The sequence below is a fragment of the Eleutherodactylus coqui genome, chromosome 1 (genome assembly GCF_035609145.1).
Source record: "Eleutherodactylus coqui strain aEleCoq1 chromosome 1, aEleCoq1.hap1, whole genome shotgun sequence".
Classification (NCBI taxonomy): Eukaryota; Metazoa; Chordata; class Amphibia; order Anura; family Eleutherodactylidae; genus Eleutherodactylus; species Eleutherodactylus coqui.
Genome location: NC_089837.1, coordinates 171873942 through 172450657, shown reverse-complemented (window position 1 = coordinate 172450657; position 576716 = coordinate 171873942). Strand labels below are relative to the sequence as shown.

Sequence of the window (576716 nt, the reverse complement as noted above, 5' to 3'; positions counted from 1 at the left end):
ATGCAGGAGGAATCATTGAAGATGATGGAGGGAAGGCAAATCTATTAAATAGTTTCTTTTCAAGCGTATTCACAAACGAAAAGGAAATGCCACACGAGATACAGGGGAATAAAATAAACCCCTCGCAAAATATGTCATACCTAACGCAGGAGGAAGTGCGGAACAGGTTAAAGAAGATTAAAATCGATAAATCACCAGGCCCAGATGGAATACACCCAAGGATACTAAGGGAACTAAGTGATGAAATAGCTAGGCCGCTATACCTAATATTTCTAGACACTATCAAGACCGGTGTTGTACCATTGGATTGGCGCATTGCCAACGTGGTTCCAATTTATAAAAAGGGGACCAAAAGTGAGCCTGGTAACTACAGGCCGGTAAGTCTCACCTCAGTAACGGGAAAAATTTTCGAGGGGATTCTGAGAGACGCCATCGATGAGCACCTCAAAGAGAACAAGGGAATAACTCCTCACCAGCATGGATTCATGAAGGGTCGCTCATGTCAGACAAATCTGATCAGTTTCTACGATGAAGTAAGCTCTAAGCTGGACCTGGGAGAGTCTATTGATCTCGTATATCTGGACTTCTCTAAAGCGTTTGACACCGTGCCACATAATGGGCTAATATACAAAGTGAGACAGCTCGGATTGGGTGAAAACGTGTGTAATTGGGTTAAAAATTGGCTCAATGATAGAAAGCAGAGAGTGGTAATAAATGGTTCATACTCTGATTGGGCCACAGTCACTAGTGGGGTGCCACAGGGTTCAGTATTGGGCCCCATTCTGTTCAATATATTTATCAACGACCTGATAGAGGGGCTGCACAGTAAAATATCAATATTTGCAGATGACACAAAATTATACAATATAATTAATGCAATGGAGGACAATGTGTGGCTACAAACGGACCTAGATAAGCTGAGGGCTTGGGCAGAAAAATGGCAAATGAAGTTCAATGTTGATAAATGTAAGGTTATGCACATGGGCAGCAAGAATGGATGTTACCAATATTCACTTAATGGGGTACCGCTAGGGAAAAGCGAAATAGAAAAAGACCTGGGGGTACTAGTGGATTGTAGACTAAACTGGAGTAACCAATGCCAGTCAGCTGCTGCAAAGGCAAATAAAGTTTTGGGATGCATTAAAAGAGGTATAAGGGTGAAGGACGAGAACATTATCCTTCCATTATATAAGGCACTTGTCAGGCCTCACATGGAATACTGCGTACAATTCTGGTCACCGGTGCTCAGGAAAGATGTTACGGTATTGGAGGGGGTTCAAAGAAGGGCAACTAAACTAATACATGGAATGACGGGACTGGAATACCCAGAGAGGCTATCCAACTTGGGACTATTAACTCTAGAAAAAAGAAGGTTAAGAGGCGAACAAATAATCATGTATAAGTACATGAGGGGACATTACAAGGATCTCTCCCAGGATCTGTTTACACCCAGGACTGTAACGGTAACAAGAGGACATCCGCTACGTTTAGAGGAAAGCAGGTTTCATCACCAACATAGAATGGGGTTCTTTACTGTTAGAGCAGTTAGACTGTGGAACTCTCTGCCTGAGGACGTAGTGATGGCAAAATCCTTAGAGGAGTTTAAAAGGGGACTTAATGTCTTTCTGGAGAGGAAGGATATTATAGGCTATAAATCTAAGGTTATTTGTTAATCCGGGTATACAGGCAGGTAGGAACTATTAGGGGTTGATCCAGGGAACAATCTGTTTGCCATTAGGGAGTCAGGAAGGAATTTTTTCCCCCAAAAGGGCTAATTGGCTTCTGCTCTTGGGGTTTTTTTTTTGCCTACCCCTGGATCAACAAAACAGGAGGCTAGACAGGCTGGACTAGATGGCCATTGTCTTCATTCTGCCTTACGAACTATGCTACTATGTTACCCCCCAGCAGTAACAATTGTGAAACCCCCCAGCAGTAATAGTAGTAACACTCCCCCAGTGGCCACCCAGCAGTAATAACAGTGACACCCCCCCCCCAGCGGTCCCCCAGCAGTAATAATGCCCCCCCCAACAGTAATAATGCCCCCACCCCACAGTCACCCAGCAGTTATAATGCCCCCCCAGTGGTCCCCCAGCAGTAATGCCCCTCTCCCCCTTTCCCAGCGGTCGCCCAGCAGTAATGCTTCCCCCCCCAACAGTCCAACAGCAGTAATGCCCCTCCCAGTGGTCCCCTAGCAGTAATAATGCCCCTCCCAGCGGGCCCCCAGCAGTAATAATGCCCCCTTCCCCAGCGGTCCCCCAGCAATAATAATGCCCCCCCAATGGTCCCCCTAGCAGTAATAATGCCCCTCCCCCCAGTGGTCCCCAAGCAGTAATGCCCCCCCCCCTTCCCCAGCGGTCCCCCAGCAGTAATGCCCCCCTCCCCCCTTCCCCAGCAGTAATAATAGTGACACTCCCCAGCAGAAACAACTGTAACACACACCCCCCAGCGGCCACCCAGCAGTAATAACAGTGACACCCCCCAGCGGTCCCCCAGCAGTAATAATGCTTCTCCTCCCAGCGTTCCCCCATCAGTAATAATGCCCCCCCCAGCGATCCTCCAGCAGAAATAATGCCCCCCTTCCCCCTGCCGGCGGTCACCGAGCAGTAATAATGCCCCCCTAGCCGCCCCCCCCCCAGCAGTAATAATGCCCCTCCCCCCCAGCTGTCCCCCAGCAGTAATGCCCCCCCCCCCTCCCCAGCGGTTGGACAGCAGTAATGCTCCCCCCAGCGGTCCCCCAGCAGTAATAATGCCCCTCCCAGTGGGCCCCCAGCAGTAATAATGCCCACCCTTCCCCAGCAGTCCCCCAGCAATAATAATGCCCCCCCAGCGGTTCCCCTAGCAGTAATAATGCCCCTCCCCCAGTAGTCCCCAAGCAGTAATGCCCCCCCCCTTCCCCAGCGGCCCCCCTGCAGTAATGCCCCCCTCTTCCCCAGCGGTCCCCCAGCAGTAATGCCCCCCCTTCCCCAGCGGTCACCCAGGAATAATAATCCCCCCCATCGGTCCCCCCTACAGTAATAATGCACAAGCCCCCCACCCCAGCAGTAATAATGCCCCCCCCAGCGGTCCTCCAGCAGAAATAATGCCCCCTTCCCCCTGCTGGCGGTCACCGAGCAGTAATAATGCCCCCCCCCCCACTTCCCCAGTGGTCCCCCAGCAATAATAATGCCCCCCTAGTGGTCCCCCCCAGCAGTAATAATGCCCATCCCCGCAGAAGTCCCCAAGCAGTAATGCCCGCCCCCTTCTCCAGCGGTCCCCCAGCAGAAATGCCCCCCCTTCCCCAGCAGTCCCCCAGCAGTATTGCCCCCCCCCCCTTCCCCAGCGGTCCCCTAGGAATAATAATCCCCCCCATCGGTCCCCCCTACAGTAATAATGCACAAGCCCCCCAGCAGTAATAATGCCCCCCCCCCCCAGACCCACATACTTACCCCTCCTCCTCGTGGAAGCACCGCTCCTCTTCTGCCTGATCGCTGGTGCACACTGACGTCAGTGTGCTGTTGGATGCCTCCTACCCCTGCTTTCGCGGAACCAAGTAGGAAACGTCGGGGAACAGGGGAGGAGGATCCCGGCTACACACTGAAGTCACAGTGTGTGCCGTGATCAGCGCAGATAGCAGCGCGCTGATGAGTGAATGCCTGCAGGGGAGCCACGGCCTCTGCAGGCATTCACTAATGTGGTGAGTTGCTGATGGCGACGTGTGCCAGCAGGGAGGGCTCTGCATGCCATAGGTTCGCCACCACTGACCTAGAGCGTCCAGAAGCTCCTCTCAGACAGGGATGATGTAGGCTGCTAACAGCGAGCAGCAGCAGCGATTATATCCACGTAACGTCCACCGAGAGCGTCCAGAAGCTTCTCTCAGACAGGCATGCTGATGCGAGGAGAAGTTAGGCTGGGTTCACACGGGGCGTATTTTCGTCGGAAATCTCGCGTTTTGGCCGCAGCAAAAACCACGAGATTTACGCCGGGAGAACCGCCGCGGTTTAAGCCGCGGCGGCTTTGAAGCGTCCCGGCCGCATGCTTTTCCGTTGCGGCTGGCTCTCCCATAGAGGAGAGCGCGGCCGTAACATAAATAAACAAAAAACCGAATGTAAACAGACATGCTGCTTCTTTTGAAACCGCGGCTGCGACGGCCGCAGCCGCGGTTTCAACCGGATTTACCGCTGTGGATTAGCCGTCCCATGTGGACGAGGTTTCTTAGAAACCTCGTCCACATGGCTGGCCAATCCCGAGATTAGCGGCCGCAGGCGGGTTTGCCGCGGGCGGATCTGCTGCGGCAGAAACGCGGCAAATCCGCCCTGTGTGAATCCAGCCTTAAGGTGTAGCAGAGCTCAGGTGACTGTTGTAGTGTCGGTGCTGCAGGAACTGTCTGTGTGGACGGGTTCTATCTGCATCTAGAACTGGAAACCGCTATTACCCCACAAAAACTCCATTAGAACCGCTGAGACCCCACAAGACCGCACATACATACACGTTTACAGGGGGACAGGACGAGCCGGAGGCCCCTCAAACCAGGGAATTTTCTATACACATTTTAGGCTAATTTCGCACATAATATGCAAATCCACACTGAAAGTTTGCGCCACAACAAATTCTGCAGATGATTACTTCAACTAACGATACCAGTGCCCCCAAGGTCCTCCACGGCTCTCCTGCCCCTGCTACCAATGCTACCAGGGTCCTCCACCGCTCTCCTGCCCCCGCTACTGGTACTACCAGGGTCCTCCATCGCTCTCCTGCCCCCGCTACCGGTGCTACCAGGGTTCTCCACCGCTCTCCTGCCCCCGCTACCGGTGCTAACAGGGTCACCACCGCTCTCCTGCCCCAGCTACCGGTGCTACCAGGGTCCTCCATGGCTCTCCTGCCCCTGCTACTGGTGCTACCAGGGTCCTCCATGGCTCTCCTGCCCCTGCTACCGATGCTACCAGGGTTCTCCACCGCTCTCCTGCCCCCGCTACCGGTGCTACCAGGGTCCTCCATCGCTCTCCTGCCCCCGCTACCGGTGCTACCAGGGTCCTCCATGGCTCTCCTGCCCCTGCTACCGATGCTACCAGGGTCCTCCACCGCTCCCGAGCCCCCGCTACCGATGCTACCAGGGTCACCACCGCTCTCCTGCTCCCGCTAACAGTACTACCAGGGTCCTTCACCGCTCTCCTGCCCCCCTCTACGGGCGCTACCAGGGTCCTTCACCACTCTCCTGCCCCCTGATACTGGTGTCCACAGGGTCCTCCTCTGCTCTCCTGTCCCCAATACTGGTGCTACCAGGGTCCTCCTCTGCTCTCCTGTCCCCAATGCTGGTGCCACCAGGGTCCTCCACCGCTTTCCTGCCCCCCGCAACCGGTGGTACCAGGGTCCTCCTGCCCTCCAATGCCGACGCTGCCAGCCTTCTCTGGCCTTAATTTATCCAAACTGTCTCAAAAAAAAAATTTAGCCTTGTTGCCCATAGCAACCAATCACAGCGCAGCTCTGATTTCTGAGGCTGCTCAAGTAAAATGACAGCTGTGCTCTAATTGGTTTCTATGGGCAACAAGGACAGTTTGTCTATTTGATAGATTAGATAAATGAGCCCGTCTGTTCTTCCGATCCAAAACGTCTCTACTTGGTTTCTCTAGCTGAGAACAATCACATTGGAAGTATGGAGTCTATAAAAATAGGGTCTTGGCAAATGTTCATCGTATTAGATGCCAGTAGACTACGGCAGACCAGTTTGATGACAGGTTTCTGTAGAGGGTCTCTGAAAATAAAGACCTGCCAGGATTACACAGACTAGTTTGTATTGTTCGCTGCAGTAACACATAGCGAGCAGTAGAGGGTGTAAGAGCAACGCCATACACACAGCACGCAATTACAGAGGTATCAAGTTACCGGCACTTCTAGCCGGCTTCCACCCAGGTGGCTGCTCTTCATTTCCACTGGGAGGACCAATGTGGCTGCGCTCATGAGTTTAGTCTTGCTGGGGCATGGATGAGGCTCAGACTCGTGAGAACTGCTGAGTATTGTCTTGTTGGTAAGGCTCGGGAAAGGGCAGGTAATGTGTGAAATCAATTCAGAAGCCTGATTGGACCTCTTAGCACTGTGATAACAGCTTGGTGCTATACGAAAAGACAAGCCTTAGTATGAGGTTCACTGATCATTAACCCTTTCCAATCCACTGTCTGACGTCTAAAGACATTTTGATTGAAGGCTGTACAGCTCCAATGTCGGAAGACGTCCGGCAGGGTATTCTTACTGTAGATTACTGGCCATTCTGTTGTCGGGGGCCTCTCCAGCATGTCCCATACTGTAGTACTGGCTCTAGCCAGCAGATGGCACCATAGTATAATGGCAGAAAAAATAAAGCCCCTTACATAGTAACATAGTTCGTAAGGCTGAATGAACACAATGTCCATCTAGTCCAGCCTGTCTAGCCTCCTGTTTTGTTGATCCAGAGGAAGGCAAAAAACCCCAAGAGCAGAAGCCAATTAGCCCTTTTGGGGAAAAAAATTCCTTCCCGACTCCCTAATGGCAATCAGACTGTACCCTGGATCAACCCCTAATAAATCCTACCTGCCTGTATACCCGGATTAACAAATAACCTTAGATTTATAGCCTATAATATCCTTCCTCTCCAGAAAGACATCAAGTCCCCTTTTAAACTCCTCTAAGGATTTTGCCATCACTACGTCCTCAGGCAGAGAGTTCCACAGTCTAACTGCTCTAACAGTAAAGAACCCTTTTCTATGTTGGCGATGAAACCTGCATTCTTCTAAGTGTAGCGGATGCCCTCTTGTTACCGTCGTAGTCCTGGGTATAAACATATCATGGGAGAGATCCTTGTATTGTCCCCTCATGTACTTATACATGGTTATTTGGTCGCCTCTTAACCTTCTTTTTTCTAGAGTAAATAGTCCCAATTTGGATAGCCTCTCTGGGTATTCCAGTCCCGTCATTCCATGTATTAGTTTAGTTGCCTTAGGAACCCCTGAATCCAAAATTGGATTGCATAGGGTTAACTGTTGCTTGTCAGTCTTTTATACTGTCAGTGCTGGGATTTGTAGTTCCACTGCAGGGAGGGACACATATATAAAGTGTTGACCTTAAAAGAATCTATGTAAGGCTGGGCTTATGCAATTGTTTGCCACATGAGCACCAGGCAAGTACGCAATGACGTGAATTTGTTGCACTTCACCAATCCCCATGCACTGCCTTAAAGGGGTTGTCTCGCGAAAGCAAGTGGTTGTCTCGCAAAAGCAATCAGGAGGCTGGAATCGGCACATGTGACAGGGGCGGAGCTACGCGATGACGCGTACAAGGGGGCGGAGCCAGAATGCCGCCCGTGCCGGACCGAAGAGATGGGAGAAGACCCTTCTGCGCAAGCGCGTCTAATCAGGAGATTAGACGCTGAAATTAGACGGAGCCATGGAGACGGGGACGCCAGCGCAGGGAAGGTAAGTGAATAACTTCTGTATGGCACATATTTAATGCACGATGTATATTACAAAGTGCATTAATATGGCTATACAGAAGTACTTAACCCCACTTGGTTTCGCGAGACCACCCCTTTAACCCTTTGCAATCCAATTTTGGATTCACAGTATCCTAGGGGGCTTTCTCTTTCTGCCATTATACAATGGCGCCATCTGCTGGCTAGAGCCAGTACTGCGGTATGTGACACGCTGAAAAGGGCCCCCCGACAATAGAGCAGCCAGTAATCTACAGTAAGAATACCCTGCCGGATGTCTTCCGACATCAGAGCTGTACAGCCTTCAATAAGAATGTCTTTAGACGTCACAGTGGATTGGAAAAGGTTAATACACACCAGATAGGCCGTGCCGTGATCTTTTAGGCGAGCGTTGTGTGAGCAGTGCAATTAAAACTCTATGGGAGATTGGTACTTTATAGTATGTGCGCAAAAACTGTGTGCATAATATGCATTAGCGTACGCTTATGTGAGAATAACCTAAGATATATACTATGGTCGCTCCTGATTGCGTATAATATCCCCTGCTGGCTGTACAATCCTTAAAGTGTGTGTAGACTTTTGTTAATGTATCTTCCAATGCATCTAAAAATTAAAAAGGCAATATAGCAAATAATAACTTTAAATCTACTGTGGTTTTGTGTCTACATCTCCTGTGCAGACCTATGTGTCTCCATGGTTACAGGCTTCAAACAATATGTTCTTGCAGTTATACACTCTTTTAAGGTGAGGTCACCAGACGTGTGTCATCCGGGATCTTTTTCCCCTCTTTCCGCAGGAGAAGAGGTAAGGGATGACGCCGCTGTGGGCGCACAGACTTCCACCGGCAGCAGCTGTACTCAGAAGACCTGGAGGAGGGTAAGTATATGGGTTTCAGAGGGATTTCTTTACTGGGACTACTGTGGGATTCACGGGGAGCGTTGACAGCTGGACGCTAATGTAGGAGGTGAGGAAGAGTGCCGCAAAGTATAAAATAAGCTGCAGGTACGCAGCAATGGTACAGAATTTCACCAGGTTTTTTTGGGATATGCTGCGTTATCCTTTTTTGAACCTGCCCTGTACTTTTGATAACGACAGCGGTAAAATCATACGTTGTGATGAGCCATGCCCCCTGACCACACCCCTCTGTCTCGCTTTGACCCTGGGGAAATCTGGTTACTTTATTTAGGGTCCATTCACACTGGTGTATTTTCTGTCCATATTCAGTCTGTATTTTTTTACTGACTCAATACAGACCGCACACAGACTCATTGAGTTAAGGCCCATTTACATGCAACGGTTGTCGTTCAAATGACCAGTAATAGTTACATGCAAAAGTCACTTGTCGTTTATCGCTGAGTTTCAGCCTGTTTAAAAATAGTGATTCATTTGTTCGCATTTTGTTTGGTCTAACCCTTTCCAATCCACTGTCTGACGTCTAAAGACATTCTATTTGAAGCCTGTACAGCTCCGATATCGGAAGCTGTCCGGCAGGGTATTCTTACTGTATATTACTGGCCGCTCTGTTGTCAGGGGCCTCTCCAGCATGTCCTATACCACAGTACTGGCTCTAGCCAGCAGATGGCGGCATTGTATAATGGCAGAAAGAGAAAGCCCCCTAGTAAACCCTGAATCCAAAATTGGATTGCAAAGGGTTAAATACTATTTGCTCCCCTGACCCTGGCAGGTCTGTAATATGATGTATAGGTTGAGCCCGTTAACCTGTATTGATCACACTTATTTCAACTAACTTGCTGTCTAATAAAATATTTTGGAACTTAAATGACATTTGCTCAGTGGTTTAGTCTTTCAAACGGCTTGAGGGGGGGGGGGGGGGGGTAATGGTTTGCCCAGCTAAACACAATACTTGTTTACTCATGCAGCAGAAGACAATGGCTTTTCTCCACACTAAGGCCTTATTCACATCAGCTTGGTTTTAGTGCATTATAGGTGCACGAAAAGATGGTGTCTATCAGGACCAATGGTTTTCTATAGAAGTTTTCAAACGAAGGCATTTTAGACACGCAAAAAGCTTGCACCTACAGGCGCTCAGACGCTGGCGATAGATTTTCCTGCGATGCGAGAGAGTGAAAACGCAGAGTTTTTAAAACCAATGATTTTCAATGTTTTTTTTTCTTATTTGTGATGTTTTCACTCGCTCCAAGTTGCGATAAAAAAAAATCTGCAATATTGCCCATTGTTTTCAATGGGTCGGGGAATTCCTGGGAAAGCCCTCTAGCCCCGCCTATGGTGCTTCTTTACGTAGACATATGTTGAGCGTAAAAAAAAAACCTCAGCATTTGCTTTTATAGACTGTATTCACAGTCCAAAATTTCTCATTGAAGTCTATGGGTGTGTAGCAAAAGAACAGTGAATAAACATTAGTATCCGCGTTCACTACACGTCTTTTTTGCGCACTCCATTTTCTGTGGGTTGCAGCAAACCTGACATCACTTGGGCCTTCTTGTGTTTTTTTTTTTTCTTTGCACACCTGGAAATGAATGACGTATGGATGCGAAATGGACATGAAGAACCGCACATATAAAGCAAGAACACATGTATCACAAACATACAGGCATGTTTTTTTAACATGTTGAAATTGCTTAAACCCGTGTGAAGGAGCCCCTACACAGGCCAATCCTCTTCCTGGTTTAACAAGCAATGATTGGCAATCTAGCTTGTTGATTTGCACTTGTTACTGCAGTTTCCACGCAGCAGATCTGTAGTTTGGTCCGAACAATTGTAGACCTGAGTGTTTACATTGGGAGACGTGCGGGCATCAAGCGAGCATTCTACATGCTCATTGGATGATCCCAGGCATATCTACACTGTTGGATGATCGGGTCAGAGGCCGTTGGTGTATTCCCCATCAAGGTATAAGTAGCACATGTTGGGGGTCTTTAAACAGACCATTCAGCTGATGCTGTCTGCTTCCCAATCATTTGGACATGCGAGTATACTTGGAGGAATTCAATGGACACCACACCGTATGTGTATACCAAAGAAAAGACTAGTTTATTTAGCGAAGCAGCAAAAATTATATAGAAGCTTGCTTACGTAGGATATGATAAGCAGGATATGATAAGTAACATCTCAGCATATGTAATACATGAGAAAAAGAACAACTCGTTATTAATGTGTCCTTCAGCAAGTTACAAAGACGTACATCCACAGGTGGCGATTAAAACTTATCATGGGAACATAACCTTGAAAGTCTTCCCAGGAGAAGATGCAGATTACAAAGCATAATTATTCTGTGAAATACAACTTATTTTTCTCTTATTTATTCATTGCAAAGGGAAACTAGAATTAACCCCTCACATTCCCCCATTTGGACATTGGGTCCACCATCATGCTAGGTACATTCACCCGAGTGGTGCCAGCTCCTGCCAGATTCCCTAGAGTTATGTGGTGGTCCCGAAGTCCATCTGGGTTAAAGTTTAGCAAAAGCTTTTTCACTACAATGCGTAATGCAAGACATGATTAACTTTAAAGCAACGTATATGACGAGTAAAATCATCACCACTTGAAGTATACTTTGTAGGATTCCCATAAACCAGCCTCCTAAACCAGAGAACCAATTGGCAGGGTTCAAAAACAATGTGTTACCCCACCAGCTATCCCTGGTTTCTGAGTTTCATTTGTCCATGAAAGCAATTCTTTCGGCGGAACAGGAATAGCCAGGAAAGGAAGACTAGTGGCACCAGGTGCGTGTGTGCAACTCCAACAGTCCTTCACCTGGGATGTGTTCAGTCCATTTACCAGTATTTGGTGGTGTCTAACAAAGTGGTTCTGGACATTGTGTCCAAGCTTAACTTCCTCATATGGGGGCAAAGTATGGAGTGAGGAGTCCAAAAGTCCAACAATAAACAAAATGTCCTTCATTTTCCTTCTCATAGAAGGGGGGGGGGCTAAACAGGGCGTGAAAAGTCCCATTAGTCCCAAAACAAGCAACAGTTCCTTCAACTTTCACCGAAGTAGGTGTAGTCAGCAGGACTTGATAGGGCCCCTCGAATCTGGGCTCTAGGGATTTCCGGACACGCCTCTTTACGACCACCCAGTCTCCAGGTTGCAGGGAGTGAGATCCCTCTAGGTTGTCTGGATCTGGAATGGAAGAGAACACTAGATTGTGTGTTACTTTCAGTTGGTCACACAGGTGCTTTATGTATCCGGCTACTGTGTCATAGCCCTGCTGTAGGGCCTGTGGATGATACAGCCCCAATCTTGGCACAGAGCCAAACAAAACTTCATAAGGGGACAGACATGTCTTTTAACTTAAGCGTACCATTTAGTCTTTCCACTTTGCCTGAACTCTGCGGCTGGTATGGAGTGTGAAACGCTTGTTCCACCCCAAGGGCTGACATCACCTCTTGCATCACTTCACCTGTAAAATGTGTACCTCTGTCACTCTCAATTGTCTCTGGTACCCCAAGTCTACATACAAGTTCTGACACAAGTTTAGTCGCTGTGCATTGTGCGGTGGCCCCGCCCACAGGGTAAGCCTCGACCCACCCTGAGAACAGGTCCAGGCACACGAGAACGTGCTCATACCTGCCTGATTTGGGAAGTTGAATGTAATTGATCTGCACCTCTGAAAAGGATACAGTGGTCTGGGTGTGCACTTCCGGGAGGGGGGGGGGGGGGTCTTCACCACTTGACCTGGATTGTGCAGGGTGCACACTTCACATGCCTTCACATATGCCTTCGCCAACCTGTCGAACCCTGGAGCATACCATACCTTGTCTACCACCAAAACCATTGCATTCCGGGAGGCATGCACCTTACCGTGAGCTAGGTCCGCCGTCTGCGGGAAAGCGGCTGCAGGCAAACACATTCTACTTCCCATTCTCCACATTCCATCAACATACCTAGCACCTGCCTTGGTCCACTGCTCTACCTCACTTCCCGTGGCAGTAAGCCCTAGGTCGGAGGGAACTGTGGTACCAGAATCTACCTTATAGCACATGAGACCCTCGGGGTCTTGTGTCCGGTCTAGAAGCGCAGCAGCCTTGGCGGCTCTGTCTGCTTGGTCATTACCTTTAGCCTCTAGTGACTGCCCCTTGGTGTGTGCCTTCAGCTTAATAATGGCCACCTGTTCCGGCAACATGATGGCCTGCATTAGTCTACCTACTGATACACCATTCTTAATAGGCTTGCCTTGTGCCGTGAGGAAGCTCCTGGACCGCCAGATGGGTCCATAATCCTGTGCGATGCCGAACGCGTTCCTAGAATCAGTATAGATGTTGGCAGTGGTACCCTTTGCAATCGTACAGGTCTCAGCTAGAGCACGGAGCTCAGCCTCCTGCGCTGACGTGTGGTGGCAGTGGTTTTTGTATCAGTATCTCATTCAGTGTGACTACCGCAAATCCTGTTACAAACTTTCCTTCGTCATTTAGGTATCTGGATCCGTCCACAAACAGCTCAAACTGGGGGTTCTGCAGGGGCTTGTCTGTGACATGCGCGAACCCAGCCGTTTCCTGGGCCATGAGGGCCACACAGTCATGTTGGTGTTCGGCGTCGAATGCCTCCTGCTCGTCAGTCAGAGAGTTGTAAAACAACTGATCTCCTGTACTTACTCCCCCATTTGAATCTACGTCACCTAATGGAAGTAAGGTGGCTGGATTCAAGGTGGTGCACCTTTTGGAATGAGATGTTCGAGGAGGAATGCACTGTGAGTTCCATTTTTATCTGTCTTGCAAGAGACAGATGACGACTGCTTACCTGAGTCAGGATACCATGTATGTCATGTGGGGTGTAGACCACCATAGTGTGATCTAGTACAACGTCAGAACTTTTGTCCAGTAGTGCCTGAACTGCTAGAACCGCTCGGACGCATGATGGAGACCCTCTAGCCACCGCGTCAAGATGGGCACTGTAGTATGCTACAGGTCGCTTTTTGTCACCATGCATTTGTGTCAGTACAGCGGTGGCGTGTCCCGCCATCTCAGTTACGTACAGCTGGAAGGGTTTGTCATAGTCTGGCAGCCCCAGTGCGGGTGCACTGGTTATCTGTACTTTCAGCTGATGGAAAGCTGACTTGGCCTGCGGGGTCAGGGTGAATGGCCGTGAACCCAAACAGTCGTACAGAGGCTGCATGGTCATGGAGGCAGAGCGTATCCATGGCCGACAGTATGGGACCAGTCCCAAGAAGGTACGCAACTGGGCATGGGAGGTGGGAAGTTGCATGTCACTTACCACCTTCGTGCATTCCGGCGTCCGGTGTTTGGTACCTGGACCTAGGCAGTGGCCCAGGAACACTACGTGGGACTTGCAGAACTGAAGTTTCTCTTTGCTGGCTTTGCAGCCACTCGACTCTGATGGAGGAAACACAAAAGGCTTAGTGATGCATTGAGGCAACTATTTGGGTCAGGAGCACACAAAAGTAAGTCATCAACATATTACAAGAGGGCGGTGCCCTCGGGAATTGGCCAGGCGTCTAATACCAGCTTCATGCATCTGGTGAACTGGTTTTGGGCTATTCTGAGCCCTTTGTGGCAGCACTGTCCAACAGTACTGCTTTCCTCTGAAGGTAAATGCAAACAAATACTGACAGTCTGGCTGGCCCTTTATACCCTTTTTCTTAACGTGGAACAAAGGGGTATTGGCTGGGGAGACACATTCCTTGAGGGCTTTAAGTTGACATAAAGAAGAGACGGTGTCTGCAATTGCATCTTCCTGGGCATGTGCCAGGGGGTACTGACGGACCATGGGGGCTTTTTCCCCTTCTTTTAGGTAAACCATTACCAGTGGGACTGACAGTCTGCCGAGGTCCGTCTGACTGGTAGCCCAAAGGCTCGAAGGAAGGACACTAAGAGCTTGTTCCTCTGCGTGCTTGAGAGTGAGGAAAGGGAGAGGTGTCGCTAGGTATGCTGCCATCCGACAGAAGGTTGGGTGACTTTCAGACCCGGGGTGTATACGAGCCTCACCGGACGGGTGAAGTTCGATACAACATCCCAAGGGTCCCATCACGCCAGTTCCCAATATTCTTTCAGGACCCTCCAGCACAAGGAAGCGCATGAGGCATCGCGACCCTTTAAACATTACCTCTAGCGGTTCAGTTTCTGCCAGCTGAATTGGCACTCCTGAAACCCCTTGGACCGTTTGCGTATCTGTGGAAACAGGGATATTAAGATCTCGTATTACTCGTGAACTGAGACAGGATTTTGTAGCCCCAGTGTCTATAAGGAAAGGCACTTCACCACCACCCATGGAAACAGGCTCAAAGATCTGAATGCCTCTGTCTTCTGCTTCCAATAGGGACACCGGGGCGGAATTGCCGGGACTTCATTGGGACGGATTCGGGCGGCGCGTCGTTGCCGCTGGGAGTGGCGCCCTGATCCGTCTCCTAGTCACGAGGTCTCTTGGGACAACGGCAATTCTTGGCCAGGGGGCCTGCCTTGCCGCAATTATAACACTTGCGTGTTTCTCCTACAGAACATTCTCTCAGAGGCAGTACAATACTAACAGCATTTAGCAGTGATACAGATGTTCAACCAATCACAGAACTGACATTTACACAAAAAGCAAAAATATACCTTAAAATCCCTATATGTTTTCTATTTTTAAGACCGTATAATTCACGTAATTCATTACAAGTTTCTTATTTCATTAACGCTTGGCTTCCCTCTTTCTATGACCCTGAATCGGTCAGAGAATGACAGCCCCTTTTCTAACTGACTCTGAATTTTAGCTCTCTATGAAACAGAATAATAGCTAAGATATTAGAAAGCAGCCAGAACATTCAGACTTTAAACAACATTAATCATTAGTAATTACAAGAGGTATATTTCTCTGAGGATATGAAACACAGACGGCAGGAAATAGTTAAACACATAGAAAAGAAAACATGCTAAGAGCTTCTAACAGCGCAACATTTTCCGCATTTTTAACCATTGTATTCTTAAAAGCCCCCACAGATGTGAGTGGGGTATAACTTTCTTACACTTGTATGATGGAGACTAAAACGTACAACAAAGATTAGATTACATAACATCAAAACATACAAGACAAACAATAATGGTTGTGTCACATAATTATCCACAGATTCTGCATGAACTTGCTTTATGTCACAGAGGAACACAGACTAAAAGGATTCCCTTTCTCTGATAACCCATTACTGCCGTATCTACACTTGCCTCAATCCATCTGTCTAACATACTTTTATCCAACCTTTTGACTATCTCTCAATCTTTCCCAAACTTGCTGGTCTAAGACTCCATTCTCCCAAAATTCTAAACACCTGCTTTTCTCAACAACTTACTACATTCTCTCCCCACGGCTAACTTGCTTTCTCTGTCCTTTGCTATTTCTCTAGCTGTTTTCCATATAGGCATACTCCTTGCCCTGTACGTTTCCCATATTGTCTGTTCTTAGAGCCCTCTTATCCCTTCCCTGACTCTATGTTTATCTCTTTTATTATGGCTTCTATTCCTTTTTCTAGACCGGCGTCTCTGATATCCTTCATGTGCTTTTTCCCGTACTGTTGCCAGAACTCATAGTTAAAGGTTCCCGCTTTTCTAAGTCCTATCCGCTTGTATATTTTATAGGTTTGCCTACAAATGTCCTTCCCTTCCCCCTCTCTTATTATCTCGATGGGTGTCAGATAAGTCTTAGACTGGTCGGACCCCATTTCAACTATGGACTTGTTACTAGTCCCTTCTGCAACTGGCAGGAATACTATGACCCTTCTGCCAAGTATTGGCAGGAATACTATGGACTTGTCGCTAGTCCCTTCTTACGTATAGAGGGTTCCCCTCTATACGTGGCTTTAGTAATCTTATAACAAATTACAGCTAACATTATGAGTCCGGCAGTTAAAGCACAACAAAAAGCTATCAGTTCAATACTTTCGGCAGACAGCATGGCAATGTACACACAAGGGTTCTTCCGTCTAGCATGGTTACTAAGAACACCGTAAAATTACAGGCAGAAGCATCTATAAACATGCAGCGACTCACCTCCTGTCAACACGGGACTGAAGTCAGGGGAGCCCAGAGCTGGAGTGGCAAGTCAAGGGCTTACCTTACACCGGTGTTTTAAGATCTGGGGTCCCGTGGCCTCTGGTCCGGCTGGTCGGCAGGTAGGGTCGTCAGGTATCGGCTGCAGGTAAGGATTTAGCTTCTGCCCCACGTTTGGGCAGCCAAGTAATGTTGGGGGTCTTTAAACAGATCGTTCAGCTGATGCTGTCTGCTTCCCAATCATTTGGACATGCGAGTATACTTGGAGGAATTCAATGGACACAACACCGTATGTGTATACCAAAGAAAAGACTAGTTTATTTAGCGAAGCAGCAGAGATTATATAGAAGCTTGCTTACGTAGGATATGATAAGCAGGATATGATAAGTAACATCTCAGCATATGTAATACATGAGAAAAAGAACAACTCGTTATTAATGTGTCCTTCAGCAAGTTACAAAGACGTACATCCACAGGTGGCGATTAAAACTTATCATGGGAACATAACCTTGAAAGTCTTCCCAGGAGAAGATGCAGATTACAAAGCATACAAATCATAATTATTCTGTGATAAACAACTTATTTTTCTCTTATTTATTCATTGCAAAGGGAAACTAGAATTAACCCCTCACACACACCTCCTTTATTGAGGACTGAACCACTCCCCGCTCTGATCCCAGACGTCGACGCATCATGTGATTCCGTACTGAACTCTATTTTTCCAGTATTTGCTGTGCTGTCCGGTAGATTACTTCTGCTTATTTCTATATTTTAATATACTTACCCCCACCCCTTTTTCTCACTCCGTGACTCAGCAGTGTCCCCCACTGAAGTTGGCGCGCGTTATGAAAATCGTACTCCTTTTTTTTTTCAGAGTTTCTTGTGCTTTTGGGATGTGACAGGCTCCCTTTTAAGGTTGATGTTGTCCCATGTAAAAGGGCCTTGAGGATCAGAAGAATAATTAGATCTTGATGACGTCTTCCATTTTGTAGGGTTACAGTTTTCTAAGAATGGGGAAGGACATTCTGTTGGTGCGTTGTGGAATCAAAGATCTCTTCACTGAGTTACCCAAGGTCAGTGACAGAGACAGACTGGTGGAGGTGCTGTCTGGTGCCAAACGTTGCCTCGGAGAAGGATCGGCCTCGGCATCTGCTCAGGAGGTTGCTGAATTCAACAGAACACATTACAACTAGAGATAAGCGAATATACTCGTTTTGAGTAATTACTCGATCGAGCACCGCGATTTTCGAGTACTTCCGTACTCGGGTGAAAAGATTCGGGCGGTGGGGGCGTGGCGGAGCGGGGGGTAGCAGCGGGGAACGGGGGAGCCCTCTCTCTCTCCCTCTCCCCCCCACTCCCCGCTGCAACCCCCCACTCACCCACGGCGCCCCCCGAATCTTTTCGCCCGAGTACGGAAGTACTGAAAAATCGCGGTGCTCGGGCAAAAAAGGGGCGTGGCCGAGTAGGTTCGCTCATCTCTAATTACAACCTTTTCCTTAGGTTTTTAGTGACTCAAATGGGACCACAATGGTTTGACCTGCTAACATCTGACTATGTGGATCTTTAGGACAGCTTTTTCTTAGATGGTCCAGGGGACCAAGCTTTCTTAGTGCTAATGAACAACTTTGTGAGAACTGGATGAGTATACACACAAGGCATGTACATTGGGGAAATTTTTGTTTTTAAGAGGAAAATACTCTTTAAAGGGGTTTACCCTCAACTTAAAGGGCCACTTGAGCAAAAACTAATTTTTCCATCCCTGCCCTTCCTCCTCTGATTAACTGTCATTTGTGTATTGCAGCCACTTCCATGCAGTGCAACCACTTGTCTGATGCTTATCTGACAGCATCTTGTTGCTAGAGGCTATGTCATTTCTGTCTGCTTGGCGACCGTTTTAATTATAATTATCCTTTATATTCACCTAAATAATCTACAGAACATAAGTATACAGTCAGGGGGATGAGCTGTGATCTCTATTATAACTGTGTGATCATTATAAGTAACTGACAGGATTTTTGTGTCTTCTTCTAAGCAGTTTCTATGGTATGGTCTATGTAACCGCATCACCCAGACTGAGAACATACTCCTCTCAGATAGCATAACCCGAAGTACATCTGAGATGGTCAGTACTGAGATCACATGACCTGAGGAGGAGAAAGAGGATATGACTTTCAGATGGAAAGGAAAAACTCACAAAGGTAAGACTAGCCCACTAATATGCATAAAACAATGCCCAGAGTGGCCCTATAACATTGCGTCACAGCCACTCTGTCCTTCCTGGTTGCTGCTATCCCAGACATGTGACTGCTACAGCCAATCACTGACTATAGTAGTCTTTGCTGTGACCAGTGATTGGCTGTAGCACTCAGGTCCTGGACAGCAGCAACCAGGAAGGGCTGTTGGGAACCAATTTAAATGGGTTTTCATCTGAAATACTATTGATCTATCATCAGGAAAGGTCATCAATAGTTGATCGGCTGAGGTCTGCCACTCGGGACCCCGACCAATAAGCTGTGCGGGCGCATGCTGTCAGCGCCACAATAACACATAGGTCAGAGTGGAAGTTTCCACGCTGACCTTCTTGTAGTGGCCAGTGCTTGTAACTGCAGGCACAGTTTTTATTGAAGTCAATGGGAGCCGTGCCTGCAGTTACTAGCACCGGCTATTACAAGGGAGGTCGGCACGAAGGCTGACCCTATGACCTCTGTGCATTTGGAGCCAAAGTCTCTGCGCAGACCTCCCATGTAGTGGTCGGCGCTGGTAACTGCAGGCCTAGCTTTTATTAAAATTAATGGGAGTCGTTCCTGCAGTTAAAAGCGCCAGCCGCTACACGGGTTGGCGCGGAGGCTTCTGCTCCGATCTGTTATTGTGGCGCTGATTGAATGTGCTCGCACAGCTGATCGGTCGGGGTCCCGACCTATCCTGAGGATAGGTCATCAATAGTATTTCAGTGGAAACCCCTTTTAACCCCTTAGTGACCAAGCTTGTTTGCGCCTTAATGACCAGGCCAAATTTTGCAAATCTGACACGTGTCAATTTAGCATGGAAAAACACCAGAAAGGTTTTGCATATCCAAGCGATTCTGACATTGTTTTTTCGCACATGTTGTACTTCATCTAGGCGTAAAAAAAAAAAAGACTGATAAAATTTGTGTTAATTTATTAAAAGCGCCAAAATTGGAAAAATTTTGAAAAAATCGTCATTTTTTCACATTTCCAACTGCAATATCTCAAATATGTGCAAACATAATATAGAAATTTTTGCTAAGATATATATTTCCATCCGTTTACTTTATTTTTGGTGCACATTGGAAAAACTTTCGTTGGTTTTTTAACCATTTAGGAGACGTACAAATTTAACATTACTTTTCAGCATTTTGAGGAACACTTTGTTTTCCTACACCAAGCCAAGATTGGAAAGGCTCATAGGAGTCAAAATGATAGATACCCCCACAAGTGACCCCATTTTAAAAACTGCACCCTTTAAGGTATTCACTGAGGGGTGTCATGAGTATTTTAACCCCACAGTTTTTTTAGGAGTCAATGCAATTTAGAAGAGAAAAACTAAAATTTCATATTTTTGCAAATCTGTCATTTTAAAGACAGGACTTTTTTCTATAGTACACATAAAAATTAGGATTTGCACCCCAGAATGGATACCCCTGTTTGTCCCGTGCTCAGAAACATACCCATTGTGGCCCTAATTTTACGTCTGGATGCACAATGGGGCCAAAAACGAAAGGAGCAACCGGTGGCTTTCGGAACAGAAATTTTGCTTGAAGGAGATTTAGTCCCCATTGCCCACTTGTAGAGCCATTGAGTGACCAAAACGATGGAGAACCCCCACAAGTGACCCCATTTTGAAAAGTAGACCCCTTAACGAATTTATCTAGGGGTACGATGACTTTTTTGACTTCACAGTTTTTGAATGAATCTAAGCCAAGTAGAAGGAAAAAAATATGATTTTCATTTTTTTGGCAATTGTGTCAATTTAAAAACAGGTTTTTTGGTACAGTGTACATAGGAATGAAGACGTTCACCCCAAAATAGATCCCCCTGTTTGTCCCGTGTTCAGAAACATACCCATTGTGGCCCTAATCTACTTAAAGGAAACATAGCTAGGCCTATAATGGAAGAAGCACCCATTGGATTTCAGGGTACAACGGAATAAACTCCAGTCCCCATTGCCCACTTGTAGAGCCATTGAGCAGCCAAAACGATAGAGAACCCCCACAAATGACCCCATTTTGAAAACTAGACCCCTTAACAAATTCATCTAGGGGTGTACTGCGTATTTTGACCCCACAGTATTTGAATGAATCTAAGCAAAGCAAAAGGAAAAAAATAACGATTTTCATTTTTTTGGCAATTTTGTCAATTTAAAAACTGTTTTTTTTGTACAGTGTACATAGGAATGAAGACTTGCACCCCAAAATGGATACTCCCGTTTTTCCCGTGTTCAGAAACATACCCATTGTGGCCCTAATCTACTTACAAGACGCATGGCTAGGCCCATAATGGAGGGAATGCCCGCTGGACTTCAGGGCAGAACTGAATAAATTCCAGGCCCCATTGCCCACTTATACGGAAAAAAAATTGACTTCCTAAAAATAATCCCCCCCCAACCCCTCCGCCATCCCCATTTTTTGGCATTCCCTAAATATTCGATAAAGGTAATAATATAAACTGCGTTTTATGTACGAAGACGGGGTAATTACGGAGGCTGCGTGTGATGGGCCCATGGGGCAAGAAAACCGGGTATCCCCCCTCCTCTCATGTATTTTGGGGGGTATTTCGTGACCTCAGCGGCGGGGATGGGGTGTAAAAAGTGGCGCTCTGTGAGGCTTTGTAATTTTGCTGCGGTGCTGCGGTGTCACAGAGAAGGCGCTCAACAAACTGCTCCTGGAACTGCATGAAGGCGAGTGTTCCCGGGGCTTCTTGTAAATTACGGATTACAGGTAGCGGTCTGAATAACGCCGGGCTCACATGGCCGTATGCAGAATCTGCTTGCGGAGGCCCGCAGCGGAATCCAGCTGTGACCCTGCGTACGGCCGCGTAATGTACTGCGCATAACTGACTACTCACACAGGCGGTCATGTGCAGTACACCGTTTGTTTTTATTTCCCGCGCCGTCGCTTAGAGATGACCCGGGTACCCGCAGCCCGTACACAATGTGTTTGCATATGGGCTGCAAGTATATCCGCGGTCATAGAGCACAATGGGCTCCAGGTCGCGGATATTCGCGGTAAAATATAGCATGCTGTGTTCTGTTTCTGCGAGTGGATTACGTAATTCCGACCCGCTAATTGGGGGGAATTGTGTAATCCAATGCATGTGATTGATCCGTGGATTACCGCTGATCAAGCGCATGCAGCACCTGTAATTCCTCTCCGGTCACGCGTGACCGGTCTAATGTTAGACCGTTACTTTATCACGTGACCGGGGACCGCTCAGCGAGGCCACCGGTCACTGCTGCAAGCACTCAGCGATCGTTGGTCGCTGGGAGCAAGGAGATTTAAAATTTCCTGGGCTCCCCACCTCCTGCGAATGTGTCCGGCATTTTGCCGGTGGGCGCATGCGCAGCAGCCGGAAGGGTCCATGGAGGATAATCGCATCTGGATTCAAATGCGGAAGCCTCCGAGAAGATGTTTCATCTCCCCCCACCGATCGCATCGGTGAGGGGAGGTGAAACTGCCACTTTTTAAAGAACTTTTACGTGATTGCCATTATGCATTGTATAACGGCGATCACGTGACCAGTAACCGCATACCGCGGCTCCCCGTGACATCTCCAGGCTCTTGGCTACCTTTGGTAGCCAGGAGCAGGGAGATTTTACATTTTTTGGGCAATATTTCACTTTTGCGCATGCGTCCGCCATCATGCTGACGGGCGCATGCGCAGAAGCTGGGGTAAGGTCCACGGATAAACATCCCACCAGGGAACAAATCCATTGGATAGCGCCGATCGCAATGCGAGGGGTGGGGGGGGGGGTGTTCCCCGGGGCCCGGGATGACAGCTCCATGCTGTCGGCAACCTGCGGACACCGACAGCATGGAGCTGTCACGTCCACAGCCCGAGGGGCTTTATTCTCTGCAGGACACATGTTTTTACGTCCCCAGAGAATAAAGCCCACTTCCGGAGGACGAAAAAACACTATGGGCTGGTCGTTAAGGGGTTAAGTTAATGACACAAGATGTAAGTTTATGTCCTGGGTGCCTGGTACTTAAAGCAACAGAAAGTAAGCCGGGTGTGACAGACATTGAACCCACTGGCTACATATAGGAGTCGCTGGGGTCGCGATCGTGACCCGGCCCCTAAGCCAGTAGGGCTCAGAGGGCGCCCTTTCCACTCGCTGACTGACTGCAGAGTTCCTTTCACTTGGCGCTCTGCGGCCTCTCCTGCACGCCGGCGCCTCCTCCTGGACCTCCGCTCAGTCTCCTCCCCTGTCTTGTTCTCCTCCACGATCACCAGAGGGGAGGAGTCTGAGCGGAGGTCCGGGGGGAAGTGTCTCCGTGCAGGAGAAGCTCCCCGCGGTGCACACAGTGCCTAGTGAAAGGCAGTCAGCAGGCAGACCGAGGGCTTTACATCGTGCAGCCCTCCCCCGACTCCTACAGTCATCCTCAGCCAGCAGGGGAATGGAGGTGGAGCTGCTGACAGAAAGTGTAAGTACTGACTCACACATGTCTGTCTCAGTGGGGGAGGGGGGTCAGAGTAGCAGGCAGTGTGAGAGGGGAAGGGAATCAGGTAGGGGCATCCTGTGTCAGAAGGGGGAGGCAGCCATAAAGGGGCATGGGATGTACCATGCTAGGGCATCCTGTGTCAGAAGGGGGAGAGACAGCCATGAAGGGGCATGGGATGGACCATGCTAGGGCATCCTGTGTCAGAAGGGGGGAGATAGCCATGAAGGGGCATGGGATGTACCATGCTAGGGCATCCTGTGTCAGAAGGGGCAGAGACAGCCATAAAGGGGCATGGGGTGAACTATGCATGGGCATCCTGTGTCAGAAGGGGTAGAGACAGCCATGAAGGGGCATGGGATGTACCATGCTAGGGCATCCTGTGTCAGAAGGGGTAGAGACAGCCATGAAGGGGCATGGGATGTACCATGCATGGGCATCCTGTGTGATGGCAGAGCCATAAGCCCGTTCTCCCACTGGCGCTGATTACTGCGGCTCTTTGAACGCCGCGGTAATCGCAGTAAAACACTCCCATTGTTTTCCATGGAGCCTCGCAGACATTTGCTCGATTTCAAGCGCTGTTTGCTGTATTTTGCCGGTTTTCGCGCTCCTCATCAGTGACGTGCGCTAAACCCAGTATGGACCAAAAATGAACGTAAAATCCAGCAAAACACGCAATCCAAATGGCAGAGTTTTGCCGAGCGCCTGTGTGAGAGCGGCCTGAAGCCACGGTCACACACACCATCAGTAAAACGCTGCATTTAAAAAGACGCGATTTTGAGTGGTGTTTAACCCCTTCCCGCCCCATGACGTAAGGGTACGCCATGGGAGCCGGGTACTTCCCGCAAAATGACTACCCTTACGTCATAGGGATAGCGCGAGATCATGACTGATCTCACACTATCCCACAGCGGGAGGCGGCTGTCAGTCATAGCCGGCCTCCTGCTGCAGCAGCGGGGGTGCATCAGAGATGCGCTCCCTGCTGTTAACCCCTTCCCTGCTGCGATCTATGTAGATCCCGGCATGGGAAGGGTTCACAGAGGGAGCGCGCTCCGTCTGTGAAGTTGCCAGGCTCTCGCGATTATAATCGCAGAGAGCCCGGCTGGTTGCCATGGCAACAAGACGCCAGAGCCTATGATCGCTGTATAAGCGATAAGAACTCCTGCCATGCCTTATCAGAGCGATTATCAGTGCTGTGCTTTAAGTCCCCCAGGGGGACATAGATGGTGTAAAAAAAGATAATAAGAATGTGAAAAAAAGAAAAATGCAAAAAAAAATGTAATAAAACACCTTTTTTTAATGCTTTTTCTCATATTAGCATAAAAAAAGGTTAAAAAAAAAAAAGGCACATATTTGGTATTGACGCATCCGTAACGACGTGTACAATTAGTTGAAGATGCTTTTTATTCTGCACAACAAAAAGTGTTAAAAGAAACACTAAAAAACAGGCAAAATGCAAATTTTTAGCATTTTGCCTCTCAAAAAAGGCAATAAAAGTGATCAAAAAGCCGTACATTCCCCAAAATGGCACCAATAGAAACTACAGCTCGTCTCACAAAAAATAAGCCCTCATAGAGCTCCGTACATAGAAAAATAATAACGTTACAGGACTTTGAATGCAGCGATTTAGAAAAAAAAAAGATTTCCAAAACAAGGGTTTTCATGGCAGAAAAGTGGAAAAACCAAAAAAAGTAAGAATTTTGGTATTGTTGTAACCGTACCGGCCCACAGAAAAAATGGATTGTGTCCTTTATGCTGCATGATTAACGCTGTAAAAAAAAAAAATCTATGGCAGAATTGATGCGTTTTCTTTTCCTGTTATAAAAAAAAAAAATAAAAGTTTTACAATACAGTAAATGTACCCAAAAAGGGCACCGGTAAAAACTACAGTTCGTCACGCAAAAAACAAGCCCTTATACGGAAAAGTAAAAAAGTTATGGCTTTCGAAAAATGGAAATGAAAATCCGCCAAAAATCGTTGCGTCCTTAAGCCCAAAATAGGCCATGTCAGTAAGGGGTTAAGAACACATTGTACAGCTCTACACTGCGATTTATACGCACCCCACCATTATAAGGGGCGATGAGGGGTGTTAAAAAGTGCTTAAACACATGAAAATAGAGCAGACAGCTCTCGAAAGTCGCGGTGTTAGAAACGCCTCATCCGAACGTCAGTCTGCCAAGTTCCATTGAAATCAATGAAGGCGTTGTACAGCGTTTACTGCAGTGTTTGAAACGCCGCAGTAAACGCTGTAAGAAAGCGTTGTGTGTGAGAGTGGCCACAAGTACGTAAAATGGCGCAGATTGTCCGCAGCGGAGAATTCACACAAGTTCCGCATCAAAACCACATGAGAAAAAAATGTAAAAATCCTCGCCATTGGTGAAGGCTTTGGCGCAGGTTTTATGTGTATCCGCAGCAGGTTTCACCCTTCCAATTTTCTTTTGTGGTTTTGATGCAAAATTTTGTGCGGATCGGCCGACTGAAACAAGAGCTGTTTTCCACTACTTGGGCACAGACCCCAAGACCAGTCTCACACGGGTGATAACGCAGAATTATGAAGCCCCGGCTTTTCAATGCTTTCTTTCACATTTTCGATGTTTTCACTGATGTGATGTTGTGTGGGGAAAAACAAATCGCTGCCTGCCCTATCTTTGTGCGTTCTGCTCTTTTTTATCGCCCATGTTTCCCTATGGAGCCTTCGTTTTATCGTATCGCACGAACTTGCGATTTTAGTGCAATGCGATTTTTAACATTAGAAAGTCCTATTGTCTTTCTCGCGTGAAAACTGCAAACGACGGCGATGTTTTTGTGAAAAAAGCATCACTGACGCTCTATGAGAAAAACTGCAATATTGCTGCAATTTTGCGATCGCCCTTGTAAATCTAGCCTAAGGGCATGGGGAGGGGGGCCCAAGCTAAACTTCTGCACCCGGGCCCATGAGCCTCTAGTTACACCCCTGAATGAACCCCTTACATACCGCATTCAATCGTCGTTAGGTGTACTATAGTAGAAAGGTTTCACTTCTGCTGAAATCAGTGGGAACGATGCCTCCTATTACACTTCTGTCTCTGACTGCTATGATGAGCCAGAAGTGTAATAGGAGGCAGCGCTCCCACCGAATTCAATGGGACTCGTATTGCATTCTTGGCTCTCGCCATCGATGACTAATTATGGCCTGCTGCATTGATATTGGTCTCGAAGATCAGCTGATTGGTGGGGATATTGAACGGTGGACCCCTTTCGATAAACTATTTGACTTCTCCTGAGGATAAAGTCTTAAATAGTAAAAGCATAGCATGCCCCTTTAACAGATAACCAGGAGATGAATCTTTGTGTTCTCCGCAGGATTGCTACAAGACTGTTTCAGCAGCATGTAGACCAGTGATGGGCAACCTTTTGAGCTCAGTGTGCCAAAATTCGCCAAAAAAACGACCAAAAAAATCCATATATTTGCGATATTCATAGTTTAAACAACAAAAAAGTATAATTGTAATGTATAACTGTATTTAGTAAACCTAAAACACCCATAGCACAGGCCCTCGCCTCTCCCAGCCTCCCCCTCACTTATCTTAGTAATGATGAGCCCCCAGCAGCAACAGCGCCCCCTCCCCTCCTCCCTCCAGCAGCGACAGCTGGACCCCCACAGCAGCGACAGCGGGCTCCGAGACCCACGCACTCGCCCCATCCACGTCCTGGAAGCTCTGCTCCTCCGCGCCGCTAGCAGAGATGATCTCCGGTGCACACTGACGTCAGTGTGCTGCCAGACTCCTCCCCCGACACTCTCGCGGAACCAAGTGGTAAGAGATGTCAGGGGAGGGGAAAGGCGGATCCCGGCTGCACACTGACATCACAGTGTGCGCCGGGATCAGCGCTACTACCTGTAGTAGCGCTGGTTAGTGAATACCAGCAGGGAAGCCGCGGCCCCTGCTAGTATTCACCAGTGGGGTGAACGGCCGACAGTGGCCGCATGTCAGCGACTATGGCTACGTGTGTCAGTGCTGACACGCGTGTCATAGGTTCGCCATCACGGATGTAGACTATTCTGCAGACTGACAAACACCGGGGACAAGATGAGTTCTGGTTTTCTTTTATAATTCATTTCTAGACTTTGTGTTCCTTCAGCAGCCATTTTTAAGGAGATCAGTGTGTTCCCCTGACATGTCTGTGTTAGTAATTGGTAATATTCCTTATGAAGTAACAATACTGCAATGCATCTTTTTATAACGGTTTTACTGTTGGTCTATTTTTCCTCCTGGAAATCTGACTATATGGACAAGATGGCGTTACAATTGGCTTTCCTAATAGGGTGTGTGTTTCTACACGGTCTTACACTTTCCCCCACCAATGAGTACTGACCGTATAACACCCGGTTGTCTTTTTATACATTTCTGTGAGGAACTAGAGGGATGTCCCTATTGAACACCCTTTCAATTAAGTTGGGCTGAAGTATAATACCAGACATGGGGTTTAGGGCTCCTGCACACTTGGGTTTTTCTAGAGCAGCTTTTTTTCTCGTGATATCACTGTGTTTTTTTTTTTTTTACACAAATTACAATTGGACTTTCTGTTGTTAAAAACGCATCGCACAAAAATCGCCAAGCACAAACCTGCGATTTTTTTTTTTTATGCAATGCCCTTTTAACATTAGAAAGTCCCATTGACATTTGCGGTAAACGCAGCAATATTGCGTGAAAAAAAACGTGCAAGAAAAACGCAAGTGTGCAAGATCCGTTATAGAGACAAGTCTGTAACAAATGCTGTGTCCCTTTTTTTCTTGCGATCATGGGGGGTCCCAGCAATTAGACCCTCAGTGATCATATTGATTAATTTGATTAATACGTAGAGAGGCAGATCTCCATTCTGTCCAGGAAATAACCCTGAAGTGTTCAGCTCCTTCCACCACACACGCTTCAGTGCTATAACCGACTCTCCTCTTGTTATAGACCCTGTATCTGCCCTGATCACTGTGTTCACGTACTGGAGAAGTTCTTGCATCGTGGAGCGCTGGCCGCCCTCGTCTGGGAAGTTAGTCCGCAGCAGATGGAGGCGACGCCAACTCCAATCTTACATGAAGCCCTCCTGACAAGGATCTGCAGCTTCCTGGATCAGTTGGTCAATTGTCTCCTAAAGCACAATAAAGTTGTCTTCTACCCTAAAACTTACTACCCCCATGCAGGGAACGCCATATTACGTGTGCTGCAGATGGCTTCTGTATCTGAGAGGTAAGTGTAGACCTAGTGGAAATACAGATATACACAAGTGCCTGTAGCAACCAATCAACTCATTGATTTCCTTTCTCAGATAGCCAACCGCTTATATCTGGGCAACTGCCCCAGTTTTCTATTGCAGCGATTCTTGTAAACCTCCCCAGTCTTAGAATAGCTGGACACTATAGGACTTTTCAAACTTCTAGTGACAACTTTTGCCACATCAGGGGGGGGGGGGCAGTCCTGCCTTGGAATTGAGGAATTGTGCTGTAAAGTGAGGCAGCTCATACTTCATGTCTTTTCCCTTTCTTGGATTGGAAAGCTTACTCCATTGCTTTCATATCTCAGCTCCTGGGAGAAGTGTGCATGCAGGGTCATCAAAGTGAGTATCTTAGTTTTTATGAAAACCATTTCCTAACCCTTGTAAAACTAGGGTGTTAGTGGCCCAGTACATGCTTTCCTGGCCCACGCTCCTTAATGTCATACATTTATGTCTTATGTAGATGCTCTGTGCAAAACTGTCTTGTCATTCTGTTATGTGTATTGCACAGCTGCAGCAAGTGCGAGGTTAAGTGTTTGCAAAGTCTGGAGACTGTCTGTAAATGTATCAATTCATAAAAGTGAGTGTTTGAGAGCGGGAAGGGAGTCCTTGTCTTGTGGAGTTGTAGTCAAGAGGTCCAGCTACATTTAGCCCTCGTAGTGAAGCATGGAAGAGGAGGAGAGGTTTTCCCAGATGTGCATGTGAGGAGGAAGGAGTGAGCCCCACCTAAGTAGAGCGAGAGCAACCGTAAGTGAGTGCTTGTCAAGGCCCAGTGCAGAGGTACTGTCTACGTGATAATTTCCTACGTGACCATCAGGATCTAGTGGATCACCGCTTCGAGGTGGTACACCCATTTTGTCTTTCACACCCAGTTGTCCTGAAGTCTAGATCACCGGGCTGGAGGTACTACTGTTCGTCTATTAATTTCCTGCACTGTCATTGCTCTAAATTGTCCCTTGAATTGTTAAAGTTTGTCAAGTAAAGTTTATTCCAGGCCCTGACCGTTCCCAGGGACCTCCGGTATTTCATATCTGTTTGCAGCTCGTTTTATTCTCCGCCGGAGTTCATTCTGGTCTGTACTGGAACGATGGCATCACCTGTGACAAACCACCTCTGTTCTACCATCTATTGGACATCCCTATCTTAGGGGTGTCAGAAAGAGGTCCAGCACTGCCCTAGCCTTGGCTGTGTGCGTCCTTTCGGGAGGGAGCATGGCAAGTGCCGCCGTGACAAGTCAGCATCTTGTTCCCTCAGCTACTTGGCGTCTGACATGCTACGGGATGCTGCAACGGGCTCCTTCACATGAACATATTGTTAGTGTATTCCGTGCAGGTAATACGCTGTACCAATCTGCCATAAGCTCCCATGCTGCCGATTACATATTGGGCACAATAAAGATCGTGGCATGCTCTATCTTGGCGCATATTACACAAGCCTACATGCCAAGATAGTGCATAGTGATCGGCGGCCCACAGCAAGTACACAATGTCATTGCATACTTGCTGCATGGTGTGCGACTGTAACATGCTGGCAGCACACAACAATTTGCGCTTGTGTGCAGCTGCCCTAAAAGCCAGAGATTTCTTATGATGCAGGTATATTAAGACTTTCACCATCTTCTCACAGCCTTTTCTTAAAGCAGAACAAGGTAGCAAGAGGCTCACTGATTACAGTGATACGTCTGCTATATGTATTTGTGCAGTAGTTTGGTAGAAGCTTGACTTTTATCAGTAGCAGCCAGACACAGAGGACTACAGGATTCCTTGATATTCGTGAGCTGCAGCTGTCTGGCTCACCCCATCCTCCAGCCACTGGCGTACATAGAGGAGTCGCTGGGGTCACGATCGCGACCCGGCCCCTAAGTCAGGAGGGCCCAGAGGGCCCCCTTTCCACTCGCTGACTGACTGCAGCGTTACTTTCACTTGGCGCTCTGCGGCTTCTCCTGCACGCCGGAGCCTCCTCACGGACCTCCGCTCAGTCTCCTCCCCTGTCTTGTTCTCCTCCACGATCACCAGAGGGGAGGAGTCTGAGCGGAGGTCCGGGGGGAAGTGTCTCCGTGCAGGAGAAGCTCCCCGCGGTGCACACAGTGCCTAGTGATAGGCAGACCGAGGGCTCTACATCGTGCCGCCCTCCCCTGACTCCTACAGTCATCCTCAGCCAGCAGGGGAGCGGATGTAGATCGTCCAGCAGCAGCCTGACAGAAAGTGTAAGTACTGACTCACACATGTCTGTCTCAGTGGGGGAGGGGGGTCAGAGTAGCAGGCAGCGTGAGAGGGGGAAGGGAATCAGGTAGGGGTATCCTGTGTCAGAAGGGGGAGAGACAGCCATGAAGGGGCATGGGATGAACCATACTAGGGCATCCTGTGTCAGAAGGGGCAGAGACAGCCATGAAGGGGCATGGGATGACCCATGCATGGGCATCCTGTGTGATGGGAGAGCCATAAGCCCATTCTCACACTGGCGCTGATTACTGCGGCTCTTTGAACGCTGCGGTAATCGCAGTAAAACACTCCCATTGTTTTCAGTGGAGCCTTGCAGACATTTGCTCGATTTCAAGCGCTGTTTGCTGTATTTTGCCAGTTTTAGCGCACCTCATCAGTGACGTGCGCTAAACCCCAGTATGGACCAAAAATGAACGTAAAATCCAGCAAAACACCGCAATCAAAATGGCAGAGTTTTGCCGAGCGCCTGTGTGAGAGCGGCCTGAAGCCACGGGCACACACCATCAGTAAAACGCTGCATTTAAAAAGACGCGATTTTGAGTGGTGTTAAACCCCTTCCCGCCCCATGACATAAGGGTACGTCATGGGAGCGGGGTACTTCCCCCAAAATGACGTACCCTTATGTCATAGGGATAGCGCGAGATCATGACTGATCTCACACTATCCCACAGCGAGAGCCCGGCAACTTGACAGACGGAGCGCGCTCCCTGCTGTTAACCCCTTCCCTGCTGCGATCTATGTATATCGCGGCATGGGAAGGGTTCACAGAGGGAGCGTGCTCCGTCTGTGAAGTTGCCGGGCTCTCGCGATATAATTGCAGAGAGCCTGGCTGGTTGCCATGGCAACAGGATGCCAGATACCAGCGTCTGTGTTGCCAGAGCCTATGATCACTGTATAAGTGATAAGGCATGGCAGAACAGAAGTCTTATCACAGCGATCATCAGTGCTGTGCTGTAAGTCCCTCGGAGGGACACAAGTTGTGTAAAGAAAAGAAAAGAAAAATGTGAAAAAAAGAAAAATGTAAAAAAGCACCTTTTGTTTTATGCTTTTTCTCATATTGGCATAAAAAAGGTAAAAAAATAAATAAAATGGCACATATTTGGTATCGACGCGTCCGTAACGACTTGTACAATCAGTTAAACACGCTTTTAATTCTGCATAGCAAAAAGCGTAAAAAAAAACGCTTAAAAACAGAGGCAAAATGCTAATTTTTAGCATTTTGCCTCCCAAAAAATGCAATAAACGTGATCAAAAGAGCCATATATTCCCCAAAATGATACCAATAGAAACTAAAGCTCGTCTCGCAAAAAATAAGCCCTCACAGAGCTCCGTACATAGAAAAATAAAAATGTTAGAGGACTTTGAATGCAGCGATTTAGAAAAAAAAGGGTTTTCATCGCAGAAAAGTGGAAAAACCTAAAGAAAATATAAGAATTTTGATATCGTTGTAATCGTACCGACCCGCAGAAAAAATGTATTGTGTCATTTATGCTGCATGATTAACGCTGTAAAAAAAATAATCTATGGCAGAATTGATGCGTTTTCTCTCCCTGTTATAAAAAAAAAAATTAAAAAGTTTTACAACATAGTCTATGTACCCAAAAATGGCACCATCAAAAACTACAGTTCGTCACGCAAAAAACAAACCCTTATACGGCCGCGTCGACGGAAAAGTAAAAAAGTTATGGCTTTTAAAAATTGGAGATAAAAATCCGCCAAAAATCGTTGCGTCCTTAAGCCCAAAATAGGCCATGTCAGTAAGGGGTTAAGAACACATTGTACAGCTCTACACTGCGATTTATACGCACCCCACCATTATAAGGGGCGATGAGGGGTGTTAAAAAGTGCTTAAACACATGAAAATAGAGCAGACAGCTCTCGAAAGTCGCGGAGTTAGAAACGCCTCATCCGAACGTCAGTCTGCCAAGTTCCATTGAAATCAATGAAGGCGTTGTACAGCGTTTACTGCAGTGTTTGAAACGCCGCAGTAAACGCTGTAAGAAAGCGTTGTGTGTGAGAGTGGCCACAAGTACGTAAAATGGCGCAGATTGTCCGCAGCGGAGAATTCACACAAGTTCCGCATCAAAACCACATGAGAAAAAAATGTCAAAATCCTCGCCATTGGTGAAGGCTTTGGCGCAGGTTTTATGTGTATCCGCAGCAGGTTTCACCCTTCCAATTTTCTTTTGTGGTTTTGATGCAAAATTTTGTGCGGATCGGCCGACTGAAACAAGAGCTGTTTTCCACTACTTGGGCACAGACCCCAAGACCAGTCTCACACGGGTGATAACGCAGAATTATGAAGCCCCGGCTTTTCAATGCTTTCTTTCACATTTTCGATGTTTTCACTGATGTGATGTTGCGTGGGAAAACAAATCGCTGCCTGCCCTATCTTTGTGCGTTCTGCTCTTTTTTATCGCCCATGTTTCCCTATGGAGCCTTCGTTTTATCGTATCGCACGAACTTGCGATTTTAGTGCAATGCGATTTTTAACATTAGAAAGTCCTATTGTCTTTCTCGCATGAAAACTGCAAACGACGGCGATGTTTTTGTGAAAAAAAGCATCACTGACGCTCTATGAGAAAAACTGCAATATTGCTGCAATTTTGCGATCGCCCTCGTAAATCTAGCCTAAGGGCATGGGGAGGGGGGCCCAAGCTAAACTTCTGCACCCGGGCCCATGAGCCTCTAGTTACGCCCGTGCCCCCAGCCACTGATAAACTGCTTCAGACTAATACTGTACATAGATAGACCATGATCAATCAGTGGCCGGAGAGCAGGGTGGTCTAGCTACAGCTTATGAATGGGAGACTACTTCCTGTAGTCATCTGTCTGGCTGCTACTAATACAATGCACGTTTCTCCCCAATTACTGCACAGATACATGCAGTACACGTATCGTTGTAATCCGCCTGACTGTCACTACCTGGTGCTCCGAGATGTTTGAAAAGATGGTGACAGTCTCTTACAAGGAGTTGTCTCACTAGGATGGCTCATTTCCATATTGGCATTTAAGTTACAGCAGACCAGGTCATCCATGTAATATGTGACCACCGTAGCATGTAGTATTACGTTTCTCTGAAGAAGCAGCCGCTGCAGTTTACTTCTGCAATGAACAGCCAGCGTCGGCTTTCAGCAGCAAAATTGGCTGTTTGCTAGGAGTTGCAGCTGATTTCCGCAGCAACTCATACTATAGGAGTGACTTTTCTGAGCCAATCCGTTTAAGAATAATGTTAATATAAGGAAGTTTACTAAGGAAATGGATCCCCTGGACAGAACCTGTCCCGGCTGCTATTGAAAACTGCTAAAACTGAGACCAGTAGATCCCTGTTTCTGCAGGTTTCTGTTAACTTCTAGCACACATGTGTCAAACACAAGGCCCGCGGGCCGATCATGTTATGTGGCCCGCGGCATGCCGACAGCCGCTCACCATTGTAGTGATTACCAGCTGGGGTGCCGCAGCTCCCCACTTGTAATCACACTGACAGCGCTGATCCTAGCGCACACTCTGACATCAGAATCCTTCTCCCCAGTCCCCTGCTCTTCAGTTCCGCAGGAGAGGACTCAGGGAGGAAGCGTGCCGTGCTGCACACTGTGCACCCGGGCGCATATGAACTTTTTCCACAAGACTTTTGCACTATTGAGCAATTCCAGCAACGTGATTGGTTGTCTGGGTTGGCTGATTCACGGTGATTGGTTGTCTGGGTTGGCTGATTCACAGTGATTGGTTGTTTGGGTTCGCTGATTCACCAAGCAACCAATCAGGTTGCTGGAATTGCTCAATAGTGCAGAAGTCTTGTGGAAAAAGATAATATGCCACCCGGGCTCAGCACGATCCGAGGAGGAGCGGCGCTGACAGCAAGGAGGAGGTAAGCATATGGCTGGGGAAGGGGGAAGTCAATATTGCTGCTGGGGGTGGGGGGGTTAATATTGTTGTTGCTGGGAGGAGGTTAATATTGCTGATTGCTGCCGGGGGTGAGAGGGTTAATATTGCTGGTGTGTTGGGGGGGGGGGGGGTATTTTGCTGCTGGGAGGGGGTTAATATTGCTGTGGGGGTGGGGTGGTAATATTGCTGGCGGGGGTGGGGGTTAATATTGCTGCTGGGTGGGGGTTAATATTTCTGCGGGGGGGAGGGGTTAATATTGCTTGGAGGGTTAATATTGTTGCTGGGTGTGGGGGAATAATATTGTTGCTGGCAGGGGGTTAATATTGCTGCCGGGTTGGGAAGGGGAAGGGGACGGGTGTTAATATTGCTGCTGGGAGAGGGTTAATATTGCTGCGGGGGTGGGGTGGTAATATTGCTGGTGGGGGTTAATATTGCTGCTGGGTGGGTGGGAGTTAATACTGTTGCTGGGAGGGGGTTAATATTGGTGCGGGGGGAAGGGGTTAATATTGCTGGTGGGTGGGGGGGTTATATTGCTGCTGGGAGGAGGTTAATATTACTGTGGGGGTCGCTATTACTACTGGGGCCACTGTGGGGTACCCTGTTACTACTGGGGCCACTGTGGGGGTCAATATTTTTACTGGGGCCACTGAGAGTCACTATGACTACTGTGACCACTGTAGGGGTCACTATTACTACTGCGACCACTATAGGGGTCACTATGACTACTGCGACCACTATAGGGGTCACTATGACTACTGCGACCACTATAGGGGTCACTTATCACTGCGACCACTATAGGGGTCACTATGACTACTGCGACCACTATAGGGGTCACTATTACTACTGCAACCACTATAGGGGTCACTTATCACTGCGACCACTATAGGGGTCACTATGACTACTGCGACCACTATAGGGGTCACTATGACTACTGCGACCACTATAGGGGTCACTATTAGGGTTCGTTCACACGGACGTAATTGCATTTCGGTCGCACAAATGCGCTACGTATTTGCGCAATCGAAAATCACTTATACCTACGTATTTGGGCATGCAGAAAAGAACGCAGACGGGCCCACTGAGATGGTGCGCTAATATGCAGTGAATACATCGGTTTCCTGCGCGGCCCATTCACTTCAATGGCCTATCGTGGTGCGTAGTATGCAACAAAATAGGTTATGCTGTGTGACAATATACATCATGTGAATGAAATCACTGAAACCAATGGCTTCTATTCACTGCATATTATGTACGCAAATACGCTGGTGTGAACGAGCCCTCACTATACTGTCTTACAATCGGCCCTTTGAAGGTCACCATAAGCCCGATGTGGCCCTCGGTGAAAATGAGTTTGACACCCCTGTTCTAGCACTTTGTGCTGGGGGGAATAGCACGGTGGACTGCGCTGTTCTTTTCGGCATAAAATGCCAGAAATGAATGGAAGCCTGCTGTAACACAGGCCTATTGGTCTCCATTTCAGCAGTTTTCAATAATGGCCATTTTTGGGGGTTTTAAACGGACGCCATAACGGGACCCTTGGATGGAGCCGAAAAGAAGATGTGAATGGAGTTTAAAGGGGTTGTCCAACTGTGCAAAATGGCTCTTTATACTTCTGTATGGCTTTTACAAAGCACTTTGTAATAAAATGTGTGCTTTGTAATTATGCCATACAGAAGATATATACCTACCTGATCCGGTGCCCCCCCCCCCCTTATATTTACCAGTCCGTTGCCTTGGCTCCGACCAGTCCAGCGGTGGCTCTTCTCCTAACAGTCCCGCAGGCGCAGTAGCTGGTCCTGGCTGGTCAGGTCCCTGGGGAACGCGCCTGATGCAGGCGCATGCACAGTCTTCTCCTGCTCCATGGCAATGGCTTCCCCTGGCTTCGGCAAAAGAGGAGTAGCTTCCCCTGGCGGACCGCCCTTCTGTGTAAGTCACTGGTCTGGAGGGGGGGGGAGGGGGTGCGGGAGTCGGGCGGCCTGTCACTTGTCGCTCTTGGGTGCTGTCACATAGACTTCTTGCGGGGGTGGGTATGCTTTCACATAGACTTGTCGCTGTGCTGTTTGCTGTGGGATGTGCTGTCACATAGACTTGTTGCTGTGGGGTGTGCTGTTACATAGACTTGTCGCTGTTGGGTGCTCTCACATAGACTTCTTGTGGGGTGGGGGTGCTGTCACATAGACTTGTCACTGTGCTGTTTGCTGTCACAGACTTGTCACTGTGCTGTTTGCTGTCACATAGACTTGTCACTGTGCTGTTTGCTGTCACATAGACTTGTCGCTGTGCTGTTTGCTGTCACATAGACTTGTCGCTGTGCTGTTTGCTGTCACATAGACTTGTCGCTGTGCTGTTTGCTGTCACATAGACTTGTCGCTGTGCTGTTTGCTGTCACATAGACTTGTCGCTGTGCTGTTTGCTGTCACATAGACTTGTCGCTGTGCTGTTTGCTGTCACATAGACTTGTCGCTGTGCTGTTTGCTGTCACAGACTTGTCGCTGTGCTGTTTGCTGTCACATAGACTTGTCGCTGTGCTGTTTGCTGTCACATAGACTTGTCGCTGTGCAGTTTGCTGTCACATAGACTTGTCGCTGTGCAGTTTGCTGTCACATAGACTTGTCGCTGTGCAGTTTGCTGTCACATAGACTTGTCGCTGTGCAGTTTGCTGTCACATAGACTTGTCGCTGTGCAGTTTGCTGTCACATAGACTTGTCGCTGTGCAGTTTGCTGTCACATAGACTTGTCGCTGTGCAGTTTGCTGTCACATAGACTTGTCGCTGTGCAGTTTGCTGTCACATAGACTTGTCGCTGTGCAGTTTGCTGTCACATAGACTTGTCGCTGTGCAGTTTGCTGTCACATAGACTTGTCGCTGTGCAGTTTGCTGTCACATAGACTTGTCGCTGTGCAGTTTGCTGTCACATAGACTTGTCGCTGTGCTGTTTGCTGTCACATAGACTTGTCGCTGTGCTGTTTGCTGTCACATAGACTTGTCGCTGTGCTGTTTGCTGTCACATAGACTTGTCGCTGTGCTGTTTGCTGTCACATAGACTTGTCGCTGTGCTGTTTGCTGTCACATAGACTTGTCGCTGTGCTGTTTGCTGTCACATAGACTTGTCGCTGTGCTGTTTGCTGTCACATAGACTTGTCGCTGTGCTGTTTGCTGTCACATAGACTTGTCGCTGTGCTGTTTGCTGTCACATAGACTTGTCGCTGTGCTGTTTGCTGTCACATAGACTTGTCGCTGTGCTGTTTGCTGTCACATAGACTTGTCGCTGTGCTGTTTGCTGTCACATAGACTTGTCGCTGTGCTGTTTGCTGTCACATAGACTTGTCGCTGTGCTGTTTGCTGTCACATAGACTTGTCGCTGTGCTGTTTGCTGTCACATAGACTTGTCGCTGTGCTGTTTGCTGTCACATAGACTTGTCGCTGTGCTGTTTGCTGTCACATAGACTTGTCGCTGTGCTGTTTGCTGTCACATAGACTTGTCGATGTTGGCTGTGCTGTCACATAGACTTGTCGATGTTGGCTGTGCTGTCACATAGACTTGTCGATGTTGGCTGTGCTGTCACATAGACTTGTCGATGTTGGCTGTGCTGTCACATAGACTTGTCGCTGTTGGCTGTGCTGTCACATAGACTTGTCGCTGTTGGCTGTGCTGTCACATAGACTTGTCGCTGTGGGGTGTACTGTCACATAGACTTGTCGATGTTGGCTGTGCTGTCACATAGACTTGTCGATGTTGGCTGTGCTGTCACATAGACTTGTCGCTGTTGGCTGTGCTGTCACATAGACTTGTCGCTGTTGGCTGTGCTGTCACATAGACTTGTCGCTGTTGGCTGTGCTGTCACATAGACTTGTCGCTGTGGGGTGTGCTGTCACATAGACTTGTCACTCTGCTGTTTGCTGTCACATAGACTTGTCGCTGTTTGGTGCTGTCACATAGACTTGTCGCTGTGGGGTGTGCTATTACATAGACTTGTCGCTGTTGGGTGCTGTCACATAGACTTGTCGCTGTTGGGTGCTGTCACATAGACTTGTCGCTGTTGGGTGCTGTCACATAGACTTGTCACTGTGCTGTTTGTTGTCACAGACTTGTCACTGTGCTGTTTGCCGTCACATAGACGTGTCGCTCTGCTGTTTGCTGTCACATAGACTTGTCGCTCTGCTGTTTGCTGTCACATAGACTTGTCGCTTTTTGGTGCTGTCACATAGACTTGTCGCTGTTGGGTGCTGTCACATAGACTTGTCGCTGTGGGGTGTGCTGTCACATAGACTTGTCGCTGTGGGGTGTGCTGTCACATAGACTTGTCGCTGTAGGGTGTGTTGTCACATAGACTTGTCGCTGTGGGGTGTGTTGTCACACAGACTTGTTGCTGTGGGGTGTGCTGTCACATAGACTTGTTGCTGTGGGGTGTGCTGTCACATAGACTTGTTGCTGTGGGGTGTGCTGTCACATAGACTTGTTGCTGTGGGGTGTGCTGTCACATAGACTTGTTGCTGTGGGGTGTGCTGTCACATGGACTTTTGTTGGGATGGGTGTGCTGTCACATAGACTTGTCGCTGTTGGGTGCTGTCACATAGACTTGTCGCTGTGCTGTTTGCTGTCACATAGACTTGTCGCTGTGCTGTTTGCTGTCACAGACTTGTCGCTGTGCTGTTTGCTGTCACATAGACTTGTCACTGTGCTGTTTGCTGTCACATAGACTTGTCGATGTTGGCTGTGCTGTCACATAGACTTGTCGATGTTGGCTGTGCTGTCACATAGACTTGTCGATGTTGGCTGTGCTGTCACATAGACTTGTCGATGTTGGCTGTGCTGTCACATAGACTTGTCGATGTTGGCTGTGCTGTCACATAGACTTGTCGATGTTGGCTGTGCTGTCACATAGACTTGTCGATGTTGGCTGTGCTGTCACATAGACTTGTCGATGTTGGCTGTGCTGTCACATAGACTTGTCGATGTTGGCTGTGCTGTCACATAGACTTGTCGATGTTGGCTGTGCTGTCACATAGACTTGTCGATGTTGGCTGTGCTGTCACATAGACTTGTCGATGTTGGCTGTGCTGTCACATAGACTTGTCGATGTTGGCTGTGCTGTCACATAGACTTGTCGCTGTTGGCTGTGCTGTCACATAGACTTGTCGCTGTTGGCTGTGCTGTCACATAGACTTGTCGCTGTTGGCTGTGCTGTCACATAGACTTGTCGCTGTTGGCTGTGCTGTCACATAGACTTGTCGCTGTGGGGTGTGCTGTCACATAGACTTGTCGCTGTGGGGTGTGCTGTCACATAGACTTGTCACTCTGCTGTTTGCTGTCACATAGACTTGTCGCTGTTTGGTGCTGTCACATAGACTTGTCGCTGTGGGGTGTGCTATTACATAGACTTGTCGCTTTTGGGTGCTGTCACATAGACTTGTCGCTGTGGGGTGTGCTGTCACATAGACTTGTCGCTGTAGGGTGTGTTGTCACATAGACTTGTTGCTGTGGGGTGTGCAGTCACATAGACTTGTTGCTGTGGGGTGTGCTGTCACATAGACTTGTTGCTGTGGGGTGTGCTGTCACATAGACTTGTTGCTGTGGGGTGTGCTGTCACATAGACTTGTTGCTGTGGGGTGCGCTGTCACATGGACTTTTGTTGGGATGGGTGTGCTGTCACATAGACTTGTCGCTGTTGGGTGCTGTCACATAGACTTGTCGCTGTTGGGTGTGCTGTCACGTAGACTTGTCGCTGTTGGGTGTGCTGTCACGTAGACTTGTCGCTGTGGGGTGTGCTGTCACATAGACTTGTCGCTGTGGGGTGTGCTGTCACATAGACTTGTCGCTGTGGGGTGTGCTGTCACATAGACTTGTCGCTGTGGGCTGTGCTGTCACATGGACTTCTGTTGGGGTGGGTGTGCTGTCACATAGACTTGTCGCTGTTGGGTGTGCTGTCACATAGACTTGTCGCTGTGGGGTGTGCTGTCACATAGACTTGTCGCTGTGGGGTGTGCTGTCTCATAGACTTGTCGCTGTGGGGTGTGCTGTCTCATAGACTTGTCGCTGTGCGGTGTGCTGTCTCATAGACTTGTCGCTGTGCGGTGTGCTGTCTCATAGACTTGTCGCTGTGCGGTGTGCTGTCTCATAGACTTGTCGCTGTGCGGTGTGCTGTCTCATAGACTTGTCGCTGTGCGGTGTGCTGTCTCATAGACTTGTCGCTGTGCGGTGTGCTGTCTCATAGACTTGTCGCTGTGCGGTGTGCTGTCACATAGACTTTTGTTGGGGTGGGTTTGCTGTCACATAGACTTGTCGCTGTTGGGTGCTGTCACATAGACTTATCGCTGTCGGGAGTGTTCTCACATAGACTTGTCGCTGTCGGGTGTGCTGTCACATAGACTTGTCGCTGTCGGGTGTGCTGTCACATAGACTTGTCGCTGTCGGGTGTGCTGTCACATAGACTTGTCGCTGTCGGGTGTGCTGTCACATAGACTTGTCGCTGCCGAGTGTGCTGTCACATAGACTTGTCGCTGCCGAGTGTGCTGTCACATAGACTTGTCGCTGTCGGGTGTGCTGTCACATAGACTTGTCGCTGTCGGGTGTGCTGTCACATAGACTTGTCGCTGCCGAGTGTGCTGTCACATAGACTTGTCGCTGCCGAGTGTGCTGTCACATAGACTTGTCGCTGTCGGGTGTGCTGTCACATAGACTTGTCGCTGTCGGGTGTGCTGTCACATAGACTTGTCGCTGTCGGGTGTGCTGTCACATAGACTTGTCGCTGTCGGGTGTGCTGTCACATAGACTTGTCGCTGTCGGGTGTGCTGTCACATAGACTTGTCGCGGTCGGGTGTGCTGTCACATAGACTTGTCGCTGTCGGGTGTGCTGTCACATAGACTTGTCGCTGTGGGGTGTGCTGTCACATAGACTTGTCGCTGTGGGGTGTGCTGTCACATAGACTTGTCGCTGTGGGGTGTGCTGTCACATAGACTTGTCGCTGTGGGGTGTGCTGTCACATAGACTTGTCGCTGTGGGGTGTGCTGTCACATAGACTTGTCGCTGTGGGGTGTGCTGTCACATAGACTTGTCGCTGTGGGGTGTGCTGTCACATAGACTTGTCGCTGTGGGGTGTGGCGTCACATAGACTTGTCGCTGTGGGGTGTGGCGTCACATAGACTTGTCGCTGTGGGGTGTGGCGTCACATAGACTTGTCGCTGTGGGGTGTGGCGTCACATAGACTTGTCGCTGTGGGGTGTGGCGTCACATAGACTTGTCGCTGTGGGGTGTGGCGTCACATAGACTTGTCGCTGTGGGGTGTGGCGTCACATAGACTTGTCGCTGTGGGGTGTGGCGTCACATAGACTTGTCGCTGTGGGGTGTGGCGTCACATAGACTTGTCGCTGTGGGGTGTGGCGTCACATAGACTTGTCGCTGTGGGGTGTGGCGTCACATAGACTTGTCGCTGTGGGGTGTGGCGTCACATAGACTTGTCGCTGTGGGGTGTGGCGTCACATAGACTTGTCGCTGTGGGGTGTGGCGTCACATAGACTTGTCGCTGTGGGGTGTGGCGTCACATAGACTTGTCGCTGTGGGGTGTGGCGTCACATAGACTTGTCGCTGTGGGGTGTGGCGTCACATAGACTTGTCGCTGTGGGGTGTGGCGTCACATAGACTTGTCGCTGTGGGGTGTGGCGTCACATAGACTTGTCGCTGTGGGGTGTGGCGTCACATAGACTTGTCGCTGTGGGGTGTGCTGTCACATAGACTTGTTGCTGTGGGGTGCGCTGTCACATGGACTTTTGTTGGGATGGGTGTGCTGTCACATAGACTTGTCGCTGTTGGGTGCTGTCACATAGACTTGTCGCTGTTGGGTGTGCTGTCACGTAGACTTGTCGCTGTTGGGTGTGCTGTCACGTAGACTTGTCGCTGTGGGGTGTGCTGTCACGTAGACTTGTCGCTGTGGGGTGTGCTGTCACATAGACTTGTCGCTGTGGGGTGTGCTGTCACATAGACTTGTCGCTGTGGGCTGTGCTGTCACATGGACTTCTGTTGGGGTGGGTGTGCTGTCACATAGACTTGTCGCTGTTGGGTGTGCTGTCACATAGACTTGTCGCTGTGGGGTGTGCTGTCACATAGACTTGTCGCTGTGGGGTGTGCTGTCTCATAGACTTGTCGCTGTGGGGTGTGCTGTCTCATAGACTTGTCGCTGTGCGGTGTGCTGTCTCATAGACTTGTCGCTGTGCGGTGTGCTGTCTCATAGACTTGTCGCTGTGCGGTGTGCTGTCACATAGACTTTTGTTGGGGTGGGTTTGCTGTCACATAGACTTGTCGCTGTTGGGTGCTGTCACATAGACTTGTCGCTGTCGGGAGTGTTCTCACATAGACTTGTCGCTGTCGGGTGTGCTGTCACATAGACTTGTCGCTGTCGGGTGTGCTGTCACATAGACTTGTCGCTGTCGGGTGTGCTGTCACATAGACTTGTCGCTGCCGAGTGTGCTGTCACATAGACTTGTCGCTGCCGAGTGTGCTGTCACATAGACTTGTCGCTGTCGGGTGTGCTGTCACATAGACTTGTCGCTGTCGGGTGTGCTGTCACATAGACTTGTCGCTGTCGGGTGTGCTGTCACATAGACTTGTCGCGGTCGGGTGTGCTGTCACATAGACTTGTCGCTGTCGGGTGTGCTGTCACATAGACTTGTCGCTGTGGGGTGTGCTGTCACATAGACTTGTCGCTGTGGGGTGTGCTGTCACATAGACTTGTCGCTGTGGGGTGTGCTGTCACATAGACTTGTCGCTGTGGGGTGTGCTGTCACATAGACTTGTCGCTGTGGGGTGTGCTGTCACATAGACTTGTCGCTGTGGGGTGTGCTGTCACATAGACTTGTCGCTGTGGGGTGTGCTGTCACATAGACTTGTCGCTGTGGGGTGTGCTGTCACATAGACTTGTCGCTGTGGGGTGTGGCGTCACATAGACTTGTCGCTGTGGGGTGTGGCGTCACATAGACTTGTCGCTGTGGGGTGTGGCGTCACATAGACTTGTCGCTGTGGGGTGTGGCGTCACATAGACTTGTCGCTGTGGGGTGTGGCGTCACATAGACTTGTCGCTGTGGGGTGTGGCGTCACATAGACTTGTCGCTGTGGGGTGTGGCGTCACATAGACTTGTCGCTGTGGGGTGTGGCGTCACATAGACTTGTCGCTGTGGGGTGTGGCGTCACATAGACTTGTCGCTGTGGGGTGTGGCGTCACATAGACTTGTCGCTGTGGGGTGTGGCGTCACATAGACTTGTCGCTGTGGGGTGTGGCGTCACATAGACTTGTCGCTGTGGGGTGTGGCGTCACATAGACTTGTCGCTGTGGGGGGTGGCGTCACATAGACTTGTCGCTGTGGGGGGTGGCGTCACATAGACTTGTCGCTGTGGGGGGTGGCGTCACATAGACTTGTCGCTGTGGGGGGTGGCGTCACATAGACTTGTCGCTGTGGGGGGTGGCGTCACATAGACTTGTCGCTGTGGGGGGTGGCGTCACATAGACTTGTCGCTGTGGGGGGTGGCGTCACATAGACTTGTCGCTGTGGGGGGTGGCGTCACATAGACTTGTCGCTGTGGGGGGTGGCGTCACATAGACTTGTCGCTGTGGGGGGTGGCGTCACATAGACTTGTCGCTGTCGGGGGTGGCGTCACATAGACTTGTCGCTGTCGGGGGTGGCGTCACATAGACTTGTCGCTGTCGGGGGTGGCGTCACATAGACTTGTCGCTGTCGGGGGTGGCGTCACATAGACTTGTCGCTGTCGGGGGTGGCGTCACATAGACTTGTCGCTGTCGGGGGTGGCGTCACATAGACTTGTCGCTGTCGGGGGTGGCGTCACATAGACTTGTCGCTGTCGGGGGTGGCGTCACATAGACTTGTCGCTGTCGGGGGTGGCGTCACATAGACTTGTCGCTGTCGGGGGTGGCGTCACATAGACTTGTCGCTGTCGGGGGTGGCGTCACATAGACTTGTCGCTGTCGGGGGTGGCGTCACATAGACTTGTCGCTGTCGGGGGTGGCGTCACATAGACTTGTCGCTGTCGGGGGTGGCGTCACATAGACTTGTCGCTGTCGGGGGTGGCGTCACATAGACTTGTCGCTGTCGGGGGTGGCGTCACATAGACTTGTCGCTGTCGGGGGTGGCGTCACATAGACTTGTCGCTGTCGGGGGTGGCGTCACATAGACTTGTCGCTGTCGGGGGTGGCGTCACATAGACTTGTCGCTGTCGGGGGTGGCGTCACATAGACTTGTCGCTGTCGGGGGTGGCGTCACATAGACTTGTCGCTGTCGGGGGTGGCGTCACATAGACTTGTCGCTGTCGGGGGTGGCGTCACATAGACTTGTCGCTGTCGGGGGTGGCGTCACATAGACTTGTCGCTGTCGGGGGTGGCGTCACATAGACTTGTCGCTGTCGGGGGTGGCGTCACATAGACTTGTCGCTGTCGGGGGTGGCGTCACATAGACTTCTTGCGGGGTTGAGGGGGACACTGGGGGGGTGCACTGTGGGGGGTTACACTGTGGAGGGGCATGTGTGTGGTGGGGGCACTGAGGGGGTGTACTGTTTGGGCACTGTGAGGGGGGGGGGCATGTGTGTGTAGGGCATGTTTGGTGCTCCTTTCACTTTCAATAGCAGAGGATCGCGATCCTCTGCTATTGAAAGTACTGCTAGAGATCACGATCTGCTCCTACTGCTGTGACAGCTGTAGCAGGAGATTCCTTCATCTCCCCAGCATGTCCCTTCATTACTGGATACTGGGACACTGCTGTCACAGTGTCCAGTGATAAGGGGACATGCTGGGGAGATGAAGGAATCTCCTGCTACAGCTGTCACAGCAGTAACAGGACATCGCACTACTCTCCCTGCCCTCTCATTGCTTTGAATGGAGCCGGCCGGCTGACGGCTCCATTCAAAGCAATGAAGCGTGCGTCTCCATTATGACGCCGGTCCTCCAGTCATGTGACCGGTGTCATTGGGAGCGCGCACACTGTGGAGAGAGAGGCAGCAGTGCATCATGGGGACTACCCAGCGACGCCATCTTTAAAAAATCCTTCAGGCCAGCTTTATAAGGGGAAGAAAAGGAATAAAAAGGTGAGCAAAATATCGTTTTTTATGGGTAGAGCTGTGGTGTGTGATGCTTCTACTCTACAGGGCATTAATGGGAAAAAAATCAGTTTGGGCAGCGGGACAACCCCTTTAAGTACTAACTTGGCTGATCAGAAGTATCCTGTAATTAGGGAACATCCCTTGAAGGTGGATGGGATAACCATGTTCTGCCTCTTTATTACAGGGGAGCTGTTTAATGTGCTGTTACCTCGCCTGACCACGCTTGTCCAGTCAGACTGCATCTGGCAGAGGATCTGTTGGAGACTGATAGTCTGTTCCTGACCGGTGGATGGAGCCAGTGGTATCTGCACTTGTTCAGGTGGCGGATGGCTAAGTGAGAAATGTCTTGCCATTGCTTCTGCACCACATAAAGCTGACCATACATTTCGGACAGTCGTATGCCAAACAAGCTCATTTGGCCAACGGCTATCCGTCTTGACCCCCCCCCCCCCCCCACACTTTTACATAACCATTTGTGGCTCTGCCGACCGTGCTTGTGTTCTGGATGGGGAGAGGGCAATAAGCTTATTCCCCTGCAAACAAAAAAGGATTGGACGTGTTGAATTTCAGCTGCGTGAAAGGTTTCTTTGAAAACCGCCAATGCTGATCGCATGTTAGTAAATGGAGGGGCGCTATAGTTCTTTAAAAGTTCAGTTGCCAGGGTTTACACTTCTTTACAGGCAACCCGAGGAAGGTGCCAGGGACGTTGTATGCATGGGAGTTCTTCCTAAAGGCTATGTCTGCCTTTGTATACATTCTTTTCTAATTTCTTTAACACCACTACAATAAAAAAAATGGAAGAAGTAATCTTCTGCTGTTTTGTGTAGACAATGCTGATATGTATTATATTTAATATATATTTTTATTCTCCCCACAGTACAGAATGCAAGTACCCCCAATGTTGCTTTATTCTGCATTCCCTCCAATCTTGCTTCTTCATATTAAAGGGTTTTTCCTAATAATCAAATATTGGTGGCACTGGAAGGAGGGGGTGAGGTAATAGTAAAATGAATACTTCCCTCTCTGCTCACCGGCTGCTTCATGCCCCCTTTTCCCCATTGCCCTTATGGCCAGTCTGTTTTACATCAGCTGCAGCAGTCATTTGGTGGTTTACCAATGTGACTGTTAGAGCCAGTGTCAGACCCCAAAACAGAATGGATTGTCATTAGTGAACTCCCATGAACAGGCCCACTACTAGATTATGTGCCCTGTAGATGGGATGTCACTGGGGACAGATGACCCAGTGACGTGGAATCGAAACGCTTAAATGGTGGTTTGGGGGCAGTGGGGTTAATTGTTCAATAGAAAAACCTGTGGACAGTAGAAGAGAAGGCAGATGACCATAGGGTCAGATCTAACACGTCTATATGATAATCTGTATATCTGCATTGTGTACATCTGTCTTTCTTAGGCCGACGTCTCTGTCCCAGATATTGGGTGAACCAAATAAAGACTCCGTTCTTACTCAAAGATGCTGTTTTTGCAGTATGGTCTCAAGGTAATCTCCAAACCTAATAGTTAATTGGAATAACTGAGGTTTTAAAGGGGTGTACAATTACCAAACGATAGCTCTGGAATTCGCAGGAATCTTTTCCCTCTTTCGGAATCACCATAAGGAAAGCTTTCAGGGTCTCTCAGGTAGATTGGTGCCTGCAGTGAGGGAGTTGACGGCCCGCAGGAAATGGGGGACAGGGCATTCGAAAAGGTCTTCTAGTATGATGGGGTGAACCCATCTGGGCCGGGAGCTTTCCCTGTCTGCGATTCTTTTAATGTAAGAGCTAGCTCTTCTGGTGAGATGGGAGTTTCTAGAGACTGAACTGCCTCTCAAGAGAGATGAGGCAGTCCTGAATTTAGAAGATAAAAATGGACTGTTGCTCTATGTCAAGTATGCTCCTTCTCTGACATGGGTGGTGATAAGTTATATAAGGACTGATAGTCTCAAAACACCTTTGCTATCTGGGGTATACAAATGGAGGTTACTTCCTGATGTGCAAGTGATATGTGGTATGTAGGAACGAGACCTCTCCTTCCTCAGGGCGCTGGCGAGAGTGCGGCTGGGTTTGTTACCCAATTTGTAGAAGTGTCTCATACATTTTGTAAAACAGCCTTTAGCATGTGACATGGACAGTAAATGTACTTTGTCTTTTAATTGTGCTAACTCACATCCCGTCCCTGTATCTAGGGTTTGTTTATGAACTGCCTTTAAGGTCTGGAAATGGCTCAAGAGGTTTGAGTTGGGCCCCTTTGTCCTTTTTTTAATTCTATAATCAATACTAATGAGGGAACCGCGAATAACTCACTTATGGGCCTCCCAAACTGAAAGCAGGGCAGTTTCTGGGACGTAATATTGCTAAAATATCCTTCTAGGGCATCTTGTATCTCCTAGCAATCAATGGATCTTGTATGAGTGATTCATTAAGACGCCACTGCCACGTCCTATCGTGTAGTGAAGGGAGAGAAAGCGAGAACGAGATAAGCATGGGGTTTGAGAAAGAGATGTTGTCCATGTGTGCTGATGTGATGTAAGGGAGGCAAGCATGTTGGATCAGGAAATAGTCTTTTCTGGAATAGGAGTTGTGTGGACGAGAAAAGAAAGTTTAGTCTTTAGTGGAAGGATGAATGATTCTCCAAGCATCTACTAACTGGTGCTTGTAGAGTGTCTTGCGAAACCTGCGGTGTGTTGACCCAGGTAAACTACTGACCCAATTTGAATTGGTTAAATGGACATCCACGGGAGTGCGGTAGGGAAATTGCAGTGTGTAACGGAACTATGTTGTGCGGTAATTTCGGTTGGCTCTTTCGGGGTTTTCAGCACGCGGAGCTAATATTTCGGCACGAATTTTGCGTTCCGTTGTGATAAGTAAAATGCGCGCGTCTCCCTAAGGGCAAAGACTCTGCGGTTGGCGGCATAGAGATAGCGCTCAGGTTTACAGTCACGATGTGGCGGTTGACCCATAGTACCGCCCAAACGGCAAGGGGATGCGGCAGTGGAGCTGTGAGGCCCGGCGAGCCAAGCCAGGTGAGGGTCAGCGTCACCCATAGCCACCTACGTTTTTGGTGGCTAACAGCGTGGTGGGCAATGCAGCGTTCGGGTTCCAGGTAAAAATGGCGCCTTGGCGACATGTGCAGAATGTAAGAGGCCTGTAATGATTTTCTCTGGTCTTCTGTATGTGCAAACTGTTTGGGTTAAATGGACGTCCACGGGAGTGCGGTAGGGAGATTGCAGTGTGTAACGGAACTATGTTGTGCTGTGATGGTTTGAGTTTTGTCGGTTTTGAATTCTTCTCTAATTAGAGTAAAAGGCTGTGAAATGAGCGGTTAATTTGTTACAGAGCCCAGAGGGTCGGGTGTGGTAGGAAGCCTAGGCCACTAAGGTAAAAGTAGAGCGCGCCGGGCAGTAATCCGCCTAGTCGCGATGGTGGTAAACGACTTTAGCTGTCACTCTACCCCCCAGTGGGTACTGGGTACTCATTGCACCGACCTCGGAAGGACAGAAGGCTGAGTCGACCCTGAGCCGGCTACCTGACGTACACGGGGTTTGAACCCGCACATCTCAGGTCGTGAAGCGAGAGCTTAGCACTGCGCCACACGAGGCTCACAATGTAACTAGGTGCCCGTTTACATCTATAATCCTGGTCCAGTGTCTAGCTTGGAAACGAGATGCCATATAGACAGGCGTGGAGGCTCTGGTACCCTGCCGTACCGCCTCTAGCTTGGATACAAGATGTGCTACGGTGTGGTGGGGCCTGGATGCTGTAGTGCTAAGTTGGGCCACCTCTTGCTTGGATTCAGAATGTGATACGGGCGGGCATGGAATCCCTAGTGCCCTGCTGGGACACCTCCAGCTTTCGTATAAGATGTGATACGGGGGTGGGAGAAGGGGAAGGTAGCTGCAGCAGCCTGTTTCACCGCCTTTAGCTTGGATACGAGATGTGATCCCGGGGGGCATGGATGCTCTAGTGCTAAGCAGGGCCTCCTTTTGCTTGGATGCAAGATGTCATACGGGCTGGCATGGACTCTCTAGTGCCCTGTTGCTCCAGCTTTCATAGAAGATGGGATACGGTTGGGCACGGAGGCTCCAGTTCACTGCTGTACCACCTCTGACAGATGAGCCGTCATCAGCTCCCTTCTGACAATGCTTTCAGTTTTCAGGCCCCTGGGGTTCAGCTGCAGCGCCACCGGCCGCACTGTGTTCTAATGCCAATTTGGAGCCGTTACCCCGGGCCCGGGCCTGTGGCTGCTTTGAGATGCCCATAATGAATCGCCTTGCGGGTGGTGCTACACTAACCGTAAAGCTACAGTGTCAGTCAATCGCAGCGCTTGCTTAGTGACGCACGCTAAGGAGCTGGTGGAATAAGCAGATAGGCAGGTGACAAAGCCACTGTTTTTCCAATGGCAATCTCCTAACGGTTCATTTCGGTTGGCTCTTTCGGGGTTTTCAGCACGCGGAGCTAATATTTCGGCACGAATTTTGCGTTCTGTTGTGATAAGTAAAATGCGCGCGTCTCCCTAAGAGCAAAGACTCTGCGGTTGGCGGCATAGAGATAGCGCTCAGGTTTACAGTCACGATTGGGCGGTACTATGGGTCAACCGCCACAACGGCAAGGGGGTGCGGCAGTGGAGCTGTGAGGCCCGGCGAGCCAAGCCAGGTGAGGGTCAGCGTCACCCATAGCCACCTACGTTTTTGGTGGCTAACAGCGTGGTGGGCAATGCAGCGTTCGGGTCCCGGGTAAAAATGGCGCCTTGGCGACATGTGCAGAATGTAAGAGGCCTGTAATGATTTTCTCTGGTCTTCTGTATGTGCAAACTGTTTGGGTTAAATGGACGTCCACGGGAGTGCGGTAGGGAGATTGCAGTGTGTAACGGAACTATGTTGTGCTGTGATGGTTTGAGTTTTGTCGGTTTTGAATTCTTCTCTAATTAGAGTAAAAGGCTGTGAAATGAGCGGTTAATTTGTTACAGAGCCCAGAGGGTCGGGTGTGGTAGGAAGCCTAGGCCACTAAGGTAAAAGTAGAGCGCGCCGGGCAGTAATCCGCCTAGTCGCGATGGTGGTAAACGACTTTAGCTGTCACTCTACCCCCCAGTGGGTACTGGGTACTCATTGCACCGACCTCGGAAGGACAGAAGGCTGAGTCGACCCTGAGCCGGCTACCTGACGTACACGGGGTTTGAACCCGCACATCTCAGGTCGTGAAGCGAGAGCTTAGCACTGCGCCACACGAGGCTCACAATGTAACTAGGTGCCCGTTTACATCTATAATCCTGGTCCAGTGTCTAGCTTGGAAACGAGATGCCATATAGACAGGCGTGGAGGCTCTGGTACCCTGCCGTACCGCCTCTAGCTTGGATACAAGATGTGCTACGGTGTGGTGGGGCCTGGATGCTGTAGTGCTAAGTTGGGCCACCTCTTGCTTGGATTCAGAATGTGATACGGGCGGGCATGGAATCCCTAGTGCCCTGCTGGGACACCTCCAGCTTTCGTATAAGATGTGATACGGGGGTGGGAGAAGGGGAAGGTAGCTGCAGCAGCCTGTTTCACCGCCTTTAGCTTGGATACGAGATGTGATCCCGGGGGGCATGGATGCTCTAGTGCTAAGCAGGGCCTCCTTTTGCTTGGATGCAAGATGTCATACGGGCTGGCATGGACTCTCTAGTGCCCTGTTGCTCCAGCTTTCATAGAAGATGGGATACGGTTGGGCACGGAGGCTCCAGTTCACTGCTGTACCACCTCTGACAGATGAGCCGTCATCAGCTCCCTTCTGACAATGCTTTCAGTTTTCAGGCCCCTGGGGTTCAGCTGCAGCGCCACCGGCCGCACTGTGTTCTAATGCCAATTTGGAGCCGTTACCCCGGGCCCGGGCCTGTGGCTGCTTTGAGATGCCCATAATGAATCGCCTTGCGGGTGGTGCTACACTAACCGTAAAGCTACAGTGTCAGTCAATCGCAGCGCTTGCTTAGTGACGCACGCTAAGGAGCTGGTGGAATAAGCAGATAGGCAGGTGACAAAGCCACTGTTTTTCCAATGGCAATCTCCTAACGGTTCATTTCGGTTGGCTCTTTCGGGGTTTTCAGCACGCGGAGCTAATATTTCGGCACGAATTTTGCGTTCTGTTGTGATAAGTAAAATGCGCGCGTCTCCCTAAGAGCAAAGACTCTGCGGTTGGCGGCATAGAGATAGCGCTCAGGTTTACAGTCACGATTGGGCGGTACTATGGGTCAACCGCCACAACGGCAAGGGGGTGCGGCAGTGGAGCTGTGAGGCCCGGCGAGCCAAGCCAGGTGAGGGTCAGCGTCACCCATAGCCACCTACGTTTTTGGTGGCTAACAGCGTGGTGGGCAATGCAGCGTTCGGGTCCCGGGTAAAAATGGCGCCTTGGCGACATGTGCAGAATGTAAGAGGCCTGTAATGATTTTCTCTGGTCTTCTGTATGTGCAAACTGTTTGGGTTAAATGGACGTCCACGGGAGTGCGGTAGGGAGATTGCAGTGTGTAACGGAACTATGTTGTGCTGTGATGGTTTGAGTTTTGTCGGTTTTGAATTCTTCTCTAATTAGAGTAAAAGGCTGTGAAATGAGCGGTTAATTTGTTACAGAGCCCAGAGGGTCGGGTGTGGTAGGAAGCCTAGGCCACTAAGGTAAAAGTAGAGCGCGCCGGGCAGTAATCCGCCTAGTCGCGATGGTGGTAAACGACTTTCGCTGTCACTCTACCCCCCAGTGGGTACTGGGTACTCATTGCACCGACCTCGGAAGGACAGAAGGCTGAGTCGACCCTGAGCCGGCTACCTGACGTACACGGGGTTTGAACCCGCACATCTCAGGTCGTGAAGCGAGAGCTTAGCACTGCGCCACACGAGGCTCACAATGTAACTAGGTGCCCGTTTACATCTATAATCCTGGTCCAGTGTCTAGCTTGGAAACGAGATGCCATATAGACAGGCGTGGAGGCTCTGGTACCCTGCCGTACCGCCTCTAGCTTGGATACAAGATGTGCTACGGTGTGGTGGGGCCTGGATGCTGTAGTGCTAAGTTGGGCCACCTCTTGCTTGGATTCAGAATGTGATACGGGCGGGCATGGAATCCCTAGTGCCCTGCTGGGACACCTCCAGCTTTCGTATAAGATGTGATACGGGGGTGGGAGAAGGGGAAGGTAGCTGCAGCAGCCTGTTTCACCGCCTTTAGCTTGGATACGAGATGTGATCCCGGGGGGCATGGATGCTCTAGTGCTAAGCAGGGCCTCCTTTTGCTTGGATGCAAGATGTCATACGGGCTGGCATGGACTCTCTAGTGCCCTGTTGCTCCAGCTTTCATAGAAGATGGGATACGGTTGGGCACGGAGGCTCCAGTTCACTGCTGTACCACCTCTGACAGATGAGCCGTCATCAGCTCCCTTCTGACAATGCTTTCAGTTTTCAGGCCCCTGGGGTTCAGCTGCAGCGCCACCGGCCGCACTGTGTTCTAATGCCAATTTGGAGCCGTTACCCCGGGCCCGGGCCTGTGGCTGCTTTGAGATGCCCATAATGAATCGCCTTGCGGGTGGTGCTACACTAACCGTAAAGCTACAGTGTCAGTCAATCGCAGCGCTTGCTTAGTGACGCACGCTAAGGAGCTGGTGGAATAAGCAGATAGGCAGGTGACAAAGCCACTGTTTTTCCAATGGCAATCTCCTAACGGTTCATTTCGGTTGGGTCTTTCGGGGTTTTCAGCACGCGGAGCTAATATTTCGGCACGAATTTTGCGTTCTGTTGTGATAAGTAAAATGCGCGCGTCTCCCTAAGAGCAAAGACTCTGCGGTTGGCGGCATAGAGATAGCGCTCAGGTTTACAGTCACGATTGGGCGGTACTATGGGTCAACCGCCACAACGGCAAGGGGGTGCGGCAGTGGAGCTGTGAGGCCCGGCGAGCCAAGCCAGGTGAGGGTCAGCGTCACCCATAGCCACCTACGTTTTTGGTGGCTAACAGCGTGGTGGGCAATGCAGCGTTCGGGTCCCGGGTAAAAATGGCGCCTTGGCGACATGTGCAGAATGTAAGAGGCCTGTAATGATTTTCTCTGGTCTTCTGTATGTGCAAACTGTTTGGGTTAAATGGACGTCCACGGGAGTGCGGTAGGGAGATTGCAGTGTGTAACGGAACTATGTTGTGCTGTGATGGTTTGAGTTTTGTCGGTTTTGAATTCTTCTCTAATTAGAGTAAAAGGCTGTGAAATGAGCGGTTAATTTGTTACAGAGCCCAGAGGGTCGGGTGTGGTAGGAAGCCTAGGCCACTAAGGTAAAAGTAGAGCGCGCCGGGCAGTAATCCGCCTAGTCGCGATGGTGGTAAACGACTTTAGCTGTCACTCTACCCCCCAGTGGGTACTGGGTACTCATTGCACCGACCTCGGAAGGACAGAAGGCTGAGTCGACCCTGAGCCGGCTACCTGACGTACACGGGGTTTGAACCCGCACATCTCAGGTCGTGAAGCGAGAGCTTAGCACTGCGCCACACGAGGCTCACAATGTAACTAGGTGCCCGTTTACATCTATAATCCTGGTCCAGTGTCTAGCTTGGAAACGAGATGCCATATAGACAGGCGTGGAGGCTCTGGTACCCTGCCGTACCGCCTCTAGCTTGGATACAAGATGTGCTACGGTGTGGTGGGGCCTGGATGCTGTAGTGCTAAGTTGGGCCACCTCTTGCTTGGATTCAGAATGTGATACGGGCGGGCATGGAATCCCTAGTGCCCTGCTGGGACACCTCCAGCTTTCGTATAAGATGTGATACGGGGGTGGGAGAAGGGGAAGGTAGCTGCAGCAGCCTGTTTCACCGCCTTTAGCTTGGATACGAGATGTGATCCCGGGGGGCATGGATGCTCTAGTGCTAAGCAGGGCCTCCTTTTGCTTGGATGCAAGATGTCATACGGGCTGGCATGGACTCTCTAGTGCCCTGTTGCTCCAGCTTTCATAGAAGATGGGATACGGTTGGGCACGGAGGCTCCAGTTCACTGCTGTACCACCTCTGACAGATGAGCCGTCATCAGCTCCCTTCTGACAATGCTTTCAGTTTTCAGGCCCCTGGGGTTCAGCTGCAGCGCCACCGGCCGCACTGTGTTCTAATGCCAATTTGGAGCCGTTACCCCGGGCCCGGGCCTGTGGCTGCTTTGAGATGCCCATAATGAATCGCCTTGCGGGTGGTGCTACACTAACCGTAAAGCTACAGTGTCAGTCAATCGCAGCGCTTGCTTAGTGACGCACGCTAAGGAGCTGGTGGAATAAGCAGATAGGCAGGTGACAAAGCCACTGTTTTTCCAATGGCAATCTCCTAACGGTTCATTTCGGTTGGCTCTTTCGGGGTTTTCAGCACGCGGAGCTAATATTTCGGCACGAATTTTGCGTTCTGTTGTGATAAGTAAAATGCGCGCGTCTCCCTAAGAGCAAAGACTCTGCGGTTGGCGGCATAGAGATAGCGCTCAGGTTTACAGTCACGATTGGGCGGTACTATGGGTCAACCGCCACAACGGCAAGGGGGTGCGGCAGTGGAGCTGTGAGGCCCGGCGAGCCAAGCCAGGTGAGGGTCAGCGTCACCCATAGCCACCTACGTTTTTGGTGGCTAACAGCGTGGTGGGCAATGCAGCGTTCGGGTCCCGGGTAAAAATGGCGCCTTGGCGACATGTGCAGAATGTAAGAGGCCTGTAATGATTTTCTCTGGTCTTCTGTATGTGCAAACTGTTTGGGTTAAATGGACGTCCACGGGAGTGCGGTAGGGAGATTGCAGTGTGTAACGGAACTATGTTGTGCTGTGATGGTTTGAGTTTTGTCGGTTTTGAATTCTTCTCTAATTAGAGTAAAAGGCTGTGAAATGAGCGGTTAATTTGTTACAGAGCCCAGAGGGTCGGGTGTGGTAGGAAGCCTAGGCCACTAAGGTAAAAGTAGAGCGCGCCGGGCAGTAATCCGCCTAGTCGCGATGGTGGTAAACGACTTTCGCTGTCACTCTACCCCCCAGTGGGTACTGGGTACTCATTGCACCGACCTCGGAAGGACAGAAGGCTGAGTCGACCCTGAGCCGGCTACCTGACGTACACGGGGTTTGAACCCGCACATCTCAGGTCGTGAAGCGAGAGCTTAGCACTGCGCCACACGAGGCTCACAATGTAACTAGGTGCCCGTTTACATCTATAATCCTGGTCCAGTGTCTAGCTTGGAAACGAGATGCCATATAGACAGGCGTGGAGGCTCTGGTACCCTGCCGTACCGCCTCTAGCTTGGATACAAGATGTGCTACGGTGTGGTGGGGCCTGGATGCTGTAGTGCTAAGTTGGGCCACCTCTTGCTTGGATTCAGAATGTGATACGGGCGGGCATGGAATCCCTAGTGCCCTGCTGGGACACCTCCAGCTTTCGTATAAGATGTGATACGGGGGTGGGAGAAGGGGAAGGTAGCTGCAGCAGCCTGTTTCACCGCCTTTAGCTTGGATACGAGATGTGATCCCGGGGGGCATGGATGCTCTAGTGCTAAGCAGGGCCTCCTTTTGCTTGGATGCAAGATGTCATACGGGCTGGCATGGACTCTCTAGTGCCCTGTTGCTCCAGCTTTCATAGAAGATGGGATACGGTTGGGCACGGAGGCTCCAGTTCACTGCTGTACCACCTCTGACAGATGAGCCGTCATCAGCTCCCTTCTGACAATGCTTTCAGTTTTCAGGCCCCTGGGGTTCAGCTGCAGCGCCACCGGCCGCACTGTGTTCTAATGCCAATTTGGAGCCGTTACCCCGGGCCCGGGCCTGTGGCTGCTTTGAGATGCCCATAATGAATCGCCTTGCGGGTGGTGCTACACTAACCGTAAAGCTACAGTGTCAGTCAATCGCAGCGCTTGCTTAGTGACGCACGCTAAGGAGCTGGTGGAATAAGCAGATAGGCAGGTGACAAAGCCACTGTTTTTCCAATGGCAATCTCCTAACGGTTCATTTCGGTTGGCTCTTTCGGGGTTTTCAGCACGCGGAGCTAATATTTCGGCACGAATTTTGCGTTCTGTTGTGATAAGTAAAATGCGCGCGTCTCCCTAAGAGCAAAGACTCTGCGGTTGGCGGCATAGAGATAGCGCTCAGGTTTACAGTCACGATTGGGCGGTACTATGGGTCAACCGCCACAACGGCAAGGGGGTGCGGCAGTGGAGCTGTGAGGCCCGGCGAGCCAAGCCAGGTGAGGGTCAGCGTCACCCATAGCCACCTACGTTTTTGGTGGCTAACAGCGTGGTGGGCAATGCAGCGTTCGGGTTCCAGGTAAAAATGGCGCCTTGGCGACATGTGCAGAATGTAAGAGGCCTGTAATGATTTTCTCTGGTCTTCTGTATGTGCAAACTGTTTGGGTTAAATGGACGTCCACGGGAGTGCGGTAGGGAGATTGCAGTGTGTAACGGAACTATGTTGTGCTGTGATGGTTTGAGTTTTGTCGGTTTTGAATTCTTCTCTAATTAGAGTAAAAGGCTGTGAAATGAGCGGTTAATTTGTTACAGAGCCCAGAGGGTCGGGTGTGGTAGGAAGCCTAGGCCACTAAGGTAAAAGTAGAGCGCGCCGGGCAGTAATCCGCCTAGTCGCGATGGTGGTAAACGACTTTAGCTGTCACTCTACCCCCCAGTGGGTACTGGGTACTCATTGCACCGACCTCGGAAGGACAGAAGGCTGAGTCGACCCTGAGCCGGCTACCTGACGTACACGGGGTTTGAACCCGCACATCTCAGGTCGTGAAGCGAGAGCTTAGCACTGCGCCACACGAGGCTCACAATGTAACTAGGTGCCCGTTTACATCTATAATCCTGGTCCAGTGTCTAGCTTGGAAACGAGATGCCATATAGACAGGCGTGGAGGCTCTGGTACCCTGCCGTACCGCCTCTAGCTTGGATACAAGATGTGCTACGGTGTGGTGGGGCCTGGATGCTGTAGTGCTAAGTTGGGCCACCTCTTGCTTGGATTCAGAATGTGATACGGGCGGGCATGGAATCCCTAGTGCCCTGCTGGGACACCTCCAGCTTTCGTATAAGATGTGATACGGGGGTGGGAGAAGGGGAAGGTAGCTGCAGCAGCCTGTTTCACCGCCTTTAGCTTGGATACGAGATGTGATCCCGGGGGGCATGGATGCTCTAGTGCTAAGCAGGGCCTCCTTTTGCTTGGATGCAAGATGTCATACGGGCTGGCATGGACTCTCTAGTGCCCTGTTGCTCCAGCTTTCATAGAAGATGGGATACGGTTGGGCACGGAGGCTCCAGTTCACTGCTGTACCACCTCTGACAGATGAGCCGTCATCAGCTCCCTTCTGACAATGCTTTCAGTTTTCAGGCCCCTGGGGTTCAGCTGCAGCGCCACCGGCCGCACTGTGTTCTAATGCCAATTTGGAGCCGTTACCCCGGGCCCGGGCCTGTGGCTGCTTTGAGATGCCCATAATGAATCGCCTTGCGGGTGGTGCTACACTAACCGTAAAGCTACAGTGTCAGTCAATCGCAGCGCTTGCTTAGTGACGCACGCTAAGGAGCTGGTGGAATAAGCAGATAGGCAGGTGACAAAGCCACTGTTTTTCCAATGGCAATCTCCTAACGGTTCATTTCGGTTGGCTCTTTCGGGGTTTTCAGCACGCGGAGCTAATATTTCGGCACGAATTTTGCGTTCTGTTGTGATAAGTAAAATGCGCGCGTCTCCCTAAGAGCAAAGACTCTGCGGTTGGCGGCATAGAGATAGCGCTCAGGTTTACAGTCACGATTGGGCGGTACTATGGGTCAACCGCCACAACGGCAAGGGGGTGCGGCAGTGGAGCTGTGAGGCCCGGCGAGCCAAGCCAGGTGAGGGTCAGCGTCACCCATAGCCACCTACGTTTTTGGTGGCTAACAGCGTGGTGGGCAATGCAGCGTTCGGGTCCCGGGTAAAAATGGCGCCTTGGCGACATGTGCAGAATGTAAGAGGCCTGTAATGATTTTCTCTGGTCTTCTGTATGTGCAAACTGTTTGGGTTAAATGGACGTCCACGGGAGTGCGGTAGGGAGATTGCAGTGTGTAACGGAACTATGTTGTGCTGTGATGGTTTGAGTTTTGTCGGTTTTGAATTCTTCTCTAATTAGAGTAAAAGGCTGTGAAATGAGCGGTTAATTTGTTACAGAGCCCAGAGGGTCGGGTGTGGTAGGAAGCCTAGGCCACTAAGGTAAAAGTAGAGCGCGCCGGGCAGTAATCCGCCTAGTCGCGATGGTGGTAAACGACTTTAGCTGTCACTCTACCCCCCAGTGGGTACTGGGTACTCATTGCACCGACCTCGGAAGGACAGAAGGCTGAGTCGACCCTGAGCCGGCTACCTGACGTACACGGGGTTTGAACCCGCACATCTCAGGTCGTGAAGCGAGAGCTTAGCACTGCGCCACACGAGGCTCACAATGTAACTAGGTGCCCGTTTACATCTATAATCCTGGTCCAGTGTCTAGCTTGGAAACGAGATGCCATATAGACAGGCGTGGAGGCTCTGGTACCCTGCCGTACCGCCTCTAGCTTGGATACAAGATGTGCTACGGTGTGGTGGGGCCTGGATGCTGTAGTGCTAAGTTGGGCCACCTCTTGCTTGGATTCAGAATGTGATACGGGCGGGCATGGAATCCCTAGTGCCCTGCTGGGACACCTCCAGCTTTCGTATAAGATGTGATACGGGGGTGGGAGAAGGGGAAGGTAGCTGCAGCAGCCTGTTTCACCGCCTTTAGCTTGGATACGAGATGTGATCCCGGGGGGCATGGATGCTCTAGTGCTAAGCAGGGCCTCCTTTTGCTTGGATGCAAGATGTCATACGGGCTGGCATGGACTCTCTAGTGCCCTGTTGCTCCAGCTTTCATAGAAGATGGGATACGGTTGGGCACGGAGGCTCCAGTTCACTGCTGTACCACCTCTGACAGATGAGCCGTCATCAGCTCCCTTCTGACAATGCTTTCAGTTTTCAGGCCCCTGGGGTTCAGCTGCAGCGCCACCGGCCGCACTGTGTTCTAATGCCAATTTGGAGCCGTTACCCCGGGCCCGGGCCTGTGGCTGCTTTGAGATGCCCATAATGAATCGCCTTGCGGGTGGTGCTACACTAACCGTAAAGCTACAGTGTCAGTCAATCGCAGCGCTTGCTTAGTGACGCACGCTAAGGAGCTGGTGGAATAAGCAGATAGGCAGGTGACAAAGCCACTGTTTTTCCAATGGCAATCTCCTAACGGTTCATTTCGGTTGGCTCTTTCGGGGTTTTCAGCACGCGGAGCTAATATTTCGGCACGAATTTTGCGTTCTGTTGTGATAAGTAAAATGCGCGCGTCTCCCTAAGAGCAAAGACTCTGCGGTTGGCGGCATAGAGATAGCGCTCAGGTTTACAGTCACGATTGGGCGGTACTATGGGTCAACCGCCACAACGGCAAGGGGGTGCGGCAGTGGAGCTGTGAGGCCCGGCGAGCCAAGCCAGGTGAGGGTCAGCGTCACCCATAGCCACCTACGTTTTTGGTGGCTAACAGCGTGGTGGGCAATGCAGCGTTCGGGTTCCAGGTAAAAATGGCGCCTTGGCGACATGTGCAGAATGTAAGAGGCCTGTAATGATTTTCTCTGGTCTTCTGTATGTGCAAACTGTTTGGGTTAAATGGACGTCCACGGGAGTGCGGTAGGGAGATTGCAGTGTGTAACGGAACTATGTTGTGCTGTGATGGTTTGAGTTTTGTCGGTTTTGAATTCTTCTCTAATTAGAGTAAAAGGCTGTGAAATGAGCGGTTAATTTGTTACAGAGCCCAGAGGGTCGGGTGTGGTAGGAAGCCTAGGCCACTAAGGTAAAAGTAGAGCGCGCCGGGCAGTAATCCGCCTAGTCGCGATGGTGGTAAACGACTTTAGCTGTCACTCTACCCCCCAGTGGGTACTGGGTACTCATTGCACCGACCTCGGAAGGACAGAAGGCTGAGTCGACCCTGAGCCGGCTACCTGACATACACGGGGTTTGAACCCGCACATCTCAGGTCGTGAAGCGAGAGCTTAGCACTGCGCCACACGAGGCTCACAATGTAACTAGGTGCCCGTTTACATCTATAATCCTGGTCCAGTGTCTAGCTTGGAAACGAGATGCCATATAGACAGGCGTGGAGGCTCTGGTACCCTGCCGTACCGCCTCTAGCTTGGATACAAGATGTGCTACGGTGTGGTGGGGCCTGGATGCTGTAGTGCTAAGTTGGGCCACCTCTTGCTTGGATTCAGAATGTGATACGGGCGGGCATGGAATCCCTAGTGCCCTGCTGGGACACCTCCAGCTTTCGTATAAGATGTGATACGGGGGTGGGAGAAGGGGAAGGTAGCTGCAGCAGCCTGTTTCACCGCCTTTAGCTTGGATACGAGATGTGATCCCGGGGGGCATGGATGCTCTAGTGCTAAGCAGGGCCTCCTTTTGCTTGGATGCAAGATGTCATACGGGCTGGCATGGACTCTCTAGTGCCCTGTTGCTCCAGCTTTCATAGAAGATGGGATACGGTTGGGCACGGAGGCTCCAGTTCACTGTTGTACCACCTCTGACAGATGAGCCGTCATCAGCTCCCTTCCGACAATGCTTTCAGTTTTCAGGCCCCTGGGGTTCAGCTGCAGCGCCACCGGCCGCACTGTGTTCTAATGCCAATTTGGAGCCGTTACCCCGGGCCCGGGCCTGTGGCTGCTTTGAGATGCCCATAATGAATCGCCTTGCGGGTGGTGCTACACTAACCGTAAAGCTACAGTGTCAGTCAATCGCAGCGCTTGCTTAGTGACGCACGCTAAGGAGCTGGTGGAATAAGCAGATAGGCAGGTGACAAAGCCACTGTTTTTCCAATGGCAATCTCCTAACGGTTAATTTCGGTTGGCTCTTTCGGGGTTTTCAGCACGCGGAGCTAATATTTCGGCACGAATTTTGCGTTCTGTTGTGATAAGTAAAATGCGCGCGTCTCCCTAAGGGCAAAGACTCTGCGGTTGGCGGCATAGAGATAGCGCTCAGGTTTACAGTCACGATTGGGCGGTACTATGGGTCAACCGCCACAACGGCAAGGGGGTGCGGCAGTGGAGCTGTGAGGCCCGGCGAGCCAAGCCAGGTGAGGGTCAGCGTCACCCATAGCCACCTACGTTTTTGGTGGCTAACAGCGTGGTGGGCAATGCAGCGTTCGGGTTCCAGGTAAAAATGGCGCCTTGGCGACATGTGCAGAATGTAAGAGGCCTGTAATGATTTTCTCTGGTCTTCTGTATGTGCAAACTGTTTGGGTAAAATGGACGTCCACGGGAGTGCGGTAGGGAGATTGCAGTGTGTAACGGAACTATGTTGTGCTGTGATGGTTTGAGTTTTGTCGGTTTTGAATTCTTCTCTAATTAGAGTAAAAGGCTGTGAAATGAGCGGTTAATTTGTTACAGAGCCCAGAGGGTCGGGTGTGGTAGGAAGCCTAGGCCACTAAGGTAAAAGTAGAGCGCGCCGGGCAGTAATCCGCCTAGTCGCGATGGTGGTAAACGACTTTAGCTGTCACTCTACCCCCCAGTGGGTACTGGGTACTCATTGCACCGACCTCGGAAGGACAGAAGGCTGAGTCGACCCTGAGCCGGCTACCTGACGTACACGGGGTTTGAACCCGCACATCTCAGGTCGTGAAGCGAGAGCTTAGCACTGCGCCACACGAGGCTCACAATGTAACTAGGTGCCCGTTTACATCTATAATCCTGGTCCAGTGTCTAGCTTGGAAACGAGATGCCATATAGACAGGCGTGGAGGCTCTGGTACCCTGCCGTACCGCCTCTAGCTTGGATACAAGATGTGCTACGGTGTGGTGGGGCCTGGATGCTGTAGTGCTAAGTTGGGCCACCTCTTGCTTGGATTCAGAATGTGATACGGGCGGGCATGGAATCCCTAGTGCCCTGCTGGGACACCTCCAGCTTTCGTATAAGATGTGATACGGGGGTGGGAGAAGGGGAAGGTAGCTGCAGCAGCCTGTTTCACCGCCTTTAGCTTGGATACGAGATGTGATCCCGGGGGGCATGGATGCTCTAGTGCTAAGCAGGGCCTCCTTTTGCTTGGATGCAAGATGTCATACGGGCTGGCATGGACTCTCTAGTGCCCTGTTGCTCCAGCTTTCATAGAAGATGGGATACGGTTGGGCACGGAGGCTCCAGTTCACTGCTGTACCACCTCTGACAGATGAGCCGTCATCAGCTCCCTTCTGACAATGCTTTCAGTTTTCAGGCCCCTGGGGTTCAGCTGCAGCGCCACCGGCCGCACTGTGTTCTAATGCCAATTTGGAGCCGTTACCCCGGGCCCGGGCCTGTGGCTGCTTTGAGATGCCCATAATGAATCGCCTTGCGGGTGGTGCTACACTAACCGTAAAGCTACAGTGTCAGTCAATCGCAGCGCTTGCTTAGTGACGCACGCTAAGGAGCTGGTGGAATAAGCAGATAGGCAGGTGACAAAGCCACTGTTTTTCCAATGGCAATCTCCTAACGGTTCATTTCGGTTGGCTCTTTCGGGGTTTTCAGCACGCGGAGCTAATATTTCGGCACGAATTTTGCGTTCTGTTGTGATAAGTAAAATGCGCGCGTCTCCCTAAGAGCAAAGACTCTGCGGTTGGCGGCATAGAGATAGCGCTCAGGTTTACAGTCACGATTGGGCGGTACTATGGGTCAACCGCCACAACGGCAAGGGGGTGCGGCAGTGGAGCTGTGAGGCCCGGCGAGCCAAGCCAGGTGAGGGTCAGCGTCACCCATAGCCACCTACGTTTTTGGTGGCTAACAGCGTGGTGGGCAATGCAGCGTTCGGGTCCCGGGTAAAAATGGCGCCTTGGCGACATGTGCAGAATGTAAGAGGCCTGTAATGATTTTCTCTGGTCTTCTGTATGTGCAAACTGTTTGGGTTAAATGGACGTCCACGGGAGTGCGGTAGGGAGATTGCAGTGTGTAACGGAACTATGTTGTGCTGTGATGGTTTGAGTTTTGTCGGTTTTGAATTCTTCTCTAATTAGAGTAAAAGGCTGTGAAATGAGCGGTTAATTTGTTACAGAGCCCAGAGGGTCGGGTGTGGTAGGAAGCCTAGGCCACTAAGGTAAAAGTAGAGCGCGCCGGGCAGTAATCCGCCTAGTCGCGATGGTGGTAAACGACTTTAGCTGTCACTCTACCCCCCAGTGGGTACTGGGTACTCATTGCACCGACCTCGGAAGGACAGAAGGCTGAGTCGACCCTGAGCCGGCTACCTGACGTACACGGGGTTTGAACCCGCACATCTCAGGTCGTGAAGCGAGAGCTTAGCACTGCGCCACACGAGGCTCACAATGTAACTAGGTGCCCGTTTACATCTATAATCCTGGTCCAGTGTCTAGCTTGGAAACGAGATGCCATATAGACAGGCGTGGAGGCTCTGGTACCCTGCCGTACCGCCTCTAGCTTGGATACAAGATGTGCTACGGTGTGGTGGGGCCTGGATGCTGTAGTGCTAAGTTGGGCCACCTCTTGCTTGGATTCAGAATGTGATACGGGCGGGCATGGAATCCCTAGTGCCCTGCTGGGACACCTCCAGCTTTCGTATAAGATGTGATACGGGGGTGGGAGAAGGGGAAGGTAGCTGCAGCAGCCTGTTTCACCGCCTTTAGCTTGGATACGAGATGTGATCCCGGGGGGCATGGATGCTCTAGTGCTAAGCAGGGCCTCCTTTTGCTTGGATGCAAGATGTCATACGGGCTGGCATGGACTCTCTAGTGCCCTGTTGCTCCAGCTTTCATAGAAGATGGGATACGGTTGGGCACGGAGGCTCCAGTTCACTGCTGTACCACCTCTGACAGATGAGCCGTCATCAGCTCCCTTCTGACAATGCTTTCAGTTTTCAGGCCCCTGGGGTTCAGCTGCAGCGCCACCGGCCGCACTGTGTTCTAATGCCAATTTGGAGCCGTTACCCCGGGCCCGGGCCTGTGGCTGCTTTGAGATGCCCATAATGAATCGCCTTGCGGGTGGTGCTACACTAACCGTAAAGCTACAGTGTCAGTCAATCGCAGCGCTTGCTTAGTGACGCACGCTAAGGAGCTGGTGGAATAAGCAGATAGGCAGGTGACAAAGCCACTGTTTTTCCAATGGCAATCTCCTAACGGTTCATTTCGGTTGGCTCTTTCGGGGTTTTCAGCACGCGGAGCTAATATTTCGGCACGAATTTTGCGTTCTGTTGTGATAAGTAAAATGCGCGCGTCTCCCTAAGAGCAAAGACTCTGCGGTTGGCGGCATAGAGATAGCGCTCAGGTTTACAGTCACGATTGGGCGGTACTATGGGTCAACCGCCACAACGGCAAGGGGGTGCGGCAGTGGAGCTGTGAGGCCCGGCGAGCCAAGCCAGGTGAGGGTCAGCGTCACCCATAGCCACCTACGTTTTTGGTGGCTAACAGCGTGGTGGGCAATGCAGCGTTCGGGTTCCAGGTAAAAATGGCGCCTTGGCGACATGTGCAGAATGTAAGAGGCCTGTAATGATTTTCTCCGGTCTTCTGTATGTGCAAACTGTTTGGGTTAAATGGACGTCCACGGGAGTGCGGTAGGGAGATTGCAGTGTGTAACGGAACTATGTTGTGCTGTGATGGTTTGAGTTTTGTCGGTTTTGAATTCTTCTCTAATTAGAGTAAAAGGCTGTGAAATGAGCGGTTAATTTGTTACAGAGCCCAGAGGGTCGGGTGTGGTAGGAAGCCTAGGCCACTAAGGTAAAAGTAGAGCGCGCCGGGCAGTAATCCGCCTAGTCGCGATGGTGGTAAACGACTTTAGCTGTCACTCTACCCCCCAGTGGGTACTGGGTACTCATTGCACCGACCTCGGAAGGACAGAAGGCTGAGTCGACCCTGAGCCGGCTACCTGACGTACACGGGGTTTGAACCCGCACATCTCAGGTCGTGAAGCGAGAGCTTAGCACTGCGCCACACGAGGCTCACAATGTAACTAGGTGCCCGTTTACATCTATAATCCTGGTCCAGTGTCTAGCTTGGAAACGAGATGCCATATAGACAGGCGTGGAGGCTCTGGTACCCTGCCGTACCGCCTCTAGCTTGGATACAAGATGTGCTACGGTGTGGTGGGGCCTGGATGCTGTAGTGCTAAGTTGGGCCACCTCTTGCTTGGATTCAGAATGTGATACGGGCGGGCATGGAATCCCTAGTGCCCTGCTGGGACACCTCCAGCTTTCGTATAAGATGTGATACGGGGGTGGGAGAAGGGGAAGGTAGCTGCAGCAGCCTGTTTCACCGCCTTTAGCTTGGATACGAGATGTGATCCCGGGGGGCATGGATGCTCTAGTGCTAAGCAGGGCCTCCTTTTGCTTGGATGCAAGATGTCATACGGGCTGGCATGGACTCTCTAGTGCCCTGTTGCTCCAGCTTTCATAGAAGATGGGATACGGTTGGGCACGGAGGCTCCAGTTCACTGCTGTACCACCTCTGACAGATGAGCCGTCATCAGCTCCCTTCTGACAATGCTTTCAGTTTTCAGGCCCCTGGGGTTCAGCTGCAGCGCCACCGGCCGCACTGTGTTCTAATGCCAATTTGGAGCCGTTACCCCGGGCCCGGGCCTGTGGCTGCTTTGAGATGCCCATAATGAATCGCCTTGCGGGTGGTGCTACACTAACCGTAAAGCTACAGTGTCAGTCAATCGCAGCGCTTGCTTAGTGACGCACGCTAAGGAGCTGGTGGAATAAGCAGATAGGCAGGTGACAAAGCCACTGTTTTTCCAATGGCAATCTCCTAACGGTTCATTTCGGTTGGCTCTTTCGGGGTTTTCAGCACGCGGAGCTAATATTTCGGCACGAATTTTGCGTTCTGTTGTGATAAGTAAAATGCGCGCGTCTCCCTAAGAGCAAAGACTCTGCGGTTGGCGGCATAGAGATAGCGCTCAGGTTTACAGTCACGATTGGGCGGTACTATGGGTCAACCGCCACAACGGCAAGGGGGTGCGGCAGTGGAGCTGTGAGGCCCGGCGAGCCAAGCCAGGTGAGGGTCAGCGTCACCCATAGCCACCTACGTTTTTGGTGGCTAACAGCGTGGTGGGCAATGCAGCGTTCGGGTTCCAGGTAAAAATGGCGCCTTGGCGACATGTGCAGAATGTAAGAGGCCTGTAATGATTTTCTCCGGTCTTCTGTATGTGCAAACTGTTTGGGTTAAATGGACGTCCACGGGAGTGCGGTAGGGAGATTGCAGTGTGTAACGGAACTATGTTGTGCTGTGATGGTTTGAGTTTTGTCGGTTTTGAATTCTTCTCTAATTAGAGTAAAAGGCTGTGAAATGAGCGGTTAATTTGTTACAGAGCCCAGAGGGTCGGGTGTGGTAGGAAGCCTAGGCCACTAAGGTAAAAGTAGAGCGCGCCGGGCAGTAATCCGCCTAGTCGCGATGGTGGTAAACGACTTTAGCTGTCACTCTACCCCCCAGTGGGTACTGGGTACTCATTGCACCGACCTCGGAAGGACAGAAGGCTGAGTCGACCCTGAGCCGGCTACCTGACGTACACGGGGTTTGAACCCGCACATCTCAGGTCGTGAAGCGAGAGCTTAGCACTGCGCCACACGAGGCTCACAATGTAACTAGGTGCCCGTTTACATCTATAATCCTGGTCCAGTGTCTAGCTTGGAAACGAGATGCCATATAGACAGGCGTGGAGGCTCTGGTACCCTGCCGTACCGCCTCTAGCTTGGATACAAGATGTGCTACGGTGTGGTGGGGCCTGGATGCTGTAGTGCTAAGTTGGGCCACCTCTTGCTTGGATTCAGAATGTGATACGGGCGGGCATGGAATCCCTAGTGCCCTGCTGGGACACCTCCAGCTTTCGTATAAGATGTGATACGGGGGTGGGAGAAGGGGAAGGTAGCTGCAGCAGCCTGTTTCACCGCCTTTAGCTTGGATACGAGATGTGATCCCGGGGGGCATGGATGCTCTAGTGCTAAGCAGGGCCTCCTTTTGCTTGGATGCAAGATGTCATACGGGCTGGCATGGACTCTCTAGTGCCCTGTTGCTCCAGCTTTCATAGAAGATGGGATACGGTTGGGCACGGAGGCTCCAGTTCACTGCTGTACCACCTCTGACAGATGAGCCGTCATCAGCTCCCTTCCGACAATGCTTTCAGTTTTCAGGCCCCTGGGGTTCAGCTGCAGCGCCACCGGCCGCACTGTGTTCTAATGCCAATTTGGAGCCGTTACCCCGGGCCCGGGCCTGTGGCTGCTTTGAGATGCCCATAATGAATCGCCTTGCGGGTGGTGCTACACTAACCGTAAAGCTACAGTGTCAGTCAATCGCAGCGCTTGCTTAGTGACGCACGCTAAGGAGCTGGTGGAATAAGCAGATAGGCAGGTGACAAAGCCACTGTTTTTCCAATGGCAATCTCCTAACGGTTAATTTCGGTTGGCTCTTTCGGGGTTTTCAGCACGCGGAGCTAATATTTCGGCACGAATTTTGCGTTCTGTTGTGATAAGTAAAATGCGCGCGTCTCCCTAAGGGCAAAGACTCTGCGGTTGGCGGCATAGAGATAGCGCTCAGGTTTACAGTCACGATTGGGCGGTACTATGGGTCAACCGCCACAACGGCAAGGGGGTGCGGCAGTGGAGCTGTGAGGCCCGGCGAGCCAAGCCAGGTGAGGGTCAGCGTCACCCATAGCCACCTACGTTTTTGGTGGCTAACAGCGTGGTGGGCAATGCAGCGTTCGGGTTCCAGGTAAAAATGGCGCCTTGGCGACATGTGCAGAATGTAAGAGGCCTGTAATGATTTTCTCTGGTCTTCTGTATGTGCAAACTGTTTGGGTAAAATGGACGTCCACGGGAGTGCGGTAGGGAGATTGCAGTGTGTAACGGAACTATGTTGTGCTGTGATGGTTTGAGTTTTGTCGGTTTTGAATTCTTCTCTAATTAGAGTAAAAGGCTGTGAAATGAGCGGTTAATTTGTTACAGAGCCCAGAGGGTCGGGTGTGGTAGGAAGCCTAGGCCACTAAGGTAAAAGTAGAGCGCGCCGGGCAGTAATCCGCCTAGTCGCGATGGTGGTAAACGACTTTAGCTGTCACTCTACCCCCCAGTGGGTACTGGGTACTCATTGCACCGACCTCGGAAGGACAGAAGGCTGAGTCGACCCTGAGCCGGCTACCTGACGTACACGGGGTTTGAACCCGCACATCTCAGGTCGTGAAGCGAGAGCTTAGCACTGCGCCACACGAGGCTCACAATGTAACTAGGTGCCCGTTTACATCTATAATCCTGGTCCAGTGTCTAGCTTGGAAACGAGATGCCATATAGACAGGCGTGGAGGCTCTGGTACCCTGCCGTACCGCCTCTAGCTTGGATACAAGATGTGCTACGGTGTGGTGGGGCCTGGATGCTGTAGTGCTAAGTTGGGCCACCTCTTGCTTGGATTCAGAATGTGATACGGGCGGGCATGGAATCCCTAGTGCCCTGCTGGGACACCTCCAGCTTTCGTATAAGATGTGATACGGGGGTGGGAGAAGGGGAAGGTAGCTGCAGCAGCCTGTTTCACCGCCTTTAGCTTGGATACGAGATGTGATCCCGGGGGGCATGGATGCTCTAGTGCTAAGCAGGGCCTCCTTTTGCTTGGATGCAAGATGTCATACGGGCTGGCATGGACTCTCTAGTGCCCTGTTGCTCCAGCTTTCATAGAAGATGGGATACGGTTGGGCACGGAGGCTCCAGTTCACTGCTGTACCACCTCTGACAGATGAGCCGTCATCAGCTCCCTTCTGACAATGCTTTCAGTTTTCAGGCCCCTGGGGTTCAGCTGCAGCGCCACCGGCCGCACTGTGTTCTAATGCCAATTTGGAGCCGTTACCCCGGGCCCGGGCCTGTGGCTGCTTTGAGATGCCCATAATGAATCGCCTTGCGGGTGGTGCTACACTAACCGTAAAGCTACAGTGTCAGTCAATCGCAGCGCTTGCTTAGTGACGCACGCTAAGGAGCTGGTGGAATAAGCAGATAGGCAGGTGACAAAGCCACTGTTTTTCCAATGGCAATCTCCTAACGGTTCATTTCGGTTGGCTCTTTCGGGGTTTTCAGCACGCGGAGCTAATATTTCGGCACGAATTTTGCGTTCTGTTGTGATAAGTAAAATGCGCGCGTCTCCCTAAGGGCAAAGACTCTGCGGTTGGCGGCATAGAGATAGCGCTCAGGTTTACAGTCACGATTGGGCGGTACTATGGGTCAACCGCCACAACGGCAAGGGGGTGCGGCAGTGGAGCTGTGAGGCCCGGCGAGCCAAGCCAGGTGAGGGTCAGCGTCACCCATAGCCACCTACGTTTTTGGTGGCTAACAGCGTGGTGGGCAATGCAGCGTTCGGGCGGTACTATGGGTCAACCGCCACAACGGCAAGGGGGTGCGGCAGTGGAGCTGTGAGGCCCGGCGAGCCAAGCCAGGTGAGGGTCAGCGTCACCCATAGCCACCTACGTTTTTGGTGGCTAACAGCGTGGTGGGCAATGCAGCGTTCGGGTTCCAGGTAAAAATGGCGCCTTGGCGACATGTGCAGAATGTAAGAGGCCTGTAATGATTTTCTCTGGTCTTCTGTATGTGCAAACTGTTTGGGTTAAATGGACGTCCACGGGAGTGCGGTAGGGAGATTGCAGTGTGTAACGGAACTATGTTGTGCTGTGATGGTTTGAGTTTTGTCGGTTTTGAATTCTTCTCTAATTAGAGTAAAAGGCTGTGAAATGAGCGGTTAATTTTGTTACAGAGCCCAGAGGGTCGGGTGTGGTAGGAAGCCTAGGCCACTAAGGTAAAAGTAGAGCGCGCCGGGCAGTAATCCGCCTAGTCGCGATGGTGGTAAACGACTTTAGCTGTCACTCTACCCCCAGTGGGTACTGGGTACTCATTGCACCGACCTCGGAAGGACAGAAGGCTGAGTCGACCCTGAGCCGGCTACCTGACGTACACGGGGTTTGAACCCGCACATCTCAGGTCGTGAAGCGAGAGCTTAGCACTGCGCCACACGAGGCTCACAATGTAACTAGGTGCCCGTTTACATCTATAATCCTGGTCCAGTGTCTAGCTGGGAAACGAGATGCCATATAGACAGGCGTGGAGGCTCTGGTACCCTGCCGTACCGCCTCTAGCTTGGATACAAGATGTGCTACGGTGTGGTGGGGCCTGGATGCTGTAGTGCTAAGTTGGGCCACCTCTTGCTTGGATTCAGAATGTGATACGGGCGGGCATGGAATCCCTAGTGCCCTGCTGGGACACCTCCAGCTTTCGTATAAGATGTGATACGGGGGTGGGAGAAGGGGAAGGTAGCTGCAGCAGCCTGTTTCACCGCCTTTAGCTTGGATACGAGATGTGATCCCGGGGGGCATGGATGCTCTAGTGCTAAGCAGGGCCTCCTTTTGCTTGGATGCAAGATGTCATACGGGCTGGCATGGACTCTCTAGTGCCCTGTTGCTCCAGCTTTCATAGAAGATGGGATACGGTTGGGCACGGAGGCTCCAGTTCACTGCTGTACCACCTCTGACAGATGAGCCGTCATCAGCTCCCTTCTGACAATGCTTTCAGTTTTCAGGCCCCTGGGGTTCAGCTGCAGCGCCACCGGCCGCACTGTGTTCTAATGCCAATTTGGAGCCGTTACCCCGGGCCCGGGCCTGTGGCTGCTTTGAGATGCCCATAATGAATCGCCTTGCGGGTGGTGCTACACTAACCGTAAAGCTACAGTGTCAGTCAATCGCAGCGCTTGCTTAGTGACGCACGCTAAGGAGCTGGTGGAATAAGCAGATAGGCAGGTGACAAAGCCACTGTTTTTCCAATGGCAATCTCCTAACGGTTCATTTCGGTTGGCTCTTTCGGGGTTTTCAGCACGCGGAGCTAATATTTCGGCACGAATTTTGCGTTCTGTTGTGATAAGTAAAATGCGCGCGTCTCCCTAAGGGCAAAGACTCTGCGGTTGGCGGCATAGAGATAGCGCTCAGGTTTACAGTCACGATTGGGCGGTACTATGGGTCAACCGCCACAACGGCAAGGGGGTGCGGCAGTGGAGCTGTGAGGCCCGGCGAGCCAAGCCAGGTGAGGGTCAGCGTCACCCATAGCCACCTACGTTTTTGGTGGCTAACAGCGTGGTGGGCAATGCAGCGTTCGGGTTCCAGGTAAAAATGGCGCCTTGGCGACATGTGCAGAATGTAAGAGGCCTGTAATGATTTTCTCTGGTCTTCTGTATGTGCAAACTGTTTGGGTTAAATGGACGTCCACGGGAGTGCGGTAGGGAGATTGCAGTGTGTAACGGAACTATGTTGTGCTGTGATGGTTTGAGTTTTGTCGGTTTTGAATTCTTCTCTAATTAGAGTAAAAGGCTGTGAAATGAGCGGTTAATTTGTTACAGAGCCCAGAGGGTCGGGTGTGGTAGGAAGCCTAGGCCACTAAGGTAAAAGTAGAGCGCGCCGGGCAGTAATCCGCCTAGTCGCGATGGTGGTAAACGACTTTAGCTGTCACTCTACCCCCCAGTGGGTACTGGGTACTCATTGCACCGACCTCGGAAGGACAGAAGGCTGAGTCGACCCTGAGGCGGCTACCTGACGTACACGGGGTTTGAACCCGCACATCTCAGGTCGTGAAGCGAGAGCTTAGCACTGCGCCACACGAGGCTCACAATGTAACTAGGTGCCCGTTTACATCTATAATCCTGGTCCAGTGTCTAGCTTGGAAACGAGATGCCATATAGACAGGCGTGGAGGCTCTGGTACCCTGCCGTACCGCCTCTAGCTTGGATACAAGATGTGCTACGGTGTGGTGGGGCCTGGATGCTGTAGTGCTAAGTTGGGCCACCTCTTGCTTGGATTCAGAATGTGATACGGGCGGGCATGGAATCCCTAGTGCCCTGCTGGGACACCTCCAGCTTTCGTATAAGATGTGATACGGGGGTGGGAGAAGGGGAAGGTAGCTGCAGCAGCCTGTTTCACCGCCTTTAGCTTGGATACGAGATGTGATCCCGGGGGGCATGGATGCTCTAGTGCTAAGCAGGGCCTCCTTTTGCTTGGATGCAAGATGTCATACGGGCTGGCATGGACTCTCTAGTGCCCTGTTGCTCCAGCTTTCATAGAAGATGGGATACGGTTGGGCACGGAGGCTCCAGTTCACTGCTGTACCACCTCTGACAGATGAGCCGTCATCAGCTCCCTTCTGACAATGCTTTCAGTTTTCAGGCCCCTGGGGTTCAGCTGCAGCGCCACCGGCCGCACTGTGTTCTAATGCCAATTTGGAGCCGTTACCCCGGGCCCGGGCCTGTGGCTGCTTTGAGATGCCCATAATGAATCGCCTTGCGGGTGGTGCTACACTAACCGTAAAGCTACAGTGTCAGTCAATCGCAGCGCTTGCTTAGTGACGCACGCTAAGGAGCTGGTGGAATAAGCAGATAGGCAGGTGACAAAGCCACTGTTTTTCCAATGGCAATCTCCTAACGGTTCATTTCGGTTGGCTCTTTCGGGGTTTTCAGCACGCGGAGCTAATATTTCGGCACGAATTTTGCGTTCTGTTGTGATAAGTAAAATGCGCGCGTCTCCCTAAGGGCAAAGACTCTGCGGTTGGCGGCATAGAGATAGCGCTCAGGTTTACAGTCACGATTGGGCGGTACTATGGGTCAACCGCCACAACGGCAAGGGGGTGCGGCAGTGGAGCTGTGAGGCCCGGCGAGCCAAGCCAGGTGAGGGTCAGCGTCACCCATAGCCACCTACGTTTTTGGTGGCTAACAGCGTGGTGGGCAATGCAGCGTTCGGGTTCCAGGTAAAAATGGCGCCTTGGCGACATGTGCAGAATGTAAGAGGCCTGTAATGATTTTCTCTGGTCTTCTGTATGTGCAAACTGTTTGGGTTAAATGGACGTCCACGGGAGTGCGGTAGGGAGATTGCAGTGTGTAACGGAACTATGTTGTGCTGTGATGGTTTGAGTTTTGTCGGTTTTGAATTCTTCTCTAATTAGAGTAAAAGGCTGTGAAATGAGCGGTTAATTTGTTACAGAGCCCAGAGGGTCGGGTGTGGTAGGAAGCCTAGGCCACTAAGGTAAAAGTAGAGCGCGCCGGGCAGTAATCCGCCTAGTCGCGATGGTGGTAAACGACTTTAGCTGTCACTCTACCCCCCAGTGGGTACTGGGTACTCATTGCACCGACCTCGGAAGGACAGAAGGCTGAGTCGACCCTGAGCCGGCTACCTGACGTACACGGGGTTTGAACCCGCACATCTCAGGTCGTGAAGCGAGAGCTTAGCACTGCACCACACGAGGCTCACAATGTAACTAGGTGCCCGTTTACATCTATAATCCTGGTCCAGTGTCTAGCTTGGAAACGAGATGCCATATAGACAGGCGTGGAGGCTCTGGTACCCTGCCGTACCGCCTCTAGCTTGGATACAAGATGTGCTACGGTGTGGTGGGGCCTGGATGCTGTAGTGCTAAGTTGGGCCACCTCTTGCTTGGATTCAGAATGTGATACGGGCGGGCATGGAATCCCTAGTGCCCTGCTGGGACACCTCCAGCTTTCGTATAAGATGTGATACGGGGGTGGGAGAAGGGGAAGGTAGCTGCAGCAGCCTGTTTCACCGCCTTTAGCTTGGATACGAGATGTGATCCCGGGGGGCATGGATGCTCTAGTGCTAAGCAGGGCCTCCTTTTGCTTGGATGCAAGATGTCATACGGGCTGGCATGGACTCTCTAGTGCCCTGTTGCTCCAGCTTTCATAGAAGATGGGATACGGTTGGGCACGGAGGCTCCAGTTCACTGTTGTACCACCTCTGACAGATGAGCTGTCATCAGCTCCCTTCCGACAATGCTTTCAGTTTTCAGGCCCCTGGGGTTCAGCTGCAGCGCCACCGGCCGCACTGTGTTCTAATGCCAATTTGGAGCCGTTACCCCGGGCCCGGGCCTGTGGCTGCTTTGAGATGCCCATAATGAATCGCCTTGCGGGTGGTGCTACACTAACCGTAAAGCTACAGTGTCAGTCAATCGCAGCGCTTGCTTAGTGACGCACGCTAAGGAGCTGGTGGAATAAGCAGATAGGCAGGTGACAAAGCCACTGTTTTTCCAATGGCAATCTCCTAACGGTTCATTTCGGTTGGCTCTTTCGGGGTTTTCAGCACGCGGAGCTAATATTTCGGCACGAATTTTGCGTTCTGTTGTGATAAGTAAAATGCGCGCGTCTCCCTAAGGGCAAAGACTCTGCGGTTGGCGGCATAGAGATAGCGCTCAGGTTTACAGTCACGATTGGGCGGTACTATGGGTCAACCGCCACAACGGCAAGGGGGTGCGGCAGTGGAGCTGTGAGGCCCGGCGAGCCAAGCCAGGTGAGGGTCAGCGTCACCCATAGCCACCTACGTTTTTGGTGGCTAACAGCGTGGTGGGCAATGCAGCGTTCGGGTTCCAGGTAAAAATGGCGCCTTGGCGACATGTGCAGAATGTAAGAGGCCTGTAATGATTTTCTCTGGTCTTCTGTATGTGCAAACTGTTTGGGTTAAATGGACGTCCACGGGAGTGCGGTAGGGAGATTGCAGTGTGTAACGGAACTATGTTGTGCTGTGATGGTTTGAGTTTTGTCGGTTTTGAATTCTTCTCTAATTAGAGTAAAAGGCTGTGAAATGAGCGGTTAATTTGTTACAGAGCCCAGAGGGTCGGGTGTGGTAGGAAGCCTAGGCCACTAAGGTAAAAGTAGAGCGCGCCGGGCAGTAATCCGCCTAGTCGCGATGGTGGTAAACGACTTTAGCTGTCACTCTACCCCCCAGTGGGTACTGGGTACTCATTGCACCGACCTCGGAAGGACAGAAGGCTGAGTCGACCCTGAGCCGGCTACCTGACGTACACGGGGTTTGAACCCGCACATCTCAGGTCGTGAAGCGAGAGCTTAGCACTGCGCCACACGAGGCTCACAATGTAACTAGGTGCCCGTTTACATCTATAATCCTGGTCAAGTGTCTAGCTTGGAAACGAGATGCCATATAGACAGGCGTGGAGGCTCTGGTACCCTGCCGTACCGCCTCTAGCTTGGATACAAGATGTGCTACGGTGTGGTGGGGCCTGGATGCTGTAGTGCTAAGTTGGGCCACCTCTTGCTTGGATTCAGAATGTGATACGGGCGGGCATGGAATCCCTAGTGCCCTGCTGGGACACCTCCAGCTTTCGTATAAGATGTGATACGGGGGTGGGAGAAGGGGAAGGTAGCTGCAGCAGCCTGTTTCACCGCCTTTAGCTTGGATACGAGATGTGATCCCGGGGGGCATGGATGCTCTAGTGCTAAGCAGGGCCTCCTTTTGCTTGGATGCAAGATGTCATACGGGCTGGCATGGACTCTCTAGTGCCCTGTTGCTCCAGCTTTCATAGAAGATGGGATACGGTTGGGCACGGAGGCTCCAGTTCACTGCTGTACCACCTCTGACAGATGAGCCGTCATCAGCTCCCTTCTGACAATGCTCTCAGTTTTCAGGCCCCTGGGGTTCAGCTGCAGCGCCACCGGCCGCACTGTGTTCTAATGCCAATTTGGAGCCGTTACCCCGGGCCCGGGCCTGTGGCTGCTTTGAGATGCCCATAATGAATCGCCTTGCGGGTGGTGCTACACTAACCGTAAAGCTACAGTGTCAGTCAATCGCAGCGCTTGCTTAGTGACGCACGCTAAGGAGCTGGTGGAATAAGCAGATAGGCAGGTGACAAAGCCACTGTTTTTCCAATGGCAATCTCCTAACGGTTAATTTCGGTTGGCTCTTTCGGGGTTTTCAGCACGCGGAGCTAATATTTCGGCACGAATTTTGCGTTCTGTTGTGATAAGTAAAATGCGCGCGTCTCCCTAAGGGCAAAGACTCTGCGGTTGGCGGCATAGAGATAGCGCTCAGGTTTACAGTCACGATTGGGCGGTACTATGGGTCAACCGCCACAACGGCAAGGGGGTGCGGCAGTGGAGCTGTGAGGCCCGGCGAGCCAAGCCAGGTGAGGGTCAGCGTCACCCATAGCCACCTACGTTTTTGGTGGCTAACAGCGTGGTGGGCAATGCAGCGTTCGGGTTCCAGGTAAAAATGGCGCCTTGGCGACATGTGCAGAATGTAAGAGGCCTGTAATGATTTTCTCTGGTCTTCTGTATGTGCAAACTGTTTGGGTTAAATGGACGTCCACGGGAGTGCGGTAGGGAGATTGCAGTGTGTAACGGAACTATGTTGTGCTGTGATGGTTTGAGTTTTGTCGGTTTTGAATTCTTCTCTAATTAGAGTAAAAGGCTGTGAAATGAGCGGTTAATTTGTTACAGAGCCCAGAGGGTCGGGTGTGGTAGGAAGCCTAGGCCACTAAGGTAAAAGTAGAGCGCGCCGGGCAGTAATCCGCCTAGTCGCGATGGTGGTAAACGACTTTAGCTGTCACTCTACCCCCCAGTGGGTACTGGGTACTCATTGCACCGACCTCGGAAGGACAGAAGGCTGAGTCGACCCTGAGCCGGCTACCTGACGTACACGGGGTTTGAACCCGCACATCTCAGGTCGTGAAGCGAGAGCTTAGCACTGCGCCACACGAGGCTCACAATGTAACTAGGTGCCCGTTTACATCTATAATCCTGGTCAAGTGTCTAGCTTGGAAACGAGATGCCATATAGACAGGCGTGGAGGCTCTGGTACCCTGCCGTACCGCCTCTAGCTTGGATACAAGATGTGCTACGGTGTGGTGGGGCCTGGATGCTGTAGTGCTAAGTTGGGCCACCTCTTGCTTGGATTCAGAATGTGATACGGGCGGGCATGGAATCCCTAGTGCCCTGCTGGGACACCTCCAGCTTTCGTATAAGATGTGATACGGGGGTGGGAGAAGGGGAAGGTAGCTGCAGCAGCCTGTTTCACCGCCTTTAGCTTGGATACGAGATGTGATCCCGGGGGGCATGGATGCTCTAGTGCTAAGCAGGGCCTCCTTTTGCTTGGATGCAAGATGTCATACGGGCTGGCATGGACTCTCTAGTGCCCTGTTGCTCCAGCTTTCATAGAAGATGGGATACGGTTGGGCACGGAGGCTCCAGTTCACTGCTGTACCACCTCTGACAGATGAGCCGTCATCAGCTCCCTTCTGACAATGCTCTCAGTTTTCAGGCACCTGGGGTTCAGCTGCAGCGCCACCGGCCGCACTGTGTTCTAATGCCAATTTGGAGCCGTTACCCCGGGCCCGGGCCTGTGGCTGCTTTGAGATGCCCATAATGAATCGCCTTGCGGGTGGTGCTACACTAACCGTAAAGCTACAGTGTCAGTCAATCGCAGCGCTTGCTTAGTGACGCACGCTAAGGAGCTGGTGGAATAAGCAGATAGGCAGGTGACAAAGCCACTGTTTTTCCAATGGCAATCTCCTAACGGTTCATTTCGGTTGGCTCTTTCGGGGTTTTCAGCACGCGGAGCTAATATTTCGGCACGAATTTTGCGTTCTGTTGTGATAAGTAAAATGCGAGCGTCTCCCTAAGGGCAAAGACTCTGCGGTTGGCGGCATAGAGATAGCGCTCAGGTTTACAGTCACGATTGGGCGGTACTATGGGTCAACCGCCACAACGGCAAGGGGGTGCGGCAGTGGAGCTGTGAGGCCCGGCGAGCCAAGCCAGGTGAGGGTCAGCGTCACCCATAGCCACCTACGTTTTTGGTGGCTAACAGCGTGGTGGGCAATGCAGCGTTCGGGTTCCAGGTAAAAATGGCGCCTTGGCGACATGTGCAGAATGTAAGAGGCCTGTAATGATTTTCTCTGGTCTTCTGTATGTGCAAACTGTTTGGGTTAAATGGACGTCCACGGGAGTGCGGTAGGGAGATTGCAGTGTGTAACGGAACTATGTTGTGCTGTGATGGTTTGAGTTTTGTCGGTTTTGAATTCTTCTCTAATTAGAGTAAAAGGCTGTGAAATGAGCGGTTAATTTGTTACAGAGCCCAGAGGGTCGGGTGTGGTAGGAAGCCTAGGCCACTAAGGTAAAAGTAGAGCGCGCCGGGCAGTAATCCGCCTAGTCGCGATGGTGGTAAACGACTTAAGCTGTCACTCTACCCCTTAGTGGGTACTGGGTACTCATTGCACCGACCTCGGAAGGACAGAAGGCTGAGTCGACCCTGAGCCGGCTACCTGACGTACACGGGGTTTGAACCCGCACATCTCAGGTCGTGAAGCGAGAGCTTAGCACTGCGCCACACGAGGCTCACAATGTAACTAGGTGCCCGTTTACATCTATAATCCTGGTCCAGTGTCTAGCTTGGAAACGAGATGCCATATAGACAGGTGTGGAGGCTCTGGTACCCTGCCGTACCGCCTCTAGCTTGGATACAAGATGTGCTACGGTGTGGTGGGGCCTGGATGCTGTAGTGCTAAGTTGGGCCACCTCTTGCTTGGATTCAGAATGTGATACGGTCGGGCATGGAATCCCTAGTGCCCTGCTGGGACACCTCCAGCTTTCGTATAAGATGTGATACGGGGGTGGGAGAAGGGGAAGGTAGCTGCAGCAGCCTGTTTCACCGCCTTTAGCTTGGATACGAGATGTGATCCCGGGGGGCATGGATGCTCTAGTGCTAAGCAGGGCCTCCTTTTGCTTGGATGCAAGATGTCATACGGGCTGGCATGGACTCTCTAGTGCCCTGTTGCTCCAGCTTTCATAGAAGATGGGATACGGTTGGGCACGGAGGCTCCAGTTCACTGCTGTACCACCTCTGACAGATGAGCCGTCATCAGCTCCCTTCTGACAATGCTCTCAGTTTTCAGGCACCTGGGGTTCAGCTGCAGCGCCACCGGCCGCACTGTGTTCTAATGCCAATTTGGAGCCGTTACCCCGGGCCCGGGCCTGTGGCTGCTTTGAGATGCCCATAATGAATCGCCTTGCGGGTGGTGCTACACTAACCGTAAAGCTACAGTGTCAGTCAATCGCAGCGCTTGCTTAGTGACGCACGCTAAGGAGCTGGTGGAATAAGCAGATAGGCAGGTGACAAAGCCACTGTTTTTCCAATGGCAATCTCCTAACGGTTCATTTCGGTTGGCTCTTTCGGGGTTTTCAGCACGCGGAGCTAATATTTCGGCACGAATTTTGCGTTCCGTTGTGATAAGTAAAATGCGTGCGTCTCCCTAAGGGCAAAGACTCTGCGGTTGGCGGCATAGAGATAGCGCTCAGGTTTACAGTCACGATTGGGCGGTACTATGGGTCAACCGCCACAACGGCAAGGGGATGCGGCAGTGGAGCTGTGAGGCCCGGCGAGCCAAGCCAGGTGAGGGTCAGCGTCACCCATAGCCACCTACGTTTTTGGTGGCTAACAGCGTGGTGGGCAATGCAGCGTTCGGGTTCCGGGTAAAAATGGCGCCTTGGCGACATGTGCAGAATGTAAGAGGCCTGTAATGATTTTCTCTGGTCTTCTGTATGTGCAAACTGTTTGGGTTAAATGGACGTCCACGGGAGTGCGGTAGGGAGATTGCAGTGTGTAACGGAACTATGTTGTGCTGTGATGGTTTGAGTTTTGTCGGTTTTGAATTCTTCTCTAATTAGAGTAAAAGGCTGTGAAATGAGCGGTTAATTTGTTACAGAGCCCAGAGGGTCGGGTGTGGTAGGAAGCCTAGGCCACTAAGGTAAAAGTAGAGCGCGCCGGGCAGTAATCCGCCTAGTCGCGATGGTGGTAAACGACTTTAGCTGTCACTCTACCCCCCAGTGGGTACTGGGTACTCATTGCACCGACCTCGGAAGGACAGAAGGCTGAGTCGACCCTGAGCCGGCTACCTGACGTACACGGGGTTTGAACCCGCACATCTCAGGTCGTGAAGCGAGAGCTTAGCACTGCGCCACACGAGGCTCACAATGTAACTAGGTGCCCGTTTACATCTATAATCCTGGTCCAGTGTCTAGCTTGGAAACGAGATGCCATATAGACAGGCGTGGAGGCTCTGGTACCCTGCCGTACCGCCTCTAGCTTGGATACAAGATGTGCTACGGTGTGGTGGGGCCTGGATGCTGTAGTGCTAAGTTGGGCCACCTCTTGCTTGGATTCAGAATGTGATACGGGCGGGCATGGAATCCCTAGTGCCCTGCTGGGACACCTCCAGCTTTCGTATAAGATGTGATACGGGGGTGGGAGAAGGGGAAGGTAGCTGCAGCAGCCTGTTTCACCGCCTTTAGCTTGGATACGAGATGTGATCCCGGGGGGCATGGATGCTCTAGTGCTAAGCAGGGCCTCCTTTTGCTTGGATGCAAGATGTCATACGGGCTGGCATGGACTCTCTAGTGCCCTGTTGCTCCAGCTTTCATAGAAGATGGGATACGGTTGGGCACGGAGGCTCCAGTTCACTGCTGTACCACCTCTGACAGATGAGCCGTCATCAGCTCCCTTCTGACAATGCTCTGTTTTCAGGCACCTGGGGTTCAGCTGCAGCGCCACCGGCCGCACTGTGTTCTAATGCCAATTTGGAGCCGTTACCCCGGGCCCGGGCCTGTGGCTGCTTTGAGATGCCCATAATGAATCGCCTTGCGGGTGGTGCTACACTAACCGTAAAGCTACAGTGTCAGTCAATCGCAGCGCTTGCTTAGTGACGCACGCTAAGGAGCTGGTGGAATAAGCAGATAGGCAGGTGACAAAGCCACTGTTTTTCCAATGGCAATCTCCTAACGGTTCATTTCGGTTGGCTCTTTCGGGGTTTTCAGCACGCGGAGCTAATATTTCGGCACGAATTTTGCGTTCCGTTGTGATAAGTAAAATGCGTGCGTCTCCCTAAGGGCAAAGACTCTGCGGTTGGCGGCATAGAGATAGCGCTCAGGTTTACAGTCACGATTGGGCGGTACTATGGGTCAACCGCCACAACGGCAAGGGGATGCGGCAGTGGAGCTGTGAGGCCCGGCGAGCCAAGCCAGGTGAGGGTCAGCGTCACCCATAGCCACCTACGTTTTTGGTGGCTAACAGCGTGGTGGGCAATGCAGCGTTCGGGTTCCGGGTAAAAATGGCGCCTTGGCGACATGTGCAGAATGTAAGAGGCCTGTAATGATTTTCTCTGGTCTTCTGTATGTGCAAACTGTTTGGGTTAAATGGACGTCCACGGGAGTGCGGTAGGGAGATTGCAGTGTGTAACGGAACTATGTTGTGCTGTGATGGTTTGAGTTTTGTCGGTTTTGAATTCTTCTCTAATTAGAGTAAAAGGCTGTGAAATGAGCGGTTAATTTGTTACAGAGCCCAGAGGGTCGGGTGTGGTAGGAAGCCTAGGCCACTAAGGTAAAAGTAGAGCGCGCCGGGCAGTAATCCGCCTAGTCGCGATGGTGGTAAACGACTTTAGCTGTCACTCTACCCCCCAGTGGGTACTGGGTACTCATTGCACCAACCTCAGAAGGACAGAAGGCTGAGTCGACCCTGAGCCGGCTACCTGACGTACACGGGGTTTGAACCCGCACATCTCAGGTCGTGAAGCGAGAGCTTAGCACTGCGCCACACGAGGCTCACAATGTAACTAGGTGCCCGTTTACATCTATAATCCTGGTCCAGTGTCTAGCTTGGAAACGAGATGCCATATAGACAGGCGTGGAGGCTCTGGTACCCTGCCGTACCGCCTCTAGCTTGGATACAAGATGTGCTACGGTGTGGTGGGGCCTGGATGCTGTAGTGCTAAGTTGGGCCACCTCTTGCTTGGATTCAGAATGTGATACGGGCGGGCATGGAATCCCTAGTGCCCTGCTGGGACACCTCCAGCTTTCGTATAAGATGTGATACGGGGGTGGGAGAAGGGGAAGGTAGCTGCAGCAGCCTGTTTCACCGCCTTTAGCTTGGATACGAGATGTGATCCCGGGGGGCATGGATGCTCTAGTGCTAAGCAGGGCCTCCTTTTGCTTGGATGCAAGATGTCATACGGGCTGGCATGGACTCTCTAGTGCCCTGTTGCTCCAGCTTTCATAGAAGATGGGATACGGTTGGGCACGGAGGCTCCAGTTCACTGTTGTACCACCTCTGACAGATGAGCCGTCATCAGCTCCCTTCCGACAATGCTTTCAGTTTTCAGGCCCCTGGGGTTCAGCTGCAGCGCCACCGGCCGCACTGTGTTCTAATGCCAATTTGGAGCCGTTACCCCGGGCCCGGGCCTGTGGCTGCTTTGAGATGCCCATAATGAATCGCCTTGCGGGTGGTGCTACACTAACCGTAAAGCTACAGTGTCAGTCAATCGCAGCGCTTGCTTAGTGACGCACGCTAAGGAGCTGGTGGAATAAGCAGATAGGCAGGTGACAAAGCCACTGTTTTTCCAATGGCAATCTCCTAACGGTTCATTTCGGTTGGCTCTTTCGGGGTTTTCAGCACACGGGGCTAATATTTCGGTACAAATTTTGCGTTCTGTTGTGATAAGTAAAATGCGCGCGTCTCCCTAAGGGCAAAGACTATGCGGTTGGCGGCATAGAGATAGCGCTCAGGTTTATATCCTTGTAGCAGTAAGGAGGTGTGAGACAACCGGAAGATCCCCATGATCACATCTCGGAAGCCCCAATGAGAGTAATGCTGTGCCTGGCCCCTACTTAAGATCAGTTTGAATGATTGAGCAAATTGCCTACTGTATTTCTTCCCATAGGGGCCTGATGGCGCTGCATGACCACCACCCATATAGAAGGGAACCAATTTCTTTATTACATCTCCAGCATATGTTGGACTTTTAGCTGATATTTTGGCCAGTCGAAGTTTTCTGCTAGTTTCAAAATGGTTTAGGCAGTGTGAGAATTTGGAATTGAGTTGGTCGCTAAGGACCACTGCTCTTCACTGAATGAACATTGCAGTTCTTGTTTCCATCTGTCCATACATGGCAGCTTGGAGAGATGCGGGGTCGCCACCAGGCGCTCATGGGCTTTAGTGATACCCTTACTTGGTTTCTTTATGCCATAAAAGTATGCTTCATAGCTTGTGAGTGGACTTTTGTCCTGAGGAGGCAGTGAAAAGAGTAAAGGCCCATTTATACAGGATGAGCGTTGGACAAATGATGCCTGACACTTGTCCCTGTGTCTCCGCACTATCGTGCTCCTGTACGGGAGCTAGCAGAGCTGGCTCGCACACGGAGTGGCCAGCATGGGGCAGGGCAGTGCAGGAGATTTCTCTCCTCTCGCTCCCCCGGCCCCCTCCATTGAGATAACACAGCGGCCGCTTGCTACTAAACGGACGCTGTTTAAATTGCGCGATGAGCGATCAACTTCATCGCTCATCTTTTATACGCCACTGTGTATCTCAATGGAGAGGTGCGGGGGAACGAGAGGAGAGACATCTGCACTGCCCCACCCTCCTGCTGGCAGCTCCATGAACCAGCCAGCTGTGCTAGCTCCCGTGCAGGAGAATGGGAACCCGAAGACACAGGGACAAGTGTCGGACATCGTTTGCCCAACACACGTCCTGTGTAAATGGGCCTTTAGTGCCTTAACTGAAGAAATTTATAGAAATGTCTGTGAGGGAATTGGTACATGTAGTTGTGCAAATGATCTAAGGGTGAAATTATCAAAAAGATTCCCGATTGTCTCGACCCCACTAGACCACCAGCTGCTAAAGTCAGTATTAGGAATTAAAATTTGGGCTATCTCTATGGGAGCTTTAAGAAATCGGGGAAGCAGAAGGTTTAGTGTTGATACTTTTTTCCAAATCAATATAGTAGCTATAATTGTAGGTAGAGTGCTACAAGGAAATTTCTAGTAAGTGTAAATATCCACAAGGTGCATGATAGTTTGGGGGATTCTAGAATCTGCGATTCGATATCTATCCACTTTTAGTAAAGTCATCTCTCCACCAACTTTCTAGCTGCTCCATCATGGTGGCATAGTAGTATGATTTAATACAAGGGCAACTCAATCCTCCCTGGGTGGGGGGGAAGAAACATAACCTTTTTGGATACTTGTGCCCTGCGGTTTCTCCATATAAATCTGATACGCATCTTTTGGATTTTTTTTAAAGAATGAGTGTGAGATGAGGATGGGTAAGTTGAGAAATAAGTATAGTATTTGCGGGAGCAGCATCATTTTTGTTAGAGATATACGGCCTGTCCATGATATGGGGAGATTTAGGTAGCCCTTAATCTCTTTTTCGAGTGTCTTCATTAAATTGTTGAGATTACAGGCCCTATATTTTTTGTTGGGAAAGTGAGAGTAATGCCCAAGTATGGGACCTAGCCATTCGCCCACTCATATGGGAAAAGTTTCTGAAGTCTAGTTTGGATGGTATGGGGTATACCCATATTAAAGACCAGGGATTTAGAGGAGTTTACTTTATAGTAGCTTGCCTGTCCAAGAGCCTAAAAATACACAGTGACCACACTTCTGCTGAAGTCACACATCGCTATCAAAGTTTTTTTATGAAGTTTGGCACTTGTTTCTACCACTTACAACTTTAGCAAAACTTTTACAATGCTTTCACCACTTGGTTTTTCATCCAAGAAGCCAAAACATTTGGTCCACTAGCTGATTGTGATGTGAATAATCAAACCCCTGAAATACTTTTATCGTACAGATTTTTCTCAGCAATTAGTAATCTGACAGAACTCACATTTTACAGCAGCCTCACCTTTGTTCAACATGCAGTATTGAGGGGGAGAATTTCTGTGTACTTAAGACTGTGTACATTCGGATATCAAAGCTAGCTATAAATGGCAGTCTGTATTCTGCAACACATTTTCTGGAGAAGCTGAATTTGCAGCAGCTGGGCTTAGAAAAGATGTATACAGAAGGGGTCAACTGCCAGTAGTGCCTCAGGGAGGAGGAGGGTTTCAAAATGTTATACTCAATAGGGTACATTTACCACTGCTGGCAGTCATGCAGTGGTCCATAAGGCCACTTTTCTCCACATAGGCAGCACAGTACCTTTAATGAAGCATTATATTTAGGTACCCTGTTACAGATTTTGCATGGGGGCCCAGAATCTTCAAGTTACACCTCTGGGTGAAGTCTGGCAAGCACGCATGTGAGCACTGTGGTGGTGAATATGGTGAAATGGTTAGGGTAGTGTCTAATTCTGGTGTGTTAGCTTTGGTGCCAAAAAAGCTTTATCTGTCCTGCAGCCCTGATAGCTCATTATGAAATTGCTCACGATTTCAATGATTGCCATTTATGCAATGCAATTCCAGCAGTGTTACTGTAGAGAAAAGAATAATGCCAAATACAATAATCAATAAAAATGACTCAAGTATGAGTAAGAAGGCACAAGACCAGTCTCAGTAATGGTTATTATAAACGATGACTAAATGCAGCAACCTCAATGTCACTTTGTATTGCTACAGCAATGTGTAAGCAAGGCATAATGACTACCTGTTATTGTTTAAGGTTGTACCCCACTGTACTGGTGTCAGGGCCTAAATTCAATAGATTCCCATCCAAGTACTGATTTCATAACCATGTATATTCTGGCATCATAACGAGTAAGCAAAGGTTGGAAGATTTTATGCAAGCTCATAACATTCTTTAACCCCTTCATGACATGGCCTATTTTGGGCTTAAGGACGCAACAATTTTTGGCGGATTTTCTTCCCCGTTTATCAAAAGTCATAACTTTTTTATTTTTCCGTCGACGCGGCCGTATGAGGGCTTGTTTTTTGCGTGGCGAACTGTAGTTTTTATCGGTGCCACTTTTGGGTACATAGACTATATTGTAAAACTTTTTTTTTTTTTTTAATGATAGCAGGGAGAGAAAACGCATCAATTCTGCCATAGATTTTTTTATTTTTTTTTTACAGCGGTACTCATGCAGCATAAATGAGACATTCCATTTTTTCTGCGGACCGGTACGGTTACAACAATACCAAAATTCTTACATTTTTTTTAGGTTTTCCCACTTTTCTGCAATAAAAACCCTTTTTCTGGGTAATCTTTTTTTTTTTTTCTAAATTGCTGCATTCAAAGTCCTGTAACGTTTTTATTTTTTGATGTACGGAGCTCTATGAGGGCTTATTTTTTGCGAGACGAGCTGTAGATTTTATTGGTACCATTTTGGGGTACATACGGCTTTTTTGATCACTTTTATTGCGTTTTTAGTGAGGCAAAATGCTAAAAATTAGCATTTTGCCTCAGTTTTTTAGCGTTTTTTTAAGTGTTTTTTTCCGTGCAAAGTCAAAAGCACGGGACACCGGCTGTGACTGACAGCCGGCTCCCGCAGCGGGATAGCACGGGATCATATGTGATCCCGCGCTATCTCCAGGACGTAAGTTTACGCCCTGTTGCGGGAAGTACCGGGCTGCCAGGACGTAAACTTACGCCCTGCAGCGGGAAGGGGTTAAGCTGTAAACATTATTCCTAATTTCATTGAATAATTTTCCTGAGCATGGATATATAATATGTCGTGTATATATATATGGTATATATTACGGTCGCCGTCCTGGGATGAGGTTTCTACGAGTAGCGTTACAAAAAGTAACAAACTCTGCTTACTATGTTAAGCATAGATAGGAGAGCAAATGAATGATGAGGGCTCATTCACAATTCATTCACCGATCTCACAGCATGTGTATGTGTGTGTTGCATGTGTTTTTTTATGTCGCGTGCGTTTTTTTTTTACGTTCATACCGTTCGTGTGTCATCAGTCTTTCACGCAAAGAAAAATGCAAGGCAGCCCAACTGATAATACTTTTTTGTTTTCACTGCCTACTGGCAACATGCTTTAGAAACCTGCTGTTATTTTTTTACACTTCCATAGACTTTTATGGGTGATTTTGGTCAGTAAATAAAACAGGACAGGCAGAATTTTTTAGTCCATATAAAAAACACAAATCTGAATACACCAATTTACTTTATTGGGTCTGTATGCTGTCGGTATTCAGTCAGTAAAAAAAAAATGCAGACAGAAAATATGCCTGTGTGAAAGGGCCTTAAGTTCTGAATAGAGATGAGCGAACGTACTCGGTAAGGCCGATTTCGCAATCGAGCACCGCGATTTTCGAGTACTTCACTACTCAGGTGAAAAGATTCGGGGGTCGCCGGGGGGCGGGGCGTGGTGGAGCGGTGGGGTAGCAGCGCGGAACAGGTGGGAGCTCTCTCTCTCTCCCTCTCCCCCTCACTCCCCTCTGCACCCCCCCCGCTCACCCACGGCGCCCCCCGAATCTTTTCACCCGAGTAGTGAAGTACTCGAAAATCGCGGTGCTCGATTGCGAAATCGGCCTTACCGAGTACGTTCGCTCATCTCTAGTTCTGAACCTTCTGAAGGTGATCATGGTGGTGTTAGCCCATGCTCAAAGTATCAGGCACGTTCAAAGTTCCCTGTATAATCCCGCTGTTCATGCTCCTGACTTCAGTTTCTAGGAATTCAATGAATGGCTGAGCGCTGCCTCTGATTGGCTCAGCAGGCAGGGATTTTAAATCCACACTTGATGAAAGAACTTTAAAGCAGTGCAGGGAGAAGACCCGGCGACACGCGGCTGATTCCCGGCAGCTGCAGAGAGGTGAGTATATATATTTTAATTTTTTACACTTGATAGGGATGATTTTCAGGGAAGGGCTTATATTTAAAGCCCTTACCCGAAAATCACTGCGGGGCCACTCCGCGCAGGGTATGCAGAACACAGCTGGACTGCTGCCTTCTTCATACTCTCAGAGGGAGTATCAGCTGTATCCCACAGAGAACTCAGCGGGCAGCCTGATAAGACTGGTCGTTCACTTTCAGCTTGCTGAAAAAGAATGATCAGCAACTTGTTAACGAAAACTGCACAATGTCAGTGCAGGTAGAGCCAACAATTATCGCTCAAAAGACGTATCAGGGATTTTTGAGTGGATTTGAGCGAGAATCCTTGTCAACCAGAGAGTCTTCCTAGCAGTCAGTCACAGTCCATACTCTGTGCAAAGACATGCTTAATTATATTTATACTGTCACTACTGAAAAGCATCAGGACCCCTCCTTGTTTTATTCCAAGCTTGAATAGTTTTTGATATTGTGGAATTAAATCAGGCAAAAATAAAACCACCTACCTGGCCTAGATCCCAACACAATTCTCTTGACCTTCATGCTTACAAGTTCTCTTCTATTTTGCTTGTTTTTCTACACAGAAGAAACCTAAAAACAAAGACAATCTTTAGGATGTTACAAGTCATTTTCAATAGACTTTGCTTACTTTTATAAACTATTACAGCAAATGGTTCCATAGGTGTCATTATCCATCCGGGTGCCTATATAAAGATATACTTTCTCTACTTGTATCTGCAGAACTACTTTTTACCACTTGTCTTCAGATATTCTTGGGTAATCTAGCACAAATCATGCATAGAAGTCAGTGTATAAAAAATTGGAATGGTTTATAAAATTCTGCGATGGGGTCTCTTTACTTGGCTCTCAGTAAAGAATACTGAGGATGATGACACCTCTGCACTGATGCTGTCAGACCGTGGAAGAAGCAGGTAATGTAATGCAGATATATATGTGCAGAGGAACAGTTTTGTTGTTATGCTTGAAGAAGGCTTGTGTGGAAAGTTGAAACACGTTGCATCTATAATAAATATCCATTTGTTGTAATCTTGGGACATCTCCTGTTGCACCTGACTTTGGCTCAAACTACACGCTTTCTTAGATCAGGGGTGCCGATAGGAAGGCACCCCAGTGAAGTAAGTCTGGAGATTATATTAATGTAATCACTGGAGCGCTGGGATTTTTTCTAGAACACATTATGCTTCTGTCTTCTGGTATGTATATGCCTGGAGTTACCACATAACGCTCTCCTGATGGAAAGTCGTAAAGACCGGTGATCTTCACACACAATATCCAGCTGACTACAACATTTCGAATATTGATATGTCAAGCTGTTTGTTTAGCCTACCTGGATCATTAACGTACCGATGCCCCTAAGCGAATCCGGTTACGTCAGGGTGATTATAATTCTATTTAGAATCTCTGGAGTGCTGCCTTCTGATTTTTTAGCTTCTTTCTATAGTGAAACATATGAGAGAACTCAAAAAAAACTTCCCTAGTGCATGCTGCAATTTGCAAAAAGATACATCAGAAAATTAGAAATGAAAAAAAAAAAAACACAAAATTTACAGTGCATTTCACAACTCCCTGTTGACCAACAGTTAATATGTGGGGACAGCAATTTATGCTGCAAGAAAATCTGAAATAAATACACCAAAACCACAAGGAGCATGCCTGTAATGATCCGGTTCAGGATTGGAGTCTCTTTGTCTTAACCAGTGGGGATCGGTAGCGTGGTCAGGGAAAGCCAGAGGTCGGTATATGGGTAAGTATCAGTTTGCGGTGCATAACAATAGGTAGGCAGCGTAGTCAGGGAAGCTAGAGGTCAGTACACGAGTAGGTATCACTTTGCGTTACAGAGGAGCAGATGGGTAGCGCAGTCCAGGAAAGTCAGAGGTCAGTACACAGGTATGTCAGTTTGCGGTATAGAGGAGTAGGCAGGTAGTGGAGCTTGACTACAGGCTTGGAGAGCAGTGATCACACCATGAAGGGAGTGCCAGGCCAGGTTCCTTTGTCTAATCAAGGGAACAGGGTCAAGCCAAATAGGAAATGGATTTCAGAGGCAAAGAATAGGAAACCAGGTTTATACTGGAGAGCTATCCAAAGGGCTGGATAGCTCAATAGGAAGAGGTGCCGCCTGGAGTACTGGAGCTCCTGGGTTCAAGCCCTGATGGTAGCCCTCTCCTTTCAGGATGGCCTCTGGGTGGTATCCGGCAGCAATCGAGTCGCAATACTGAGGAGCTGGTGGGGTAGAGATGGCACTTGTCAAAGTGGCTCGACCAAGCTCCTCCCCAGAGGGACGCCTACAGCCTGAGCCAATGCACCGCTAGGCCTCTTCCAGCACTGTTGGGACAGTGGTTACCTGTATACATGTGTATTGGACTGAAGAAGTTGTCACTTATGACGCCACCGTTCCTTCACACAGTTGATTCTCCTGCAGAAGAAATAATAGAGTTCACACACAGTTAACTTTGGATAACTCAATCACTGGGAACGAACAGTGACTGGAACTTTTACTTTTTGTTCACACAAAATACAACTTCAAACACCAGTGCAGGAAGACTGTTTAGAACAGGGGTCCCCAACCACCGGTCCGGGGCCGGGCCGTTTGGTGCATACTGCCGGTCCGCGGCACCGCCGGGAACTTTTAATAAGGCAGGAATAATCGCGGGCCCTTCAGCTGCGCTCTCACACTAACCTGCTGTGTGGAAGCGGCCCCTTCAGCAGTGCTCTGCGGTGTCACACTAGTCTGCTATGTTCCTTGCAGCGCGCAGCAACCAATCACAAGGCGCCTTCTTTGGCGCCGAGGACTGTGGCACCAAACAGCAGAGCGTCCGTCCCGCGAGTAGAAGAGAAGAGCCGCCTCTGCAAGTAGCAAGCAGCATCCGCGTGAGTGGTCAATTTCAAGTTGTGTGTGCCGGGGGTGGGGGGGGGGGTGGAGAGAAATTAAATGCTGGGGGAGGGAGGAATAACATACCTGCTGCCCTATGTGTGTGTGCTGGGGGGGGGATAACATACCTGCTGCCCTATGTGTGTGTGTGCTGGGGGGGGGGATAACATACCTGCTGCCCTATGTGTGTGTGTGCTGGGGGGGGGGATAACATACATGCTGCCCTATGTGTGTGTGCTTGGGGGGGGATAACATACATGCTGCCTTTTGTGTGTGTGCTGGGGGGGATAACATACATGCTGCCCTATGTGTGTGTGCGCTTGGGGGGGGGGGGGGTAACATACATGCTGCCCTATGTGTGTGTGCTGGGGGGGGAATAGATTATATACTGCCCACTGCCCTATGTGTGTGCTGCTACAGAAATTGGCAAACGTATACAGAATATTTAACACTGTAAGCACATATGTAATGTTTATGGCACCAAATACAGCATTGATGTTCTTTTCACACTTATATCGGGGGTCTTCCACGGACATGAAAGGAACCGGCAGGATGCTAGGAAATGACAGTAGTTAGATCTATGCTTCCAAGTATCTGAGCAACTGGAAACTAAAGTTAGTCTGGATTTACATGGCTCAACTATCATCCAATTAGTCGCTCAAAAGAGCGAATGTTAGCGACAGTTGTTCCATGTAAACACGGCTAACAAGCGGGCGACAAGAATTCATTCATTAGTCATTTTGTTTCAGCTCACCTTAAAAATAGTCGCTGGTCAAATAATTATCATCTGATATAAACAGGAAATTGTTTGTTTTTCAACGACTAGCCAGTAACATTGCAGGGAGGTGAGCACTTCAGCGACCGCGAAAGTGAAGAAGTGAACAATCACTCTCACAGTCGTTCGTACGCTAACAAAACGCTGTAGCGAGTATTTCGAGCCTCTGTTCAGATGACAGTTTGTCCCAGGTAAGAGGGCTGAACCCAGTAATTATAACTGGAATGGCAGACTATGCATATGGGAAGCTCCTAACTTATCTCTAATGGTAAATGTTGGGGGTAAAGAAGGGTTGAAATCCAACATTTCCATGCGCAGGCCAGCTCTCCGGCGCGAGCACACCGGAGCGGCCCCATTGAACAGAGCAGAAGACCGCACAGCGCAAGCGCGTCTAATGGAAGGAGAAGACAGCGTTAGTCGGCGCCATGGAGACGAGGACGCCAGCACCGGAGGGGGTAAGTGTATAACTTCTGTATGGCTCATATTTAATGCACGATGTATATTACAAAGTGCATTAATATGGCCATACAGAAGTGCTTAACCCCACTTGATTTCGCGGGACAACCCCTTTAACTGCATGTATTTTGGACTAAAAATCATTTTGCCATAGGATTTTTAAAAAATCGTTTGGCTTCTGCAGCTTCTAATTTATGAGGTTGATCTTGCACCTATATATATATATATATATCTCAAGGTCACATGACATACAAATAGATACTTTCCCAGACATAACCTAGACAGTAACCCATTCAGTGCTGCAAAGTTGCAATACACATCATATTCATACACATAGAAGACAGCGGAAAAACAAGACAACGTAGACCACCCAGAAACTTCCAGAACGTATGCACATTAACTTCTGCACACTGGAGTTTTACAACAGAAAGAGAACCACGATGCTGCAGGTTGGCCAGTGTAGTTCTGTTTACAGACGTGGAGAGAGTATGCAGCTCCAGTGCAGACTACAGAACTAGAACTTTTTTTTAAGCACATACAGCATTTTCACGGTCGCCCTCATTACGTATACGCAGGATGTGTTTATGTATCGCCATACACATTCAGCTTTACCCTGACCGTGTTCTACATATTGGTTTAGCGTACTCTATGGCTTTTCTGAAGCCGTTGTGTCGCTAGGCTGTAGACCCCACAGATGGATCATATTTTATAAGATTGTAAGGATGAAAATCTTCCCTTGGTGCTGCGGACATTTCTTTAATCTCATCGTCTTTTGCGGTAATTTTGGGCCTTTTCTTAAAAAGGATTTCTTGTCATAATGAAAAAAGCAGATGGTCAATACATCTTAATACAAACAACCAGATGAGATTTGTGCCTGACAAATTTAAATTTTCTTCAAAATGCAGACGAATGGCTTCGCCTCATCACATTTTTCGGGTATGATTTTCATGCCCGACAAAACTGATGAAAACATGGTTATCTGTTTAAACCCTTACACAGATATTGTGTGTGAGCTACTGCTGCAGCATCCCCTTCTCCGCCATCTCCCCTACCATCTAGAAGTGCCTTTTATGGTCCAGTGATCAAGCAAGAATTTTCACCTAAACGGTTGTTTGCCCCTCATCAGTATGCAGTAGGTCTCTGGCTTAGTCTGTGAGGGGCCTATAACTAGGGGCAGAAGCGGTGTTGTGTCTGCTTAAGGAGAGCACCCAAAAAGTGTTTCGAGACGCCTAGGGGGTTAGTGCATATGGGGATGGTATAGTCTCTCCCCAAGGAGAGCACCCAGAAGGGGTGTGCGGACATCTAAAAGCTAAGTAAGGAGACTTATAAGACCTACTGCATACTGATGAGGGTCAAACACCCCAATCTAATAGATGGCGCTGTAGAGGTTTTTTTCCATCTTTCTAATTCGCAAGGGTTCTCAAGACACACATCGACTGCAGCTGCAACAGAAATTGCGTGAAGACGACCTGACAAGCCCTTGGAATTCTTTCAGTGGACATTTACGAATGTGTGAACAAAATGCACAATTTTCAGACCCCACTCGGGCGACAAGTTCTCTGTTTGTACTCGGCACTACCAGTTTCCCTGAACTTCTGCATCCATTTCTTTGCAGTTCATGCACTCACAGGCTGCCTTCCTGGGTGTTAATGATTGAAAGCCTTGGCCACCTCATGTGAACTGCTGGTATCGACTATCAGAATGATCTCATTTCTGTCCTGGACTAATGCCATCTTTTCGTACCTGAAAAGACATGAGGTTAATCACAGAAGGGACAAAAGGTTTCAATAAAGACTTATGGAACACCCTGTGAACCCTCCATGTAGCTGGCAAACCCAGTTTGTAGGCGAGCGGGTTCACCACACGTGGGATGACAAAGGGACCCACGTAACGCGGCGCCAGCTTCAAAGATGGGACCCTTAATTTGAGATTTTTAGAAGACAGGTATACCTTCTGTCCCACCCTGTAAGGTTCAGATACAGACAGACTCTTCCCACTACGCAACTGCATACGAGCCCCCGTTGCTTCCAAGTTTTTCTGTACCTCTTTCCATACTCCCTGCCGTGTATCTGTGGTGACATCAGCTGCAGGACAGACAGATGGAGTAGGGATCGCTGTAAGGAAGTAAGGATGCTGACCGTATACACAAAAGAATGGAGATACCCCAGTGGAAGAACAAGTGCGGTTGTTTAGTGCAAACTCTGCCAACGGCAGGAACTCTGCCCACTGATGAGCCTTTTCACCAGCAAACAACCGTAAATATTGCACTAAATCCTGATTCTTCTGCTCAGTCTGACCATTAGTTTGCGGGTGGAATGCTGAAGAGAAGGAAAGCGACATTCCCAGGTTTCTGCAGAAGGCACGCCAAAACTGCGACACAAACTGAACCCCGCGATCAGATACAATGTTTTGGGGAACCCCATGTAGGCGAATTATTTCTTTTACAAAAATCTTGGCAAACTCTTTTGCCGATGGTAGCTTCTTTAACGCCACAAAATGTGCCATCTTTGAGAACCGGTCGACAACCACTAAGATAGTGGTGCACTTCTGGGATTCTGGTAGGTCAGTGATAAAATCTACCGATAACTGCGACCACAGACTAGAAGGTACCGGTAACGGTCTCAGAGGACCCTCTGGAGGACGCCGCTGACTCTTATTGCGTGCACAGACAGAGCATCCCTTAACAAAGTCGCGGATCTCCTGAGACATGCCTGGCCACCAGAAGTGTCTAGAACAAAGATCCAGGGTTCCCTGAAACCCTGGATGACCTGCAAGAACCGATAAGTGAGATTCATCCATGACTCTAAGACGTAAGGTCTCTGGCACAAACCATCTGCCCTCCGGCACCCTCGCAGGAGCATCCTGCTGAGCATTCTGTAGTTGAGGGACGAAGCTAGATTCTACAGCTGCCACCACCACGCCAGGTGCCAAGATATTCTCGGGGGTCATAGTCTCACTTTCCGGCACCCCGAAACTCCGTGACAGGGCGTCCGCTTTCACGTTCTTCTCTCCTGGGATATATGGACGAAATTAAACCTGGTGAAGAACAACGCCCACCTGGCTTGACGAGCTGTGAGTCTTTTAGCATTGCTGAGATATACCAAATTCTTGTGATCAGTATATATGGTAATAGGGTGTCTAGCACCCTCAAGATGTTGTCGCCACTCTTCTAAAGCCCATTTGATTGCCAGTAACTCACGGTTACTCACGTCGTAGTTGCGTTCTGCTAAACTAAACTTCCGCGAAAAGAACGCACATGGGCTATACCCAGATCTCCCACTGACTTCCTGCGACAATACTGCCCCTGTCCCCACCTCAGATGCATCTACCTCAATGAAAAAGGGTAGACGCGCATCCGGCTGTATTAACACCGGGGCATGCCCTTTTTAGATGACTAAAGGCCTCTAGGGCTGCAGGCGACCATTTTAATTGGGAGAAATAGCTGCTGGACAAATGAGCGTTTGTCCAACAACTATTGAAGGTGTATTTGCACTTTAAAGTACTGACACCAAGTGGATGACTCCGAACATGGTCGGCGTATCTGAGACTGATCTCATTAAAGCGGTTGTCTCACGATCGGATTTTATCACCTATCCATAGGTCTGATCACTGAGACCCTCCCACTAATTCCAAGAATGGGGGTCATGTGTCTCCCTTTTCTTGTCACTGTGGTTGCGTATGCATGACACTGCTCCATTCATTTTAATGAGGCTGATGGAAATGGCGGAGTACAAGTGATTGACTATCTCCATCAGTCCCATTGAAGATGCATAGAGAGGCACTATGTATGCTTGACCACCGCCATTCAGTCTCCTCCTCACTGATGGGGCAGTGCAGTGATACTGCAGTGAGGAGGGGAAGGGGTACGGGAACCTTGTTCTCGAGATCAGTGGGGGGCATCAGTGGTGAGACCCCACTTATCAGACTTGTATCACCTATTCTATGGATAGATGATAAAGGAAAATTGCGACACAACCCCTTCAATCCTTTCCAATCCACTGTCTGACCTCTGAAGACATTATGATTTAAGCTGTACAGCTCCAATGTTAGAAGACATCCACCGGGTTTCTCTTACTGTGTATTGCCAGCCTCTCTGCTGTCGGAGCCTATCCAACGTGTCACCTCATGCAGTACTGGCTTTAGCCAGGATATAGCGCCGTTGTATAATGGCAAAAAGAGTAAGCCCCCTAGGAAAACCAGGATTTCTGCCCTCCTCTTCACGCATAGGTGGGACTGCAAGTGATGAAACATTCATGACCCATCCTATCTAAAGCCAACTATATTTGTCATCACTGCTGATAACTGAGAAGAATAAGCCTGTCCCATATATTACTACTAGATGCAGGCTGTATTCTGCACCCCCATTCTCAATTTTTTAGGGAAAAACATTAAAATTTGTAATTCGCTCAAAGCCCACTGTAACCCATAGGCCTCATGCACACGGGGAAAATTGAGCAGCGGATTCCACGCTTGTCAACAGGCGCAGGCGATCCTCTGCTCAATGTGTCCATTGATGTGTGTGTAGGTTCTTCTCTCCACGCCCACCAGCAGATTTTATTTGTGGCCTCTCCGTGCTGAAATAAAATCGCAGCATGCTGTATTTTTAGAGCGGATACACAGGACCGGCTCCATTGGAGTCAATGGAAGCCATCCCTGCCGGTGCACTTCTGCAATAATCATTGCGGAATTGTTGCGGATCCGCGTCATCACCTAAGCAACGGCGCAGAGAAATCTGTACTGTGCATGTGCCATCGGAGTCACATCCGCATACAGAAGAAAAGATCATCTCACAGGTATGCAGGGTCACGGGCAGCAGGCACGGGAGTAATTCTGTGTGGGATTTCCCATATCCGCACGTGCCCGTGTGCACGAGGCCTTATACAGAAAACACAATGTTGTTGTAACTGTTAATAAAACTGAAAAATTGTTGTGGCTCCAGAAGTCTGTTTTATTTTTCAACTATTGGTATATTTCCATTAGCTGGACCCTAGTCTTGTGGATGGGCACCTGTCATATTTTCTGGGCGCAGTCGGATTTACTGGTTTGACTGCTTTTCTCGGTATGAAGGAAAAAGGTCATGTGATTCCTGGCGCCAATCAGACAATGGTTGTTAGTGGCGCTGCTGGAGCCTGTGGGTCATTGGCTGGACAGGTAAGTGATATGGAGTAGGAAGGCAGGCACTCATTTCTTGGCTTCCATGAGCTGATATGTGGAGTGTGTGTCTTTATGACCCTAGTTTCTAATACTGTTATGCTACAAACGCCTTTGCTTCTTTACTACAAGTAAGGCTGGCTGTCCACGGGCAATAGTTCATAGCGTCGTCCGCGGCGATAAATCGCACGTAGATCACTCTTGAACCGCTTTCCATAGGATAACAATGATAAGCGCAGCCTGATGTACACGAACGGGAAATCCATCGCAATTTTCCGCTAGAGTCTAAAAATTATAGCATGCCGTGATTTTCCGCGATGAGCCTATCATAATGATCGGTTCATCGCAGTGACTTTAAATGATCTCCCGCGGCGGAAATCTGCCCACGAGAATCCGCCCGCCCGTGGATAGGCGGACTAAAAATATATTAACTATGTATTGCCCTTACAATATGATAAGGCCTGGTGTATCCTCCATGCCTTCCTTGCGGACATACAGTATCTCTAACTGTCTTAAAGGAGAGAATAATCACAACTATTGGTGCAAAGGAAAGTGGGTGGGAATTGCAAATGAGATAGAACTCCTAAAGCCCAGAACAGGGTATTGTTTTTATGGCGTAGACACTGGCAAAAATTACAACTTTTTTCTAGGGGTCAGTATGATCGCGATGATTCTAAATTTATTTAGTTTTTTTATGGCTTAACTATTTTTAGAAAATAACATTTCTTGAAATATATATTTTCTGTCACCATCTTCTGACCTCCTCTTTTATCTTTCCATCCATGTTGCTGTGTGAGGGCTTGTTTTTTGCAGGATGATCTGTGGTTGCTATTGATACCATTTTGGTTTGCATACGACTTTTAGATTGCTTTTATTACATTTTTCTAAAAAAACTCAATTCTGGCATTGTGTATTTTTGTTCTCATGAGATTCACCATTCGGGATAAATAATATATTATTTTGTTAGATTTTTTTTAATAATGTTTTTGTTGAGCAATCAAAAACAATGACAATAATATACTTTTTGAAAGCATCTTTGGAATCTTTGAGTTTAATCAAAATATACATTAACAAAATATAAGATAACTTCAGATATCTGCCATCCAATCATTATATAGATAGAGTAGATAGAGTCTATAATTTAACAAACAACACAAATAAAAGAGAGAAAGAAAAGAAAAAAATAATTAAGACCTACCAGCTTATAGATTATCTCCTTTTCTTGAAACCTTAAATTAAGTAATTTGTGGCTGTTTTCTATACACAAAACAGACCTCCACCTGTTTAACGGAGATTTTTGGGAAAAGGTACCCATGAAAAAGAGTTCCCCATGACCCCAGCATGGCAAACATTTGATAGATTTAACTTTTATGGGCACAGTAACACCAAATATGTGTTTGGCTTTTTGTGTTTTTTTTTACTTAATTCAACTTCTTTTCCACTCATTTTTAGGCTGGGTTCACACTGGGCAGATGTGCCGCGGAAATTCCGTCCGGAATTCCGCCGTGGCAAATTCCCCTGCGGCCGCTAATCACGGGATTAGCCAGCAATGTGGATGAGATTTCTCAGAAATCTCGTTCACACGGACAGCGAATCTGCCGTGGCAAAGCTGGCGCTGTGTCGCGGTTTCGCTGGGCGCAGCATGTTCATTTTTTTTCTCCCACTGCGGCCGTGCTCTCCTCTATGGGAGCGCCATCCGTGACTGAAAAGCGAGCGGCCAGGCTGCTTCAAAACCCTAAGTGCCGCAGGTTTTGAAGCAGCGGATTCCTGGCGGAAATCTCGCGGTTTTTCGCTGCCAAACCGCGAGATTTCTGCCTGGAATCTGCCCAGTGTGAACCCAGCCTTACAGTTTTTCTGTGTTTCCTAAGGGGACTTAAACTTGCGATCATTTGATCACTCAAACAATTTAATACAATACTATGGTATTGCATTACACTGTGTTTTATCAAGATGCGCCACAGGCACACCTTGATTGGCATTAATTCACGGCTATTAGAGATGAGCGAGCATACTCGCTAAGGGCAATTACTCGATCGAGCATTGTCCTCAGCGAGTACCTGCCTGCTCGGAAGAAAAGGTTCGGATGCCGGCGGCGGGCGGGGAGCGGTGGAGGAGAGCGGGGAGGAACGGAGGGGAGATCTCTCTCTCCCTCTCTCCCCCCTGCTCACTGCCGCAACTCACCTCTCACCCGCACCGGCAGCCGAACCTTTTCTTCCGAGTGGGCAGGTACTCGCTAAGGACAATGCTCGATCGAGTAATTGTCCTTAGCAAGTATGCTCGCTCATCTCTAATGTCTATGCTGGGGGGCTTCAGAAGGCCCCTGGATGCTATGATAACTAAACAGCATCTTGCAATCTCATTGCACGGGGACCGTTTAGAACACCCAAAATTTCATTAGGGTATTTAAAAAGTCAACAGCCACGATTAGCATGAGCGCTGATTGTGGCTATTGCAGACGGATGTTAGCTGTCACAGACAGCCAGCACCCACAGTGTATGGAGTGGGATCAGCTCCTGATTCCGCTCCATGCAAACCCTGGACCCGGAGGACGTACATGTTCCTTTAAGGAACTTGTCACATTTCTAATGTAATAGGTTCTCTTTAAATGTATTTACAAAGTCAATAGGCATGACACATTCAATTAGCTTATGTTCTATAGATTGGACGATTCTTTGGCTGCTCTCGGATCATTGGAATTTGTGGGACAAATGAGAAGTGTTCAGTGTTGACCTCCGATTTTGGCTTTGATGCCGCACTGAATTACAAGAAAGCGCGTCTTGCAGATAAGTTAAGAGAATGCTGTCCTAGTGGAGTGGATGTGTACTTTGATAATGTCGGAGGAGAAATTAGTGATCTTGTTATTAGTCAGGTAAATATCAATATTCCAATGTAATGAAACACTGACTTATTTTTCTTGGTGTCCTTTTTGATTCATCCAAATTGTGAAATGTCTATATTAATTGAAGGCGTTCTGAGACTAGAAAGTTATGGCCAATTTCTTCTAGAAACCGGTGCCACTTTTGTTCTTGTACGGTGTATGGTATTGGGGCTAAGCTACAATACCAGACACTGCCAACGGGCAAAAGTGGCACCATTTCTTGAAGCAAGCAGTAATGTCAATTTTCCAGATTATTCTTTTCACAAATGAGTTTGTCTGAAGCCTAACTCCATTCAAAATCTGAGTATTCAGGTGGGACTGTAGTTACCATTGATAGATGTCGTCCAGGACTAGAAAAAAGGTCTGCCTATAGGATGTGCTTGGTATGGCCGTTCAGTTTTATTCATTTAAATGGGGATGAGATGCAATACCAGACACAGCCCATGGACAGACGTAGCATTTTTATGGAATAATGGCAGGTTTTTCTTCTACTCCTGGATAAGAGTTCATTCACATCAGTGTTGGTGGTTCCATTCGACATCTCTGTTGCTGAATTGCGTAGAAAAGACCCCAAAACAGAACAAAATAGCAGAGTATGCTGTGCTTATTTCATCCTATAAAATGATGGAAGCCCATTCAGAAACCGAATGGACCCCATTATTATCCATGTGGTGCTTTTCGATTCCATCGTATGACTGTTCTGCTCGGCTGCTGAGTTTCATTTTTGTAGCACAATCAGCATATTTTTCACTGCAGAAAATATGCTATGGATTTTGGTGCAAATCCACATTATATGTAGATCTTGACCTCATTTAAAGAGGTGCAATCTGTTCTGATAGTCCACATTATATGTCAATTAAACACAGATTTTTTTTCGCACCATTGTTGATGAGATATCTTAAAGGGTATTTTGGGGACCATTTTTACTCTTCTCCACTTATTTTAATATCTAAGATTCAAGGACTTTACTATATGCATTGATTTTTCTTTTTACTTGCTGCGATCCGCCTTTTTGACAGCTGGTCATGGGGTGCGCTAATGCTGGTTATTTGCATATTGCACTGACATCACGTCTACTACACTCACTTCCACTCCTGTGCATCATGTAAATTAGAGGCATTGTGTATATTTAAGTGATCAAAAAGTTTTCCAGGTCCCTAGGTGACATGGGATGGCTTTGACAATAAGTGGCAAATTATTTGGCATTGGAAACCCCATTAAAATCTCATCTGCATGGCTTGTACTGTGAATGCTGCCGATTGTCTGCGGCTTTTATATCCCATATGAACCCTCCCTTAAAATGACCCACAATTAATAGAATAAAGGAGAATAAAAATATTTTTGCTTTTAAAATTAGATGGCCAAGAACAGCAATATTATTGTATGTGGTCAAATCTCACAATACAACACGGATTTTGCTTATCCACCTCCTATACCAGCCCAAACAGCGGCCATACTGAAAGAGCGCAATATTACAAGGTTGGTGTTTTTTCTACAATATATATATATTTTTTTTTTATTTGGCTACCGTCTGATAATGTTGGGTAGAAAAATAAAGCCGTCTATTAATTTAGCTGACTACCAAATGGAGGAGCCAATAACACCTGTGCAGGACACCGATGAGACAGCCACTCACACTGCCTCTTGATAATGAGGGGGGTGGCTGCTTGGTGTACACTCCCACACATGGTGGATACAGGGCGCCAGACCATACTGATATATGTAGTTCACCATGCAGACCAGCAACCTATTAATGACTCTGTGATAATTCGGCGGGTTGCCCTGCATTTCCATCAGAGAACCACATTACCACATTGGTACAGCCACCCTGGGCTCCCCATGGAGTCTTAATGCCACACTGCATGTGAATGATAGATAATAAATGCAAGGCATTGGTTGGATGTTGGCCAAGATACATGAGCCCACTAACCACTTCACGGTTCCTTGCGTTGTAGTGGGTTCCTACACTAATATAAATGCATCACAGAAGGGGAAATAAAAAATTAAAAACAATCACAGATAATGGCCGTTACTTACTGAGTGAGGAGTGCATATAGATGGTACCTGCAGTCAAATGAAAATCTGGAAAAAACATTTATTCATGCTACATTTTAAGTTACATTGATGTCAAAATGTAAACAAAAAAAATTAAATGTTCTGAATGCAATTCTGTAGAACAGATTTGAAAATGTTTATTTGAATTTTGGACAGGGAAATATCTGTAGTCTTTGACTATGTCGATCACTTTGAAATGGCTATTGAGCAGCTCGGTGAGTGGGTGAGAACAGGAAAATTGAAGGTACGTCCAAGAGGAGGTATTGATTGGTGATGGTTAACCCCATATCATCATTAATATATTGGAAAAAAGATTGGTGGAGATCCTTCAAAATAACCCATTACTCACTCGTTGTTCAGTAAAGCTGATTTTATGTAAGAACAGTAGCCTTAAGATGTTACCAAGGGCATGATTGGAATACTGTTCAAAAGTCCTGTTCCAGCATGCCCCCGGTTTAATATCCAAGAAGTTACGGACGGGTTTCCTTTAACCCCTTGAGTGGCACGCCCGGAAATTTTCCGGGACGAGCTCCACTGCTCATAGCGACATAGCCCGGAAGATTTCCGGGCTATGTATCACTATGGGAGCTGCAGAGCACAATGCCACAAGCTGTGACAGTGTGCTCTGCCTGCACTGTCCCACAGAGAACAAAGCAAGGGCTTTGAAAAACCAGCAGAAGATATTGCCGATATGCCGGCAATCTCCTGCTTTGTTTACAGGTTGCCATGGAGACCACCGGCTTGTCAGAAGCAAGCCGATGGTCTCTGTGGCAGGGAGAGCTGGTGCTTGGCTGTGAGAGGACATCTAGGTACCAGCTCTTACAGCAGAGATCAGAGAAAACCTCCGATCTCTGCTGTGTTAACCCTTTACATGCTGCAGTCTATGTGACTACAGCATGTAAAGGGCTGTCACTGCAGCATGTAAAGGGCTGTCACCATCGGACCCCCGGAATGTGATCAGGGGTCCTGATGGGTCCTGTGGAAGTCCCCTAAAGGGACAAAAAATAAAAAAATAAAAGTAAAAAAATTATAAAAAAATAAAATAAAAACACTTGTCTCCCTTTACTTTGTAAAAAATCAAAAATACAATCACACATGTGGTATCCGTGCGTCGTAATGACCCAGAGAAGGAAGTTAATACATTATTTAACCCCTTAATGACATGGCCCCTTTTTTTCTTTTTTCCCCATTTCTTTTTTTCCTCCCCCCTGTTTAAAAAATCACAACTTGTCCCGCAAAAAACAAGCCCTTATATGGCCATGTCAATGGAAAAATGAAAAAGTTATGGCTCTTGAGACGCAACTGCAAAATTAGTTGAAATTCAATGATTAGACCATTTTAAAAAACCTGCCCTGGTGAGCACGACAGGGTGGTAGGAAACCTGCCACTCAGGGGGTTAAATAAGGTACCTACTTGCAGTGTGTTTCCTGTATAGCAGAACCATCGTCATTTGTAGTAAAACATTGTCCATTTTTACCACATTGTTTTGGCCACAGAACTCACGACCGCTATATATACGGGTAGCCTAAAAGTCATAGGCGAGTCGGTAATTATGTAGATTTTGTCTAGAGGTGGAACAACACTAACAGTTGGCTTGGTCGCATTACTGTTTTATACTAAGTCTAGCTTTGTTTCATTTTCTATAGCTTTCGGATTCCTAGGGTCATATATTCCTCAGTCCCTGCCCCCTGATATCTAACACAACGACTATGTTCACATCTGTGTTCGCAGCTTCTGTCGAAGATCTGTCGAAAAAAGATCCTACATGCAGGACTTTTTATTCAGTAAAATACTGGATAGATGAACAGAAAATTGAATGGACACCATTATAGTCAATGAGGTCCATTCAGCATCATTCAGTTCCATCATAAATCAAATCTGTTTAGCCAGCAGATTCCCCCTGCTCAGTAACAGAGCCGGAAAACTGAATCCCCTAACTCGAGTGTGAACATAGCCTAAATCTGTTCTTGGCAACTGAGTGCTACCAAGCGGTTCGGGAGATAATGTGAAGAGGAACACAATCTCCGATTCCATCTCCTCCTTATCTCAGTACAGGCTTCATTAATATATTGACACTGTTTCTTACATTTTAATATGAAATTGTTTTATTACATCTCCTGTGCAGGTTAAAGAGACTATTACACACAGAATTGAGAACACGGCAGGTAAACAAGTTTTTTTTCCATATGAAATATTGCAGTTTTTAAACTTCTGTAAAAGGATTAAAGAGATTATACAACTTGGACAGGACTGTGTTAGAAGGGCCCCCTGCCGATAATTTGTTCAGAGTGTGTCCTGCAGATAGGACCCCCAGTATGAAGCTGTTATATGGGGGCACTGTGGCAGAAAGTGTTAAGTCCCTTTTACATGAAACAATTGTCGATCAAACGAGCAAAAGTGAACGATCAGCCTTCCGACTAAACACAGCCGGCAATAAAAACAGCAAGCTAAATTGTTCACTTTTCGTTCATTTCATGAAGGCATAATAATCATCGTTGGCTCGTTCACTAACCACTTGGTTTAAATACTGATCATTCAGCGAATGTGAGCATCTGAACAATCACTCATTTGAATGAGCCAACACAAGAAATCAGCAGATCTAAATGGACCCTTACTCTGCGGTGCCACCACAAAGGAAATGGAACAGGACACAGGTTTTTAAAATCAAAGGAGTGAAATTTAACAAGCCCTGGATGTCAGATTTCTGGCATAAAAAAGCCACAACTTTTTGCGCAACCTTGTTGATGCAAAAATTTGCGTCTTTTGGTCCCTTTTGCAAAATGTGGGAGAGGCTTACTGGTAGGGGGCATGGCCATCTGCAACCCAATTTACATCAGAAGTTTATAGATGAAATGTACCTGAGGTCATAGCTGTAGATTTCACAGTTTGGCACCTTTGGCCAGACATGCACCAAGAGCTATGCATCTGTTAAACTTGCCACGCATCACTATAGGGAAGTCTCTACTTGATGGCTGAAGTTGTCAGACACATGTGCTACTTATCTTGGGGAGCGGTTAAATTATAGGATCAAGCAATCCAACCAGTCCGACTGAATTTCTTTTCTGGGGCTGCATTCCCACGAACGTATATCGGCTCGGTTTTCACGCCGAACCGATATACGTTGTCCTCGTGTGCAGGGGGGGGGGGGGATGGAAAAGCCAGGAGCAGGAACTGAGCTCCCGCCCCCTCTCTGCCTCCTCTCCGCCCCCCTGCACTATTTGCAATGGGGAGAGGCGGGACGGGGACGTGGCTAATTCTCGGAACTTAGCCAATATACATTCGTCTGAATGCAGCCTAAAAGAGATAATAAGCGTGATTAAGGCCCATTTACACGGACAGTTTATCGCAGTGATCGTTTTGGCGATAATCAGTGCATGCAAATGGGCGCGGGGCACCCGCTTTTCGGGCACTGTTAGCTGATCTTTAAAATCAAGCTAACCTAAAAATCGTCACTCACTTTTAGCAGCAGCTACTTAAATACCAATTAATACTTTATTCAAAATGATCGCTCATAGCTGTCACTCAATCTCTCGTTTTTAGCGATCTTTGAGGGATCATCTGCTGGTGTAAATGGGCCCTTAAAGTAGCTCTAATAATACTATAGGGATCTTGAATGTATGCAGTAACCTAGTAAACTTCCACTTGAAGAATATACAGCTCCAGTTGGAAACTATGGCAAAGTTAATTTAATAGTGCCTTTACTGCAGCATCTCAATTAATTACTCAACATTGACAAGCTGCAGTCTGTGCCCTGCAATCAAAGTACAGACCATTGTATGTAGCCCTCTTCTGCCCCTCCGGTTCACCTTAGGACACTAGTATTCAACCTGTGTCTCTCCAGTGATTGTGAAACTGCAGTTGTCAGCATGCCCTGACAGCATTCATACAGGGAGTACACAACAGATGAGGAATCAAGTAGTGTCAGCCGCCACACCAATTTGGGCTCTACTGCAGCGTAGAATTCTGCCATTTTTAAAATCCACGCAATATTTCGGATTTTGGTGCTGAATATTCCACAGTATTTTTTAATATTCTGTCCCGTGGGATAGGTCCATAAGAGACTCCCTAATGAATGAATTACAATGGAAGACTTTTTTTTTTTGTTTCTCTAGAATATCCCTTAAAGGCTAGGTGCACACTAACTCTAAGGCTGCATTCCCACGAACGTATATCGGCTCGGTTTTCACGCCGAGCCGATATACGTTGTCCTCGTGTGCGGGGGGGGGGGGAGGATGGAAGAGCCAGGAGCAGGAACTGAGCTCCCACCCCCTCTCTGCCTCCTCTCCGCCCCTCTGCACTATTGGGGAGAGGCGGGCCGGGGCTAATTCTCGGAACTTAGCCCCGCCTCTCTCCATTGCAAATAGTGCAGAGGGGCGGAGAGGAGGCAGAGAGGGGGCGGGAGCTCAGTTCCTGCTCCTGGCTCTTCCATCCTCCCCCCTCCTGCACACAAGGACAACGTATATCGGCTCGGCCTGAAAACCGAGCCGATATACGTTCGTCTGAATGCAGCCTAACTGCAAGTTTCGCCATAGAGACTTGAACGCAACTCGTGACAGACAGCACATGAACTCCAGTCCGTGTGCCGTCTGAAAGATGCAGCACATTGATGTGCATTGGTACGTCCTATTTTTCGTTTGTTAGACAACAGATACAGGACGTGCCATGAATCCTTTCATACGGCTCCATGGAAAAAAAATCCCAAAAGTCCCCAAAACTTTGTGATAAGGATTCTCAGTGAAGCTTGGCAAATTGGACATCTCATAAAAATGTGCACACAAAGGAGATTAAATCCCTAACAAAAACCACACCATTTGGTGGTGGTCTTGTTGCAGTGCGTTACATTGACTTGCTGTGGATTTAAAGAGAACCTGTCACTGGGTTCATGCTGCCTCAACCACGGGCAACATGACTCCAGGACAGTTATGCTGCCCCTTGCTCAGGCAGAATATGAACCTGTCCCTTTAAAATCTACACCTTCACCTCAATAACAAATCTCATCCACAGGGTTTGTACTGTAAAAGTTGTGGATTTTCCTCAGGTAATCCTACTAAAATCCATAGTGTTGGGCACTGTGTGCCTATACTCTCAAGATATACTGCACATAAAATTACTACAGTGGGTAAGTAAATTTTTTTTTTTTTTACTCACCCTAAAGTGTTTTTCATTTTGTTCATTGTGGACACAGATGAAGACTGTGAGAACAGAAACAAAGTCCTTCATTTGTACGGAGACCATCGGGGTAACCCAGGCCTCAGCCATCCAAGGCCTCCAACTAAATCTGAGCATGAAAGTCGGACCCCACCCAACGTCCCAGGTGGAGGGCCGATTCCCTATTTAGGGATATTTGGTTTGCCCATCATGTCTCAGACACCTGGGTTCGGGAAGTTGTCTCTGGAATATGCTATAGAATTTCGGGTGAGGGCCGTCCTTCATGCGGCAGATCTAGTGGGAGAGTCCTTGGATGGCAGAGGCCTGGGTCGCCAAGGGGGTCTCTGTTTAAATGAAGGGCTTTGTTTCTGTTCCCACAGTCCTTTAGCTGTGTCCCCCAATGATGCGGGCGAGAAAAGAAACTGTCAGCCTGCACCATCTTTACAGTTTTTATTTGTGTTAATAAGCTGTATCTGTAACAGAGCTGTGCAGACAACCAGCATAGGGGCGAGAACACCTACCTTCACTTTGTTTTAACAGAAGTGAGAAATTGTGAAGAAGTGAACTATATTAGGATTTCTGGTTTATATTTTTTTGTTTGTGTGTTAGCCCATTTATGTCTTTTAATATATCCCTAATAAAGAATTTATATTTTAGTCTGTTACTGTGAAAACAGTAATGACTGCGCAGCAAACTGAAGCTTGGCAGGCGCTCGGCCCCATAGATATGCAAGACTTCTTCAGGTACTTTTACATGTAGCAATAATCCTTCGCCTGAGCAAACGATGTCACAGTGTACTCGAGCGGGCTGTTTAAAACACAAAAATACATTGCTGCCATTTTATTTTATTATTTTTTATAGGATCATAAACTGTATAAGTGAATGAGAACGACTGAACGATCAGTGTTTAAACCGAACGATTAGCAAACGAGTCAACGATGATTTTCATGCTTCCATAAAATGAACATTGAATGATAAGTCAATTAATTATTGTTCAATTGTTGGCTGTGTTTATACTGAATGATTATTGTTCATATTCAAACAATGCAGCTATTTTTTTTCTCTATAAGGCCTCATGTCCGCAGGTGGATTGGATTCCGCATGCGGGAGCATGTATCAGAGTCCGACCCTGCCCTTGGCAGAGGACCCTGCGGTTACCTCTCTGTTTTTTCTGCGTGCTGTGCAGGTTTTCTATTACTGGGTCTGTGGATGCGCCAGCGGCACACACAGTACTTTTTTTTTTTTACTAATTTCCTGCAGATACCGTGGCATAATTCAATTGCGGACGGGCAATCCGCACTGAAATGGAGCATGCTGCAAATCTTTTTTCCAGTCCGCTAATCGAAGCTGCATGCTTTATTTCATCCCTATGGGCAGCTTGGTTTGCGGATTCAGGCTTCACTGTATACATAAGCCAAATTCATACAAACCTATTACAGCTACACTGGATGTAACCCTCCTAAATTAACATCATTAGAGATCCCTATGTTAATTCAGGTAACTAGACAGGTGGTAGGCCCGGTATTTGCTTATATTATTCTCATGTGAAGCGCTTTCTGCAAAATGTTACTATTTGATAATTGTATTTGTAAATGTTTAGGCCTAATTCCCACGGGCGGATTTCCGCTGCGTATCACGTGGCGCAAATCCGCAGCGTTGCCCTGCAGATGTTAGGTTCTATTGAACCTAGTAGCTCAATGCTCACGGTGCAGAATTCCACCATGGTATTCCGCCCCGTGAAACCACCCGCGGCATGTTCTATTTGCCGCGGGCGGACGGCTTCCATTGCAGTAGCACAGCGGTAGATAGCGTGAAAACACTTTCCCGCCCACATCATATGACGCTGTGGGCGTGTCATGATGCTGCCAGAGCTTCATGCGCTGAACTGCGCATGCGTGCCGGAACGGGATGCGGGATATCGGGCAGCGGATCCGGAGTGGAGTATGGGGTCTCTGAGGTAGCGCAGTGAAGGATTCCGCTGCGGAATTTCGCTTGCAGAGCCCGTCACGGCCGTGGGCACTAGGCTTTATGCATAAAGTTGCTAGAAGTGGTTCATGTACTAATGTAACAGATACAGTAAAACCTCTACTAAGGCCAATTTCGAGTAAGGCCTCCGGTCCCTGGGCGATTCTTTGTGTTATCCACAGTGATGAGCTGCACGTAGGTAACGCTTTTCATAGGATAACGATGGAAAGTGCAGCCTGATGTATACGAGCAGAAATCTGCCGCGATATTCTTGCTTGTGTATAAAGAAATCGCAGCATGCCGCGATAAACCCATCACAATGATAGGTACATCGCAGTGATTGTTAGTGTTCTCCCGTGGCGGAAATCCACTTGTTTAAAATACAACGCCCGTGGACAGGCGGCCAGATTTTTTTAAGACAGAATTTTGTCTCTAATCACCCCGGCGTCTGCCAGCCTATGTAACCTTGCTGCTGAACCCACATGATCTCCTGATTCACGTCTCCTCCTCCTGCTGCTAATACAACCCACCCTTCTCCATCAACGGCGACGGGTAATATACTATTATGGTACTGTACAATTGCACTCCAAGGTAACACAGAGAACAGTGATAATGCTGAGGACAGATGATGTCACCTGCAGTCCTATGTAACACCACAGAAAACACAGTGATAACGCTGAGGACAGATTATACACTGTAGTACAGCAGATGTCATCTGCAGTCCTATGTAACAACACAGAACACAGTGATAACACTGACAGATGTCCTGTAGTACAGCAGATGTCACCTGCAGTCCTATGTAACACCACAGAGAGCACAGCGATAATGCTGAGGTCAGATTATGTAGTAGATGTTACCTACAGTTCTATGTAACACCGCAGCTAACACATAGTAACATGTTAAGTGTTCATTTATTCTTTGGTGTTTTTTGGAATGCCTAGAATGAATTAATTGGATTTACATTGATTCCTATGGAAATAATCACCTCGAATAGCAACGGTTACAGCTAAAGCCAATTGCTTTCGGACGGATTACCAACGTTAGTAGAGGTTTTACTGTAGATCACTTCTTTTGAATGGTTGTATAATAGCTTTATACTTTCCTCCTGCAGGTGCTTTTCTGTCCATGTTGAAAGGTGGAAATATAGGGAAGCAGATTGTACGGATAACTGGATAACTGTCTCATAATCAATAACGATGAAATTGACTTTTACATTTATTTCAATGTTGGATCCAAGCTACAAGAGACGTTGGATTACCTTATTCTCCATTAGAATCGCTTGCAGTCGTCAATCTCACAAAAAGCATACTGCATATTAGTTAGATCTTTCATAATGCAATCCACTTAATAGCAGAATAACCACTTGTAACGGTCTTCATTTAGAATGTGCAACAGTGATAAGTGCCGATATTTTTATTGAGAAAAAACCCTCAAGCCATTTATCTCAATTTGAACATAACTTTTATATTAAACATCTGTAAAAAATGCATAATGATAATAAAACCATTTAATCATGTGTTCAGCTTTCTTTAAAATACATTAAGCCCAATGTGTGTACAGAATAATAACAGGCATAGATTATTGAGAATGATTGAGGGATACAATCATACAACTAGATCAAGAACAATGGAAATGTACAATATTGTCATCCCTCTGAGCTGCACCAACAGTGCACTACAGAGCATCATAGCCCCATAGAAAATCTGTCACGGTCACATGCTCAATGTAATTTTCTATACAGTCACAATCGAATGTCAGAAAACTACAGGTGGATTTCCCCTTAAACATGAGGTATATCTGCGAGTCTAATGCATTTAAGGGTAAAACCAGTTGTGTGTATAGCTCCATAATAAATACAAACATAGGTGACTTTAAGAGGGCCATAATAAAGAGTGCATCTTCTAGTCCACATTACAGCCACAATATCCAGCTATCCCGTGGTTCTAATAAACAGGATGTTGATTCAGTTGCATGTAATTAGTTCTTGTATACTGGGTTTGGCAGAAGCATGTATACAGCAGTATATTTATAATGCCCTTTAACACTGCCTGGTTCATTGTTAGCAGCTTGCCTGACTGTAAAAGCTTGCTTTCCCACAGGACATTCAACTGAAGCGTTGATTTTAGCACAAAACACAATTGACTCCTGCTGACAATCTGCCAATATAGGCTGATTTACTTTACAGAAGTTTCAAAATGTTTGGCGTTGAAACCAGGTAGTAAATACGTGACAATTAGCAGCGATTTCTAGGTGTGCCCAGCAGCAGGCGGTGCCAGTTTAACAACCCTCATACATTATAATAACAGCTTGCTCTAGCTGTGGTCATTTGTGATGGTCAATTAGTATACAAGGTGCAGGTTTTAGTTGTGACCTAGAATAGAAAATAAAGACTTTGTGCAGGCCTAGAGGACCTTATGTGCTTTCTTCCACCAGCAACGGTAGAGTCTAGTATTGCAGCTTGGCTCCATTGACGTGAATGAGACAGAGTGGCAATACCATACCCAACCTGTGGCCAGAAGAAAGAAGCCTTATGTTTTTTTCAACCCTAGACAACCGCATTAAGGTGCTTAAAAATTTTTTTTTTTAAATCACATATTAGGTTATATGTGGAAGTGGCAAATTTGTTACCGTTTTTACACCTAAAATCTGTATCAGAGTATGGTATAATACAAGTGAGTACTGTCTAGAAAAATAATTAAAAACCCTGAATTTTAGTGCATTTCTTGAATTTTCAAATATAGGGCATGTGCTATATGTGGTCTATTTCAGCAGAATATCAAATTACTCAAATGCAGGTTGACACATCTACAGCAAAGTCCAAGAAGGAAAACTTCCACCACATGCAAACTTAAAGGACATGCTATAGAGCAAGAGGAGCCAAGCAGATCAATTATATAGGTTTTTGGGGACAGATTCAGTGTAACTTGTATTTTATGCAAGAAACCTCTGTCATTTCTGAGCTGAACAGTCCAATGGGTGGTGCTATAAGTGATTGACAACTACCCCTGTATGTAGTCATACACAGCTGCCAATCACTGATAAGCTCCGCCCATTGGACTGTTCAGCTCAGGATGAGCAGAGGTATAAATGAATGAAACACAAGTTATACTGAATCTTTCTCCATATAAGCTTTTGAATAAATTCAAGCAAAGCAAAAGGAAAAAATTGGGATTTTTGTTTTTTGGCAATTCTGTCATTTTAAAACAGCTTTTTTTGTACAGCACACATATGAAGGAAGACTTGCACCCCAAAATGCATACCCCTGTTTGTGTTGTTTTCAGAAATATACCCATTGTGGCCCTAATCTTATGTCCGCATGCACAACGGGCCCCAAAATGAAAGGAGTAATCGGTGGCTTTCAGAACATAGATTTTGCTTGAAGTCCTTTTAGGCCCCATTGCCCACTTGTAGAGTTCTTGAGCACCCAAAACCATATAGAACCCCCACAAATGACCCCATTTTGAAAACTAGACTCCTTAGCAAATTTATCTAGGGGTGTACTGTATATTTTGACCCCACAGTTTTTGAATAAATTCAAACAAAGCAAAAGGAAAAAATTAGGATTTTTGTTTTTTTGGCAATTCTGTCATTTTAAAAACAGCTTTTTTTGTACAGCGTACACATGAATAAAGACTTACACCCCAAAATGGATACCCCTGTTTGTACTGTTTTCAGAAACATACCCATTGTGGCCCTACAAATGACCCCATTTTGAAAACTAGACCCCTTATCGAATTTATTTATGGGTGTACTGTGTATTTTAACCCTACAATTTTTGAATAGATCTAAGCAAAGCAGTAGGAAAACATTACGATTTTCATTTTTTGGGCTATTGTGTCAATTTAAAAACAGTTTTTTTGTACAGCACACATATAAATGTAGACTTTCACCCCAAAATGGATACCCCTGTTTGTCCTGTGTTCAGAAACATACCCATTGTGGCCCTAATAGACTTACAGGACCCATGGCTAGGCCTACAATGAAAGGAATACCCGTTGTATTTCAGGGTACCACTGAAGAAATTTCAGGCCCCATTGCCCACTTATAGAGCCATTAAGTGGCCAAAACTATAAAGAACCCCCTCAAATGACCCCATTTTGAAAACTAGACCCCTTAACGAATTCATATAGGGGTGTACTGCAAAGCAGAAGGAAAAAGTTACGATTATCAATTTTTTTGGCAATTTTTTCGATTTAAAAACAGTTTTTTTGTACAGCACACATAGGAATGAAGACATTCACCCCCAAATGGATACCCCTGTTTGTCCCGAGTTCAGAAACATACCCATTGTGGCCCTCATCTACTTACAGGACGCATGGCAAGGCCTATAAAGGAGGGAACACCCGTTGGATTTTAGGGCACAACTGAATAAATTCCAGGCCCCATTGCTTATTTGTACGGAATAAAAATTGACTCCCTAAAAATTCCCGGCTCCTCCCCCACACACTCCGCTCCCTTTTTGGCGTTCGCAAATCTTAGATAAAAGTTATAATGTGAACTGTGTAGTATTTCCGAAGACAGGGGTAATTACGGAGGCTGGTTGGAATGGGGCAATAAAACCGGTATCCCCCCTACTCTCATGTATTTTGAGGGGCTTTTCGTGACCTCAGTAGCGGGTATGGGGTGTAAAAAGTGGCGTTCCGTGAGTCTTCGTAAGCTTGCTGAGGTGCGGCGGTCTCACACAGAAGGCGCTCAACAAGGTGCTCCTGGAACTGCAGGAAGGCGAGCGTTCCCGGGGCTTCTTGTAAATTACGTATTACAGGTAGCGGTCTGAATAACGCCGGGCGCACGCGGGTGCAGGCGTAATCCGCTTGCGGAGGCCCGCAGTGGATCCCAGCTGTGAGCCCGGCTGTGACCCTGCGTATGGCCACGTAATATACTGCGCATAACTGCGTACTCACACAGGCGGTCATGCGCAGTACACCTTTTTGTTGTTTGCATTTCCCGCACCGTCGCTTAGCGATGACGCGGGTACCCGCAGCCCGTACACAACGTAGTTGCCTATGGGCTGCGGGTATATCCATGACCATGGAGCACAATAGGCTCTATGTTGCGGATATCCGCGGTAAAATAGAACCTGCTGCGTTCTCTTTTCTGTGAGTGGATTACGCAATTCCAACCCGCTAATGTGAGCGGAATTGTGTAATCCAATGTGATTGATCTGTGTAATACCGCGGATCAGACGCATGCGGAATCCGTAATTCCCAGCCGGTCATGTGAGACCGGCCTAAGGTAGATCGCTACCTTATCATCACTTGACTGGGGAAAGCTCAACAAGGCCACCCGTCACTGCTCCAGACTCTCGGCGACTGTTGGTCGCTGGGAGCAAGGACATTTTAAGTTTCCTGGGCTCCCCGACTCCTGCGCATGTGTCCGGCTTTTTGCCGGCAATCGCATGTGCAGAATTCGGGAAGAGGATCGCGTCGGGGTTCAAATACGCAGGCCTCCGGTAAAAAGTTTCATCTCCTCTCACCGATCGCATCAGTGAGGGGAGATGAAACTTCAAATTTTTACTTTTACGTGATCGCCATTATTGGATAATGGCGAACACGTGACCAGGAACCGCTCACCGTGGCCCCCCGTGAATCTCCAGGCTCTTGGCTACGTTTTGTAACCAGGAGCAGGGAGAATTTAAATTATCCTGGCAATCCACAGCTTTTGCGCATGCGTCCGCCATTTTGGCGACGGGCGCGTGCGCAGAAGCTGTGGTAAGGTCCGCGGATAAATCCGGGGGCCTTATGTACGTACTTTCATACTCCCTTACGGATATGATCCGTGAGGGGAGATGAAACATACGCTTTTTAAACTTTTTTTAACTTTTGAAAACTTTTTCTTTTTTATATCTCCCGCGCCGCCGGGCCTTCTGCGCATGCGGCTGACGTACTGCCGGGGGACCGGCTTTGGGGCCCGGGTGAGTAATTTCAGCTGCTCTGATGGATCCGATCCATCAGGGCAGCTGAATCTTTAACTTTTTTTGGACTTCCATTTACTTTTTTGCGATCGGCAACGCCGATCGCATTGCCGGGGGGGGGGGGGGGGGGGTCCGAACAGCCCGGGATGACAGCTCCATGCAGTCGGCTACCTGCGTGCACCGACAGCATGGAGCTGTCACGTCCACAGCCCGAGGGGCTTTATTCTCTTCAGGATACGTGTTTTTACGTCCTCAGAGAATAAAGCCCACTTCGGGAGGACGTAAAAACAATATGGGCTGGTCGTTAACGGGTTAAAATTCATGTATGAAATATAGACACACGCTGCTTTTTTTTAAGATTTCAATTCAGAAAGATCCTGATGGCAACATTTAAATACAAGTCTTCCAGAAGGCCATTGCAACAATCAGCCTCTTCTCAGGTGAGATAGCTGCCACTCTAGACCTCTATATTGAGGTATAACAAAGGAGCATTAAGGAGGAACAGTTCTTCTGAGGTCCTTTAAGAAACAAACTCTGGATCTGCAGCAGAGGCTCCTGAAGCCTGTGTACCCTCGACACATGCTAAATGACGTCTGTGAATATGCATTACCAACAGGAGTGTTCATCTATCTTGTCTGATAAGTACCTATGATTGATCCATTATGGATGGATTTATGAGTGGTTTGATAATGGCTTTCCTCAAGTAAGACAAACACTTGAGAAGTATTGGAATCTCCTCATATTGGATGAGGACCTATGTGATTTTTTGTCAATATAGACTGATATTACTTGTAGGAAAAGGCATAGTTAGAAAGATCATCTTGTTAGGAGTCATTTCATTCCACCAGAACCCATTGGCATGTGGTTAGACAGATAGCCGGTAGGTTGTTATCACTCTTACACCAGTGTAACTCGTTGTTCTGTTGATATGTGTAAGGGTGCTTTCACACTGGCGAGAAAATCTAACGATTTTCTACCGCTGCGAAAGTGAGTGAAAACGCATAATTATGAAACCAATGAATTTCAATGGTTTCATTCTCTTTTGCGATGTTTTCACTCCTGCGATGTGGCGAGTAAAAAAAAATCGCAGCATGTCCTATCTTTCTGCAATATTGCCCATTGTTTCCAATGGGGTTGTCGGCAGCAGCACTGGCCCCATTGAAAGCAATAGGGAAAATCGCGATCCCCTGCTGCAGCTGTGACAGCAGCGGCAGGGGATTCCTTCATCCCCGTGGGGAGTCCCCTCATCACTGAACACTGACAGCAGCGGCAGGGTGTTCAGTGATGAGGGGACTCCCCATGGGGATGAAGGAGTCCCCTGCCGTTGCTGTCAAAGCAGTGGAAGGAGATCGCAATATAAAGCCCCTGGATGAGGGAATCCCCTGCTGCAGCTGTCACAGCTGCAGCAGGGGATCGCGATCTTCCCTATTGCTTTCAATGGGGCCAGCGCTGCTGCCGACAGCCCCATTGGAAACAATGGGCAATATTGCAGAAAGATAGGACATGCTGCGATTTTTTTCCTTGTCACATCGCAGGAGTGAAAACATCGCAAAAGAGAATGAAACCATTGAAATTCAGATTCAGATTGCAGTCTTCTCCCATTGCTTTTAATGGGGCTGGCGCAGCTGCCCCATTCAAAGCAATGGGAAGAAGGGAACCTCCGCAGTGATGTGAGGCTGTTTCCACATGAAAACACCTCAATCTAGAGCTTTTTAGGAGGTTTGCGAGAGCGATATCGGGCCGTGAATCACAGTCCAATATCACTCTTGCCAGTGTGCAGGAGCCCTTGGTCATATATCTTTTATGAGTATGGCTGTGAAACAAACTGACACTATCTGTAACTTAATCAATGTAAATCTGTATCCAGGGATATCTGTTCTTGTCCTTTGAAAGTGTAACTGTGCTTTCAAAAAGTTTTGATATATCAGAGGGACATGTCAAAAGTTTTGATAAGGGTCTTAACCCCTTAACGACCAGCCCATAGTGTTTTTACGTCCTCCCGAAGTGGGCTTTATTCTCTGAGGACGTAAAAACACGTATCCTGAAGAGAATAAAGCCCCTCGGGCTGTGGACGTGACAGCTCCATGCTGTCGGTGCACGCAGGTAGCCGACAGCATGGAGCTGTCATCCCGGGCTGTTCGGACCCCCCGCCGGCAATGCGATTGGCGCTATCCGGTGGATAGCGCCGATCGCAAAAAAGTAAATAAAAGTGCAAAAAAAGTTAAAGATTCAGCTGCCCTGATGGATCGGATCCATCAGGGCAGCTGAAATTACTCACCCGGGTCCGCCACGCTGCTCCCCGCTCTCCAGCTGCTCCGGGCCCCGAAGCCGGTCTTCTGCGCATGTGCGCCAGGCGGCATTACGTCAGCCGCATGCGCAGAAGACCCGGCGGCGTGGGAGATTTAAAATCTCCTGGCTCCCGGCTCCTGTAGGTAGCCGGGAGGCAGGAGATGTCAGTGTGGACCGCGGTGAGCGGTCTCGGTACCGCGATCGCCATTATCCAATGGAAAAGTGCAAAAAAGTTTTTAAAAAAGTAAAGTTTCACCTCCCCTCATGGATCCGATTGATGAGGGGAGGTGAAAATACTCACCTCAGGTCCGCCGATGTCCACGGTGTTCCGGGACCCGAAGTCCCCGTCTGCGCATGAGCGCCCGATGATTGACATCGAGCGCGTGCACAGAGGGGCTCGAGCCCCGGGAAATTCAAAATCCCTCTGCTCCTGGCTGCCATGTGTAGCCAGGAGCAGAGGGATGTCACACAGCATGTGATCACTGTTATCCAGTGGATAACAGTGATCATATAAAGTTAAAAAAAATTTTTAAAAGTAAAAAAAAGTTTTAAAAAAGTTGAAAAAGCGTACGTTTTATCTCTCCTCATGGATCATATCCGTGAGGGAGGATGAAAGTACGTACATAAGGCCCTTGGATTTATCCGCGGACCTTACCCCAGCTTCTGCGCACGCGCCCGTCGCGAAAATGGCGGACGCATGCGCAAAAGCTGTGGATTGCCAGAATAATTTAAATTCTCCCTGCTCCTGGCTACAAAACGTAGCCAAGAGCCTGGAGATTTCACGGAGGGCCGCGGTGAGCGGTTCCTGGTCACGTGTTCGCCGTTATCCAATAATGGCGATCACGTAAAAGTTAAAAAAAAATAAATTTGAAGTTTCATCTCCCCTCACCGATACGATCGGTGAGAGGAGATGAAACTTTTTACCGGAGGCCTGCGTATTTGAACCCCGCCGCAATCCTCCTTCGTGAACCTTCCCGAATTCTGCACATGCGATTGCCGTCAAAAAGCCGGACACATGCGCAGGAGTCGGGGAGCCCAGGAAATTTAAAATCTCCTTGCTCCCAGCGACCAACGGTCGCCGAGAGCCCGGAGCAGTGACGGGTGGCCTCGTTGAGCAGTCCCTGGTCACGTAATAAAAAAGTAGCGCTCTAACATAGGTCGTCTCACATGACTGGATAGGAATTACAGATTCCGCATGCGTCTGATCCGCGCTAATATGCAGATCAATCGCATTGGATTACCCAATTCCGCCCACATTAGCGGGTTGGAATTGCTTAATCCACCTCGCAGAAAAGAGAACGCAGCAGGTTCTATTTTACCGCGGATATCCGCAACATAGAGCCCATTGTGCTCAATGGTTGCAGATATACCCGCAGCCCATACGCAACTACGTTGTATACGGGCTGCGGGTACCTGTGTCATCGCTAAGCGACGGTGCGGGAAATGCAAACACAAAAAAGTACTGCGCATGACTGCCCGTGTAAGTACTCAGTTATGCGCAGTACATTACACGGCCGTACGCAGGGTCACAGCCGGGCTCACAGATGGGATCCGCTGCGGGCCTCCGCAAGCGGATTCCGTCTACGGCTGCGTGAGCCCAGCGTTATTCAGACCGCTACCTGTAATACGTATTTTACAAGAAGCCCCGGGAACGCTTGCCTTCATGCAGTTCCAGGAGCAGCTTGTTGAGCGCCTTCTGTGTGAGACCGCCGCACCTCCGCAAGCTTACGAAGACTCACGGAACGCCACTTTTTACACCCCATACCCGCTACTGAGGTCACGAAATACCCCCAAAAAGCATGAGAGGAGGGGGGATACCCGGTTTTATTGCCCCATGGGCCCATTCCAACCAGCCTCCGTAATTACCCCTATCTTCGGAAATACCACACATTTCACATTATTACTTTTATCTAAGATTTGCGAACGCCGAAAAGGGCGCGGAGTGTGTGTGTGTGTGTGTGTGGGGGGGGGGATATTTTTAGGGAGTCAATTTTTATTCCGTACAAATAAGCAATGGGGCCTGGGATTTATTCAGTTGTGCCCTGAAATCCAACGGGTGTTCCCTCCTTTATAGGCCTTGCCATGGGTCCTGTAAGTAAATTAGGGCCACAGTGGGTATGTTTCTGAACTCGGGACAAACAGGGGTATCCATTTTGGGGTGAATGTCTTCATTCCTATGTACACTGTACAAAAAAACTGTTTTTAAATTTAAAAAATTGCCAAATAAAATTGAAAATCGTTACTTTTTCCTTCTGCTTTGCTTAGATTCATTCAAATACTGTGGGGTCAAAATACGCAGTACACCCCTAGATGGATTTGGTAAGGGGTCTAGTTTTCAAAATGGGGTCATTTGAGGGGGTTCTTTATAGTTTTGGCCGCTCAATGGCTCTATAAGTGGGCAATGGGGCCTGAAATTTATTCAGTTGTACCCTGAAATCCAACGGGTATTCCTTTCATTGCAGGCCTAGCCATGTGTCCTGTAAGTCTATTAGGGCCACAATGGGTATGTTTCTGAACACGGGACAAACAGGGGTATCCATTTTGGGGTGAAAGTCTTCATTTATATGTGTGCTGTACAAAAAAAACTGTTTTTAAATTGACGCAATAGCCCAAAAAATGAAAATCGAAGTTTTTTCCTACTGCTTTGCTTAGATCTATTCAAAAATTGTAGGGTTAAAATACACAGTACACCCATAAATAAACTCGATAAGGGGTCTAGTTTTCAAAATGGGGTCATTTGTGGGGGTTCTCTATGGTTTTGGCCGCTCAAGAACTGTACATGTGTGCTATGGGGCCTAAAAGATTACTCCTTTCATTTTGGGCCCCGTTGTGCATGTGAACATAATATTAGGGCCACAATGGGTATGTTTCTGAAAACAGTACAAACATGGGTACCCATTTTGGGGTGTAAGTCTTTATTCATGTGTACGCTGTACAAAAAAAGCTGTTTTTAAAATGACAGAATTGCCAAAAAAACAAAAATCCTAATTTTTTCCTTTTGCTTTGCTTGAATTTATTCAAAAACTGTGGGGTCAAAATATGCAGTACACCCCTAGATAAATTTGCTAAGGAGTCTAGTTTTCAAAGTGGGGTCATTTGTTGGGGTTCTATATGGTTTTGGGTGCTCAACAACTCTACAAGTGGGCAATGGGGCCTAAAAGGACTTCAAGCAAAATCTATGTTCTGAAAGCCACCGATTACTCCTTTCATTTTGGGCCCCGTTGTGCATGCGGACATAAGATTAGGGCCACAATGAGTATATTTCTGAAAACAGCACAAACAGGGGTATCCATTTTGGGGTGCAAGTCTTCCTTCATATGTGTGCTGTACAAAAAAAGCTGTTTTTAAAATGACAGAATTGCCAAAAAAACAAAAATCCAAATTTGTTCCTTTTGCTTTGCTTGAATTTATTCAAAAACTGTGGGGTCAAAATACGCAGTACACCCCTAGATAAATTCGTTAAGAAGTCTAGTTTTCAAAATGGGGTCAACTCTACATGTGTGCTATGGGGCCTAAAAGGACTTCAAGCAAAATTTCTGTTTTGAAAGACACTGACTACTCCTTTCATTTTGGGCCCCATTGTGGACTCAGATATAACAATAGGGCCACAATGGGTATATTTCTGAACACGGGAGAAATAGGGGTATCCATTTTGGGGTGTAAATCCTGATTTTCATGTAAACTATAGGAAAAAATATGTCTAAAAGGACTTCAAGCAAAATCTATGTTCTGAAAGCCACCGATTACTCCTTTCATTTTGGGCCCCGTTGTGCATGCGGACATAATATTAGGGCCACAATGGGTATGTTTCTGAAAACAGCACAAACAGGGGTATCCATTTTGGGGTGCAAGTCTTCCTTCATATGTGTGCTGTACAAAAAAAGCTGTTTTTAAAATGACAGAATTGCCAAAAAACCAAAAATCACAATTTTTTCCTTTTGCTTTGCTTGAATTTATTCAAAAACTGTGGGGTCAAAATACACAGTACACCCCTAGAGAAATTCGTTAAGGAGTCTAGTTTTCAAAATGGGGTCATTTGTGGGGGTTCTATATGGTTTTGGGCGCTCAAGAACTCTACAAGTGGGCAATGGGGCCTAAAAGGACTTCAAGCAAAATTTATGTTCTGAAAGCCACTGACTACTCCTTTCATTTTGGGCCCCGTTGTGCATTCAGACATAAGATTAGGGCCACAATGGGTATGTCTCTGAACACGGGACAAACAGGGGTATCCATTTTTGGGTGCAAGTCTTCATTCATATGTGTGCTGTACAAAAAAGCTGCTTTTAAAATGACAGAATTGCCAAAAAAACGAAAATCACAATTTTTTCATTTTGCTTGGCTTGAATTCATTCAAAAACTGTGAGGTCAAAATATGCAGTACACCCCTAGATAAATTTGTTAAGGGGTCTTGTTTTCAAAATAGGGTCATTTGTGGGGGTTTTCTATGGTTTTGGGCGCTCAAGAACTGTACATGTGTGCTATGGGGCCTAAAAGAACTTCAAGCAAAATTTCTGTTTTGAAAGACACTGACTACTCCTTTCATTTTGGGCCCTGTTGTGGACTCAGATATAACATTAGGGCCACAATGGGTATATTTCTGAACACGGGAGAAATAGGGATATCCATTTTGGGGTGTAAATCTTCAATTTTTTGTAAACTATAGGAAAAAAATATGTCTTTAAAATGACAGATTTGCAAAAATATGAAATTTTACTTTTTCTCCTCTAAATTGAATTAGTTCCTGAAAAAAAACTGTGGGGTCAAAATACTCATGACACCCCTCAGTGAATACACTAAGGGGTGTAGTTTTTAAAATGGGGTCATTTGTGGGGTTATCTATTATTTTGACACTCATGAGCCTTTCCAATCTTGGCTTGGTGTAGGAAAACAAAGTGTTCCTCAAAATGCTAAAAAGTAATGTTAAATTTGTACGTCTCCTAAATGGTTAAAAAAAACCGAAAGTTTTTCCAATGTGCGCCCAAAATAAAGTAAACGGGTGGAAATATAAATCTTAGCAAAAATGTCTATATTATGTTTGCACATATTTAAGATATTGCAGTTGGAAATGTGAAAAAAAGACGATTTTTTCAAACTTTTCCCAATTTTGGCACTTTTAATAAATAAACACAAATTCTATCGGTCTATTTTTTCCGCCTAAATGAAGTACAACATGTGGCGAAAAAGCAATGTCAGAATCGCTTGGATATGCAAAACCTTTCTGGTGTTTTTCCATGTTAAAGTGACACATGTCAGATTTGCTAAATTTGGCCTGGTCATTAAGGCGCAAACAGGCTTGGTCACTAAGGGGTTAAGGTTCTGAGACCCCCATCGATCACTAGAATGAAGCAGCTGAAGTGTTCGTCCAAGTGCTGTCACTGCTTGCTAGCTGAAAACAGGCTCAATAGAAAGTCAATAGTTTTTGAAAGCACACACTTACACTAACTATATAGGGGAAACCCAGAGGGAATTTACCCACAGGGATCGCATAAGGCACATCCTGAACAAAAAGAAAACATAAGCGGCGCGTCCCCACGTGGTGGACACTGGGACTGAAAGACACTGCAGAAGCAGGCAAGGTGGATTTTATATACCCTTCTTTATTTAAATATAGTAATTTTAGGGGTGTACCAACACCTCTCTATTGTGTGCGCTATGGCCTTTATCTATTCTTGATTATTTTACTCCTCTGTCCTACTCTCCCACTGGGCTTATTTTAATGAATTTCTACACTAGTGGCCAACACGGCAGCTGTGATTGGCTGAGCAGTGTTGGTTAAGCAAGCGTTGCATTGATTGGCTGAGAGCAGCGCTCGCTGGCCAACCAGAGCCATTGCTTCCTGGAGGCGGATTTATGAACGCTGCAACCAGGAAGTGATGTTCTTTCGGTGGCTGAGAAGTGCAGGAAGCCCGGCAGAGCTACGGAAATTCGTAGACCAGCAGGAGGGACCTGGACCATAAGTATTGCTAAGACATCCCCCAAAAATAAGACCCTGTGCCTTTTTTGGGGCAAAAATTATTAAAAAATAGGGCCTTATTTTCGGGAAAACACAGTATAGCTACATTTCGCAGACACTGCGCTTTTACACATTCTATGCATATAAAGGAATTTGATAAGTGTATAAAATGTTACAGCTGCCATTACTATGGAATGTCTAGAAACCAATCCAATAAGACAATTTACAGTAAATTGCCATTATCCCAAAATGTAAATGGGCATTAGTTTTTTTTTATTCCAAGGCAATAATTGACTAATTTGAAGATTAATTTATAGTATGACATCATAATTGCAAAAATGTCACTAAAAATACAAGCATATTCTGACTTTATTACACAAAATGACATTTTCATGAAATTTGTTAAAGGGAACCTGTCATGTCCTCCACAACACCATAAACTAAGTTCTGGTGCTGTTAGGGGATGTGACAGGGAGCCGGGTGAGGATTTTTTTATACTCACCCATTCCTAAGATCCAACGGTGTCCCCCTCTGAAGCTGGCACGTGGCACGAAATTCTGACTCTTTCCATAGTCCCATGTGCAGGCTCTCTTATACAGGTCTATGGGAGAGTGCATATGTAATACCTCTCCCTGCTCCCTGCCACGTTCCCTAACAGCACTATAACTCAGTTTATGGTGCTGTGTGGACCTGAAAGGTTCCCTTTAAACAAGGTATTCAGTTGACCGATGCTGCTCACATAGTACAGAGGTTGTCTTCTTGCATACATGTTCATTCCCTTTCCAAAATGCAAAATGCAAGATTGAATATTCCTTTATTTCACCCCTATAAGACCCTAATAAAAAATAGGGAATTTATTATCATGTATTCTCGTTTAGATCCATGTTCCAAAAATGGCAGACCACAGAAACTGATGACACTTCTTTGGATCCTATTGTGCTGTCATTATGTTAGCAAGCTCAACTTTGCTTTCTGAAAAAGCATCGAAAAACAACAAATTAGATATTAAAGGGGTTGTCCCGCGCCGAAACGTTTTTTGTTTTTTTTCAACCCCCCCCCCCCCCCCCCCCCCGTTCGGCGCGAGACAACCCCGATGCAGGGGTTAAAAAAGAACACCGGAGAGTGCTTACCTGAATCCCCGCGCTCCGGTGACTTCTTACTTACCTGCTGAAGATGGCCGCCGGGATCTTCTCCCTCGGTGGACCGCAGGGCTTCTGTGCGGTCCATTGCCGATTCCAGCCTCCTGATTGGCTGGAATCGGCACGGGGCGGAGCTACACGGAGGCGGCATCCTGCACGAGCGGCCCCATTGAGAAAAGAAGAAGACCCGGACTGCGCACGCGCGGCTAATTTGGCCATTAGACGGCGAAAATTAGTCGGCTCCATGGAAACGAGGACGCTAGCAACGGAACAGGTAAGTGAAAAACTTCTTATAACTTCTGTATGGCTCATAATTAATGCACAATGTACATTACAAAGTGCATTAATATGGCCATACAGAAGTGTATAGACCCACTTGCTGCCGCGGGACAACCCCTTTAAGTATACAGACTACAATATACTGTTTGTGACATCTTCCTTAAGGCCAGGCTCACACGACTGTGTTGGTACAGCGTATTCCACGTGCGAGTTTTGCGCACGCAATATGCAGTACCAAGCTCCCATAGGCGGCCATGTTGCCGCTCACAAGAATTGCAACGAAATATGCGCACAAGAAAAGTCACAGCATGTTCTATATTGGCGCTTATTACACATGTATATAGACCAAGATCGAACATGGCGATGGACGGCATGCAGCAAGTACGTTATGTCTTGCGTATATGCTGCATGCCTCGCGAGGGCAGCACGTTGTGAATTACAGTCGTGTGAGCCCAGCCTGGGGTTACTTTCACATGAGCATGAACCTTACATGAGATTTGTGCGCTGCAGGACACACAAAACTCGCATGAATATGAACTTGCTTCTTTTGAATGGAGTCATACACATGAGTATGCGATGGTGCGAGGGAAAGAAATTGCTGCATGTCTTATTTCTTTGCGTGCCTTGGAACACATCATCCATTTATTTCAATGGGACCTTAAATACATTGATGGCTCTCGCATGCTGTGTGATATGCATGCAAGCTCGATGCGAGGTTTCCTATTGAAATCAATGGGAAACACTTCCAATCCTCTATCACGCGTGCAACGCGCACAAGAGGATCGGAATTTTTACAGAAGCCAGGTGTTTTTGTCTGAAAAACTCCCTGCATCCGCAGGTAAAAGGCACATTGATTAACGTTCGTCCGTGTGAAACCAGCCTCAATAAGAGCTTTATCGCAGCCTTTACGGAAAAGTAATAAAAATTGAACAAAAAGTAATTTGTCTTTGACGATTTAAAGGAATTCTTCAGAATTATAAAACATCTAACAGTTGATCAGCTACTTTTTTTTGAATAGCAGCGCCACACCTGCCTGCAGGTTGTGTCTGGTATTGCAGATCGATCCTGCTGAAGTGAATAAGCTCAGCTGCAATACCACACACAGCCCGTAAACTTATGTAACACAGTTCTGGAAGGCAGTAGCCATGTTTTTCTAATCCTGGATAACCCTTTTAATGGTAAGTAAAGAGCACCTGTCATTGTTTCCAGAGCTGCAATCAATACATAGATCAATGCACGGCTCTCTGGGTTGAGCTCATACAATCCCCATTAACTGACAGACGAATATATTTGCAGTGGATTCTAGAGCTGCTGCAGAATTTAAAGCCTATCTGGTGGAAAATACGAAACATTTGCAGAGCAGATTTCATTCATCGGAATGCAACAACTGAAACACGCATCTTAGGTTAATTTCACACTAGCGAGTGCGATATCAGGCCGTGAAACTCGAATCAAATATCACGTTAGGGAACATGTGATTTCCCCACGGATACAAAGCGGTTTTGTATCAGAAATGCCTCCCATCACTTCAGGGAAGTAGCGATCGGCAAGTGTTTCCCATTGTTTTAAATTGGAAACCTCCCATCCCACTTGTGTATTTCCTTCTCCATTGAAAACAATGCACTAGGCATTCCAAGAGAACGCCCGGTCTTAGGACATGCCGCTCATGTATATGACCCCATTAAAAAGAATAGAGCTCATTCTCATGTGAGATTTGTGCGTTTCTCAGCTGTGTGAAAGTGGCCTAAAGTTGCTACAAAAATCTCCATGAAACATACAGAAATTTCAGCAAGGACTTATAGTCCAGACGTGTAAAAATGTATGCTATGTGGGAACGGCCTTATAGTATAGTTAGGGCTCATTCACGTCTGAATTAAGGGGTTCTGTTCTCCTGTTCCGTTATTGGAGCAGGAAAACATCACCCGCTGTCTGACAGAACCGAACGGTGCCACACAGACCCCATTGACTCTAATGGAGTCCATTAAGATTTTGGCATTTTTGTCTTGTATTTAACGGAAATCAGCAACAGAGATTTCAAACAGTAACTCCAAAGCTGACGTGGACAGATCCTTATCAGAGCTGTATGATCATCACAAGAAGCTTCAAAAGGGCTCTGATGAGCAGCCGAAGCCTTGCGGTAAAACTATAGATTAATAAAAATTGCACAAGCGTGTTTGCTGCAGGCGCTATGTAGATATCACAGGGCACCTACGCTGTTTGCATAGTAGTCAGCAGAATACAATAAGTTATGCCGATATTGTAAGGCACGTTAAACAGATGCCGCAGCCCAGCATTCGTTTGGTGCCTGTTACTTCTGCATCATTGGGGACACTCATACAGGACAGAATATTCCGCAACAGCATTGAGGAATATTCAGCACCAAAATCCGCGCTGCTAACAAACGGAATCCTTCCAGCCATTCCGCATCAAAATCTACAGTTAGCCATGCAGATTTTGGTGCAGAGTTCAGGGACGGCGTATTCTACATCGCTGTTGCGGAATATTCCGTCCCATGCGAAGGGTTCCTTGAAGATATTGGACTGCTGCTTCTATTTCTTTAGTTTGACACAGTTGCTGTTGTTGGTGGGTTTCAGCTGTGAGAAACAGTCGACACCCGCATTGTATGCGGCAGGATCGGTTCCCAATCCCCCTCCATGCAAATGCCAATCACACAGGACGGAACTGTACATGCTGTGTCGTTAAGGGGTTAAATATGCTGTGCCCCAAATATTGCACCAAGAGCTTTCCTGGTATCATTCGTGGGCTTTATGTCTAAACTCTAAGGCAACCGTTCACACCAAGACCTTACTGTGCAGTAGGCAGCAATGATGCCACAATCCACGTCATGTGACCAGGCTGCCATATACCGAATACCAGGAAACTCTAACAGCACAAAGACCTCGGAGGGGAGCTCTCTATCTTCGGAGATCAGCTGACAATATGTAGCTGATTTGGAGTCAAAATCTGTAAGAATGTTGCAAATTTTGAGTCTGTTTTGCATGTAGAAATGCTGCGGAATTTTCAACAAGTTTTAAGGGGTCAATATGATTTCAACTAACTTCTGATAAGACACAGAGAAGTGCACGGCTGTATGCAGATGGCCGTATGCATGCATGTGCCTGAAAAAGGCGGGTGCAAGTCACATTAGACAGCACAGAGACACCCATTTGAGTGCTGTTCAACATATATGGAACTCACCCACAGCATGTGCTATTCTCATCTGAGAAAACAGCTGAGAATAGGACATGCAACGATTTCTGCCAGTTCGATTCTGTCGGAATACACAAACACATGGCATGAGCATACACCTCTCTGAATCCATGTTAGCTTACAGGTTCTCCTTGATTTTGCACAGGAGTGATAGTCGTTCTATGAAGGGAGGCACAGTGGGCCGAGGATGCTCCATTCACAGTAAACAGGCAGTCGCTCCAAGATTGAGCGACTCCTGTTTACATGGTCTGACAGTCACTTGGTTTTTAGAAGAACTCCAACAATAAGCGATTTCTCGCTCAGTGCCCTGTTGGAGGCTGCTTGTACATGCAACGACCACTGACGAATTATTGCTGAAAACAGTGAACTCGGACAATAATCGCCCCGTGTGAAGGTACCTTTACCAACCCGGGCACTAACTTGTTCAGCACTGATTACTTATTCTTTATTTATGCCTTAATTAAGCTCACCAGTAAACATTCTGCAGAAAAATCTATACTTACAATTCCAGACTCATGTTTGGGTTTCACTATAATTGACGTCTTTTCTTTCTTCTCTTTATACACATCTTCTGCTTGTTTTAACCTGCAAAAGGTGCTAAAATTAATCCTGCAATTGTGTCATATTTTTCACCATTTAAACAGAATTAAAGGGGTTGTCCCGCGGCAGCAAGTGGGTCTATACACTTCTGTATGGCCATATTAATGCACTTTGTAATGTACATTGTGCATTAATTATGAGCCATACAGAAGTTATCAAAAGTTTTATACTTACCTGCTCCGTTGCTAGCGTCCTCGTCTCCATGGTGCCGACTAATTTTCGGCCTCCGATGGCCAAATTAGCCGCGCTTGCGCAGTCCGGGTCTTCTGCTGTCTTCTATGGGGCCGCTCGTGCAGAATGCCGACTCCGTGTAGCTCCGCCCCGTCACGTGCCGATTCCAGCCAATCAGGAGGCTGGAATCGGCAATGGACCGCACAGAAGAGCTGCGGTCCACGGAGGGAGCAGACCCCGGTGGCCATCTTCAGCAGGTGAGTATGAAGACGCCGGACCGCCGGGATTCAGGTAAGCGCTGTGCGGTTTGTTTTTTTAGCCCCTGCATCGGGGTTGTCTCGCGCCGAACAGGGGGGGGGGTTAAAAAAACCTGTTTCGGCGCGGGACAACCCCTTTAAGCTTAGGGTTCATTCACATAAGCGTAGGCGTTTTCCCGTTTGCCTGCCGGCACTGTAGAACTGTGTGAATGGGCGTTTTTCCAAGATCCCGGCCAAAGTTCTCTCACCCATCCACAGGTAGCGGCTTGTGGCCAAGACTCCGCCCAGCCATGACCGCTAATGGAAGTATAATCTTGCTGATAAGGTCATGATCTTTCATGCGGCTATTGGCAGCTGTGGCTGAGCAGAGTCTCAGCCACAAGTCAATACCTGTATGTGGGAGTGCAGCCTACTGCAGCCACAATGATACCATGTATAGAATTATTTCTCAGCACATAACAGCTCTCAGGGCTCCTATGATTTCTATGCATACCTCCACTGTCTTCCTAAGGCCCGTTTCACATCCTTCGGCTAGGGGTTCCGTCACAGATCTGGATCAAAATACCAGATCTGCATGCAATCCTTTTTCTTCCGTCCAGCTGTGCAGAAAGTGAACGGACCCCATTATAGTCAACGGGGTTTGTCCGGGCCTGTTCAGTTCCGTCCAGAGATGGAGCCATTCGCCCATGGGGATTCCCCTAATGGAGCAGGAAAGAGGAACCCCGAGCGCAGATGTGAAACCATCCTAAAGTAGTTTAGCAAAACATTATCACATCTATTCTATCTATAAACAAAATACATATACATATTTATTAAAACGGAATAAAAAAAAGATTAGTACCAGAAATAGTAAATCATTCATGAAGCACTGGTAAGTGACTTACTTTTCTTGCAAAATCAGCCTGTTCTCCTTTTTCCAGCAATCTTTAAAATCAGTACTAAATTCATGCCAAATAGAAAAGAAAGAGCCTGGCGAGACCTCCTTTTCACCTATTTTTGGTTTTACATAAAAATTGGCTGCAGTTTCAAGAAATCTGTAAACCAAGAGTATATAAAACATGAGCAAGAGGAAAGACATGAGGAAAGAATTGCAGTGTCAGCTGATTCCATAAGACCTAAACAGTCATTTAACTCTGAAGTTATATTGTGGCTTTAACTAAATGAAACCAACCACCCAAAATTGCATTGTGAAAGTGTCTTCTAGGAGTGGTCCTTTCAAAGAAAGTACGCATAATATATGATGGAATGGAATATTTGTCAGAAAAAATCTAATCTAGAGAAACGGATGGACTTTTGGAGAGGTGCTGTATGTATTATACATGCCTACTGCTCTAGGCAGCGAACATAAAACATTAAAACCAAGTGCCTAATATTGTGCTGGTCTTGCTCGTGCCACCAAAACAGCTGTAACCTATCGAGGTGTCTGTGGTATCTGGCACAAGATAATGGCATTGTTGCAGAATTTGCTTTCCTTGAATTTCTCACCAAAACCTGTGCTGCTCACTGCGGATTTTCATGGGGAATTGCCAGCAGCATTCTACTGTTTTCAATTTCGCACCAAAATCTGCAGTGTGGATTTTGGGGGTCTGAATATTCCGCAGGAGGGCATATTCCACAATGCTGTTGCAGAATATTCCTTCCTGTCTGAGAGGTCCCTTGGCCACTCTCACACAGGAAATCTTTCCAGCCTTTAACGCCGTGTTTTCAGCGCAGTGTTAAACGCTGTCAATCACTACCATTGATTTCAATGGGGCGTCTCAGACATGGGCTAAAATGCAGCGTTTTTAACGCTGTGTTTTTCGAGTGCTGCCTGAGCTATTTTCATTTAAGGGTGACTACCCACTAGCGTTTTTTTTACTGCGAAATTCGCAGCGTTTTGTTTTTCTGCAGGGGTCTTTGGGCTATGGGACTTGTAAAGCTAAAATCGCAATCGCGCAAATCGCGATTTCACGGTAAATCGCGATTTTGCGCTATCGCGATTTTAGCTTTACAAGTCCCATAGCCCCCCTGCAGGAAAAAAAAAACGCTGCGAATTTCGCAGTGAAAAAAAACGCTAGTGGGTAGTCACCCTAAAACGCGATGCTTTGCCGTTAGAAATGAATAGCGCGCGTTTTCAGCAGCGGTAGAATGTGGTTACCGCATTTTTGACTGCGTTTCTTCAGTTCTGGCATTATCAGCTGCGTTTATAACTATGATGAAAATGCAGTCAAACGCTATCAAAAATGCTATAAAAATGCTATCAAAAACAGCTGAACATGCAGTAAACGCAGCATTAAAAAGCACAGCGTTTTTACAAGCACATGTTGGAGAGAGGCCTGTAAGTTGCAAGGTGGCGCCTCCATAGATCGGACTAGTTCTTCAAGCACATCTCACAGATGCTCGATCTGCCTGGGAATTTGCCGGTCAAGTCAATACCTTGAACTTTGTCATGTTGCTATAACCATTCCTGAACACTTTTTGCAGTGTGCGAGGGTGTATTATTCTGCTTATGGCCTTAGTCACACGGGCGTTTTTTCACGCGATTTGCGGATCGCATGACGGATGCGCATCCGCAAATCGCGTGACCGGGGCCCAAAAATCGCTCGAAAATCTGCTCCTAGCCGCGTTTCATTAGAAACGGGCAGGAGCTGTCCAGCGCATTGCATTCAATGGAGCCGGCAATACAGCCGGCTCCATTGAAAGCAATGCGCTGTGGGCGTGCGCGGGATGAATTGTCGGGAAGGGCTTATATATATAAGCCCTTCCCTGCAATTGATCCAGAAATGTGTTAAAATAAAAAATAAAATATATACTCACCTTGTCCCGGCAGCCGGAGTTCAGCGCGGCCGGCCTGCAGTGGGTGTGAAGGGGGTATGACTCAAAGCTGCCCTTGATTGGCTCAGCGCTTATATATTTAAGCCCTTCCCGACAATTCATCCCGCGCATGCCGGCAGCCCATTGCTTTCAATGGAGCCGGCTGTATTGCCGGCTCCATTGAATTCAATGGGCAAACATCGTTCTTCTCTGCCACAGCTGTTACAGCTGTGGCAGAGAAGAATGATTTGTCTAGTATATGCTCTCAATGGGGGTCGGCGCTGCTGCCGCCGGCCCCATTGAGCGCATATAGAGAAGAGAACAGAAATTGCAGATCGCAGATAGGTGCGATCTACGATTTCTGTTCTATAATTTATCGGACGAGCGCATAAAAAGCGCTCATGTGTCCGATACCATTGCAAAGCAATGGTTTTAAAAAAACACCGCATGCGCAAATTACGCGAAATAACGCCCGTGTGACTAAGGCCTATAGCTGTCACTGCCGTGATCATTTCTAGGTTAGGGTGATATGCTGTGGGGTCTTTTTTTTAATATAACTTTTATATGTGAGTGTTTTGGCAAAGGATCATTAGCACTAGAAGTGTGCATCAGGAGCTCCATGAAATGGGTTTCCTTGGTCAAGCAGCTGCATACAAGTCTGAAATCACCATGTGCAATGTCCAGCATTGGCTGTTGTGGTAAAACATGCTGACACTGGACCCTGGAGCCGGGATAATGTGCGCAATTGAGTGAAGAATCAGGTTTCATAATCTGTCAGTCTGATGGGTGAGTCTGGGTTTCGTGGATACCCAGGGAACTCTACCTACTGGAATGCATGGTACCTGCTGTACTGGCCGCGGAGATGGCATGGGTATGAGTTCTACAGTTTGGGCTAGGTATTTTATTTCCAGTGAAAAGGCAATGTTAATGGTACAGCATACAAAGACATTTTAGATAATTGTACGCTTCCATCTATGTGGAAACTGAGGAAGGATTTTTATGTTCTAGTATGGCTAATTCCCTGTGCAAAAAATCAAAGTCTATAATGACAACTTTGATAAATGTGAAAGCAAGCCTGGCATACAGAATCCAATGCTGGTGTGATGGTCTGTGGGGGTCATCGCATACGACAGTAGGTTACCCAAGGTAGTCGTACAAGGTACAAAGACAGCTCAGTTATATATTCAGGACCTCCTGCAGCCACATGTGTTCCTCTCATGGCGGCTTCCAACAGGCATCTTCCAGCAGGATAATACTGGGCCACATAAAACAAAGGTGTCACAGGAATGCCTCCACAACATTGTCACACTTCCTTGGACTGCCCGGTCACCAGATTTATCACCAGTAGAACATGTATTGGCCCACCTTGTATGCCAACATTGACAGTCTACCAGTTTGCACGATCTAGATGTGGAGCGATATGACGCAGGATACCATACAGAACCTGTATGCCTCCTTGCTTCCAAGTCAGAAGTGACCCAACAGGGTACTAGAGCCTCCCTTCAAGTGTTCAGTTATCCGCAATAAATTACCATTTAGCTCTGACATTGTAATCCCTTACTTATATCAGCGTTACAATCACACATATATGAAGTCTGATTTTATTCTAACAATTCCTAGGTGTGTGACTTTATTTTATTTGCAGTGAGTGTAAGTAGAATTAAACTGATAAATGATAAATGTTGAAGGTCAACAACAGCTAGAAGAAAACTTCAGATTCAGAGATACAATAAGTATGTTTGAGTTGGAGGGCCACAGTCTTCTTCCTGTTAGAGGCTGTCTTCCCTGGCATATGACCTTCTGTGAAACATAGATTTTGTTTTTGTAAATAAAACGGATGAAAACGTAGCATTTCACGGATCCATTGACTATAATGTTTTAAATGTAGTCAAACTATGCAGATGATATGAAATGATACGAGATAAGTAATACAACAGAGGACAATGTACTGCTGCAAATGGACCTAGATAAGCGGGGGGCTTGGATATAAAAATGGCAAACGAAGTTCAATATTGATAAATGTAAGGCTGTTCACATGTGCAGAAGAAACGGATGTCACCAATATACACTAAATGGGGTACTGCTAGGGCACTGCCACTGACCAAGTCTGGTGGGTGGGCAAGCAATAGTAGTGGTCATCATTACTCCTGGTTAAGTTAACTACACTTTATAAATAATTGATTTTTTTAAAATTAGCTAGAAGTCAAAGCCAGAGGCACATTGTATTCAGGAGCACTACAAGTAACAGAGGTGAGGTAGAATCTCCTCAGTATATACACACAGAGGTGAGGTAGAATCTCCTCAGTGTATACAAATAGAAGAGCGTTAGATTCTCCTCAGTATATACTCATAGAGGTGAGGTAGATTCTCCTCAGTATATACTCATAGAGGTGAGGTAGATTCTCCTCAGTATATACACACAGAGGTGAGGTAGAATCTCCTCAGTGTATACAAATAGAAGAGCGTTAGATTCTCCTCAGTATATACTCATAGAGGTGAGGTAGATTCTCCTCAGTATATACTCATAGAGGTGAGGTAGATTCTCCTCAGTATATACACACAGAGGTGAGGTAGATTCTCCTCAGTATATACACAAAGAGGTGAGGTAGATTCTCCTCAGTATATACACACAGAGGTGAGGTAGATTCTCCTCAGTATATACACAAAGAGGTGAGGTGATTCTCCTCAGTATATACACATAGTGGTGAGGTAGATTCTCCTCAGTATATACTCACAGAGGTGAGGTAGATTCTCCTCAGTATATACACACAGAGGTGAGGTAGATTCTCCTCAGTATATACACAAAGAGGTGAGGTAGATTCTCCTCAGTATATACACAAAGAGGTGAGGTGATTCTCCTCAGTATATACACATAGTGGTGAGGTGATTCTCCTCAGTATATACACGTAGAGGTGAGGTGATTCTCCTCAGTATATAAACATAGAGGTGAGGTGATTCTCCTCAGTATATACACGTAGAGGTGAGGTAGATACTCCTCAGTATATACACGTAGAGGTGAGGTGATTCTCCTCAGTATATACACGTAGAGGTGAGGTAGATACTCTTCAGTATATACAAATAGAAGAGCGCTAGATTCTCCTCAGTATCTATATCTATATAAAGACGAAAGCCCTCACTGACTCACTGACTGACTCAGTACCTGACTGACTGACTGACTGACTGGCCAAAAGTTCTCCAACTTCCCGATGTCGTAGAAACATGAATTTTGGCACAAGCATAGAATATCTCCAAAATAGGAAAAGTAATTGGGTCCCAACTCGATTATTCAATTCTAGCGCAAAAGAACTAGCGTCCAAATTTAACGTATATAATCTAAATCTCTCACTTCCCAATGTCATAGAAACTTAAAATTTGGCACGCGCATTGAGTATATCATAAATAGGAAAAGTTAATAGGTCCCAACTTGATTATTCAATTCTATGCGCAAAAGAATTAGCGGCCAAATTTAATGTACAGAATGTATTTTTCTCACTTTCCGGTGTCATAGAAACGTGAAATTTGGCACGAGCATTGATTATGTCATAAATAGGAAAAGCTAATGGGTCCCAACTCGATTATTTAATTCTATGCGCAAAAGAATTAGCGTCCAAATTTTACGTACAGGATGTATTTTTCTCACTTTCCGGTGTCATAGAAAGGTGAAATTTGGCACGAGCATTGATTATGTCATAAATAGGAAAAGCTAATGGGTCCCACCTCGATTGTTCAATTCTAAGCGTAAAATAATTAGCGTCCACATTTTACATACGGAATGTAATTTTCTCATTTTCCGGTGTCATAGAAAGGTGAAATTTGGCACGAGCATTGATTATGTCATAAATAGGAAAAGCTAATGGGTCCCAACTCGATTATTCAATTCTATGCGCAAAAGAATTAGCGGCGAAATTTTACGTACGGGATGTGTTTTTCTCACTTTCCGGTCTCCTAGAAAGGTGAAATTTGGCACGAGCATTGATTATGTCATAAATAGAAAAAGCTAATGGGTCCCACCTCGATTGTTCAATTCTAAGCGTAAAATAATTAGCGTCCACATTTTACATACGGAATGTAATTTTCTCATTTTCCGGTGTCATAGAAAGGTGAAATTTGGCACGAGCATTGATTATGTCATAAATAGGAAAAGCTAATGGGTCCCAACTCGATTATTCAATTCTATGCGCAAAAGAATTAGCGTCCAAATTTTACGTACGGAATGTAATTTTCTCACTTTCCGGTGTCATAGAAACGTGAAAGTTGGCACGAGCATTGATTATGTCATAAATAGGAAAAGCTAATGGGTCCCAACTCGATTATTCAATTCTATGCGCAAAAGAATTAGCAGCGAAATTTTACGTACGGGATGTATTTTTCTCACTTTCCGGTCTCATAGAAAGGTGAAATTTGGCACGAGCATTGATTATGTCATAAAAATAGGAAAAGCTAATGGGTCCCACCGCGATTGTTCAATTCTAAGCGTAAAATAATTAGCATCCACATTTTACATACGGAATGTAATTTTCTCATTTTCCGGTGTCATAGAAAGGTGAAATTTGGCACGAGCATTGATTATGTCATAAATAGGAAAAGCTAATGGGTCCCAACTCGATTATTCAATTCTATGCGCAAAAGAATTAGCGTCCAAATTTTACGTACGGAATGTAATTTTCTCACTTTCCGGTGTCATAGAAACGTGAAATTTGGCACGAGCATTGATTATGTCATAAATAGGAAAAGCTAATGGGTCCCAACTCGATTATTTAATTTTATGCGCAAAAGAATTAGCGTCCAAATTTTACGTACAGGATGTATTTTTCTCACTTTCTGGTGTCATAGAAAGGTGAAATTTGGCACGAGCATTGATTATGTCATAAATAGGAAAAGCTAATGGGTCCCAACTCGATTATTCAATTCTATGCGCAAAAGAATTAGCGTCCAAATTTTACGTACGGAATGTAATTTTCTCACTTTCCGGTGTCATAGAAACGTGAAATTTGGCACGAGCATTGATTATGTCATAAATAGGAAAAGCTAATGGGTCCCAACTCGATTATTTAATTTTATGCGCAAAAGAATTAGCGTCCAAATTTTACGTACAGGATGTATTTTTCTCACTTTCCGGTGTCATAGAAACGTGAAATTTGGCACGAGCATTGATTATGTCATAAATAGGAAAAGCTAATGGGTCCCAACTCGATTATTCAATTCTATGCGCAAAAGAATTAGCGGCGAAATTTTTCGTACATAATCGAAATCTCTCACTTCCCAAAGTCATAGAAACATGAAATTTGCCATAAGCATTGAATATGTCATAAATAGGAAAAGTTAATGGGTCCCAACTCGATTATTCAATTCTAGCGCAAAAGAACTAGCGTCCAAATTTTACGTACGGAATCTAATTTTCTCATTCGTGATGTCATAGAAACTTGAAATTTGGCACGAGCATTGATTAGGTCATAAATAGGAAAAGCTAATGGGTCCCAACTCGATTATTCAATTTTAAGCGCAAAAAAATTAGTGTCCAAATTTTATGTACGGAATCTAATTCCATCACTTCCCAATGTCACAGATACTTGAAATATGGCTCGAGCATTGATTATGTCAAATAGGAAAAGCTAATGGGTCCCAACTCGATTATTTAATTCTAAGCGCAAAAGAATTAGCGTCCAAATTTTACGTACGGAATCTAATTCTCTCACTTCCTGATGTCATCTATATATATATATAAATGAATGTATGTCTGTCTTTCTGTCTGTCCTTTATGCATTACTACACCATTCATCCAATCACCATGAAACTTTGGGAAGTTGCTGAGTACACTCCTGGGAAGATTACTGGCATAGTACATCTATCCTACGATAGGTGGCGCGCGTGCGAGCGTCGTCGACAGTTATGCCCCCCAGACAAAGATCATTTGATTTCCATCTCAAGCACGAAAGCAAAAGGCATTATGAGCAACGGGATGCGTGTTCAACTACAAAATGATGCATCCGCCGAATGTTTTGCTTGACAATTGCTGGATATTGATAATGCTGAGGTAAAAAGAAAGCTGTGCTGTGATTGGTTGCTATTTCTTATACTGCTGAGGTAACATGAAAGCTGTGCTGTGATTTGTTGCTATATATTATACTGCTGATGCAACATGAAAGCTGTGCTGTGATTGGTTGCTACTTATACTACTCAGGTTACATGAAAGCTGTGCTGTGATTGGTTGTTATATATTATACCACTGAGGTAGCATGAAAGCTGCGCTGTGATTGGTTGTTATATATTATACCACTGAGGTAACTTGAAAGCTGCGCTGTGATTGGTTGTTATATATTATACCGCTGAGGTAACTTGAAAGCTGCGCTGTGATTGGTTGTTATCTAGATATATAAAAACGAATGTATGTATGTATGTCTGTCTGTCTTCGCAGGACCGCGCGACGGGTAAGCTACTATATAATAAAACCCATCTACCGAGTTAATAAAATTACAAGTCAACTGTTTAGCAATTGCTGTTCAGCTCTATTTGATGGTCAATAATTGTCTGCTCTATTAATTAGAATGCCTCCATAGAGTTGGAGCTCAGTGTTTTACACATAAGGACCCTTGCTGTAGAATAAGGGGTCTAGTTGTATATACTGTAGGTAGGCTACTTTGTCTTGTTATTTAAAGTATAAGGGAAAGCCTCTTCCCCACAAAAGGTTCTATCAAGGTAAAGGCAACATCATAGGAGTGGGACGCAACTGGGAGAATGCTTGGGGGCTTTTTTTTTTTTTTCACAATTAGCTGTTGCGTTCAGGTTCTCATTAAGAGCAATCTTCATCTAGTCCTGGCTCCTGACGGTCAGTGCTGCGTGCGCCTAGGGGTCTACATTCTTACAAACAGAAAACTATAATATAAGTTAGTCAAAGCCCAGCAGAAGTAATGGTCTTCAATACAATGTAAGTAGAAGGGAGGTGGCACAAACTCAGGTAGGTGCCTGTGGCTAGAGAGATAGGTAAGGATGAAAAAGAGGTGCTGCCAACCAGGTAGACACCTGACCCAGAGGGGGTGGGAGAACAATGTGAAATACCAGATAAAAGGCCTAGTACACGGCCCAGACCTCCAACGAAACGTCTTTATAGCAAAGAGCTGAAGACAGCCTTTATTTCAATAAAACATGTTTAAAAGGAAAAGAAGCCTGTTCATCAAATACTATAAATGACAGACTATACATATGTGTTGAAAATAATGTCCAGAGGGAAAAGGAAAGGGAAGTAGAAGAGAACAGAGGTACATAACCAGAATCAGTGAATAAGATAATCATTTGGGGTAAACACGTGAAATAACATGCAATGCCATACAACAATGAAAAAAGCAATAGTTAAAATAAAGCGTTGGGTACATATAAAGTTGTGACGGAATCAGACATAATCGTGTACGGTGATGATAAATGTATGGATTCGGATTGAAATGACATGGAGTAAAAGATGGAATGTGAATGATAAGTGAAAGTATATCTAGAATGATGGATGTTGAATATAAATATATAAATGTAGTTTTGAGGCATAAACAATCATGTGGTATCAAAATGTTGGTCGTGAAGTAATAATCAGGTAATATAAATCTAAGGATACAGTAATCAAAATCCTAATCATGATGCAAAGAGCACAAATGTGTGGATGGATAATACAATAAATCAATACATAAATAAAGGAATGCATAATGCCATGAGTGATATCTATGGTACCCTATAATAAACACACAAAACATGTACATGCAGAAATTACAGAAATCAGAAAAGTAGTAAAGTCCAATCAGAACAACTTTGATCTCCAATGCCTTTAGAGACCGGCCTTCTCTTCTGTGGAATACTTGATCATTCTGTAGCTTTACAGTTTTGTTCTTTTTGTGTTTTATTGATTACATATAGAACAAAAAGCTCCAATAAGCAGAAAAAGATGTGAATTAGTTATTTTAGCCATTATGTATCTAGGTTTCTACACACATAGGATATATATAGGATACATATGATATACAATAGCAGAGTTTTATGCACAGCCAGTGAAAGAGTCAGAAGTCTGGAAAAGGACAGTCGCTGAAATCTATAATTTCGAAATTGAGGCTTTCAAGATATCAGAGAGCTGCATAAAAGTAATAAGGTAACAGAGTATACTATTTATTTCATAAATGTGAAGTGTGCATGATTGAACTGGACCTGAATACCAAAGTACCAAGCACAGTGTCCAACAGAGGGCTGATGCCCACGGCTGTGTTGGATTCCACCTGCGAAATAGCACAGCGGAATCAGACCTGGTGCCCCCCAGAGACCCTATATTCACCTCTCCAGATCCGCCACGAGTGTCTCGCCTGGCTCGCATGCACATGATGTGCTGGGCGGTGATGCAGATTCTCATGGTACTTCCGCTATGCTCACAGCAGAAGTATCGCGGAATGGACGGCTTACATTGACAATGCGGTTCCCCCTCGCGAGTGGGGGGGAGGGGGGGGGGGGGAAATCACAGTTTATTTCTGCTCGTGGGCGGGGGATAATAGTCTAGCACTGCATGTCTATAGACGGACAGTGCTGCAGAATTTGTGGCAAATGTCTGGCTGGGAATTCTACAGCGATAAGCCGTCCCTTGGCTTTAGCCCTAAGGACGTCTGCTCACAAATGGATTTACGTTGCGGAATCCGTGGCACCGTCGATCCTCAGGAAATACCATTCGTAACATGCTATGGAAAAGTGCTTCTTCCAGCATATGAGCAGAAATCAATTGCGATTTCCACTCGCGGAGGAAAAGACACGGATTACTTACCGGTAGTCCCCTTTCCAGGAGTCATCACGACGGCCCCATTACATATGGAGGTTGCCCTCTGACCCAGGTAGGGACAGGAAGAGTTTAAAAGCACCTCCCTTTCCACCCGTGCTTCAGTGACTTATAAATTATTACGGTGGACAATGTTTACTAAACCAAATTTTACCTTTATTCGGTCATATTTACATTTGAAGAACATAAATTATTCTTAAAGGGGAGGGAACTATGGGCCGTCGTGATGACTCCTGGAAAGGGGACTACCGGTAAGTAATCCGTGTCTTTCCAGAGCGTCATCCCGACGGCCCCATTACATATGGAGTATACCAAATTATACGTGGCCCTAGGGTGGGACCACTGCCTGAAGGACTTTACGTCCGTAACTCAGGTCTTTGTCCGACTGGACGTTAACCCTGTAATGTCGGGTAAATGTATGTATACTCGACCAGGTCGCCGCTTTGCAGATCTGCTCGGCAGACGCCTGGCCTTTTTCTGCCCAAGAGGAGGAGAGAGAGCGAGTGGAGTGAGCTCTAATTTTCCCCGGAGGGTCGAGACCCCTGGCTTTATATGCCTCTTGGATGGCGGTCTTGATCCACCTCGCGATGGTGCTCTTAGTTGCCGTCTTTCCTTTTGCCGGCCCCTGAAATTGAATGAAGAGGTTATTATTTTTACGGAAAGAACGGGTGGCCTCTAGGTACGCTAGAACAGCTCTCCTAACGTCTAGGTTATGAAATTCTCTCTCTTTCTCGTTGCGGGGATTTTGACAGAAGGAGGGCAGAGTGATCGTCTGCTCCCTATGAAATTTTGACACTACCTTCGGAAGGAAGGCTGGGTCTAGTTTGAAGGTAATCCTGTCGTCTTGTATTACCATGTATGGTTCAATACAATGTAATGTTTGCAATTCCCCTATTCTCCGAGCCGACGTTATGGCAACTAAAAGGGTAACTTTTAGTGTGAGCAGCCTCAAGGAGAGTTGTGAGAGGGGTTCGAAGGGGGGTTGGCAAAAGCTAGTTAAGACTATATTTAGGTCCCAGGTAGGAAAGGTTTCTCTAACAAAGGGTCGAAGCCGTTCTGCCCCTTTGAGAAACCTACGCACCCAACGGTGTTCTGCCAAGGGAAAATCTAGATAGGACCCTAGTGCTGCTGTATGGACTTTAAGGGTTCTAGGACTAAGGCCTTTTTCTAGGCCTGCCTGCAAAAATTCCAGGATTACGGGAATGTCAATTCCTGGGATTTTCCCTGGCTCTATTTTACAGAACTCTGTGAATTTTTTCCATATCCTATCGTAGATAGCTATCGTGATAGGTTTACGGCTTTTTGTTAGGGTAGTAATTACATTATGGGAGAGTCCCTTCCCACGCAGTATCATGCTTTCAGCATCCATGCTGCTAGCTTCAATTTCTCGACCCCTGGGTATGTTAGTGGGCCCTGGAGGAGAAGATCTTCTACGGCTGGTAGTAGGAATGGACCCCGGATCGCCAAGGCTTTTAGCAGGGGATACCAGGGCCTTTTGTCCCACATAGGGGCAACTAGTATGACTGACGCCCGGCTGGTTTGGATTTTCCTGAGGGTGCGGGGGATCAGTGGGAAGGGAGGAAAGGCGTAGGCTAGGTCCATGTCCCAGCTTTGGGACAGGGCGTCTACCCCGCGTGGATTGTCTCTGGGGTTCAGCGAGTAAAAGTCCTGGCACTTTGAATTTTTCTTCGTGGCGAACAGGTCTATCTGCGGTTCTCCCCACTGGCAGATTAGTTGGTCGAAGACTCGCTGATTCAGTCCCCATTCTCCTGGATGAATGCTCTGTCTGCTCAGGAAGTCGGCAGCGACGTTTGTGGACCCTTTTAAGTGGATCGCTGAGAGGGACAGCACGTTGGATTCCGCCCAGCGGAGTATCTCTGTTGCCAGTCGTTGCAGGTGCGGGTGTCGCGTTCCCCCCTGGTGACGAACAAATGACAGAGCTGTCATATTATCGGTTAGGATTTTGACATGCCTTCCTTTTATAAGGGGTTCTGCCGCCTGAAGGGCTTCCCAGATTGCCCTTAGTTCTCTGAAATTGGATGAGCGTTTAGCTACTTGGGGGTCCCAAATCCCCTGTAGATTTTGGTCGGCTACTTGGGCTCCCCATCCCGTTTTGCTGGCATCTGTTGTGATGGATACGGTAGATTCTTGTGACCAAGAGGTACCTTTGCTTAGGTTCCTCTGTGAGGTCCACCAGCGTAGGGACTCTTTGACTCGGACGGACAGGCTCACCTTCTTATCCAGGGATGTCTGCCGTTTGTCCCAGTTGGCAAGGATAAATCCTTGTAATTGCCGGGTATGGGCTTGTGCCCATGGGACTATCTGAATGCAAGCCGTCAGGATGCCCAGCACCTTCATTGTTTCTCTAATGGAAACCGCCGTAGCCTGACAGAAGGATTTTACTCTTTGGGTGAGGTCTTCCTTCCTAGATGATGGAAGCCGGGATTCCTGGATGTGGGAGTCTAGTAATACTCCCAGGTACACCTTTTGTGTACCAGGGTTCAAGTCGGACTTCTGCTTGTTAACTATCCACCCTAAACTGTTTAGGGTGGACAAGACCATGGATAGGTCTATACGCATGGTCTTCTCCGTCCTTGACACCAACAAAAAGTCATCCAGATACGGAAATATGCGGATCTGATTCCGCCTGAAGTAGGCTACCATCTCTATTACGATTTTCGTGAATACCCGAGGGGCGGTGGAGATTCCGAATGGAAGGGCCGTGAATTGGTAATGTTGGATCTTGTCTCCCTCCCGCAGAGCAAACCTCAGGTACTTGTGATGGGCTGCCGTTATTGGGACATGGTAATATGCATCTTTAAGATCTATGGTGCACATTACACTATCTCGATCTATTAGTGGGACGATGGATCTTACTGTTTCCATCTTGAATTTTTTGTATGAGATAAATTTATTTAGGGCTTTAAGATTAAATATAGTCCTAATGGAACCATTCGGTTTTTTAATTAGAAATAGGGGGGAATAGAATCCCTCACCCCTTTCGTAATCGGGGACTTGTGTAATGACCCCTAGGTCCTTAAGTTCCTGAACGCCTTTTATGAGGTTCCCTTGTTCCTGTAGGGACCCCGGGGAGGTTATAAGGAATCTCCTAGGGGGTAGCGAGTGGAATTCAATTTGGTACCCTGCTTCGATTATTCGGAGTACCCAGGGGTTAGACGTTACCCCTTGCCACTGGCTTAGATAGCCCGCTAATCTACCCCCTGTTTGTTCAGGGGAGGGTTGGACTTCCTTACCCCGACCTCCCTTGGGGTACGACCATCTTCCAGTCTTCCCTTTCCCTTTAACTTCGGGAGGAGGCTGGCGCGTCCTCTTCGGGAAGGATGGTTTCCTGAAAGGTTGTCTGTCAGGCAGGGTTTTACTCTTGTCGCCGACTTTTTCCAGGATTTTGTCCAGGACGGGTCCAAACATATATTCCCCTTGGAAGGGGATGGCGCAGAGCTTATTTTTGGATGTAATGTCTGCGGTCCAAGTCTTCAGCCATAGTGCCCTTCTCGCTGAGTTGCTGAGGACTCCGGTTTTTGCCCCGTATCTTACCGTCTCCGCTGATGCGTCAGCCAGGAAGGCGGTAGCCATTTTTAAGAGGGGGAGACAGCTGGCCAACTCCTCTCTGGGGGCCCGATCCTTTATGGAGGCTTCTAGCCTGTTTAGCCAGAGCGCCATGGATCTAGCCACTGAGGTTGAGGCTATGTTAGCCTCGATGGTGAGGGATGTTGCCTCCCAGGCTTTCTTCATTAATCCGTCGATTTTTTTATCCATCGGATCGGATAGCTGGGAGGTGTCCTCGAAGGGCAAGAGGGTCTTCTTGGCCACTTTTGCGATCTGGATGTCCACCTTAGGGGTTTCCCTGTACAGGCGGACGTCCTCGGTAGCGAATGCGAGCCGGTTTCGGATCTCTCTTGGAACAGTGATCCTTTTTTCCGGTTCCTGCCATTCATCTGTGATCACTTGCTGCAGCGTCTGGTTGACTGGGAACATGATCTTTCTTCTAGATCGGAGGCCGCCAAACATCTCATCCTGGATTGTTCTCGGCGGGTTATCTTCCTCAATTTGCATTGTTTCCCTCACCGCCTTGATGAGGTGCGCAATGTCGTTTGATGAGAAGTAATATTTCTTCTCGTCTTCTATGGGAACTGGTGGGTCCTCTAATTCCCCTTCGGATAGGAGCTCCAGCGATTCACCGGAGATCGAACTCGCCGACTCGGTCTGTCTAGGTCTTTTAGGGACCCGTGACGGACCTGGCTGGGCCTGGGGAAGGGACGCCATGGAAGCCTGCAGCTCTTCCCTTATCATGCAGCGGATATCGGATTTGAATGCTGCTTTCTCCTCTGCGAGAATTTTCCCCGTGCATCTGTGAAGGCAGAGCAATTCACTGTTATAGCAGTGCAAGCGTTGGATTCAGGAGCATTACTTGCGGTAATACACTCACTCCTCGCATAGGGGTTTTTTATAGCTCTCCTCGAGCCTTTTGTTGCAGAGGACGCATTTTTTCGATTTTTTCCTCGGGTCCATTTTCTTTGGACCCTCCTTATCCATCTACCCATGAAAGTGGGGGAGAGGGGAGACAAGAAAGGGAACATATATGCATCTGCTGTACAAGTGACCATTTGCGCATGTTTTGGCGTATAGCCTACTTACAGTTGGTAGGGTGTCATTCTCTCCCTCACGTGCTGAGCTGTCGCAGGTAGACATACTCACATACACTTGTCTGGCAGTCAGCAGGAACCTCCATGGAGTTTAGCCTGCTTTTATGGGGAGGATTTTCAAATTTGGCGCCATTTCCGGGTTTTCGCCGGTAGCCACGCCCCCTACGTTGTGCGCGTGACGTCACCACGCCGGATGACGTCACCGCTATGCGCCCGAGGTCCAGGGAGGAGGCCGCCGCTGCCGTTCCCCTGCCAGGAGGAACTATCCCATCGCAGCAGCGGCGGCCCGAACATGCGATCCGCGCGAGGGAGACCAGCGCTACTGAGGCGACTGACGGCTCCGTCGGCGGCGCAGGTCGGGGATGCAGGGACTCTTGAGTGTGCGGCCCCGACCTCTACCCCTCCAGGGGGGCCGCACAGCGTGTGGTAAGTTTCGTGCGGTAAGTCTTCTTTGCCTCCGCAGCTTCCTATCTCCTGCAGCTCTGGAGCTGCTCCTCTGTCCCACCGTAGGGACAGGAAGACACTGAAGCACGGGTGGAAAGGGAGGTGCTTTTAAACTCTTCCTGTCCCTACCTGGGTCAGAGGGCAACCTCCATATGTAATGGGGCCGTCGGGATGACGCTCTGGAAAGTCGCAGTATGTTCTATTTTAGTGCAGATTTCACACGGACGGCTACCATTAAAGTCAATCGAAGCCGTTCGACCTGCAGCCCTTCCACAATTGACATTACAGATAGGTTGCGGGTACCCATGTCATCGCCTAGCGCCAGCACAGGAAAAATAAACATTTGAAAAATATAAAGTGAATGCCAACAGCACATTATTCACCCATATAGGGCCGGACAGGTATCATGCAGAGCCAGCTTAAGAGGTCTGGATCCAGTGCAGACCAAAGTTACAGTAAATCCACAGATAGTAGAGATGGCAGCAGTCAGGTGCAAATAAAAAACGTTTATTCCTCCCAGCGCAAAAACGTCTCGATTCGATTGAGTCTTTTTCAAGTACTTGAAAAAGACTCAATTGAGTTGAAACGTTTTTGCACTGGGAGGAATAAACGTTTATTTGCACCTGACTGCTGCCATCTCTACTATCTGTGGATGTACTGCACATGTCCGACAGCTCGCCGTCCGGACCATCCGCAGTACAGATAATGAAGAAAGCAGATAGATACGCAGGGTCGCCGGCCAGGGTCAGAGACGGATTCCGCTACGGCTTAAATGCAAACAGAGCCCAGATACTATAAAGCAAAACTAAGCAAATATTGGACGGATAAATAGCACATAAATTACCCAGAAAATTAGACCATATAGTACAGGCCCAGGCTGCCGCCCTACACCCTCAGGCCCAGGAGCTTCAGGCTTCTGCCCTACCACCTCCGGCCCCAGCTTCATGCCTTTGTCCTATACCCTCAGGTCCTGACTTCAGGCATTCATCCCACACCCTTAGACCCCAAGCTTCAGGCCTTCTACAAAAGTGGCTCTTTGCTTCTGTAGGTCTGCTGAAAAGTTGTATTCAGTAGAGCCTTTCAGTCACATCTGGCACATAGCAGTATCACGGTCTCCACAGTTCAGGAGTCTGGCTAGTTATGGTCATGAAGGGGCCCACAGCATAGGTGTATTGCAGGGACACAATGGGCCCTCTCCACCACAAAGGAGGATGAAAAGATACCATATATACTCGAGTATAAGCCTAGTTTTTCAGCACATTTTTTTATACTGAAAAAGCCCCCCTCGGCTTATTCTCGAGTGAGGTTTAAAAAAAAACAAAAAAAAACCCTTGCAATACTCACCTCCCAGCCAGTGTCCAGATTGCAAAGGTTGTGGTTAACATATCTAATATGTGAGATAAGCAGTAGGCATTGCCTGGTTCAACGCTGTGAGCAAGGTGGATAAGAAATATCAGCAACTCCAGTTGTTATTTTACTGCCACGTGCAAACAAAGTCTCTGCTTTCTGTAATGATGCTGCTGTCAGTAGGCCTGTATATAATATGGTGTCCCATGTATCAGAGGCAGCAACCTATATATATATATATGAGTCGTAGGCCCAGGGCTGAAATATACTCCCTCGCAGTCTCAAGTCCCCCCCACATGTGTGCAGGTCAAGGGACAACCGCAGACAAGAGGCACTGAGCTATTGCAGCAGGCCTCAGGGCCCTCCCGCAAAACGCACTATGATTAGTGCCCCTCCAAGGAAGCCGCCCAGGGGATCACCGCCTGGAGCTGCACCACCGCCAGGGCTCCGGCGGCCCTCTTGCAAGGCGCGATGTACTGTGTGGTCTCCAAGGAGCAGTCTGCCAATTAGTAGGTGGTGCTGAGGAACACCTACCTTATCAATATGAGCGCCTCCTATCAGAGATGTCTCTCCATGTTGGGGGTTCCTCTCCCCATGCTATATTACAGTAGTTTATTTACTGAATCGCCCAGTCATAAACTACCGATTGAAAAAGAGCTGCATGTCTGATAAGTTTTTCTTTTTAACCAGAATGTGTTAACCCGACTTAAAACCTCCTTCACACGAGCATTTACTGTCCGGCTGTTTCACAGAAATAACAGACAACACCATTGATTTGCATTAGTTTATTCAGACATGCATGAGAAGGGCGGCATTTCTTATTGCGGTTCGTATATACAGACCAAAATTACACATTCCAATCTATAGAAGTGTAGAAAAACGACACTTCAGCGGTTTCATGCGTATTCACTGTATTTACACCAGAAGACAGTGTGAAGAAGAGGTGACATCAGCTGGGCCTTCAGATGCACCAATTACACACAGACCAAAAGAGCATCCGCCGTGTGAATGAGCCCCAAAGCTGGAATCTCGCTGCGTGGAGTTTGTGGGGTATGAAACCCAGATGTAAAGCATGTGTTTGTATGACATACATGCGTTGTACAAGTTAAACCAGTGATAACGATCATTATTGATTATATATATGAAAAATGCGCTGTGTGCGGCCAACCTACTTAAAGTCCTTGGATCATCATTTACATTCCTATATATTTTTTTTCATTATTATAATGGAGCAATTGCGGCCCTGTAATTTAGTTCTTGTAAGACAAGACTTAACAGTTATCCTCTGCAGTGCAGTCAGGTGGGCGGGGCCTGAAGTGGGCGGGGCTTCCAGAGGAAAAGTGGCAGTTGGTCAGTCAGACGCCATCTTGCAGCCAGATGAGAACTGTTGGTGCTGCTGACAAGTTAACCCAACTGGATTGGACTTTGCCAGGAACAGCTGGAGAAGCCAGAAGAGGAGAAATGGTGACAGTGGCAGATGAAGAAGAAAGAAGAGGCAAGGAACAAACATTAAGGACTGGATTATTACCTGATAGGACCAGTGATCTGCAGCTGTCAGCAGGGAAGCCAGCGTCAGCCACAGCCTCAAGGAGCACCAGCGAGCGGGTCACCTGGAGTCGTAAGCAACCAAGTCACACAAAGATTAGCAGCCATTTAATTGACAGTTTAATGGTGTGGATTTTAATGACTTGCTGCAGATTTCACCCTTTGGATTCAAAAAGGTGAAATCTGCAGCTTATATTGTAAATGCTGCTCATTCGCCTTACAGAAAGTCCACACCGATAATCATTTTGCGCTATTTGAACCCAACCAAATGCTGCAGCAGGATTCGGATGATTATTCTACATTTGTGTGACTATTATATATAGAAACAGTAATATATGTATACACACACAGCCACTGAGATGGGAACGAATAGAGTTAAAAGGGGTTTTCTGATTTGGTAAAATGTTTTGAAAACTGATAGATCAGCGGGGGTCCTACTGCTGGGACCCCCCATTGATCGCCAGAATAGCGGTCCTGAGGGTTCCCAAATAAACAAAGTGGTGGCTCAAAGAACTTCAAATGGCCCCCTTTAGCAGTCCTACTGCAATAAATAGAGCAGCAGTTTGTATATACGGCCACCGCTCAGTTCATTCTGCAGACTAGCATTCTGGCGATAGGTGGGGATGCCGGCAGTCGGACCCTCACCGATCTATCAGTTATCACCTATCCAGAGGGCAGAAAGAGGAAACATGAAAAACGTCACCGAACCAGAAAACTCATTAATACAGAAATATGACATCCGTGTAAATGGGCCTTAAGCGTTAATCAAGGAGCATAAAAGATACATTTTTTTCTGTCAATGATAAAAAAAAATATTTTTTTAAATTTTTTTCCACAATAAAAACCCTTGCTTTGTAATTTTTTTGGCATCACTGCATTCAAAGCCCTATAACTTTTATTTTTCCATGTTCGGAGCTCTGTGAGGACTTTTTTTTTGTGTGACAAAGTTTTTTTGCTGCCATTTTGGGGTACCTACGGCTTTAGATCACATGCAAGATAAATACTGTGTTTAAATTATCGTACAATTTGGGATTTGATGATACGAAATGTGGAATTTTTAAAATATATATATATCACTATTATTATTTTTTTTTTTAATCCCCGTAGAGGACCACAGCAGCTATGATTGGTATGATAAGGCATTGCAGGATATCTGTACTGCAATGCCTTATCACTTGTAATAGCAATCATAAGCAACGGCAAGCTGGAACACCAGCATCTGGCATCTTGTTGCCATGGCATCCCATCAGCCCTCTGCGATTACATTTTTTATTGATTTTATTCATTTTTATTTATTGATATTGTTGTATTCTTTGAATTGATGCATGTAGGGGTTTATATAATTATATGTCTTCATGTCATACATTTCAATCATTTCCGATTATTTCTATGGGGAACTTTCGACAACACTTATAGCCATCATTATCATTATTGTAATATATATAATAGGGACAATACACCTAGTTTTTATATTATTTATCGTTTTAATTTTTACAGAATCTTGATTTATTTATAGATGATGCAATTGATTGCTGCATAATCAAAAACACATTTAAAATGTTGACACCATCGTTATATTTTGCGATTTATGTATAACCAACTGCACTTGTGGATGTTGAGCGCTATGGCTTTGGCATGATCACGTTGATTGACGCCCGTGTGAAGCTATGGCTACACACACACACACACACACACACACACACACACACACACACGAGTGCGGTGACGTGGGCACGCTCGAGCATCATCACGTCCCCAGCATGGTGAAGCGGGTGCATCCTTACATCATGACGCCAACGTCTATCTCCGATTTGACGCTGACCGCGTTTCCAATTCGGTCCAGCATAGCAACATTGGTACGTGGATACGTCATCACGCCCACGTCCAGCCTCGCTTTGACGCCAATCACGTCATTAACTCCACCCCAATATGGCGGCCCCCCTACACCGGGTTTTCTTTGTGGAATGTAAGTGTTAAATTTTAGTTGTATATAAATGATTGAATTTATGTTATAAACTATGCTTGATAAAGGCTCCAAGAGCCAAAACGCGTTGCATACTTCAATAAAGAAGCTTATACGATACTTAAAGAAGAACTCTGTGATCTAGCCCTGGAAGCGCTGGGTATTTTTCTTCTATTTTTCTTTGTCACTTATCATTGGACCCCCCTGTTTATTGGGGAATCCAAGTACTCGAAGCAGCTCCCTTGATTTAAAAGAGTGGGAAAACAGGATCACGGAGGAATACTGATTTGCCACTACAAACCAGCTGGGACATGGAGGTACTAGTGGGGTACCCCCTTTGGGACCCTATTAAGTACCGGGTAAGTCCCATTATTTATCTATTTCTTGCTTTCTATGCTTTTAATTCACTTTGATACTGGGTGGAGCACTACTATGACCCCCTTTGTTTGATCCGTGATTACATCGCCAGGGTCAGATGCTGTCACCGAGGGTGTGCCCTCCTTCTGTAAACCCTTTACATGCCGCAATCTGCATAGATAACTGCATGTAGGGGGTTAAAAGCGGAGATCAATGTTCATTGATTTCGGGTTTTCTACCAGGAGGCTGGCTATAAGTAACAGCTGGATCAGGCTGCAAGATATTGCACAGGCTCGCTTCTGAAAATGCACCAGCCGTGTTATGCAACTTTACACCCTGGTGCGTGAAATACTATGCTGCCATAACGGAAACTTACATCATACAGCGTTAAGAGGTTAAAATCTGATAGAAGAACCGCATTAGAACACTAACCCAAATGAATTGGAGAAGCATGCCTTTACCTCACTATCTAGACAGGATGGTATACTGCATATTGTCTGATGATGGTGAAGGACTGGGAGGAGATATATATGCGTATACTATGAATATCGTGAAGCGTAAGGATTTGCAAGGAAACAGAAGAGGCATTGTCAATACTTGAATAACTGTTCATTTGTTAAAAATAATTAATTACTATAGAGTGTGCCTTGGGTTAGGAGTTTAGTTCCGCAACAAAGCTCTTAACCGAAAACACTCAGAAGCCAAATCTTTTTACCCCACTGAAATGAACTGAAACGCCCTTTATGCATTCCAGTTCATTTCAATAGGAAAAATTTTACACTACAAATAAACCAAGGTACCTTTGTCCTCGCTTTCCATCCATTTTACCAGAGAGGCCCGACGCGGGACAGACCGGCCGAGAGGCCCGACGCGGGACAGACCGGCCGAGAGGCCCGACGCGGGACAGACCGGCCGAGAGGCCCGACGCGGGACAGACCGGCCGAGAGGCCCGACGCGGGACAGACCGGCCGAGAGGCCCGACGCGGGACAGACCGGCCGAGAGGCCCGACGCGGGACAGACCGGCCGAGAGGCCCGACGCGGGACAGACCGGCCGAGAGGCCCGACGCGGGACAGACCGGCCGAGAGGCCCGACGCGGGACAGACCGGCCGAGAGGCCCGACGCGGGACAGACCGGCCGAGAGGCCCGACGCGGGACAGACCGGCCGAGAGGCCCGACGCGGGACAGACCGGCCGAGAGGCCCGACGCGGGACAGACCGGCCGAGAGGCCCGACGCGGGACAGACCGGCCGAGAGGCCCGACGCGGGACAGACCGGCCGAGAGGCCCGACGCGGGACAGACCGGCCGAGAGGCCCGACGCGGGACAGACCGGCCGAGAGGCCCGACGCGGGACAGACCGGCCGAGAGGCCCGACGCGGGACAGACCGGCCGAGAGGCCCGACGCGGGACAGACCGGCCGAGAGGCCCGACGCGGGACAGACCGGCCGAGAGGCCCGACGCGGGACAGACCGGCCGAGAGGCCCGACGCGGGACAGACCGGCCGAGAGGCCCGACGCGGGACAGACCGGCCGAGAGGCCCGACGCGGGACAGACCGGCCGAGAGGCCCGACGCGGGACAGACCGGCCGAGAGGCCCGACGCGGGACAGACCGGCCGAGAGGCCCGACGCGGGACAGACCGGCCGAGAGGCCCGACGCGGGACAGACCGGCCGAGAGGCCCGACGCGGGACAGACCGGCCGAGAGGCCCGACGCGGGACAGACCGGCCGAGAGGCCCGACGCGGGACAGACCGGCCGAGAGGCCCGACGCGGGACAGACCGGCCGAGAGGCCCGACGCGGGACAGACCGGCCGAGAGGCCCGACGCGGGACAGACCGGCCGAGAGGCCCGACGCGGGACAGACCGGCCGAGAGGCCCGACGCGGGACAGACCGGCCGAGAGGCCCGACGCGGGACAGACCGGCCGAGAGGCCCGACGCGGGACAGACCGGCCGAGAGGCCCGACGCGGGACAGACCGGCCGAGAGGCCCGACGCGGGACAGACCGGCCGAGAGGCCCGACGCGGGACAGACCGGCCGAGAGGCCCGACGCGGGACAGACCGGCCGAGAGGCCCGACGCGGGACAGACCGGCCGAGAGGCCCGACGCGGGACAGACCGGCCGAGAGGCCCGACGCGGGACATTTAATTTACTATACTATACTCACTTATCTTTCTTTTTTCCCAGATGCTGGACAGATTAGCTCCACCCAAGCCAGAAGCCCCCCTGCTCCATCCAAGCCAGAGGTTCCACCCAAGCCAGAAGCCACCCTGCTCCACCCAAGCCAGAAGCCACCCTGCTCCACCCAAGCCAGAAGCCACCCTGCTCCACCCAAGCCAGAAGCCACCCTGCTCCACCCAATCCAAAGGCTCCACCCAAGCTAGAAGCCACCATGCTCCACCCAAGACAGAGGCTCCACCCTGCTCCACCCAAGTCAGAAGCCACCCTGCTCCATCCAAACCTGAGGTTCCACCCAAGCCAAAAGCCACCCTGCTCCACCCAAGACAGAAGCTTCACCCGGCTACACCCAAGACAGAGGCTCCACCCAAGACAGAGGCTCCACCCAAGACAGAGGCTCCACCCAAGACAGAGGCTCCACCCAAGACAGAGGCTCCACCCAAGACAAAAGCCACCCTGCTTCACCCAAGCAAGAGGCTTCTACCAAAACAGAAGCCGCCCTGCTCCACCCAAGCCAGAGGTCTCACCCAAGACCGAAGCCGCCCGGCTCCATCCAGGAGAGACGTCGGCCGGCTGCACCCAACACAGACGCCACCCCATAGTTTAAGTGACTATTTGTACCTATAATGGGTGGCAGGCAGAATGTTTACGAATTGTGAAGCCAGCATTGCCAAAGTATTTGAAACTTTGCCAAGTTTGTAGCGAACACCAATTTAGCTGACAATTAAAGTTTTTTAATCCACCTGTACATGGGGTACACATATTTACAGTAGTAGCCTGTGACTTGGCCGTTACCTACGGGCCCTCTAGGCTCTGAGCTGGGGATCATACTCTGGCAGGCTCAAGAGCAAGATGAAGGTTGATGAGAAGGCATACTGGCATTCATTGCTAGGCAACTACTTAAAGGGGGAAACCACTGGCATTGCTACCGGCCACCCCTCCAGAGCTTGCAGATAGTTTAGCGCAGCACTGCTTCTGTAGGTCTTATTGAAATGAATGAAAGTGACAAGGACTGCATAGCACAGTACACCATGCAGTTTCCGTAATTCACAGAATTTTGTTAACAGTGTAGTGCGCTGGGCTACACCGTTTCTGTAGCCCCCATTCATTTCAATGAGATCTACAAAAACAAAAAGCGCTCAGTTCTGGGTTATTTTTACTGATACTCCAAGAATTGCCATGTTTTTGCATCTTGGCCATGAGAAGCAGAGTGGGGAATATCACATTTTGGAGCAGTCTGGAATTTTTACAATTTACGGTCTCTTCCTTAGGATAGGTCATAAATACTTGATTGGCTGGGATCTGCTACTTGGCATCCCTGCTGAACAGTTGATTGCCGGGGCTAAATTAAAGGGGTTAGGTCTGCTGTAGATCTGCATCAAAACCTGTGTCAATGATGCAGAATTTATTACAGATTTTCTGCTGTGGAAAGTCTGCACTAATTCGGCTATGTGTGAATGTACCACTAAGGGCGTTTTCACATATGACTGATTTGCTGTGGATTTTGTTGCAGATTCTTGTACACCCCTACAGTGGATTCCACCCTTGCAATTCTTTTCAAATCACCAAAATAATTAGCTTTCTTTATATATTTATATTCCGCAGCGCTTAATCAGTATGACTGCAGGTGGCGGTTGATTACGGTTATCAGGAATTTCAGTAGGTAGGACAGGGGGCATGTTATCAGGCAGAGTACAGACGGGTTTGGTTTAGGAGATGTGGTATGCCTCCCTGAAGAGGTGCGTTTTTAGAGCATGCCTGAAGTCTAGTGTGTCAGTGATTACCAGGATAGCTTTTGGTAGTGCATTCCAGAGGGCAGATGCTGCTCTGGAGAAGTCTTGGAGGCGGGAATGAGAGGTTCGAATTAAAGGCGCACTTAGTCTGATTTTGATAGTGGAGAGGAGGGCGCTGGCTGGGTGGTGAATTGAGATGAGGGAAGCAATATAGGGCAGCGCGGTACTGTGGAGAGCTTTGTGGATAAGGGTAGTAAGTTTAAAGTATGCAGTATGCAAATGTGTTATTGCACAATAGTATTACAAGCCTCATACATATTGTGAACCACCATAATTGTACCGAGCCCTAGAATACGGGTAACATGTTGTACCACATGGTACTGTACAATTTAGAACACAAAAAGAGACAGTTATGGGTCACGCTAGCAGTTTTGCCTCAGTTTAGGCTGATCCATTTTTGGAACACAGCAACAAAATTACAACTGAATTAAATCGATCTTTTTTCACTCAAATGTAGTTTTTTTTAAACAGAACGGAAGCAATGAAAGCAGTTTTCAGTCTGCTTTTAGTTTTTTAAAATCCCATTGAAAACAAAGTGGGGGGTGGAGCCATTTAATTCAGTCTTAATTCCTTTGTTCTGGACCAACTAGAGAAACATGGAAAGCCTGAATGTAGGTAAAACTCTAGTATCACTGAGCCCTTAAAGAAGTTTTCAAATTCTCAATTATTCATGGCCAGTTCCTTATGATAGATCATCAATAGTAGATTAGTGTGGGGTGGAGGGGGTGGGTCCTGAATGACATACCTTTTGCTAATCAGCTGTATGCTGAGCTGGCACACTTCTGTACTGCCCTGATTTCTGCAGGAAACAGACAGCTCCGTTTTCACTGCAGTGGCCAGGCCTGGTATTGCTGGCCAAGTTCCCCTTGAAATAAATAGGAACTTGGCCTGCAATACCAAGCCTGGCCACTGCAGTGAGAACAGAGCTGTTCGCTTCCTGCGGAAATCAGCTCAGCGCACAAGTATATTAGCCCAGTGAACAGATAATCAGTAGGATTCCTGAATAACAGGCTTCTTTCAATCTACTATTGATGCTCTACGCCGAGGACAGTCCATAAATAGTTTACAACTGGACAAACCCTTTGAATTATTCAACATAAAAATTAAATACAAGGTATCAAAGTAGTCTTAACTGGGAGAATATATTGTGCAGTATAAGGCCTCATGCCCACGGCTGGGTTGGATTCAGACCCGGTGCCCCGGCAGTGACCCCCAGAGACCCATACTAACCTGTCTGAATCCGCCACGAGTGTCTCAGCCGGTGTGCAGTGCGGGGCATGACATGCTGGAGCTGGGCTATGACATGGATTCCCGCAATACTTCTGCAGCGCTCACTGCAGAAGTGCCGCAGGACGGACGTCTTCCATTGATTACAATGGAAGCCATCCGCGCGATTTTCCGCACCAAATAAAGCATGCTGCAATTTTTGCCCGTGAGCGGAAAATTGCAGTTGATTTCCGCTCGTGGGCAGGGGAGAATCTTCTATACATAGCATGCTATGGACGGACATTGCTGCGGAATTTACAGTGGGCGTCGGACCACAAATTCCGCACTGAAAATCCATCCGTGGGCATTCGGCCCAAGTGCTAACTTTAAGAAATTAAAACAAGAAAGAGAAAGAGTGCAACTGCGGTTTTTACTACCAACTCATTCTGAGCAAAGCCACAAAGCCTCCACAGCGATGTCACTAGGAGTATTAAGTTGTGGGGGAGATTTTACTAATACTGGAATGTGTTACAAACCTTGCCACATGATCAGAGGCGTAACGTGAAGCTTCTGGGCCCCAATGCAAAACCTGTAACAGGGCCCCCAACTATAATGGTTTATTCACAGTACTGGGCTCCCTATATGGGGAAGAGAGGCCTTATGGGCCCCTAAGGGTCCTGGGCCCGGGTGAAACCGCATTCCCTGCATCCTCTATAGTTACGCCAGTGCACATGATGCTCCTAGCTTATTAAGAGCCCATTAATCGTTATGCCACATCTTGGTGTGCCCGTCCATGCACCAGAATATCACATTTACACCATAAATGCCAATTACTAGCATAAAGTAGATAAGTGAAATTAATTTTTCCAGTGGATGAGGTTTCCTGAAGTCTCATCCACATTCCTGGTTCTGTGAAATGCTGCAGATTCTTCCCAACAAACTCTGCAATGGGGAATCCACAGCATTTCCAGTGTTCCCATCTCCGAAGGGGTTATACAGTCCAGCAGAGGCTCCTCTCTGTATGTTACAGTTTATTATCCCGCTGTATGGAGGGGACATTTCTCACAGCAACATAAGTAACAACTCATCCCAGCAACCCAAAATACCACCTGAGCGCTAGCAGGGTCATACTAGCAGCACAGACCCAACAGCAGACTATGCACTGGTCATACCCCTCCTGTCTGCGCCTGTCTTATAGCCATCACTCACTAGTACTCCTCCATGCTAGCAGGGTCATACTAGCAGCACAGACCCAACAGCAGACTATGCACTGGTCATACCCCTCCTGTCTGCTCCAGTCTTATAGCCATCACTCACTAGTACTCCTCCATGCTAGCAGGGTCATACTAGCAGCACAGACCCAATAGCAATCTATGCACTGGTCATACCCCTCCTGTCTCCTCCGGTCTTATGGTCATTACTAGTACTCCGTGCTAGCAGGGTCATACTAGCAGCACAGAGCCATCAGCAGTCTCTGCCCTGTTCTTACCCCTCTTGTCTGCTCCGGTCTTACAGCCATCACTCACTAGTACTCCTCCATGCTAGCAGGGTCATACTAGCAGCACAGACCCATCAGACGTATCTGCATTGGTCTTACCCCTCTTGTCTGCTCCAGTCTTACAGCCATCACTCACTAGTACTCATCCGTGACAGCAGTCTCTACCCTGTTCTTACAGCCATCACTCACTAGTACTCCTCCATGCTAGCAGGGCCATACTAGCAGCACAGCCCCATCAGCAGTCTCTGCCCTGTTCTTACCCCTCTTGTCTGCTCCGGTCTTACAGCCATCACTCACTAGTACTCATCCATGCTAGCAGGGTCATACTAGCAGCACAGCCCCATCAGCAGTCTCTGCCCTGTTCTTACCCCTCTTGTCTGCTCCAGTCTTACAGCCATCACTCACTAGTACTCCTATATAAAGAGTCAGCTCTGCTCACCTGGTCAGTCAGAGCAGCAGGTGTAATTCATGGGATGGAATGAGGGTTGGGGATCCACCCAACTCTTCCCCAACCAGTTTCAGGACTGTCTACATGCTGGACTGGGACACAACATGGTTTTCTTCTATGTTCAAATACAATGGGGCTGATTTATTAGGACCAGTAACTGTGACTGGTTTATGCCTCTTAACCCCTTTGTGACCACCCTATAGACTTTTTACATCCTAGTTTAGTGGGCTTTATTCCCCAGGGATGTAAAAACACGCTCGCTCTGGGAATTAAAGCCACATGGGCTGTGGATGTGACAGCTCCATGCTGTCGGCTAGCCGGAGGTAGCCGACAACCAGCAGCGGTCATGGGGGTCCGCAGGAAGCCCCCTCAGTCACATCGCATAAAAGTGTAAAAAAAAGGAAATATAAGTTAAAGATTCAGCTCCCCTCATGGATCGGATCAATGAGGGGAGGTGAAAGTACTCAAACCCATCCTCCATGATGTCCCGCAACGTTCTGGTCCTTCTCGGACCTGACGTCGCCTTCTGCACATGCATGCCGGACATAATACGTCAGGCGCATACACAGAACGGTTCGCGGCCCAAGCTGAGAGCAGAGAGATATCACTGGGGACTGATGTATGCGGTTTCCGGTCACATGATCGCTGCTATCCAATGGATACCGGTGATCATTTAAAGTAAAAAAAGAAAAAAAAAAGTTTATTAAGCTTAAATTTCACCTCCCCTCACAGATCACATCCATGAGGGGGGATGAAATTATGTACCTAAGGCGCCCGGATATAACCCGGCTTCTGTGCATGCATCAATTGCCAAAATGGCGGACGCATACACAAAAACCACGGATTAAAGGGGTAATTTAAAATCTCCCTGCTCCTGGCTACTAAACGTAGCTGAGAGCCTGGAGATCTCACGGGGTCCGCGTTACGCGGTTCTTAGTCACGTAATCACCATTATGGCAATGGATAACGGCGATCACGTAAAAGTAAAAAAAAAACTAAAGTTTCACCTCCCGTCACGAATCTGAACCGTGAGGGGAGGTGAAATAACTTACCTAAGGCCTCTAGGAAAATCCCCGATGGGATTCTTATCCGCTGACCTTTCCCTAGCTTCAGCGCATGCGCTTGTCGCCAAAATGAGGGACGCCGAACGCAGAAGCTCAGGAGGGCTCAGGAAATTTAAAATCTCCTTGCTCCTGACTACTAAAGGTAGCCGAGAGCCTGAAGCAGTGACCGAGGGCCGCGGTGAGCGGTCTACAGTCACGTGATCAACGTTATACAGCGGATAATGGCCATCACGGAAAAGGTAAAAACAGTTGAAGTGTAATGCTCCTTTCGGTTTGGGCCCCGTTGTGCATCCGGACATAAGATTAGGGCCACAATGGGTATGTTTCTGAACACGGGACAAACAGGGGGATCCATTTTGGGGGGAAAGTCTTCTTTCCTATGTGTGCTGTACAAAAAAATACAGTTTTTAAAATGACGCAATTGCAGAGAAAACGAAAATTGTAATTTTTTCCTTCTGCTGTGCTTAGTAGATTCATTCAAAGACTGTGGAGTCAAAATACGCAGTACACCCCTAGATGAATTCATTAAGAGGTCTAGTTTTCAAAATTTTGGCGCTTTTAATAAATATACACAAATTCTATCTGTCTATTTTTACCACCTAAATGAAGTACAAAATGTGGCAAAAAACCCATGTCAGAACCACTTGGATATGCAAAACCTTTGTGGACACGTCAGACTTCCAAAATTTGGCCCGGTCATTACGGTGCAAACAGGCTTGGTCAGTAAGGGGTTAATACATGTGCAATGGGCGGCTCATAGGCCCGAAGAAGAAATCTTTACCAGCTATGAGGCAGTTCTCTGGTATAAATTCTACCCAATATAGTGGGTTACCCCCACCTACTTTTCTAAAAGTGTGGAGTGGGGTGTAGAAAAGACCAAAAGTTACAAGTCTTACTGCAATGTGCTACTTTTCTTTTCTCACCACTTGTCCAAGTTGTTCCAGAGAATCTCAGGTTCAGCTTTCTGTTTATCCATGTGCATATCCCCTCAGAGCATAATACACACTATATATCCATGTACATATCCCCTCAGAGCATAATACACATTATATATCCATGTACATATCCCCTCAGAGCATAATACACACTATATATCCATGTGCATATCCCCTCAGAGGATAATACGCACTATATATCCATGTACATATCCCCTCAGAGCATAATACACACTATATATCCATGTACATAATACGCACTATATATCCATGTACATAATACACACTATATATCCATGTACATAATACACACTATATATCCATGTACATAATACACACTATATATCCATGTACATAATACACACTATATATCCATGTACATAATACACACTATATATCCATGTGCATAATACACACTATATATCCATGTGCATAATACACACTATATATCCATGTACATAATACACCCTATATATCCATGTACATAATACACACTATATATCCATGTACATAATACACCCTATATATCCATGTGCATAATACACACTATATATCCATGTGCATAATACACACTATATATCCATGTACATAATACACACTATATATCCATGTACATAATACACACTATATATCCATGTACATAATACACACTATATATCCATGTACATAATACACACTATATATCCCTGTACATAATACACACTCTATATCCCTGTACATAATACACACTATATATCCCTGTACATAATACACACTATATATCCCTGTACATAATACACACTATATATCCCTGTACATAATACACACTATATATCCCTGTACATAATACACACTCTATATCCATGTACATAATACACACTATATATCCATGTACATAATACACACTATATATCCATGTACATAATACACACTATATATCCCTGTACATAATACACACTATATATCCCTGTACATAATACACACTATATATCCCTGTACATAATACACACCATATATCCATGTAATTAATACACACTATATATCCATGTACATAATACACACTATATATCCATGTACATAATACACACTATATATCCATGTACATAATACACCCTATATATCCATGTGCATAATACACACTATATATCCCTGTACATAATACACACTATATATCCATGTACATAATACGCACTATATATCCATGTACATAATACACACTATATATCCATGTACATAATACACACTATATATCCATGTACATAATACACACTATATATCCATGTACATAATACACCCTATATATCCATGTGCATAATACACACTATAAATCCATGTACATAATACGCACTATATATCCATGTACATAATACGCACTATATATCCATGTACATAATACGCACTATATATCCATGTACATAATACGCACTATATATACATGTCCATAATACACACTATATATCCATGTGCATAATACACCCTATATATCCCTGTGCATAATACACCCTATATATCCCTGTGCATAATACACACTATATATCCCTGTGCATAATACACACTATATATCCCTGTGCATAATACACACTATATATCCCTGTGCATAATACACACTATATATCCCTGTGCATAATACACACTATATATCCATGTACATAATACACACTATATATCCCTGTACATAATACACCCTATATATCCCTGTACATAATACACCCTATATATCCCTGTACATAATACACCCTATATATCCATGTACATAATACACCCTATATATCCATGTACATAATACACCCTATATATCCATGTACATAATACACCCTATATATCCATGTGCATAATACACCCTATATATCCATGTACATAATACACCCTATATATCCATGTGCATAATACACCCTATATATCCATGTACATAATACACACTATATATCCATGTACATAATACACACTATATATCCATGTACATAATACACACTATATATCCATGTACATAATACACCCTATAGATCCATGTACATAATACACCCTATATATCCATGTACATAATACACCCTATATATCCATGTACATAATACACACTATATATCCATGTCCATAATACACACTATATATCCATGTCCATAATACACACTATATATCCATGTCCATAATACACACTATATATCCATGTCCATAATACACACTATATATCCATGTCCATAATACACACTATATATCCATGTCCATAATACACACTATATATCCATGTGCATAATACACACTATATATCCATGTACATAATACACACTATATATCCATGTACATAATACGCACTATATATCCATGTACATAATACGCACTATATATCCATGTACATAATACACACTATATATCCATGTACATAATACACACTATATATCCCTGTACATAATACACACTATATATCCCTGTACATAATACACACTATATATCCCTGTACATAATACACACTATATATCCCTGTACATAATACACACTATATATCCCTGTACATAATACACACTATATATCCCTGTACATAATACACACTATATATCCCTGTACATAATACACACTATATATCCATGTACATAATACGCACTATATATCCCTGTACATAATACACACTATATATCCATGTACATAATACGCACTATATATCCATCTACATAATACGCACTATATATCCATGTACATAATACGCACTATATATCCATGTGCATAATACGCACTATATATCCATGTGCATAATACGCACTATATATCCATGTACATAATACGCACTATATATCCATGTACATAATACGCACTATATATCCATGTACATAATACGCACTATATATCCATGTGCATAATACGCACTATATATCCATGTGCATAATACGCACTATATATCCATGTACATAATACGCACTATATATCCATGTACATAATACGCACTATATATCCATGTACATAATACACACTATATATCCATGTACATAATACACACTATATATCCATGTACATAATACACACTATATATCCATGTACATAATACACACTATATATCCATGTGCATAATACACACTATATATCCATGTGCATAATACACACTATATATCCATGTGCATAATACGCACTATATATCCATGTACATAATACACACTATATATCCATGTACATAATACACACTATATATCCATGTGCATATCCCCTCGGAGCATAATACACACTATATATCCATGTGCATAATACACACTATATATCCATGTACATAATACACACTATATATCCATGTACATAATACACACTATATATCCATGTACATAATACACACTATATATCCATGTACATAATACACACTATATATCCATGTACATAATACACACTATATATCCATGTGCATAATACACACTATATATCCCTGTACATAATACACACTATATATCCCTGTACATAATACACACTATATATCCATGTACATAATACACACTATATATCCATGTACATAATACACACTATATATCCATGTACATAATACGCACTATATATCCATGTACATAATACGCACTATATACCCATGTACATAATACGCACTATATACCCATGTACATAATACGCACTATATACCCATGTACATAATACGCACTATATACCCATGTACATAATACGCACTATATATCCATGTACATAATACGCACTATATATCCATGTACATAATACGCACTATATATCCATGTACATAATACACACTATATATCCATGTACATAATACACACTATATATCCATGTGCATAATACACACTATATATCCATGTGCATAATACACACTATATATCCATGTACATAATACACCCTATATATCCATGTGCATAATACACACTATATATCCATGTGCATAATACACACTATATATCCATGTACATAATACACCCTATATATCCATGTACATAATACACCCTATATATCCATGTACATAATACACCCTATATATCCATGTGCATAATACACACTATATATCCATGTGCATAATACACACTATATATCCATGTACATAATACACCCTATATATCCATGTACATAATACACACTATATATCCATGTGCATAATACACACTATATATCCATGTACATAATACACACTATATATCCCTGTACATAATACGCACTATATATCCATGTACATAATACACACTATATATCCATGTGCATAATACACACTATATATCCATGTACATAATACACACTATATATCCCTGTACATAATACGCACTATATATCCATGTACATAATACACACCATATATCCATGTACATAATACGCACTATATATCCATGTACATAATACGCACTATATACCCATGTACATAATACACACTATATATCCATGTACATAATACACACTATATATCCATGTACATAATACACACTATATATCCATGTGCATAATACACACTATATATCCATGTACATAATACACACTATATATCCATGTGCATAATACACACTATATATCCATGTACATAATACACCCTATATATCCATGTGCATAATACACCCTATATATCCATGTACATAATACACCCTATATATCCATGTACATAATACACCCTATATATCCATGTACATAAAACACACTATATATCCATGTACATAATACACACTATATATCCATGTGCATAATACACACTATATATCCATGTACATAATACACACTATATATCCCTGTACATAATACACACTATATATCCATGTACATAATACACACTATATATCCATGTACATAATACACCCTATATACCCATGTACATAATACACAATATACGTAATACGCACTATATATCCATGTACATAATACACACTATATATCCATGTACATAATACACACTATATATCCATGTACATAATACACACTATATATCCATGTGCATAATACACACTATATATCCATGTACATAATACACCCTATATATCCATGTGCATAATACACACTATATATCCATGTGCATAATACACACTATATATCCCTGTGCATAATACACACTATATATCCATGTACATAATACACCCTATATATCCCTGTACATAATACACCCTATATATCCCTGTACATAATACACCCTATATATCCCTGTACATAATACACCCTATATATCCCTGTACATAATACACCCTATATATCCATGTACATAATACACCCTATATATCCATGTACATAATACACCCTATATATCCATGTACATAATACACACTATATATCCATGTACATAATACACCCTATATATCCATGTACATAATACACCCTATATATCCATGTGCATAATACACACTATATATCCATGTACATAATACACACTATATATCCATGTACATAATACACACTATATATCCATGTACATAATACGCACTATATATCCATGTGCATAATACACACTATATAGCCATGTGCATAATACACACTATATATCCATGTGCATAATACACACTATATATCCATGTACATAATACGCACTATATATCCATGTATATAATACACACTATATATCCATGTACATAATACACACTATATATCCATGTACATAATACACCCTATATATCCATGTACATAATACACACTATATATCCATGTGCATAATACACCCTATATATCCATGTACATAATACACACTATATATCCATGTACATAATACGCACTATATATCCATGTACATAATACGCACTATATATCCATGTACATAATACGCACTATATATCCATGTACATAATACGCACTATATATCCATGTACATAATACGCACTATATATCCATGTACATAATACGCACTATATATACACATGTACATAATACACACTATATATCCATGTACATAATACACACTATATATCCATGTACATAATACACCCTATATATCCATGTGCATAATACACACTATATATCCCTGTACATAATACACACTATATATCCCTGTACATAATACACACTATATATCCATGTACATAATACACACTATATATCCATGTACATAATACACACTATATATCCATGTGCATAATACACACTATATATCCATGTACATAATACACACTATATATCCATGTACATAATACACACTATATATCCCTGTACATAATACACACTATATACCCATGTACATAATACACACTATATATCCATGTACATAATACACACTATATATCCATGTACATAATACACACTATATATCCATGTACATAATACACCCTATATATCCATGTGCATAATACACACTATATATCCATGTGCATAATACACACTATATATCCATGTACATAATACACCCTATATATCCATGTGCATAATACACACTATATATCCATGTACATAATACACACTATATATCCATGTACATAATACACACTATATATCCCTGTACATAATACACACTATATATCCATGTACATAATACACCCTATATATCCATGTGCATAATACACACTATATATCCATGTGCATAATACACACTATATATCCATGTACATAATACACACTATATATCCATGTGCATAATACACACTATATATCCATGTGCATAATACACACTATATATCCATGTACATAATACACACTATATATCCATGTACATAATACACACTATATATCCATGTACATAATACACACTATATATCCATGTACATAATACACACTATATATCCATGTACATAATACACACTATATATCCATGTACATAATACGCACTATATATCCCTGTACATAATACACACTATATATCCATGTACATAATACACCCTATATATCCATGTGCATAATACACACTATATATCCCTGTACATAATACACACTATATACCCATGTACATAATACACACTATATATCCCTGTACATAATACACACTATCTATCCATGTACATAATACACACTATATATCCCTGTACATAATACACACTATATATCCCTGTACATAATACACACTATATATCCATGTACATAATACACACTATATATCCCTGTACATAATACACACTATATATCCCTGTACATAATACACACTATATATCCATGTGCATAATACACACTATATATCCATGTGCATAATACACACTATATATCCATGTGCATAATACACACTATATATCCCTGTACATAATACACACTATATATCCATGTGCATAATACACACTATATATCCATGTACATAATACACACTATATATCCATGTACATAATACGCACTATATATCCATGTACATAATACACCCTATATATCCATGTGCATAATACACACTATATATCCCTGTACATAATACACACTATATACCCATGTACATAATACACACTATATATCCCTGTACATAATACACACTATCTATCCATGTACATAATACACACTATATATCCATGTACATAATACACACTATATATCCATGTACATAATACACACTATATATCCCTGTACATAATACACACTATATATCCATGTGCATAATACACACTATATATCCATGTGCATAATACACACTATATATCCATGTACATAATACACACTCTATATCTATGTACATAATACACACTATATATCCATGTACATAATACGCACTATATATCCATGTACATAATACGCACTATATATCCCTGTACATAATACACACTATATATCCCTGTACATAATACACACTATATATCCATGTACATAATACACACTATATATCCCTGTACATAATACACACTATATATCCATGTACATAATACACACTATATATCCATGTACATAATACACACTATATATCCCTGTACATAATACACACTATATATCCATGTACATAATACACACTATATATCCCTGTACATAATACACACTATATATCCATGTACATAATACACACTATATATCCCTGTACATAATACACACTATATATCCATGTACATAATACACACTATATACCCATGTACATAATACACACTATATATCCCTGTACATAATACGCACTGAGATAGGACATGCCACTTATTGTTTCCCTGCGATTGTAAATCAATGAGTTCTATTCACTGCATGTGAACGAGCCCTTAGTCTGAGAGACGTCTTATAATTGGCACACACTATAGTATCTATTTCTATCTGCTCAGGAACTGATACCTACAGAAAGGATGAGAAATATGTGGCTTCATTTGACAAGTTTCCTCCTTCTGTTTCTGTGTCAGGAATAATAGAGACAGGACACCGCAACCCGTTATCTCCAGGGCACTGGCGTACATACAGGAGTCGCTGGGGCCCGGCCCCATAGCCAGGAGGGCCCAGAGGGCCCCCTTTCCACTCGCTGACTGACTGCAGAGTTACTGCCACTTGGCGCTCTGCGGCCTCTCCTGCACGCCGGCGCCTCCTCCCGGACCTCCGCTCAGTCTCCTCCCCTGTCTTGTTCTCCTCCACGATCACCAGAGGGGAGGAGTCTGAACGGAGGTCCGGGGGGAAGTGTCTCCGTGCAGGAGAAGCTCCCCGCGGTGCACAGAGTGCCTGGTGATAGGCAGACCGAGGGCTCTACATCGTGCCGCCCTCCCCGACTCCTACAGTCATCCTCAGCCAGCAGGGGAGCGGATGTAGATCGTCCAGCAGCAGCCTGACAGAAAGTGTAAGTACTGACTCACACATGTCTGTCTCAGTGGGGGAGGGGGGTCAGAGTAGCAGGCAGCGTGAGAGGGGGAAGGGAATCAGGTAGGGGCATCCTGTGTCAGAAGGGGGAGACAGCCATGAAGGGGCATGGGATGAACCATGCTAGGGCATCCTGTGTCAGAAGGGGCAGAGACAGCCATGAAGGGGCATGGGATGTACCATGCTAGGGCATCCTGTGTCAGAAGCGGCAGAGACAGCCATGAAGGGGCATGGGATGTACCATGCTAGGGCATCCTGTGTCAGAAGGGGTAGACAGCCATGAAGGGGCATGGGATGTACCATGCTAGGGCATCCTGTGTCAGAAGGGGTAGAGACAGCCATGAAGGGGCATGGGATGTACCATGCTAGGGCATCCTGTGTCAGAAGGGGTAGAGACAGCCATGAAGGGGCATGGGATGTACCATGCTAGGGCATCCTGTGTCAGAAGGGGCAGAGACAGCCATGAAGGGGCATGGGATGTACCATGCTAGGGCATCCTGTGTCAGAAGGGGCAGAGACAGCCATGAAGGGGCATGGGATGTACCATGCTAGGGCATCCTGTGTCAGAAGGGGCAGAGACAGCCATGAAGGGGCATGGGATGTACCATGCTAGGGCATCCTGTGTCAGAAGGGGCAGAGACAGCCATGAAGGGGCATGGGATGTACCATGCTAGGGCATCCTGTGTCAGAAGGGGCAGAGACAGCCATGAAGGGGCATGGGATGTACCATGCGTGGGCATCCTGTGTCAGAAGAGGGGAAGAAACAGCCATGAAGGGGCATGGGATGTACCATGCTAGGGCATCCTGTGTCAGAAGGGGTAGAGACAGCCATGAAGGGGCATGGGATGTACCATGCATGGGCATCCTGTGTGATGGCAGAGCCATAAGCCCGTTCTCCCACTGGCGCGGTTTGCTGTATTTTGCCGGTTTTCGCGCTCCTCATCAGTGACGTGCGCTAAACCCCAGTATGGACCAAAAATGAAAGTAAAATCCAGCAAAACACGCAATCCAAATGGCAGAGTTTTGCCGAGCGCCTGTGTGAGAGCGGCCTGAAGCCTCGGTCACACACCATCAGTAAAACGCTGCATTTAAAAAGACGCGATTTTGAGTGGTGTTTAACCCCTTCCCGCCCCATGACATAAGGGTACGCCATGGTAGCCGGGTACTTCCCGCAAAATGACGTATCCTTACGTCACAGGGATAGCGCGAGATCATGACTGATCTCCCACTATCCCACAGCGGGAGGCGGCTGTCAGTCATAGCCAGCCTCCTGCTGCAGCAGCGGGGGTGCATCGGAGATGCGCTCCCTGCTGTTAACCCCTTCCCTGCTGCGATGTATGTAGATCGCGGCATGGGAAGGGTTCACAGAGGGAGCGCGCTGCCTCTGTGAAGTTGCCGGGCTCTCGCGATATAATTGCAGAGAGCCTGGCTGGTTGCCATGGCAACAGGATGCCAGATACCGGTGTCTGTGTTGCCAGAGCCTATGATCACTGTATAAGCGATAAGGCATGGCAGGACAGAAGTCCTGCCATGCCTTATCACAGCGATCATCAGTGCTGTGCTGTAAGTCCTTCGGAGGGGCACAAGTTGTGTAAAAAAAAGAAAAAAAAATGTGAAAAGAAGAAAAATGTAAAAAAGCACCTTTTGTTTTACGCTTTTTCTCATATTGGCATAAAAAGGGTAAAAAAATAAATAAAATGGCACATATTTGGTATCGACGCGTCCGTAACGACTTGTACAATCAGTTAAACATGCTTTTAATTCTGCATACCAAAAAGCGTAAAAAAAAAACGCTAAAAAACAGGCAAAATGCTAATTTTTAGCATTTTGCCTCCCAAAAAATGCAATAAACGTGATCAAAAGAGCCATATATTCCCCAAAATGGTACCAAATAGAAACTAAAGCTCGTCTCGAAAAAAATAAGCCCTCACAGAGCTCCGTACATAAAAAAAATAAAAAAGTTACAGGACTTTAAATGCAGCGATTTAGAAAAAAAAAAAAAGGGTTTTCATTGCAGAAAAGTGGAAAAACCTAAAAAAAATATAAGAATTTTGATATCGTTGTAATCGTACCGACCTGCAGAAAAAATGTATTGTGTCATTTATGCTGCATGATTAACGCTCTAAAAAAATAATCTATGGCAGAATTGATGCGTTTTCTCTCCCTGTTATAAAAAAATAATAATAAAAGTTTTACAACATAGTCTATGTTCCCAAAAATGGCACCATCAAAAACTACAGTTCGCCACGCAAAAAACAAACCCTTATACGGCCGCGTCGACGGAAAAGTAAAAAAGTTATTGCTTTTTAAAATTGGAGATGAAAATCTGCCAAAAATCGTTGCGTCCTTAAAGGGGTGGTCTCGCGAAACCAAGTGGGGGTATACACTTCTGTATGGCCATATTAATGCACTTTGTAATATACATCGTGCATTAAATATGAGCCATACAGAAGTTATTCACTTACCTGCTCCGTTGCTAGCGTCCTCGTCTCCATGGTTCCGTCTAAATTCGCTGGCGGCTTGCTTTTTTAGACGCGCTTGCGCAGTCCGGTCTTCTCCTTTCAGCACGAGCCGCTTCAGTGTGCTCCCCGCTACAGCTCTTCTGCGCATGCGCAGATGAGCTGTCACTGCTCGGGAGCGCGCTACAGTGGCCATTGTGTAGCTTCCTCTGTTAGAGGAAGGTGCAGAAACTGGAGCTGCCGTCCGGAGAAGCCGCCCAGCTGTCCTGCCGTCCAGCTGTCGTGCCGTCCAGATAAGTGATGGGCCGGGGGGGGGCTGCCGCTGCGCCAGTGGGGGGGGGCTGTCGTCGCTGTGATGCGCCGGGGGGGGGGGCTGCCGCTGCGATGGGGGGGTCTGTCGCTAGGCCGGGGGGGGCTGTCGCTGCGATGGGGGGGCTGTCGCTAGGCCGGGGGGGCTGTCGCTGCAATTGGGGGGGCTGTCGCTGCGATTGGGGGGGCTGTCGCTGCGATTGGGGGGGCTGTCGCTAGGCCGGGGGGGCTGTCGCTGCGATGGGGGGGGGCTGTTGCTAGGCCGGGGGGGCTGTCGCTAGGCCGGGGGGGGGCTGTCGCTGCGATGGGGGGGCTGTCGCTGGGCCAGGGGGTTAAGTGATGGGTCGGGGGTGATGTTCACTGACAGGTGAAGGCCCCGGAGCCCAGCGCTGGGCTCCGGGGCCTTCACCTGGGCTGAGGGTCTAGCGCTGGGGAGCCGGGAGCGTAGCGCTGGGGAGCCGGGGGCTTGCGCCGGTTACCTGCTGCCTGGCGGTGGGTGACTGGTCGGCGGCTGCGGGGCGTCTGGTCGGCGGCTGCGCGGCGTCTGGTCGGCGGCTGCAGGGCGTCCGGTTGCCATGGAGACACAGCTGGCAGCGTCTCGGGAGCGCGCACGTCGGGCTGCAGCGAGTGACGGGGAAAGAGCTGGCGGCCATCTTGGGGAAACTTTTATAAGTTGCTGAAACGGTAAGTACAAACCAGCTAGGAAAGTCATTTACAGGGGTAATTAGTAATGTATGTTTAATTAGGGGGATTGGGCAAAAAAAAAAAATCACTGCTTCCTCGAGACATCTCCTTTAAGCCCAAAATAGGCCGTGTCATTAAGGGGTTAAGAACACATTGTACAGCTCTACACTGCGATTTTTACGCACCCCACCATTATAAGGGGCGATGAGGGGTGTTAAAAAGTGCTTAAACACATGAAAATAGAGCAGACAGCGTTGTACAGCGTTTACTGCCGTGTTTGAAACACCGCGGTAAACGCTGTAAAAAAGCGCTGTGTGTGAATGTGGCCTAAGAGTATATTCCTAAGTACGTAAAATGGCGCAGATTGTCCGCAGCGGAGAATTCACACAAGTTCCGCATCAAAACCACATCAGAAAAAAATGTCAAAATCCGCGCCATTAGTGAAGGCTTTGGCGCAGGTTTTATGCGTATCCGCAGCAGGTTTCACCCTTCCAATTTTCTTTTGTGGTTTTGATGCAAAATTTTGTGCTTATCGGCCGACTGAAACAAGAGCTGTTTTCCACTACTTGGGCACAGACCCCAAGACCAGTCTCACACGGGTGATAACGCAGAATTATGAAGCCCCGGCTTTTCAATGCTTTCTTTCACATTTTCGATGTTTTCACTGATGTGATGTTGCGTGGGAAAACAAATCGCTGCCTGCCCTATCTTTGTGCGTTCTGCTCTTTTTTATCGCCCATGTTTCCCTATGGAGTCTTCGTTTTATCGTATCGCACGAACTTGCGATTTTAGTGCAATGCGATTTTTAACATTAGAAACTCCTATTGTTTTTCTCGCAAGAAAACTGCAAAGGACGGCGATGTTTTTGTGAAGAAAAGCATCGCTGACGCTCTATGAGAAAAACTGCAATATTGCTGCAATTTTGCGATCACCCTTGTAAATCTAGCCTAAGGGCATGGGGAGGGGGGCCCAAGCTAAACTTCTGCACCCGGGCCCATGAGCCTCTAGTTACGCCCGTGCTCCAGGGGGAATGGCCGCTCTGTACAGGCCCACAATTCTGCAATTTTTTGTGTAGAATGGCAATTCCCTCTGAAACAACCCCAATAGTAACAGTGTCCTCCTCCCCTCGTGTCCCTAATAATAACAGTGCCCTCTGCAGTGGCCCCAATAGTAACAGTGCTCCCTGAGGTGACCCCAATAGTAACAGTGCCCTGCTCCCCTCGTGTCCCTAATAATAACAGTGCCCTCTGCAGTGGCCCCAATAGTAACACTGCCCCCTGGAGTGGCCCCAATAGTAACAGTGCCCCCTGGAGTGGCCCCAATACTAATAGTGCCCCCACATCTCAAAAAGCTCAAACTGTGCAAGATGAAGAAGAGTACCAACCAGAAGAAATTCAATGTTGACAACATAAAGCTTATGTATGCTGCGGGAGTAAGGCCTCGTTCACACGGGCGACAAAGTCGCGTGATTTTGTAGCGTTGCTACAAATTGCATGTATGAGAACCCCATGCTTTCCTATGGATTCTTCACACATGCCATGTTTTGTAACATGCAACAACCCAAAACAAAAACCATGCAGGTTCGGCAATATGCATGCAACTCGTGAGGTTTTGTAGACCATGTTTCCCTTTGGAGCGTTCCTCTCTGTTGCATCACATTGCACGAAAATGCGGTTTTTGTGCGGTGCGATGTAACTTTGATAGTAGGAATCCTACTGTCAAGGCCTAAACTAAGCCCTAGCTGCAGGGGGAAAAAATACACATACATCACCTTAGACGCGCTGTCAGCCCAGCCACATCTTCTCCTCGGGTCCCGGCACTGATCTTCTTCTCTTCTGGACGGGAATTAAAAAATCCCTGCCTTTATGAAGCGCTGGCTGTGATTGGCTGACACTTAGCCAATCACAGCCAGCGGTCGATGAACGGCTGCGAATGAAGCAATCACATGTTGTTTCCAATCTAGAGTACTAGAGCCTCCATGCCCACCCCTATCACATCATGTATCCGAACTAGAGGCAGTACAAAAGGGTACTAGAGCCTCCATGCCCACCTGTATCACATCTTGTATCCAAGCTAGAGGCAGTACAACAGGGTACTAGAGCCTCCATGCCCACCTGTATCACATCTTGTATCCAAGCTAGAGGCAGTACAACAGGGTACTAGAGCCTCCATGCCTGCCTGTATCACATCTTGTATCCAAGCTAGAGGCGGTACAACAGGGTGCTAGAGCTCAAGTGTTCAGTTTTCTGCAATAAATCATCCTTTTGCTCTGATATTGTAACCACTTACTTATATCAATGTTACAGTCTAACATAGAAAGCTTCATTCGATTCCGACGAACTTCTAGGGAAGGGATTATTTTGACAATGAGTGTAAACATGATAGTAACTCTGGTTTTATGGTCTCTTACATAAGATGTTCAATATTGCCAGCAGCTAGAATGTTCCAATAAATAATGAAGGGCAGCCATCCTGGCTAGAAAAGACCACTGTACAGTGCGATTATTTCTGCTGCTAGTGGGAGAGATTATATGGATGACAGTATATTAGGAAGCCTAAGTCCTATAATAGACACGTGGAATGACCCTAGATGAATATATAAGTATATGTTTTGCCAGGCACAACCTGGAGGGCATCAGTTTTCTCTATGTTGGTTTTCAGGCTCTTGATTGTGGTCATGGGGTGATCATGTTGCTAAGCCATGCACTTTAGAGAAATCTCGGATGCAACCTATTCAGCGCTAGTAAGTTATTGTAAGGTCTATTCATGTCTTATGTACCCATGATAGTGTGACAATAATAACCGCTCCAGTACAGTACCAGCTTTTGATATATCATATTTTCTGTCAGATTTCAGGCTTCAGTGAGATGCAAGGCTTGGAAGAATTGGTACTATTTTCCAGTGGCATAGAAACCATTGAAAAAAATACGTTTAAAGCAATGAATAACTTGAAGATGTTGGAAGTATGGAACAATAGACTGACTGCAATTCCCAGATCACTACCCTCAACACTGGAAGTCCTAAAACTGGGTGATAATTCAATTCCTTCATTCAGTCACCAATCTCCTTCCTTCCCAATCTCAAGTATCTGAATATGGAGAACAACAAACTGATGTTCTTCTATGAAAACTTCTTCACCCATTTTCCAGGCTTACAGTATCTCAGGTTAGCTGGAAACCAATTTGTTAAAGTTCCACCACGACTACCCAAATCCCTCCTGTCCTTGAGGTTAGAGAGAAATCTTATAAAAAGTGTGTCTATAAGAGATTTAAAGCAACTGGAAAATCTTTTTGATCTTAATCTTTCTGGAAATCAGTTGTTTTCAGCAGATGGTCTACAAGTTGTCACTATAGATGAGCGAGTATACTCGCTAAAGGCAATTGCTCGAGCGAGCATTGCCTTTAGCGAGTACCTGCCCGCTCGAGACTGCAGGTTCGGGTGCCAGCAGAGGGCACGGAGCTGCGGGGGAGAGCGGGGCGGAACGGAGGGGAGATCTCTCCCTCCCCGCCCGCTCCCTCCTGCTGACACCGCTCCCCTACACCGGCACCCGAACCTGCAGTCTCGAGTGGGCAGGTACTCGCTAAAGGCAATGCTCGCTCGAGCAATTGGCAATTGCCTTTAGCGAGTATACTCGCTCATCTCTAGTTGTCACCAATCTTACATCTTTAGATCTCTCCAAGAACCAACTCTCCGCTATCCCTCAAAAACTACCCTCTAAATTACAGAGACTTGACTACAGAAATAATCAGGTTTCAAGAGTAACAGAGAAAGACATGAGAGACCTGACCAACCTTCAACATCTTTTCCTGGATAATAATGGCATGGTTGTATTTGAGGACAAATCACTTCAGTGGTGTGTTCACTTGTCCAACTTGGCTATGGAGCAGAATCTTCTAACTTCTATTCCGTTGGGGTAAGTGCTTATTAAGCCATTAAATTAAATGTTTTCATATTAAATTGTTGTAATTTAAAGGGGCTTTCCAGAAGTCCAATATTGATATCAATATTTGATCAGTCGGAGTCCGCCACTTGGGACCCTGCCAATGAGCTGTTTGAGGAGGCCACAGCTTCTTCACTGCATACCAGGCAGAACATCACACATGTCATAATGCGGGTGCCGGCTATGCCAGCTCAATCCCATTCACTTGTCAGGCGACATGACGAATTAATGTGACATCGCTGGCCTAAGAGTAGGCCACAGTGCTCACCTGAGTGCTCTCGTCTCTTTACACAGGTGAATGGTGAGGGTCCTGAATGGCAGACCCCCACTAATCAGAAATTGGTGACATATTCTAAGGATAGATCATTGATATTGGAATCACAGAAACCCCTTATAAGAGGATTTTCTCATTGTAACAAAGTCTGACATGCCAATCAGGTGTGTCACAATGATTACATCTGTGGGAGTAGATGAGCTAGGGCCAATGCATTATCCAACACAACTGGGATGTGGGACTAATTTCAACACTCCTGTCAATAGTCATTATTTTGCTTCAGTCAGTGGTCTACATCAGAAGTATTCACCAACATATACCGCTAATGGAGGCCTCCAACATATGCCACCTTATAGGCTTTCTGTGGGATACTTTGACCAAAAACTCTTATTGTAAAACAGGGTTTTCATTTTTTTTTTTATATCCTTCTGTTTCTTTGCAACTTTTAGGCTTCCATTTACTCTTACAAGGTTGGATTTTAACCCCTTAATGACATGGCCTATTTTGGCATTGAGGACCAAACGATTTTTGGTATTTTTTCATCTCCATTTTTCAAAAGCCATAACTTTTTTATTTTTCCGTTGACGTGGTCATATAAAGGCTTGTTTTTTGTGTGGCGAACTGTAGTTTTTATTGGTACCATTTTTGCTACATAGACTACATTGTAAAACTTTTATTATTTTTTTTATGATCGTAGGGAGAGAAAATGCATCAATTCTGCCATAGATTTTTTTTTTTTTTTTAAAGCGTTAATTATGCAGCATAAATGACACACACATTTTTTTTCTGCGGGTCGGTACGGTTACAACGATACCAAAATTCTTATATTTTTGTTAGGTTTTTCCACAATAAAAACCCTTTTTTTTGGAAATTATAATTTTTTTCTAAACTTGCTGCATTCAAAGTGCTATAACTTTTTTATTTTTCCATGGACGGAGCACTCTGGGGGCTTATTTTTTGCGAGACGAGCTGTACTTTTTATTGGTACCATTTTGGGGTACACACGTTTTTTTTAATCAGTTTTAGTGCGTTTTTTGGGAGGCAAAATGCTAAAAATTAGCATTTGACGTCAGTTTTTTTAGCATTTTTTTTTAATGCTTTTTGCTGTGCAGGATAATAAGTGCATTCAATGTATTGTACGCATCATTCCAAACGCGTCGATACTAAATATGTGGGATTTTTAATTAAAAAAATTTTTTTTATGCTAATATGAGAAAAAACATTTTTATTTTTTGTACTTTATTTTTCTCTTTTTTTTACACAGTCTGTGTCCCTCTGAGGGACTTTTACTGCAGCACTGCAGATTGCTACAATAAGGCATGGCAGGACTTATCTCCTGCCATGCCTTATCGCTTATTATAGCTATTACAGGCTATGGCAATACAGAACGCTGGTATCTGGCATCCTGTTGCCATAGCAACCAGCCGGGCTCTCGCGATGTTATCGCGAGAGCCAGCTGGAGTCACAGAGGGAGCGAGCTTACTCTGTGAACCCTTTCCCTGCCGCAATCTACTTAGATCGCGGCAGGGAAGGGGTCAACAGCAGGGGGCGCATCTCCGATGCCCCCCGCTGTTGCAGCGGGACGCCAGCTACTAGTGACAGCCGGCTCCCGCTGCGGGATAGCGCGAAATCTGCTATGATCTCGCGCTATCCCCATGATGTACCCTTACGTCATGGGGCGGGAAGGGGTTAAAGGAAAAAAGATAGATCATGTTGGAGTCCATGATGTAAAACATTTGAACTAACTTCAAGTTCTGAACCTTCGAAACAATAAGCTCACTTCTATAGGTGATAAAGTTTTAGAATCCCTGCCTCGCTTGAGACACCTCTACTTAGATGGGAACCCCTGGAATTGTACCTGCAGTCTTCTTACTGTTAGAAGATTGCTACTAGAAAAAGGAACTGACATTAAGGAAGGGGAGTGTGCAGAGCCCCCATATTGCCGTGGGGAGAGGTGGATGTCTTCTAATTCCATGCTAAGACAGTGTCAAACTTCCTATACTTTTGACAAAGGCAAAGAAATTAAGAAAAAACTGAAGGTTCCTGAGGTATCAAATGGGAAACCTCACATAGATGATGATGAGGATTATGATTATGATACAGAATACTGAAGTACTTTTTATCCCCATGACATTTATTGGATATGGACTTAAAGAGATTGGCTCAGAACCACCGACAGGTGTCGGCGCTTTCCAGAGCAATGCTATGGGAAGCGTTGGCCAGCGTGATTGGACAGGGGGCCTTCCGCAGCATTTCCGCATCCACAACAAAGTCAAAATGATGCTGTCTTCCGAAGTCTTCAGCTATCAGCGCACTCCTTTCTCCGGTATGCAGTACCGCTTGACAGGTGATGGCACTTCCTCATGGCAATGGCACTGCGCACCGTATAGGCCACCAGGTATCGGCTGAAGGAGTGCGCTGACAGCCGAAGACTTCAGCAGTGAACGCCATATCTTCTGAAATCAGACTCAGGTACGGATTTTGACTGTTTTGGATGCAGAAATGGTGCAGAATTTGTTGCGGACATTCCACAGCATTTCCGTCCCATATAAGCACACTCTAAAGCCCAACGGCCACGGACGGATCTGATTTGTGGAATTCACAATAGGGATCACTATTACTACTGAGGCCACTCTGCACATGGCAGCATACCTCAAGCTGACATAGGGTATGGTTACATGTGGCTGAAATGTTGTGAAATGTCTGCAGTGGAAATTTCCATGGCAAATTATGCAGCATTTTCATATCCAAAAACGGTCCAAATCTGTACCGTTGGTGCGGATTTTGACTGGAAATCAGCCACGTTTCTGCAGCTGATTTCATACTATGCGGCGCTCCCCCCTCCTCTCTTACCTCCTCTGGCTTCTGGTTCCTAGCGGCCTATAGTGGCCTCACCTGACCAGCCGCACCGCACCTGATCAAACCCCTGGGAACTGGAAGCCGGTTACTACTGAGGCCAATATAGGGGACACTATTACTACTGGGGCCACTGTGGGGGGTCACTATTACTAAGGGGTTTTTTTTTACTTGTTTTTGCTTTTTTTTAAAAAAATCCCTACAAGGGACTTGAACTTGCAATCGTTTGCCTACTCATGCAGTATAATGTAATACCATAGTATTACATTGTACTACAATGTGGCAGGCATTCTACCAAGCCACACTACAGGCATGGTTTGATCAGCCATAGCAGCTCTAGGAGCCCTCACAGGACAACCAAACATCACTCTGCATTCACATAATGGGGGCACATTTAGGAGCCCCAGACTTCCATTGGGGGATTTGAATGCCATTTACCGCAATATTTAAAGGGTTAACAGCTGCAATCAGCATTTACTCTGATACTGACTGTTGCTGGCAGGTGTCAGCTATAAGAAACAGCCGGCACCCGCATTGTATGGAGCCGGATCAGCTCATGATCCCCCTCCATACAAACACTGAATGCACAGGACCTAACTGTATGCCCTGTGTCATTTAAAGTGCTTGTCCAGGGAGTGGAAATAGTCAGTCCATCAATGTCGAAAGTTCCACTTTTGGCAACTTCCGACACAGGATTACGTGGTATGGCCCTTCTATAGCTCATGATGTCATTACAAGGAGCTAGCTTTTCAACTAACTTCAGTAACTAAAACCAGCCCGCGTCTCTGCTTCTGCATTGGTCATGACAGAGAAGGGAGTAGGCTTAGACCCCTTTTACATGGGATGACAGTCATGCACAAAAGCGCTCAACAGTCGTCCCAGCAGTAATTGTTCCTGTGCTTTTACACAGAAGTTATCATCGCTCCGTGAATGGACAAAAGCGGGCCGGAGATCACTGCTGCCTGCTTGCCTCCGTTCACAGTAAACAGGCAATCATTCATAGATATATGATTGCCTCCTTAAGGCCCATTTACACCAGCCGATGATCGCTAAAAAAATTGCTAATCAGCGATCGTTTTAGCGATAATCGGTGCGTGTAAATGTGCGCCCATCGTGTGCTTTTCGGGCAACCTAAAAATCGTTCTTCCCTCTTATCAGAAGTTCTCCACGGGGAGTGCTAATGGCATGGTTTCCCCATGGAGAACAAAAGATTTGAGGCTACTAACGGCTTTCATTGAAGGCTTCATTTGCACACCTAATTAGTTGTTAAGTAGCTGAGTAGCTACTTAATACTTTATGCAAAATGATCTCTCAAAGCTGTCACTCAAACTGTCATTGGCGCGATCTTTGAGCGATCATCTGCCCGTGTAAATGGGCCTTTACACAGGTTGGTTGTCGTTTGATTTTTATGCCTGCACGATCCTAACGATGAACAAATTCATTCGTCTTTCAGATTGCGCAGGAATTTACACTGAATGAATATTGTTCAGATTCCCGCCATCCAACAGGAATCTTAATAATCATTCAGTGTAAAAGGGCCTTTAGAATAAGCCAAACAGCTAGCCTCCTGTGATGACATTACAGGCAATGGAAGGACCATACCCCGTGAACCGGTGTCAGATCCAATACTGCTAGACTGGGTAAGTGGTTAACTATTTCCTTTCCCTGGAAACCCTCTTTAAGTCACAGCGTTGATCTTATAATGTTGATAATGATTATGGCTCCAATATTTCCCAAAACGACATCTTCAGTGAAGGTATGTGACCTTTTAACAAGGTATGAAAAAAGTTCAAGTACGGGTTCATTCACATGACAATGCTGCATGTATGGCGGTACATGGAGTCCCACAGAGTCCATATTATAGATCTATAGGCTTTGTGGTCTGAAACATGGCCAATCTGCGGGGACTTTCATATACCCCGCTATCGCCAGTCACAGCATAGAACTGTGGGGCATTAACCCCTTAAGGCCATTTTTTCTTTTTTAAATTTTGGTTTCTCCTCTCCACTTTTAAAAACTCTTTTATTTTTCCATTGCCAGAGCTGTTTGAGGACTTGTTTTTTTTGTGGGGGAGAATTATATTTTTCAATAGTATTATCGAATGTACTATATAATATACTGAAAATAGTTTTAAAATTTCTACCTTGATTGTAGCAGCCTGTTTCACCGCCTTTAGCTTGGATACGAGATGTGATACCGGGGGGGGGGGGGGGGGGGGGGCATGGATGCTCTAGTGCTAAGCAGGGCCAAACTTTTGCTTGGATGCAAGATGTCATACGGGCTGGCATGGACTCTCTAGTGCCCTGTTGCTCCAGCTTTCATAGAAGATGGGATACGGTTGGGCACGGAGGCTCCAGTTCACTGTTGTACCACCTCTGACAGATGAGCCGTCATCAGCTCCCTTCCGACAATGCTTTCAGTTTTCAGGCCCATGGGGTTCAGCTGCAGCGCCACCGGCCGCACTGTGTTCTAATGCCAATTTGGAGCCGTTACCCCGGGCCCGGGCCTGTGGCTGCTTTGAGATGCCCATAATGAATCGCCTTGCGGGTGGTGCTACACTAACCGTAAAGCTACAGTGTCAGTCAATCGCAGCGCTTGCTTAGTGACGCACGCTAAGGAGCTGGTGGAATAAGCAGATAGGCAGGTGACAAAGCCACTGTTTTTCCAATGGCAATCTCCTAATGGTTAATTTCGGTTGGCTCTTTCGGGGTTTTCAGCACGCGGAGCTAATATTTCGGCACAAATTTTGCGTTCTGTTGTGATAAGTAAAATGCGCGCGTCTCCCTAAGGGCAAAGACTCTGCGGTTGGCGGTATAGAGATAGCGCTCAGGTTTACAGTCACGATTGGGCGGTTCTATGGGTCGACCGCCACAACGGCAAGGGGGGTGCGGCAGTGGAGCTGTGAGGCCCGGCGAGCCAAGCCAGGTGAGGGTCAGCGTCACCCATAGCCACCTACGTTTTTGGTGGCTAACAGCGTGGTGGGCAATGCAGCGTTCGGGTTCCGGGTAAAAATGGCGCCTTGGCGACATGTGCAGAATGTAAGAGGCCTGTAATGATTTTCTGTGGTCTTCTGTATGTGCAAACTGTTTGGGTTAAATGGACGTCCACGGGAGTGCGGTAGGGAGATTGCAGTGTGTAACGGAACTATGTTGTGCGGTGATGGTTTGAGTTTTGTCGGTTTTGAATTCTTCTCTAATTAGAGTAAAAGGCTGTGAGATGAGCCGTTCATTTATTACAGAGCCCAGAGGGTTGGGTGTGGTAGGAAGCCTAGGCCACTAAGGTAAAAGTAAAGCGCGCTGGGCAGTAATCCACCTAGCTGGATGGCGGTATGCCTTTAGCTGTCACTTTACCCCCCAGTGGGCCCAGTGGGTACTCATTGCACCGACCTCGGAAGGACAGAAGGCTGAGTCGACCCTGAGCCGGCTACCTGACGTACGTGGGGATTGAACCCGCACATCTCAGGTCGTGAGCGAGAGCTTAGCACTGCAGCACTACCACTGCCCTAATGCTCTGCGCCACACGAGGCTCACAATGTAACTAGGTGCCCGTTTACATCTATAATCCTGGTCCAGTGTCTAGCTTGGAAACGAGATGCCATATAGACAGGCGTGGAGGCTCTGGTACCCTGCTGTACCGCCTCTAGCTTGGATACAAGATGTGCTACGGTGTGGTGGGGCATGGATGCTGTAGTGCTAAGTTGGGCCACCTCTTGCTTGGATTCAGAATGTGATACGGGCGGGCATGGAATCCCTAGTGCCCTGCTGGGACACCTCCAGCTTTCGTATAAGATGTGATATGGGGGTGGGAGAAGGGGAAGGTAGCTGCAGCAGCCTGTTTCACCGCCTTTAGCTTGGATACGAGATGTGATACCGGGGGGGCATGGATGCTCTAGTGCTAAGCAGGGCCACCTTTTGCTTGGATGCAAGAGGTCATACGGGCTGGCATGGACTCTCTAGTGCCCTGTTGCTCCAGCTTTCATAGAAGATGTCATACGGTTGGGCACGGAGGCTCCAGTTCACTGCTGTACCACCTCTGACAGATGAGCCGTCATCAGCTCCCTTCCGACAATGCTTTCAGTTTTCAGGCCCCTGGGGTTCAGCTGCAGCGCCACCGGCCGCACTGTGTTCTAATGCCAATTTGGAGCCGTTACCCTGGGCCCGGGCCTATGGCTGCTTTGAGATGCCCATAATGAATCGCCTTGCGGGTGGTGCTACACTAACCGTAAAGCTACAGTGTCAGTCAATCACAGCGCTTGCTTAGTGACGCACGCTAAGGAGCTGGTGGAATAAGCAGATAGGCAGGTGACAAAGCCACTGTTTTTCCAATGGCAAACTCCTAATGGTTAATTTTGGTTGGCTCTTTCAGGGTTTTCAGCACGCGGAGCTAATATTTCAGCACAAATTTTGCGTTCTGTTGTGATAAGTAAAATGCGCGCGTCTCCCTAAGGGCAAAGACTCTGCGGTTGGCGGCATAGAGATAGTGCTCAGGTTTACAGTCACGATTGGGCGGTACTATGGGTCAACCGCCACAACGGCAAGGGGGTGCGGCAGTGGAGCTGTGTGTAAGGAGAATTTATGTGTTTATCAAAGAGAAGACGATCCCAGATCTCGTGCAGAAGTCTGGGCCCAGGAGAAATACAAGTTACACCAGCCTGTGTGGTATCAGATGATTTCTAATTTATTCTAAGGTGTTCGAAGTTTATATATCATAAATGGCATCACAGCAAAAGTATATACCTCCAAGATTAATAAGAATACATAATAGGCTAAAACAAAAATGATTAACATAAGTTACACCTCTTAAGGCGCTGCTATAACATACAATGAGACCGTTATAAATTCAGTGAAAAGGAATGCAAGGGAGGCAGTCTGGAGATTCTTATCTTGTCTGTCTACCCCGTAATGGTATAGAAAAGGTTTCGTTTAACCCCTTCACTACTTATACTAGTACCATGCTATATCTTTCTAGTCTACAATCCAATAAAAGAACAATTAACTGATACATTGATCTACAATTTTTTTAACATTCCCCACTTTAGATCAATACATCAACACAGTATAATAGGAAATACACATATATAATGACTCTACAAAAGACCCCCTGGCTTATTCAGGCCCGAAGCTTTATTACTAGAGATGAGCGAGCACCAAAATGCTCGGGTGCTCGTTACTCGGGACGAAATTTTCACGATGCTCGAGGGTTAGTTTCGAGTAACGAACCCCATTGAAGTCAATGGGCAACCCGAGCATTTTTGTATTTCGCCGATGCTCGCTAAGGTTTTCATGTGTGAAAATCTGGGCAATTCAAGAAAGTGATGGGAACGACACAGCAACGGATAGGGCAGGCGAGGGGCTGCATGTTGGGCTGCATCTCAAGTTCACAGGTCCCACTATGAAGCCACAATACCGGCAAGAGTGGGGCCCCACCCCTCCCAACAACTTTTACTTCTGAAAAGCCCTCATTAGTATGGCATACCTTAGCCAAGCACCACACTACCTCCAACAAAACACAATCACTGCCTGCATGACACTCCGCTGCCACTTCTCCTGGGTTACATGCTGCCCAACCCCCCCCCCCCCGCACGACAGTGTCCACAGCGTACACCAAATTGTCCCTGCCCAGCCTTCAGCTTCCCTCATGCCACGCCACCCTCATGTCTATTTATAAGTGCGTCTGCCACAGGAAAAGCAGGCACACACTGCAGAGGGTTGGCATGGCTAGGCAGCGACCCCCCCATAAAAGGGACGGGCCGATAGTCCACAATGCTGTACAGAAGCAATGAGAAATCCAATCCTGTGCCACCTCCATCTCGAGCTGCACACGTGGGCATAGCAATGGGGAACCTATGTGCCACACACTATTCATTCTGTCAAGGTGTCTGCATGCCCCAGTCAGACCGCGTTTTTTTATAAATAGTCACAGGCAGGTACAACTCCGCAATGGGAATTCCGTGTGCACCCACAGCATGGGTGGCTCCCTGGAACCCACCCGCTGTACATAAATGTATCCCATTGCAGTGCCCTGGACAGCAGAGCTAACGTCAGATGAAATGCAGGTGGGCTTCGGCCCACACTGCATGCCCCAGTCAGACTGGGGTTCTTTAGAAGTGGACACAGATGCATTTACAACTCCCTGTGGACCCACAGCATGGGTGGCTCCCTGGAACCCACCGGCGGTACATAAAAATATCCCATTGCATTGCCCAACACAGCGGATGTAACGTCAGCTGTAATGCAGGTGGGCTAAAAATTAATTTGATTACACTGTAGGCGAGGGCCCACAAAACTTGCTGTATCAACAGTACTAATGTACATCAGAAAAATTGGCCATGGCCAACCCAGAGGGCAGGTGAAACCCATTAATCGCTTTGGTTAATGTGGCTTAATTTGTAACTAGGCCAGGAGGCAGCCCAGTTAAAATAAAAATTGGTTGAGGTGAAAGTTTCAACGCTTTAATGAGCATTGAAACGTATAAAAATTGTTTAGAAAAATTATATTACTGAGCCTTGTGGGCCTAAGAAAAATTGCCCGTTCGGCGTGATTATGTGAGGTTTCAGGAGGAGGAGCAGGAGGAGGAGGAGGAATATTATACACAGATTGATGAAGCGAAAAGGTCCCCGTTTTTGATGGGGATACAGAACGATGCTTCCATCCGCGGGTGCAGCCTACGTATTGCTTAGGTACCGCTGCTGTCCGCTGGTGAAGAAGAGAAGTCTGGGGAAATCCAGGCTTTGTTCATCTTGATGAGTGTTAGCCTGTCCGCACTGTCGGTTGACAGGCGGGTACGCTTATCTGTGATGATTCCCCCAGCCGTACTAAACACCCTCTCTGACAAGACGCTAGCCGCAGGACAAGCAAGCACCTCCAGGGCATACAGCGCGAGTTCAGGCTACGTGTCCAGCTTCGACACCCAGTAGTTGTAGGGGGCAGAGGCGTCACGGAGGACGGTCGTGCGATCGGCTACGTACTCCCTCACCATCCTTTTACAGTGCTCCCGCCGACTCAGCCGTGACTGGGGAGCGGTGACACAGTCTTGCTGGGGAGCCATAAAGCTGTCAAGGGCCTTAAAGAGTGTTGGCCTGCCTGTGCTGTACATGCTGCCTGATCTCCGCGCCTCCCCTGCTACCTGGCCCTCGGAACTGCGCCTTCGGCCACTAGCGCTGTCGTATGGGAATTTTACCATCAGTTTGTCCGCCAGGGTTCTGTGGTATAGCAACACTCTCGAACCCCTTTCCTCTTCGGGTATGAGAGTGGAAAGGTTCTCCTTATACCGTGGGTCGAGCAGTGTGTACACCCAGTAATCCGTAGTGGCCAGTATGCGTGTAACGCGAGAGTCACGAGAAAGGCATCCTAACATGAAGTCAGCCATGTGTGCCAGGGTACCTGTACGCAACACATGGCTGTCCTCACTAGGAAGATCACTTTCAGGATCCTCCTCCTCCTCCTCAGGCCATACACGCTGAAAGGATGACAGGCCAGCAGCATGTGTACCCTCACCAGTGGGCCAAGCTGTGTCTTCGTCCTCCTCCTCATCTTCCTCCTCCTCCTCCTCACCGCGCTGAGATATAGACAGGAGGGTGCTCTGACTATCCAGCGACATACTGTCTTCCCCCGGCTCTGTTTCCGAGTGCAAAGCGTCTGCCTTTATGCTTTGCAGGGAACTTCTCAAGAGGCATAGCAGAGGAATGATGACGCTAATGATTGCAGCATCGCCGCTCACCACCTGGGTAGACTCCTCAAAGTTTCGAAGGACCTGGCAGATGTCTGCCAACCAGGCCCACTCTTCTGAAAATAATTGAGGAGGCTGACTCCCACTGCGCCACCCATGTTGGAGTTGATATTCCACTATAGCTCTACGCTGCTCATAGAGCCTGGCCAACATGTGGAGCGTAGAGTTCCACCGTGTGGGCACGTCGCACAGCAGTCGGTGCACTGGCAGATTAAACCGATGTTGCAGGGTGGCAGCGTCCGTGTGGGACTTGCGGAAATGTGCGCAGAGCCGGCGCACCTTTCCGAGCAGGTCTGACAAGCGTGGGTAGCTTTTCAGAAAGCACTGAACCACCAAATTAAAGACGTGGGCCAGGCATGGCACGTGCGTGAGGCTGCTGAGCTGCAGAGCTGCCACCAGGTTACGGGCGTTGTCACACACGACCATGCCCGGTTGGAGGCTCAGCGGCGCAAGCCAGCGGTCGGTCTGCTCTGTCAGACCCTGCAGCAGTTCGTGGGTCGTGTGCCTCTTATCTCCTAAGCTGAGTAGTTTCAGCACGGCCTGCTGACGCTTGCCCACCGCTGTGCTGCCACGACGCGCGACACCGACTGCTGGCGACGTGCTGCTGCTGACACATCTTGATTGCGAGACAGAGGTTGCGTTGGAGGAGGAGGAGGAGGAGGAGGAGGGTGCTTTAGTGGAGGAAGCATACACCGCCGCAGATACCACCACCGAGCTGTGGCCCGCAATTCTGGGGGTGGGTAGGACGTGAGCGGTCCCAGGCTCTGACTCTGTCCCAGCCTCCACTAAATTCACCCAATGTGCCGTCAGGGAGATGTAGTGGCCCTGCCCGCCTGTGCTTGTCCACGTGTCCGTTGTTAAGCGGCAGTAAGCGCGTTTGTGAGGGCGCGTACAATGTTGCGGGAGACGTGGTCGTGCAGGGCTGGGACGGCACATCGGGAAAAGTAGTGGCGACTGGGAACTGAGTAGCGCAGGGCCGCCGCCGGCATCATACTTTTGAAGGACTCCGTTTCCACAACCCTATACGGCAGCATCTCCAGGCTGATAAATTTGGCTACGTGCACGTTTAACGCTTGAGCGTGCGGGTGCGTGGCGGCGTACTTGCGCTTGTTCTCCAACACTTGCGCTAGCGATGGCTGGACACTGCGCTGACAGACATTGGTGGATGGGGCCGAGGACAGCGGAGGTGAGGGTGTGGGTGCAGGCCAGGAGACGGTAGTGCCTGTGTCCTCAGAGCGGGGTTGGATCTCAGTGGCAGGTTGGGGCACAGGGGGAGAGGCAGAGGTGCAAACCGGAGGCGGTGAATGGCCTTCGTCCCACATTGTGGGGTGCTTGGCCATCATATGTCTGTGCATGCTGGTGGTGGTGAGGCTGGTGGTGGTGGCTCCCCGGCTGATCTTGACGCGACAAAGGTTGCACACCACTGTTCGTCGGTCGTCTGCACTCTCAGTGAAAAACTGCCAGACCTTTGAGCACCTCGGCCTCTGCAGGGTGGCATGGCGTGAGGGGGCGCTTTGGGAAACAGTTGGTGGATTATTCGGTCTGGCCCTGCCTCTACCCCTGGCCACCGCACTGCCTCTTCCAACCTGCCCTGCTGCTGCCCTTGCCTCCCCCTCTGAAGACCTGTCCTCAGTAGGCGTAGCAAACCAGGTTGGGTCAGTCACCTCATTGTCCTGCTGCTCTTCCTCAGAATCCTCGGTGCGCTCCTCCCTCGGACTTAATGCCCTTACTACTACCTCACTGATAGACAACTGTGTCTCATCGTCATCGGCCTCCTCACCCACTGAAAGGTCTTGAGACAGTTGCCGGAAGTCCCCAGCCTCATCCCCCGGACCCCGGGAACTTTGCAATGGTTGGGCATCAGTCACGACAAACTCCTCTGGTGGGAGAGGAACCACTGCTGCCCAATCTGAGCAGGGGCCTGAGAACAGTTCCTGGGAGTCTGCCCGCTCCTCAGAATGTCTCATTTTCATGGAGTGAGAAGGCTGGGAGGAAGGAGGAGCAGCAGCCAGAGGATTCTGAGTTGCAGCAGTGGACGGCGCACAACTCTGGGTGGACGATAGGTTGCTGGAAGCACTTTCTGCCATCCACGACAGGACCTGCTCACACTGCTCATTTTCTAATAAAGGTCTACCGCGTGGACCCATTAAATGTGCTATGAATGTGGGGACGCCAGAAACGTGCCTCTCTCCTAATCCCGCAGCAGTCGGCTGCGATACACCTGGATCAGGAGCTCGGCCTGTGCCCACACCCGGACTAGGGCCTCCGCGTCCTCGGCCGCGCCCACGTCCTCTAGGCCTACCCCTACCCCTCAGCATGCTGTATTACCAGGAATGTAGAAACACAACACTGTAATTAAATGTGCCGCTTATTGGCCTGTGGTTGGAGGCTGAGTTCGCTTACGGAACGCCAGGAAATAATTTGGCGCAAGCCTGCTGTAACACTTAGCTGGCTGCGTATTTATCTGTAGAACTATACACCCAGCAGACACAGACCCAGAACACTGAGCAGAGTGACAGGCAGCCCAAATAGATTTTTTTTCAAGATTTTTTTCCAAAGGACCACTGCGTATATTCAATCTATAATATATGTCTTCTGGCCCTGCCTACACAATTCTCTCCCTAGACTGTGTGACGGAACTGCAGTGTTGCACTGTTATTAACTGCAGCAGACCGGTGATTTCAGAGCCAGGAAATAATTTGGCGCAAGCCTGCTGTAACACTTAGCTGGCTGCGTATTTATTTGGAGAACTACTACCCCCAGCAGACACAGACCCAGAACACTGAGCACAGTGACAGGCAGCCCAAATAGATTTTTTTTCAAGATTTTTTTCCAAAGGACCACTGCGTATATTCAATCTATAATATATGTCTTCTGGCCCTGCCTACACAATTCTCTCCCTGGAGTATTACTGCAGGGCGCAATGCTCTGCACGGCCGATATACCAAAAAAAAAAAAAAAGTGCAACACTGCTAAAAGCAGCCTTCACACTACTGCACACGGTTAGATGTGGCCCTAAGAAGGACCGTTGGGGTTCTTGAAGCCTACACTAACTCCTTACGCTCTCCCTGCCTCCACACTTCTGTCCCTGGACTATTACTGCAGGGCGCAATGCTCTGCACGGCTGATATACCAAAAAAAAAAAGTGCAACACTGCTAAAAGCAGCCTCCACACTACTGCACACTGTTAGATGTGGCCCTAAGAAGGACCGTTGGGGTTCTTGAAGCCTACACTAACTCCTAACACTCTCCCTACAGCAGCTCCAACACAATACCACTGTACCTCAGTTATCTCACAACGCATCTGAGGCGAGCCGCGGGAGGGGCCGATTTTTATACTCGGGTGACACCTGATCTCCCCAGCCACTCACTGCAGGGGGGTGGTATAGGGCTTGAACGTCGCAGGGGGAAGTTGTAATGCCTTCCCTGTCTTTCAATTGGCCAGAAAAGCGCGCTAACATCTCAGAGAGGAAAGTGAAAGTAACCCGAACATCGCGTGGTACTCGTCTCGAGTAACGAGCATCTCGAACACGCTAATACTCGAACGAGTATCAAGCTCGGATGAGTACGTTCACGCTCATCTCTACTTACAACCCCAGAGTGAGAGGTGCAAAAAGATGGTAACAGTCTCTTTAGGGGGTTATAGTAGCTGATACTCTGAGGGCAGCGTAAGGTAGCGACAGTCACAATGATTACAGTGACATGTCTGCCGTGTGGATCTGTGCAGTAGTTTGGAAGAAAATTACATTTTATTAGTAGCAGCACATGCATAATGGACTATTTGAAGTAGTTCTGGATATTCATGAGCTGCAGGCTTGTCCTGTCTACTTGCCTTCAAGCCAGTGACTGAATGTGGTCTGCTTATAGCTGAGTAGAGAGAGAACACTGCCAATCAGCAGGCCACGGGTAGGGTTGTCACCCGACCGGTAATTCACCGGCCTGGCCGGTATTTTTAGATTTTTTTTTTTACCAGCCCTATTAGAGGCCGGTATTTTTGAATGTTTCCTGCAGGGAACAGTTGGTGGAGGACGGGTACACGGCCGGACTGCGGAGCTGACAGCCGGCTTTGATCCCCTGCTAATAGTGTATGGGTTGCTAGGAGTAAGGAGTGGGGCTTATCATTAATGCAGCTCTATGGAAAGAAGAAGAGGAAGCTGCTGCTGTGGTGAAAGGTAATGAGGAGGAGGGAGGGAGCAGAGTGTGAGGAAGGTAATGAGGAGGAGGAGAGAAGAGGGAGCAGAGTGTGAGGAAGGTAATGAGGAGGAGGAGAGAAGAGGGAGCAGAGTGTGAGGAAGGTAATGAGGAGGAGCAGAGTGTGAGGAAGGTAATGAGGAGAGGGAGCAGAGTGTGTAGAATAAAGGCCCCCTGTCCACGGCCGAGGCGGAATACCGCCAGCGATATTCCACTGCCAGGGAGCGCTAACAGGTCTCTGCAGTGAGCCTGACAGATAGGCTCACCACGGAAAATATGGAAAGCACTATGGAAAGTTCACTGCGTTACTCATGGCTGGATTATCACTGCGGGTAACACAATGAACAATCGCAGTGGACAGGCAGCCCAAAGAAGAAAAAAAATGCTGTGATAAGCCACGCCCCTTTTTAACCATGGACAGTATTTTTTGTGATAAAAGGTGGCAACCCTAGCCACAGGGTAGAGGGAGCATGGCTAGGTTGCAGCTCGTGAAAAGTTCTGGGTGTAGCTGCTACTAAGTGCAAGTTTCTCCCAAATTACTGCACAGAAACAGACTCGCTGCAATCATCAAGCCTATCACTACCTTCTGCTGCTCTCAATGAGCGCTACAAGAAGATGGTGACAGACTCTTAAAATGGATCAAAAGATCATTGGGCAAAAGGATTGGAATGTAGCGCAAAAAAAAAGCAGCAATTTTTTTCTGTTTGCTTTAAACCAAAGTTGTTTTTTTTATTATTATTTATTTTTTTACTTAGTATGTTCCTACATCTGTGAATGTCTTCATTGCTGGAAGTAGTTAGACTACAGCATTAAAGGGACCCTTCACATAGGACAGAATATTCCACAACAGCGTTGTGGAATATTCATCCCCAAAATCCACACTACTAGCTTGCAGATTTTGTTGCAGAAATAAAAATAACAGAATTCTGCCGGAAATTTTGCATAAAAGTCCACAGTTACCAGTGCAGATTTTGGGAGGATATTCAGGGACGGCGTACTTCACAAGGCTGTTGCAGAATATTCCGCCCTGTGTGAAGGTTCCACTTACCCCTGAGAATAGTTTGCCTTTTGAACCGATAAAATATTAGTAAAATGAGCTCAGTACAGCCAGAATAAACAGCACCTGCGACTAGAGAAGAGATAACCATTTTAGTACCATTTAGTACATTTTCACAATACCTGATCCCACAAAGTCAAGGACCCAGGATGATATATTGGATAATGAGACATAATAAAAACTTATCATAATAAAAATGAGCCTGCATCCATACACATTAACAAAACCATGCAGCTATTAACACGACTTAATCGCTGCCCAGTGATGGTGGTAAAACTGTAGCATTATTGGTAGAACTGTCTTACTATTTAACAAGCTGTAAACTATATGTGGGCGTAGTTTCAGCCAAGTTGGGCAAGCTAATCAGTGTGTTCCAACCCTCAATGGTGTTGGAGTAATAGGAGATTCAGTTTCAAAACAGCTGAAAATCCCCTAGTTTGTTCAGGATTACTCGAAATCCCAGCTCTGCTCCCTCCAATGTCACCAGCATCCTGATGCCTTCCAAGAGCGCCCCTGGCAGCCAAGGAAAGCAGTTCCATGAGTGTGGCTCTCAAATCTCCAGTGGAGGGAATGGGGCCTTGCCAGGGGACTCTTGCCCAGAGGAATGCTGACCCAATGGAACCCAGAAAGGGAAGAGACCAGAGACCCCAAATGAACCCCCATCAATATGTTAAAAGAAAAAAAAACAATATGGTCATCTCTGCTTCTACCTTTAGTATGGACAGGAAACCACTGGGAAATTTATTGGGAAAGGGCTATGCAACCTTTCTGTGTCCCTGACCCTACAGAAGATGGGGAGCAACCTCCATTGGGTGCTGTCATCAAGAGGACGGAGTGGAAAAAGGCATTGTCCAAAGCCAACAACCCCTTTAAATCCAGATGGAATTATCAGTCAGACAATTCCAGCAATGTTGCTCAGGTGGGCTATATGCCATATGGCTCAAGAAGGGGAGGGTCCTACAAAATCACATGTGGAAACTAGCTAAGCAGGTTCAAAGGTCAAAGAGACCTGCATAACATACGGTGGTGACCTGGTAAACATGAAATACATAGAACTTACAACAACATAATGATCCATAAGAAGAATTAAAGATGGAAAAATGCTAAAGCTGACAGCTGCATCATCTTCCAAGCTGAACAAGTGGCTTCTGGATTGACTTCCTTCTGCTGCATCCTATAAAGGAAAAGGTTACATAGTGACGGTGGGTACCATATTTTAGGAAGGAGGTGACAAATAAGAGGAGTTAGTGAATTCAATATCACAACCATCTTTACATAGAAATCCACAGTCGTTGCTCATAGACAGACTGTAAATAACATTTCTTCCTGGTGTGTGACGTACTGCAGCTCTCATTAAAGGGAATCTGTCACCATCTTTTGCAGCTCAAGGTAGCGACAGGCACCCCGATTACAGTGATATGCATGTCTGGTTGTTACTAATAAAATGCAAGTTTCTCCCAAAGTACAGCACAGATACATCCAGCACTATAATCAGTGTGACTAACTACCTTATACTACCCTCAGTGAGGGCTGCAAAAAGATGGTGAGAGATTCCCTTTAAGGTTATTAGTGAGAAACAGTAATGTAGCATTTACTAAGAAAACAAAGCACTGAAGGGTGCTCAGCCGAGGGTGCATGCACTTTGAATTCAAAGTGGGGAAAAAGCTGCTGCCATTACCAAAGAACAAAAGTATTGTGCAGTTGAAATTCAACGTGCCAAATCCTCATGTGCCTGATATTTGCTATCGGGGGAGAGTTGGGAGGCCACCACACACCTTAGACGATCAGTCTGTCCCACCAATATCAACAGATTTGGTCAATCTATAGCCAATCTGTATAGCCGCTCTTAGCTAATACTGGGGAATTCAGAGAGCATGGACTACGTCTCTATTTGATCATCATACCCCTGATAAGGACATACTGAAAAAGGTTTCTGCATGAAAAAAAAGTTACAGAAGTCTTTTTATGGTACTTTTAAAAGGCGTTGTCCCAAGAAGAAAACTTCTGTTCATATGCCCTATAAGGGTGTCATAGCAGGGTGGTTGTCATGTAATAGTACATTTTCCCAGTGCCCACTGAAGGTAAATGTTTGGCTGGTAGTGGCTTGCTGGGGGTGGAACCTGGGGTGAGGGTCACATTCAGCATTGGGTCATCTTTGATGGGAAAAGTCCTTTAACAAATATACTATATTGTAGATTAATATTACAGTATATGCACAGCAAAAAAAAGTGAAAAACAAGCTGTCATTCACAGCTCTAGATATCTTATCCCAATTTTTTAGGATTTGACAAGCAGATCTTCCTGCAAAGGGTTATAGATGGTTGTTTGGAGTCCGACAAGTCACAGCACTCAGATTAACCAAGAATCTTTTATTAAAAGCACAATTACAAGAGGTGAATGAAGTAGCCCATGTCTGACTCATGATTTGTCAAGGCCTCCTCTCTCTATAGAATGTGTTCATGGCAATTCCATTATGCTGCTAATCATGATATCGTTACCTTGATATGAGAATGCAATTCTATATTATCAAGGCGAACAAAGGTAATTTTCAAGCTTCAGCACTATGGACAGCTTTACAAGGACTAGGTGATTGTAGTTAATGAAAGGCAAATGCAAGAAATCTGAAGTTCTCCATCTTCTAGTTGGTTTGATCCGGCTAATAATAATCACTATATTATACCATTATGTTTCACAATATAAAACCAAGTGGATGTAATATCTTATTTTTTCTCATTCCACTTTCTACACAGTGTACAAAAGCAGGATATGTTGCAAAGATCCGGAACATATGGGCACTGTTGTGCAAAACTGAAGCACTTTAGATAGCTGCATTCACACGCGCCTTCTATTTCCTTTTACCTCAGCTTTCACTTTGATCTCGTGGAGCCCAGTCTTATAATTTTCAGCCATCCATTCCAAGACATATAATGGACCAGATGAGTGCACAGCTTCCCCCACTTCTTTTCCATCTATGAAAACCTTTACGGACGTGATAGGATGCGGAGAAAACACCAGGATTCTATATGGTGAAAATAAATAAAAGCATTATTAGGGGACAGCCACTTCAGGGTGTCGAATTATTGGCCATGGTATAAAATACCATAAGGAGTAACACCTGGTACGTATAGCGTTTTTGATTCCTAATAAAAGGTCTTTTCTCAACTTATTTTTTTTTTAAAAACACCTTTTGGTTAAAAAAAAAAAGGACAGAAGAGCTAGTTTATTGTTTGTTTACGCAAGATAAACAAAATGAAAACTAAGCATAACGGAAGTCCTGTTGAAAAAAATCTGGATCCATTCAAGAATCCGTTCAAATAATCAGGATGGACGTTTTAACTGAGCCACACGTGTGTACAGGCCTCTAAGCGTGTTCACACGGAGCCAATTTGCTGTGGATTTTGGCACAGATTTTGGTGGGGAACTGCAGCAGATTTCATTCTTTCAATTGAAGGGGTGAAATCCGCTGCAGATCTGCAACAAATCCGCTACAGGTGATCGGACCCTAATACTCATCTTACCGGTTTTCCCACTAGCTTCGTTAACCAGGCTCAAGTGATGATCTGTCATTACAGCCAATCACTGGCATCGCTACACCAGCCTTACATCCGATGAAAGGTTACAGTAGTCAATTCTTGACGTACTACGTCATTGCTAGAGTGTAATAAAGAACCGGCAGGGGATCAGGGAAGCATCATAAGAGCAGCAGGCATCGGTAAAGTGAGTATTGCTCCTTATTTTACACCGATGTCAGCTGTTTGTAAAAGATTTCATGAAGCTGGAAACTGTTTCTGTAATGTAATTTACAATCTTTTATTATGATTACCATCATTACTAATTTTGCCCTGTACTTTCATCTGTACTTTTCAGTTTAGAAGTTCCATCTCAGGAGCTGCCGACCAGGAAACAACTGTTCTGTTTAAGTAGTCACTGATTTCAAGGAGAACTGAAGGGCTTCAGTTCGCCTTCATTCTGTTTGATTTCTGGTTTTTTTTTTAAATTAAAATAATGCAGACTAGTAAGCAATAGTTTTGTAAAAAAAATTTAAACTCAAGATAGAAAAAAGGCTTCCATCTTTATGTCCCACATGGGTGACAGAACTAAAATATTTATCCCTTTCAATATTTACTTACAGGTTTTAAAGAATGTCATAAGATGGAAGGAACTAATAAGGTATATTTATGAAGACTGGCGTTTCATGACTCCGTTTTAGGCCTTATACACATGGACATATATTGGCCGGGTTTTCATGCCCGCCTGATATAAGCTGCCCCTCTCTGCAAGAGGCGGTGGCGGGATGGGGCGGGGGCTAGTGTGCTCAGCTCCTGCCCCCTGCTATTGTTTGCAATGGGAGGGGGGGGGCAGGCGGAGTTAAGCTCCACCCCTCGCAAACATTTGTCAGGGGTAGAAAGGGGGCAAAAGCTCAGCACACTAGCTCCCGCCCCGTCCCATCTCCTCTTCTTGCAGAGAGGCAGCGTATATCGGACGGGCGTGAAAACCCGGCCGATCTACGTCCATGCGAATAAGCCCTCAAACTGAAGTTTGCTGGACTAAAATGCACTGTTTATTAAAAGGCAAATGACTCTTAATTTGATATTTCTTAGGCTGCCTTTAAAAAACTGAAAATAAAATCTACTCTTAGTAGGAGAAGATTTTGATTTGCAACACTGACTTAAATTTGCCCCCTCTCCCCCAGTAAACTCACCTCTTTTCTCACTACTTTCCAAAAGTGTAGAGAGGAATAGCAAGTCACAAATTACAGTGCAAAAGTAGCATGTTCCAAAATCGACTGAAATATCATCATGTGACAGCAAGGTGCCCCCTGCCACAGCAGAGCTGCAGGGTCCTAGCGAATCCTGATCAGCTGTGTTATTGACTACTGTCACTGTAGGTGGAGGCTTTCCCTGTAACTGGAGATCCAGATATCAGAGCTAAAACCAAGCCATGTGGAGAGAAGAACTGCCTATAAAGCTTAGACCGGACAATGTGGAGGCACAGATCTGGAAAAGACTCCAAAAACTTCTGCTCAAAGTTCCCAAGAGCACAGCGGCCTCCATAATTCTTAAATAGAAGAAGTTTGGAACAACCAGGACTCTTCCTAGAGGTGATCAATCCACGCAACTAAGTAATCAGGGAGGAAGGGCCTTGGTAAGAGGTGACCAAGAACACACTGGTCACTCTGGCTAAGGGCCAAAGATCCTGTGTGCAGATGGGAGAAACTTCCAGAAGGTCCTCCATCACTGTAGCCTCCACCAATCTGGGCTTTATGGCAGAGTGACCAGAAAGAAGCCTCTTAGTAAAAGACACAGTATACTTGCAATTCACCAAAAGGCATCTAAAAGGACTCAGACTGTGAAAAACAAGATTCTCTGGTCTGATGAAACCAAGATTGAACTTTTTGGCTTTAATTCTAAACATTATGTCTGGAGGAAACCAGGGACTGCTCATGATCTGCCCAATACCATCCCTACAGTGACCCATAGTGGTGGCAGCATCATGCTGTAGGGGCGTTTTTCAGCAGTTGGAACAAGGAGTCAGGGTTGATGGAAAGTTGAATGGCGCAAAGTACAGAGATGTTTCACCTTCCAACAAGGCAATGGTCCCAAGTAAACAGCCAAAACACCACAGAAGTGGCTTAGGGACAACTCTATAAGATGCCCTTGAGTGGCCCAACCAGAGTCCTTACTTGAACAATTGAACATCTCTGGAGAGATCTGAAATTGTCTGTCCACAGACTGCCCCCATCCAACCTGACAGAGTTTAAAAAGGACCTGCAGAGAAGGCGGCAAACAAAAACCCAAAATCCAGGTGTGCAAGACTTGTAGCATCATATCCAAAAAGACTGGAGGCTGTAATTGCTGCCAAAAGGTGCTTCAACTAAGTACAGGGTGTAAATACTTAGATCAGCGAAAATTATTAGTTTTTCATTTTAAAAAAAAACTACAAAGATTTTGCATTGGCCACAACATAACAAAATATAAAAAGTGAAAGGGTCTAAAGACTTACAAAATGCACTGTATATAATGACATTTTATATATGACTCAGGAGATGAGCTATATCCTCCCCTCTTCTCACAGTCTTGTGCCTATAGGGTAACTGGCTGGAGAAGGAGCCCTCCTCTATTGCTCTGTCTGCAATAGGATACCAGGAATGCCAACCCTCCTCCGCAATCCCCATCAATTACCTGTCTGTCTGGTAGGCAAATAGGAGATCGTACAAGACCTCTACAGTGCTACTTATTGAAAGGCAGCTTTCCTATAAGTCAACACCCAACATTCTAAGTCTTCTCCAGAAAACTCTTGTTTTGGCTTATATTCCCAGTCATGTTACAAGGCCTGTTAAAAGCTTGCACATTGACTTATAGGTGGCGCTGTAGAGGCATTGTACCTTCATTTGCATACTAAATTTCCCAGAGAAGCATTGCATGGTTTTATAAGTCTCCACAAGTTAAAACTGTACCCCTCCCAATAGTCACAAATTGAATGGATGAAGAGGAAATTAACATCCGTGTTTTTATTTTATAAGACAGCTGTAGGAGCATGCAGGAAATTCTATAGACGGCGCGGGCAAGTTTATCTCATGTATAGTGATAACAGTGATCATGTATAGTAAAAAAAAAAGTGTAAAAAGTTAAAAAAAAAAGGTAAAAAAGCTTGTGTTTCATCTCCCCCCACGGATCATATCTGTGAGGGAGGATGAAATGACGTACCTAAGGCCCGCGGATTTATCTCCGGACCTTACCCCAGCTTCTGCGCACGCGCATGTCGCCAAAATGGCAGGTGCATGCACAAAAGCTGTGGTAATTTAAGCTCTCCCTGCTCCTGGCTACAAAACTTAGCCGAGAGCCTGGAGATTTCACGGGGGGCCGCAGTGGATAATGGCGATCACGTAAAAGTAAAAAAAAGGTGAAGGTTCATCTCCCCTCACCGATGCGGTAATACGCAGATCAATCGCATTGGATTACACAATTCCGCTCACATTAGTGGGTTGGAATTGCGTAATCCATTAGCAGAAAAGAGAACGCAGCAGGTTCTATTTTACCACAGATTTCCGTAACATAGAGCCCATTTTGCTCCATGGTCGTGGATATACCCGCAGCCCATACGCAACTACATTGTATACGGGCTGCAGGTACCCACGTCATCGCTAAGCGACGGTGCGGGAAATACAAACAAAAAATATATATATACTGAGCATGACCGCCTGTGTGAGTAGGCAGTTATGCGCAGTACATTACGCGGCCGTACGCAGGGTCACAGCCGGGCTCACAGATGGGATCCGCTGTGGGCCTCCGCAAGCGGATTCCGCCTACGGCCGTGTGAGCCTGGCGTTATTCAGACCGCTACCTGTAATACGTATTTTACAAGAAGCCCCGGGAACGTTCGCCTTCCTGCAGTTCCAGGAGCAGCTTGTTGAGCGCCTTCTGTGTGAGACCGCCGCACCTCATCAAGCTTACGGAGACTCACAGAGCGCCACTTCTTACACCCCATACCCGCCACTGAGGTCACGAAATACCCCCAAAAAGCATGAGAGGAGGGGGGATACACGGTTTTATTGCCCCATGTACCCATCCCAACCAGCCTCCGTAATTACCCCTGTCTTTGGAAATACTACACAGTTCACATTATTACTTTTATCTAAGATTTGGGGAACGCCGAAAAGGGCGCGGAGTGTGTGCGGGCGGGGGGGGGGGGGGGGGATTTTTAAGGTGTCAATTTTTATTCCGTACAAGTGGGCAATGGGCCCTGGAATTTATTCAGTTGTGCCCTGCAATCCAACGGGTTTCCCTCCATTATAGGCCTTGCCATGTTTCCTGTAAGTAAATTAGAGCCACAAGGGGTATGTTTTTGAACACGGGACAAACGGGGGTATCCATTTTGGGGTGAAGGTCTTCATTCCTATGTACACTGTACAAAAAAACCCAGTTTTTAAATTGACAAAATTGCCAAAAAAATTAAAATCGTAATTTTTTCCTTCTGCTTTGCTTAGATTTATTCAAATACTGTCGGGTCAAAATACGCAGTGCACCCCTAGATGAATTCGACAAGGCGTCTAGTTTTTAAAATGGGTTCATTTGAGGGGGTTCTTTATCGTTTTGGACGCTCAATGGCTCTATAAGTGGGCGATGGGGCCTGGAATTTATTCCGTTGTACCCTGAAATCCAATGGGTGCTCCTTCCATTATAGGCCTAGCCATGTGTCCTTTAAGTAGATTAGGGCCACTAGGGGTATGGTTCTGAACACGGGACAAACGGGGGTATCCATTTTGGGGTGAAAGTCTTCATTCCTATGTGTGCTGTACAAAAAAAACAGTTTTTAAATTGATACAACTGCCAAAAAAATGAAAATTGTAATTTTTTTCCTACTGCTTTGCTTAGATTTATTCAAAAATTGTAGTGTAAAAATACACAGTACACCCCTAGATAAATTCGTTAGGGGGTCTAGTTTTCAAAATGGGGTCATTTGTGGGGGTTCTCTGTCGTTTTGGCCGCTCAAGGGCTCTACAAGTGGGCAATGGGGCCTAAATCACCTTCATGCTAAATTTCTGTTCTGAAAGCCACCGACTACTCCTTTCATTTTGGGCCCCGTGGTGCATCCAAACAAAAGATTAGGGCCACAATGGGTATGTCTCTGAACACGGGAGAAACAGGGGTATCTATTTTGGGGTGCACGTCTTCATTCATGTGTGTGCTGAACAAAAAAAGCAGTTTTTAAATAACAGAATTGCCAAAAAAACGAAAATCACATTTTTTTCCTTTTGCTTTGCTTGAATTCATTCAAAAACTGTGGGGTCAAAATGGGCAGTACACCCCTAGATAAATTCGTTAAGGGGTCTAGTTTTCAAAATGGGGTCACTTGTGGGGGTTCTCTTTGGTTTTGGCCGCTCAAGAGCTCTACAAAAGTGCTATGGGGCCTAAAACGCCTTCAAGGAAAATTTATGTTCTGAAAACCACCGACTACTCCTTTCATTTTAGGCCCCGTTGTGCATCCAGACATAAGATTAGGGCCACAATGGGTATGTTTCTGAACACGGGAGAAACAGGGATATCCATTTTGGGGTGTAAATCCTTATTTTCATGGGCACTATAGGAAAAAAAAATATGTCTTTAAAATGACATATTTGCAAAAATATGAAATTTTATTTTTTCTTCTCTAAATTGAATTAATTCCTGAAAAAAAACTGGTAGCGTCAAAATACTCATGACACCCCTCAGTGAATACACTAAGGGGTGTAGTTTTTAAAATGGGGTCATTTGTGGGGGTATCTATTATTCTGACACTCATGAGCCGTTGCAAACTTGGCTTGGTGCAGGAAAACAAAGTGCTCCTCAAAATGCTGAAAAGTAATGTTAAATTTGTACGTCCTCTAAATGGTTAAAAATAAAAAACACTAAAGTTTTTCAAGTGTGCGACCAGAATAAAGTAAACAGATGGAAATATGTATCTTATGAAAAAATTGGTACAGTATGTTTGAACATATTTGAGATATTACGGTTGAAAATGTGAAAAAAATGACAATTTTTTCAAAATGTTTCCAATATTGGCACTTTTAATAAATATACACAAATTATATCGGTCTCTTTTTACCACCTAAATGAAGTACAACATGTGGCGAAAAAACAATGTCAGAATCACTTGGATATGTAAAGCCTTTATGGAGTTATGCTATGTTGAACGACGCATGTCAGATTTCCCAAATTTGGCTCCGTTACTAAGGCGCAAACAGGCTTTGTCACTAAGGGGTTAAACTTTCAAAAAGGTAATCAATCTAATGTCCGTTTCTGACATAATGATCAACCATTGCATCCTCAAGAGCAATGCAAGCTTGGAGACGATAAGCCACACGCTTGCGTGCATCCTTGCACATTTGAACTGGAACGTTATTGAATTCCTCAGTATTAGCAAGCTCCAACTCATCAACTGTTGAAATGGGATACGTATACATTTTATCCTTAAGATGGCCCCAAAGGAAAAAGTCAAGTTGGGTAAAATCCAGAAAGTGAGCCAGCCAGCCCACTGGCTCACGTCTGTTTATCCAACTCTCATCGAACCAGTTACAATGTGCATAAAGAGCTGGGGCTGTCCTGCTGTCAACACAGGTTGCTGAAAATATCCCAACGCTGGATGATGGAATAAACAGTGTGTTGAAGCAGATCCAAGTAACACTTTCCCGTCACAGATCCCTAAAACAAAGAACGCTCAAAAGAGCGTATCAATAGCAAATCTGCATATAAGGGAGATGGAATAATACCGCCACAGTGCCACCTATTGGAAGGCAGCATTCCTTCAAGCCAAAATTAGACTATATACAAGCCTTGTAACAATGACTGGGAATTAAAAGCAAAGCCAGACTCCATGTACAGACAGCTGTTTCAGGGTATTTGCCCTTCCTCAGTGTGCAGTAGGAGTCTGGTTTTGCTAGTGAGAGGCCTGGGATGGGGGTGTAATCTCAAATATGAAACTCCTTCCCAGACCAGCACACCTGGCATGCAGTTATCCACCAAAATTGTCACTTCAGGGTTTTCAGGTCATCAATAAAAACAGTTGTGTCTGTTAACGCCACCGGATACATGGAACTTGGCCTCATCATTCCACAGTATTCCTCGTTGCAATTGAAGTTTGCCTTCATTGAGGAATTTAATCGTTCCAATTCAAATGTATAGAGATGTGCGAGAACATGTGGCTTATCGCCCCCAAACTTGCAATTTGCTACATGCACGTCACACACTGCTATATACATTGTTCATCCAATACAACAGGGATCAGAAGCAGAGATTAAGGACTTGTGCTGTCACTGTCATGCTCTGCCACTGATCACATGACTGATGTCAGAGGTCCTGCACCCTTGTGCAGATTATGGGTGGACTACAAACCCCCCACGGCCTCAGTTGCAATGGAATACTAACGAACACCTAGACAGACAGCAGCTGTGTGCGTACAGGACCTGTGATGATGTCACAGTTAGGTGATCATGGGTGGTGCATGAAAGTCACTCACAAACTCACTCACTCATGGACGGACAGGTCGTCGTTAGTAGTTTGACTACTACTGCTATTACTACACTGATTGATGAAGGAGCTTACCACCTAGAGCCACAGTACAGACCGATTACACAAATTCTGGCTGAGGATGTTAATATATTTTGCTTATTTCATTAACAGTATTTGTGGTTCTGCATTCCACTAAACCATGTGCCAGGGCAAGACATCACAGGATACTGTAGGTTTCAGTGAATGATAATGAACCACAGCTAACGCAAACTTGCAAAAGTATTTTTTTGTAATTATTTGAATGCAGCTAAAATAATAAAATTAAAGGGATTTCTTAGGAATGAACTATTGATGACCTATCTCCAAAATTGGTATTCATCAGCTGCTTTGTGAGTGTATGGAACTAATGTGCTGTTGAAAATGCACAGCTCTATACACACTGCAGTGGCCTGTGATGGTATTGCAGGCGAAGATCCTGGGAACTTCAGCTGCTATAGCATTCCACACCACTGCAGTGTGTATAGAACATCCCCTATGACTTTCATTGGCTACAGCTCCTACAGTCTACAAAAAAACCTTGTATAGTCTGATCCCTAGTCATTTTTACTTACGGCTTTTGCACAGTTGCTCGATTTCTCATTGGTTGTGAAGCAGGATATACTTTTTAGGGAGTGGTCATACTTTTTTTTTTTTCAGTTTTAATCAGCAAGTTGACGTATTTTAACAGACAAGCTTGTCTTATTATTCATAGTATTGACATCTTTAATGACCTATGCATTATTTTCAAGGCCAGATAAAATGGAAATACCTGATATGTGTTGAGTGCAGGATCCGTTGTAAAGGCTCCTCTGCGGGATTTGTGTAGAGTGCAGATTTAGGATTGGTAATAAGGATAGCAGGCCATTCATCAAATTGGAGGTCTACAACGCTGAACAAGTCATGATCAAAGGCAAAGATGCGGTATCTGGGGAAGAAAAAAAAAGGGGTAAGGATGGGAGAACGAACATGGTATACATATACAGAAAAGGGGAGTCACATAACAGTATAGCATGTTTTACCTTCTGTTATGCATCCAATCATCCAACTCCAGTTCCAATGTCCCTTGATGATGCTGGGAGTGCAGGACTGGGGCTAACCCTCCCAGGGTGTGCAGGTGACCACACATGTATGCCACAGCTGAACTAGAGAAGAACCCACTGTTAGGTCTAATTTTTCCGGCTTTACATGGCGTGATCGAAATCAAAGACAACTTTCCAATGCTTACACAGTTTAATATCCATTTTTAATTAGAGATGAGCGAGCACCAAAATGCTCGGGTGCTCGTTACTCGAGTCGAACTTTCCGCGATGCTCGAGGGTTCGTTTCGAGTAACGAACCCCATTGAAGTCAATGGGCGACTTGAGCATTTTTGTATATCGCCGATGCTCGCTAAGGTTTTCATTTGTGAAAATCTGGGAAATTCAAGAAAGTGATGGGAATGACACAGAAACGGATAGGGCAGGCGAGGGGCTACATGGGCTGCATCTCAAGTTCCCAGGTCCCACTATTAAGCCACAATAGCGGCAAGAGTGGGTCCCCCCCCCTCCCAACAATTTTTACTTCTGAAAAACCCTCATTAGCAAGGCATACCTTAGCTAAGCACCACACTACCTCCAACAAAGCACAATCACTGCCTGCATGACACTCCGCTGCCACTTCTCCTGGGTTACATGCTGCCCAACCCCCCCCCCCCCCGCATGACCCAGTGTCCACAGCGCACACCAAAGTGTCCCTGCGCAGCCTTCAGCTGCCCTCATGCCACACGCTGGCCTCATAGCCACACCACCCTCATGTCTATTTATAAGTGCGTCAGACATGAGGAGGAACCGCAGGCACACACTGCAGAGGGTTGGCAAGGCCAGGCAGCGACCCTCTTTAAAAGGGGCGGGGCGATAGCCCACAATGCTGTACAGAAGCAATGAGAAATCCAATCCTGTGCCACCTCTATCAGGAGCTGCACACGTGGGCATAGCAATGGGGAACCCATGTGCCACACACTATTCATTCTGTCAAGGTGTCGCATAGCTCAATCGACACTGCAAGGGGAAAGCCGTCTGCACTCTGTCCCCTGCCCAAGTCAGTCAGTGTCTTTGTGCCAGACAGGTCAAACACCGCGATGGGAGCTAAGTTTGCACCAACAGCATAGGTGGGTCCTAGGAAACCCAAGACATGAACCAAAAATTGATCTGACCGGCCAAACATGGCAGACTTGCACCGCGCCCACGACATAGGCCTCGGCCCACAGCTTCAGCAATCCTAGGCAGGAAGCGGACTTTCACTGCACTCAGGACATAGGCCTCTGCACAAACCCTCAGCAATCGCGGGCCTACAGCGGACTCCTATGCTAGCGTAGCTGTGCACATCTCATTAGCGCTGTATTGCTCCTGTAGTTTGTCCCAATGCAGTGCCCCGGATAGTAGAGCTAACGTCAGATTAAATACAGGTGGGCTTCGGCCCACACTGCATGCCCCAGTCAGACCGGGTTTTTTTATAAATAGTCACAGGCAGGTACAACTCCGCAATGGGAATTCCGTGTGCACCCACAGCATGGGTGGCTCCCTGGAAGCCACCGGCGGTACATAAACAAATCCCATTGCAGTGCCCAGCACAGCTGAGGTAACGTCAGATTAAATGCAGGTGGGCTTCAGCCCACACTGCATGCCCCAGTCAGACTGGGGTTCTTTATAAGTAGACACATGCAGTTACAACTCCGTGTGGACCGACAGCATAGGTGGGTCCCAGGAAGCCACCGGCGGTACATAAATAAATCCCATTGCATTGCCCAGCACAGCTGAGGTAACGTCAGATTAAATGCAGGTGGGCTTCGGCCCACACTGCATGCCCCAGTCTGACCGGGGTTTTTAATACATAGACACTGGCAGGTACAAATCCCTAATGTAAAGTCCCTGTGGACCCACAGCATGGGTGGCTCCCTGGAACCCATCGGCGGTACATAAATGTATCCCATTGCAGAGCCCTGCTCAGCAGAGCTAACGTCACATACAATACAGGTGGGCTTCGGCCCACAGTGCATGCCCCAGTCAGACTGGTAATATGTACCTTAACAGTAACCGCGTTGGTGGGAAATGGCCTCGCCACCATCATGTCTTTGGGAAGCCTCCGTTTCCACACCACAGTGACATAGCATTAGCAGCGGTATAGTCAGAGCCCAGAATTAGTAACATTTCAGCGGTAGCATTAGGGACAGGCCCCAGTAACATATCACAAGCAGCAGTATAGGGGGAGCACAGTATTAGTTCCATTTCAGTAGTAGTTGCAGTCTAGACAGGCCCCAGTAACATACCAGTAACATATCACTAGCAGCAGTATAGGGGGAGCACAGTCTTAGTTCCATGTCAGTAATAGTAGCAGTCAAGACAGGCCCCAGTAACAATTCCGAAGCAGCAGTATAGGGAGATAAAAGTCTCTTTCACATTTCAGTAGTTGCAGTATAGACAAGGCCCCAGTTACATTCATGTAGCAAAAGTGTAGGCCAACCCCACACACCTTGCTGTAGCATGAGTGCAGGCCAAGCCCATAAAAATTACTAGGATTACACTGTAGGCGAGGACCCCAAAAAATTGGTGTACCAACAGTACTAATGTACCTCAGAAAAATTGTCCATGCCCAACCAAGAGGGCAGGTGAAACCCATTAATTGCTTTGGTTACTGTGGCTTAATTTGTAACTAGGCCTGGAGGCAGCCCAGTTAAAATAAAAATTGGTTCAGGTGCAAGTTTCAACGCTTTAATGAGAATTGAAACGTATAAACATTGTTTACAAAAGTAATATGACTGAGCCTTGTGGGCCTAAGAAAAATTGCCCGTTCAGCGTGATTACGTGAGGTTTCAGGAGGAGGAGCAGGAAGAGGACGATGAATATAATACACAGATTGATGAAGCTAAAAGGTCCCGTTTTTTATGGTGATAGAGAACGATGCTTCCATCAGCGGGTGCAGCCTACGTATTGTTTAGGTACAGCTGCTGTCCGCTGGTGGAGAAGAGAAGTCTGGGGAAATCCAGGCTTTGTTCATCTTTATGAGTGTAAGCCTGTCGGCACTGTCGGTTGACAGGCGGGTACGCTTATCCGTGATGATTCCCCCAGCCGCACTAAACACCCTCTCTGACAAGACGCTAGCCGCAGGACAAGCAAGCACCTCCAGGGCATACAGCGCAAGTTCAGGCCACGTGTCCAGCTTCGACACCCAGTAGTTGTAGGGAGCAGAGGCGTCACGGAGGACGGTCGTGCGATCGGCTACGTACTCCCTCACCATCCTTTTACAGTGCTCCCGCCGACTCAGCCTTGACTGGGGAGCGGTGACACAGTCTTGCTGGGGAGCCAGAAAGCTGGCAAAGGCCTTGGAGAGTGTTCCCCTGCCTGCGCTGCACATGCTGCCTGATCTCCGCGCCTCCCCTGCTACCTGGCCCTCGGAACTGCGCCTTCTGCCATTAGCGCTGTCGGATGGGAATTTTACCATCAGTTTGTCCGCCAGGGTCCTGTGGTATAGCATCACTCTCGAACCCCTTTCCTCTTCGGGTATGAGAGTGGAAAGGTTCTCCTTATACCGTGGGTCGAGCAGTGTGTACACCCTGTAATCCGTAGTGGCCAGAATGCATGTAACACGAGGGTCACGAGAAAGGCATCCTAACATGAAGTCAGCCATGTGTGCCAGGGTACCTGTACGCAACACATGGCTGTCCTCACTAGGAAGATTACTTTCAGGATCCTCCTCCTCCGGCCATACACGCTGAAAGGATGACAGGCAAGCAGCATGGGTACCCTCAGCAGTGGGCCAAGCAGTCTCTTCCCCCTCCTCCTCATGCTCCTCCTCCTCCTCCTCAACGCGCTGAGATATAGACAGGAGGGTGCTCTGACTATCCAGCGACATACTGTCTTCCCCCGCCTCCGTTTCCGAGCGCAAAGCATCTGCCTTTATGCTTTGCAGGGAACTTCTCAAGAGGCATAGCAGAGGAATGGTGACGCTAATGATTGCAGCATCCCCGCTCACCATCTGGGTAGACTCCTCAAAGTTTCCAAGGACCTGGCAGATGTCTGCCAACCAGGCCCACTCTTCTGTAAAGAATTGAGGAGGCTGACTCCCACTACGCCGCCCATGTTGGAGTTGGTATTCCACTATAGCTCTACGCTGCTCATAGAGCCTGGCCAACATGTGGAGCGTAGAGTTCCACCGTGTGGGCACGTCGCACAGCAGTCGGTGCACTGGCAGATTAAACCGATGTTGCAGGGTCCGCAGGGTTGCAGCGTCCGTCTTGGACTTGCGGAAATGTGCGCTTAGCCGGCGCACCTTTCCGAGCAGGTCTGACAAGCGTGGGTAGCTTTTCAGAAACCACTGAACCACCAAATTAAAGACGTGGGCCAGGCATGGCACGTGCGTGAGGCTGCCGAGCTGCAGAGCCGCCACCAGGTTACGGGCGTTGTCACACACGACCATGCCCGGTTGGAGACTCAGCAGCAAAAGCCAGCGGTCGGTCTGCTCTGTCAGACCCTGCAGCAGTTCGTGGGCCGTGTGCCTCTTCTCTCCTAAGCTGAGTAGTTTCAGCACGGCCTGCTGACGCTTGCCCACCGCTGTGCTGCCACGCCGCGCGACACCGACTGCTGGCGACGTACTGCTGCTGACACATCTTGATTGCGAGACAGAGGTTGCGTAGGAGGAGGAGGGTGGTTTAGTGGAGGAAGCATACACCGCCGCAGATACCACCACCGAGCTGTGGCCCGCAATTCTGGGGGTGGGTAGGACGTGAGCGGTCCCAGGCTCTGACTCGGTCCCAGCCTCCACTAAATTCACCCAATGTGCCTTCAGGGAGATATAGTGGCCCTGCCCGCCTGTGCTTGTCCACGTGTCCGTTGTTAAGTGGACCTTGGCAGTAACCGCGTTGGTGAGGGCGCGTACAATGTTGCGGGAGACGTGGTCGTGCAGGGCTGGGACGGCACATCGGGAAAAGTAGTGGCGACTGGGAACCGAGTAGCGCGGGGCCGCCGCCGCCATCATGTTTTTGAAAGCCTCCGTTTCCACAAGCCTATACGGCAGCATCTCCAGGCTGATCAATTTGGCTATGTGCACGTTTAATGCTTGAGCGTGCAGGTGCGTGGCGGCGTACTTGCGCTTGCGCTCAAACAGTTGCGCTAGCGACGGCTGGACGCTGCGCTGAGAGACATTGCTGGATGGGGCCGAGGACAGCGGAGGTGAGGGTGTGGGTGCAGGCCGGGAGACGGTCGTGCCTGTGTCCTGAGAGGGGGGTTGGATCTCAGTGGCAGGTTGGAGCACAGGGGGAGAGGCAGTGGTGCAAACCGGAGGCGGTGAACGGCCTTCGTCCCACCTTGTGGGGTGCTTGGCCATCATATACCTGCGCATGCTGGTGGTGGTGGCTCCCCGGTTGATCTTGGCGCGACAAGCCTTGCACACCACAGTTCGTCGGTCGTCTGCACTCTCAGTGAAAAACTGCCACACCTTTGAGCACCTCGGCCTCTGCAGGGTGGCATGGTGTGAGGGGGCGCTTTGGGAAACAGTTGGTGGATTATTTGGTCTGGCCCTGCCTCTACCCCTGGCCACCGCACTGCCTCTTCCAACCTGCCCTGCTGCTGCACTTGCCTCCCCCTCTGAAGACCTGTCCTCAGTAGGCTTAGCAAATCAGGTGGGGTCAGTCACCTCATCGTCCAGCTGCTCTTCCTCCGAATCCTCTGTGCGCTCCTCCCTCAGACTTACTGCCCTTACTACTACCTCACTGATAGACAACTGTGTCTCATCGTCATCGTCCTCCTCACCCACTGAAAGCTCTTGAGACAGTTGCCGGAAGTCCCCAGCCTCATCCCCCAGACCCTGGGAACTTTCCAAAGGTTGGGCATCGGTCACGACAAACTCCTCCGGTGGGAGAGGAACCATTGCTGCCCAATCTGGGCAGGGGCCCGAGAACAGTTCCTGGGAGTCTGCCTGCTCCTCAGAATGTGTCATTGTAATGGAGTGAGGAGGCTGGGAGGAAGGAGGAGCAGCAGCCAGAGGATTCAGAGTTGCAGCTGTGGACGGCATAGAAGACTGTGTGGTCGATAGATTGCTGGATGCACTTTCTGCCATCCACGACAGGACCTGCTCACACTGCTCATTTTCTAATAAAGGTCTACCGCGTGGACCCATTAATTGTGAGATGAATCTGGGGACCCCAGAAACTTGCCTCTCTCCTAATCCCGCAGCAGTCGGCTGCGATACACCTGGATCAGGAGCTCTGCCTGTGCCCACACCCTGACTTGGGCCTCCGCGTCCTCGCCCCCGTCCACATCCTCTAGGCCAACACCTACCCCTCAGCATGGTGTATTACGAGATTAGCAGAAACAGAACGCTGTAATTAAATGTGCCGCTTATTGGCCTGTGGTTGGAGGCTGACTTCGCGTAGGTAACGTACAGCAGAGTCAGGAAACAATTATGCGCAAGGCTGGGTATTAATTCACCAACTACTACCCCCAGCAGAGACGCAGTAAACTGAAGGCAGTGACAGGCAGGCCAAATATAGTATATTTTTAAACTTTTTGGGAACAACCACACTGCCTGTGATATACACTGTATTTCGATTTGCCTGTTGGAGGCTGACTTCGCGTACGTAACGCACAGTAGAGGCAGGAAACAATTATGCGCAAGGCTGGGTATTAATTCACCAACTACTACCCCCAGCAGAGACGCAGTAAACTGAAGGCAGTGACAGGCAGGCCAAATATAGTATATTTTTAAACTTTTTGGGAACAACCACACTGCCTATATAGCCAGTATATCTCTTTCACCTTTCCCACTGTCCCTGCCTCACCAGTACTGCCCCTACACTCTGTAAAATGACTCTGTATACTCTGTAAAAAGGACGCTATGGTCTGCACGCCCGATATACAAAAAAAAAATAATTGTGCAACACTGCTCCCAGCAGCCTCAACAGTACTGCACACGGTCAGATGTGGCCCTAAGAAGGACCGTTGGGGTTCTTGAAGACGAATATAACACCTAACACTCTCCCTATAGCAGCTACAGCAAGACAGCACTTTCCCTGATCTCTGTCAGAATGCATCTGTGGCGAGCCGCGGGCGGGGCAGATTTTAATACTCGGGTGTCACCTGATCTCCCCAGCCACTCACTGCAGGGGGGTGGTATAGGGCTGGAATGTCACAGGAGGAAGTTGTAATGCCTTCCCTGTGTTTCTATTGGCCAGAAAAGTGCGCAAATTTCTCAGGGAAGAAAATGAAAGTGACTCGAACATCGCGTGGTGCTCATCTCGAGTAACAAGCATCTCGAGTACCCTAATACTCGAACGAGCATCAAGCTCGGACGAGTATGCTCGCTCATCTCTAGTGTTAAGTCAATTTTCTTGGGAAGCGCTAATAAAGAATCGTTTATAGTCCAGGAGGTATTAGTGGGTTTTGACATTAGGGATTGTAAGTTATGGTAACTGGGCTGTGGTCGGACCAAGGAACGGAGAGGATTTTAGATTGTGAGATTTGGGGTAGAAATGAAGCCGGAACTGGAATCTGGTCTATTCTCCTGTATATGGAATGAGGGGCGGAGAAATGTGTGAAGTCTTTGACTGTGGGGTTGACTTCCCTCCAGGAATCGACAAGATGGTATTGTAGTAGGAGCCTTTTAAGGTTATGTGAAATGGAATGTTGTGGTTGTATATGGGGCATTGGAAGGGAAATGGCTTTCCTGTCCAGGCTCGGGTCAAAGATGCAATCAGAATCTCCACATAGGATGACTGTGCCGCTCTTGTTAGCTTCTACAATTTCGAACAGCTTTGTAAGGAAGTTAAAGGGGTTGTCCCGCGACAGCAAGTGGGGTTAAACACTTCTGTATGGCCATATTAATGCACTTTGTAATATACATCGTGCATTAAATATTGGCCATACAGAAGTTATACACTTACCCCCTCCGGTGCTGGCGTCCCCGTCTCCATGGCGACGATCAAACTTATCCTCTGGTCGCCGCAACAGTCGCGCCTGCGCAGAGAGGAATCCTCTTCTGTAGGGTCTAGGCTCACGAGCTGCGTCCTGGCTCCTCCCCCTTCTCAGCGTCATCGCGTAGCTCCGCCCCGTCACATGGTGCCAATCAGCCAATGAGGTGGCTGTAATCGGCAGTGGAGCTCAGACTGGAGAAGAACATCCACGGTGCACCATGGGAGAAGACCCGCAGTGCACCATGGGAGAAGACAAGCGGTGCACATTGGGAAATGACGGCGGCCATCTTGGAAGAAGATTTTTATAACTTCATGAAACAGCTTCATGGTGAGTAGAAATGCTCTAAAAAACTGATTTACATGGGTAGTTTGTGATGTTTGCTTAACATGGGGGACTGGGGTGTGAAAATTTTTTTGTTTTGGCCGCGGGACAACCCCTTTAATTTGTCTTGAATTTGGAGCATAATATGCTGCGATGGTAATCGGGACGTCCTGAATAACCCCAGTCAGGATTACGAAGCGGCCTTCCGGGTCAGATATAGTTGAAGTATGGGTGAATGGGACAGAGCGACTGATACATATAGTCACCCCCTTTGTTTTGGATGAACCCATTGCTGAAAAGAAGGTGGGATAATGGGGAGAAAGATAACATGGGGAGGAGTGGTCAGAGAAGTGGGTCTCCGGTAAACATACGATATCTTCGTGAATACATTTGTAATAACGGAAGGCTTTGGATCTTTTATTAGGGGAATTGAAGCCCTGCACATTGTGTGAAACGATTTTCCGATACCCCAGTCCCGAGAGGGAGGAGGGGAGAAGGACGGGGGGAGGTGGAAGGAATGGCCAACCAGAAGAGATAGCGTTGTCAACAAGACAAGTACCTTGTAACAGTAAGGCTGCCGTAGTAGTCATGGCAGCTGTTGCCAACAGCATTGGCACACTGCAAAGGTGCCAGAGAGGAGCTTAAAGTTATATCATGGGGAATGGAGTAAGGAGACCCCCTTTTTTAGAGGGGAAGATTCAGGAAGAGGGGAAGAGGAGATTGAGGAGAAGAGGTAAGTAGAAGAGGGAAGGGAGGAAAAGGATGGAAGGAGAGAGCAGCTCACCACTTGCAATAGTGGTTAGCACGTGGTAAACATCGATCAATGTAAACAAGTATCTAACTCATGGCCACCGCTATAGGATGGACCCGCAACCAGCAACAAGTAACAATAATCCTACTCGAGAGTCTCGTTATCAAACCTTATGTTGGCTAAATCCTGAGACTGGAGAGGAGAAAAAATGACAAAATATTTAACAGGATATTGTGATCATTGTAGTGGAGATTGTCCTGCATACGAGAGGGGACATCTAGTGAATTTGCTATTGTGGGGCTTTATTAAACCAGTGGCAGAGTTCCATATTAGTTTAATGCCCTAGTCCTGCCATGGGTCTGGAATAAGAGCGAGTGCACGTTTTTATTCATGGCTCTTGGTCGTTCTCCACTATTCTCCTGGGTGATTTGGGGGGCTGCAAATTAGTTGCTGAATCCGACTTGAGCTGATTGTGGGAATTGAAGATCTTCAAAGCAGTGTCTCGCTCCCTCTTTAGATAGACTAGTGTGGGATCTATCCTTGAAAGAGAATGTAAGTCTGAAGGGAAATCCCCACCTATACTGTATTCTCTTCTACTGCAGGATCTCTAAGTAGGGCTTGAGGGTTTTTCTTTTTGCCAATGTTGAGGGCGCTAGATCGGGGAAGAGTTGATATTTGTGCCCTTGAAAAATTAGTTTGGAGGTGGAGCGAGCCGCTCGTAGTAGTTTGGTGCAAAGGAAGTGCATTTTAAGAACTATGTCCCTCGGGGGACCACCCGGTTTGCGGGCCCGTAGAGCTCTATGGACTGTCCATCTCCAGACTCTCTATAGGGATGTTGAGACAGAGTTCTTGGAACAAGGCTGTTGTGGTGGATTGGAGGTCCTGGATGGATTCAGGAATGCCGCCGATCCGTAGATAGTCTCTGCGGGCTCTATTTTCGGCATCCTCCAATTTGTCGTGGAGGATCAAGATTTCCTTGTGTAGCTACTCCACCTCTTTTTCATGGGACTCGAGAACAGTTGTTGCGTTGTCCATTCGGTCTTCCAATGCTGCTGTTTGGTAGCCTAGGTCCCGAATTTCTTTTGTGAGTTTTGATGTGATGTCGGAGGAAATTTGTAGGAGTTCTTTTTTGAGTAATGAGTGTATTTGAGGCATAAGAGTCGGTTATCGAGGCAGTGATGGCAACTAGGTTGGTTGGGTCCGCAGGTGTGGAAGTCTGAGCAGCTGGGGTGTCTTCCATAGATGAACAAGATGACTCGTCTAACGGTTGGAGTCGAAGTTTGTCTTGAAGACTGCTTGGACACTGTCGGAGGTAGATCCTTTTTTTCTTGTTTTGTGGATGAAGGGCGCATCATTTCAGTGGAGTTTGATCAGGAGTAGGTAGATGAGGTAGGGGTGGGGATTAGGGGTCTCCTTTGGTTATCAACCTCTATAAGGCACCAGACGCTAGTTTAGCTACATTGGGGCTGTGTGGTCACCCCTATAACCAATGTCGGCTGTAGCAATTTCAGAGGGCGGCGGAGCCTAGAATACTAATGCGCATGATGGGTACAGATCCGTATTCTGCGTTCTGTATAGATTGTACGGTTGTAGTAGGTCTAGAGAGTATATCGCGTGTTCCTCAGAAATAGTAGGCTTTAAGTTTCTTAGGTCATCAAATTAATAGATTATAATTGGAAACCAGGAGGTAGCGATCTGACGAGGGATAATCAGGCAGTTGGCGACCGTATCCCGTGTATAGTAGTATATTGGATTAACTGACAGTTCTAGTGAAGAACTGTAATAGGAGTCTTGACCACACACATCACAACAGACGCAAGTGCCTGGGGGTGGGGGGTGCAGGTGGAAGACCAACTTCTACAAGGTCCAAGGTCACAGGAGATTAGAGGTCAATCATCAAATTAGAGAACTCCAGGCGGTTTGGAAGGCCCTCCAACAGCTGGGGGGCTCTGTAAGCAATCAACACATAAAAATCCTGTCGGACAACACCACGGCAGTTGCCCAAATTCGGTGCCAAGGGGGAACAAGGTTACCAGCCCTACAGAGCATCTCGCAAAAGATCTTCAGCTGGGCGGAGGGCCGAGTCCTCTCAATCTCGGCAACACATCTAAAAGGATCGCTGAACCAAAGGGCAGATTTCCTCAGCAGAAGACTTATAGACCCGGAAGAGTGGTCTCTATCTCAGGAGGTGTTCAGAATCCTAACGGACAACTAGATCTATTTGCAACCAAAGAGAGCGCCAAGGTGAAGAACTTCTTCTCCCTCAGACCAGGGGACCAGGCAACAGCGGTGGACGCCCTGAGTCAGAATTGGGAAAGAAAGCTGGTGTATGCCTTTCCTCCAATACCGTTGATTCCAAGAGTGTTGCAATACTTCAGATCAGAGATGCACGCTGATTCTAGTGGCCCCCTTCTGGCCGAGGAGGAGCTTGCTTGGTCTTCTAAGAACATTAAGTATCCAGAACCCAGTCATCATCCCTGCCCAGGCACATCTACTGATGCAGGGGCCTCTGAGCTACCTGAATATAGACAATATTCATCTAACAGCATGGATCTTGAAGAATCCACACTGAGAAGGGGGTTCTCTGAGAAAGTGATCAGGACCCTAATGTCAAGTAGGAAGAAAACAACCAACCTTATTTATCAAAAGGTCTGGAGCAAGTTTATCTCATGTAGGCAGGGAAGAGAATCTCAGGGCTGCCTTCAGGACATCCCCTTAATCCTGGAGTTCTTGCAGGAGGGCCTGGATATGGGCCTCTCCCCAAGCACCCTAAGAGTTCAGGTCGCAGCCCGTAATGCTTTATTCGACACCAAGTTATCAGAGAACAGGTGGATTAGCAGATCCCTGACAGCAGCAGATAGGTTACGACCTAGGCCCACAAATATATTTGCGGACTGGAATCTAAATTGGGTCCTTAGGGCTATGTCAGCAGAACCCTTCAAATCGATCAAGGCGCTTTTCAATAAGAATGCTCACTATCAAAACAGTCTTCCTGGTGGCCATTACCTCAGCAAGACGGGTTAGCGAGCTACAGGCCCTATCTAGCCGTCACCTGTTCCTTAAAATCACTGACACAAAGTTAGTGTTTAAAACAGACCCAGCCTTTATGCCAAAGGTGGTGTCACCCTGCCATAGAGCTCAGAATGTAGTATTCCCCTTGTTCTTCAATAAACCTAAAGACTAGAGGAAAAACCCTAAACTGCCTGAATGTCAGGAGAGCAATCCTGAGTTATATTAACACCACAGGTCACTGGAGGCGGAACAACCTGTTCGTCCAGGCCCAAACAAAGGGAACAAAGCTGCAAAAAGCTCCATAGCCAGGTGGATTCGCCTGGCCATGACAGAATCCTACAGGGCCCGGGGAAAAGAAGTCCCCTTGGTTCTTAAAGCCCACTCCACAAGGGCAGTAGCGCCTTCATGGGAAGAGAGAGAGAGACCCCCTTAGGAAAAACATAGGTTAAGATACCAGTTACCTAAAGATTTAGGTTAAGCTCCTACCCGGCAATTCGTTAGAAACCACTGAGGAAGGTGGGAGAGGGGGGAGCTTTTTAACCTCTCGGTGTGAGCCTCCTCCTGATTGGACAGGAAATCTCAAATGGTGATGTCATGGAGACTCCTGCAAACCCGATTTATTGAGTAGGTATAATCATCTTTTTCCTCACTTGTTCGATATGTTTACCCATCGGGTAGAACGTCTTTCAGGGTGGGAAGCATGTTCCATATACAAGAAAACTTCTTCCCCTCATGACAGCAATTCAGATATCCACTTCTATTTTTTTATCCTATTTCCTCTTTACTGGGGTCGCTCCATCCACTTTTCATTTCTTTCCACTATTGTCACTACAGGGGGATGTTTCCCCTGTAAGGGCTCATGCTCATGGGTGTATGCGTAAAATGCTCTGGGTCTTCCGCAGTCTTGTACACATACATAGCCCATGCACTATGCTGACAGAGACTGCCTATGGGTTGTGTATGGCACTGCGCATGCCCGGGAATCTGACATCACGAACATGCTTAGTGTTTTGTTCCCCCCCCCCCCCCCCTCTACTGTTCAGAGTGCGGCTGCATATTAATATGCTGCTTATACGCAATGTATTGTGTATCTACACCATATTGATATTGATATACAGCCCATACAAGTGCATGCTGCAATTTATTTCTCAATTTACTTGCCTATCGCTACGCCAGGTGTGTATGGAGCAATGAAAGTCCATTCAACGCATATCAATCATGCGTGCAACACATGTGTAATATGCAGTGAAAAAACACCAATAGACATGAGCCCTAACTGGGGCACATATGGGTGCTATAGCTACAGTGGAAAAATGTGAAGTTTAGGAAAAGACAGTGTGAATGACCCCCTGCGAGGTCTTATATGGTGTCATGAGGGACAGATGTAAAAAAATAATAAAATGTATAAAAATGAATATGAGCCAATGCCAACCAAACAGTTGCCAAATGCACCCTATAATCCAAAGCAAATTGTATATCTATATGGCCAAAACAAAATGAGGAAGCCATTCCCCTCCTTTATTTTAGTGTAAATATACTAATTCTACAAAGAAACGATTACTTTTAAAAAAAACCCTCTTTTTTTGCTTTTTACTCCCAATTAAGGGCTCATGCACACGTGCGGATTTGAGTTTCTGAATCCGCGATCGGCACCCGGAACTTAAATTCGCAGTAGTAACTGGTCATAGAAACTAATGTCTTCCGCTGTGTTCCACGCACACAAGCGGATTCCAATTGTGGATTCTGACAGCGTATTTAAAAACGCAGGAAGCTCTATTTTATCGTGGATTATGCGGCGACTGGCTCCATTGATCTATATGGAAGCGTCTGCTTCGCGTTCCATCCGCAATGACCATTGTGGATGTACGCGTATTTGAGGGTGGATACTTTTCATGTATCTAGGACACCAAGGAAGGAGGTGTGGACAAGGTGTGGTTTTTAAGCAAACAAGTGCACAATGGCCATGACAGACAAAATGTTTGACATGGGCAAGTTAGTTGTCCAAATGGAAGATTTTCCCACAATTTGGGACAAGAACAGGAGCCTGACATCTAAAGCGTGGGAGGAGTTCAGAGCGCTGACCTTATGGGCAGACGTGGGAAAAAGGCAGTATCATCCAGCAGAAGAATTACAGTAAGTATTGTCTTCCTTTATGAGTCTGCAAGTTTTGAATGTTTTTGTGTGTTTTTCTGTGAAAAGCATAGAAATACTGCTTAGTTTTTTTTCTCCTCTTTTCTCCATGCCAGTTGATGAAATGGGGAAAGAAAAGTGGTCAGACCGTGACAATACACCGTAGTGCCGCGAAGTATAGATACTGGGGGAAAGCCCAAACACCCTTACATGTATATGCAACAGATGATGTATCTTGCTCCAACTATGGGAACTCGGCGGTAAGTATTCTGTAATGTGTGCTTTTCTTTTTTTTTGGCTGCATTTTTGTGGATTGTGTTTTTTAAATTTGTGTGTGAGTGTATATATTTTTCCAATGCATGCTTGCATGCAAGACCATTTGTTCTTTTGTAAAGCATGCATGCAAGACCTTGGTGGTTTTGCAATACATGCATGACCGGTGTTTTGCAATGCATGCATGACCTTTGTTCTTTCGCAATGCGTGCATGCGAGACCATCTTTTGAGCGGTAATCATTGTGTCTAAATGCACTGCCATCATACACTATTCGTTCATCACTGAGAAATCACCTAATCATAGTAAACTTTATTTGTATAGCGCCAACATATTCCGCAGCACTTACATAGACGGGGGATACAGAAAGACAATACAAAAATTACAGAACCGCGGTTACATAGTAATCCGTTGATGAAAACAATAGGGGTGAGGGTCCTGCTCCAACGAGCTTACATACTACGAATAGTGGGGTGATACAGAAGGTAAAGGGGCTGGAGATGTGCACGGTATGGTGAGGTGGAGAGTGAGGGATGCTATACACAGTCAATGGTCAGACATTTAGCCGTGTGACGGCAGAAACGGAATGACTGCGGGAGCGGTTTATGATGGCTAGCAGGGATTGCAGTCAGTAGGTCAGGGAGCATGTTATCAGACGGAGTATAGAGGGGTTTGTTTAGGGAATGTGGTATGCCTCCCTGAGGAAGTGAGTTTTTAGAGCAGGCCTGAAGTTCTGCGAGTCCTGGATTGCTCGGGTGGCCTTTGGTAGTGCGTTCCAGAGGACCGGTGCTGCTCTGGAGAAGTCTTGGAGGCGGGAATGAAAAGTTTGAATTAAAAGGGCGCTCAGTCTGATTTCGTTAGCAGAGTGGAGATCCCGGGCTGGTTGATGGATTGAGATGAGGGAGGCGATATAGGGTGGTGCTGCACTACGGAGGGCTTTGTGGATGAAGGTAGCGAGTAAAAATTGAATTCTGTATTTAGCAGGCAGCCAGTGCAGTGACTGGCACAGGGCAGAGGCATCTGAGTAGTGGCTGGACAGGAAGATGAGCCTGGCTGCCGCATTTCGGATGGATTGGAGAGGGTAGAGTCTGGTGCAGGGGAGGCCGATCAGCAACGAGTTGCAATAATCGAGCCGGGAGTGGATGAGGGCAACAGTAAGCATTTTTAACGTGTTCGCAGTGAGAAAAGAGCGAATTCTTGCGATGTTCTTGAGGTATAGCTGACATGTTTGGGCTAGAGATTGGATGTAGGGAGTAAAAGATCAGAATCGAATATGATCCCAAGGCAGCAGGCATGTTGTCTAGGAGTTATGGTGGCACCACACACTGAGATGGAGATGTCAGGATGAGGTCTGTTAGTGGAGGGTGGAAATACCAGTAAGTCAGTTTTAGAGAGGTTTAGTTTTAGGTAGAGAGAGGACCTATGATTGTTATCAGCACTGCATGGTGATCTTCACAGCGGGTGGAGCTGATAGGTTTCTCGGAGCTGGCAGCTCAGCGGGACACTGCTAATAACTGCAAGAACAATGCAGCTGTTTGCAAATACAAGTACATGATGGCCGTGCATTTAGACACAACGATCATCACTCAAAAGATGGCTTTTTAGCAAACTTTGAGCAATTATCTTTCAGTCGAAATGCACCTGAACTGAAGGTTTTTTTTTTGTCTCCATAGGTCATCTTATAGTGTGCAACCACAGGTTGCAGAACAGACGCTGTCCGAGAATATTGCATCACCACAGCATGCTATGGTGGAGACGGGACGAAGGAAGCACAGTAGAGCAGTCTGTGGCCTCGCACTTTGCAGTGGTTGCAGCACCACCACCCCGTAAGCGTGGCAGGCCGGTCACAGCAGCAACCACGGTCACTTAACCAAAGCAGAAATACAAATGGAGGTCCTAATAATGATGCAGCGCATGACCACACCACGTGACCCAGCTGAAAGTTTTGGTCAGCATGTAACCTCCGTGATGCGTACCCTGCTGGAGATTCATCAGGCTTCCATACAGGACTTGATGTAGTTCTTAACCCCTTCATGACGCGGCCCTTTTTTTGTTTTCATTTTCGTCCCCCTCCCCCCTTAAAAATATCATAACTCCTCTATTTATTCATCGACGTCGCTGAGTTGTATTTTTCAATGGTGCTATTTAATGTACCATATAATGTACTGAAAAACGTTAAAAAATTCTAAGTGGAGTAAAATGAAGAAAAAAAACATTTCACCATGTTTCAGTGCATCTTGTTTCTAAGGCGCACAAACTGCAACAAAAACAATATAACTTAATCCTATTGGTCAGTACAATTGCTACAATACCAAACTTGTATTTTTTTTCTTTTTTTTACTATACTACACTTTTTTTTTCCTTCTCAAAGACTATTAATTTTTTTCAATTATTTTCTGCTGTTATCTTGTGCGCGCAATAACTTTTTTAAATTTTTCTGTCAATGTAGTTCAGCAATAGCTCATTTTTTGCGGGATGTCTTGTAGTTTCCGATAGTTCTAATTCGGAATACACACGACTTTTTGATCACTTTTTATTGCGTTTTTTCTGGGAGACAGGGTGACTGAAAATGCATTTCTGGCATTCTTTTTTTTTTTTTTTCGGGCGACGTTCACCGTGCAGGGTAAATAATGTGCTATAATAATAGATCGGACTTTTACGGACGCGGTGATATCAAATATGTATTTATTTTATTTCTTAGACTTTTTAATTATAGATGTGGCAAAAAAGGGGGGTGATTTAAACTTTTATTACATTTTTTTTTTGCAATTAAAAAAACTATTGCTCATTTTTTCACTTTACTTTCAAGTCCCCCTGGGGAACTACAATATGCGATACTTTGATCGCTCCTGCAGTATGACGTAATGCTACAGCCTTACGTCATACTGCATTCTGACAGGCAGCCTATCAAGCCACCCCACGGGGATGGCTTGATAGGCAGTCTCTCAAGGCAGCCCTGGGGCCTTTTAGAAGGCCCTCGGCTGCCATGACACCTGCACGGCTCCCCGATCTCACCGCAGGGGAGTCGTACTGGACCCACGAACAGCGTTCGTGGGCTTTAAATGCCGCTGTCAGTATTGACCGCGGCATTTAAAGGGTTAATAGCCGCGATCAGCCGATCGTGGCTATTGCTAACGGGTGTCAGCTGTAGTAAACAGCTGACGCCCACGCTGTATGCAGAGAGGTCGCCCTCGCGACCTCTCTGCATACACACCCCGACACTGCAGGACGTAAATGTACATTCTGGAGCAGGAAGGGGTTAATGGAGATGACATTGCCACCCAACACAACCTATTGGCTCCATGCGAAAATGGATAATTATCGCCACCAGTTCATACAGCAGCAGATTGCAGGCAGCCGATGAACCCCACTCAAAGCACCCCGCCCCCACCACCATTACCCGCTACAGTCCATGCAGGGTTATGTGCAACGTGGCGCATTTTACCATGAAACCCAGACTTCGGGGTTTGCGTATAAAGTCCAGCCATACTCCACTCCAGGAACACCTATTTAAGATCGCAGTGAGCGTGGCACAGAGGCTGCCCAAACGTGCCTGACGTATGCCTCCCCCAGCAGCGACACTGATCCTTGCTACCAAAATGTTTGTTTATTTTCAAAAATTTTATTGGAAAAAACTTTCAAATTATGTTTATAAAGTTTCACTTTCATACCTATTCCTGTGTAACGTTTTTTTCTTTTTATTGTGTCTATTATTATTCACATAGTATCACTGCACGACCTGTACAGTGCTTACGTACACTCATAATCAAGCTAGGTTATAAAGTTTGCTACTTTAAACAAAGTTCAGTATTGTCTTGACATAGGAGTTTAATCCGTTCCATGACGGAGCTCTTAAGCCAAAAAACTTTTATGTCAAAGCACTTTTCCCCATTAAAATGAATTGAAACGCCATTAATGCGTTCTGGATTAATGGTGGTTCAATTCATTCAAAGGGGAAATGAACTACAAATAAAAAAAAATAGCCTGCCGCCGACGTTCCGCGATTGTCTGCGGCGCTGTTGCGTCCTCCTCCACGCTGACAGGGCATTGCTTTTTGGATGATGGGCTTGAATGCCCCACCTGCAGCAAGCTAATGCTCTGATTGGTTAATCCAGTGCCGCGTCAGCATGCAGGCTCGTGACTCGAGTTTCTGCTCTTAAATCAGGCATAAATTCGGGAGAGAGCTTGCTCACAAGTCAAAAAACTCACAAGCTGAGGCACTGGCATCCAGAGGTGTACCACTGTATATGGTTTAATGAGGTATTGGTCAATAATGTGGCCCAATTGCGCTAAACCTAAATCTGGTATTCTATTTTACTTTACTAGCGCAAATTAGGCCATATTATATCCGCTTGCAACCCGACATCAACGGTCCTCATTGCTTGCGAGTCCCTAACTTAAAAAAAAAAAAACCTGTTTGAAAAGTCCTAATCCTACGGCTTCATAGATGGAGGCCTGCTGCCACGGCACTTCCCACTCAGGAATTGGGAAGTAATCCGCGAAGCAGTCTCTAACCTGAAGTCCTGAAGATGCAGGTCTATTCGATTTAGTTCAGATCCAAACCTCCAAGTGGTGTTGGTGGTGTTGGTAGTGGATCTTGCGCAACCGTCCAACTTGCATCATTGATCTGGAAAAAATTATGCAGGACCACAGTGGCTTTAACTACAGAGCATGGGGTTTCAGGTTCCATCTGAATAGTGCACAGGAAATATTTCTATTTACTGAAAAGAATTCAAAGGCACGTTCAACAAAAAGCCGAGCCCGCGTGAGTCAATAGTTAAAGACTCAACGTCTGGTGTCCAGCCCTCTGCAGGAAAAAGGCCACCGAACGGGGGGGGGGGTGACAGGCCAAAGCCCTCATCCGCGACAATTACGAATGGTGCATTTGGACCTGAAGAACCAGGAAGACGCCGTGGCTCTGGCAGGGCCTATTCTGGGACCTCCTGAAGATGAGAGCATCTGCAGAGCTTCCATAGGCCCTGATATCAACCATTACGAACCTGTAGTCATCGTCGGCTACTGCCCACTGGAATATGGAACAGTAATGTCTTGTAGTTAAAATACCGGGACCCTGAGCACGGCGGCTTCTTCACACAGAGGTACTTGCTATCGAGGGCCCCGATGCAGTTTGGAAACTGCGCTGTTTAAATTAAAAAAAACATCAGCAATCTCAAGCCACTGTTGCTCTGAGGGTGGCGGCATGACTGATGCCAGGAAACGCTCCCAGATCACATTACAAGTCCTCCTTAGGATTCCTGTGATGGTGGATTGCCCCACTAGGAACTCATAATGGATTGATGCAAAAGAGTTCCCAGTAGAGGAATCTGAAATGAAAACACAGATACTAACTGGGTAATTAATAATAGGCTAAGGGCTCATGTCCACGGGGAAAATATGATTTAGGATCCGCAGCGGATTACCTGCACGCGGATCCGCACCCCATAGGGATGCATTGACCACCCGCGGGTAGATAAATACCCGCGGATCGTCAATAAAAGCGATTTAAAAAAAAATGGAGCATGAAAAAATCTGGACCATGCTCCATTTTCATGCGGGTCTCCCGCGGGGACGGCTCCCGCGGGCTTCTAAAATAGGAATTTAAAGCATTTACTCACCCGCAGCGGGCCGCGAAGCTCTGCTCTTCCTCACGGCCGCATCTTCCTTGCTTCGGCTCGGCGGATGTGCCCGGCGCATGCGCGCGGCACGTCGACGACGTGCCGCCGGCGTCAGGAATTCATCCGCCGGCCGAAAATGAAGATCCGGCCGTGAGGAAGAGCAGAGCTTCGCCGGCCGCTACGGATAGGTAAATGCTTTTAAATTGCTATTTTCAGCGCTCATGTCCGCGGGGCAGGAGGGACCCGCTGCAGATTCTACATGTAGAATCTGCAGCGGATCTGATTTTCCCCGTGGACATGAGGCCTAAAAAAGATCAAACCATAGAAAAGATGCAGATATTCCAAAACAACAAAGAACTAGTAAAACTCATGCATGCATTTCAAAATAACAAGTCTTGCATGCATGCATTGTAAAAGAATGATGATCTTGCATGTATGCTTTACAAAAGAACATAGGGAAACAGATGGAAGGCAGAAACGGATATTAAACAGGTGAAAAAACGCATGAAAGTGCTTAAACTCTCCGCAGGGTGACCAGCAAGCGCCACTCTGGAAAAATACAAAGCTTCATACAACTATTAAAATCAAACCAGGCTGCCTTTCCTCCAACAGCTTGTCAAACAATTGCACCGATAGGCGGCAGAAGTTGGAAAACATTTCTGGGTAGCTCCTCAGGTCACCATAAAAAGCTGCGAAATGACCCTTTTGGGGTTGCTGTGCCACCACAGGGTGAACCCAGTACCTCCTCCTCTTAACTCTGGGCTCTTCCTCAGGTGTCTCCTCTTCATCATCATCATCATCATCAAAAAATGTGAAATAGGTAAGCCAGGCCATCAAAACCGAAGCGATTTCAAAAGGCATTTTCCAAAGATTTCTCTCTCCTCAACTCCAGCAGAAAGGAAAGAGTCGGCGTACATACCATATATGTAAACTTTTTTACAATGGGATGGGCTTCTTTCTAGAGGGTTGGGCAACTTTTGGAATGGAATGCGTTTTTTTTCCCCGCGCAGATACGCTGTCAATACGTGTAAATCTGCGGTAAAAAATCTGCGATCCTCCACAGCGGAGTCAAATTAAAATACGTGGTCCAACACATTGGAAATCCGAACGTGTGCATGAGCCCTTAAACTGAAAAGAAAACAAAACGGAAAGAAAGATATTTAAAAAAAAATAGCCCAATTGTCATGGAAAGAAAAATATATTAAAAATAATTTTGGTAGCTAGAGAAAACACAAAATAATAGGGCAGTAAAATCACCATATGGATAAAATCCCTTAAAAGTGTTCGGTCCTTAAAAGGTTAAAAATACCACATGTAGTTTTTTGAAAACTGCACTTTTTTAAAATTTATTTTTGCTCTAGTTTAGAAGCGCATCAAAATGACACAAAGTGCCAAGTGTGACTGCAGTATAAAGGAATTACTTGGACATTAGATATTATTTCGTGAACGGCTGAGAATACAATCCCCCCATATAAAAGTGTTTCCCATAATATCTAACAATCAGCAGTTCAGTATATAATCATGGAGACACAATTAGTCTAGACAGATGTGACCCTTATCTGTGAGCGTCCAGAAGCTCCTCTCGGACAGGGATGATGTAGGCAGCTAACAGCGAGCAGCAGCGGTTATATCCACGTAACGTCCACCCAGAGCGTCCAGAAGCTCCTCTCGGACAGGGATGATGTAGGCAGCTAACAGCGAGCAGCAGCGGTTATATCCACGTAACGTCCACCCAGAGCGTCCAGAAGCTCCTCTCGGACTGGGATGCTAACAGTGAGTAGCAGTGGTCAAATCTATGTAATGTCCACCAAGAGCGTCCAGAAGCTCCTCACAGACAGGGAAGATGTAGGCTGCTAACAGCAAGCAGCAGCTGTTATATCCATGTAACGTCCACCCAGAGCATCCAGAAGCTCCTCTCGGACTGGGATGGTAACAGCAGTGGTTAAATCCATGTAACGTCCACCTAGAGCAGTGATGGCAAACCTTTTAGAGTCCGAGTGCCCAAACTGCAACCCAAAACCCAGTTATTTACTGTAAAGTGCCAACATGTTGGTGGGCGGGGCTTATCACAGCGTATAATTTTGCCGCCGTTGTTCTAAAAAAGGCAGGGCCGCTTCAAAACAGACAATGTGCAGATTTTGACTGCTTTTTGGACGCGGAAATACTGCAGAATGTCCTCAACGGAAATTTCTGTGAAAAATTCTGCAGCATTTCCGCATCCAAAAAGCAGTTAAAATCTGCACGTTGTCTATTTTGAAACGACCCTGCCCATTTCTGCCACATGTAAACATACCCCAGTGGTAATAGTAACCCCCCCCAGTGGCCCCAGCGATAATAGTGACCCCCCAAGCAGTAAAAGTGACCCCCCACAGTGGCCCCCAATATCACAGTGACACCCCACAGCAGCCCCCAGTAAAATAGTGACACACCACAGCGACCCCCAGTATCATAGTGACATCCCACAGCGGCCCCAGTGTAATAATAACACCCCACAGCGGCCTCCAGTATCATAGTGACATCCCACAGTGACCCCAAATGTAATGACACCCCACAGAGGCCCCCAGTATCATAGTGATATCCCACAGCGACCCCAGTATCATAGTGATATCCCACAGCGACCCTCAGTGTAATAGTGACACTTCACAGCGGCCCCAGTGTAATAGTGACACCCCACAGCGGCTCTCAGTGTCATAGTAACATCCCACAGCGGCCCCCAGTGTAATAGTGACATCCCACAGCTCCCATAGTTTACTAGTGACATCCCACAGCAGCCACCAGTATAATAGTGACATCCCACAGTGGCTCCCAGTATAATAGTAACACTCCACAGCGGCCCCCAGTGCAATAGTGACATCCCACAGCTCCCATAGTTTACTAGTGACATCCCACAGCAGCCACCAGTATAATAGTGACACTCCACAGCGACCCCCAGTCTAATAGTGACATCCCACAGCTGCCCATAGTCTACTAGTGACATCCCACAACTGCTTTTTGGATGCGGAAATGCTGTAGACTGTCCTCAGCGAAAATTTCTGTGGAAAATTCTGCAGCATTTCCGCATCCAAAAAGCAGTCGAAATCTGCACGCTGCCTATTTTGAAGCAGCCCTGCCCATTTCTGCCCATTTCTGCCACATGCCCCAGCGATAATAGTGACACCCCACAATGGTAATAGTGACCCCTCAATGATAATAGTGACCCCCCCAGCGATAATAGTGACATCCCACAGCGGCCCCTAGTATAATAGTGACACCCCCCCAGCAATAATAGTGACATCCCACAGCGGCCCCCAGTATAATAGTGACCCCACCCCCCCAGCGGTCCCCCAGCAGTAATAATAGTGACACCCCCTAGAGCGGCCCCCCAGCAGTAATAATAGTGACACCCCCCAGCGGCCCCCCAGCAGTAATAACAATGACACCCCCCAGAGCGGCCCCCCAGAAGTAATATTAGTGACACCCCCCAGCGGCCCCCCAGCAGTAATAACAGTGACACCCCCCAGCAGTAATAATAGTGACACCCCCCAGCGGTCCCCCAGCAGTAATAATAGTGACACCCCCCAGCAGTAACAACTGTGACACCCCGCAGGGGCCCCCAGCAGTAATAATAGTGACACCCCCCAGCGGCCACTCAGCAGTAATAACAGTTTCACCCCCCCAGCGGTCCCCCACAGTAATAATGCCCCCCCCCCCCTGTGGTCCCCCAGCAACAATAATGCCCCCCCAGAGGCCTCCCGGCAGTAATAATAGTGACACCCTCCAGCACAAACAACTGTGACCCCCCTCCCCCCAGCGGCCATCCAGCAGTAATAACAGCGACACCCCCCAGCGGTCCCCCAGCAGTAATAATGCCTTCCCGCCCAGCGGTCCCCCAGCAGTAATAATGCCCCCCCCCCCCTTCCCCAGCAGTAATAATAGTGACACCACCCAGCGGTCCCCCAGCAGTAATAATAGTGACACCCCCCCAGTGGCCACTTAGCAGTAGAGATGAGCGAACCTACTCGTTTCGAGTAATTACTCGATCGAGCACCGCGATTTTCGAGTACTTCCGTATTCGGGTGAAAAGATTCGGGGGGCGCCGGGGGGCGGGGGGAGGCGTGGCGGAGCGAGGGGTAGCAGCGGGGAACAGGGGGGTGCGCTCTCTCTCTCCCTCTCCCCCCCACTCCCCGCTGCAACCCCCCACTCACCCACGGCGCCCCCCGAATCTTTTCGCCCGAGTACGGAAGTACTCGAAAATCGCGGTGCTCGGGCGAAAAAGGGGCGTGGCCGAGTGGGTTCGCTCATCTCTACTTAGCAGTAATAACAGTGACACCCCCCCAGCGGTCCCCCAGCAGTAATAATGCCCCCCCAGTGGTCCCCCAGCAACAATAATGCCCCCCCAGAGGCCCCCCGGCAGTAATAATAGTGACACCCTTCAGCAGAAACAACTGTGACAGCCCCCCCAGCGGCCACCCAGCAGTAATAACAGTGACACCCCCCAGCGGTCCCCCAGCAGTAATAATGCCTCCCCCCCCAGCAGTCCCTCAGTAGTAATAATGCCCCCCCCCCAGCGGTCCTCCAGCAGAAATAATGCCCCCCCCCCGACGGTCCCCGAGCAGTAATAATGCCCCCCCACTTCCCCAGTGGTCCCCCAGCAATAATAATGCCCGCCTAGGGCCCTTCAGCAGTAATAATGCCCCTCCCCCCAGCAGTAATACCCCCCCCTCCCCAGCTGTCGCCCAGCAGTAATGCCCCCCCCTTTCCCAACAGTAATAATAGTGACACCCCCCAGCGGTCCCCCAGCAGTAATAATAGTGACACCCCCCAGCAGTAACAACTGTGACACCCCCCAGGGGCCCCCAGTAGTAATAATACTGACACCCCCCAGCAGTAATAATGCCCCCCCCCTCCCCAGTGGTCCCCCAGCAATAATAATGCCCCCCCAGCAGTAATAATAGTGACACCCAGGAGTCGCCAGGAGCAGCACGCCGAGGCAGAGGCACCAGCGGGGGTCTGAGGGGCAGAAGGGGACATCGGACCAGTGGAGGAGCCGATACCGGCGCCCGGAGGTGACAGGAGTCCGAGGAAGAGCCGGCAGGAGGAGTGCAGAAGCGGAGCAGGTCCCGGAGCAGCAGCAGGAGGGCAGAGTGACAGGTGGAGTGAGCGGCCGCCGGGAGAACAGGCGACGTCACTGTGGAGGAGCTGCAGCAGGAGCCGATAAGTATCTTCTGTGTGTGTGTGAATCTAAGTGTTTGTCTTCTGTGTATCTAGTGTGTCCTGGTTGTGTTTTCTGTGTACCTACTGTAAGAGTGTGTATCTGTGGGTCTAAGTGTTTGTGAGGAGGGGGGAAAAAAAAACAAAACATTTTTGTTGTGGGAGCGGTTGCTTGCAAGAATCAGTGTGTGAGCGGTTGCTTGCAAGAATCAGTGTGTGAGCGGTTGCTTGCAAGAATCAGTGTGTGAGCGGTTGCTTGCAAGAATCAGTGTGTGAGCGGTTGCTTGCAAGAATCAGTGTGTGAGCGGTTGCTTGCAAGAGTCAGTGTGTGAGCGGTTGCTTGCAAGAGTCAGTGTGTGAGCGGTTGCTTGCAAGAGTCAGTGTGTGAGCGGTTGCTTGCAAGAGTCAGTGTGTGAGCGGTTGCTTGCAAGAGTCAGTGTGTGAGCGGTTGCTTGCAAGAGTCAGTGTGTGAGCGGTTGCTTGCAAGAGTCAGTGTGTGAGCGGTTGCTTGCAAGAGTCAGTGTGTGAGCGGTTGCTTGCAAGAGTCAGTGTGTGAGCGGTTGCTTGCAAGAGTCAGTGTGTGAGCGGTTGCTTGCAAGAGTCAATGTGTGAGCGGTTGCTTGCAAGAGTCAATGTGTGAGCGGTTGCTTGCAAGAGTCAATGTGTGAGCGGTTGCTTGCAAGAGTCAGTGTGTGAGCGGTTGCTTGCAAGAGTCAGTGTGTGAGCGGTTGAGCTGAGGGCAAGCGTCAGCGTGTGAGCAGTTGCGTGCAGGGGGCAGCGTGTGAGCGGTTGCGCGCAGGGGGCAGCGTGTGAGCGGTTGCGCGCAGGGGGCAGCGTGTGAGCGGTTGCGCGCAGGGGGCAGCGTGTGAGCGGTTGCGCGCAGGGGGCAGCGTGTGAGCGGTTGCGCGCAGGGGGCAGCGTGTGAGCGGTTGCGCGCAGGGGGCAGCGTGTGAGCGGTTGCGCGCAGGGGGCAGCGTGTGAGCGGTTGCGCGCAGGGGGCAGAGTGTGAGCGGTTGCGCGCAGGGGGCAGAGTGTGAGCAGTTGCGCGCAGGGGGTAGCGTGTGAGCGGTTGCGCAGAAGGGGCAGCGTGTGAGTGGTTGCGCAGAGGCGGCAGCGAGTGAGCGACTGCACGTGAGTGGTCTTTGCAGGAGGCGAGTGGCAGTGTGTGAGCGGTTGAGCAGAGGCGACAGCGTGTGAGCGGAGTGTGAACAAATCTATCTTCACTACTTCCACAAGTAAATTTTAGATCCCCATTAGGATGAGCTCCATGCCTGACAATGTCGTCCGGTGTGCCACTTGTGCAATGTATGTATGCACAGTATCAGCCGATCGAGGGTGCATACTATTGCGCCAGATGCGTGTACGTCGCACATTTAGAAGCCCAAATCCTGGATCTAAATGGGCAACTGGCAACACTGAGAGCCATTGACATCATGGAAAGGAGTTTGGTGCTCACTGACCAGGCACTCGCTGGGGTAGAGGCGGGGGGCGGATGGTAGTACGGAAGAGCAGGGGGAGCAGGCAAGAAGCTGGGTGACAGAAAGAAGGAGGGATAGAGGGAAGAGAACCAGGGAGGCTAGTCCTGAACTGGCACAACCCAACAAGTTTGCAAGATTGGCAGATGAGGGGGATGCCATTACAGAGCCAGCACCGCTGCAGCACGACACGCCCTCTGAACGCCAGGGGGATGACTGCTCCAGTGAGACGGGGACGGGGAGCGTAGGGCAGGCTAGGCAGGTCCTAGTGGTGGGGGACTCAATTATTAGGGGGACAGATAGGGCAATCTGCCATAAAGACCGGGATCGTCAAACGGTGTGTTGTCTTCCTGGCGCTCGAGTTCGACACATCGCGGATCGGATTGACAGATTACTGGGAGGGGCTGGTGAGGATCCAGCGGTCATGGTGCACGTTGGCACTAATGAACAAATTAGAGGTCGATGGAGGGCCCTCAAAAATGATTTCAGGGACTTAGGGTCCAAGCTTAGGGCGAGGACCTCCAGGGTAGTTTTCTCGGAAATACTGCCTGCACCTAAAGCCACACTAGAAAGGTAGCAGGATCTTAGGGAGGTAAACAAGTGGCTACGGAGTTGGTGTAAGAAGGAGGGATTTGGGTTCCTGGAGAACTGGGCTGACTTTGCTGTCGGCTACAGGCTCTACCATAGGGACGGGCTGCATCTTAATGGGGAGGGTGCAGCTGTGCTGGGGGAAAAGATGGCTAGAAGGCTGGAGGAGTGTTTAAACTAGGGACTGGGGGGGAGGGCAAAATAATAAATAGTGGGGTAGCCAGTGTAGCTAGCGACCTGGGTCAAAGAAATGGGAATGGGGGTCGAGCAGGGGGGGGGGGGGGGAGTTAGTACAGTTAGAAATGTGAGGTCAGCCAATAGTACGAATAGCAACAAAACAAATTTAAAAAACAAAAATAATGATATCAATTGTATGACCACAAATTCTCGAAGTCTGATTGGTAAAGTGGGTGAGCTTGAAGCAAGAATGACTGATGAGAGCTATGATATAGTTGGAATAACGGAAACATGGCTTGATGATAAGTGTGATTGGGCGGCGAATTTACAGGGGTACAATCTCTTCAGAAGAGACCGAAGGAACCAGAAAGGGGGAGGGGTATGTTTGTACGTCAAATCGAACTTAAATCCGAGACTAAGGGAGGACATAGGTGTAGGAGACGAACAGGTGGAATCTCTGTGGGTAGAAATACAGGGAAGAAAAAATAACAAAATCCTGATAGGGGTCTTCTATAGACCACCAAAAGCAACAGAAGAAACTGAAAACTTACTATTAAGGCAGATAGAAGAAGTGTCAAAGTGCAATGAAGTAATTATAATGGGGGACTTTAATTATCCAGATGTAATATGGGAAAATGAGACCTGCAAATCACACAAGGGTGATAAGTTCTTGAGAGTAATTAAAGATAATTACCTGAACCAACTAGTGCAGGAACCAACAAGAGGGAGGGCCATTCTGGACCTAGTACTAACTAACAAACCGGACCGAATAAAGGGGGTACAGGTTGAGGGGCACTTGGGGAACAGTGACCACAATATAATCAACTTCCAGCTGTCATTCAATAAGAAGCCTTATCAAGGAGCGACAAACAAACTAAACTTTAGTAAAGCAAAATTTGATGAGCTTAGAACTACTATCGGTAACATTAATTGGGACAACATCCTCAAAAATGCCAGTACGGAGGACAAATGGGAAAAGTTCAAAATGATCCTAATCACCTCATGTGAGCAGTTCATTCCCTTTAAAAATAAAAGAATCTCAACTAAAAGGAAACCGATGTGGCTCGACAAGACGGTAAGAGGGGCAATAAACGAAAAAAAGAAAGCGTTCAAACTACTAAAGCAAGAAGGCAGCGAAGAAGCGCTAAAATCATACAGGGAGAAAAACAAAATATGCAAAGATACGATCAAAATTGCTAAGGAGGAGGCGGAAAGAGTGATCGCCAAAGAGAGCAAAAACAACCCAAAACTATTTTTCAACTATATTAACAGCAAAAGGATTTGCAGGGAGAGCACTGGCCCTTTAACAAATAATGCAGGAGGAATCATTGAAGATGATGGAGGGAAGGCAAATCTATTAAATAGTTTCTTTTCAAGCGTATTCACAAACGAAAAGGAAATGCCACACGAGATACAGGGGAATAAAATAAACCCCTCGCAAAATATGTCATACCTAACGCAGGAGGAAGTGCGGAACAGGTTAAAGAAGATTAAAATCGATAAATCACCAGGCCCAGATGGAATACACCCAAGGATACTAAGGGAACTAAGTGATGAAATAGCTAGGCCGCTATACCTAATATTTCTAGACACTATCAAGACCGGTGTTGTACCATTGGATTGGCGCATTGCCAACGTGGTTCCAATTTATAAAAAGGGGACCAAAAGTGAGCCTGATAACTACAGGCCGGTAAGTCTCACCTCAGTAACGGGAAAAATTTTCGAGGGGATTCTGAGAGACGCCATCGATCAGCACCTCATAGAGAACAAGGGAATAACTCCTCACCAGCATGGATTCATGAAGGGTCGCTCATGTCAGACAAATCTGATCAGTTTCTACGATGAAGTAAGCTCTAAGCTGGACCTGGGAGAGTCTATTGATCTCGTATATCTGGACTTCTCTAAAGCGTTTGACACCGTGCCACATAATGGGCTAATATACAAAGTGAGACAGCTCGGATTGGGTGAAAACGTGTGTAATTGGGTTAAAAATTGGCTTAATGATAGAAAGCAGAGAGTGGTAATAAATGGTTCATACTCTGATTGGGCCACAGTCACTAGTGGGGTGCCACAGGGTTCAGTATTGGGCCCCATTCTGTTCAATATATTTATCAACGACCTGATAGAGGGGCTGCACAGTAAAATATCAATATTTGCAGATGACACAAAATTATACAATATAATTAATGCAATGGAGGACAATGTGTGGCTACAAGCGGACCTAGATAAGCTGAGGGCTTGGGCAGAAAAATGGCAAATGAAGTTCAATGTTGATAAATGTAAGGTTATGCACATGGGCAGCAAGAATGGATGTTACCAATATTCACTTAATGGGGTACCGCTAGGGAAAAGCGAAATAGAAAAATACCTGGGGGTACTAGTGGATTGTAGACTAAACTGGAGTAACCAATGCCAGTCAGCTGCTGCAAAGGCAAATAAAGTTTTGGGATGCATTAAAAGAGGTATAAGGGTGAAGGACGAGAACATTATCCTTCCATTATATAAGGCACTTGTCAGGCCTCACATGGAATACTGCGTACAGTTCTGGTCACCGGTGCTCAGGAAAGATGTTACGGTATTGGAGGGGGTTCAAAGAAGGGCAACTAAACTAATACATGGAATGACGGGACTGGAATACCCAGAGAGGCTATCCAACTTGGGACTATTTACTCTAGAAAAAAGAAGGTTAAGAGGCGAACAAATAACCATGTATAAGTACATGAGGGGACATTACAAGGATCTCTCCCAGGATCTGTTTACACCCAGGACTGCAACGGTAACAAGAGGACATCCTCTACGTTTAGAGGAAAGCAGGTTTCATCACCAACATAGAATGGGGTTTTTTACTGTTAGAGCAGTTAGACTGTGGAACTCTCTGCCTGAGGACGTAGTGATGGCAAAATCCTTAGAGGAGTTTAAAAGGGGACTTGATGTCTTTCTGGAGAGGAAGGATATTATAGGCTATAAATCTAAGGTTATTTGTTAATCCGGGTATACAGGCAGGTAGGAACTATTAGGGGTTGATCCAGGGAACAATCTGTTTGCCATTAGGGAGTCAGGAAGGAATTTTTTTCCCCAAAAGGGCTATTTGGCTTCTGCTCTTGGGGGTTTTTTTTGCCTTCCTCTGGATCAACAAAACAGGAGGCTAGACAGGCTGGACTAGATGGCCATTGTCTTCATTCTGCCTTACGAACTATGCTACTATGTTACCCCCCAGCAGTAACAATTGTGAAACCCCCCAGCAGTAATAGTAGTAACACTCCCCCAGTGGCCACCCAGCAGTAATAACAGTGACACCCCCCCCCAGCGGTCCCCCAGCAGTAATAATGCCCCCCCCAACAGTAATAATGCCCCCCACCCCGCAGTCCCCCAGCAGTTATAATGCCCCCCCAGTGGTCCCCCAGCAGTAATGCCCCTCTCCCCCTTTCCCAGCGGTCGCCCAGCAGTAATGCTTCCCCCCCCAACAGTCCAACAGCAGTAATGCCCCTCCCAGTGGTCCCCCAGCAGTAATAATGCCCCTCCCAGCGGGCCCCCAGCAGTAATAATGCCCCCTTCCCCAGCGGTCCCCCAGCAATAATAATGCCCCCCCAATGGTCCCCCTAGCAGTAATAATGCCCCTCCCCCCAGTGGTCCCCAAGCAGTAATGCCCCCCCCCCTTCCCCAGCGGTCCCCCAGCAGTAATGCCCCCCTCCCCCCTTCCCCAACAGTAATAATAGTGACACTCCCCAGCAGAAACAACTGTAACACACACCCCCCAGCGGCCACCCAGCAGTAATAACAGTGACACCCCCCAGCGGTCCCCCAGCAGTAATAATGCTTCTCCTCCCAGCGGTCCCCCAGCAGTAATAATGCCCCCCACCCCAGCGATCCTCCAGCAGAAATAATGCCCCCCTTCCCCCTGCCGGCGGTCACCGAGCAGTAATAATGCCCCCCTAGCCGCCCCCCCCAGCAGTAATAATGCCCCTCCCCCCCAGCTGTCCCCCAGCAGTAATGCCCGCCCCCCTCCCCAGCGGTTGGACAGCAGTAATGCTCCCCCCAGCGGTCCCCCAGCAGTAATAATGCCCCTCCCAGTGGGCCCCCAGCAGTAATAATGCCCACTCTTCCCCAGCAGTCCCCCAGCAATAATAATGCCCCCCCAGCGGTTCCCCTAGCAGTAATAAGGCCCCTCCCCCAGTAGTCCCCAAGCAGTAATGCCCCCCCCCTTCCCCAGCGGCCCCCCTGCAGTAATGCCCCCCTCTTCCCCAGCGGTCCCCCAGCAGTAATGCCCCCCCTTCCCCAGCGGTCACCCAGGAATAATAATCCCCCCCATCGGTCCCCCCTACAGTAATAATGCACAAGCCCCCCACCCCAGCAGTAATAATGCCCCCCCCAGCAGTCCTCCAGCAGAAATAATGCCCCCTTCCCCCTGCTGGCGGTCACCGAGCAGTAATAATGCCCCCCCCCCCCACTTCCCCAGTGGTCCCCCAGCAATAATAATGCCCCCCTAGCGGTCCCCCCCAGCAGTAATAATGCCCCTCCCCGCAGAAGTCCCCATGCAGTAATGCCCCCCCCCCTTCTCCAGCGCGGTCCCCCTAGCAGAAATGCCCCCCCCTTCCCCAGCGGTCCCCCAGCAGTATTGCCCCCCCCCTTCCCCAGCGGTCCCCTAGGAATAATAATCCCCCCCATCGGTCCCCCCTACAGTAATAGTGCACAAGCCCCCCAGCAGTAATAATGCCCCCCCCCCCCCCAGACCCACATACTTACCCCTCCTCCTCGTGGAAGCACCGCTCCTCTTCTGCCTGATCGCTGGTGCACACTGACGTCAGTGTGCTGTTGGATGCCTCCTACCCCTGCTTTCGCGGAACCAAGTAGGAAACGTCGGGGAACAGGGGAGGAGGATCCCGGCTACACACTGAAGTCACAGTGTGTGCCGTGATCAGCGCAGATAGCAGCGCGCTGATGAGTGAATGCCTGCAGGGGAGCCACGGCCTCTGCAGGCATTCACTAATGTGGTGAGTTGCTGATGGCGACGTGTGCCAGCAGGGAGGGCTCTGCATGCCATAGGTTCGCCACCACTGACCTAGAGCGTCCAGAAGCTCCTCTCAGACAGGGATGATGTAGGCTGCTAACAGCGAGCAGCAGCAGCGATTATATCCACGTAACGTCCACCGAGAGCGTCAAGAAGCTTCTCTCAGACAGGCATGCTGATGCGAGGAGAAGTTAGGCTGGGTTCACACGGGGCGTATTTTCGTCGGAAATCTCGCGTTTTGGCCCGCAGCAAAAACCACGAGATTTACGCCGGGAGAACCGCCGCGGTTTAAGCCGCGGCGGCTTTGAAGCGTCCCGGCCGCATGCTTTTCCGTTGCGGCTGGCTCTCCCATAGAGGAGAGCGCGGCCGTAACATAAATAAACAAAAAACCGAATGTAAACAGACATGCTACTTCTTTTGAAACCGCGGCTGCGACGGCCGCAGCCGCGGTTTTAACCGGATTTACCGCAGTGGATTAGCCGTCCCATGTGGACGAGGTTTCTTAGAAACCTCGTCCACATGGCTGGCCAATCTCGAGATTAGCGGCCGCAGGCGGTTTTGCCGCGGGCGGATCTGCTGCGGCAGAACCGCGGCAAATCCGCCCTGTGTGAATCCAGCCTTAAGTAGCAGAGCTCAGGTGACTGTTGTAGTGTCGGTGCTGCAGGAACTTTCTGTGTGGACAGGTTCTATCTGCATCTAGAACTGGAAACCGCTGTTACCCCACAAAAACTCCATTAGAACCGCTGAGACCCCACAAGACCGCACATACATACATGTTTACAGGGGGACAGGACGAGCCGGAGGCCCCTCAAACCAGGGAATTTTCTATACACATTTTAGGCTAATTTCGCACATAATATGCAAATCCACACTGAAAGTTTGCGCCACAACAAATTCTGCAGATGATTACTTCAACTAACGATACCAGTGCCCCCAAGGTCCTCCACGGCTCTCCTGCCCCTGCTACCAATGCTACCAGGGTCCTCCACGGCTCTCCTGCCCCTGCTACCAATGCTACCAGGGTCCTCCACCGCTCTCCTGCCCCCGCTACTGGTACTACCAGGGTCCTCCATCGCTCTCCTGCCCCCGCTACCGGTGCTACCAGGGTTCTCCACCGCTCTCCTGCCCCCGCTACCAGTGCTACCAGGGTTCTCCACCGCTCTCCTGCCCCAGCTACCAGTGCTACCAGGGTCCTCCATGGCTCTCCTGCCCCTGCTACTGGTGCTACCAGGGTCCTCCATGGCTCTCCTGCCCCTGCTACTGGTACTACTAGGGTTCTCCACCGCTCTCCTGCCCCCGCTACCGGTGCTACCAGGGTTCTCCACCGCTCTCCTGCCCCCGCTACCGGTGCTAACAGGGTCACCACCGCTCTCCTGCCCCAGCTACCGCTGCTACCAGGGTCCTCCATGGCTCTCCTGCCCCTGCTACTGGTGCTACCAGGGTCCTCCATGGCTCTCCTGCCCCTGCTACCGGTGCTACCAGGGTCCTCCACCGCTCTCCTGCCCCCGCTACCGGTGCTACCAGGGTCCTCCACCGCTCTCCTGCCCCCGCTACCGGTGCTACCAGGGTCCTCCATCGCTCTCCTGCCCCCGCTACCGGTGCTACCAGGGTCCTCCATGGCTCTCCTGCCCCTGCTACCGATGCTACCAGGGTCCTCCACCGCTCCCGAGCCCCCGCTACCGATGCTACCAGGGTCACCACCGCTCTCCTGCTCCCGCTAACAGTACTACCAGTGTCCTTCACCGCTCTCCTGCCCCCCTCTACGGGCGCTACCAGGGTCCTTCACCACTCTCCTGCCCCCTGATACTGGTGTCCACAGAGTCCTCCTCTGCTCTCCTGTCCCCAATACTGGTGCTACCAGGGTCCTCCTCTGCTCTCCTGTCCCCAATGCTGGTGCCACCAGGGTCCTCCACCGCTTTCCTGCCCCCCGCAACCGGTGGTACCAGGGTCCTCCTGCCCTCCAATGCCGACGCTGCCAGCCTTCTCTGGCCTTAATTTATCCAAACTGTCTCAAAAAAAAATTTAGCCTTGTTGCCCATAGCAACCAATCACAGCGCAGCTCTGATTTCTGAGGCTGCTCAAGTAAAATGACAGCTGTGCTCTAATTGGTTTCTATGGGCAACAAGGACAGTTTGTCTATTTGATAGATTAGATAAATGAGCCCGTCTGTTCTTCCGATCCAAAACGTCTCTACTTGGTTTCTCTAGCTGAGAACAATCACATTGGAAGTATGGAGTCTATAAAAATAGGGTCTTGGCAAATGTTCATCGTATTAGATGCCAGTAGACTACGGCAGACCAGTTTGATGACAGGTTTCTGTAGAGGGTCTCTGAAAATAAAGACCTGCCAGGATTACACAGACTAGTTTGTATTGTTCGCTGCAGTAACACATAGCGAGCAGTAGAGGGTGTAAGAGCAACGCCATACACACAGCACGCAATTACAGAGGTATCAAGTTACCGGCACTTCTAGCCGGCTTCCACCCAGGTGGCTGCTCTTCATTTCCACTGGGAGGACCAATGTGGCTGCGCTCATGAGTTTAGTCTTGCTGGGGCATGGATGAGGCTCGTGAGAACTGCTGAGTATTGTCTTGTTGGTAAGGCTCGGGAAAGGGCAGGTAATGTGTGAAATCAATTCAGAAGCCTGATTGGACCTCTTAGCACTGTGATAACAGCTTGGTGCTATACGAAAAGACAAGCCTTAGTATGAGGTTCACTGATCATTAACCCTTTCCAATCCACTGTCTGACGTCTAAAGACATTTTGATTGAAGGCTGTACAGCTCCAATGTCGGAGGACGTCCGGCAGGGTATTCTTACTGTAGATTACTGGCCATTCTGTTGTCGGGGGCCTCTCCAGCATGTCCCATACTGTAGTACTGGCTCTAGCCAGCAGATGGCACCATAGTATAATGGCAGAAAAAATAAAGCCCCTTACATAGTAACATAGTTTGTAAGGCTGAATGAACACAATGTCCATCTAGTCCAGCCTGTCTAGCCTCCTGTTTTGTTGATCCAGAGGAAGGCAAAAAACCCCAAGAGCAGAAGCCAATTAGCCCTTTTGGGGAAAAAAATTCCTTCCCAACTCCCTAATGGCAATCAGACTGTACCCTGGATCAACCCCTAATAGTTCCTACCTGCCTGTATACCCGGATTAACAAATAACCTTAGATTTATAGCCTATAATATCCTTCCTCTCCAGAAAGACATCAAGTCCCCTTTTAAACTCCTCTATGGATTTTGCCATCACTACGTCCTCAGGCAGAGAGTTCCACAGTCTAACTGCTCTAACAGTAAAGAACCCTTTTCTATGTTGGCGATGAAACCTGCATTCTTCTAAGTGTAGCGGATGCCCTCTTGTTACTGTCGTAGTCCTGGGTATAAACATATCATGGGAGAGATCCATGTGTTGTCCCCTCATGTACTTATACATGGTTATTTGGTCGCCTCTTAACCTTCTTTTTTCTAGAGTAAATAGTCCCAATTTGGATAGCCTCTCTGGGTATTCCAGTCCCGTCATTCCATGTATTAGTTTAGTTGCCTTAGGAATCCCTGAATCCAAAATTGGATTGCATAGGGTTAACTGTTGCTTGTCAGTCTTTTATACTGTCAGTGCTGGGATTTGTAGTTCCACTGCAGGGAGGGACACATATATAAAGTGTTGACCTTAAAAGAATCTATGTAAGGCTGGGCTTATGCAATTGTTTGCTACATGAGCACCAGGCAAGTACGCAATGACGTGAATTTGTTGCACTTCACCAATCCCCATGCACTGCCTTAAAGGGGTTGTCTCGCGAAAGCAAGTGGTTGTCTCGCAAAAGCAATCAGGAGGCTGGAATCGGCACATGTGACAGGGGCGGAGCTACGCGATGACGCGTACAAGGGGGCGGAGCCAGAATGCCGCCCGTGCCGGACCGAAGAGATGGGAGAAGACCCTTTTGCGCAAGCGCGTCTAATCAGGAGATTAGACGCTGAAATTAGACGGAGCCATGGAGACGGGGACGCCAGCGCAGGGAAGGTAAGTGAATAACTTCTGTATGGCTCATATTTAATGCACGATGTATATTACAAAGTGCATTAATATGGCTATACAGAAGTACTTAACCCCACTTGGTTTCGCGAGACCACCCCTTTAACCCTTTGCAATCCAATTTTGGATTCACAGTATCCTAGGGGGCTTTCTCTTTCTGCCATTATACAATGGCGCCAGCTGCTGGCTAGAGCCAGTACTGCGGTATGTGACACGCTGAAAAGGGCCCCCCGACAACAGAGCAGCCAGTAATCTACAGTAAGAATACCCTGCCGGATGTCTTCCGACATCAGAGCTGTACAGCCTTCAATAAGAATGTCTTTAGACGTCACAGTGGATTGGAAAAGGTTAATACACACCAGATAGGCCGTGCCGTGATCTTTTAGGCGAGCGTTGTGTGAGCAGTGCAATTAAAACTCTATGGGAGATTGGTAATAGGATGTATAGGTTGAGCCCGTTAACCTGTATTGATCACACTTATTTCAACTAACTTGCTGTCTAATAAAATATTTTGGAACTTAAATGACATTTGCTCAGTGGTTTAGTCTTTCAAACGACTTGAGGGGGGGGGGGGGTAATGGTTTGCCCAGCTAAACACAATACTTGTTTACTCATGCAGCAGAAGACAATGGCTTTTCTCCACACTAAGGCCTTATTCACATCAGCTTGGTTTTAGTGCATTATAGGTGCACGAAAAGATGGTGTCTATCAGGACCAATGGTTTTCTATAGAAGTTTTCAAACGAAGGCATTTTAGACACGCAAAAAGCTTGCACCTACAGGCGCTCAGACGCTGGCGATAGATTTTCCTGCGATGCGAGAGAGTGAAAACGCAGAGTTTTTAAAACCAATGATTTTCAATGTTTTTTTTTCTTATTTGTGATGTTTTCACTCGCTCCAAGTTGCGATAAAAAAAAATCTGCAATATTGCCCATTGTTTTCAATGGGTCGGGGAATTCCTGGGAAAGCCCTCTAGCCCCGCCTATGGTGCTTCTTTACGTAGACATATGTTGAGCGTAAAAAAAAACCTCAGCATTTGCTTTTATAGACTGTATTCACAGTCCAAAATTTCTCATTGAAGTCTATGGGTGTGTAGCAAAAGAACAGTGAATAAACATTAGTATCCGCGTTCACTACACGTCTTTTTTGCGCACTCCATTTTCTGTGGGTTGCAGCAAACCTGACATCACTTGGGCCTTCTTGTGTTTTTTTTTTTCTTTGTACACCTGGAAATGAATGACGTATGGATGCGAAATGGACATGAAGAACCGCACATATAAAGCAAGAACACATGTATCACAAACATACAGGCATGTTTTTTTAACATGTTGAAATTGCTTAAACCCGTGTGAAGGAGCCCCTACACAGGCCAATCCTCTTCCTGGTTTAACAAGCAATGATTGGCAATCTAGCTTGTTGATTTGCACTTGTTACTGCAGTTTCCACGCAGCAGATCTGTAGTTTGGTCCGAACGATTGTAGACCTGAGTGTTTACATTGGGAGACGTGCGGGCATCAAGCGAGCATTCTACATGCTCATTGGATGATCCCAGGCATATCTACACTGTTGGATGATCGGGTCAGAGGCCGTTGGTGTATTCCCTATCAAGGTATAAGTAGCACATGTTGGGGGTCTTTAAACAGACCATTCAGCTGATGCTGTCTGCTTCCCAATCATTTGGACATGCGAGTATACTTGGAGGAATTCAATGGACACCACACCGTATGTGTATACCAAAGAAAAGCCTAGTTTTTTCTCTTATTTATTCATTGCAAAGGGAAACTAGAATTAACCCCTCACATTCCCCCATTTGGACATTGGGTCCACCATCATGCTAGGTACATTCACCCGAGTGGTGCCAGCTCCTGCCAGATTCCCTAGAGTTATGTGGTGGTCCCGAAGTCCATCTGGGTTAAAGTTTAGCAAAAGCTTTTTCACTACAATGCGTAATGCAAGACATGATTAACTTTAAAGCAACGTATATGACGAGTAAAATCATCACCACTTGAAGTATACTTTGTAGGATTCCCATAAACCAGCCTCCTAAACCAGAGAACCAATTGGCAGGGTTCAAAAACAATGTGTTACCCCACCAGCTATCCCTGGTTTCTGAGTTTCATTTGTCCATGAAAGCAATTCTTTCGGCGGAACAGGAATAGCCAGGAAAGGAAGACTAGTGGCACCAGGTGCGTGTGTGCAACTCCAACAGTCCTTCACCTGGGATGTGTTCAGTCCATTTACCAGTATTTGGTGGTGTCTAACAAAGTGGTTCTGGACATTGTGTCCAAGCTTAACTTCCTCATATGGGGACAAAGTATGGAGTGAGGAGTCCAAAAGTCCAACAATAAACAAAATGTCCTTCATTTTCCTTCTCATAGAAGGGGGGGGGGGGGCTAAACAGGGCGTGAAAAGTCCCATTAGTCCCAAAACAAGCAACAGTTCCTTCAACTTTCACCGAAGTAGGTGTAGTCAGCAGGACTTGATAGGGCCCCTCGAATCTGGGCTCTAGGGATTTCCGGACACGCCTCTTTACGACCACCCAGTCTCCAGGTTGCAGGGAGTGAGATCCCTCTAGGTTGTCTGGATCTGGAATGGAAGAGAACACTAGATTGTGTGTTACTTTCAGTTGGTCACACAGGTGCTTTATGTATCCGGCTACTGTGTCATAGCCCTGCTGTAGGGCCTGTGGATGATACAGCCCCAATCTTGGCACAGAGCCAAACAAAACTTCATAAGGGGACAGACATGTCTTTTAACTTAAGCGTACCATTTAGTCTTTCCACTTTGCCTGAACTCTGCGGGTGGTATGGAGTGTGAAACGCTTGTTCCACCCCAAGGGCTGACATCACCTCTTGCATCACTTCACCTGTAAAATGTGTACCTCTGTCACTCTCAATTGTCTCTGGTACCCCAAGTCTACATACAAGTTCTGACACAAGTTTAGTCGCTGTGCATTGTGCGGTGGCCCCGCCCACAGGGTAAGCCTCGACCCACACTGAGAACAGGTCCAGGCACACGAGAACGTGCTCATACCTGCCTGATTTGGGAAGTTGAATGTAATTGATCTGCACCTCTGAAAAGGATACAGTGGTCTGGGTGTGCACTTCCGGGGGGGGGGGGTGTCTTCACCACTTGACCTGGATTGTGCAGGGTGCACACTTCACATGCCTTCACATATGCCTTCGCCAACCTGTCGAACCCTGGAGCATACCATACCTTGTCTACCACCAAAACCATTGCATTCCGGGAGGCATGCACCTTACCGTGAGCTAGGTCCGCCATCTGCGGGAAAGCGGCTGCAGGCAAACACATTCTACTTCCCATTCTCCACATTCCATCAACATACCTAGCACCTGCCTTGGTCCACTGCTCTACCTCACTTCCCGTGGCAGTAAGCCCTGGGTCGGAGGGAACTGTGGTACCAGAATCTACCTTATAGCACATGAGACCCTCGGGGTCTTGTGTCCGGTCTAGAAGCGCAGCAGCCTTGGCGGCTCTGTCTGCTTGGTCATTACCTTTAGCCTCTAGTGACTGCCCCTTGGTGTGTGCCTTCAGCTTAATAATGGCCACCTGTTCCGGCAACATGATGGCCTGCATTAGTCTACCTACTGATACACCATTCTTAATAGGCTTGCCTTGTGCCGTGAGGAAGCTCCTGGACCGCCAGATGGGTCCATAATCCTGTGCGATGCCGAACGCGTTCCTAGAATCAGTATAGATGTTGGCAGTGGTACCCTTTGCAATCGTACAGGTCTCAGCTAGAGCACGGAGCTCAGCCTCCTGCGCTGACGTGTGGTGGCAGTGGTTTTTGTATCAGTATCTCATTCAGTGTGACTACCGCAAATCCTGTTACAAACTTTCCTTCGTCATTTAGGTATCTGGATCCGTCCACAAACAGCTCAAACTGGGGGTTCTGCAGGGGCTTGTCTGTGACATGCGCGAACCCAGCCGTTTCCTGGGCCATGAGGGCCACACAGTCATGTTGGTGTTCGGCGTCGAATGCCTCCTGCTCGTCAGTCAGAGAGTTGTAAAACAACTGATCTCCTGTACTTACTCCCCCATTTGAATCTACGTCACCTAATGGAAGTAAGGTGGCTGGATTCAAGGTGGTGCACCTTTTGGAATGAGATGTTCAAGGAGGAATGCACTGTGAGTTCCATTTTTATCTGTCTTGCAAGAGACAGATGACGACTGCTTACCTGAGTCAGGATACCATGTATGTCATGTGGGGTGTAGACCACCATAGTGTGATCTAGTACAACGTCAGAACTTTTGTCCAGTAGTGCCTGAACTGCTAGAACCGCTCGGACGCATGATGGAGACCCTCTAGCCACCACGTCAAGATGGGCACTGTAGTATGCTACAGGTCGCTTTTTGTCACCATGCATTTGTGTCAGTACAGCGGTGGCGTGTCCCGCCATCTCAGTTACGTACAGCTGGAAGGGTTTGTCATAGTCTGGCAGCCCCAGTGCGGGTGCACTGGTTATCTGTACTTTCAGCTGATGGAAAGCTGACTTGGCCTGCGGGGTCAGGGTGAATGGCCGTGAACCCAAACAGTCGTACAGAGGCTGCATGGTCATGGAGGCAGAGCGTATCCATGGCCGACAGTATGGGACCAGTCCCAAGAAGGTACGCAACTGGGCATGGGAGGTGGGAAGTTGCATGTCACTTACCACCTTCGTGTGTTCCGGCGTCCGGTGTTTGGTACCTGGACCTAGGCAGTGGCCCAGGAACACTACGTGGGACTTGCAGAACTGAAGTTTCTCTTTGCTGGCTTTGCAGCCACTCGACTCTGATGGAGGAAACACAAAAGGCTTAGTGATGCATTGAGGCAACTATTTGGGTCAGGAGCACACAAAAGTAAGTCATCAACATATTACAAGAGGGCGGTGCCCTCGGGAATTGGCCAGGCGTCTAATACCAGCTTCATGCATCTGGTGAACTGGTTTTGGGCTATTCTGAGCCCTTTGTGGCAGCACTGTCCAACAGTACTGCTTTCCTCTGAAGGTAAATGCAAACAAATACTGACAGTCTGGCTGGCCCTTTATACCCTTTTTCTTAACGTGGAACAAAGGGGTATTGGCTGGGGAGACACATTCCTTGAGGGCTTTAAGTTGACATAAAGAAGAGACGGTGTCTGCAATTGCATCTTCCTGGGCATGTGCCAGGGGGTACTGACGGACCATGGGGGCTTTTTCCCCTTCTTTTAGGTAAACCATTACCAGTGGGACTGACAGTCTGCCGAGGTCCGTCTGACTGGTAGCCCAAAGGCTCGAAGGAAGGACACTAAGAGCTTGTTCCTCTGCGTGCTTGAGAGTGAGGAAAGGGAGAGGTGTCGCTAGGTATGCTGCCATCCGACAGAAGGTTGGGTGACTTTCAGACCCGGGGTGTATACGAGCCTCACCGGACGGGTGAAGTTCGATACAACATCCCAAGGGTCCCATCACGCCAGTTCCCAATATTCTTTCAGGACCCTCCAGCACAAGGAAGCGCATGAGGCATCGCGACCCTTTAAACATTACCTCTAGCGGTTCAGTTTCTGCCAGCTGAATTGGCACTCCTGAAACCCCTTGGACCGTTTGCGTATCTGTGGAAACAGGGATATTAAGATCTCGTATTACTCGTGAACTGAGACAGGATTTTGTAGCCCCAGTGTCTATAAGGAAAGGCACTTCACCACCACCCATGGAAACAGGCTCAAAGATCTGAATGCCTCTGTCTTCTGCTTCCAATAGGGACACCGGGGCGGAATTGCCGGGACTTCATTGGGACGGATTCGGGCGGCGCGTCGTTGCCACTGGGAGTGGCGCCCTGATCCGTCTCCTAGTCACGAGGTCTCTTGGGACAACGGCAATTCTTGGCCAGGGGGCCTGCCTTGCCGCAATTATAACACTTGCGTGTTTCTCCTACAGAACATTCTCTCAGAGGCAGTACAATACTAACAGCATTTAGCAGTGATACAGATGTTCAACCAATCACAGAACTGACATTTACACAAAAAGCAAAAATATACCTTAAAATCCCTATATGTTTTCTATTTTTAAGACCGTATAATTCACGTAATTCATTACAAGTTTCTTATTTCATTAACGCTTGGCTTCCTTCTTTCTATGACCCTGAATCGGTCAGAGAATGACAGCCCCTTTTCTAACTGACTCTGAATTTTAGCTCTCTATGAAACAGAATAATAGCTAAGATATTAGAAAGCAGCCAGAACATTCAGACTTTAAACAACATTAATCATTAGTAATTACAAGAGGTATATTTCTCTGAGAATATGAAACACAGACGGCAGGAAATAGTTAAACACATAGAAAAGAAAACATGCTAAGAGCTTCTAACAGCGCAACATTTTCCGCATTTTTAACCCTTGTATTCTTAAAAGCCCCCACAGATGTGAGTGGGGTATAACTTTTTTTTACATTTGTATGATGGACACTAAAACGTACAACAAAGATTAGATTACATAACATCAAAACATACAAGACAAACAATAATGGTTGTGTCACATAATTATCCACAGATTCTGCATGAACTTGCTTTATGTCACAGAGGAACACAGACTAAAAGGATTCCCTTTCTCTGATAACCCATTACTGCCATATCTACACTTGCCTCAATCCATCTGTCTAACATACTTTTATCCAACCTTTTGACTATCTCTCAATCTTTCCCAAACTTGCTGGTCTAAGACTCCATTCTCCCAAAATTCTAAACACCTGCTTTTCTCAACAACTTACTACATTCTCTCCCCACGGCTAACTTGCTTTCTCTGTCCTTTGCTATTTCTCTAGCTGTTTTCCATATAGGCATACTCCTTGCCCTGTACGTTTCCCATATTGTCTGTTCTTAGAGCCCTCTTATCCCTTCCCTGACTCTATGTTTATCTCTTTTATTATGGCTTCTATTCCTTTTTCTAGACCGGCGTCTCTGATATCCTTCATGTGCTTTTTCCCGTACTGTTGCCAGAACTCATAGTTAAAGGTTCCCGCTTTTCTAAGTCCTATCCGCTTGTATATTTTATAGGTTTGCCTACAAATGTCCTTCCCTTCCCCCTCTCTTATTATCTCGATAGGTGTCAGATAAGTCTTAGACTGGTCGGACCCTATGGACTGGTCGGACAACTATGGACTTGTTACTAGTCCCTTCTGCAACTGGCAGGAATACTATGACCCTTCTGCCAAGTATTGGCAGGAATACTATGGACTTGTCGCTAGTCCCTTCTTACGTATAGAGGGTTCCCCTCTATACGTGGCTTTAGTAATCTTATAACAAATTACAGCTAACATTATGAGTCCGGCAGTTAAAGCACAACAAAAAGCTATCAGTTCAATACTTTCGGCAGACAGCATGGCAATGTACACACAAGGGTTCTTCCGTCTAGCATGGTTACTAAGAACACCGTAAAATTACAGGCAGAAGCATCTATAAACATGCAGCGACTCACCTCCTGTCAACACGGGACTGAAGTCAGGGGAGCCCAGAGCTGGAGTGGCAAGTCAAGGGCTTACCTTACACCGGTGTTTTAAGATCTGGGGTCCCGTGGCCTCTGGTCCGGCTGGTCGGCAGGTAGGGTCGTCCGGTATCGGCTGCAGGTAAGGATTTAGCTTCTGCCCCACGTTTGGGCAGCCAAGTAATGTTGGGGGTCTTTAAACAGATCGTTCAGCTGATGCTGTCTGCTTCCCAATCATTTGGACATGCGAGTATACTTGGAGGAATTCAATGGACACAACACCGTATGTGTATACCAAAGAAAAGACTAGTTTATTTAGTGAAGCAGCAGAGATTATATAGAAGCTTGCTTACGTAGGATATGATAAGCAGGATATGATAAGTAACATCTCAGCATATGTAATACATGAGAAAAAGAACAACTCGTTATTAATGTGTCCTTCAGCAAGTTACAAAGACGTACATCCACAGGTGGCGATTAAAACTTATCATGGGAACATAACCTTGAAAGTCTTCCCAGGAGAAGATGCAGATTACAAAGCATACAAATCATAATTATTCTGTGATAAACAACTTATTTTTCTCTTATTTATTCATTGCAAAGGGAAACTAGAATTAACCCCTCACACACACCTCCTTTATTGAGGACTGAACCACTCCCCGCTCTGATCCCAGACGTCGACGCATCATGTGATTCCGTACTGAACTCTATTTTTCCAGTATTTGCTGTGCTGTCCGGTAGATTACTTCTGCTTATTTCTATATTTTAATATACTTACCCCCACCCCTTTTTCTCACTCCGTGACTCAGCAGTGTCCCCCACTGAAGTTGGCGCGCGTTATGAAAATCGTACTCCTTTTTTTTCTCAGAGTTTCTTGTGCTTTTGGGATGTGACAGGCTCCCTTTTAAGGTTGATGTTGTCCCATGTAAAAGGGCCTTGAGGATCAGAAGAATAATTAGATCTTGATGACGTCTTCCATTTTGTAGGGTTACAGTTTTCTAAGAATGGGGCAGGACATTCTGTTGGTGCGTTGTGGAATCAAAGATCTCTTCACTGAGTTACCCAGGGTCAGTGACAGAGACAGACTGGTGGAGGTGCTGTCTGGTGCCAAACGTTGCCTCGGAGAAGGATCGGCCTCGGCATCTGCTCAGGAGGTTGCTGAATTCAACAGAACACATTACAACTAGAGATGAGTGAATATACTCGTTTTGAGTAATTACTCGATCGAGCACCGCGATTTTCGAGTACTTCCGTACTCGGGTGAAAAGATTCGGGGGGTGGGGGCGTGGCGGAGCGGGGGGTAGCAGCGGGGAACGGGGGAGCCCTCTCTCTCTCCCTCTCCCCCCCACTCCCCGCTGCAACCCCCACTCACCCACGGCGCCCCCCGAATCTTTTCGCCCGAGTACGGAAGTACTGAAAAATCGCGGCGCTCGGGCAAAAAAGGGGCGTGGCCGAGTAGGTTCGTTCATCTCTAATTACAACCTTTTCCTTAGGTTTTTAGTGACTCAAATGGGACCACAATGGTTTGACCTGCTAACATCTGACTATGTGGATCTTTAGGACAGCTTTTGCTTAGATGGTCCAGGGGACCAAGCTTTCTTAGTGCTAATGGACAACTTTGTGAGAACTGGATGAGTATACACACAAGGCATGTACATTGGGGAAATTTTTGTTTTTAACCCCTTAAGGACCAGGTTGTTTTGTACCTTAAGGACCAGACACTTTTTAGGGATTTTACCTATGTGGCGGTTTTACTGCTCTATTTTTTTTCCTTTAGCTACCAAAATTATTTTTGCTGCGTTTTTTTTTCCGTGACATATAGGACTATTTTTTTAATATCTTTTTCACTGACTTTTTTTCCCGTTTTTTAGTTTTATTGGGGGTAAAATGCTAAAAAAAAAAGATTTTTTTAACATTTATAGTTTTTTAAAAAATTATTTTTCTATTTACACTAAAATAAAATATTGAAATGGGTTCCTCTATTTATTTTGGACGTTTTGATATATAGTATGTACGGTTTTGGTTTATAGGGCGCATACGGTGACGGTTTTTGTTGGCGTCTGCATTGTGTTATTCCCTTTTTTATGTATGTTTTGTTGTTTTATTCTGTTGTTTTGTTTTACTTATGTATGGAATTGTGTTTTTTACTATCTGTGTCCCCCATGACGTCATATAAGACCTCTGGGGGACACTCACTTTTTTTTTTTTTTAAACTTTATTTGACATTTTCCCACTGTAGCTGGGCAGTCCATAGGACCCTCAGTTACAGGGGAAAGCAACCCCTGTGGTGACATTAGTCACCTGCAGAGCTGCCAGGGTCTAAGTCTGACCCTCCAGCTCTGCAGTAGCAGGGAATCCCGGGAGGTCACATGAGCCCCCGAGGCTCCCGTAGTGAAAGAACTTCTACTTTCACTTTGCCCCGACAGTGTTCATTGAGCACTGTATATCGGGGAAGCAGAAGGCAGGAAGGGTTAAAAACCCCTCCTGCCTTCTGCTCCAGGTTATCAGCTGTCACTAACAGCTGATAACCGGTTCCTGCCTCTGACTGATTGCAGAGGCAGGAGGCTTAGAGCACCGCCGTATTTTTACGATCGGTGGTCCTTTAAGCCCAGCACCAGCCGCCGTATATATACAGTGGCTGGTCGTAAATGGGTTAAGAGGAAAATACTCTTTAAAGGGGTTTACCCTCAACTTAAAGGGCCACTTGAGCAAAAATTAATTTTTCCATCCCTGCCCTTCCTCCTCTGATTAACTGTCATTTGTGTATTGCAGCCACTTCCATGCAGTGCAACCACTTGTCTGGTGCTTATCTGACAGCATCTTGTTGCTAGAGGCTATGTCATTTCTGTCTGCTTGGCGACCGTTTTAATTATAATTATCCTTTATGTTCACCTAAATAATCTACAGAACATAAGTATACAGTCAGGGGGATGAGCTGTGATCTCTATTATAACTGTGTGATCATTATAAGTAACTGACAGGATTTTTGTGTCTTCTTCTAAGCAGTTTCTATGGTATGGTCTATGTAACCGCATCACCCAGACTGAGAACATACTCCTCTCAGATAGCATAACCCGAAGTACATCTGAGATGGTCAGTACTGAGATCACATGATCTGAGGAGGAGAAAGAGGATATGACTTTCAGATGGAAAGGAAAAACTCACAAAGGTAAGACTAGCCCACTAATATGCATAAAACAATGCCCAGAGTGGCCCTATAACATTGCGTCACAGCCACTCTGTCCTTCCTGGTTGCTGCTATCCCAGACATGTGACTGCTGCAGCCAATCACTGACTATAGTAGTCTTTGCTGTGACCAGTGATTGGCTGTAGCACTCTCAGGTCCTGGACAGCAGCAACCAGGAAGGGCTGTTGGGAACCAATTTAAGTGGGTTTTCATCTGAAATACTATTGATCTATCATCAGGAAAGGTCATCAATAGTTGATCAGCTGAGGTCTGCCACTCGGGACCCCGACCAATAAGCTGTGCGGGCGCATGCTGTCAGCGCCACAATAACACATAGGTCAGAGTGGAAGTTTCCACGCTGACCTTCTTGTAGTGGCCAGTGCTTGTAACTGCAGGCACAGTTTTTATTGAAGTCAATGGGAGCCGTGCCTGCAGTTACTAGCACCGGCTATTACAAGGGAGGTCGGCACGAAGGCTGACCCTATGACCTCTGTGCATTTGGAGCCAAAGTCTCTGCGCAGACCTCCCATGTAGTGGTCGGCGCTGGTAACTGCAGGCCTAGCTTTTATTAAAATTAATGGGAGTCGTTCCTGCAGTTAAAAGCGCCAGCCGCTACACGGGTTGGCGCGGAGGCTTCTGCTCCGATCTGTTATTGTGGCGCTGATTGAATGTGCTCGCACAGCTGATCGGTCGGGGTCCCGACCTATCCTGAGGATAGGTCATCAATAGTATTTCAGTGGAAACCCCTTTTAACCCCTTAGTGACCAAGCTTGTTTGCGCCTTAATGACCATGCCAAATTTTGCAAATCTGACACGTGTCACTTTAGCATGGAAAAACACCAGAAGGGTTTTGCATATCCAAGCGATTCTGACATTGTTTTTTCGCCACATGTTGTACTTCATCTAGGCGTAAAAAAAAGACTGATAGAATTTGTGTTTATTTATTAAAAGCGCCAAAATTGGAAAAATTTTGAAAAAATCATCATTTTTTCACATTTCCAACTGCGATATCTCAAATATGTGCAAACATAATATAGAAATTTTTGCTAAGATATATATTTCCATCCGTTTACTTTATTTTGGGCGCACATTGGAAAAACTTTCGTTGTTTTTTTAACCATTTAGGAGACGTACAAATTTAACATTACTTTTCAGCATTTTGAGGAACACTTTGTTTTCCTACACCAAGCCAAGATTGGAAAGGCTCATAGGAGTCAAAATGATAGATACCCCCACAAGTGACCCCATTTTAAAAACTGCACCCTTTAAGGTATTCACTGAGGGGTGTCATGAGTATTTTAACCCCACAGTTTTTTTAGGAGTCAATGCAATTTAGAAGAGAAAAACTAAAATTTCATATTTTTGCAAATCTGTCATTTTAAAGACAGGACTTTTTTCTATAGTACACATGAGAATTAGGATTTGCATCCCAGAATGGATACCCCTGTTTGTCCTGTGCTCAGAAACATACCCATTGTGGCCCTAATCTTATGTCTGGATGCACAATGGGGCCAAAAACGAAAGGAGCAACCGGTGGCTTTCGGAACAGAAATTTTGCTTGAAGGAGATTTAGTCCCCATTGCCCACTTGTAGAGCCATTGAGTGACCAAAACGATGGAGAACCCCCACAAGTGACCCCATTTTGAAAAGTAGACCCCTTACCGAATTTATCTAGGGGTACGATGACTTTTTTGACTTCACAGTTTTTGAATGAATCTAAGCCAAGCAGAAGGAAAAAAATATGATTTTCATTTTTTTTGGCAATTGTGTCAATTTACAAACAGTTTTTTTTGTACAGTGTACATAGGAATGAAGACGTTCACCCCAAAATAGATCCCCCTGTTTGTCCCGTGTTCAGAAACATACCCATTGTGGCCCTAATCTACTTAAAGGAAACATAGCTAGGCCTATAATGGAAGAAGCACCCATTGGATTTCAGGGTACAACGGAATAAATTCCAGTCCCCATTGCCGACTTGTAGAGCCATTGAGCGGCCAAAACGATAGAGAACCCCCACAAATGACCCCATTTTGAAAACTAGACCCCTTAACAAATTCATCTAGGGGTGTACTGCGTATTTTGACCCCACAGTATTTGAATGAATCTAAGCAAAGCAAAAGGAAAAAATTACGATTTTCATTTTTTTGGCAATTTTGTCAATTTAAAAACTGTTTTTTTGTATAGTGTACATAGGAATGAAGACTTGCACCCCAAAATGGATACTCCCGTTTTTCCCGTGTTCAGAAACATACCCATTGTGGCCCTAATCTACTTACAAGACACATGGCTAGGCCCATAATGGAGGGAATGCCCGCTGGACTTCAGGGCAGAACTGAATAAATTCCAGGCCCCATTGCCCACTTATACGGAAAAAAAATTGACTTCCTAAAAATAATCCCCCCCCCCCGCCATCCTCATTTTTTGGCATTCCCTAAATATTCGATAAAGGTAATAATATAAACTGCGTTTTATGTCCGAAGACGGGGTAATTACGGAGGCTGGTTGTGATGGGCCAATGGGCAAGAAAACCGGGATCCCCCCTCCTCATGTATTTTGGGTGGTATTTCGTGACCTCAGCGGCGGGGATGGGGTGTAAAAAGTGGCGCTCTGTGAGGCTTTGTAATTTTGCTGCAGTGCTGCGGTGTCACAGAGAAGGCGCTCAACAAGCTGCTCCTGGAACTGCAGGAAGGCGAGCGTTCCAGGGGCTTCTTGTAAATTACGGATTACAGGTAGCGGTCTGAATAACGCCGGGCTCACATGGCCGTATGCAGAATCTGCTTGCGGAGGCCCGCAGCGGAATCCAGCTGTGACCCTGCGTACGGCCGCGTAATGTACTGCGCATAACTGACTACTCACACAGGCGGTCATGCGCAGTACACCGTTGTTTGTTTTTATTTCCCGCGCCGTCGCTTAGAGATGACCCGGGTACCCGCAGCCCGGACACAATATATTTGCATATGGGCTGCAAGTATATCCGCGGTCATAGAGCACAATGGGCTCTAGGTCGCGGATATCTGCGGTAAAATATAGCATGCTGTGTTCTGTTTCTGCGAGTGGATTACGTAATTCCGACCCGCTAATTGGGGGGAATTGTGTAATCCAATGCATGTGATTGATCCGTGGATTACCGCTGATCAAGCGCATGCAGCACCTGTAATTCCTCTCCGGTCATGCGTGACCGGCCTAATGTTAGACCGTTACTTTATCACGTGACCGGGGACCGCTCAGCGAGGCCACCGGTCACTGCTCCAAGCACTCAGCGACCGTTGGTCGCTGGGAGCAAGGAGATTTAAAATTTCCTGGGCTCCCCGCCTCCTGCGAATGTGTCCGGCATTTTGCCGGTGGGCGCATGCGCAGCAGCCGGAAGGGTCCATGGAGGATAATCGCATCTGGATTCAAATGCGGAAGCCTCCGAGAAGATGTTTCATCTCCCCCCACCGATCGCATTGGTGAGGGGAAACTGCCACTTTTTAAAGAACTTTTACGTGATCGCCATTATGCATTGTATAACGGCGATCACGTGACCAGTAACCGCATACCGCGGCTCCCCGTGACATCTCCAGGCTCTTGGCTACCTTTGGTAGCCAGGAGCAGGGAGATTTTACATTTCTTGGGCAATATTTCACTTTTGCGCATGCGTCCGCCATCATGCTGACGGGCGCATGCGCCGAAGCTGGGGTAAGGTCCACGGATAAACATCCCACCAGGGAACAAATCCATTGGATAGCGCCGATCGCAATGCCGGGGGGGGTTCCCCGCAGCCCGGGATGACAGCTCCACGCTGTCGGCTACCTGCGGACACCAACAGCATGGAGCTGTCACGTCCACAGCCCGAGGGGCTTTATTCTCTGCAGGACACATTTTTACGTCCTCAGAGAATAAAGCCCACTTCCGGAGGACGAAAAAACACTATGGGCTGGTCGTTAAGGGGTTAAGTTAGAGAAAAACCCCTTAATGACACAAGATGTAAGTTTATGTCCTGGGTGCCTGGTACTTAAAGGGGTTGTCCCACGCCGAAACGGGTTTTTTTTTTTTTTCAATAGGCCTCCCGTTCGGCGCTAGACAAACCCGATGCAGGGGTAAAAAAAAACAAACGGATAGTACTTACCCGAATCCCCGCGCTGCGGCGACTTCTTACTTACCTTGCTAAGATGGCCGCCGGGATCTTCACCCACGGTGGACCGCAGGTCTTCTCCCATGGTGCACCGTGGGCTCTGTGCGTTCCATTGCCGATTCCAGCCTCCTGATTGGCTGGAATCAGCACACGTGATGGGGCGGAGCTACGCGACGACGCGTAGAAGGGGGCAGAGCCAGAACTTCGCTCGTGCCGAGACCCAAGAGAAGGGAGAAGACCGGACTGCGCAAGCGCGTCTAATCGGGCGATTAGACGCTGAAATTAGACGGCACCATGGAGACGGGGACGCTAGCAACGGAGCAGGTAAGTGAATAACTTCTGTATGGCTCATATTTAATGCACGATGTATATTACAAAGTGCATTAATATGGCCATACAGAAGTGTATAACCCCACTTGCTTTCGCGGGACAACCCCTTTAAAGCAACAGATAGTAAGCCGGGTGTGACAGACATTGAACCCGCTGGCGTACATATAGGAGTCGCTGGGGTCACGATCGTGACCCGGCCCCTAAGCCAGTAGGGCTCAGAGGGCACCCTTTCCACTCGCTGACTGACTGCAGAGTTCCTTTCACTTGGCGCTCTGCGGCTGCTCCTGCACGCCGGCGCCTCCTCCCGGACCTCCGCTCAGTCTCCTCCCCTGTCTTGTTCTCCTCCACGATCACCAGAGGGGAGGAGTCTGAGCGGAGGTCCGGGGGGAAGTGTCTCCTTGCAGGAGAAGCTCCCCGCGGTGCACAGAGTGCCTAGTGAAAGGCAGTCAGCAGGCAGACCGAGGGCTTTACATCGTGCCGCCCTCCCCCGACTCCTACAGTCATCCTCAGCCAGCAGGGGAGCGGATGTAGATCGTCCAGCAGCAACCTGACAGAAAGTGTAAGTACTGACTCACACATGTCTGTCTCAGTGGGGGAGGGGGGTCAGAGTAGCAGGCAGTGTGAGAGGGGAAGGGAATCAGGTAGGGGCATCCTGTGTCAGAAGGGGGAGATAGCCATAAAGGGGCATGGGATGTACCATGCTAGGGCATCCTGTGTCAGAAGGGGGGAGATAGCCATGAAGGGGCATGGGATGTACCATGCTAGGGCATCCTGTGTCAGAAGGGGCAGAGACAGCCATGAAGGGGCATGGGATGTACCATGCTAGGGCATCCTGTGTCAGAAGGGGGAGAGACAGCCATGAAGGGGCATGGGATGGACCATGCTAGGGCATCCTGTGTCAGAAGGGGTAGAGACAGCCATGAAGGGGCATGGGATGACCCATGCATGGGCATCCTGTGTGATGGGAGAGCCATAAGCCCGTTCTCCCACTGGCGCTGATTACTGCAGCTCTTTGAACGCTGCGGTAATCGCAGTAAAACACTCCTATTGTTTTCAGTGGAGCCTCGCAGACATTTGCTCGATTTCAAGCGCTGTTTGCTGTATTTTGCCGGTTTTCGTGCTCCTCATCAGTGACGTGCGCTAAACCCCAGTATGGACCAAAAATGAACGTAAAATCCAGCAAAACACCGCAATCCAAATGGCAGAGTTTTGCCGAGCGCCTGTGTGAGAGCGGCCTGAAGCCACGGTCACACACACCATCAGTAAAACGCTGCATTTAAAAAGACGCGATTTTGAGTGGTGTTTAACCCCTTCCCGCCCCATGACGTAAGGGTACGCCATGGGAGCCGGGTACTTCCCGCAAAATGACTACCCTTACGTCGTAGGGATAGCGCGAGATCATGACTGATCTCACACTATCCCACAGCGGGAGGCGGCTGTCAGTCATAGCCAGCCTCCTGCTGCAGCAGCGGGGGTGCATCAGAGATGCGCTCCCTGCTGTTAACCCCTTCCCTGCTGCGATCTATGTAGATCCCGGCATGGGAAGGGTTCACAGAGGGAGCGCGCTCCGTCTGTGAAATTGCCGGGCTCTCGCGATATAATCGCAGAGAGCCCGGCTGGTTGCCATGGCAACAGGACGCCAGAGCCTATGATCGCTGTATAAGCGATAAGGCATGGCCGGACAGAACTCCTGCCATGCCTTATCACAGCGATCATCAGTGCTGTGCTTTAAGTCCCCCAGGGGGACATAGATGGTGTAAAAAAAGATAATAAAAATGTGAAAAAAAGAAAAATGCAAAAAAAAATGTAATAAAACACCTTTTTTTTTATGCTTTTTCTCATATTAGCATAAAAAAAGGTTTAAAAAAAAAAGGCACATATTTGGTATTGACGCATCCGTAACGACGTGTACAATTAGTTGAAGATGCTTTTTATTCTGCACAGCAAAAAGCGTTAAAAGAAACACTAAAAAACAGGCAAAATGCAAATTTTTAGCATTTTGCCTCTCAAAAAAGGCAATAAAAGTGATCAAAAAGCCGTACATTCCCCAAAATGGCACCAATAGAAACTACAGCTCGTCTCACAAAAAATAAGCCCTCATAGAGCTCCGTACATAGAAAAATAATAACGTTACAGGACTTTGAATGCAGCGATTTAGAAAAAAAAAAAAGATTTCCAAAAAAAGGGTTTTCATGGCAGAAAAGTGGAAAAAAACACTTAAAAGTAAGAATTTTGGTATTGTTGTAATCGTACCGGCCCGCAGAAAAAATGGATTGTGTCATTTATGCTGCATGATTAACGCTGTAAAAAAAAAATCTATGGCAGAATTGATGCGTTTTCTCTTCCTGTTGTAAAACTTTTATTATTTTTTTTTTATAATACAGTAAATGTACCCAAAAAGGGCACTGATAAAAACTACAGCTCGCCACGCAAAAAACAAGCCCTTATACGGAAAAGTAAAAAAGTTATGGCTTTCGAAAAATGGAAATGAAAATCCGCCAAAAATCGTTGCGTCCTTAAGCCCAAAATAGGTCGTGTCATTAAGGGGTTAAGAACACATTGTACAGCTCTACACTGCGATTTATACGCACCCCACCATTATAAGGGGCGATGAGGGGTGTTAAAAAGTGCTTAAACACATGAAAATAGAGCAGACAGCTCTCGAAAGTCGCGGTGTTAGAAACGCCTCATCCGAACGTCAGTCTGCCAAGTTCCGTTGAAATCAATGAAGGCGTTGTACAGCGTTTACTGCCGTATTTGAAACGCCGCGGTAAACGCTGTAAGAAAGCGTGTGAGAGTGGCCACAAGTACGTAAAATGGCGCAGATTGTCCGCAGCGGAGAATTCACACAAGTTCCGCATCAAAACCACATGAGAAAAAAATGTCAAAATCCGCGCCATTGGTGAAGGCTTTGGCGCAGGTTTTATGTGTATCCGCAGCAGGTTTCACCCTTCCAATTTTCTTTTGTGGTTTTGATGCAAAATTTTGTGCGGATCGGCCAACTGAAACAAGAGCTGTTTTCCACTACTTGGGCACAGACCCCAAGACCAGTCTCACACGGGTGATAACGCAGAATTATGAAGCCCCGGCTTTTCAATGGTTTCTTTCACATTTTCGATGTTTTCACTGATGTGATGTTGTGTGGGAAAACAAATCGCTGCCTGCCCTATCTTTGTGCGTTCTGCTCTTTTTTATCGCCCATGTTTCCCTATGGAGCCTTCGTTTTATCGTATCGCACGAACTTGCGATTTTAGTGCAATGCGATTTTTAACATTAGAAAGTCCTATTGTTTTTCTCGCAAGACAACTGCAAACGACTGCGATGTTTTTGTGAAAAAAACTGACGCTCTATGAGAAAAACTGCTATATTGCTGCAATTTTGCGATCACCCTTGTAAATCTAGCCTAAGGGCATGGGGAGGGGGGCCCAAGCTAAACTTCTGCACCCGGGCCCATGAGCCTCTAGTTACGCCCCTGAATGAACCCCTTACATACCGCAATCAATCGTCGTTAGGTGTACTATAGTAGAAAGGTTTCACTTCTGCTGAAATCAGTGGTAACGATGCCTCCTATTACACTTCTGTCTCTGACTGCTATGATGAGCCAGATGTGTTATAGGAGGCAGCGCTGGCACCGAATTCAATGGGACTCGTATTGCATTCTTGGCTCTCGCCATCGATGACTAATTATGGCCTGCTGCATTGATAGTGGGCTGGAAGATCAGCTGATTGGTGGGGATATTGAACGGTGGACCCCTTTCGATAAACTATTTATGACTTATCCTGAGGATAAAGTCTTAAATAGTAAAAGCATAGCATGCCCCTTTAACAGATAACCAGGAGATGAATCTTTGTGTTCTCCGCAGGATTGCTACAAGACTGTTTCAGCAGCATGTAGACCAGTGATGGGCAACCTTTTGAGCTCAGTGTGCCAAAATTCGCCAAAAAAACGACCAAAAAAATCTATATATTTGCGATATTCATAGTTTAAACAACAAAAAAGTATAATTGTAATGTATAACTGTATTTAGTAAACCTAAAACACCCATAGCACAGGCCCTCGCCTCTCCCAGCCTCCCCCTCACTTATCTTAGTAATGATGAGCCCCCAGCAGCAACAGCGCCCCCTCCCCTCCTCCCTCCAGCAGCGACAGCTGGACCCCCACAGCAGCGATAGCGGGCTCCGAGACCCACGCACTCGCCCCATCCACGTCCTGGAAGCTCTGCTCCTCCGCGCCGCTAGCAGAGATGATCTCCGGTGCACACTGACGTCAGTGTGCTGCCAGACTCCTCCCCCGACACTCGCGGAACCAAGTGGTAAGAGACGTCAGGGGAGGGGAAAGGCGGATCCCGGCTGCACACTGACATCACAGTGTGCACCGGGATCAGCGCTACTACCTGTAGTAGCGCTGGTTAGTGAATACCAGCAGGGAAGCCGCGGCCCCTGCTAGTATTCACCAGTGGGGTGAACGGCTGACAGTGGCCGCATGTCAGCGACTATGGCTACGTGTGTCAGTGCTGACACGCGTGTCATAGGTTCGCCATCACGGATGTAGACTATTCTGCAGACTGACAAACACCGGGGACAAGATGAGTTCTGGTTTTCTTTTATAATTCATTTCTAGACTTTGTGTTCCTTCAGCAGCCATTTTTAAGGAGATCAGTGTGTTCCCCTGACATGTCTGTGGTAGTAATTGGTAATATTTAGAGATGAGCGAGCACCAAAATGCTCGGGTGCTCGTTACTCGAGTCGAACTTTCAGTGATGCTCGAGAGTTCGTTTCAAGTAACGAATCCCATTGAAGTGAATGGGTGACTCGAGCATTTTTGTATATCGCCGATGCTCGCTAAGGTTTTCATTTGTGAAAATCTGCAGAACACAAGAAAGTGATGGAAACGACACAGAAACGAATAGGGCAGGCGAGGAGCTACATTTTGGGCTGCATCTCAAGTTCCCAGGTCCCACTATTAAGCCACAATAGCGGCAAGAGTGAGACCCCCCCCCCCCCCACTGTCAGCGTAAAGATCGTTCTCCTCTGCCACAGCTGTAACAGCTGTGGCAGAGAAGAACGATGTTAGCCCATTGAATTCAATGGAGCCGGCAATACAGCCGGCTCTATTGAAAGCAATGGGTTGCCGGCGTACGAGGGATGAATTGTCGGGAAGGGCTTAAATATATAAGCCCTTCCCTACAATTCATCCAGAAATGTGTAAAAATAAAAAAATATATATATACTTACCTGGTCCCGGCAGAACGATGTTAGCCCATTGAATTCAATGGAGCCGGCAATACAGCCGACTCCATTGAAAGCAATGGGCTGCCGGCGATCGCGGGATGAATTGTCGGGAAGGGATTAAATATATAAGCCCTTCCCTGCAATTCATCCAGAAATGTGTAAAAATAAAAAATATATATATACTTACCTGGTCCCGGCAGACGGAGTTCAGCGCGGCAGGCTGCAGTTCTCCTGAACTGCTCTGAACAGCTGTGAGTAGTATTCAGCAGCCGGGGATTTAAAATCCCCGCCTGCTGAATGAGATGCCTCTGATTGGTCACAGCCTGACCAATCAGAGGCATCCCTCACTCACACCCATTCATGAATTCATGAATGGGTGAGTGAGGGCTGCCTCTGATTGGCTCAGGGGCAGCTCTCAGCTGTCCCTGCGCTGAGCCAATCAGAGGCAGCCCTCACTCACCCATTCATGAATTCATGAATGGGTGTGAGTGAGGGATGCCTCTGATTGGTCAGGCTGTGACCAATCAGAGGCATCTCATTCAGCAGGCGGGGATTTTAAATCCCTGGCTGCTGAATACTACTCACAGCTGTTCAGAGCAGTTCAGGAGAACTGCAGCCTGCCGCGCTGAACTCCGTCTGCCGGGACCAGGTAAGTATATATATATTTTTTATTTTTACACATTTCTGGATGAATTGTAGGGAAGGGCTTATATATTTAAGCCCTTCCCGACAATTCATCCCGCGTACGCAGGCAGCCCACTGCTTTCAATAGAGCCGGCTGTATTGCCGGCTCCATTGAATTCAATGGTCAGTGCTCGTTTAATCGAGACGAGTACTGCGTGGTGCTCGTCTCGAGTAACGAGCATCTCGAGCACCCTAATACTCGAACGAGCATCAAGCTCGGACGAGTATGCTCGCTCATCTCTAGTAATATTCCTTATGAAGTAACAATACTGCAATGCATCTTTTTATAACGGTTTTACTGTTGGTCTATTTTTCCTCCTGGAAATCTGACTATATGGATAAGATGGCGTTACAATTGGCTTTCCTAATAGGGTGTGTGTTTCTACACGGTCTTACACTTTCCCCCACCAATGAGTACTGACCGTATAACACCCGGTTGTCTTTTTATACATTTTTGTGAGGAACTAGAGGGATGTCCCTATTGAACACCCTTTCAATTAAGTTGGGCTGAAGTATAATACCAGACACGGGGTTTAGGGCTCCTGCACACTTGGGTTTTTCTAGAGCAGTTTTTTTTCTCGTGATATCACTGCGTTTTTTTTTTTTTACACAAATTACAATTGGACTTTCTGTTGTTAAAAACGCATCGCACAAAAATCGCCAAGCACAAACCTGCGTTTTTTTGTTTTTTTTTATGCAATGCCCTTTTAACATTAGAAAGTCCCATTGACATTTGCGGTAAACGCAGCGATATTGCGTGAAAAAAAACGTGCAAGAAAAACGCAAGTGTGCAAGATCCGTTATAGAGACAAGTCTGTAACAAATGCTGTGTCCCTTTTTTTCTTGCGATCATGGGGGGTCCCAGCAATTAGACCCTCAGTGATCATATTGATTAATTTGATTAATACGTAGAGAGGCAGATCTCCATTCTGTCCAGGAAATAACCCAGAAGTGTTCAGCTCCTTCCACCACACACGCTTCAGTGCTATAACCGTCTCTCCTCTTGTTATAGACCCTGTATCTGCCCTGATCGCTGTGTTCACGTACTGGAGAAGTTCTTGCATCGTGGAGCGCTGGCCGCCCTCGTCTGGGAAGTTAGTCCGCAGCAGATGGAGGCGACGCCAACTCCAATCTTACATGAAGCCCTCCTGACGAGGATCTGCAGCTTCCTGGATCAGTTGGTCAATTGTCTCCTAAAGCACAATAAAGTTGTCTTCTACCCTAAAACTTACTACCCCCATGCAGGGAACGCCATATTACGTGTGCTGCAGATGGCTTCTGTATCTGAGAGGTAAGTGTAGACCTAGTGGAAATACAGATATACACAAGTGCCTGTAGCAACCAATCAACTCATTGATTTCCTTTCTCAGATAGCCAACTGCCCCAGTTTTCTATTGCAGCGATTCTTGTAAACCTCCCCAGTCTTAGAATAGCTGGACACTATAGGACTTTTCAAACTTCTAGTGACAACTTTTGCCACATCGGGGGGGGGGGGGGAGTCCTGCCTTGGAATTGAGGAATTGTGCTGTAAAGTGAGGCAGCTCATACTTCATGTCTTTTCCCTTTCTTGGATTGGAAAGGTTACTCCATTGCTTTCATATCTCAGCTCCTGGGAGAAGTGTGCATGCAGGGTCATCAAAGTGAGTATCTTAGTTTTTATGAAAACCATTTCCTAACCCTTGTAAAACTAGGGTGTTAGTGGCCCAGTACATGCTTTCCTGGCCCACGCTCCTTAATGTCATACATTTATGTCTTATGTAGATGCTCTGTGCAAAACTGTCTTGTCATTCTGTTATGTGTATTGCACAGCTGCAGCAAGTGCGAGGTTAAGTGTTTGCAAAGTCTGGAGACTGTCTGTAAATGTATCAATTTATAAAAGTGAGTGTTTGAGAGCGGGAAGGGAGTCCTTGTCTTGTGGAGTTGTAGTCAAGAGGTCCAGCTACATTTAGCCCTCGTAGTGAAGCATGGAAGAGGAGGAGAGGTTTTCCCAGATGTGCATGTGAGGAGGAAGGAGTGAGCCCCACCTAAGTAGAGCGAGAGCAACCGTAAGTGAGTGCTTGTCAAGGCCCAGTGCAGAGGTACTGTCTACGTGATAATTTCCTACGTGACCATCAGGATCTAGTGGATCACCGCTTCGAGGTGGTACACCCATTTTGTCTTTCACACCCAGTTGTCCTGAAGTCTAGATCACCGGGCTGGAGGTACTACTGTTCGTCTATTAATTTCCTGCACTGTCATTGCTCTAAATTGTCCCTTGAATTGTTAAAGTTTGTCAAGTAAAGTTTATTCCAGGCCCTGACCGTTCCCAGGGACCTCCGGTATTTCATATCTGTTTGCAGCTCGTTTTATTCTCCGCCGGAGTTCATTCTGGTCTGTACTGGAACGATGGCATCACCTGTGACAAACCACCTCTGTTCTACCATCTATTGGACATCCCTATCTTAGGGGTTTCAGAAAGAGGTCCAGCACTGCCCTAGCCTTGGCTGTGTGCGTCCTTTCGGGAGGGAGCATGGCAAGTGCCGCCGTGACAAGTCAGCATCTTGTTCCCTCAGCTACTTGGCGTCTGACATGCTACGGGATGCTGCAACGGGCTCCTTCACATGAACATATTGTTAGTGTATTCCGTGCAGGTAATACGCTGTACCAATCTGCCATAAGCTCCCATGCTGCCGATTTACATATTGGGCACAATAAAGATCGTGGCATGCTCTATCTTGGCGCATATTACACAAGCCTACATGCCAAGATAGTGCATAGTGATCGGCGGCCCACAGCAAGTACACAATGTCATTGCATACTTGCTGCATGCTGTGCGACTGTAACATGTTGGCAGCACACAACAATTTGCGCTTGTGTGCAGCTGCCCTAAAAGCCAGAGATTTCTTATGATGCAGGTATATTAAGACTTTCACCATCTTCTCACAGCCTTTTCTTAAAGCAGAACAAGGTAGCAAGAGGCTCACTGATTACAGTGATACGTCTGCTATATGTATTTGTGCAGTAGTTTGGTAGAAGCTTGACTTTTATCAGTAGCAGCCAGACACAGAGGACTACAGGATTCCTTGATATTCGTGAGCTGCAGCTGTCTGGCTCACCCCATCCTCCAGCCACTGGCGTACATAGAGGAGTCGCTGGGGTCACGATCGCGACCCGGCCCCTAAGCCAGGAGGGCCCAGAGGGCCCCCTTTCCACTCGCTGACTGACTGCAGAGTTACTTTCACTTGGCGCTCTGCGGCTTCTCCTGCACGCCGGCGCCTCCTCACGGACCTCCGCTCAGTCTCCTCCCCTGTCTTGTTCTCCTCCACGATCACCAGAGGGGAGGAGTCTGAGCGGAGGTCCGGGGGGAAGTGTCTCCGTGCAGGAGAAGCTCCCCGCGGTGCACACAGTGCCTAGTGATAGGCAGACCGAGGGCTCTACATCGTGCCGCCCTCCCCGACTCCTACAGTCATCCTCAGCCAGCAGGGGAGCGGATGTAGATCGTCCAGCAGCAGCCTGACAGAAAGTGTAAGTACTGACTCACACATGTCTGTCTCAGTGGGGGAGGGGGGTCAGAGTAGCAGGCAGCGTGAGAGGGGGAAGGGAATCAGGTAGGGGCATCCTGTGTCAGAAGGGGGAGAGACAGCCATGAAGGGGCATGGGATGAACCATGCTAGGGCATCCTGTGTCAGAAGGGGCAGAGACAGCCATGAAGGGGCATGGGATGACCCATGCATGGGCATCCTGTGTGATGGGAGAGCCATAAGCCCGTTCTCCCACTGGCGCTGATTACTGCGGCTCTTTGAACTCCACGGTAATCGCAGTAAAACACTCCCATTGTTTTCAGTGGAGCCTTGCAGACATTTGCTCGATTTCAAGTGCTGTTTGCTGTATTTTGCCAGTTTTAGCGCACCTCATCAGTGACGTGCGCTAAACCCCAGTATGGACCAAAAATGAACGTAAAATCCAGCAAAACACCGCAATCAAAATGGCAGAGTTTTGCCGAGCGCCTGTGTGAGAGCGGGCTGAAGCCACGGTCACACACCATCAGTAAAACGCTGCATTTCAAAAGATGCGATTTTGAGTGGTGTTAAACCCCTTCCCGCCCCATGACATAAGGGTACGTCATGGGAGCGGGGTACTTCCCCCAAAATGACTACCCTTACGTCATAGGGATAGCGCGAGATCATGACTGATCTCACACTATCCCACAGCGAGAGCCCGGCAACTTGACAGACGGAGCGCGCTCCCTGCTGCGATCTGTGTATATCGCGGCATGGGAAGGGTTCACAGAGGGAGCGTGCTCCGTCTGTGAAGTTGCCGGGCTCTCGCGATATAATTGCAGAGAGCCTGGCTGGTTGCCATGGCAACAGGATGCCAGATACCAGCGTCTGTGTTGCCAGAGCCTATGATCACTGTATAAGCGATAAGGCATGGCAGGACAGAAGTCTTATCACAGCGATCATCAGTGCTGTGCTGTAAGTCCCTCGGAGGGACACAAGTTGTGTAAAGAAAAGAAAAGAAAAATGTGAAAAAAAGAAAAATGTAAAAAAGCACCTTTTGTTTTATGCTTTTTCTCATATTGGCATAAAAAGGTAAAAAAATAAATAAAATGGCACATATTTGGTATCGACGCGTCCGTAACGACTTGTACAATCAGTTAAACACGCTTTTAATTCTGCATAGCAAAAAGCGTAAAAAAAAAACGCTTAAAAACAGAGGCAAAATGCTAATTTTTAGCATTTTGCCTCCCAAAAAATGCAATAAACGTGATCAAAAGAGCCATATATTCCCCAAAATGATACCAATAGAAACTAAAGCTCGTCTCCCAAAAAATAAGCCCTCACAGAGCTCCGTACATAGAAAAATAAAAATGTTAGAGGACTTCGAATGCAGCGATTTAGAAAAAAAAGGGTTTTCATTGCAGAAAAGTGGAAAAACCTAAAGAAAATATAAGAATTTTGATATCGTTGTAATCGTACCGACCCGCAGAAAAAATGTATTGTGTCATTTATGCTGCATGATTAACGCTGTAAAAAAATAATCTATGGCAGAATTGATGCGTTTTCTCTCCCTGTTATAAAAAAAAAAATTTAAAAGTTTTACAACATAGTCTATGTTCCCAAAAATGGCACCATCAAAAACTACAGTTCGTCACGCAAAAAACAAACCCTTATACGGCCGCGTCGACGGAAAAGTAAAAAAGTTATGGCTTTTAAAAAGTGGAGATGAAAATCCGCCAAAAATCGTTGCGTCCTTAAGCCCAAAATAGGCCATGTCAGTAAGGGGTTAAGAACACATTGTACAGCTCTACACTGCGATTTATACGCACCCCACCATTATAAGGGGCGATGAGGGGTGTTAAAAAGTGCTTAAACACATGAAAATAGAGCAGACAGCTCTCGAAAGTCGCGGTGTTAGAAACGCCTCATCCGAACGTCAGTCTGCCAAGTTCCATTGAAATCAATGAAGGCGTTGTACAGCGTTTACTGCAGTGTTTGAAACGCCGCGGTAAACGCTGTAAGAAAGCGTTGTGTGTGAGAGTGGCCACAAGTGCGTAAAATGGCGCAGATTGTCCGCAGCGGAGAATTCACACAAGTTCCGCATCAAAACCACATGAGAAAAAAATGTCAAAATCTGCGCCATTGGTGAAGGCTTTGGCGCAGGTTTTATGTGTATCCGCAGCAGGTTTCACCCTTCCAATTTTCTTTTGTGGTTTTGATGCAAAATTTTGTGCGGATCGGCCGACTGAAACAAGAGCTGTTTTCCACTACTTGGGCACAGACCCCAAGACCAGTCTCACACGGGTGATAACGCAGAATTATGAAGCCCCGGCTTTTCAATGGTTTCTTTCACATTTTCAATGTTTTCACTGATGTGATGTTGTGTGGGGAAAAACAAATCGCTGCCTGCCCTATCTTTGTGCGTTCTGCGCTTTTTTATCGCCCATGTTTCCCTATGGAGCCTTCGTTTTATCGTATCGCACGAACTTGCGATTTTAGTGCAATGCGATTTTTAACATTAGAAAGTCCTATTGTCTTTCTCGCATGAAAACTGCAAACGACGGCGATGGTTTTGCGAAAAAAAGCATCGCTGACGCTCTATGAGAAAAACTGCTATATTGCTGCAATTTTGCGATCACCCTTGTAAATCTAGCCTAAGGGCATGGGGAGGGGGGCCCAAGCTAAACTTCTGCACCCGGGCCCATGAGCCTCTAGTTACGCCCCTGAATGAACCCCTTACATACCGCAATCAATCGTCGTTAGGTGTACTATAGTAGAAAGGTTTCACTTCTGCTGAAATCAGTGGGAACGATGCCTCCTATTACACTTCTGTCTCTGACTGCTATGATGAGCCAGATGTGTGATAGGAGGCAGCGCTCCCACCGAATTCAATGGGACTCATATTGCATTCTTGGCTCTCGCCATCGATGACTAATTATGGCCTGCTGCATTGATATTGGTCTCGAAGATCAGCTGATTGGTGGGGATATTGAACGGTGGACCCCTTTCGATAAACTATTTGACTTATCCTGAGGATAAAGTCTTAAATAGTAAAAGCATAGCATGCCCCTTTAACAGATAACCAGGAGATGAAGCTGTGTGTTCTCCGCAGGATTGCTACAAGACTGTTTCAGCAGCATGTAGACCAGTGATGGGCAACCTTTTGAGCTCAGTGTGCCAAAATTCGCCAAAAAAACGACCAAAAAAATCCATATATTTGCAATATTCATAGTTTAAACAACAAAAAAGTATAATTGTAATGTATAACTGTATTTAGTAAACCTAAAACACCCATAGCACAGGCCCTCGCCTCTCCCAGCCTCCCCCTCACTTATCTTAGTAATGATGAGCCCCCAGCAGCAACAGCGCCCCCTCCCCTCCTCCCTCCAGCAGCGACAGCTGGACCCCCACAGCAGCGACAGCGGGCTCCGAGACCCACGCACTCGCCCCATCCACGTCCTGGAAGCTCTGCTCCTCCGCGCCGCTAGCAGAGATGATCTCCGGTGCACACTGACGTCAGTGTGCTGCCAGACTCCTCCCCCGACACTCTCGCGGAACCAAGTGGTAAGAGACGTCAGGGGAGGGGAAAGGCGGATCCCGGCTGCACACTGACATCACAGTGTGCACCGGGATCAGCGCTACTACCTGTAGTAGCGCTGGTTAGTGAATACCAGCAGGGAAGCCGCGGCCCCTGCTAGTATTCACCAGTGGGGTGAACGGCCGACAGTGGCCGCATGTCAGCGACTATGGCTACGTGTGTCAGTGCTGACACGCGTGTCATAGGTTCGCCATCACGGATGTAGACTATTCTGCAGACTGACAAACACCGGGGACAAGATGAGTTCTGGTTTTCTTTTATAATTCATTTCTAGACTTTGTGTTCCTTCAGCAGCCATTTTTAAGGAGATCAGTGTGTTCCCCTGACATGTCTGTGTTAGTAATTGGTAATATTCCTTATGAAGTAACAATACTGCAATGCATCTTTTTATAACGGTTTTACTGTTGGTCTATTTTTCCTCCTGGAAATCTGACTATATGGACAAGATGGCGTTACAATTGGCTTTCCTAATAGGGTGTGTGTTTCTACACGGTCTTACACTTTCCCCCACCAATGAGTACTGACCGTATAACACCCGGTTGTCTTTTTATACATTTCTGTGAGGAACTAGAGGGATGTCCCTATTGAACACCCTTTCAATTAAGTTGGGCTGAAGTATAATACCAGACATGGGGTTTAGGGCTCCTGCACACTTGGGTTTTTCTAGAGCAGCTTTTTTTCTCGTGATATCACTGTGGTTTTTTTTTTTTTACACAAATTACAATTGGACTTTCTGTTGTTAAAAACGCATCGCACAAAAATCGCCAAGCACAAACCTGCGATTTTTTTTTTTTTTTATGCAATGCCCTTTTAACATTAGAAAGTCCCATTGACATTTGCGGTAAACGCAGCAATATTGCGTGAAAAAAAACGTGCAAGAAAAACGCAAGTGTGCAAGATCCGTTATAGAGACAAGTCTGTAACAAATGCTGTGTCCCTTTTTTTCTTGCGATCATGGGGGGTCCCAGCAATTAGACCCTCAGTGATCATATTGATTAATTTGATTAATACGTAGAGAGGCAGATCTCCATTCTGTCCAGGAAATAACCCAGAAGTGTTCAGCTCCTTCCACCACACACGCTTCAGTGCTATAACCGACTCTCCTCTTGTTATAGACCCTGTATCTGCCCTGATCGCTGTGTTCACGTACTGGAGAAGTTCTTGCATCGTGGAGCGCTGGCCGCCCTCGTCTGGGAAGTTAGTCCGCAGCAGATGGAGGTGACGCCAACTCCAATCTTACATGAAGCCCTCCTGACGAGGATCTGCAGCATCCTGGATCAGTTGGTCAATTGTCTCCTAAAGCACAATAAAGTTGTCTTCTACCCTAAAACTTACTACCCCCATGCAGGGAACGCCATATTACGTGTGCTGCAGATGGCTTCTGTATCTGAGAGGTAAGTGTAGACCTAGTGGAAATACAGATATACACAAGTGCCTGTAGCAACCAATCAACTCATTGATTTCCTTTCTCAGATAGCCAACCGCTTATATCTGGGCAACTGCCCCAGTTTTCTATTGCAGCGATTCTTGTAAACCTCCCCAGTCTTAGAATAGCTGGACACTATAGGACTTTTCAAACTTCTAGTGACAACTTTTGCCACATCAGGGGGGGGGGGGGGCAGTCCTGCCTTGGAATTGAGGAATTGTGCTGTAAAGTGAGGCAGCTCATACTTCATGTCTTTTCCCTTTCTTGGATTGGAAAGCTTACTCCATTGCTTTCATATCTCAGCTCCTGGGAGAAGTGTGCATGCAGGGTCATCAAAGTGAGTATCTTAGTTTTTATGAAAACCATTTCCTAACCCTTGTAAAACTAGGGTGTTAGTGGCCCAGTACATGCTTTCCTGGCCCACGCTCCTTAATGTCATACATTTATGTCTTATGTAGATGCTCTGTGCAAAACTGTCTTGTCATTCTGTTATGTGTATTGCACAGCTGCAGCAAGTGCGAGGTTAAGTGTTTGCAAAGTCTGGAGACTGTCTGTAAATGTATCAATTTATAAAAGTGAGTGTTTGAGAGCGGGAAGGGAGTCCTTGTCTTGTGGAGTTGTAGTCAAGAGGTCCAGCTACATTTAGCCCTCGTAGTGAAGCATGGAAGAGGAGGAGAGGTTTTCCCAGATGTGCATGTGAGGAGGAAGGAGTGAGCCCCACCTAAGTAGAGCGAAAGCAACCGTAAGTGAGTGCTTGTCAAGGCCCAGTGCAGAGGTACTGTCTACGTGATAATTTCCTACGTGACCATCAGGATCTAGTGGATCACCGCTTCGAGGTGGTACACCCATTTTGTCTTTCACACCCAGTTGTCCTGAAGTCTAGATCACCGGGCTGGAGGTACTACTGTTCGTCTATTAATTTCCTGCACTGTCATTGCTCTAAATTGTCCCTTGAATTGTTAAAGTTTGTCAAGTAAAGTTTATTCCAGGCCCTGACCGTTCCCAGGGACCTCCGGTATTTCATATCTGTTTGCAGCTCGTTTTATTCTCCGCCGGAGTTCATTCTGGTCTGTACTGGAACGATGGCATCACCTGTGACAAACCACCTCTGTTCTACCATCTATTGGACATCCCTATCTTAGGGGTGTCAGAAAGAGGTCCAGCACTGCCCTAGCCTTGGCTGTGTGCGTCCTTTCGGGAGGGAGCATGGCAAGTGCCGCCGTGACAAGTCAGCATCTTGTTCCCTCAGCTACTTGGCGTCTGACATGCTACGGGATGCTGCAACGGGCTCCTTCACATGAACATATTGTTAGTGTATTCCGTGCAGGTAATACGCTGTACCAATCTGCCATAAGCTCCCATGCTGCCGATTACATATTGGGCACAATAAAGATCGTGGCATGCTCTATCTTGGCGCATATTACACAAGCCTACATGCCAAGATAGTGCATAGTGATCGGTGGCCCACAGCAAGTACACAATGCCATTGCATACTTGCTGCATGCTGTGCGACTGTAACATGCTGGCAGCACACAACAATTTGCGCTTGTGTGCAGCTGCCCTAAAAGCCAGAGATTTCTTATGATGCAGGTATATTAAGACTTTCACCATCTTCTCTCAGCCTTTTCTTAAAGCAGAACAAGGTAGCAAGAGGCTCACTGATTACAGTGATACGTCTGCTATATGTATTTGTGCAGTAGTTTGGTAGAAGCTTGACTTTTATCAGTAGCAGCCAGACACAGAGGACTACAGGATTCCTTGATATTCGTGAGCTGCAGCTGTCTGGCTCACCCCATCCTCCAGCCACTGGCGTACATAGAGGAGTCGCTGGGGTCACGATCGCGACCCGGCCCCTAAGCCAGGAGGGCCCAGAGGGCCCCCTTTCCACTCGCTGACTGACTGCAGAGTTACTTTCACTTGGCGCTCTGCGGCTTCTCCTGCACGCCGGAGCCTCCTCACGGACCTCCGCTCAGTCTCCTCCCCTGTCTTGTTCTCCTCCACGATCACCAGAGGGGAGGAGTCTGAACGGAGGTCCGGGGGGAAGTGTCTCCGTGCAGGAGAAGCTCCCCGCGGTGCACACAGTGCCTAGTGATAGGCAGACCGAGGGCTCTACATCGTGCCGCCCTCCCCTGACTCCTACAGTCATCCTCAGCCAGCAGGGGAGCGGATGTAGATCGTCCAGCAGCAACCTGACAGAAAGTGTAAGTACTGACTCACACATGTCTGTCTCAGTGGGGGAGGGGGGTCAGAGTAGCAGGCAGCGTGAGAGGGGGAAGGGAATCAGGTAGGGGCATCCTGTGTCAGAAGGGGGAGAGACAGCCATGAAGGGGCATGGGATGAACCATGCTAGGGCATCCTGTGTCAGAAGGGGCAGAGACAGCCATGAAGGGGCATGGGATGACCCATGCATGGGCATCCTGTGTGATGGGAGAGCCATAAGCCCGTTCTCCCACTGGCGCTGATTACTGCGGCTCTTTGAACTCCGCGGTAATCGCAGTAAAACACTCCCATTGTTTTCAGTGGAGCCTTGCAGACATTTGCTCGATTTCAAGTGCTGTTTGCTGTATTTTGCCAGTTTTAGCGCACCTCATCAGTGACGTGCGCTAAACCCCAGTATGGACCAAAAATGAACGTAAAATCCAGCAAAACACCGCAATCAAAATGGCAGAGTTTTGCCGAGCGCCTGTGTGAGAGCGGGCTGAAGCCACGGTCACACACCATCAGTAAAACGCTGCATTTAAAAAGACGCGATTTTGAGTGGTGTTAAACCCCTTCCCGCCCCATGACATAAGGGTACGTCATGGGAGCGGGGTACTTCCCCCAAAATGACTACCCTTACGTCATAGGGATAGCGCGAGATCATGACTGATCTCACACTATCCCACAGCGAGAGCCCGGCAACTTGACAGACGGAGCGCGCTCCCTGCTGCGATCTGTGTATATCGCGGCATGGGAAGGGTTCACAGAGGGAGCGTGCTCCGTCTGTGAAGTTGCCGGGCTCTCGCGATATAATTGCAGAGAGCCTGGCTGGTTGCCATGGCAACAGGATGCCAGATACCAGCGTCTGTGTTGCCAGAGCCTATGATCACTGTATAAGCGATAAGGCATGGCAGGACAGAAGTCTTATCACAGCGATCATCAGTGCTGTGCTGTAAGTCCCTCGGAGGGACACAAGTTGTGTAAAGAAAAGAAAAGAAAAATGTGAAAAAAAGAAAAATGTAAAAAAGCACCTTTTGTTTTATGCTTTTTCTCATATTGGCATAAAAAGGTAAAAAAATAAATAAAATGGCACATATTTGGTATCGACGCGTCCGTAACGACTTGTACAATCAGTTAAACACGCTTTTAATTCTGCATAGCAAAAAGCGTAAAAAAAAAACGCTTAAAAACAGAGGCAAAATGCTAATTTTTAGCATTTTGCCTCCCAAAAAATGCAATAAACGTGATCAAAAGAGCCATATATTCCCCAAAATGATACCAATAGAAACTAAAGCTCGTCTCGCAAAAAATAAGCCCTCACAGAGCTCCGTACATAGAAAAATAAAAATGTTAGAGGACTTCGAATGCAGCGATTTAGAAAAAAAAGGGTTTTCATTGCAGAAAAGTGGAAAAACCTAAAGAAAATATAAGAATTTTGATATCGTTGTAATCGTACCGACCCGCAGAAAAAATGTATTGTGTCATTTATGCTGCATGATTAACGCTGTAAAAAAATAATCTATGGCAGAATTGATGCGTTTTCTCTCCCTGTTATAAAAAAAAAAATTAAAAAGTTTTACAACATAGTCTATGTTCCCAAAAATGGCACCATCAAAAACTACAGTTCGTCACGCAAAAAACAAACCCTTATACGGCCGCGTCGACGGAAAAGTAAAAAAGTTATGGCTTTTAAAAAGTGGAGATGAAAATCCGCCAAAAATCGTTGCGTCCTTAAGCCCAAAATAGGCCATGTCAGTAAGGGGTTAAGAACACATTGTACAGCTCTACACTGCGATTTATACGCACCCCACCATTATAAGGGGCGATGAGGGGTGTTAAAAAGTGCTTAAACACATGAAAATAGAGCAGACAGCTCTCGAAAGTCGCGGAGTTAGAAACGCCTCATCCGAACGTCAGTCTGCCAAGTTCCATTGAAATCAATGAAGGCGTTGTACAGCGTTTACTGCAGTGTTTGAAACGCCGCGGTAAACGCTGTAAGAAAGCGTTGTGTGTGAGAGTGGCCACAAGTGCGTAAAATGGCGCAGATTGTCCGCAGCGGAGAATTCACACAAGTTCCGCATCAAAACCACATGAGAAAAAAATGTCAAAATCCGCGCCATTGGTGAAGGCTTTGGCGCAGGTTTTATGCGTATCCGCAGCAGGTTTCACCCTTCCAATTTTCTTTTGTGGTTTTGATGCAAAATTTTGTGCGGATCGGCCGACTGAAACGAGCTGTTTTCCACTACTTGGGCACAGACCCCAAGACCAGTCTCACACGGGTGATAACGCAGAATTATGAAGCCCCGGCTTTTCAATGGTTTCTTTCACATTTTCAATGTTTTCACTGATGTGATGTTGTGTGGGGAAAAACAAATCGCTGCCTGCCCTATCTTTGTGCGTTCTGCGCTTTTTTATCGCCCATGTTTCCCTATGGAGCCTTCGTTTTATCGTATCGCACGAACTTGCGATTTTAGTGCAATGCGATTTTTAACATTAGAAAGTCCTATTGTCTTTCTCGCATGAAAACTGCAAACGACGGCGATGGTTTTGCGAAAAAAAGCATCGCTGACGCTCTATGAGAAAAACTGCTATATTGCTGCAATTTTGCGATCACCCTTGTAAATCTAGCCTAAGGGCATGGGGAGGGGGGCCCAAGCTAAACTTCTGCACCCGGGCCCATGAGCCTCTAGTTACGCCCCTGAATGAACCCCTTACATACCGCAATCAATCGTCGTTAGGTGTACTATAGTAGAAAGGTTTCACTTCTGCTGAAATCAGTGGGAACGATGCCTCCTATTACACTTCTGTCTCTGACTGCTATGATGAGCTAGAAGTGTAATAGGAGGCAGCGCTCCCACCGAATTCAATGGGACTCGTATTGCATTCTTGGCTCTCGCCATCGATGACTAATTATGGCCTGCTGCATTGATAGTGGTCTCGAAGATCAGCTGATTGGTGGGGATATTGAACGGTGGACCCCTTTCGATAAACTATTTGACTTATCCTGAGGATAAAGTCTTAAATAGTAAAAGCATAGCATGCCCCTTTAACAGATAACCAGGAGATGAAGCTGTGTGTTCTCCGCAGGATTGCTACAAGACTGTTTCAGCAGCATGTAGACCAGTGATGGGCAACCTTTTGAGCTCAGTGTGCCAAAATTCGCCAAAAAAACGACCAAAAAAATCCATATATTTGCAATATTCATAGTTTAAACAACAAAAAAGTATAATTGTAATGTATAACTGTATTTAGTAAACCTAAAACACCCATAGCACAGGCCCTCGCCTCTCCCAGCCTCCCCCTCACTTATCTTAGTAATGATGAGCCCCCAGCAGCAACAGCGCCCCCTCCCCTCCTCCCTCCAGCAGCGACAGCTGGACCCCCACAGCAGCGACAGCGGGCTCCGAGACCCACGCACTCGCCCCATCCACGTCCTGGAAGCTCTGCTCCTCCGCGCCGCTAGCAGAGATGATCTCCGGTGCACACTGACGTCAGTGTGCTGCCAGACTCCTCCCCCGACACTCTCGCGGAACCAAGTGGTAAGAGACGTCAGGGGAGGGGAAAGGCGGATCCCGGCTGCACACTGACATCACAGTGTGCACCGGGATCAGCGCTACTACCTGTAGTAGCGCTGGTTAGTGAATACCAGCAGGGAAGCCGCGGCCCCTGCTAGTATTCACCAGTGGGGTGAACGGCCGACAGTGGCCGCATGTCAGCGACTATGGCTACGTGTGTCAGTGCTGACACGCGTGTCATAGGTTCGCCATCACGGATGTAGACTATTCTGCAGACTGACAAACACCGGGGACAAGATGAGTTCTGGTTTTCTTTTATAATTCATTTCTAGACTTTGTGTTCCTTCAGCAGCCATTTTTAAGGAGATCAGTGTGTTCCCCTGACATGTCTGTGTTAGTAATTGGTAATATTTAGAGATGAGCGAGCACCAAAATGCTCGGGTGCTCGTTACTCGAGTCGAACTTTCAGTGATGCTCGAGAGTTCGTTTCGAGTAACGAACCCCATTGAAGTCAATGGGTGACTCGAGCATTTTTGTATATCGCCGATGCTCGCTTAGGTTTTCATTTGTGAAAATCTGCAAAACACAAGAAAGTGATGGAAACGACACAGAAACGAATAGGGCAGGCGAGGAGCTACATTTTGGGCTGCATCTCAAGTTCCCAGGTCCCACTATTAAGCCACAATAGCGGCAAGAGTGAGACCCCCCCCCCCACTGTCAGCGTAAAGATCGTTCTCCTCTGCCACAGCTGCAACAGCTGTGGCAGAGAAGAACGATGTTAGCCCATTGAATTCAATGGAGCCGGCAATACAGCCGGCTCTATTGAAAGCAATGGGTTGCCGGTGTACGAGGGATGAATTGTCGGGAAGGGCTTAAATATATAAGCCCTTCCCTACAATTCATCCAGAAATGTGTAAAAATAAAAAAATATATATATACTTACCTGGTCCCGGCAGAACGATGTTAGCCCATTGAATTCAATGGAGCCGGCAATACAGCCGACTCCATTGAAAGCAATGGGCTGCCGGCGATCGCGGGATGAATTGTCGGGAAGGGGTTAAATATATAAGCCCTTCCCTGCATTCATCCAGAAATGTGTAAAAATAAAAAATATATATATACTTACCTGGTCCCGGCAGACGGAGTTCAGCGCGGCAGGCTGCAGTTCTCCTGAACTGCTCTGAACAGCTGTGAGTAGTATTCAGCAGCCGGGGATTTAAAATCCCCGCCTGCTGAATGAGATGCCTCTGATTGGTCACAGCCTGACCAATCAGAGGCATCCCTCACTCACACCCATTCATGAATTGATGGGTGTGAAGGGCTGTATTGCCGGCTCCATTGAATTCAATGGGCTAACATCGTTCTGCCGGGACCAGGTAAGTATATATATATTTTTTATTTTTACATATTTCTGGATGAATTGTAGGGAAGGGCTTATATATTTAAGCCCTTCCCGACAATTCATCCCGCGTACGCCGGCAGCCCACTGCTTTCAATAGAGCCGGCTGTATTGCCGACTCCATTGAATTCAATGGTCAGTGCTCGTTTAATCGAGACGAGTACTGCGTGGTGCTCGTCTCGAGTAACGAGCATCTCGAGCACCCTAATACTCGAACGAGCATCAAGCTCGGACGAGTATGCTCGCTCATCTCTAGTAATATTCCTTATGAAGTAACAATACTGCAATGCATCTTTTTATAACGGTTTTACTGTTGGTCTATTTTTCCTCCTGGAAATCTGACTATATGGATAAGATGGCGTTACAATTGGCTTTCCTAATAGGGTGTGTGTTTCTACACGGTCTTACACTTTCCCCCACCAATGAGTACTGACCGTATAACACCCGGTTGTCTTTTTATACATTTCTGTGAGGAACTAGAGGGATGTCCCTATTGAACACCCTTTCAATTAAGTTGGGCTGAAGTATAATACCAGACATGGGGTTTAGGGCTCCTGCACACTTGGGTTTTTCTAGAGCAGTTTTTTTTCTCGTGATATCACTGCGTTGTTTTTTTTTTTACACAAATTACAATTGGACTTTCTGTTGTTAAAAACGCATCGCACAAAAATCGCCAAGCACAAACCTGCGATTTTTTTTTTTATGCAATGCCCTTTTAACATTAGAAAGTCCCATTGACATTTGCGGTAAACGCAGCTATATTGCGTGAAACAAAACGTGCAAGAAAAACGCAAGTGTGCAAGATCCGTTATAGAGACAAGTCTGTAACAAATGCTGTGTCCCTTTTTTTCTTGCGATCATGGGGGGTCCCAGCAATTAGACCCTCAGTGATCATATTGATTAATTTGATTAATACGTAGAGAGGCAGATCTCCATTCTGTCCAGGAAATAACCCAGAAGTGTTCAGCTCCTTCCACCACACACGCTTCAGTGCTATAACCGTCTCTCCTCTTGTTATAGACCCTGTATCTGCCCTGATCGCTGTGTTTACGTACTGGAGAAGTTCTTGCATCGTGGAGCGCTGGCCGCCCTCGTCTGGGAAGTTAGTCCGCAGCTGATGGAGGCGACGCCAACTCCAATCTTACATGAAGCCCTCCTGACGAGGATCTGCAGCTTCCTGGATCAGTTGGTCAATTGTCTCCTAAAGCACAATAAAGTTGTCTTCTACCCTAAAACTTACTACCCCCATGCAGGGAACGCCATACTACATGTGCTGCAGATGGCTTCTGTATCTGAGAGGTAAGTGGAAATACAGATATACACAAGTGCCTGTAGCAACCAATCAACTCATTGATTTCCTTTCTCAGATAGCCAACCGCTTATATCTGGGCAACTGCCCCAGTTTTCTATTGCAGCGATTCTTGTAAACCTCCCCAGTCTTAGAATAGCTGGACACTATAGGACTTTTCAAACTTCTAGTGACAACTTTTGCCACATCAGGGGGGGGGTGGGGGGGGGGGGGGGGCAGTCCTGCCTTGGAATTGAGGAATTGTGCTGTAAAGTGAGGCAGCTCATACTTCATGTCTTTTCCCTTTCTTGGATTGGAAAGGTTACTCCATTGCTTTCATATCTCAGCTCCTGGGAGAAGTGTGCATGCAGGGTCATCAAAGTGAGTATCTTAGTTTTTATGAAAACCATTTCCTAACCCTTGTAAAACTAGGGTGTTAGTGGCCCAGTACATGCTTTCCTGGCCCACGCTCCTTAATGTCATACATTTATGTCTTATGTAGATGCTCTGTGCAAAACTGTCTTGTCATTCTGTTATGTGTATTGCACAGCTGCAGCAAGTGCGAGGTAAAGGCCGCCTGCAGACGAGCGGCGGATTTCCGCCGCTGAAAGTCTGCATAGGAGTGCATTACAATACGCACTCCTATGCAGACGGCCGCGGTTTGGCCGCGCAAAATCTCGCGCGGCAAACAAACCGCGGCATGTTCTAATTTTCTGCGGGGCACGCACTCACCTGGCCGCCGGCTCCGGTCTGCGCATGCGTCGGCTGCGCGGCAGCCGGCACATCAAAGAGCCGGGGCCGCCAGGCGCGGGTGAGTACGCGCTCGTCCCTGCAGGCTCTGGGGTCGGATCGCGCGGCGAGATTTCTCGCTGCCGGATCCAACCTGCTCGTCTGCAGGCGGCCTAAGTGTTTGCAAAGTCTGGAGACTGTCTGTAAATGTATCAATTTATAAAAGTGAGTGTTTGAGAGCGGGAAGGGAGTCCTTGTCTTGTGGAGTTGTAGTCAAGAGGTCCAGCTACATTTAGCCCTCGTAGTGAAGCATGGAAGAGGAGGAGAGGTTTTCCCAGATGTGCATGTGAGGAGGAAGGAGTGAGCCCCACCTAAGTAGAGCCAGAGCAACCGTAAGTGAGTGCTTGTCAAGGCCCAGTGCAGAGGTACTGTCTACGTGATAATTTCCTACGTGACCATCAGGATCTAGTGGATCACCGCTTCGAGGTGGTACACCCATTTTGTCTTTCACACCCAGTTGTCCTGAAGTCTAGATCACCGGGCTGGAGGTACTACTGTTCGTCTATTAATTTCCTGCACTGTCATTGCTCTAAATTGTCCCTTGAATTGTTAAAGTTTGTCAAGTAAAGTTTATTCCAGGCCCTGACCGTTCCCAGGGACCTCCGGTATTTCATATCTGTTTGCAGCTCGTTTTATTCTCCGCCGGAGTTCATTCTGGTCTGTACTGGAACGATGGCATCACCTGTGACAAACCACCTCTGTTCTACCATCTATTGGACATCCCTATCTTAGGGGTGTCAGAAAGAGGTCCAGCACTGCCCTAGCCTTGGCTGTGTGCGTCCTTTCGGGAGGGAGCATGGCAAGTGCCGCCGTGACAAGTCAGCATCTTGTTCCCTCAGCTACTTGGCGTCTGACATGCTACGGGATGCTGCAACGGGCTCCTTCACATGAACATATTGTTAGTGTATTCCGTGCAGGTAATACGCTGTACCAATCTGCCATAAGCTCCCATGCTGCCGATTACATATTGGGCACAATAAAGATCGTGGCATGCTCTATCTTGGCGCATATTACACAAGCCTACATGCCAAGATAGTGCATAGTGATCGGCGGCCCACAGCAAGTACACAATGTCATTGCATACTTGCTGCATACTGTGCGACTGTAACATGCTGGCAGCACACAACAATTTGCGCTTGTGTGCAGCTGCCCTAAAAGCCAGAGATTTCTTATGATGCAGGTATATTAAGACTTTCACCATCTTCTCACAGCCTTTTCTTAAAGCAGAACAAGGTAGCAAGAGGCTCACTGATTACAGTGATACGTCTGCTATATGTATTTGTGCAGTAGTTTGGTAGAAGCTTGACTTTTATCAGTAGCAGCCAGACACAGAGGACTACAGGACTCCTTGATATTCGTGAGCTGCAGCTGTCTGGCTCACCCCATCCTCCAGCCACTGGCGTACATAGAGGAGTCGCTGGGGTCACGATCGCGACCCGGCCCCTAAGCCAGGAGGGCCCCCTTTCCACTTGCTGACTGACTGCAGAGTTACTTTCACTTGGCGCTCTGCGGCTTCTCCTGCACGCCGGAGCCTCCTCACGGACCTCCGCTCAGTCTCCTCCCCTGTCTTGTTCTCCTCCACGATCACCAGAGGGGAGGAGTCTGAACGGAGGTCCGGGGGGAAGTGTCTCCGTGCAGGAGAAGCTCCCCGCGGTGCACACAGTGCCTAGTGATAGGCAGACCGAGGGCTCTACATCGTGCCGCCCTCCCCTGACTCCTACAGTCATCCTCAGCCAGCAGGGGAGCGGATGTAGATCGTCCAGCAGCAACCTGACAGAAAGTGTAAGTACTGACTCACACATGTCTGTCTCAGTGGGGGAGGGGGGTCAGAGTAGCAGGCAGCGTGAGAGGGGGAAGGGAATCAGGTAGGGGCATCCTGTGTCAGAAGGGGGAGAGACAGCCATGAAGGGGCATGGGATGAACCATGCTAGGGCATCCTGTGTCAGAAGGGGCAGAGACAGCCATGAAGGGGCATGGGATGACCCATGCATGGGCATCCTGTGTGATGGGAGAGCCATAAGCCCGTTCTCCCACTGGCGCTGATTACTGCGGCTCTTTGAACTCCGCGGTAATCGCAGTAAAACACTCCCATTGTTTTCAGTGGAGCCTTGCAGACATTTGCTCGATTTCAAGTGCTGTTTGCTGTATTTTGCCAGTTTTAGCGCACCTCATCAGTGACGTGCGCTAAACCCCAGTATGGACCAAAAATGAACGTAAAATCCAGCAAAACACCGCAATCAAAATGGCAGAGTTTTGCCGAGCGCCTGTGTGAGAGCGGCCTGAAGCCACGGTCACACACACCATCAGTAAAACGCTGCATTTAAAAAGACGCGATTTTGAGTGGTGTTAAACCCCTTCCCGCCCCATGACATAAGGGTACGTCATGGGAGCGGGGTACTTCCCCCAAAATGACTACCCTTACGTCATAGGGATAGCGCGAGATCATGACTGATCTCACACTATCCCACAGCGAGAGCCCGGCAACTTGACAGACGGAGCGCGCTCCCTGCTGTTAACCCCTTCCCTGCTGCGATCTGTGTATATCGCGGCATGGGAAGGGTTCACAGAGGGAGCGTGCTCCGTCTGTGAAGTTGCCGGGCTCTCGCGATATAATTGCAGAGAGCCTGGCTGGTTGCCATGGCAACAGGATGCCAGATACCAGCGTCTGTGTTGCCAGAGCCTATGATCACTGTATAAGCGATAAGGCATGGCAGGACAGAAGTCTTATCACAGCGATCATCAGTGCTGTGCTGTAAGTCCCTCGGAGGGACACAAGTTGTGTAAAGAAAAGAAAAGAAAAATGTGAAAAAAAGAAAAATGTAAAAAAGCACCTTTTGTTTTATGCTTTTTCTCATATTGGCATAAAAAAGGTAAAAAAATAAATAAAATGGCACATATTTGGTATCGACGCGTCCGTAACGACTTGTACAATTAGTTAAACACGCTTTTAATTCTGCATAGCAAAAAGCGTAAAAAAAAACGCTTAAAAACAGAGGCAAAATGCTAATTTTTAGCATTTTGCCTCCCAAAAAATGCAATAAACGTGATCAAAAGAGCCATATATTCCCCAAAATGATACCAATAGAAACTACAGCTCGTCTCGGAAAAAATAAGCCCTCACAGAGCTCCGTACATAGAAAAATAAAAATGTTAGAGGACTTTGAATGCAGCGATTTAGAAAAAAAAGGGTTTTCATTGCAGAAAAGTGGGAAAACCTAAAGAAAATATAAGAATTTTGATATCGTTGTAATCGTACCGACCCGCAGAAAAAATGTATTGTGTCATTTATGCTGCATGATTAACGCTGTAAAAAAATAATCTATGGCAGAATTGATGCGTTTTCTCTCCCTGTTATAAAAAAAAAATTATAAAAGTTTTACAACATAGTCTATGTACCCAAAAATGGCACCATCAAAAACTACAGTTCGTCACGCAAAAAACAAACCCTTATACGGCCGCGTCGACGGAAAAGTAAAAAAGTTATGGCTTTTAAAAAGTGGAGATGAAAATCCGCCAAAAATCGTTGCGTCCTTAAGCCCAAAATAGGCCATGTCAGTAAGGGGTTAAGAACACATTGTACAGCTCTACACTGCGATTTATACGCACCCCACCATTATAAGGGGCGATGAGGGGTGTTAAAAAGTGCTTAAACACATGAAAATAGAGCAGACAGCTCTCGAAAGTCGCGGTGTTAGAAACGCCTCATCCGAACGTCAGTCTGCCAAGTTCCATTGAAATCAATGAAGGCGTTGTACAGCGTTTACTGCAGTGTTTGAAACGCCGCGGTAAACGCTGTAAGAAAGCGTTGTGTGTGAGAGTGGCCACAAGTGCGTAAAATGGCGCAGATTGTCCGCAGCGGAGAATTCACACAAGTTCCGCATCAAAACCACATGAGAAAAAAATGTCAAAATCCTCGCCATTGGTGAAGGCTTTGGCGCAGGTTTTATGTGTATCCGCAGCAGGTTTCACCCTTCCAATTTTCTTTTGTGGTTTTGATGCAAAATTTTGTGCGGATCGGCCGACTGAAACGAGCTGTTTTCCACTACTTGGGCACAGACCCCAAGACCAGTCTCACACGGGTGATAACGCAGAATTATGAAGCCCCGGCTTTTCAATGGTTTCTTTCACATTTTCGATGTTTTCACTGATGTGATGTTGTGTGGGGAAAAACAAATCGCTGCCTGCCCTATCTTTGTGCGTTCTGCGCTTTTTTATCGCCCATGTTTCCCTATGGAGCCTTCGTTTTATCGTATCGCACGAACTTGCGATTTTAGTGCAATGCGATTTTTAACATTAGAAACTCCTATTGTCTTTCTCGCATGAAAACTGCAAACGACGGCGATGTTTTTGTGAAAAAAAGCATCGCTGACGCTCTATGAGAAAAACTGCAATATTGCTGCAATTTTGCGATCACCCTTGTAAATCTAGCCTAAGGGCATGGGGAGGGGGGCCCAAGCTAAACTTCTGCACCCGGGCCCATGAGCCTCTAGTTACACCTCTGCCCCCAGCCACTGATAAACTGCTTCAGACTAATACTGTACATAGATAGACCATGATCAATCAGTGGCCAGAGAGCAGGGTGGTCTAGCTACAGCTTATGAATGGGAGACTACTTCCTGTAGTCATCTGTCTGGCTGCTACTAATACAATGCACGTTTCTCCCCAATTACTGCACAGATACATGCAGTACACGTATCGTTGTAATCCGCCTGACTGTCACTACCTGGTGCTCCGAGATGTTTGAAAAGATGGTGACAGTCTCTTACAAGGAGTTGTCTCACTAGGATGGCTCATTTCCATATTGGCATTTAAGTTACAGCAGACCAGGTCATCCATGTAATATGTGACCACCGTAGCATGTAGTATTACGTTTCTCTGAAGAAGCAGCCGCTGCAGTTTACTTCTACAATGAACAGCCAGCGTCGGCTTTCAGCAGCAAAATTGGCTGTTTGCTAGGAGTTGCAGCTGATTTCCGCAGCAACTCATACTATAGGAGTGACTTTTCTGAGCCAATCCGTTTAAGAATAAAGTTAATATAAGGAAGTTTACTAAGGAAATGGATCCCCTGGACAGAACCTGTCCCGGCTGCTATTGAAAACTGCTAAAACTGAGACCAGTAGATCCCTGTTTCTGCAGGTTTCTGTTAACTTCTAGCACTTTGTGCTGGAGGGAATAGCACGGTGGACTGCGCTGTTCTTTTCGGCATAAAATGCCAGAAATGAATGGAAGCCTGCTGTAACACAGGCCTATTGGTCTCCATTTGAGCAGTTTTCAATAATGGCCATTTTTGGGGGTTTTAAACGGACGCCATAACGGGACCCTTGGATGGAGCCGAAAACAAGATGTGAATGGAGTTTAAAGGGGTTGTCCAACTGTGCAAAATGGCTCTTTATACGTCTGTATGGCTTTTACAAAGCACTTTGTAATAAAATGTGTGCTTTGTAATGTTGCGGCAAAAATATATGGCCGTCTAGGGAAAGCGGAGTGTACCTTGTGAATGACGTCATATGACCCATGCTACGGCGATAGCCTGATAAGGGACAGCAGAGTGTACCCTGTGACTGAAGTCTAGGTGACCCGTGCAGTAGGGCTGCTCACACCTAGAGTTCAGTACGTCATATGACGGAGGAATTAAATGACAGAGCCCACACAGTTATGGATCCATCAAAGAATTCCCAACAAATCGATGTCAGGCATCTTTATTTATAGCCCCCTTTCATTGGGGTGTCACAGCATCATTGGACAATTAACTATGCAGTTTTTTGGTTAGTTTCCAATCCAACATTTCTCATAGGTCAACTTAACCCTTCTTCGTGTCCATTGGTTACACCTCATTAATACAAGAAATATCATAGTTCTTTGCACAGTTCTCAATCTGACCTCTGATTGGTTACTTCTCAGACATTACATGGCATTCACTGGATACATTCTAATCCTTCATTTGCCTACCTTCCAGAATCTTCCAAGTCAGCAGTGAATAACCTCTTGACGGAGTGCTGAGAGGCCCAAGTAGCTCGAAGTCCTTATCTTATCTCAGCATATGTGTTCCTTGTACTTTAGCTAAGCATGTGGTCGGCCATTTTGTGTAGTCCTTTTCATATGACTCTGTGGCGTAATTTTAAATATTACTTATATACTCGCATCTACATACATATAGGCACACATACATGTGCACCTTCATATATACATACACATACATATATATATATATATATATATATATATATATATATACACATACGTGTATCCAGCTCATGAACTACTTTATTCTCTAGTCTTAGTGTGAGGCGTCAACCCCTCCCTTAGTATCTTGATATTCCTAGGGCCCCTTCAGCTAACATGTGGAAGCTTCTTGATATTCTTATCTCATCCAGACATATGTCCCTAGTTTGTGAAGTAACTTCTCCTGGTATATTTCAATGGTGTCTCTCATTGCGCATTTTAAATTCATATAATTATTATAATACCTTACAATCAAATAATTTCCATTACAGTAATTATGCCATACAGAAGATATATACCTACCTGATCCGGAGGCCCCCCCCCCTATATTTACCAGTCCGTTGCCTTGGCTCCGACCAGTCCAGCGGTGGCTCTTCTCCTAACAGTCACACAGGCGCAGTAGCTGGTCCTGGCTGGTCAGGTCCCTGGGGAACGCGCCTGATGCAGGCGCATGCACAGTCTTCTCCTGCTCCATGGCAATAGCTTCCCCTGGCTTCGGCAGAAGAGGAGCAGCTTCCCCTGGCGGACCGCCCTTATGTGTAAGTCACTGGTCTGGGGGGGGGGGGGGGTGCGGGAGTCGGGCGGCCTGTCACTTGTCGCTCTTGGGTGCTGTCACATAGACTTCTTGCGGGGGTGGGTATGCTTTCACATAGACTTGTCGCTGTGCTGTTTGCTGTGGGATGTGCTGTCACATAGACTTGTTGCTGTGGGGTGTTCTGTTACATAGACTTGTCGCTGTTGGGTGCTCTCACATAGACTTCTTGTGGGGTGGGGGTGCTGTCACATAGATTTGTCGCTGTGGGGTGTGCTGTCACATAGACTTTTGTTGGGGTGGGTGTGCTGTCACATAGACTTGTCGCTGTGCTGTTTGCTGTCACAGACTTGTCGCTGTGCTGTTTGCTGTCACATAGACTGGTCGCTGTGCTGTTTGCTGTCACATAGACTGGTCGCTGTGCTGTTTGCTGTCACATAGACTGGTCGCTGTGCTGTTTGCTGTCACATAGACTGGTCGCTTTGCTGTTTGCTGTCACATAGACTGGTCGCTTTGCTGTTTGCTGTCACATAGACTGGTCGCTCTGCTGTTTGCTGTCACATAGACTTGTCGCTCTGCTGTTTGCTGTCACATAGACTTGTCGCTGTGCTGTTTGCTGTCACATAGACTTGTCGCTGTGGGGTGTGCTGTCACATAGACTTGTCGCTGTGGGGTGTGCTGTCACATAGACTTGTCGCTGTGGGGTGTGCTGTCACATAGACTTGTCGCTGTGGGGTGTGCTGTCACATAGACTTGTCGCTGTGGGGTGTGCTGTCACATAGACTTGTCGCTGTGGGGTGTGCTGTCACATAGACTTGTCGCTGTGGGGTGTGCTGTCACATAGACTTGTCGCTGTGGGGTGTGCTGTCACATAGACTTGTCGCTGTGGGGTGTGCTGTCACATAGACTTGTCGCTGTGGGGTGTGCTGTCACATGCACTTTTGTTGGGGTGGGTGTGCTGTCACAGACTTGTTGCTGTTGGGTGCTGTCACATAGACTTCTTGCGGGGGTGGGGTGTGCTGTCACATAGACTTGTCGCTGTGCTGTTTGCTGTCACATAGACTGGTCGCTGTGCTGTTTGCTGTCACATAGACGTGTCGCTGTGCTGTTTGCTGTCACATAGACGTGTCGCTGTGCTGTTTGCTGTCACATAGACTGGTCGCTGTGCTGTTTGCTGTCACATAGACGTGTCGCTGTGCTGTTTGCTGTCACATAGACTTGTCGCTCTGCTGTTTGCTGTCACATAGACTTGTCGCTCTGCTGTTTGCTGTCACATAGACTTGTCGCTCTGCTGTTTGCTGTCACATAGAATTGTCGCTCTGCTGTTTGCTGTCACATAGACTTGTCGCTCTGCTGTTTGCTGTCACATAGACTTGTCGCTCTGCTGTTTGCTGTCACATAGACTTGTCGCTCTGCTGTTTGCTGTCACATAGACTTGTCGCTGTTTGGTGCTGTCACATAGACTTGTCGCTGTTTGGTGCTGTCACATAGACTTGTCGCTGTTGGGTGCTGTCACATAGACTTGTCGCTGTTGGGTGCTGTCACATAGACTTGTCGCTGTTGGGTGCTGTCACATAGACTTGTCTCTGTTGGGTGCTGTCACATAGACTTGTCTCTGTTGGGTGCTGTCACATAGACTTGTCGCTGTGGGGTGCTGTCACATAGACTCGTCGCTGTGGGGTGTGCTGTCACTTAGACTTGTCGCTGTGGGGTGTGCTGTCACTTTGACTTGTCGCTGTGGGGTGTGCTGTCACTTAGACTTGTCGCTGTGGGGTGTGCTGTCACATAGATTTGTCGCTGTGGGGTGTGCTGTCACTTAGACTTGTCGCTGTGGGGTGTGCTGTCACATAGATTTGTCGCTGTGGGGTGTGCTGTCACATAGATTTGTCGCTGTGGGGTGTGCTGTCACATAGATTTGTCGCTGTGGGGTGGGTGTGCTGTCACATAGACTTGTCGCTGTGGGGTGGGTGTGCTGTCACATAGACTTGTCGCTTTGGGGGGTGCTGTCACATAGACTTGACACTGTGCTGTTTGCTGTCACATAGACTTGACACTGTGCTGTTTGCTGTCACATAGACTTGTCACTGTGCTGTTTGCTGTCACATAGACTTGTCACTGTGCTGTTTGCTGTCACATAGACTTGTCACTGTGCTGTTTGCTGTCACATAGACTTGTCACTGTGCTGTTTGCTGTCACATAGACTTGTCACTGTGCTGTTTGCTGTCACATAGACTTGTCACTGTGCTGTTTGCTGTCACATAGACTTGTCATTCTGCTGTTTGCTGCCACATAGACTTGTCGCTGTTGGGTGCTGTTACGTAGACTGGTCGCTGTGGGGTGTGCTGTCAGGTAGACTTGTCGCTGTTGGGTGTGCTGTCAGGTAGACTTGTCGCTGTGGGGTGTACTGTCACGTAGACTTGTCGCTGTGGGGTGTGCTGTCAGATAGACTTGTCGCTGTGGGGTGTGCTGTCACATAGACTTGTCGATGTTGGGTGGGTGTGCTGTCACATAGACTTGTCGATGTTGGGTGGGTGTGCTGTCACATAGACTTGTCGCTGTGGGGTGGGTGTGCTGTCACATAGACTTGTCGCTGTGGGGTGGGTGTGCTGTCACATAGACTTGTCGCTGTGGGGTGGGTGTGCTGTCACATAGACTTGTCGCTGTTGGGTGGGTGTGCTGTCACATAGACTTGTCGCTGTGGGGTGTGCTGTCACATAGACTTGTCGCTGTGGGGTGGGGGTGCTGTCACATAGACTTGACACTGTGCTGTTTGCTGTCACATAGACTTGTCACTGTGCTGTTTGCTGTCACATAGACTTGTCATTCTGCTGTTTGCTGCCACATAGACTTGTCGCTTTTGGGTGCTGTTACATAGACTTGTCGCTTTTGGGTGCTGTTACATAGACTTGTCGCTTTTGGGTGCTGTTACATAGACTTGTCGCTGTGGGGTGTGCTGTCACATAGACTTGTCGCTGTGGGGTGTGCTGTCACATAGACTTGTCGCTGTGGGGTGTGCTGTCACATAGACTTGTCGCTGTGGGGTGTGCTGTCACATAGACTTGTCGCTGTTGGGTGTGCTGTCACATAGACTTGTCACTGTGCTGTTTGCTGTCACATAGACTTGTCACTGTGCTGTTTGCTGTCACATAGACTTGTCGCTGTGCTGTTTGCTGTCACATAGACTTGTCGCTGTGCTGTTTGCTGTCACATAGACTTGTCGCTGTGGGGTGTGCTGTCACATAGACTTGTCGCTGTGGGGTGTGCTGTCACATAGACTTGTCGCTGTGGGGTGTGCTGTCACATAGACTTGTCGCTGTGGGGTGTGCTGTCACATAGACTTGTCGCTGTGGGGTGTGCTGTCACATAGACTTGTCGCTGTGGGGTGTGCTGTCACATAGACTTGTCGCTGTGGGGTGTGCTGTCACATAGACTTGTCGCTGTGGGGTGTGCTGTCACATAGACTTGTCGCTGTGGGGTGTGCTGTCACATAGACTTGTCGCTGTGGGGTGTGCTGTCACATAGACTTGTCGCTGTGGGGTGTGCTGTCACATAGACTTTTCGCTGTGGGGTGTGCTGTCACATAGACTTGTCGCTGTGGGTTGTGCTGTCACATAGACTTGTCGATGTTGGGTGTGCTTTCACATAGACTTGTCGATGTTGGGTGTGCTTTCACATAGACTTGTCGATGTTGGGTGTGCTGTCACATAGACTTGTCGATGTTGGGTGTGCTGTCACATAGACTTGTCGATGTTGGGTGTGCTGTCACATAGACTTGTCGATGTTGGGTGTGCTGTCACATAGACTTGTCGATGTTGGGTGTGCTGTCACATAGACTTGTCGATGTTGGGTGTGCTGTCACATAGACTTGTCGATGTTGGGTGTGCTGTCACATAGACTTGTCGATGTTGGGTGTGCTGTCACATAGACTTGTCGATGTTGGGTGTGCTGTCACATAGACTTGTCGATGTTGGGTGTGCTGTCACATAGACTTGTCGATGTTGGGTGTGCTGTCACATAGACTTGTCGATGTTGGGTGTGCTGTCACATAGACTTGTCGATGTTGGGTGTGCTGTCACATAGACTTGTCGATGTTGGGTGTGCTGTCACATAGACTTGTCGATGTTGGGTGTGCTGTCACATAGACTTGTCGATGTTGGGTGTGCTGTCACATAGACTTGTCGATGTTGGGTGTGCTGTCACATAGACTTGTCGATGTTGGGTGTGCTGTCACATAGACTTGTCGATGTTGGGTGTGCTGTCACATAGACTTGTCGATGTTGGGTGTGCTGTCACATAGACTTGTCGATGTTGGGTGTGCTGTCACATAGACTTGTCGATGTTGGGTGTGCTGTCACATAGACTTGTCGATGTTGGGTGTGCTGTCACATAGACTTGTCGATGTTGGGTGTGCTGTCACATAGACTTGTCGATGTTGGGTGTGCTGTCACATAGACTTGTCGATGTTGGGTGTGCTGTCACATAGACTTGTCGATGTTGGGTGTGCTGTCACATAGACTTGTCGCTGTGGGGTGTGGTGTCACATAGACTTGTCGCTGTGCTGTTGGCTGTCACATAGACTTGTCGCTGTGCTGTTTGCTGTCACATAGACTTGTCGCTGTGCTGTTTGCTGTCACATAGACTTGTCGCTGTGCTGTTTGCTGTCACATAGACTTGTCGCTGTGCTGTTTGCTGTCACATAGACTTGTCGCTGTGCTGTTTGCTGTCACATAGACTTGTCGCTGTGCTGTTTGCTGTCACATAGACTTGTCGCTGTGCTGTTTGCTGTCACATAGACTTGTCGCTGTGCTGTTTGCTGTCACATAGACTTGTCGCTGTGCTGTTTGCTGTCACATAGACTTGTCGCTGTGCTGTTTGCTGTCACATGGACTTGTCGCTGTGGGGTGTGCTGTCACATAGACTTTTGTTGGGGTGGGTGTGGTGTCACATAGACTTGTCGCTGTTGGGTGCTGTCACATAGACTTGTCGCTGTGGGGTGCTGTCACGTAGACTTGTCGCTGTTGGGTGTGCTGTCACATAGACTTGTCGCTGTGGCTGTGCTCTCACATAGACTTGTCGCTGTGGCTGTGCTCTCACATAGACTTGTCGCTGTGCGGTGTGCTGTCACATAGACTTGTCGCTGTGCGGTGTGCTGTCACATAGACTTGTCGCTGTGCGGTGTGCTGTCACATAGACTTGTCGCTGTGCGGTATGCTGTCACATAGACTTGTCGCTGTGGGGTGTGCTGTCACATAGACTTCTTGTGGGTTGGGGGTGCTGTCACATAGACTTGTCACTGTGCTGTTTGCTGTCACATAGACTTGTCGCTGTGGGGTGTGCTGTCACATAGACTTGTCGCTGTGGGGTGTGCTGTCACATAGACTTGTCGCTGTTGGGTGTGCTGTCACATAGACTTGTCGCTGTTGGGTGTGCTGTCACATAGACTTGTCGCTGTGGGGTGTGCTGTCACATAGACTTGTCGCTGTGGGGTGTGCTGTCACATAGACTTGTCGCTGTGGGGTGTGCTGTCACATAGACTTGTCGCTGTGGGGTGTGCTGTCACATAGACTTGTCGCTGTGGGGTGTGCTGTCACATAGACTTTTGTTGGGGTGGGTGTGCTGTCACATAGACTTGTCGCTGTCGGGAGTGCTGTCACATAGACTTGTCGCTGTCGGGTGTGCTGTCACATAGACTTGTCGCTGTCGGGTGTGCTGTCACATAGACTTGTCGCTGTCGGGTGTGCTGTCACATAGACTTGTCGCTGTCGGGTGTGCTGTCACATAGACTTGTCGCTGTCGGGAGTGCTGTCACATAGACTTGTCGCTGTCGGGAGTGCTGTCACATAGACTTGTCGCTGTCGGGAGTGCTGTCACATAGACTTGTCGCTGTGGGGTGTGCTGTCACATAGACTTGTCGCTGTGGGGTGTGCTGTCACATAGACTTGTCGCTGTGGGGTGTGCTGTCACATAGACTTGTCGCTGTGGGGTGTGCTGTCACATAGACTTGTCGCTGTGGGGTGCTGTCACATAGACTTGTCGCTGTTGGGTGTGCTGTCACATAGACTTGTCGCTGTTGGGTGTGCTGTCACATAGACTTGTCGCTGTGGGGTGTGCTGTCACATAGACTTGTCGCTGTGGGGTGTGCTGTCACATAGACTTGTCGCTGTGGGGTGTGCTGTCACATAGACTTGTCGCTGTGGGGTGTGCTGTCACATAGACTTGTCGCTGTGGGGTGTGCTGTCACATAGACTTGTCGCTGTGGGGTGTGCTGTCACATAGACTTGTCGCTGTGGGGTGTGCTGTCACATAGACTTGTCGCTGTGGGGTGTGCTGTCACATAGACTTGTCGCTGTGGGGTGTGCTGTCACATAGACTTGTCGCTGTGGGGTGTGCTGTCACATAGACTTGTCGCTGTGGGGTGTGCTGTCACATAGACTTGTCGCTGTGGGGTGTGCTGTCACATAGACTTGTCGCTGTGGGGTGTGCTGTCACATAGACTTGTCGCTGTGGGGTGTGCTGTCACATAGACTTGTCGCTGTGGGGTGTGCTGTCACATAGACTTGTCGCTGTGGGGTGTGCTGTCACATAGACTTGTCGCTGTGGGGTGTGCTGTCACATAGACTTGTCGCTGTGGGGTGTGCTGTCACATAGACTTGTCGCTGTTGGGTGTGCTTTCACATAGACTTGTCGATGTTGGGTGTGCTGTCACATAGACTTGTCGATGTTGGGTGTGCTGTCACATAGACTTGTCGATGTTGGGTGTGCTGTCACATAGACTTGTCGATGTTGGGTGTGCTGTCACATAGACTTGTCGATGTTGGGTGTGCTGTCACATAGACTTGTCGATGTTGGGTGTGCTGTCACATAGACTTGTCGATGTTGGGTGTGCTGTCACATAGACTTGTCGATGTTGGGTGTGCTGTCACATAGACTTTTGTTGGGGTGGGTGTGGTGTCACATAGACTTGTCGCTGTGCTGTTTGCTGTCACATAGACTTGTCGCTGTGCTGTTTGCTGTCACATAGACTTGTCGCTGTGCTGTTTGCTGTCACATAGACTTGTCGCTGTGCTGTTTGCTGTCACATAGATTTGTCGCTGTGCTGTTTGCTGTCACATAGACTTGTCGCTGTGCTGTTTGCTGTCACATGGACTTGTCGCTGTGCTGTTTGCTGTCACATGGACTTGTCGCTGTGGGGTGTGCTGTCACATAGACTTTTGTTGGGGTGGGTGTGGTGTCACATAGACTTGTCGCTGTTGGGTGCTGTCACATAGACTTGTCGCTGTGGGGTGCTGTCACATAGACTTGTCGCTGTTGGGTGTGCTGTCACATAGACTTGTCGCTGTTGGGTGTGCTGTCACATAGACTTGTCGCTGTTGGGTGTGCTGTCACATAGACTTGTCGCTGTGGGGGGTGCTGTCACATAGACTTGTCGCTGTGGGGGGTGCTGTCACATAGACTTGTCGCTGTGGGGTGTGCTGTCACATAGACTTGTCGCTGTGGGGTGTGCTGTCATAGACTTGTCACTGTGGGACGTGGTGTCACATAGACTTGTCACTGTGGGGCGTGCTGTCACATAGACTTGTCGCTGTGGGGCGTGCTGTCACATAGACTTGTCGCTGTGGGGGGTGCTGTCACATAGACTTGTCGCTGTGGGGGGTGCTGTCACATAGACTTGTCGCTGTGGGGGGTGCTGTCACATAGACTTGTCGCTGTGGGGGGTGCTGTCACATAGACTTGTCGCTGTGGGGGGTGCTGTCACATAGACTTGTCGCTGTGGGGGGTGCTGTCACATAGACTTGTCGCTGTGGGGGGTGCTGTCACATAGACTTGTCGCTGTGGGGGGTGCTGTCACATAGACTTGTCGCTGTGGGGGGTGCTGTCACATAGACTTGTCGCTGCGGGGGGTGCTGTCACATAGACTTGTCGCTGTGGGGGGTGCTGTCACATAGACTTGTCGCTGTGGGGGGTGCTGTCACATAGACTTGTCGCTGTGGGGGGTGCTGTCACATAGACTTCTTGCGGGGTTGAGGGGGACACTGGGGGGGTGCACTGTGGAGGGTTACACTGTGGAGGGGCATGTGTGTGGTGGGGGCACTGAGGGGGTGTACTGTTTGGGCACTGTGAGGGGGGGGGCATGTGTGTGTAGGGCATGTTTGGTGCTCCTTTCACTTTCAATAGCAGAGGATTGCGATCCTCTGCTATTGAAAGTACTGCTAGAGATCACGATCTGCTCCTACTGCTGTGACAGCTGTAGCAGGAGATTCCTTCATCTCCCCAGCATGTCCCCTCATTACTGGATACTGGGACACTGCTGTCACAGTGTCCAGTGATAAGGGGACATGCTGGGGAGATGAAGGAATCTCCTGCTACAGCTGTCACAGCAGTAACAGGACATCGCATTACTCTCCCTGCCCTCTCATTGCTTTGAATGGAGCCGGCCGGCTGACGGCTCCATTCAAAGCAATGAAGCGTGCGTCTCCATTATGACGCCGGTCCTCCAGTCATGTGACCGGTGTCATTGGGAGCGCGCACACTGGGGAGAGAGAGGCAGCAGTGCATCATGGGGACTACCCAGCGACGCCATCTTTAAAAAATCCTTCAGGCCAGCTTTATAAGGGGAAGAAAAGGAATAAAAAGGTGAGCAAAATATCGTTTTTTATGGGTAGAGCTGTGGTGTGTGATGCTTCTACTCTACAGGGCATTAATGGGAAAAAAATCAGTTTGGGCAGCGGGACAACCCCTTTAAGTACTAACTTGGCTGATCAGAAGTATCCTGTAATTAGGGAACATCCCTTGAAGGTGGATGGGATAACCATGTTCTGCCTCTTTATTACAGGGGAGCTGTTTAATGTGCTGTTACCTCGCCTGACCACGCTTGTCCAGTCAGACTGCATCTGGCAGAGGATCTGTTGGAGACTGATAGTCTGTTCCTGACCGGTGGATGGAGCCAGTGGTATCTGCACTTGTTCAGGTGGCGGATGGGTAAGTGAGAAATGTCTTGCCATTGCTTCTGCACCACATAGAGCTGACCATACATTTCGGACAGTCGTATGCTAAACAAGCTCATTTGGCCAACGGCTATCTGTCTTGACCCCCCCCCCACACTTTTACATAACCATTTGTGGCTCTGCCGACCGTGCTTGTGTTCTGGATGGGGAGAGGGCAATAAGCTTATTCCCCTGCAAACAAAAAAGGATTGGACGTGTTGAATTTCAGCTGCGTGAAAGGTTTCTTTGAAAACCGCCAATGCTGATCACATGTTAGTAAATGGAGGGGCGCTATAGTTCTTTAAAAGTTCAGTTGCCAGGGCTTACACTTCTTTACAGGCAACCCGAGGAAGGTGCCAGGGACGTTGTATGCATGGGAGTTCTTCCTAAAGGCTATGTCTGCCTTTGTATACATTCTTTTCTAATTTCTTTAACACCACTACAATAAAAAAAATGGAAGCAGTAATCTTCTGCTGTTTTGTGAAGACAATGCTGATATGTATTATATTTAATATATATTTTTATTCTCCCCACAGTACAGAATGCAAGTACCCCCAATGTTGCTTTATTCTGCATTCCCTCCAATCTTGCTTCTTCATATTAAAGGGTTTTTCCTAATAATCAAATATTGGTGGCACTGGAAGGAGGGGGTGAGGTAATAGTAAAATGAATACTTCCCTCTCTGCTCACCGGCTGCTTCATGCCCCCTTTTCCCCATTGCCCTTATGGCCAGTCTGTTTTACATCAGCTGCAGCAGTCATTTGGTGGTTTACCAATGTGACTGTTAGAGCCAGTGTCAGACCCCAAAACAGAATGGATTGTCATTAGTGAACTCCCATGAACAGGCCCACTACTAGATTATGTGCCCTGTAGATGGGATGTCACTGGGGACAGATGACCCAGTGACGTGGAATCGAAACGCTTAAATGGTGGTTTGGGGGCAGTGGGGTTAATTGTTCAATAGAAAAACCTGTGGACAGTAGAAGAGAAGGCAGATGATATGAAGGCAGATGACCATAGGATCAGATCTAACACGTCTATATGATAATCTGTATATCTGCATTGTGTACATCTGTCTTTCTTAGGCCGACGTCTCTGTCCCAGATATTGGGTGAACCAAATAAAGACTCCTTTCTTACTCAAAGATGCTGTTTTTGCAGTATGGTCTCAAGGTAATCTCCAAACCTAATAGTTAATTGGAATAACTGAGGTTTTAAAGGGGTGTACAATTACCAAACGATAGCTCTGGAATTCGCAGGAATCTTTTCCCTCTTTCGGAATCACCATAAGGAAAGCTTTCAGGGTCTCTCAGGTAGATTGGTGCCTGCAGTGAGGGAGTTGACGGCCCGCAGGAAATGGGGGACAGGGCATTCGAAAAGGTCTTCTAGTATGATGGGGTGAACCCATCTGGGCCGGGAGCTTTCCCTGTCTGCGATTCTTTTAATGTAAGAGCTAGCTCTTCTGGTGAGATGGGAGTTTCTAGAGACTGAACTGCCTCTCAAGAGAGATGAGGCAGTCCTGAATTTAGAAGATAAAAATGGACTGTTGCTCTATGTCAAGTATGCTCCTTCTCTGACACGGGTGGTGATAAGTTATATAAGGACTGATAGTCTCAAAACACCTTTGCTATCTGGGGTATACAAATGGAGGTTACTTCCTGATGTGCAAGTGGTATGTAGGAACGAGACCTCTCCTTCCTCAGGGCGCTGGCGAGAGTGCGGCTGGGTTTGTTACCCAATTTGTAGAAGTGTCTCATACATTTTGTAAAACAGCCTTTAGCATGTGACATGGACAGTAAATGTACTTTGTCTTTTAATTGTGCTAACTCACATCCCGTCCCTGTATCTAGGGTTTGTTTATGAACTGCCTTTAAGGTCTGGAAATGGCTCAAGAGGTTTGAGTTGGGCCCCTTTGTCCTTTTTTTAATTCTATAATCAATACTAATGAGGGAACCGCGAATAACTCACTTATGGGCCTCCCAAACTGAAAGCAGGGCAGTTTCTGGGACGCAATATTGCTAAAATATTCTTCTAGGGCATCTTGTATCTCCTAGCAATCAATGGATCTTGTATGAGTGAATCATTAAGACGCCACTGCCACGTCCTATCGTGTAGTGAAGGGAGAGAAAGCGAGAACGAGATAAGCATGGGGTTTGAGAAAGAGATGTTGTCCATGTGTGCTGATGTGATGTAAGGGAGGCAAGCATGTTGGATCAGGAAATAGTCTTTTCTGGAATAGGAGTTGTGTGGACGAGAAAAGAAAGTTTAGTCTTTAGTGGAAGGATGAATGATTCTCCAAGTATCTACTAACTGGTGCTTGTAGAGTGTCTTGCGAAACCTGCGGTGTGTTGACCCAGGTAAACTACTGACCCAATTTGAATTGGTTAAATGGACGTCCACGGGAGTGCGGTAGGGAAATTGCAGTGTGTAACGGAACTATGTTGTGCGGTAATTTCGGTTGGCTCTTCCGGGGTTTTCAGCACGCGGAGCTAATATTTCGGCACGAATTTTGCGTTCCGTTGTGATAAGTAAAATGCGCGCGTCTCCCTAAGGGCAAAGACTCTGCGGTTGGCGGCATAGAGATAGCGCTCAGGTTTACAGTCACGATTGGGCGGTACTATGGGTCAACCGCCACAACGGCAAGGGGGTGCGGCAGTGGAGCTGTGAGGCCCGGCGAGCCAAGCCAGGTGAGGGTCAGCGTCACCCATAGCCACCTACGTTTTTGGTGGCTAACAGCGTGGTGGGCAATGCAGCGTTCGGGTTCCGGGTAAAAATGGCGCCTTGGCGACATGTGCAGAATGTAAGAGGCCTGTAATGATTTTCTCTGGTCTTCTGTATGTGCAAACTGTTTGGGTTAAATGGACGTCCACGGGAGTGCGGTAGGGAGATTGCAGTGTGTAACGGAACTATGTTGTGCTGTGATGGTTTGAGTTTTGTCGGTTTTGAATTCTTCTCTAATTAGAGTAAAAGGCTGTGAAATGAGCGGTTAATTTGTTACAGAGCCCAGAGGGTCGGGTGTGGTAGGAAGCCTAGGCCACTAAGGTAAAAGTAGAGCGCGCCGGGCAGTAATCCGCCTAGTCGCGATGGTGGTATACGACTTTAGCTGTCACTCTACCCCCCAGTGGGTACTGGGTACTCATTGCACCGACCTCGGAAGGACAGAAGGCGTGGAGCCGTTACCCCGGGCCCGGGCCTGTGGCTGCTTTGAGATGCCCATAATGAATCGCCTTGCGGGTGGTGCTACACTAACCGTAAAGCTACAGTGTCAGTCAATCGCAGCGCTTGCTTAGTGACGCACGCTAAGGAGCTGGTGGAATAAGCAGATAGGCAGGTGACAAAGCCACTGTTTTTCCAATGGCAATCTCCTAACGGTTAATTTCGGTTGGCTCTTTCGGGGTTTTCAGCACGCGGAGCTAATATTTCGGCACGAATTTTGCGTTCCGTTGTGATAAGTAAAATGCGCGCGTCTCCCTAAGGGCAAAGACTCTGCGGTTGGCGGCATAGAGATAGCGCTCAGGTTTACAGTCACGATTGGGCGGTACTATGGGTCAACCGCCACAACGGCAAGGGGGTGCGGCAGTGGAGCTGTGAGGCTCGGCGAGCCAAGCCAGGTGAGGGTCAGCGTCACCCATAGCCACCTACGTTTTTGGTGGCTAACAGCGTGGTGGGCAATGCAGCGTTCGGGTTCCGGGTAAAAATGGCGCCTTGGCGACATGTGCAGAATGTAAGAGGCCTGTAATGATTTTCTCTGGTCTTCTGTATGTGCAAACTGTTTGGGTTAAATGGACGTCCACGGGAGTGCGGTAGGGAGATTGCAGTGTGTAACGGAACTATGTTGTGCTGTGATGGTTTGAGTTTTGTCGGTTTTGAATTCTTCTCTAATTAGAGTAAAAGGCTGTGAAATGAGCGGTTAATTTGTTACAGAGCCCAGAGGGTCGGGTGTGGTAGGAAGCCTAGGCCACTAAGGTAAAAGTAGAGCGCGCCGGGCAGTAATCCGCCTAGTCGCGATGGTGGTATACGACTTTAGCTGTCACTCTACCCCCCAGTGGGTTCTGGGTACTCATTGCACCGACCTCGGAAGGACAGAAGGCGTGGAGCCGTTACCCCGGGCCCGGGCCTGTGGCTGCTTTGAGATGCCCATAATGAATCGCCTTGCGGGTGGTGCTACACTAACCGTAAAGCTACAGTGTCAGTCAATCGCAGCGCTTGCTTAGTGACGCACGCTAAGGAGCTGGTGGAATAAGCAGATAGGCAGGTGACAAAGCCACTGTTTTTCCAATGGCAATCTCCTAACGGTTAATTTCGGTTGGCTCTTTCGGGGTTTTCAGCACGCGGAGCTAATATTTCGGCACGAATTTTGCGTTCCGTTGTGATAAGTAAAATGCGCGCGTCTCCCTAAGGGCAAAGACTCTGCGGTTGGCGGCATAGAGATAGCGCTCAGGTTTACAGTCACGATTGGGCGGTACTATGGGTCAACCGCCACAACGGCAAGGGGGTGCGGCAGTGGAGCTGTGAGGCTCGGCGAGCCAAGCCAGGTGAGGGTCAGCGTCACCCATAGCCACCTACGTTTTTGGTGGCTAACAGCGTGGTGGGCAATGCAGCGTTCGGGTTCCGGGTAAAAATGGCGCCTTGGCGACATGTGTAGAATGTAAGAGGCCTGTAATGATTTTCTCTGGTCTTCTGTATGTGCAAACTGTTTGGCTTAAATGGACGTCCACGGGAGTGCGGTAGGGAGATTGCAGTGTGTAACGGAACTATGTTGTGCTGTGATGGTTTGAGTTTTGTCGGTTTTGAATTCTTCTCTAATTAGAGTAAAAGGCTGTGAAATGAGCGGTTAATTTGTTACAGAGCCCAGAGGGTCGGGTGTGGTAGGAAGCCTAGGCCACTAAGGTAAAAGTAGAGCGCGCCGGGCAGTAATCCGCCTAGTCGCGATGGTGGTATACGACTTTAGCTGTCACTCTACCCCCCAGTGGGTACCGGGTACTCATTGCACCGACCTCGGAAGGACAGAAGGCTGAGTCGACCCTGAGCCGGCTACCTGACGTACACGGGGTTTGAACCCGCACATCTCAGGTCGTGAAGCGAGAGCTTAGCACTGCGTACTGCTGCCCTAATGCTCTGCGCCACACGAGGCTCACAATGTAACCAGGTGCCCGTTTACATCTATAATCCTGGTCCAGTGTCTAGCTTGGAAACAAGATGGCATATAGACAGGCGTGGAGGCTCTGGTACCCTGCCGTACCGCCTCTAGCTTGGATACAAGATGTGCTACGGTGTGGTGGGGCCTGGATGCTGTAGGGCTAAGTTGGGCCACCTCTTGCTTGGATTCAGAATGTGACACGGGCGGGCATGGAATCCCTAGTGCCCTGCTGGGACACCTCCAGCTTTCGTATAAGATGTGATACGGGGGTGGGAGAAGGGGAAGGTAGCTGCAGCAGCCTGTTTCACCGCCTTTAGCTTGGATACGAGATGTGATCCCGGGGGGCATGGATGCTCTAGTGCTAAGCAGGCCCACCTTTTGCTTGGATGCAAGATGTCATACGGGCTGGCATGGACTCTCTAGTGCCCTGTTGCTTCAGCTTTCATAGAAGATGGGATACGGTTGGGCACGGAGGCTCCAGTTCACTGTTGTACCACCTCTGACAGATGAGCCGTCATCAGCTCCCTTCCGACAATGCTTTCAGTTTTCAGGCCCCTGGGGTTCAGCTGCAGAGCCACCGGCCGCACTGTGTTCTAATGCCAATTTGGAGCCGTTACCCCGGGCCCGGGCCTGTGGCTGCTTTGAGATGCCCATAATGAATCGCCTTGCGGGTGGTGCTACACTAACCGTAAAGCTACAGTGTCAGTCAATCGCAGCGCTTGCTTAGTGACGCACGCTAAGGAGCTGGTGGAATAAGCAGATAGGCAGGTGACAAAGCCACTGTTTTTCCAATGGCAATCTCCTAACGGTTAATTTCGGTTGGCTCTTTCGGGGTTTTCAGCACGCGGAGCTAATATTTCGGCACGAATTTTGCGTTCCGTTGTGATAAGTAAAATGCGCGCGTCTCCCTAAGGGCAAAGACTCTGCGGTTGGCGGCATAGAGATAGCGCTCAGGTTTACAGTCACGATTGGGCGGTACTATGGGTCAACCGCCACAACGGCAAGGGGGTGCGGCAGTGGAGCTGTGAGGCTCGGCGAGCCAAGCCAGGTGAGGGTCAGCGTCACCCATAGCCACCTACGTTTTTGGTGGCTAACAGCGTGGTGGGCAATGCAGCGTTCGGGTTCCGGGTAAAAATGGCGCCTTGGCGACATGTGTAGAATGTAAGAGGCCTGTAATGATTTTCTCTGGTCTTCTGTATGTGCAAACTGTTTGGCTTAAATGGACGTCCACGGGAGTGCGGTAGGGAGATTGCAGTGTGTAACGGAACTATGTTGTGCTGTGATGGTTTGAGTTTTGTCGGTTTTGAATTCTTCTCTAATTAGAGTAAAAGGCTGTGAAATGAGCGGTTAATTTGTTACAGAGCCCAGAGGGTCGGGTGTGGTAGGAAGCCTAGGCCACTAAGGTAAAAGTAGAGCGCGCCGGGCAGTAATCCGCCTAGTCGCGATGGTGGTATACGACTTTAGCTGTCACTCTACCCCCCAGTGGGTACCGGGTACTCATTGCACCGACCTCGGAAGGACAGAAGGCTGAGTCGACCCTGAGCCGGCTACCTGACGTACACGGGGTTTGAACCCGCACATCTCAGGTCGTGAAGCGAGAGCTTAGCACTGCGTACTGCTGCCCTAATGCTCTGCGCCACACGAGGCTCACAATGTAACCAGGTGCCCGTTTACATCTATAATCCTGGTCCAGTGTCTAGCTTGGAAACAAGATGGCATATAGACAGGCGTGGAGGCTCTGGTACCCTGCCGTACCGCCTCTAGCTTGGATACAAGATGTGCTACGGTGTGGTGGGGCCTGGATGCTGTAGGGCTAAGTTGGGCCACCTCTTGCTTGGATTCAGAATGTGACACGGGCGGGCATGGAATCCCTAGTGCCCTGCTGGGACACCTCCAGCTTTCGTATAAGATGTGATACGGGGGTGGGAGAAGGGGAAGGTAGCTGCAGCAGCCTGTTTCACCGCCTTTAGCTTGGATACGAGATGTGATCCCGGGGGGCATGGATGCTCTAGTGCTAAGCAGGCCCACCTTTTGCTTGGATGCAAGATGTCATACGGGCTGGCATGGACTCTCTAGTGCCCTGTTGCTTCAGCTTTCATAGAAGATGGGATACGGTTGGGCACGGAGGCTCCAGTTCACTGTTGTACCACCTCTGACAGATGAGCCGTCATCAGCTCCCTTCCGACAATGCTTTCAGTTTTCAGGCCCCTGGGGTTCAGCTGCAGAGCCACCGGCCGCACTGTGTTCTAATGCCAATTTGGAGCCGTTACCCCGGGCCCGGGCCTGTGGCTGCTTTGAGATGCCCATAATGAATCGCCTTGCGGGTGGTGCTACACTAACCGTAAAGCTACAGTGTCAGTCAATCGCAGCGCTTGCTTAGTGACGCACGCTAAGGAGCTGGTGGAATAAGCAGATAGGCAGGTGACAAAGCCACTGTTTTTCCAATGGCAATCTCCTAACGGTTAATTTCGGTTGGCTCTTTCGGGGTTTTCAGCACGCGGAGCTAATATTTCGGCACGAATTTTGCGTTCCGTTGTGATAAGTAAAATGCGCGCGTCTCCCTAAGGGCAAAGACTCTGCGGTTGGCGGCATAGAGATAGCGCTCAGGTTTACAGTCACGATTGGGCGGTACTATGGGTCAACCGCCACAACGGCAAGGGGGTGCGGCAGTGGAGCTGTGAGGCTCGGCGAGCCAAGCCAGGTGAGGGTCAGCGTCACCCATAGCCACCTACGTTTTTGGTGGCTAACAGCGTGGTGGGCAATGCAGCGTTCGGGTTCCGGGTAAAAATGGCGCCTTGGCGACATGTGTAGAATGTAAGAGGCCTGTAATGATTTTCTCTGGTCTTCTGTATGTGCAAACTGTTTGGCTTAAATGGACGTCCACGGGAGTGCGGTAGGGAGATTGCAGTGTGTAACGGAACTATGTTGTGCTGTGATGGTTTGAGTTTTGTCGGTTTTGAATTCTTCTCTAATTAGAGTAAAAGGCTGTGAAATGAGCGGTTAATTTGTTACAGAGCCCAGAGGGTCGGGTGTGGTAGGAAGCCTAGGCCACTAAGGTAAAAGTAGAGCGCGCCGGGCAGTAATCCGCCTAGTCGCGATGGTGGTATACGACTTTAGCTGTCACTCTACCCCCCAGTGGGTACCGGGTACTCATTGCACCGACCTCGGAAGGACAGAAGGCTGAGTCGACCCTGAGCCGGCTACCTGACGTACACGGGGTTTGAACCCGCACATCTCAGGTCGTGAAGCGAGAGCTTAGCACTGCGTACTGCTGCCCTAATGCTCTGCGCCACACGAGGCTCACAATGTAACCAGGTGCCCGTTTACATCTATAATCCTGGTCCAGTGTCTAGCTTGGAAACAAGATGGCATATAGACAGGCGTGGAGGCTCTGGTACCCTGCCGTACCGCCTCTAGCTTGGATACAAGATGTGCTACGGTGTGGTGGGGCCTGGATGCTGTAGGGCTAAGTTGGGCCACCTCTTGCTTGGATTCAGAATGTGACACGGGCGGGCATGGAATCCCTAGTGCCCTGCTGGGACACCTCCAGCTTTCGTATAAGATGTGATACGGGGGTGGGAGAAGGGGAAGGTAGCTGCAGCAGCCTGTTTCACCGCCTTTAGCTTGGATACGAGATGTGATCCCGGGGGGCATGGATGCTCTAGTGCTAAGCAGGCCCACCTTTTGCTTGGATGCAAGATGTCATACGGGCTGGCATGGACTCTCTAGTGCCCTGTTGCTTCAGCTTTCATAGAAGATGGGATACGGTTGGGCACGGAGGCTCCAGTTCACTGTTGTACCACCTCTGACAGATGAGCCGTCATCAGCTCCCTTCCGACAATGCTTTCAGTTTTCAGGCCCCTGGGGTTCAGCTGCAGAGCCACCGGCCGCACTGTGTTCTAATGCCAATTTGGAGCCGTTACCCCGGGCCCGGGCCTGTGGCTGCTTTGAGATGCCCATAATGAATCGCCTTGCGGGTGGTGCTACACTAACCGTAAAGCTACAGTGTCAGTCAATCGCAGCGCTTGCTTAGTGACGCACGCTAAGGAGCTGGTGGAATAAGCAGATAGGCAGGTGACAAAGCCACTGTTTTTCCAATGGCAATCTCCTAACGGTTAATTTCGGTTGGCTCTTTCGGGGTTTTCAGCACGCGGAGCTAATATTTCGGCACGAATTTTGCGTTCCGTTGTGATAAGTAAAATGCGCGCGTCTCCCTAAGGGCAAAGACTCTGCGGTTGGCGGCATAGAGATAGCGCTCAGGTTTACAGTCACGATTGGGCGGTACTATGGGTCAACCGCCACAACGGCAAGGGGGTGCGGCAGTGGAGCTGTGAGGCTCGGCGAGCCAAGCCAGGTGAGGGTCAGCGTCACCCATAGCCACCTACGTTTTTGGTGGCTAACAGCGTGGTGGGCAATGCAGCGTTCGGGTTCCGGGTAAAAATGGCGCCTTGGCGACATGTGTAGAATGTAAGAGGCCTGTAATGATTTTCTCTGGTCTTCTGTATGTGCAAACTGTTTGGCTTAAATGGACGTCCACGGGAGTGCGGTAGGGAGATTGCAGTGTGTAACGGAACTATGTTGTGCTGTGATGGTTTGAGTTTTGTCGGTTTTGAATTCTTCTCTAATTAGAGTAAAAGGCTGTGAAATGAGCGGTTAATTTGTTACAGAGCCCAGAGGGTCGGGTGTGGTAGGAAGCCTAGGCCACTAAGGTAAAAGTAGAGCGCGCCGGGCAGTAATCCGCCTAGTCGCGATGGTGGTATACGACTTTAGCTGTCACTCTACCCCCCAGTGGGTACCGGGTACTCATTGCACCGACCTCGGAAGGACAGAAGGCTGAGTCGACCCTGAGCCGGCTACCTGACGTACACGGGGTTTGAACCCGCACATCTCAGGTCGTGAAGCGAGAGCTTAGCACTGCGTACTGCTGCCCTAATGCTCTGCGCCACACGAGGCTCACAATGTAACCAGGTGCCCGTTTACATCTATAATCCTGGTCCAGTGTCTAGCTTGGAAACAAGATGGCATATAGACAGGCGTGGAGGCTCTGGTACCCTGCCGTACCGCCTCTAGCTTGGATACAAGATGTGCTACGGTGTGGTGGGGCCTGGATGCTGTAGGGCTAAGTTGGGCCACCTCTTGCTTGGATTCAGAATGTGATACGGGCGGGCATGGAATCCCTAGTGCCCTGCTGGGACACCTCCAGCTTTCGTATAAGATGTGATACGGGGGTGGGAGAAGGGGAAGGTAGCTGCAGCAGCCTGTTTCACCGCCTTTAGCTTGGATACGAGATGTGATCCCGGGGGGCATGGATGCTCTAGTGCTAAGCAGGGCCACCTTTTGCTTGGATGCAAGATGTCATACGGGCTGGCATGGACTCTCTAGTGCCCTGTTGCTTCAGCTTTCATAGAAGATGGGATACGGTTGGGCACGGAGGCTCCAGTTCACTGTTGTACCACCTCTGACAGATGAGCCGTCATCAGCTCCCTTCCGACAATGCTTTCAGTTTTCAGGCCCCTGGGGTTCAGCTGCAGAGCCACCGGCCGCACTGTGTTCTAATGCCAATTTGGAGCCGTTACCCCGGGCCCGGGCCTGTGGCTGCTTTGAGATGCCCATAATGAATCGCCTTGCGGGTGGTGCTACACTAACCGTAAAGCTACAGTGTCAGTCAATCGCAGCGCTTGCTTAGTGACGCACGCTAAGGAGCTGGTGGAATAAGCAGATAGGCAGGTGACAAAGCCACTGTTTTTCCAATGGCAATCTCCTAACGGTTAATTTCGGTTGGCTCTTTCGGGGTTTTCAGCACGCGGAGCTAATATTTCGGCACGAATTTTGCGTTCCGTTGTGATAAGTAAAATGCGCGCGTCTCCCTAAGGGCAAAGACTCTGCGGTTGGCGGCATAGAGATAGCGCTCAGGTTTACAGTCACGATTGGGCGGTACTATGGGTCAACCGCCACAACGGCAAGGGGGTGCGGCAGTGGAGCTGTGAGGCTCGGCGAGCCAAGCCAGGTGAGGGTCAGCGTCACCCATAGCCACCTACGTTTTTGGTGGCTAACAGCGTGGTGGGCAATGCAGCGTTCGGGTTCCGGGTAAAAATGGCGCCTTGGCGACATGTGCAGAATGTAAGAGGCCTGTAATGATTTTCTCTGGTCTTCTGTATGTGCAAACTGTTTGGGTTAAATGGACGTCCACGGGAGTGCGGTAGGGAGATTGCAGTGTGTAACGGAACTATGTTGTGCTGTGATGGTTTGAGTTTTGTCGGTTTTGAATTCTTCTCTAATTAGAGTAAAAGGCTGTGAAATGAGCGGTTAATTTGTTACAGAGCCCAGAGGGTCGGGTGTGGTAGGAAGCCTAGGCCACTAAGGTAAAAGTAGAGCGCGCCGGGCAGTAATCCGCCTAGTCGCGATGGTGGTATACGACTTTAGCTGTCACTCTACCCCCCAGTGGGTACCGGGTACTCATTGCACCGACCTCGGAAGGACAGAAGGCTGAGTCGACCCTGAGCCGGCTACCTGACGTACACGGGGTTTGAACCCGCACATCTCAGGTCGTGAAGCGAGAGCTTAGCACTGCGTACTGCTGCCCTAATGCTCTGCGCCACACGAGGCTCACAATGTAACCAGGTGCCCGTTTACATCTATAATCCTGGTCCAGTGTCTAGCTTGGAAACAAGATGGCATATAGACAGGCGTGGAGGCTCTGGTACCCTGCCGTACCGCCTCTAGCTTGGATACAAGATGTGCTACGGTGTGGTGGGGCCTGGATGCTGTAGGGCTAAGTTGGGCCACCTCTTGCTTGGATTCAGAATGTGATACGGGCGGGCATGGAATCCCTAGTGCCCTGCTGGGACACCTCCAGCTTTCGTATAAGATGTGATACGGGGGTGGGAGAAGGGGAAGGTAGCTGCAGCAGCCTGTTTCACCGCCTTTAGCTTGGATACGAGATGTGATCCCGGGGGGCATGGATGCTCTAGTGCTAAGCAGGGCCACCTTTTGCTTGGATGCAAGATGTCATACGGGCTGGCATGGACTCTCTAGTGCCCTGTTGCTTCAGCTTTCATAGAAGATGGGATACGGTTGGGCACGGAGGCTCCAGTTCACTGTTGTACCACCTCTGACAGATGAGCCGTCATCAGCTCCCTTCCGACAATGCTTTCAGTTTTCAGGCCCCTGGGGTTCAGCTGCAGAGCCACCGGCCGCACTGTGTTCTAATGCCAATTTGGAGCCGTTACCCCGGGCCCGGGCCTGTGGCTGCTTTGAGATGCCCATAATGAATCGCCTTGCGGGTGGTGCTACACTAACCGTAAAGCTACAGTGTCAGTCAATCGCAGCGCTTGCTTAGTGACGCACGCTAAGGAGCTGGTGGAATAAGCAGATAGGCAGGTGACAAAGCCACTGTTTTTCCAATGGCAATCTCCTAACGGTTAATTTCGGTTGGCTCTTTCGGGGTTTTCAGCACGCGGAGCTAATATTTCGGCACGAATTTTGCGTTCCGTTGTGATAAGTAAAATGCGCGCGTCTCCCTAAGGGCAAAGACTCTGCGGTTGGCGGCATAGAGATAGCGCTCAGGTTTACAGTCACGATTGGGCGGTACTATGGGTCAACCGCCACAACGGCAAGGGGGTGCGGCAGTGGAGCTGTGAGGCTCGGCGAGCCAAGCCAGGTGAGGGTCAGCGTCACCCATAGCCACCTACGTTTTTGGTGGCTAACAGCGTGGTGGGCAATGCAGCGTTCGGGTTCCGGGTAAAAATGGCGCCTTGGCGACATGTGCAGAATGTAAGAGGCCTGTAATGATTTTCTCTGGTCTTCTGTATGTGCAAACTGTTTGGGTTAAATGGACGTCCACGGGAGTGCGGTAGGGAGATTGCAGTGTGTAACGGAACTATGTTGTGCTGTGATGGTTTGAGTTTTGTCGGTTTTGAATTCTTCTCTAATTAGAGTAAAAGGCTGTGAAATGAGCGGTTAATTTGTTACAGAGCCCAGAGGGTCGGGTGTGGTAGGAAGCCTAGGCCACTAAGGTAAAAGTAGAGCGCGCCGGGCAGTAATCCGCCTAGTCGCGATGGTGGTATACGACTTTAGCTGTCACTCTACCCCCCAGTGGGTACCGGGTACTCATTGCACCGACCTCGGAAGGACAGAAGGCTGAGTCGACCCTGAGCCGGCTACCTGACGTACACGGGGTTTGAACCCGCACATCTCAGGTCGTGAAGCGAGAGCTTAGCACTGCGTACTGCTGCCCTAATGCTCTGCGCCACACGAGGCTCACAATGTAACCAGGTGCCCGTTTACATCTATAATCCTGGTCCAGTGTCTAGCTTGGAAACAAGATGGCATATAGACAGGCGTGGAGGCTCTGGTACCCTGCCGTACCGCCTCTAGCTTGGATACAAGATGTGCTACGGTGTGGTGGGGCCTGGATGCTGTAGGGCTAAGTTGGGCCACCTCTTGCTTGGATTCAGAATGTGATACGGGCGGGCATGGAATCCCTAGTGCCCTGCTGGGACACCTCCAGCTTTCGTATAAGATGTGATACGGGGGTGGGAGAAGGGGAAGGTAGCTGCAGCAGCCTGTTTCACCGCCTTTAGCTTGGATACGAGATGTGATCCCGGGGGGCATGGATGCTCTAGTGCTAAGCAGGGCCACCTTTTGCTTGGATGCAAGATGTCATACGGGCTGGCATGGACTCTCTAGTGCCCTGTTGCTTCAGCTTTCATAGAAGATGGGATACGGTTGGGCACGGAGGCTCCAGTTCACTGTTGTACCACCTCTGACAGATGAGCCGTCATCAGCTCCCTTCCGACAATGCTTTCAGTTTTCAGGCCCCTGGGGTTCAGCTGCAGAGCCACCGGCCGCACTGTGTTCTAATGCCAATTTGGAGCCGTTACCCCGGGCCCGGGCCTGTGGCTGCTTTGAGATGCCCATAATGAATCGCCTTGCGGGTGGTGCTACACTAACCGTAAAGCTACAGTGTCAGTCAATCGCAGCGCTTGCTTAGTGACGCACGCTAAGGAGCTGGTGGAATAAGCAGATAGGCAGGTGACAAAGCCACTGTTTTTCCAATGGCAATCTCCTAACGGTTAATTTCGGTTGGCTCTTTCGGGGTTTTCAGCACGCGGAGCTAATATTTCGGCACGAATTTTGCGTTCCGTTGTGATAAGTAAAATGCGCGCGTCTCCCTAAGGGCAAAGACTCTGCGGTTGGCGGCATAGAGATAGCGCTCAGGTTTACAGTCACGATTGGGCGGTACTATGGGTCAACCGCCACAACGGCAAGGGGGTGCGGCAGTGGAGCTGTGAGGCTCGGCGAGCCAAGCCAGGTGAGGGTCAGCGTCACCCATAGCCACCTACGTTTTTGGTGGCTAACAGCGTGGTGGGCAATGCAGCGTTCGGGTTCCGGGTAAAAATGGCGCCTTGGCGACATGTGCAGAATGTAAGAGGCCTGTAATGATTTTCTCTGGTCTTCTGTATGTGCAAACTGTTTGGGTTAAATGGACGTCCACGGGAGTGCGGTAGGGAGATTGCAGTGTGTAACGGAACTATGTTGTGCTGTGATGGTTTGAGTTTTGTCGGTTTTGAATTCTTCTCTAATTACAGTAAAAGGCTGTGAAATGAGCGGTTAATTTGTTACAGAGCCCAGAGGGTCGGGTGTGGTAGGAAGCCTAGGCCACTAAGGTAAAAGTAGAGCGCGCCGGGCAGTAATCCGCCTAGTCGCGATGGTGGTATACGACTTTAGCTGTCACTCTACCCCCCAGTGGGTACTGGGTACTCATTGCACCGACCTCGGAAGGACAGAAGGCGTGGAGCCGTTACCCCGGGCCCGGGCCTGTGGCTGCTTTGAGATGCCCATAATGAATCGCCTTGCGGGTGGTGCTACACTAACCGTAAAGCTACAGTGTCAGTCAATCGCAGCGCTTGCTTAGTGACGCACGCTAAGGAGCTGGTGGAATAAGCAGATAGGCAGGTGACAAAGCCACTGTTTTTCCAATGGCAATCTCCTAACGGTTAATTTCGGTTGGCTCTTTCGGGGTTTTCAGCACGCGGAGCTAATATTTCGGCACGAATTTTGCGTTCCGTTGTGATAAGTAAAATGCGCGCGTCTCCCTAAGGGCAAAGACTCTGCGGTTGGCGGCATAGAGATAGCGCTCAGGTTTACAGTCACGATTGGGCGGTACTATGGGTCAACCGCCACAACGGCAAGGGGGTGCGGCAGTGGAGCTGTGAGGCTCGGCAAGCCAAGCCAGGTGAGGGTCAGCGTCACCCATAGCCACCTACGTTTTTGGTGGCTAACAGCGTGGTGGGCAATGCAGCGTTCGGGTTCCGGGTAAAAATGGCGCCTTGGCGACATGTGCAGAATGTAAGAGGCCTGTAATGATTTTCTCTGGTCTTCTGTATGTGCAAACTGTTTGGGTTAAATGGACGTCCACGGGAGTGCGGTAGGGAGATTGCAGTGTGTAACGGAACTATGTTGTGCTGTGATGGTTTGAGTTTTGTCGGTTTTGAATTCTTCTCTAATTAGAGTAAAAGGCTGTGAAATGAGCGGTTAATTTGTTACAGAGCCCAGAGGGTCGGGTGTGGTAGGAAGCCTAGGCCACTAAGGTAAAAGTAGAGCGCGCCGGGCAGTAATCCGCCTAGTCGCGATGGTGGTATACGACTTTAGCTGTCACTCTACCCCCCAGTGGGTACCGGGTACTCATTGCACCGACCTCGGAAGGACAGAAGGCTGAGTCGACCCTGAGCCGGCTACCTGACGTACACGGGGTTTGAACCCGCACATCTCAGGTCGTGAAGCGAGAGCTTAGCACTGCGTACTGCTGCCCTAATGCTCTGCGCCACACGAGGCTCACAATGTAACCAGGTGCCCGTTTACATCTATAATCCTGGTCCAGTGTCTAGCTTGGAAACGAGATGGCATATAGACAGGCGTGGAGGCTCTGGTACCCTGCCGTACCGCCTCTAGCTTGGATACAAGATGTGCTACGGTGTGGTGGGGCCTGGATGCTGTAGGGCTAAGTTGGGCCACCTCTTGCTTGGATTCAGAATGTGATACGGGCGGGCATGGAATCCCTAGTGCCCTGCTGGGACACCTCCAGCTTTCGTATAAGATGTGATACGGGGGTGGGAGAAGGGGAAGGTAGCTGCAGCAGCCTGTTTCACCGCCTTTAGCTTGGATACGAGATGTGATCCCGGGGGGCATGGATGCTCTAGTGCTAAGCAGGGCCACCTTTTGCTTGGATGCAAGATGTCATACGGGCTGGCATGGACTCTCTAGTGCCCTGTTGCTTCAGCTTTCATAGAAGATGGGATACGGTTGGGCACGGAGGCTCCAGTTCACTGTTGTACCACCTCTGACAGATGAGCCGTCATCAGCTCCCTTCCGACAATGCTTTCAGTTTTCAGGCCCCTGGGGTTCAGCTGCAGAGCCACCGGCCGCACTGTGTTCTAATGCCAATTTGGAGCCGTTACCCCGGGCCCGGGCCTGTGGCTGCTTTGAGATGCCCATAATGAATCGCCTTGCGGGTGGTGCTACACTAACCGTAAAGCTACAGTGTCAGTCAATCGCAGCGCTTGCTTAGTGACGCACGCTAAGGAGCTGGTGGAATAAGCAGATAGGCAGGTGACAAAGCCACTGTTTTTCCAATGGCAATCTCCTAACGGTTAATTTCGGTTGGCTCTTTCGGGGTTTTCAGCACGCGGAGCTAATATTTCGGCACGAATTTTGCGTTCCGTTGTGATAAGTAAAATGCGCGCGTCTCCCTAAGGGCAAAGACTCTGCGGTTGGCGGCATAGAGATAGCGCTCAGGTTTACAGTCACGATTGGGCGGTACTATGGGTCAACCGCCACAACGGCAAGGGGGTGCGGCAGTGGAGCTGTGAGGCTCGGCGAGCCAAGCCAGGTGAGGGTCAGCGTCACCCATAGCCACCTACGTTTTTGGTGGCTAACAGCGTGGTGGGCAATGCAGCGTTCGGGTTCCGGGTAAAAATGGCGCCTTGGCGACATGTGCAGAATGTAAGAGGCCTGTAATGATTTTCTCTGGTCTTCTGTATGTGCAAACTGTTTGGGTTAAATGGACGTCCACGGGAGTGCGGTAGGGAGATTGCAGTGTGTAACGGAACTATGTTGTGCTGTGATGGTTTGAGTTTTGTCGGTTTTGAATTCTTCTCTAATTACAGTAAAAGGCTGTGAAATGAGCGGTTAATTTGTTACAGAGCCCAGAGGGTCGGGTGTGGTAGGAAGCCTAGGCCACTAAGGTAAAAGTAGAGCGCGCCGGGCAGTAATCCGCCTAGTCGCGATGGTGGTATACGACTTTAGCTGTCACTCTACCCCCCAGTGGGTACCGGGTACTCATTGCACCGACCTCGGAAGGACAGAAGGCTGAGTCGACCCTGAGCCGGCTACCTGACGTACACGGGGTTTGAACCCGCACATCTCAGGTCGTGAAGCGAGAGCTTAGCACTGCGTACTGCTGCCCTAATACTTGCGCCACACGAGGCTCACAATGTAACCAGGTGCCCGTTTACATCTATAATCCTGGTCCAGTGTCTAGCTTGGAAACAAGATGGCATATAGACAGGCGTGGAGGCTCTGGTACCCTGCCGTACCGCCTCTAGCTTGGATACAAGATGTGCTACGGTGTGGTGGGGCCTGGATGCTGTAGTGCTAAGTTGGGCCACCTCTTGCTTGGATTCAGAATGTGATACGGGCGGGCATGGAATCCCTAGTGCCCTGCTGGGACACCTCCAGCTTTCGTATAAGATGTGATACGGGGGTGGGAGAAGGGGAAGGTAGCTGCAGCAGCCTGTTTCACCGCCTTTAGCTTGGATACGAGATGTGATCCCGGGGGGCATGGATGCTCTAGTGCTAAGCAGGGCCACCTTTTGCTTGGATGCAAGATGTCATACGGGCTGGCATGGACTCTCTAGTGCCCTGTTGCTTCAGCTTTCATAGAAGATGGGATACGGTTGGGCACGGAGGCTCCAGTTCACTGTTGTACCACCTCTGACAGATGAGCCGTCATCAGCTCCCTTCCGACAATGCTTTCAGTTTTCAGGCCCCTGGGGTTCAGCTGCAGAGCCACCGGCCGCACTGTGTTCTAATGCCAATTTGGAGCCGTTACCCCGGGCCCGGGCCTGTGGCTGCTTTGAGATGCCCATAATGAATCGCCTTGCGGGTGGTGCTACACTAACCGTAAAGCTACAGTGTCAGTCAATCGCAGCGCTTGCTTAGTGACGCACGCTAAGGAGCTGGTGGAATAAGCAGATAGGCAGGTGACAAAGCCACTGTTTTTCCAATGGCAATCTCCTAACGGTTAATTTCGGTTGGCTCTTTCGGGGTTTTCAGCACGCGGAGCTAATATTTCGGCACGAATTTTGCGTTCCGTTGTGATAAGTAAAATGCGCGCGTCTCCCTAAGGGCAAAGACTCTGCGGTTGGCGGCATAGAGATAGCGCTCAGGTTTACAGTCACGATTGGGCGGTACTATGGGTCAACCGCCACAACGGCAAGGGGGTGCGGCAGTGGAGCTGTGAGGCTCGGCGAGCCAAGCCAGGTGAGGGTCAGCGTCACCCATAGCCACCTACGTTTTTGGTGGCTAACAGCGTGGTGGGCAATGCAGCGTTCGGGTTCCGGGTAAAAATGGCGCCTTGGCGACATGTGCAGAATGTAAGAGGCCTGTAATGATTTTCTCTGGTCTTCTGTATGTGCAAACTGTTTGGGTTAAATGGACGTCCACGGGAGTGCGGTAGGGAGATTGCAGTGTGTAACGGAACTATGTTGTGCTGTGATGGTTTGAGTTTTGTCGGTTTTGAATTCTTCTCTAATTACAGTAAAAGGCTGTGAAATGAGCGGTTAATTTGTTACAGAGCCCAGAGGGTCGGGTGTGGTAGGAAGCCTAGGCCACTAAGGTAAAAGTAGAGCGCGCCGGGCAGTAATCCGCCTAGTCGCGATGGTGGTATACGACTTTAGCTGTCACTCTACCCCCCAGTGGGTACCGGGTACTCATTGCACCGACCTCGGAAGGACAGAAGGCTGAGTCGACCCTGAGCCGGCTACCTGACGTACACGGGGTTTGAACCCGCACATCTCAGGTCGTGAAGCGAGAGCTTAGCACTGCGTACTGCTGCCCTAATGCTCTGCGCCACACGAGGCTCACAATGTAACCAGGTGCCCGTTTACATCTATAATCCTGGTCCAGTGTCTAGCTTGGAAACAAGATGGCATATAGACAGGCGTGGAGGCTCTGGTACCCTGCCGTACCGCCTCTAGCTTGGATACAAGATGTGCTACGGTGTGGTGGGGCCTGGATGCTGTAGTGCTAAGTTGGGCCACCTCTTGCTTGGATTCAGAATGTGATACGGGCGGGCATGGAATCCCTAGTGCCCTGCTGGGACACCTCCAGCTTTCGTATAAGATGTGATACGGGGGTGGGAGAAGGGGAAGGTAGCTGCAGCAGCCTGTTTCACCGCCTTTAGCTTGGATACGAGATGTGATCCCGGGGGGCATGGATGCTCTAGTGCTAAGCAGGGCCACCTTTTGCTTGGATGCAAGATGTCATACGGGCTGGCATGGACTCTCTAGTGCCCTGTTGCTTCAGCTTTCATAGAAGATGGGATACGGTTGGGCACGGAGGCTCCAGTTCACTGTTGTACCACCTCTGACAGATGAGCCGTCATCAGCTCCCTTCCGACAATGCTTTCAGTTTTCAGGCCCCTGGGGTTCAGCTGCAGAGCCACCGGCCGCACTGTGTTCTAATGCCAATTTGGAGCCGTTACCCCGGGCCCGGGCCTGTGGCTGCTTTGAGATGCCCATAATGAATCGCCTTGCGGGTGGTGCTACACTAACCGTAAAGCTACAGTGTCAGTCAATCGCAGCGCTTGCTTAGTGACGCACGCTAAGGAGCTGGTGGAATAAGCAGATAGGCAGGTGACAAAGCCACTGTTTTTCCAATGGCAATCTCCTAACGGTTAATTTCGGTTGGCTCTTTCGGGGTTTTCAGCACGCGGAGCTAATATTTCGGCACGAATTTTGCGTTCCGTTGTGATAAGTAAAATGCGCGCGTCTCCCTAAGGGCAAAGACTCTGCGGTTGGCGGCATAGAGATAGCGCTCAGGTTTACAGTCACGATTGGGCGGTACTATGGGTCAACCGCCACAACGGCAAGGGGGTGCGGCAGTGGAGCTGTGAGGCTCGGCGAGCCAAGCCAGGTGAGGGTCAGCGTCACCCATAGCCACCTACGTTTTTGGTGGCTAACAGCGTGGTGGGCAATGCAGCGTTCGGGTTCCGGGTAAAAATGGCGCCTTGGCGACATGTGCAGAATGTAAGAGGCCTGTAATGATTTTCTCTGGTCTTCTGTATGTGCAAACTGTTTGGGTTAAATGGACGTCCACGGGAGTGCGGTAGGGAGATTGCAGTGTGTAACGGAACTATGTTGTGCTGTGATGGTTTGAGTTTTGTCGGTTTTGAATTCTTCTCTAATTACAGTAAAAGGCTGTGAAATGAGCGGTTAATTTGTTACAGAGCCCAGAGGGTCGGGTGTGGTAGGAAGCCTAGGCCACTAAGGTAAAAGTAGAGCGCGCCGGGCAGTAATCCGCCTAGTCGCAATGGTGGTATACGACTTTAGCTGTCACTCTACCCCCCAGTGGGTACCGGGTACTCATTGCACCGACCTCGGAAGGACAGAAGGCTGAGTCGACCCTGAGCCGGCTACCTGACGTACACGGGGTTTGAACCCGCACATCTCAGGTCGTGAAGCGAGAGCTTAGCACTGCGTACTGCTGCCCTAATACTTGCGCCACACGAGGCTCACAATGTAACCAGGTGCCCGTTTACATCTATAATCCTGGTCCAGTGTCTAGCTTGGAAACAAGATGGCATATAGACAGGCGTGGAGGCTCTGGTACCCTGCCGTACCGCCTCTAGCTTGGATACAAGATGTGCTACGGTGTGGTGGGGCCTGGATGCTGTAGTGCTAAGTTGGGCCACCTCTTGCTTGGATTCAGAATGTGATACGGGCGGGCATGGAATCCCTAGTGCCCTGCTGGGACACCTCCAGCTTTCGTATAAGATGTGATACGGGGGTGGGAGAAGGGGAAGGTAGCTGCAGCAGCCTGTTTCACCGCCTTTAGCTTGGATACGAGATGTGATCCCGGGGGGCATGGATGCTCTAGTGCTAAGCAGGGCCACCTTTTGCTTGGATGCAAGATGTCATACGGGCTGGCATGGACTCTCTAGTGCCCTGTTGCTTCAGCTTTCATAGAAGATGGGATACGGTTGGGCACGGAGGCTCCAGTTCACTGTTGTACCACCTCTGACAGATGAGCCGTCATCAGCTCCCTTCCGACAATGCTTTCAGTTTTCAGGCCCCTGGGGTTCAGCTGCAGAGCCACCGGCCGCACTGTGTTCTAATGCCAATTTGGAGCCGTTACCCCGGGCCCGGGCCTGTGGCTGCTTTGAGATGCCCATAATGAATCGCCTTGCGGGTGGTGCTACACTAACCGTAAAGCTACAGTGTCAGTCAATCGCAGCGCTTGCTTAGTGACGCACGCTAAGGAGCTGGTGGAATAAGCAGATAGGCAGGTGACAAAGCCACTGTTTTTCCAATGGCAATCTCCTAACGGTTAATTTCGGTTGGCTCTTTCGGGGTTTTCAGCACGCGCAGCTAATATTTCGGCACGAATTTTGCGTTCCGTTGTGATAAGTAAAATGCGCGCGTCTCCCTAAGGGCAAAGACTCTGCGGTTGGCGGCATAGAGATAGCGCTCAGGTTTACAGTCACGATTGGGCGGTACTATGGGTCAACCGCCACAACGGCAAGGGGGTGCGGCAGTGGAGCTGTGAGGCTCGGCGAGCCAAGCCAGGTGAGGGTCAGCGTCACCCATAGCCACCTACGTTTTTGGTGGCTAACAGCGTGGTGGGCAATGCAGCGTTCGGGTTCCGGGTAAAAATGGCGCCTTGGCGACATGTGCAGAATGTAAGAGGCCTGTAATGATTTTCTCTGGTCTTCTGTATGTGCAAACTGTTTGGGTTAAATGGACGTCCACGGGAGTGCGGTAGGGAGATTGCAGTGTGTAACGGAACTATGTTGTGCTGTGATGGTTTGAGTTTTGTCGGTTTTGAATTCTTCTCTAATTACAGTAAAAGGCTGTGAAATGAGCGGTTAATTTGTTACAGAGCCCAGAGGGTCGGGTGTGGTAGGAAGCCTAGGCCACTAAGGTAAAAGTAGAGCGCGCCGGGCAGTAATCCGCCTAGTCGCGATGGTGGTATACGACTTTAGCTGTCACTCTACCCCCCAGTGGGTACCGGGTACTCATTGCACCGACCTCGGAAGGACAGAAGGCTGAGTCGACCCTGAGCCGGCTACCTGACGTACACGGGGTTTGAACCCGCACATCTCAGGTCGTGAAGCGAGAGCTTAGCACTGCGTACTGCTGCCCTAATGCTCTGCGCCACACGAGGCTCACAATGTAACCAGGTGCCCGTTTACATCTATAATCCTGGTCCAGTGTCTAGCTTGGAAACAAGATGGCATATAGACAGGCGTGGAGGCTCTGGTACCCTGCCGTACCGCCTCTAGCTTGGATACAAGATGTGCTACGGTGTGGTGGGGCCTGGATGCTGTAGGGCTAAGTTGGGCCACCTCTTGCTTGGATTCAGAATGTGATACGGGCGGGCATGGAATCCCTAGTGCCCTGCTGGGACACCTCCAGCTTTCGTATAAGATGTGATATGGGGGTGGGAGAAGGGGAAGGTAGCTGCAGCAGCCTGTTTCACCGCCTTTAGCTTGGATACGAGATGTGATCCCGGGGGGCATGAATGCTCTAGTGCTAAGCAGGGCCACCTTTTGCTTGGATGCAAGATGTCATACGGGCTGGCATGGACTCTCTAGTGCCCTGTTGCTTCAGCTTTCATAGAAGATGGGATACGGTTGGGCACGGAGGCTCCAGTTCACTGTTGTACCACCTCTGACAGATGAGCCGTCATCAGCTCCCTTCCGACAATGCTTTCAGTTTTCAGGCCCCTGGGGTTCAGCTGCAGAGCCACCGGCCGCACTGTGTTCTAATGCCAATTTGGAGCCGTTACCCCGGGCCCGGGCCTGTGGCTGCTTTGAGATGCCCATAATGAATCGCCTTGCGGGTGGTGCTACACTAACCGTAAAGCTACAGTGTCAGTCAATCGCAGCGCTTGCTTAGTGACGCATGCTAAGGAGCTGGTGGAATAAGCAGATAGGCAGGTGACAAAGCCACTGTTTTTCCAATGGCAATCTCCTAACGGTTAATTTCGGTTGGCTCTTTCGGGGTTTTCAGCACGCGGAGCTAATATTTCGGCACGAATTTTGCGTTCCGTTGTGATAAGTAAAATGCGCGCGTCTCCCTAAGGGCAAAGACTCTGCGGTTGGCGGCATAGAGATAGCGCTCAGGTTTACAGTCACGATTGGGCGGTACTATGGGTCAACCGCCACAACGGCAAGGGGGTGCGGCAGTGGAGCTGTGAGGCTCGGCGAGCCAAGCCAGGTGAGGGTCAGCGTCACCCATAGCCACCTACGTTTTTGGTGGCTAACAGCGTGGTGGGCAATGCAGCGTTCGGGTTCCGGGTAAAAATGGTGCCTTGGCGACATGTGCAGAATGTAAGAGGCCTGTAATGATTTTCTCTGGTCTTCTGTATGTGCAAACTGTTTGGGTTAAATGGACGTCCACGGGAGTGCGGTAGGGAGATTGCAGTGTGTAACGGAACTATGTTGTGCTGTGATGGTTTGAGTTTTGTCGGTTTTGAATTCTTCTCTAATTAGAGTAAAAGGCTGTGAAATGAGCGGTTAATTTGTTACAGAGCCCAGAGGGTCGGGTGTGGTAGGAAGCCTAGGCCACTAAGGTAAAAGTAGAGCGCGCCGGGCAGTAATCCGCCTAGTCGCGATGGTGGTATACGACTTTAGCTGTCACTCTACCCCCCAGTGGGTACTGGGTACTCATTGCACCGACCTCGGAAGGACAGAAGGCGTGGAGCCGTTACCCCGGGCCCGGGCCTGTGGCTGCTTTGAGATGCCCATAATGAATCGCCTTGCGGGTGGTGCTACACTAACCGTAAAGCTACAGTGTCAGTCAATCGCAGCGCTTGCTTAGTGACGCATGCTAAGGAGCTGGTGGAATAAGCAGATAGGCAGGTGACAAAGCCACTGTTTTTCCAATGGCAATCTCCTAACGGTTAATTTCGGTTGGCTCTTTCGGGGTTTTCAGCACGCGGAGCTAATATTTCGGCACGAATTTTGCGTTCCGTTGTGATAAGTAAAATGCGCGCGTCTCCCTAAGGGCAAAGACTCTGCGGTTGGCGGCATAGAGATAGCGCTCAGGTTTACAGTCACGATTGGGCGGTACTATGGGTCAACCGCCACAACGGCAAGGGGGTGCGGCAGTGGAGCTGTGAGGCTCGGCGAGCCAAGCCAGGTGAGGGTCAGCGTCACCCATAGCCACCTACGTTTTTGGTGGCTAACAGCGTGGTGGGCAATGCAGCGTTCGGGTTCCGGGTAAAAATGGTGCCTTGGCGACATGTGCAGAATGTAAGAGGCCTGTAATGATTTTCTCTGGTCTTCTGTATGTGCAAACTGTTTGGGTTAAATGGACGTCCACGGGAGTGCGGTAGGGAGATTGCAGTGTGTAACGGAACTATGTTGTGCTGTGATGGTTTGAGTTTTGTCGGTTTTGAATTCTTCTCTAATTAGAGTAAAAGGCTGTGAAATGAGCGGTTAATTTGTTACAGAGCCCAGAGGGTCGGGTGTGGTAGGAAGCCTAGGCCACTAAGGTAAAAGTAGAGCGCGCCGGGCAGTAATCCGCCTAGTCGCGATGGTGGTATACGACTTTAGCTGTCACTCTACCCCCCAGTGGGTACTGGGTACTCATTGCACCGACCTCGGAAGGACAGAAGGCGTGGAGCCGTTACCCCGGGCCCGGGCCTGTGGCTGCTTTGAGATGCCCATAATGAATCGCCTTGCGGGTGGTGCTACACTAACCGTAAAGCTACAGTGTCAGTCAATCGCAGCGCTTGCTTAGTGACGCACGCTAAGGAGCTGGTGGAATAAGCAGATAGGCAGGTGACAAAGCCACTGTTTTTCCAATGGCAATCTCCTAACGGTTAATTTCGGTTGGCTCTTTCGGGGTTTTCAGCACGCGGAGCTAATATTTCGGCACGAATTTTGCGTTCCGTTGTGATAAGTAAAATGCGCGCGTCTCCCTAAGGGCAAAGACTCTGCGGTTGGCGGCATAGAGATAGCGCTCAGGTTTACAGTCACGATTGGGCGGTACTATGGGTCAACCGCCACAACGGCAAGGGGGTGCGGCAGTGGAGCTGTGAGGCTCGGCGAGCCAAGCCAGGTGAGGGTCAGCGTCACCCATAGCCACCTACGTTTTTGGTGGCTAACAGCGTGGTGGGCAATGCAGCGTTCGGGTTCCGGGTAAAAATGGCGCCTTGGCGACATGTGCAGAATGTAAGAGGCCTGTAATGATTTTCTCTGGTCTTCTGTATGTGCAAACTGTTTGGGTTAAATGGACGTCCACGGGAGTGCGGTAGGGAGATTGCAGTGTGTAACGGAACTATGTTGTGCTGTGATGGTTTGAGTTTTGTCGGTTTTGAATTCTTCTCTAATTACAGTAAAAGGCTGTGAAATGAGCGGTTAATTTGTTACAGAGCCCAGAGGGTCGGGTGTGGTAGGAAGCCTAGGCCACTAAGGTAAAAGTAGAGCGCGCCGGGCAGTAATCCGCCTAGTCGCAATGGTGGTATACGACTTTAGCTGTCACTCTACCCCCCAGTGGGTACCGGGTACTCATTGCACCGACCTCGGAAGGACAGAAGGCTGAGTCGACCCTGAGCCGGCTACCTGACGTACACGGGGTTTGAACCCGCACATCTCAGGTCGTGAAGCGAGAGCTTAGCACTGCGTACTGCTGCCCTAATACTTGCGCCACACGAGGCTCACAATGTAACCAGGTGCCCGTTTACATCTATAATCCTGGTCCAGTGTCTAGCTTGGAAACAAGATGGCATATAGACAGGCGTGGAGGCTCTGGTACCCTGCCGTACCGCCTCTAGCTTGGATACAAGATGTGCTACGGTGTGGTGGGGCCTGGATGCTGTAGTGCTAAGTTGGGCCACCTCTTGCTTGGATTCAGAATGTGATACGGGCGGGCATGGAATCCCTAGTGCCCTGCTGGGACACCTCCAGCTTTCGTATAAGATGTGATACGGGGGTGGGAGAAGGGGAAGGTAGCTGCAGCAGCCTGTTTCACCGCCTTTAGCTTGGATACGAGATGTGATCCCGGGGGGCATGGATGCTCTAGTGCTAAGCAGGGCCACCTTTTGCTTGGATGCAAGATGTCATACGGGCTGGCATGGACTCTCTAGTGCCCTGTTGCTTCAGCTTTCATAGAAGATGGGATACGGTTGGGCACGGAGGCTCCAGTTCACTGTTGTACCACCTCTGACAGATGAGCCGTCATCAGCTCCCTTCCGACAATGCTTTCAGTTTTCAGGCCCCTGGGGTTCAGCTGCAGAGCCACCGGCCGCACTGTGTTCTAATGCCAATTTGGAGCCGTTACCCCGGGCCCGGGCCTGTGGCTGCTTTGAGATGCCCATAATGAATCGCCTTGCGGGTGGTGCTACACTAACCGTAAAGCTACAGTGTCAGTCAATCGCAGCGCTTGCTTAGTGACGCACGCTAAGGAGCTGGTGGAATAAGCAGATAGGCAGGTGACAAAGCCACTGTTTTTCCAATGGCAATCTCCTAACGGTTAATTTCGGTTGGCTCTTTCGGGGTTTTCAGCACGCGCAGCTAATATTTCGGCACGAATTTTGCGTTCCGTTGTGATAAGTAAAATGCGCGCGTCTCCCTAAGGGCAAAGACTCTGCGGTTGGCGGCATAGAGATAGCGCTCAGGTTTACAGTCACGATTGGGCGGTACTATGGGTCAACCGCCACAACGGCAAGGGGGTGCGGCAGTGGAGCTGTGAGGCTCGGCGAGCCAAGCCAGGTGAGGGTCAGCGTCACCCATAGCCACCTACGTTTTTGGTGGCTAACAGCGTGGTGGGCAATGCAGCGTTCGGGTTCCGGGTAAAAATGGCGCCTTGGCGACATGTGCAGAATGTAAGAGGCCTGTAATGATTTTCTCTGGTCTTCTGTATGTGCAAACTGTTTGGGTTAAATGGACGTCCACGGGAGTGCGGTAGGGAGATTGCAGTGTGTAACGGAACTATGTTGTGCTGTGATGGTTTGAGTTTTGTCGGTTTTGAATTCTTCTCTAATTACAGTAAAAGGCTGTGAAATGAGCGGTTAATTTGTTACAGAGCCCAGAGGGTCGGGTGTGGTAGGAAGCCTAGGCCACTAAGGTAAAAGTAGAGCGCGCCGGGCAGTAATCCGCCTAGTCGCGATGGTGGTATACGACTTTAGCTGTCACTCTACCCCCCAGTGGGTACCGGGTACTCATTGCACCGACCTCGGAAGGACAGAAGGCTGAGTCGACCCTGAGCCGGCTACCTGACGTACACGGGGTTTGAACCCGCACATCTCAGGTCGTGAAGCGAGAGCTTAGCACTGCGTACTGCTGCCCTAATGCTCTGCGCCACACGAGGCTCACAATGTAACCAGGTGCCCGTTTACATCTATAATCCTGGTCCAGTGTCTAGCTTGGAAACAAGATGGCATATAGACAGGCGTGGAGGCTCTGGTACCCTGCCGTACCGCCTCTAGCTTGGATACAAGATGTGCTACGGTGTGGTGGGGCCTGGATGCTGTAGGGCTAAGTTGGGCCACCTCTTGCTTGGATTCAGAATGTGATACGGGCGGGCATGGAATCCCTAGTGCCCTGCTGGGACACCTCCAGCTTTCGTATAAGATGTGATATGGGGGTGGGAGAAGGGGAAGGTAGCTGCAGCAGCCTGTTTCACCGCCTTTAGCTTGGATACGAGATGTGATCCCGGGGGGCATGAATGCTCTAGTGCTAAGCAGGGCCACCTTTTGCTTGGATGCAAGATGTCATACGGGCTGGCATGGACTCTCTAGTGCCCTGTTGCTTCAGCTTTCATAGAAGATGGGATACGGTTGGGCACGGAGGCTCCAGTTCACTGTTGTACCACCTCTGACAGATGAGCCGTCATCAGCTCCCTTCCGACAATGCTTTCAGTTTTCAGGCCCCTGGGGTTCAGCTGCAGAGCCACCGGCCGCACTGTGTTCTAATGCCAATTTGGAGCCGTTACCCCGGGCCCGGGCCTGTGGCTGCTTTGAGATGCCCATAATGAATCGCCTTGCGGGTGGTGCTACACTAACCGTAAAGCTACAGTGTCAGTCAATCGCAGCGCTTGCTTAGTGACGCATGCTAAGGAGCTGGTGGAATAAGCAGATAGGCAGGTGACAAAGCCACTGTTTTTCCAATGGCAATCTCCTAACGGTTAATTTCGGTTGGCTCTTTCGGGGTTTTCAGCACGCGGAGCTAATATTTCGGCACGAATTTTGCGTTCCGTTGTGATAAGTAAAATGCGCGCGTCTCCCTAAGGGCAAAGACTCTGCGGTTGGCGGCATAGAGATAGCGCTCAGGTTTACAGTCACGATTGGGCGGTACTATGGGTCAACCGCCACAACGGCAAGGGGGTGCGGCAGTGGAGCTGTGAGGCTCGGCGAGCCAAGCCAGGTGAGGGTCAGCGTCACCCATAGCCACCTACGTTTTTGGTGGCTAACAGCGTGGTGGGCAATGCAGCGTTCGGGTTCCGGGTAAAAATGGTGCCTTGGCGACATGTGCAGAATGTAAGAGGCCTGTAATGATTTTCTCTGGTCTTCTGTATGTGCAAACTGTTTGGGTTAAATGGACGTCCACGGGAGTGCGGTAGGGAGATTGCAGTGTGTAACGGAACTATGTTGTGCTGTGATGGTTTGAGTTTTGTCGGTTTTGAATTCTTCTCTAATTAGAGTAAAAGGCTGTGAAATGAGCGGTTAATTTGTTACAGAGCCCAGAGGGTCGGGTGTGGTAGGAAGCCTAGGCCACTAAGGTAAAAGTAGAGCGCGCCGGGCAGTAATCCGCCTAGTCGCGATGGTGGTATACGACTTTAGCTGTCACTCTACCCCCCAGTGGGTACTGGGTACTCATTGCACCGACCTCGGAAGGACAGAAGGCGTGGAGCCGTTACCCCGGGCCCGGGCCTGTGGCTGCTTTGAGATGCCCATAATGAATCGCCTTGCGGGTGGTGCTACACTAACCGTAAAGCTACAGTGTCAGTCAATCGCAGCGCTTGCTTAGTGACGCATGCTAAGGAGCTGGTGGAATAAGCAGATAGGCAGGTGACAAAGCCACTGTTTTTCCAATGGCAATCTCCTAACGGTTAATTTCGGTTGGCTCTTTCGGGGTTTTCAGCACGCGGAGCTAATATTTCGGCACGAATTTTGCGTTCCGTTGTGATAAGTAAAATGCGCGCGTCTCCCTAAGGGCAAAGACTCTGCGGTTGGCGGCATAGAGATAGCGCTCAGGTTTACAGTCACGATTGGGCGGTACTATGGGTCAACCGCCACAACGGCAAGGGGGTGCGGCAGTGGAGCTGTGAGGCTCGGCGAGCCAAGCCAGGTGAGGGTCAGCGTCACCCATAGCCACCTACGTTTTTGGTGGCTAACAGCGTGGTGGGCAATGCAGCGTTCGGGTTCCGGGTAAAAATGGTGCCTTGGCGACATGTGCAGAATGTAAGAGGCCTGTAATGATTTTCTCTGGTCTTCTGTATGTGCAAACTGTTTGGGTTAAATGGACGTCCACGGGAGTGCGGTAGGGAGATTGCAGTGTGTAACGGAACTATGTTGTGCTGTGATGGTTTGAGTTTTGTCGGTTTTGAATTCTTCTCTAATTAGAGTAAAAGGCTGTGAAATGAGCGGTTAATTTGTTACAGAGCCCAGAGGGTCGGGTGTGGTAGGAAGCCTAGGCCACTAAGGTAAAAGTAGAGCGCGCCGGGCAGTAATCCGCCTAGTCGCGATGGTGGTATACGACTTTAGCTGTCACTCTACCCCCCAGTGGGTACTGGGTACTCATTGCACCGACCTCGGAAGGACAGAAGGCGTGGAGCCGTTACCCCGGGCCCGGGCCTGTGGCTGCTTTGAGATGCCCATAATGAATCGCCTTGCGGGTGGTGCTACACTAACCGTAAAGCTACAGTGTCAGTCAATCGCAGCGCTTGCTTAGTGACGCACGCTAAGGAGCTGGTGGAATAAGCAGATAGGCAGGTGACAAAGCCACTGTTTTTCCAATGGCAATCTCCTAACGGTTAATTTCGGTTGGCTCTTTCGGGGTTTTCAGCACGCGGAGCTAATATTTCGGCACGAATTTTGCGTTCCGTTGTGATAAGTAAAATGCGCGCGTCTCCCTAAGGGCAAAGACTCTGCGGTTGGCGGCATAGAGATAGCGCTCAGGTTTACAGTCACGATTGGGCGGTACTATGGGTCAACCGCTACAACGGCAAGGGGGTGCGGCAGTGGAGCTGTGAGGCTCGGCGAGCCAAGCCAGGTGAGGGTCAGCGTCACCCATAGCCACCTACGTTTTTGGTGGCTAACAGCGTGGTGGGCAATGCAGCGTTCGGGTTCCGGGTAAAAATGGCGCCTTGGCGACATGTGCAGAATGTAAGAGGCCTGTAATGATTTTCTCTGGTCTTCTGTATGTGCAAACTGTTTGGGTTAAATGGACGTCCACGGGAGTGCGGTAGGGAGATTGCAGTGTGTAACGGAACTATGTTGTGCTGTGATGGTTTGAGTTTTGTCGGTTTTGAATTCTTCTCTAATTAGAGTAAAAGGCTGTGAAATGAGCGGTTAATTTGTTACAGAGCCCAGAGGGTCGGGTGTGGTAGGAAGCCTAGGCCACTAAGGTAAAAGTAGAGCGCGCCGGGCAGTAATCCGCCTAGTCGCGATGGTGGTATACGACTTTAGCTGTCACTCTACCCCCCAGTGGGTACCGGGTACTCATTGCACCGACCTCGGAAGGACAGAAGGCTGAGTCGACCCTGAGCCGGCTACCTGACGTACACGGGGTTTGAACCCGCACATCTCAGGTCGTGAAGCGAGAGCTTAGCACTGCGTACTGCTGCCCTAATGCTCTGCGCCACACGAGGCTCACAATGTAACCAGGTGCCCGTTTACATCTATAATCCTGGTCCAGTGTCTAGCTTGGAAACAAGATGGCATATAGACAGGCGTGGAGGCTCTGGTACCCTGCCGTACCGCCTCTAGCTTGGATACAAGATGTGCTACGGTGTGGTGGGGCCTGGATGCTGTAGGGCTAAGTTGGGCCACCTCTTGCTTGGATTCAGAATGTGATACGGGCGGGCATGGAATCCCTAGTGCCCTGCTGGGACACCTCCAGCTTTCGTATAAGATGTGATACGGGGGTGGGAGAAGGGGAAGGTAGCTGCAGCAGCCTGTTTCACCGCCTTTAGCTTGGATACGAGATGTGATCCCGGGGGGCATGGATGCTCTAGTGCTAAGCAGGGCCACCTTTTGCTTGGATGCAAGATGTCATACGGGCTGGCATGGACTCTCTAGTGCCCTGTTGCTTCAGCTTTCATAGAAGATGGGATACGGTTGGGCACGGAGGCTCCAGTTCACTGTTGTACCACCTCTGACAGATGAGCCGTCATCAGCTCCCTTCCGACAATGCTTTCAGTTTTCAGGCCCCTGGGGTTCAGCTGCAGAGCCACCGGCCGCACTGTGTTCTAATGCCAATTTGGAGCCGTTACCCCGGGCCCGGGCCTGTGGCTGCTTTGAGATGCCCATAATGAATCGCCTTGCGGGTGGTGCTACACTAACCGTAAAGCTACAGTGTCAGTCAATCGCAGCGCTTGCTTAGTGACGCACGCTAAGGAGCTGGTGGAATAAGCAGATAGGCAGGTGACAAAGCCACTGTTTTTCCAATGGCAATCTCCTAACGGTTAATTTCGGTTGGCTCTTTCGGGGTTTTCAGCACGCGGAGCTAATATTTCGGCACGAATTTTGCGTTCCGTTGTGATAAGTAAAATGCGCGCGTCTCCCTAAGGGCAAAGACTCTGCGGTTGGCGGCATAGAGATAGCGCTCAGGTTTACAGTCACGATTGGGCGGTACTATGGGTCAACCGCCACAACGGCAAGGGGGTGCGGCAGTGGAGCTGTGAGGCTCGGCGAGCCAAGCCAGGTGAGGGTCAGCGTCACCCATAGCCACCTACGTTTTTGGTGGCTAACAGCGTGGTGGGCAATGCAGCGTTCGGGTTCCGGGTAAAAATGGCGCCTTGGCGACATGTGCAGAATGTAAGAGGCCTGTAATGATTTTCTCTGGTCTTCTGTATGTGCAAACTGTTTGGGTTAAATGGACGTCCACGGGAGTGCGGTAGGGAGATTGCAGTGTGTAACGGAACTATGTTGTGCTGTGATGGTTTGAGTTTTGTCGGTTTTGAATTCTTCTCTAATTAGAGTAAAAGGCTGTGAAATGAGCGGTTAATTTGTTACAGAGCCCAGAGGGTCGGGTGTGGTAGGAAGCCTAGGCCACTAAGGTAAAAGTAGAGCGCGCCGGGCAGTAATCCGCCTAGTCGCGATGGTGGTATACGACTTTAGCTGTCACTCTACCCCCCAGTGGGTACCGGGTACTCATTGCACCGACCTCGGAAGGACAGAAGGCGTGGAGCCGTTACCCCGGGCCCGGGCCTGTGGCTGCTTTGAGATGCCCATAATGAATCGCCTTGCGGGTGGTGCTACACTAACCGTAAAGCTACAGTGTCAGTCAATCGCAGCGCTTGCTTAGTGACGCACGCTAAGGAGCTGGTGGAATAAGCAGATAGGCAGGTGACAAAGCCACTGTTTTTCCAATGGCAATCTCCTAACGGTTAATTTCGGTTGGCTCTTTCGGGGTTTTCAGCACGCGGAGCTAATATTTCGGCACGAATTTTGCGTTCCGTTGTGATAAGTAAAATGCGCGCGTCTCCCTAAGGGCAAAGACTCTGCGGTTGGCGGCATAGAGATAGCGCTCAGGTTTACAGTCACGATTGGGCGGTACTATGGGTCAACCGCCACAACGGCAAGGGGGTGCGGCAGTGGAGCTGTGAGGCTCGGCGAGCCAAGCCAGGTGAGGGTCAGCGTCACCCATAGCCACCTACGTTTTTGGTGGCTAACAGCGTGGTGGGCAATGCAGCGTTCGGGTTCCGGGTAAAAATGGCGCCTTGGCGACATGTGCAGAATGTAAGAGGCCTGTAATGATTTTCTCTGGTCTTCTGTATGTGCAAACTGTTTGGGTTAAATGGACGTCCAAGGGAGTGCGGTAGGGAGATTGCAGTGTGTAACGGAACTATGTTGTGCTGTGATGGTTTGAGTTTTGTCGGTTTTGAATTCTTCTCTAATTACAGTAAAAGGCTGTGAAATGAGCGGTTAATTTGTTACAGAGCCCAGAGGGTCGGGTGTGGTAGGAAGCCTAGGCCACTAAGGTAAAAGTAGAGCGCGCCGGGCAGTAATCCGCCTAGTCGCGATGGTGGTATACGACTTTAGCTGTCACTCTACCCCCCAGTGGGTACCGGGTACTCATTGCACCGACCTCGGAAGGACAGAAGGCTGAGTCGACCCTGAGCCGGCTACCTGACGTACACGGGGTTTGAACCCGCACATCTCAGGTCGTGAAGCGAGAGCTTAGCACTGCGTACTGCTGCCCTAATGCTCTGCGCCACACGAGGCTCACAATGTAACCAGGTGCCCGTTTACATCTATAATCCTGGTCCAGTGTCTAGCTTGGAAACAAGATGGCATATAGACAGGCGTGGAGGCTCTGGTACCCTGCCGTACCGCCTCTAGCTTGGATACAAGATGTGCTACGGTGTGGTGGGGCCTGGATGCTGTAGGGCTAAGTTGGGCCACCTCTTGCTTGGATTCAGAATGTGATACGGGCGGGCATGGAATCCCTAGTGCCCTGCTGGGACACCTCCAGCTTTCGTATAAGATGTGATACGGGGGTGGGAGAAGGGGAAGGTAGCTGCAGCAGCCTGTTTTACCGCCTTTAGCTTGGATACGAGATGTGATCCCGGGGGGCATGGATGCTCTAGTGCTAAGCAGGGCCACCTTTTGCTTGGATGCAAGATGTCATACGGGCTGGCATGGACTCTCTAGTGCCCTGTTGCTTCAGCTTTCATAGAAGATGGGATACGGTTGGGCACGGAGGCTCCAGTTCACTGTTGTACCACCTCTGACAGATGAGCCGTCATCAGCTCCCTTCCGACAATGCTTTCAGTTTTCAGGCCCCTGGGGTTCAGCTGCAGAGCCACCGGCCGCACTGTGTTCTAATGCCAATTTGGAGCCGTTACCCCGGGCCCGGGCCTGTGGCTGCTTTGAGATGCCCATAATGAATCGCCTTGCGGGTGGTGCTACACTAACCGTAAAGCTACAGTGTCAGTCAATCGCAGCGCTTGCTTAGTGACGCACGCTAAGGAGCTGGTGGAATAAGCAGATAGGCAGGTGACAAAGCCACTGTTTTTCCAATGGCAATCTCCTAACGGTTAATTTCGGTTGGCTCTTTCGGGGTTTTCAGCACGCGGAGCTAATATTTCGGCACGAATTTTGCGTTCCGTTGTGATAAGTAAAATGCGCGCGTCTCCCTAAGGGCAAAGACTCTGCGGTTGGCGGCATAGAGATAGCGCTCAGGTTTACAGTCACGATTGGGCGGTACTATGGGTCAACCGCCACAACGGCAAGGGGGTGCGGCAGTGGAGCTGTGAGGCTCGGCGAGCCAAGCCAGGTGAGGGTCAGCGTCACCCATAGCCACCTACGTTTTTGGTGGCTAACAGCGTGGTGGGCAATGCAGCGTTCGGGTTCCGGGTAAAAATGGCGCCTTGGCGACATGTGCAGAATGTAAGAGGCCTGTAATGATTTTCTCTGGTCTTCTGTATGTGCAAACTGTTTGGGTTAAATGGACGTCCACGGGAGTGCGGTAGGGAGATTGCAGTGTGTAACGGAACTATGTTGTGCTGTGATGGTTTGAGTTTTGTCGGTTTTGAATTCTTCTCTAATTAGAGTAAAAGGCTGTGAAATGAGCGGTTAATTTGTTACAGAGCCCAGAGGGTCGGGTGTGGTAGGAAGCCTAGGCCACTAAGGTAAAAGTAGAGCGCGCCGGGCAGTAATCCGCCTAGTCGCGATGGTGGTATACGACTTTAGCTGTCACTCTACCCCCCAGTGGGTACCGGGTACTCATTGCACCGACCTCGGAAGGACAGAAGGCGTGGAGCCGTTACCCCGGGCCCGGGCCTGTGGCTGCTTTGAGATGCCCATAATGAATCGCCTTGCGGGTGGTGCTACACTAACCGTAAAGCTACAGTGTCAGTCAATCGCAGCGCTTGCTTAGTGACGCACGCTAAGGAGCTGGTGGAATAAGCAGATAGGCAGGTGACAAAGCCACTGTTTTTCCAATGGCAATCTCCTAACGGTTAATTTCGGTTGGCTCTTTCGGGGTTTTCAGCACGCGGAGCTAATATTTCGGCACGAATTTTGCGTTCCGTTGTGATAAATAAAATGCGCGCGTCTCCCTAAGGGCAAAGACTCTGCGGTTGGCGGCATAGAGATAGCGCTCAGGTTTACAGTCACGATTGGGCGGTACTATGGGTCAACCGCTACAACGGCAAGGGGGTGCGGCAGTGGAGCTGTGAGGCTCGGCGAGCCAAGCCAGGTGAGGGTCAGCGTCACCCATAGCCACCTACGTTTTTGGTGGCTAACAGCGTGGTGGGCAATGCAGCGTTCGGGTTCCGGGTAAAAATGGCGCCTTGGCGACATGTGCAGAATGTAAGAGGCCTGTAATGATTTTCTCTGGTCTTCTGTATGTGCAAACTGTTTGGGTTAAATGGACGTCCAAGGGAGTGCGGTAGGGAGATTGCAGTGTGTAACGGAACTATGTTGTGCTGTGATGGTTTGAGTTTTGTCGGTTTTGAATTCTTCTCTAATTAGAGTAAAAGGCTGTGAAATGAGCGGTTAATTTGTTACAGAGCCCAGAGGGTCGGGTGTGGTAGGAAGCCTAGGCCACTAAGGTAAAAGTAGAGCGCGCCGGGCAGTAATCCGCCTAGTCGCGATGGTGGTATACGACTTTAGCTGTCACTCTACCCCCCAGTGGGTACCGGGTACTCATTGCACCGACCTCGGAAGGACAGAAGGCTGAGTCGACCGTGAGCCGGCTACCTGACGTACACGGGGTTTGAACCCGCACATCTCAGGTCGTGAAGCGAGAGCTTAGCACTGCGTACTGCTGCCCTAATGCTCTGCGCCACACGAGGCTCACAATGTAACCAGGTGCCCGTTTACATCTATAATCCTGGTCCAGTGTCTAGCTTGGAAACAAGATGGCATATAGACAGGCGTGGAGGCTCTGGTACCCTGCCGTACCGCCTCTAGCTTGGATACAAGATGTGCTACGGTGTGGTGGGGCCTGGATGCTGTAGGGCTAAGTTGGGCCACCTCTTGCTTGGATTCAGAATGTGATACGGGCGGGCATGGAATCCCTAGTGCCCTGCTGGGACACCTCCAGCTTTCGTATAAGATGTGATACGGGGGTGGGAGAAGGGGAAGGTAGCTGCAGCAGCCTGTTTCACCGCCTTTAGCTTGGATACGAGATGTGATCCCGGGGGGCATGGATGCTCTAGTGCTAAGCAGGGCCACCTTTTGCTTGGATGCAAGATGTCATACGGGCTGGCATGGACTCTCTAGTGCCCTGTTGCTTCAGCTTTCATAGAAGATGGGATACGGTTGGGCACGGAGGCTCCAGTTCACTGTTGTACCACCTCTGACAGATGAGCCGTCATCAGCTCCCTTCCGACAATGCTTTCAGTTTTCAGGCCCCTGGGGTTCAGCTGCAGAGCCACCGGCCGCACTGTGTTCTAATGCCAATTTGGAGCCGTTACCCCGGGCCCGGGCCTGTGGCTGCTTTGAGATGCCCATAATGAATCGCCTTGCGGGTGGTGCTACACTAACCGTAAAGCTACAGTGTCAGTCAATCGCAGCGCTTGCTTAGTGACGCACGCTAAGGAGCTGGTGGAATAAGCAGATAGGCAGGTGACAAAGCCACTGTTTTTCCAATGGCAATCTCCTAACGGTTAATTTCGGTTGGCTCTTTCGGGGTTTTCAGCACGCGGAGCTAATATTTCGGCACGAATTTTGCGTTCCGTTGTGATAAGTAAAATGCGCGCGTCTCCCTAAGGGCAAAGACTCTGCGGTTGGCGGCATAGAGATAGCGCTCAGGTTTACAGTCACGATTGGGCGGTACTATGGGTCAACCGCCACAACGGCAAGGGGGTGCGGCAGTGGAGCTGTGAGGCTCGGCGAGCCAAGCCAGGTGAGGGTCAGCGTCACCCATAGCCACCTACGTTTTTGGTGGCTAACAGCGTGGTGGGCAATGCAGCGTTCGGGTTCCGGGTAAAAATGGCGCCTTGGCGACATGTGCAGAATGTAAGAGGCCTGTAATGATTTTCTCTGGTCTTCTGTATGTGCAAACTGTTTGGGTTAAATGGACGTCCACGGGAGTGCGGTAGGGAGATTGCAGTGTGTAACGGAACTATGTTGTGCTGTGATGGTTTGAGTTTTGTCGGTTTTGAATTCTTCTCTAATTAGAGTAAAAGGCTGTGAAATGAGCGGTTAATTTGTTACAGAGCCCAGAGGGTCGGGTGTGGTAGGAAGCCTAGGCCACTAAGGTAAAAGTAGAGCGCGCCGGGCAGTAATCCGCCTAGTCGCGATGGTGGTATACGACTTTAGCTGTCACTCTACCCCCCAGTGGGTACCGGGTACTCATTGCACCGACCTCGGAAGGACAGAAGGCGTGGAGCCGTTACCCCGGGCCCGGGCCTGTGGCTGCTTTGAGATGCCCATAATGAATCGCCTTGCGGGTGGTGCTACACTAACCGTAAAGCTACAGTGTCAGTCAATCGCAGCGCTTGCTTAGTGACGCACGCTAAGGAGCTGGTGGAATAAGCAGATAGGCAGGTGACAAAGCCACTGTTTTTCCAATGGCAATCTCCTAACGGTTAATTTCGGTTGGCTCTTTCGGGGTTTTCAGCACGCGGAGCTAATATTTCGGCACGAATTTTGCGTTCCGTTGTGATAAGTAAAATGCGCGCATCTCCCTAAGGGCAAAGACTCTGCGGTTGGCGGCATAGAGATAGCGCTCAGGTTTACAGTCACGATTGGGCGGTACTATGGGTCAACCGCTACAACGGCAAGGGGGTGCGGCAGTGGAGCTGTGAGGCTCGGCGAGCCAAGCCAGGTGAGGGTCAGCGTCACCCATAGCCACCTACGTTTTTGGTGGCTAACAGCGTGGTGGGCAATGCAGCGTTCGGGTTCCGGGTAAAAATGGCGCCTTGGCGACATGTGCAGAATGTAAGAGGCCTGTAATGATTTTCTCTGGTCTTCTGTATGTGCAAACTGTTTGGGTTAAATGGACGTCCAAGGGAGTGCGGTAGGGAGATTGCAGTGTGTAACGGAACTATGTTGTGCTGTGATGGTTTGAGTTTTGTCGGTTTTCAATTCTTCTCTAATTAGAGTAAAAGGCTGTGAAATGAGCGGTTAATTTGTTACAGAGCCCAGAGGGTCGGGTGTGGTAGGAAGCCTAGGCCACTAAGGTAAAAGTAGAGCGCGCCAGGCAGTAATCCGCCTAGTCGCGATGGTGGTATACGACTTTAGCTGTCACTCTACCCCCCAGTGGGTACCGGGTACTCATTGCACCGACCTCGGAAGGACAGAAGGCTGAGTCGACCCTGAGCCGGCTACCTGACGTACACGGGGTTTGAACCCGCACATCTCAGGTCGTGAAGCGAGAGCTTAGCACTGCGTACTGCTGCCCTAATGCTCTGCGCCACACGAGGCTCACAATGTAACCAGGTGCCCGTTTACATCTATAATCCTGGTCCAGTGTCTAGCTTGGAAACAAGATGGCATATAGACAGGCGTGGAGGCTCTGGTACCCTGCCGTACCGCCTCTAGCTTGGATACAAGATGTGCTACGGTGTGGTGGGGCCTGGATGCTGTAGGGCTAAGTTGGGCCACCTCTTGCTTGGATTCAGAATGTGATACGGGCGGGCATGGAATCCCTAGTGCCCTGCTGGGACACCTCCAGCTTTCGTATAAGATGTGATACGGGGGTGGGAGAAGGGGAAGGTAGCTGCAGCAGCCTGTTTCACCGCCTTTAGCTTGGATACGAGATGTGATCCCGGGGGGCATGGATGCTCTAGTGCTAAGCAGGGCCACCTTTTGCTTGGATGCAAGATGTCATACGGGCTGGCATGGACTCTCTAGTGCCCTGTTGCTTCAGCTTTCATAGAAGATGGGATACGGTTGGGCACGGAGGCTCCAGTTCACTGTTGTACCACCTCTGACAGATGAGCCGTCATCAGCTCCCTTCCGACAATGCTTTCAGTTTTCAGGCCCCTGGGGTTCAGCTGCAGAGCCACCGGCCGCACTGTGTTCTAATGCCAATTTGGAGCCGTTACCCCGGGCCCGGGCCTGTGGCTGCTTTGAGATGCCCATAATGAATCGCCTTGCGGGTGGTGCTACACTAACCGTAAAGCTACAGTGTCAGTCAATCGCAGCGCTTGCTTAGTGACGCACGCTAAGGAGCTGGTGGAATAAGCAGATAGGCAGGTGACAAAGCCACTGTTTTTCCAATGGCAATCTCCTAACGGTTAATTTCGGTTGGCTCTTTCGGGGTTTTCAGCACGCGGAGCTAATATTTCGGCACGAATTTTGCGTTCCGTTGTGATAAGTAAAATGCGCGCGTCTCCCTAAGGGCAAAGACTCTGCGGTTGGCGGCATAGAGATAGCGCTCAGGTTTACAGTCACGATTGGGCGGTACTATGGGTCAACCGCCACAACGGCAAGGGGGTGCGGCAGTGGAGCTGTGAGGCTCGGCGAGCCAAGCCAGGTGAGGGTCAGCGTCACCCATAGCCACCTACGTTTTTGGTGGCTAACAGCGTGGTGGGCAATGCAGCGTTCGGGTTCCGGGTAAAAATGGCGCCTTGGCGACATGTGCAGAATGTAAGAGGCCTGTAATGATTTTCTCTGGTCTTCTGTATGTGCAAACTGTTTGGGTTAAATGGACGTCCACGGGAGTGCGGTAGGGAGATTGCAGTGTGTAACGGAACTATGTTGTGCTGTGATGGTTTGAGTTTTGTCGGTTTTGAATTCTTCTCTAATTAGAGTAAAAGGCTGTGAAATGAGCGGTTAATTTGTTACAGAGCCCAGAGGGTGTGGTAGGAAGCCTAGGCCACTAAGGTAAAAGTAGAGCGCGCCGGGCAGTAATCCGCCTAGTCGCGATGGTGGTATACGACTTTAGCTGTCACTCTACCCCCCAGTGGGTACCGGGTACTCATTGCACCGACCTCGGAAGGACAGAAGGCTGAGTCGACCCTGAGCCGGCTACCTGACGTACACGGGGTTTGAACCCGCACATCTCAGGTCGTGAAGCGAGAGCTTAGCACTGCGTACTGCTGCCCTAATGCTCTGCGCCACACGAGGCTCACAATGTAACCAGGTGCCCGTTTACATCTATAATCCTGGTCCAGTGTCTAGCTTGGAAACAAGATGGCATATAGACAGGCGTGGAGGCTCTGGTACCCTGCCGTACCGCCTCTAGCTTGGATACAAGATGTGCTACGGTGTGGTGGGGCCTGGATGCTGTAGGGCTAAGTTGGGCCACCTCTTGCTTGGATTCAGAATGTGATACGGGCGGGCATGGAATCCCTAGTGCCCTGCTGGGACACCTCCAGCTTTCGTATAAGATGTGATACGGGGGTGGGAGAAGGGGAAGGTAGCTGCAGCAGCCTGTTTCACCGCCTTTAGCTTGGATACGAGATGTGATCCCGGGGGGCATGGATGCTCTAGTGCTAAGCAGGGCCACCTTTTGCTTGGATGCAAGATGTCATACGGGCTGGCATGGACTCTCTAGTGCCCTGTTGCTTCAGCTTTCATAGAAGATGGGATACGGTTGGGCACGGAGGCTCCAGTTCACTGTTGTACCACCTCTGACAGATGAGCCGTCATCAGCTCCCTTCCGACAATGCTTTCAGTTTTCAGGCCCCTGGGGTTCAGCTGCAGAGCCACCGGCCGCACTGTGTTCTAATGCCAATTTGGAGCCGTTACCCCGGGCCCGGGCCTGTGGCTGCTTTGAGATGCCCATAATGAATCGCCTTGCGGGTGGTGCTACACTAACCGTAAAGCTACAGTGTCAGTCAATCGCAGCGCTTGCTTAGTGACGCACGCTAAGGAGCTGGTGGAATAAGCAGATAGGCAGGTGACAAAGCCACTGTTTTTCCAATGGCAATCTCCTAACGGTTAATTTCGGTTGGCTCTTTCGGGGTTTTCAGCACGCGGAGCTAATATTTCGGCACGAATTTTGCGTTCCGTTGTGATAAGTAAAATGCGCGCGTCTCCCTAAGGGCAAAGACTCTGCGGTTGGCGGCATAGAGATAGCGCTCAGGTTTACAGTCACGATTGGGCGGTACTATGGGTCAACCGCCACAACGGCAAGGGGGTGCGGCAGTGGAGCTGTGAGGCTCGGCGAGCCAAGCCAGGTGAGGGTCAGCGTCACCCATAGCCACCTACGTTTTTGGTGGCTAACAGCGTGGTGGGCAATGCAGCGTTCGGGTTCCGGGTAAAAATGGCGCCTTGGCGACATGTGCAGAATGTAAGAGGCCTGTAATGATTTTCTCTGGTCTTCTGTATGTGCAAACTGTTTGGGTTAAATGGACGTCCACGGGAGTGCGGTAGGGAGATTGCAGTGTGTAACGGAACTATGTTGTGCTGTGATGGTTTGAGTTTTGTCGGTTTTGAATTCTTCTCTAATTAGAGTAAAAGGCTGTGAAATGAGCGGTTAATTTGTTACAGAGCCCAGAGGGTCGGGTGTGGTAGGAAGCCTAGGCCACTAAGGTAAAAGTAGAGCGCGCCGGGCAGTAATCCGCCTAGTCGCGATGGTGGTATACGACTTTAGCTGTCACTCTACCCCCCAGTGGGTACCGGGTACTCATTGCACCGACCTCGGAAGGACAGAAGGCTGAGTCGACCCTGAGCCGGCTACCTGACGTACACGGGGTTTGAACCCGCACATCTCAGGTCGTGAAGCGAGAGCTTAGCACTGCGTACTGCTGCCCTAATGCTCTGCGCCACACGAGGCTCACAATGTAACCAGGTGCCCGTTTACATCTATAATCCTGGTCCAGTGTCTAGCTTGGAAACGAGATGGCATATAGACAGGCGTGGAGGCTCTGGTACCCTGCCGTACCGCCTCTAGCTTGGATACAAGATGTGCTACGGTGTGGTGGGGCCTGGATGCTGTAGGGCTAAGTTGGGCCACCTCTTGCTTGGATTCAGAATGTGATACGGGCGGGCATGGAATCCCTAGTGCCCTGCTGGGACACCTCCAGCTTTCGTATAAGATGTGATACGGGGGTGGGAGAAGGGGAAGGTAGCTGCAGCAGCCTGTTTCACCGCCTTTAGCTTGGATACGAGATGTGATCCCGGGGGGCATGGATGCTCTAGTGCTAAGCAGGGCCACCTTTTGCTTGGATGCAAGATGTCATACGGGCTGGCATGGACTCTCTAGTGCCCTGTTGCTTCAGCTTTCATAGAAGATGGGATACGGTTGGGCACGGAGGCTCCAGTTCACTGTTGTACCACCTCTGACAGATGAGCCGTCATCAGCTCCCTTCCGACAATGCTTTCAGTTTTCAGGCCCCTGGGGTTCAGCTGCAGAGCCATCGGCCGCACTGTGTTCTAATGCCAATTTGGAGCCGTTACCCCGGGCCCGGGCCTGTGGCTGCTTTGAGATGCCCATAATGAATCGCCTTGCGGGTGGTGCTACACTAACCGTAAAGCTACAGTGTCAGTCAATCGCAGCGCTTGCTTAGTGACGCACGCTAAGGAGCTGGTGGAATAAGCAGATAGGCAGGTGACAAAGCCACTGTTTTTCCAATGGCAATCTCCTAACGGTTAATTTCGGTTGGCTCTTTCGGGGTTTTCAGCACGCGGAGCTAATATTTCGGCACGAATTTTGCGTTCCGTTGTGATAAGTAAAATGCGCGCGTCTCCCTAAGGGCAAAGACTCTGCGGTTGGCGGCATAGAGATAGCGCTCAGGTTTACAGTCACGATTGGGCGGTACTATGGGTCAACCGCCACAACGGCAAGGGGGTGCGGCAGTGGAGCTGTGAGGCTCGGCGAGCCAAGCCAGGTGAGGGTCAGCGTCACCCATAGCCACCTACGTTTTTGGTGGCTAACAGCGTGGTGGGCAATGCAGCGTTCGGGTTCCGGGTAAAAATGGCGCCTTGGCGACATGTGCAGAATGTAAGAGGCCTGTAATGATTTTCTCTGGTCTTCTGTATGTGCAAACTGTTTGGGTTAAATGGACGTCCACGGGAGTGCGGTAGGGAGATTGCAGTGTGTAACGGAACTATGTTGTGCTGTGATGGTTTGAGTTTTGTCGGTTTTGAATTCTTCTCTAATTAGAGTAAAAGGCTGTGAAATGAGCGGTTAATTTGTTACAGAGCCCAGAGGGTCGGGTGTGGTAGGAAGCCTAGGCCACTAAGGTAAAAGTAGAGCGCGCCGGGCAGTAATCCGCCTAGTCGCGATGGTGGTATACGACTTTAGCTGTCACTCTACCCCCCAGTGGGTACCGGGTACTCATTGCACCGACCTCGGAAGGACAGAAGGCTGAGTCGACCCTGAGCCGGCTACCTGACGTACACGGGGTTTGAACCCGCACATCTCAGGTCGTGAAGCGAGAGCTTAGCACTGCGTACTGCTGCCCTAATGCTCTGCGCCACACGAGGCTCACAATGTAACCAGGTGCCCGTTTACATCTATAATCCTGGTCCAGTGTCTAGCTTGGAAACGAGATGGCATATAGACAGGCGTGGAGGCTCTGGTACCCTGCCGTACCGCCTCTAGCTTGGATACAAGATGTGCTACGGTGTGGTGGGGCCTGGATGCTGTAGGGCTAAGTTGGGCCACCTCTTGCTTGGATTCAGAATGTGATACGGGCGGGCATGGAATCCCTAGTACCCTGCTGGGACACCTCCAGCTTTCGTATAAGATGTGATACGGGGGTGGGAGAAGGGGAAGGTAGCTGCAGCAGCCTGTTTCACCGCCTTTAGCTTGGATACGAGATGTGATCCCGGGGGGCATGGATGCTCTAGTGCTAAGCAGGGCCACCTTTTGCTTGGATGCAAGATGTCATACGGGCTGGCATGGACTCTCTAGTGCCCTGTTGCTTCAGCTTTCATAGAAGATGGGATACGGTTGGGCACGGAGGCTCCAGTTCACTGTTGTACCACCTCTGACAGATGAGCCGTCATCAGCTCCCTTCCGACAATGCTTTCAGTTTTCAGGCCCCTGGGGTTCAGCTGCAGAGCCACCGGCCGCACTGTGTTCTAATGCCAATTTGGAGCCGTTACCCCGGGCCCGGGCCTGTGGCTGCTTTGAGATGCCCATAATGAATCGCCTTGCGGGTGGTGCTACACTAACCGTAAAGCTACAGTGTCAGTCAATCGCAGCGCTTGCTTAGTGACGCACGCTAAGGAGCTGGTGGAATAAGCAGATAGGCAGGTGACAAAGCCACTGTTTTTCCAATGGCAATCTCCTAACGGTTAATTTCGGTTGGCTCTTTCGGGGTTTTCAGCACGCGGAGCTAATATTTCGGCACGAATTTTGCGTTCCGTTGTGATAAGTAAAATGCGCGCGTCTCCCTAAGGGCAAAGACTCTGCGGTTGGCGGCATAGAGATAGCGCTCAGGTTTACAGTCACGATTGGGCGGTACTATGGGTCAACCGCCACAACGGCAAGGGGGTGCGGCAGTGGAGCTGTGAGGCTCGGCGAGCCAAGCCAGGTGAGGGTCAGCGTCACCCATAGCCACCTACGTTTTTGGTGGCTAACAGCGTGGTGGGCAATGCAGCGTTCGGGTTCCGGGTAAAAATGGCGCCTTGGCGACATGTGCAGAATGTAAGAGGCCTGTAATGATTTTCTCTGGTCTTCTGTATGTGCAAACTGTTTGGGTTAAATGGACGTCCACGGGAGTGCGGTAGGGAGATTGCAGTGTGTAACGGAACTATGTTGTGCTGTGATGGTTTGAGTTTTGTCGGTTTTGAATTCTTCTCTAATTAGAGTAAAAGGCTGTGAAATGAGCGGTTAATTTGTTACAGAGCCCAGAGGGTCGGGTGTGGTAGGAAGCCTAGGCCACTAAGGTAAAAGTAGAGCGCGCCGGGCAGTAATCCGCCTAGTCGCGATGGTGGTATACGACTTTAGCTGTCACTCTACCCCCCAGTGGGTACCGGGTACTCATTGCACCGACCTCGGAAGGACAGAAGGCTGAGTCGACCCTGAGCCGGCTACCTGACGTACACGGGGTTTGAACCCGCACATCTCAGGTCGTGAAGCGAGAGCTTAGCACTGCGTACTGCTGCCCTAATGCTCTGCGCCACACGAGGCTCACAATGTAACCAGGTGCCCGTTTACATCTATAATCCTGGTCCAGTGTCTAGCTTGGAAACGAGATGGCATATAGACAGGCGTGGAGGCTCTGGTACCCTGCCGTACCGCCTCTAGCTTGGATACAAGATGTGCTACGGTGTGGTGGGGCCTGGATGCTGTAGGGCTAAGTTGGGCCACCTCTTGCTTGGATTCAGAATGTGATACGGGCGGGCATGGAATCCCTAGTGCCCTGCTGGGACACCTCCAGCTTTCGTATAAGATGTGATACGGGGGTGGGAGAAGGGGAAGGTAGCTGCAGCAGCCTGTTTCACCGCCTTTAGCTTGGATACGAGATGTGATCCCGGGGGGCATGGATGCTCTAGTGCTAAGCAGGGCCACCTTTTGCTTGGATGCAAGATGTCATACGGGCTGGCATGGACTCTCTAGTGCCCTGTTGCTTCAGCTTTCATAGAAGATGGGATACGGTTGGGCACGGAGGCTCCAGTTCACTGTTGTACCACCTCTGACAGATGAGCCGTCATCAGCTCCCTTCCGACAATGCTTTCAGTTTTCAGGCCCCTGGGGTTCAGCTGCAGAGCCACCGGCCGCACTGTGTTCTAATGCCAATTTGGAGCCGTTACCCCGGGCCCGGGCCTGTGGCTGCTTTGAGATGCCCATAATGAATCGCCTTGCGGGTGGTGCTACACTAACCGTAAAGCTACAGTGTCAGTCAATCGCAGCGCTTGCTTAGTGACGCACGCTAAGGAGCTGGTGGAATAAGCAGATAGGCAGGTGACAAAGCCACTGTTTTTCCAATGGCAATCTCCTAACGGTTAATTTCGGTTGGCTCTTTCGGGGTTTTCAGCACGCGGAGCTAATATTTCGGCACGAATTTTGCGTTCCGTTGTGATAAGTAAAATGCGCGCGTCTCCCTAAGGGCAAAGACTCTGCGGTTGGCGGCATAGAGATAGCGCTCAGGTTTACAGTCACGATTGGGCGGTACTATGGGTCAACCGCCACAACGGCAAGGGGGTGCGGCAGTGGAGCTGTGAGGCTCGGCGAGCCAAGCCAGGTGAGGGTCAGCGTCACCCATAGCCACCTACGTTTTTGGTGGCTAACAGCGTGGTGGGCAATGCAGCGTTCGGGTTCCGGGTAAAAATGGCGCCTTGGCGACATGTGCAGAATGTAAGAGGCCTGTAATGATTTTCTCTGGTCTTCTGTATGTGCAAACTGTTTGGGTTAAATGGACGTCCACGGGAGTGCGGTAGGGAGATTGCAGTGTGTAACGGAACTATGTTGTGCTGTGATGGTTTGAGTTTTGTCGGTTTTCAATTCTTCTCTAATTAGAGTAAAAGGCTGTGAAATGAGCGGTTAATTTGTTACAGAGCCCAGAGGGTCGGGTGTGGTAGGAAGCCTAGGCCACTAAGGTAAAAGTAGAGCGCGCCGGGCAGTAATCCGCCTAGTCGCGATGGTGGTATACGACTTTAGCTGTCACTCTACCCCCCAGTGGGTACCGGGTACTCATTGCACCGACCTCGGAAGGACAGAAGGCGTGGAGCCGTTACCCCGGGCCCGGGCCTGTGGCTGCTTTGAGATGCCCATAATGAATCGCCTTGCGGGTGGTGCTACACTAACCGTAAAGCTACAGTGTCAGTCAATCGCAGCGCTTGCTTAGTGACGCACGCTAAGAAGCTGGTGGAATAAGCAGATAGGCAGGTGACAAAGCCACTGTTTTTCCAATGGCAATCTCCTAACGGTTAATTTCGGTTGGCTCTTTCGGGGTTTTCAGCACGCGGAGCTAATATTTCGGCACAAATTTTGCGTTCCGTTGTGATAAGTAAAATGCGCGCGTCTCCCTAAGGGCAAAGACTCTGCGGTTGGCGGCATAGAGATAGCGCTCAGGTTTACAGTCACGATTGGGCGGTACTATGGGTCAACCGCCACAACGGGAAGGGGGTGCGGCAGTGGAGCTGTGAGGCCCGGCGAGCCAAGCCAGGTGAGGGTCAGCGTCACCCATAGCCACCTACGTTTTTGGTGGCTAACAGCGTGGTGGGCAATGCAGCGTTCGGGTTCCGGGTAAAAATGGCGCCTTGGCGACATGTGCAGAATGTAAGAGGCCTGTAATGATTTTCTCTGGTCTTCTGTATGTGCAAACTGTTTGGGTTAAATGGACGTCCACGGGAGTGTGGTAGGGAGATTGCAGTGTGTAACGGAACTATGTTGTGCGGTGATGGTTTGAGTTTTGTCGGTTTTGAATTCTTCTCTAATTAGAGTAAAAGGCTGTGAAATGAGCGGTTAATTTGTTACAGAGCCCAGAGGGTCGGGTGTGGTAGGAAGCCTAGGCCACTAAGGTAAAAGTAGAGCGCGCCGGGCAGTAATCCGCCTAGTCGCGATGGTGGTATACGACTTTAGCTGTCACTCTACCCCCCAGTGGGTACTGGGTACTCATTGCACCGACCTCGGAAGGACAGAAGGCGTGGAGCCGTTACCCCGGGCCCGGGCCTGTGGCTGCTTTGAGATGCCCATAATGAATCGCCTTGCGGGTGGTGCTACACTAACCGTAAAGCTACAGTGTCAGTCAATCGCAGCGCTTGCTTAGTGACGCACGCTAAGGAGCTGGTGGAATAAGCAGATAGGCAGGTGACAAAGCCACTGTTTTTCTAATGGCAATCTCCTAACGGTTAATTTCGGTTGGCTCTTTCGGGGTTTTCAGCACGCGGAGCTAATATTTCGGCACAAATTTTGCGTTCCGTTGTGATAAGTAAAATGCGCGCGTCTCCCTAAGGGCAAAGACTCTGCGGTTGGCGGCATAGAGATAGCGCTCAGGTTTACAGTCACGATTGGGCGGTACTATGGGTCAACCGCCACAACGGCAAGGGGGTGCGGCAGTGGAGCTGTGAGGCTCGGCGAGCCAAGCCAGGTGAGGGTCAGCGTCACCCATAGCCACCTACGTTTTTGGTGGCTAACAGCGTGGTGGGCAATGCAGCGTTCGGGTTCCGGGTAAAAATGGCGCCTTGGCGACATGTGCAGAATGTAAGAGGCCTGTAATGATTTTCTCTGGTCTTCTGTATGTGCAAACTGTTTGGGTTAAATGGACGTCCACGGGAGTGCGGTAGGGAGATTGCAGTGTGTAACGGAACTATGTTGTGCTGTGATGGTTTGAGTTTTGTCGGTTTTGAATTCTTCTCTAATTAGAGTAAAAGGCTGTGAAATGAGCGGTTAATTTGTTACAGAGCCCAGAGGGTCGGGTGTGGTAGGAAGCCTAGGCCACTAAGGTAAAAGTAGAGCGCGCCGGGCAGTAATCCGCCTAGTCGCGATGGTGGTATACGACTTTAGCTGTCACTCTACCCCCCAGTGGGTACTGGGTACTCATTGCACCGACCTCGGAAGGACAGAAGGCGTGGAGCCGTTACCCCGGGCCCGGGCCTGTGGCTGCTTTGAGATGCCCATAATGAATCGCCTTGCGGGTGGTGCTACACTAACCGTAAAGCTACAGTGTCAGTCAATCGCAGCGCTTGCTTAGTGACGCACGCTAAGGAGCTGGTGGAATAAGCAGATAGGCAGGTGACAAAGCCACTGTTTTTCTAATGGCAATCTCCTAACGGTTAATTTCGGTTGGCTCTTTCGGGGTTTTCAGCACGCGGAGCTAATATTTCGGCACGAATTTTGCGTTCCGTTGTGATAAGTAAAATGCGCGCGTCTCCCTAAGGGCAAAGACTCTGCGGTTGGCGGCATAGAGATAGCGCTCAGGTTTACAGTCACGATTGGGCGGTACTATGGGTCAACCGCCACAACGGCAAGGGGGTGCGGCAGTGGAGCTGTGAGGCTCGGCGAGCCAAGCCAGGTGAGGGTCAGCGTCACCCATAGCCACCTACGTTTTTGGTGGCTAACAGCGTGGTGGGCAATGCAGCGTTCGGGTTCCGGGTAAAAATGGCGCCTTGGCGACATGTGCAGAATGTAAGAGGCCTGTAATGATTTTCTCTGGTCTTCTGTATGTGCAAACTGTTTGGGTTAAATGGACGTCCACGGGAGTGCGGTAGGGAGATTGCAGTGTGTAACGGAACTATGTTGTGCTGTGATGGTTTGAGTTTTGTCGGTTTTGAATTCTTCTCTAATTAGAGTAAAAGGCTGTGAAATGAGCGGTTAATTTGTTACAGAGCCCAGAGGGTCGGGTGTGGTAGGAAGCCTAGGCCACTAAGGTAAAAGTAGAGCGCGCCGGGCAGTAATCCGCCTAGTCGCGATGGTGGTATACGACTTTAGCTGTCACTCTACCCCCCAGTGGGTACCGGGTACTCATTGCACCGACCTCGGAAGGACAGAAGGCTGAGTCGACCCTGAGCCAGCTACCTGACGTACACGGGGTTTGAACCCGCACATCTCAGGTCGTGAAGCGAGAGCTTAGCACTGCGTACTGCTGCCCTAATGCTCTGCGCCACACGAGGCTCACAATGTAACCAGGTGCCCGTTTACATCTATAATCCTGGTCCAGTGTCTAGCTTGGAAACGAGATGGCATATAGACAGGCGTGGAGGCTCTGGTACCCTGCCGTACCGCCTCTAGCTTGGATACAAGATGTGCTACGGTGTGGTGGGGCCTGGATGCTGTAGGGCTAAGTTGGGCCACCTCTTGCTTGGATTCAGAATGTGATACGGGCGGGCATGGAATCCCTAGTGCCCTGCTGGGACACCTCCAGCTTTCGTATAAGATGTGATACGGGGGTGGGAGAAGGGGAAGGTAGCTGCAGCAGCCTGTTTCACCGCCTTTAGCTTGGATACGAGATGTGATCCCGGGGGGCATGGATGCTCTAGTGCTAAGCAGGGCCACCTTTTGCTTTGATGCAAGATGTCATACGGGCTGGCATGGACTCTCTAGTGCCCTGTTGCTTCAGCTTTCATAGAAGATGGGATACGGTTGGGCACGGAGGCTCCAGTTCACTGTTGTACCACCTCTGACAGATGAGCCGTCATCAGCTCCCTTCCGACAATGCTTTCAGTTTTCAGGCCCCTGGGGTTCAGCTGCAGAGCCACCGGCCGCACTGTGTTCTAATGCCAATTTGGAGCCGTTACCCCGGGCCCGGGCCTGTGGCTGCTTTGAGATGCCCATAATGAATCGCCTTGCGGGTGGTGCTACACTAACCGTAAAGCTACAGTGTCAGTCAATCGCAGCGCTTGCTTAGTGACGCACGCTAAGGAGCTGGTGGAATAAGCAGATAGGCAGGTGACAAAGCCACTGTTTTTCCAATGGCAATCTCCTAACGGTTAATTTCGGTTGGCTCTTTCGGGGTTTTCAGCACGCGGAGCTAATATTTCGGCACGAATTTTGCGTTCCGTTGTGATAAGTAAAATGCGCGCGTCTCCCTAAGGGCAAAGACTCTGCGGTTGGCGGCATAGAGATAGCGCTCAGGTTTACAGTCACGATTGGGCGGTACTATGGGTCAACCGCCACAACGGCAAGGGGGTGCGGCAGTGGAGCTGTGAGGCTCGGCGAGCCAAGCCAGGTGAGGGTCAGCGTCACCCATAGCCACCTACGTTTTTGGTGGCTAACAGCGTGGTGGGCAATGCAGCGTTCGGGTTCCGGGTAAAAATGGCGCCTTGGCGACATGTGCAGAATGTAAGAGGCCTGTAATGATTTTCTCTGGTCTTCTGTATGTGCAAACTGTTTGGGTTAAATGGACGTCCACGGGAGTGCGGTAGGGAGATTGCAGTGTGTAACGGAACTATGTTGTGCTGTGATGGTTTGAGTTTTGTCGGTTTTGAATTCTTCTCTAATTAGAGTAAAAGGCTGTGAAATGAGCGGTTAATTTGTTACAGAGCCCAGAGGGTCGGGTGTGGTAGGAAGCCTAGGCCACTAAGGTAAAAGTAGAGCGCGCCGGACAGTAATCCGCCTAGTCGCGATGGTGGTATACGACTTTAGCTGTCACTCTACCCCCCAGTGGGTACTGGGTACTCATTGCACCGACCTCGGAAGGACAGAAGGCGTGGAGCCGTTACCCCGGGCCCGGGCCTGTGGCTGCTTTGAGATGCCCATAATGAATCGCCTTGCGGGTGGTGCTACACTAACCGTAAAGCTACAGTGTCAGTCAATCGCAGCGCTTGCTTAGTGACGCACGCTAAGGAGCTGGTGGAATAAGCAGATAGGCAGGTGACAAAGCCACTGTTTTTCTAATGGCAATCTCCTAACGGTTAATTTCGGTTGGCTCTTTCGGGGTTTTCAGCACGCGGAGCTAATATTTCGGCACGAATTTTGCGTTCCGTTGTGATAAGTAAAATGCGCGCGTCTCCCTAAGGGCAAAGACTCTGCGGTTGGCGGCATAGAGATAGCGCTCAGGTTTACAGTCACGATTGGGCGGTACTATGGGTCAACCGCCACAACGGCAAGGGGGTGCGGCAGTGGAGCTGTGAGGCTCGGCGAGCCAAGCCAGGTGAGGGTCAGCGTCACCCATAGCCACCTACGTTTTTGGTGGCTAACAGCGTGGTGGGCAATGCAGCGTTCGGGTTCCGGGTAAAAATGGCGCCTTGGCGACATGTGCAGAATGTAAGAGGCCTGTAATGATTTTCTCTGGTCTTCTGTATGTGCAAACTGTTTGGGTTAAATGGACGTCCACGGGAGTGCGGTAGGGAGATTGCAGTGTGTAACGGAACTATGTTGTGCTGTGATGGTTTGAGTTTTGTCGGTTTTGAATTCTTCTCTAATTAGAGTAAAAGGCTGTGAAATGAGCGGTTAATTTGTTACAGAGCCCAGAGGGTCGGGTGTGGTAGGAAGCCTAGGCCACTAAGGTAAAAGTAGAGCGCGCCGGGCAGTAATCCGCCTAGTCGCGATGGTGGTATACGACTTTAGCTGTCACTCTACCCCCCAGTGGGTACCGGGTACTCATTGCACCGACCTGGGAAGGACAGAAGGCTGAGTCGACCCTGAGCCGGCTACCTGACGTACACGGGGTTTGAACCCGCACATCTCAGGTCGTGAAGCGAGAGCTTAGCACTGTGTACTGCTGCCCTAATGCTCTGCGCCACACGAGGCTCACAATGTAACTAGGTGCCCGTTTACATCTATAATCCTGTGTAAGGAGAATTTATGTGTTTATCAAAGAGAAGACGATCCCAGATCCCGTGCAGAAGTCTGGGCCCTGGAGAAACACATCACACCAGCCTGTGCTGTATCAGATGATTTCTACTTTATTCTGAGGTGGACAAAGTATATATAACCTAAATGACATCACAGTAAAAATTAAATACCTCCAAAAATGGATAGAATATATGATAGGCTAAAATACAAATGATTAACATAAGTTACACCTTCTAGGGTGTATCTATTACATACAATGAGACCATTATGAATTCAGGAGAAAGGAATGCATGTAATGCTTTACAGACCTACCCCCTGTAATCTATAGTTTCCTGTCTATAGATATGCATACATGGGGGGTCTAGTAGACTCTCATCTTTCCTGAGAAGACATGGAGGCCTAAAGAAGGGTTATCGTTAATCCTTTCACTACTCATACTAGTATCATGCTCTACAATGCAATATAGAATAATTAACTGATACATTGATCTACAATTTTCTTAACATTCCCCACTTTAGATCAATACATCAACACAGTATAACAGTAATACACATATATAATGTCTCTACCACAGACCCCCTGGCTGAGGCCCGAAGCTTTATTACCAGGACGCCTGGGTTTACACTTCAAGACTAAGTATATAATTATTTCATATAAAAGCATTACATTGATATATATATATAAAGTCATTCCACCAATTGTACCCACAATTAGGCCCGCCCCCAAGAGAAGCTTGGCCTTGATTTATTATGAGATTGATGCTCCTTTCTTCATATATAAATGATTGTCCATCATGATATAAAATCTTATTTATCGAAGTGTCCATCAGTTATTAGAGCAATCCTCCGGTACAATCAGGACACACTGGAATCAAAATGTCACACTTCAAAATCATCAAAGTAAAATGGCGCTTCCTTCATACAACTTTTACCCATCACTTGTCAGACAGAGGTGGTCACCTGACCCAGTAAGCCATCTTGTTCTTCATCATCTTGTATATTTTGGAACATAGTTTTGGTGATGGAAGTGTTAATAAGGTTTTGTAATAGTCCTCGAATACATGGAATACAACAACAACCACAGAGTATTAGAATGGAGGCAAATACTGACATAGAGACTAATGTGGAGTATATGACTTGTGACCAGTGTCCGAACAAGTTTTCCAACCAGTCTGAATGGATGGTCTATACCAGAGTTATCAGCTAGTTCATTTTATTATGCATTTAACCCTTCCAGTGCTCAGGTATCATCTGGTGCCGTGTTATTAGGAATGATAGTACAACAATATCCTCCAATCATTTTACAAACTCTGCTAGTAACATATCAAGAGCCATTCTATTTTGCCATGCAATGAGTGTAAGGTATGTCCTAGTTGTTCCGCTAGGCCCTTGATTGCATCTCTTGTATAATTAACAAATCTCTGTTGGTTATAATATATATAATTAATCCAGTCTACATTTTTATTCACTGTTACCCACCATACGAGAAGAGACTCAAACCCCCTGCAGCCATCCGATTTCTCGTCCCATACTCGTCCGGTACCCCCCTTGGGACCCCGATGGGTCAGAGGAACCTTTGGGAGAGGTGTTCCTAGTTCTCCGGACACGGCCTTAGCTGTTGCCCTCGGAGGTCATGAGGTACACAGGCATTATCAGTTGTACCAAGCACAATCCCGTTAGGGGCTGTACCTGGCACCTGTTCTAGGCCCGGTCACCACACAACCATCACACGTCAGTGCGTGCTCTCTGTAGCTCAGGCCATATCCCAGAGACAACGTGCCCTTACGGTTCTCCTCTCCGCACAGCATCCCTCAGGCAGTCTCCCGTAGTCTGCCTTGGTCCCATTACCAGGTAGCGCGAAGCAAGTCTAACCCCAGGATCAGAGGCAACAGCAGGTATTTGGTCCCCGCTCACAGGTGGAAACAGCAAACTCAATGTATAACATGGATCACTTATCTGTGGGGGGGAAGGTACAGTTAAGAAGCTTAATCACACATTTTAGTTCATCACAGCTTGAAGACTTGTCATTAACTTTTATCTATCGTGGGGTCAAGTCTTTCTATCTCATATAATTATTAACATTCTCTATACACAATATTTACTGCATAACATTAAGATTCACACAACTACTACTACTCCAATCATCTGCAGTCGCTTGGTCCTCCAACCTTAACAACCCCCCTCAGGAATTTCTCTTATCAGGGAGAGGTGATGGAGTAAGATAAACAGAGCTTTAACTGTGGCTGGACTACTACAGAAACTGCAGCATCCTTGTGCTATCCTTCCCGTAATAGGGACACTCAGCTCTCACATGATCAACAACTTCATTATTATTATATCTTACATGACATTATCACATTGAAAACACCATTTAACAATCAAAATCACTGCAAACCAATCACAGAACTGACATGTACACAAATAACAGCAAAAATGGACGTTCCCTATTCACACAGGTTTATACTAAACTTCATTCCTGATCATCTTCATTACAGGTCTATTCATATCAAGCAAGCAGAGCATGGCTAGAGTCAGTCACACTCCCCCCCCCTCCCTTTTTCTCACTGAACTCTAAAGCTGAAAGGTGGGGGTGAGGGTGAAAGAAGCATTCCCATGTAACAGACGATTTAACCATTTGTGAGCTGACCCCACCGCACAGAGCAGCACTCAGGCCGTTGTCATCTTCCTCTAATACTACTGTAAACCTTCATTCCTTCACTGTCTGATCCCAGGACTATCTGCATCATGTAATCATCCCTTCTGTCCTGCTGCCTACTATCCCTGGTCCTTGTCAGCAACACTGTCACCCATAGCAACCTGTCGCCTCACTACCGTCACCCATAGCAACCTGTCCCCTCTGACACTTATCTGAAGGAGACCTTACATATTCCTCTGCTATGACTTAATATCCCACAGTATCATACTGACCCCATCTTATAGCACACACTTAATAAGATAGACAACATATCATCAACACACAGAGGACAGTGATGGAGGCTTCTGACTATTCCTATGCAATTCAGAGAAGGCACTAATCACTGGTGTTGTGTACTACAAGTGCAAGAATTGGGATGCCAGGTAGAAGGTACAGCTATGGGATGTAAGGAGCCAAGATGGCGTCTGGGCGGCGGCCGAAGGTATTACAGCAGGTACTAAAATGGCCGCAGGCCATGACTAGCACTAAGATGGCCGCCAGGGACGTGGCCTGACTAGGAGTACTATCAAGCCAGGCAAGCATCTAGCCACACCTTACCCCTTTGTGTGCAATGCCAACAAGTCCCTCATCTGACACATCTATAATAATCTTTGTGTATAGCGCCAACATATCCCGCAGCGCTTACATAGACAGGGGGATACAGAAAGACAAAAGGACAAACATTACAGAACCACGGTTACATAGTAATCAGCTGATGGAGACAATAGGGGTGAGGGTCCGGCTCCAACGAGCTTACATACTACAGGTAATGGGGTGATACAGAAGGTAAGTGAAGAGTGAGGGATGCTATACACACAGACAATGGTCAGACATTTAGCCGTGTGACAGCAGAAACAGTATGACTGCAGGGCTGGTTTATGATGGCTAGCAGGGATTGCAGTCAATAAGTCAGGGAGCAGATCTACCAGTATGGCGCTCGTCACTCCTTCTATAGAAGTTACACTCAGAGCTCTCCCAGCATCCCCCATGTGTCGGACGGCGCCCCCTCCTGGTCTTATACTCCCTTCTGCATTGTTTAGCACAAATAATACAAGACAAAAATTTTTTTTAGAGTAGTTTGTAAACCCCTAGGCTGTGAACACTGTCCATATGAGTACTACCATCCCCCCTGTTGAGACATGACACAGGCCATGGCTCAAAACTGCTGCACATCTGAAGAACAATTTAGGTAAGATAGCTTTTTTTTTTTTTTTTTTTTTTTAACGGAGATGTACAGTCCATCTACAAGAGTGTATTCAGCATCTACAAGAGATACATCCTGCAGATCTGGTCTGGATAACACCTTATGTGCCATCTCTCCTAGACAGTTGTGTGGAGGACCGTCTGAAGAAATGGGCAGTAAGGTAGATGGATGGAGCGTAGTACATCCCAAGGTTGTCAGGTGTGGCTGTGAGCAGTAGTGTCCTGCAGGGGGATGTTTAGAAGGACTAAGATACGAGTATAACTAACTGCGTGCGGTACTCAGTGTGTGGGGGGACAGCACTATAGTGGCAGAAGGTCTGACTACCGCTTGTACACAGGCTGGGAGCGCTCGGCCACTGGATCTAGTCTGCTTCCCACCGTGTTCCTGAGTTAACACAGAGGTGATATATCCTTCTCCTGAGTCAACAGTTAGCACAAAGGGCTTGCTGTAGTTCAGCAGCCCCCCAGACTGATGTGCCCACCAGAGTCTGTTTTAACCTGACAAAGGCTTCCTCAGAGGCCCATCTCACTGGATCCGGTCAACTGCAGCCAGAAGTTCATCACAGATGAGTCTGGTAAGAAGCGCTGTCAGAGATGCAGAATTTGAGATCCAGGAGCTGTAGAAGTTTGTCTGTTACGATCGTGTGGGCAGGCAAAGCACGGAACCCACATGATCATGACCAAAGGGGACGCACACGGGTATCACCAGGGTCACACGGGACTCACACCGGTTTCAGGCAACTGACCCTGTGCTACAAGGGAGGATGACAGTGGCCCTACCTAAGCGGGGACATTGCCCTAATAAGGGCAGCCCAGCGGTCTTCGGATCTGGGCCCTAGCTGATCCTAGGAGTCACACACCAGAACAGGATGCATTCACATGCCACATGACAGACCCAGAATACACTGCATACAACATGCAACCACTAGTAACAGATTGGAAGCTGAATATAAATACCAGGTATTAGTTGACATGTTGTACAATATGTTGAAACTAGCAGGCCACTTCATGGCTCCTGGTTATACTGCTAGTCCCTACACTAACCAGGAGTCCAGCAGAACCGGACACCGTTCACACCGCACGCTGCAACAGGACAGGACACCGATAGCAGGACACACAGCAAGCTAACACAAAACTGACAGAATTTAAACGTACAAATGGACATGAACCAGATCACACTGCAACCCTCACCAGACAAGCATTCATAACTGCTCGCCTGAGGGGCCATATAGACTGACCAGGGGATTGGCTAGCAGACAGCACCACACCCAGCCAGCTCAATCATTAACCCTGTGAGTACTGTGCTGCTGGAAACACAATAGAACAACAAATCCCAGCAGCACACGTAACATTGTCATTCCCAAAGAGGACATCATTTGCTCATAGTTTTGGGACCTCCAGAGTTGCTTGCCTACCTTCATCTGACAGGTTATACCCCAAATATTTAACTGTTTGCTGACAATATTGGAGTTTCTACATGTTTACTTTATGGCTTTGCTCATAAATAAACCTCAAGAGTGCGACTGTGTCCCCCCACAATTCTCTCCACTGTCTGCTGCTGGCTACCAACATACAGTAGTAGCTGACTACCTCTAAGAGGCTGGAACTGCGCTAAGTGTGCTGACATAGCCTGGGAGAAAATTGTTGGAGGTTCACAGCAGCCCTGAGGTACTCTGGTGAAGGTATACCTAATTTTATCATAATATCTCATCTCAACACATTTACTGGACATATTCAAGACTACATAATCTGACATTCACAGGCTTATTTGTCTCTAGGACTGTTATAACTGGTTCAGAGAGGGATTCCCTGTGGGTCCGGCCATTAACCCCTCTTACCAGGATATGACTATTAATACATTTTACATTGGCTACATATTGGGATGTATTAATGCCCTGGTCGCTCCTGAGCCCACCAGGAAAGTAATCATCCGCCCATTCACCTGGAGATCTATCTCAGGCAGTGGAGATTGCCATGAGATCCTCCAAGTGTTGTACATCGACCCCTCCTAGTCATTTTTCCCCAAGGTGGCTGAGAACATTCGTTCTCTGGACATCCTCGGGCAATATGACCAGATTTCCCACAATTCCAACACACAATTGAGTCCCTGAACGGCACCCGACCTCTGCTTCTCCCTCTACCTCTACTTCCACGTCCTCTCGCTGTCCAATGACCTCTCTGACTTTCCTGAACCATTGCAGCACATTCTTCCCCCTGTATAAAAACTCTCACTCTCTCACCCTTCTTTCCCTTCTCTTTGTAAAATTTTTCCGCATGTTTTGCATACTCCAAAACATCCTGCAATGATCCTGTTCTAAGGGTAACCATATGCTTCGTTATATAACCTCCTATTTCTTAAGTCCACTTACAAACGCATTCTTTAACTGCTGATTATATGCAGCGTTAGGATCATCCCTCTCTTCCTGATTTCCCTCTGGTGCCTCTAGTCCGCTATAGATGTTAAATACTTCCTTCAGTCTGTGATAATACTGATCTACATCCTCATCATCTCTCTGAGTACATCTATTTATTTCCACCCAATTCGTCCTTCTAGCCCACCTATTCCTACATCTTTGAATTAAATTGTTTGTTCTCTCTACTAAATCCTGATTATCATGTGGAAGGGGTCTACCATCTCCTCCCCTCCCATTCCAATTGCCTTCTACAGAACTCCAATCTGGCCCTAGAATTCTTCTAGCTGCTCTCTCTATTTCTTCCCCATTCAATTTATAACTTCTCATTAACCCTCTAAATTGTTCATCAAACTGTCGAGGGTCTATTTTTATACGGGCGTGACAGTTTGGGGCTTCTTTTAACCAGACTTCAGCAGCGGATAATCCGTATTTCTGCTGATCTTTTAGTTGATTTTGTCCGTATTTTATCACATAATTCTTTACAACTAGGACTTTTAATTTATTTATTTATTCCACTCATCTCAATCACTCACACATTCGCTTCATGCAATATAAGACAGCAATACAAATAGTACATTATGTTAGTAGGCGGCCGCCCTCTTCATATTCTTAGTTACTCTATAACACAATATCAAAGAGAAAGTAATAGAAAGATAAGAAGTAAAGTTCCTGGACACCCCTGTGTCCCATGACGTCATCTAACCACTTTTTACGTGTCGTACGGAGTTAATTCTTTCCTGTAGCCTTCTCACAATGGCTATGGTCTCACATAGACTACTGCTATTGCCCCTTTGGCAACCCATTCGTCTATACTTCTCATTTACCTTACACATTTCACATAGACTACTGCTATTGTCCCTTCGTCTATGATTGCCTCTCATTTACAATACACATTGTAAATTCTACTAACACTAAAGTATACAGAAGAAGAAGAAGAGAGAAGAGAAGTTTAACCATTGTTATACTTACTACACGTTATCTGGGAGGCTTCTAAATTCTCCGGCTAGTTCGGAAAAACGTCACTGTTTCAGACAGGATGCCCGACTGGCCTCTAATTACGTCTAAGCAAGACGGAGGTCTTTTAATGATCGGAGAGTACTTCAGACCCACCTTTTCACAGCCAGGCTGTCCTCTCCCTCTGCAGTGAGTGATTCCGGCTCGAAGGACCAAAAATGTAAGGAGAATTTATGTGTTTATCAAAGAGAAGACGATCCCAGATCCCGTGCAGAAGTCTGGGCCCAGGAGAAACACATCACCAGCCTGTGCTGTATCAGATGATTTCTACTTTATTCTGAGGTGGACAAAGTATATATATCCTAAATGACATCACAGCAAAAAGTATATACCTTCAAGATGAATAAGATTTATAATTGGCTAAGACAAAAAATGATTAACATAAGTTACACCTTCTAGGGTGTATCTATTACATACAATGAGACCATTATGAATTCAGGAGAAAGGAATGCATGTAATGCTTTACAGACCTACCCCCTGTAATCTATAGTTTCCTGTCTATAGATATGCATACATGGGGGGTCTAGTAGACTCTCATCTTTCCTGAGAAGACATGGAGGCCTAAAGAAGGGTTATATTTAACCCTTTCACTACTCATACTAGTATCATGCTCTACAATGCAATATAGAATAATTAACTGATACATTGATCTACAATTTTCTTAACAACGGGTTCATGCACATGACAATGCTGCATGTATGGCAGTACATGGAGTCCCACAGAGTCCCTATTATAGATCTATAGGCTTTGTGGTCTGAAACATGGGCAATCTGAGGGGACTTTCATATACCCCCCTATCGCCAGCCACAGCATAGAACTGTGGGGCATTAACCCCTTAAGGCCATTTTTTCTTTTTTAAATTTTGGTTTCTCCTCTCCACTTTTAAAAACTCTTTTATTTTTCCATTGCCAGAGCTGTTTGAGGACTTGTTTTTTTTGTGGGGAGAATTATATTTTTCAATAGTATTATCGAATGTACTATATAATATACTGAAAATAGTTTTAAAATTTCTACCTTGATTGTAGCAGCCTGTTTCACCGCCTTTAGCTTGGATACGAGATGTGATACCGGGGGGGGGGGGGGGGGGGGGCATGGATGCTCTAGTGCTAAGCAGGGCCAAACTTTTGCTTGGATGCAAGATGTCATACGGGCTGGCATGGACTCTCTAGTGCCCTGTTGCTCCAGCTTTCATAGAAGATGTGATACGGTTGGGCACGGAGGCTCCAGTTCACTGCTGTAGCACCTCTGACAGATGAGCCGTCATCAGCTCCCTTCCGACAATGCTTTCAGTTTTCGGGCCCCTGGGGTTCAGCTGCAGCGCCACCGGCCGCACTGTGTTCTAATGCCAATTTGGAGCCATTACCCTGGGCCCGGGCCTATGGCTGCTTTGAGATGCCCATAATGAATCGCCTTGCGGGTGGTGCTACACTAACCGTAAAGCTACAGTGTCAGTCAATCGCAGCGCTTGCTTAGTGACGCACGCTAAGGAGCTGGTGGAATAAGCAGATAGGCAGGTGACAAAGCCACTGTTTTTCCAATGGCAATCTCCTAATGGTTAATTTCGGTTGGCTCTTTCGGGGTTTTCAGCACGCGGAGCTAATATTTCGGCACGAATTTTGCGTTCTGTTGTGATAAGTAAAATGCGCGCGTCTCCCTAAGGGCAAAGACTCTGCGGTTGGCGGCATAGAGATAGTGCTCAGGTTTACAGTCACGATTGGGCGGTTCTATGGGTCGACCGCCACAACGGCAAGGGGGGTGTGGCAGTGGAGCTGTGAGGCCCGGCGAGCCAAGCCAGGTGAGGGTCAGCGTCACCCATAGCCACCTACGTTTTTGGTGGCTAACAGCGTGGTGGGCAGTGCAGCGTTCGGGTTCCGGGTAAAAATGGCGCCTTGGCGACATGTGCAGAATGTAAGAGGCCTGTAATGATTTTCTGTGGTCTTCTGTATGTGCAAACTGTTTGGGTTAAATGGACGTCCACGGGAGTGCGGTAGGGAGATTGCAGTGTGTAACGGAACTATGTTGTGCGGTGATGGTTTGAGTTTTGTCGGTTTTGAATTATTCTCTAATTGGAGTAAAAGGCTGTGAGATGAGCCGTTCATTTATTACAGAGCCCAGAGGGTTGGGTGTGGTAGGAAGCCTAGGCCACTAAGGTAAAAGTAAAGCGCGCTGGGCAGTAATCCACCTAGCTGGATGGCGGTATGCCTTTAGCTGTCACTTTACCCCCCAGTGGGCCCAGTGGGTACTCATTGCACCGACCTCGGAAGGATAGAAGGCTGAGTCGACCCTGAGCCGGCTACCTGACGTACGTGGGGATTGAACCCGCACATCTCAGGTCGTGAGCGAGAGCTTAGCATTGCAGCACTACCACTGCCCTAATGCTCTGCGCCACACGAGGCTCACAATGTAACTACGTGCCCGTTTACATCTATAATCCTGGTCCAGTGTCTAGCTTGGAAACGAGATGCCATATAGACAGGCGTGGAGGCTCTGGTACCCTGCTGTACCGCCTCTAGCTTGGATACAAGATGTGCTACGGTGTGGTGGGGCATGGATGCTGTAGTGCTAAGTTGGGCCACCTCTTGCTTGGATTCAGAATGTGATACGGGCGGGCATGGAATCCCTAGTGCCCTGCTGGGACACTCCAGCTTTCGTATAAGATGTGATACGGGGGTGGGAGAAGGGGAAGGTAGCTGCAGCAGCCTGTTTCACCGCCTTTAGCTTGGATACGAGATGTGATCCCGGGGGGGCATGGATGCTCTAGTGCTAAGCAGGGCCACCTTTTGCTTGGATGCACGATGTCATACGGGCTGGCATGGACTCTCTAGTGCCCTGTTGCTCCAGCTTTCATAGAAGATGGGATACGGTTGGGCACGGAGGCTCCAGTTCACTGCTGTACCACCTCTGACAGATGAGCCGTCATCAGCTCCCTTCCGACAATGCTTTCAGTTTTCAGGCCCCCGGGGTTCAGCTGCAGCGCCACCGGCCGCACTGTGTTCTAATGCCAATTTGGAGCCGTTACCCCGGGCCCGGGCCTGTGGCTGCTTTGAGATGCCCATAATGAATCGCCTTGCGGGTGGTGCTACACTAACCGTAAAGCTACAGTGTCAGTCAATCGCAGCGCTTGCTTAGTGATGCACGCTAAGGAGCTGGTGGAATAAGCAGATAGGCAGGTGACAAAGCCACTGTTTTTCCAATGGCAATCTCCTAACGGTTAATTTCGGTTGGCTCTTTCGGGGTTTTCAGCACGCGGAGCTAAGATTTCGGCGCAAATTTTGCGTTCTGTTGTGATAAGGAAAATGCGCGCGTCTCCCTAAGAGCAAAGACGCTGCGGTTGGCGGCATAGAGATAGTGCTCAGGTTTACAGTCACGATTGGGCGGTACTATGGGTCGACCGCCACAACGGCAAGGGGGTGCGGCAGTGGAGCTGTGAGGCCCGGCGAGCCAAGCCAGGTGAGGGTCAGCGTCACCCATAGCCACCTACGTTTTTGGTGGCTAACAGCGTGGTGGGCAGTGCAGCGTTCGGGTTCCGGGTAAAAATGGCGCCTTGGCGACATGTGCAGAATGTAAGAGGCCTGTAATGATTTTCTGTGGTCTTCTGTATGTGCAAACTGTTTGGGTTAAATGGACGTCCACGGGAGTGCGGTAGGGAGATTGCAGTGTGTAACGGAACTATGTGAGCAGAAAATAGAGATGGAGGGGAGCTACTACCGCTAAAATTTTCTTCTTTATTGAATAAAACAAAGCATACAGCTCACAGGTACACGCTGAACGCTTTTCGGCAAAAAGCCTTTGTCAGCAGCTATGAGGTATGGAGTGCATAAGACATTTATAGACCAAATACAAATTAAAATCAAAGGAGAGATACCTGTGTATGTTAGCTTGTCAGGGAGAAAAATGGTTGAGGGATGGTATAGAGCAGTGGTGGCGAACCTATGGCACGCGTGCCAGAGGCGGCACGCAGAGCCCTACCTGCTGGCACGCGCCGCCATCGGCCGCTCACCACCTTAGTGAATGCCTGCAGGGGCCGCGGCTCCCCTGTTGACATTCACTCAGCGCTGCTATCTGTGCTGATGCCGGTGTGCACCAGGATCCTCCTCCCCCGTCCCCCGTCCCCCGACGTCTCCTACTTTGGTTCCGCAAGAGCAGGGGGAGAAGGCATCCAACAGAAGCACACTGCTTTCAGTGTGCACCTGAGAGCAAGCAGGAGAGGAGCGGCGCTCCTACGAGGAGGAGGGGTAAGTATGTGGGGCAGGGGGCAGGTATTCTGACTGCTGGGAGAGGCGGGGGGGGGAGACATTCTTACTGCTGGGAGAGGCGGGGGGGGAGACATTCTTACTGCTGGGAGAGGCGGGGGGGGAGACATTCTTACTGCTGGGAGAGGCGGGGGGGGAGACATTCTTACTGCTGGGAGAGGCGGGGGGGGGAGACATTCTTACTGCTGGGAGAATCGCTGGGGGGGAGGGGGAGACATTCTTACTGCTGGGAGAATCGCTGGGGGGGAGGGGGAGACATTCTTACTGCTGGGAGACTCGCTGGGGGGGGGAGGGGGAGACATTCTGACTGCTGGGAGAATCGCTGGGGGGGGGAGACATTCTGACTGCTGGGAGAATCGCTGGGGGGGAGGGGGAGACATTCTGACTGCTGGGGGAATCGCTGGGGGGGGATGGGAGACATTCTGACTGCTGGGAGAATCGTTGGGGGGGGATGGGAGACATTCTGACTGCTGGGAGAATCGCTGGGAGGGGGATGGGAGACATTCTGACTGCTGGGGGAATCGCTGAGGGGGGATGGGAGACATTCTGACTGCTGGGGGAATCGCTGGGGGGGGGATGGGAGACATTCTGACTGCTGGGGGAATCGCTGAGGGGGGGGATGGGAGACATTCTGACTGCTGGGGGAATCGCTGGGGGGGGGATGGGAGACATTCTGACTGCTGGGGGAATCGCTGGGGGGGGGGATGGGAGACATTCTGACTGCTGGGAGAATCGCTGGGGGGGGATGGGAGACATTCTGACTGCTGGGAGAATCGCTGGCGGGGGAGCGGAGGCATGACTGCTGGGAGAATCGTTGGGGGGAGGCATTATGACTGCTGGGAGAATCACTGGGGGGGAGGGGGGGCATGGTGACTGCCAAGAAAATCGCTGTGGGGGAAGGGGGGCATGCAGACTGCCAGGAGAACCGCTGGGGGGGAGCCATTATGACTGCTGGGGGAACCGCTTGGGGAGAGGGGGGCATTATTATTGCTGGCGGACAGCTGGGGGTGGCATTGTGACTGCTGGTGGACCACTGGGGGGGTATTATGACTGCTGGGGGGGGAGCGGGCATTATTACTGCTGGGGGACCGCTGGGGTATGTCACTCTTATTACTAATGGGGGGGGGGTGTCACTATTAGTACTGCTGTGGGATGTCACTATTACCGCTGGGGTATGTTTACATGCGGCAGAAATGGGCAGGGCTGTTTCAGAATAGACCGGGTGCAGATTTTGACTGCTTTTTAGATGCAGAAACGCTGCAGAATTTTCCACAGAAATCTCCGCTGAGGACATTCTGCAGTATTTCCGCATCCAAAAAGCAGTCAGAATCTGCACCCGGTCTATTCTGAAACAGCCTTGTCCTTTTTATAACGACGGGGGTAAAATCATACATTGTGATAAGCCCCGCCCCCTGACATGTTGGCACTTTGCGATACATAAGTGGGTTTTGGGTTGTAGTTTGGGCACTCGGTCCCTAAAAGGTTCGCCATCACTGGTATAGAGGGTGTGTTCAAGAGCTAATTACAACACATGTTACAACCAGCATACAGAGATTTGTGGCAGGAGGATTCAAAACAGACAGATAGAGAAACAAGTATGCATGTGGATATCTGGGAAACAATACTTCAATACATTTACATAGCGATAAATAGGTAAAGAATCTAAGGGGGGAAAAAAAGAAAGAAAGAGAAAAAAAAAAAAAACCAATTTAAAAAAAAAAAATTTTTTATATCTTTTCTTTTTCTCTCCCATTCTTATCTCTTTTTTCAAATATATAGTTGCACAAGCTGTTTCCGCATAATCATAAAGCGATTGCAGGGTATATAAATTCACCAGAGTTTCAAGAGAAAAAAACAAGACAAAAAAAAAAAAAATTACACATATATATATATACACATTTTCTTCTTTCTTTTTTACCTATACTCCCCCCTTACTGTTTGTTAATAAACACAGAATAAATCCGTTCTATAATTCATACCAAATGGGAATCTAGTATTTAGTTCCAAAATCCAATACGCTTCCCTGCGAAGAATATCCTTCATTTCTACTTTTTGTTTCCTATTTTTCCAAACTCTGTCTATACCCAAACATGAGAATTTTTTGTTTCACCACCATGTTTTAGAATGAAGTGATTTGCAACCCCTGATTTTCCTAATAGATTTTTTTTGGATGTCCCTCAGGTGTTCTGCTATTCTAGTATGTAATCTCCTAGAGGTGCATCCTACATAAAGTAAATTACATAGGGTGCATACTATTATATAGATTATTCCACTAGTTTTACAGTTAATAAAGCTATTGATTTTGTATTTTTTGTTGTTCTGGGGGTTATTGAATTCCCTAGATTTATTAAGGGTGTACTGACAACAACCACAACGTGGGTCAGCACATTTAAAAAATCCATTAATATTAATCCAATTGTTTTTGGGTTTCTGACATATGAAATTCTTAGATACCCTGTCTCCAATAGTACGATTTCTGCGAGAGGTACATAACACGCCTTTGTCTAAGATAGATTTTAAATCGTCATCCTGTTTTAAAATTGGAAGATAGGAGAAAAATAATTTTCTTATCTGTGGGAATTCCCTACTGTATGGTGTAGTGAAGACAATTTTGTTGGATATACCATCAGATAAATCTTTATCCTTATATAATAATGTCTTTCTGTCCATTTTATTAACCTTGTCCCTAGCATTATTCAAAGTTTCTGAGTTATAACTTCTATTCGCCAAGCGGGTACAGATTTGGTTTGCTGATATATTATAACTTGATGTATTGGTACATATACGTTTTGCCCTAATGAATTCCGTAAGTGGTATGGCATTAATTGTATGTCGGGGGTGACAACTAGTCGCTTTAAGTATCGTGTTGCCACTGCTGGGTTTACGGTATACTGAAGCATTGATACTGTCCCTAGAGCAACTGACCTCTAATAGGAGATCCAGGAAATTAATTTTGTTCTGATCACTGTTGATGGTAAACTGTAAGTTGCAATTGTTCTTATTGACATAACTCAGGAATTCTAATAATTCTGAGTGGGCACCAGAAATGGTGACATCATGGGAATGGAGAGATCCCTGTCTCCAAATAATAATGATGTCATCCAAGTATCTGGCATACCACACCACGCTGTCAATGAATGGATTAGATATAGAGAAAATATAAGATTCTTCCCACCAAGCCATATAAAGTACTTTCACAGTGGTGACTTGGATTAAAAAATATAATTTTTATTTTGAACTTTTTAAAAATGCACATATAGGGGCACAACACATAAAACAACAAAAACAAAAAAAGTAAGTAAGGGGCGTGGTAAATACCATCCAACCACACCGTCACTAAAGATGGGCATCCAATTGTGCTGTGTGTGTGGGTGTTTGTGTGATCTGGTCACCGGCGACCACGAAGTTTTTTTGTCCTGCTTAAAGCCGGTAATGTATGAAGCAGGGGTATATTGGTACTTGGGGTTTGTAAGATTATCCCCAGTTGTTTTGGTCTTTTTTATTTATAAAGCCCACACACCGTAGATGGATGCAATTTTTAGTGATTTGAACGTTCGTTTCTTCACAATTCTTTTTTGCCCCCCCCCCCTTTTTTTTCAAAGGAGGGTAGAGGTACCTGACCAATTCCTAAATGGATAGTCGGAATTGGCCTTGGCCGTAGGGATCATCTCCCGAGGTTGCTAGATATGTATGATGCCAACCTCCAGAGAGAGTCTCCCGGTTAGTATAGGACGGCCTCGCCTCTATAGATAAGGGTCGTAGTGTAAATACTTGACCCAAGCGTATTCGAATTTCCCTTTTTAGTATGCTGATTCTCGTATTTAATTGCTCGACGCGTTTCACCACTTCAATTCTCGTGGATCATCAGGAGCATTATAAATCGGGATTGAGTAGAGACAGTATAGATGATATCATGAGGTCACCAATAGACCAATTGATAAAGAAACGAATATCTTAATTTTTGGAGGGCCTGTTCATGCAGCAGGTTTCTCAAAGGATCGGGTCTAGCCTGGGTAGAAAGTTCGATACTCAAATTTCTCTTATTGACAAAAGCAATAATTTGAGATTTGCCAGAGATAGCATATCCTAATGACCCAAATCAGCCTTGAATGCGAATGTCTGGCGTGGGGTGTTCAGGACTGATACGGGAATGTTCAAGCTGCTACTACTCACAGAAACATACCATAGGGATGCAGTATTATGCTGTGAGTAAAGTAGTATTGGAGCAATCCGTCTCTGTCCAGAGATAGGATAGCCGGTTCGTCCTATGCAATATGCATACTGGGACGCTATGCCGGTATCGCAAGGGTTTTTGTGCCTGTGCTTATTCAGGACACATATCCCCAGGTGAGGAAAAGGAGAGAAGCACTAGCCCCCTGCTTCTCTATAGAGAACACCCCGTTCACCAATCTGCTGCTTCTTTGGCTATCACATAAACAGACTAGTGGTTTACTAGCCCGTTACATGTAGGAGCTTATCTAACAGAACCCGCCCGAGTTTCTTTTCCCAGAGTGTCAGAATTGACAGAAGAAAAGGATGGATACAAGATGAAAATAACAAAAGTTGGTGTCCATAGCCCAGATGGTAGGCTAGGGAATGAGCTCTGGATGCAGGGTGCTTGCCTTATATAGTGCAGTGCCCTCCTTCAAGAGGGTGTGATCAATTTGTCCACCTATCAAGATAGACTACGCCCCCTTGTGTACACATCATGTGGATGGGAAGGGCTCATTTGTTATTATTAGACTCCATGTAAACCCAGCACTGGATCGGGAGTCCTCAATGGTTACTGGAGTGTGGGTCCTCTGATGTTGTGGAAACGATCGTCCCTCAGGGCTCCTCTCCACTGGCGACGGCGATAATCGCAATGCCAAGATCGCATCGCATCGCCGCAAAACCGCAAGTTTGCGATTGCGCTGCGATGCGACGCGACATCCGCCCTGCCATTACGCTGTGTGTGCGAGAGAAAAACGCAAAACGCTGAAACAATCCCCCTGCTGCGATTTTTAATCCTCGCATCGCAGCCTGCCCCCAAACATCGCCAATGGAAAGGCTGTCACAGAACCACACGTGCAGGACCTTCCCCCGAGAGCCCGCACTCTCGCATCGCACTGAAAACGCACAACTATGTCGCCAGTGGGAAGGAGCCCCCAGTGTGACGATCGGCGCAGGCTATGCCTCTACTGATGTGGTCTATAGGAAAGATCAGAGGGGGCCCGTTATTTTGTCCCCGCCTCCTCGGTATTTGCTGGCCAGTCCGAGTCCGGCTTAACGTCAGGGGGTGTGTACTCCCGTGACGTGTGTCGTGGTGCCATGACAACCTGAGCGACGCTGGATCCAACCTCCCTCCGTAACATCAGGCATGTGTATTGCGCAGTGTAGCGGACACAGGGCCGGACTGGGTCTGTTATTATCAGTCGCGGCGCTCGTATAGGTCCGTGCACTCAGGTGGGCCGTGGATCGCGTCCTACATACCGCCCCCCGACGCACAGCGCTGCAGAGACGTGGGGGGACGTCATGACGCGCGGCGTCTCGTGGGACGCATCTGCGTCTCATAGCAGCGAGACCTCACGTCCTGGTGACGTGACGTCACGATGTAACGCGTAGTGACGTCACCACGCGTGCCGCATCATCGGGACAAGCGGCTCAGTGTGGGGCCGTTTCTCAGGACTCTAATTGGCGTGCTGTCATAGCGTTATCGATGGGGGGGTGTGGCCACCTACGGGCGCTCACGGTGAGATGCAAAGAATGCATCTGATCCGTGATGGATACCCCGAAAAGACCAAGAATAGTCGGACGGGTCCGTGAGGGATAATAGGATCAGTATGTTCAGGGCGAGTGATGGACTTCACAATATTCACTATATTATCTAGAGTTTGAAGTGTGTAAATAAAGATGTTTGTCAACAAGGTTTTTTCTTTTTATTGCAGATGCTCCATGGGAAAAGACCCCGTGTTGGGTGTTGTTTGTATTTAATAGGTCCTCTTTGATAATACAGTAATAGATATTACAGGATTCATTTAGTTAGTTTTATATTTGTGACCCAGAAATTTAAGGTAAGTATAATACGATCTTGATCTAAAACATAAAGATAGCGGCGGATAATATGGTAAAACCGTAAGATTTGGTAAGGGTGAATGATGGACCATCACTTGTGGTCTTATTTATAGTGTCGCATGACGACCATGGATGGAGGTTGATTCAGAATTATAGTTTTTAGGCCCAAAAACAGAAAAGGTGCTAGAAGGTTATCTGTTAGATGAAGCAATTAAATGACAGAATTTCATTTAGGCCAACTGGTTGTGTGGTTCCGCACCGGAAAATCCAATTGGCCTCTTTACGAAGTAGCAGGCTGTCAGGGTTGCCGCCTCTACCATCCGATCTAATTGCTTCAATCCCTTGGAAAGCCAAGCATTCAGCATTTCCATTATGGTGTTCCCACACATGGGTTGCTACGGAGGTGATCTCTTTCCTCCCTATATTGCCAATATGACCCAGTATTCTCCGTCGCAGTTGTTGACGCGTTTTTCCGATATACTGTTTTTTACAGCTGCATGTGATCAAATATACTACATTGGTTGACAGGCAATTGATGAAATCACGTATTTCATACTGTTTGCCTGTAGCATTCGCGGTAAAGGAGTTGCCTTTCAGAATATATTTGCATGCCAGACATTTGGAACATTTAAAGGTCCCATTTGGGATTGAGCGTGTGAGCCAGTTCTTACAAGAGGTGGTTGGTTTCAGATGACTTTTCACCACGTGGTCGCGAATATTCCGGCCACGTCTATAGGTGATTTTAGGGAGATCGGAGATATGCTGTTTGATATCATCATCTTTCTGAAGAATTTCCCAATTGGACTTAAGGATGTTGAAAATTTCCTGGTGTCCAGTGTCGTAGGTGCCAATAATTCTAATTACGTTTTTGTTATCTGGTCGCTGTTTTGGGATAAGGAGAGAACTCCTGTTGCAAATGCGGGCATGTTGTTCAGCTGTGTTTAGAATTTCAATAGGGTATTTACGTTGTCGAAACCTATTGTGGAGTTTGTCACATTCCTTGTTGAAGCAGTTGTCGTTGGAACAGTTGCGTCTTACCCTTAGGAACTGGCCTTTAGGGATGCCTCGTCGTAGGGGGAAAGGGTGGTAACTGTCCCAGGCTAAGAGGCTATTGGTAGAGGTTTCTTTACGATATAAATCGCTCGTGAGTTTGCCATCTGCTTCGATTTTGATAATGATATCCAGAAATGTCATCGTATTCTCGTCTATTGCAGCTGTAAATCGTAAGTTTAGATTGTTATCATTGAGCCACATTACAAACTCTTCGAAAAGCCGTTTAGTGCCGCTCCACAGTATTAAGATGTCATCAATATATCTAATCCATGTGAGGATATGTGTGGACCATGGCATGTCGCTGGAAAAGACGATTTTCTCTTCCCACCAGCCCAGGAGCAAATTTGCGTAGGTGGGGGCACAAGAGGTCCCCATCGCGGTGCCCCTGAGCTGGTGGAAAAATTTCCGGTTGAAGAGGAAGTAGTTGTGTGTTAAGATGAAGCTCAATAGTTCCAATATGAACTCACTATGCTGTTGTAAATGTCGGCCTCTTTGAGTTAGGAAATGTGAGGTGGCTTTTAGTCCTATGTTATGCGGGATCGAGCTGTACAGGGCTTCAACGTCGAGGCTCGCTATCATTGTCTCCGGACCCACCACTATTCCCTCAATTTGACGCAGGACATCCATTGTGTCCTGCGCAAATGACGGAAGCGATGACACAAATGGTCTCAGGACCTTGTCTAGATACTTGCTGGCATTCTGTGTTAGGTTATCAATGCCAGAAACAATAGGGCGTCCTTTTAGGGGGTTCGTCCCCTTGTGTATCTTTGGCAAGGTGTAGAAGGTGGCCAGTCTAGGTGTGTCTACAGTCATGAATTTCAGCTCGTGTTCATTGATGAGTCTCGATTCTTTGGCGGTCATGAGAATTTGGTCTAATACTTGTTTGAATTTGTCTGTGGGGTCCTCCTCCAAAACAGCATATGTGGTTACATCATCAAGAATGTCGGTGCACATTTTGATGTAGCTGTCTCTGTCTAATATAACCACATTGCCGCCTTTATCAGACGGTTTAATAATGATGTCCTCGTTCTTTTCTAGAGCCTTCAGGGCCTTCTTTTCGTTTATGCTCATGTTATAATTTTTGATATTGGAGGTTTGAATCTTTTTTATATCCCTTAGGACCAAATTCTCAAAGATATCCAATTCTGGACAACTCATTGCAGGGGGATGGGATCTATTTGTTGGCCTGCAATCAGTGTATGTAATTGGTCCAGATGAGTCTTCCTCCAAACTTTGGAGGTCCCTAATTGCGGGAATATCAGAGACTGGTACACCTAGTTCGTTGGCCAATTTGCGATCCTGGATCGCATGATATTTCCTCCATCTGAGCTTTCTCATGAAGAGGGAGATGTCCTTTGTCCAGACGAACGGCTCATAGCGGGTCGTCGGGACAAAGGACAGCCCCCTCTCCAAGACCCGGATTTCGTGATGGGTAAGTTGGTGTTTAGATATATTGATGACCTGCATTTTATCGTTGTCGGACAGTCCAGACGAACCCGACAACGATAAAATGCAGGTCATCAATATATCTAAACACCAACTTACCCATCACGAAATCCGGGTCTTGGAGAGGGGGCTGTCCTTTGTCCCGACGACCCGCTATGAGCCGTTCGTCTGGACAAAGGACATCTCCCTCTTCATGAGAAAGCTCAGATGGAGGAAATATCATGCGATCCAGGATCGCAAATTGGCCAACGAACTAGGTGTACCAGTCTCTGATATTCCCGCAATTAGGGACCTCCAAAGTTTGGAGGAAGACTCATCTGGACCAATTACATACACTGATTGCAGGCCAACAAATAGATCCCATCCCCCTGCAATGAGTTGTCCAGAATTGGATATCTTTGAGAATTTGGTCCTAAGGGATATAAAAAAGATTCAAACCTCCAATATCAAAAATTATAACATGAGCATAAACGAAAAGAAGGCCCTGAAGGCTCTAGAAAAGAACGAGGACATCATTATTAAACCGTCTGATAAAGGCGGCAATGTGGTTATATTAGACAGAGACAGCTACATCAAAATGTGCACCGACATTCTTGATGATGTAACCACATATGCTGTTTTGGAGGAGGACCCCACAGACAAATTCAAACAAGTATTAGACCAAATTCTCATGACCGCCAAAGAATCGAGACTCATCAATGAACACGAGCTGAAATTCATGACTGTAGACACACCTAGACTGGCCACCTTCTACACCTTGCCAAAGATACACAAGGGGACGAACCCCCTAAAAGGACGCCCTATTGTTTCTGGCATTGATAACCTAACACAGAATGCCAGCAAGTATCTAGACAAGGTCCTGAGACCATTTGTGTCATCGCTTCCGTCATTTGCGCAGGACACAATGGATGTCCTGCGTCAAATTGAGGGAATAGTGGTGGGTCCGGAGACAATGATAGCGAGCCTCGACGTTGAAGCCCTGTACAGCTCGATCCCGCATAACATAGGACTAAAAGCCACCTCACATTTCCTAACTCAAAGAGGCCGACATTTACAACAGCATAGTGAGTTCATATTGGAACTATTGAGCTTCATCTTAACACACAACTACTTCCTCTTCAACCGGAAATTTTTCCACCAGCTCAGGGGCACCGCGATGGGGACCTCTTGTGCCCCCACCTACGCAAATTTGCTCCTGGGCTGGTGGGAAGAGAAAATCGTCTTTTCCAGCGACATGCCATGGTCCACACATATCCTCACATGGATTAGATATATTGATGACATCTTAATACTGTGGAGCGGCACTAAACGGCTTTTCGAAGAGTTTGTAATGTGGCTCAATGATAACAATCTAAACTTACGATTTACAGCTGCAATAGACGAGAATACGATGACATTTCTGGATATCATTATCAAAATCGAAGCAGATGGCAAACTCACGAGCGATTTATATCGTAAAGAAACCTCTACCAATAGCCTCTTAGCCTGGGACAGTTACCACCCTTTCCCCCTACGACGAGGCATCCCTAAAGGCCAGTTCCTAAGGGTAAGACGCAACTGTTCCAACGACAACTGCTTCAACAAGGAATGTGACAAACTCCACAATAGGTTTCGACAACGTAAATACCCTATTGAAATTCTAAACACAGCTGAACAACATGCCCGCATTTGCAACAGGAGTTCTCTCCTTATCCCAAAACAGCGACCAGATAACAAAAACGTAATTAGAATTATTGGCACCTACGACACTGGACACCAGGAAATTTTCAACATCCTTAAGTCCAATTGGGAAATTCTTCAGAAAGATGATGATATCAAACAGCATATCTCCGATCTCCCTAAAATCACCTATAGACGTGGCCGGAATATTCGCGACCACGTGGTGAAAAGTCATCTGAAACCAACCACCTCTTGTAAGAACTGGCTCACACGCTCAATCCCAAATGGGACCTTTAAATGTTCCAAATGTCTGGCATGCAAATATATTCTGAAAGGCAACTCCTTTACCGCGAATGCTACAGGCAAACAGTATGAAATACGTGATTTCATCAATTGCCTGTCAACCAATGTAGTATATTTGATCACATGCAGCTGTAAAAAACAGTATATCGGAAAAACGCGTCAACAACTGCGACGGAGAATACTGGGTCATATTGGCAATATAGGGAGGAAAGAGATCACCTCCGTAGCAACCCATGTGTGGGAACACCATAATGGAAATGCTGAATGCTTGGCTTTCCAAGGGATTGAAGCAATTAGATCGGATGGTAGAGGCGGCAACCCTGACAGCCTGCTACTTCGTAAAGAGGCCAATTGGATTTTCCGGTGCGGAACCACACAACCAGTTGGCCTAAATGAAATTCTGTCATTTAATTGCTTCATCTAACAGATAACCTTCTAGCACCTTTTCTGTTTTTGGGCCTAAAAACTATAATTCTGAATCAACCTCCATCCATGGTCGTCATGCGACACTATAAATAAGACCACAAGTGATGGTCCATCATTCACCCTTACCAAATCTTACGGTTTTACCATATTATCCGCCGCTATCTTTATGTTTTAGATCAAGATCGTATTATACTTACCTTAAATTTCTGGGTCACAAATATAAAACTAACTAAATGAATCCTGTAATATCTATTACTGTATTATCAAAGAGGACCTATTAAATACAAACAACACCCAACACGGGGTCTTTTCCCATGGAGCATCTGCAATAAAAAGAAAAAACCTTGTTGACAAACATCTTTATTTACACACTTCAAACTCTAGATAATATAGTGAATATTGTGAAGTCCATCACTCGCCCTGAACATACTGATCCTATTATCCCTCACGGACCCGTCCGACTATTCTTGGTCTTTTCGGGGTATCCATCACGGATCAGATGCATTCTTTGCATCTCACCGTGAGCGCCCGTAGGTGGCCACACCCCCCCATCGATAACGCTATGACAGCACGCCAATTAGAGTCCTGAGAAACGGCCCCACACTGAGCCGCTTGTCCCGATGATGCGGCACGCGTGGTGACGTCACTACGCGTTACATCGTGACGTCACGTCACCAGGACGTGAGGTCTCGCTGCTATGAGACGCAGATGCGTCCCACGAGACGCCGCGCGTCATGACGTCCCCCCACGTCTCTGCAGCGCTGTGCGTCGGGGGGCGGTATGTAGGACGCGATCCACGGCCCACCTGAGTGCACGGACCTATACGAGCGCCGCGACTGATAATAACAGACCCAGTCCGGCCCTGTGTCCGCTACACTGCGCAATACACATGCCTGATGTTACGGAGGGAGGTTGGATCCAGCGTCGCTCAGGTTGTCATGGCACCACGACACACGTCACGGGAGTACACACCCCCTGACGTTAAGCCGGACTCGGACTGGCCAGCAAATACCGAGGAGGCGGGGACAAAATAACGGGCCCCCTCTGATCTTTCCTATAGACCACATCAGTAGAGGCATAGCCTGCGCCGATCGTCACACTGGGGGCTCCTTCCCACTGGCGACATAGTTGTGCGTTTTCAGTGCGATGCGAGAGTGCGGGCTCTCGGGGGAAGGTCCTGCACGTGTGGTTCTGTGACAGCCTTTCCATTGGCGATGTTTGGGGGCAGGCTGCGATGCGAGGATTAAAAATCGCAGCAGGGGGATTGTTTCAGCGTTTTGCGTTTTTCTCTCGCACACACAGCGTAATGGCAGGGCGGATGTCGCGTCGCATCGCAGCGCAATCGCAAACTTGCGGTTTTGCGGCGATGCGATCTTGGCATTGCGATTTTCTCGCAGCGATTATCGCCGTCGCCAGTGGAGAGGAGCCCTGAGGGACGATCGTTTCCACAACATCAGAGGACCCACACTCCAGTAACCATTGAGGACTCCCGATCCAGTGCTGGGTTTACATGGAGTCTAATAATAACAAATGAGCCCTTCCCATCCACATGATGTGTACACAAGGGGGCGTAGTCTATCTTGATAGGTGGACAAATTGATCACACCCTCTTGAAGGAGGGCACTGCACTATATAAGGCAAGCACCTTGCATCCAGAGCTCATTCCCTAGCCTACCATCTGGGCTATGGACACCAACTTTTGTTATTTTCATCTTGTATCCATCCTTTTCTTCTGTCAATTCTGACACTCTGGGAAAAGAAACTCGGGCGGGTTCTGTTAGATAAGCTCCTACATGTAACGGGCTAGTAAACCACTAGTCTGTTTATGTGATAGCCAAAGAAGCAGCAGATTGGTGAACGGGGTGTTCTCTATAGAGAAGCAGGGGGCTAGTGCTTCTCTCCTTTTCCTCACCTGGGGATATGTGTCCTGAATAAGCACAGGCACAAAAACCCTTGCGATACCGGCATAGCGTCCCAGTATGCATATTGCATAGGACGAACCGGCTATCCTATCTCTGGACAGAGACGGATTGCTCCAATACTACTTTACTCACAGCATAATACTGCATCCCTATGGTATGTTTCTGTGAGTAGTAGCAGCTTGAACATTCCCGTATCAGTCCTGAACACCCCACGCCAGACATTCGCATTCAAGGCTGATTTGGGTCATTAGGATACGCTATCTCTGGCAAATCTCAAATTATTGCTTTTGTCAATAAGAGAAATTTGAGTATCGAACTTTCTACCCAGGCTAGACCCGATCCTTTGAGAAACCTGCTGCATGAACAGGCCCTCCAAAAATTAAGATATTCGTTTCTTTATCAATTGGTCTATTGGTGACCTCATGATATCATCTATACTGTCTCTACTCAATCCCGATTTATAATGCTCCTGATGATCCACGAGAATTGAAGTGGTGAAACGCGTCGAGCAATTAAATACGAGAATCAGCATACTAAAAAGGGAAATTCGAATACGCTTGGGTCAAGTATTTACACTACGACCCTTATCTATAGAGGCGAGGCCGTCCTATACTAACCGGGAGACTCTCTCTGGAGGTTGGCATCATACATATCTAGCAACCTCGGGAGATGATCCCTACGGCCAAGGCCAATTCCGACTATCCATTTAGGAATTGGTCAGGTACCTCTACCCTCCTTTGAAAAAAAAGGGGGGGGGGGCAAAAAAGAATTGTGAAGAAACGAACGTTCAAATCACTAAAAATTGCATCCATCTACGGTGTGTGGGCTTTATAAATAAAAAAGACCAAAACAACTGGGGATAATCTTACAAACCCCAAGTACCAATATACCCCTGCCTCATACATTACCGGCTTTAAGCAGGACAAAAAAACTTCGTGGTCGCCGGTGACCAGATCACACAAACACCCACACACACAGCACAATTGGATGCCCATCTTTAGTGACGGTGTGGTTGGATGGTATTTACCACGCCCCTTACTTACTTTTTTTGTTTTTGTTGTTTTATGTGTTGTGCCCCTATATGTGCATTTTTAAAAAGTTCAAAATAAAAATTATATTTTTTAATCCAAGTCACCACTGTGAAAGGGCTACTCAAGTTAAATTTGGAGACTTTTTGCTCTGCCTACTCTGTGAAATATTGTAAGCCATATAAAGTATGGCTAAAGTGGGAGAGAATTTCGACCCCATAGGAGCTCCTACCAATTGCAAGAAAAATTGATTATTAAAAATGAAAAAAAAATTATGAGTGAGAAGAAACTCTGTGCAAAGCATAATAAATTCTCTCAGTTCACTGCTGTATTCGCTATACTCTCTCAAATGGTGGTGTAAAGCTTGTAAGGCAGCATGGTGTGGTATACAAGTATAGAGACTGACAACATCGCATGTTACCCAAATGTAATCCTCCTGCCACACAAATGTATCCAATTTTTTCAAAACACTACTGCTGTCTTTCAGGTAACCCGGTACTCGCACAGCTAGTGGTTGTAAAGATTTGTCTACCCAAGCACTAAGTCTTTCACATGGAGAGTCAATTCCTGAAATAATAGGGCGCATAGGAGGAGGGAAAGAGTCCTTGTGCGTTTTGGGGAGGCCATACATAAATGGGACTTTTGGGTTAGTAGGGATAAGATATTCTCCCATATTAGTGGTAATAACACCTGAGTTGGATCCCAATTGTAATAATTCATGCAATTTTTTTGAAAAAGCAGTCGTGGGGTCTCCCTGTAATTTTTTATAAGTGATCCTATCCTCAAGGATGTGATTAATACAATTAATGTATAGGGTAGTGTCCATGATAGTAATATTTCCCCCTTTATCTGACAAATCCTGATGTCTTCATCTTTAGATAACCACGATAGCTCAATTCTCTCCCTCTTCGTCATATTATTGGATCCAGAATGTCCATATTGATTGTCCTTAGTTTGTGCTTGTAACAACTTCAGTTCTTTTCCCATAATCATTTGAAAATCTTCTACAACCTGTGTGCGGGTTTGTGTTGGATAGAAGTCAGGATTGGGTGTTTTTATGTTGATCCTGTGTGTAAGGACATCAGCTGTAACTGACTCCCTATGTAAATGATGTAAGTCCAAAAGGGCAGCTGTGTCTTTCGGGGTTAAATCCTCAAAGGTGTCCTGTATAAATTCTCCTTTAGTAGCTGGAGTAGAAGAGTCATCACTATTAATGAAATGTTTTTTCACCATTAGATTGCGGACAAATTTGTTGAGATCCAGGAGAGTATGAAACAGGTTGAAAGATATATCAGGAACAAAATTGAGTCCTTTATTAAGTGCATTGATCTGATTTTGTGTCAAAACCCGTGGTGTGAGGACTATGATGTTATTGTCCTCTATTTGTTTCTCCTGGATGGATATCTTCTTCTTATGTCTGTATCGCTTGCGTCGTTTTTTGAAGTAGATGACTTATGCTGGACTCTATGGTCCTGTTCTTCAGAATATGAGCATTCCCAGCTGGAGGTATCATACGTTCTATCTGATCCTTCCTGATCTGAGGAGGAAAAGGTGACTGTAGAGTTACGTCGTGTGGGGCCCCTCCTAGTTTTTAAAATGGATCTAGGGTGATGAGCAAGCCCATCTCTCCAACCATAGACTTTATTTTCCATATAGTCCTTTTTATCCCGTTCAAGTTTGCAACGTTTTTTTTTAATATATTCTCTTCCAATTTCTGCATATTAATATTGATGCTATCCAAAAGCTTTGTATATTCATCTTTTCCCATTGATTTTATAAGTTTTTCTTCAGATAGTTTAAAGGGGTGGTCTCGCGAAACCAAGTGGGGTTATACACTTCCGTATGGCCATATTAATGCACTTTGTAATGTACATTGTGCATTAAATATGAGCCATACAGAAGTTATTCCACTTACCTGCTCCGTTGCTAGCGTCCTCGTCTCCATGGTTCCGTCTAAATTCGCTGGCAGCTTGCTTTTTTAGACGCGCTTGCGCAGTCCGGTCTTCTCCATTCAGCACGAGCCGCTTCAGTGTGCTCCCCGCTACAGCTCTTCTGCGCATGCGCAGACGAGCTGTCACTGCTCGGGAGCGCGCTGAAGCGGCCATTCTGCACCATCCTCTGTTAGAGGAAGGTGCAGAAACTGGAGCTGCCCAGCGGAGAAGACCAGCCCAGCCCAGCCCAGCCCAGCCGCCCCGAGAAGCCTCCCAGGTAAGTGATGGGTCGGGGGGGGGCTGCCGCTGCGCCGGGGGGGGGGGCTGCCGCTGCGCCGGGGGAGCTAGCGCTAGGCCGGGGGGGCTGTCGCTAGGCCGGGGGGGCTGCCGCTGCGCCGGGGGAGCTAGCGCTAGGCCGGGGGGGCTGTCGCTGCGATGGGGGGGGCTGTCGCTAGGCCGGGGGGGCTGTCGCTAGGCCGGGGGGGCTGTCGCTAGGCCGGGGGAGCTAGCGCTAGGCCGGGGGGGCTAGCGCTAGGCCGGGGGGGCTGTCGCTAGGCCGGGGGGGCTGTCGCTGCGCCGGGGGAGCTAGCGCTAGGCCGGGGGGGCTGTCGCTAGGCCGGGGGGGCTGTCGCTGCGCCGGGGGAGCTAGCGCTGGGGAGCCGGGGGCTAGCGCCGGTTACCTGCTGTCTGGTCGGCGGCTGCGGGGCGTCTGGTCGGCGGCTGCGATGCGTCCGGTTGCCATGGAGACACAGCTGGCGGCGTCTCGGGAGCGCGCACGTCGGGCTGCAGCGAGCGACGGGGAAAGAGCCGGCGGCCATCTTGAGGAAACTTTTATAACTTGCTGAAACGCTGGAACGGTAAGTACGAACCAGCTAGAAATGTCATTTACAGGGGGGCTTAGTAATGTGTACTTAATGGGGGGGACTGGGCAAAAAAAAAAATTAACTGCTTCCTCGAGACATCTCCTTTAATCTCCTGTTTTAGAGTGTCCAGCTTAATCTGTTCCTGGTCCACTATTAATTTCATTAATTCCAAAGAGCAGGTGGATAGGGCTTGATTCCATTTATTTAAAAATTCCCCATTATATAGTGTGGTGGGGATTTTTTTGAGGCGCGATCCTCTAGGAATCATACTTAGTTCCAGATACTTAACCAGTGAGTTCCTGTCCCACCAGGTTTTAATTTCACTCCTCTTTTGTTTTTCCAGGTTATATCTTAATAATTTTATATCCTGATCAGAGGAAGAAGATGCTGTATCAGTCATGTTGAACATTTGTGTCAATTTTTGCATCCGAGAGTGTAATACATGTCCCTCTTGTGAATCCATATTCAGAAATAAAGGAAAAGAGGAATGAAAAAAAGAGAAAACAACAAGGCTTCCTTTCTTTCTCTTTTTCTTCTTTTAGTGAATGAGCCCCCTGATCAAAGCATAAATCAATTGTGGCTGTGCTTTATAATGCAAATATCAATCAGTCCTGCATTGCAATAAGTAGGGAGCAGCCTACTAATATATATATGCGTAATGTAGTTCCTAAAGGAAAATCAAGACTGCGGGAGGTGGCCCGCAGTCTTGAGGTGGCCCGCAGATGTAACGGAACTATGTTGTGCGGTGATGGTTTGAGTTTTGTCGGTTTTGAATTCTTCTCTAATTAGAGTAAAAGGCTGTGAGATGAGCCGTTCATTTATTACAGAGCCCAGAGGGTTGGGTGTGGTAGGAAGCCCAGGCCACTAAGGTAAAAGTAAAGCACGCTGGACAGTAATCCACCTAGTCGTGATGGCGGTATACCTTTAGCTGTCACTTTACCCCCCAGTGGGCCCAGTGGGTACTCATTGCACCGACCTCGGAAGGATAGAAGGCTGAGTCGACCCTGAGCCGGCTACCTGACGTACGCGGGGATTGAACCTGCACATCTCAGGTCATGAGCGAGAGCTTAGCACTGCAGCACTACCACTGCCCTAATGCTCTGCGCCACACGAGGCTCACAATGTAACTAGGTGCCCGTTTACATCTATAATCCTGGTCCAGTGTCTAGCTTGGAAACGAGATGCCATATAGACAGGCGTGGAGGCTCTGGTACCCTGCTGTACCGCCTCTAGCTTGGATACAAGATGTGCTACGGTGTGGTGGGGCATGGATGCTGTAGTGCTAAGTTGGGCCACCTCTTGCTTGGATTCAGAATGTGATACGGGCGGGCATGGAATCCCTAGTGCCCTGCTGGGACACCTCCAGCTTTCGTATAAGATGTGATACGGGGGTGGGAGAAGGGGAAGGTATCTGCAGCAGCCTGTTTCACCGCCTTTAGCTTGGATACGAGATGTGATACCGGGGGGGCATGGATGCTCTAGTGCTAAGCAGGGCCACCTTTTGCTTGGATGCAAGATGTCATACGGGCTGGCATGGACTCTCTAGTGCCCTGTTGCTCCAGCTTTCATAGAAGATGTCATACGGTTGGGCACGGAGGCTCCAGTTCACTGCTGTACCACCTCTGACAGATGAGCCGTCATCAGCTCCCTTCCGACAATGCTTTCAGTTTTCAGGCCCCTGGGGTTCAGCTGCAGCGCCACCGGCCGCACTGTGTTCTAATGCCAATTTGGAGCCGTTACCCTGGGCCCGGGCCTATGGCTGCTTTGAGATGCCCATAATGAATCGCCTTGCGGGTGGTGCTACACTAACCGTAAAGCTACAGTGTCAGTCAATCACAGCGCTTGCTTAGTGACGCACGCTAAGGAGCTGGTGGAATAAGCAGATAGGCAGGTGACAAAGCCACTGTTTTTCCAATGGCAAACTCCTAATGGTTAATTTTGGTTGGCTCTTTCAGGGTTTTCAGCACGCGGAGCTAATATTTCAGCACAAATTTTGCGTTCTGTTGTGATAAGTAAAATGCGCGCGTCTCCCTAAGGGCAAAGACTCTGCGGTTGGCGGCATAGAGATAGTGCTCAGGTTTACAGTCACGATTGGGCGGTACTATGGGTCAACCGCCACAACGGCAAGAGGGTGCGGCAGTGGAGCTGTGTGTAAGGAGAATTTATGTGTTTATCAAAGAGAAGACGATCCCAGATCTCGTGCAGAAGTCTGGGCCCAGGAGAAATACAAGTTACACCAGCCTGTGCGGTATCAGATGATTTCTAATTTATTCTAAGGTGTTCGAAGTTTATATATCATAAATGGCATCACAGCAAAAGTATATACCTCCAAGATTAATAAGAATACATAATAGGCTAAAACAAAAATGATTAACATAAGTTACACCTCTTAAGGCGCTACTATAACATACAATGAGACCGTTATAAATTCAGTGAAAAGGAATGCAAGGGAGGCAGTCTGGAGATTCTTATCTTGTCTGTCTACCCCGTAATGGTATAGAAAAGGTTTCGTTTAACCCCTTCACTACTTATACTAGTACCATGCTATATCTTTCTAGTCTACAATCCAATAAAAGAACAATTAACTGATACATTGATCTACAATTTTTTTTAACATTCCCCACTTTAGATCAATACATCAACACAGTATAATAGGAAATACACATATATAATGACTCTACCACAGACCCCCTGGCTTATTCAGGCCCGAAGCTTTATTACTAGAGATGAGCGAGCACCAAAATACTCGGATGCTCGTTACTCGGGACGAAATTTTCGCGATGCTCGAGGGTTAGTTTCGAGTAACGAACCCCATTGAAGTCAATGGGCAACCCGAGCATTTTTGTATTTCGCCGATGCTCGCTAAGGTTTTCATGTGTGAAAATCTGGGCAATTCAAGAAAGTGATGGGAACGACACAGCAACGGATAGGGCAGGCGAGGGGCTGCATGTTGGGCTGCATCTCAAGTTCACAGGTCCCACTATGAAGCCACAATACCGGCAAGAGTGGGGCCCCACCCCTCCCAACAACTTTTACTTCTGAAAAGCCCTCATTAGCATGGCATACCTTAGCCAAGCACCACACTACCTCCAACAAAGCACAATCACTGCCTGCATGACACTCCGCTGCCACTTCTCCTGGGTTACATGCTGCCCAACCCCCCCCCCCCCCCCCCCGCACGACAGTGTCCACAGCGTACACCAAATTGTCCCTGCCCAGCCTTCAGCTGCCCTCATGCCACGCCACCCTCATGTCTATTTATAAGTGCGTCTGCCGCAGGAAAAGCAGGCACACACTGCAGAGGGTTGGCATGGCTAGGCAGCGACCCCCCCATAAAAGGGACGGGCCGATAGCCCACAATGCTGTACAGAAGCAATGAGAAATCCAATCCTGTGCCACCTCCATCTCGAGCTGCACACGTGGGCATAGCAATGGGGAACCTATGTGCCACACACTATTCATTCTGTCAAGGTGTCTGCATGCCCCAGTCAGACCGCGTTTTTTTATAAATAGTCACAGGCAGGTACAACTCCGCAATGGGAATTCCGTGTGCACCCACAGCATGGGTGGCTCCCTGGAACCCACCCGCTGTACATAAATGTATCCCATTGCAGTGCCCTGGACAGCAGAGCTAACGTCAGATGAAATGCAGGTGGGCTTCGGCCCACACTGCATGCCCCAGTCAGACTGGGGTTCTTTAGAAGTGGACACAGATGCATTTACAACTCCCTGTGGACCCACAGCATGGGTGGCTCCCTGGAACCCACCGGCGGTACATAAAAATATCCCATTGCATTGCCCAACACAGCGGATGTAACGTCAGCTGTAATGCAGGTGGGCTAAAAATTAATTTGATTACACTGTAGGCGAGGGCCCACAAAAATTGCTGTATCAACAGTACTAATGTACATCAGAAAAATTGGCCATGGCCAACCAAGAGGGCAGGTGAAACCCATTAATCGCTTTGGTTAATGTGGCTTAATTGGTAACTAGGCCAGGAGGCAGCCCAGTTAAAATAAAAATTGGTTGAGGTGAAAGTTTCAACGCTTTAATGAGCATTGAAACGTATAAAAATTGTTTAGAAAAATTATATTACTGAGCCTTGTGGGCCTAAGAAAAATTGCCTGTTCGGCGTGATTATGTGAGGTTTCAGGAGGAGGAGCAGGAAGAGGAGGAGGAATATTATACACAGATTGATGAAGCGAAAAGGTCCCCGTTTTTGATGGGGATACAGAACGATGCTTCCATCCGCGGGTGCAGCCTACGTATTGCTTAGGTACCGCTGCTGTCCGCTGGTGGAGAAGAGAAGTCTGGGGAAATCCAGGCTTTGTTCATCTTGATGAGTGTTAGCCTGTCGGCACTGTCGGTTGACAGGCGGGTACGCTTATCTGTGATGATTCCCCCAGCCGCACTAAACACCCTCTCTGACAAGACGCTAGCCGCAGGACAAGCAAGCACCTCCAGGGCATACAGCGCGAGTTCAGGCCACGTGTCCAGCTTCGACACCCAGTAGTTGTAGGGGGCAGAGGCGTCACGGAGGACGGTCGTGCGATCGGCTACGTACTCCCTCACCATCCTTTTACAGTGCTCCCGCCGACTCAGCCGTGACTGGGGAGCGGTGACACAGTCTTGCTGGGGAGCCATAAAGCTGTCAAGGGCCTTAAAGAGTGTTGGCCTGCCTGTGCTGTACATGCTGCCTGATCTCCGCGCCTCCCCTGCTACCTGGCCCTCGGAACTGCGCCTTCGGCCACTAGCGCTGTCGTATGGGAATTTTACCATCAGTTTGTCCGCCAGGGTCCTGTGGTATAGCAACACTCTCGAACCCCTTTCCTCTTCGGGTATGAGAGTGGAAAGGTTCTCCTTATACCGTGGGTCGAGCAGTGTGTACACCCAGTAATCCGTAGTGGCCAGAATGCGTGTAACGCGAGAGTCACGAGAAAGGCATCCTAACATGAAGTCAGCCATGTGTGCCAGGGTACCTGTACGCAACACATGGCTGTCCTCACTAGGAAGATCACTTTCAGGATCCTCCTCCTCCTCCTCAGGCCATACACACTGAAAGGATGACAGGCCAGCAGCATGTGTACCCTCACCAGTGGGCCAAGCTGTGTCTTCGTCCTCCTCCTCATCTTCCTCCTCCTCCTCCTCACCGCGCTGAGATATAGACAGGAGGGTGCTCTGACTATCCAGCGACATACTGTCTTCCCCCGGCTCGGTTTCCGAGTGCAAAGCGTCTGCCTTTATGCTTTGCAGGGAACTTCTCAAGAGGCATAGCAGAGGAATGATGACGCTAATGATTGCAGCATCGCCGCTCACCACCTGGGTAGACTCCTCAAAGTTTCGAAGGACCTGGCAGATGTCTGCCAACCAGGCCCACTCTTCTGAAAATAATTGAGGAGGCTGACTCCCACTGCACCACCCATGTTGGAGTTGATATTCCACTATAGCTCTACGCTGCTCATAGAGCCTGGCCAACATGTGGAGCGTAGAGTTCCACCGTGTGGGCACGTCGCACAGCAGTCGGTGCACTGGCAGATTAAACCGATGTTGCAGGGTGGCAGCGTCCGTGTGGGACTTGCGGAAATGTGCGCAGAGCCGGCGCACCTTTCCGAGCAGGTCTGACAAGCGTGGGTAGCTTTTCAGAAAGCACTGAACCACCAAATTAAAGACGTGGGCCAGGCATGGCACGTGCGTGAGGCTGCCGAGCTGCAGAGCCGCCACCAGGTTACGGGCGTTGTCACACACGACCATGCCCGGTTGGAGGCTCAGCGGCGCAAGCCAGCGGTCGGTCTGCTCTGTCAGACCCTGCAGCAGTTCGTGGGCCGTGTGCCTCTTATCTCCTAAGCTGAGTAGTTTCAGCACGGCCTGCTGACGCTTGCCCACCGCTGTGCTGCCACGACGCGCGACACCGACTGCTGGCGACGTGCTGCTGCTGACACATCTTGATTGCGAGACAGAGGTTGCGTTGGAGGAGGAGGAGGAGGAGGAGGAGGAGGAGGGTGCTTTAGTGGAGGAAGCATACACCGCCGCAGATACCACCACCGAGCTGTGGCCCGCAATTCTGGGGGTGGGTAGGACGTGAGCGGTCCCAGGCTCTGACTCTGCCCAGCCTCCACTAAATTCACCCAATGTGCCGTCAGGGAGATGTAGTGGCCCTGCCCGCCTGTGCTTGTCCACGTGTCCGTTGTTAAGCGGACCTTGGCAGTAACCGCGTTGGTGAGGGCGCGTACAATGTTGCGGGAGACGTGGTCGTGCAGGGCTGGGACGGCACATCGGGAAAAGTAGTGGCGACTGGGAACTGAGTAGCGCAGGGCCGCCGCTGGCATCATACTTTTGAAGGACTCCGTTTCCACAACCCTATACGGCAGCATCTCCAGGCTGATAAATTTGGCTACGTGCACGTTTAACGCTTGAGCGTGCGGGTGCGTGGCGGCGTACTTGCGCTTGCGCTCCAACACTTGCGCTAGCGACGGCTGGACACTGCGCTGACAGACATTGGTGGATGGGGCCGAGGACAGCGGAGGTGAGGGTGTGGGTGCAGGCCAGGAGACGGTAGTGCCTGTGTCCTCAGAGCGGGGTTGGATCTCAGTGGCAGGTTGGGGCACAGGGGGAGAGGCAGAGGTGCAAACCGGAGGCGGTGAACGGCCTTCGTCCCACCTTGTGGGGTGCTTGGCCATCATATGTCTGTGCATGCTGGTGGTGGTGAGGCTGGTGGTGGTGGCTCCCCGGCTGATCTTGGCGCGACAAAGGTTGCACACCACTGTTCGTCGGTCGTCTGCACTCTCAGTGAAAAACTGCCAGACCTTTGAGCACCTCGGCCTCTGCAGGGTGGCATGGCGCGAGGGGGCGCTTTGGGAAACAGTTGGTGGATTATTCGGTCTGGCCCTGCCTCTACCCCTGGCCACCGCACTGCCTCTTCCAACCTGCCCTGCTGCTGCCCCTGCCTCCCCCTCTGAAGACCTGTCCTCAGTAGGCGTAGCAAACCAGGTTGGGTCAGTCACCTCATTGTCCTGCTGCTCTTCCTCAGAATCCTCGGTGCGCTCCTCCCTCGGACTTAATGCCCTTACTACTACCTCACTGATAGACAACTGTGTCTCATCGTCATCGGCCTCCTCACCCACTGAAAGGTCTTGAGACAGTTGCCGGAAGTCCCCAGCCTCATCCCCTGGACCCCGGGAACTTTGCAATGGTTGGGCATCAGTCACGACAAACTCCTCTGGTGGGAGAGGAACCACTGCTGCCCAATCTGAGCAGGGGCCTGAGAACAGTTCCTGGGAGTCTGCCCGCTCCTCAGAATGTCTCATTTTCATGGAGTGAGAAGGCTGGGAGGAAGGAGGAGCAGCAGCCAGAGGATTCTGAGTTGCAGCAGTGGACGGCGCACAACTCTGGGTGGACGATAGGTTGCTGGAAGCACTTTCTGCCATCCACGACAGGACCTGCTCACACTGCTCATTTTCTAATAAAGGTCTACCGCATGGACCCATTAAATGTGCTATGAATGTGGGGACGCCAGAAACGTGCCTCTCTCCTAATCCCGCAGCAGTCGGCTGCGATACACCTGGATCAGGAGCTCGGCCTGTGCCCACACCCGGACTAGGGCCTCCGCGTCCTCGGCCGCGCCCACGTCCTCTAGGCCTACCCCTCAGCATGCTGTATTACCAGGAATGCAGAAACACAACACTGTAATTAAATGTGCCGCTTATTGGCCTGTGGTTGGAGGCTGAGTTCGCTTACGGAACGCCAGGAAATAATTTGGCGCAAGCCTGCTGTAACACTTAGCTGGCTGCGTATTTATCTGTAGAACTATACACCCAGCAGACACAGACCCAGAACACTGAGCAGAGTGACAGGCAGCCCAAATAGATTTTTTTTCAAGATTTTTTTCCAAAGGACCACTGCGTATATTCAATCTATAATATATGTCTTCTGGCCCTGCCTACACAATTCTCTCCCTAGACTGTGTGACGGAACTGCAGTGTTGCACTGTTATTAACTGCAGCAGACCGGTGATTTCAGAGCCAGGAAATAATTTGGCGCAAGCCTGCTGTAACACTTAGCTGGCTGCGTATTTATTTGGAGAACTACTACCCCCAGCAGACACAGATCCAGAACACTGAGCACAGTGACAGGCAGCCCAAATAGATTTTTTTTCAAGATTTTTTTCCAGAGGACCACTGCGTATATTCAATCTATAATATATGTCTTCTGGCCCTGCCTACACAATTCTCTCCCTGGAGTATTACTGCAGGACGCAATGCGCTGCACGGCCGATAAACCCAAAAAAAAAAAATGTGCAACACTGCTAAAAGCAGCCTCCACACTACTGCACACGGTTAGATGTGGCCCTAAGAAGGACCGTTGGGGTTCTTGAAGCCTACACTAACTCCTTACGCTCTCCCTGCCTCCACACTTCTGTCCCTGGACTATTACTGCAGGGCGCAATGCTCTGCACGGCTGATATACCAAAAAAAAATGTGCAACACTGCTAAAAGCAGCCTCCACACTACTGCACACTGTTAGATGTGGCCCTAAGAAGGACCGTTGGGGTTCTTGAAGCCTACACTAACTCCTAACACTCTCCCTACAGCAGCTCCAACACGATACCACTGTCCCTCAGTTATCTCACAACGCATCTGAGGCGACCCGCGGGAGGGGCCGATTTTTATACTCGGGTGACACCTGATCTCCCCAGCCACTCACTGCAGGGGGGTGGTATAGGGCTTGAACGTCGCAGGGGGAAGTTGTAATGCCTTCCCTGTCTTTCAATTGGCCAGAAAAGCGCGCTAACGTCTCAGAGAGGAAAGTGAAAGTAACCCGAACATCGCGTGGTACTCGTTACGAGTAACGAGCATCTCGAACACGCTAATACTCGAACGAGTATCAAGCTCGGATGAGTACGTTCACGCTCATCTCTACTTACAACCCCAGAGTGAGAGGTGCAAAAAGATGGTAACAGTCTCTTTAGGGGGTTATAGTAGCTGATACTCTGAGGGCAGCGTAAGGTAGCGACAGTCCCAATGATTACAGTGACATGTCTGCCGTGTGGATCTGTGCAGTAGTTTGGAAGAAAATTACATTTTATTAGTAGCAGCACATGCATAATGGACTATTTGAAGTAGTTCTGGATATTCATGAGCTGCAGGCTTGTCCTGTCTACTTGCCTTCAAGCCAGTGACTGAATGTTGTCTGCTTATAGCTGAGTAGAGAGAGAACACTGCCAATCAGCAGGCCACGGGTAGGGTTGTCACCCGACCGGTAATTCACCGGCCTGGCCGGTATTTTTAGATTTTTTTTTTTACCAGCCCTATTAGAGGCCGGTATTTTTGAATGTTTCCTGCAGGGAACAGTTGGTGGAGGACGGGTACACGGCCGGACTGCGGAGCTGACAGCCGGCTTTGATCCCCTGCTAATAGTGTATGGGTTGCTAGGAGTAAGGAGTGGGGCTTATCATTAATGCAGCTCTATGGAAAGAAGAAGAGGAAGCTGCTGCTGTGGTGAAAGGTAATGAGGAGGAGGGAGGGAGCAGAGTGTGAGGAAGGTAATGAGGAGGAGGAGAGAAGAGGGAGCAGAGTGTGAGGAAGGTAATGAGGAGGAGCAGAGTGTGAGGAAGGTAATGAGGAGAGGGAGCAGAGTGTGTAGAATAAAGGCCCCCTGTCCACGGCCGAGGCGGAATACCGCCAGCGATATTCCACTGCCAGGGAGCGCTAACAGGTCTCTGCAGTGAGCCTGACAGATAGGCTCACCACGGAAAATATGGAAAGCACTATGGAAAGTTCACTGCGTTACTCATGGCTGGATTATCACTGCGGGTAACACAATGAACAATCGCAGTGGACAGGCAGCCCAAAGAAGAAAAAAAATGCTGTGATAAGCCACGCCCCTTTTTAACCATGGACAGTATTTTTTGTGATAAAAGGTGGCAACCCTAGCCACAGGGTAGAGGGAGCATGGCTAGGTTGCAGCTCGTGAAAAGTTCTGGGTGTAGCTGCTACTAAGTGCAAGTTTCTCCCAAATTACTGCACAGAAACAGACTCGCTGCAATCATCAAGCCTATCACTACCTTCTGCTGCTCTCAATGAGCGCTACAAGAAGATGGTGACAGACTCTTAAAATGGATCAAAAGATCATTGGGCAAAAGGATTGGAATGTAGCGCAAAAAAAAAAGCAGCAATTTTTTTCTGTTTGCTTTAAACCAAAGTTTTTTTTTTTATTATTATTTATTTTTTTACTTAGTATGTTCCTATATCTGTGAATGTCTTCATTGCTGGAAGTAGTTAGACTACAGCATTAAAGGGACCCTTCACATAGGACAGAATATACCACAACAGTGTTGTGGAATATTCATCCCCAAAATCCACACTACTAGCTTGCAGATTTTGTTGCAGAAATAAAAATAACAGAATTCTGCCGGAAATTTTGCATAAAAGTCCACAGTTACCAGTGCAGATTTTGGGAGGATATTCAGGGACGGCGTACTTCACAAGGCTGTTGCAGAATATTCCGCCCTGTGTGAAGGTTATAAAGGATTTTTCCACTTACCCCTGAGAATAGTTCGCCTTTTGAACCGATAAAATTTTAGTAAAATGAGCTGACTCAGTACAGCCAGAATAAACAGCACCTGCGACTAGAGAAGAGATAACCATTTTAGTACCATTTAGTACATTTTCACAATACCTGATCCCACAAAGTCAAGGACCCAGGATGATATATTGGATAATGAGACATAATAAAAAATTATCATAATAAAAATTAGCCTGCATCCATACACATTAACAAAACCATGCAGCTATTAACACGACTTAATCGCTGCCCAGTGATGGTGGTAAAACTGTAGCATTATTGGTAGAACTGTCTTACTATTTAACAAGCTGTAAACTATATGTGGGCGTAGTTTCAGCCCAGTTGGGCAAGCTAATCAGTGTGTTCCAACCCTCAATGGTGTTGGAGTAATAGGAGATTCAGTTTCAAAACAGCTGAAAATCCCCTAGTTTGTTCAGGATTACTCGAAATCCCAGCTCTGCTCCCTCCAATGTCACCAGCATCCTGATGCCTTCCAAGAGCGCCCCTGGCAGCCAAGGAAAGCAGTTCCATGAGTGTGGCTCTCAAATCTCCAGTGGAGGGAATGGGGCCTTGCCAGGGGACTCTTGCCCAGAGGAATGCTGACCCAATGGAACCCAGAAAGGGAAGAGACCAGAGACCCCAAATGAACCCCCATAAATAAGTTAAAAGAAAAAAAACAATATGGTCATCTCTGCTTCTACCTTTAGTAAGGACAGGAAACCACTGGGAAATTTATTGGGAAAGGGCTATGCAACCTTTCTGTGTCCCTGACCCTACAGAAGATGGGGAGCAACCTCCATTGGGTGCTGTCATCAAGAGGACGGAGTGGAAAAAGGCATTGTCCAAAGCCAACAACCCCTTTAAATCCAGATGGAATTCTCGGTCAGACAATTCCAGCAATGTTGCTCAGGTGGGCTATATGCCATATGGCTCAAGAAGGGGAGGGTCCTACAAAATCACATGTGGAAACTAGCTAAGCAGGTTCAAAGGTCAAAGAGACCTGCATAACATACGGTGGTGACCTGGTAAACATGAAATACATAGAACTTACAACAACATAATGATCCATAAGCAGAATTAAAGATGGAAAAATGCTAAAGCTGACAGCTGCATCATCTTCCAAGCTGAACAAGTGGCTTCTGGATTGACTTCCTTCTGCTGCATCCTATAAAGGAAAAGGTTACATAGTGACGGTGGGTACCATATTTTAGGAAGGAGGTGACAAATAAGAGGAGTTAGTGAATTCAATATCACAACCATCTTTACATAGAAATCCACAGTCGTTGCTCATAGACAGACTGTAAATAACATTTCTTCCTGGTGTGTGATGTACTGCAGCTCTCATTAAAGGGAATCTGTCACCATCTTTTGCAGCTCAAGGTAGCGACAGGCACCCCGATTACAGTGATATGCATGTCTGGTTGTTACTAATAAAATGCAAGTTTCTCCCAAAGTACAGCACAGATACATCCAGCACTATAATCAGTGTGACTAACTACCTTATACTACCCTCAGTGAGGGCTGCAAAAAGATGGTGAGAGATTCCCTTTAAGGTTATTAGTGAGAAACAGTAATGTAGCATTTACTAAGAAAACAAAGCACTGAAGGGTGCTCAGCCGAGGGTGCATGCGCTTTGAATTCAAAGTGGGGAAAAAGCTGCTGCCATTACCAAAGAACAAAAGTATTGTGCAGTTGAAATTCAACGTGCCAAATCCTCATGTGCCTGATATTTGCTATCGGGGGAGAGTTGGGAGGCCACCACACACCTTAGACGATCAGTCTGTCCCACCAATATCAACCGATTTGGTCAATCTATAGCCAATCTGTATAGCCGCTCTTAGCTAATACTGGGGAATTCAGAGAGCATGGACTACGTCTCTATTTGATCATACCCCTGATAAGGACATACTGAAAAAGGTTTCTGCATGAAAAAAAAGTTACAGAAGTCTTTTTATGGTACTTTTAAAAGGCGTTGTCCCAAGAAGAAAACTTCTGTTCATATGCCCTATAAGGGTGTCATAGCAGGGTGGTTGTCATGTAATAGTACATTTTCCCAGTGCCCACTGAAGGTAAATGTTTGGCTGGTAGTGGCTTGCTGGGGGTGGAACCTGGGGTGAGGGTCACATTCAGCATTGGGTCATCTTTGATGGGAAAAGTCCTTTAACGAATATACTATATTGTAGATTAATATTACAGTATATGCACAGCAAAAAAAGCGAAAAACAAGCTGTCATTCACAACTCTAGATATCTTATCCCAATTTTTTAGGATTTGACAAGCAGATCTTCCTGCAAAGGGTTATAGATGGTTGTTTGGAGTCCGACAAGTCACAGCACTCAGATTAACCAAGAGTCTTTTATTAAAAGCACAATTACAAGAGGTGAATGAAGTAGCCCATGTCTGACTCATGATTTGTCAAGGCCTCCTCTCTCTATAGAATGTGTTCATTTCAATTCCATTATGCTGCTAATCATGATATCGTTACCTTGATATGAGAATGCAATTCTATATTATCAAGGCGAACAAAGGTAATTTTCAAGCTTCAGCACTATGGACAGCTTTACAAGGACTAGGTGATTTGTAGTTAAAGGGGTTGTCCCGCGAAAGCCAGTGGGTCTATACACTTCTGTATGGCCATATTAATGCACTTTGTAATGTACATTGTGCATTAATTATGAGCCATACAGAAGTTATAAGAAATTTTTCACTTACCTGCTCCGTTGCTAGCGTCCTCGTTTCCATGGAGCCGTCTAATTTTCAGCGTCTAAGCTCCAAATTAGACGCGCTTGCGCAGTCCGGGTCTTCTTCTTTTCTCAATGGGGCTCGTGCCGGAGATCAGCTCCGTGTAGCTCCGCCCCATCACGTGCCGATTCCAGCCAATCAGGAGGCTGGAATCGGCAATGGACCGCACAGAAGCCCTGCGGTCCACTGAGGGAGAAGATCCCGGCGGCCATCTTCAACCGGTAAGTAAGAAGTCACCGGAGCGCGGGGATTCAGGTAAGCGCTGTGCGTTTTTTTTTTAAGTCCCTGCATCGGGGTTGTCTCGCGCCGAACGGGGGGGGGGGGGGTTGGTAGTAAAAAAAAAAAACCCGTTTCGGCGCGGGACAACCCCTTTAATGAAAGGCAAATGCAAGAAATCTGAAGTTCTCCATCTTCTAGTTGGTTTGATCCGGCTAATAATAATCACTACATTATACAATTATGTTTCACAATATAAAACCAAGTGGATGTAATATCTTATTTTTTCTCATTCCACTTTCTACACAGTGTACAAAAGCAGGATATGTTGCAAAGATCCGGAACATATGGGCACTGTTGTGCAAAACTGAAGCACTTTAGATAGCTGCATTCACACGCGCCTTCTATTTCCTTTTACCTCAGCTTTCACTTTGATCTCGTGGAGCCCAGTCTTATAATTTTCAGCCATCTATTCCAAGACATATAATGGACCAGATGAGTGCACAGCTTCCCCCACTTCTTTTCCATCTATGAAAACCTTTACGGACGTGATAGGATGCGGAGAAAACACCAGGATTCTATATGGTGAAAATAAATAAAAGCATTATTAGGGGACAGCCACTTCAGGGTGTCAAATTATTGGCCATGGTATAAAATAACATAAGGAGTAACACCTGGTACGTATAGCGTTTTTGATTCCTAATAAAATGTCTTTTCTCAACTTATTTTTTTTTAAAAACACCTTTTGGTTAAAAAAAAAAGGACAGAAGAGCTAGTTTATTGTTTGTTTACGCAAGATAAACAAAATGAAAACTAAGCATAACGGAAGTCCTGTTGAAAAAAATCTGGATCCATTCAAGAATCCGTTCAAATAATCAGGATGGACGTTTTAACTGAGCCACACGTGTGTACAGGCCTCTAAGCGTGTTCACACGGAGCCAATTTACTGTGGATTTTGGCACAGATTTTGGTGGGGAACTGCAGCAGATTTCATTCTTTCAATTGAAGGGGTGAAATCCGCTGCAGATCTGCAACAAATCCGCTACAGGTGATCGGACCCTAATACTCATCTTACCGGTTTTCCCACTAGCTTCGTTAACCAGGCTCAAGTGATGATCTGTCATTACAGCCAATCACTGGCATCGCTACACCAGCCTTACATCCGATGAAAGGTTACAGTAGTCAATTCTTGACGTACTACGTCATTGCTAGAGTGTAATAAAGAACCGGCAGGGGATCAGGGAAGCATCATAAGAGCAGCAGGCATCGGTAAAGTGAGTATTGCTCCTTATTTTACACCGATGTCAGCTGTTTGTAAAAGATTTCATGAAGCTGGAAACTGTTTCTGTAATGTAATTTACAATCTTTTATTATGATTACCATCATTACTAATTTTGCCCTGTACTTTCATCTGTACTTTTCAGTTTAGAAGTTCCATCTCAGGAGCTGCCGACCAGGAAACAACTGTTCTGTTTAAGTAGTCACTGATTTCAAGGAGAACTGAAGGGCTTCAGTTCGCCTTCATTCTGTTTGATTTCTGTTTTTTTTTTTAAATTAAAATAATGCAGACTAGTAAGCAATAGTTTTGTAAAAACAATTTAAACTCAAGATAGAAAAAAGGCTTCCATCTTTATGTCCCACATGGGTGACAGAACTAAAATATTTATCCCTTTCAATATTTACTTACAGGTTTTAAAGAATGTCATAAGATGGAAGGAACTAATAAGGTATATTTATGAAGACTGGCGTTTCATGGCTCCGTTTTAGGCCTTATACACATGGACATATATTGGCCGGGTTTTCATGCCCGCCTGATATAAGCTGCCCCTCTCTGCAAGAGGTGGTGGCGGGATGGGGCGGGGGCTAGTGTGCTCAGCTCCTGCCCCCTGCCATTGTTTGCAATGGGAGGGGGGGCAGGCGGAGTTAAGCTCCACCCCTCGCAAACATTTGTCAGGGGTAGAAAGGGGGCAAAAGCTCAGCACACTAGCTCCCGCCCCGTCCCATCTCCTCTTCTTGCAGAGAGGCAGCGTATATCGGACGGGCGTGAAAACCCGGCCGATCTACGTCCATGCGAATAAGCCCTCAAACTGAAGTTTGCTGGACTAAAATGCACTGTTTATTAAAAGGCAAATGACTCTTAATTTGATATTTCTTAGGCTGCCTTTAAAAAACTGAAAATAAAATCTACTCTTAGTAGGAGAAGATTTTGATTTGCAACACTGACTTAAATTTGCCCCCTCTCCCCCAGTAAACTCACCTCTTTTCTCACTACTTTCCAAAAGTGTAGAGAGGAATAGCAAGTCACAAATTACAGTGCAAAAGTAGCATGTTCCAAAATCGACTGAAATATCATCATGTGACAGCAAGGTGCCCCCTGCCACAGCAGAGCTGCAGGGTCCTAGCGAATCCTGATCAGCTGTGTTATTGACTAATGTCACTGTAGGTGGAGGCTTTCCCTGTAACTGGAGATCCAGATATCAGAGCTAAAACCAAGCCATGTGGAGAGAAGAACTGCCTATAAAGCTTAGACCGGACAATGTGGAGGCACAGATCTGGAAAAGACTCCAAAAACTTCTGCAATACTCAAAGTTCCCAAGAGCACAGCGGCCTCCATAATTCTTAAATAGAAGAAGTTTGGAACAACCAGGACTCTTCCTAGAGGTGATCAATCCACGCAACTAAGTAATCAGGGAGGAAGGGCCTTGGTAAGAGGTGACCAAGAACACACTGGTCACTCTGGCTAAGTGCCAAAGATCCTGTGTGCAGATGGGAGAAACTTCCAGAAGGTCCTCCATCACTGTAGCCTCTACCAATCTGGGCTTTATGGCAGAGTGACCAGAAAGAAGCCTCTTAGTAAAAGACACAGTATACTTGCAATTCACCAAAAGGCATCTAAAAGGACTCAGACTGTGAAAAACAAGATTCTCTGGTCTGATGAAACCAAAATTGAACTTTTTGGCTTTAATTCTAAGCATTATGTCTGGAGGAAGCCAGGGACTGCTCATGATCTGCCCAATACCATCCCTACAGTGACCCATAGTGGTGGCAGCATCATGCTGTAGGGGCGTTTTTCAGCAGTTGGAACAAGGAGTCAGGGTTGATGGAAAGTTGAATGGCGCAAAGTACAGAGATGTTTCACCTTCCAACAAGGCAATGGCCCCAAGTAAACAGCCAAAACACCACAGAAGTGGCTTAGGGACAACTCTATAAGATGCCCTTGAGTGGCCCAACCAGAGTCCTTACTTGAACAATTGAACATCTCTGGAGAGATCTGAAATTGTCTGTCCACAGACTGCCCCCATCCAACCTGACAGAGTTTAAAAAGGACCTGCAGAGAAGGCGGCAAACAAAAACCCAAAATCCAGGTGTGCAAGACTTGTAGCATCATATCCAAAAAGACTGGAGGCTGTAATTGCTGCCAAAAGGTGCTTCAACTAAGTACAGGGTGTAAATACTTAGATCAGCGAAAATTATTAGTTTTTCATTTTTAAAAAAAACTACAAAGATTTTGCATTGGCCACAACATAACAAAATATAAAAAGTGAAAGGGTCTAAAGACTTACAAAATGCACTGTATATAATGACATTTTATATATGACTCAGGAGATGAGCTATATCCTCCCCTCTTCTCACAGTCTTGTGCCTATAGGGTAACTGGCTGGAGAAGGAGCCCTCCTCTATTGCTCTGTCTGCAATAGGATACCAGGAATGCCAACCCTCCTCCGCAATCCCCATCAATTACCTGTCTGTCTGGTAGGCAAATAGGAGATCGTACAAGACCTCTACAGTGCTACTTATTGAAAGGCAGCTTTCCTATAAGTCAACACCCAACATTCTAAGTCTTCTCCAGAAAACTCTTGTTTTGGCTTATATTCCCAGTCATGTTACAAGGCCTGTTAAAAGCTTGCACATTGACTTATAGGTGGCGCTGTAGAGGCATTGTACCTTCATTTGCATACTAAATTTCCCAGAGAAGCATTGCATGGTTTTATAAGTCTCCACAAGTTAAAACTGTACCCCTCCCAATAGTCACAAATTGAATGGATGAAGAGGAAATTAACATCCGTGTTTTTATTTTATAAGACAGCTGTAGGAGCATGCAGGAAATTCTATAGACGGCGCGGGCAAGTTTATCTCATGTATAGTGATAACAGTGATCATGTATAGTAAAAAAAAAGTGTAAAAAGTAAAAAAAAAAGGTAAAAAAGCTTGTGTTTCATCTCCCCCCACAGATCATATCTGTGAGGGAGGATGAAATGACGTACCTAAGGCCCGCGGATTTATCTGCGGACCTTACCCCAGCTTCTGCGCACGCGCATGTCGCCAAAATGGCAGGTGCATGCACAAAAGCTGTGGTAATTTAAAATCTCCCTGCTCCTGGCTACAAAACTTAGCCGAGAGCCTGGAGATTTCACGGGGGGCCGCAGTGGATAATGGCGATCACGTAAAAGTAAAAAAAAGGTGAAGGTTCATCTCCCCTCACCGATGCGGTAATACGCAGATCAATCGCATTGGATTACACAATTCCGCTCACATTAGTGGGTTGGAATTGCGTAATCCATTAGCAGAAAAGAGAACGCAGCAGGTTCTATTTTACCACAGATTTCCGTAACATAGAGCCCATTTTGCTCCATGGTCGTGGATATACCCGCAGCCCATACGCAACTACATTGTATACGGGCTGCAGGTACCCACGTCATTGCTAAGCGACGGTGCGGGAAATACAAACAAAAAAAATATATATACTGAGCATGACCGCCTGTGTGAGTAGGCAGTTATGCGCAGTACATTACGCGGCCGTACGCAGGGTCACAGCCGGGCTCACAGATGGGATCCGCTGTGGGCCTCCGCAAGCGGATTCCGCCTACGGCCGTGTGAGCCTGGCGTTATTCAGACCGCTACCTGTAATACGTATTTTACAAGAAACCCCGGGAACGTTCGCCTTCATGCAGTTCCAGGAGCAGCTTGTTGAGCGCCTTCTGTGTGAGACCGCCGCACCTCATCAAGCTTACGGAGACTCACAGAGCGCCACTTCTTACACCCCATACCCGCCACTGAGGTCACGAAATACCCCCAAAAAGCATGAGAGGAGGGGGGATACACGGTTTTATTGCCCCATGTACCCATCCCAACCAGCCTCCGTAATTACCCCTGTCTTTGGAAATACTACACAGTTCACATTATTACTTTTATCTAAGATTTGGGGAACACCGAAAAGGGCGCGGAGTGTGTGCGGGCGGGGGGGGGGGGGGGGATTTTTAAGGTGTCAATTTTTATTCTGTACAAGTGGGCAATGGGTCCTGGAATTTATTCAGTTGTGCCCTGCAATCCAACGGGTTTCCCTCCATTATAGGCCTTGCCATGTTTCCTGTAAGTAAATTAGAGCCACAAGGGGTATGTTTTTGAACACGGGACAAACGGGGGTATCCATTTTGGGGTGAAGGTCTTCATTCCTATGTACACTGTACAAAAAAACCCAGTTTTTAAATTGACAAAATTGCCAAAAAAATGAAAATCGTAATTTTTTCCTTCTGCTTTGCTTAGATTTATTCAAATACTGTCGGGTCAAAATACGCAGTGCACCCCTAGATGAATTCGACAAGGCGTCTAGTTTTTAAAATGGGGTCATTTGAGGGGGTTCTTTATCGTTTTGGACGCTCAATGGCTCTATAAGTGGGCGATGGGGCCTGGAATTTATTCCGTTGTACCCTGAAATCCAACGGGTGCTCCTTCCATTATAGGCCTAGCCATGTGTCCTTTAAGTAGATTAGGGCCACTAGGAGTATGGTTCTGAACACGGGACAAACGGGGGTATCCATTTTGGGGTGAAAGTCTTCATTCCTATGTGTGCTGTACAAAAAAAACAGTTTTTAAATTGATACAACTGCCAAAAAAATGAAAATTGTAATTTTTTTCCTACTGCTTTGCTTAGATTTATTCAAAAATTGTAGTGTAAAAATACACAGTACACCCCTAGATAAATTCGTTAGGGGGTCTAGTTTTCAAAAGGGGGTCATTTGTGGGGGTTCTCTGTCGTTTTGGCCGCTCAAGGGCTCTACAAGTGGGCAATGGGGCCTAAATCACCTTCATGCTAAATTTCTGTTCTGAAAGCCACCGACTACTCCTTTCATTTTGGGCCCCGTTGTGCATCCAAACAAAAGATTAGGGCCACAATGGGTATGTCTCTGAACACGGGAGAAACAGGGGTATCTATTTTGGGGTGCACGTCTTCATTCATGTGTGTGCTGAACAAAAAAAGCAGTTTTTAAATGACAGAATTGCCAAAAAAACGAAAATCACATTTCTTTCCTTTTGCTTTGCTTGAATTCATTCAAAAACTGTGGGGTCAAAATGGGCAGTACACCCCTAGATAAATTCGTTAAGGGGTCTAGTTTTCAAAATGGGGTCACTTGTGGGGGTTCTCTTTGGTTTTGGCCGCTCAAGAGCTCTACAAAAGTGCTATGGGGCCTAAAACGCCTTCAAGGAAAATTTATGTTCTGAAAACCACCGACTACTTCTTTCATTTTAGGCCCCGTTGTGCATCTAGACATAAGATTAGGGCCACAATGGGTATGTTTCTGAACACGGGAGAAACAGGGATATCCATTTTGGGGTGTAAATCCTTATTTTCATGGGCACTATAGGAAAAAAAAATATGTCTTTAAAATGACATATTTGCAAAAATATGAAATTTTATTTTTTCTTCTCTAAATTGAATTAATTCCTGAAAAAAACTGGTAGCGTCAAAATACTCATGACACCCCTCAGTGAATACACTAAGGGGTGTAGTTTTTAAAATGGGGTCATTTGTGGGGGTATCTATTATTCTGACACTCATGAGCCGTTGCAAACTTGGCTTGGTGCAGGAAAACAAAGTGCTCCTCAAAATGCTGAAAAGTAATGTTAAATTTGTACGTCCTCTAAATGGTTAAAAAAAAACACTAAAGTTTTTCAAGTGTGCGACCAGAATAAAGTAAACAGATGGAAATATATATCTTATCAAAAAATTGGTACTGTATGTTTGAACATATTTGAGATATTACGGTTGAAAATGTGAAAAAATGACAATTTTTTCAAAATTTTTCCAATATTGGCACTTTTAATAAATATACACAAATTATATCGGTCTCTTTTTACCACCTAAATGAAGTACAACATGTGGCGAAAAAACAATGTCAGAATCACTTGGATATGTAAAGCCTTTATGGAGTTATGCTATGTTGAACGACGCATGTCAGATTTCCCAAATTTGGCTCCGTTACTAAGGCGCAAACAGGCTTTGTCACTAAGGGGTTAAACTTTCAAAAAGGTAATCAATCTAATGTCCGTTTCTGACATAATGATCAACCATTGCATCCTCAAGAGCAATACAAGCTTGGAGACGATAAGCCACACGCTTGCGTGCATCCTTGCACATTTGAACTGGAACGTTATTGAATTCCTCAGTATTAGCAAGCTCCAACTCATCAATTGTTGAAATGGGATACATATACATTTTATCCTTAAGATGGCCCCAAAGGAAAAAGTCAAGTTGGGTAAAATCCAGAAAGTGAGCCAGCCAGCCCACTGGCTCACGTCTGTTTATCCAACTCTCATCGAACCAGTTACAATGTGCATAAAGAGCTGGGGCTGTCCTGCTGTCAACACAGGTTGCTGAAAATATCCCAACGCTGGATGATGGGATAAACAGTGTGTTGAAGCAGATCCAAGTAACACTTTCCCGTCACAGATCCCTAAAACAAAGAACGCTCAAAAGAGCGTATCAATACCAAATCTGCAAATAAGGGAGATGGAATAATACCGCCACAGTGCCACCTATTGGAAGGCAGCATTCCTTCAAGCCAAAATTAGACTATATACAAGCCTTGTAACAATGACTGGGAATTAAAAGCAAAGCCAGACTCCATGTACAGACAGCTGTTTCAGGGTATTTGCCCTTCCTCAGTGTACAGTAGGAGTCTGGTTTTGCTAGTGAGAGGCCTGGGATGGGGGTGTAATCTCAAATATGAAACTCCTTCCCAGACCAGCACACCTGGCATGCAGTTATCCACCAAAATTGTCACTTCAGGGTTTTCAGGTCATCAATAAAAACAGTTGTGTCTGTTAACACCACCGGATACATGGAACTTGGCCTCATCATTCCACAGTATTCCTCGTTGCAATTGAAGTTTGCCTTCATTGAGGAATTTAATCGTTCCAATTCAAATGTATAGAGATGTGCGAGAACATGTGGCTTATCGCCCCCAAACTTGCAATTTGCTACATGCACGTCACACACTGCTATATACATTGTTCATCCAATACAACAGGGATCAGAAGCAGAGATTAAGGACTTGTGATGTCACTGTCATGCTCTGCCACTGATCACATGACTGATGTCAGAGGTCCTGCACCCTTGTGCAGATTATGGGTGGACTACAAACCCCCCACGGCCTCAGTTGCAATGGAATACTAACGAACACCTAGACAGACAGCAGCTGTGTGCGTACAGGACCTGTGATGATGTCACAGTTAGGTGATCATGGGTGGTGCATGAAAGTCACTCACAAACTCACTCACTCATGGACGGACAGGTCGTCGTTAGTAGTTTGACTACTACTGCTATTACTACACTGATTGATGAAGGAGCTTACCACCTAGAGCCACAGTACAGACCGATTACACAAATTCTGGCTGAGGATGTTAATATATTTTGCTTATTTCATTAACAGTATTTGTGGTTCTGCATTCCACTAAACCATGTGCCAGGGCAAGACATCACAGGATACTGTAGGTTTCAGTGAATGATAATGAACCACAGCTAACGCAAACTTGCAAAAGTATTTTTTTGTAATTATTTAAATGCAGCTAAAATAATAAAATTAAAGGGATTTCTTAGGAATGAACTATTGATGACCTATCTCCAAAATTGGTATTCATCAGCTGCTTTGTCAGTGTATGGAACTAATGTGTTGTTGAAAATGCACCGTTCTATACACACTGCAGTGGCCTGTGATGGTATTGCAGGCGAAGATCCTGGGAACTTCAGCTGCGATAGCATCCCACACCACTGCAGTGTGTATAGAACATCCCCTATGACTTCCATTGGCTACAGCTCCTACAGTCTACAAAAAAACCTTGTCTGATCCCTAGTCATTTTTACTTACGGCTTTTGCACAGTTGCTCGATTTCTCATTGGTTGTGAAGCAGGATATACTTTTTAGGGAGTGGTCATACTTTTTTTTTTTTCAGTTTTAATCAGCAAGTTGACGTATTTTAACAGACAAGCTTGTCTTATTATTCATAGTATTGACATCTTTAATGACCTATGCATTATTTTCAAGGCCAGATAAAATGGAAATACCTGATATGTGTTGAGTGCAGGATCCGTTGTAAAGGCTCCTCTGCGGGATTTGTGTAGAGTGCAGATTTAGGATTGGTAATAAGGATAGCAGGCCATTCATCAAATTGGAGGTCTACAACGCTGAACAAGTCATGATCAAAGGCAAAGATGCGGTATCTGGGGAAGAAAAAAAAAAGGGGTAAGGATGGGAGAACGAACATGGTATACATATACAGAAAAGGGGAGTCACATAACAATATAGCATGTTTTACCTTCTGTTATGCATCCAATCTCCCAACTCCAGTTCCAATGTCCCTTGATGATGCTGGGAGTGCAGGACTGGGGCTAACCCTCCCAGGGTGTGCAGGTGACCACACATGTATGCCACAGCTGAACTAGAGAAGAACCCACTGTTAGGTCTAATTTTTCCGGCTTTACATGGCGTGATCGAAATCAAAGACAACTTTCCAATGCTTACACAGTTTAATATTCATTTTTAATTAGAGATGAGCGAGCACCAAAATGCTCGGGTGCTCGTTACTCGAGTCGAACTTTCCGCGATGCTCGAGGGTTCGTTTCGAGTAACGAACCCCATTGAAGTCAATGGGCGACTTGAGCATTTTTGTATATCGCCGATGCTCGCTAAGGTTTTCATTTGTGAAAATCTGGGAAATTCAAGAAAGTGATGGGAATGACACAGAAACGGATAGGGCAGGCGAGGGGCTACATGTTGGGCTGCATCTCAAGTTCCCAGGTCCCACTATTAAGCCACAATAGCGGCAAGAGTGGGTCCCCCCCCCTCCCAACAATTTTTACTTCTGAAAAACCCTCATTAGCAAGGCATACCTTAGCTAAGCACCACACTACCTCCAACAAAGCACAATCACTGCCTGCATGACACTCCGCTGCCACTTCTCCTGGGTTACATGCTGCCCAACGCCCCCCCCCCCCCCCCGCATGACCCAGTGTCCACAGCGCACACCAAAGTGTCCCTGCGCAGCCTTCAGCTGCCCTCATGCCACACGCTGGCCTCATAGCCACACCACCCTCATGTCTATTTATAAGTGCGTCAGACATGAGGAGGAACCGCAGGCACACACTGCAGAGGGTTGGCAAGGCCAGGCAGCGACCCTCTTTAAAAGGGGCGGGGCGATAGCCCACAATTCTGTACAGAAGCAATGAGAAATCCAATCCTGTGCCACCTCCATCAGGAGCTGCACACGTGGGCATAGCAATGGGGAACCCATGTGCCACACACTATTCATTCTGTCAAGGTGTCGCATAGCTCAATCGACACTGCAAGGGGAAAGCCGTCTGCACTCTGTCCCCTGCCCAAGTCAGTCAGTGTCTTTGTGCCAGACAGGTCAAACACCGCGATGGGAGCTAAGTTTGCACCAACAGCATAGGTGGGTCCTAGGAAACCCAAGACATGAACCAAAAATTGATCTGACCGGCCAAACATGGCAGACTTGCACCGCGCTCACGACATAGGCCTCGGCCCACAGCTTCAGCAATCCTAGGCAGGAAGCGGACTTTCACTGCACCCAGGACATAGGCCTCTGCACAAACCCTCAGCAATCGCGGGCCTACAGCGGACTCCTATGCTAGCGTAGCTGTGCACATCTCATTAGCGCTGTATTGCTCCTGTAGTTTGTCCCAATGCAGTGCCCCGGATAGTAGAGCTAACGTCAGATTAAATACAGGTGGGCTTCGGCCCACACTGCATGCCCCAGTCAGACCGGTTTTTTTTTATAAATAGTCACAGGCAGGTACAACTCCGCAATGGGAATTCCGTGTGCACCCACAGCATGGGTGGCTCCCTGGAAGCCACCGGCGGTACATAAACAAATTCCATTGCAGTGCCCAGCACAGCTGAGGTAACGTCAGATTAAATGCAGGTGGGCTTCAGCCCACACTGCATGCCCCAGTCAGACTGGGGTTCTTTATAAGTAGACACATGCAGTTACAACTCCGTGTGGACCGACAGCATAGGTGGGTCCCAGGAAGCCACCGGCGGTACATAAAGAAATCCCATTGCATTGCCCAGCACAGCTGAGGTAACGTCAGATTAAATGCAGGTGGGCTTCGGCCCACACTGCATGCCCCAGTCTGACCGGGGTTTTTAATACATAGACACTGGCAGGTACAAATCCCTAATGTAAAGTCCCTGTGGACCCACAGCATGGGTGGCTCCCTGGAACCCATCGGCGGTACATAAATGTATCCCATTGCAGAGCCCTGCTCAGCAGAGCTAACGTCACATACAATACAGGTGGGCTTCGGCCCACAGTGCATGCCCCAGTCAGACTGGTAATATGTACCTTAACAGTAACCGCGTTGGTGGGAAATGGCCTCGCCACCATCATGTCTTTGGGAAGCCTCCGTTTCCACACCACAGTGACATAGCATTAGCAGCGGTATAGTCAGAGCCCAGAATTAGTAACATTTCAGCGGTAGCATTAGGGACAGGCCCCAGTAACATATCACAAGCAGCAGTATAGGGGGAGCACAGTATTAGTTCCATTTCAGTAGTAGTTGCAGTCTAGACAGGCCCCAGTAACATATCACTAGCAGCAGTATAGGGGGAGCACAGTATTAGTTCCATTTCAGTAGTAGTAGCAGTCTAGACAGGCCCCAGTAACATATCACTAGTAGCAGTATAGGGGGAGCACAGTCTTAGTTCCATTTCAGTAATAGTAGCAGTCAAGACAGGCCCCAGTAACAATTCCGAAGCAGCAGTATAGGGGGAGCACAGTATTAGTTCCATTTCAGTAGTAGTAGCAGTCAAGACAGGCCACAGTAACATTCCCGTTGCAGCAGTTTAGGGAGATAACAGTCTCTTTCACATTTCAGTAGTTGCAGTATAGACAAGGCCCCAGTTACATTCATGTAGCAAAAGTGTAGGCCAACCCCACACACCTTGCTGTAGCATGAGTGCAGGCCAAGCCCATAAAAATTACTAGGATTACACTGTAGGCGAGGGCCCAAAAAAATTGGTGTACCAACAGTACTAATGTACCTCAGAAAAATTGTCCATGCCCAACCAAGAGGGCAGGTGAAACCCATTAATTGCTTTGGTTACTGTGGCTTAATTTGTAACTAGGCCTGGAGGCAGCCCAGTTAAAATAAAAATTGGTTCAGGTGCAAGTTTCAACGCTTTAATGAGAATTGAAACGTATAAACATTGTTTACAAAAGTAATATGACTGAGCCTTGTGGGCCTAAGAAAAATTGCCCGTTCAGCGTGATTACGTGAGGTTTCAGGAGGAGGAGCAGGAAGAGGACGATGAATATAATACACAGATTGATGAAGCTAAAAGGTCCCGTTTTTTATGGTGATAGAGAACGATGATTCCATCCGCGGATGCAGCCTACGTATTGTTTAGGTACCGCTGCTGTCCGCTGGTGGAGAAGAGAAGTCTGGGGAAATCCAGGCTTTGTTCATCTTTATGAGTGTAAGCCTGTCGGCACTGTCGGTTGACAGGCGGGTACGCTTATCCGTGATGATTCCCCCAGCCGCACTAAACACCCTCTCTGACAAGACGCTAGCCGCAGGACAAGCAAGCACCTCCAGGGCATACAGCGCAAGTTCAGGCCACGTGTCCAGCTTCGACACCCAGTAGTTGTAGGGAGCAGAGGCGTCACGGAGGACGGTCGTGCGATCGGCTACGTACTCCCTCACCATCCTTTTACAGTGCTCCCGCCGACTCAGCCTTGACTGGGGAGCGGTGACACAGTCTTACTGGGGAGCCAGAAAGCTGGCAAAGGCCTTGGAGAGTGTTCCCCTGCCTGCGCTGTACATGCTGCCTGATCTCCGCGCCTCCCCTGCTACCTGGCCCTCGGAACTGCGCCTTCTGCCACTAGCGCTGTCGGATGGGAATTTTACCATCAGTTTGTCCGCCAGGGTCCTGTGGTATAGCATCACTCTCGAACCCCTTTCCTCTTCGGGTATGAGAGTGGAAAGGTTCTCCTTATACCGTGGGTCGAGCAGTGTGTACACCCAGTAATCCGTAGTGGCCAGAATGTATGTAACGCGAGGGTCACGAGAAAGGCATCCTAACATGAAGTCAGCCATGTGTGCCAGGGTACCTGTACACAACACATGGCTGTCCTCACTAGGAAGATTACTTTCAGGATCCTCCTCCTCCGGCCATACACGCTGAAAGGATGACAGGCAAGCAGCATGGGTACCCTCAGCAGTGGGCCAAGCAGTCTCTTCCCCCTCCTCCTCATCCTCCTCATGCTCCTCCTCCTCCTCCTCAACGCGCTGAGATATAGACAGGAGGGTGCTCTGACTATCCAGCGACATACTGTCTTCCCCCGCCTCCGTTTCCGAGCGCAAAGCATCTGCCTTTATGCTTTGCAGGGAACTTCTCAAGAGGCATAGCAGAGGAATGGTGATGCTAATGATTGCAGCATCCCCGCTCACCATCTGGGTAGACTCCTCAAAGTTTCCAAGGACCTGGCAGATGTCTGCCAACCAGGCCCACTCTTCTGTAAAGAATTGAGGAGGCTGACTCCCACTACGCCGCCCATGTTGGAGTTGGTATTCCACTATAGCTCTACGCTGCTCATAGAGCCTGGCCAACATGTGGAGCGTAGAGTTCCACCGTGTGGGCACGTCGCACAGCAGTCGGTGCACTGGCAGATTAAACCGATGTTGCAGGGTCCGCAGGGTTGCAGCGTCCGTCTTGGACTTGCGGAAATGTGCGCTTAGCCGGCGCACCTTTCCGAGCAGGTCTGACAAGCGTGGGTAGCTTTTCAGAAACCGCTGAACCACCAAATTAAAGACGTGGGCAGGCATGGCACGTGCGTGAGGCTGCCGAGCTGCAGAGCCGCCACCAGGTTATGGGCGTTGTCACACACGACCATGCCCGGTTGGAGGCTCAGCAGCAAAAGCCAGCGGTCGGTCTGCTCTGTCAGACCCTGCAGCAGTTCGTGGGCCGTGTGCCTCTTCTCTCCTAAGCTGAGTAGTTTCAGCACGGCCTGCTGACGCTTGCCCACCGCTGTGCTGCCACGCCGCGCGACACCGACTGCTGGCGACGTACTGCTGCTGACACATCTTGATTGCGAGACAGAGGTTGCGTAGGAGGAGGAGGGTGGTTTAGTGGAGGAAGCATACACCGCCGCAGATACCACCACCGAGCTGGGGCCCGCAATTCTGGGGGTGGGTAGGACGTGAGTGGTCCCAGGCTCTGACTCGGTCCCAGCCTCCACTAAATTCACCCAATGTGCCTTCAGGGAGATATAGTGGCCCTGCCCGCCTGTGCTTGTCCACGTGTCCGTTGTTAAGTGGACCTTGGCAGTAACCGCGTTGGTGAGGGCGCGTACAATGTTGCGGGAGACGTGGTCGTGCAGGGCTGGGACGGCACATCGGGAAAAGTAGTGGCGACTGGGAACCGAGTAGCGCAGGGCCACCGCCGCCATCATGTTTTTGAAAGCCTCCGTTTCCACAAGCCTATACGGTAGCATCTCCAGGCTGATCAATTTGGCTATGTGCACGTTTAACGCTTGAGCGTGCAGGTGCGTGGCGGCGTACTTGCGCTTGCGCTCAAACAGTTGCGCTAGCGATGGCTGGACGCTGCGCTGAGAGACATTGCTGGATGGGGCCGAGGACAGCGGAGGTGAGGGTGTGGGTGCAGGCTGGGAGACGGTCGTGCCTGTGTCCTGAGAGGGGGGTTGGATCTCAGTGGCAGGTTGGAGCACAGGGGGAGAGGCAGTGGTGCAAACCGGAGGCGGTGAACGGCCTTCGTCCCACCTTGTGGGGTGCTTGGCCATCATATACCTGCGCATGCTGGTGGTGGTGGCTCCCCGGCTGATCTTGGCGCGACAAGCCTTGCACACCACAGTTCGTCGGTCGTCTGCACTCTCAGTGAAAAACTGCCACACCTTTGAGCACCTCGGCCTCTGCAGGGTGGCATGGTGCGAGGGGGCGCTTTGGGAAACAGTTGGTGGATTATTTGGTCTGGCCCTGCCTCTACCCCTGGCCACCGCACTGCCTCTTCCAACCTGCCCTGCTGCTGCACTTGCCTCCCCCTCTGAAGACCTGTCCTCAGTAGGCTTAGCAAATCAGGTGGGGTCAGTCACCTCATCGTCCAGCTGCTCTTCCTCCGAATCCTCTGTGCGCTCCTCCCTCAGACTTACTGCCCTTACTACTACCTCAATGATAGACAACTGTGTCTCATCGTCATCGTCCTCCTCACCCACTGAAAGCTCTTGAGACAGTTGCCGGAAGTCCCCAGCCTCATCCCCCAGACCCTGGGAACTTTCCAAAGGTTGGGCATCGGTCACGACAAACTCCTCTGGTGGGAGAGGAACCATTGCTGCCCAATCTGGGCAGGGGCCCGAGAACAGTTCCTGGGAGTCTGCCTGCTCCTCAGAATGTGTCATTTTCATGGAGTGAGGAGGCTGGGAGGAAGGAGGAGCAGCAGCCAGAGGATTCAGAGTTGCAGCTGTGGACGGCATAGAAGACTGTGTGGTCGATAGATTGCTGGATGCACTTTCTGCCATCCACGACAGGACCTGCTCACACTGCTCATTTTCTAATAAAGGTCTACCGCGTGGACCCATTAATTGTGAGATGAATCTGGGGACCCCAGAAACTTGCCTCTCTCCTAATCCCGCAGCAGTCGGCTGCGATACACCTGGATCAGGAGCTCGGCCTGTGCCCACACCCTGACTTGGGCCTCCGCGTCCTCGCCCCCGTCCACATCCTCTAGGCCTACACCTACCCCTCAGCATGGTGTATTACGAGATTAGCAGAAACAGAACGCTGTAATTAAATGTGCCGCTTATTGGCCTGTGGTTGGAGGCTGACTTCGCGTAGGTAACGTACAGCAGAGTCAGGAAACAATTATGCGCAAGGCTGGGTAATAATTCACCAACTACTACCCCCAGCAGAGACGCAGTAAACTGAAGGCAGTGACAGGCAGGTCAAATATAGTATATTTTTTAACTTTTTGGGAACAACCACACTGCCTGTAATATACACTGTATTTCGATTTCCCTGTTGGAGGCTGACTTCGCGTAGGTAACGCACAGCAGAGGCAGGAAACAATTATACGCAAGGCTGGGTATTAATTCACCAACTACTACCCCCAGCAGAGACGCAGTAAACTGAAGGCAGTGACAGGCAGGTCAAATATAGTATATTTTTAAACTTTTTGGGAACAACCACACTGCCTGTAATATACACTGTATTTCGATTTCCCTGTTGGAGGCTGACTTCGCGTAGGTAACGCACAGCAGAGGCAGGAAACAATTATGCGCAAGGCTGGGTATTAATTCACCAACTACTACCCCCAGCAGAGACGCAGTAAACTGAAGGCAGTGACAGGCAGGCCAAATATAGTATATTTTTAAACTTTTTGGGAACAACCACACTGCCTATATAGCCAGTATATCTCTTTCACCTTTCCCACTGTCCCTGCCTCACCAGTACTGCCCCTACACTCTGTAAAATGACTCTGTATACTCTGTAAAAAGGACGCTATGGTCTGCACGCCCGATATACAAAAAAAAAATAATTGTGCAACACTGCTCCCAGCAGCCTCAACAGTACTGCACACGGTCAGATGTGGCCCTAAGAAGGACCGTTGGGGTTCTTGAAGACGAATATAACACCTAACACTCTCCCTATAGCAGCTACAGCAAGACAGCACTTTCCCTGATCTCTGTCAGAATGCATCTGTGGCGAGCCGCGGGCGGGGCAGATTTTAATACTCGGGTGTCACCTGATCTCCCCAGCCACTCACTGCAGGGGGGTGGTATAGGGCTGGAATGTCACAGGAGGAAGTTGTAATGCCTTTCCTGTGTTTCTATTGGCCAGAAAAGTGCGCAAATTTCTCAGGGAAGAAAATGAAAGTGACTCGAACATCGCGTGGTGCTCGTCTCGAGTAACGAGCATCTCGAGTACCCTAATACTCGAACGAGCATCAAGCTCGGACGAGTATGCTCGCTCATCTCTAGTGTTAAGGCAATTTTCTTGGGAAGCGCTAATAAAGAATCGTTTATAGTCCAGGAGGTATTAGTGGGTTTTGACATTAGGGATTGTAAGTTATGGTAACTGGGCTGTGGTCGGACCAAGGAACGGAGAGGATTTTAGATTGTGAGATTTGGAGTAGAAATGAAGCCGGAACTGGAATCTGGTCTATTCTCCTGTATATGGAATGAGGGGCGGAGAAATGTGTGAAGTCTTTGACTGTGGGGTTGACTTCCCTCCAGGAATCGACAAGATGGTATTGTAGTAGGAGCCTTTTAAGGTTATGTGAAATGGAATGTTGTGGTTGTATATGGGGCATTGGAAGGGAAATGGCTTTCCTGTCCAGGCTCGGGTCAAAGATGCAATCAGAATCTCCACATAGGATGACTGTGCCGCTCTTGTTAGCTTCTACAATTTCGAACAGCTTTGTAAGGAAGTTAAAGGGGTTGTCCCGCGACAGCAAGTGGGGTTAAACACTTCTGTATGGCCATATTAATGCACTTTGTAATATACATCGTGCATTAAATATTGGCCATACAGAAGTTATACACTTACCCCCTCCGGTGCTGGCGTCCTCGTCTCCATGGCGACGATCAAACTTATCCTCTGGTCGCCGCAACAGTCGCGCCTGCGCAGAGAGGAATCCTCTTCTGTAGGGTCTGGGCTCACGAGCTGCGTCCTGGCTCCTCCCCTTCTCAGCGTCATCGCGTAGCTCCGCCCCGTCACATGGTGCCAATCAGCCAATGAGGTGGCTGTAATCGGCAGTGGAGCTCAGACTGGAGAAGAACATCCACGGTGCACCATGGGAGAAGACCCGCAGTGCACCATGGGAGAAGACAAGCGGTGCACATTGGGAAATGACGGCGGCCATCTTGGAAGAAGATTTTTATAACTTCATGAAACAGCTTCATGGTGAGTAGAAACGCTCTAAAAAACTGATTTACATGGGTAGTTTGTGATGTTTGCTTAACATGGGGGACTGGGGTGTGAAAATTTTTTTGTTTTGGCCGCGGGACAACCCCTTTAATTTGTCTTGAATTTGGAGCATAATATGCTGCGATGGTAATCGGGACGTCCTGAATAACCCCAGTTAGGATTACGAAGCGGCCTTCCGGGTCAGATATAGTTGAAGTATGGGTGAATGGGACAGAGCGACTGATACATATAGTCACCCCCTTTGTTTTGGATGAACCCATTGCTGAAAAGAAGGTGGGATAATGGGGAGAAAGATAACATGGGGAGGAGTGGTCAGAGAAGTGGGTCTCCGGTAAACATACGATATCTTCGTGAATACATTTGTAATAACGGAAGGCTTTGGATCTTTTATTAGGGGAATTGAAGCCCTGCACATTGTGTGAAACGATTTTCCGATACCCCAGTCCCGAGAGGGAGGAGGGGAGAAGGACGGGGGAGGTGGAAGGAATGGCCAACCAGAAGAGATAGCGTTGTCAACAAGACAAGTACCTTGTAACAGTAAGGCTACCGTAGTAGTCATGGCAGCTGTTGCCAACAGCATTGGCACACTGCGAAGGTGCCAGAGAGGAGCTTAAAGTTATATCATGGGGAATGGAGTAAGGAGACCCCCTTTTTTAGAGGGGAAGATTCAGGAAGAGGGGAAGAGGAGATTGAGGAGAAGAGGTAAGTAGAAGAGGGAAGGGAGGAAAAGGATGGAAGGAGAGAGCAGCTCACAACTTGCAATAGTGGTTAGCACGTGGTAAACATCAATCAATGTAAACAAGTATCTAACTCATGGCCACCGCTATAGGATGGACCCGCAACCAGCAACAAGTAACAATAATCCTACTCGAGAGTCTCGTTATCAAACCTTATGTTGGCTAAATCCTGAGACTGGAGAGGAGAAAAAATGACAAAATATTTAACAGGATATTGTGATCATTGTAGTGGAGATTGTCCTGCATACGAGAGGGGACATTTAGTGAATTTGCTATTGTGGGGCTTTATTAAACCAATGGCAGAGTTCCATATTAGTTTAATGTCCTAGTCCTGCCATGGGTCTGGAATAAGAGCGAGTGCACGTTTTTATTCATGGCTCTTGGTCGTTCTCCACTATTCTCCTGGGTGATTTGGGGGGCTGCGAATTAGTTGCTGAATCCGACTTGAGCTGATTGTGGGAATTGAAGATCTTCAAAGCAGCATCTCGCTCCCTCTTTAGATAGACTAGTGTGGGATCTATCCTTGAAAGAGAATGTAAGTCAGAAGGGAAATCCCCACCTATACTGTATTCTCTTCTACTGCAGGATCTCTAAGTAGGGCTTGAGGGTTTTTCTTTTTGCCAATGTTGAGGGCGCTAGATCGGGGAAGAGTTGATATTCGTGCCCTTGAAAAATTAGTTTGGAGGTGGAGCAAGCCGCTCGTAGTAGTTTGGTGCAAAGGAAGTGCATTTTAAGAACTATGTCCCTCGGGGGACCACCCGGTTTGCGGGCCCGTAGAGCTCTATGGACTGTCCATCTCCAGACTCTCTATAGGGATGTTGGGACAGAGTTCTTGGAACAAGGCTGTTGTGGTGGATTGGAGGTCCTGGATGGATTCAGGAATGCCGCCGATCCGTAGATAGTCTCTGCGGGCTCTATTTTCGGCATCCTCCAATTTGTCGTGGAGGATCAAGATTTCCTTGTGTAGCTGCTCCACCTCTTTTTCATGGGACTCGAGAACAGTTGTTGCGTTGTCCATTCGGTCTTCCAATGTTGCTGTTTGGTAGCCTAGGTCCCGAATTTCTTTTGTGAGTTTTGATGTGATGTCGGAGGAAATTTGTAGGAGTTCTTTTTTGAGTAATGAGTGTATTTGAGGCATAAGAGTCAGTTATCGAGGCAGTGATGGCAACTAGGTTGGTTGGGTCCGCAGGTGTGGAAGTCTGAGCAGCTGGGGTGTCTTCCATAGATGAACAAGATGACTCGTCTAACGGTTGGAGTCGAAGTTTGTCTTGAAGACCGCTTGGACACTGTCGGAGGTAGATCCTTTTTTTCTTGTTTTGTGGATGAAGGGCGCATCATTTCAGTGGAGTTTGATCAGGAGTAGGTAGATGAGGTAGGGGTGGGGATTAGGGGTCTCCTTTGGTTATCAACCTCTATCAGGCACCAGACGCTAGTTTAGCTACATTGGGGCTGTGTGGTCACCCCTATAACCAATGTCGGCTGTAGCAATTTCAGAGGGCGGCGAAGCCTAGAATACTAATGCGCATGATGGGTACAGATCCGTATTCTGCGTTCTGTATAGATTGTACGGTTGTAGTAGGTCTAGAGAGTATATCGCGTGTTCCTCAGAAATAGTAGGCTTTAAGTTTCTTAGGTCATCAAATTAATAGATTATAATTGGAAACCAGGAGGTAGCGATCTGACGAGGGATAATCAGGCAGTTGGCGACCGTATCCCGTGTATAGTAGTATATTGGATTAACTGACAGTTCTAGTGAAGAACTGTAATAGGAGTCTTGACCACACACATCACAACAGACGCAAGTGCCTGGGGGTGGGGGGTGCAGGTGGAAGACCAACTTCTACAAGGTCCAAGGTCACAGGAGATTAGAGGTCAATCATCAAATTAGAGAACTCCAGGCAGTTTGGAAGGCCCTCCAACAGCTGGGGGGCTCTGTAAGCAATCAACACATAAAAATCCTGTCGGACAACACCACGGTGGTTGCCCAAATTCGGTGCCAAGGGGGAACAAGGTTACCAGCCCTACAGAGCATCTCGCAAAAGATCTTCAGCTGGGCGGAGGGCCGAGTCCTCTCAATCTCGGCAACACATCTAAAAGGATCGCTGAACCAAAGGGCAGATTTCCTCAGCAGAAGACTTATAGACCCGGAAGAGTGGTCTCTATCTCAGGAGGTGTTCAGAATCCTAACAGACAACTAGATCTATTTGCAACCAAAGAGAGCGCCAAGGTGAAGAACTTCTTCTCCCTCAGACCAGGGGACCAGGCAACAGCGGTGGACGCCCTGAGTCAGAATTGGGAAAGAAAGCTGGTGTATGCCTTTCCTCCAATACCGTTGATTCCAAGAGTGTTGCAATACTTCAGATCAGAGATGCACGCTGATTCTAGTGGCCCCCTTCTGGCCGAGGAGGAGCTTGCTTGGTCTTCTAAGAACATTAAGTATCCAGAACCCAGTCATCATCCCTGCCCAGGCACATCTACTGATGCAGGGGCCTCTGAGCTACCTGAATATAGACAATATTCATCTAACAGCATGGATCTTGAAGAATCCACACTGAGAAGGGGGTTCTCCGAGAAAGTGATCAGGACCCTAATGTCAAGTAGGAAGAAAACAACCAACCTTATTTATCAAAAGGTCTGGAGCAAGTTTATCTCATGTAGGCAGGGAAGAGAATCTCAGGGCTGCCTTCAGGACATCCCCTTAATCCTGGAGTTCTTGCAGGAGGGCCTGGATATGGGCCTCTCCCCAAGCACCCTAAGAGTTCAGGTCGCAGCCCGTAATGCTTTATTCGACACCAAGTTATCAGAGAACAGGTGGATTAGCAGATTCCTGACAGCAGCAGATAGGTTACGACCTAGGCCCACAAATATATTTGCGGACTGGAATCTAAATTGGGTCCTTAGGGCTATGTCAGCAGAACCCTTCAAATCGATCAAGGCGCTTTTCAATAAGAATGCTCACTATCAAAACAGTCTTCCTGGTGGCCATTACCTCAGCAAGACGGGTTAGCGAGCTACAGGCCCTATCTAGCCGTCACCCGTTCCTTAAAATCACCGACACAAAGTTAGTGTTTAAAACAGACCCAGCCTTTATGCCAAAGGTGGTGTCACCCTGCCATAGAGCTCAGAATGTAGTATTCCCCTTGTTCTTCAATAAACCTAAAGACTAGAGGAAAAACCCTAAACTGCCTGAATGTCAGGAGAGCAATCCTGAGTTATATTAACACCACAGGTCACTGGAGGCGGAACAACCTGTTCGTCCAGGCCCAAACAAAGGGAACAAAGCTGCAAAAAGCTCCATAGCCAGGTGGATTCGTCTGGCCATGACAGAATCCTACAGGGCCCGGGGAAAAGAAGTCCCCTTGGTTCTTAAGGCCCACTCCACAAGGGCAGTAGCGCCTTCATGGGAAGAGAGAGAGAGAGAGAGACCCCCTTAGGAAAAACATAGGTTAAGATACCAGTTACCTAAAGATTTAGGTTAAGCTCCTACCCGGCAATTCGTTAGAAACCACTGAGGAAGGTGGGAGAGGGGGGAGCTTTTTAACCTCTCGGTGTGAGCCTCCTCCTGATTGGACAGGAAATCTCAAATGGTGATGTCATGGAGACTCCTGGAAACCCGATTTATTGAGTAGGTCTAATCACCTTTTTCCTCACTTGTTCGATATGTTTACCCATCGGGTAGAACGTCTTTCAGGGTGGGAAGCATGTTCCATATACAAGAAAACTTCTTCCCCTCATGACAGCAATTCAGATATCCACTTCTATTTTTTTATCCTATTTCCTCTTTACTGGGGTCGCTCCATCCACTTTTCATTTCTTTCCACTATTGTCACTACAGGGGGATGTTTCCCCTGTAAGGGCTCATGCTCATGGGTGTATGCGTAAAATGCTCTGGGTCTTCCGCAGTCTTGTACACATACATAGCCCATGCACTATGCTGACAGAGACTGCCTATGGGTTGTGTATGGCACTGCGCATGCCCGGGAATCTGACATCACGAACATGCTTAGTGTTTTGTTTCCCCCCCCCCCCCTCTACTGTTCAGAGTGCGGCTGCATATTAATATGCTGCTTATACGCAATGTATTGTGTATCTACACCATATTGATATTGATATACAGCCCATACAAGTGCATGCTGCAATTTATTTCTCAATTTACTTGCCTATCGCTACGCCAGGTGTGTATGGAGCAATGAAAGTCCATTCAACGCATATCAATCATGCGTGCAACACATGTGTAATATGCAGTGAAAAAACACCAATAGACATGAGCCCTAACTGGGGCACATATGGGTGCTATAGCTGCAGTGGAAAAATGTGAAGTTTAGGAAAAGACAGTGTGAATGACCCCCTGCGAGGTCTTATATGGTGTCATGAGGGACAGATGTAAAAAAATAATAAAATGTATAAAAATGAATATGAGCCAATGCCAACCAAACAGTTGCCAAATGCACCCTATAATCCAAAGCAAATTGTATATCTATATGGCCAAAACAAAATGAGGAAGCCATTCCCCTCCTTTATTTTAGTGTAAATATACTAATTCTACAAAGAAACGATTACTTTTAAAAAAAACCCTCTTTTTTTGCTTTTTACTCCCAATTAAGGGCTCATGCACACGTGCGGATTTGAGTTTCTGAATCCGCGATCGGCACCCGGAACTTAAATTCGCAGTAGTAACTGGTCATAGAAACTAATGTCTTCCGCTGTGTTCCACGCACACAAGCGGATTCCAATTGTGGATTCTGACAGCGTATTTAAAAACGCAGCAAGCTCTATTTTATCGTGGATTATGCGGCGACTGGCTCCATTGATCTATATGGAAGCGTCTGCTTCGCGTTCCATCCGCAATGACCATTGTGGATGTACGCGTATTTGAGGGTGGATACTTTTCATGTATCTAGGACACCAAGGAAGGAGGTGTGGACAAGGTGTGGTTTTTAAGCAAACAAGTGCACAATGGCCATGACAGACAAAATGTTTGACATGGGCAAGTTAGTTGTCCAAATGGAAGATTTTCCCACAATTTGGGACAAGAACAGGAGCCTGACATCTAAAGCGTGGGAGGAGTTCAGAGCGCTGACCTTATGGGCAGACGTGGGAAAAAGGCAGTATCATCCAGCAGAAGAATTACAGTAAGTATTGTCTTCCTTTATGATTCTGCAAGTTTTGAATGTTTTTGTGTGTTTTTCTGTGAAAAGCATAGAAATACTGCTTTGTTTTTTTTTGTTTTTTTTACCTCTTTTCTCCATGCCAGTTGATGAAATGGGGAAAAAAAAGTGGTCAGCCCGTGACAATACACCGTAGTGCCGCGAAGTATAGATGCTGGGGGAAAGCCCAAACACCCTTACATGTATATGCAACAGATGATGTATCTTGCTCCAACTATGGGAACTCGGCGGTAAGTACTATTCTGTAATGTGTGCTTTTCTTTTTTTTTTTGGCTGCATTTTTGTGGATTGTGTTTTTTAAATTTGTGTGTGAGTGTATATATTTTTCCAATGCATGCTTGCATGCAAGACCATTTGTTCTTTTGTAAAGCATGCATGCAAGACCTTGGTGGTTTTGCAATACATGCATGACCGGTGTTTTGCAATGCATGCATGACCTTTGTTCTTTCGCAATGCGTGCATGCGAGACCATCTTTTGAGCGGTAATCATTGTGTCTAAATGCACTGCCATCATACACTATTTGTTCATCACTGAGAAATCACCTAATCATAATAAACTTTATTTGTATAGCACCAACATATTCCGCAGCACTTACATAGATGGGGGATACAGAAAGACAATACAAAAATTACAGAACTGCGGTTACATAGTAATCAGTTGATGAAAACAATAGGGGTGAGGGTCCTGCTCCAACGAGCTTACATACCACGAATAGTGGGGTGATACAGAAGGTAAAGGGGCTGGAGATGTGCACGGTATGGTGAGGTGGAGAGTGAGGGATGCTATACACAGTCAATGGTCAGACATTTAGCCGTGTGACGGCAGAAACGGTATGACTGCGGGAGCAGTTTATGATGGCTAGCAGGGATTGCAGTCAGTAGGTCAGGGAGCATGTTATCAGACGGAGTATAGAGGGGTTTGTTTAGGGAATGTGGTATGCCTCCCTGAGGAGGTGAGTTTTTAGAGCAGGCCTGAAGTTCTGCGAGTCCTGGATTGCTCGGGTGGCCTTTGGTAGTGCGTTCCAGAGGACCGGTGCTGCTCTGGAGAAGTCTTGGAGGTGGGAATGAGAAGTTTGAATTAAAAGGGCGCTCAGTCTGATTTCGTTAGCAGAGTGGAGATCCCGGGCTGGTTGATGGATTGAGATGAGGGAGGCGATATAGGGTGGTGCTGCACTACGGAGGGCTTTGTGGATGAAGGTAGAGAGTAAAAATTGAATTCTGTATTTAACAGGCAGCCAGTGCAGTGACTGGCACAGGGCAGAGGCATCTGAGTAGTGGCTGGACAGGAAGATGAGCCTGGCTGCCGCATTTAGGATGGATTGGAGAGGGTAGAGTCTGGTGCAGGGGAGGCCGATCAGCAACGAGTTGCAATAATCGAGCCGGGAGTGGATGAGGGCAACAGTAAGCATTTTTAACGTGTTCGCAGTGAGAAAAGAGCGAATTCTTGCGATGTTCTTGAGGTACAGCTGACATGTTTGGGCTAGAGATTGGCTGTAGGGGGTAAAAGATCAGAATCGAATATGATCCCAAGGCAGCAGGCATGTTGTCTAGGAGTTATGGTGGCGCCACACACTGAGATGGAGATGTCAGGATGAGGTCTGTTAGTGGAGGGTGGAAATACCAGTAAGTCAGTTTTAGAGAGGCTTAGTTTTAGGTAGAGAGAGGACCTATGATTGTTATCAGCACTGCATGGTGATCTTCACAGCGGGTGGAGCTGATAGGTTTCTCGGAGCTAGCAGCTCAGCGGGACACTGCTAATAACTGCAAGAACAATGCAGCTGTTTGCAAATACAAGTACATGATGGCCGTGCATTTAGACACAACGATCATCACTCAAAAGATGGCTTTTTAGCAAACTTTGAGCAATTATCTTTCAGTCGAAATGCACCTGAACTGAAGGTTTTTTTTTTGTCTCCATAGGTCATCTTATAGTGTGCAACCACAGGTTGCAGAACAGACGCTGTCCGAGAATATTGCATCACCACAGCATGCTATGGTGGAGACGGGACGAAGGAAGCACAGTGGAGCAGTCTGTGGCCTCGCCCTTTGCAGTGGTTGCAGCGCCACCACCCCGTAAGCGTGGCAGGCCGGTCACAGCAGCAACCACGGTCACTTAACCAAAGCAGAAATACAAATGGAGGTCCTAATAATGATGCAGCGCATGACCACACCACGTGACCCAGCTGAAAGTTTTGGTCAGCATGTAACCTCCGTGATGCGTATCCTGCTGGAGATTCATCAGGCTTCCATACAGGACTTGATGTAGTTCTTAACCCCTTCATGACGCGGCCCTTTTTTTGTTTTCATTTTCGTCCCCCCCCCCCCCTCCCCCCTTAAAAATATCATAACTCCTCTATTTATTCATCGACGTCGCTGAGTTGTATTTTTCAATGGTGCTATTTAATGTACCATATAATGTACTGAAAAACTTTAAAAAAATTCTAAGTGGAGTAAAATGAAGAAAAAAAACATTTCACCATGTTTCAGTGCATCTTGTTTCTAAGGCGCACAAACTGCAACAAAAACAATATAACTTAATCCTATTGGTCAGTACAATTGCTACAATACCAAACTTGTATTTTTTTTCTTTTTTTTACTATACTACACTTTTTTTTCCTTCTCAAAGACTATTAATTTTTTTCAATTATTTTCTGCTGTTATCTTGTGCGCGCAATAACTTTTTTTATTTTTCCGTCAATGTAGTTCAGCAATAGCTCATTTTTTGCGGGATGTCTTGTAGTTTCCGATAGTTCTAATTCGGAATACACACGACTTTTTGATCACTTTTTATTGCGTTTTTTCTGGGAGACAGGGTGACTGAAAATGCATTTCTGGCATTCTTTTTTTTTTTTTTTTTTCGGGCGACGTTCACCGTGCGGGGTAAATAATGTGCTATAATAATAGATCGGACTTTTATGGACGCGGTGATACCAAATATGTACCGTATATACCGGCGTATAAGACGACTTTTGAACCCCGAAAAATCTGCTCTGCAGTCGGGGGTCGTCTTATGCGCCGGTAATACAAAAAAAAAAAAGTGTAAAAAAAAAAAATTTATTACTCACCTCCCACGGCGTTCTGTCGCGCTCCGGCAGGATGTCGCTCGCTCCGGCAGGCTGTCGCTCGCTCCTCGTCCCCGGCGCAGCATAGCTTTCTGAATGCGGGGCTTGAAATCCCCGCTTCCAGAAAGCTAATACACACGCCGGCAGCCATGACAGCATTGAATGGCTGTGATTGGCTGAAGGCGCACGTGTTAGCAATCACACCCATTCAATGATGTCATTGAATAGTGTGATTGGCTGAAGCCACGTGTGCTTTAGCCAATCACAGCCATTCAATGATGTCATGGCTGCCGGTGTGTGTATTAGCTTTCTGGAAGCGGGGATTTCAAGCCCCGCATTCAGAAAGCTATGCTGCGCCGGGGACGAGGAGCAAGCGACAGCCTGCCGGAGCGAGCGACATCCTGCCGGAGCGCGACAGAACGCCGTGGGAGGTGAGTAATGAATTTATTTTTTTTTCTCCACTGTATACCGGCGTATAAGGTGACAGTTGGGGGGTCGTCTTATACGCCCCGTCGCCTTATACGCCGGTATATACGGTATTTATTTTATTTCTTAGACTTTTTAATTATAGATGTGGCAAAAAAGGGGGGTGATTTAAACTTTTATTACATTTTTTTTTGCAATTAAAAAAACTATTGCTCTTTTTCTCACTTTACTTTCAAGTCCCCCTGGGGAACTACAATATGCGATACTTTGATCGCTCCTGCAGTATGACGTAATGCTACAGCCTTACGTCATACTGCATTCTGACAGGCAGCCTATCAAGCCACCCCACGGGGATGGCTTGATAGGCAGTCTCTCAAGGCAGTCCTGGGGCCTTTTAGAAGGCCCTCGGCTGCCATGACACCTGCACGGCTCCCCGATCTCACCGCAGGGGGGCCGTACTGGACCCACGAACGGCGTTAGTGGGCTTTAAATGCCGCTGTCAGTATTGACCGCGGCATTTAAAGGGTTAATAGCCGCGATCAGCCAATCGCAGCTATTGCTAGCGGGTGTCAGCTGTAGTAAACAGCTGACGCCCACGCTGTATGCAGAGAGGTCGCCCTCGCGACCTCTCTGCATACACACCCCAACACTGCAGGACGTAAATGTACATTCTGGAGCAGGAAGGGGTTAATGGAGATGACATTGCCACCCAACACAACCTATTGGCTCCATGAGAAAATGGATAATTATCGCCACCAGTTCATACAGCAGCAGATTGCAGGCAGCCGATGAACCCCACTCAAAGCACCCCGCCCCCACCACCATTACCCGCTACAGTCCATGCAGGGTTATGTGCAACGTGGCGCATTTTACCATGAAACCCAGACTTCGGAATTTGCGTATAAAGTCCAGCCATACTCCACTCCAGGAACACCTATTTAAGATCGCAGTGAGCGTGGCACAGAGGCTGCCCAAACGTGCCTGACGTATGCCTCCCCCAGCAGCGACACTGATCCTTGCTACCAAAATGTTTATTTTCAAAAATTTTATTGGAAAAAACTTTCAAATTATGTTTATAAAGTTTCACTTTCATACCTATTCCTGTGTAACGTTTTTTTCTTTTTATTGTGTCTATTATTATTCACATAGTATCACTGCATGACCTGTACAGTGCTTACGTACACTCATAATCAAGCTAGGTTATAAAGTTTGCTACTTTAAACAAAGTTCAGTATTGTCTTGACATAGGAGTTTAATCCGTTCCATGACGGAGCTCTTAAGCCAAAAAACTTTTATGTCAAAGCACTTTTCCCCATTAAAATGAATTGAAACGCCATTAATGCGTTCTGGATTAATGGTGGTTCAATTCATTCAAAGGGGAAATGAACTACAAATAAATAAAAAAAATAGCCTGCCGCCGACGTTCCGCGATTGTCTGCGGCGCTGTTGCGTCCTCCTCCACGCTGACAGGGCATTGCTTTTTGGATGATGGGCTTGAATGCCCCACCTCCAGCAAGCTAATGCTCTGATTGGTTAATCCAGTGCCGCGTCAGCATGCAGGCTTGTGACTCGAGTTTCTGCTCTTAAATCAGGCATAAATTCGGGAGAGAGCTTGCTCACAAGTCAAAAAACTCACAAGCTGAGGCACTGGCATCCAGAGGTGTACCACTGTATATGGTTTAATGAGGTATTGGTCAATAATGTGGCCCAATTGCGCTAAACCTAAATCTGGTATTCTATTTTACTTTACTAGAGCAAACTAGGCCATATTATATCCGCTTGCAACCCGACATCAACGGTCCTCATTGCTTGCGAGTCCCTAACTTAAAAAAAAAAAAACCTGTTTGAAAAGTCCTAATCCTACGGCTTCATAGATGGAGGCCTGCTGCCACGGCACTTCCCACTCAGGAATTGGGAAGTAATCCGCGAAGCAGTCTCTAACCTGAAGTCCTGAAGATGCAGGTCTATTCGATTTAGTTCAGATCCAAACCTCCAAGTGGTGTTGGTGGTGTTGGTAGTGGATCTTGCGCAACCGTCCAACTTGCATCATTGATCTGGAGAAAATTATGCAGGACCACAGTGGCTTTAACTACTGAGCATGGGGTTTCAGGTTCCATCTGAATAGTGCACAGGAAATATTTCTATTTACTGAAAAGAATTCAAAGGCACGTTCAACGAAAAGCCGAGCCCGCGTGAGTCAATAGTTAAAGACTCAACGTCTGGTGTCCAGCCCTCTGCAGGAAAAAGGCCACTGAACGGGGGGGGGGGGGGGGGGGTGACAGGCCAAAGCCCTCATCCGCGACAATTACGAATGGTGCATTTGGACCTGAAGAACCAGGAAGACGCCGTGGCTCTGGCAGGGCCTATTCTGGGACCTCCTGAAGATGAGAGCATCTGCAGAGCTTCCATAGGCCCTGATATCAACCATTACGAACCTGTAGTCATCGTCGGCTACTGCCCACTGGAATATGGAACAGTAATGTCTTGTAGTTAAAATACCGGGACCCTGAGCACGGCGGCTTCTTCACACAGAGGTACTTGCTATCGAGGGCCCCGATGCAGTTTGGAAACTGCGCTGTTTAAATAAAAAAAACATCAGCAATCTCAAGCCACTGTTGCTCTGAGGGTGGCGGCATGACTGATGCCAGGAAACGCTCCCAGATCACATTACAAGTCCTCCTTAGGATTCCTGTGATGGTGGATTGCCCCACTAGGAACTCATAATGGATTGATGCAAAAGAGTTCCCAGTAGAGGAATCTGAAATGAAAACACAGATACTAACTGGGTAATTAATAATAGGCTAAAAAAGATCAAACCATAGAAAAGATGCAGATATTCCAAAACAACAAAGAACTAGTAAAACTCATGCATGCATTTCAAAATAACAAGTCTTGCATGCATGCATTGTAAAAGAATGATGATCTTGCATGTATGCTTTACAAAAGAACATAGGGAAACAGATGGAAGGCAGAAACGGATATTAAACAGGTGAAAAAACGCATGAAAGTGCTTAAACTCTCCGCAGGGTGACCAGCAAGCGCCACTCTGGAAAAATACAAAGCTTCATACAACTATTAAAATCAAGCCAGGCTGCCTTTCCTCCAACAGCTTGTCAAACAATTGCACCGATAGGCGGCAGAAGTTGGAAAACATTTCTGGTTAGCTCCTCAGGTCACCATAAAAAGCTGCGAAATGACCCTTTTGGGGTTGCTGTGCCACCACAGGGTGAACCCAGTACCTCCTCCTCTTAACTCTGGGCTCTTCCTCAGGTGTCTCCTCTTCATCATCATCATCAAAAAATGTGAAATAGGTAAGCCAGGCCATCAAAACCGAAGCTATTTCAAATGGCATTTTCCAAAGATTTCTCTCTCCTCAACTCCAGCAGAAAGGAAAGAGTCGGCGTACATACCATATATGTAAACTTTTTTACAATGGGATGGGCTTCTTTCTAGAGGGTTGGGCAACTTTTGGAATGGAATGCGTTTTTTTTCCCCGCGCAGATACGCTGTCAATACGTGTAAATCTGCGGTAAAAAATCCGCGATCCTCCACAGCGGAGTCAAATTAAAATACGTGGTCCAACACATTGGAAATCCGAACGTGTGCATGAGCCCTTAAACTGAAAAGAAAAGAAAACGGAAAGAAAGATATTTAAAAAAAAATAGCCCAATTGTCATGGAAAGAAAAATATATTAAAAATAATTTTGGTAGCTAGAGAAAATACAAAATAATAGGGCAGTAAAATCACCATATGGATAAAATCCCTTAAAAGTGTTCGGTCCTTAAAAGGTTAAAAATACCACATGTAGTTTTTTGAAAACTGCACTTTTTTAAAATTTATTTTTGCTCTAGTTTAGAAGCGCATCAAAATGACACAAAGTGCCAAGTGTGACTGCAGTATAAAGGAATTACTTGGACATTAGATATTATTTCGTGAACGGCTGAGAATACAATCCCGCCATATAAAAGTGTTTCCCATAATATCTAACAATCAGCAGTTCAGTATATAATCATGGAGACACAATTAGTCTAGACAGATGTGACCCTTATCTGTGAGCGTCCAGAAGCTCCTCTCGGACAGGGATGATGTAGGCAGCTAACAGCGAGCAGCAGCGGTTATATCCACGTAACGTCCACCCAGAGCGTCCAGAAGCTCCGCTCGGACTGGGATGCTAACAGTGAGTAGCAGTGGTCAAATCTATGTAATGTCCACCAAGAGCGTCCAGAAGCTCCTCACAGACAGGGAAGATGTAGGCTGCTAACAGCAAGCAGCAGCTGTTATATCCACGTAACGTCCACCCAGAGCATCCAGAAGCTCCTCTCGGACTGGGATGGTAACAGCAGTGGTTAAATCCATGTAACGTCCACCTAGAGCAGTGATGGCAAACCTTTTAGAGTCCGAGTGCCCAAACTGCAACCCAAAACCCAGTTATTTACTGTAAAGTGCCAACATGTTGGTGGGCGGGGCTTATCACAGCGTATAATTTTGCCGCCGTTGTTCTAAAAAAGGCAGGGCCGCTTCAAAACAGACAATGTGCAGATTTTGACTGCTTTTTGGACGCGGAAATACTGCAGAATGTCCTCAACGGAAATTTCTGTGGAAAATTCTGCAGCATTTCCGCATCCAAAAAGCAGTTAAAATCTGCACGTTGTCTATTTTGAAACGACCCTGCCCATTTCTGCCACATGTAAACATACCCCAGTGGTAATAGTAACCCCCCCCCAGTGGCCCCAGCGATAATAGTGACCCCCCAAGCAGTAAAAGTGACCCCCCACAGTGGCCCCCAATATCACAGTGACACCCCACAGCAGCCCCCAGTAAAATAGTGACACACCACAGCGACCCCCAGTATTATAGTGACATCCCACAGCGGCCCCAGTGTAATAATAACACCCCACAGCGGCCTCCAGTATCATAGTGACATCCCACAGTGACCCCAAATGTAATGACACCCCACAGAGGCCCCCAGTATCATAGTGATATCCCACAGCGACCCCAGTATCATAGTGATATCCCACAGCGACCCTCAGTGTAATAGTGACACTTCACAGCGGCCCCAGTGTAATAGTGACACCCCACAGCGGCTCTCAGTGTCATAGTAACATCCCACAGCGGCCCCCAGTGTAATAGTGACATCCCACAGCGGCCCCCAGTGTAATAGTGACACTCCACAGCGGCCCCCAGTGTAATAGTGACATCCCACAGCTCCCATAGTTTACTAGTGACATCCCACAGCAGCCACCAGTATAATAGTGACATCCCACAGTGGCTCCCAGTATAATAGTAACACTCCACAGCGGCCCCCAGTGCAATAGTGACATCCCACAGCTCCCATAGTTTACTAGTGACATCCCACAGCAGCCACCAGTATAATAGTGACACTCCACAGCGGCCCCCAGTCTAATAGTGACATCCCACAGCTGCCCATAGTCTACTAGCGACATCCCACAACTGCTTTTTGGATGCGGAAATGCTGTAGACTGTCCTCAGCGAAAATTTCTGTGGAAAATTCTGCAGCATTTCCGCATCCAAAAAGCAGTCGAAATCTGCACGCTGTCTATTTTGAAGCAGCCCTGCCCATTTCTGCCACATGTAAACATACCCCAGCGATAATAGTGACACCCCACAATGGTAATAGTGACCCCTCAATGATAATAGTGACCCCCCCAGCGATAATAGTGACATCCCACAGCGGCCCCTAGTATAATAGTGACACCCCCCCAGCAATAATAGTGACATCCCACAGCGGACACCAGTATAATAGTGACCCCACCCCCCCAGCGGTCCCCCAGCAGTAATAATAGTGACACCCCCCAGAGCGGCCCCCCAGCAGTAATATTAGTGACACCCCCTAGAGCGGCCCCCCAGCAGTAATAATAGTGACACCCCCCAGCGGCCCCCCAGCAGTAATAACAATAACACCCCCCAGAGCGGCCCCCCAGAAGTAATATTAGTGACACCCCCCAGCGGCCCCCCAGCAGTAATAACAGTGACACCCCCCAGCAGTAATAATAGTGACACCCCCCAGCGGTCCCCCAGCAGTAATAATAGTGACACCCCCCAGCAGTAACAACTGTGACACCCCCCAGGGGCCCCCAGCAGTAATAATAGTGACACCCCCCAGCGGCCACTCAGCAGTAATAACAGTTTCACCCTCCCAGCGGTCCCCCACAGTAATAATGCCCCCCCCCCCCTGTGGTCCCCCAGCAACAATAATGCCCCCTCAGAGGCCTCCCGGCAGTAATAATAGTGACACCCTCCAGCACAAACAACTGTGACCCCCCTCCCCCCCAGTGGCCATCCAGCAGTAATAACAGCGACACTCCCCAGCGGTCCCCCAGCAGTAATAATGCCTTCCCGCCCAGCGGTCCCCCAGCAGTAATAATTCCCCCCCCCCCCCTTCCCCAGCAGTAATAATAGTGACACCACCCAGCGGTCCCTCAGCAGTAATAATAGTGACACCCCCCCAGTGGCCACTTAGCAGTAGAGATGAGCGAACCTACTCGTTTCGAGTAATTACTCGATCGAGCACCGCGATTTTCGAGTACTTCCGTATTCGGGTGAAAAGATTCGGGGGGCGCCGGGGGGCGGGGGGAGGCGTGGCGGAGCGGGGGGTAGCAGCGGGGAACAGGGGGGAGCCCTCTCTCTCTCTCCCTCTCCCCCCCACTCCCCGCTGCAACCCCCCACTCACCCACGGCGCCCCCCGAATCTTTTCGCCCGAGTACGGAAGTACTCGAAAATCGCGGTGCTCGGGCGAAAAAGGGGCGTGGCCGAGTGGGTTCGCTCATCTCTACTTAGCAGTAATAACAGTGACACCCCCCCAGCGGTCCCCCAGCAGTAATAATGCCCCCCCCCAGTGGTCCCCCAGCAACAATAATGCCCCCCCAGAGGCCCCCCGGCAGTAATAATAGTGACACCCTTCAGCAGAAACAACTGTGACAGCCCCCCCAGCGGCCACCCAGCAGTAATAACAGTGACACCCCCCAGCGGTCCCCCAGCAGTAATAATGCCTCCCCCCCCAGCAGTCCCTCAGTAGTAATAATGCCCCCCCCCCCAGCGGTCCTCCAGCAGAAATAATGCCCCCCCCGGCGGTCCCCGAGCAGTAATAATGCCCCCCCACTTCCCCAGTGGTCCCCCAGCAATAATAATGCCCGCCTAGGGCCCTTCAGCAGTAATAATGCCCCCCCCCCAGCAGTAATACCCCTCCCCCCCTCTCGCCCAGCAGTAATGCCCCCCCCTTTCCCAGCAGTAATAATAGTGACACCCCCCAGCGGTCCCCCAGCAGTAATAATAGTGACACCCCCCAGCAGTAACAACTGTGACACCCCCCAGGGGCCCCCAGCAGTAATAATACTGACACCCCCCAGCGGCCACTCAACAGTAATAACAGTGACACCCTCCCCAGCGGTCCCCCAGCAGTAATAATGCCCCCCCCCTCCCCAGTGGTCCCCCAGCAATAATAATGCCCCCCCAGCAGTAATAATAGTGACACCCAGGAGTCGCCAGGAGCAGCACGCCGAGGCAGAGGCACCAGCGGGGGTCTGAGGGGCAGAAGGGGACATCGGACCAGTGGAGGAGCCGATACCGGCGCCCGGAGGTGACAGGAGTCCGAGGAAGAGCCGGCAGGAGGAGTGCAGAAGCGGAGCAGGTCCCGGAGCAGCAGCAGGAGGGCAGAGTGACAGGTGAAGTGAGCGGCCGCCGGGAGAACAGGTGACGTCACTGTGGAGGAGCTGCAGCAGGAGCCGATAAGTATCTTCTGTGTGTGTGTGAATCTAAGTGTTTGTCTTCTGTGTATCTAGTGTGTCCTGGTTGTGTTTTCTGTGTACCTACTGTAAGAGTGTGTATCTGTGGGTCTAAGTGTTTGTGAGGAGGGGGGAAAAAAAAATAAAAACAGTTTTGTTGTGGGAGCGGTTGCTTGCAAGAGTCAGTGTGTGAGCGGTTGCTTGCAAGAGTCAGTGTGTGAGCGGTTGCTTGCAAGAGTCAGTGTGTGAGCGGTTGCTTGCAAGAGTCAGTGTGTGAGCGGTTGCTTGCAAGAGTCAGTGTGTGAGCGGTTGCTTGCAAGAGTCAGTGTGTGAGCGGTTGCTTGCAAGAGTCAGTGTGTGAGCGGTTGAGCTGAGGGCAAGCATCAGCGTGTGAGCAGTTGCGTGCAGGGGGCAGCGTGTGAGCGGTTGCGCGCAGGGGGCAGCGTGTGAGCGGTTGCGTGCAGGGGCAGTGTGTGAGGCGGTTGCGCGCAGGGGGCAGCGTGTGAGCGGTTGCGCGCAGGGGGCAGCGTGTGAGCGGTTGCGCAGAAGGGGCAGCATGTGAGCGGTTGCGCAGAGGCGGCAGCGAGTGAGCGACTGCACGTGAGTGGTCTTTGCAGGAGGCGAGTGGCAGTGTGTGAGCGGTTGAGCAGAGGCGACAGCGTGTGAGCGGAGTGTGAACAAATCTATCTTCACTACTTCCACAAGTAAATTGTAGATCCCCATTAGGATGAGCTCCATGCCTGACAATGTCGTCCGGTGTGCCACTTGTGCAATGTATGTATGCACAGTATCAGCCGATCGAGGGTGCATACTGTTGCGCCAGATGCGTGTACGTCGCACATTTAGAAGCCCAAATCCTGGATCTAAATGGGCAACTGGCAACACTGAGAGCCATTGACAACATGGAAAGGAGTTTGGTGCTCACTGAGCAGGCACTCGCTGGCGTAGAGGCGGGGGGCGGATGGTAGTACGGAAGAGCAGGGGGAGCAGGCAAGAAGCTGGGTGACAGAAAGAAGGAGGGATAGAGGGAAGAGAACCAGGGAGGCTAGTGCTGAACTGGCACAACCCAACAAGTTTGCAAGATTGGCAGATGAGGGGGATGCCATTACAGAGCCAGCACCGCTGCAGCACGACACGCCCTCTGAACGCCAGGGGGATGACTGCTCCAGTGAGACGGGGACGGGGAGCGTAGGGCAGGCTAGACAGGTCCTAGTGGTGAGGGACTCAATTATTAGGGGGACAGATAGGGCAATCTGCCATAAAGACCGGGATCGTCAAACGGTGTGTTGTCTTCCTGGCGCTCGAGTTCGACACATCGCGGATCGGATTGACAGATTACTGGGAGGGGCTGGTGAGGATCCAGCGGTCATGGTGCACGTTGGCACTAATGAACAAATTAGAGGTCGATGGAGGGCCCTCAAAAATGATTTCAGGGACTTAGGGTCCAAGCTTAGGGCGAGGACCTCCAGGGTAGTTTTCTCGGAAATACTGCCTGCACCTAAAGCCACACTAGAAAGGTAGCAGGATCTTAGGGAGGTAAACAAGTGGCTACGGAGTTGGTGTAAGAAGGAGGGATTTGGGTTCCTGGAGAACTGGGCTGACTTTTTCTGTCGGCTACAGGCTCTACCATAGGGACGGGCTGCATCTTAATGGGGAGGGTGCAGCTGTGCTGGGGGAAAAGATGGCTAGAAGGCTGGAGGAGTGTTTAAACTAGGGACTGGGGGGGAGGGCAAAATAATAAATAGTGGGGTAGCCAGTGTAGCTAGCGACCTGGGTCAAAGAAATGGGAATGGGGGTCGAGCAGGGGGGGGGGGGGTGGTTAGTACAGTTAGAAATGTGAGGTCAGCCAATAGTACGAATAGCAACAAAACAAATTTAAAAAACAAAAATAATGATATCAATTGTATGACCACAAATGCTCGAAGTCTGATTGGTAAAGTGGGTGAGCTTGAAGCAAGAATGACTGATGAGAGCTATGATATAGTTGGAATAACGGAAACATGGCTTGATGATAAGTGTGATTGGGCGGCGAATTTACAGGGGTACAATCTCTTCAGAAGAGACCGAAGGAACCAGAAAGGGGGAGGGGTATGTTTGTACGTCAAATCGAACTTAAATCCGAGACTACGGGAGGACATAGGTGTAGGAGACGAACAGGTGGAATCTCTGTGGGTAGAAATACAGGGAAGAAAAAATAACAAAATCCTGATAGGGGTCTTCTATAGACCACCAAAAGCAACAGAAGAAACTGAAAACTTACTATTAAGGCAGATAGAAGAAGTGTCAAAGTGCAACGAAGTAATTATAATGGGGGACTTTAATTATCCAGATGTAATATGGGAAAATGAGACCTGCAAATCACACAAGGGTGATAAGTTCTTGAGAGTAATTAAAGATAATTACCTGAACCAACTAGTGCAGGAACCAACAAGAGGGAGGGCCATTCTGGACCTAGTACTAACTAACAAACCGGACCGAATAAAGGGGGTACAGGTTGAGGGGCACTTTGGGAACAGTGACCACAATATAATCAACTTCCAGCTGTCATTCAATAAGAAGCCTTATCAAGGAGCGACAAACAAACTAAACTTTAGTAAAGCAAAATTTGATGAGCTTAGAACTACTATCGGTAACATTAAATGGGACAACATCCTCAAAAATGCCAGTACGGAGGACAAATGGGAAAAGTTCAAAATGATCCTAATCACTTCATGTGAACAGTTCATTCCCTTTAAAAATAAAAGAATCTCAACTAAAAGGAAACCGATGTGGCTCGACAAGACGGTAAGAGGGGCAATAAACGAAAAAAAGAAAGCGTTCAAACTACTAAAGCAAGAAGGCAGCGAAGAAGCGCTAAAATCATACAGGGAGAAAAACAAAATATGCAAAGATACGATCAAAATTGCTAAGGAGGAGGCGGAAAGAGTGATCGCCAAAGAGAGCAAAAACAACCCAAAACTATTTTTCAACTATATTAACAGCAAAAGGATTTGCAGGGAGAGCACTGGCCCTTTAACAAATAATGCAGGAGGAATCATTGAAGATGATGGAGGGAAGGCAAATCTATTAAATAGTTTCTTTTCAAGCGTATTCACAAACGAAAAGGAAATGCCACACGAGATACAGGGGAATAAAATAAACCCCTCGCAAAATATGTCATACCTAATGCAGGAGGAAGTGCGGAACAGGTTAAAGAAGATTAAAATCGATAAATCACCAGGCCCAGATGGAATACACCCAAGGATACTAAGGGAACTAAGTGATGAAATAGCTAGGCCGCTATACCTAATATTTCTAGACACTATCAAGACTGGTGTTGTACCATTGGATTGGCGCATTGCCAACGTGGTTCCAATTTATAAAAAGGGGACCAAAAGTGAGCCTGGTAACTACAGGCCGGTAAGTCTCACCTCAGTAACGGGAAAAATTTTCGAGGGGATTCTGAGAGACGCCATCGATGAGCACCTCAAAGAGAACAAGGGAATAACTCCTCACCAGCATGGATTCATGAAGGGTCGCTCATGTCAGACAAATCTGATCAGTTTCTACGATGAAGTAAGCTCTAAGCTGGACCTGGGAGAGTCTATTGATCTCGTATATCTGGACTTCTCTAAAGCGTTTGACACCGTGCCACATAATGGGCTAATATACAAAGTGAGACAGCTCGGATTGGGTGAAAACGTGTGTAATTGGGTTAAAAATTGGCTCAATGATAGAAAGCAGAGAGTGGTAATAAATGGTTCATACTCTGATTGGGCCACAGTCACTAGTGGGGTGCCACAGGGTTCAGTATTGGGCCCCATTCTGTTCAATATATTTATCAACGACCTGATAGAGGGGCTGCACAGTAAAATATCAATATTTGCAGATGACACAAAATTATACAATATAATTAATGCAATGGAGGACAATGTGTGGCTACAAACGGACCTAGATAAGCTGAGGGCTTGGGCAGAAAAATGGCAAATGAAGTTCAATGTTGATAAATGTAAGGTTATGCACATGGGCAGCAAGAATGGATGTTACCAATATTCACTTAATGGGGTACCGCTAGGGAAAAGCGAAATAGTAAAAGACCTGGGGGTACTAGTGGATTGTAGACTAAACTGGAGTAACCAATGCCAGTCAGCTGCTGCAAAGGCAAATAAAGTTTTGGGATGCATTAAAAGAGGTATAAGGGTGAAGGACGAGAACATTATCCTTCCATTATATAAGGCACTTGTCAGGCCTCACATGGAATACTGCGTACAATTCTGGTCACCGGTGCTCAGGAAAGATGTTACGGTATTGGAGGGGGTTCAAAGAAGGGCAACTAAACTAATACATGGAATGACGGGACTGGAATACCCAGAGAGGCTATCCAACTTGGGACTATTAACTCTAGAAAAAAGAAGGTTAAGAGGCGAACAAATAATCATGTATAAGTACATGAGGGGACATTACAAGGATCTCTCCCAGGATCTGTTTACACCCAGGACTGTAACGGTAACAAGAGGACATCCGCTACGTTTAGAGGAAAGCAGGTTTCATCACCAACATAGAATGGGGTTCTTTACTGTTAGAGCAGTTAGACTGTGGAACTCTCTGCCTGAGGACGTAGTGATGGCAAAATCCTTAGAGGAGTTTAAAAGGGGACTTAATGTCTTTCTGGAGAGGAAGGATATTATAGGCTATAAATCTAAGGTTATTTGTTAATCCGGGTATACAGGCAGGTAGGAACTATTAGGGGTTGATCCAGGGAACAATCTGTTTGCCATTAGGGAGTCAGGAAGGAATTTTTTTCCCCAAAAGGGCTAATTGGCTTCTGCTCTTGGGGTTTTTTTTTGCCTACCCCTGGATCAACAAAACAGGAGGCTAGACAGGCTGGACTAGATGGCCATTGTCTTCATTCTGCCTTACGAACTATGCTACTATGTTACCCCCCAGCAGTAACAATTGTGAAACCCCCCAGCAGTAATAGTAGTAACACTCCCCCAGTGGCCACCCAGCAGTAATAACAGTGACACCCCCCCCCCCAGCGGTCCCCCAGCAGTAATAATGCCCCCCCCCCAACAGTAATAATGCCCCCACCCCACAGTCCCCCAGCAGTTATAATGCCCCCCCAGTGGTCCCCCAGCAGTAATGCCCCTCTCCCCCTTTCCCAGCGGTCGCCCAGCAGTAATGCTTCCCCCCCCAACAGTCCAACAGCAGTAATGCCCCTCCCAGTGGTCCCCCAGCAGTAATAATGCCCCTCCCAGCGGGCCCCCAGCAGTAATAATGCCCCCTTCCCCAGCGGTCCCCCAGCAATAATAATGCCCCCCCAATGGTCCCCCTAGCAGTAATAATGCCCCTCCCCCCAGTGGTCCCCAAGCAGTAATGCCCCCCCCCCCTTCCCCAGCGGTCCCCCAGCAGTAATGCCCCCCTCCCCCCTTCCCCAGCAGTAATAATAGTGACACTCCTCAGCAGAAACAACTGTAACACACACCCCCCAGCGGCCACCCAGCAGTAATAACAGTGACACCCCCCAGCGGTCCCCCAGCAGTAATAATGCTTCTCCTCCCAGCGTTCCCCCATCAGTAATAATGCCCCCCCCAGCGATCCTCCAGCAGAAATAATGCCCCCCTTCCCCCTGCCGGCGGTCACCGAGCAGTAATAATGCCCCCCTAGCCGCCCCCCCCCAGCAGTAATAATGCCCCTCCCCCCCAGCTGTCCCCCAGCAGTAATGCCCCCCCCCTCCCCAGCGGTTGGACAGCAGTAATGCTCCCCCCAGCGGTCCCCCAGCAGTAATAATGCCCCTCCCAGTGGGCCCCCAGCAGTAATAATGCCCACCCTTCCCCAGCAGTCCCCCAGCAATAATAATGCCCCCCCAGCGGTTCCCCTAGCAGTAATAATGCCCCTCCCCCAGTAGTCCCCAAGCAGTAATGCCCCCCCCCTTCCCCAGCGGCCCCCCTGCAGTAATGCCCCCCTCTTCCCCAGCGGTCCCCCAGCAGTAATGCCCCCCCTTCCCCAGCGGTCACCCAGGAATAATAATCCCCCCCATCGGTCCCCCCTACAGTAATAATGCACAAGCCCCCCACCCCAGCAGTAATAATGCCCCCCCCAGCGGTCCTCCAGCAGAAATAATGCCCCCTTCCCCCTGCTGGCGGTCACCGAGCAGTAATAATGCCCCCCCTCCACTTCCCCAGTGGTCCCCCAGCAATAATAATGCCCCCCTAGTGGTCCCCCCCAGCAGTAATAATGCCCCTCCCCGCAGAAGTCCCCAAGCAGTAATGCCCGCCCCCTTCTCCAGCGGTCCCCCAGCAGAAATGCCCCCCCTTCCCCAGCGGTCCCCCAGCAGTATTGCCCCCCCCCCCCCTTCCCCAGCGGTCCCCTAGGAATAATAATCCCCCCCATCGGTCCCCCCTACAGTAATAATGCACAAGCCCCCCAGCAGTAATAATGCCCCCCCCCCCCAGACCCACATACTTACCCCTCCTCCTCGTGGAAGCACCGCTCCTCTTCTGCCTGATCGCTGGTGCACACTGACGTCAGTGTGCTGTTGGATGCCTCCTACCCCTGCTTTCGCGGAACCAAGTAGGAAACGTCGGGGAACAGGGGAGGAGGATCCCGGCTACACACTGAAGTCACAGTGTGTGCCGTGATCAGCGCAGATAGCAGCGCGCTGATGAGTGAATGCCTGCAGGGGAGCCACGGCCTCTGCAGGCATTCACTAATGTGGTGAGTTGCTGATGGCGACGTGTGCCAGCAGGGAGGGCTCTGCATGCCATAGGTTCGCCACCACTGACCTAGAGCGTCCAGAAGCTCCTCTCAGACAGGGATGATGTAGGCTGCTAACAGCGAGCAGCAGCAGCGATTATATCCACGTAACGTCCACCGAGAGCGTCCAGAAGCTTCTCTCAGACAGGCATGCTGATGCGAGGAGAAGTTAGGCTGGGTTCACACGGGGCGTATTTTCGTCGGAAATCTCGCGTTTTGGCCGCAGCAAAAACCACGAGATTTACGCCGGGAGAACCGCCTCGGTTTAAGCCACGGCGGCTTTGAAGCGTCCCGGCCGCATGCTTTTCCGTTGCGGCTGGCTCTCCCATAGAGGAGAGCGCGGCCGTAACATAAATAAACAAAAAAAACGAATGTAAACAGACATGCTGCTTCTTTTGAAACCGCGGCTGCGACGGCCGCAGCCGCGGTTTCAACCGGATTTACCGCAGTGGATTAGCCGTCCCATGTGGACGAGGTTTCTTAGAAACCTCGTCCACATGGCTGGCCAATCCCGAGATTAGCGGCCGCAGGCGGGTTTGCCGCGGGCGGATCTGCTGCGGCAGAAACGCGGCAAATCCGCCCTGTGTGAATCCAGCCTTAAGGTGTAGCAGAGCTCAGGTGACTGTTGTAGTGTCGGTGCTGCAGGAACTGTCTGTGTGGACGGGTTCTATCTGCATCTAGAACTGGAAACCGCTGTTACCCCACAAAAACTCCATTAGAACCGCTGAGACCCCACAAGACCGCACATACATACACGTTTACAGGGGGACAGGACGAGCCGGAGGCCCCTCAAACCAGGGAATTTTCTATACACATTTTAGGCTAATTTCGCACATAATATGCAAATCCACACTGAAAGTTTGCGCCACAACAAATTCTGCAGATGATTACTTCAACTAACGATACCAGTGCCCCCAAGGTCCTCCACGGCTCTCCTGCCCCTGCTACCAATGCTACCAGGGTCCTCCACCGCTCTCCTGCCCCCGCTACTGGTACTACCAGGGTCCTCCATCGCTCTCCTGCCCCCGCTACCGGTGCTACCAGGGTTCTCCACCGCTCTCCTGCCCCCGCTACCGGTGCTAACAGGGTCACCACCGCTCTCCTGCCCCAGCTACCGGTGCTACCAGGGTCCTCCATGGCTCTCCTGCCCCTGCTACTGGTGCTACCAGGGTCCTCCATGGCTCTCCTGCCCCTGCTACCGATGCTACCAGGGTTCTCCACCGCTCTCCTGCCCCCGCTACCGGTGCTACCAGGGTCCTCCATCGCTCTCCTGCCCCCGCTACCGGTGCTACCAGGGTCCTCCATGGCTCTCCTGCCCCTGCTACCGATGCTACCAGGGTCCTCCACCGCTCCCGAGCCCCCGCTACCGATGCTACCAGGGTCACCACCGCTCTCCTGCTCCCGCTAACAGTACTACCAGGGTCCTTCACCGCTCTCCTGCCCCCCTCTACGGGCGCTACCAGGGTCCTTCACCACTCTCCTGCCCCCTGATACTGGTGTCCACAGGGTCCTCCTCTGCTCTCCTGTCCCCAATACTGGTGCTACCAGGGTCCTCCTCTGCTCTCCTGTCCCCAATGCTGGTGCCACCAGGGTCCTCCACCGCTTTCCTGCCCCCCGCAACCGGTGGTACCAGGGTCCTCCTGCCCTCCAATGCCGACGCTGCCAGCCTTCTCTGGCCTTAATTTATCCAAACTGTCTCAAAAAAAAAAATTTAGCCTTGTTGCCCATAGCAACCAATCACAGCGCAGCTCTGATTTCTGAGGCTGCTCAAGTAAAATGACAGCTGTGCTCTAATTGGTTTCTATGGGCAACAAGGACAGTTTGTCTATTTGATAGATTAGATAAATGAGCCCGTCTGTTCTTCCGATCCAAAACGTCTCTACTTGGTTTCTCTAGCTGAGAACAATCACATTGGAAGTATGGAGTCTATAAAAATAGGGTCTTGGCAAATGTTCATCGTATTAGATGCCAGTAGACTACGGCAGACCAGTTTGATGACAGGTTTCTGTAGAGGGTCTCTGAAAATAAAGACCTGCCAGGATTACACAGACTAGTTTGCATTGTTCGCTGCAGTAACACATAGCGAGCAGTAGAGGGTGTAAGAGCAACGCCATACACACAGCACGCAATTACAGAGGTATCAAGTTACCGGCACTTCTAGCCGGCTTCCACCCAGGTGGCTGCTCTTCATTTCCACTGGGAGGACCAATGTGGCTGCGCTCATGAGTTTAGTCTTGCTGGGGCATGGATGAGGCTCAGACTCGTGAGAACTGCTGAGTATTGTCTTGTTGGTAAGGCTCGGGAAAGGGCAGGTAATGTGTGAAATCAATTCAGAAGCCTGATTGGACCTCTTAGCACTGTGATAACAGCTTGGTGCTATACGAAAAGACAAGCCTTAGTATGAGGTTCACTGATCATTAACCCTTTCCAATCCACTGTCTGACGTCTAAAGACATTTTGATTGAAGGCTGTACAGCTCCAATGTCGGAAGACGTCCGGCAGGGTATTCTTACTGTAGATTACTGGCCATTCTGTTGTCGGGGGCCTCTCCAGCATGTCCCATACTGTAGTACTGGCTCTAGCCAGCAGATGGCACCATAGTATAATGGCAGAAAAAATAAAGCCCCTTACATAGTAACATAGTTCGTAAGGCTGAATGAACACAATGTCCATCTAGTCCAGCCTGTCTAGCCTCCTGTTTTGTTGATCCAGAGGAAGGCAAAAAACCCCAAGAGCAGAAGCCAATTAGCCCTTTTGGGGAAAAAAATTCCTTCCCGACTCCCTAATGGCAATCAGACTGTACCCTGGATCAACCCCTAATAAATCCTACCTGCCTGTATACCCGGATTAACAAATAACCTTAGATTTATAGCCTATAATATCCTTCCTCTCCAGAAAGACATTAAGTCCCCTTTTAAACTCCTCTAAGGATTTTGCCATCACTACATCCTCAGGCAGAGAGTTCCACAGTCTAACTGCTCTAACAGTAAAGAACCCTTTTCTATGTTGGCGATGAAACCTGCATTCTTCTAAGTGTAGCGGATGCCCTCTTGTTACCGTCGTAGTCCTGGGTATAAACATATCATGGGAGAGATCCTTGTATTGTCCCCTCATGTACTTATACATGGTTATTTGGTCGCCTCTTAACCTTCTTTTTTCTAGAGTAAATAGTCCCAATTTGGATAGCCTCTCTGGGTATTCCAGTCCCGTCATTCCATGTATTAGTTTAGTTGCCTTAGGAATCCCTGAATCCAAAATTGGATTGCATAGGGTTAACTGTTGCTTGTCAGTCTTTTATACTGTCAGTGCTGGGATTTGTAGTTCCACTGCAGGGAGGGACACATATATAAAGTGTTGACCTTAAAAGAATCTATGTAAGGCTGGGCTTATGCAATTGTTTGCCACATGAGCACCAGGCAAGTACGCAATGACGTGAATTTGTTGCACTTCACCAATCCCCATGCACTGCCTTAAAGGGGTTGTCTCGCGAAAGCAAGTGGTTGTCTCGCAAAAACAATCAGGAGGCTGGAATCGGCACATGTGACAGGGGCGGAGCTACGCGATGACGCGTACAAGGGGGCGGAGCCAGAATGCCGCCCGTGCCGGACCGAAGAGATGGGAGAAGACCCTTCTGCGCAAGCGCGTCTAATCAGGAGATTAGACGCTGAAATTAGACGGAGCCATGGAGACGGGGACGCCAGCGCAGGGAAGGTAAGTGAATAACTTCTGTATGGCTCATATTTAATGCACGATGTATATTACAAAGTGCATTAATATGGCTATACAGAAGTACTTAACCCCACTTGGTTTCGCGAGACCACCCCTTTAACCCTTTGCAATCCAATTTTGGATTCACAGTATCCTAGGGGGCTTTCTCTTTCTGCCATTATACAATGGCGCCATCTGCTGGCTAGAGCCAGTACTGCGGTATGTGACACGCTGAAAAGGGCCCCCTGACAACAGAGCAGCCAGTAATCTACAGTAAGAATACCCTGCCGGATGTCTTCCGACATCAGAGCTGTACAGCCTTCAATAAGAATGTCTTTAGACGTCACAGTGGATTGGAAAAGGTTAATACACACCAGATAGGCCGTGCCGTGATCTTTTAGGCGAGCGTTGTGTGAGCAGTGCAATTAAAACTCTATGGGAGATTGGTACTTTATAGTATGTGCGCAAAAACTGTGTGCATAATATGCATTAGCGTACGCTTATGTGAGAATAACCTAAGATATATACTATGGTCGCTCCTGATTGCGTATAATATCCCCTGCTGGCTGTACAATCCTTAAAGTGTGTGTAGACTTTTGTTAATGTATCTTCCAATGCATCTAAAAATTAAAAAGGCAATATAGCAAATAATAACTTTAAATCTACTGTGGTTTTGTGTCTACATCTCCTGTGCAGACCTATGTGTCTCCATGGTTACAGGCTTCAAACAATATGTTCTTGCAGTTATACACTCTTTTAAGGTGAGGTCACCAGACGTGTGTGCATCCGGGATCTTTTTCCCCTCTTTCCGCAGGAGAAGAGGTAAGGGATGACGCCGCTGTGGGCGCACAGACTTCCACCGGCAGCAGCTGTACTCAGAAGACCTGGAGGAGGGTAAGTATATGGGTTTCAGAGGGATTTCTTTACTGGGACTACTGTGGGATTCACGGGGAGTGTTGACAGCTGGACGCTAATGTAGGAGGTGAAGAAGAGTGCCGCAAAGTATAAAATAAGCTGCAGGTACGCAGCAATGGTACAGAATTTCACCAGTTTTTTTTGGGATATGCTGCGTTATCCTTTTTGAACCTGCCCTGTACTTTTGATAACGACGGCGGTAAAATCGTACGTTGTGATGAGCCATGCCCCCTGACCACACCCCTCTGTCTCGCTTTGACCCTGGGGAAATCTGGTTACTTTATTTAGGGTCCATTCACACTGGTGTATTTTCTGCCCATATTCAGTCTGTATTTTTTTACTGACTCAATACAGACCGCACACAGACTCATTGAGTTAAGGCCCATTTACATGCAACGGTTGTCGTTCAAATGACCAGTAATAGTTACATGCAAAAGTCACTTGTCGTTTATCGCTGAGTTTCAGCCTGTTTAAAAATAGTGATTCATTTGTTCGCATTTTGTTTGGTCTAACCCTTTCCAATCCACTGTCTGACGTCTAAAGACATTCTATTTGAAGCCTGTACAGCTCCGATATCGGAAGCTGTCCGGCAGGGTATTCTTACTGTATATTACTGGCCGCTCTGTTGTCAGGGGCCTCTCCAGCATGTCCTATACCACAGTACTGGCTCTAGCCAGCAGATGGCGGCATTGTATAATGGCAGAAAGAGAAAGCCCCCTAGTAAACCCTGAATCCAAAATTGGATTGCAAAGGGTTAAATACTATTTGCTCCCCTGACCCTGGCAGGTCTGTAATATGATGTATAGGTTGAGCCTGTTAACCTGTGTTGATCACACTTATTTCAACTAACTTGCTGTCTAATAAAATATTTTGGAACTTAAATGACATTTGCTCAGTGGTTTAGTCTTTCAAACGACTTGAGGGGGGGGGGGGGGGGAGGGGGTAATGGTTTGCCCAGCTAAACACAATACTTGTTTACTCATGCAGCAGAAGACAATGGCTTTTCTCCACACTAAGGCCTCATTCACATCAGCTTGGTTTTAGTGCATTATAGGTGCACGAAAAGATGGTGTCTATCAGGACCAATGGTTTTCTATAGAAGTTTTCAAACGAAGGCATTTTAGACATGCAAAAAGCTTGCACCTACAGGCGCTTAGACGCTGGCGATAGATTTTCCTGCGATGCGAGAGAGTGAAAACGCAGAGTTTTTAAAACCAATCATTTTCAATCATTTCAGTCTGCTCGCACAGCTGATCGGTCGGGGTCCCGACCTATCCTGACGATAGGTCACCAATAGTATTTCAGTGGAAACCCCTTTTAACCCCTTAGTGACCAAGCTTGTTTGTGCCTTAATGACCAGGCCAAATTTTGCAAATCTGACACGTATCACATGGAAAAACACCAGAAGGGTTTTGCATATCCAAGCGATTCTGACATTGTTTTTTCGCCACATGTTGTACTTCATCTAGGCGTAAAAAAAAAGACTGATAGAATTTGTGTTTATTTAATAAAAGCGCCAAAATTGGAAAAATTTTGAAAAAATCGTCATTTTTTCACATTTCCAACTGCAATATCTCAAATATGTGCAAACATAATATAGAAATTTTTGCTAAGATATATATTTCCATCCGTTTACTTTATTTTTGGCGCACATTGGAAAAACTTTCGTTGTTTTTTTAACCATTTAGGAGACGTACAAATTTAACATTACTTTTCAGCATTTTGAGGAACACTTTGTTTTCCTACACCAAGCCAAGATTGGAAAGGCTCATAGGAGTCAAAATGATAGATACCCCCACAAGTAACCCCATTTTAAAACCTGCACCCTTTGAGGTATTCACTGAGGGGTGTCATGAGTATTTTAACCCCACAGTTTTTTTAGGAGTCAATGCAATTTAGAAGAGAAAAACTAAAATTTCATATTTTTGCAAATCTGTCATTTTAAAGACAGGACTTTTTTCTATAGTACACATGAAAATTAGGATTTGCACCCCAGAATGGATACCCCCGTTTGTCCCGTGCTCAGAAACATACCCATTGTGGCCCTAATCTTACGTCTTACGTCTGGATGCACAATGGGGCCAAAAACGAAAGGAGCAATCGGTGGCTTTCGGAACAGAAATTTTGCTTGAAGGAGATTTAGTCCCCATTGCCCACTTGTAGAGCCATTGAGTGACCAAAACGATGGAGAACCCCCACAAGTGACCCCATTTTGAAAAGTAGACCCCTTAACGAATTTATCTAGGGGTACGATGACTTTTTTGACTTCACAGTTTTTGAATGAATCTAAGCCAAGCAGAAGGAAAAAAATATGATTTTCATTTTTTTGGCAATTGTGTCAATTTAAAAACAGTTTTTTTTGTACAGTGTACATAGGAATGAAGACTTTCACCCCAAAATAGATCCCCCTGTTTGTCCCGTGTTCAGAAACATACCCATTCTGGCCCTAATCTACTTAAAGGAAACATAGCTAGGCCTATAATGGAAGAAGCACCCATTGGATTTCAGGGTACAACGGAATAAATTCCAGTCCCCATTGCCCACTTGTAGAGCCATTGAGCGGCCAAAACGATAGAGAACCCCCACAAATGACCCCATTTTGAAAACTAGACCCCTTAACAAATTCATCTAGGGGTGTACTGCGTATTTTGACCCCACAGTATTTGAATGAATCTAAGCAAAGCAAAAGGAAAAAAATAACGATTTTCATTTTTTTGGCAATTTTGTCAATTTAAAAACTGTTTTTTTTGTACAGTGTACATAGGAATGAAGACTTGCACCCCAAAATGGATACTCCCGTTTTTCCCGTGTTCAGAAACATACCCATTGTGGCCCTAATCTACTTACAAGACGCATGGCTAGGCCCATAATGGAGGGAATGCCCGCTGGACTTCAGGGCAGAACTGAATAAATTCCAGGCCCCATTGCCCACTTATACGGAAAAAAAATTGACTTCCTAAAAATAATCCCCCCCCCAACCCTATTTTTTGGCATTCCCTAAATATTTGATAAAGGTAATAATATAAACTGCGTTTTATGTCCGAAGACGGGGTAATTATGGAGGCTGCTTGTGATGGGCCCATGGGGCAAGAAAACCGGGATCCCCCCTCCTCTCATGTATTTTGGGGGGTATTTCGTGACCTCAGCGGCGGGGATGGGGTGTGAAAAGTAGCGCTCTGTGAGGCTTTGTAATTTTGCTGCAGTGCTGCGGTGTCACAGAGAAGGCGCTCAACAAGCTGCTCCTGGAACTGCAGGAAGACGAACGTTCTCGGGGCTTCTTGTAAATTACGTATTACAGGTAGCGGTCTGAATAACGCCGGGCTCGCATGGCCGTATGCAGAATCTGCTTGCGGAGGCCCGCAGCGGATTCCAGCTGTGAGCCCGGCTGTGACCCTGCGTACGGCCGCGTAATGTACTGCGCATAACTGCCTACTCACACAGGCGGTCATGCGCAGTACACCGTTGTTTGTTTTTATTTCCCGCGCCGTCGCTTAGAGATGACCCGGGTACCCGCAGCCCGTACACAATATATTTGCATATGGGGTGCGAGTATATCCGCGGTCATAGAGCACAATGGGCTCCAGGTCGCGGATATTCGCGGTAAAATATAGCATGCTGTGTTCTGTTTCTGCGAGTGGATTACGTAATTCCCACCCGCTAATTGGGGGGAATTGTGTAATCCAATGCATGTGATTGATCCGTGGATTACCGCTGATCAAGCGCATGCAGAACCTGTAATTCCTCTCCGGTCATGCGTGACCAGCCTAATGTTAGATCGCTACTTTATCACGTGACCGGGGACCGCTCAGCGAGGCAACCGGTCACTGCTCCAAGCACTCAGCGACCGTTGGTCGCTGGGAGCAAGGAGATTTAAAATTTCCTGGGCTCCCCGCCTCCTGCGAATGTGTCCGGCATTTTGCCGGCGGGCGCATGCGCAGCAGCCGGAAGGGTCCATGGAGGATAATCGCATCTGGATTCAAATGCGGAAGCCTCCGAGAAGATGTTTCATCTCCCCCCACCGATCGCATCGGTGAGGGGAGATGAAACTGCCACTTTTTAAAGAACTTTTACGTGATCGCCATTATGCATTGGATAACGGCGATCACGTGACCAGTAACCGCATACCGCGGCTCTCCGTGACATCTCCAGGCTCTTGGCTACCTTTGGTAGCCAGGAGCAGGGAGATTTTACATTTCTTGGGCAATATTTCACTTTTGCGCATGCGTCCGCCATCATGCTGACGGGCGCATGCGCCGAAGCTGGGGTAAGGTCCACGGATAAACATCCCACCTGAGAACAAATACATTGGATAGCGCCGATCGCAATGCTGGGGGGGGGGGGGGGTTCCCCGGGGCCCGGGATGACAGCTCCATGCTGTCGGCTACCTGCGGACACCGACAGCATGGAGCTGTCACGTCCACAGCCCGAGGGGCTTTATTCTCTGCAGGACACATGTTTTTACGTCCTCAGAGAATAAAGCCCACTTCCGAAGGACGAAAAAACACTATGGGCTGGTCGTTAAGGGGTTAAGTTAGAGAAAAACCCCTTAATGACACAAGATGTAAGTTTATGTCCTGGGTGCCTGGTACTTAATGGGGTTGTCCCGCACCAAAACGTTTTTTTTTTTTTTTTCAATAGGCCCCCCATTCGGCGCGAGACAAACCCGATGCAGGGGTAAAAAAAAACAAAACGGATAGTACTTACCCGAATCCCCGCTCTGCGGCGACTTCTTACTTACCTTGCTAAGATGGCCGCCGGGATCTTCACTCACGGTGGACCGCAGGTCTTCTCCCATGGTGCACCGTGGGCTCTGTGCGTTCCATTGCCGATTCCAGCCTCCTGATTGGCTGGAATCGGCACACGTGACGGGGCGGAGCTACGCAACGACGCGTAGAAGGGGCGGAGCCAGAACTTCGCTCGTGCCGAGACCCAAGAGAAGGGAGAAGACCGGACCGCGCAAGCGTGTCTAATCGGGCGATTAGACGCTGAAATTAGACGGCACCATGGAGACGGGGACGCCAGCAACGGAGCAGGTAAGTGAATAACTTCTGTATGGCTCATAATTAATGCACGATGTATATTACAAAGTGCATTAATATGGCCATACAGAAGTGCTTACCCCCACTTTGTTTCGCGGGACAACCCCTTTAAAGCAACAGAAAGTAAGCCGGGTGTGACAGACATTGAACCCACTGGCGTACATATAGGAGTCGCTGGGGTCGCGATCGCGACCCGGCCCCTAAGCCAGGAGGGCCCAGAGGGCGCCCTTTCCACTCGCTGACTGACTGCAGAGTTACTGTCACTTGGCGCTCTGCGGCCTCTCCTGCACGCCGGCGCCTCCTCCCGGACCTCCGCTCAGTCTCCTCCCCTGTCTTGTTCTCCTCCACGATCACCAGAGGGGAGGAGTCTGAGCGGAGGTCCGGGGGGAAGTGTCTCCGTGCAGGAGAAGCTCCCCGCGGTGCACACAGTGCCTAGTGATAGGCAGACCGAGGGCTCTACATCGTGCCGCCCTCCCCGACTCCTACAGTCATCCTCAGCCAGCAGGGGAGCGGATGTAGATCGTCCAGCAGCAGCCTGACAGAAAGTGTAAGTACTGACTCACACATGTCTGTCTCAGTGGGGGAGGGGGGTCAGAGTAGCAGGCAGCGTGAGAGGGGGAAGGGAATCAGGTAGGGGCATCCTGTGGCAGAAGGGGGAGACAGCCATGAAGGGGCATGGGATGTACCATGCATGGGCATCCTGTGTCAGAAGGGGGGAGACAGCCATGAAGGGGCATGGGATGTACCATGCTAGGGCATCCTGTGTCAGAAGGGGGGAGACAGCCATGAAGGGGCATGGGATGTACCATGCTAGGGCATCCTGTGTCAGAAGGGGTAGAGACAGCCATGAAGGGGCATTGGATGAACCATGCTAGGGCATCCTGTGTCAGAAGGGGCAGAGACAGCCATGAAGGGGCATGGGATGGACCATGCTAGGGCATCCTGTGTCAGAAGGGGTAGAGACAGCCATGAAGGGGCATGGGATGTACCATGCATGGGCATCCTGTGTGATGACAGAGCCATAAGCCCATTCTCACACTGGCGCTGATTACTGCGGCTCTTTGAACGCTGCGGTAATCGCAGTAAAACACTCCCATTGTTTTCAGTGGAGCCTTGCAGACATTTGCTCGATTTCAAGCGCTGTTTGCTGTATTTTGCCGGTTTTCGCGCCCCTCATCAGTGACGTGCGCTAAACCCCAGTATGGACCAAAAATGAACGTAAAATCCAGCAAAACACCGCAATCAAAATGGCAGAGTTTTGCCGAGCGCCTGTGTGAGAGCGGCCTGAAGCCTCGGTCACACACACCATCAGTAAAACGCTGCATTTAAAAAGAGGCGATTTTGAGTGGTGTTTCACCCCTTCCCGCCCCATGACATAAGGGTACGTCATGGGAGCGGGGTACTTCCCGCAAAATGACGTACCCTTACGTCATAGGGATAGCGCGAGATCATGACTGATGTCACACTATCCCACAGCGGGAGGCGGCTGTCAGTCATAGCCAGCCTCCTGCTGCAGCAGCGGGGGTGCATCGGAGATGCGCTCCCTGCTGTTAACCCCTTCCCTGCTGCGATCTATGTAGATCCCGGCATGGGAAGGGTTCACAGAGGGAGCGCGCTCCGTCTGTGAAGTTGCCGGGCTCTCGCGATATAATCGCAGAGAGCCCGGCTGGTTGCCATGGCAACAGGACGCCAGAGCCTATGATCGCTGTATAAGCGATAAGGCATGGCAGGACAGAACTCCTGCCATGCCTTATCACAGCGATCATCAGTGCTGTGCTTTAAGTCCCCCAGGGGGACATAGATGGTGTAAAAAGAGATAATAAAAATGTGAAAAAAAGAAAAATGCAAAAAAAAATGTAATAAAACACCTTTTTTTATGCTTTTTCTCATATTAGCATAAAAAAGGTTTAAAAAAAAAAAAAAGCACATATTTGGTATTGACGCATCCGTAACGACGTGTACAATTAGTTGAAGATGCTTTTTATTCTGCACAGCAAAAAGCGTTAAAAGAAACACTAAAAAACAGGCAAAATGCAAATTTTTAGCATTTTGCCTCTCAAAAAAGGCAATAAGTGATTAAAAAGCTGTACATTCCCCAAAATGGCACCAATAGAAACTACAGCTCGTCTCACAAAAAATAAGCCCTCATAGAGCTCCGTACATAGAAAAATAATAACGTTACAGGACTTTGAATGCAGCGATTTAGAAAAAAAAAAGATTTCCAAAAAAAGGGTTTTCATGGCAGAAAAGTGGAAAAACCAAAAAAAGTAAGAATTTTGGTATTGTTGTAATCGTACCGGCCCGCAGAAAAAATGTATTGTGTCATTTATGCTGCATGATTAACGCTGTAAAAAAAAAAAATCTATGGCAGAATTGATGCGTTTTCTCTTCCTGTTATAAAAAAAAAAAAAAAAAAGTTTTACAATACAGTAAATGTACCCAAAAAGGGCACCGATAAAAACTACAGTTCGTCACGCAAAAAACAAGCCCTTATACGGAAAAGTAAAAAAGTTATGGCTTTCGAAAAATGGAAATGAAAATCCGCCAAAAATCGTTGCGTCCTTAAGCCCAAAATAGGCCGTGTCATTAAGGGGTTAAGAACACATTGTACAGCTCTACACTGCGATTTATACGCACCCCATCATTATAAGGGGCGATGAGGTGTGTTAAAAAGTGCTTAAACACATGAAAATAGAGCAGACAGCTCTCGAAAGTCGCGGTGTTAGAAACGCCTCATCCGAACGTCAGTCTGCCAAGTTCCATTGAAATCAATGAAGGCGTTGTACAGCGTTTACTGCAGTGTTTGAAACGCCGCGGTAAACGCTGTAAGAAAGCGTTGTGTGTGAGAGTGGCCACAAGTACATAAAATGGCGCAGATTGTCCGCAGCGGAGAATTCACACAAGTTCCGCATCAAAACCACATGAGAAAAAAATGTCAAAATCCGCGCCATTGGTGAAGGCTTTGGCGCAGGTTTTATGTGGATCCGCAGCAGGTTTCACCCTTCCAATTTTCTTTTGTGGTTTTGATGCAAAATTTTGTGCGGTTTGTCCGACTGAAACAAGAGCTGTTTTCCACTACTTGGGCACAGACCCCAAGACCAGTCTCACACGGGTGATAACGCAGAATTATGAAGCCCCGGCTTTTCAATGCTTTCTTTCACATTTTCGATGTTTTCACTGATGTGATGTTGCGTGGGAAAACAAATCGCTGCCTGCCCTATCTTTGTGCGTTCTGCTCTTTTTTTTATCGCCCATGTTTCCCTATGGAGCCTTCGTTTTATCGTATCGCACGAACTTGCGATTTTAGTGCAATGCGATTTTTAACATTAGAAAGTCCTATTGTTTTTCTCGCGTGAAAACTGCAAACGACGGCGATGTTTTTGTGAAGAAAAGCATCACTGACGCTCTATGAGAAAAACTGCAATATTGCTGCAATTTTGCGATCACCCTTGTAAATCTAGCCTAAGGGCATGGGGAGGGGGGCCCAAGCTAAACTTCTGCACCCGGGCCCATGAGCCTCTAGTTACGCCCCTGAATGAACCCCTTACATACCGCAATCAATCGTCGTTAGGTGTACTATAGTAGAAAGGTTTCACTTCTGCTGAAATCAGTGGGAACGATGCCTCCTATTACACTTCTGTCTCTGACTGCTATGATGAGCTAGAAGTGTAATAGGAGGCAGTGCTCCCACCGAATTCAATGGGACTCGTATTGCATTCTTGGCTCTCGCCATCGATGACTAATTATGGCCTGCTGCATTGATAGTGGGCTGGAAGATCAGCTGATTGGTGGGGATATTGAACGGTGGACCCCTTTCGATAAACTATTTGACTTCTCCTGAGGATAAAGTCTTAAAGGAGATGTCTCGAGGCAGCAGTGAAATATTTTTTTTGCCCAGTCCCCCTTCTTCAGCATACATTACTAAGTACCAATGTAAATGGCTTTTAAAGCCGGTTCCTACTTACAGTTCTGGCGTTTCATGAACTTATAAAAAGTTTCCCAAAGATGGCCGCCGCTTCTTCTCCCTGCGCTTGCTTCAGCCCGACGTGCTCGCTCCCGAGACGCCGGTCACGCTTCGTATTAGCAGGGAGCTGTCCAGTGCTGATCCTTTCCCCCTGCACAAGTAACCCAGGCTTCGTAATAGCAGGGAGCTGTCCAGTGCTGAATTCTCAGCAGAAGGTACTGTAATGCCTCCCTGCAATTCACTTGCCACTGTTTTAGATGAAATAGTTTTTTCACCTAAATATATATGTGTGTGTATATATGCGTGTACACATTTTATATATATATATATATCTATATATATAGATAGATATATATAGTATACATGTGTATGAGTATACGCATACGCGTATTCGTGAGTGTATATACACACACATATATATATATATATATATATATACACACACATACCCACACGTGTTTTTTATATGCGTGTGTATATATGTGTATGTGTATTATATATATATAATGTGTGTGTGTATATATGCGTGTACACATCTTTTATATATATATCTCTATATATCTATATATAGATATATAGAGAGATATATATATAGTATACGTGTGTACGAGTATACGCATACGCGTATTCGTGAGTGTATATATACACACACATTATATATATATATATATATATATATACACACATGTGTGTGTCTGTCTGTGTGTATATATATATATATATATATATATATATATGTGTGTGTCTGTCTGTGTATATATATATATATATATGTGTGTGTCTGTCTGTGTGTATATATATATATATATATATATATATATATGTGTGTATCTGTCTGTGTGTGTATATATATATATATATATATATATATATATATATATATCTCTATCTGTCTGTGTGTATATATATATATCTATATATATATATATATCTATATATATCTATATATATATATCTGTGTGTGTGTGTGTGTGTCTGTCTGTGTGTGTGTGTGTCCCGGCGGCGGGAGGCTCGGGCAGCATCGGGGGCACGGCGGCGGGCTCGGGCAGCACGGCGGCGGCCTCGGGCAGCACGGCGGCGGGCTCGGGCAGCACGGCGGCGGGCTCGGGCAGCACGGCGGCGGGCTCGGGGGCAGGCGGTGACCTTCGGGGGCAGGCGGTGAGCTCCGGGGGCGGCAGGCTCGGGCAGCACGGCGGCGGGCTAGGGCAGCACGGCGGCGGGCTTGGGGGCAGGCGGTGAGCTCCGGGGGCAGGCGGTGAGCTCCGGGGGCAGGCGGTGAGCTCCGGGGGCGGCAGGCTCGGGCAGCACGGCGGCGGGCTCGGGCAGCACGGCGGCGGGCTCGGGGGCAGGCGGTGACCTTCGGGGGCAGGCGGTGAGCTCCGGGGGCAGGCAGGCGGTGGGCTCCGGGGGCAGGCAGGCGGTGGGCTCCGGGGGCAGGCGGTGGGCTCCGGGGGCAGGCGGTGGGGCAGGCGGTGGGGTCCGGGGGCAGGCGGTGGGCTCCGGGGGCAGGCGACTTACATGGGCGGCTTCTCGGCTGGGCTTCTCGTCTCCGCTCGGCTGGGCTGCTGAACTTTCTGCACCTTTCTGCTCCAGCGCGCTCCCGAGAGGTTACAGCTCGTCTGCGCATGCGCAGAAGAGCTGTAGCGTCTAACACACTGAAGCGGCTCGCGCTGAGCAGAAGACCGGACTGCGCAAGCGCGTCTAAAAAAGCAAGCTGCCAGCGAATTTAGACGGAACCATGGAGACGAGGACGCTAGCAACGGAGCAGGTAAGTGGAATAACTTCTGTATGGCTCATATTTAATGCACGATGTACATTACAAAGTGCATTAATATGGCCATACGGAAGTGTATAACCCCACTTGGTTTCGCGAGACCACCCCTTTAAATAGTAAAAGCATAGCATGCCCCTTTAACAGATAACCAGGAGATGAATCTTTGTGTTCTCCGCAGGATTGCTACAAGACTGTTTCAGCAGCATGTAGACCAGTGATGGGCAACCTTTTGAGCTCAGTGTGCCAAAATTCGCCAAAAAAACGACCAAAAAAAATCCATATATTTGCGATATTCATAGTTTAAACAACAAAAAAGTATAATTGTAATGTATAACTGTATTTAGTAAACCTAAAACACCCATAGCACAGGCCCTCGCCTCTCCCAGCCTCCCCCTCACTTATCTTAGTAATGATGAGCCCCCAGCAGCAACAGCGCCCCCTCCCCTCCTCCCTCCAGCAGTGACAGCTGGACCCCCACAGCAGCGACAGCGGGCTCCGAGACCCACGCACTCGCCCCATCCACGTCCTGGAAGCTCTGCTCCTCCGCGCCGCTAGCAGAGATGATCTCCGGTGCACACTGACGTCAGTGTGCTGCCAGACTCCTCCCCCGACACTCTCGCGGAACCAAGTGGTAAGAGATGTCAGGGGAGGGGAAAGGCGGATCCTGGCTGCACACTGACATCACAGTGTGCGCCGGGATCAGCGCTACTACCTGTAGTAGCGCTGGTTAGTGAATACCAGCAGGGAAGCCGCGGCCCCTGCTAGTATTCACCAGTGGGGTGAACGGCCGACAGTGGCCGCATGTCAGCGACTATGGCTACGTGTGTCAGTGCTGACACGCGTGTCATAGGTTCGCCATCACGGATGTAGACTATTCTGCAGACTGACAAACACCGGGGACAAGATGAGTTCTGGTTTTCTTTTATAATTCATTTCTAGACTTTGTGTTCCTTCAGCAGCCATTTTTAAGGAGATCAGTGTGTTCCCCTGACATGTCTGTGTTAGTAATTGGTAATATTCCTTATGAAGTAACAATACTGCAATGCATCTTTTTATAACGGTTTTACTGTTGGTCTATTTTTCCTCCTGGAAATCTGACTATATGGACAAGATGGCGTTACAATTGGCTTTCCTAATAGGGTGTGTGTTTCTACACGGTCTTACACTTTCCCCCACCAATGAGTACTGACCGTATAACACCCGGTTGTCTTTTTATACATTTCTGTGAGGAACTAGAGGGATGTCCCTATTGAACACCCTTTCAATTAAGTTGGGCTGAAGTATAATACCAGACATGGGGTTTAGGGCTCCTGCACACTTGGGTTTTTCTAGAGCAGCTTTTTTTCTCGTGATATCACTGCGTTTTTTTTTTTTTTACACAAATTACAATTGGACTTTCTGTTGTTAAAAACGCATCGCACAAAAATCGCCAAGCACAAACCTGCGATTTTTTTTTTTTAATGCAATGCCCTTTTAACATTAGAAAGTCCCATTGACATTTGCGGTAAACGCAGCAATATTGCGTGAAAAAAAACGTGCAAGAAAAACGCAAGTGTGCAAGATCCGTTATAGAGACAAGTCTGTAACAAATGCTGTGTCCCTTTTTTTCTTGCGATCATGGGGGGTCCCAGCAATTAGACCCTCAGTGATCATATTGATTAATTTGATTAATACGTAGAGAGGCAGATCTCCATTCTGTCCAGGAAATAACCCAGAAGTGTTCAGCTCCTTCCACCACACACGCTTCAGTGCTATAACCGTCTCTCCTCTTGTTATAGACCCTGTATCTGCCCTGATCGCTGTGTTTACGTACTGGAGAAGTTCTTGCATCGTGGAGCGCTGGCCGCCCTCGTCTGGGAAGTTAGTCCGCAGCTGATGGAGGCGACGCCAACTCCAATCTTACATGAAGCCCTCCTGACGAGGATCTGCAGCTTCCTGGATCAGTTGGTCAATTGTCTCCTAAAGCACAATAAAGTTGTCTTCTACCCTAAAACTTACTACCCCCATGCAGGGAACGCCATATTACGTGTGCTGCAGATGGCTTCTGTATCTGAGAGGTAAGTGTAGACCTAGTGGAAATACAGATATACACAAGTGCCTGTAGCAACCAATCAACTCATTGATTTCCTTTCTCAGATAGCCAACCGCTTATATCTGGGCAACTGCCCCAGTTTTCTATTGCAGCGATTCTTGTAAACCTCCCCAGTCTTAGAATAGCTGGACACTATAGGACTTTTCAAACTTCTAGTGACAACTTTTGCCACATCAGGGGGGGGGGGGGGGGGGGGCAGTCCTGCCTTGGAATTGAGGAATTGTGCTGTAAAGTGAGGCAGCTCATACTTCATGTCTTTTCCCTTTCTTGGATTGGAAAGGTTACTCCATTGCTTTCATATCTCAGCTCCTGGGAGAAGTGTGCATGCAGGGTCATCAAAGTGAGTATCTTAGTTTTTATGAAAACCATTTCCTAACCCTTGTAAAACTAGGGTGTTAGTGGCCCAGTACATGCTTTCCTGGCCCACGCTCCTTAATGTCATACATTTATGTCTTATGTAGATGCTCTGTGCAAAACTGTCTTGTCATTCTGTTATGTGTATTGCACAGCTGCAGCAAGTGCGAGGTTAAGTGTTTGCAAAGTCTGGAGACTGTCTGTAAATGTATCAATTTATAAAAGTGAGTGTTTGAGAGCGGGAAGGGAGTCCTTGTCTTGTGGAGTTGTAGTCAAGAGGTCCAGCTACATTTAGCCCTCGTAGTGAAGCATGGAAGAGGAGGAGAGGTTTTCCCAGATGTGCATGTGAGGAGGAAGGAGTGAGCCCCACCTAAGTAGAGCGAGAGCAACCGTAAGTGAGTGCTTGTCAAGGCCCAGTGCAGAGGTACTGTCTACGTGATAATTTCCTACGTGACCATCAGGATCTAGTGGATCACCGCTTCGAGGTGGTACACCCATTTTGTCTTTCACACCCAGTTGTCCTGAAGTCTAGATCACCGGGCTGGAGGTACTACTGTTCGTCTATTAATTTCCTGCACTGTCATTGCTCTAAATTGTCCCTTGAATTGTTAAAGTTTGTCAAGTAAAGTTTATTCCAGGCCCTGACCGTTCCCAGGGACCTCCGGTATTTCATATCTGTTTGCAGCTCGTTTTATTCTCCGCCGGAGTTCATTCTGGTCTGTACTGGAACGATGGCATCACCTGTGACAAACCACCTCTGTTCTACCATCTATTGGACATCCCTATCTTAGGGGTGTCAGAAAGAGGTCCAGCACTGCCCTAGCCTTGGCTGTGTGCGTCCTTTCGGGAGGGAGCATGGCAAGTGCCGCCGTGACAAGTCAGCATCTTGTTCCCTCAGCTACTTGGCGTCTGACATGCTACGGGATGCTGCAACGGGCTCCTTCACATGAACATATTGTTAGTGTATTCCGTGCAGGTAATACGCTGTACCAATCTGCCATAAGCTCCCATGCTGCCGATTACATATTGGGCACAATAAAGATCGTCGCATGCTCTATCTTGGCGCATATTACACAAGCCTACATGCCAAGATAGTGCATAGTGATCGGCGGCCCACAGCAAGTACACAATGTCATTGCATACTTGCTGCATGCTGTGCGACTGTAACATGCTGGCAGCACACAACAATTTGCGCTTGTGTGCAGCTGCCCTAAAAGCCAGAGATTTCTTATGATGCAGGTATATTAAGACTTTCACCATCTTCTCACAGCCTTTTCTTAAAGCAGAACAAGGTAGCAAGAGGCTCACTGATTACAGTGATACGTCTGCTATATGTATTTGTGCAGTAGTTTGGTAGAAGCTTGACTTTTATCAGTAGCAGCCAGACACAGAGGACTACAGGATTCCTTGATATTCGTGAGCTGCAGCTGTCTGGCTCACCCCATCCTCCAGCCACTGGCGTACATAGAGGAGTCGCTGGGGTCACGATCGCGACCCGGCCCCTAAGCCAGGAGGGCCCAGAGGGCCCCCTTTCCACTCGCTGACTGACTGCAGAGTTACTTTCACTTGGCGCTCTGCGGCTTCTCCTGCACGCCGGAGCCTCCTCACGGACCTCCGCTCAGTCTCCTCCCCTGTCTTGTTCTCCTCCACGATCACCAGAGGGGAGGAGTCTGAGCGGAGGTCCGGGGGGAAGTGTCTCCGTGCAGGAGAAGCTCCCCGCGGTGCACACAGTGCCTAGTGATAGGCAGACCGAGGGCTCTACATCGTGCCGCCCTCCCCTGACTCCTACAGTCATCCTCAGCCAGCAGGGGAGCGGATGTAGATCGTCCAGCAGCAACCTGACAGAAAGTGTAAGTACTGACTCACACATGTCTGTCTCAGTGGGGGAGGGGGGTCAGAGTAGCAGGCAGCGTGAGAGGGGGAAGGGAATCAGGTAGGGGTATCCTGTGTCAGAAGGGGGAGAGACAGCCATGAAGGGGCATGGGATGAACCATGCTAGGGCATCCTGTGTCAGAAGGGGCAGAGACAGCCATGAAGGGGCATGGGATGACCCATGCATGGGCATCCTGTGTGATGGGAGAGCCATAAGCCCATTCTCACACTGGCGCTGATTACTGCGGCTCTTTGAACGCTGCGGTAATCGCAGTAAAACACTCCCATTGTTTTCAGTGGAGCCTTGCAGACATTTGCTCGATTTCAAGCGCTGTTTGCTGTATTTTGCCAGTTTTAGCGCACCTCATCAGTGACGTGCGCTAAACCCCAGTATGGACCAAAAATGAACGTAAAATCCAGCAAAACACCGCAATCAAAATGGCAGAGTTTTGCCGAGCGCCTGTGTGAGAGCGGCCTGAAGCCACGGTCACACACCATCAGTAAAACGCTGCATTTAAAAAGACGCGATTTTGAGTGGTGTTAAACCCCTTCCCGCCCCATGACATAAGGGTACGTCATGGGAGCGGGGTACTTCCCCCAAAATGACGTACCCTTACGTCATAGGGATAGCGCGAGATCATGACTGATCTCACACTATCCCACAGCGAGAGCCCGGCAACTTGACAGACGGAGCGCGCTCCCTGCTGTTAACCCCTTCCCTGCTGCGATCTATGTATATCGCGGCATGGGAAGGGTTCACAGAGGGAGCGTGCTCCGTCTGTGAAGTTGCCGGGCTCTCGCGATATAATTGCAGAGAGCCTGGCTGGTTGCCATGGCAACAGGATGCCAGATACCAGCGTCTGTGTTGCCAGAGCCTATGATCACTGTATAAGCGATAAGGCATGGCAGAACAGAAGTCTTATCACAGCGATCATCAGTGCTGTGCTGTAAGTCCCTCGGAGGGACACAAGTTGTGTAAAGAAAAGAAAAATGTGAAAAAAAGAAAAATGTAAAAAAGCACCTTTTGTTTTATGCTTTTTCTCATATTGGCATAAAAAAGGTAAAAAAATAAATAAAATGGCACATATTTGGTATCGACGCGTCCGTAACGACTTGTACAATCAGTTAAACACGCTTTTAATTCTGCATAGCAAAAAGCGTAAAAAAAAACGCTTAAAAACAGAGGCAAAATGCTAATTTTTAGCATTTTGCCTCCCAAAAAATGCAATAAACGTGATCAAAAGAGCCATATATTCCCCAAAATGATACCAATAGAAACTAAAGCTCGTCTCGCAAAAAATAAGCCCTCACAGAGCTCCGTACATAGAAAAATAAAAATGTTAGAGGACTTTGAATGCAGCGATTTAGAAAAAAAAGGGTTTTCATTGCAGAAAAGTGGAAAAACCTAAAGAAAATATAAGAATTTTGATATCGTTGTAATCGTACCGACCCGCAGAAAAAATGTATTGTGTCATTTATGCTGCATGATTAACGCTGTACAAAAAAATAATCTATGGCAGAATTGATGCGTTTTCTCTCCCTGTTATAAAAAAAAAAATTAAAAAGTTTTACAACATAGTCTATGTACCCAAAAATGGCACCATCAAAAACTACAGTTCGTCACGCAAAAAACAAACCCTTATACGGCCGCGTCGACGGAAAAGTAAAAAAGTTATGGCTTTTAAAAATTGGAGATAAAAATCCGCCAAAAATCGTTGCGTCCTTAAGCCCAAAATAGGCCATGTCAGTAAGGGGTTAAGAACACATTGTACAGCTCTACACTGCGATTTATACGCACCCCACCATTATAAGGGGCGATGAGGGGTGTTAAAAAGTGCTTAAACACATGAAAATAGAGCAGACAGCTCTCGAAAGTCGCGGAGTTAGAAACGCCTCATCCGAACGTCAGTCTGCCAAGTTCCATTGAAATCAATGAAGGCGTTGTACAGCGTTTACTGCAGTGTTTGAAACGCCGCGGTAAACGCTGTAAAAAAGCGTTGTGTGTGAGAGTGGCCACAAGTACGTAAAATAGCGCAGATTGTCCGCAGCGGAGAATTCACACAAGTTCCGCATCAAAACCACATGAGAAAAAAATGTCAAAATCCTCGCCATTGGTGAAGGCTTTGGCGCAGGTTTTATGTGTATCCGCAGCAGGTTTCACCCTTCCAATTTTCTTTTGTGGTTTTGATGCAAAATTTTGTGCGGATCGGCCGACTGAAACAAGAGCTGTTTTCCACTACTTGGGCACAGACCCCAAGACCAGTCTCACACGGGTGATAACGCAGAATTATGAAGCCCCGGCTTTTCAATGGTTTCTTTCACATTTTCGATGTTTTCACTGATGTGATGTTGCGTGGGAAAACAAATCGCTGCCTGCCCTATCTTTGTGCATTCTGCTCTTTTTTATCGCCCATGTTTCCCTATGGAGCCTTCGTTTTATCGTATCGCACGAACTTGCGATTTTAGTGCAATGCGATTTTTAACATTAGAAAGTCCTATTGTCTTTCTCGCGTGAAAACTGCAAACGACGGCGATGTTTTTGTGAAAAAAAGCATCACTGACGCTCTATGAGAAAAACTGCTATATTGCTGCAATTTTGCGATCGCCCTCGTAAATCTAGCCTAAGCGCATGGGGAGGGGGGCCCAAGCTAAACTTCTGCACCCGGGCCCATGAGCCTCTAGTTACGCCCCTGCCCCCAGCCACTGATAAACTGCTTCAGACTAATACTGTACATAGATAGACCATGATCAATCAGTGGCCGGAGAGCAGGGTGGTCTAGCTACAGCTTATGAATGGGAGACTACTTCCTGTAGTCATCTGTCTGGCTGCTACTAATACAATGCACGTTTCTCCCCAATTACTGCACAGATACATGCAGTACACGTATCGTTGTAATCCGCCTGACTGTCACTACCTGGTGCTCCGAGATGTTTGAAAAGATGGTGACAGTCTCTTACAAGGAGTTGTCTCACTAGGATGGCTCATTTCCATATTGGCATTTAAGTTACAGCAGACCAGGTCATCCATGTAATATGTGACCACCGTAGCATGTAGTATTACGTTTCTCTGAAGAAGCAGCCGCTGCAGTTTACTTCTGCAATGAACAGCCAGCGTCGGCTTTCAGCAGCAAAATTGGCTGTTTGCTAGGAGTTGCAGCTGATTTCCGCAGCAACTCATACTGACTGACTTTTCTGAGCCAATCCGTTTAAGAATAATGTTAATATAAGGAAGTTTACTAAGGAAATGGATCCCCTGGACAGAACCTGTCCCGGCTGCTATTGAAAACTGCTAAAACTGAGACCAGTAGATCCCTGTTTCTGCAGGTTTCTGTTAACTTCTAGCACACATGTGTCAAACACAAGGCCCGCGGGCCGATCATGTTATGTGGCCTGCGGCATGCCGACGGCCGCTCACCACTGTAGTGATTACCAGCTGGGGTGCCGCAGCTCCCCACTTGTAATCACACTGACAGCGCTGATCCCAGCGCGCACTCTGACATCAGAATCCTTCTCCCCAGTCCCCTGCTCTTCAGTTCCGCAGGAGAGGACTCAGGGAGGAAGCGTGCCGTGCTGCACACTGTGCACCCGGGCGCATATGAACTTTTTCCACAAGACTTTTGCACTATTGAGCAATTCCAGCAACGTGATTGGTTGTCTGGGTTGGCTGATTCACGGTGATTGGTTGTCTGGGTTGGCTGATTCACAGTGATTGGTTGTTTGGGTTCGCTGATTCACCAAGCAACCAATCAGGTTGCTGGAATTGCTCAATAGTGCAGAAGTCTTGTGGAAAAAGATAATATGCCACCCGGGCTCAGCACGATCCGATCCGAGGAGGAGCGGCGCTGACAGCAAGGAGGAGGTAAGCATATGGCTGGGGAAGGGGGAAGTCAATATTGCTGCTGGGGGTGGGGGGTTAATATTGTTGTTGCTGGGAGGAGGTTAATATTGCTGATTGCTGCCGGGGGTGAGAGGGTTAATATTGCTGGTGTGTTGGGGGGGGGGGGGGGGTATTTTGCTGCTGGGAGGGGGTTAATATTGCTGTGGGGGTGGGGTGGTAATATTGCTGGCGGGGGTGGGGGTTAATATTGCTGCTGGGTGGGGGTTAATATTTCTGCGGGGGGGAGGGGTTAATATTGCTTGGAGGGTTAATATTGTTGCTGGGTGTGGGGGAATAATATTGTTGCTGGCAGGGGGTTAATATTGCTGCCGGGTTGGGAAGGGGAAGGGGACGGGGGTTAATATTGCTGCTGGGAGAGGGTTAATATTGCTGCGGGGGTGGGGTGGTAATATTGCTGGTGGGGGTTAATATTGCTGCTGGGTGGGTGGGAGTTAATACTGTTGCTGGGAGGGGGTTAATATTGGTGCGGGGGGAAGGGGTTAATATTGCTGGTGGGTGGGGGGGTTATATTGCTGCTGGGAGGAGGTTAATATTACTGTGGGGGTCGCTATTACTACTGGGGCCACTGTGGGGTACCCTGTTACTACTGGGGCCACTGTGGGGGTCAATATTTTTACTGGGGCCACTGAGAGTCACTATGACTACTGTGACCACTGTAGGGGTCACTATTACTACTGCGACCACTATAGGGGTCACTATGACTACTGCGACCACTATAGGGGTCACTATGACTACTGCGACCACTATAGGGGTCACTTATCACTGCGACCACTATAGGGGTCACTATGACTACTGCGACCACTATAGGGGTCACTATTACTACTGCAACCACTATAGGGGTCACTTATCACTGCGACCACTATAGGGGTCACTATGACTACTGCGACCACTATAGGGGTCACTATGACTACTGCGACCACTATAGGGGTCACTATTAGGGTTCGTTCACACGGACGTAATTGCATTTCGGTCGCACAAATGCGCTACGTATTTGCGCAATCGAAAATCACTTATACCTACGTATTTGGGCATGCAGAAAAGAACGCAGACGGGCCCACTGAGATGGTGCGCTAATATGCAGTGAATACATCGGTTTCCTGCGCGGCCCATTCACTTCAATGGCCTATCGTGGTGCGTAGTATGCAACAAAATAGGTTATGCTGTGTGACAATATACATCATGTGAATGAAATCACTGAAACCAATGGCTTCTATTCACTGCATATTATGTACGCAAATACGCTGGTGTGAACGAGCCCTCACTATACTGTCTTACAATCGGCCCTTTGAAGGTCACCATAAGCCCGATGTGGCCCTCGGTGAAAATGAGTTTGACACCCCTGTTCTAGCACTTTGTGCTGGGGGGAATAGCACGGTGGACTGCGCTGTTCTTTTCGGCATAAAATGCCAGAAATGAATGGAAGCCTGCTGTAACACAGGCCTATTGGTCTCCATTTCAGCAGTTTTCAATAATGGCCATTTTTGGGGGTTTTAAACGGACGCCATAACGGGACCCTTGGATGGAGCCGAAAAGAAGATGTGAATGGAGTTTAAAGGGGTTGTCCAACTGTGCAAAATGGCTCTTTATACTTCTGTATGGCTTTTACAAAGCACTTTGTAATAAAATGTGTGCTTTGTAATTATGCCATACAGAAGATATATACCTACCTGATCTGGTGCCCCCCCCCCCCCCTATATTTACCAGTCCGTTGCCTTGGCTCCGACCAGTCCAGCGGTGGCTCTTCTCCTAACAGTCCCGCAGGCGCAGTAGCTGGTCCTGGCTGGTCAGCTCCCTGGGGAACGCGCCTGATGCAGGCGCATGCACAGTCTTCTCCTGCTCCATGGCAATGGCTTCCCCTGGCTTCGGCAGAAGAGGAGTAGCTTCCCCTGGCGGACCGCCCTTCTGTGTAAGTCACTGGTCTGGAGGGGGGGGAGGGGGTGCGGGAGTCGGGCGGCCTGTCACTTGTCGCTCTTGGGTGCTGTCACATAGACTTCTTGCGGGGGTGGGTATGCTTTCACATAGACTTGTCGCTGTGCTGTTTGCTGTGGGATGTGCTGTCACATAGACTTGTTGCTGTGGGGTGTGCTGTTACATAGACTTGTCGCTGTTGGGTGCTCTCACATAGACTTCTTGTGGGGTGGGGGTGCTGTCACATAGACTTGTCACTGTGCTGTTTGCTGTCACAGACTTGTCACTGTGCTGTTTGCTGTCACAGACTTGTCACTGTGCTGTTTGCTGTCACAGACTTGTCGCTGTGCTGTTTGCTGTCACATAGACTTGTCGCTGTGCTGTTTGCTGTCACATAGACTTGTCGCTGTGCTGTTTGCTGTCACATAGACTTGTCGCTGTGCAGTTTGCTGTCACAGACTTGTCGCTGTGCAGTTTGCTGTCACATAGACTTGTCGCTGTGCTGTTTGCTGTCACATAGACTTGTCGTTGTGCTGTTTGCTGTCACATAGACTTGTCGCTGTGCTGTTTGCTGTCACATAGACTTGTCGCTGTGCTGTTTGCTGTCACATAGACTTGTCGCTGTGCTGTTTGCTGTCACATAGACTTGTCGCTGTGCTGTTTGCTGTCACATAGACTTGTCGCTGTGCTGTTTGCTGTCACATAGACTTGTCGCTGTGCAGTTTGCTGTCACATAGACTTGTCGCTGTACAGTTTGCTGTCACATAGACTTGTCGCTGTGCAGTTTGCTGTCACATAGACTTGTCGCTGTGCAGTTTGCTGTCACATAGACTTGTCGCTGTGCAGTTTGCTGTCACATAGACTTGTCGCTGTGCTGTTTGCTGTCACATAGACTTGTCGCTGTGCTGTTTGCTGTCACATAGACTTGTCGCTGTGCTGTTTGCTGTCACATAGACTTGTCGCTGTGCTGTTTGCTGTCACATAGACTTGTCGCTGTGCTGTTTGCTGTCACATAGACTTGTCGCTGTGCTGTTTGCTGTCACATAGACTTGTCGCTGTGCTGTTTGCTGTCACATAGACTTGTCGCTGTGCTGTTTGCTGTCACATAGACTTGTCGCTGTGCTGTTTGCTGTCACATAGACTTGTCGCTGTGCTGTTTGCTGTCACATAGACTTGTCGCTGTGCTGTTTGCTGTCACATAGACTTGTCGCTGTGCTGTTTGCTGTCACATAGACTTGTCGCTGTGCTGTTTGCTGTCAAAGACTTTTCACTGTGCTTTTTGCCGTCACATAGACTTGTCACTGTGCTGTTTGCCGTCACATAGACTTGTCGCTGTGCTGTTTGCTGTCACAGACTTGTCGCTGTGCTGTTTGCTGTCACATAGACTTGTCGCTGTGGGGTGTGCTGTCACATAGACTTGTCGCTGTGGGGTGTGCTGTCACATAGACTTGTCGCTGTGGGGTGTGCTGTCACATAGACTTGTCGCTGTGGGGTGTGCTGTCACATAGACTTGTCGCTGTGGGGTGTGCTGTCACATAGACTTGTCGCTGTGGGGTGTGCTGTCACATAGACTTGTCGCTGTGGGGTTTGCTGTCACATAGACTTGTCGCTGTTGGGTGTGCTGTCACATAGACTTGTCGCTGTTGGGTGTGCTGTCACATAGACTTGTCGCTGTGTTGTTTGCTGTCACATAGACTTGTCGCTGTGCTGTTTGCTGTCACATAGACTTGTCGCTGTGCTGTTTGCTGTCACATAGACTTGTCGCTGTGCTGTTTGCTGTCACATAGACTTGTCGCTGTGCTGTTTGCTGTCACATAGACTTGTCGCTGTGCTGTTTGCTGTCACATAGACTTGTCGCTGTGCTGTTTGCTGTCACATAGACTTGTCGCTGTGCTGTTTGCTGTCACATAGACTTGTCGCTGTGCTGTTTGCTGTCACATAGACTTGTCGCTGTGCTGTTTGCTGTCACATAGACTTGTCGCTGTGCTGTTTGCTGTCACATAGACTTGTCGCTGTGCTGTTTGCTGTCACATAGACTTGTCGCTGTGCTGTTTGCTGTCACATAGACTTGTCGCTGTGCTGTTTGCTGTCACATAGACTTGTCGCTGTGCTGTTTGCTGTCACATAGACTTGTCGCTGTGCTGTTTGCTGTCACATAGACTTGTCGCTGTGCTGTTTGCTGTCACAGACTTGTCACTGTGCTGTTTGCTGTCACATAGACTTGTCGCTGTTGGGTGCTGTCACATAGACTTGTTGCTGTTGGGTGCTGTCACATAGACTTCTTGCGGGGGTGGGGTGTGCTGTTAGATAGACTTGTCACTGTGCTGTTTGCTGTCAAAGACTTTTCACTGTGCTTTTTGCCGTCACATAGACTTGTCACTGTGCTGTTTGCCGTCACATAGACTTGTCACTGTGCTGTTTGCTGTCACAGACTTGTCGCTGTGCTGTTTGCTGTCACAGACTTGTCGCTGTGCTGTTTGCTGTCACAGACTTGTCGCTGTGCTGTTTGCTGTCACATAGACTTGTCGCTGTGGGGTGTGCTGTCACATAGACTTGTCGCTGTGGGGTGTGCTGTCACATAGACTTGTCGCTGTGTTGTTTGCTGTCACATAGACTTGTCGCTGTGCTGTTTGCTGTCACATAGACTTGTCGCTGTGCTGTTTGCTGTCACATAGACTTGTCGCTGTGCTGTTTGCTGTCACATAGACTTGTCGCTGTGCTGTTTGCTGTCACATAGACTTGTCGCTGTGGGGTGTGGCGTCACATAGACTTGTCGCTGTGGGGTGTGCTGTCACATAGACTTGTCGCTGTGGGGTGTGCTGTCACATAGACTTGTCGCTGTGGGGTGTGCTGTCACATAGACTTGTCGCTGTGGGGTGTGCTGTCACATAGACTTGTCGCTGTGGGGTGTGCTGTCACATAGACTTGTCGCTGTGGGGTGTGCTGTCACATAGACTTGTCGCTGTGGGGTGTGCTGTCACATAGACTTGTCGCTGTGGGGTGTGCTGTCACATAGACTTGTCGCTGTGTTGTTTGCTGTCACATAGACTTGTCGCTGTGCTGTTTGCTGTCACATAGACTTGTCGCTGTGCTGTTTGCTGTCACATAGACTTGTCGCTGTGCTGTTTGCTGTCACATAGACTTGTCGCTGTGCTGTTTGCTGTCACATAGACTTGTCGCTGTGCTGTTTGCTGTCACATAGACTTGTCGCTGTGCTGTTTGCTGTCACATAGACTTGTCGCTGTGCTGTTTGCTGTCACATAGACTTGTCGCTGTGCTGTTTGCTGTCACATAGACTTGTCGCTGTGCTGTTTGCTGTCACATAGACTTGTCGCTGTGCTGTTTGCTGTCACAGACTTGTCACTGTGCTGTTTGCTGTCACATAGACTTGTCGCTGTTGGGTGCTGTCACATAGACTTGTTGCTGTTGGGTGCTGTCACATAGACTTCTTGCGGGGGTGGGGTGTGCTGTTAGATAGACTTGTCACTGTGCTGTTTGCTGTCAAAGACTTTTCACTGTGCTTTTTGCCGTCACATAGACTTGTCACTGTGCTGTTTGCCGTCACATAGACTTGTCACTGTGCTGTTTGCTGTCACAGACTTGTCGCTGTGCTGTTTGCTGTCACAGACTTGTCGCTGTGCTGTTTGCTGTCACAGACTTGTCGCTGTGCTGTTTGCTGTCACATAGACTTGTCGCTGTGGGGTGTGCTGTCACATAGACTTGTCGCTGTGGGGTGTGCTGTCACATAGACTTGTCGCTGTGTTGTTTGCTGTCACATAGACTTGTCGCTGTGCTGTTTGCTGTCACATAGACTTGTCGCTGTGCTGTTTGCTGTCACATAGACTTGTCGCTGTGCTGTTTGCTGTCACATAGACTTGTCGCTGTGGGGTGTGGCGTCACATAGACTTGTCGCTGTGGGGTGTGGCGTCACATAGACTTGTCGCTGTGGGGTGTGCTGTCACATAGACTTGTCGCTGTGGGGTGTGCTGTCACATAGACTTGTCGCTGTGGGGTGTGCTGTCACATAGACTTGTCGCTGTGGGGTGTGCTGTCACATAGACTTGTCGCTGTGGGGTGTGCTGTCACATAGACTTGTCGCTGTGGGGTGTGCTGTCACATAGACTTGTCGCTGTGTTGTTTGCTGTCACATAGACTTGTCGCTGTGCTGTTTGCTGTCACATAGACTTGTCGCTGTGCTGTTTGCTGTCACATAGACTTGTCGCTGTGGGGTGTGCTGTCACATAGACTTGTCGCTGTGGGCTGTGCTGTCACATGGACTTCTGTTGGGGTGGGTGTGCTGTCACATAGACTTGTCGCTGTTGGGTGTGCTGTCACATAGACTTGTCGCTGTGGGGTGTGGCGTCACATAGACTTGTCGCTGTGGGGTGTGCTGTCACATAGACTTGTCGCTGTGGGGTGTGCTGTCACATAGACTTGTCGCTGTGGGGTGTGCTGTCACATAGACTTGTCGCTGTGGGGTGTGCTGTCACATAGACTTGTCGCTGTGGGGTGTGCTGTCACATAGACTTGTCGCTGTGTTGTTTGCTGTCACATAGACTTGTCGCTGTGCTGTTTGCTGTCACATAGACTTGTCGCTGTGCTGTTTGCTGTCACATAGACTTGTCGCTGTGGGGTGTGCTGTCACATAGACTTGTCGCTGTGGGCTGTGCTGTCACATGGACTTCTGTTGGGGTGGGTGTGCTGTCACATAGACTTGTCGCTGTTGGGTGTGCTGTCACATAGACTTGTCGCTGTGGGGTGTGCTGTCACATAGACTTGTCGCTGTGGGGTGTGGCGTCACATAGACTTGTCGCTGTGGGGTGTGGCGTCACATAGACTTGTCGCTGTGGGGTGTGGCGTCACATAGACTTGTCGCTGTGGGGTGTGGCGTCACATAGACTTGTCGCTGTGGGGTGTGGCGTCACATAGACTTGTCGCTGTGGGGTGTGGCGTCACATAGACTTGTCGCTGTGGGGTGTGGCGTCACATAGACTTGTCGCTGTGGGGTGTGGCGTCACATAGACTTGTCGCTGTGGGGTGTGGCGTCACATAGACTTGTCGCTGTGGGGTGTGGCGTCACATAGACTTGTCGCTGTGGGGTGTGGCGTCACATAGACTTGTCGCTGTGGGGTGTGGCGTCACATAGACTTGTCGCTGTGGGGTGTGGCGTCACATAGACTTGTCGCTGTGGGGTGTGGCGTCACATAGACTTGTCGCTGTGGGGTGTGGCGTCACATAGACTTGTCGCTGTGGGGTGTGGCGTCACATAGACTTGTCGCTGTGGGGTGTGGCGTCACATAGACTTGTCGCTGTGGGGTGTGGCGTCACATAGACTTGTCGCTGTGGGGTGTGGCGTCACATAGACTTGTCGCTGTGGGGTGTGGCGTCACATAGACTTGTCGCTGTGGGGTGTGGCGTCACATAGACTTGTCGCTGTGGGGTGTGGCGTCACATAGACTTGTCGCTGTGGGGTGTGGCGTCACATAGACTTGTCGCTGTGGGGTGTGGCGTCACATAGACTTGTCGCTGTGGGGTGTGGCGTCACATAGACTTGTCGCTGTGGGGTGTGGCGTCACATAGACTTGTCGCTGTGGGGTGTGGCGTCACATAGACTTGTCGCTGTGGGGTGTGGCGTCACATAGACTTGTCGCTGTGGGGTGTGGCGTCACATAGACTTGTCGCTGTGGGGTGTGGCGTCACATAGACTTGTCGCTGTGGGGTGTGGCGTCACATAGACTTGTCGCTGTGGGGTGTGGCGTCACATAGACTTGTCGCTGTGGGGTGTGGCGTCACATAGACTTGTCGCTGTGGGGTGTGGCGTCACATAGACTTGTCGCTGTCGGGTGTGGCGTCACATAGACTTGTCGCTGTCGGGTGTGGCGTCACATAGACTTGTCGCTGTCGGGGGTGCTGTCACATAGACTTGTCGCTGTCGGGGGTGCTGTCACATAGACTTGTCGCTGTGGGGGGTGCTGTCACATAGACTTGTCGCTGTGGGGGGTGCTGTCACATAGACTTGTCGCTGTGGGGGGTGCTGTCACATAGACTTGTCGCTGTGGGGGGTGCTGTCACATAGACTTCTTGCGGGGTTGAGGGGGACACTGGGGGGGTGCACTGTGGGGGGTTACACTGTGGAGGGGCATGTGTGTGGTGGGGGCACTGAGGGGGTGTACTGTTTGGGCACTGTGAGGGGGGGGGCATGTGTGTGTAGGGCATGTTTGGTGCTCCTTTCACTTTCAATAGCAGAGGATCGCGATCCTCTGCTATTGAAAGTACTGCTAGAGATCACGATCTGCTCCTACTGCTGTGACAGCTGTAGCAGGAGATTCCTTCATCTCCCCAGCATGTCCCTTCATTACTGGATACTGGGACACTGCTGTCACAGTGTCCAGTGATAAGGGGACATGCTGGGGAGATGAAGGAATCTCCTGCTACAGCTGTCACAGCAGTAACAGGACATCGCACTACTCTCCCTGCCCTCTCATTGCTTTGAATGGAGCCGGCCGGCTGACGGCTCCATTCAAAGCAATGAAGCGTGCGTCTCCATTATGACGCCGGTCCTCCAGTCATGTGACCGGTGTCATTGGGAGCGCGCACACTGGGGAGAGAGAGGCAGCAGTGCATCATGGGGACTACCCAGCGACGCCATCTTTAAAAAACCCTTCAGGCCAGCTTTATAAGGGGAAGAAAAGGAATAAAAAGGTGAGCAAAATATCGTTTTTTATGGGTAGAGCTGTGGTGTGTGATGCTTCTACTCTACAGGGCATTAATGGGAAAAAATCAGTTTGGGCAGCGGGACAACCCCTTTAAGTACTAACTTGGCTGATCAGAAGTATCCTGTAATTAGGGAACATCCCTTGAAGGTGGATGGGATAACCATGTTCTGCCTCTTTATTACAGGGGAGCTGTTTAATGTGCTGTTACCTCGCCTGACCACGCTTGTCCAGTCAGACTGCATCTGGCAGAGGATCTGTTGGAGACTGATAGTCTGTTCCTGACCGGTGGATGGAGCCAGTGGTATCTGCACTTGTTCAGGTGGCGGATGGCTAAGTGAGAAATGTCTTGCCATTGCTTCTGCACCACATAAAGCTGACCATACATTTCGGACAGTCGTATGCCAAACAAGCTCATTTGGCCAACGGCTATCCGTCTTGACCCCCCCCCCCCCACTTTTACATAACCATTTGTGGCTCTGCCGACCGTGCTTGTGTTCTGGATGGGGAGAGGGCAATAAGCTTATTCCCCTGCAAACAAAAAAGGATTGGACGTGTTGAATTTCAGCTGCGTGAAAGGTTTCTTTGAAAACCGCCAATGCTGATCGCATGTTAGTAAATGGAGGGGCGCTATAGTTCTTTAAAAGTTCAGTTGCCAGGGTTTACACTTCTTTACAGGCAACCCGAGGAAGGTGCCAGGGACGTTGTATGCATGGGAGTTCTTCCTAAAGGCTATGTCTGCCTTTGTATACATTCTTTTCTAATTTCTTTAACACCACTACAATAAAAAAAATGGAAGAAGTAATCTTCTGCTGTTTTGTGTAGACAATGCTGATATGTATTATATTTAATATATATTTTTATTCTCCCCACAGTACAGAATGCAAGTACCCCCAATGTTGCTTTATTCTGCATTCCCTCCAATCTTGCTTCTTCATATTAAAGGGTTTTTCCTAATAATCAAATATTGGTGGCACTGGAAGGAGGGGGTGAGGTAATAGTAAAATGAATACTTCCCTCTCTGCTCACCGGCTGCTTCATGCCCCCTTTTCCCCATTGCCCTTATGGCCAGTCTGTTTTACATCAGCTGCAGCAGTCATTTGGTGGTTTACCAATGTGACTGTTAGAGCCAGTGTCAGACCCCAAAACAGAATGGATTGTCATTAGTGAACTCCCATGAACAGGCCCACTACTAGATTATGTGCCCTGTAGATGGGATGTCACTGGGGACAGATGACCCAGTGACGTGGAATCGAAACGCTTAAATGGTGGTTTGGGGGCAGTGGGGTTAATTGTTCAATAGAAAAACCTGTGGACAGTAGAAGAGAAGGCAGATGATATGAAGGCAGATGACCATAGGATCAGATCTAACACGTCTATATGATAATCTGTATATCTGCATTGTGTACATCTGTCTTTCTTAGGCCGACGTCTCTGTCCCAGATATTGGGTGAACCAAATAAAGACTCCTTTCTTACTCAAAGATGCCGTTTTTGCAGTATGGTCTCAAGGTAATCTCCAAACCTAATAGTTAATTAGAATAACTGAGGTTTTAAAGGGGTGTACAATTACCAAACGATAGCTCTGGAATTCGCAGGAATCTTTTCCCTCTTTCGGAATCACCATAAGGAAAGCTTTCAGGGTCTCTCAGGTAGATTGGTGCCTGCAGTGAGGGAGTTGACGGCCCGCAGGAAATGGGGGACAGGGCATTCGAAAAGGTCTTATAGTATGATGGGGTGAACCCATCTGGGCCGGGAGCTTTCCCTGTCTGCGATTCTTTTAATGTAAGAGCTAGCTCTTCTGGTGAGATGGGAGTTTCTAGAGACTGAACTGCCTCTCAAGAGAGATGAGGCAGTCCTGAATTTAGAAGATAAAAATGGACTGTTGCTCTATGTCAAGTATGCTCCTTCTCTGACATGGGTGGTGATAAGTTATATAAGGACTGATAGTCTCAAAACACCTTTGCTATCTGGGGTATACAAATGGAGGTTACTTCCTGATGTGCAAGTGATATGTGGTATGTAGGAACGAGACCTCTCCTTCCTCAGGGCGCTGGCGAGAGTGCGGCTGGGTTTGTTACCCAATTTGTAGAAGTGTCTCATACATTTTGTAAAACAGCCTTTAGCATGTGACATGGACAGTAAATGTACTTTGTCTTTTAATTGTGCTAACTCACATCCCGTCCCTGTATCTAGGGTTTGTTTATGAACTGCCTTTAAGGTCTGGAAATGGCTCAAGAGGTTTGAGTTGGGCCCCTTTGTCCTTTTTTTAATTCTATAATCAATACTAATGAGGGAACCGCGAATAACTCACTTATGGGCCTCCCAAACTGAAAGCAGGGCAGTTTCTGGGACGCAATATTGCTAAAATATTCTTCTAGGGCATCTTGTATCTCCTAGCAATCAATGGATCTTGTATGAGTGATTCATTAAGACGCCACTGCCACGTCCTATCGTGTAGTGAAGGGAGAGAAAGCGAGAACGAGATAAGCATGGGGTTTGAGAAAGAGATGTTGTCCATGTGTGCTGATGTGATGTAAGGGAGGCAAGCATGTTGGATCAGGAAATAGTCTTTTCTGGAATAGGAGTTGTGTGGACGAGAAAAGAAAGTTTAGTCTTTAGTGGAAGGATGAATGATTCTCCAAGCATCTACTAACTGGTGCTTGTAGAGTGTCTTGCGAAACCTGCGGTGTGTTGACCCAGGTAAACTACTGACCCAATTTGAATTGGTTAAATGGACGTCCACGGGAGTGCGGTAGGGAAATTGCAGTGTGTAACGGAACTATGTTGTGCGGTAATTTCGGTTGGCTCTTTCGGGGTTTTCAGCACGCGGAGCTAATATTTCGGCACGAATTTTGCGTTCCGTTGTGATAAGTAAAATGCGCGCGTCTCCCTAAGGGCAAAGACTCTGCGGTTGGCGGCATAGAGATAGCGCTCAGGTTTACAGTCACGATGTGGCGGTTGACCCATAGTACCGCCCAAACGGCAAGTGGATGCGGCAGTGGAGCTGTGAGGCCCGGCGAGCCAAGCCAGGTGAGGGTCAGCGTCACCCATAGCCACCTACGTTTTTGGTGGCTAACAGCGTGTTGGGCAATGCAGCGTTCGGGTTCCGGGTAAAAATGGCGCCTTGGCGACATGTGCAGAATGTAAGAGGCCTGTAATGATTTTCTCTGGTCTTCTGTATGTGCAAACTGTTTGGGTTAAATGGACGTCCACGGGAGTGCGGTAGGGAGATTGCAGTGTGTAACGGAACTATGTTGTGCTGTGATGGTTTGAGTTTTGTCGGTTTTGAATTCTTCTCTAATTAGAGTAAAAGGCTGTGAAATGAGCGGTTAATTTGTTACAGAGCCCAGAGGGTCGGGTGTGGTAGGAAGCCTAGGCCACTAAGGTAAAAGTAGAGCGCGCCGGGCAGTAATCCGCCTAGTCGTGATGGTGGTATACGACTTTAGCTGTCACTCTACCCCCCAGTGGGTACTGGGTACTCATTGCACCGACCTCGGAAGGACAGAAGGCTGAGTCGACCCTGAGCCGGCTACCTGACGTACACGGGGTTTGAACCCGCACATCTCAGGTCGTGAAGCGAGAGCTTAGCACTGCGTACTGCTGCCCTAATGCTCTGCGCCACACGAGGCTCACAATGTAACTAGGTGCCCGTTTACATCTATAATCCTGGTCCAGTGTCTAGCTTGGAAACGAGATGCCATATAGACAGGCGTGGAGGCTCTGGTACCCTGCCGTACCGCCTCTAGCTTGGATACAAGATGTGCTACGGTGTGGTGGGGCCTGGATGCTGTAGTGCTAAGTTGGGCCACCTCTTGCTTGGATTCAGAATGTGATACGGGCGGGCATGGAATCCCTAGTGCCCTGCTGGGACACCTCCAGCTTTCGTATAAGATGTGATACGGGGGTGGGAGAAGGGGAAGGTAGCTGCAGCAGCCTGTTTCACCGCCTTTAGCTTGGATACGAGATGTGATCCCGGGGGGCATGGATGCTCTAGTGCTAAGCAGGGCCTCCTTTTGCTTGGATGCAAGATGTCATACGGGCTGGCATGGACTCTCTAGTGCCCTGTTGCTCCAGCTTTCATAGAAGATGGGATACGGTTGGGCACGGAGGCTCCAGTTCACTGCTGTACCACCTCTGACAGATGAGCCGTCATCAGCTCCCTTCTGACAATGCTTTCAGTTTTCAGGCCCCTGGGGTTCAGCTGCAGCGCCACCGGCCGCACTGTGCTCTAATGCCAATTTGGAGCCGTTACCCCGGGCCCGGGCCTGTGGCTGCTTTGAGATGCCCATAATGAATCGCCTTGCGGGTGGTGCTACACTAACCGTAAAGCTACAGTGTCAGTCAATCGCAGCGCTTGCTTAGTGACGCACGCTAAGGAGCTGGTGGAATAAGCAGATAGGCAGGTGACAAAGCCACTGTTTTTCCAATGGCAATCTCCTAACGGTTAATTTCGGTTGGCTCTTTCGGGGTTTTCAGCACGCGGAGCTAATATTTCGGCACGAATTTTGCGTTCTGTTGTGATAAGTAAAATGCGCGCGTCTCCCTAAGGGCAAAGACTCTGCGGTTGGCGGCATAGAGATAGCGCTCAGGTTTACAGTCACGATTGGGCGGTACTATGGGTCAACCGCCACAACGGCAAGGGGGTGCGGCAGTGGAGCTGTGAGGCCCGGCGAGCCAAGCCAGGTGAGGGTCAGCGTCACCCATAGCCACCTACGTTTTTGGTGGCTAACAGCGTGGTGGGCAATGCAGCGTTCGGGTTCCAGGTAAAAATGGCGCCTTGGCGACATGTGCAGAATGTAAGAGGCCTGTAATGATTTTCTCTGGTCTTCTGTATGTGCAAACTGTTTGGGTTAAATGGACGTCCACGGGAGTGCGGTAGGGAGATTGCAGTGTGTAACGGAACTATGTTGTGCTGTGATGGTTTGAGTTTTGTCGGTTTTGAATTCTTCTCTAATTAGAGTAAAAGGCTGTGAAATGAGCGGTTAATTTGTTACAGAGCCCAGAGGGTCGGGTGTGGTAGGAAGCCTAGGCCACTAAGGTAAAAGTAGAGCGCGCCGGGCAGTAATCCGCCTAGTCGCGATGGTGGTAAACGACTTTAGCTGTCACTCTACCCCCCAGTGGGTACTGGGTACTCATTGCACCGACCTCGGAAGGACAGAAGGCTGAGTCGACCCTGAGCCGGCTACCTGACGTACACGGGGTTTGAACCCGCACATCTCAGGTCGTGAAGCGAGAGCTTAGCACTGCGCCACACGAGGCTCACAATGTAACTAGGTGCCCGTTTACATCTATAATCCTGGTCCAGTGTCTAGCTTGGAAACGAGATGCCATATAGACAGGCGTGGAGGCTCTGGTACCCTGCCGTACCGCCTCTAGCTTGGATACAAGATGTGCTACGGTGTGGTGGGGCCTGGATGCTGTAGTGCTAAGTTGGGCCACCTCTTGCTTGGATTCAGAATGTGATACGGGCGGGCATGGAATCCCTAGTGCCCTGCTGGGACACCTCCAGCTTTCGTATAAGATGTGATACGGGGGTGGGAGAAGGGGAAGGTAGCTGCAGCAGCCTGTTTCACCGCCTTTAGCTTGGATACGAGATGTGATCCCGGGGGGCATGGATGCTCTAGTGCTAAGCAGGGCCTCCTTTTGCTTGGATGCAAGATGTCATACGGGCTGGCATGGACTCTCTAGTGCCCTGTTGCTCCAGCTTTCATAGAAGATGGGATACGGTTGGGCACGGAGGCTCCAGTTCACTGCTGTACCACCTCTGACAGATGAGCCGTCATCAGCTCCCTTCTGACAATGCTTTCAGTTTTCAGGCCCCTGGGGTTCAGCTGCAGCGCCACCGGCCGCACTGTGTTCTAATGCCAATTTGGAGCCGTTACCCCGGGCCCGGGCCTGTGGCTGCTTTGAGATGCCCATAATGAATCGCCTTGCGGGTGGTGCTACACTAACCGTAAAGCTACAGTGTCAGTCAATCGCAGCGCTTGCTTAGTGACGCACGCTAAGGAGCTGGTGGAATAAGCAGATAGGCAGGTGACAAAGCCACTGTTTTTCCAATGGCAATCTCCTAACGGTTAATTTCGGTTGGCTCTTTCGGGGTTTTCAGCACGCGGAGCTAATATTTCGGCACGAATTTTGCGTTCTGTTGTGATAAGTAAAATGCGCGCGTCTCCCTAAGGGCAAAGACTCTGCGGTTGGCGGCATAGAGATAGCGCTCAGGTTTACAGTCACGATTGGGCGGTACTATGGGTCAACCGCCACAACGGCAAGGGGGTGCGGCAGTGGAGCTGTGAGGCCCGGCGAGCCAAGCCAGGTGAGGGTCAGCGTCACCCATAGCCACCTACGTTTTTGGTGGCTAACAGCGTGGTGGGCAATGCAGCGTTCGGGTTCCAGGTAAAAATGGCGCCTTGGCGACATGTGCAGAATGTAAGAGGCCTGTAATGATTTTCTCTGGTCTTCTGTATGTGCAAACTGTTTGGGTTAAATGGACGTCCACGGGAGTGCGGTAGGGAGATTGCAGTGTGTAACGGAACTATGTTGTGCTGTGATGGTTTGAGTTTTGTCGGTTTTGAATTCTTCTCTAATTAGAGTAAAAGGCTGTGAAATGAGCGGTTAATTTGTTACAGAGCCCAGAGGGTCGGGTGTGGTAGGAAGCCTAGGCCACTAAGGTAAAAGTAGAGCGCGCCGGGCAGTAATCCGCCTAGTCGCGATGGTGGTAAACGACTTTAGCTGTCACTCTACCCCCCAGTGGGTACTGGGTACTCATTGCACCGACCTCGGAAGGACAGAAGGCTGAGTCGACCCTGAGCCGGCTACCTGACGTACACGGGGTTTGAACCCGCACATCTCAGGTCGTGAAGCGAGAGCTTAGCACTGCGCCACACGAGGCTCACAATGTAACTAGGTGCCCGTTTACATCTATAATCCTGGTCCAGTGTCTAGCTTGGAAACGAGATGCCATATAGACAGGCGTGGAGGCTCTGGTACCCTGCCGTACCGCCTCTAGCTTGGATACAAGATGTGCTACGGTGTGGTGGGGCCTGGATGCTGTAGTGCTAAGTTGGGCCACCTCTTGCTTGGATTCAGAATGTGATACAGGCGGGCATGGAATCCCTAGTGCCCTGCTGGGACACCTCCAGCTTTCGTATAAGATGTGATACGGGGGTGGGAGAAGGGGAAGGTAGCTGCAGCAGCCTGTTTCACCGCCTTTAGCTTGGATACGAGATGTGATCCCGGGGGGCATGGATGCTCTAGTGCTAAGCAGGGCCTCCTTTTGCTTGGATGCAAGATGTCATACGGGCTGGCATGGACTCTCTAGTGCCCTGTTGCTCCAGCTTTCATAGAAGATGGGATACGGTTGGGCACGGAGGCTCCAGTTCACTGCTGTACCACCTCTGACAGATGAGCCGTCATCAGCTCCCTTCTGACAATGCTTTCAGTTTTCAGGCCCCTGGGGTTCAGCTGCTGCGCCACCGGCCGCACTGTGTTCTAATGCCAATTTGGAGCCGTTACCCCGGGCCCGGGCCTGTGGCTGCTTTGAGATGCCCATAATGAATCGCCTTGCGGGTGGTGCTACACTAACCGTAAAGCTACAGTGTCAGTCAATCGCAGCGCTTGCTTAGTGACGCACGCTAAGGAGCTGGTGGAATAAGCAGATAGGCAGGTGACAAAGCCACTGTTTTTCCAATGGCAATCTCCCAATGGTTAATTTCGGTTGGCACTTTCGGGGTTTTCAGCACACGGGGCTAATATTTCGGTACAAATTTTGCGTTCTGTTGTGATAAGTAAAATGCGCGCGTCTCCCTAAGGGCAAAGACTATGCGGTTGGCGGCATAGAGATAGCGCTCAGGTTTATATCCTTGTAGCAGTAAGGAGGTGTGAGACAACCGGAAGATCCCCATGATCACATCTCGGAAGCCCCAATGAGAGTAATGCTGTGCCTGGCCCCTACTCAAGATCAGTTTGAATGATTGAGCAAATTGCCTACTGTATTTCTTCCCATAGGGGCCTGATGGCGCTGCATGACCACCACCCATATAGAAGCGAACCAATTTCTTTATTACATCTCCAGCATATGTTGGACTTTTAGCTGATATTTTGGCCAGTCGAAGTTTTCTGCTAGTTTCAAAATGGTTTAGGCAGTGTGAGAATTTGGAATTGAGTTGGTCGCTAAGGACCACTGCTCTTCACTGAATGAACATTGCAGTTCTTGTTTCCATCTGTCCATACATGGCAGCTTGGAGAGATGCGGGGTCGCCACCAGGCGCTCATGGGCTTTAGTGATACCCTTACTTGGTTTCTTTATGCCATAAAAGTATGCTTCATAGCTTGTGAGTGGACTTTTGTCCTGAGAAGGCAGTGAAAAGAGTAAAGGCCCATTTATACAGGATGAGCGTTGGACAAATGATGCCTGACACTTGTCCCTGTGTCTCCGCACTCTCGTGCTCCTGTACGGGAGCTAGCAGAGCTGGCTCGCACACGGAGTGGCCAGCATGGGGCAGGGCAGTGCAGGAGATTTCTCTCCTCTCGCTCCCCCGGCCCCCTCCATTGAGATAACACAGCGGCCGCTTGCTACTAAACGGCCGCTGTTTAAATTGCGCGATGAGCGATCAACTTCATCGCTCATCTTTTATACGCCACTGTGTATCTCAATGGAGAGGTGCGGGGGAACGAGAGGAGAGACATCTGCACTGCCCCACCCTCCTGCTGGCAGCTCCATGAACCAGCCAGCTGTGCTAGCTCCCGTGCAGGAGAATGGGAACCCGAAGACACAGGGACAAGTGTCGGACATCGTTTGCCCAACACACGTCCTGTGTAAATGGGCCTTTAGTGCCTTAACTGAAGAAATTTATAGAAATGTCTGTGAGGGAATTGGTACATGTAGTTGTGCAAATGATCTAAGGGTGAAATTATCAAAAAGATTCCCGATTTGTCTCGACCCCACTAGACCACCAGCTGCTAAAGTCAGTATTAGGAATTAAAATTTGGGCTATCTCTATGGGAGCTTTAAGAAATCGGGGAAGCAGAAGGTTTAGTGTTGATACTTTTTTCCAAATCAATATAGTAGCTATAATTGTAGGTAGAGTGCTACAAGGAAATTTCTAGTAAGTGTAAATATCCACAAGGTGCATGATAGTTTGGGGGATTCTAGAATCTGCGATTCGATATCTATCCACTTTTAGTAAAGTCATCTCTCCACCAACTTTCTAGCTGCTCCATCATGGTGGCATAGTAGTATGATTTAATACAAGGGCAACTCAATCCTCCCTGGGTGGGGGGGAAGAAACATAACCTTTTTCGATACTTGTGCCCTGCGGTTTCTCCATATAAATCTGATACGCATCTTTTGGATTTTTTTTAAAGAATGAGTGTGAGATGAGGATGGGTAAGTTGAGAAATAAGTATAGTATTTGCGGGAGCAGCATCATTTTTGTTAGAGATATACGGCCTGTCCATGATATGGGGAGATTTAGGTAGCCCTTAATCTCTTTTTCGAGTGTCTTCATTAAATTGTTGAGATTACAGGCCCTATATTTTTTGTTGGGAAAGTGAGAGTAATGCCCAAGTATGGGACCTAGCCATTCGCCCACTCATATGGGAAAAGTTTCTGAAGTCTAGTTTGGATGGTATGGGGTATACCCATATTAAAGACCAGGGATTTAGAGGAGTTTACTTTATAGTAGCTTGCCTGTCCAAGAGCCTAAAAATACACAGTGACCACACTTCTGCTGAAGTCACACATCGCTATCAAAGTTTTTTTATGAAGTTTGGCACTTGTTTCTACCACTTACAACTTTAGCAAAACTTTTACAATGCTTTCACCACTTGGTTTTTCATCCAAGAAGCCAAAACATTTGGTCCACTAGCTGATTGTGATGTGAATAATCAAACCCCTGAAATACTTTTATCGTACAGATTTTTCTCAGCAATTAGTAATCTGACAGAACTCACATTTTACAGCAGCCTCACCTTTGTTCAACATGCAGTACTGAGGGGGAGAATTTCTGTGTACTTAAGACTGTGTACATTCGGATATCAAAGCTAGCTATAAATGGCAGTCTGTATTCTGCAACACATTTTCTGGAGAAGCTGAATTTGCAGCAGCTGGGCTTAGAAAAGATGTATACAGAAGGGGCCAACTGCCAGTAGTGCCTCAGGGAGGAGGAGGGTTTCAAAATGTTATACTCAATAGGGTACATTTACCACTGCTGGCAGTCATGCAGTGGTCCATAAGGCCACTTTTCTCCACATAGGCAGCACAGTACTTTTAATGAAGCATTATATTTAGGTACCCTGTTACAGATTTTGCATGGGGGCCCAGAATCTTCAAGTTACACCTCTGGGTGAAGTCTGGCAAGCACGCATGTGAGCACTGTGGTGGTGAATATGGTGAAATGGTTAGGGTAGTGTCTAATTCTGGTGTGTTAGCTTTGGTGCCAAAAAAGCTTTATCTGTCCTGCAGCCCTGATAGCTCATTATGAAATTGCTCACGATTTCAATGATTGCCATTTATGCAATGCAATTCCAGCAGTGTTACTGTAGAGAAAAGAATAATGCAAAATACAATAATCAATAAAAATGACTCAAGTATGAGTAAGAAGGCACAAGACCAGTCTCAGTAATGGTTATTATAAACGATGACTAAATGCAGCAACCTCAATGTCACTTTGTATTGCTACAGCAATGTGTAAGCAAGGCATAATGACTACCTGTTATTGTTTAAGGTTGTACCACACTGTACTGGTGTCAGGGCCTAAATTCAATAGATTCCCATCCAAGTACTGATTTCATAACCATGTATATTCTGGCATCATAACGAGTAAGCAAAGGTTGGAAGATTTTATGCAAGCTCATAACATTCTTTAACCCCTTCATGACATGGCCTATTTTGGGCTTAAGGACGCAACAATTTTTGGCGGATTTTCTTCCCCGTTTATCAAAAGTCATAACTTTTTTATTTTTCCGTCGACGCGGCCGTATGAGGGCTTGTTTTTTGCGTGGCGAACTGTAGTTTTTATCGGTGCCACTTTTGGGTACATAGACTATATTGTAAAACTTTTTTTTTTTTTTTTAATGATAGCAGGGAGAGAAAACGCATCAATTCTGCCATAGATTTTTTTATTTTTTTTTACAGCGGTACTCATGCAGCATAAATGAGACATTCCATTTTTTCTGCGGACCGGTACGGTTACAACAATACCAAAATTCTTACATTTTTTTTTAGGTTTTCCCACTTTTCTGCAATAAAAACCCTTTTTCTGGGTAATCTTTTTTTTTTTTTCTAAATTGCTGCATTCAAAGTCCTGTAACGTTTTTATTTTTTGATGTACGGAGCTCTATGAGGGCTTATTTTTTGCGAGACGAGCTGTAGATTTTATTGGTACCATTTTGGGGTACATACGGCTTTTTTGATCACTTTTATTGCGTTTTTAGTGAGGCAAAATGCTAAAAATTAGCATTTTGCCTCAGTTTTTTAGCGTTTTTTTAAGTGTTTTTTTCCGTGCACAGTCAAAAGCACGGGACACCGGCTGTGACTGACAGCAGGCTCCCGCTGCGGGATAGCACGGGATCATATGTGATCCCGCGCTATCTCCAGGACGTAAGTTTACGCCCTGTTGCGGGAAGTACCGGGCTGCCAGGACGTAAACTTACGCCCTGCAGCGGGAAGGGGTTAAGCTGTAAACATTATTCCTAATTTCATTGAATAATTTTCCTGAGCATGGATATATAATATGTCGTGTATATATATATGGTATATATTACGGTCGCCGTCCTGGGATGAGGTTTCTACGAGTAGCGTTACAAAAAGTAACAAACTCTGCTTACTATGTTAAGCATAGATAGGAGAGCAAATGAATGATGAGGGCTCATTCACAATTCATTCACCGATCTCACAGCATGTGTATGTGTGTGTTGCATGTGTTTTTTTATGTCGCGTGCGTTTTTTTTTTACGTTCATACCGTTCGTGTGTCATCAGTCTTTCACGCAAAGAAAAATGCAAGGCAGCCCAACTGATAATACTTTTTTGTTTTCACTGCCTACTGGCAACATGCTTTAGAAACCTGCTGTTATTTTTTTACACTTCCATAGACTTTTATGGGTGATTTTGGTCAGTAAATAAAACAGGACAGGCAGAATTTTTTAGTCCATATAAAAAACACAAATCTGAATACACCAATTTACTTTATTGGGTCTGTATGCTGTCGGTATTCAGTCAGTAAAAAAAAAATGCAGACAGAAAATATGCCTGTGTGAAAGGGCCTTAAGTTCTGAATAGAGATGAGCGAACGTACTCGGTAAGGCCGATTTCGCAATCGAGCACCGCGATTTTCGAGTACTTCACTACTCAGGTGAAAAGATTCGGGGGTCGCCGGGGGGCGGGGCGTGGTGGAGCGGTGGGGTAGCAGCGCGGAACAGGTGGGAGCTCTCTCTCTCTCCCTCTCCCCCTCACTCGCCTCTGCACCCCCCCCCCCCCGCTCACCCACGGCGCCCCCCGAATCTTTTCACCCGAGTAGTGAAGTACTCGAAAATCGCGGTGCTCGATTGCGAAATCGGCCTTACCGAGTACGTTCGCTCATCTCTAGTTCTGAACCTTCTGAAGGTGATCATGGTGGTGTTAGCCCATGCTCAAAGTATCAGGCACGTTCAAAGTTCCCTGTATAATCCCGCTGTTCATGCTCCTGACTTCAGTTTCTAGGAATTCAATGAATGGCTGAGCGCTGCCTCTGATTGGCTCAGCAGGCAGGGATTTTAAATCCACACTTGATGAAAGAACTTTAAAGCAGTGCAGGGAGAAGACCCGGCGACACGCGGCTGATTCCCGGCAGCTGCAGAGAGGTGAGTATATATATTTTAATTTTTTACACTTGATAGGGATGATTTTCAGGGAAGGGCTTATATTTAAAGCCCTTACCCGAAAATCACTGCGGGGCCACTCCGCGCAGGGTATGCAGAACACAGCTGGACTGCTGCCTTCTTCATACTCTGAGGGAGTATCAGCTGTATCCCACAGAGAACTCAGCGGGCAGCCTGATAAGACTGGTCGTTCACTTTCAGCTTGCTGAAAAAGAATGATCAGCAACTTGTTAACGAAAACTGCACAATGTCAGTGCAGGTAGAGCCAACAATTATCGCTCAAAAGACGTATCAGGGATTTTTGAGTGGATTTGAGCGAGAATCCTTGTCAACCAGAGAGTCTTCCTAGCAGTCAGTCACAGTCCATACTCTGTGCAAAGACATGCTTAATTATATTTATACTGTCACTACTGAAAAGCATCAGGACCCCTCCTTGTTTTATTCCAAGCTTGAATAGTTTTTGATATTGTGGAATTAAATCAGGCAAAAATAAAACCACCTACCTGGCCTAGATCCCAACACAATTCTCTTGACCTTCATGCTTGCAAGTTCTCTTCTATTTTGCTTGTTTTTCTACACAGAAGAGACCTAAAAACGAAGACAATCTTTAGGATGTTACAAGTCATTTTCAATAGACTTTGCTTACTTTTATAAACTATTACAGCAAATGGTTCCATAGGTGTCATTATCCATCCGGGTGCCTATATAAGGATATACTTTCTCTACTTGTATCTGCAGAACTACTTTTTACCACTTGTCTTCAGATATTCTTGGGTAATCTAGCACAAATCATGCATAGAAGTCAGTGTATAAAAAATTGGAATGGTTTATAAAATTCTGCGATGGGGTCTCTTTACTTGGCTCTCAGTAAAGAATACTGAGGATGATGACACCTCTGCACTGATGCTGTCAGACCGTGGAAGAAGCAGGTAATGTAATGCAGATATATATGTGCAGAGGAACAGTTTTGTTGTTATGCTTGAAGAAGGCTTGTGTGGAAAGTTGAAACACGTTGCATCTATAATAAATATCCATTTGTTGTAATCTTGGGACATCTCCTGTTGCACCTGACTTTGGCTCAAACTACACGCTTTCTTAGATCAGGGGTGCCGATAGGAAGGCACCCCAGTGAAGTAAGTCTGGAGATTATATTAATGTAATCACTGGAGCGCTGGGATTTTTTCTAGAACACATTATGCTTCTGTCTTCTGGTATGTATATGCCTGGAGTTACCACATAACGCTCTCCTGATGGAAAGTCGTAAAGACCGGTGATCTTCACACACAATATCCAGCTGACTACAACATTTCGAATATTGATGAGTAAGGATGTGGCGCTCACTAGAAGGATACTGAAAAGTGTAGTAGGTGAGTGGTCTTGATTGCCAGGTGAAGACGAGTATTCCTAGGTGCTGTAAACAATCTCATAAGAGAGAGCGGCTAGAGGGAAACTCCGATCATGGCATGAAGGAGGAAGATATAAATGAGATAAAAAGAAAAAAACCTCAGCGCTCGCACCGTAGAATAGGTGGAAATAGAATATACTGAAGGGACTAAAGTTATATCACTTACTTCAGGGAGGCGCCTTTAGGGTAGGCGCCTCCTAATCCAAATAGGCGTATCAAATATGGTACCGATCAGCAATGATGAACAGGTTCCACGATTTTAATAAAACAAGATAAAATATAATACACAACGCGTTTCGGCCGCACGGCCTTTTTCAAGTGTACATTATATGAATAAAAATAGACATATATAGTAATAAAAGTACCTTGTAATCCTGTGACAAATGAAGGTAATCAGGCTGCCAAATCCAGACCGGCATCTGTTGTGTCAGCATCAATGCATGTTGTAAAGGGAAGTGAATGGGAAGGGGAGGGGGAGGGAGGAAAGGGGAGGGGGGGGGGAGGGGGGTCACTGCTGGTATATAGCAGTGAGTGATTACCAAACTGTTACGATTGTGTCGGCATCTGATGGTATAACAACACATTGCAGGGAGGGGAAAAGGAAAAAAAAAAAAAACTGCTAACGTGTTGATGTTACATAGTTAGCAGGACAGATGCTTCTACACTGATGTCTGCTTTGTCAGTATAGATTAGCATAATCGTGCATTACAGGGGCAAGGGGGGACAGGGGAGGGGAGAAGAGAAAGACACTGATGGTGCTGTGTGAATTGACACATTCTATAGCTGCATAGCGTGCTCAAATGCATCTTATAGCTTAGCTGTAGGTATTTTGAATGTTACGACTATCTGGGCTAAAGTCATGTGTGTATATGCGTCTGACGTCATGACGCTGTGTCTTGTGCGTAGAATGCATAAGAAATAAAGTTATGACATTCAAACGCAGAGTCACATGTGCATATGTGTCTGACGTCATGACGCTGTATCTCATGAACAGAATGCATAAACAATAAAGTTATGACATTCAAACCACAGCTAAGATAAGGGGAAACCGAGGTATACACATTGCAACATGTAGCATATAGTGCATGTTGGGTGCCGTGGTGTCATTTAAAGGGACAGGCACATAAATGAACAATTAAAAGGACAGTCACATAATATAAATATATGTATAACCATAAATTGTATAACCAATATACAAGGGATTAAATGAATAAATATACATGGTAGATATTCAAATTAATAAATATGCATAATCTGAACAATAAACTATGAATGGTCTTTAAGAGAATCATATATTAATAATTATTATGTTATGCACATATAGTGCCTGTCCCTTTAAATGACACCACGGCACCCAACATGCACTATATGCTACATGTTGCAATGTGTATACCTCGGTTTCCCCTTATCTTAGCTGTGGTTTGAATGTCATAACTTTATTGTTTATGCATTCTGTTCATGAGATACAGCGTCATGACGTCAGACACATATGCACATGTGACTCTGCGTTTGAATGTCATAACTTTATTTCTTATGCATTCTACGCACAAGACACAGCGTCATGACGTCAGACGCATATACACACATGACTTTAGCCCAGATAGCCGTAACATTCAAAATACCTACAGCTAAGCTATAAGATGCATTTGAGCACGCTATGCAGCTATAGAATGTGTCAATTCACACAGCACCATCAGTGTCTTTCTCTTCTCCCCTCCCCTGTCCCCCCTTGCCCCTGTAATGCACGATTATGCTAATCTATACTGACAAAGCAGACATCAGTGTAGAAGCATCTGTCCTGCTAACTATGTAACATCAACACGTTAGCAGTTTTTTTTTTTTTTGTTTTTTTTTTTTTTTCTCCTTTTCCCCTCCCTGCAATGTGTTGTTATACCATCAGATGCCGACACAATGGTAACAGTTTGGTAATCACTCACTGCTATATACCAGCAGTGACCCCCCTCCCCCCCCCCTCCCCTTCCCATTCACTTCCCTTTACAACATGCATTGATGCTGACACAACAGATGCCGGTCTGGATTTGGCAGCCTGATTACCTTCATTTGTCACAGGATTACAAGGTACTTTTATTACTATATATGTCTATTTTTATTCATATAATGTACACTTGAAAAAGGCCGTGCGGCCGAAACGCGTTGTGTATTATATTTTATCTTGTTTTATTAAAATCGTGGAACCTGTTCATCATTGCTGATCGGTACCATATTTGATACGCCTATTTGGATTAGGAGGCGCCTACCCTAAAGGCGCCTCCCTGAAGTAAGTGATATAACTTTAGTCCCTTCAGTATATTCTATTTCCACCTATTCTACGGTGCGAGCGCTGAGGTTTTTTTCTTTTTATCTCATTTACATTTCGAATATTGATATGTCAAGCTGTTTGTTTTGCCTACCTGGATCATTAACGTACCGATGCCCCTAAGCGAATCCGGTTACGTCAGGGTGATTATAATTCTATTTAGAATCTCTGGAGTGCTGCCTTCTGATTTTTTAGCTTCTTTCTATAGTGAAACATATGAGAGAACTCAAAAAAAACTTCCCTAGTGCATGCTGCAATTTGCAAAAAGATACATCAGAAAATTAGAAATGAAAAAAAAAAAAAACACAAAATTTACAGTGCATTTCACAACTCCCTGTTGACCAACAGTTAATATGTGGGGACAGCAATTTATGCTGCAAGAAAATCTGAAATAAATACACCAAAACCACAAGGAGCATGCCTGTAATGATCCGGTTCAGGATTGGAGTCTCTTTGTCTTAACCAGTGGGGATCGGTAGCGTGGTCAGGGAAAGCCAGAGGTCGGTATATGGGTAAGTATCAGTTTGCGGTGCATAACAATAGGTAGGCAGCGTAGTCAGGGAAGCTAGAGGTCAGTACACGAGTAGGTATCACTTTGCGTTACAGAGGAGCAGATGGGTAGCGCAGTCCAGGAAAGTCAGAGGTCAGTACACAGGTATGTCAGTTTGCGGTATAGAGGAGTAGGCAGGTAGTGGAGCTTGACTACAGGCTTGGAGAGCAGTGATCACACCATGAAGGGAGTGCCAGGCCAGGTTCCTTTGTCTAATCAAGGGAACAGGGTCAAGCCAAATAGGAAATGGATTTCAGAGGCAAAGAATAGGAAACCAGGTTTATACTGGAGAGCTATCCAAAGGGCTGGATAGCTCAATAGGAAGAGGTGCCGCCTGGAGTACTGGAGCTCCTGGGTTCAAGCCCTGATGGTAGCCCTCTCCTTTCAGGATGGCCTCTGGGTGGTATCCGGCAGCAATCGAGTCGCAATACTGAGGAGCTGGTGGGGTAGAGATGGCACTTGTCAAAGTGGCTCGACCAAGCTCCTCCCCAGAGGGACGCCTACAGCCTGAGCCAATGCACCGCTAGGCCTCTTCCAGCACTGTTGGGACAGTGGTTACCTGTATACATGTGCATTGGACTGAAGAAGTTGTCACTTATGACGCCACCGTTCCTTCACACAGTTGATTCTCCTGCAGAAGAAATAATAGAGTTCACACACAGTTAACTTTGGATAACTCACTCACTGGGAACGAACAGTGACTGGAACTTTTACTTTTTGTTCACACAAAATACAACTTCAAACACCAGTGCAGGAAGACTGTTTAGAACAGGGGTCCCCAACCACCGGTCCGGGGCCGGGCCGTTTGGTGCATACTGCCGGTCCGCGGCACCGCCGGGAACTTTTAATAAGGCAGGAATAATCGCGGGCCCTTCAGCTGCGCTCTCACACTAACCTGCTGTGTGGAAGCGGCCCCTTCAGCAGTGCTCTGCGGTGTCACACTAGTCTGCTATGTTCCTTGCAGCGCGCAGCAACCAATCACAAGGCGCCTTCTTTGGCGCCGAGGACTGTGGCACCAAACAGCAGAGCGTCCGTCCCGCGAGTAGAAGAGAAGAGCCGCCTCTGCAAGTAGCAAGCAGCATCCGCGTGAGTGGTCAATTTCAAGTTGTGTGTGCCGGGGGTGGGGGGGGGGGGTGGAGAGAAATTAAATGCTGGGGGAGGGAGGAATAACATACCTGCTGCCCTATGTGTGTGTGCTGGGGGGGGGATAACATACCTGCTGCCCTATGTGTGTGTGCTGGGGGGGGGATAACATACCTGCTGCCCTATGTGTGTGTGTGCTGGGGGGGGGGGATAACATACCTGCTGCCCTATGTGTGTGTGTGCTGGGGGGGGGGATAACATACATGCTGCCCTATGTGTGTGTGCTTGGGGGGGGATAACATACATGCTGCCTTTTGTGTGTGTGCTGGGGGGGATAACATACATGCTGCCCTATGTGTGTGTGCGCTTGGGGGGGGGGGTAACATACATGCTGCCCTATGTGTGTGTGCTGGGGGGGGAATAGATTATATACTGCCCACTGCCCTATGTGTGTGCTGCTACAGAAATTGGCAGACGTATACAGAATATTTAACACTGTAAGCACATATGTAATGTTTATGGCACCAAATACAGCATTGATGTTCTTTTCACACTTATATCGGGGGTCTTCCACGGACATGAAAGGAACCGGCAGGATGCTAGGAAATGACAGTAGTTAGATCTATGCTTCCAAGTATCTGAGCAACTGGAAACTAAAGTTAGTCTGGATTTACATGGCTCAACTATCATCCAATTAGTCGCTCAAAAGAGCGAATGTTAGCGACAGTTGTTCCATGTAAACACGGCTAACAAGCGGGCGACAAGAATTCATTCATTAGTCATTTTGTTTCAGCTCACCTTAAAAATAGTCGCTGGTCAAATAATTATCATCTGATATAAACAGGAAATTGTTTTTCAACGACTAGCCAGTAACATTGCAGGGAGGTGAGCACTTCAGCGACCGCGAAAGTGAAGAAGTGAACAATCACTCTCACAGTCGTTCGTACGCTAACAAAACGCTGTAGCGAGTATTTCGAGCCTCTGTTCAGATGACAGTTTGTCCCAGGTAAGAGGGCTGAACCCAGTAATTATAACTGGAATGGCAGACTATGCATATGGGAAGCTCCTAACTTATCTCTAATGGTAAATGTTGGGGGTAAAGAAGGGTTGAAATCCAACATTTCCATGCGCAGGCCAGCTCTCCGGCGCGAGCACACCGGAGCGGCCCCATTGAACAGAGCAGAAGACCGCACAGCGCAAGCGCGTCTAATGGAAGGAGAAGACAGCGTTAGTCGGCGCCATGGAGACGAGGACGCCAGCACCGGAGGGGGTAAGTGTATAACTTCTGTATGGCTCATATTTAATGCACGATGTATATTACAAAGTGCATTAATATGGCCATACAGAAGTGCTTAACCCCACTTGATTTCGCGGGACAACCCCTTTAACTGCATGTATTTTGGACTAAAAATCATTTTGCCATAGGATTTTTAAAAAATCGTTTGGCTTCTGCAGCTTCTAATTTATGAGGTTGATCTTGCACCTATATATATATATATATCTCAAGGTCACATGACATACAAATAGATACTTTCCCAGACATAACCTAGACAGTAACCCATTCAGTGCTGCAAAGTTGCAATACACATCATATTCATACACATAGAAGACAGCGGAAAAACAAGACAACGTAGACCACCCAGAAACTTCCAGAACGTATGCACATTAACTTCTGCACACTGGAGTTTTACAACAGAAAGAGAACCACGATGCTGCAGGTTGGCCAGTGTAGTTCTGTTTACAGACGTGGAGAGAGTATGCAGCTCCAGTGCAGACTACAGAACTAGAACTTTTTTTTAAGCACATACAGCATTTTCACGGTCGCCCTCATTACGTATACGCAGGATGTGTTTATGTATCGCCATACACATTCAGCTTTACCCTGACCGTGTTCTACATATTGGTTTAGCGTACTCTATGGCTTTTCTGAAGCCGTTGTGTCGCTAGGCTGTAGACCCCACAGATGGATCATATTTTATAAGATTGTAAGGATGAAAATCTTCCCTTGGTGCTGCGGACATTTCTTTAATCTCATCGTCTTTTGCGGTAATTTTGGGCCTTTTCTTAAAAAGGATTTCTTGTCATAATGAAAAAAGCAGATGGTCAATACATCTTAATACAAACAACCAGATGAGATTTGTGCCTGACAAATTTAAATTTTCTTCAAAATGCAGACGAATGGCTTCGCCTCATCACATTTTTCGGGTATGATTTTCATGCCCGACAAAACTGATGAAAACATGGTTATCTGTTTAAACCCTTACACAGATATTGTGTGTGAGCTACTGCTGCAGCATCCCCTTCTCCGCCATCTCCCCTACCATCTAGAAGTGCCTTTTATGGTCCAGTGATCAAGCAAGAATTTTCACCTAAACGGTTGTTTGCCCCTCATCAGTATGCAGTAGGTCTCTGGCTTAGTCTGTGAGGGGCCTATAACTAGGGGCAGAAGCGGTGTTGTGTCTGCTTAAGGAGAGCACCCAAAAAGTGTTTCGAGACGCCTAGGGGGTTAGTGCATATGGGGATGGTATAGTCTCTCCCCAAGGAGAGCACCCAGAAGGGGTGTGCGGACATCTAAAAGCTAAGTAAGGAGACTTATAAGACCTATTGCATACTGCTGAGGGTCAAACACCCCAATCTAATAGATGGCGCTGTAGAGGTTTTTTTCCATCTTTCTAATTCGCAAGGGTTCTCAAGACACACATCGACTGCAGCTGCAACAGAAATTGCGTGAAGACGACCTGACAAGCCCTTAGAATTCTTTCAGTGGACATTTACGAATGTGTGAACAAAATGCAATTTTCAGACCCCACTCGGGCGACAAGTTCTCTGTTTGTACTCGGCACTACCAGTTTCCCTGAACTTCTGCATCCATTTCTTTGCAGTTCATGCACTCACAGGCTGCCTTCCTGGGTGTTAATGATTGAAAGCCTTGGCCACCTCATGTGAACTGCTGGTATCGACTATCAGAATGATCTCATTTCTGTCCTGGACTAATGCCATCTTTTCGTACCTGAAAAGACATGAGGTTAATCACAGAAGGGACAAAAGGTTTCAATAAAGACTTATGGAACACCCTGTGAACCCTCCATGTAGCTGGCAAACCCAGTTCGTAGGCGAGCGGGTTCACCACACGTGGGATGACAAAGGGACCCACGTAACGCGGCGCCAGCTTCAAAGATGGGACCCTTAATTTGAGATTTTTAGAAGACAGGTATACCTTCTGTCCCACCCTGTAAGGTTCAGATACAGACAGACTCTTCCCACTACGCAACTGCATACGAGCCCCCGTTGCTTCCAAGTTTTTCTGTACCTCTTTCCATACTCCCTGCCGTGTATCTGTGGTGACATCAGCTGCAGGACAGACAGATGGAGTAGGGATCGCTGTAAGGAAGTAAGGATGCTGACCGTATACACAAAAGAATGGAGATACCCCAGTGGAAGAACAAGTGCGGTTGTTTAGTGCAAACTCTGCCAACGGCAGGAACTCTGCCCACTGATGAGCCTTGTCACCAGCAAACAACCGTAAATATTGCACTAAATCCTGATTCTTCTGCTCAGTCTGACCATTAGTTTGCGGGTGGAATGCTGAAGAGAAGGAAAGCGACATTCCCAGGTTTCTGCAGAAGGCACGCCAAAACTGCGACACAAACTGAACCCCGCGATCAGATACAATGTTTTGGGGAACCCCATGTAGGCGAATTATTTCTTTTACAAAAATCTTGGCAAACTCTTTTGCCGATGGTAGCTTCTTTAACGCCACAAAATGTGCCATCTTTGAGAACCGGTCGACAACCACTAAGATAGTGGTGCACTTCTGGGATTCTGGTAGGTCAGTGATAAAATCTACCGATAACTGCGACCACAGACTAGAAGGTACCGGTAACGGTCTCAGAGGACCCTCTGGAGGACGCCGCTGACTCTTATTGCGTGCACAGACAGAGCATCCCTTAACAAAGTCGCGGATCTCCTGAGACATGCCTGGCCACCAGAAGTGTCTAGAACAAAGATCCAGGGTTCCCTGAAACCCTGGATGACCTGCAAGAACCGATAAGTGAGATTCATCCATGACTCTAAGACGTAAGGTCTCTGGCACAAACCATCTGCCCTCCGGCACCCTCGCAGGAGCATCCTGCTGAGCATTCTGTAGTTGAGGGACGAAGCTAGATTCTACAGCTGCCACCACCACGCCAGGTGCCAAGATATTCTCGGGGGTCATAGTCTCACTTTCCGGCACCCCGAAACTCCGTGACAGGGCGTCCGCTTTCACGTTCTTCTCTCCTGGGATATATGGACGAAATTAAACCTGGTGAAGAACAACGCCCACCTGGCTTGACGAGCTGTGAGTCTTTTAGCATTGCTGAGATATACCAAATTCTTGTGATCAGTATATATGGTAATAGGGTGTCTAGCACCCTCAAGATGTTGTCGCCACTCTTCTAAAGCCCATTTGATTGCCAGTAACTCACGGTTACTCACGTCGTAGTTGCGTTCTGCTAAACTAAACTTCCGCGAAAAGAACGCACATGGGCTATACCCAGATCTCCCACTGACTTCCTGCGACAATACTGCCCCTGTCCCCACCTCAGATGCATCTACCTCAATGAAAAAGGGTAGACGCGCATCCGGCTGTATTAACACCGGGGCATGCCCTTTTTAGATGACTAAAGGCCTCTAGGGCTGCAGGCGACCATTTTAATTGGGAGAAATAGCTGCTGGACAAATGAGCGTTTGTCCAACAACTATTGAAGGTGTATTTGCACTTTAAAGTACTGACACCAAGTGGATGACTCCGAACATGGTCGGCGTATCTGAGACTGATCTCATTAAAGCGGTTGTCTCACGATCGGATTTTATCACCTATCCATAGGTCTGATCACTGAGACCCTCCCACTAATTCCAAGAATGGGGGTCATGTGTCTCCCTTTTCTTGTCACTGTGGTTGCGTATGCATGACACTGCTCCATTCATTTTAATGAGGCTGATGGAAATGGCGGAGTACAAGTGATTGACTATCTCCATCAGTCCCATTGAAGATGCATAGAGAGGCACTATGTATGCTTGACCACCGCCATTCAGTCTCCTCCTCACTGATGGGGCAGTGCAGTGATACTGCAGTGAGGAGGGGAAGGGGTACGGGAACCTTGTTCTCGAGATCAGTGGGGGCATCAGTGGTGAGACCCCACTTATCAGACTTGTATCACCTATTCTATGGATAGATGATAAAGGAAAATTGCGACACAACCCCTTCAATCCTTTCCAATCCACTGTCTGACCTCTGAAGACATTATGATTTAAGCTGTACAGCTCCAATGTTAGAAGACATCCACCGGGTTTCTCTTACTGTGTATTGCCAGCCTCTCTGCTGTCGGAGCCTATCCAACGTGTCACCTCATGCAGTACTGGCTTTAGCCAGGATATAGCGCCGTTGTATAATGGCAAAAAAGAGTAAGCCCCCTAGGAAAACCAGGATTTCTGCCCTCCTCTTCACGCATAGGTGGGACTGCAAGTGATGAAACATTCATGACCCATCCTATCTAAAGCCAACTATATTTGTCATCACTGCTGATAACTGAGAAGAATAAGCCTGTCCCATATATTACTACTAGATGCAGGCTGTATTCTGCACCCCCATTCTCAATTTTTTAGGGAAAAACATTAAAATTTGTAATTCGCTCAAAGCCCACTGTAACCCATAGGCCTCATGCACACGGGGAAAATTGAGCAGCGGATTCCACGCTTGTCAACAGGCGCAGGCGATCCTCTGCTCAATGTGTCCATTGATGTGTGTGTAGGTTCTTCTCTCCACGCCCACCAGCAGATTTTATTTGTGGCCTCTCCGTGCTGAAATAAAATCGCAGCATGCTGTATTTTTAGAGCGGATACACAGGACCGGCTCCATTGGAGTCAATGGAAGCCATCCCTGCCGGTGCACTTCTGCAATAATCATTGCGGAATTGTTGCGGATCCGCGTCATCACCTAAGCAACGGCGCAGAGAAATCTGTACTGTGCATGTGCCATCGGAGTCACATCCGCATACAGAAGAAAAGATCATCTCACAGGTATGCAGGGTCACGGGCAGCAGGCACGGGAGTAATTCTGTGTGGGATTTCCCATATCCGCACGTGCCCGTGTGCACGAGGCCTTATACAGAAAACACAATGTTGTTGTAACTGTTAATAAAACTGAAAAATTGTTGTGGCTCCAGAAGTCTGTTTTATTTTTCAACTATTGGTATATTTCCATTAGCTGGACCCTAGTCTTGTGGATGGGCACCTGTCATATTTTCTGGGTGCAGTCGGATTTACTGGTTTGACTGCTTTTCTCGGTATGAAGGAAAAAGGTCATGTGATTCCTGGCGCCAATCAGACAATGGTTGTTAGTGGCGCTGCTGGAGCCTGTGGGTCATTGGCTGGACAGGTAAGTGATATGGAGTAGGAAGGCAGGCACTCATTTCTTGGCTTCCATGAGCTGATATGTGGAGTGTGTGTCTTTATGACCCTAGTTTCTAATACTGTTATGCTACAAACGCCTTTGCTTCTTTACTACAAGTAAGGCTGGCTGTCCACGGGCAATAGTTCATAGCGTCGTCCGCGGCGATAAATCGCACGTAGATCACTCTTGAACCGCTTTCCATAGGATAACAATGATAAGCGCAGCCTGATGTACACGAACGGGAAATCCATCGCAATTTTCCGCTAGAGTCTAAAAATTATAGCATGCCGCAATTTTCCGCGATGAGCCTATCATAATGATAGGTTCATCGCAGTGACTTTAAATGATCTCCCGCGGCGGAAATCTGCCCACGAGAATCCGCCCGCCCGTGGATAGGCGGACTAAAAATATATTAACTATGTATTGCACTTACAATATGATAAGGCCTGGTGTATCCTCCATGCCTTCCTTGCGGACATACAGTATCTCTAACTGTCTTAAAGGAGAGAATAATCACAACTATTGGTGCAAAGGAAAGTGGGTGGGAATTGCAAATGAGATAGAACTCCTAAAGCCCAGAACAGGGTATTGTTTTTATGGCGTAGACACTGGCAAAAATTACAACTTTTTTCTAGGGGTCAGTATGATCGCGATGATTCTAAATTTATTTAGTTTTTTTATGGCTTAACTATTTTTAGAAAATAACATTTCTTAAAATATATATTTTCTGTCACCATCTTCTGACCTCCTCTTTTATCTTTCCATCCATGTTGCTGTGTGAGGGCTTGTTTTTTGCAGGATGATCTGTGGTTGCTATTGATACCATTTTGGTTTGCATACGACTTTTAGATTGCTTTTATTACATTTTTCTAAAAAAACTCAATTCTGGCATTGTGTATTTTTGTTCTCATGAGATTCACCATTCGGGATAAATAATATATTATTTTGTTAGATTTTTTTTAATAATGTTTTTGTTGAGCAATCAAAAACAATGACAATAATATACTTTTTGAAAGCATCTTTGGAATCTTTGAGTTTAATCAAAATATACATTAACAAAATATAAGATAACTTCAGATATCTGCCATCCAATCATTATATAGATAGAGTAGATAGAGTCTATAATTTAACAAACAACACAAATAAAAGAGAGAAAGAAAAGAAAAAAATAATTAAGACCTACCAGCTTATAGATTATCTCCTTTTCTTGAAACCTTAAATTAAGTAATTTGTGGCTGTTTTCTATACACAAAACAGACCTCCACCTGTTTAACGGAGATTTTTGGGAAAAGGTACCCATGAAAAAGAGTTCCCCATGACCCCAGCATGGCAAACATTTGATAGATTTAACTTTTATGGACACAGTAACACCAAATATGTGTTTGGCTTTTTGTGTTTTTTTTTACTTAATTCAACTTCTTTTCCACTCATTTTTAGGCTGGGTTCACACTGGGCAGATGTGCCGCGGAAATTCCGTCCGGAATTCCGCCGTGGCAAATTCCCCTGCGGCCGCTAATCACGGGATTAGCCAGCAATGTGGATGAGATTTCTCAGAAATCTCGTTCACACGGACAGCGAATCTGCCGTGGCAAAGCTGGCGCTGTGTCGCGGTTTCGCTGGGCGCAGCATGTTCATTTTTTTTCTCCCACTGCGGCCGTGCTCTCCTCTATGGGAGCGCCATCCGTGACTGAAAAGCGAGCGGCCAGGCTGCTTCAAAACCCTAAGTGCCGCAGGTTTTGAAGCAGCGGATTCCTGGCGGAAATCTCGCGGTTTTTCGCTGCCAAACCGCGAGATTTCTGCCTGGAATCTGCCCAGTGTGAACCCAGCCTTACAGTTTTTCTGTGTTTCCTAAGGGGACTTAAACTTGCGATCATTTGATCACTCAAACAATTTAATACAATACTATGGTATTGCATTACACTGTGTTTTATCAAGATGCGCCACAGGCACACCTTGATTGGCATTAATTCATGGCTATTAGAGATGAGCGAGCATACTCGCTAAGGGCAATTACTCGATCGAGCATTGTCCTCAGCGAGTACCTGCCTGCTCGGAAGAAAAGGTTCGGATGCCGGCGGCGGGCGGGGAGCGGTGGAGGAGAGCGGGGAGGAACGGAGGGGAGATCTCTCTCTCCCTCTCTCCCCCCTGCTCACTGCCGCAACTCACCTCTCACCCGCACCGGCAGCCGAACCTTTTCTTCCGAGTGGGCAGGTACTCGCTAAGGACAATGCTCGATCGAGTAATTGTCCTTAGCAAGTATGCTCGCTCATCTCTAATGTCTATGCTGGGGGGCTTCAGAAGGCCCCTGGATGCTATGATAACTAAACAGCATCTTGCAATCTCATTGCACGGGGACCGTTTAGAACACCCAAAATTTCATTAGGGTATTTAAAAAGTCAACAGCCACGATTAGCATGAGCGCTGATTGTGGCTATTGCAGACGGATGTTAGCTGTCACAGACAGCCAGCACCCACAGTGTATGGAGTGGGATCAGCTCCTGATTCCGCTCCATGCAAACCCTGGACCCGGAGGACGTACATGTTCCTTTAAGGAACTTGTCACATTTCTAATGTAATAGGTTCTCTTTAAATGTATTTACAAAGTCAATAGGCATGACACATTCAATTAGCTTATGTTCTATAGATTGGACGATTCTTTGGCTGCTCTCGGATCATTGGAATTTGTGGGACAAATGAGAAGTGTTCAGTGTTGACCTCCGATTTTGGCTTTGATGCCGCACTGAATTACAAGAAAGCGCGTCTTGCAGATAAGTTAAGAGAATGCTGTCCTAGTGGAGTGGATGTGTACTTTGATAATGTCGGAGGAGAAATTAGTGATCTTGTTATTAGTCAGGTAAATATCAATATTCCAATGTAATGAAACACTGACTTATTTTTCTTGGTGTCCTTTTTGATTCATCCAAATTGTGAAATGTCTATATTAATTGAAGGCGTTCTGAGACTAGAAAGTTATGGCCAATTTCTTCTAGAAACCGGTGCCACTTTTGTTCTTGTACGGTGTATGGTATTGGGGCTAAGCTACAATACCAGACACTGCCAACGGGCAAAAGTGGCACCATTTCTTGAAGCAAGCAGTAATGTCAATTTTCCAGATTATTCTTTTCACAAATGAGTTTGTCTGAAGCCTAACTCCATTCAAAATCTGAGTATTCAGGTGGGACTGTAGTTACCATTGATAGATGTCGTCCAGGACTAGAAAAAAGGTCTGCCTATAGGATGTGCTTGGTATGGCCGTTCAGTTTTATTCATTTAAATGGGGATGAGATGCAATACCAGACACAGCCCATGGACAGACGTAGCATTTTTATGGAATAATGGCAGGTTTTTCTTCTACTCCTGGATAAGAGTTCATTCACATCAGTGTTGGTGGTTCCATTCGACATCTCTGTTGCTGAATTGCGTAGAAAAGACCCCAAAACAGAACAAAATAGCAGAGTATGCTGTGCTTATTTCATCCTATAAAATGATGGAAGCCCATTCAGAAACCGAATGGACCCCATTATTATCCATGTGGTGCTTTTCGATTCCATCGTATGACTGTTCTGCTCGGCTGCTGAGTTTCATTTTTGTAGCACAATCAGCATATTTTTCACTGCAGAAAATATGCTATGGATTTTGGTGCAAATCCACATTATATGTAGCTCTTGACCTCATTTAAAGAGGTGCAATCTGTTCTGATAGTCCACATTATATGTCAATTAAACACAGATTTTTTTTCGCACCATTGTTGATGAGATATCTTAAAGGGTATTTTGGGGACCATTTTTACTCTTCTCCACTTATTTTAATATCTAAGATTCAAGGACTTTACTATATGCATTGATTTTTCTTTTTACTTGCTGCGATCCGCCTTTTTGACAGCTGGTCATGGGGTGCGCTAATGCTGGTTATTTGCATGTTGCACTGACATCACGTCTACTACACTCACTTCCACTCCTGTGCATCATGTAAATTAGAGGCATTGTGTATATTTAAGTGATCAAAAAGTTTTCCAGGTCCCTAGGTGACATGGGATGGCTTTGACAATAAGTGGCAAATTATTTGGCATTGGAAACCCCATTAAAATCTCATCTGCATGGCTTGTACTGTGAATGCTGCCGATTGTCTGCGGCTTTTATATCCCATATGAACCCTCCCTTAAAATGACCCACAATTAATAGAATAAAGGAGAATAAAAATATTTTTGCTTTTAAAATTAGATGGCCAAGAACAGCAATATTATTGTATGTGGTCAAATCTCACAATACAACACGGATTTTGCTTATCCACCTCCTATACCAGCCCAAACAGCGGCCATACTGAAAGAGCGCAATATTACAAGGTTGGTGTTTTTTCTACAATATATATATATTTTTTTTTTATTTGGCTACCGTCTGACAATGTTGGGTAGAAAAATAAAGCCGTCTATTAATTTAGCTGACTACCAAATGGAGGAGCCAATAACACCTGTGCAGGACACCGATGAGACAGCCACTCACACTGCCTCTTGATAATGAGGGGGGTGGCTGCTTGGTGTACACTCCCACACATGGTGGATACAGGGCGCCAGACCATACTGATATATGTAGTTCACCATGCAGACCAGCAACCTATTAATGACTCCGTGATAATTCGGCGGGTTGCCCTGCATTTCCATCAGAGAACCACATTACCACATTGGTACAGCCACCCTGGGCTCCCCATGGAGTCTTAATGCCACACTGCATGTGAATGATAGATAATAAATGCAAGGCATTGGTTGGATGTTGGCCAAGATACATGAGCCCACTAACCACTTCACGGTTCCTTGCGTTGTAGTGGGTTCCTACACTAATATAAATGCATCACAGAAGGGGAAATAAAAAATTAAAAACAATCACAGATAATGGCCGTTACTTACTGAGTGAGGAGTGCATATAGATGGTACCTGCAGTCAAATGAAAATCTGGAAAAAACATTTATTCATGCTACATTTTAAGTTACATTGATGTCAAAATGTAAACAAAAAAAATTAAATGTTCTGAATGCAATTCTGTAGAACAGATTTGAAAATGTTTATTTGAATTTTGGACAGGGAAATATCTGTAGTCTTTGACTATGTCGATCACTTTGAAATGGCTATTGAGCAGCTCGGTGAGTGGGTGAGAACAGGAAAATTGAAGGTACGTCCAAGAGGAGGTATTGATTGGTGATGGTTAACCCCATATCATCATTAATATATTGGAAAAACGATTGGTGGAGATCCTTCAAAATAACCCATTACTCACTCGTTGTTCAGTAAAGCTGATTTTATGTAAGAACAGTAGCCTTAAGATGTTACCAAGGGCATGATTGGAATACTGTTCAAAAGTCCTGTTCCAGCATGCCCCCGGTTTAATATCCAAGAAGTTACGGACGGGTTTCCTTTAACCCCTTGAGTGGCACGCCCGGAAATTTTCCGGGACGAGCTCCACTGCTCATAGCGACATAGCCCGGAAGATTTCCGGGCTATGTATCACTATGGGAGCTGCAGAGCACAATGCCACAAGCTGTGACAGTGTGCTCTGCCTGCACTGTCCCACAGAGAACAAAGCAAGGGCTTTGAAAAACCAGCAGAAGATATTGCCGATATGCCGGCAATCTCCTGCTTTGTTTACAGGTTGCCATGGAGACCACCGGCTTGTCAGAAGCAAGCCGATGGTCTCTGTGGCAGGGAGAGCTGGTGCTTGGCTGTGAGAGGACATCTAGGTACCAGCTCTTACAGCAGAGATCAGAGAAAACCTCCGATCTCTGCTGTGTTAACCCTTTACATGCTGCAGTCTATGTGACTACAGCATGTAAAGGGCTGTCACTGCAGCATGTAAAGGGCTGTCACCATCGGACCCCCGGAATGTGATCAGGGGTCCTGATGGGTCCTGTGGAAGTCCCCTAAAGGGACAAAAAATAAAAAAATAAAAGTAAAAAAATTATAAAAAAATAAAATAAAAACACTTGTCTCCCTTTACTTTGTAAAAAAATCAAAAATACAATCACACACGTGGTATCCATGCATCGTAATGACCCAGAGAAGGAAGTTAATACATTATTTAACCCCTTAATGACATGGCCCCTTTTTTTCTTTTTTCCCCATTTCTTTTTTTCCTCCCCCCTGTTTAAAAAATCACAACTTGTCCCGCAAAAAACAAGCCCTTATATGGCCGTGTCAATGGAAAAATGAAAAAGTTATGGCTCTTGAGACGCAACTGCAAAATTAGTTGAAATTCAATGATTAGACCATTTTAAAAAACCTGCCCTGGTGAGCACGACAGGGTGGTAGGAAACCTGCCACTCAAGGGGTTAAATAAGGTACCTACTTGCAGTGTGTTTCCTGTATAGCAGAACCATCGTCATTTGTAGTAAAACATTGTCCATTTTTACCACATTGTTTTGGCCACAGAACTCACGACCGCTATATATACGGGTAGCCTAAAAGTCAAAGGCGAGTCGGTAATTATGTAGATTTTGTCTAGAGGTGGAACAACACTAACAGTTGGCTTGGTCGCATTACTGTTTTATACTAAGTCTAGCTTTGTTTCATTTTCTATAGCTTTCGGATTCCTAGGGTCATATATTCCTCAGTCCCTGCCCCCTGTTATCTAACACAACGACTATGTTCACATCTGTGTTCGCAGCCTCTGTCGAAGATCTGTCGAAAAAAGATCCTACATGCAGGACTTGAATGGACACCATTATAGTCAATGAGGTCCATTCAGCATCATTCAGTTCCATCATAAATCAAATCTGTTTAGCCAGCAGATTCCCCCTGCTCAGTAACAGAGCCGGAAAACTGAATCCCCTAACTCGAGTGTGAACATAGCCTAAATCTGTTCTTGGCAACTGAGTGCTACCAAGCTGTTCGGGAGATAATGTGAAGAGGAACACAATCTCCGATTCCATCTCCTCCTTATCTCAGTACAGGCTTCATTAATATATTGACACTGTTTCTTACATTTTAATATGAAATTGTTTTATTACATCTCCTGTGCAGGTTAAAGAGACTATTACACACAGAATTGAGAACACGGCAGGTAAACAAGTTTTTTTTCCATATGAAATATTGCAGTTTTTAAACTTCTGTAAAAGGATTAAAGAGATTATACAACTTGGACAGGACTGTGTTAGAAGGGCCCCCTGCCGATAATTTGTTCAGAGTGTGTCCTGCAGATAGGACCCCCAGTATGAATCTGTTATATGGGGGCACTGTGGCAGAAAGTGTTAAGTCCCTTTTACATGAAACAATTGTCGATCAAACGAGCAAAAGTGAACGATCAGCCTTCCGACTAAACACAGCCGACAATAAAAACAGCAAGCTAAATTGTTCACTTTTCGTTCATTTCATGAAGGCATAATAATCATCGTTGGCTCGTTCACTAACCACTTGGTTTAAATACTGATCATTCAGCGAATGTGAGCATCTGAACAATCACTCATTTGAATGAGCCAACACAAGAAATCAGCAGATCTAAATGGACCCTTACTCTGCGGTGCCACCACAAAGGAAATGGAACAGGACACAGGTTTTTAAAATCAAAGGAGTGAAATTTAACAAGCCCTGGATGTCAGATTTCTGGCATAAAAAAGCCACAACTTTTTGCGCAACCTTGTTGATGCAAAAATTTGCGTCTTTTGGTCCCTTTTGCAAAATGTGGGAGAGGCTTACTGGTAGGGGGCATGGCCATCTGCAACCCAATTTACATCAGAAGTTTATAGATGAAATGTACCTGAGGTCATAGCTGTAGATTTCACAGTTTGGCACCTTTGGCCAGACATGCACCAAGAGCTATGCATCTGTTAATAAACTTGCCACGCATCACTATAGGGAAGTCTCTACTTGATGGCTGAAGTTGTCAGACACATGTGCTACTTATCTTGGGGAGCGGTTAAATTATAGGATCAAGCAATCCAACCAGTCCGACTGAATTTCTTTTCTGGGGCTGCATTCCCACGAACGTATATCGGCTCGGTTTTCACGCCGAACCGATATACGTTGTCCTCGTGTGCAGGGGGGGGGGGGATGGAAAAGCCAGGAGCAGGAACTGAGCTCCCGCCCCCTCTCTGCCTCCTCTCCGCCCCCCTGCACTATTTGCAATGGGGAGAGGCGGGACGGGGACGTGGCTAATTCTCGGAACTTAGCCAATATACGTTCGTCTGAATGCAGCCTAAAAGAGATAATAAGCGTGATTAAGGCCCATTTACACGGACAGTTTATCGCAGTGATCGTTTTGGCGATAATCAGTGCATGCAAATGGGCGCGGGGCACCCGCTTTTCGGGCACTGTTAGCTGATCTTTAAAATCAAGCTAACCTAAAAATCGTCACTCACTTTTAGCAGCAGCTACTTAAATACCAATTAATACTTTATTCAAAATGATCGCTCATAGCTGTCACTCAATCTCTCGTTTTTAGCGATCTTTGAGGGATCATCTGCTGGTGTAAATGGGCCCTTAAAGTAGCTCTAATAATACTATAGGGATCTTGAATGTATGCAGTAACCTAGTAAACTTCCACTTGAAGAATATACAGCTCCAGTTGGAAACTATGGCAAAGTTAATTTAATAGTGCCTTTACTGCAGCATCTCAATTAATTACTCAACATTGACAAGCTGCAGTCTGTGCCCTGCAATCAAAGTATAGACCATTGTATGTAGCCCTCTTCTGCCCCTCCGGTTCACCTTAGGACACTAGTATTCAACCTGTGTCTCTCCAGTGATTGTGAAACTGCAGTTGTCAGCATGCCCTGACAGCATTCATACAGGGAGTACACAACAGATGAGGAATCAAGTAGTGTCAGCCGCCACACCAATTTGGGCTCTACTGCAGCGTAGAATTCTGCCATTTTTAAAATCCACGCAATATTTCGGATTTTGGTGCTGAATATTCCACAGTATTTTTTAATATTCTGTCCCGTGGGATAGGTCCATAAGAGACTCCCTAATGAATGAATTACAATGGAAGACTTTTTTTTTTTGTTTCTCTAGAATATCCCTTAAAGGCTAGGTGCACACTAACTCTAAGGCTGCATTCCCACGAACGTATATCGGCTCGGTTTTCACGCCGAGCCGATATACGTTGTCCTCGTGTGCGGGGGGGGGGGGAGGATGGAAGAGCCAGGAGCAGGAACTGAGCTCCCACCCCCTCTCTGCCTCCTCTCCGCCCCTCTGCACTATTGGGGAGAGGCGGGCCGGGGCTAATTCTCGGAACTTAGCCCCGCCTCTCTCCATTGCAAATAGTGCAGAGGGGCGGAGAGGAGGCAGAGAGGGGGCGGGAGCTCAGTTCATGCTCCTGGCTCTTCCATCCTCCCCCCTCCTGCACACAAGGACAACGTATATCGGCTCGGCCTGAAAACCGAGCCGATATACGTTCGTCTGAATGCAGCCTAACTGCAAGTTTCGCCATAGAGACTTGAACGCAACTCGTGACAGACAGCACATGAACTCCAGTCCGTGTGCCGTCTGAAAGATGCAGCACATTGATGTGCATTGGTACGTCCTATTTTTCGTTTGTTAGACAACAGATACAGGACGTGCCATGAATCCTTTCATACGGCCCCATGGAAAAAAAATCCCAAAAGTCCCCAAAACTTTGTGATAAGGATTCTCAGTGAAGCTTGGCAAATTGGACATCTCATAAAAATGTGCACACAAAGGAGATTAAATCCCTAACAAAAACCACACCATTTGGTGGTGGTCTTGTTGCAGTGCGTTACATTGACTTGCTGTGGATTTAAAGAGAACCTGTCACTGGCTTCATGCTGCCTCAACCACGGGCAACATGTATCCAGGACAGTTATGCTGCCCCTTGCTCAGGCAGAATATGAACCTGTCCCTTTAAAATCTACACCTTCACCTCAATAACAAATCTCATCCACAGGGTTTGTACTGTAAAAGTTGTGGATTTTCCTCAGGTAATCCTACTAAAATCCATAGTGTTGGGCACTGTGTGCCTATACTCTCAAGATATACTGCACATAAAATTACTACAGTGGGTAAGTAAATTTTTTTTTTTTTTACTCACCCTAAAGTGTTTTTCATTTTGTTCATTGTGGACACAGATGAAGACTGTGAGAACAGAAACAAAGTCCTTCATTTGTACGGAGACCATCGGGGTAACCCAGGCCTCAGCCATCCAAGGCCTCCAACTAAATCTGAGCATGAAAGTCGGACCCCACCCAACGTCCCAGGTGGAGGGCCGATTCCCTATTTAGGGATATTTGGTTTGCCCATCATGTCTCAGACACCTGGGTTCGGGAAGTTGTCTCTGGAATATGCTATAGAATTTCGGGTGAGGGCCGTCCTTCATGCGGCAGATCTAGTGGGAGAGTCCTTGGATGGCAGAGGCCTGGGTCGCCAAGGGGGTCTCTGTTTAAATGAAGGGCTTTGTTTCTGTTCCCACAGTCCTTTAGCTGTGTCCCCCAATGATGCGGGCGAGAAAAGAAACTGTCAGCCTGCACCATCTTTACAGTTTTTATTTGTGTTAATAAGCTGTATCTGTAACAGAGCTGTGCAGACAACCAGCATAGGGGCGAGAACACCTACCTTCACTTTGTTTTAACAGAAGTGAGAAATTGTGAAGAAGTGAACTATATTAGGATTTCTGGTTTATATTTTTTTGTTTGTGTGTTAGCCCATTTATGTCTTTTAATATATCCCTAATAAAGAATTTATATTTTAGTCTGTTACTGTGAAAACAGTAATGACTGAGCAGCAAACTGAAGCTTGGCAGGCGCTCGGCCCCATAGATATGCAAGACTTCTTCAGGTACTTTTACATGTAGCAATAATCCTTCGCCTGAGCAAACGATGTCACAGTGTACTCGGGCGGGCTGTTTAAAACACAAAAATACATTGCTGCCATTTTATTTTATTATTTTTTATAGGATCATAAACTGTATAAGTGAATGAGAACGACTGAACGATCAGTGTTTAAACCGAACGATTAGCAAACGAGTCAACGATGATTTTCATGCTTCCATAAAATGAACATTGAATGATAAGTCAATGAATTATTGTTCAATTGTTGGCTGTGTTTATACTGAATGATTATTGTTCATATTCAAACAATGCAGCTATTTTTTTTCTCTATAAGGCCTCATGTCCGCAGGTGGATTGGATTCCGCATGCGGGAGCATGTATCAGAGTCCGACCCTGCCCTCGGCAGAGGACCCTGCGGTTACCTCTCTGGTTTTTCTGTGTGCTGTGCAGGTTTTCTATTACTGGGTCTGTGGATGCGCCAGCGGCACGCACAGTACTTTTTTTTTTTTTTACTAATTTCCTGCAGATACCGCGGCATAATTCAATTGCGGACGGGCAATCCGCACTGAAATGGAGCATGCTGCAATCTTTCTTCCAGTCCGCTAATCGAAGCTGCATGCTTTATTTCATCCCTATGGGCAGCTTGGTTTGCGGATTCAGGCTTCACTGTATACATAAGCCAAATTCATACAAACCTATTACAGCTACACTGGATGTAACCCTCCTAAATTAACATCATTATAGATCCCTATGTTAATTCAGGTAACTAGACAGGTGGTAGGCCCGGTATTTGCTTATATTATTCTCATGTGAAGCGCTTTCTGCAAAATGTTACTATTTGATAATTGTATTTGTAAATGTTTAGGCCTAATTCCCACGGGCGGATTTCCGCTGCGTGTCACGTGGCGTAAATCCGCAGCGTTGCCCTGCAGATGTTAGGTTCTATTGAACCTAGTAGCTCAATGCTCACGGTGCAGAATTCCACCATGGTATTCCGCCCCGTGAAACCACCCGCGGCATGTTCTATTTGCCGCGGGCGGACGGCTTCCATTGCAGTAGCACAGCAGTAGATAGTGTGAAAACACTTTCCCGCCCACGTCATATGATGCTGTGGGCGTGTCATGATGCTGCCAGAGCTTCATGCGCTGAACTGCGCATGAGTGCCGGAACGGGATGCGGGATATCGGGCAGCGGATCCGGAGTGGAGTATGGGGTCTCTGAGGTAGCGCAGTGAAGGATTCCGCTGCGGAATTTCGCTTGCAGAGCCCGTCACGGCCGTGGGCACTAGGCTTTATGCATAAAGTTGCTAGAAGTGGTTCATGTACTAATGTAACAGATACAGTAAAACCTCTACTAAGGCCAATTTCGAGTAAGGCCTCCGGTCCATGGGCGATTCTTTGTGTTATCCACAGTGATGAGCTGCACGTAGGTAACGCTTTTCATAGGATAACGATGGAAAGTGCAGCCTGATGTATACGAGCAGAAATCTGCCGCGATATTCTTGCTTGTGTATAAAGAAATCGCAGCATGCCGCGATAAACCCATCACAATGATAGGTACATCGCAGTGACTGTTAGTGTTCTCCCGTGGCGGAAATCCACTTGTTTAAAATACAACGCCCGTGGACAGGCGGCCAAAGGCCAATTTTTTTAAGACAGAATTTTGTCTCTAATCACCCCGGCGTCTGCCAGCCTATGTAACCTTGCTGCTGAACCCACATGATCTCCCGATTCACGTCTCCTCCTCCTGCTGCTAATACAACCCACCCTTCTCCATCAACGGCGACGGGTAATATACTATTATGGTACTGTACAATTGCACTCCAAGGTAACACAGAGAACAGTGATAATGCTGAGGACAGATGATGTCACCTGCAGTCCTATGTAACACCACAGAAAACACAGTGATAACGCTGAGGACAGATTATACACTGTAGTACAGCAGATGTCATCTGCAGTCCTATGTAACAACACAGAACACAGTGATAACACTGACAGATGTCCTGTAGTACAGCAGATGTCACCTGCAGTCCTATGTAACACCACAGAGAGCACAGCGATAATGCTGAGGTCAGATTATGTAGTAGATGTTACCTACAGTTCTATGTAACACCGCAGCTAACACATAGTAACATGTTAAGTGTTCATTTATTCTTTGGTGCTTTTTGGAATGCCTAGAATGAATTAATTGGATTTACATTGATTCCTATGGAAATAATCACCTCGAATAGCAACGGTTACAGCTAAAGCCAATTGCTTTCGGACGGATTACCAACGTTAGTAGAGGTTTTACTGTAGATCACTTCTTTTGAATGGTTGTATAATAGCTTTATATTTTCCTCCTGCAGGTGCTTTTCTGTCCATGTTGAAAGGTGGAAATATAGGGAAGCAGATTGTACGGATAACTGGATAACCGTCTCATAATCAATAACGATGAAATTGACTTTCACATTTATTTCAATAATGTTGGATCCAAGCTACAAGAGACGTTGGATTACCTTATTCTCCATTAGAATCGCTTGCAGTCGTCAATCTCACAAAAAGCATACTGCATATTAGTTAGATCTTTCATAATGCAATCCACTTAATAGCAGAATAACCACTTGTAACGGTCTTCATTTAGAATGTGCAACAGTGATAAGTGTCGATATTTTTATTGAGAAAAAACCCTCAAGCCATTTATCTCAATTTGAACATAACTTTTATATTAAACATCTGTAAAAAATGCATAATGATAATAAAACCATTTAATCATGTGTTCAGCTTTCTTTAAAATACATTAAGCCCAATGTGTGTACAGAATAATAACAGGCATAGATTATTGAGAATGATTGAGGGATACAATCATACAACTAGATCAAGAACAATGGAAATGTACAATATTGTCATCCCTCTTAGCTGCACCAACAGTGCACTGCAGAGCATCATAGCCCCATAGAAAATCTGTCATGGTCACATGCTCAATGTAATTTTCTATACAGTCACAATCGAATGTCAGAAAACTACAGGTGGATTTGCCCTTAAACATGAGGTATATCTGCGAGTCTAATGCATTTAAGGGTAAAACCAGTTGTGTGTATAGCTCCATAATAAATACAAACATAGGTGACTTTAAGAGGGCCATAATAAAGAGTGCATCTTATAGTCCACATTACTGTGTTGTATACTGGGTTTGGCAGAAGCATGTATACAGCAGTATATTTATAATGCCCTTTAACACTGCCTGGTTCATTGTTAGCAGCTTGCCTGACTGTAAAAGCTTGCTTTCCCACAGGACATTCAACTGAAGCGTTGATTTTAGCACAAAACACAATTGACTCCTGCTGACAATCTGCCAATATAGGCTGATTTACTTTACAGAAGTTTGTGCAGAAGTTTCAAAATGTTTGGCGTTGAAACCAGGTAGTAAATACGTGACAATTAGCAGCAATTTCTAGGTGTGCCCAGCAGCAGGCGGTGCCAGTTTAACAACCCTCATACATTAGAACAGCTTGCTCTAGCTGTTGTCATTTGTGATGGTCAATTAGTATACAAGGTGCAGGTTTTAGTTGTGACCTAGAATAGAAAATAAAGACTTTGTGCAGGCCTAGAGGACCTTATGTGCTTTCTTCCACCAGCAACGGTAGAGTCTAGTATTGCAGCTTGGCTCCATTGACGTGAATGAGACAGAGTGGCAATACCATACCCAACCTGTGGCCAGAAGAAAGAAGCCTTATGTTTTTTCAACCCTAGACAACCGCATTAAGGTGCTTAAAAATTATTTTTTTTAAATCACATATTAGGTTATATGTGGAAGTGGCAAATTTGTTACCGTTTTTACACCTAAAATCTGTATCAGAGTATGGTATAATACAAGTGAGTACTGTCTAGAAAAATAATTAAAAACCCTGAATTTTAGTGCATTTCTGAAATTTTCAAATATAGGGCATGTGCTATATGTGGTCTATTTCAGCAGAATATCAAATTACTCAAATGCAGGTTGACACATCTACAGCAAAGTCCAAGAAGGAAAACTTCCACCACATGCAAACTTAAAGGACATGCTATAGAGCAAGAGGAGCCAAGCAGATCAATTATATAGGTTTTTGGGGACAGATTCAGTGTAACTTGTATTTTATGCAACCTCTGTCATTTCTGAGCTGAACAGTCCAATGGGTGGTGCTATAAGTGATTGACAACTACCCCTGTATGTAGTCATACACAGATAGCTGCCAATCACTGATAAGCTCCGCCCATAGGACTGTTCAGCTCAGGATGAGCAGAGGTATAAATGAATGAAACACAAGTTATACTGAATCTTTCTCCATATAAGCTTTTGAATAAATTCAAGCAAAGCAAAAGGAACAAATTGGGATTTTTGTTTTTTTTGGCAATTCTGTCATTTTAAAACAGCTTTTTTTGTACAGCACACATATGAAGGAAGACTTGCATCCCAAAATGCATACCCCTGTTTGTGTTGTTTTTAGAAATATACCCATTGTGGCCCTAATCTTATGTCCGCATGCACAACGGGGCCCAAAATGAAAGGAGTAATCGGTGGCTTTCAGAACATAGATTTTGCTTGAAGTCCTTTTAGGCCCCATTGCCCACTTGTAGAGTTCTTGAGCACCCAAAACCATATAGAACCCCCACAAATGACCCCATTTTGAAAACTAGACTCCTTAGCAAATTTATCTAGGGGTGTACTGTATATTTTGACCCCACAGTTTTTGAATAAATTCAAGCAAAGCAAAAGGAGAAAATTAGGATTTTTGTTTTTTTGGCAATTCTGTCATTTTAAAAACAGCTTTTTTTTGTACAGCGTACACATGAATAAAGACTTACACCCCAAAATGGATACCCCTGTTTGTACTGTTTTCAGAAACATACCCATTGTGGCCCTAATATTATGTCCACATGCACAACGGGGCCCAAAATGAAAGGAGTAATCGGTGGCTTTCAGAACATAGATTTTGCTTGAAGTCCTTTTAGGCGCCATTGCCCACTTGTAGAGTTCTTGAGCGGCCAAAACCATAGAGAACCCCCACAAATGACCCCATTTTGAAAACTAGACCCCTTATCGAATTTATTTATGGGTGTACTGTGTATTTTAACCCTACAATTTTTGAATAGATCTAAGCAAAGCAGTAGGAAAACATTACGATTTTCATTTTTTGGGCTATTGTGTCAATTTAAAAACAGTTTTTTTGTACAGCACACATATAAATGTAGACTTTCACCCCAAAATGGATACCCCTGTTTGTCCTGTGTTCAGAAACATACCCATTGTGGCCCTAATAGACTTACAGGACCCATGGCTAGGCCTACAATGAAAGGAATACCCGTTGTATTTCAGGGTACCACTGAAGAAATTTCAGGCCCCATTGCCCACTTATAGAGCCATTGAGTGGCCAAAACTATAAAGAACCCCCTCAAATGACCCCATTTTGAAAACTAGACCCCTTAACGAATTCATATAGGGGTGTACTGCAAAGCAGAAGGAAAAAGTTACGATTATCAATTTTTTTGGCAATTTTTTCGATTTAAAAACAGTTTTTTTGTACAGCACACATAGGAATGAAGACATTCACCCCCAAATGGATACCCCCGTTTGTCCCGAGTTCAGAAACATACCCATTGTGGCCCTCATCTACTTACAGGACGCATGGCAAGGCCTATAAAGGAGGGAACACCCGTTGGATTTTAGGGCACAACTGAATAAATTCCAGGCCCCATTGCTTATTTGTACGGAATAAAAATTGACTCCCTAAAAATTCCCGGCTCCTCCCCCACACACTCCGCTCCCTTTTTGGCCTTCGCAAATCTAAGATAAAAGTTATAATGTGAACTGTGTAGTATTTCCGAAGACCGGGGTAATTACGGAGGCTGGTTGGAATGGGGCAATAAAACCGGTATCCCCCCTACTCTCATGTATTTTGAGGGGCTTTTCGTGACCTCGGTAGCGGGTATGGGGTGTAAAAAGTGGCGTTCCGTGAGTCTTCGTAAGCTTGCTGAGGTGCGGCAGGCTCACACAGAAGGCGCTCAACAAGGTGCTCCTGGAACTGCAGGAAGGCGAACGTTCCCGGGGCTTCTGGTAAATTACGTATTACAGGTAGCGGTCTGACTAACGCCGGGCGCACGCGGGTGCAGGCGGAATCCGCTTGCGGAGGCCCGCAGTGGATCCCAGCTGTGAGCCCGGCTGTGACCCTGCGTTTGCCCACGTAATATACTGCGCATAACTGCGTACTCACACAGGCGGTCATGCGCAGTACACCTTTTTGTTGTTTGCATTTCCCGCACCGTCGCTTAGCGATGACGCGGGTACCCGCAGCCCGTACACAACGTAGTTGCGTATGGGCTGCGGGTATATCCATGACCATGGAGCACAATAGGCTCTATGTTGCAGATATCCGCGGTAAAATAGAACCTGCTGCGTTCTCTTTTCTGTGAGTGGATTACACAATTCCAACCCGCTAATGTGAGCGGAATTGTGTAATCCAATGTGATTGATCTGTGTAATACCGCGGATCAGACGCATGCGGAATCCGTAATTCCCAGCCGGTCATGTGAGACCGGCCTAAGGTAGATCGCTACCTTATTATCACTTGACTGGGGAAAGCTCAACGAGGCCACCCGTCACTGCTCCAGACTCTCGGCGACTGTTGGTCGCTGGGAGCAAGGACATTTTAAGTTTCCTGGGCTCCCCGACTCCTGCGCATGTGTCCGGCTTTTTGCCGGCAATCGCATGTGCAGAATTCGGGAAGAGGATCGCGTCGGGGTTCAAATACGCAGGCCTCCGGTAAAAAGTTTCATCTCCTCTCACCGATCGCATCAGTGAGGGGAGATGAAACTTCAAATTTTTACTTTTACGTGATCGCCATTATTGGATAATGGCGAACACGTGACCAGGAACCGCTCACCGCGGCCCCCCGTGAATCTCCAGGCTCTTGGCTACGTTTTGTAACCAGGAGCAGGGAGAATTTAAATTATCCTGGCAATCCACAGCTTTTGCGCATGCGTCCGCCATTTTGGCGACGGGCGCGTGCGCAGAAGCTGTGGTAAGGTCCGCGGATAAATCCGGGGGCCTTAGGTACGTACTTTTATACTCCCTTACGGATATGATCTGTGAGGGGAGATGAAACGTACGCTTTTTAAACTTTTTTTAACTTTTTAAAACTTTTTCTTTTTTACATCTCCCGCGCCGCCGGGCCTTCTGCGCATGCGGCTGACGTACTGCCGGGGGACCGGCTTTGGGGCCCGGGTGAGTAATTTCAGCTGCTCTGATGGATCCTATCCATCAGGGCAGCTGAATCTTTAACTTTTTTTGTACTTTTACTTACTTTTTTGCGATCGGCGACGCCGATCGCATTGCCGGGGGGGGGGGGGGGTCCGAACAGCCCGGGATGACAGCTCCATGCTGTCGGCTACCTGCGTGCACCGACAGCATGGAGCTGTCACGTCCACAGCCCGAGGGGCTTTATTCTCTTCAGGATACGTGTTTTTACGTCCTCAGAGAATAAAGCCCACTTCGGGAGGACGTAAAAACAATATGGGCTGGTCGTTAACGGGTTAAAATTCATGTATGAAATATAGACACACGCTGCTTTTTTTAAGATTTCAATTCAGAAAGATCCTGATGGCAACATTTAAATACAAGTCTTCCAGAAGGCCATTGCAACAATCAGCCTCTTCTCAGGTGAGATAGCTGCCACTCTAGACCTCTATATTGAGGTATAACAAAGGAGCATTAAGGAGGAACAGTTCTTCTGAGGTCCTTTAAGAAACAAACTCTGGATCTGCAGCAGAGGCTCCTGAAGCCTGCGTACCCTCGACACATGCTAAATGACGTCTGTGAATATGCATTACCAACAGGAGTGTTCATCTATCTTGTCTGATAAGTACCTATGATTGATCCATTATGGATGGATTTATGAGTGGTTTGATAATGGCTTTCCTCAAGTAAGACAAACACTTGAGAAGTATTGGAATCTCCTCATATTGGATGAGGACCTATGTGATTTTTTGTCAATATAGACTGATATTACTTGTAGGAAAAGGCATAGTTAGAAAGATCATCTTGTTAGGAGTCATTTCATTTCACCAGAACCCATTGGCATGTGGTTAGACAGATAGCCGGTAGGTTGTTATCACTCTTACACCAGTGTAACTCGTTGTTCTGTTGATATGTGTAAGGGTGCTTTCACACTGGCGAGAAAATCTAACGATTTTCTACCGCTGCGAAAGTGAGTGAAAACGCATAATTATGAAACCAATGAATTTCAATGGTTTCATTCTCTTTTGCGATGTTTTCACTCCTGCGATGTGGCGAGTAAAAAAAAATCGCAGCATGTCCTATCTTTCTGCAATATTGCCCATTGTTTCCAATGGGGTTGTCGGCAGCAGCACTGGCCCCATTGAAAGCAATAGGGAAAATCGCGATCCCCTGCTGCAGCTGTGACAGCAGCGGCAGGGGATTCCTTCATCCCCGTGGGGAGTCCCCTCATCACTGAACACTGACAGCAGCGGCAGGGTGTTCAGTGATGAGGGGACTCCCCACGGGGATGAAGGAGTCCCCTGCCGTTGCTGTCAAAGCAGTGGAAGGAGATCGCAATATAAAGCCCCTGGATGAGGGAATCCCCTGCTGCAGCTGTCACAGCTGCAGCAGGGGATCGCGATCTTCCCTATTGCTTTCAATGGGGCCAGCGCTGCTGCCGACAGCCCCATTGGAAACAATGGGCAATATTGCAGAAAGATAGGACATGCTGCGATTTTTTTCCTTGTCACATCGCAGGAGTGAAAACATCGCAAAAGAGAATGAAACCATTGAAATTCAGATTCAGATTGCAGTCTTCTCCCATTGCTTTTAATGGGGCTGGCGCAGCTGCCCCATTCAAAGCAATGGGAAGAAGGGAACCTCCGCAGTGATGTGAGGCTGTTTCCACATGAAAACACCTCAATCTAGAGCTTTTTAGGAGGTTTGCGAGAGCGATATCGGGCCGTGAATCACAGTCCAATATCACTCTTGCCAGTGTGCAGGAGCCCTTGGTCATATATCTTTTATGAGTATGGCTGTGAAACAAACTGACACTATCTGTAACTTAATCAATGTAAATCTGTATCCAGGGATATCTGTTCTTGTCCTTTGAAAGTGTAACTGTGCTTTCAAAAAGTTTTGATATATCAGAGGGACATGTCAAAAGTTTTGATAAGGGTCTTAACCCCTTAACGACCAGCCCATAGTGTTTTTACGTCCTCCCGAAGTGGGCTTTATTCTCTGAGGACGTAAAAACACGTATCCTGAAGAGAATAAAGCCCCTCGGGCTGTGGACGTGACAGCTCCATGCTGTCGGTGCACGCAGGTAGCCGACAGCATGGAGCTGTCATCCCGGGCTGTTCGGACCCCCCGCCGGCAATGCGATTGGCGCTATCCGATGGATAGCGCCGATCGCAAAAAAGTAAATAAAAGTGCAAAAAAAGTTAAAGATTCAGCTGCCCTGATGGATCGGATCCATCAGGGCAGCTGAAATTACTCACCCGGGTCCGCCACGCTGCTCCCCGCTCTCCAGCTGCTCCGGGCCCCGAAGCCGGTCTTCTGCGCATGTGCGCCAGGCGGCATTACATCAGCCGCATGCGCAGAAGACCCGGCGGCGTGGGAGATTTAAAATCTCCTGGCTCCCGGCTCCTGTAGGTAGCCGGGAGGCAGGAGATGTCAGTGGGGACCGCGGTGAGCGGTCTCGGTACCGCGATCGCCATTATCCAATGGAAAAGTGCAAAAAAGTTTTTAAAAAAGTAAAGTTTCACCTCCCCTCATGGATCCGATTGATGAGGGGAGGTGAAAATACTCACCTCAGGTCCGCCGATGTCCACGGTGTTCCGGGACCCGAAGTCCCCGTCTGCGCATGAGCGCCCGATGATTGACATCGAGCGCGTGCACAGAGGGGCTCGAGCCCCGGGAAATTCAAAATCCCTCTGCTCCTGGCTGCCATGTGTAGCCAGGAGCAGAGGGATGTCACACAGCATGTGATCACTGTTATCCAGTGGATAACAGTGATCATATAAAGTTAAAAAAAATTTTAAAAAGTAAAAAAAAGTTTAAAAAAAGTTGAAAAAGCGTACGTTTTATCTCTCCTCATGGATCATATCCGTGAGGGAGGATGAAAGTACGTACATAAGGCCCCCGGATTTATCCGCGGACCTTACCCCAGCTTCTGCGCACGCGCCCGTCGCGAAAATGGCGGACGCATGCGCAAAAGCTGTGGATTGCCAGAATAATTTAAATTCTCCCTGCTCCTGGCTACAAAACGTAGCCAAGAGCCTGGAGATTTCACGGAGGGCCGCGGTGAGCGGTTCCTGGTCACGTGTTCGCCGTTATCCAATAATGGCGATCACGTAAAAGTTAAAAAAAAATAAATTTGAAGTTTCATCTCCCCTCACCGATACGATCGGTGAGAGGAGATGAAACTTTTTACCGGAGGCCTGCGTATTTGAACCCCGCCGCAATCCTCCTTCGTGAACCTTCCCGAATTCTGCACATGCGATTGCCGTCAAAAAGCCGGACACATGCGCAGGAGTCGGGGAGCCCAGGAAATTTAAAATCTCCTTGCTCCCAGCGACCAACGGTCACAGAGAGCCTGGAGCAGTGACAGGTGGCCTCGTTGAGCAGTCCCTGGTCACGTAATAAAAAAGTAGCGCTCTAACATAGGTCGTCTCACATGACTGGATAGGAATTACAGATTCCGCATGCGTCTGATCCGCGCTAATATGCAGATCAATCGCATTGGATTACCCAATTCCGCCCACATTAGCGGGTTGGAATTGCGTAATCCACCTCGCAGAAAAGAGAACGCAGCAGGTTCTATTTTACCGCGGATATCCGCAACATAGAGCCCATTGTGCTCAATGGTTGCAGATATACCCGCAGCCCATACGCAACTACGTTGTATACGGGCTGCGGGTACCTGTGTCATCGCTAAGCGACGGTGCGGGAAATGCAAACACAAAAAAGTACTGCGCATGACTGCCCGTGTAAGTACTCAGTTATGCGCAGTACATTACACGGCCGTACGCAGGGTCACAGCCGGGCTCACAGATGGGATCCGCTACGGGCCTCCGCAAGCGGATTCCGTCTACGGCTGCATGAGCCCGGCGTTATTCAGACCGCTACCTGTAATACGTATTTTACAAGAAGCCCCGGGAACGCTTGCCTTCATGCAGTTCCAGGAGCAGCTTGTTGAGCGCCTTCTGTGTGAGACCGCCGCACCTCCGCAAGCTTACGAAGACTCACGGAACGCCACTTTTTACACCCCATACCCGCTACTGAGGTCACGAAATACCCCCAAAAAGCATGAGAGGAGGGGGGATACCCGGTTTTATTGCCCCATGGGCCCATTCCAACCAGCCTCCGTAATTACCCCTATCTTCGGAAATACCACACATTTCACATTATTACTTTTATCTAAGATTTGCGAACGCCGAAAAGGGCGCGGAGTGTGTGTGTGTGGGGGGGGGGGGGGGGGATATTTTTAGGGAGTCAATTTTTATTCCGTACAAATAAGCAATGGGGCCTGGGATTTATTCAGTTGTGCCCTGAAATCCAACGGGTGTTCCCTCCTTTATAGGCCTTGCCATGGGTCCTGTAAGTAAATTAGGGCCACAGTGGGTATGTTTCTGAACTCCGGACAAACAGGGGTATCCATTTTGGGGTGAATGTCTTCATTCCTATGTACACTGTACAAAAAAACTGTTTTTAAATTTAAAAAGTTGCCAAATAAATTGAAAATCGTTACTTTTTCCTTCTGCTTTGCTTAGATTCATTCAAATACTGTGGGGTCAAAATACGCAGTACACCCCTAGATGGATTTGGTAAGGGGTCTAGTTTTCAAAATGGGGTCATTTGAGGGGGTTCTTTATAGTTTTGGCCGCTCAATGGCTCTATAAGTGGGCAATGGGGCCTGAAATTTATTCAGTTGTACCCTGAAATCCAACGGGTATTCCTTTCATTGCAGGCCTAGCCATGTGTCCTGTAAGTCTATTAGGGCCACAATGGGTATGTTTCTGAACACGGGACAAACAGGGGTATCCATTTTGGGGTGAAAGTCTTCATTTATATGTGTGCTGTACAAAAAAAACTGTTTTTAAATTGACGCAATAGCCCAAAAAATGAAAATCGAAGTTTTTTCCTACTGCTTTGCTTAGATCTATTCAAAAATTGTAGGGTTAAAATACACAGTACACCCATAAATAAACTCGATAAGGGGTCTAGTTTTCAAAATGGGGTCATTTGTGGGGGTTCTCTATGGTTTTGGCCGCTCAAGAACTCTACAAGTGGGCAATGGCGCCTAAAAGGACTTCAAGCAAAATCTATGTTCTGAAAGCCACCGATTACTCCTTTCATTTTGGGCCCCGTTGTGCATGCGGACATAAGATTAGGGCCACAATGGGTATATTTCTGAAAACAGCACAAACAGGGGTATCCATTTTGGGGTGCAAGTCTTCCTTCATATGTGTGCTGTACAAAAAAAGCTGTTTTTAAAATGACAGAATTGCCAAAAAAACAAAAATCCAAATTTGTTCCTTTTGCTTTGCTTGAATTTATTCAAAAACTGTGGGGTCAAAATACGCAGTACACCCCTAGATAAATTCGTTAAGAAGTCTAGTTTTCAAAATGGGGTCAACTCTACATGTGTGCTATGGGGCCTAAAAGGACTTCAAGCAAAATTTCTGTTTTGAAAGATACTGACTACTCCTTTCATTTTGGGCCCCATTGTGGACTCAGATATAACAATAGGGCCACAATGGGTATATTTCTGAACACGGGAGAAATAGGGGTATCCATTTTGGGGTGTAAATCCTGATTTTCATGTAAACTATAGGAAAAAATATGTCTAAAAGGACTTCAAGCAAAATCTATGTTCTGAAAGCCACCGATTACTCCTTTCATTTTGGGCCCCGTTGTGCATGCGGACATAATATTAGGGCCACAATGGGTATGTTTCTGAAAACAGCACAAACAGGGGTATCCATTTTGGGGTGCAAGTCTTCCTTCATATGTGTGCTGTACAAAAAAAGCTGTTTTTAAAATGACAGAATTGCCAAAAAACCAAAAATCACAATTTTTTCCTTTTGCTTTGCTTGAATTTATTCAAAAACTGTGGGGTCAAAATACACAGTACACCCCTAGAGAAATTCGTTAAGGAGTCTAGTTTTCAAAATGGGGTCATTTGTGGGGGTTCTATATGGTTTTGGGCGCTCAAGAACTCTACAAGTGGGCAATGGGGCCTAAAAGGACTTCAAGCAAAATTTATGTTCTGAAAGCCACTGACTACTCCTTTCATTTTGGGCCCCGTTGTGCATTCAGACATAAGATTAGGGCCACAATGGGTATGTCTCTGAACACGGGACAAACAGGGGTATCCATTTTTGGGTGCAAGTCTTCATTCATATGTGTGCTGTACAAAAAAGCTGCTTTTAAAATGACAGAATTGCCAAAAAAACGAAAATCACAATTTTTTCATTTTGCTTGGCTTGAATTCATTCAAAAACTGTGAGGTCAAAATATGCAGTACACCCCTAGATAAATTTGTTAAGGGGTCTTGTTTTCAAAATAGGGTCATTTGTGGGGGTTTTCTATGGTTTTGGGCGCTCAAGAACTGTACATGTGTGCTATGGGGCCTAAAAGAACTTCAAGCAAAATTTCTGTTTTGAAAGACACTGACTACTCCTTTCATTTTGGGCCCTGTTGTGGACTCAGATATAACATTAGGGCCACAATGGGTATATTTCTGAACACGGGAGAAATAGGGATATCCATTTTGGGGTGTAAATCTTCAATTTTTTGTAAACTATAGGAAAAAAATATGTCTTTAAAATGACAGATTTGCAAAAATATGAAATTTTACTTTTTCTCCTCTAAATTGAATTAGTTCCTGAAAAAAAACTGTGGGGTCAAAATACTCATGACACCCCTCAGTGAATACACTAAGGGGTGTAGTTTTTAAAATGGGGTCATTTGTGGGGTTATCTATTATTTTGACACTCATGAGCCTTTCCAATCTTGGCTTGGTGTAGGAAAACAAAGTGTTCCTCAAAATGCTAAAAAGTAATGTTAAATTTGTACGTCTCCTAAATGGTTAAAAAAAACCGAAAGTTTTTCCAATGTGCGCCCAAAATAAAGTAAACGGGTGGAAATATAAATCTTAGCAAAAATGTCTATATTATGTTTGCACATATTTAAGATATTGCAGTTGGAAATGTGAAAAAAAGACGATTTTTTCAAACTTTTCCCAATTTTGGCGCTTTTAATAAATAAACACAAATTCTATCGGCCTATTTTTTCCGCCTAAATGAAGTACAACATGTGGCGAAAAAACAATGTCAGAATCGCTTGGATATGCAAAACCTTTCTGGTGTTTTTCCATGTTAAAGTGACACATGTCAGATTTGCTAAATTTGGCCTGGTCATTAAGGCGCAAACAGACTTGGTCACTAAGGGGTTAAGGTTCTGAGACCCCCATCGATCACTAGAATGAAGCAGCTGAAGTGTTCGTCCAAGTGCTGTCACTGCTTGCTAGCTGAAAACAGGCTCAATAGAAAGTCAATAGTTTTTGAAAGCACACACTTACACTAACTATATAGGGGAAACCCAGAGGGAATTTACCCACAGGGATCGCATAAGGCACATCCTGAACAAAAAGAAAACATAAGCGGCGCGTCCCCACGTGGTGGACACTGGGACTGAAAGACACTGCAGAAGCAGGCAAGGTGGATTTTATATACCCTTCTTTATTTAAATATAGTAATTTTAGGGGTGTACCAACACCTCTCTATTGTGTGCGCTATGGCCTTTATCTATTCTTGATTATTTTACTCCTCTGTCCTACTCTCCCACTGGGCTTATTTTAATGAATTTCTACACTAGTGGCCAACACGGCAGCTGTGATTGGCTGAGCAGTGTTGGTTAAGCAAGCGTTGCATTGATTGGCTGAGAGCAGCGCTCGCTGGCCAACCAGAGCCATTGCTTCCTGGAGGCGGATTTATGAACGCTGCAACCAGGAAGTGATGTTCTTTCGGTGGCTGAGAAGTGCAGGAAGCCCGGCAGAGCTACGGAAATTCGTAGACCAGCAGGAGGGACCTGGACCATAAGTATTGCTAAGACATCCCCCAAAAATAAGACCCTGTGCCTTTTTTGGGGCAAAAATTATTAAAAAATAGGGCCTTATTTTCGGGAAAACACGGTATAGCTACATTTCGCAGACACTGCGCTTTTACACATTCTATGCATATAAAGGAATTTGATAAGTGTATAAAATGTTACAGCTGCCATTACTATGGAATGTCTAGAAACCAATCCAATAAGACAATTTACAGTAAATTGCCATTATCCCAAAATGTAAATGGGCATTAGTTTTTTTTTATTCCAAGGCAATAATTGACTAATTTGAAGATTAATTTATAGTATGACATCATAATTGCAGAAATGTCACTAAAAATACAAGCATATTCTGACTTTATTACACAAAATGACATTTTCATGAAATTTGTTAAAGGGAACCTGTCATGTCCTCCACAACACCATAAACTAAGTTCTGGTGCTGTTAGGGGATGTGACAGGAAGCCGGGTGAGGAATTTTTTATACTCACCCATTCCTAAGATCCAACGGTGTCCCCCTCTGAAGCTGGCACGTGGCACGAAATTCTGACTCTTTCCATAGTCCCATGTGCAGGCTCTCTTATACAGGTCTATGGGAGAGTGCATATGTAATACCTCTCCCTGCTCCCTGCCACGTTCCCTAACAGCACTATAACTCAGTTTATGGTGCTGTGTGGACCTGAAAGGTTCCCTTTAAACAAGGTATTCAGTTGACCGATGCTGCTCACATAGTACAGAGGTTGTCTTCTTGCATACATGTTCATTCCCTTTCCAAAATGCAAAATGCAAGATTGAATATTCCTTTATTTCACCCCTATAAGACCCTAATAAAAAATAGGGAATTCATTATCATGTATTCTCGTTTAGATCCATGTTCCAAAAATGGCAGACCACAGAAACTGATGACACTTCTTTGGATCCTATTGTGCTGTCATTATGTTAGCAAGCTCAACTTTGCTTTCTGAAAAAGCATAGAAAAACAACAAATTAGATATTAAAGGGGTTGTCCCGCGCCGAAACGGTTTTTTTTTTTTTTTTCAACCCCCCCCACCCCCCCCCCCCCCCCCGTTCGGCGCGAGACAACCCCGATGCAGGGGTTAAAAAAGAACACCGGAGAGTGCTTACCTGAATCCCCGCGCTCCGGTGACTTCTTACTTACCTGCTGAAGATGGCCGCCGGGATCTTCTCCCTCGGTGGACCGCAGGGCTTCTGTGCGGTCCATTGCCGATTCCAGCCTCCTGATTGGCTGGAATCGGCATGTGACGGGGCGGAGCTACACGGAGGCGGCATCCTGCACGAGCGGCCCCATTGAGAAAAGAAGAAGACCCGGACTGCGCACGCGCGGCTAATTTGGCCATTAGACGGCGAAAATTAGTCGGCTCCATGGAAACGAGGACGCTAGCAACGGAACAGGTAAGTGAAAAACTTCTTATAACTTCTGTATGGCTCATAATTAATGCACAATGTACATTACAAAGTGCATTAATATGGCCATACAGAAGTGTATAGACCCACTTGCTGCCGCGGGACAACCCCTTTAAGTATACAGACTACAATATACTGTTTGTGACATCTTCCTTAAGGCCAGGCTCACACGACTGTGTTGGTACAGCGTATTCCACGTGCGAGTTTTGCGCACGCAATATGCAGTACCAAGCTCCCATAGGCGGCCATGTTGCCGCTCACAAGAATTGCAACGAAATATGCGCACAAGAAAAGTCACAGCATGTTCTATATTGGCGCTTATTACACATGTATATAGACCAAGATCGAACATGGCGATGGACGGCATGCAGCAAGTACGTTATGTCTTGCGTATATGCTGCATGCCTCGCGAGGGCAGCACGTTGTGAATTACAGTCGTGTGAGCCCAGCCTGGGGTTACTTTCACATGAGCATGAACCTTACATGAGATTTGTGCGCTGCAGGACACACAAAACTCGCATGAATATGAACTTGCTTCTTTTGAATGGAGTCATACACATGAGTATGCGATGGTGCGAGGGAAAGAAATTGCTGCATGTCTTATTTCTTTGCGTCCCTTGGAACACATCATCCATTTATTTCAATGGGACCTTAAATACATTGATGGCTCTCGCATGCTGTGTGATATGCATGCAAGCTCGATGCGAGGTTTCCTATTGAAATCAATGGGAAACACTTCCAATCCTCTATCACGCGTGCAACGCGCACAAGAGGATCGGAATTTTTACAGAAGCCAGGTGTTTTTGTCTGAAAAACTCCCTGCATCCGCAGGTAAAAGGCACATTGATTAACGTTCGTCCGTGTGAAACCAGCCTCAATAAGAGCTTTATCGCAGCCTTTACGGAAAAGTAATAAAAATTGAACAAAAAGTAATTTGTCTTTGACGATTTAAAGGAATTCTTCAGAATTATAAAACATCTAACAGTTGATCAGCTACTTTTTTTTGAATAGCAGCGCCACACCTGCCTGCAGGTTGTGTCTGGTATTGCAGATCGATCCTGCTGAAGTGAATAAGCTCAGCTGCAATACCACACACAGCCCGTAAACTTATGTAACACAGTTCTGGAAGGCAGTAGCCATGTTTTTCTAATCCTGGATAACCCTTATAATGGTAAGTAAAGAGCACCTGTCATTGTTTCCAGAGCTGCACTCAATACATAGATCAATGCACGGCTCTCTGGGTTGAGCTCATACAATCCCCATTAACTGACAGACGAATATATTTGCAGTGGATTCTAGAGCTGCTGCAGAATTTAAAGCCTATCTGGTGGAAAATACGAAACATTTGCAGAGCAGATTTCATTCATCGGAATGCAACAACTGAAACACGCATCTTAGGTTAATTTCACACTAGCGAGTGCGATATCAGGCCGTGAAACTCGAATCAAATATCACGTTAGGGAACATGTGATTTCCCCACGGATACAAAGCGGTTTTGTATCAGAAATGCCTCCCATCACTTCAGGGAAGTAGTGATCGGCAAGTGTTTCCCATTGTTTTCAATTGGAAACCTCCCATCCCACTTGTGTATTTCCTTCTCCATTGAAAACAATGCACTAGGCATTCCAAGAGAACGCCCGGTCTTAGGACATGCCGCTCATGTATATGACCCCATTAAAAAGAATAGAGCTCATTCTCATGTGAGATTTGTGCGTTTCTCAGCTGTGTGAAAGTGGCCTAAAGTTGCTACAAAAATCTCCATGAAACATACAGAAATTTCAGCAAGGACTTATAGTCCAGACGTGTAAAAATGTATGCTATGTGGGAACGGCCTTATAGTATAGTTAGGGCTCATTCACGTCTGAATTAAGGGGTTCTGTTCTCCTGTTCCGTTATTGGAGCAGGAAAACATCACCCGCTGACTGACAGAACCGAACAGTGCCAAACAGACCCCATTGACTCTAATGGAGTCCATTAAGATTTTGGCATTTTTGTCTTGTATTTAACGGAAATCAGCAACAGAGATTTCAAACAGTAACTCCAAAGCTGACGTGGACAGATCCTTATCAGAGCTGTATGATCATCACAAGAAGCTTCAAAAGGGCTCTGATGAGCAGCCGAAGCCTTGCGGTAAAACTATAGATTAATAAAAATTGCACAAGCGTGTTTGCTGCAGGCGCTATGTAGATATCACAGGGCACCTACGCTGTTTGCATAGTAGTCAGCAGAATACAATAAGTTATGCCGATATTGTAAGGCACGTTAAACAGATGCCGCAGCCCAGCATTCGTTTGGTGCCTGTTACTTCTGCATCATTGGGGACATTCATACAGGACAGAATATTCCGCAACAGCATTGAGGAATATTCAGCACCAAAATCCGCGCTGCTAACAAACGGAATCCTTCCAGCCATTCCGCATCAAAATCCACAGTTAGCCATGCAGATTTTGGTGCAGAGTTCAGGGACGGCGTATTCTACATCGCTGTTGCGGAATATTCCGTCCCATGCGAAGGGTTCCTTGAAGATATTGGACTGCTGCTTCTATTTCTTTAGTTTGACACAGTTGCTGTTGTTGGTGGGTTTCAGCTGTGAGAAACAGTCGACACCCGCATTGTATGCGGCAGGATCGGTTCCCAATCCCCCTCCATGCAAATGCCAATCACACAGGACGGAACTGTACATGCTGTGTTGTTAAGGGGTTAAATATGCTGTGCCCCAAATATTGCACCAAGAGCTTTCCTGGTATCATTCGTGGGCTTTATGTCTAACCTCTAAGGCAACCGTTCACACCAAGACCTTACTGTGCAGTAGGCAGCAATGATGCCACAATCCACGTCATCTGACCAGGCTGCCAGATCCCGAATACCAGGAAACTCTAACAGCACAAAGACCTCGGAGGGGAGCTCTCTATCTTCGGAGATCAGCTGGCAATATGTAGCTGATTTGGAGTCAAAATCTGTAAGAATGTTGCAAATTTTGAGTCTGTTTTGCATGTAGAAATGCTGCGGAATTTTCAACAAGTTTTAAGGGGTCAATATGATTTCAACTAACTTCTGATAAGACACAGAGAAGTGCACGGCTGTATGCAGATGGCCGTATGCATGCATGTGCCTGAAAAAGGCAGGTGCAACTCACATTAGACAGCACAGAGACACCCATTTGAGTGCTGTTCAACATATATGGAACTCACCCACAGCATGTGCTATTCTCATCTGAGAAAACAGCTGAGAATAGGACATGCAACGATTTCTGCCTGTTCGATTCTGTCTGAATACACAAACACATGGCATGAGCATACACCTCTCTGAATCCATGTTAGCTTACAGGTTCTCCTTGATTTTGCACAGGAGTGATAGTCGTTCTATGAAGGGAGGCACAGTGGGCCGAGGATGCTCCATTCACAGTAAACAGGCAGTCGCTCCAAGATTGAGCGACTCCTGTTTACATGGTCTGACAGTCACTTGGTTTTTAGAAGAGCTCCAACAATGAGCGATTTCTCGCTCAGTGCCCTGTTGGAGGCTGCTTGTACATGCAACGACCACTGACGAATTATTGCTGAAAACAGTGAACTCGGACAATAATCGCCCCGTGTGAAGGTACCTTTACCAACCCGGGCACTAACTTGTTCAGCACTGATTACTTATTCTTTATTTATGCCTTAATTAAGCTCACCAGTAAACATTCTGCAGAAAAATCTATACTTACAATTCCAGACTCATGTTTGGGTTTCACTATAATTGACGTCTTTTCTTTCTTCTTTTTATACACATCTTCTGCTTGTTTCAACCTGCAAAAGGTGCTAAAATTAATCCTGCAATTGTGTCATATTTTTCACCATTTAAACACAATTAAGCTTAGGGTTTATTCACATAAGCGTAGGCGTTTTCACATTTGCCCGCCGACACTGTAGAACTGTGTGAATGGGCGTTTTTCCAAGATCCCGGCCAAAGTTCTCTCACCCATCCACAGGTAGCGGCTTGTGGCCGAGACTCCGCCCAGCCATGACCGCTAATGGAAGTATAATCTTGCTGATAAGGTCATGATCTTTCATGCGGCTATTGGCAGCTGTGGCTGAGCAGAGTCTCAGCCGCAAGTCAATACCTGTATGTGGGAGTGCAGCCTACTGCAGCCACAATGATACCATGTATAGAATTATTTCTCAGCACATAACAGCTCTCAGGGCTCTTATGATTTCTATGCACACCTCTACTGTCTTCCTAAGGCCCGTTTCACATCCTTCGGCTAGGGGTTCCGTCACAGATCTGGATCAAAATACCAGATCTGCATGCAATCCTTTTTCTTCCGTCCAGCTGTGCAGAAAGTGAACGGACCCCATTATAGTCAACGGGGTTTGTCCGGGCCTGTTCAGTTCCATCCAGAGATGGAGCCATTCGGCCATGGGGATTCCCCTAATGGAGCAGGAAAGAGGAACCCCGAGCGCAGATGTGAAACCATCCTAAAGTAGTTTAGCAAAACATTATCACATCTATTCTATCTATAAACAAAATACATATACATATTTATTAAAACGGAATAAAAAAAAGATTAGTACCAGAAATAGTAAATCATTTATAAAGCACTGGTAAGTGACTTACTTTTCTTGCAAAATCAGCCTGTTCTCCTTTTTCCAGCAATCTTTAAAATCAGTACTAAATTCATGCCAAATAGAAAAGAAAGAGCCTGGCGAGACCTCCTTTTCACCTATTTTTGGTTTTACATAAAAATTGGCTGCAGTTTCAAGAAATCTGTAAACCAAGAGTATATAAAACATGAGCAAGAGGAAAGACATGAGGAAAGAATTGCAGTGTCAGCTGATTCCATAAGACCTAAACAGTCATTTAACTCTGAAGTTATATTGTGGCTTTAACTAAATGAAACCAACCACCCAAAATTGCATTGTGAAAGTGTCTTCTAGGAGTGGTCCTCTCAAAGAAAGTACGCATAATATATGATGGAATGGAATATTTGTCAGAAAAAATCTAATCTAGAGAAACGGATGGACTTTTGGAGAGGTGCTGTATGTATTATACATGCCTACTGCTCTAGGCAGCGAACATAAAACATTAAAACCAAGTGCCTAATATTGTGCTGGTCTTGCTCGTGCCACCAAAACAGCTGTAACCTATCGAGGTGTCTGTGGTATCTGGCACAAGATAATGGCATTGTTGCAGAATTTGCTTTCCTTGAATTTCTCACCAAAACCTGTGCTGCTCACTGCGGATTTTCATGGGGAATTGCCAGCAGCATTCTACTGTTTTCAATTTCGCACCAAAATCTGCAGTGTGGATTTTGGGGGTCTGAATATTCCGCAGGAGGGCATATTCCACAATGCTGTTGCAGAATATTCCTTCCTGTCTGAGAGGTCCCTTGGCCACTCTCACACAGGAAATCTTTCCAGCCTTTAACGCCGTGTTTTCAGCGCAGTGTTAAACGCTGTCAATCACTACCATTGATTTCAATGGGGCGTCTCAGACATGGGCTAAAATGCAGCGTTTTTAACGCTGTGTTTTTCGAGTGCTGCCTGAGCTATTTTCATTTAAGGGTGACTACCCACTAGCGTTTTTTTTACTGCGAAATTCGCAGCGTTTTGTTTTTCTGCAGGGGTCTTTGGGCTATGGGACTTGTAAAGCTAAAATCGCAATCGCGCAAATCGCGATTTCACGGTAAATCGCGATTTTGCGCTATCGCGATTTTAATATTACAAGTCCCATAGCCCCCCTGCAGGAAAAAAAAAACGCTGCGAATTTCGCAGTGAAAAAAAACGCTAGTGGGTAGTCACCCTAAAACGCGATGCTTTGCCGTTAGAAATGAATAGCGCGCGTTTTCAGCAGCGGTAGAATGTGGTTACTGCATTTTTGACTGCGTTTCTTCAGTTCTGGCATTATCAGCTGCGTTTATAACTATGATGAAAATGCAGTCAAACGCTATCAAAAATGCTATAAAAATGCTATCAAAAACAGCTGAAAATGCAGTAAACGCAGCATTAAAAAGCACAGCGTTTTTACAAGCACATGTTGGAGAGAGGCCTGTAAGTTGCAAGGTGGCGCCTCCATAGATCGGACTAGTTCTTCAAGCACATCTCACAGATGCTCGATCTGCCTGGGAATTTGCCGGTCAAGTCAATACCTTGAACTTTGTCATGTTGCTATAACCATTCCTGAACACTTTTTGCAGTGTGCGAGGGTGTATTATTCTGCTTATGGCCTTAGTCACACGGGCGTTTTTTCACGCGATTTGCGGATCGCATGACGGATGCGCATCCGCAAATTGCGTGACCAGGGCACAAAAATCGCTCGAAAATCTGCTCCTAGCCGCGTTTCATTAGAAACGGGCAGGAGCTGTCCAGCGCATTGCATTCAATGGAGCCGGCAATACAGCCGGCTCCATTGAAAGCAATGCGCTGCGGGCGTGCGCGGGATGAATTGTCGGGAAGGGCTTATATATATAAGCCCTTCCCTGCAATTGATCCAGAAATGTGTTAAAATAAAAAATAAAATATATACTCACCTTGTCCCGGCAGCCGGAGTTCAGCGCGGCCGGCCTGCAGTGGGTGTGAAGGGGGTATGACTCAAAGCTGCCCTTGATTGGCTCAGCGCTTATATATTTAAGCCCTTCCCGACAATTCATCCCGCGCATGCCGGCAGCCCATTGCTTTCAATGGAGCCGGCTGTATTGCCGGCTCCATTGAATGCAATGGGCAAACATCGTTCTTCTCTGCCACAGCTGTTACAGCTGTGGCAGAGAAGAATGATTTGTCTAGTATATGCTCTCAATGGGGGTCGGCGCTGCTGCCGCCGGCCCCATTGAGCGCATATAGAGAAGAGAACAGAAATTGCAGATCGCAGATAGGTGCGATCTGCGATTTCTGTTCTATAATTTATCGGACGAGCGCATAAAAAGGGCTCATGTGTCCGATACCATTGCAAAGCAATGGTTTTAAAAAAACACCGCATGCGCAAATTACGCGAAATAACGCCCGTGTGACTAAGGCCTATAGCTGTCACTGCCGTGATCATTTCTAGGTTAGGGTGATATGCTGTGGGGTCTTTTTTTTAATATAACTTTTATATGTGAGTGTTTTGGCAAAGGATCATTAGCACTAGAAGTGTGCATCAGGAGCTCCATGAAATGGGTTTCCTTGGTCAAGCAGCTGCATACAAGTCTGAAATCACCATGTGCAATGTCCAGCATTGGCTGTTGTGGTAAAACATGCTGACACTGGACCCTGGAGCCGGGATAATGTGCGCAATTGAGTGAAGAATCAGGTTTCATAATCTGTCAGTCTGATGGGTGAGTCTGGGTTTCGTGGATACCCAGGGAACTCTACCTACTGGAATGCATGGTACCTGCTGTACTGGCCGCGGAGATGGCATGGGTATGAGTTCTACAGTTTGGGCTAGGTATTTTATTTCCAGTGAAAAGGCAATGTTAATGGTACAGCATACAAAGACATTTTAGATAATTGTACGCTTCCATCTATGTGGAAACTGAGGAAGGATTTTTATGTTCTAGTATGGCTAATTCCCTGTGCAAAAAATCAAAGTCTATAATGACAACTTTGATAAATGTGAAAGCAAGCCTGGCATACAGAATCCAATGCTGGTGTGATGGTCTGTGGGGGTCATCGCATACGACAGTAGGTTACCCAAGGTAGTCGTACAAGGTACAAAGACAGCTCAGTTATATATTCAGGACCTCCTGCAGCCACATGTGTTCCTCTCATGGCGGCTTCCAACAGGCATCTTCCAGCAGGATAATACTGGGCCACATAAAACAAAGGTGTCACAGGAATGCCTCCACAACATTGTCACACTTCCTTGGACTGCCCGGTCACCAGATTTATCACCAGTAGAACATGTTTTGGCCCACCTTGTATGCCAACATTGACAGTCTACCAGTTTGCACGATCTAGATGTGGAGCGATATGACGCAGGATACCATACAGAACCTGTATGCCTCCTTGCTTCCAAGTCAGAAGTGACCCAACAGGGTACTAGAGCCTCCCTTCAAGTGTTCAGTTATCCGCAATAAATTACCATTTAGCTCTGACATTGTAATCCCTTACTTATATCAGCGTTACAATCACACATATATGAAGTCTGATTTTATTCTAACAATTCCTAGGTGTGTGACTTTATTTTATTTGCAGTGAGTGTAAGTAGAATTAAACTGATAAATGATAAATGTTGAAGGTCAACAACAGCTAGAAGAAAACTTCAGATTCAGAGATACAATAAGTATGTTTGAGTTGGAGGGCCACAGTCTTCTTCCTGTTAGAGGCTGTCTTCCCTGGCATATGACCTTCTGTGAAACGTAGATTTTGTTTTTGTAAATAAAACGGATGAAAACGTAGCATTTCACGGATCCATTGACTATAATGTTTTAAATGTAGTCAAACTATGCAGATGATATGAAATGATACGATAAGTAATACAACAGAGGACAATGTACTGCTGCAAATGGACCTAGATAAGCGGGGGGCTTGGATATAAAAATGGCAAACGAAGTTCAATATTGATAAATGTAAGGCTGTTCACATGTGCAGAAGAAACGGATGTCACCAATATACACTAAATGGGGTACTGCTAGGGCACTGCCACTGACCAAGTCTGGTGGGTGGGCAAGCAATAGTAGTGGTCATCATTACTCCTGGTTAAGTTAACTACGCTTTATAAATAATTGATTTTTTTTAAAATTAGCTAGAAGTCAAAGCCAGAGGCACATTGTATTCAGGAGCACTACAAGTAACAGAGGTGAGGTAGAATCTCCTCAGTATATACACACAGAGGTGAGGTAGAATCTCCTCAGTGTATACAAATAGAAGAGCGTTAGATTCTCCTCAGTATATACTCATAGAGGTGAGGTAGATTCTCAGTATATACTCATAGAGGTGAGGTAGATTCTCCTCAGTATATACACACAGAGGTGAGGTAGATTCTCCTCAGTATATACACAAAGAGGTGAGGTGATTCTCCTCAGTATATACACATAGTGGTGAGGTGATTCTCCTCAGTATATACACGTAGAGGTGAGGTGATTCTCCTCAGTATATAAACATAGAGGTGAGGTGATTCTCCTCAGTATATACACGTAGAGGTGAGGTAGATACTCCTCAGTATATACACGTAGAGGTGAGGTGATTCTCCTCAGTATATACACGTAGAGGTGAGGTAGATACTCTTCAGTATATACAAATAGAAGAGCGCTAGATTCTCCTCAGTATCTATATATATAAAGACGAAAGCCCTCACTGACTCACTGACTGACTCAGTACCTGACTGACTGACTGACTCGCCAAAAGTTCTCCAACTTCCCGATGTCGTAGAAACATGAATTTTGGCACAAGCATAGAATATCTCCAAAATAGGAAAAGTAATCGGGTCCCAACTCGATTATTCAATTCTAGCGCAAAAGAACTAGCGTCCAAATTTAACGTATATAATCTAAATCTCTCACTTCCCAATGTCATAGAAACTTAAAATTTGGCACGCGCATTGAGTATATCATAAATAGGAAAAGTTAATAGGTCCCAACTTGATTATTCAATTCTATGCGCAAAAGAATTAGCGGCCAAATTTAATGTACGGAATGTATTTTTCTCACTTTCCGGTGTCATAGAAACGTGAAATTTGGCATGAGCATTGATTATGTCATAAATAGGAAAAGCTAATGGGTCCCAACTCGATTATTTAATTCTATGGGCAAAAGAATTAGCGTCCAAATTTTACGTACGGAATGTATTTTTCTCACTTTCCGGTGTCATAGAAAGGTGAAATTTGGCACGAGCATTGATTATGTCATAAATAGGAAAAGCTAATGGGTCCCAACTCGATTATTTAATTCTATGGGCAAAATAATTAGCGTCCAAATTTTACGTACGGAATGTATTTTTCTCACTTTCCGGTGTCATAGAAAGGTGAAATTTGGCACGAGCATTGATTATGTCATAAATAGGAAAAGCTAATGGGTCCCACCTCGATTGTTCAATTCTAAGCGTAAAATAATTAGCGTCCACATTTTACATACGGAATGTAATTTTCTCATTTTCCGGTGTCATAGAAAGGTGAAATTTGGCACGAGCATTGATTATGTCATAAATAGGAAAAGCTAATGGGTCCCAACTCGATTATTCAATTCTATGCGCAAAAGAATTAGCGTCCAAATTTTACGTACGGGATGTATTTTTCTCACTTTCCGGTGTCATAGAAAGGTGAAATTTGGCACGAGCATTGATTATGTCATAAATAGGAAAAGCTAATGGGTCCCACCTCGATTGTTCAATTCTAAGCGTAAAATAATTAGCGTCCACATTTTACATATGGAATGTAATTTTCTCATTTTCCGGTGTCATAGAAAGGTGAAATTTGGCACGAGCATTGATTATGTCATAAATAGGAAAAGCTAATGGGTCCCAACTCGATTATTCAATTCTATGCGCAAATGAATTAGCGGCCAAATTTTACGTACGGAATGTAATTTTCTCACTTTCCGGTGTCATAGAAACGTGAAATTTGGCACGAGCATTGATTATGTCATAAATAGGAAAAGCTAATGGGTCCCAACTCGATTATTTAATTCTATGCGCAAAAGAATTAGTGTCCAAATTTTACGTACAGGATGTATTTTTCTCACTTTCCGGTGTCATAGAAAGGTGAAATTTGGCACGAGCATTGATTATGTCATAAATAGGAAAAGCTAATGGGTCCCACCTCGATTATTCAATTCTATGCGCAAAAGAATTAGCGGCGAAATTTTTCGTACATAATCTAAATCTCTCACTTCCCAAAGTCATAGAAACATGAAATTTGCCATAAGCATTGAATATGTCATAAATAGGAAAAGTTAATGGGTCCCAACTCGATTATTCAATTCTAGCGCAAAATAACTAGCGTCCAAATTTTACGTACGGAATCTAATTCGCTCACTTCTTGGTATCATAGAAACATGAAATTTGGAACGGGCATTGATTATGTCATAAATAGGAAAAGATAATGGGTCCCACCTCGATTGTTCAATTCTAAGCGTAAAATAATTAGCATCCACATTTTACATAAGAAATCTAATTCTCTCACTTCCTGATGTCATCTATATATATAAAATTGAATGTATGCGTGTCTGTCTGTCTGTCCTTTATGCGCTACTACACCATTCATCCGATCGCCATGAAACTTTGGGAAGTTGTTGAGTACACTCCTGGGAAGATTATAGGCATAGTACAACTATCGTATGATAAATGGCGCGCGTGCGAGCGTCGACAGTTACGCCCCCTCCCCACGTAGATTGTTTGATTTCCATCATTGCCACCAATTCTCTCACTTCCCAATGTCGTAGAAACATGAAATTTGGCACGAGCATTGATTAGGTCATAAATAGGAAAAGTTAATGGGTCCCAACTCGATTATTTAATTCTAAGCGCCAAAGAATTAGCGTCCAAATTTTACGTACGGAATCTAATTTTCTCACTTCGCGATGTCATAGAAACATGAAATTTAACATGAGCATTGATTATGTCATAAATAGGAAAAGTTAATGGGTCCCAACTCCATTATTCAATTCTAAGCGCCAAAGAATTAGCGTCCAAATTTTACGTAAGGAATCTAATTTTCTCACTTCCCAATGTCATACAAACTTGAAATTTGGCCCGAGCATGGATTCTGTCATAAATAGAAAAAGTTAATGGGTCCCAACTCGATTATTCAATTCTAAGCGCCAAAGAATTAGCATCCAAATTTTACGTACGGAATCTAATTTTCTCATTCGCGATGTCATAGAAACTTGAAATTTGGCACGAGCATTGATTAGGTCATAAATAGGAAAAGCTAATGGGTCCCAACTCGATTATTCAATTTTAAGCGCAAAAAAATTAGCGTCCAAATTTTACGTACGGAATCTAATTCCATCACTTCCCAATGTCACAGATACTTGAAATATGGCTCGAGCATTGATTATGTCATAAATAGGAAAAGCTAATGGGTCCCAACTCGATTATTTAATTCTAAGCGCAAAAGAATTAGCGTCCAAATTTTACGTACGGAATCTAATTCTCTCACTTCCTGATGTCATCTATATATATATATAAATGAATGTATGTCTGTCTTTCTGTTTGTCCTTTATGCATTACTACACCATTCATCCAATCACCATGAAACTTTGGGAAGTTGCTGAGTACACTCCTGGGAAGATTACTGGCATAGTACAACTATCCTACGATAGGTGGCGCGCGTGTGAGCATTATCGACAGTTATGCTCCCCAGACAAAGATCATTTGATTTCCATCTCAAGCACGAAAGCAAAAGGCATTATGAGCAACGGGATGCGTGTTCAACTACAAAATGATGCATCCGCCGAATGTTTTGCTTGACAATTGCTGGATATTGATAATGCTGAGGTAAAAAGAAAGCTGTGCTGTGATTGGTTGCTATTTCTTATACTGCTGAGGTAACATGAAAGCTGTGCTGTGATTTGTTGCTATATATTATACTGCTGATGCAACATGAAAGCTGTGCTGTGATTGGTTGCTACTTATACTACTCAGGTTACATGAAAGCTGTGCTGTGATTGGTTGTTATATATTATACCACTGAGGTAGCATGAAAGCTGCGCTGTGATTGGTTGTTATATATTATACCACTGAGGTAACTTGAAAGCTGCGCTGTGATTGGTTGTTATATATTATACCGCTGAGGTAACTTGAAAGCTGCGCTGTGATTGGTTGTTATCTAGATATATAAACACGAATGTATGTATGTATGTCTGTCTGTCTGTCTTCGCAGCAACGCGCGACGGGTAAGCTAGTATATAATAAAACCCATCTACCGAGTTAATAAAATTACAAGTCAACTGTTTAGCAATTGCTGTTCAGCTCTATTTGATGGTCAATAATTGTCTGCTCTATTAATTAGAATGCCTCCATAGAGTTGGAGCTCAGTGTTTTACACATAAGGACCCTTGCTGTAGAATAAGGGGTCTAGTTGTATATACTGTAGGTAGGCTACTTTGTCTTGTTATTTAAAGTATAAGGGAAAGCCTCTTCCCCACAAAAGGTTCTATCAAGGTAAAGGCAACATCATAGGAGTGGGACGCAACTGGGAGAATGCTTGGGGGCTTTTTTTTTTCTTTTCACAATTAGCTGTTGCGTTCAGGTTCTCATTAAGAGCAATCTTCATCTAGTCCCGGCTCCTGACGGTCAGTGCTGCGTGCGCCTAGGGGTCTACATTCTTACAAACAGAAAACTATAATATAAGTTAGTCAAAGCCCAGCAGAAGCAATGGTCTTCAATACAATGTAAGTAGAAGGGAGGTGGCACAAACTCAGGTAGGTGCCTGTGGCTAGAGAGGTAGGTAAGGATGAAAAAGAGGTGCTGCCAACCAGGTAGACACCTGACCCAGAGGGGGTGGGAGAACAATGTGAAATACCAGATAAAAGGCCTAGTACACGGCCCAGACCTCCAACGAAACGTCTTTATAGCAAAGAGCTGAAGACAGCCTTTATTTCAATAAAACACGTTTAAAAGGAAAAGAAGCCTGTTCATCAAATACTATAAATGACAGACTATACATATGTGTTGAAAATAATGTCCAGAGGGAAAAGGAAAGGGAAGTAGAAGAGAACAGAGGTACATAACCAGAATCAGTGAATAGGATAATCATTTTGGGTAAACACGTGAAATAACATGCAATGCCATACAACAATGAAAAAAGCAATAGTTAAAATAAAGCGTTGGGTACATATAAAGTTGTGACGGAATCAGACATAATCGTGTACGGTGATGATAAATGTATGGATTCGGATTGAAATGACATGGAGTAAAAGATGGAATGTGAATGATAAGTGAAAGTATATCTAGAATGATGGATGTTGAATATATAAATGTAGTTTTGAGGCATAAACGATCATGTGGTATCAAAATGTTGGTCGTGAAGTAATAATCAGGTAATATAAATCTAAGGATACAGTAATCAAAATCCTAATCATGATGCAAAGAGCACAAATGTGTGGATGGATAATACAATAAATCAATACATAAATAAAGGAATGCATAATGCCATGAGTGATATCTATGGTACCCTATAATAAACACACAAAACATGTACATGCAGAAATTACAGAAATCAGAAAAGTAGTAAAGTCCAATAAGAACAACTTTGATCTCCAATGCCTTTAGAGACCGGCCTTCTCTTCTGTGGAATACTTGATCATTCTGTAGCTTTACAGTTTTGTTCTTTTTGTGTTTTATTGATTACATATAGAACAAAAAGCTCCAAGAAGCAGAAAAAGATGTGAATTAGTTATTTTAGCCATTATGTATCTAGGTTTCTACACACATAGGATATATATAGGATACATATGATATACAATAGCAGAGTTTTATGCACAGCCAGTGAAAGAGAGTCAGAAGTCTGGAAAAGGACAGTCGCTGAAATCTATAATTTCGAAATTGAGGCTTTCAAGATATCAGAGAGCTGCATAAAAGTAATAAGGTAACAGAGTATACTATTTATTTCATAAATGTGAAGTGTGCATGATTGAACTGGACCTGAATACCAAAGTACCAAGCACAGTGTCCAACAGAGGGCTGATGCCCACGGCTGTGTTGGATTCCACCTGCGAAATAGCACAGCGGAATCAGACCTGGTGCCCCCCAGAGACCCTATATTCACCTCTCCAGATCCGCCACGAGTGTCTCGCCTGGCTCACATGCACATGATGTGCTGGGCGGTGATGCAGATTCTCATGGTACTTCCGCTATGCTCACAGCAGAAGTATCGCGGAATGGACGGCTTACATTGACAATGCGGTTCTCCCCCGCGAGTGGGGGGGAAAATCACACAGTTTATTTCTGCTCGTGGGCGGGGGATAATAGTCTAGCACAGCATGTCTATAGACGGACAGTGCTGCAGAATTTGTGGCGAATGTCTGGCTGGGAATTCTACAGCGATAATCCGTCCCTTGGCTTTAGCCCTAAGGACGTCTGCTCACAAATGGATTTACGTTGCGGAATCCGTGGCACCGTCGATCCTCAGGAAATACCATTCGTAACATGCTATGGAAAAGTGCTTCTTCCAGCATATGAGCAGAAATCAATTGCGATTTCCACTCGCGGAGGAAAAGTCGCAGTATGTTCTATTTTAGTGCAGATTTCACACGGACGGCTACCATTAAAGTCAATCGAAGCCGTTCGACCTGCAGCCCTTCCACAATTGACATTACAGATAGGTTGCGGGTACCCATGTCATCGCCTAGCGCCAGCACAGGAAAAATAAACATTTGAAAAATATAAAGTGAATGCCAACAGCACATTATTCACCCATATAGGGCCGGACAGGTATCATGCAGAGCCAGCTTAAGAGGTCTGGATCCAGTGCAGACCAAAGTTACAGTAAATCCACAGATAGTAGAGATGGCAGCAGTCAGGTGCAAATAAAAAACGTTTATTCAAGTACTTGAAAAAGACTCAATTGAGTTGAAACGTTTTTGCACTGGGAGGAATAAACGTTTTTTATTTGCACCTGACTGCTGCCATCTCTACTATCTGTGGATGTACTGCACATGTCCGACAGCTCGCCGTCCGGACCATCCGCAGTACAGATAATGAAGAAAGCAGATAGATACGCAGGGTCGCCGGCCAGGGTCAGAGACGGATTCCGCTACGGCTTAAATGCAGACAGAGCCCAGATACCATAAAGCAAAACTAAGCAAATATTGGACGGATAAATAGCACATAAATTACCCAGAAAATTAGACCATATAGTACAGGCCCAGGCTGCCGCCCTACACCCTCAGGCCCAGGAGCTTCAGGCTTCTGCCCTACCACCTCCGGCCCCAGCTTCTTGCCTTTGTCCTATACCCTCAGGTCCTGACTTCAGGCATTCATCCCACACCCTTAGACCCCAAGCTTCAGGCCTTCTACAAAAGTGGCTCTTTGCTTCTGTAGGTCTGCTGAAAAGTTGTATTCAGTAGAGCCTTTCAGTCACATCTGGCACATAGCAGTATCACGGTCTCCACAGTTCAGGAGTCTGGCTAGTAATGGTCATGAAGGGGCCCACAGCATAGGTGTAGTGCAGGGACACAATGGGCCCTCTCCACCACAAAGGAGGATGAAAAGATACCATATATACTCGAGTATAAGCCTAGTTTTTCAGCACATTTTTTTATACTGAAAAAGCCCCCCTCGGCTTATTCTCGAGTGAGGTTTAAAAAAAAAACCAAAAAAAAAAAAACCCTTGCAATACTCACCTCCCAGCCAGTGTCCAGATTGCAAAGGTTGTGGTTAACATATCTAATATGTGAGATAAGCAGTAGGCATTGCCTGGTTCAATGCTGTGAGCAAGGTGGATAAGAAATATCAGCAACTCCAGTTGTTATTTTACTGCCACGTGCAAACAAAGTCTCTGCTTTCTGTAATGATGCTGCTGTCAGTAGGCCTGTATATAATATGGTGTCCCATGTATCAGAGGCAGCAACCTATATATATATGAGTCGTAGGCCCAGGGCTGAAATATACTCCCTCGCAGTCTCAAGTCCCCCCCACATGTGTACAGGTCAAGGGACAACCGCAGACAAGAGGCACTGAGCTATTGCAGCAGGCCTCAGGGCCCTCCCGCAAAACGCACTATGATTAGTGCCCCTCCAAGGAAGCCTCCCAGGGGATCACCGCCTGGAGCTGCACCACCGCCAGGGCTCCGGCGGCCCTCTTGCAAGGCGCGATGTACTGTGTGGTCTCCAAGGAGCAGTCTGCCAATTAGTAGGTGGTGCTGAGGAACACCTACCTTATCAATATGAGCGCCTCCTATCAGAGATGTCTCTCCATGTTGGGGGTTCCTCTCCCCATGCTATATTACAGTAGTTTATTTACTGAATCAGTCATAAACTACCGATTGAAAAAGAGCTGCATGTCTGATAAGTTTTTCTTTTTAACCAGAATGTGTTAACCCGACTTAAAACCTCCTTCACACGAGCATTTACTGTCCGGCTGTTTCACAGAAATAACAGACAACACCATTGCTTTGCATTAGTTTATTCAGACGTGCATGAGAAGGGCGGCATTTCTTATTGCGGTTCGTATATACAGACCAAAATTACACATTCCAATCTATAGAAGTGTAGAAAAACGACACTTCAGCGGTTTCATGCGTATTCACTGTATTTACACCAGAAGACAGTGTGAAGAAGAGGTGACATCAGCTGGGCCTTCAGATGCACCAATTACACACAGACCAAAAGAGCATCCGCCCGTGTGAATGAGCCCCAAAGCTGGGATCTCGCTGCGTGGAGTTTGTGGGGTATGAAACCCAGATGTAAAGCATGTGTTTGTATGACATACATGCGTTGTACAAGTTAAACCAGTGATAACGATCATTATTGATTATATATATGAAAAATGCGCTGTGTGCGGCCAACCTACTTAAAGTCCTTGGATCATCATTTACATTCCTATATATATTTTTTCATTATTATAATGGAGCAATTGCGGCCCTGTAATTTAGTTCTTGTAAGACAAGACTTAACAGTTATCCTCTGCAGTGCAGTCAGGTGGGCGGAGCCTGAAGTGGGCGGGGCTTCCAGAGGAAAAGTGGCAGTTGGTCAGTCAGACGCCATCTTGCAGCCAGATGAGAACTGTTGGTGCTGCTGACAAGTTAACCCAACTGGATTGGACTTTGCCAGGAACAGCTGGAGAAGCCAGAAGAGGAGAAATGGTGACAGTGGCAGATGAAGAAGAAAGAAGAGGCAAGGAACAAACATTAAGGACTGGATTATTACCTGATAGGACCAGTGATCTGCAGCTGTCAGCAGGGAAGCCAGCGTCAGCCACAGCCTCAAGGAGCGCCAGCGAGCGGGTCACCTGGAGTCGTAAGCAACCAAGTCACACAAAGATTAGCAGCCGTTTAATTGACCGTTTAATGGTGTGGATTTTAATGACTTGCCGTAGATTTCACCCTTTGGATTCAAAAAGGTGAAATCTGCAGCTTATATTGTAAATGCTGCTCATTCGCCTTACAGAAAGTCCACACCGATAATCATTTTGCGCTATTTGAACCCAACCAAATGCTGCAGCAGGATTCGGATGATTATTCTACATTTGTGTGACTATTATATATACAAACAGTAATATATGTATACACACACAGCCACTGAGATGGGAACGAATAGAGTTAAAAGGGGTTTTCTGATTTGGTAAAATGTTTTGAAAACTGATAGATCAGCGGGGGTCCTACTGCTGGGACCCCCCATTGATCGCCAGAATAGCGGTCCTGAGGGTTCCCAAATAAACAAAGTGGTGGCTCAAAGAACTTCAAATGGCCCCCTTTAGCAGTCCTACTGCAATAAATAGAGCAGCAGCTTGTATATACGGCCACCGCTCAGTTCATTCTGCAGACTAGCATTCTGGCGATAGGTGGGGATGCCGGCAGTCGGACCCTGACCGATCTATCAGTTATCACCTATCCAGAGGGCAGAAAGAGGAAACATGAAAAACGTCACCGAACCAGAAAACTCATTAATACAGAAATATGACATCCGTGTAAATGGGCCTTAAGCGTTAATCAAGGAGCATAAAACATACATTTTTTTCTGTCAATGATAAAAAAAATATTTTTTTAAATTTTTTTCCACAATAAAACCCCTTGCTTTGTAATTTTTTTGGCATCACTGCATTCAAAGCCCTATAACTTTTATTTTTCCATGTTCGGAGCTCTGTGAGGACTTTTTTTTTGTGTGACAAAGTTTTTTTGCTGCCATTTTGGGGTACCTACGGCTTTAGATCACATGCAAGATAAATACTGTGTTTAAATTATCGTACAATTTGGGATTTGATGATACGAAATGTGGAATTTTTAAAATATATATATATATAACATTATTATTATTTTTTTTTTAATCCCCGTAGAGGACCACAGCAGCTATGATTGGTATGATAAGGCATTGCAGGATATCTGTACTGCAATGCCTTATCACTTGTAATAGCAATCATAAGCAACGGCAAGCTGGAACACCAGCATCTGGCATCTTGTTGCCATGGCATCCCATCAGCCCTCTGCGATTACATTTTTTATTGATTTTATTCATTTTTATTTATTGATATTGTTGTATTCTTTGAATTGATGCATGTAGGGGTTTATATAATTATATGTCTTCATGTCATACATTTCAATCATTTCCGATTATTTCTATGGGGAACTTCCGACAACACTTATAGCCATCATTATCATTATTGTAATATATATAATAGGGACAATACACCTAGTTTTTATATTATTTATCGTTTTAATTTTTATAGAATCTTGATTTATTTATAGATGATGCAATTGATTGCTGCATAATCAAAAACACATTTAAAATGTTGACACCATCGTTATATTTTGCGATTTATGTATAACCAACTGCACTTGTGGATGTTGAGCGCTATGACTTTGGCATGATCACGTTGATTGACGCCCGTGTGAAGCTATGGCTACACACCTACACACACACACACACACACACACACACACACACACGTGCGGTGACGTGGGCACGCTCGAGCATCATCACGTCCCCAGCATGGTGAAGCGGGTGCATCCTTACATCATGACGCCAACGTCTATCTCCGATTTGACGCTGACCGCGTTTCCAATTCGGTCCAGCATAGCAACATTGGTACGTGGATACGTCATCACGCCCACGTCCAGCCTCGCTTTGACGCCAATCACGTCATTAACTCCACCCCAATATGGCGGCCCCCCTACACCGGGTTTTCTTTGTGGAATGTAAGTGTTAAATTTTAGTTGTATATAAATGATTGAATTTATGTTATAAACTATGCTTGATAAAGGCTCCAAGAGCCAAAACGCGTTGCATACTTCAATAAAGAAGCTTATACGATACTCAAAAGAAGAACTCTGTGATCCAGCCCTGGAAGCGCTGGGTATTTTTCTTCTATTTTTCTTTGTCACTTATCATTGGACCCCCTGTTTATTGGGGAATCCAAGTACTCGAAGCAGCTCCTCTTGATTTAGAAGAGTGGGAAAACAGGATCACGGAGGAATACTGATTTGCCACTACAAACCAGCTGGGACATGGAAGTACTAGTGGGGTACCCCCTTTGGGACCCTACTAAGTACCGGGTAAGTCCCATTATTTATCCATTTCTTGCTTTCTATGCTTTTAATTCACTTTGATACTGGCTGGAGCACTACTATGACCCCCTTTGTTTGATCCGTGATTACATCGCCAGGGTCAGATGCTGTCACCGAGGGTGTGCCCTCTTTCTGTAAACCCTTTACATGCCGCAATCTGCATAGATAACTGCATGTAGGGGGTTAAAAGCGGAGATCAGTGTTCATTGATTTCGGGTTTTCTACCGGGAGGCTGGCTATCAGTAACAGCTGGATCAGGCTGCAAAATTGCACAGGCTCGCTTCTGAAAATGCACCAGCCATGTTATGCAACTTTACGCCCTGGTGCGTGATATACTATGCTGCCATGACGGAAACTTACATCATACAGCGTTAAGAGGTTAAAATCTCATGGAAGAACCACACTAGAACACTAACCCAAATGAATTGGAGAAGCATGCCTTTACCTCACAGAAGAGGCATTGTCAATACCCAAATAACTGTTCATTTGTTAAAAATAATTAATTACTATAGAGTGTGCCTTGGGTTAGGAGTTTAATTTGTTCCGCAACAAAGCTCTTAACCCAAAACACTCAGAAGTCAAATCTTTTTACCCCACTGAAATAAACTGAAACGCCTTTTATGCATTCCAGTTCATTTCAATAGGAAAAATTTTACACTACTCATAAACCAAGGAACCTTTGTCCTCACTTTCCATCCACTTTACCAGAGAGGCCCGACGCGGGACAGACCGGCCGAGAGGCCCGACGCGGGACAGACCGGCCGAGAGGCCCGACGCGGGACAGACCGGCCGAGAGGCCCGACGCGGGACAGACCGGCCGAGAGGCCCGACGCGGGACAGACCGGCCGAGAGGCCCGACGCGGGACAGACCGGCCGAGAGGCCCGACGCGGGACAGACCGGCCGAGAGGCCCGACGCGGGACAGACCGGCCGAGAGGCCCGACGCGGGACAGACCGGCCGAGAGGCCCGACGCGGGACAGACCGGCCGAGAGGCCCGACGCGGGACAGACCGGCCGAGAGGCCCGACGCGGGACAGACCGGCCGAGAGGCCCGACGCGGGACAGACCGGCCGAGAGGCCCGACGCGGGACAGACCGGCCGAGAGGCCCGACGCGGGACAGACCGGCCGAGAGGCCCGACGCGGGACAGACCGGCCGAGAGGCCCGACGCGGGACAGACCGGCCGAGAGGCCCGACGCGGGACAGACCGGCCGAGAGGCCCGACGCGGGACAGACCGGCCGAGAGGCCCGACGCGGGACAGACCGGCCGAGAGGCCCGACGCGGGACAGACCGGCCGAGAGGCCCGACGCGGGACAGACCGGCCGAGAGGCCCGACGCGGGACAGACCGGCCGAGAGGCCCGACGCGGGACAGACCGGCCGAGAGGCCCGACGCGGGACAGACCGGCCGAGAGGCCCGACGCGGGACAGACCGGCCGAGAGGCCCGACGCGGGACAGACCGGCCGAGAGGCCCGACGCGGGACAGACCGGCCGAGAGGCCCGACGCGGGACAGACCGGCCGAGAGGCCCGACGCGGGACAGACCGGCCGAGAGGCCCGACGCGGGACAGACCGGCCGAGAGGCCCGACGCGGGACAGACCGGCCGAGAGGCCCGACGCGGGACAGACCGGCCGAGAGGCCCGACGCGGGACAGACCGGCCGAGAGGCCCGACGCGGGACAGACCGGCCGAGAGGCCCGACGCGGGACAGACCGGCCGAGAGGCCCGACGCGGGACAGACCGGCCGAGAGGCCCGACGCGGGACAGACCGGCCGAGAGGCCCGACGCGGGACAGACCGGCCGAGAGGCCCGACGCGGGACAGACCGGCCGAGAGGCCCGACGCGGGACAGACCGGCCGAGAGGCCCGACGCGGGACAGACCGGCCGAGAGGCCCGACGCGGGACAGACCGGCCGAGAGGCCCGACGCGGGACAGACCGGCCGAGAGGCCCGACGCGGGACAGACCGGCCGAGAGGCCCGACGCGGGACAGACCGGCCGAGAGGCCCGACGCGGGACAGACCGGCCGAGAGGCCCGACGCGGGACAGACCGGCCGAGAGGCCCGACGCGGGACAGACCGGCCGAGAGGCCCGACGCGGGACAGACCGGCCGAGAGGCCCGACGCGGGACAGACCGGCCGAGAGGCCCGACGCGGGACAGACCGGCCGAGAGGCCCGACGCGGGACAGACCGGCCGAGAGGCCCGACGCGGGACAGACCGGCCGAGAGGCCCGACGCGGGACAGACCGGCCGAGAGGCCCGACGCGGGACAGACCGGCCGAGAGGCCCGACGCGGGACAGACCGGCCGAGAGGCCCGACGCGGGACAGACCGGCCGAGAGGCCCGACGCGGGACAGACCGGCCGAGAGGCCCGACGCGGGACAGACCGGCCGAGAGGCCCGACGCGGGACAGACCGGCCGAGAGGCCCGACGCGGGACAGACCGGCCGAGAGGCCCGACGCGGGACAGACCGGCCGAGAGGCCCGACGCGGGACAGACCGGCCGAGAGGCCCGACGCGGGACAGACCGGCCGAGAGGCCCGACGCGGGACAGACCGGCCGAGAGGCCCGACGCGGGACAGACCGGCCGAGAGGCCCGACGCGGGACAGACCGGCCGAGAGGCCCGACGCGGGACAGACCGGCCGAGAGGCCCGACGCGGGACAGACCGGCCGAGAGGCCCGACGCGGGACAGACCGGCCGAGAGGCCCGACGCGGGACAGACCGGCCGAGAGGCCCGACGCGGGACAGACCGGCCGAGAGGCCCGACGCGGGACAGACCGGCCGAGAGGCCCGACGCGGGACAGACCGGCCGAGAGGCCCGACGCGGGACAGACCGGCCGAGAGGCCCGACGCGGGACAGACCGGCCGAGAGGCCCGACGCGGGACAGACCGGCCGAGAGGCCCGACGCGGGACAGACCGGCCGAGAGGCCCGACGCGGGACAGACCGGCCGAGAGGCCCGACGCGGGACAGACCGGCCGAGAGGCCCGACGCGGGACAGACCGGCCGAGAGGCCCGACGCGGGACAGACCGGCCGAGAGGCCCGACGCGGGACAGACCGGCCGAGAGGCCCGACGCGGGACAGACCGGCCGAGAGGCCCGACGCGGGACAGACCGGCCGAGAGGCCCGACGCGGGACAGACCGGCCGAGAGGCCCGACGCGGGACAGACCGGCCGAGAGGCCCGACGCGGGACAGACCGGCCGAGAGGCCCGACGCGGGACAGACCGGCCGAGAGGCCCGACGCGGGACAGACCGGCCGAGAGGCCCGACGCGGGACAGACCGGCCGAGAGGCCCGACGCGGGACAGACCGGCCGAGAGGCCCGACGCGGGACAGACCGGCCGAGAGGCCCGACGCGGGACAGACCGGCCGAGAGGCCCGACGCGGGACAGACCGGCCGAGAGGCCCGACGCGGGACAGACCGGCCGAGAGGCCCGACGCGGGACAGACCGGCCGAGAGGCCCGACGCGGGACAGACCGGCCGAGAGGCCCGACGCGGGACAGACCGGCCGAGAGGCCCGACGCGGGACAGACCGGCCGAGAGGCCCGACGCGGGACAGACCGGCCGAGAGGCCCGACGCGGGACAGACCGGCCGAGAGGCCCGACGCGGGACAGACCGGCCGAGAGGCCCGACGCGGGACAGACCGGCCGAGAGGCCCGACGCGGGACAGACCGGCCGAGAGGCCCGACGCGGGACAGACCGGCCGAGAGGCCCGACGCGGGACAGACCGGCCGAGAGGCCCGACGCGGGACAGACCGGCCGAGAGGCCCGACGCGGGACAGACCGGCCGAGAGGCCCGACGCGGGACAGACCGGCCGAGAGGCCCGACGCGGGACAGACCGGCCGAGAGGCCCGACGCGGGACAGACCGGCCGAGAGGCCCGACGCGGGACAGACCGGCCGAGAGGCCCGACGCGGGACAGACCGGCCGAGAGGCCCGACGCGGGACAGACCGGCCGAGAGGCCCGACGCGGGACAGACCGGCCGAGAGGCCCGACGCGGGACAGACCGGCCGAGAGGCCCGACGCGGGACAGACCGGCCGAGAGGCCCGACGCGGGACAGACCGGCCGAGAGGCCCGACGCGGGACAGACCGGCCGAGAGGCCCGACGCGGGACAGACCGGCCGAGAGGCCCGACGCGGGACAGACCGGCCGAGAGGCCCGACGCGGGACAGACCGGCCGAGAGGCCCGACGCGGGACAGACCGGCCGAGAGGCCCGACGCGGGACAGACCGGCCGAGAGGCCCGACGCGGGACAGACCGGCCGAGAGGCCCGACGCGGGACAGACCGGCCGAGAGGCCCGACGCGGGACAGACCGGCCGAGAGGCCCGACGCGGGACAGACCGGCCGAGAGGCCCGACGCGGGACAGACCGGCCGAGAGGCCCGACGCGGGACAGACCGGCCGAGAGGCCCGACGCGGGACAGACCGGCCGAGAGGCCCGACGCGGGACAGACCGGCCGAGAGGCCCGACGCGGGACAGACCGGCCGAGAGGCCCGACGCGGGACAGACCGGCCGAGAGGCCCGACGCGGGACAGACCGGCCGAGAGGCCCGACGCGGGACAGACCGGCCGAGAGGCCCGACGCGGGACAGACCGGCCGAGAGGCCCGACGCGGGACAGACCGGCCGAGAGGCCCGACGCGGGACAGACCGGCCGAGAGGCCCGACGCGGGACAGACCGGCCGAGAGGCCCGACGCGGGACAGACCGGCCGAGAGGCCCGACGCGGGACAGACCGGCCGAGAGGCCCGACGCGGGACAGACCGGCCGAGAGGCCCGACGCGGGACAGACCGGCCGAGAGGCCCGACGCGGGACAGACCGGCCGAGAGGCCCGACGCGGGACAGACCGGCCGAGAGGCCCGACGCGGGACAGACCGGCCGAGAGGCCCGACGCGGGACAGACCGGCCGAGAGGCCCGACGCGGGACAGACCGGCCGAGAGGCCCGACGCGGGACAGACCGGCCGAGAGGCCCGACGCGGGACAGACCGGCCGAGAGGCCCGACGCGGGACAGACCGGCCGAGAGGCCCGACGCGGGACAGACCGGCCGAGACATTTAATTTACTATACTCACTTATCTTTCTTTTTTCCCAGATGCTGGACAGATTAGCTCCACCCAAGCCAGAGGTTCCACCCAAGCCAGAAGCCACCCTGCTCCACCCAAGCCAGAAGCCTCCCTGCTCCACCCAGTCCAAAGGCTCCACCCAAGCTAGAAGCCACCATGCTCCACCCAAGACAGAGGCTCCACCCTGCTCCACCCAAGTCAGAAGCCACCCTGCTCCATCCAAACCTGAGGTTCCACCCAAGCCAAAAGCCACCCTGCTCCACCCAAGACAGAAGCTCCACCCGGCTCCACCCAAGACAGAAGCTCCACCCGGCTCCACCCAAGACAGAGGCTCCACCCAAGACAGAGGCTCCACCCAAGACAGAGGCTCCACCCAAGACAAAAGCCACCCTGCTTCACCCAAGCAAGAGGCTTCTACCAAAACAGAAGCCGCCCTGCTCCACCCAAGCCAGAGGTCTCACCCAAGACCGAAGCCGCCCGGCTCCATCCAGGAGAGACGTCGGCCGGCTGCACCCAACACAGACGCCACCCCATAGTTTAAGTGACTATTTGTACCTATAATGGGTGGCAGGCAGAATGTTTACGAATTGTGAAGCCAGCATTGCCAAAGTATTTGAAACTTTTCCAAGTTTGTAGCGAACACCAATTTAGCTGACAATTAAAGTCCTATTGTTTACTGCAATGTGTGCAGTTTTTTAATCCACCTGTACATGGGGTACACATATTTACAGTAGTAGCCTGTGACTTGGCCGTTACCTACGGGCCCTCTAGGCTCTGAGCTGGGGATCATACTCTGGCAGGCTCAAGAGCAAGATGAAGGTTGATGAGAAGGCATACTGGCATTCATTGCTAGGCAACTACTTAAAGGGGGAAACCACTGGCATTGCTACCGGCCACCCCTCCAGATCTTGCAGATAGTTTAGCGCAGCACTGCTTCTGTAGGTCTTATTGAAATGAATGAAAGTGACAAGGACTGCATAGCACAGTACACCATGCAGTTTCCGTAATTCACAGAATTTTGTTAACAGTGTAGTGCGCTGGGCTACACCGTTTCTGTAGCCCCCATTCATTTCAATGAGATCTACAAAAACAAAAAGCGCTCAGTTCTGGGTTATTTTTACTGATACTCCAAGAATTGCCATGTTTTTGCATCTTGGCCATGAGAAGCAGAGTGGGGAATATCACATTTTGGAGCAGTCTGGAATTTTTACAATTTACGGTCTCTTCCTTAGGATAGGTCATAAATACTTGATTGGCTGGGATCTGCTACTTGGCATCCCTGCTGAACAGTTGATTGCCGGGGCTAAATTAAAGGGGTTAGGTCTGCTGTAGATCTGCATCAAAACCTGTGTCAATGATGCAGAATTTATTACAGATTTTCTGCTGTGGAAAGTCTGCACTAATTCGGCTATGTGTGAATGTACCACTAAGGGCGTTTTCACATATGACTGATTTGCTGTGGATTTTGTTGCAGATTCTTGTAGACCCCTACAGTGGATTCCACCCTTGCAATTCTTTTCAAATCACCAAAATAATTAGCTTTCTTTATATATTTATATTCCGCAGCGCTTAATCAGTATGACTGCAGGTGGCGGTTGATTACGGTTATCAGGAATTTCAGTAGGTAGGACAGGGGGCATGTTATCAGGCAGAGTACAGACGGGTTTGGTTTAGGAGATGTGGTATGCCTCCCTGAAGAGGTGCGTTTTTAGAGCATGCCTGAAGTTTAGTGTGTCAGTGATTACCAGGATAGCTTTTGGTAGTGCATTCCAGAGGGCAGATGCTGCTCTGGAGAAGTCTTGGAGGCGGGAATGAGAGGTTCGAATTAAAGGCGCACTTAGTCTGATTTTGATAGTGGAGAGGAGGGCGCGGGCTGGGTGGTGAATTGAGATGAGGGAAGCAATATAGGGCAGCGCGGTACTGTGGAGAGCTTTGTGGATAAGGGTAGTAAGTTTAAAGTATGCAGTATGCAAATGTGTTATTGCACAATAGTATTACAAGCCTCATACATATTGTGAACCACCATAATTGTACCGAGCCCTAGAATACGGGTAACATGTTGTACCACATGGTACTGTACAATTTAGAACACAAAAAGAGACAGTTATGGGTCACGCTAGCAGTTTTGCCTCAGTTTAGGCTGATCCATTTTTGGAACACAGCAACAAAATTACAACTGAATTAAATCGATCTTTTTTCACTCAAATTTAGTTTTTTTTTTAAACAGAACGGAAGCAATGAAAGCAGTTTTCAGTCTGCTTTTAGTTTTTTAAAATCCCATTGAAAACAAAGTGGGGGGTGGAGCCATTTAATTCAGTCTTAATTCCTTTGTTCTGGACCAACTAGAGAAACATGGAAAGCCTGATGTAGGTAAAACTCTAGTATCACTGAGCCCTTAAAGAAGTTTTCAAATTGTCAATTATTCATGGCCAGTTCCTTATGATAGATCATCAATAGTAGATTGGTGTGGGGTGGAGGGGGTGGGTCCTGAATGACATACCTTTTGCTAATCAGCTGTATGCTGAGCTGGCACACTTCTGTACTGCCCTGATTTCTGCAGGAAATAGACAGCTCCGTTTTCACTGCAGTGGCCAGGCCTGGTATTGCTGGCCAAGTTCCCCTTGAAATAAATAGGAACTTGGCCTGCAATACCAAGCCTGGCCACTGCAGTGAGAACAGAGCTGTTCGCTTCCTGCGGAAATCAGCTCAGCGCACAAGTACATTAGCCCAGTGAACAGATAATCAGTAGGATTCCTGAATAACAGGCTTCTTTCAATCTACTATTGATGCTCTACGCCGAGGACAGTCCATAAATAGTTTACAACTGGACAAACCCTTTGAATTATTCAACATAAAAATTAAATACAAGGTATCAAAGTAGTCTTAACTGGGAGAATATATTGTGCAGTATAAGGCCTCATGTCCACGGCCGGGTTGGATTCAGACCCGGTGCCCCGGCAGTGACCCCCAGAGACCCATACTCACCTGTCTGAATCCGCCACGAGTGTCTCAGCCGGTGTGCAGTGCGGGGCATGACGTGCTGGATCTGGGCTATGACATGGATTCCCGCAATACTTCTGCAGCGCTCACTGCAGAAGTGCCGCAGGACGGACGTCTTCCATTGATTACAATGGAAGCCATCCGCGCGATTTTCCGCACCAAATAAAGCATGCTGCAATTTTTGCCCGTGAGCGGAAAATTGCAGTTGATTTCCGCTCGTGGGCAGGGGGGAATCTTCTATACATAGCATGCTATAGACGGACATTGCTGCGGAATTTACGGTGGGCATCTGACCTCAAATTCCGCACTGAAAATCCATCCGTGGGCATTCGGCCCAAGTGCTAACTTTAAGAAATTAAAACAAGAAAGAGAAAGAGTGCAACTGCGGTTTTTACTACCAACTCATTCTGAGCAAAGCCACAAAGCCTCCACAGCGATGTCACCAGGAGTATTAAGTTGTGGGGGAGATTTTACGAATACTGGAATGTGTTACAAACCTTGCCACATGATCAGAGGCGTAACTTGAAGCTTCTGGGCCCCAATACAAAACCTGTAACAGGGCCCCCAACTATAATGCTTTATTCACAGTACTGGGCTCCCTATATGGGGAAGAGAGGCCTTATGGGCCCCCTAAGGGTCCTGGGCCCGGGTGCAACCGCATTCCCTGCATCCTCTATAGTTACGCCAGTGCACATGATGCTCCTAGCTTATTAAGAGCCCATTAATCGTTATGCCACATCTTGGTGTGCCCGTCCATGCACCAGAATATCACATTTACACCATAAATGCCAATTACTAGCATAAAGTAGATAAGTGAAATTAATTTTTCCAGTGGACGAGGTTTCCTGAAGTCTCATCCACATTCCTGGTTCTGTGAAATACTGCAGATTCTTCCCAACAAACTCTGCAATGGGGAATCCACAGCATTTCCAGTGTTCCCATCTCCGAAGGGGTTATACAGTCCAGCAGAGGCTCCTCTCTGTATGTTACAGTTTATTATCCCGCTGTATGGAGGGGACATTTCTCACAGCAACATAAGTAACAACTCATCCCAGCAACCCAAAATACCTCCTGAGCGCTAGCAGGGTCATACTAGCAGCACAGACCCAAGAGCAATCTATGCACTGGTCATACCCCTCCTGTCTTATAGCCATCACTCACTAGTACTCCTCCATGCTAGCCGGGTCATACTAGCAGCACAGACCCAACAGCAATCTATGCACTGGTCATACCCCTCCTGTCTCCTCCGGTCTTATGGTCATTACTAGTACTCCGCGCTAGCAGGGTCATACTAGCAGCACAGACCCATCAGCAGTCTCTGCCCTGTTCTTACCCCTCTTGTCTGCTCCGGTCTTACAGCCATCACTCACTAGTACTCATCCATGCTAGCAGGGTCATACTAGCAGCACAGCCCCATCAGACGTATCTGCATTGGTCTTACCCCTCTTGTCTGCTCCGGTCTTACAGCCATCACTCACTAGTACTCATCCATGCTAGCAGGGTCATACTAGCAGCACAGCCCCATCAGCAGTCTCTGCCCTGTTCTTACCCCTCTTGTCTGCTCCGGTCTTACAGCCATCACTCACTAGTACTCCTATAGAAAGAGTCAGCTCTGCTCACCTGGTCAGTCAGAGCAGCAGGTGTAATTCATGGGATGGAATGAGGGTTGGGGATCCACCCAACTCTTCCCCAACCAGTTTCAGGACTGTCTACATGCTGGACTGGGACACAACATGGTTTTCTTCTATGTTCAAATACAATGGGGCTGATTTATTAGGACCAGTAACTGTGACTGGTTTATGCCTCTTAACCCCTTTGTGACCACCCTATAGACTTTTTACATCCTAGTTTAGTGGGCTTTATTCCCCAGGGATGTAAAAACACGCTCGCTCTGGGAATTAAAGCCACATGGGCTGTGGACGTGACAGCTCCATGCTGTCGGCTAGCCGGAGGTAGCCGACAACCTGCAGCGGTCATGGGGGTCCGCAGGAAGCCCCCTCAGTCACATCGCATAAAAGTGTAAAAAAAAAGTAAATATAAGTTAAAGATTCAGCTCCCCTCATGGATCGGATCAATGAGGGGAGGTGAAAGTACTCAAACCCATCCTCCATGATGTCCTGCAACGTTCTGGTCCTTCTCGGACCTGATGTCGCCTTCTGCACATGCATGCCGGACATCATACTTCAGGCGCATACACAGAACGGTTCGCGCCCCAAGCTGAGAGCAGAGAGATATCTCTGGGGACTGATGTATGCGGTTTCCGGTCACATGATCGCTGCTATCCAATGGATAACAGTGATCATTTAAAGTAAAAAAAGAAAAAAAAAGTTTATTAAGCTTAAATTTCACCTCCCCTCACAGATCACATCCATGAGGGGGGATGAAATTACGTACCTAAGGCGCCCGGATATAACCCGGCTTCTGTGCATGCATCAATTGCCAAAATGGCGGACGCATACACAAAAGCCGCGGATTAAAGGGGTGATTTAAAATCTCCCTGCTCCTGGCTACTAAACGTAGCTGAGAGCCTGGAGATCTCACGGGGTCTGCGTTACGCGGTTCTTAGTCACGTAATCACCATTATGGCAATGGATAACGGCGATCACGTAAAAGTAAAAAAAAAACTAAAGTTTCACCTCCCGTCACGAATCTGAACCGTGAGGGGAGGCGAAATAACTTACCTAAGGCCTCTAGGAAAATCCCCGATGGGATTCTTATCCGCTGACCTTTCCCTAGCTTCGGCGCATGCGCTTGTCGCCAAAATGAGGGACGCCGAACGCAGAAGCTGAGGAGGGCTCAGGAAATTTAAAATCTCCTTGCTCCTGGCTACTAAAGGCAGCCGAGAGCCTGAAGCAGTGACCGAGGGCCGCGGTGAGCGGTCTACAGTCACGTGATCAACGTTATACAGCGGATAATGGCCATCACGTAAAAGTTACAAACAGTTGAAGTGTAATGCTCCTTTCGGTTTGGGCCCCGTTGTGCATCTGGACATAAGATTAGGGCTACAATGGGTATGTTTCTGAACACGGGACAAACAGGGGGATCCATTTTGGGGTGAAAGTCTTCTTTCCTATGTGTGCTGTACAAAAAAAAACAGTTTTTAAAATGACACAATTGCAGAAAAAACGAAAATTGTATTTTTTTCCTTCTGCTGTGCTTAGTAGATTCATTCAAAGACTGTGGAGTCAAAATACGCAGTACACCCCTAGATGAATTCATTAAGGGGTCTAGTTTTCAAAATTTTGGCGCTTTTAATAAATATACACAAATTCTATCTGTCTATTTTTACCACCTAAATGTACAATATGTGGCAAAAAACCCATGTCAGAACCACTTGGATATGCAAAACCTTTGTGGACACGTCAGACTTCCAAAATTTGGCCTGGTCATTACGGTGCAAACAGGCTTGGTAAGTAAGGGGTTAATACATGTGCAATGGGCGGCTCATAGGCCTGAAGAAGAAATCTTTACCAGCTATGAGGCAGTTCTCTGGTATAAATTCTACTCAATCTAGTGGGTTACCCCCACCTACTTTTCTAAAAGTGTGGAGTGGGGTGTAGAAAAGACCAAAAGTTACAAGTCTTACTGCAATGTGCTACTTTTCTTTTCTCACCACTTGTCCAAGTTGTGCCAGAGAATCTCAGGTTCAGCTTTCTGTTTATCCATGTGCATATCCCCTCAGAGCATAATACACACTATATATCCATGTACATATCCCCTCAGAGCATAATACACACTATATATCCATGTACATATCCCCTCAGAGCATAATACACACTATATATCCATGTGCATATCCCCTCAGAGCATAATACGCACTATATATCCATGTACATAATACACACTATATATCCATGTACATAATACACACTCTATATCCATGTACATAATACACACTATATAACCCTGTACATAATACACACTATATAACCCTGTACATAATACACACTATATATCCATGTACATAATACACACTATATATCCATGTGCATAATACACACTATATATCCCTGTACATAATACACACTATATATCCCTGTACATAATACACACTATATATCCCTGTACATAATACACACTATATATCCATGTACATAATACACACTATATATCCATGTGCATAATACACACTATATATCCATGTACATAATACACACTATATATCCATGTACATAATACACACTATATATCCCTGTACATAATACACACTATATATCCAAGTACATAATACACACTATATATCCATGTGCATAATACACCCTATATATCCATGTACATAATACACCCTATATATCCATGTACATAATACACCCTATATATCCATGTACATAATACACCCTATATATCCATGTGCATAATACACACTATATATCCATGTACATAATACACACTATATATCCATGTGCATAATACACACTATATATCCATGTACATAATACACACTATATATCCATGTACATAATACACACTATATATCCCTGTACATAATACACACTATATATCCAAGTACATAATACACACTATATATCCATGTACATAATACACCCTATATATCCATGTGCATAATACACACTATATATCCATGTACATAATACACACTATATATCCATGTACATAATACACACTATATATCCCTGTACATAATACACACTATATATCCCTGTACATAATACACACTATATATCCAAGTACATAATACACACTATATATCCATGTGCATAATACACCCTATATATCCATGTACATAATACACCCTATATATCCATGTACATAATACACCCTATATATCCATGTGCATAATACACACTATATATCCATGTACATAATACACACTATATATCCATGTGCATAATACACACTATATATCCATGTACATAATACACACTATATATCCATGTACATAATACACACTATATATCCCTGTACATAATACACACTATATATCCAAGTACATAATACACACTATATATCCATGTACATAATACACCCTATATATCCATGTGCATAATACACACTATATATCCATGTGCATAATACACACTATATATCCCTGTACATAATACACACTATATATCCATGTACATAATACACCCTATATATCCATGTGCATAATACACACTATATATCCATGTACATAATACGCACTATATATCCATGTACATAATACGCACTATATATCCATGTACATAATACGCACTATATATCCATGTACATAATACGCACTATATATCCATGTACATAATACGCACTATATATCCATGTACATAATACGCACTATATATCCATGTACATAATACGCACTATATATCCATGTACATAATACACCCTATATATCCATGTACATAATACACCCTATATATCCATGTGCATAATACACCCTATATATATCCATGTGCATAATACACCCTATATATCCATGTGCATAATACACCCTATATATCCATGTACATAATACACCCTATATATCCATGTACATAATACACCCTATATATCCATGTGCATAATACACCCTATATATCCATGTGCATAATACACCCTATATATCCATGTGCATAATACACCCTATATATCCATGTGCATAATACACCCTATATATCCATGTGCATAATACACCCTATATATCCATGTACATAATACACCCTATATATCCATGTGCATAATACACCCTATATATCCATGTGCATAATACACCCTATATATCGATGTGCATAATACACCCTATATATCCATGTGCATAATACGCACTATATATCCATGTACATAATACACACTATATATCCATGTACATAATACACACTATATATCCATGTGCATAATACACACTATATATCCATGTACATAATACACACTATATATCCATGTACATAATACACACTATATATCCATGTGCATAATACACACTATATATCCCTGTACATAATACACACTATATATCCATGTACATAATACACCCTATATATCCCTGTACATAATACACCCTATATATCCCTGTACATAATACGCACTATATATCCATGTACATAATACGCACTATATATCCATGTACATAATACACACTATATATCCATGTACATAATACACACTATATATCCATGTACATAATACGCACTATATATCCATGTGCATATCCCCTCAGAGCATAATACACACTATATATCCATGTACATAATACACACTATATATCCATGTACATAATACACACTATATATCCATGTGCATAATACACACTATATATCCATGTGCATAATACACACTATATATCCCTGTGCATAATACACACTATATATCCCTGTACATAATACACACTATATATCCCTGTACATAATACACACTATATATCCCTGTACATAATACACACTATATATCCATGTACATAATACACACTATATATCCATGTACATAATACACCCTATATATCCATGTACATAATACACACTATATATCCATGTACATAATACGCACTATATATCCATGTGCATATCCCCTCAGAGCATAATACACACTATATATCCATGTACATAATACACACTATATATCCATGTACATAATACACACTATATATCCATGTACATAATACGCACTATATATCCATGTGCATATCCCCTCAGAGCATAATACACACTATATATCCATGTACATAATACACACTATATATCCATGTACATAATACACACTATATATCCATGTACATAATACACACTATAAATCCATGTACATAATACACACTATATATCCATGTACATAATACACACTATATATCCATGTACATAATACACACTATATATCCATGTACATAATACACACTATATATCCATGTACATAATACACACTATATATCCATGTACATAATACACACTATATATCCATGTACATAATACACACTATATATCCATGTACATAATACACACTATATATCCATGTGCATATCCCCTCAGAGCATAATACACACTATATATCCATGTACATAATACGCACTATATATCCATGTACATAATACACACTATATATCCATGTACATAATACACACTATATATCCATGTACATAATACACACTATATATCCATGTACATAATACACACTATATATCCATGTACATAATACACACTATATATCCCTGTACATATCCCCTCAGAGCATAATACACACTATATATCCATGTACATAATACACACTATATATCCATGTACATAATACGCACTATATATCCATGTGCATATCCCCTCAGAGCATAATACACACTATATATCCATGTACATAATACGCACTATATATCCATGTGCATATCCCCTCAGAGCATAATACACACTACATATCCATGTACATAATACACACTATATATCCCTGTACATAATACACACTATATATCCATGTACATAATACACACTATATATCCCTGTACATAATACACACTATATATCCATGTACATAATACGCACTATATATCCATGTACATAATACACACTATATATCCCTGTACATAATACACACTATATATCCCTGTACATAATACACACTATATATCCCTGTACATAATACGCACTATATATCCATGTACATAATACACACTATATATCCATGTGCATAATACACACTATATATCCATGTGCATAATACACACTATATATCCATGTGCATAATACACACTATATATCCATGTGCATAATACACACTATATATCCATGTGCATAATACACACTATATATCCATGTACATAATACACCCTATATATCCATGTGCATAATACACACTATATATCCATGTACATAATACACACTATATATCCATGTGCATAATACACACTATATATCCATGTACATAATACACACTATATATCCATGTACATAATACGCACTATATATCCATGTGCATAATACACACTATATATTCCTGTACATAATACACACTATATATCCATGTACATAATACGCACTATATATCCATGTACATAATATGCACTATATATCCATGTACATAATACGCACTATATATCCATGTACATAATACGCACTATATATCCATGTACATAATACGCACTATATATCCATGTACATAATACACACTATATATCCATGTACATAATACGCACTATATATCCATGTACATAATACGCACTATATATCCATGTACATAATACACCCTATATATCCCTGTACATAATACACCCTATATATCCCTGTACATAATACGCACTATATATCCATGTACATAATACGCACTATATATCCATGTACATAATACACACTATATATCCATGTACATAATACACACTATATATCCATGTGCATAATACACACTATATATCCATGTGTATATCCCCTCAGAGCATAATACACACTATATATCCATGTACATAATACACACTATATATCCATGTACATAATACACACTATATATCCATGTGCATAATACACACTATATATCCCTGTACATAATACACACTATATATCCATGTACATAATACACACTATATATCCACGTACATAATACACACTATATATCCACGTACATAATACACACTATATATCCACGTACATAATACACACTATATATCCACGTACATAATACACACTATATATCCACGTACATAATACACACTATATATCCACGTACATAATACACACTATATATCCATGTACATAATACACACTATATATCCACGTACATAATACACACTATATATCCACGTACATAATACACACTATATATCCACGTACATAATACACACTATATATCCATGTACATAACACACAATTTATATATCTATGTGCAAAATACACACTATATATCCATGTACATAATACACACTATATATCCATGTACATAATACACACTATATATCCATGTACATAATACACACTATATATCCATGTACATAATACACAATTTATATATCCATGTACATAATACACAATTTATATATCCCTGTACATAATACACACTATATATCCATGTACATAATACGCACTATATATCCATGTACATAATACGCACTATATATCCATGTACATAATACGCACTATATATCCATGTACATAATACACACTATATATCCATGTACATAATACGCACTATATATCCATGTACATAATACGCACTATATATCCATGTACATAATACACCCTATATATCCCTGTACATAATACACCCTATATATCCCTGTACATAATACGCACTATATATCCATGTACATAATACGCACTATATATCCATGTACATAATACACACTATATATCCATGTACATAATACACACTATATATCCATGTGCATAATACACACTATATATCCATGTGTATATCCCCTCAGAGCATAATACACACTATATATCCATGTACATAATACACACTATATATCCATGTACATAATACACACTATATATCCATGTGCATAATACACACTATATATCCCTGTACATAATACACACTATATATCCACGTACATAATACACACTATATATCCACGTACATAATACACACTATATATCCACGTACATAATACACACTATATATCCACGTACATAATACACACTATATATCCACGTACATAATACACACTATATATCCACGTACATAATACACACTATATATCCACGTACATAATACACACTATATATCCATGTACATAATACACACTATATATCCACGTACATAATACACACTATATATCCATGTACATAACACACAATTTATATATCTATGTGCAAAATACACACTATATATCCATGTACATAATACACACTATATATCCATGTACATAATACACACTATATATCCATGTACATAATACACACTATATATCCATGTACATAATACACACTATATATCCATGTGCATAATACACACTATATATCCATGTGCATAATACACACTATATATCCATGTACATAATACACAATTTATATATCTATGTGCATAATACACACTATATATCCATGTGCATAATACACACTCTATATCCATGTACATAATACACACTCTATATCCATGTACATAATACACACTATATATCCATGTGCATAATACACACTATATATCCATGTGCATAATACACACTATATATCCATGTGCATAATACACACTATATATCCATGTACATAATACACACTATATATCCATGTACATAATACACACTATATATCCATGTACATAATACACACTATATATCCATGTACATAATACACCCTATATATCCCTGTACATAATACACACTATATATCCATGTGCATAATACACACTATATATCCATGTGCATAATACACACTATATATCCCTGTACATAATACACACTATATATCCATGTACATAATACACACTATATATCCATGTACATAATACACACTATATATCCATGTACATAATACACACTATATATCCATGTGCATAATACACACTATATATATCCATGTACATAATACACACTATATATCCATGTACATAATACACACTATATATCCATGTACATAATACACACTATATATCCATGTACATAATACACACTATATATCCATGTACATAATACACACTATATATCCCTGTACATAATACACACTATATATCCCTGTACATAATACACCCTATATATCCCTGTACATAATACACCCTATATATCCCTGTACATAATACACACTATATATCCATGTACATAATACGCACTATATATCCCTGTACATAATACACACTATATATCCCTGTACATAATACACACTATATATCCATGTACATAATACACACTATATATCCATGTACATAATACGCACTGAGATAGGACATGCCACTTATTGTTTACCTGCGATTGTAAATCAATGAGTTCTATTCACTGCATGTGAACGAGCCCTTAGTCTGAGAGATGTCTTATAATTGGCACACACTATAGTATCTATTTCTATCTGCTCAGGAACTGATACCTACAGAAAGAATGAGAAACATGTGGCTTCATTTGACAAGTTTCCTCCTTCTGTTTCTGTGTCAGGAATAATAGAGACAGGACACCGCAACCCGTTATCTCCAGCTCACTGGCGTACATAGAGGAGTCGCTGGGGCCCGGCGCCCTTTCCACTCGCTGACTGACTGCAGAGTTACTGTCACTTGGCGCTCTGCGGCCTCTCCTGCACGCCGGCGCCTCCTCACGGACCTCCGCTCAGTCTCCTCCCCTGTCTTGTTCTCCTCCACGATCACCAGAGGGGAGGAGTCTGAGCGGAGGTCCGGGGGGAAGTGTCTCCGTGCAGGAGAAGCTCCCCGCGGTGCACAGAGTGCCTGGTGATAGGCAGACCGAGGGCTCTACATCGTGCCGCCCTCCCCGACTCCTACAGTCATCCTCAGCCAGCAGGGGAGCGGATGTAGATCGTCCAGCAGCAGCCTGACAGAAAGTGTAAGTACTGACTCACACATGTCTGTCTCAGTGGGGGAGGGGGGTCAGAGTAGCAGGCAGCGTGAGAGGGGGAAGGGAATCAGGTAGGGGCATCCTGTGTCAGAAGGGGGAGAGACAGCCATGAAGGGGCATGGGATGTACCATGCTAGGGCATCCTGTGTCAGAAGGGGGGAGACAGCCATGAAGGGGCATGGGATGTACCATGCTAGGGCATCCTGTGTCAGAAGGGGGAGAGACAGCCATGAAGGGGCATGGGATGTACCATGCTAGGGCATCCTGTGTCAGAAGGGGCAGAGACAGCCATGAAGGGGCATGGGGTGAACTATGCTAGGGCATCCTGTGTCAGAAGGGGCAGAGACAGCCATGAAGGGGCATGGGATGTACCATGCTAGGGCATCCTGTGTTAGAAGGGGCAGAGACAGCCATGAAGGGGCATGGGATGTACCATGCTAGGGCATCCTGTGTCAGAAGGGGCTGAGACAGCCATGAAGGGGCATGGGGTGAACTATGCTAGGGCATCCTGTGTCAGAAGGGGCAGAGACAGCCATGAAGGGGCATGGGATGTACCATGCTAGGGCATCCTGTGTTAGAAGGGGCAGAGACAGCCATGAAGGGGCATGGGATGTACCATGCTAGGGCATCCTGTGTCAGAAGGGGCTGAGACAGCCATGAAGGGGCATGGGATGTACCATGCTAGGGCATCCTGTGTCAGAAGGGGCAGAGACAGCCATGAAGGGGCATGGGATGTACCATGCTAGGGCATCCTGTGTCAGAAGGGGCAGAGACAGCCATGAAGGGGCATGGGATGAACCATGCTAGGGCATCCTGTGTCAGAAGGGGCAGAGACAGCCATGAAGGGGCATGGGATGAACCATGCTAGGGCATCCTGTGTCAGAAGGGGCAGAGACAGCCATGAAGGGGCATGGGATGTACCATGCTAGGGCATCCTGTGTCAGAAGGGGCAGAGACAGCCATAAAGGGGCATGGGGTGAACTATGCATGGGCATCCTGTGTCAGAAGGGGCAGAGACAGCCATGAAGGGGCATGGGATGTACCATGCGTGGGCATCCTGTGTCAGAAGGGGCAGAGACAGTCATGAAGGGGCATGGGATGTACCATGCGTGGGCATCCTGTGTCAGAAGGGGCAGAGACAGTCATGAAGGGGCATGGGATGTACCATGCGTGGGCATCCTGTGTCAGAAGGGGCAGAGACAGCCATAAAGGGGCATGGGATGTACCATGCTAGGGCATCCTGTGTCAGAAGGGGCAGAGACAGCCATGAAGGGGCATGGGATGTACCATGCTAGGGCATCCTGTGTCAGAAGGGGCAGAGACAGCCATGAAGGGGCATGGGATGTACCATGCTAGGGCATCCTGTGTCAGAAGGGGCATGGGATGTACCATGTGTGGGCATCCTGTGTCAGAAGGGGTAGAGACAGCCATGAAGGGGCATGGGGTGAACTATGCATGGGCATCCTGTGTCAGAAGGGGCTGAGACAGCCATGAAGGGGCATGGGATGTACCATGCTAGGGCATCCTGTGTCAGAAGGGGCAGAGACAGCCATGAAGGGGCATGGGATGTACCATGCTAGGGCATCCTGTGTCAGAAGGGGCAGAGACAGCCATGAAGGGGCATGGGATGTACCATGCTAGGGCATCCTGTGTCAGAAGGGGCAGAGACAGCCATGAAGGGGCATGGGATGAACCATGCTAGGGCATCCTGTGTCAGAAGGGGCAGAGACAGCCATGAAGGGGCATGGGATGTACCATGCTAGGGCATTCTGTGTCAGAAGGGGCAGAGACAGCCATAAAGGGGCATGGGGTGAACTATGCATGGGCATCCTGTGTCAGAAGGGGCAGAGACAGCCATGAAGGGGCATGGGATGTACCATGCGTGGGCATCCTGTGTCAGAAGGGGCAGAGACAGCCATGAAGGGGCATGGGATGTACCATGCTAGGGCATCCTGTGTCAGAAGGGGCAGAGACAGCCATGAAGGGGCATGGGATGAACCATGCTAGGGCATCCTGTGTCAGAAGGGGCAGAGACAGCCATGAAGGGGCATGGGATGTACCATGCTAGGGCATCCTGTGTCAGAAGGGGCAGAGACAACCATAAAGGGGCATGGGGTGAACTATGCATGGGCATCCTGTGTCAGAAGGGGCAGAGACAGCCATGAAGGGGCATGGGATGTACCATGCGTGGGCATCCTGTGTCAGAAGGGGCAGAGACAGTCATGAAGGGGCATGGGATGTACCATGCGTGGGCATCCTGTGTCAGAAGGGGCAGAGACAGTCATGAAGGGGCATGGGATGTACCATGCGTGGGCATCCTGTGTCAGAAGGGGCAGAGACAGCCATAAAGGGGCATGGGATGTACCATGCTAGGGCATCCTGTGTCAGAAGGGGCAGAGACAGCCATGAAGGGGCATGGGATGTACCATGCTAGGGCATCCTGTGTCAGAAGGGGCAGAGACAGCCATGAAGGGGCATGGGATGTACCATGCTAGGGCATCCTGTGTCAGAAGGGGCATGGGATGTACCATGTGTGGGCATCCTGTGTCAGAAGGGGTAGAGACAGCCATGAAGGGGCATGGGGTGAACTATGCATGGGCATCCTGTGTCAGAAGGGGCTGAGACAGCCATGAAGGGGCATGGGATGTACCATGCTAGGGCATCCTGTGTCAGAAGGGGCAGAGACAGCCATGAAGGGGCATGGGATGTACCATGCTAGGGCATCCTGTGTCAGAAGGGGCAGAGACAGCCATGAAGGGGCATGGGATGTACCATGCTAGGGCATCCTGTGTCAGAAGGGGCAGAGACAGCCATGAAGGGGCATGGGATGAACCATGCTAGGGCATCCTGTGTCAGAAGGGGCAGAGACAGCCATGAAGGGGCATGGGATGTACCATGCTAGGGCATTCTGTGTCAGAAGGGGCAGAGACAGCCATAAAGGGGCATGGGGTGAACTATGCATGGGCATCCTGTGTCAGAAGGGGCAGAGACAGCCATGAAGGGGCATGGGATGTACCATGCGTGGGCATCCTGTGTCAGAAGGGGCAGAGACAGCCATGAAGGGGCATGGGATGTACCATGCTAGGGCATCCTGTGTCAGAAGGGGCAGAGACAGCCATGAAGGGGCATGGGATGTACCATGCTAGGGCATCCTGTGTCAGAAGGGGCAGAGACAGCCATGAAGGGGCATGGGATGTACCATGCTAGGGCATCCTGTGTCAGAAGGGGCAGAGACAGCCATGAAGGGGCATGGGATGTACCATGCTAGGGCATCCTGTGTCAGAAGGGGCAGAGACAGCCATGAAGGGGCATGGGATGTACCATGCTAGGGCATCCTGTGTCAGAAGGGGTAGAGACAGCCATGAAGGGGCATGGGATGTACCATGCGTGGGCATCCTGTGTCAGAAGGGGTAGAGACAGCCATGAAGGGGCATGGGATGTACCATGCTAGGGCATCCTGTGTCAGAAGGGGCAGAGACAGCCATGAAGGGGCATGGGATGTACCATGCGTGGGCATCCTGTGTGATGGGAGAGCCATAAGCCCGTTCTCCCACTGGCGCTGATTACTGCGGCTCTTTGAACGCCGCGGTAATGGCAGTAAAACACTCCCATTGTTTTCCATGGGGCCTCGCAGACATTTGCTCGATTTCAAGCGCTGTTTGCTGTATTTTGCCGGTTTTCGCGCTCCTCATCAGTGACGTGCGCTAAACCCAGTATGGACCAAAAATGAACGTAAAATCCAGCAAAACACCGCAATCAAAATGGCAGAGTTTTGCCGAGCGCCTGTGTGAGAGCGGCCTGAAGCCACGGTCACACACACCATCAGTAAAACGCTGCATTTAAAGACGCGATTTTGAGTGGTGTTTAACTCCTTCCCGCCCCATGACATAAGGGTACGCCATGGGAGCGGGGTACTTCCCGCAAAATGACTACCCTTACGTCATAGGGATAGCGCGAGATCATGACTGATCTCACACTATCCCACAGCGGGAGGCGGCTGTCAGTCATAGCCGGCCTCCTGCTGCAGCAGCGGGGGTGCATCGGAGATGCGCTCCCTGCTGTTAACCCCTTCCCTGCTGCGATGTATGTAGATCGCGGCATGGGAAGGATTCACAGAGGGAGCGCGCTGCCTCTGTGAAGTTGCCGGGCTCTCGCGATATAATTGCAGAGAGCCTGGTTGGTTGCCATGGCAACAGGATGCCAGATACCGGCCTCTGTGTTGCCAGAGCCTATGATCACTGTATAAGCGATAAGGCATGCATGCCTTATCACAGCGATCATCAGTGCTGTGCTGTAAGTCCCTCGGAGGGACACAAGTTGTGTAAAAAAAAGAAAAAAAAATGTGAAAAAAAGAAAAATGTAAAAAAAGCACCTTTTGTTTACGCTTTTTCTCATATTGGCATAAAAAGGGTAAAAAAATAAATAAAATGGCACATATTTGGTATCGACGCGTCCGTAACGACTTGTATAATCAGTTAAACATGCTTTTAATTCTGCATAGCACAAAGCGTAAAAAAAACGCTAAAAAACAGAGGCAAAATGCTAAAAATGCAATAAATGTGATCAAAAGAGCCATAAATTCCCTAAAATGGTACCAATAGAAACTACAGCTCGTCTCGCAAAAAATAAGCCCTCACAGAGCTCCGTACATAGAAAAATAAAAAAATTACAGGACTTTAAATGCAGCGATTTAGAAAAAAAAAAAGGGTTTTCATGGCAGAAAAGTGGAAAAACCTAAAAAAAATATAAGAATTTTGATATCGTTGTAATCGTACCGACCCGCTGAAAAAATGGATTGTGTCATTTATGCTGCATGATTAACGCTGTAAAAAAATAATCTATGGCAGAATTGATGCGTTTTCTCTCCCTGTTATAAAAAAAAATAATAAAAGTTTTACAACATAGTCTATGTTCCCAAAAATGGCACCATCAAAAACTACAGTTCGCCACGCAAAAAACAAACCCTTATACGGCCGCGTCGACGGAAAAGTAAAAAAGTTATGGCTTTTAAAAATTGGAGATGAAAATCTGCCAAAAATCGTTGCGTCCTTAAGCCCAAAATAGGCCGTGTCATTAAGGGGTTAAGAACACATTGTACAGCTCTACACTGCGATTTATACGCACCCCACCATTATAAGGGGCGATGAGGGGTGTTAAAAAGTGCTTAAACACATGAAAATAGAGCAGACAGCTCTCGAAAGTCGCGGTGTTAGAAACGCCTCATCCGAACGTCAGTCTGCCAAGTTCCATTGAAATCAAAGAAGGCGTTGTACAGCGGTTACTGCCGTGTTTGAAACGCCGCGGTAAACGCTAAAAAAGTGTTGTGTGTGAGAGTGCCCTAAGGGTATATTCCTAAGTACGTAAAATGGCGCAGATTGTCCGCAGCGGAGAATTCACACAAGTTCCGCATCAAAACCACATCAGAAAAAAATGTCAAAATCCTCGCCATTGGTGAAGGCTTTGGCGCAGGTTTTTATGTGTATCCGCAGCAGATTTCACCTTTCCAATTTTCTTTTGTGGTTTTGATGCAAAATTTTGTGCGGATCGGCCGACTGAAACAAGAGCTGTTTTCCACTACTTGGGCACAGACCCCAAGACCAGTCTCACACGGGTGATAACGCAGAATTATGAAGCCCCGGCTTTTCAATGCTTTCTTTCACATTTTCGATGTTTTCACTGATGTGATGTTGCGTGGGAAAACAAATCGCTGCCTGCCCTATCTTTGTGCGTTCTGCTCTTTTTTATCGCCCATGTTTCCCTATGGAGCCTTCGTTTTATCGTATCGCACGAACTTGCGATTTTAGTGCAATGCGATTTTTAACATTAGAAAGTCCTATTGTCTTTCTCGCAAGAAAACTGCAAACGACGGCGATGTTTTTGTGAAAAAAAGCATCGCTGACGCTCTATGAGAAAAACTGCAATATTGCTGCAATTTTGCAATCGCCCTTGTAAATCTAGCCTAAGGGCATGGGGAGGGGGGCCCAAGCTAAACTTCTGCACCCGGGCCCATGAGCCTCTAGTTACGCCCCTGCTCCAGGGGGAATGGCCGCTCTGTACAGGCCCACAATTCTGCAAATTCTTGTGTAGAATGGCAATTCCCTCTGAAACAACCCCAATAGTAAGTGTCCTCCTCCCCTCGTGTCCCTAATAGTAACAGTGCCTTCTGCAGTGGCCCCAATAGTAACACTGCCCCCTGGAGTGGCCCCTATAGTAACAGCGCCCCCTGGGGTGGCCCCAATACTAATAGTGCCCCCACATCTCAAAAAGCTCAAACTGTGCAAGATGAAGAAGAGTACCAACCAGAAGAAATTCAATGTTGACAACATAAAGCTTATGTATGCTGCGGGAGTAAGGCCTCGTTCACACGGGCGACAAAGTCGCGCGATTTTGTAGCAATGCTACAAATTGCATGTATGAGAACCCCATGCTTTCCTATGGATTCTTCACACATGCCATGTTTTGTAACATGCAACAACCCAAAACAAAAACCATGCAGGTTCGGCGATATGCATGCAACTCGTGAGGTTTTGTAGACCATGTTTCCCTTTGGAGCATTCTTCTCTATTGCATCACATTGCAGAAAAACGCGTTTTTTTTGCGGTGCGATGCAACTTTGATAGTAAGAAAACCTACTGTCAAGGCCTAAACTAAGCCCTAGCTGCAGGGGGGAAAAATGCACATACATCACCTTAGACGCGCTGTCAACCCGGCCACATCTTCTCCTCGGGTCCCGGCACTGATCTTCTTCTCTTCTGGACGGGAATTAAAAAATCCCTGCCTTTATGAAGCGCTGGCTGTGATTGGCTGACACTTAGCCAATCACAGCCAGCGGTCGATGAACGGCTGCGAATGAAGCAATCACATGTTGTTTCCAATCTAGAGTACTAGAGCCTCCATGCCCACCCCTATCACATCATGTATCCGAGCTAGAGGCAGTACAAAAGGGTACTAGAGCCTCCATGCCCACCTGTATCACATCATGTATCCGAGCTAGAGGCAGTACAAAAGGGTACTAGAGCCTCCATGCCCACCTGTATCACAACTTGTATCCAAGCTAGAGGTGGTACAACAGGATACTAGAGCCTCCATGCCCACCTGTATCACAACTTGTATCCAAGCTAGAGGCCGTACAACAGCGAACTAGAGCCTCCATGCCTGCCTGTATCACATCTTGCATCCAAGCTAGAGGCGGTACAACAGGGTACTAGAGCTCCATGCCCCCCGTATCACATCTTGTATCCAAGCTAGAGGCGGTACAACAGGATACTAGAGCCTCCATGCCTGCCTGTATCACATCTTGTATCCAAGCTAGAGGCGGTACAACAGGGTACTAGAGCCTCCATGCCTGCCTGTATCACATCTTGTATCCAAGCTAGAGGCGGTACAACAGGGTACTAGAGCCTCCATGCCTGCCCGTATCACATCATGTATCGGAGCTAGAGGCAGTACAACAGGGTACTAGAGCCTCCATGCCCACCTGTATCACATCTTGTATCCAAGCTAGAGGCGGTACAACAGGGTGCTAGAGCCTCCATGCCTGCCTGTATCACATCTTGTATCCAAGCTAGAGGCGGTACAACAGGGTACTAGAGCCTCCATGCCTGCCTGTATCACATCTTGTATCCAAGCTAGAGGCGGTACAACAGGATACTAGAGCCTCCATGCCTACCTGTATCACATCTTGTATCCAAGCTAGAGGCGGTACAACAGGGTACTAGAGCCTCCATGCCTGCCTGTATCACATCTTGTATCCAAGCTAGAGGCGGTACAACAGGGTACTAGAGCCTCCATGCCTGCCCGTATCACATCATGTATCGGAGCTAGAGGCAGTACAACAGGGTACTAGAGCCTCCATGCCCACCTGTATCACATCTTGTATCCAAGCTAGAGGCGGTACAACAGGGTGCTAGAGCCTCCATGCCTGCCTGTATCACATCTTGTATCCAAGCTAGAGGCGGTACAACAGGGTACTAGAGCCTCCATGCCTGCCTGTATCACATCTTGTATCCAAGCTAGAGGCGGTACAACAGGGTACTAGAGCCTCCATGCCTGCCTGTATCACATCTTGTATCCAAGCTAGAGGCGGTACAACAGGGTACTAGAGCCTCCATGCCTGCCCGTATCACATCATGTATCGGAGCTAGAGGCAGTACAACAGGGTACTAGAGCCTCCATGCCTGCCTGTATCACATCTTGTATCCAAGCTAGAGGCGGTACAACAGGGTACTAGAGCCTCCATGCCTGCCTGTATCACATCTTGTATCCAAGCTAGAGGCGGTACAACAGGGTACTAGAGCCTCCATGCCTGCCTGTATCACATCTTGTATCCAAGCTAGAGGCGGTACAACAGGGTGCTAGAGCTCAAGTGTTCAGTTTTCTGCAATAAATCATCCTTTTGCTCTGATATTGTAACCACTTACTTATATCAATGTTACAGTCTAACATAGAAAGCTTCATTCGATTCCGACAACTACTTCTAGGGAAGGGATTATTTTGACAATGAGTGTAAACATGATAGTAACTCTGGTTTTATGGTCTCTTACATAAGATGTGCAATATGGCCAGCAGCTAGAATGTTCCAATAAATAATGAAGGGCAGCCATCCTGGCTAGAAAAGACCCCTGTACAGTGCGATTATTTCTGCTGCTAGTGGGAGAGATTATATGGATGACAGTATATTAGGAAGCCTAAGTCCTATAATAGACACGTGGAATGACCCTAGATGAATATATAAGTATATGTTTTGCCAGGCACAACCTGAAGGGCATCAGTTTTCTTTATGTTGGTTTTCAAGCTTTTGATTGTGGTCATGGGGTGATCATGTTGCTAAGCCATGCACTTTAGAGAAATCTCGAATGCAACCTATTCAGCGCTAGTAAGTTGTTGTAAGGTCTATTCATGTCTTATGTACCCATGATAGTGTGACAATAATAACCACTCCAGTACAGTACCAGCTTTTGATATATCATATTTTCTGTCAGGTTTCAGGCAAGGCTTGGAAGAATTAGTACTATTTTCCAGTGGCATAGAAACCATTGAAAAAAATACGTTTAAAGCAATGAATAACTTGAAGATGTTGGAAGTATGGAACAATAGACTGACTGCAATTCCCAGATCACTACCCTTAACACTGGAAGTCCTAAAATTGGGTGATAATTCAATTCCTTCATTCAGTCACCAAGACTTTGAAGGTTTAACAACTCAAAGTCCTTGAAGTTCAGAACAACCTGCAATACATTATCATTTGACATCTTTTCTCCACTTGGTAACTTACAGACCCTTATTCTGGATGGTAATGGTATGCACACAATATCTGGAGTGGCTAGACTTCCCAATCTCAAGTATCTGAATATGGAGAACAACAAACTGATGTTCTGCTATGAAAACTTCTTCACACATTTCCCAAGCTTACAGTATCTCAGGTTAGCTGGAAACCAATTTGTTAAAGGAGATGTCCCGCGCCGAAACGGGTTTTTTTTTTTTTCAACCCCCCTCCCGTTCGGCGCGAGACAACCCCGATGCAGGGAGGTAAAGAAAGCTCACCGGAGCGCTTACCTGAATCCCCGCGCTCCGGTGACTTCTCTACTCACCGCTGAAGATGGCCTCTTCCTCCGTGGACCGCAGCTCTTCTGTGCGGTCCACTGCCGATTCCAGCCTCCTGATTGGCTGGAATCGGCACGTGACGGGGCGGAGCTACACGGAGCTACACGGAGCCCCATAGAAGACTGCAGAAGACCCGGACTGCGCAAGCGCGGCTAATTTGGCCATCGGAGGGCGAAAATTAGTCGGCACCATGGAGACGAGGACGCCAGCAACGGAACAGGTAAGTATAAAACTTTTTATAACTTCTGCATGGCTCATAATTAATGCACAATGTACATTACAAAGTGCATTATTATGGCCATGCAGAAGTGTACAGACCCACTTGCTGCCTCGGGACAACCCCTTTAAAGTTCCACCACGACTACCTAAATCCCTCCTGTCCTTGAGGTTAGAGAGAAATCTTATAAAAACTGTGTCTATAAGAGATTTAAAGCAACTGGAAAATGTTTTTGATCTTAATCTTTCTGGAAATCAGTTGTTTTCAGCAGATGGTCTACAAGTTGTCACTATAGATGAGCGAGTATACTCGCTAAAGGCAATTGCTCGCGCGAGCATTGCCTTTAGCGAGTACCTGCCCGCTCGAGACTGCAGGTTTGGGTGCCGGCAGTGGGCACGGAGCTGCGGGGGAGAGCGGGGCGGAACGGAGGGGAGATCTCTCTCTCCCCGCCCGCTCCCTCCTGCTGACAGCGGCTACTCACCGCTCCCCTACACCGGCACCCGAACCTGCAGTCTCGAGCGGGGGAGATACTCGCTAAAGGCAATGCTCGCTCGAGCAATTGCCTTTAGCGAGTATACTCGCTCATCTCTAGTTGTCACCAATCTTACATCTTTAGATCTCTCCAAGAACCAACTCTCCGCTATCCCTCAAAAACTACCCTCTAAATTACAGAGACTTGACTACAGCAATAATCAGGTTTCAAGAGTAACAGAGAAAGACATGAGAGACCTGACCAACCTTCAACATCTTTTCCTGGATAATAATGGCATGGTTGTATTTGAGGACAAATCACTTCAGTGGTGTGTTCACTTGTCCAACTTGGCTATGGAGCAGAATCTTCTAACTTCTATTCCGTTACGGTAAGTACTTATTAAGCCATGAAATTAAATGTTTTCATATTAAATTGTAGTAATTTAAAGGGGCTTTCCAGAAGTCCAATATTGATATCAATATTTGATCAGTCGGAGTCCGCCACTTGGGACCCTGCCAATGAGCTGTTTGAGGAGGCCACAGCTTCTTCACTGCATACCAGGCAGAACATCACACGTCATAATGCGGGTGCCGGCGATGCCAGCTCAATCCCATCCACTTGTCAGGCGACATGACGAATTAATGCGACATCGCTGGCCTAAGAGTAGGCCACAGTGCTCACCTGAGCGTCTCTTCAGACAGGTGAATGGTGGGGGTCCTGGATGGCAGACCCCCACTAATCAGAAATTGGTGACATATTCTAAGGATAGATCATTGATATTGGAATCACAGAAACCCCTTATAAGAGGATTTTCTCATTGTAACAAAGTCTGACATGCCAATCAGATGTGTCACAATGATTACATCTGTGGGAGTAGACGAGCTAGGGCCAATGCATTATCCAACACAACTGGGATGTGGGACTAATTTCAACACTCCTGTCAATAGTCATTATTTTGCTTCAGTCAGTGGTCTACATCAGAAGTATTCACCAGCATATACTGCTAATGGAGGCCTCCAACATATGCCATCTTATAGGCTTTCTGTGGGATACTTTGACCAAAAACTCTTATTGTAAAACAGGGTTTTCATTTTTTTTTTACATCCTTCTGTTTCTTTGCAACTTTTAGGCTTCCATTTACTCTTACAAGGTTGGATTTTAACCCCTTAATGACATGGCCTATTTTGGCGTTGAGGACCAAACGATTTTTGGTATTTTTTCATCTCCATTTTTCAAAAGCCATAACTTTTTTATTTTTCCGTTGACGTGGTCATATAAGGGCTTGTTTTTTGTGTGGCGAACTGTAGTTTTTATTGGTACCATTTTTGCTACGTAGACTACATTGTAAAACTTTTATTATTTTTTTTATGATCGTAGGGAGAGAAAATGCATCAATTCTGCCATAGATTTTTTTTTTTTTTTTAAAGCGTTAATTATATAGCATAAATGACACACACATTTTTTTTCTGCGGGTCGGTACGGTTACAACGATACCAAAATTCTTATATTTTTGTTAGGTTTTTCCACTTTTCCACAATAAAAACCCTTTTTTTTGGAAATTATTATTTTTTTCTAAACTTGCTGCATTCAAAGTGCTATAACTTTTTTATTTTTCCATGGACAGAGCACTGTGGGGGCTTATTTTTTGCGAGACGAGCTGTACTTTTTATTGGTACCATTTTGGGGTACACACGTTTTTTTTAATCAGTTTTAGTGCGTTTTTTGGGAGGCAAAATGCTAAAAATTAGCATTTGACGTCAGTTTTTTTAGCATTTTTTTTTTAATGCTTTTTGCTGTGCAGGATAATAAGTGCATTCAATGTATTGTACGCATCATTCCAAACGCGTCGATACCAAATATGTGGGATTTTTAATTAAAAAAATTTTTTTTAAGCTAATATGAGAAAAAACATTTTTATTTTTTGTACTTTATTTTTCTCTTTTTTTTACACAGTCTGTGTCCCTCTGAGGGACTTTTACTGCAGCACTGCAGATTGCTACAATAAGGCATGGCAGGACTTATCTCCTGCCATGCCTTATCGCTTATTATAGCTATTACAGGCTATGGCAATACAGGACGCTGGTATCTGGCATCCTGTTGCCATAGCAACCAGCCGGGCTCTCGCGATGTTATCGCGAGAGCCGGCTGGAGTCACAGAGGGAGCGAGCTTACTCTGTGAACCCTTTCCCTGCCGCAATCTACTTAGATCGCGGCAGGGAAGGGGTCAACAGCAGGGGGCGCATCTCCGATGCCCCCCGCTGTTGCAGCGGGACGCCAGCTACTAGTGACAGCCGGCTCCCGCTGCGGGATAGCGCGAAATCTGCTATGATCTCGCGCTATCCCCATGACGTACCCTTACGTCATGGGGCGGGAAGGGGTTAAAGGAAAAAAGATAGATCATGTTGGAGTCCATGATGTAAAACATTTGAACTAACTTCAAGTTCTGAACCTTCGAAACAATAAGCTCCCTTCTATAGGTAATAAAGTTTTAGAATCCCTGCCTCGCTTGAGACACCTCTACTTAGATGGGAACCCCTGGAATTGTACCTGCAGTCTTCTTACTGTTAGAAGATTGCTACTAGAAAAAGGAACTGACATTAAGGAAGGGGAGTGTGCAGAGCCCCCATATTGCCGTGGGGAGAGGTGGATGTCTTCTAATTCCATGCTAAGACAGTGTCAAACTTCCTATACTTTTGACAAAGGCAAAGAAATTAAGAAAAAACTGAAGGTTCCTGAGGTATCAAATGGGAAACCTCACATAGATGATGATGAGGATTATGATTATGATACAGAATACTGAAGTACTTTTTATCCCCATGACATTTATTGGATATGGACTTAAAGGGATTGGCTCAGAACCACCGACAGGTGTCGGCGCTTTCCATAGCAATGCTATGGGAAGCGTTGGCCGGCGTGATTGGACAGGGGGCCTTCCGCAGCATTTCCGCATCCACAACAAAGTCAAAATGATGCTGTCTTCCGAAGTCTTCAGCTATCAGCGCACTCCTTTCTCCGGTATGCAGTACCGCTTGACAGGTGATGGCACTTCCTCATGGCAATGGCACTGCGCACAGTACAGGCCACCAGGTATCGGCTGAAGGAGTGCGCTGACAGCCGAAGACTTCAGCAGTGAACGCCATATCTTCTGAAATCAGACTCAGGTACGGATTTTGACTCTGTTTTGGATGCAGAAATGGTGCAGAATTTGTTGCGGACATTCCACAGCATTTCCGTCCCATATAAGCACACTCTAAAGCCCAATGGCCACGGACGGATCTGATTTGTGGAATTCACAATAGGGATCACTATTACTACTGAGGCCACTCTGCACATGGCAGCATACCTCAAGCTGACATAGGGTATGGTTACATGTGGCTGAAATGTTGTGAAATGTCTGCAGTGGAAATTTCCATGGCAAATTATACAGCATTTTCATATCCAAAAACGGTCCAAATCTGTACCGTTGGTGCGGATTTTGACTGGAAATCAGCCACGTTTCTGCAGCTGATTTCATACTATGCGGCGCTCCCCCCTCCTCTCTTACCTCCTCTGGCTTCTGGTTCCTAGCGGCCTATAGTGGCCTCACCTGACCAGCCGCACCGCACCTGATCAAACCCCTGGGAACTGGAAGCCGGTTACTACTGAGGCCAATATAGGGGACACTATTACTACTGGGGCCACTGTGGGGGGTCACTATTACTAAGGGTTTTTTTTTTTACTTGTTTTTGCTTTTTTTTTTTTTTAAATCCCTACAAGGGACTTGAACTTGCAATCGTTTGCCTACTCATGCAGTACAATGTAATACCATAGTATTACATTGTACTACAATGTGGCAGGCATTCTACCAAGCCACACTACAGGCATGGTTTGATCAGCCATAGCAGCTCTAGGAGCCCTCACAGGACAACCAAACATCACTCTGCATTCACATAATGGGGGCACATTTAGGAGACTTCCATGTGGGGATTTGAATGCCACTTACCGCAATATTTAAAGGGTTAACAGCTGCAATCAGCATTTACTCTGATACTGACTGTTGCCGGCAGGTGTCAGCTATAAGAAACAGCCGGCACCCGCAGTGTATGGAGCCGGATCAGCTCCTGATCCCCCTCCATACAAACACTGAATGCACAGGACCTAACTGTATGCCCTGTGTCATTTAAAGTGCTTGTCCGGGGAGTGGAAATAGTCAGTCCATCAATGTCGAAAGTTCCACTTCTGGCAACTTCCGACACAGGATTACATGGTATGGCCCTTCTATAGCTCATGATGTCATCACAAGGAGCTAGCTTTTCAACTAACTTCAGTAACTAAAACCAGCCCGCGTCTCTGCCTCTGCATTGGTCATGACAGAGAAGGGAGTCGGCTTAGACCCCTTTTACATGGGATGACAGTCATGCACAAAAGCGCTCAACAGTCGTCCCAGCAGTAATTGTTCCTGTGCTTTTACACAGAAGTTATCATCGCTCCGTGAATGGACAAAAGCCGGCCGGAGATCACTGCTGCCTGCTTGCCTCCGTTCACAGTAAACAGGCAATCATTCATAGATATATGATTGCCTCCTTAAGGCCCATTTACACCAGCCGATGATCGCTAAAAAAATTGCTAATCAGCGATCGTTTTAGCGATAATCGGTGCGTGTAAATATGCGCCCATCGCATGCTTTTCGGGCAACCTAAAAATCGTTCTTCCCTCTTATCAGAAGTTCTCCACGGGGAGTGCTAATGGCATGGTTTCCCCATGGAGAACAAAAGATTTGAGGCTACTAACGGCTTTCATTGAAGGCTTCATTTGCACACCTAATTAGTTGTTAAGTAGCTGAGTAGCTACTTAATACTTTATGCAAAATGATCTCTCAAAGCTGTCACTCAAACTGTCATTGGCGCGATCTTTGAGCGATCATCTGCCCGTGTAAATGGGCCTTTACACAGGTTGGTTGTCGTTTGATTTTTATGCCTGCACGATCCTAACGATGAACAAATTCATTCGTCTTTCAGATTGCGCAGGAATTTACACTGAATGAATATTGTTCAGATTCCCGCCATCCAACAGGAATCTTAATAATCATTCAGTGTAAAAGGGCCTTTAGAATAAGCCAAACAGCTAGCCTCCTGTGATGACATTACAGGCAACGGAAGGACCATACCCCGTGAACCGGTGTCAGATCCAATACGGCTAGACTGGGTAAGTGGTTAAGCATTTCCTTTCCCTGGAAACCCTCTTTAAGTCACAGCGTTGATCTTATAATGTTGATAATGATTATGGCTCCAATATTTCCCAAAACGACATCTTCAGTGAAGGTATGTGACCTTTTAACAAGGTATGAAAAAAGTTCAAGTACGGGTTCATTCACATGACAATGCTGCATGTATGGCGGTACATGGAGTCCCACAGAGTCCATATTATAGATCTATAGGCTTTGTGGTCTGAAACATGGGCAATCTGAGGGGACTTTCATATACCCCCCTATCGCCAGCCACAGCATAGAACTGTGGGGCATTAACCCCTTAAGGCCATTTTTTCTTTTTTAAATTTTGGTTTCTCCTCTCCACTTTTAAAAACTCTTTTATTTTTCCATTGCCAGAGCTGTTTGAGGACCTGTTTTTTTTGTGGGGGAGAATTATATTTTTCAATAGTATTATCGAATGTACTATATAATATACTGAAAATAGTTTTAAAATTTCTACCTTGATTGTAGCAGCCTGTTTCACCGCCTTTAGCTTGGATACGAGATGTGATACCGGGGGGGGGGGCATGGATGCTCTAGTGCTAAGCAGGGCCAAACTTTTGCTTGGATGCAAGATGTCATACGGGCTGGCATGGACTCTCTAGTGCCCTGTTGCTCCAGCTTTCATAGAAGATGGGATACGGTTGGGCACGGAGGCTCCAGTTCACTGCTGTACCACCTCTGACAGATGAGCCGTCATCAGCTCCCTTCCGACAATGCTTTCAGTTTTCGGGCCCCTGGGGTTCAGCTGCAGCGCCACCGGCCGCACTGTGTTCTAATGCCAGTTTGGAGCCATTACCCTGGGCCCGGGCCTATGGCTGCTTTGAGATGCCCATAATGAATCGCCTTGCGGGTGGTGCTACACTAACCGTAAAGCTACAGTGTCAGTCAATCGCAGCGCTTGCTTAGTGACGCACGCTAAGGAGCTGGTGGAATAAGCAGATAGGCAGGTGACAAAGCCACTGTTTTTCCAATGGCAATCTCCTAACGGTTAATTTCGGTTGGCTCTTTCGGGGTTTTCAGCACGCGGAGCTAATATTTCGGCACGAATTTTGCGTTCTGTTGTGATAAGTAAAATGCGCGCGTCTCCCTAAGGGCAAAGACTCTGCGGTTGGCGGCATAGAGATAGCGCTCAGGTTTACAGTCACGATTGGGCGGTTCTATGGGTCGACCGCCACAACGGCAAGGGAGGTGCGGCAGTGGAGCTGTGAGGCCCGGCGAGCCAAGCCAGGTGAGGGTCAGCGTCACCCATAGCCACCTACGTTTTTGGTGGCTAACAGCGTGGTGGGCAGTGCAGCATTCGGGTTCCGGGTAAAAATGGCGCCTTGGCGACATGTGCAGAATGTAAGAGGCCTGTAATGATTTTCTGTGGTCTTCTGTATGTGCAAACTGTTTGGGTTAAATGGACGTCCACGGGAGTGCGGTAGGGAGATTGCAGTGTGTAACGGAACTATGTTGTGCGGTGATGGTTTGAGTTTTGTCGGTTTTGAATTCTTCTCTAATTAGAGTAAAAGGCTGTGAGATGAGCCGTTCATTTATTACAGAGCCCAGAGGGTTGGGTGTGGTAGGAAGCCTAGGCCACTAAGGTAAAAGTAAAGCGCGCTGGGCAGTAATCCACCTAGCTGGATGGCGGTATGCCTTTAGCTGTCACTTTACCCCCCCAGTGGGCCCAGTGGGTACTCATTGCACCGACCTCGGAAGGACAGAAGGCTGAGTCGACCCTGAGCCGGCTACCTGACGTACGTGGGGATTGAACCCGCACATCTCAGGTCATGAGCGAGAGCTTAGCACTGCAGCACTACCACTGCCCTAATGCTCTGCGCCACACGAGGCTCACAATGTAACTAGGTGCCCGTTTACATCTATAATCCTGGTCCAGTGTCTAGCTTGGAAACGAGATGCCATATAGACAGGCGTGGAGGCTCTGGTACCCTGCTGTACCGCCTCTAGCTTGGATACAAGATGTGCTACGGTGTGGTGGGGCATGGATGCTGTAGTGCTAAGTTGGGCCACCTCTTGCTTGGATTCAGAATGTGATACGGGCGGGCATGGAATCCCTAGTGCCCTGCTGGGACACCTCCAGCTTTCGTATAAGATGTGATACGGGGGTGGGAGAAGGGGAAGGTAGCTTCAGCAGCCTGTTTCACCGCCTTTAGCTTGGATACGAGATGTGATCCCGGGGGGCATGGATGCTCTAGTGCTAAGCAGGGCCACCTTTTGCTTGGATGCAAGATGTCATACGGGCTGGCATGGACTCTCTAGTGCCCTGTTGCTCCAGCTTTCATAGAAGATGTCATACGGTTGGGCACGGAGGCTCCAGTTCACTGCTGTACCACCTCTGACAGATGAGCCGTCATCAGCTCCCTTCTGACAATGCTTTCAGTTTTCGGGCCCCTGGGGTTCAGCTGCAGCGCCACCGGCCGCACTGTGTTCTAATGCCAATTTGGAGCCGTTACCCTGGGCCCGGGCCTATGGCTGCTTTGAGATGCCCATAATGAATCGCCTTGCGGGTGGTGCTACACTAACCGTAAAGCTACAGTGTCAGTCAATCGCAGCGCTTGCTTAGTGACGCACGCTAAGGAGCTGGTGGAATAAGCAGATAGGCAGGTGACAAAACCACTGTTTTTCCAATGGCAATCTCCTAACGGTTAATTTCGGTTGGCTCTTTCGGGGTTTTCAGCACGCGGAGCTAATATTTCGGCACGAATTTTGCGTTCTGTTGTGATAAGTAAAATGCGCGCGTCTCCCTAAGAGCAAAGACGCTGCGGTTGGCGGCATAGAGATTAGTGCTCAGGTTTACAGTCACGATTGGGCGGTACTATGGGTCAACCGCCACAACGGCAAGGGGGTGCGGCAGTGGAGCTGTGAGGCCCGGCGAGCCAAGCCAGGTGAGGGTCAGCGTCACCCATAGCCACCTACGTTTTTGGTGGCTAACAGCGTGGTGGGCAGTGCAGCGTTCGGGTTCCGGGTAAAAATGGCGCCTTGGCGACATGTGCAGAATGTAAGAGGCCTGTAATGATTTTCTCTGGTCTTCTGTATGTGCAAACTGTTTGGGTTAAATGGACGTCCACGGGAGTGCGGTAGGGAGATTGCAGTGTGTAACGGAACTATGTGAGCAGAAAATAGAGATGGAGGGGAGCTACTACCGTTAAAATTTTCTTCTTTATTGAATAAAACAAAGCACACAGCTCACAGGTACACGCTGAACGCTTTTCGGCAAAAAGCCTTTGTCAACAGCTGTGAGGTATGGAGTGCATAAGACATTTATAGACCAAATACAAATTAAAATCAAAGGAGAGATACCTGTGTATGTTAGCTTGTCAGGGGGAAAAATGGTTGAGGGATGGTATAGAGCAGTGGTGGCGAACCTATGGCACGCGTGCCAGAGGCGGCACGCAGAGCCCTACCTGCTGGCACGCGCCGCCATCGGCCGCTCACCACCTTAGTGAATGCCTGCAGGGGCCGCGGCTCCCCTGCTGACATTCACTCAGCGCTGCTATCTGTGCTGATGCCGGTGTGCACCAGGATCCTCCTCCCCCGTCCCCCGACGTCTCCTACTTTGGTTCCGCAAGAGCAGGGGGAGAAGGCATCCAACAGAAGCACACTGCTTTCAGTGTGCACCTGAGAGCAAGCAGGAGAGGAGCGGCGCTCCTACGAGGAGGAGGGGTAAGTATGTGGGGCAGGGGGCGGGGTGGGGGGAGACATTCTTACTGCTGGGAGAGGCGGGGGGGAGAGACATTCTTACTGCTGGGAGAGGCGGGGGGGGGAGACATTCATACTGCTGGGAGAGGCGGGGGGGGGGGACATTCTTACTGCTGGGGGGGGGAGACATTCTTACTGCTGGGAGAATCGCTGGGGGGGGGAGACATTCTTACTGCTGGGAGAATCGCTGGGGGGGGGAGGGGGAGACATTCTGACTGCTGGGAGAATCGCTGGGGGGGGAGGGGGAGACATTCTGACTGCTGGGAGAATCGCTGGAGGGGAGGGGGAGACATTCTGACTGCTGGGAGAATCGCTGGGGGGGGGAGGGGGAGACATTCTGACTGCTGGGAGAATCGCTGGGGGGGGGATGGGAGACATTCTGACTGCTGGGGGAATCGCTGGGGGGGGATGGGAGACATTCTGACTGCTGGGGGAATCGCTGGGGGGGGGGGTGGGAGACATTCTGACTGCTGGGAGAATCGCTGGGGGGGGGGATGGGAGACATTCTGACTGCTGTGAGAATCGCTGGGGGGGGGATGGGAGACATTCTGACTGCTGGGAGAATCGCTGGGGGGGGGGGATGGGAGACATTCTGACTGCTGGGGGAATCGCTGAGGGGGGGATGGGAGACATTCTGACTGCTGGGGGAATCGCTGGGGGGGGGGATGGGAGACATTCTGACTGCTGGGAGAATCGCTGGGGGGGGGATGGGAGACATTCTGACTGCTGGGAGAATCGCTGGCGGGGGAGCGGAGGCATGACTGCTGGGAGAATCGTTGGGGGGAGGCATTATGACTGCTGGGAGAATCACTGGGGGGGAGGGGGGGCATGGTGACTGCCAAGAAAATCGCTGTGGGGGAAGGGGGGCATGCAGACTGCCAGGAGAACCGCTGGGGGGGAGCCATTATGACTGCTGGGGGAATCGCTTGGGGAGAGGGGGGCATTATTATTGCTGGCGGACAGCTGGGGGTGGCATTGTGACTGCTGGTGGACCACTGGGGGGGTATTATGACTGCTGGGGGGGGAGCGGGCATTATTACTGCTGGGGGACCGCTGGGGTATGTCACTCTTATTACTAATGGGGGGGGTGTCACTATTATTACTGCTGTGGGATGTCACTATTACCGCTGGGGTATGTTTACATGCGGCAGAAATGGGCAGGGCTGTTTCAAAATAGACAGGGTGCAGATTTTGACTGCTTTTTAGATGCAGAAACGCTGCAGAATTTTCCACAGAAATCTCCGCTGAGGACATACTGCAGTATTTCCGCGTCCAAAAAGCAGTCAGAATCTGCACCCGGTCTATTCTGAAACAGCCTTGTCCTTTTTATAACGACGGGGGTAAAATCATACATTGTGATAAGCCCCGCCCCCTGACATGTTGGCACTTTGCGATACATAAGTGGGTTTTGGGTTGTAGTTTGGGCACTCGGTCCCTAAAAGGTTCGCCATCACTGGTATAGAGGGTGTGTTCAAGAGCTAATTACAACACATGTTACAACCAGCATACAGAGATTTGTGGCAGGAGGATTCAAAACAGACAGATAGAGAAACAAGTATACATGTGGATATCTGGGAAACAATACTTCAATACATTTACATAGCGATAAATAGGTAAAGAATCTAAGGGGGGAAAAAAAGAAAGAAAGAGAAAAAAAAAATCTATTAAAAAAAAAAATTTTTTATATCTTTTCTTTTTCTCTCCCATTCTTATCTCTTTTTTCAAATATATAGTTGCACAAGCTGTTTCCGCATAATCATAAAGCGATTGCAGGGTATATAAATTCACCAGAGTTTCAAGAGAAAAAAACAAGACAAAAAAAATAAAAAAATTACACATATATATATACACATTTTCTTCTTTCTTTTTTACCTATACTCCCCCCTTACTGTTTGTTAATAAACACAGAATAAATCCGTTCTATAATTCATACCAAATGGGAATCTAGTATTTAGTTCCAAAATCCAATACGCTTCCCTGCGGAGAATATCCTTCATTTCTACTTTTTGTTTCCTATTTTTCCAAACTCTGTCTATACCCAAACATGAAAATTTTTTTGTTTCACCACCATGTTTTAGAATGAAGTGATTTGCAACCCCTGATTTTCCTAATAGATTTTTTTGGATGTCCCTCAGGTGTTCTGCTATTCTAGTATGTAATCTCCTAGAGGTGTATCCTACATAAAGTAAATTACATAG

The 576716-nt window shown here is 47.8% G+C and overlaps 3 protein-coding genes, 3 long non-coding RNA genes and 1 pseudogene across 7 annotated transcripts; 3 read left to right on the top strand and 4 right to left on the bottom strand.

The window, feature by feature from the left end:
• Positions 1 to 97000: 97000 nt before the first annotated feature.
• Positions 97001 to 110652, top strand: LOC136632737 (prostaglandin reductase 2-like). The gene is made up of 6 exons (XM_066607898.1): positions 97001 to 97090; positions 99750 to 99959; positions 101326 to 101447; positions 102180 to 102267; positions 104149 to 104188; positions 110248 to 110652. Exons 1-6 carry the CDS (start codon positions 97001 to 97003, stop codon positions 110310 to 110312), a joined length of 615 nt encoding a protein of 204 aa, XP_066463995.1. The 3' UTR covers positions 110313 to 110652.
• A 37105-nt stretch (positions 110653 to 147757) lies between these two features.
• LOC136628082 (uncharacterized) lies at positions 147758 to 555077 on the bottom strand. The gene is made up of 9 exons (XR_010792846.1): positions 554826 to 555077; positions 533504 to 533585; positions 520339 to 520488; positions 519416 to 519530; positions 481468 to 481539; positions 480453 to 480560; positions 477140 to 477224; positions 148516 to 148597; positions 147758 to 148425 (listed from the first exon to the last, which is right to left on the bottom strand). It is a non-coding gene; the product is annotated as an uncharacterized lncRNA (long non-coding RNA).
• Positions 192089 to 204329, bottom strand: LOC136616548 (transmembrane protein 62-like). Its single transcript, XM_066594214.1, has 6 exons — positions 204274 to 204329; positions 204108 to 204230; positions 203858 to 204013; positions 194921 to 195080; positions 193122 to 193235; positions 192089 to 192133 (listed from the first exon to the last, which is right to left on the bottom strand). Exons 1-6 carry the CDS (start codon positions 204327 to 204329, stop codon positions 192089 to 192091), a joined length of 654 nt encoding a protein of 217 aa, XP_066450311.1.
• Positions 285913 to 376369, top strand: LOC136628087 (uncharacterized). Of its 2 annotated transcripts, none has more exons than XR_010792849.1 (3): positions 285913 to 286050; positions 294877 to 295022; positions 376258 to 376369. It is a non-coding gene; the product is annotated as an uncharacterized lncRNA (long non-coding RNA). The 2 variants fall into 2 exon arrangements; XR_010792851.1 differs by lacking the exon at positions 376258 to 376369 and adding an exon at positions 296113 to 296193.
• Positions 347742 to 351568, bottom strand: LOC136628069 (uncharacterized). Its single transcript, XR_010792844.1, has 2 exons — positions 350499 to 351568; positions 347742 to 350467 (listed from the first exon to the last, which is right to left on the bottom strand). It is a non-coding gene; the product is annotated as an uncharacterized lncRNA (long non-coding RNA).
• On the bottom strand, positions 386328 to 399248 carry LOC136616532 (transmembrane protein 62-like; annotated as a pseudogene).
• On the top strand, positions 479856 to 501946 carry LOC136628074 (prostaglandin reductase 2-like). Its single transcript, XM_066603699.1, has 6 exons — positions 479856 to 480120; positions 491069 to 491278; positions 492645 to 492766; positions 493499 to 493586; positions 495431 to 495470; positions 501539 to 501946. The coding sequence occupies exons 1-6, from the start codon at positions 480052 to 480054 to the stop codon at positions 501601 to 501603; spliced, it is 594 nt and encodes a 197-aa protein (XP_066459796.1). The 5' UTR covers positions 479856 to 480051; the 3' UTR covers positions 501604 to 501946.
• Positions 555078 to 576716: the final 21639 nt, after the last annotated feature.

Excerpts from the sequence above, each read along its gene's own strand:
- LOC136632737 (XM_066607898.1), top strand. The coding sequence starts at position 97,001 with ATGAAGGAAAAAGGTCATGTGATTCCTGGCGCCAATCAGACAATGGTT. Across the intron at positions 99,960-101,325 it reads GTGATCTTGTTATTAGTCAG|ATGGCCAAGAACAGCAATAT; the intron begins GTAAATATCAAT and ends TTTTAAAATTAG. Across the intron at positions 104,189-110,247 it reads CAGAATTGAGAACACGGCAG|GTGCTTTTCTGTCCATGTTG; the intron begins GTAAACAAGTTT and ends TTCCTCCTGCAG.
- LOC136616548 (XM_066594214.1), bottom strand. The coding sequence starts at position 204,329 with ATGGATATTAAACTGTGTAAGCATTGGAAAGTTGTCTTTGATTTCGAT. Across the intron at positions 204,231-204,273 it reads TTTGATTTCGATCACGCCAT|TTCAGCTGTGGCATACATGT; the intron begins GTAAAGCCGGAA and ends GTTCTTCTCTAG. Across the intron at positions 192,134-193,121 it reads TTATGGATCATTATGTTGTT|TCGCAGGTGCTGTTTATTCT; the intron begins GTAAGTTCTATG and ends TCTCTTCTCTAG.
- LOC136628074 (XM_066603699.1), top strand. The coding sequence starts at position 480,052 with ATGCTGACACAACAGATGCCGGTCTGGATTTGGCAGCCTGATTACCTT. Across the intron at positions 480,121-491,068 it reads ATTTGTCACAGGATTACAAG|ATTGGACGATTCTTTGGCTG; the intron begins GTACTTTTATTA and ends TATGTTCTATAG. Across the intron at positions 493,587-495,430 it reads TGAGAACAGGAAAATTGAAG|GTTAAAGAGACTATTACACA; the intron begins GTACGTCCAAGA and ends TCTCCTGTGCAG.